The sequence below is a fragment of the Cavia porcellus genome, unplaced genomic scaffold, assembly GCF_034190915.1.
Source record: "Cavia porcellus strain 051 isolate PalLab524CR breed Dunkin Hartley unplaced genomic scaffold, mCavPor4.1 scaffold_31, whole genome shotgun sequence".
Classification (NCBI taxonomy): Eukaryota; Metazoa; Chordata; class Mammalia; order Rodentia; family Caviidae; genus Cavia; species Cavia porcellus.
This window is the reverse complement of record NW_026947514.1, coordinates 38,222,545-38,799,260: the sequence shown is the minus strand read 5'-3', so window position 1 is coordinate 38,799,260 and position 576,716 is coordinate 38,222,545. Positions and strand designations below refer to the sequence as shown.

The window sequence follows — 576,716 nt, the reverse complement described above, 5'->3', positions numbered from 1 at the left end:
CAAGGCAAACAATTAAAGAAATGGAAATATAAAGATGCAACAGTAGCAAGATAATTTGTCCACAATAAACCAAAATATAACAGTTATAACCATTAATGTAAATGGTCTCAATACACCAATTAGAAGAAATAAATGGGCAGAATGGATCAAGAAACAACATCCAACCATATCAGGAAAACAGAATACAAATAAACAACATGATGCTACACCTCAAATATCAAGAAAACGAAGAGCAACTCAAGCCCAAAGCCAAAAGACAAGAGGAAATTATAAAAATCAGAGCAGAAATTAATGCAATAGAGACTAAGAAAACAATACAAAGAATCAATGAATCCAAGAGTTGGTTCTTTGAAAGAATAAATAAAATTGATAAACCCCTAGCTAACCTTATTTAAAAAGGAAGGAAAAAGCTCAAATTCATGCAATAAGGAATGAAAAAGACAAAATCACTACAGACTCTGTGGAAATACAGAAGATAATCGACACCTATTTCAAAAATCTCTACTCTCATAGGTTCGATAACACAGAAGAAATGGACAAATTCCTAAAAACATATGAAGTACCTAAGCTAGGTCAAGAAGATGTAAAACTGCTGAATAACCCAATTTCTATTAATGAAATTGAAAATGTAATTAAGTCCTTACCTACAAAGAAGAGCTTAGGCCCAGACGGATTCACTGCAGAATTCTATAAGAAGTACAAAGAAGACTTAATGCTGACACTCCTCAAACTCTTCAATGAAATTGAAAGGGAAGCAATCCTTCCCAAGTCATTCCTGGAAGCAAATATTACTCTACTATCAAAACCTGAGAAAGACCCAACTAAAAAAGAGAACTACAGGCCAAACACCCTAATGAACACAGATGCAAAAATCCTCAATAAAATATTGGCAAATAGGATGAAGCAAATAATCAAGAAAATTATACACCATGACCAAGTGGGATTCATCCCAGGCATGCAGGGGTGCTTCAATATACGTAAATCAATAAATGTAATCCACTGTATCAATAAAGCCAAAAGTAACAATTACATGATCATTTCTATAGATGCAGAAAAAGCTTTTGATAAGGTCCAGCACTCATTCATAATAAGAACCTTACAGAAAATTGGAATAGATGGTCTTTACCTCAATATAATAAAGGCCATTAATGACACACCAACACCCAGCATTGTATTAAATGGCCAAAAACTGAAGGCCTTTACCTTAAAATCAGGCAAAAGACAAGGATATCCCTTATCACTGCTCCTATTCAACATAGTACAGGAAATACTAGCCAGAACAATTACACAAGAGAGAGAGAAAAAAGGGGTGAAGATGGAAAAGAGGAAATTAAATTATCATTATTTGCAGATAACATGATGCTCTACATAGAAGACCTGCAAACCTCCATAGAAAGACTCCTAGATACAATAAATAAATTCAGCAATGTACTGGATACAAAATAAATACTCAAAAATTAATAGTATTTTTATACACTAACAACAAAATCACAGAAGAGAAATAAGAGAAGCCACATCCTTCAGACTAGCATCCAAAAAACTGAAATATTTATTAATTAATCTCACTAAAGAAGTGAAAGATCTATACAGGGAAAATTACACTCTGAAAAAAGAAATTGAAGAAGACCTCAGAAAATGGAAAAACATCCCTTGTTCATGGATAGAAAGAATAAATATTGTGAAAATGGCCACTCTCCCAAAACTGTTATACAGATTCAATGCAATCCCAATGAAAATACCATCAACTTACCTCATAGATCTAGGGAAATCACTCCTAAAATTCATCTGGAACCAGAAGAGACCCAGAACAGCAAAAGCAATTCTAAGCAGCAAAGGCAAGGCAGGAGGCATCACAGTTCCTGACTTGAAATTATACTACAAAGCTAATAAAATCAACATGGTACTGGAATAAAAATAGATCTGAAGATCAATGGAATAGATTAGAAGATATAACCACAACTACAAACACACTCAACCACCGTATCTTTGATATAGGGGCCAAACATGCTCACTGGAAGATTAACAGTTTTTTTAATAAATAGTGCAGAAATAACTGGCTCTCCGTACACCGAAAACTGAAACTAGACCCATGCCTATCACCATGTACTAAACTAAATCTAAATGGATCAAACATATGAATATTAAAACAGAATCACTAAGTCTGTAGCAAAACAAATTAGGTAAAAATCTTGAAGCCATAGGGGTAGGTAGAGAATTCATGAACAGGAATCAAACCACACGGGAAATACTTCCCAGAATCAATAACTGGGATCACGTCTTTTGAAATCTCCAGCATAGTGAAAAGAAAACCCACAAACTGGAAAAAAATCTTAGTGAACTGTTCCTCAAAGGACTTCTGTGTAAAACATATAAAGAATTAAAGAAAATCAGACCCCCGAAATTCAAAACCCAATCCAAAAAGGGGCATCTGAGATGAATACACAGTTCTCAGATGAAGAAATACAAATGGCAAATAAATACATGAAAAAATGTTCAGCATCATTGGTCACTAGAGAAATGTAAATTAAAACTACACTGAGATTCCTTCTCACTCCTGAAAGAGTGGCCACAATCAAGAAAATCACCAATAAGAAATGCTGGAGAGGCTGTGGGGAAAAGGAGCTCTGCTGCACTGTTGGTGGGAGTGTAGACTGGTACAACCTTTGTGGAGGTCAGTCTGGAAATATCTTAAAAAGATGGGATTGGAAATCTCATTTGATCCAGCTATTTCACTTCTAGGCATATTCCCAGAAGAACTGAAAGCATCATACCACAGTGATATATGTGAACCCATGTTTATAGCAGCACAATTTGTAATAGCCAGATCTTGGAAACAACCTAAGTGTCCATCAACCAAGGAATGGGTAAAAAAAGTTGTGATATTTTATACCATAGAGTATTACTCACTTATTAAGAATAATCACATTGAAATATTTATAAATAAATGGACCCAACTTGAGACCATACTTATAAATGAAATGAATCAAACTCACATGTATAAATTCCTTATATATAGTCTCCCTAGTGAAAGAAATGGTAAGAGTACATAAGAGTTTATGACAATCATGATGCCCCATGACATTGCTTTGAAGCCTTATAATGTTTGAATTCATTAGTTGGAATAGTTTTATCCTAGTTTGTTTGATTTTATTATCTGTGATGGTATAAACAGCTACTTTGAAAAAAACAAGACATTATAATATCCAGGGCTGATTTAATATCATCTTACTTTGAAGTCCTACCTTGCTTTTGTTCTTCTGCTTCCATTGGTTCTATCAAATTGTATATTATTGGATTTTATTATGTGTGATAATATAACAAGTTTTCTATGAAAAATGAGATAATATAGAAGCCATTGTTCATTCTCTGTTATTTGGTTCTGAATGCCTGTAATTCTTTCATTCTTTTGAATGGTTTCATACTGTTTTGTTATGCTTGATACTACTGTATGTGAAGTTACGCTCAACTATTTCAAAGAAAGAGACATTATGGTAGTTACTGTTAATTACAGGTTGTCTTATGGTGAAATACTGTGTTTCTTACATTGTTCTGTTCTGATCTGTTTTGTTATGTCATATTTTGTCTTAATCTGTTTAAAATAAAAATAAAAAATAATTTTAAAAAAAGAAGTGTGAGAGGTGGACATATGGTGGACAGCCTGGTGACAAGTCCAGTGCTCACAGCTAGTTACATTATATATCTTATGCATTGCTCACAATACTAAAATAAAAAAGGGGTGCAAAAATCTTTCTGACATACTGTTAATTTCTTTTGCATATACATGCACAGTAATTCATAGAGCAGCTTGTTGTTGTTGTCATGGTTGTTGTTGTTGTTTTGTCATTGAGGAACCTTTTAACAATCTTCTAGAATGGATTGACTGAGTTATACTGCCCCCAGCAGTATGGCAAGGGCCTTTTTCTCCATATCCTCACCAGCATTTACTGTTTTCTTTCTGAGTTCAGCAACTGTGACAGGTAAGAAGAAACAGCCCATAGGGTTTTAATTTGAAGTTCGCTGATTATTGGTGAAATGGAGAAGTTTTTCTCATATACCTGTTAGCCATTTGTATGTTTTCTTTCAATATATTTCTATTCAGGACCTTTGCCCATATTTTTAATGCAATAATATGTCTTTCTTGAAATTAAATTGATGGAATTCCTTTAATATATCAAATATTAATACTGATCAAATGTATTGCTTGCATATATTTTCTACTATTTATAGGCTACCTATTCTCTGTTATATTTCTTTCCTTTTGTATGCATAAAATTTTAACTTGATGCAGTCTCATTTGTTTTTCATTTTGTTGACTTTGCCATGGTTTTGAAGATTTTCACCTGTGTTGCCTTTTACTTCTTCTAGTAGTCTCATAATTTTTTGTCTTAAATTTAAATCTTTAAACCATTAAAAGTTGATAACGGCATAATGTCATTCTTTTTTGCATGTGAGTATACAGTTTTCCCCGCATCAGTTTTTTTGGGAGACAGTACTCTAATTACTGCATGTTCTTGACAAATTAGTTGAAAATTACTTTATTGTAATATTCATGTATATTTATATTTTTATATTTTTTCTGAGTGCTCTATGCGGCTTCACTAGTTTATGTGTCTAATTTTAAGTCAATAGCATACTACTTTGGACACTATAGTTTTAGTGTATTTCAAAGTCAGCTGATGTGATGTTTCCAGTTTTGTCTTTTTTGCTCAAGTTACTTTGGTTTGGGCAGTTTTTGTGGTTCGATATAAATTTTTGTGATTTTTCTCTGGGAAGAATACTATTACTATTTTGATAGGGAAAACATTGAATCTAAGATCATTTTGCATAGTAAGGGTGTTTTATCAATATTAATTTGCCAAATTCATGAATAGTCATTTGCATATTAAATTTCTTTCATCAATATAGGTTACATTTTATATATAAATCTTTCAGCACCTTGGTTAAATTTATTCCTAAATTTTATACTTTATAATTACTATAAATGGGATTGTTTCATCAAATTCTTTTATGTGTAATTTCCTGTAAGTGTGTAGAAACACTACTGATTTTATATGTTGATTCTATATTCTGAAACTTTATTGAATTTATTTATTAGTTCTAACAGTTTTGGAGCATAATGTTTAGGACTTTCTACATATAAAATCATGTTTTCTGCAAACAGAGACAATTTCATAAACTTAGAGTCTTTATTTCTTGCTCTGACTCAAATCTCCAGTATTACACTGAATCTAATTGGTGAAAATAAGTATCTTTTTCTATTCTAGATCTTGTAGGAGCAACTCAAATTTATCTCTTGTGTAGGATATTAATTATTTATTGATTATCCATATAGCCTTCGTTGTGGGGAGGTATGATTCTTGAGGTTTTTTTTAATTTTATTTAAAGAGAAAAAAAAACAGAAAAAGGATACAAGTAACACATAATTTCAAAAAAATAAACAGTAAGAAATCACTAGTTAATCACTTACATTTTGTCATTTTAGAAATAATTGTTCTAGTTACAAAATTAAAGCATACAAAGTGGACATTCAAATAGTGAGACTGCAAACAGTTCTGTTCAATGATCCAACAAAAACTTAGTAATATGGTTTTCTATCTTACACATTTAAATAAACATGCAGTTGTATCCTTTACAGCACTTTCTTTTCCTCTCTTTTTTACAATAACAATTACACATTTTGGGTTTTATTACTCCCACAGTTCTTATTACTGTTTTTTGAAGAGAATAAAACCAAATATGACAAAACAAAACAGAGTCAGTCAAATCAAAGGATGGACATAGTACTTGATGTAAAAGCAGAATACAAGGTGATCAACAATGGTCACCATAATGCCTCTTGCTAAAAATAATTGCCCATATTATTAGTTATAATAAAATTGAACAAAACAGTACGGAATAAAACCAATAAAACTGAAACATTGGAGACATTACAGGACTTCAAACGAAGATAATAGTCAAACCAGAATGAGCATCATAGTGAATCTGATTGTCTTCAAAGTAGTTGCCTATACCCTCAAACTTGATACTGTCAATCAAGAATAGAAGTAAAATCAGGCAAAACAAGAAGGTGAGAAATAGTTACTATAATATATCCTGTTTTATTTATTTATTCCCTTAATTAAAAATAAATAAATAAAGGAGACTGAGATAAAAGAGAACATAACAACACAAAAGCACAGGTCAGAACAGAACAATTTAAGCAAAATACTGTTTCACCACAAGGAAACCTGTTGTAACAGTAGTTACCCTAGTGTCTCTTTCCTTGAAACATTTGAGTATAATTTTGTACACTATAGCGTCAAAGGTATCAAGACAGTGTAAAACCATTCAAGAGAATGAAAGTATTACAGGGTATTTAGAAACAACTAACAGAAAATAAACAATGGTTTCTATGTTAACTCCTTGTGTATAAAATTTTTGTTTTTACTATCATATATAATAAAATCCAGTAAGACACAACACGATAAGAACCATGGACACAGAAGAACAAAAGCTGGATGGAACTTCAAAAAAAATGACATTAAAACAGTACTAGCTATTATGATGTCTTGCTTTCTTCAAAATAGCTGTTCATACCATCACATACAATAAAATCTAACAACCCAAAATAAAACCCTTCCAACCAATGAGTCAAAACATTATAAGGCTTCAAAGCAGTATAATGGAGAATCGTGATTACCACATACTTTTATGTATTCTTACCATTTCTTACACTAGGAAAACTATTCTGTATTTATACATGTGAGTTTGATTCATTTCCCTTATGAGTGTGATCTCAAGATGCACCCATTTATTTATAAATATTTCAATGGGATCCTTATTTATACCTGAGTAGGACTCCATTGTATAAAAATACCACAGCTTTTTTACCCATTCCTCAGTTGATGGACACTTAGGTTGTTTCCAAGACCAGGCTATTTGTGCTGTTATAAACATGGGTACACATATATCACTCTGGTATGATGCTTTCAGTCTTCTGGGAATATGCCTAGGAGTGGCATAGCTGGGTCAAATGGGACTTCCAATCCCAGCTTTTTGAGAAATCTCCAGACTGACCTCCACAAAGGTTGCACCAGTCTACATTCCCACCAACAGTGCAGGAGAGGGGTCTTCTATGCAGAGTATCATTTCATCTGCAACTAATGATAATTTAACTTTTTCTTTTCCTGTCTTTAACCCTTTTATTTTTCTCTCTTCTCTAGTTGCTCTGGCTAGTATTTCCAGTATTTTATTAAATAAAAATGGTGATAAGGGATATCCTGGTCTTGTGCCTGATTTTAAAGTAAAGGTCTTCAATTATTGGCCATTTAGTATGATACTGGCTGTTGGTTTGTCATTAGATGCCTTTTATTATATTGAGGTAAAGACCATCTATTCCAATATTCTGGAAGCTTTTTATGATAAATGAATGTTGGACCTTATCAAAAGCTTTTTCTGCATCTATAGAAATGATCATGTGATTCTCACATTTGGCTTTATTGATACAGTGAATTACATTTATTGATTTACGTATATTGAACCATCCCTGCATTCCTGGGATGAATTCCACTTGGTCATGGTGTATCATTTTCTTGATTATTTGCTTCATCCTATTTGCCAATATTTTATTGAGAAATTTTGCATCTGTGTTCATTAGGATGTTTGGCCTGTAGTTCTCTTTTTTAGTTGGGTCTTTCTCAGGTTTTGATAGTAGAGTAATATTTGCTTCCAGGAATGACTTGGGAAGGATTGCTTCCCTTTCAATTTCATTGAAGAGTTTGAGGAGTGTCGGCATTAAGTCTTCTTTGTACTTGTAGAGTTCTGCAGTGAATCCGTTTGGGCCTAGGCTCTTCTTTGTAGATGAAGAGTTAATTACATTTTCAATTTCATTAATAAAAATTGGGTTATTCAGCAGTTTTACATCTTCTTGACCTAGCTTAGGTACTTCATATGTTTTTAGGAATCTGTCCATTTCTTCTGTGTTATCGAACCTATGAGAGTAGAGATTTTTGAAATAGGTGTTTATTATCTTCTGTATTTCCACAGAGTCTGTAGTGACTTTGCCTTTTTCATTCCTTATTGCATGAATTTGAGCTTTTCCTTTTCTTTTTTTAATAAGATAACCTAGGGGCTTATCAATTTTATTTATTCTTTCAAAGAACCAACTCTTTAATTCATTGGTTCTTTGTATTGTTTTCTTAGTCTCTATTGCATTAATTTCTGCTCTGATTTTTATAATTTCCTCTTGTCTTTTGGCTTTGGGCTTGACTTGCTCTTCTTTTTCTAGATGTTTGATGAGTAGCATCAGATTATTTATTTGTATTCATTCTGCTTTCGTGTTGTGGTAACTCAATGCAATATATTTTCCTCCGAGGACTGCTTTCACTGCATCTGATAGATTCTGGTAAGTTGTATCTGTATTTTCATTTGCTTGTAGGTACTGTTTAATTTCTTCTTTAATTTCCCCTGTGAACACTAATTGCTCAAGAGTGTATTATTCAATTTCTCTGTGTTTATGGGGTTTGTGAAGTTTCTTTTATCACTAGTTTCTAATTTCATGGTGCTGCGATCTGATAACCTACAAGGGATAATATCAACTATTTTGCATTTATTTAAATAAATTCTGTGAGTAATATATAGTCGGTTTTAGAGAATGACCCATGTACTGATGAGAAGAATATGTATTCTGATATTGTTGGATGGAACACTCTGTATATGTCTATCAAGTTCATTGGTTCACAGGTGTGATTCAGTTTGGTTATTTCTTTGCTGACTTTCTTTCTAGTTGATCTGTCCCTTGGTGTCAATGGCATGTTAAGGTCTACTGTAATAATTGTGTTATTGCTAATTTGGTTTTTCATTTCTGTTAATACTTGTTTTATATAACTGGGTGCTCTGGGATTTGGTGCATATAGATTTAAGATTGTTATCTCTTCCTCTTGAAGTTTTCCCCTAAGCAGTATATAATGACCTGCTTTATCTCTTCTGATTGGTTTGAGGTTCACATTGTCTGCAAACAGAATAGGTATTCCTGCTTTTGGGGGGGTTCCTGTTGCATGAAATATTGTTTTTTATCCTTTGACTTTCAGTCTGTGAGTATCCTTTTGGGTTAGATGGGTTTCTGGTGGACAGCATATGGTTGGATTTTGTTTCTTGATCCATTCTGCCAGTCTGTTTCTTTTAATTGGTGCATTGAGAACATTTACATTAATGGTTATAACTGTTAAATGTTGATTTATTGTTGACATGTTATCTTTCTGCTGTTGCATCTGTATCTTTCTGTTCTGCTTAATTGTCTGCTTTGCTTAGTGGTTTTTTCCTAAGTGTATCTAAACTGTCTTTCTTTTTTATTATTATTTTTTTTTTTTTATTTTATTTAAGGAGAAAAGAAAAGAAAGAAAAAAAAACAGTGAAGGGGTACAAGTTATACAGATTTACAGGAGAAAAAAATGCGCAGTAGGCAATCACTAGTTAATGGATTACATATTGCCATCTTAGAAATAATTGTTCAAGTCACAAAATTAAAGCTTGTAGAGTGGACATTCCAACGATGATACTGCAAACAGTTCTGTTCAATGATCCAATAAAACTCTGTGATATCATTTTCTATCTTATACATTTAAATATACATGCAGTTATATAGTTTAGAGCACTTTCTTTTCTTCTCTTTTGTACAATGACTATTACACATTTTGGGTTTCATTGCTCCCACAGTTCTTATTGCTTTTTTGGAAGAGAGTAAAACCAAATGTGACATAACAGAACAGAATCGGTCAAGTCAAAAGGGTGGACATAATAGATAATATAAAAACATAATACAAGGTGATCAACAATGGTTACCATAATGCCTCCCGCTATTTCTAATAGAATTGCCTATATCATTAGTTGTTATACAATTGAACAAAACCGTAAAGAATAAAACCGACAAAACCAAAACATTGGAGATATTGTAGGTCTTCAAAAGTAGATAAAAGTCAACGAGAATGGGCGTTATAATGAATCTCATTATCTTCTCAGCTGATGCCTAAACTGTCGAACCTGATACTATCCAGCAAAACAGAATAGAGGAACCTCAGTCAAAAACAAGATGGTGAGAGTAATACAGGGCTTCAAATCGAGATAATAGAAAGTCAAAGTGGGTTACTATATTATATCCTGCTATATTTTTCCCTTTAATTAAATGGATAAAAATAAAAAAGTAAATAATGGAGTGGAGATTGAGAAAAAAGAGGGCATAACAGCGAAACAGGGCAGATCAAAACATAACCATTTAAGCAGAATAGTGTTTCACCACCAGATAATCCTGACCCAAAAATAGTTACCATATTGACTCCCTCCCTGAAGTCCTTGAGTACAACTTCATATACTGTAGCATTAAGTATATCAAAACAATGTAAAACCATTTAAGAGAATGACAGCATTATAGAGTATTTAGAATCGACTAACAGAAAATGAACAATGGTCTCTGTATAATCTCCTTGTCCTTAAAAGGTTTTTGCTTATACTATCGTACATAACAAAATCCAATAAGATACAACCTGTTTAGACCATTGGAGACAGAAGAACAAAAGCTAGATGAGACTTCAAAACAAGATGGTACTAAATCAGCATTACCTATTAAGATGTCATTTTCTCCAAAAAAAGCTGTTCCTATCATCCAGTCTTCTCTGTCTCATTTCTGTTGAGCTCTTTTTCTGTCAGTAGCTGTCAGTTTGTCTTCTTCATTTTGTTCTCTGCTCCATTCGTTGTGGCCTCCCCGCCACTATTTCTGGGTTCTTTGTATTTTTCTTTTTTTAGAATATCCTGCAATACTTTCTGTAGGGTTGAATTGGTGGTTGCAAATTCCCCCAGTTCCTCTTTATCCTGGAAGCACCTCATTTTTCCATCAATTTCCAGGGACAGTTGTGCAGGATATCTCAATCTTGGCTGGAGATTATTATCTTTCAAAGCTTGAATTATTTCTCCCCATGCTCTTCGTGATTTGATGGTTTGTGAAGAGAAATCTGCTGTAATTCTGATGGGTATTCCCTTGTAAGTGATCTGTTTCTTGTCTCTTACAGCTTTTAATATTCTGTTCTTGTATTGAATTTCTGGAATTTTTATTATTATATGCCTGGGTGTTTCTCTGTTAGGGTTGTAGGTAGCTGGGGTCCTGTATGCCTCATACATCTGAGTATCTTTACCTTTTGCTAAATTAGGAAAATTCTCCTGGATTATTTCTGTGAGTAGCTTTTGTAGTTCACTTGTTTGTGTCCCTACTTCTTCTTTTATGTTCTTAATCCTTAAGTTATGGCTCCTCTTATCATCTTCTTGTCTTTGTATTATTGCTGTGTGTTTCTTTGTTATTTTTAAGAAGTTTTTCATTTCATTCTCCCATGTTTCAAGTCTGCCCTCCAATTCAGATAGTCTGTCCTTAGTTTCTTTCAAGCTGTTATGCTGGCATAAACTGTCTTTCAATATTCTTTGCAGGTTTGGCTTCCTGATCATGAAGTTCTTCAGCTGTTCTTTGTCATGGATGTATCATATTTCTCTAACCTTTTGAAGGACAGTTTTGCAGCACACATCAGTCTAGGTTGGAAATCATTTACCTTTAGGATCTGAAGTACTTCACTCTGTGCTCTTCTTGACTTTATTTTGTTTGTGCTGAGAAGTCTCCTGTGATTCTGGTAGGTTTTCCTTTGTAGGTGATCTGTCTTTTCTCTCTGACAGCTTTTAATATTCTATTCTTTTGTTGGATTTCTGGGATAGTGATTATTGTGTCTGGGTGTAGTTTTATTTTGGTTATGGCTATTTGGAGTTCTATATGCTTCGCTGATCCTCATATCAGTTTCCAATCTCATGTTTGGGAAATTTTCAGCTATTACTTCTCTAAATATCCTCTTGACATCCTTTATGTTGACCCCTTCTTTTTCTTTTATCCGTATCAATCATATGTTGTTTTTCTTTGCATCATCCTGCAACTGTGGAATTGTTAATTCCTGATTTCTTGTTATTTTTAAAATATCTTTCTTTTCCTGTTTTCTAGCTGCAATCTTGTCTTTGAGGTCTGAAATTCTATCTTCACTTTCATTGAGGCAGTTTTTACAACTTTCCATGAAATTTTTGATTTCCTGTATGTCTCTTTGCATATGCTTTATGTATTCTGTTTGTTTCTTATATTGTTCATCCAGGGATTCTGCCTTTTTGTTTAGTTCCTCCAGTTTTTAACTGTGTCTTCTTTAGATATGTTCAGCATCTCTTTTACTTCTTTTATCATTTCTTCTTTTACCTGGGAGATTATTTCTAGTTTGAATTCCTTTAACTCTTCCCAAAGTTGCTTCTTTATTTTAGTTGCTATTATGTCTGATATTTCAGGTGTATGACATATATTTTCCTGTATGTACATAGATCCTAAGTTTTCATGGGATGGGCTGGAGGTTTGAGATTGTAATTTCGTCTTTCATTTCATCATTTTCTTATATTTCTGAGTTTCAAGTGTTATATCAAGGCTTCCCCAGGGCCTGTTGGAAATCCTCTTCTATGCCCTCAGCTCCTGGGTCTCTCGCTGCCCAGTTTCCCAGATTGAGCGAGGGTCAGTGGGGGTGGGGCAGGCCAGTTCAAGACCCTCCAAAGTGATCTAATGTAACAGGAAGCCACCAAATTCTCTTTCTGGACTGAGCATGAGGATCCCAGACTACCTAGGCTTGGGGGGATAGTGCAGGAACACTCACCCCAGGCTGCCCAGTCTCTGGAACTGATGGAGCTGGCAGGCGCAGAACTCCAGAGTCTGCCAAGCCCAGCAAGGAGTAGCAAGACCTGTGCAGGCCGATTTAAGACCTGCCAAGCTGGTCCAGTGCAACAGGGAACTGCAAAGCTCCCTGTCCCACTCTGGAGGTTTTTTAATTGTGAAAGGATGTTAAGTTTTGTCACCTATTGTTTTTTAAGGCTATGGACTTCTTTGATGAGATGAGTTTCCTGAATTCAGCAGGTTGTACATTGGATTCAGTTATTACTGAAAATTATTGATTTTTTCTCATCATTGTGGAGGGTTTCTTTCTTGTTGTTCACTTTAAATTTTTTTGCCCTTTTTATTTGACCACGCACCTTGCTTATTGATTCTATGTGATTTTGGTTTTTTGGGGTTTTGTTTTTTTGGGTTTTTGTTTGTTTGCTTGTTTGTTTGTTTTGGCTTCGCTCTCTTCATTATTTCTGGATAGGACATTCCTGCATATTTTATGGAGTGTTGGTTTGGTATTCATGACTCTATTCAGTGGTCTTTGCCACCTTAAGGCCTATTTCTCCATCTGTTTAAAAGGATGATTTTGTAGAATATATTGGCCTGGGTCAAAATTTGTTTTCTTTTAGGATATGAAATGCTTCAATTTCTCCTGGCCTCTAATATTTGTGTTAAGATGTCAGCTCTAATCCTAATGGGTTTATACTTTTAAAACTGATTTTTTTTCTGACAGATTTTAATAATACTTCTGTAATACCATTTCCTTATGCTTAGAGCATTTTCTGTTATGATTTCTGTAAACAGAAGTTTTTTATCATGTGTGCTGTTTTCTAATTTCTCTGTAACTCTAATTAGCCTTAAGTTGGCTTTCTTAGCTTCATCTAAGATGCCTTTTTCGTGCTCTCTTATTGTTCTTAAGGTTTCTCTGTATATACTGCCATGTATTTCTATTTTGTCCTCCATTTCCAAAATCATATTCAGGTTCTGAAGCTGCATTGGTCATTTCTGTTGTGTATGAATTCCATACAATTCTCTCTCTGAAATTTTTGTGGAGTGTGTTTTGGTTAATTTTTCATTCATGTTCTAAATTGTTTTGATCAACTTTTTCAAATTTTTGTTACTTCTATAACCACATTGGTCATCTTTATTGCTAGTTCACTGTATTTTGGGTTATATTACCTTTGAACTCGCTGAGATTTTAGTCTCTCTTTAATCATTCCATACATCTTAGCTATCTAATATTTGCTTTCCTTGCCACTGGTCTCTAGGCCTGCTTTTGGGAAAGTAGGTAGTCTTGGAGGAATTCTATTGTCTTGATTTTTTACATCTTTCTTTCTTTCTTTTTCATCTTTCTTTCTCTCTGCTCTTTATATCTCTCTGCCTCTTTATCTCTTTGTCTCTCTTTCCATTTTGAGGGTCTTTTTATCTCTCTCTGTCTCTTTATCTTTTTGGGGCTTGAGGCCACATAGAATGAAGACAGTTCATCGCTGATATGAACATCTCTTTAGTTAGTATCTAATGGTATGTTCTTGGTTTTATTTGTCAAGAGATATTGTTTACTATGACAATCTTTTTCAATATAATGAGGTTGGACTCTGTCACTTAGCGATAAAGAGAGTATTTCTATTGGTGTTAACAGAATCAGTAGTGCTGACCTTATATTATCCACACACATTATAACTTGCCTTTGCAATTTCACCCTCTGTCAGTGCAAATCATGGTGCATACTATACTGTTACTGGCCATTAGCTGTGATGTGGCAGAAAAAGGGACTGGAAGATGAAGAGGAAGGGAAAGGCAACAACCCAGTCAGACAGGAGGAATATAGGAAGAATATTAATAGGTAAAAAATACAGACGTGGTTAGACTGTTGAAGGTATTTTATAGCTAAAGTGTAAATGTTAAAGTGTTTGAAGAAAGTATTTCTGGGTGCAGAGAAAGGGTAGTATAACTAAGCTAAGAAGCTGTCAAAGCCTGTTGATTTTTTTTGTTTGTTTGTTTAATGTTGCTTGAATCCTTTAAGCAAAATCCTGCTAAGACTTACCCTAACGCAAGCCTACACAGTGTCATTCCAAATGGAAATATGTGTCTGCTTTTATTCTCATTTTGACACATACTGGCACTTGCTCTATACATATACATCTCATGAAAAGTAGAAAAAAGGCAAGAGGTACAATAAGGAAGGGCTAAGGGAGTAGAAAAGAGAGAAAATATGGTTTGAAAGAGAAAAGAACAGAAAAGAAAAACCAAGAGAGAAGAATAAAGGCAAAAAAAAATTGAAGAAAAAATATTTTAAGTAAAAAAATGATACAGAAGCAACAACTGAAGAAAAGATAAAAACAAAACAAAACAATGTAAAGAAAGACCCTGAACAAACCTAACAAAACAACATAAACAATCGCCCTGTGGCTGCTGCGTCACACAGCAAATGCCCTCCCTGTTTAGTCGGAGTCCACTTGCAAGTAGAGTTTCCCCCACACTCACCGGACCTCACTGCCCCAAGGCTGCTTCAATGCTGCCCACAAGTGATGAGGCCTGGCCAGCTTTGTGTTGCAAGCTATGTTTTGGAAGTGTGTAAGTTTAGTCTTTTGACTCCCTCCCCAGATCCAACCACCTCAATTAATTTGGGAAGAGGAGGATGTGAACTAATTTGCCTGAAACCAATCTCTACATCTCTTGCTGCCGGTGTCCTCTCACTTCTGTCTCACGTTTGTCTCTGTGTTCTCCTTCCAGAGGAGCTCTACAGGAGCTTTGCTCCTTTTACTTCCCAGCTCTCTGCCCCAGGCAGCCACCTCTGTTTCTTCAAATTAAGGTGGTAAATCATCCTTGACTCAAGATTTTTCTCTTTTTAGCCTGGGAAACCTTGGGCAAGCCCTAAGCTTAGTTTAGAGTTGCTGTCCCATGTGGAACCGTGGACAGCGATTAAGATTTCCCTCTCATTCATATCCTTTTGGTCCTTGACAGAAGCAGTAGTGTCTTATTTCCTTCTGGTTTCTGGGACAAAATGCCTAATATCCACAGTTTAAAGAAGGAAGGGTTTATTTTAGCTTATAGCTTATAGAAGTTTCGGTTCATAGTTAACTGGCTCCAAGGAAGAGCAACACAGAAGAGCATTGTAGAGGAGAAACAGTCCATGGCAGGGTGGGTAGGAGGCAAGAAGGCTGCCTTCTTTTTCTCTCTTTATTCTATCCAGGCTGTAAGTCTACTGTGTGTTGCCACCCACACCCAGAGTGAGGCTTCCCTCTTCAGTAAGTCCATCACCCATATTGAGAACTACACTAAACCAATCAGTGGACTAATCTAGTATCATACACCCATAATCTGACATCACATATCCATGATTGGGTCACTCCCTAAAACCCCACCTGTACATGAGGCTTTGAGGGGACATCTGGACACCAACCATAACAAAAAGAGAAGTACCCACTCTGGACCAACCATTTATTTTCTCTTCCTCCCCTGTGTCTCCAGGGATGTGATCCATAGGTGTCTGCCTGTAAGTTAGGCACCATCCCAATTTATGCTACTGATCCTCTCTACTTAGAACAGGGACTTCCCTTGCTGGAGGTGGTAGTGGGTAAGATGCCACAAGGATGCAGTGTTCCTTAGTGTTTAGGATGATGATGGGCAGGGAGGAAGAGCCCATTTCCCTTTTCTCATGACTGCTTCTGGTTTCTCTGAAGCTCCAGCCATGTTTTTTCCCCACACTCAGATTCCACTCCCAGATGGAAGGAGGGTATTGTCTTGGTTACTTTTCTCTCTTGTTGGGTCAAAACATCCAACACCCAAAATGAAGGGAGGAAAAGTTTATTTAGCACACAGTGTCTGGAGGTCTCAGTCCATAATCCAGTTGGCTCCACGGTAGGCTGGCATGGCACTGGGGCAACACTTCACGGCAGCAGCTAATAAAAGCAGCCAGAACAAAATGGAGGATACGAGTCTCTTCTCCTTTACATAGTACACCAGTCACCACCTCCCTCTGTACCCTTCTCTTTTATAGCATGAGGATATTTACAAAGTAGGAATCCTAGTTCCTGCTGAGTCTCTTTAGTTAAACTTCTGAACTTCTCAAGTTAGCATAATGTATCAACCATAAAAGATATTCAGGGAGGCTGCCCCAGGATTCTGGCTTCTCTGAAGGCTTTTAGGGCTGCTCCCAAAATGGTGAGCTCCTCAGTGAGGGGTACAGGGGGAGGCGTGGCCCAGCAGTGACTCTGCCTCCCTTTTTCAATGTCCCAAGTATTTTGTTTCATCTAGATGGATCGTCTTTCAGGTTGATTTTCCATTTATGGATGTCATTGCCTTCTACATTTTAGAACACACATATCTTTGATAACTTCTCTGAGTATCTCTAATGTACCTCTTTCTTTAATCAGCTGTGTTGGAATTCCTCTGTGGCCTCTTGTTACTAGATAGATTTCACTTAAATTTTATTTTATCTGAATAAATCTATCTACTCATGCTCTCCTTTTGTTTCCATTTGCATGAACTATATTTTTCATCTCTTCACTTTCATTGTATGTGTGGCTATACAGGTGAAGTGATTCTCCTATAACTCCCTTATAATTGAGTTATATTTGAACTAGTTTGATCTATTTTCTAATTTTTCAAAACATTCAATCACTCAATATTCTTTGACAGGAGATACATACTCTTACATTGCATGTCTTTTAACAAGTTATTATAGTTACACTATTATGTTTACAATTTTTTAATCTACATAATAAAGACATACATACAGGATTTACATACTACCTTCACAGTATTAGAATACCAAATTTGATTGTGTACTTTTACCAGTGAAGGGTTTGCTTTCAGATTTTTTTGTATTACAAATAAATGTCTTTTCCATTTAGCTTGAAGAACTCCTTTTTTTTTTTATGAGCCACATGGGTGATGATGAGCTTCTTTAGCTCTTTTCTCTTAACAATAACTGCATTTCTCTCTCCTTGGTCTGAGAAAGACTATGTCTCTTTGGTATCTGAAGGACAGCTTTCTGGAAACAACATTCTTTCTTGCCAGATTTTCCACTCGGTAGTTTGATTACATTATGCTTGCTTCCAGGAATGACTGTGGGAGTACTGCTTCCTTTTCAATTTCATTAAATAATTTGATGAGTATTGGCACTGGATTGTCTCTAAAGTTTTGTGGGATTCATCAGTATCCATCAGATCCAGAAATTTTCTTATCTGGTAGTTTTATTATTATTATTATTATTATTTTCATTTGTTCAGTTTCATTCACTGTCATTGGATTATTCAAAATCTTTATATCTTCTTGATTCACCTTTGCTAATTCATATGTATCTTCTTTAATTTCATCTATGATACACTTGATTATTCAAGACAGTATTATTTAATTTTCTATCTGTGCAGTGTCTGTACTGTCTTTGCTACTTATTTCTAGTTTCATTGCACTATGATCTGACAGTATATATGATATAATTTTGATTTTTTGCATTTTCTTAAACATGATGTATAGGCTATATGTAATCTATTTTGAAGAAGCTTTCATGTGCTACTAAGAAAAATGTGTATTCTGTTGTTGGTTGGAACACTGTAATATCGATTAAATTCCATTTCTTTAAGATCTGGGTTTTTTTTGTTGATTTTTTTTGTCTCGTTGATCTACTTGTGACTATTGTGTACTGAGGTCCCCATTATGATTTTACTGGGGCTTGTCTGATTTTTTTTTTTTTAAATCCATTAGTTTGTTTCATAAAATTGAGTACACTGTTGTTTGGGGCATATGTGTTTATGGTTGTTATCTCTTCCTGTTGAATTGTTCTCTTAACCAATCTGTAATGATTTTCTTTGTCTTTTCTGATCGATAATTCTTGGCTTGAAATTCACTTCCTCTGCAATTAGGATAGCTATTTTTGCTTTTTTCCAAGTTCCGGATGCATGGAATATTGTTTCCTATTCTTTCAAGTTTAGTCTAAATGAATCGCATGGAATTGTGATTCTCTAGGAAATGGAAGGCCTGGAATTTATATCAAGTGACAGTGACTTCAGAAACTATGTATTGACTTACACAGTTTTATCACACCAATAATATTTTGGTGCTATTTCTTATTTTACATATTTATCCTTCACTGTACAATAACTCATTTGAATATCTTATTTATTCACTGATTTCTTTCAAAAGAAAAAAGACCCAACTAGACAAAATTCGCATTCTGTGGCTTTTTGTAATTTTAAGTACATTCCAAGAGGAGATAGCCCAAGTGTAAAATCTTTAATTACAACAGATGCGTGCCATATTCTTCCAAAACTGTCTGATAACTAATAAAGCACATGATATAATCTATGAGAAGAAACCACAAATAATTTTTGGAGTCTACATCATAAATGGCAAATCAGTAACATAGAAAATCCATCATACTTTAGGATCAGTTTGTAACCTATATAAATTACTAATTAAAATCAGTCATGGTGTTCGTTTTGTGTGATGATCATGAAAATGAAGACAAGTAATTTTGCATTTGTCTTTTCAGAGCAAATGCATCATTATAGAAAAAGAGTATAGATAAACCAGGAACCAGGAAACTCAGCTGGTGGCTGGGGTGAGTCTGCTCTCCATCCAGAGTCTGGGAGACTGTGTTAAGATCACAGCTCCCAGAGCTCAAGAGCCCACCAGAGCCCAGCCACACTAAGCTGCGCTTGCCTGGCAGGTTTCAGGCCTGCCCAGGACACACCCAGAGACCTTCTCTGGAACCAGGAACTGGGAAACTCAGTTGGAGGCTGGGAAATAAAACTTCAATTGAAGATTTCATTTTTGACACCTTAGAAGCTAGAAGCTCACTGTGTTAGCCCACAAGGATTTTTTGAGGCTGCTGTGGAGAGAAGCTCTTTCTTTCAAAAGCGCGTGTGGTGGCTGGCAGTGGAGAGACAGATGGGAGACTCTGCAATGGTGAATCAGGGGTCCAGAAGTGCTCAAGAAGCTGCTTGCAGTTAGTCTGGAAGTGGGGAGGCTTCAGGCTACAGATGGAGACGGTTCTTGCAGCCTGTGCCACCCTGGGCACAAGCAGGAGATGCTGTCTCTGCCATCAAGAAGCAAGATACTCTTATGAGCTATGAGCAGCTGCTAGCTAAAATGCGTGCGGTGGGTCTCCCTTGATTCCATTTGGTGTTTTCAGAGAGGGGACATGGCCCCGTGTTGAGAGGCATCCCTGGGGTCGTCTTTCACTGACCCATTAACCCATCGCCTTTGATTTCCATGTATTACCTCAACACCACAAATCTGCAGCTCTTTATTGGTTCTAGACCATTCTCAGTGAATTCCAGAGACAAAACTCAGCTGGGTGAGAGAGGGAGAGAGAGAGAGAGAGAGAGAGAGAGAGAGAGAGAGAGAGACACAGAGAGACAGAGAGAGACAGAGAGAGACAGAGAGAGAGAATGTGAGTTCCAGGGGAACAGGCAGCCCCCTTATAGATTCGAGCACCCTTCCATTCTCGGCGTCAGTTTGCAGAACATCATCTTGGATCATTCCATTTGTCCTCCATTCAAATTGTAAGGATCCCCTTGACCCTATAGAGGCCAGTCATGAAAGAATGCTTCCAGAAAAAGCTCTCTGAAGAACAATGCTATTTGCAGAAATGCAATTTGAACAGTCTCCATCTACACAGCCAGTGAGGCAAGTGGTACCCTTGGGGTCATGCTTACATTTCAGAAGCAGCAGCTTCCCCCCACCCCCCAAAACCCCAGACAAGAAGTAAATATTAGCCCTATCTTGCTGTTGGAAGATGGAGGAACAGAGACTAGGAGCTGTGCGCTCCCCTTTCCCTCCTCCTGTCTGGACGCAACAGACCACTTGATGTGAAAAGGTTGTTGGGCAAGGAAAGGGATCCTGTGATTGTTGTGAGGAAGAAAGTGGAGGTTGATGGAATGTTCATGAATATTCATGGCACCGACTTGATGGGCTGCCCACACCGGAAATGCTCCCTGGAGCACTTTAGCCAGAACCTAGGCATCTCCCTAAGCTGGGTGGGCTCTGCCAAGCCTGGGCTTCCGCAGGTGGTATCTGCCTCTAGGGTCCCTGGAGTACTTGTCTGATCCATGCACAGTGGGTGGCTCCACCTAGGTTGCTTCTAGGTCTGCTTTGGGAAGCAAATGTTTTCCTGTTTCCACTCTCTGGTCCTGGGGCAGCATCGTTCTTGGTGTTACCACCCAGCAGTGCCCAAGGGCTCCTTAGGATAAGGGACACTTCCTGTCCTCCTGGCCTCAGTCGTAGGCCAAGGCCCCTGCGTGTGGAGCTCAGGAACGGTGTTCCGTGGCTGCTCATCTGTGACACTGTCTGGCTGCATTAATAAGACACATGTCGAGGTGGGGGGCCGCCCACCTGTGAATGAGTGGCAGTGCTCTGTGGAAAGCTTTCTGGAAGAACTAATAATCAAGACATAATTTCCTGGATAAGGAAGCCTGCCCTTTTGTTTATGGACACATATTTCTGCTTCACGCTATTTAAAAATGACTATTTCATATGCACGGTGATAAAAGAACAAATGGAAGTTTACCTGTGTAATTAAGTGCCTATCTGCCAGATGAATAATGGAAACAAATTATCCATAATGGGCCAACTCTCTGCTTTTCCTTGGACTCTGCCTTCTGTTCTTCCCATTTAATAGGACGAATGTCTTCCCTACCAAATGAGCCAAACACAGATAACATTGTCAAAGAACAGATCCATTAGATCTCACAAGACTCCTGACAGCAATACGAAAGCCCTGCTCTCACAGCATTTCAACTTCAATTTCTTTCCTACATGACTCAAAAAAATTTAAAAAAAGAAAAAGACTATAGATTATCATCCTTCTAGGAATATTCCAAAATGATCCTATTTATATGAAAGAATTGCAAATGCACAAGATGTACAGAGAATTAGTTTGGCAAGGAGACCAATCCTTCAGGCTGTAATTCAAACTTTCTTATTGTTTCCGCAATTTTAGAATCACTCTTTCACTTAACAGTCTTTTCTGAAATACTTGCCTTTTTTGTTCAGAAGTTTTTCTCCAAGAAATTTACATCCTTGTGAAATTATCAGTAGGAGGAAAAAGCCCAGTTTTACAAAAGAATTAACTAGTTCACGAGTTACTTGATGAAAGATACAATATAATGTTTGTACAATTATCAAATAAATGTATGTGTACATATGTAAATATGCATTAATGGCTCCTTGTATGCACTTACATAGAAAACAAATCTTACAAGAAGTCTGTTAAGTACTGTGAGGTGATGCACATTTATAGAAGACACGGGGCTATCTATCTAAATTTTTAAAGTAAGTAAAAGACAACAGAACTAATTCTATAACATAAAAGTTACCTATTAAAGAAATGTTATAAAATGTTATGGTAAGAATATTTTCATTTCTTTGTCATGTAACATGGCTTCACCATAATATCTATACAGTAAATAATAGAATAAAGATATTAGGCATGAAGTAAACAAGAAGAGTAAACAATAGCACAAAGGCAAATAATTAAGTCAGAGAAATAGAAAAAAACAATGTCAAAAGACAAGACAGAACTGCAAGACATGTAAGGAAAAAAAATACAGAAAATTATTCAGTAAAGAATCAGTAAGAAAAATTATACTTAACACTAAAACTACGTGAGTTTAAATACTGTCTTAGGTACAGAGAGAGGGACTGTTTTTGCCTTTTTAGCCAAAATACATAATGTAAAACTTTTAGAAAGAATATGATACCTGTGCATGTGTTTCATCAAGCACAGGTTGGGAAGGGATTTGCAGGTTGAGGAAAAAAGAAAGCTTTTAGAACAAGAGGTTTGGACGGGCCAAGAACTGAGTAAGTGATGGTAATTTAAGTGATATTAATAGGAATAATAGCGAATATCACACTCACTCTAAGCATTTATGCAGAACTTAAATGACTATGTTAGTGGTGTCACAAAGGTGATTCTTTTGTAAAAGTTAAAAAATGGAAAAGGTAGTTTATGAGTAAACTTTTCAGATCCCATATTATTTTGCTCCTTGTTTATATCAATGTTCCTGATTCTATTCCTTTATTATAATTTTATTTATTTTCTTGAGTATGTCACATGTAAAATCTATCACAATGTCTGTATCTATCACTGCATATTATTTATTATGGGAAAAACTGCTATCAAGGAAACACAAAGTGAGAAAAATCCTTCAGAAGATAATGTCTCATTAAACATGCAAATTACACCAACAGTTTGATGCCAATATAACATGTTTAATAAAAATACAGAATGCAAGTGTGTTCATAGTAAATGTAAATCATCAGCAGGAAACAGAAGTAGTTTTTTCTTTCTTTCCTTCTTTCTCTTTCATTTTCTGAAACTTAGGATCAATATTGTAGACTATTTTCTAAAATGAATGTACAACATGTTTTGTGAAGAATGGAATCACTGCAATTTGAAAGGCTACAAATGGGATGTTGCATTTTTGCTTGTTTCTCCTCACACCCTCCAATAGGATGCAGGAGGTATACTGAATCTAGGGCTTCTCTGAGACCTAGCCGTCTCTCTTCTTTTTTCTGCATCGTCATTAGGATACGGAAGGTTCTAAGACATAGATTGAATTTAAGGACAGTGAACAGGGAATCTTCGGTGGGCATTAAGGTTAGGAGCTATCCATTAGCTCTCTGTCCTAGGGCACCAAGCCTACTAGGATTTCAGACATACAGTGAAATATCCAATTTGTCATTCCTTAGAGCACTCATTTAGAAGAATGGCCAAAATCAAATAAAAGTTGATTAAGTAATCAAATAGGGTATTATGCCCAATGCTATAATCTCACCTAATTTCTAATAGTTGCCTTTGCCCAGAGAAAATTCCTAGAATACCTTCAAACAAAGGCTTTACTCTTTCATTCTATGATAAGTCCAGAAAGCTTTTTGTTTGTTTATTTGTCTTTGGTTGTTGCTGTGAATCTTTTAAAGTGCACAGTTTTATAATAATTATTTATAATTGAACAATCACTTTCCACATGATAAGTATATTTCATAAAGTGACTTTTAAAATGTCTTTGTAAATCTTTATTTTGGACATATTTTGGCAGACATTCTTTTTGCCCACTCAACCATTATTCTTCTCTTTTTCCTGATAACTTCATATTTATTTAAAGGGGAGGGTTGGTTTAATGTCCCCAAGGAAACAATTCAAAAGTGTTACAGTTTAATCATAAAACTTTTGAATAGACCTTCCATGTATTTCCAGGTATATAGAATTTACCTCCTTGCAGATGGCACTTGGCTGGAATAGGGAGATTTCTAAGCAATACCACTTCTTATAATGAATGAAAACCACCATTCACCATCTACGTTACCCTTCCAGCAATGTTGCTTGGCTATAACTCTATGGCCACAGCAATGTTCAAGATGATGTCACCAAACAACAAGGGAGGAGGACAGAAAGCAGCTGGCTCCTCTTTAAAATTACAGAGCCACACTGAGGATTAGACTACTTTAAGGCTCTTAATAGAAAACTATGTCTGGCAGCTAAATATAATTTCCCTCTTATAAGTAGAATGCAGACTCACACTTACGTAGCTAAGTCTTTATGATAAGTCCTAGGGATGGATTTATGGTTAATACAAAGCCCATCATGAGCAAAACAAAACACTAAGACTCAGGCACATTGCCCAATTTCTTTCAAGAAACATAATACTAATTTAGAATTCGGTAAATAATACAGAAATTCTTTTCAGAATGAAATTTTACCAAAAATATTAATTTCCCTTAAAAAATAACCCATTCCTCTGGAACTTCCTGGAAAATCAAGCAAAATCCCAAGAAAAGGGAGAGGGTCCGTAAACAGAACAAAAATATAAAAAAGGCATTAAGATACCTCTTCAGTTTTTAAGTGCATAACTACATAAAGAAATCTTCTACATTTTCAGTGTTATGAACACCTGGTAAAACTAACGATTGATAAGGCTGTTTGAGTTTCAGTTTCAGTGACGTGGGGACAGTCACTCCACAGCACAGCATAGCTCTGTGGTTAAGGAACTGGTCCCCTGAAGCCTGTCACGGGATATCCTGAATAAATAAAAATGTCTTTTCCCTGTCTTCCTTGATAAAAGTCTTTCTCAGGGTAGCAAGTGCAGCAGGATGGTAGGGCAACACACCCAGCAGGCTGAATGCTGCAATAAACTCAGTTAATGATGGCATAGGACCTGATTTATCACATTAGTTAACTCACAGGAGAGAGAGAGACATGAAAAGTATGAAGCATTCCTTCAAAACATTTTATTTGTTGATCTCTATAATCCTATTTGACATTTCTATTCTTCCCTGCAACTATTTCCACTGTAATAGTTAATTGTGTTGTTGACTTGAACAAGACAAACATAGTGGGTTGGTTTAGCACAGTTCTGTGTGTGTCTGGATGACGGACTTACTGAAGAGGGAACCCACCTTGGGCATGACTGGCATCAACCAATGGATTTGTAGTGTGGGTGGAATAAAGAGGGAAAGAAGGAAGTCTTACTTCTGCTTCTCCAAAGGAGCTCCACTCTTCACCAAGGACTTTGAATTTCTGTCTCTTGGCTTACAGCACAGACCCATCGGCTTCCTGAGAAAGACTCACATGGCACACTATGATAAAGGCCATTTTTTTTTACCAAATCCTTGGCTCTTCAGTGCAGACTTGGTTCTTTTGCACCCTTCCACCCCTGACTCTGCAGGAGGCCACTGTAAGCTACCTTGTAAATGTGGCAAGTCCTCCACTTAGGAACATTCAAATTGCAAACTTGCAGATACAAAAGAACCTCACGGTACAAATATTCATAGATATGCACAAATCGCTGAAGTAACTCAGTTGGGTGGGAGACCTTGTCACAGTTGTGCAGCTGTGTGCTTACTGTACACTGTGATAGTGTAGAGTAGTACAGTGCTCAGAGCCCAGGATGTCTAGAAGCAAGAGAAAAAGCAGTGGTGATGTGGAAGGGATTGCTAGGAAGCACAAAGCAATAACCACAGGATAAAAATGAAAATAATTGAGAAATTGGACTGAGATGAAAGATTGAGAGATGCTATCCCTACCCTTCCTCCTCCAATTCCTAATTCTGGTCTTCTCAGTTCATTCTATGCGTGCTCCTAAATGCCAGTGCTACTTCCCTGTAGCACCATTTTAAGGTTACTATAAAAGTAAAAATGGTTTATTAACAGTATTCTCATCTGTGTATTTTGGATTTTTTCTGCTTTACATTGTATATTTGAGTTGACAATGTGCAAGACTTTGTTGGACCTATGAACAAATCTGAGTTATAAGGGCTCTCCCAGAAAGGAACTGGTTCCTAAATAGAGGATTTACTGTTTATATTTTAAATTGGCTCCTCTAATTAAATCTAATTGATCCATTCACCTTTAAGGTTATATGCTATCATATGTCTATATTTAATTTTCACAACATAAAATGCCATAAAATATCAATAATTTGTTTTCATTTTCCTTTGGAGTCAGGTAACAGCAGGACTCCCTAGAATTTCCAACTACCTATCCATTCTAATAAGAATAACAAGTTCAATCCTGCAGTTCCTGATTTCTCTCCTTAATAAAATGATCCTATTTACTCTCAGCTAAATATTCACTGTGTATGTTTTATACTGAACTCTGCCGTTAATGAAAGAAGAAAGAGGAGACCTAGGATCTAGGGCAAAGTATGAATAACAGAATTTACTTTTAGTCTTTTAGCTTATTGACATAGTTGTAGGAAACAAATGACATCTAATGTTATGCTCTAGAAAAGCCAAGAGACACAGCAAGGTAAAGAAAAAAGTACATTCTTCTAAAACACCTAAACTCAACTATTTTACAGTATTATTTTTGTTAACAGAAATACTTTAAGGTCTCATTACATCCACTGAGAGGTGTCAATATAATATTTAACTTTGAGATGATGAAAAAATTATCTGGGAGGAGACTGCAAGCACTCACCGAAAGCTAACTATCAGGTCCAGGGGAAATGTCAAGATTGAAATTATGGCGCCACAATCAGGATACTTCTGTAAGGAGGCAAGACCAGAACACATTCTTCAGAGACCACAGCCCTGTTCCTATCTGAACTTCAGTCTTCAGAGCTTGGAACCGAGACAATGATTTGTGGTTGCCTGCAATCACCTAGTGTGTGATCCTCCGCTGTAGCAGCCCTAGATGCAGCCGTGTCCTCCACTATGCTCCTCACCATCTGAAAGCCACCATCTCAGAGCCACCTAAGTCATCTATTCCTTTGCATTCTATCTTTCCTACTCATTATGCTACATAACAGCAGGGACTTCAGCACTGCTCTGGGGCTGTGATTTCATAACTATATTTTATTTGGTGAAATATAATACTTGTTCTTCAGAGTTTTAAGGAAATGTTTGCAATTAAAATGTAAAACATTTATATATTGCCTAATGAAACACATTTTAAAATATTGCTATGTTCCAGGAACTATTGTAAATTCTGGAAACTCTGTGGGCAACAAGATAACATGGTCCTTCCTCATGAGGTGTGTATTCTGAAAAAGAAATGTAAATACAAAGGTACAAACACGACAAAGAGTATGAAACGGTGATGTGATGAGAACTAGAATTGTGGAGTCAATTTAAATGGCTTGTTTAAGAAAGATCAATGGGGGTAAGTCAGGTGTGTTTCAGCAGCAGAGAGGAAACAGCAGATCAGGTAAATGAGGCAGCAGATGGCCAAACAAAACATGCTTCCCCTGCAGCCTAGCAACTTGCAGTTAGCATTTGATGTTTAAGTGTAATGGAAAACTATTAGCAGGTTCTAAATTATTTTATGCAAATATCACTTCAGCTGCTCTTTAGCAAATGGGCTTTCACAAGCAAGGAGCAAAACAGGTGTTTTTTTTTGTTTGTTTGTTTTGTTTGTTTTTTTGAGGGGGCGTTTGTGGAAGCCCATGAGTTGCGTAGGCAGTAACAGAACTGGTGAAACCGGCACATGCTATCAATACATCATGGAAGAGCTGGGGATTTAGCTCAGTGGCATAAGCGCCTGTCTTGCAAGTACGAGGTCGTGAATTTGATCCCCAGTACCAAAAAAAAAAAAAAAAAGCCATCATGGAAGTATAGTTAACAACACTGTTTGTCCAGTGGAATACACAATACACAGGTATTGGAAAATAAGGCATTAATAGAGGTTCCCCATGGCTTAAGACCATTTATAAAACAAAACTGTGTTTTTTGATGACAGTTATTCAACTGAAACATTTATTTGATGCTTACAAAGAACAGAGGAGGTAGGAGCTTGGGCTACATGATCTTTTGTTTCTTTTACAGCTTTGATCCCCGTGATCCTAAGGTTTAGAGCATTGCTTCCATTCTGCTGTGGTTCAGTCAGTTTCAAGAACTGAACTCACAACAGTAAAAGGGTAATTGGGGATAAAGATGGGGAACTCCTACATAAAAGATCCATGTTGCCTGTGAATATTCCAACATCACTAACAGCATTTGAATTATCACTATTATTTTCTAAGTATGCAATAAGAGAAACTATTTCCAGAATTAATGTTACAAACTTTACATATGAACTATGTAAATCTTTACAAAACAAACTGTGTCAGTAATTTAGAAATTAAGCCACTGAATCAGAAAGGCACATATCATAGTCAGAAATTTGGAGTTAGGAGGTAACAGAATCAGAGTTACAACTCAGATATCATTTATAAGTTGTTCTACCTTTTACTTATTTTGTTTTATTTTATTAAAACACATTTACAGTGCGTGCTATTTACATTCATCTTGGGGAGCAGATCACATGAATCTATCTTTTGTTGACCTGCTTCTTCTCTGAATTGTGAAGACTTTCCTTAAATAGTAAATAAGAACTGTAAAAACTAAAAATAAAGTGGAAAGTTAACACTTTTTACTTAATTTAGTTGAAAGTTGTTTCAGTATAAAATAATATACATGTCTTAGCATGTGAATAAATATTATATATGAATATCCATACACATATAAAACATAAATGTAAGTCTGTATAGCAAAACACGCATATGTGCACATTAACACATTTTGTTTTGTTTGGGTAGGAACAAAACAGAATTTTCTTCCAGGAGTGACTTGGGTGATTCCAGATATAATTATGCTTTGTTCATCATCCACCAACCCTTTTGGCTTATCAGGGAGAAGCTTCCTGAAAGCGAAAGAGAAAGAATACTTTAAAGAAAAAGAAAAAAGAAAGAAAAAAAGCAAAAGAAAAGAAAAAGAAAGTGGGATGCCATTTTCATTGCTTGCTCTACGTTCCCATTTGCTGGGTGCTTAGAGAAATAAATCAAAGTAACAATGAGTTGAAATGAAAATCAGGTTTTGCTAGCATTTTTATTCAAAGAAGGATTTTTCAAAAAGCTGAAAGTGGAAAAAAAAAGTCATTCTTATTGCTAATGAAATGTTTCCCTGCTGTCAAGCTTATGTGGGTGGAAGAAAAACGATTTGGACTTAACCAGAAACTTAAGCTATGGAGCACTTCCTACCAGGTGATTAGACTGATAGCAGATGTCACAACACTGATTGTGAGGGTAGACGGGCTCTGAAGTGCGTGCTCCAGGTTGAATGGTAGCTGAGGGGTGAGGGCTCCCCTCTGCAGTCCGGGCTGCCCCATGGGGAGCGGTAGCACTGGGAGGACCAGCCCACTGGCTCTGACTAAAGCCTGTCCCCAGGTGCCTGGTAGAAATGCAGGTGTTTTTTCACTGATCTGATTTTTAGAATAAGGTTAAAAGATGACAGCTGTGAGAAAATGAAGCTGTTCTCTGGAGAGTAGCTGCCGTGGGGGGTAAGGAAAGCTGTTCATGGAAGCCAGCCCTGCTGCATTTTGTCAGTCAGGTGTGAAAGGAGAGCTTCCTCCTCTGGAATGTGGGCCAAGAAACTTTCCTTTTCCTGCATTTGGTAAGAGCATTTTCATGTTTTAGAAAGTAAAATGAACCTCTGTGTTCATATATACATTTGACTTCTTCAGCAAATATTTATTGAGAGACTACTAAAATATTAGTAATGATAATACTAAAATGCACCTGAAAAACAACAACAAAAACTTTTGTGCATAGGGAAATTTTCATGTTTCTTAACCGAAAAGAGTTCTAATTAAGGACTTAGCATTTCAACAGACATGTGAACGCATTGCTGTTACTCTCTGCTAAGGTCATTGATAGTATTTGTTAGTAAAATTCTTCCATGAATAACACCTGAAATCTAAGCATGTTTATCGAATTTCTATTTGTATAAGACATGAACCAGGGAGAAACCTAATGATAAACAAGATAGGCTTTCTTCTTTAAAGGACAGGCATAAACACAATAAAATTCAAATCTTTATTTTGCAGGACTGCTGGAAGGATAAAACAGAAATGAAATCTAATTTCAGCAATGAAGGAACCATTTACAGAGATAGTTAAAACTGGGTCTGGACCCAGATATGGAGAAGGAATTAGAGAAATAAGATGAACAGTTCTGTGCGTTATCAGTAGAAATAGTGAAAGGCCCAATAGACCAGAAATTTTGAGAAATGAAACACTATGATTTGAGGATTGGATAGGGGAGATGCTTAGCAAGAAAGGAAAAGAAAGTGAGTACTCTTAAATATCAAGTTAAAATGGACTAGACTTTTGTAAAAAGTCTGCAAATGTTAGCAATATTTGAGTAAGAAAGGGTCACGATCACAATACAACTCTGGGAAGATAATGATATGGCTGTGTTGAGGTCAGAGATATACAGCAATTTGAAGGCTACTGCTGTAATTGCAAAAAATATTAGCACAACAGGCAAGAAATTAATGCAGTGGCTGTACGGATGAGGATGCATTTCAGTAACACAGAAGGAATAGAATCAGCATTGGGTTGTTAGTAGTATTGGAAAAGGTCTTAGTAATTATCATAAATTCTGATCTAAAGAGAAGTGAGGCTTAAAGATGTGAATCTGAATGTCCTCTGCACTGAATTTATGAGTTTTATTTGTGAGTATAGATGAAGGAAAGCCAGGAAAAGAGAACACAGCCATCCCAAGGGAAAACACAGTCTTGATATAACTGTGAAGGCAATAGTTTTCAATAGCTGGTTTTAGAGGTGGAGCCATCCAGGAAGCCTACCCAGAGACCCAGGAGGCAGGGCAGTGGCCAAAGTGGTAAACAATGGTCCAAACTGAGGGGAGGCCAAGTCAGATGCTTGCAAAAGTCAGAAGTTGGTCCTGGTGGTACACAGGGCTTGGTGACCATCAATAAAATAGGTTCAGAGACCATAGAAGCTGTGATCTGTGGAATAAAGATCTGAAGAAGGATAGTTAGTGAATAAAGATGGCTTTTTATAGCACCGGGTATTTACAGATGAAAGGATACATTTGAATGGGAAGCAGGATCAAAGGGGTGATTTTCAGGATTAAGGATGCAGAAGAATGTCCTTGAAAGGCAAGGAAACCCAGTGAAGCAGAGGATGAAGAAGATGTGACAGAGTATAAACTGAGCATATAGGTAGACTGTGAAGTTTGTCTTGGCACTGGCTGAGACTGTTTAAAATTCATATTTTAAATTGAGTGAGAGAAAAATGTACTCACTTTGAGGTGATGGTCAGACCCAAGTCTAACTCAGTTGAAAGCAGGATAAAGGGACAGGAAATGAAGTAGATGGTGGTTTAGTAAAAAAACGTGGTTGTTGAAGTTGTTCAACTTGATCCGGCCTGCGGACCAATCTATGGGTCTCAACCTGGAGAGGGGATCGGGGATGGGGGCAGGACAAGAGAAAAGAGAGATGGAGACAGGATGAGATTCCAATCGAGTCTCCTTTATTTTCAAAATGGCTACAACTTACATAGGGTGGGGGCGGGCCATAGGCAGGAAGAGGGCACAGAGTGTTATCTGATAGGTCACCATCACATCCGGATATATGATGTAAGCAGGAGAGGATTATGGGTAATGTAGGTGGACATGAGGATCATGGGAAATGTAGGCTGACACACAAAATGCCCTCAGGCAGGAGGGGCGGGGCAGCAGCAGCTATTCAAAGCCGCTCCCTACATCTCCTCCCTTATTATTATATATATTTTTTGGAACATGGCAGGCCCTGGGAGGACAGCGCCTGTCTTGGGTCAAGGACTCCTCATATGAACCCAATCGAGCCTTACCCGTCATGGGCCTGCAGGACAGCTGTTGGTCCTGGACCTGTCTTAGGTGGCCAATTGGCATTACATATGTGTCCTAGTTGCCCGTCTCTGACTGCCTGTCCAGTGCCTCAGGGCGTCTGGGCCACAGCATCATGTGGGCCGTCAGTGGGTGAATTTTCCCGATAAGTTTGCTGTTCTGCCATTTCCAACCGATGGTAATATACCTGAATGGGCTTTGCCATAAATGTGTCAACCTTGTTATTAACATTATTAATGAGTGTCACGATCCTCTGAAAAATACAAGGTCCTACAGTAAGCAGCAACAGCAAGGCAGCTAGGGGTCCCAAGAGGGGGGCAATGTAAGGGAAGAGACCCCCCCACATGGAGAAGGTGGTTGCTCCGATGCGCTCCTTTTCTCTCTCTTTGAGGCGCTCTCTCAGTAAACTCATGCACTCTTTGACTACTCCTGAGTGGTCAGCATAAAAACAACACTCTTCCTTGAGGGCTGCACATAAGCCACCCTCCTTCATAAATAGGAGGTCTAGTCCTCTTCTATTTTGCAGGACTACCTCAGATAGAGACGTCAGGGACGCCTGTAGAGCTGTCACAGATGCTTCTATTTCTTTTAAATCTTGATCTACTGCTGCCTGTAATTGAGCTAGATGCTTATTTCCCAACACTAGAGCTGTGGTCCCTGTCCCTATTCCCGTTGCTACTCCTAATCCTAGTAACACAGCTAAGGTGAGCGTCGCAGGTTCTCTCTTAGATATATAGCTGATCTGCGATGCCTGGAGGTAGTAGTCTCCTGGGTGGAAGGTTATGCGAGGAAGAACCTGTACAAGAACACAAAAATCTGCAGACTTGTTAAAAACAGCAGTTGCTATACAGGGTGATAGGCCAAAATTGCAGGCCCAAGACGTTCCTGGGGGTGGAATGAGGTAATTATTTGGCTTGAATTTGGAATGAAGCTGGGCACAGAGTTGTGCTGCCAGTGCTGGTGGATGGCTGGAATCCCCAAGACAAGTTCCTCTACCTGAGACATCAGGGAGAGTCAGCTTGTGGTGATTGTCCCAGTCACAGGCAGATGAGCTAGAAGAACTGACAAAGGTTAAATTGAGGGCCTTTCCTTCATAATATGGGGGAGGAGCAGCCAAGCATAACCAACATGATTGGGTGAGATCAGGTTGGGTATGATTTAAAGCCATGTATGCTCCTTTAATCAAACTGAATAGGTTAGAATGTGAATATTGAGGGGCAGGTACATGATCTGTCTGGTGTAGCGGAGCTTGAGAAACCGTTATGGCTGAGGGACTTACTGTGGTTATTGGAACAGTAGTAACAGGATCTGTAGTGGGCTGATTGTATTTTGGATTTGGATATTATTTTGGCTTTAGAGCAAAGTTTGGGCCTATGGGCACAAATGAAGTCTGTAGGGGAACCTTTTTTATGAGAATAAGACTTCCCCTGTCTTTACCTGACTCATAAACTCGCAGTCTGCAGGTGTGTCCTGTCAGCCAACCTGGGTCCTCAGGAGTGGTGACAGTGACATTTAGAACCTGACAGGATCTTTGATTGGCCGATGGGTAGTCACCTAGGCTGCACCCCGGCGGCCCCCATGTCAGTTTAAGGTGTTTATTGGGGAAGGCAGGTTGCCACCCTGTTGCAGCTGTTTCACAGCCCCAATAAGCACAAAAATATTCTCCTGGGGAATTACAATATGATCTGCCCCCGGTTGCTGCGGGACAAAGGTAAAAATGACTTTGTTTGGGACACTGGAGCCCTGGAAAGAACCAACAGGGTGTGGGCGCAAACCATGGACTTCCTGATCCTATCCAAGTCCAAACCACCTCTTGGTCTTTCCAGTGACTAAGCTCCCATTTCTTTTTTTTTTTTTTCTTTTTCTTTTCTTTTCCTTTTTTTTTTTTTTTTTTTTTTTAACCTCGACTTGTAAGAATGGATAAGTTCCCATTTCCAGGGTAGATAGGGCTGTACGGAGAAGGGAGCATGGCAACGCCTTTTTGTTTTTTTTGTCTTTTTAAATAAAAACAACCCTACGTTTATTGCTCCCAGTAAAAACATAAGGGTAGACAAAACAATATGAACAAACATTTTACAAATACTCCCAAGGCAAACCGCTTAATCAGCTGCCTTTTTTATATGGGTACAAACTATAATTGACATTTATCTTAATTGTCTGCCATTGCTTCTCACTGCTGTCTTAATTCATTGATCATTTTTAGTTGGAGACACTTTGCAGCAGAGTAATATTATCTCCTTTCAGCATGATCTGACCCAGTTGTTTTCTTGACTTGGTTTTAGAATGAATTTCTTCTGCATCATCTAATCACCTTTTTTTTTTTTTTTTTTTTTTATCAGTACCAGGGATCGAACTCACGACTGCCTGCTTGCAAGGCAGGCGCTTATGCCGCTGAGCTAAATCCCCAGCCCCCTTTTTTTTTTTTTTTAACAGTACCAGGGATTGAACTCATGACCTTCTGCTTACCAGGCAGGCACTTATGCCAGTGAGCTAAATCCCCGGCCCCTATTTTTTTTTTTTTTCCACCAGAGTCAGTATGGAGGTGGCGCCATTTTGAGTACCCTCGTGGTCTCCAGACAAAGGGAGTGGTGGCATGTCGCCATCTTGAAAAGGCTCCGGGATCTCAAGGACAACAGAGCCGGGAGGGCTGGGCGCCTTAGATAAGCTGGGTGGAGTACAATTGCAGAAGGCAGATAATGTAGCCTCACTCTGGGCGAGCATCTCTGTGACCTGGGATCTGCTTGAGGTTGTATCAGCAGCTCAGAGATTAAAATACAATATGAAAAAGCAGTTACAAGAACCTTTTTTGGACCAAAAACTTCATAATAGTCCTTAAGAGCATCTCCTACTCTATTTCACCTGTTTAAATTAATGTTACCCTCTAGGAGGAACCATGGACACACTGAATGCATAAACTGAAACTACTTTATTAGTTCCTTCGTCTTAACCTTAATCCCTCTAATCTTGAGAGCCTCCCTGAGGCCAGTCACGAACAATTCGTGCTCACTGAGTGCTTGTCCCATGTTGATGCCGTTCACCTACCGTGATTCAGGCGAGACGTAAGGTGGCCGTCTGCACAGATCACAGGAACAATGTCCTTGAATCAGTCACGCTGGCCAGCGCTTTACTCCTGTGAACGGTCCCGCGTCGTTATCCCTCGTGCCAGGTGAGGTCCCTTCGTGGTCGCCACTTGATCCGGCCTGCGGACCAATCTATGGGTCTCAACCTGGAGAGGGGATCGGGGATGGGGGCAGGACAAGAGAAAAGAGAGATGGAGACAGGATGAGATTCCAATCGAGTCTCCTTTATTTTCAAAATGGCTACAACTTACATAGGGTGGGGGCGGGCCATAGGCAGGAAGAGGGCACAGAGTGTTATCTGATAGGTCACCATCACATCCGGATATATGATGTAAGCAGGAGAGGATTATGGGTAATGTAGGTGGACATGAGGATCATGGGAAATGTAGGCTGACACACAAAATGCCCTCAGGCAGGAGGGGCGGGGCAGCAGCAGCTATTCAAAGCCGCTCCCTACACAACTTGATGATATGAGCTGATAGGAAGAAGAAAAAACCCTCGATAAATAATACCCAATCGGATGCAGTACATACACACACATAGTTAAGCATACACACATATACATACACATATACATTATAAGATTATAATACTAATTTCTGTTCCTAATTCTAGTTTTGCAGAATTGAGTTTATAATTTGGAAAATATCTCCTGGGAATTAAAATCAAGTTACTATAATGATAATTACTTGAACTGAAAAGTTTGAAAGTTAGCACATAAAATAAGGGAAATCTAATAGTTCTGTGCATGTGGTGCTTTGTAATTCTCAAGACACTTTCACGTACCACATAGCCCCCTTTTTTTTTGGACTTCAAGATATTACTGTGGAATTATTTTATTGTCATTGCTTTGATCATAGAACTCATCTATCTGTTAATGTTAGATTCAGAAAACTTTCTTTTGCCATTCACACATTCTGTTATCTTTGTGAGATAAAAATATTCAATTAATTAATCCTGCCGAATAATAACATGGAAGAAATATATTTGCAATAAGAAAGTTTTTATTATTTACAAGGACTTTTATGTGAAGCCTCTACATCTATTATGTGTTCTTGTGAATTTCAGATCAATCTTTCATCACAGAAACACTATATTATCTCACTTTCCAACTCCCTTAGTGCCAGGCACTTCAGACTGCCAAAAAATAAAAATAAAAATAAAAATAAAAATAAAAATAAAGCGGACGTAACTAGAGAGAAAGGAAACTGCACTTTGATACTATTAATGATTTAATTTAAACTTGGAGTCTGGATAACTAAGAAACTTTTGATACATCTTACGTTAGTCAGGCACTCAAGAGAAAGCAACACAGAAATTTACTTGTTGCCTGAGGCGTGTTATAATTTAGGGCTCAATAACTGAGTTCTATATGAATAACAAATGTAAAATATTTCATTTTGGAATTGGTTTGTGAAGAGTTTTGTTAGCATTTAGAATAACTTAAAGTATTACCTGTCAGAGTACGTATGTTGTTTTATTTGGTTTGGAGTTGTGTATGGGTAGAAAAGATAAATTGTTACTAAATTGTGCTATGTTTCCCTATCATATTGTAGAAAAGGTGATATTCCATCCGTTAAGGCAGCAATAAAAAGCAGCACTGTTCTAACAAGAGTGTGAACGTGATTAACCCGGGGTCCTAGCATGGCTTCTTTCAGCAGGACTAATATCAAGGCACAGATTCTGCTATATCTTCCCTAAAATTTATTTTCAGCAGGTTATTTAGGATCTGGGAAATAGTGGGACGAAGTGCATTGGTGCTCTCTGTAGTCGCAAGGGGCCCACTTTCTAAGGCTTGTTATTTCTCATGCTTCTATCTCAGGTATGTAATTTAAGAATCTTGCCATATTATTTTGGAAGTTAAACTAGGAGCTGCCTTGGGTAATTGGGGTCAGGTTTATGTGGGCAGTAGCTGAACTGAGGCAAATTCATTTTTCAAAAAAAATCTCTCCTTTTTTCCCAAGATATATTCAGACATGACAGTGAAATCAGAACAGAATGCTCTGTTTTTTATCTGGTGGTAGGAGCTTGAAAATTTGTTTTTTTAAACTGTTTGTATTGTATATGCATATACAATAACTTACATGGAATATGTCACTCCAAAGTCTTTCTATGAAATATTTTTAAAATGTCTTTAGAAGAGAAATAGCTCTTAAAAGCAAGACTCTTCCTTAACTCCCTTTTCTTTTTCCTGGTTCTGATATTTGCAAGAAGAGCTGTGAACTAAACACTGTTTCCTAAAATTGTTATCGAAAGCTAAGGATTATAGATCAAAGAACTTGGTTATAGCAAATTATCATTTACAACCTAAACTAAAAGGGCATTTTGCATGAATACATTTGTTAATTTTCCCTGGTTTTGTCAGATTTTTAAGAGCTGTGATGTTGCAGAAACTTAGGCAGACCTAACATTCACAATGCAAATGATAATCTCAGATGGAGCATCATCTTTTTTGGGTTTTTCTCCCTGCTCCATGTGTTGACTAAGACATTATTTCCTTAATTTACAATCACCTTTAAAAATAAAAATTGTACAGTAGCTTTTCAATTGTTTCTTTTAGGAGCAGGTAGATAAGAGATTGACCACGATGGCAATAAATACTGAATAAAGAAGGAATGAAGGTTTGAGAGAGAGAACAAAAGGGGGAAGGCTCGAAGTGAAGGAGTGTGTAAGCAGCAGCTACGCCAGAATGTCTTTGCTAATGTCTGAAGGCTTCCAAACTATCAAAGAGAATGATCCAACTGAGGAATAAAAGTAAGAAAGGAGGACCACAAGACATCGTCTCTCATTCACAGAATGTATGAAGTTGAGATGTGGCATAGGAAAGGGGTGCTGGCAGAATAGTTTTTCCCTAATTTGAGGCAAAAAGTTACATGGTCTGTTGAAGAAGGAGACTATTTCCCTGCTCAGAAAATCTCAAAACAGGGCCACCAGCTCAGTTTTTAAAGTCAGGAAGACCCATCTCAAAGAAATGCTTGCAAATGCCATATATTTCTAAGCATCTTGACCCAGGTAACTCACTGTCAGACTCTAAAATGTCATCTTTCTTTGTACTCAGAGTTATGTGGCACCTTCCAAACTCTGTCTTCCTTCTCAGCAGTCTAGTCATAGATCATATGGAAAACTGGGACCATCAAATGGAAACATCATCAGCTAACTGTCCCCAGACAAATCTACCCACATTTTTATTAATCGTCTTTTCTGTATGTTATTTCATTAACTGAATTCTTACAACTAAATCTGATTCCTCCACTGATGCCTTGATTCCAAGTCGTTCTTGCTCCCTACAGAACTCCATTCTATTGTCTCTCATCTCTCGCGGTAAAGCCTTCTGAATCATTCCTAAAACATATTCGAGTTTGCCAGATAATACTTTTTCAAGTCACTCTTCTATTGCCACAATTATCTTCTGTCTTTCGTTGACTCTTTTAAAAACTAGACATGTGAGGTTTTTTTTTTTTTCTGTGCTAAGTTTCTAAAAATTTTTCTATTCCTTTTTCAATCTATCTGCCTATTGACCCACCAAAGCAATTATTTTAAAGGTTGCGGGTGATCAGCAGAATCCTTAAAAGGCCAATGTAAAGAGTTCCATGCAGTTTGTTCCATTGGGCTTTCCCCACTGCCTGGCTATCATCAGCTCTCACTGGGACTATTACAAAGTCTACTGCTGTTTTGTTTTTCCTCATGTTGGCAAAATCCGTACTATAATTCTTTTCCTAAATAACAGCAGATGGTTCCAAATCATGCCACACCTCTTACCAATTTAATGCATCTCTCTGGCTCTCTATTGATCTTAGACCAGGGCCCCAGTTATTTAGCAAGTTCCAAATGGTTTGTTGGTGTGATCATGACCACCTTTCTAGATCTGTGTTGCTTTGTTGTTTTAAATTTTTCCTCTGTTTGCTCTACTCTTTTCTGTTACTTAGTAAACCATGTTCTCTCCTGCTGAAGGTCATTAACAAGTCTACTTCACACCACCCACTCACCAGTTCTTATTCATTAATTCCATTCCTCAGTTCTTACCCTAGTCTCTCACCCACTAAGCACTGGAGTCTAGAGTAGGTCCCATGCAATACACTCTCCTTTATTAGGAAAATGACAAAATGAAAGACCAAAATGCAATCTCAAATTTCCATCCCATCCCAGGAAAGCCTAGGAGCCATTTCATAGAAGAAAATTTATGCTATATGCTTGAAATACCTAAAATAATAGCAACTGAAATAAAGAAGCAACTCCAGGAAGCACTAAAGGAATTCAAACTAGAAATAATCTCTCAGATAAAACAAGAAATGATAAAAGTAATTGAAGAGATTCTGACATTTAAAGAAGACACAATTAAAAAATTAGAGGAAAAAAAGGATAGAATCCCTGGATAAACAATATAAAAAACAAACAGAACACATGAAGCAGATTCAAAGAGATGGACAGGAAGTCAAAAATTCCATTGAAAGTTGTCAAAAATGCCTCAACCAAAGTGATGATAGAATTTTAGACATCAAAGACAAGATTGCAATAAGTGAACAGGAAAGGAAAAATCTTTTAAAAATAACAAGGAATCAGGAAATAACAATTCAACAGCTGCAAGATGATGCAAAGAAAACAACATAACATTAAAAGGGATAAATGAAAAATAAGGGGACAACATAAAGGCTGTCAAGAAGATATTTACAGAAGTAATAGCTGAAAATTTCCCAAACATGAGAATGAAACTGACATTAGGATTAGTGAAGCATATAGAACTCCAAATAGCCATAACCAAAATAAAACCACACCCAGACATATAATAACCACCATCCCAGAAATCCAACATAAGAATAGAATATTAAAAGCTGTTAGAGAGAAGAGACAGACCACTTATAAAGGAAAACCTATCAGAGTCACAGCAGACTTCTCAGTACAAACAATGAAGTTAAGAAAAACATGGAGTGAAGTATTTCAGGTCCTAAAGGAAAATGGTTTCCAACCTAGACTGATGTACCCTGAAAAACTGTCCTTCAAAATGGATAGAGAATAAGATACTTCCATGAAAAAGAACAGCTGAAGAACTTCATGATCACCAAGCCAACCCTGCAAAGAATACTGAAAGACAGTTTAGGTGCACATAGGAAAAAAACACTAAGCAAGGCAAATAAACAGAATGGAAAGATAAAGATGCAAAAGTAGAATGATAACATGTCAACAATAAACCAATATGTAACACTTATAACCATTAATGTTAATGGTCTCAAAACACCAATTAAAAGAAACAAACAGGCAGAATGGGTCAAGAAACAACATCCAACCATAGTCTGTCTACAAGAAACCCATCTAACCTCAAAAGGAAACTCACAGACTGAAAGTCAAAGGACGGAAAACGATACTTCAAGCAACAGGAACTGAAAAAAAAAGCAGGGGTAGCTAGCTATTCTGTTTGCAGACAATATGAACTTCAAACCAAGAATGATCCTAAAAGATAAAGAACGTCACTACATACTGGTTAGGGGAAAACTTTAAGAGGAAGAGATAACAATTTAAATATATATGCATCAAATTCCAGAGCACACAATTATACAAAGAAAGTATTAATAGAAATGAAAAACCAAAAAAGCAAGCACACAATTTTAACAGAAGACATTAACACACCATTGGGGCATTGACACCAAGGGACAGATCAACCAGACAGAAATCAGCAAGGAAATAACAGAACTGAATCACACCTGTGAACAAATGGACTTGATAGATATATACAGAGTGTTCCATCCAACAACATCTGAATACACATTCTTCTCAGCAGTACATGGGACATTCTCTAAAATAGACCATATACTAGCCCACAGAACGTATTTAAATAAATGCAAAAGAGTTGAAATTATTCCATGCATGGTATCAGATCATAGCACCATAAAATTAGAAATTAATGATAAAAGAAACTGCAAAAGCACCACAAACACATAGAAATTGAATAATACACTATTGAGCAATCAGTGGGTTACAGGGGAAATTAAAGAAGAAATGAAACAATATCTACAAGCAAACAGAAATACAGATACAATTTAACAGAATCTGTGGGATGCAAAGAAAGCAGTCCTCAGAGAAAATATATTGCATTAAGTTCCCACATCAAGAAAACAGAATGAATACAAATAAACAACCTGATGCTATACCTCAAACATCTAGAAAAAGAAGAGCAAGTCATGCCCAAAGCCAAAAGAAGGGAGGAAATTATAATGATCAAAGCAGAAATTAATGCTCTAGAGCCTAAGAAAACAATCCAAAGAATCAACAAATAAAAGAATTGGTTCTTTGAAAGAATGAATAAAATTGATAAGCCCCTGCCAACCTTATTTTAAAAAGAAAGAAAAAGCTCAAATTCATTCAATAAGGAATGAAAAAGGCAAAATCACTACAGACTGTGGAAATACAGAAGATCATCAACACCTATTTCATAAACCTCTACTCTCTTAGCCTCAGTAACACAGAAGAAACAGACAGATTCCTAGAAACATATGAACTACCAAAGCTAGGTCAAGAAGATGTAAAACTGCTGAATAACCCAATTTCTATTAATGAAATTGAAAATATAATTAAGTACTTACCTACAAAGAAGAGCCCACGCTCAGAAGGATTCACTGTGGAATTCTACAAGAAATACAAAAAAGACTTAATCCTGACACTCCTCAAACTCATCGATGCAATTGAAAGGGAAGCAATTCTTCCTAAGTCATTCCTGGAAGCAAATATTACCCTAGTACCAAAACCTGAGAAAGACCCAACTAAAAAATAGAACTACAGTCCAATCTCCCTAATGAACTCAGACGTAAAATTCCTCAACAAAATATTGGCAAACAGGATGCAGCATATCATCAAGAAGATTATACACCACGACCAGGTAGGCTGTATCCCAGGTATGCAGGGATGGTTCAACATACATAAATCAATAAATGTAATCCACCATATCAATAAAGCCAAAAGTAAGAATCACATGATCATGTCGATAGATGCAGAAAAAGCTTCTGATAAGGCCCAGTGTTCATTCATAATAAAAACCTTACAGAAAATTGGAATAGGTGTTCTTTACCTCAATATGAAAAGGCCATCTATGACACATCAGCATCAAGCATCATATTAAATGACCAAAAACTGAAGGCCTTTACCTTAAAATCAGGCACAAGACAAGGATGCCCCTTATCACTACTTCTATTCAACATAGCACTGGAAATACTAGCCAAAGCAATTAGAAAACAGAGAGACATAAAATGGGTAAATATAGGAAAAGGGGAAGTTAAATTATCATTATTGACAGGTAACATGATACTCTATGTGGAAGACCCCCAAAAATTCCAGTGAAAGTCTCCTAGATGTAATGAATAAATTCAGCAATGTAGCTAGATACAAAGTCAATACTCAAAAATCAATAGCATTCCTATACACTAATAACAAAATCACAGAGAGAGAAATAAGAGAAGTTACACCCTTCATGCTAGCATCCAAAAAAATGAAATACTTATGAATTAATCTCATGAAAGAAGTAAAAGATCTATGTAGGGAAAATTATAATACCTTGAAAAAAGAAATTGAAGAGGATCTCAGAAAATGGAAAGACATCCCTTGCTCATGGATAGGAAGAATAAATATTGTGAAAAATGGCCATTCTCCCAAAACTTTTATACAGATTCAATGCAATCCTGATAAAAATACCATCAACATACCACATAGAACTCAAGAAATCGCTCCTAAAATTCATCTGGAGCGAGAAGACACCTAGAATAGCAAAGACCATTCTAAGCAGCAAAGGCAAGGCAGGAAGGTATCACAATCCCTAACTTGAAGTTATACTACAAAGAAAGTGTAATAAAATCAACATGGTATTGGAATAAAAACAGATCTGAAGATCAATGGAACAATTTAAAAGATACAACCATAGCTACAAACACACTCAACCACCTTATCTTTGATAAAGAGGCCAAACATGCTCACTGGAATAAGGACAATCACTTTAATAAGATACTTTAATAATGTTGGAAAAACTGGCTCTCCAGATGCTGAAAACTAAAACTAGACCCATGCCTATCACCATGTACTAAGCTAAAATCCAAATGGATCAAAGATATGAATATTAAAACAGAAACACTAAATCTATTGGAAGACAAATTGGGTGAAAATCTTGAAGACATAGGGGTAGGTAGAGAATTCATGAACAGAAATCAAACTGCATGGAAAATTCTTCCCAGAATCAATAACTGGGATCACATGTTATTAAAAAGTTTCTGCATGTCCAAAGAAATCTCTAGCATAGTGAAAAGAAGACCTACAAACTAGGAAAAAATCTTAGTGAACTGTCCCTCAGACAAAGGACTTCTGTCTAAAATCTATAAAGAATGAACTAAAATCCAATCCAAAAATGAGCATCTGAGATGAATACACAGTTCTCAAATATAGAAATACAAATGGCAAATAAATGCATGAAAAAATGTTCATCATCACTAGTCATTAGGGAAATGCAAATTAAAACCACACTGAGATTCCATCTCATTCCAGAAAGAATAGCAGGATCAAGAAAACCAACAACAACAAATGCTGGAGAGGCTGTGGGGAAAAGGAGCTCTCCTGCACTTTGGTGGGAGTGCAGACTGGCACAACCTTTGTTGAGTTCAGTCTGGAAACATCTTAAAAAGCTGGGTTTGGAAATCTCATTTGATCCAGCTATTTCACTTTTAGGCATATTCCCAGAACTGAAAGCATCATACCACAGTGATATATGTGCACCCATGTTTATAGCAGCATAATTTGTAATAGACAGATCTTGGAAAAAACATAAGTGTCCATCAACTGAGGAATGGATAAAAAAGTTGTGGTATTTTTATACAATGTAGTACTACTCAGCTATAAAGAATGGTCACATTGAGATATTTATAAATAAATGGATGCAACTTGATACCATACTCATAAGCGAAATAAATCAAACTCACATGAATAATTACCATTTAATCTCCCTAGTATAAGACATGGTAAGAGTACACAAGAGTTTATGAAAATCATGATTCCCCATGACATTGCTTTGGGGCCTTATAATGTTCCCATTCATTAGTTGGAATGGTTTTATCCTGGGTTGTTTGATTTTATTATCTGTGATGGTATGAATAGCTATTTTAAAGAAAACAAGACGTTTTAAGGGCCAGTGCTGATTTAATATCATCTTGTTTTACAAGTCCACCATGCTTTTGTTCTTCCATTTCCATTGGTTCTATCATGTTGTATCTTAGTGGATTTTATTATGTGTGATAGTATAAACAAATCTTTTATGGACAATGAGATAATATAGTAACCATTTTGTTTTCTGTTATTTTGTTGAATGCCCTGTAATATTTTCATTCTCTTTAACAGTTTTATACTATTTTGTTATGCTTGATACTATTGTTTATGAAGTTATACTCACCTACTTCAAGGAAAGAGACATTACGGTAGCTACTGATATATCGGGTTGTCTTGGTGAAATACTGTGTTGCTTAAATTGTTCTGTTCAGACCTGCTTTGTTATGTCCTCTTTTATCTTAATCTCTTTAAAATAAAAAAAAATTAAAAAGAGTGAGTAGAGAACCCAGAAATTCTGACTCCTGCGTATTAGTTACTCCCTCCCCCTGTTTCACTTTTAAGTCTAAGGGATGACTTTGAACTTCTGAAAGCATGCTAATGTATTATTCATGAAAGGAGCATGTTTGGTGAACCTCATGGAGTCTAAAGTCTTACGTTCTTACCTACAAAAAATGAAGCAGGGAATAAGCATAAGGGAAGATAAGTCATTATGTGTTTGTAGATTCAGCTCCTGGACTGTTCCCAACATATCTCCAAATAAGGCATTGGGTCTGCACTACTTGCATTTGATCATTAACTCGGGTTTTCTGTGTTTTTTTTTTAACCACATCATGTATGTTTCATAATATTCTTTTCCAGTGGTATCTTGCCTATGAATTTTGTTAATGATATTTTTGTGATTCAAAGTTTTTAATTATGCCTAACCCCAATTTAGCATTTTTTTATTGCTCTTTGCATGTCATGTCTAAAACTTTGATAAAGAGAAATTCTCTTAACCATAACCCTAACCCTAAACCCTAACCCTAACCATAACCAACCCTAAAAACATGTATACAATCTCATGCTTATTTTGTAGTCTGCGGTTGTACACAGAGAACAATTAGGTTCAGGACATGGAGTTTATAATATTTTTATAATGGTCACCAGGAGTTAACACAGGAAAATGCAGGAAATTTATCCACAACACCAAAGACATAGATTATTTAGTCAAGAGCCTAAACCCCACAGCACATGTCTCACATGAGTCCAGATAAAAACCCAGAGCTCAGGACAATGCCTCCCATGAGTCCAACTGGAGGCCCAGAGAAGGACACACACCAGTCTCTTTTATGGATCCGTGCCAGGAAGGCCCAAGGGTCAGCGGTGGAAGCCAGAAAGTCTATGCCAGCAGGATGAAGGAGCTGTGCTAGTAGGATGAGGGTTCTATGCTGGAGCTGAGAAGTCACACTCACAACAAAGACCAGGGCTGTCCTGAAAGGCACCACAGCTGTTCTCAGCGACACGGAGGCCCCGAGCTCCTCCAACGACAAGCACAGTAGGGTATATGCCAGGAAGCAGCAAGAGGAGTTTATCCTGGAGACCAAGCGGCATACGAATTCCCCTCCGGAGCCAGGAAGCAATGTTCAGTGTGAGGACCAAAGCTTCTCCAGGAGAACCAACAGCTCAGACAGCAACTCGTAGAAGAACCCACAATGCTTCTTTAATGCCTAAACCCTCTCAACACTTCCCTTCTTCTCCACCTATTTATCCTGGCAACTTTCCTCAGGTGGAGCATCTTCGCTCAATGCCATGCTGATGTAATCCAGCTGGCATTAAGTTGATCACCAGTTCTTAATCCATAACAACTTAGATCTAGGAGTCCATTGCCCAATAATTTTTAGAAAATATGTATGAATAGTTTGGAATTTGTCACACTCACTGTTGAAAGATCACTATCTCTATTGACTTTCTAATTTTGTTAAAGGTTAATTGATCAGATTTGTAAGGGTCTATTTCTGGACTGTTTAGTTCCATGAATTAGGTGTCCATCCCTTCATCAGTATTCCTATATCCTGAAGATTATATTCTTATAGTTAAGTCATAAAAATAAAACCACATGATTCTTCCAATTTTTTTCTTTTTCTTTCTTTTTCAATATTGGTTCAGTAATTGTCATTTTTTCTTCATTCAAGTATTACAATCAGCTTATTTATAGCTACAATAAATACAACTAGGGTTTTGGTTGAGTAATATTAAATATTTAATTGATTTGGGGAAATTAACATTTAAATACTGAGTTTTCAAGCTAAAGCTTTCATTGTAGCCTGCTGGTTTGTTTTTGGAGTAATTTTAACTGTTAACTACAGAGTTATATTACTATAAAGAGTATCTACTTCAACTAGAGTTAGTTTTAGACATTTCTAATTTTGTGGCATTGATTTAATCATTTGTGTCAAATTGATGGGTGCAGAATATTTCTTAGTGTTCCCTTATTCATTTGGTGCCTACTGGAAGGTTAGTGAGATCTACAACAGGGAAAATTTGCATCTGCTCTCCCTCCTTCTTTCTTGCCCTTGTTAGTTTTATTAAAAGTTTGTTAATTTTACTCACCTTTTAGAAGAATTAGTTTTGGAGCTCACTGCTTCTATACTTCATCTATTTTCCATTTCATGATGTCTGCTATTTCATGACTCTTCTTGCTTCAAATTTATTTATTTATTTAGGAGCCATCTTAGATATTTTTATATGTTTTGTAGACGAATTTCTTCTTTGCTTTGTAAAGAATTGTTAATATAAAGAACATGGACTAAGACATTAAGAGAATGAAAAAGCAAAGAACAATTGATACATGCCCTTTTATAGAAAAAGTTTAGCATATTTGACTTAGATTAGTGATTTGAAACAGAACTTCTGTTTTAATATAGCCCATAAATTTCCTTCCCAGCAACTTATTTAGCAATACTTTCTTGTATAAATTGCATTTTCATTTCTTTGCATTCAAAATAGATAATAATTTTCCTTGAGATACAGCCTTTTACCCATGGATTATTTAAATTACAAATAGTAGAGTCTCCTGTTATCTTTGTATTAATAATTTCCTCTCAGTTCTATTAAGATCACAGCATGTCTTGTGTGATTTCTATGCTTTAAACATCTTTAATTGTGTGACTCGAAGTCCACTTTGGTGGATGCGCCAGAGGCACTTTTAAAGAACATGTATTGTGTTGCTGCTGCACAGAGTTCTCTATTTGATTCAGTTGGCCAATGATGTTTAGTTTTTTATATCTTACTAGTTTTCTATGTATTACTGAGAAAGGAAATTCAAGTACTCAATTATAATCATGGATTTTTGGTTTCTAGTGTGTTGTGTTCATTTTTAAGTACATGCCTGTGTCTTATGATTTTTAAATCTTTGGTGTGTTTTCATTTATTGTTGTTTCGTATTCTTAGTGGATCAACATATTTTCCCTAATGATTATTTCTGATCAGATGCCCACTACCTTAATAATAATAAAGCCACTGAAGGTTTCTTTGTATTAGTATTTACAGTTTATTTTTCAATGCTTCTGATGCTATCTGTAATACCATATTCAAAGTAACTTTTATAATTGGTTGATTACAAGGTGACTGGGAAACAAAGGTTTTAAAAGAGAGAAAGTGTAGGAAGAAGGATAAACATATTTCTTAGTAAATGAAACTTAAAGTGCCAGTGGTATCCAAGTGGCAGCTATAAATTTAGAGATGTATATAATAAAAATCTCCACAAAGATATGAAACAATAGCAACCATGAGCATTCGAATAAAATTATGGGTAAACTGTTATAAAAACAGCAATTGCAAGTAATGACTAGATGATGAATGAAGGCATAATGAATGCTTATTTTCATGTCCAAAGGGCATTGAATTACAAAAGCTGTAGTTTTAAAATGTCCTACAATGCAAAATATGAAACATTGCAAAATAGTATATAAACATTCATAAAATTATTTAGAAAAACATTAAGAATGTATGAGCTCAAGAGAGCAATACAGTCTAATACACAAAAATATTAAATCAAATAATTCATATAAAAAGAATGAAAGCTAATGAATGTTAGAAACAAGTTGTTTTATTGCAAATTAAATTTAAACTAATAAATTCTCATGTTTAAAATTCAATCTTATATTAGCAAATATTTCTAAGATATTGTGATTTTTCTACTTTGAGAAATATATTACAATGCAGATTCAACTATTCTGGTATTATGTATACACATATGCACCATTATATCCCATTATATTTATATATGTATATTTTCATAAGTTTGTCCCAAATGTAAGCATAGATTTAACAAACTTTTAGTTAAAAAATGCAGTAAGACCATATTACATATTGTGGAAAGTGACAACTGGATTTGAAATGTATATATATATATATACATTTATACATATACATATATATATATAAATATATACGTATACGTATACATATACATATATACATTTGAAGGATTTGGGGAATATATATATATATATATATATTCATGTATATATACATATATATATATGTATTCCCCATGTACATATGTATATATATATATATATATATATATATGCATTCTCCAAATCCTTCAAATGTCTGTAATTATACTTGTAAACTACTCTGACAATACTCTGACAATAATCAGAAATACAAAGACAGTCCTAATTCACTGTTACTTGACCCATAATATCAAAAAATGGAGGAGAAATGTAAATGCCCAGAATAGGAAATATGTGACATGCCCAAACTCTACACCATTTATAGTAAAGTACATATCATTTTGAATTTCAAAACATACTGGGCATATGTCATTGCATAAATAAATTATGTAAACATTACAATTATTATTAATTTGTGAGGAAATTATTGTAATGTAAAGTTCAAATGGATAAAATAATATATACGGAATAATTATATAAAACATATATAAATGAGAGAAATCTGGTAACATTTTATGAAGCTATTTGTTCTTTATCTGATCAGCCACAATGTCACACATTTAAGTGCATCTGTATTTTCTAGATTAGCTCTATGCTTTGTATATACAAGTGAGTTTTCATTGCTGAGTGATCTCTAGTATGACTGGTCGTAAGTGAGGAGTGATATAACAAGTGGCCTCCATCTGCAAGGCCTTTGCAGTCTCTCAGAATTTAAAACCAATCATGGTTTCCCTGGATTATCTGCTCTTCCAGACAATGACCGGGAAATTTAGTCTAGTGCCCAACTTGGCACACACGTGAAGCCCCTGTCATGCTCCTAAGCTGTTCTAGTCCAGCTGCCTTCCTCTCCTCCCCACAACAGGTTTTTCCCTACTACATTCTTGCAACATTCACTTTCCTTTGGCACCTGTTTCCCAGAGAACACACACACACAAACTTGATCACTTTTTGATGGGCATTTCAGTTCATTTTGCTTTTTGACTGTTAGAAAAAAATTACTTTAAATACTTTTGTACAAATTTGGAAGGAGGTGTATTTTTATTTCATTTTCACTTGGATAGCTGATTAAAATTGTGTTTGTAGGTCTTAGCTATATATGTGCTTAACGTTCTTAGGATATTCCAACTGCTTTCCAATGTACTATATCATTTCAAACTCTATTATCTGTATGTGAGTTTTGTCATTGTTGCATATACCCAAAGGCATTACATATTGTCATTTTTTTTTAAAAAAGTAACTATTTTAGTAGTTTTGTATAGATCTCTCACTGTTGTCATAAACTGCATTTCCCTGATGACTAAAGATACTAAGCATCTTTTCTTGTGCTTTACAACTCTGCATCCATCTTCTTTCACAAACTTAAAATTTCAGGCACGTTTTTTAATTTGGACTCTCCTTTTACTTGTTACCTTATAGGAGTTTTTAATGTATTCCAGAAAGGACTTGGTATTAAAACAAGAGCTTTTACATGCACAGTCATTTTTAAGTTTTTTTAAATGAGGTTCTATTAAATCGTTTAGGCTGGCCTCAAATTTGTGGTCCTCCTGACTTGATCTGCCAAGCCTCTAGGATTACAGGTGTGTGCCACTGTGCCCAATTAAAAAGCCTGTCCATGAAGATAAGAATATCATGAATATTTTCCTCATATTATGTAACATATTGTTTTCTTTTTTAAAAAAAAAAGTTGAATTAGACAAAGTGCAATTTATAGGAATTTTTTTCCTTTGGTTGTTATTTTTGTGACATAACAATTTTCTTATATTTTATCACAAATTCTTAGTTGCATGCTTTAAATTTAAGTCTAGGAGCTACTTAGATTAATCTCTATGTTATTTGAAGAACTGTTGAGGTTTTTACATTTTTTAACATAAATAACTCACTTATTAAATAACTCACTTATATTTGTGAAAAAAATATTTTCTATTAATTCATCAGTTATACTATGTTTTTTGAACCTATTTAATTTGCGTGTGTGGCTGTATTTCTTCATAAATTGTTCTTCCTTATTTCTTCAGACCTCTACATTTATCCCACTTGCACAGTATAATCACTGTCATAGTTGAAATCAGCTGTGTTTTCTCTTTGAAAAATTTGGGATATTTTAATTGCCGAATCCAATTTTCACTTTCCACAATATAGTCTTACTGCATTTTACACTACAATTTTGTTAAAACTATGCCTAAGTTTGGGGAAAATTTATGATAAAACATCAACTTTTCTGAGCTGTAATTGTATGTGTCTTTCATACATATTCCATTTATATCATTGCCTTTTAGATGTAAGACAATAAACTGGTATTCTTGGAACTGACATGTTTTTATCAAATCTAAGAAATTCTTGAAAAATTTTGTTTTCTCTCTGTACTTTTTTATGGCTTCTATAAACTATATTAGAGACATGTTTTATTTTTTGACATGTGCTTTTCTATTTTTTCTTTTTCTTTCCCAGCCTTCAGATTTGATATATTCATTGTCTCTTTCTTCCAGAATCTCCAGTCTACTCATCTCATCCACTGTAATTTTTCACTGTAATTATACTTTCAGTTTTATACTTTGTATTTGATCCTTTTTATTCTTTTTTATAATACTCTCCCTCTCTGTTATTCATGAACACTATAAATCCCCCACTTCTTTGAACATATTTATAATAGTTTCTTTAAAATGTTTGATTAATCCAATGTTGATCTAATTGGTTATTCTAATAAAAAGACAGGCGATTTTCCGTAATATTTTTTATCTATGTGCTGGAAAGCAACAAAAAATATAAAACTTAAATAAGAGGTAGCAGTGTAAACTGGCAAAATTGGATTTTGGATTATTTATCCACCCTCCTTTTATAGAATATCGACTCGACAGCGATCCAAGCATGAACATATATGCAAAAGCCAAAGAAAGCAGATGAGAGATCACAATGCCTCATTGCAACATAATAAGAAAAGATGCATTAAAAAGGTTAGAAAAAACTGTTTTCTGTGACCCAGTGCCACCTCTCTCTTAACCCTAGGCAGCTAAACAGGAAGAACGATGTCACATACTTAAAGAAAATAAGGGGAAATGAGCATATGGCTTTGTCTTTGACTTTATCTTGAGCCACAATACAGACATGCTAGTATAAAACCCAAGCCCTCATTTCTGAATTAAAGTATGAGCCACAAAATTAGTATCTGTAACCACCCAGGACACTTCAGGCATGCTGGGTGGATTCACTGTCCTGTCTATCCCAACATTAGCATGGTGGTCAATATAGTCCAAGATTTGGGCCCATACCAGCACTCCATAGGCTCCAGAAGCCCAAGGCTCCAGAACTATGTTAGAAAGCCTGGCAATAAATTTTGGAGAGGTTGGAGATTGAACTTTCCCAGATAAACCAGTCTATGAAGACTAGAACAATTACTTTTTCAAATGCACAGACAGTGACATATAATCGCTAGAATCAAAAACAATCAGAAAATCAAGACTTTATAAAGGACAGAAATCAAATGACAATACCAACTCCAAAGAAGCAAATATGAATTAATTGCTTTGATATCCCCATGAGTGGCATTATTTAAATCAAAGTAATGGGCCATTTGCAGACTTCAGGGAAAGAAAACAAAAAGTCTACAAGAAGCAAGCCCTCCTTGCAAATTGGTGCCATGCACGGGCTAATGAGGGAGAGCAAGATGCTAGCCCCTTTCAGCAAATGGACTGGGAAATAAGAAGAGGCAACTCACCCTCTACTAACCTGCTTATCTGGAAAACCACAGTCTATAGCTGCTGAGGTAAAATACAGCTTAATGTTTGTAGTGTTTAGTGTTCCACTGACTTTGCAGGTCTAAAGCTGGTAGTCTAATCATCTGTACAGAGGATAATACACAATGTAGCATCTATGGAGGAATCTTCTTTGGAAGGTGATAGCCTTTGCTAATTTCCTATTATCTTGTTTTGAAATCCTGTATCAGAGCTGTCACATGAACCCGAGACCTGGCAGAGAGCCGCTTGCCAACATGGGGCAGCGGGCAGCAGGCAGGAGTCAGTTTTATGCTGTCTCAAATCTCCCGCTGTCTGGAAAAGCCTAGATAACAGAATATACAATAGGAAAAGGACAGCCTTTCAATGATTTGTTTCGGCAAAGCAGGATATCTACTTCAAAAAAAAAAAAAATGAAAGTAGGACACGATTGTATGATATATAAAATCATTCCAAAATGAATTAAAGATTTAAATGTCAGACTCAAAACTATGAAAATATTGAAAGAAAACATAAGGAAATACTCCATATCAGTAATCTAGTAAACGAATATTTGGATAGAAATCCAAACCACACAGAAGAAAGGAAAAATAAAACACTGGTGTTATATCAAACCAAAATCTACTGCACAGCAAAGGAAACAATCACCAGAGTAAAAAGACAACTTACAAAATAGCTAAAGTTATTTGAAAACTATTTGTTTGCTAAGAGGTTAATATTCAAAATATACAAAGAGCTTAATTCAATAGTAAGAAAATTAATCATCTGATTAAGGAATAGACATGGAAAGGAATATAAATTGGTACAGCAACTATGGGAAACAGCAGTTTCCTTAAAATATGAAAGCTAGAGCCAGATGTTGCCCAGCTTTGTGTCTAGAGCCAAAGGAACTGAAATCAAGGTGCTGAAGAAATATCTGCACTTCCATGTAATCACCGTTAACAGTACTGAGATGTGAAAGCAGCCTAAGGGCTCATGAACAAATGAAAGGGTAATAAACTGTAATATATGTGTGCAAATGTACATATATGTGCATGTTGTATACATATATGTAATGGAATAATATTCAACCTTGGGAAAGAAAACAATACTGTCATCTTATATTTACTTGGAAAATAATATGTTAGGCAAAATAAACCAAGCACAGAATGATGTATTGTACACTTCCATTCATAGTGCAATCTAAAAAGTTTTATAGAAGTAGACACTAGAATGGTGATTATTAGAGGCTAGGATGGTTAAGGAGTGTAGTTGGAGAGATGTTGGTCACAAAATACAGAATTTCATGGTGATAAGATAAATAAATTTAAAGGAACAGTAGTTACCCTATTCTTAAAACAGAAATTATAATACATTCTTGAAAAATATTGAGTCCATATTGAATTGTCATCACAAAAAATATAACTATGGAAAGTAATACATATGCTACTTAAAATTAGTCATTTCACAATGTGTATGTACTATGGAACATAATCTTGTTAACAGTTTCTGGATATGAAATGCACAGATGAAGGCAGTATTAGATATGTCCACTTAAATGACAATTGCTTATTAGTATTAGTTCATTATGTCTCTGCTTACAGATGTGTGTGCATGTATGTGTTTATGGAGAGATTGTGATTATTAATATAATGATATAAAAGAATATAAATCTGACATTTACATGAAATGTGGAGTAACTGCTGGGTTCACTTGTATGATAATGATATATTTTTAAGTGTGTACCATATTATCATTTTCACAATGTTAAATTATGATTTATGTACTTGATATGAATGTTTATTTGCATATAATTTTTAGCTTTTCTATTTTTATTGCCTTATAACACAGTAATCTTTCCAATGTAAGTAAAAATAAACACATAACCTAATTCATTTTTATGTTCTAGTATATTGGCAAACACTGATATAAATTGATAAGAGCTTTAGATAGCAATAATAACAAAATTAATAGTAATTAGCTAAAATTTAATGCTGAAAAGTCTATGAAATAGTGTTTTCTAATTCTCCTAATGGAAGCAGAATCAGGGTCATTTTATTTAATACAAGCAAAAACTTGCTATCTTTTTTCATGAGATGTGCAGTATAATCAAATTCATTGACTTAAAATTTTTTCCATTTTCTTTCATTGCATAGCCAGTGAAGATTTGTATTAAGAAACCATTACCACCACAAAAAATCTATTCTTCAACCACAGGAAATTAGATACATTTGGCTTCTTCTTTCTTTTCTTATCAACAAGCATTATAGAACCTTTATTTTAACATAATTTCTTCACTACAAATAATTCTTTAAGAAATGAAACTGGTTAGTACACGAAATAATATAATGTCAAAGCAGTATTTGATGTGAATCTACAGAAGTTTAAGGTTCACTGCAGTGCAAGAAGTGTGTTTCAGTCTTATCTTGGCTACTTTTCTCATCACTGAGACAAAACACCTGCCACTCACAGGTTAAAGGAGGACAGGTAGCAGAGGTTTCAGTCCACAGTCGGTTGGCTCCAAGGCAGGGTGACACAGTAGAGGACACTGCAGAGGGGAAACAGTCCAAAGCAGCAGAGTCAGGAGGCGTCGAGCCTCCCTTTCCCTTTTATCCCATTCAGGCCACAGGCCTTTATGGTGCTGCTGCCCACACCGAGGGTGGGCTTTCCCATTATCCAAACCCAAAACTGTTATAAACTGACTAGTGGACCTAATCCAGTACCAAACACCTTTAGTCTCCCTATCATATACGCTAGATCCAGCCATCTCTGAGAAGCCACACCTATGAATGTCTGAGGCTTTGAGGAAACATCTAGATACAAGCTGTAATAAGTCTCCATCAGCTTTTAATATGATTCTTTAAGGCCTCTCCATCATCCTTAACACTGCCTAATGAAGCTGCATATTGGCTGATGACATTTGCCAAGAATGCATTTATAAACTTTGTGATTTTATTATACTTCAGTATATCAAATACCCTTACATGAGTACAGATACCAGCCATTTATTTGATTTCATTGGTCTTTGCCCCAGCAGACACACAAAGGTGACTTAAGATTGTTGACTGGCAACATTAAAGGTAGAATCAATCTGAGCAAAAGTAGCAACTTCATGATCTAAGGATCCAAGGTACCTGCCTCCAACTTCATGGTTATGGTTTGGGCAACAGATAAAATGCAGGACACAGACAAGCAAGTGTTAATGGTGGGGTACAAACATTTGTAGAACTATTCTGTTTCTAGGAAGATGTAGCCATTTTAAAGTGCTAGAAATGACATTCCTTGGAATGTGAGCAAACAAATTGTCAAGTCATTTTCTGACTGAAAATTTGCCTAGAAGGAAACACCCAAAGCATCATTTATTTTGTTTATGCTCTCCAGCAGGTAAGAACACAAATAGTCTCTTCAAGGTCAGCAGAGATATCAGTTTTAAGGGTTTCCTCTTCAAGAGTAAATGACACCTCTGAAGTGCCAGCTGGAAAGAAGAGTATTAGAAGATGGAGATTCGTTACAACACGAAAGGTGATTCTGAGAAATTGTAGAGATCAACCCAGCCCACTGTGAAATAGATGGCATGTTCTTCATAATTAAAGCTTCCATATATTGTTTATCTTCTTAGCTTCTATGGCACTTAGTTTGATATTTTGTGTAAAGGTGTACAAGGTTACTTGAAGTGATCCAGTGCCACCTCACATATTGAGAAGATGGAAATATATCCTCCCAAATCTTTCAGAACTAATAAATGAATTCAACAGAGTGCAGGATATAAAAATCAACATAAGAAATTAATAGTTTTACTATTCACCAATAGCCAATTATGTGAAATGGAAATCAAGAAAACAATCTCATTTATAAATAGCTATGAAAATAAAATGCCTTGGCATAAATTTAACCTTAGTGATGGAAGAGCTCTACACTAAAGACATTGGTGAAAGCAATTGCTCTGGGCTAAGTGGTACACACCTAATTGGTGTGTCAGGAGGCTGAGGTAAGAGAACCATCATGAATTTGAGACCAGCCTGTGTTACGTAGTGAGTTCAATGCCAGTCTGAACTGCATAATGAGAACTTGTCTACAAAACAGAAAAAAATGAAACACACACATGGTGGAACAATATCCAGTGTTCATGGATTGGAAGAATCAATATTGTTAAAATGTCTGCACTCCCCAAAGGGATCCACATATTGAATGCAATCTCCATCGAAATACCAATGAGATTCCTCACAGAATTAGAAAACTCAATCTTAAAATTTATATTGGGCTATAAAAATACTCTTAAATAATTAAAGTGATATTGAGAAAATAAAAACTGCAGCGCTCCTAAGAGGCATTGTACTGACTCCAACATATATGATAAAGCTGTAGTAATCAAAACAGTGTGACATTTTCATAAAATGGACTCATAGAACAATGGAATGGAAAGCCTAGAAGTAAAGCCAAACATCTATAACCAACCGATTTTAACAGCAGTGCTATTACATGATGAGCATACAAAGGGAAAGGACAATCTTTTCAATAAATGCTGCTATGAAAATTGGATAGTCACATGCAGAAGGACGAAACCAGAACCCTTTCTCCCATCAGTTACAATAAGTCACCTCAGATGAATGAAAGACTTAAATGTAAGATTCAAAACTATGAAACACCTAGAAGGTGCTTCAAACCAAAATGGGTATCCTATTGCATCTTGTCATCTTCAGAGTAGTTGCCTCTAATCTTAGACTTGATACTAGCAAGCATACCAAATTTGAATAAAATCAGTCAAGACAAAACAGGGATTCTAACAAAGAAAACATGGAGGAAATATGACATTGAAATACTTTTTTCTTTATTTTTTTATTTTAGAGAGGGCAAAACTAAACATTACAAAAACAGAACAAAACAGCCCATAAGAAAACAATTTAAGAAACACAAATTTCAAAGCAAGACCACTGGAGATCTTTTTTTTTTTTTTTTTTTTTTTTTTTTTTTTGTCTTTTTCATTTTTATCGGTACCAGGGATCGAACTCACGACCGCCTGTTTGCAAGGCAGGTGCTTATGCCGCTGAGCTAAATCCCCAGCCCCTAGAGATCTTCACTGTCTATCATACTGTCTCTTATTTTCTTCCAAACAGCAGTCCATATCTTCACACACAGTGCATATATACTGAACAATATAGTACTAAAGTGATCAGAACAGGATGAGGAAGGCACTTTAGGTCTTCAAGACCACACAATAGGGAAGTCATCAATGGCTACCATAGTGTCTTTTGTTCTCTTCAAAATAGCTGTCCATATCTTTACATGTGTTGAAATTAAACAAAAGAAAATAGATTAATATCACTCTGAACAGAGAATAATAGTATTGCTAGATTTTATATCATAACACTACAGAATTAGCACTGGGTATCTTAGTGTCTCTTCTTCTTCAAAGGATCTGTTCATTACATCATGCATTATATAATCTATTCTTGTAAACTGTTTAGAAGTTCTCTACATGTATGCCTATCTTTTCTGTATTGTAGGGGAAAAAAGATCAAAGGAAGACAACAAAACCAATTATTAGAAAAACATGAAAAAGACATATAAAAACCACAATACTAGGTGATCTACAGTAGTTACTATGATGTCTCTTGTTATTTTCAATAGAATTGTCTATATCATCAGGTATAATATAATTGAACATAGCACTACATAGCAATATGAATAAAAACACAACATTGGAGACATTGTAGGACTTCAAAAGCAGTAAGTAAATCAAACCAAAATGGATATCCTATTGCATCTTGTCATCTTCAGAGTAGTTGCCTCTACTCTTAGACTTGATACTAGCAAGCACATCAAATTCGAATAAAATCAGTCAAGACAAAACAGGGATTCTAATAAACCAGATTCATATAAGATCAGTCATAGTAAGACAGTGTAAGTAATACAGGGCTTCAGTTTAAAAGGAAATTAAGGATTGTTATCATAGTATATCCTGCTATTTTGGGGATAGCTGTCTGTGCCCTCAAATCTAGTAGACAAACTGGAACAGAATAAAATCAAAATAAACAGAGTGATAAGACTAATGTGGTTTTTGAATCCTGATACACTATTAACAATGTCCTCTGCCTTCTTTCTTAGACATTTCCTCCCCTTTCCTTTTCTCAGGGTGCTTCGCATATTTTGGGTCCCACTAACTCCTTTAGTTTTTAGATTAGGGGTGCAACCCATTATCTACCTAAGTGGTGCTGAACCTATTTACTCCTGAGCTTGATCTTGAGCTGTATTCCTTTACCTACTAAAGCCTCAAGGTTTTCCTTATTTATAGTTGAATAGTTCTCCGTTGCACAAAAGTGTCATGACTTTCCAACCTATCTGTAGCTGCTGGACAATCTGTCCCTATTTATCTCTGGTTCCCTGTCACGTAGAGCATCATTTTCTCATCTTTGACTTTTGGTTCATTAACCCCTTTCAGGTTGATTATATTTCCTAGTCAAAGCTTCTCGATGGACCCTATCTCCTGATCTACTCTGCCTGTGTTTCTTTTTGTTAGTGCATCAAGGCCATCTCTGTTAGGACTATAGCCAACCTTCTCTGCCTCATCTCTACCAAGCTATTTTTCTGCTGTTGATTGTCTACTTTTCTCCTTCATTCCACTGTCTGCCCCATTCATTGAGGCCTCTCTGCCACTATTGCTGGAATCCTGGTACATTTTTTCTCTCTCTCTCTAGAATGTCCTTCAGTATTTTTTGTAGGGTTGGATTGGTGGTCAAGAACTCCCACAGTTCCTTTTGTCATGGAAATATCTTGTTTCTCCATTAATTTTGAGAGACAGTTTTGCAGGGTACATCAATCTGGATTGGAGATTATTTTCTTTCAGGGCTTTGAATACTTCACTCCAAGCTCTTCTCTATTTCATAGTTTGTGTCAAGAAATCTGTCATGATTTTGATGGGTTTTCCTTAGTGATCTGTTTCCTTTCTCTGACTGCTTTAAATATTCTGTTCTTGTGATGAATTTCTGTAGATCTGTTTTGGTTGTAGCTGGCTGGAGTTCTGTATGCCTCATTTATCTGGATATCATTCCCTTTTCCTATGCTAGGGAAGTTTTCCTTAATTATTGCTGTGAATAGCTTTTGTAATTGATTTGTGTTTATTCCTGCTTTTTCACTCATGTTTTTTATTCTTAAGTTATAGATCCTCTTGTTGTCTTCTAACCTTTGTATTATTACTTCCTGGTTCCTTGTTATTTTTAAGAGATCTTTTCTTTCATGATCACATATTACAAATCTATCTTCAAGTTTTGAAAGTCTAACTTAAGTTTCTGTCAAGGAATTTTGCCAGTATTCAATGGAGTTTCCAATTTCCTAGCAATCTCTTTGGATCTGTTTTATGTATTCTAGATTTTGTTTATATTCTTCATCAAAGATTTTCTCCCTTTTCTGGGTTCCTTATTCTTCCATCTTTGTCTTCTTGAAAGGTGTTTAGCATTTCTTTTATTAGCCTTTTTATGTCTTGCCTCACTTGAATTAGAATTTCAGTTTTAAGTTTGTCTATGAGGTCATGAAAGTATTTCTTGATTTTCGCTGATGCCATGTCCAATATTGCAATTGCTTCCCTCAATCTCTTCTGTATTTATCTCTCCTGGACTTATTTTCCCTGTGTCAGCAGCTGGAGGCTTTTTCTTGTTTCTTTCTCTCGTAATGTTTCTGGTTTCTTTCAGACAGGTATATAGTGGAGGTCTCAGGCCCTTTCTGTATTGCCTACAGTTTTTCTGAAGCATGCTGGCTAGGGGATTGCTGCCTTCTCCAGTTTACTGTTATCTGAGGTGCATGCAGGGACGATGTGGGCTAGTCCCTCTCCTCTGAGCCAGTGAACCAGTGAGTGTCTTCAGCACCTTAGTCTGTGCCATGCAGATGTCACAGGTTTGGGACAGTTTCATCCCTGGCTATTGGGTCCCCACCAAGGATGTGACACAGCCCAAGCAGGTCCCACCAGTCCTCTGGGTCAGAGGTAGCTGACTGATGCCACTGCAGTTCGAGGTTCAGGCCCACTCCCTCTGTGGGACCCAATTCCTAGCACTCACTATGGGTTAATGCATCTCTCTATGTTGGTTCCACTCTCTGTTGTGCTGCATCCTCCCACCAAGGTTCCTGGGCTCACCAATTCCTGATTTCAGGGCTACTAGGACTTCAGCATGACCATGAATTGTCGGACTCCAAAGCACGCCCAGCACAGCATGGAACCGACCCCAGTGAGAGCGTCTGGTTCCAGCCTTTTGTTCATGTCTTTCCATCCTTTCTTTCTTTTTTTTTCCTTTCTTTTTCCTCAGTTTCTTCCTGGGTCATGAGAAACCCTCTCTTTTCATCTGGCCTTCTCCATGGTGTTAAATTCTAGCATCTGAGTTGCTTTTCTCAGAGAGGTTCTCTGTGCTGCTACCTATCAAGCTGCCATCTTCCTGTTATCTCCCCGACATTAAAATTCTAACAAACTTTTTTTGGGGACAGATTTCCCAAAAGCTTACGAAACAAAAGCAAAAATGAATAGCATTATATCAAACTAAAAACCTTCTAAGCAGCAAAGGAAATGGGATAGATAACTTACAAAGCAGGAAAAATATTTTCAAACTGCATCTGACAAACAAGTTGCTGTCCAGAATATATAGCAAATCTCAAAATTTCAGTTCCAGAAAAATAATTCAAGTAAAAAATGAGCAATAGACCTAAATAGATATTTCCCAAAAGAAAATATACAAATGGCCAAACAGTATAGGAAAACATGCTGAACATCATTGCATGTAAAACCAGTGACCTAACTCCTCACTCAGTTCAGAATGACTATTTTCAAAAAGACAAAGGACAACTAATGGATATGGATAAAACAGAAGATTGGCATACTGTTTGGACAATTTAAGCTAGTATAACCATTATGAGAACCAATACAAGGCTTCTTCTAAATTTTAAAAATAGAACTAACAGAGTATCCAACACTGCCACTCTGAGAATGCATCCAAAGGTAATGAAATTACTGGGCACAAGAGACGTCACGTCCCTGTGTACACTACAGCACTATTCACACACCACAGAATGGAAGCAACTACAGGCCTATTGCCCAAGGAGCGCATAAAGAATATGCGGTTCAAAGATAGCATAAAATCCTTTCAGCCTTGAAAAATAATGAAATTATGGCATTTTCAACAACAGGAAGGGATGCAGAGATCTTTGTGTAAAGTGAAATAAGCCAAACACAGAAAGGCAATTATTGCATGGTCTCATTCAAAAGGTGATTCTTGTAGAAACTGAGAATAGAATGGTGGTTATCAGAGTCTTAAAGGTGAGAAGGAGAGAGAGAAGTTAACCAATGGGTACTAGGTCAGAGTCGGGAGTAGAAAGTTCCCATATGCTATTGCCCAGTACCGTGACTATATAGTGACAAGGTACTATATCTTCAGAAAACTTGTAAGAAATTGAATATTTCCACCATAAAGAAATGATAAATGTTTGAGATGGGAAATGCTTACCTGATTTAAACATGAAGCAATGGATACATGTTATCAGAAGATATCATGATACCTTGAAAATAGTGAAGTTTTAGATTTCATATATCTGTTACAATAAACTGAAGTTTTAAAACCAAAAAGGTAGAAAATTTGAACCCATTTCCCTCATTACCTGAAAGCACATAGGCTCTCCCTTCCTATGACCTATGACTCTACGGATTTGGTGTAAGCTTATTATATTTTTTACCTTGGCTTCTTGCTGATGGTTTCTAAAAGGACATTCGTAGCTGCTCTCAGTTTAAGAGTTGGAATTAATACAGTCTAACATGTGACACAAAACACAGAAGATAGTGTAAGAATTTTGCTTATGCAGTTGGGAGTGAATAGTATTTGTGTTGATGGTCCCACTTCCACACTCTCCAGTGTGGCCTAGAATTCTGTGTGGCCAGAGAGAGATTTGACAGGTGAATATACTGAAAGGTAGTAGGAGAGAATAGGAAGAAGGGAAGACTCCGTGAGGATTAACCACAGTGTGTCTGTGGCATTTGTAAGACCTGGACAGAGCAGCAAGTGAGGCAGGTGATGGAGACACTAGAAGAAGGGCTGTATGCTCTCACATTTTTTTCTTCAGAACAAAATAAATTAATGCTAAAACTGTGAGATTTTTACTGATTCTAGTTCATATACCATAACCTGGCATGGAAAATAGATGAGAAAAAATGAATAACAAAGAAATTATAAGAAAATTATATTTGAAATTAGGAGAACCTTTGCAAGTAGCCAAGTCTCTTGTAGAGCAAATTAGAACCTCCCACTGTTCGTGATGAGACCACACCCACCAGCTACCTGATTTTAAATTTCTACTTTACAAACTTGGAAATTGAATCCCTGTTCTCCCTAAAACAAAGTTTAAAAAAAGTTTCTTTTAACCAGCAGCATTCCCAACACACGTGTACGTGTTTCTATGATAATTGTTAAGAACGGTGCCTTCCCAAACATATATTAGACCTTGTCAGTTACTCCATTGCTGGAATATAAAACCAAATTAGAAACCCTATTTAAAATAACAATGAAGCAGGAGAATTGTTCCACGTCCAAACCAACCTTGACTACAAAGCGAGGTCAAGGCCAGTCTGAACTACACTGAGACACCCTATCTCTAAAAGACAAAAAACAAATTAATAAAACAATGATAACAATAACTCTGCAAATAGAGCAGTAGAAACACATGAGTAAATGAATGCCATCAGATTTTTAAAGAATCATTGTGCTAGGTAAGATGTAGGTCAAAGAATGTAAAAATCCTGAATATCCTAAAGGCACAAACAATAATAGTTTCAGTACATATCAATATTCTTTTCATGAGGATGATAAAACTCTCAAATGAAGCAACCATTTTAACCATTGTTTTGATTTTCAAATCTTTGGCTCCTATACAAACCTGTGAAAAATAACATCTTTGTGTTTTAAAACCATCAAAAACTAAAATTAGACTAAGACACAAGAATGCCTTGGGCAGTGATTTGAAGGAAAAACATGTTGACTGTGAAGTATCTTAAGTATAGCAAATCCGAGATGCTAATGATAATTATCTGAGACAGTTTGATGCCCTAAACTCATTACTTTGATTCATGGAAAGTAACTCTCAGACAGATTTAACATGATCGACATTCCTATACTAATGACCCTAAAGAAACAAAGTTCAGTCTATGTAATATTAACTTGTATTTATAGCAGCACAACTGATTTGATTCTGCGTAAGCCTTGGTCTAGTACTATTTGTCAGTATTTTGTTTACATAATTTAATTTTATGCAAAACAAACTTTCTTTAGTCAGTAAGCTGGTCCAGGAAATCAAATTTGTCTGTTGCTTCTATTGTCAGCCCTTTAAAAAGTGATTGGTTAATGAACTGACTATAATTTTTATCATTATGTCATGCATAGGCAGAAGTTCCAGTGCTGATATTGTGTCATTTCTAAAAATGGACCTCACAAAGCACAATTAAATAAAAAGTTTTGGCTGCTAATTTATGATGTAGCAAGGCTTATCAAGATAAAGTGAAATTCTAGATCCTTAATCTCTGCCTTTCATGGTTGGATTCTACAGCTTCCATGGTTTAAATGAAATCTAGAAAGATAATTCCTTCCTGATCAGAACAACTAGAAGTAGCTCAAAGAACACACCAATTAAAAAGAAACAAAAAAAAATGCCTGTATTTATGGAGAAAAAAAAATCTGGTTATTTATAACACAGGGTAGGCAATGAGTTGTCCTTTCTTTACTTAAGTGAACTTTTTGAGACATTCTAGAGAGTTTTGTGTTTATCTTTAGAGCACTAAAGATGATCATAATTTTATTGAGTTGACTATTTAATTTCTATCCCATTTTAAACACTGCCATATTTGCAAGGCAGCTGACATTTACTGGCACATTAAGGTAAATCCTTAGATTTGAGCATAGAAGCTGTGGTTTTTAACCACATTTGGTGTTTCGTTTTGTTTTATTTTACTAATTTTTTTTTAGACAGATTGTGGTGAATTGTCAACTGGTGATAACTTGTAACACCCAGCTGAATTGAATCAGCATGCTTCTGCATTGTGGAAGGCCACCTGAGGATTGTTGCCAACAGCGTAAAAAGGAGACCTGGAGAAAAAGAGATAGCGCCATTGATTCTCCTTAGAAGCTTGTCACGCTGGCTTTCTGATATGAATGCTACTGTTCTCATCATCAGAGGAGTGTAGTACCTCAGTGTCACTGAGAAAGGCTGTAGAACTTTTCTGGGGAGCTCTGGTCCTTCTTTGAGTGTTGCTTCCTGGTTCCAGTGCAGATCCTTCAGTCTGATGGTACTGATACTTCATCCTGCTGGCACAGACTTTCTGGCTTCCACTGCTGACATTTGGGCCTTTCCAGCACAAATTTGGGGATCAGACTTACATGAGACACTGTCATGGGCTCTAGGCCTCCAGCTGGACTAGTGAGGGGTCATTGTCACAGGCTCTAGATCTTCAGCTGGACACATGCAGGACATTACCATGAGATGCAGGCCCTCCACAGGATTCCTTGGGTCTCTAGTACATGGATTGATTTCCTTCACTTTTTTGTATTTGACTCTTTGAATGACTACTATAAAATTATCCTATATATTATGTGTCCTATATTAAATTGCTTCTCTTGTAAACCCTTACTACAACACAGGGTCTTGCTATGTAATCCAGGCTAACCTTGAACTCACTACATAGACCAGGCTGGCCTCAAATTCATGGCAATCCTCCTACCTCAGCATCTTGAGTCCTGGGATTATAGGCATGTGACACCACACACAGATACCTATTAAATTTTTTTAAATGTCTTTTCTTAACTTAAAATACAATATCAAACATTTCTGAGCTTTCCATTATTTCTCATAGTTATCTTTATTTTAGAGGCATTTATTCTATTACTTCATTGTGGACTTCTTTTATTCTTTTGGCTTTCCTCAACATTTGATCATCTTTGGTTTTTCCTTTGAAATTATTAATGTAAGATAATTGCCACGCACACATAATATGAAAGTATTTTTGAACACATTTATTTATTAATAATAAATAAATAGTAATGTAACATAGTAATGTTGTTTACAATGGAGGGTTACTATTTATTGTTTTATATTTTCATGTCCTAATATGAATCGAAAACTAAGCACTGATATTTTTGCAAACAATAATTTGAAAGTTAAATCTATAGAGGTAAACTAGTAATGAGGGGACTTACATTTCTAGACATTTTGAAATAACTGGTACAGAACTTGAGAGTGAATAATAAAATAGAAAAAACTCAATGCTGCTTCAGTAGCTTTTCCAGCTATGTAAACTGATTTAATGTTAGGTTCCTTGGAGTCCCCAAAGAGAGGGAGCTTCAAGCCAAAAATATTTGAAAAAAAGACTGAAACTTTTCATACTTGATAAATCTTAACTATCTCAAAAATAAGTTAACTCAAAGTAAAATAAACATTTTTAAAGGCATATCAAGGGTATCATTTGCAAAATACTGGACTAGTAATAGTAATAAATATAAAAAGTTATAAAACAAGCAGCAAAGAAAAACTATTTCAAGTGATAATGATTCCATATGAAGTAATACTGTATATTGGAAACGGCTAATGTTTCCAGAACATAAAAAGTATTATTTTTCTTTCTAAATTTCTTTAAATGATCATTAACTGAAGGAAAATTAACTACATTGGAAATAAAAGGCATGAGAACAATATCATGAAACATAAGAAAAGAAAAGGAAGTATATTTCTAAATTTCCTGTAATGTTTGAGAAATAGTATGTTATTGAAGATTCATATTGTAACCTTTGAGCACCCATTAAAATTAATGCAAAGGGGAAACATGATTTTAAAAATGGAAAGATTAACTGGAACATAACTAGGGATACTAATTTAATCCAAAAGAAGACAAATATCAAAATAAGAGACAAACACAGTGTCAAAAGTAATGGTGTTCAATATAAAGATCCAAAACGCAGCAGTTGCCATACAGGATCTAAACAAGATATAAATATAGTGGCTATAAGAAATGTATTTTAAATATAAATAAATATATAATTTAAAGGTAAAGATTAGAAAAAAGATATGTCAAGCAAACACATAAGAAAATTAGAATTACCATACTAATATTAAGGAAGACTATAAAATATAGAATATTACAAGAAAATTTGATGATATTTAATGTTGCTAAAAAGAAAATTAACTAGACAAATTTCCTAAACTTATACGTAAAAACATAAAAGTATTTAATGCTTCAAACAGATAAAGTCAAAACAGAAATAAATGAAGGGGAAAAATAATTCCACAATTACAGCTGGAAATTTCAATAGTCTTCACTCAATAACAAAAGTAGGCAGAAAGATAAACAGGTTTATTGTAGACAATCACCATGCTAACAAAAACTAATTGGCATTTATTAGTTACTCTACCTAGTAATTACAGAATACACAATATTTTCCAGTGAAAATGAAAAATACAGTTATCAATATAAAGTATTTGCTGGCTTATGAAACAAAAATTAATTTGGAAGAACTGAAATGATATAAGCATACATCATCTGATCACAAGATTTAAGCTGGAAATAGACGGCAAATATTTCTCTTAAAATATTCTTATATCTTCAAAGTAAACAACAAATGCCTAAATCAATAATTTAGTAGAAAATTTTGACAATTTAAAAGTATTTTTGAAAGAATGATGATGAAATATATCATCTTATAGAAAGTTTATATAAGAAATGCTTATATTCAGAAATAGGAAGGGTTAAATCAATAATCTAAAATTTTACCTTAAATGTCTTGAAAAGGAAGAGAAATATCAAAATCAAAGTAAGGAAAATAGAATTCTATTAAATAGCTTTTCCATCACTGGGACATCATAAATACTCAACACCTCCAGCATGGGAGAGGTGAGGTTTATTTTGGTTCACATTTTGCAGAGGATTAAGTCCATGGTTTGTTGGTGCCAGAGGCAAAAATGGCAAGACAGAAAGGCATGCTGGAGGGAAACTGCACAGTCCAAGGCAGTCAGAAACAGCGGGGAGGGAAAGAGAGAGTGAGAGTTTGAGAGAGAGAGGGCAAGAATCACCCCTTCTAGGTCACATCTCCAGTGACATGCCAAGATTCTGGGGACACATTTTAGTTCTAAACTGTAGCACAAATTAGTAGATTAAAAAGAAATTTTTAAAAAGTCAAAGAAAATAAAACATCATTGAAATGATGAATAAAACAGTAGACCTCTAGCTGAACAGAAAAAGCGGGTGGGTAGAGAGGAGAGAAAGGACATACATAAAAACATGACTGATCTAGCAATAACAGGAATGGGAAAATGAATCACTGTAAATGCTACAGACATTCAAAGGATAAGAGCTGGGAATGTAGCTGGCACAGGGCTTGCCTGGTATGTGTGAGGTACTGAGTTTAATTCCTTGTACCAAAAAAAAAGGACAATAAGAGGCATTTTGTCTAATCAATTATTAATGTAGATAAAATCTTTAAAATCATCAGCTGATACCATGTATTAAAACTGGCATCATAATACAAAATATTAATAGCTTCAGAGCTATTTTGAAAATTGAATTTATAACTTTAGAAATCAAACAAAATTTTAAGCTTTTGTAATTTATCTAGTAAATTTTATTTAGTATGTAAAAATAATGTCAATCTCAGCCATGCCCAGCGACCTACAAGTGTTTAGAAGTTGCCTGCTTTCCATCCAGGGAGCCAAAAGTGTTCAGGTGATTCCCAACACACTGGGGAAGCTTTGGAACATTGCTCCCAGCTGAAAGACCACACCCAGTGTCTCAAATCACCAGAGAATGCATGGGAGGCCCCTACAGGCTTAACTTGGCCATGCCCAGTGACCTCCAAGTGGCTACCAGTTGCCTGCATTCTGCCGTGGGAGCCAAAAATGTGCGAAGTGATGCCCAGCACATGGGGAAGCTTTGAATCACTGCTGAAAACCCAGAAATACGGGAAAATGACAAAATGAAAGAGAAAAATACAATCTCAAACACCCAGCCTATCCCAAACAAGCTGAGGAGATACGGACAAAGAAGCAAATGTAATCTATGCACCTGAAATTCCTGAAATGATAGCAATGGAAGTAAAGAAACAACTCTGAGAAGCTATAAAAGAACTCAGATCAGAAATAATCTCACAGGTAAAAAAAGAAATGATAAATGTAATAAAAGAAGAGCTGAACATTGTAAAGAAGACATAGTTAAAAAATTAGAGGAACAATGCAAAAAGATGGAAACCCTGAATGAACAATATAAGAAACAAACAGAACACATGAAGCAGATTCAAAGGGATACACAGGAAATAAAAATTCCATCAAAAGTTGTCAAAACTGCCTCAATGAAAGTGAAGAAAGAATTTTAGACCTTGAAAACAAGATTGCAGCTAGTGAACAGGGAAGGAAAGATCTTTTAAAAATAACAAAGAATCAGGAAATAATTCAACACCTGCAAGATACGCAAAGAAAAACAACATAAGATTAAGAGGAATAAGCGAAAAGAAGGGGACAATACAAATAATATCAAGAGGCCATTTACAGAAGTAATAGCTGAAAATTTCCCAAACATGAGAATGGAAACTGGCATACAGATCGGTGAAGCATATAGTACTCCAAATAGCCATAACCAAAATAAATCTACACTCAGAAATATAATAATCAACATCCCAGAAATCCAACATAAAAACACAGTATTAAAGCTACTAGAGAGAAGAGTAAGATCACCTATAAAGAGGAAAGCCTATCAGAATCACAGCAGACTTCTCAACCCAAACAATAAAGTCAACAACAGCATGGAGTGAAGTATTTCAGATCCTAAAGGAAAATGACTTCCAACCCAGACTGATGTACCCTGTAAAACTATCCTTCATAATGGATGGAAAAATAAGATACTTCCATAACAAAGAACAGCTGAAGAACTTCATAACCACCAAACCAACCTTGCAAAGAATACTGAAAGACATTCTAGACAGACATAGGAAAGCACCATTCAGCAAGGCAGACAAACAGAGTGGAAAGGTAAAGAAGCAATGGCAGAAAGATAACATATCAAAAATAAACCAGTATATTTCAATTATAACCATTAATGTAAATGGCCTCAATTCACTAATTAAAAAAAAAAAAAAAGACTGGCAGAATCGATCAAGAAACATCATCCAACCATATGCTGTCTACAAGAAACCTACCTAACCCAAAAGGAAACTCACAAAGTCAAAGAATGGAAAATAATACTTCATGCAACAGGACCCCCCCCCAAAAAAAAGAGCAGGAGTAGTTATTCTGTTTGCAGACAATGTGAACTTGAAAGAAGAATGATCCAAAGAGATAAAGAAAGTCACTATATACTAGTTAGGGGAAAACTTCAAGAGAAAGACATAACCATCTTAAGTATATAAGCACCAAATATGGAGCACTCAGCTATACAAAACAAATATTAACAGAAGATAAAAAATCAAATAAACAATAACGCTATTATAATGGAGACCTTAACATGTCATTGGCACAAAGGGACAGATCAACCAGACAGAAAATCAGCAAAGAAATAACAGAACTGAATCGTACATGTGAACAAATGGACTTGGTGAACGTATACAGTGTTCCACCCAACAACATCAGCAGCACATGGAATATTCTCTAAAGTTTACCATATGCTAGCCCACAGAACATGCTTAAGTAAATGTAAAAGAATTGAAATTATCCCAATCATGTTATTAGATGATAGTGCCATGAAACTAGAAATGAATGACAAAAGAAACTGCAAAAACCTCACAAACACATGGAAATTGAATAATACACTACTGAACAATCAGTGGGTTAACAGAGGAAATTAAAGAAGACATTAGATAATATCTACAAGCAAACAAAAATATAAGTACAACTTACAGAATCTGTGGGAAACAATGAAAGCAGTCCTCAGAAGAAAATTTACTGTGGTGAATTCCCACATCAGGAAAACAGAACCAACACAAATAAACAACTTGATATTACACCTCAAACATCTAGAAAAAGAAGAACAAATCAAGCCCACAGCCAAAAGAAGGGAGATTATAAAGGTTAGAGCAGATATCAATGCAATAGAAACTAAGAAAAAAATACAAAGAATCAATGAATCAAAGAGTTGACTCTTTGAAAGAATAACTAAAATTGATAAGCCCCTAGCCACCCTTATTTTTAAAAAGGAATGAAAAAACTCAGATTCATGCAATAAGAAATGAAAATATGAAATCACTACAGACTCTGTGGAAATACAGAAGATCATCAATATCTATTTTTGAAAACCTCTACTCTCATAGGCTTGATAACACAGAAGAAATGGACAGATTCCTAGAAACATATGAATTACCAAAGCTGGGTCAAGAAGATGTAAAACTGCTGAATAACCCAATTTCTATTAATGAAATTGAAAATGTAATTAAATCCTTACCAATGAAGAAAAGCCCAGGTCCAAATGGATTCACTGCAGAATTCTACAAGAAATTCAAGGAAGACTTAATGCCGACACTCCTCAAACTCTTCAGTGAAATTGAAAGGGAAGCAATTCTCCTTAACTCGTTCCTGGAAACAAATACTACTCTAGTACCAAAACCTGAGAAAGACCCAAGCAAAAAGAGAACCACAGGCCAGTTTCACTAATGAACATAGATGCAAAAATTCTCAATAAAATATTGGCAAACAGAATGCAGCAAATCATTAAGAAGATTATAAACCACAAGCAAGTCAGATTCAGTCCAGAATGCAGGGATGTTTCAACATACACAAATCAACAAATGTAATCCCTCGTATCAAATGAGCCAGAAATAAGAATCACATGATCATTTCTATAAACTCCGAAAAAGCTTTTGATAAGGTCCAACACTTATTCATGATAAGAAACTTACAGAAAATTGAAGTAGATTGTCTTTACCTCAATATGATAAAAGCCATCTATGACAAACCAACAGCCAGCATCATATTAATTGGCCAAAAACTGAAAGTCTTTATTCTAAAATCAGGAACATCAGGAACAAGACAAGGCTATCCATTATCACCACTCTTATTCAATATATTGCTGGAAATACTAAGAGCAATTAGACAAGAGAGAGATAAATAAAAGAAGTAAGCATGGGAAAAGAAGAAGTTAAATTATCATTATTTGCAGATAACATGATATTCTACAGAGAACATCCCCAATAACTCCATCGAAAGACTCCTAGGTAAATAAATAAATTCAGTAATGTTGTTGGATAAAAGGTCAATACTCAAAAGTCAATAGTGTTCCTATACACTAAAACAAAATCACTGAGAGAGAAATAGGCAAAGCAGTAAAATCAGCATGGTAGTGGAATAAAAACAGACCTGAAGATTAATGAAATAGATTAGAAGGTACAAGTACAGCTACAAATACATTCAGTCACCTTATCTTTGAAAAGGCGCCAAATGCAAATGTATTCACTGAAAGAATGATAGTCTCTTTAGTAAATAGTGTTAGAAAAGTTGGCTCTCCATATGCCAAAAACTAAAACTAGACCCATGCCTATCACTATGTACTAAAATAAAGTCTAATTGGATGAAAGATCTAAATACTAAAACAGAAACACTAAATCTGTTGGAATACAAAGTAGGTAGAAATTTTAGACATAGGAGTAGGTAGAGAATTCGTGAACAAGAATCAAACCACGTGGAAATAACTTCACAGGGTCAATAACTGGGATCACATCTTATTATTAAAGAGTTTTTGCATGTCAAAAGAAATCTTCAGCATAGTGAAAAGAAAACCCACCAATTGGGAAAAAAATCTTAGTAAACTGTTCCTCAGACAAAAGACTTCTGTCTAGAACTTAGAAAAAAAATTTTAAAAATCAGACCCCAGAAATTCAAAAATCCAATCCAAAAATGGGCATCTGAGATGAATACGCAATTCTCAGATGAAGAAATGCAAATGGCAAATAAATACATGAAAAAATGTTCATCATCATTGGTCATTGGAGAAATGCAAATTAAAACCACACTGAGATACCATCTCACTCCTGAAAGAATGGCCAGGATCAAGAAAACCAACAACAACAAATGCTGGAGAGGCTGTGGGGAAAAAGAAACTCTCCTGCACTGTTGGTGGGAGTGTAGACTGGTACAGCCTTTGTGGAGGTCTGTCTGGAGATTTTTCAAAAATCTGGGATTGGAAGCATCACTTGACCCAGCTATTTCACTTGTTGGCATATTCCCAGAAGAACTGAAAGCATGGTATACAGTGATACATGTGTATCCATGTTTATAGCAGCGCATTTTGTAATAGCCAGATCTTGGAAACAACCTAAACGCCCATCAACTGAGGAATGGATAAAAAAGATGTGGTGATTTATACAAAGGAGTACTACTCAGCTATAAAAAAATGATCACTTTGAGATATTTATAAATAAATGGATATATTTTGAGACCATACTCATATGTGAAATAAATCAAACTCACATGTGTAAATACCATATAGTCTCCTTAGTGTAAGAAATGGCAAGAGTACATAAGATACAAAATCTTTATTAAATACAGTGAAAGGATAAGAATCTGCTCGAAGCAGAAAAAATATCTTAGAGAAAAGAAGGAAAAGGAAAAGGAAAGGAAAAGAAAAATATCTAAAATTATAGAAACACACAGGAAAGCTAAGATGATTATGCTACAAATTGTATCAGTTCTTGGAACAAAACAGTTAACATTCATAGGATTGGAACAATTGTGCATGTTAGTGCCTGGTGATCTCAGGAACTCTTGAAGATCATTATGCAAAATAACAAACCTAGTTATGCTCCTACCATGTTGTTTTGAAGGCCTATATTGTCAGTGTTTTGGGCTCTTTGCTAATGTTATATACTTGTCTTTTTTGTTTTGTGTTTTTCTAGTAATCTGTTTTATTTTGCTTTGTTTAATTTTTTTCCTCTAATACACAAAGGATAGATATACATGTAGAGACTTATACATGCATAGAACTTCTAAACAGTTTATGAGAATCAGTTATATAATGCATTATGAAAAGCTACTTTGAAGAAAAAGAGACATTATGGTATCCATTGTTGATTATTATTCTTTGTTCAGAGTGGTTTTAGTCTGTTTTGTGTTGTTTAATTTCAACATACGTGAAGGTATGGGCAACTATTTTAAAGACAATGAGAGACATTATGGCAGCCATTGTTGATTTTCCAATTGTCTGGTTTTGAAGGCCTGCAATGCCTTCATCATCCTGTTCTGATCAATTTTATGCTATTTTGTTTTGTATGAATTCCCTGTGTGTGAAGATATGGACAGCTATTTAGAAGAAAACAAGAGACATTATGGTAGCCAGTGATGATATCCTGTTGTCTTGCTTCGAAACCTGTGTCATTTACATTGCTTTCTTCTGATGTGCTTTGTTCTGTTCTATGTTTAGTTTTACCCTCTTTAAAATAAAATTTTTAAAAATGTCAGTCTCATATAAACTCAACATTTGGAGGCATAAAACACTTATAAATGTGCAATTAGTGACATCTTTGCTTTTGATAGGTTCATCAGGGTGTAATCCAATTTTAAGGCAAGGAGCACCTGTATATTAAAATTAAAAAGCTGTGCATAAATACTGCTCATAAATATACTGCAAAAATCCTTAATGAAATATAATTTGTTATCTGTATGTGAATGTCAAGATGCATGGGTTAGGTTAATATTTAAGAAATGAGTGCAATTTACCATATTAAGAGTAAAAGTAAAAATGTTCAGTGGATGCAGAAATACTATTTGTCAAAATTAAAATTCTCATGTCCACAACTAGGCACAGAAAATATTCTATCAGTCTGATAAGGGACATATGTGGAAAGCCTACAATCTCTTTATTGTAAAAGAATAAACACTCTTTTTTAAGGGTAGGAATGGGATAGCACATTTGCTCTTGTTATTTCTGTTCAATAATATACATGAGGATCGAGGTAACATGCTAAGCCAAGAAAAAGACATAAAAGACCCACAAGCAGCAAAACAGAAGACAATCTTTATTCCTAGACAAGATCACATAGAGAGAAATTTCTAAAAGATCTATAAAAAATGATACTAGATTTGCTTATTTAATTTAGAAAAACTTGGGGACAGAAAGTCAACACAGAGAAGTTAACATTTTCTGTATTTTCACCAGAGGTCAATTGAAAAGAAAAACTAATTGAAATTCCTATCTGTTATAAGATTTTCATCCAAAATCTACAGAGACCTTTTATAATTCAATGAGGGAGCAAATTAATTTAAAAATGGCTAACCAGAAAATGACCGTTCCCAAGAAGGGAAGCAAGGATATTAGAAACTATCAGTTACCATTAGAAATCACTGAACAAGTTGAAGACTAGCAAATTTTCTTGGATCTATTAGGCAATTGAGGTCACAGGGAAAAGTGCAGACCTAAAAACTGGAGAGAGAAAGGCAGGTCCCCAAAATTGCCGCACGCAGAGAACAGAAGCCCTCAGCAGGAGCCAGCGATAACAGTGTCACTCTGCCCTTGACGATTTGCTGATGGCTCGGAGTAGTCTAGCATGAAAATTAAAAACTGCATGGGGACCTAGTCTTAGAGAGGTCCCCGCACTTGTGAGTTTTATGTTCAAGAACTTTTGTGAGGAAAACACAACCAGTTTAAAATATGCTCCAAACTGTCTGTCTCTTTACCAAGGACTGTGTGAAGCAGAAACTATTTTAACTATTTTAGCCTGACTGATATTTTACCCACGCCTAACCAACCTGGGGAAATTAGTGGCAAAAAATGGACACATAAGTGGTGACTGCATGAGAGATAGCCATTCAGAAATAGAAGAGACTTTATCCACAATTTATGTTTCACTATAATAAATTTATGTTTTATTAAGGTAATGCGCCAGTAAGAATTTACATACATACATACATATTAAAAACTAGAACAAAAAGACACAAAACCATGGAAAATTGCAACTGTCAACTTCATTTATAACATCAGTCATGACAATTGAAACTACACCAAAATGACATTTTACTTTATTTAACTGAATAAGATCCGAAGTTTGAGAATGACTATGTTCCAGAGGATGGGGGCAAGCGAGCATTGTATTTTTTGACAACATAAAAAGGATGTCAATCACAGCAAAAATTTTAAGAGTATTCTTAGATAAAAATTCTAGATAAAAGTTTTAACAGTATTCTTAGCTTGTCTTTTTGTCCAAACACATATCTGAATGACACATGTTTCCCCAGGATCATTTTTTCTCAAGTCATGTGTTTTAAGCTAAATCAGAGAAAATAATGCATTTTGAGCTTCTATGTTTATAAGTATATATAAAGCTACAACCTGGCAAAGCTAGTGTCTTCAAAACTTCTAGGAGTTTGAAAACATGAAGTCCATCTCTCATAATAATGCTTATGACCTCAGTGTCCATCAACTTAAGAATGGATAAAAAAGTTGATATTTTTATACAATGGAGTACTACTCAGCTATAAAGAATAATCACATTTAGATATTTATAAATGGATGCAGCTTGAGACCATATTCATAAGTGAAATAAATCAAACTCACATGTATAAATATAGAATGGTTTCCCTAGTATAAGAAATGGTAAGAATACATAAAAGTATATGGTAATCATGATTCCCCATTATATTGCTTTGAAGCCTTATAATGTTTGCATTCATTAATTGGAATAGTTTTATTCTAGGTTGTTTGATTTTATTGTCTGTGATGGTATGAACAGCTATTTTGAAGAAAACAAGACATTGTAATAATTAGGGATGATTTAATATCATCTGGTTTTGAAGTCCCACCAAGCTTTTGTTCTTCTGTCACCGTCAGTTTTATCATGTTGTATCGTATTGAATTTTATTATATGTGACAGTATAAACAAAATATTTTATAGACAAGGAGATAATATAGTAACCTTTGTTTGTTTTCTATTAGTTGGTTCTGAATACCCTGCAATACTTTCATTCTCTTGAATGGTTTTACACTGTCTTTTTGTGTTTGATAGTATAGTATATGAAGGTATACTCAAATATTTCAAGGAAAGAGACACTATGGTAACTACTGTTGTGTCGGATTGTCTTGTGGTGAAACACTATGTTGCTTAAATTGTTCTGTTCTGACCTGTTTTGTTATGTCCTCTTTTATCTTAATTTTTTTAAATAAAAAAATAATGCTTATGACTTCATCCTGAACCAAAGTTAAACTGCATTTCTGAGAAACTGACATTGATAAAGCATCATTCTAAAATATGGAGACATCAATACAAAATGTTAAAAGATGCATGATATATGGATATTTCTGCCATTAAACTATAAGTAATATATTTTATGCTTAACTTGATAATTTAGCTGAGATATTGCAACCCTATAATCACATTATATGTTTAAATTGAGTTAAATTTGAAATATTTTCCTGAATTATAGAATAGTATGGAATGGCATGGGTAAAATGGCTGGTCAGACAAGAAACAAATGAACAAGAATTTAGGTTGAATTTTATAGAAATAGTACAATTCAAAGTTACTAAATTAGCAATACTAAATACTAATCTCCTACAAAGGCTTTTTGCAAAATGTGTTCTAAAATATATCATTAATCCCATTTTACATAAAAATAAATAAATATCTCAATCTTTGTCACAATAAAATCTATTTAGACTTTGTTCCTTTCAATATTAAGTATTGGTCCAAATTAGATCCAGCTAACTTGTTAGAAAAATAAGGGACTGATCAAAAGAAAGATGTTTCAAAGGATACACACACGCTTATGTCTACACCAAAGCATATAAATAACACATATATTACATAGGTAAGACAAGCTTCACATCTAACTACACAGACACATGTCAAAAATTTTCATTAAAACATGTACCAGTCAGAATTAGACCTTTGTAAACTTACAGAACTTCCTTTCCTAGAATATTCATAGTAGGTAAATTCATAAAAACAAAAGAACAAGAAAAGATACTGTAAGCTTGGCTTACTGCATGTTTGCAAGGGGAAAAAAAGAATCAGGATTCTTATTATCCTCCTCATTAAATACTCTTTTTGGTAAAATAGTTTAATTTCTCTTGTGAAATTTTTAAATATACTTGAGAAGCTTTCAAGTAATGGACACCAAATACAAATACATATGTGTGCCCCTGTGTCAAGATTTGTTAAGTATGGTAACTCACAGGCTCCCAGTGTGTTTTGTAAGGGCAGATTTATAACCAGATTTATATCCAGAAACAAACTTAAGTTAGTATTTCATTTATTAATAGAGTTAGAAAGGAATCATGGTTGCTTTTTACCAACATCAGACCTGCCTTCGGTTAGGATAGTTTTAGTTTCTCACTTCTATATAACAGGCAGATATTCTAGATTTCATTTTGGTGACTCCCAGTTTGAAAATGATTGCCAAGGCTGCTTAGTTTAGAAAGAAAGATACTGAATTAAGTGCCAAAACTGATAGACAAAGCAAGCTTTATTTTGTCAAAATACTCAAGTTAATCACAGAAAGAGCATTATAGAAACACAATCACATAAAATACACTTAAGAATTGCAGTAAAATCTATATTCTTCATGGTGACAAAATCTTTATTGAATATGTGGTGATCAACACCACAGGACATAGTTGAGATATATCTCAATATATCCTTTTTCAAGGAATACAGTTTGCAATTTTCTATAAAGACTAAGCTCCTCTGTGCACTTAAGCATTCCTATAATTTCCTCCTGAAAATCACCCATTCATTAGACCCCTAACACCTTAAAAAAAACCCAAAAGAAGCAGCAGGAGCATTATTAGGAAAGATGAAAGTGAATTACCACTTGCTGGATTTCCAAATAGGAGATACTTCTCTGGGGGGACTTCCTGTTGGTGCCGTTATCATCTAAAAGCTACATTCAGTGCCACTGACACCAGGATTTGAAAAAGCACACCATTCTGGTGTGTTTAATCTATCAGCTGGAAATGATGTATGTTACAGAAGAATAAATGTAAAATTAATCCACATCTGTTGTGTGAAGTTTTTCCTTTCCTTTCTGGTGACCATTCAAGGTTCTGTCTCAGGCATTCTCATTGTATGTAATCTTCTGCATGATTTCATCTATTCACTGTACTATAATTTTCAAGTCCAATACAGTGATTTTCAAAATGACATCTTTAGTGCAAAGGGAGGTCTCTGATAAATTAAAACCTACAGACCTAAATATTTACCACCCTACAGGTAACTTAGTAGGACTTTTCCATGCCCTCAGTTCATCGCATAGATTAGGGAACCCATTTATACCTACACCAGCCCCTCTCTCCCCCTGGTCTCCACTTCAGTAAATAACACAATCTTTTCCCAGTAGTTCAAGCCAGAGCCCTGAACATTTTCTTCTGCCCCTTTTGTTTCTCTCTCCCCGTTTATCTCCAGGCTCTCCCTGTTCTAACTGCTAACCTTTCCTGCTAGTCCCCAGCTTTCTGTCTTCACTGCACCACCAATTTTGGTTGAGATCATTTCAAAGCCTCTCATTAGATGCTGCCTACAATTTCATTGCCCCTCTAATTATCCTCCACAAAACCATAATTAGTGGTCTTTTAGCACTCTGAATCCAGTCATGTCAGATTCTTGTTTAAAAGGCTTCAGTGGCTTTTCAGTTGACTGAAATATTAAAATTCAAACTCATTAGCATGACATTGTAAAAGATCTAGTCCCTGTCCACTTGCCCATTCCATGTCTGACCATTCCCTTCTACCATCTCATGGTACACACATATAACTGCATTTGCAATTCTAGGAAATTCTTCTAATCAGTCACTCCTCTCTATTGAACAAACTTTTCTCACTGCATAGAATGCACTTGACCTCTTGGTCTCTCAGCTGTCATTAATATTTCTGTTCAAAAGTCATTTCCTTGTAAAGTTGTCTCTGACCTATTTATGCCCACCACTTAGCCTTGAGCTTCTATATCATAAAGCTCTGTAGGAGCATTTCACTTCTTGCCCATTATGGTATTTATTAAGAAGTGAATTCATGTGCTAGGCATTGGCAAGGTCCTCGAAAAATATAAAAATGATTCCTGCTATGAAGCACTTGATCTAACACAATTCCCTCTGCATACTGTGTAATATTTACTTACATGCCTAATTCATGATACCGTGAACTTCTTGAAGTCAGGTTATTTTGGACTCTGAATAGTTTCAGCAATCAGCCATATATGGCAAACAATTTTAGGTCCCTTGAAAATCCTGGTAGCATTTTAAAAACAGGCAGGCCTACCTGAAAGTGGGCAATGGAGAAAGGCCAGCTTGATACTCCACTTCTATCTCCCTTCTCTTCATGCCCACTAGCATTTTGGCAGAAGCCCACAGTGTAGTGAGGAATCACTTACGTAACATCTTCTCTCCATACATGCCTGAGCTGAGTGGCATGAAAGTGCCAGCTTTTTCTATTAAATCTATTAACTCTCTGACAAAATATGCAACTTGGATTTCTTATTTTGCATTCCAGTTGCTTTAATAGACATTTTAGTGCTTTCCTTACTACCTGCTGGCTTGTCCACGACAGCTGTAAGCCATGAGTTGTTGGGTTTGCCAAAGGCCTGCACAGCACCATGCCATGATGGTGTGATTAATCAAATTCCTAAAACAGTCATAATTCTGATGATGAGTTTTTTAATAGGGATGTTCAGGGTGAGAGTATTTCCAACCCAAATCATTTTTCCCTCCCTGTCAATGCCAGAGTAAATTAGAGAAACTATTATTTTGTTCTCAAAAACTGTATAGAAAAAAAATCCCATATTTGGCCTTATTAGTTAGTTATATTGTAGATATTCTTTAGAAATTTTTTTGATAAAACAGCTCTCCAAAATTCAGACCTGTCTTTAAGTACAGAAATTTTCTGTGCATGGAAAAGAGGAAGTTGGGAAAGCTTATAATCATCCCATAAATGGTTCCCAGCTGTTTTTTCCTCCGAGGACTGAGGTTTAGCACAAGGCCTTTTCACTAAACTACATCCTGTCCTTTTTCATTTAGAGACAAGGTCTTACAAATTGACCGAGCTAGGATTAAACGTGTGATCCTCTTGATTTGGTCTCCCAGAGTTCTGTAATTATAGGCTTCTGCCACTATACCTGGCTAAGCTATTTTACAATGGTCTTTTTCCTCAATAAAGAGGTATCGGTCACATATCAGTCTACGAAGACAGCCGTGAGATTCTAGGATCGTTCTAAATGTGCAATACTCCCAAAGGGTCCATGAAGAGCTAATACAAACTAAAACACTGTACTACTGTTATGCCTTAGAAATTAAACACAAGACAGGCAATAGATGAAGCGCAATATGTTTTCATACACTAATCATGATTAGCTACTCAAATAATTAACACATGCAATAAATAACGAGGGTGCCACTATACGCTGCGTCCATACCAACTTAACTCCTCCTATGAGTTTCATTTCACATAGAATGCTGAAAGTCAAAAATTCCAAATATCATAGTATAGTACTATATTTCATTGCCAAATTCATTTTACTATTTGTAAATGTGTTGGAAAATTCTTAAGCGAGTATTCTGCAACAATATCTTGTGGAGGATTGAGATCCAAAAAAAACATTAAGAATAGAAATCATCTCAAGCCTTCAAAGAACTTTCAGTGTAGAAAAGAACTATGAAAAGCATTTATGCACGTGTGTAGGATTATGATAAGCAATAAAGGGTAAAAGTAAAAGAGGAAAGAGCAGGGCAGAGCAGGAGAACATTCATATGCGAACAGCCCTGTTTCTGGCCTCCCAGCTCAGTGCAGACCTGCCCAGCAGTGGCCCAGCCTTGCTGTGCAGCCCCACAGGGCCAGCAGGCAGCTTTGTTGAGTTAAGGTCATTAGTGTGGTGGCTGGAAACCAGCTGGGGAATACCAGTGCCCCCGCCTCACCCCAGAGGACTGGACGCTACTGGGAAGTTTTGTTGCAGCTCGATGGAAGAAAATTTGATGTTTGTTACAAACTAGGAAGGCTTTAAATATATTTTCCTGCTTCCCGAGATTGCTTCCAGGTTGTCCACAAGAAGAATAAAACCACTTATCCTGCATTCTCCAGTCCCAAATTCATCCACACATTACCTGGACAGCCTCACAACCAGCCAGGATGAAGAGTTCATATTGTCATTTGCAGGATGAGGGAAGCAAGACTCAGAAAGGTTAAATGCCTTGCCCAAGGAGCAGTTAATACATCGCAGTGCAGGGTTCAAATATGACTCTTCTGTATTGAAAATAGGAGCTCTTTCTATCATGGCACAGTGCTATCCCCTAGGATGCTTGGCACCCTAGTTCCTGGGAAAAATGTTTGCATCCTGACTTTAGTGGCCATCTGGTTTTTGAGCAAATTAGGAACAATTCCCTCCTCTCTGAGTCTTCATTATTTTAAGCAGAATGTGGGCCATAAGGAACAGATATGCTAAAAGTATCTCTTAGAAAAAATAAATTCAAATGGTCCTTTTATCTTTTAGAGATAAAGGTTTAGAAAAGTGAGAAATAGAGAGTAGCAATCAGAATCTTGATTGAAAAATCAGTGGACATCATTACACTGAATTAGAGAAAGTGATGAGGGGCATTTTTGATTGAGGGTGTCACTGTCTAATGACAAATCTCATTTAAAAACTGAATGTCTAAACCTAAAATATAGTTAAAGAACAAAATGAAAGCTAGACAATAGGAAATACAGAGGTAGATCTTTTGCAAAAGAGAAAGGGATTGAGAAATGGAGGTAGGAGGTGGGAGAGGAGAAGACAGGGATGAAAAAAGAGCTGAAATATATGCTGTCCAGGTACCAACTCCCCATGAGGAATGCAATCATTATGTACCACTCACATCTACCAAGAAGAATTAAAATTTAATTTTAAAAGCTTAGATAAAAGCAATCCATAATCCACACAAGGAATTATGTGTTATGGAAAATACAATAGTTAAGTTACATGAAAACAACTTGGATTTGGTGCTATGTACATAGCCCATCTCTGTTCCATTCCCATCCCTATGCCTTCCTCCCCTCCATCCTCCCTCCATCTCTTGATCCCCTTCCCCTTTGAGAAAGGCCTACCTCCCTACTCCCTATTTGCTAACTTTTTTAAAATATATTTTTTTAAAAAGTCATTGACCAAATGAAGAAATTAGTTACAGTGTTTAAAAAAATGCTCAAGAGAATAAACTACTGTGTCAATGAGAAACAAATCCCAGGGAAAGGTATATCTTCTTGAGGGAACATAGACCCTCTCACATGCACCTTTTTTGATTTTTGGTAACTCATCAAGGACCTGAATTAAGTATAAAAAGCAACATTTAAAGCTAGTTTTGCTCTTGGCTGGAGGGGTAGGAAGAAGGGCAGTGAACTTGAATTGGGAGAAACCACTCAGAGGGGATTGTGATTTACCTAAAATATTCCAGTCTGCAATTGGAATCAGCTTCTTTTCCTTCTGGACGCATCATTCATTGGAAATGCTGCATTGCCTCAATTAGTATTTCCTTTTTGGAAGGAGCGGAGCTGGTACTCAAATCTAACCAGTGAGTGCTTGCACACCCAGCGTAGAATGCTACAGCATCCCAGGAGATCAGTGACTTTGGACAGCAGGCATCCTATTTAGTCCTTTCCTCTATACTCGGTCTCGATAGAGCCTGTGGTGCAATACAAACTCTGAACTCAGGCTGCCGAGTGGTGAATCTCCACTTCACTGTTTATCGCCCTTATATTTGAGAGGAAGTTACTTGTTACCTCATCTATAAAATGAGAATGCAAGCTTTCCTCCAATTCATCTTTCTTCCCTTTTCTTTTCCCTTTCCTTCCCTTTCTCCTGCTTATCTTTGTTTTCCTCTTTCTTTTTAGTCTCCCCTGTTATCACACAGTCTTCTTTCTTGAAGGAACCCCCAGTGTGTGACTTTCCACTGTGGAAGAAGAAAAAGAGGCCGGACACCCTCACCCCTCACATTGTGGTTGAGACTTGACCTCTGCCTGCTAGGACCCGGCCTCTGCGGGCCATCTGAGCGCCTGTGGGAGAGAGGAGAATGGCAGGTAGGGACAGAGAGCACAGGGGCCCAATGGCGCATCCAGAGTCCTGGAGCCACCTACTCTGTGGTCCTAGTTCTTATCCCTTACTTCAGGCCCCCTGGAGTTTTGTTCACTTGTTCACGTTTGTCTAACAAACTCCGCTTCCTAGGTAGCCAAAGGCAGGTTCTACTGCTTTCCTGGAGGATGAATGGGAAAAGACTATAGTTTCAAATACTAAGAAAGAAAGTACATGGTAAGCACTGAATATACAGTCTGGCATGACATAAGCATGAAATATATATTAACTTTGGCAATAGTTAAAAACTAGAAGTATTCTAGCATTGCAGGCAACTTATTGTATAGAAACGAAATGGGAATATTTAAAATATGATGCTAAAATGGGAATGGGTAGACACCTATAATCTCGGCACTTTGGGAGGCTGAGGCAGGAGGACTGCCAGTTCACGCCCAGCCTGGGCAACTTAGTGACTTAGGGAGACCTTGTGTTGTGTCTCATAATAAAATAATAATAATAATAAAAATACCCAGGGATCTACTTCAATATGAAAGCTCTTGGATACAATCCACAGTACCATAAAAACAACAAAAACCTTTTCTGAGTAGTATTCTGAAAATAGAAAAAAATTGAGAAAAGAGAAGGGCATAGTTTTTAAATTCTTACTTTTCTTAACGGAAGAATAACAAATGTGGTCACTGCAGAAATAAGTGACTTTGGTCTCCCTCACAAAGAACTCTTGCAGGGAAGCAGCAGGAGTTCAGGCAGCTGGCTGCTTCCAGATAGGAACAGCTTTGGAGCCTTGTAAGTGTCTGAACCGAGGCCATGCTTTTTCCAGACAATACCAGCCCCTAACTGAGCATAAGCGTTGATCCGGCCAAGAATGCCTAGTGTGGGATTTCTGCAAAGGTCAGTGTGCTCCCTACAGTTCAGCTACAGAACACCTATCTAGTGAATCCTTCCTGTCCAATCCTGTTCTCTCCTCTTTTCTTTTGCATAGCTTTGTGAAGACTATTTCTGCTTCCTTCCTGCTTCCTTCTCTGCTCTTGTTTAGATGACTATTATCCCAACAAAGAATCTAAACTCTTGAGTCCATCGTGATGTCTGTTCCCAGAGAATCCAATAGCATACAGGTATATTTCTATTGTCTTGTATTTTTTTTTTTACTAAATGCCTATATTTATGTGTGTATGCATGTGTGTGATTTTTGTTATATAATTGGACTCCTCATATAGATTTAATACCAAACTTTTTTATTCTCATTGTTGTCACATTAAATATTACAATGTTGCCATTGCATCAATGTTTTTCTGAAGACTAATGATCATTTGCTCATGTAAATTATCTTACTTGTCTTCACAATATAAGTAAAATACAGCATTATTAATCTGATCTTTATAGTGAAGAAAAAGTTCAGAAAAGCTAATCGACTTACATGCAGGCACAAAATACCTGCAGGTCCACAGAAAGCAGACACAGACAGCCACCAGCCTGTGGCACTTTGTCATGTCAGCCCTTGTAAAGTGTGAGACCAGGCTATAAAGGCAGACAAAGACCAGCCACAGATGCCACTGCACATGTCCAGGCATATGGCTTAATTTTGAAGGCAATGAAAAATTACCAGAAGATTTAATTCAAGAAGAGATACAAAATACATGCTCTAGAAATATTTAACCTCTGTACACAGTCATTCCATGTCTGCCCCTACCTAGCTTTCCCATGCTGAAAGGAAGTACGGTATAGAAGACAATGGAAACTATTATTAGGCTGATATTTAGGTACCCAACCTTGTTTTAAGCTACATTTTCTGACAACCACATCTCCAGCTTGACTCTTTCCAACTGTTTTTGTTTTCTACTAAAGTAGTTCCCAAGTCCACGACCCAGACTTTCTTCTGGACCGTGAGCCCTGCCTGTGTCACCACATCTCACCACTGCCCATGACCCAGTGTGACATGTAGGAAGCACCAGAAAGACCAAAAGAAGTTGTGGTATAGGGGTGTGTGCAATAGAGGCCCCATGGGAGCCTAGACTTGGCTAAAAGCATGGGTAGCACCCCCTCTGAGTCTGTGGGAGTAACTAGGCTGAAGACACTGGTCTCTGCCTCCATTTCTGTCCCCTAGCGGCTGCGAGGCTAATGGAGAAGTTGAAGAAACTATTTGGAATGACAATCTGAGGAGAGGTCCAGAGAGACTGCATACAGCCGAGTGGCTAGAAGACAGCCCCACTGCCTTTGCATCTCACAGGCCCCATGTTGTAGTCTGGGGTTGTACACAGAGAACAATTCAGATCAGGACATGGAGTTTATAATATTTTTATAATGGTCACCGGAAGTTAACACAGGAGAATGCAGGAAATCTATCTGCAACACCAACGACATAGATTATTTAGTCAAGAGTCTAAACCCCACGGCAATGTCACACATGAGTCCAGATAAAAACCCAGAGCTCAGGACAACGCCTCCACCTGTCCAACTGGAAGTCCAGAGCCCACAAGAAGGACCCACGCCAGTCTCTTTTACAGATTCGTGCCGGGAAGACCCAAGGGTCAGCGGTGGAAGCCAGAAAGTCTATGCCAGCAGGATGAAGGAGCTGTGCTGGTGGGATGAGGGTTCTACACTGGAGCTGAGAAGTCACACTCACAACAAAGAGTGGGGCTGTCCTGAGAGGAACCACAGCTGTCCTCGGCGACACGAAGGCCCCGAGCTCCTCCGACGACAAGCACAGTCGGGTACGTGCCAGGAAGCAGCGTGAGGAGTTCATCCTGGAGACCAGGCAGCACATGTCTTCCCCTGTGGAGCCAGGAAGCAATGCTCGATGTGAAGACCAAAGCTTCTCCAGGAGAACCAACAGCTCAGACAGTAACTCGTAGGAGAACCAACAATGCCTCCATGACGCCTCCACCCCTTTCCACACCTCTCTTCTTCTCCACCTATTTATCCTGGCAACCCTTCTCAGGTGGAGCATCTTCTCTCAATGCATGCTGATGTAATCCAGCTGGCGTTAAGTTGACCACTAGTTATCAAACCATAACACCCCATGACAGACATCTTCCTGTTCAAGGATCAGCAAGAGGTAAAAATGCTAGAAGTTAGATATTTTTCACAGAAGCAGATGATAAGGGAACCGTCTATAAACACAGGAGGCACTGTCCCCTCTACCCCAACTCCTGGGGATCACGTATGACACCTCAGACAGTGATAGAGTCAGCATGAAGAAGCTGCCTGGGGCCGGTTGTCACGAAGTGAGCGAGGGAAGCCTGCAGGAGTGTGGCTTTACAAGGTCAAGGAATTACTCAGGTACTCATTTATTAAAATGTCATTTGCCAATTTTTTATTGCCATTCTATCTCTGTTTCCTTGTTTAGCGTGTCAGTGCTCATGCAGGATATCATATATCAAACTATTACATTCCTCCTCTAACTTCTGTTAGGAAATCAGGATAGATGGCCAGACCAGCTTTTACTCTGTGTGTATAATGTGATTTACACATATATCTTTGCCTTTGCTTTTCTGCCTTTACAGAAATGACTTGGTAATTAATAATGCTTTTTTAAAGAATTATGACAGAGCAGGAACAACATGCTGCATCATCCTCATAAAAATCACCCCCAGGGTATTTGATATTATCCCACTCAAAGTAGGTAGGAAAGAGTCATTGCTGCACTGAAAGATGCTTGGGCACAATACTCAACAGACTTGATAAACTAAGTAGAATGATTTCTTCTATGGGAATAGGGAGAATAAGAAAGGCAGGCAAAACTATTTTAGAACTAAAAAAAAAAGAAAGGAAAAGAAAAAAAAAAAAAGAAAAGAAGTTTACCTTTCCCAGCAAACCTTTCACTATCTTCTCAGTTTCATTGAATCTACCATGAATTCCATCCACAGATTAAAGACAGTTCATCCCATCTGAATACAGTTTCTGGCTTAGCCACATCTAAAAATAGGCCTATAAGCTTAATTCTCCTGCTCACTTAGCTTTTTAATGATGGGGCAGATTGTGTTTTTCAAAAATGGACATGCCACTATTTTTAGTCTCACATCCTTCTTGTCACAGATTTTAGCACCATGTCAAGAGCTGGGTCAAAATGCCTAAAGGGTAAATGAGTTGGCCCTGACACCTGGACTGAGTATAAGCTTTGTTTTGCTTCAGGCCATAAAAACAATACTGGTGGTTGCTTCAGCTGCTTAGCAAATGAGTGAAAGCAACACATTCAGATCATTATGCACCATTTCCAAAGTTCAAAGCCAACATCTGCCTTGTTTCAATAATAGACAACTGGTTTTTCACTTGGGAAAGGGCAGCCCAACAAATCACACAGGTTTGAGAGAGGAGTGTTGCTGTGATCCTCGCCCAGTCAGCAGAAACAAACTGCTTCTGATGGTTCTTGATGTTAATATAGAGGAGGAAAATGCTCTTCACCAATTGAAATGCACATCAAACATCAAGGGCTGTGTTTATCTACTTTAAAAAGTATACCACATCTGGAACAGCAGCTGCAAACCAGAATTCCCACCTAATTGATTGATGAGGCTCCATCATCATTCCCTATAATCAATTTGCCAAACAGCTGCTAAATGAGGATGTGATGAGAATCATCACCTCTTCAACTGTCATTGTCTGTGAAAATGCTAGTCTGTACTATTTTCACAGACAGAGCCGTGATCTGGTCTCCACAGTCATAAGAAAAAGACATTCCTGGGGATTCTAGTGAATAAATAAATAAAACTCCTTTTTCTACAGATCAAGGAACCAATGTGATGGCTTTCCTATTTGTTGAGATGTCTATACCAATTCTGCATTTAACAGCAAATTAAGTAACCTGGTATATTTATGCAGAATCCCTGGGTCCACTGTGATATACACTACTCTGGTGGAACTCCACATATCCAATGATCTCCATTATCTCCCACTATGACTCCTTGAATCTATTCCAACACGTTTTCTAAATATCTGCTGTTACAAATTAGCTTTCTTTGGTTGAGACTTAGCTTGCGCCCTTGGTTAGAATTTTTACATTGTCATCCAGCACTTTCTTCCATGACTCCAGTTATAGGTCTAGATGTAATTAGCATAATGGGTATATCTAGAGAAGAAAATGTATCATCTTTAAAAACACCTTCCTCAAGCATATTCATCTCCTTATTAAAGAAGAGGCAAGATTAAACTTAGAGACTTTTAAAAGTTTTGTTTAGAATGTTTTCAATAATATGAATGATTATGTAGGTCATATTCCATGAAGCTTTCAAAAAGTGTTTGTACATTCCCAAATATTTGCTTTCAAAATGCTCTTCCTGCAATTGCAGCACTGAAAACTGACGGTATATATATACTGAGTTTGAATGCCCAAAGTGCCTTATCCCCAAAAAAGTGAGTCAATACACAACTAACAGATATTTGTCCTTACAAAAACTATCAACAAACTTGGGATACTTCCCTTTTATTTAAAAAATATTTATTTCATCATTAAATTCTATTTTGTGCATCATCTTGAAATTGCCAAGAACTTCTATCAAATGGACAAGATTTCCCTGATTATTTTCCAATTATTAAGTTTCAAATGTTCTAAAAGTATAGATTTTTAGTTAGTCTCATCAATGATAACTATGGAACCTCATTACTAAAATATATTGTCCTTGAAAATTTAGTAAATGAATTTCATATGTGGTTCTGTCTCAGTAATATTGCCTTGGAATTATTTATTGTTGTCCTGATGAAACTACTCCACAATGTTTATTTACTCTTAACACAGTCCTTTGAAAATTTTGCTTATTAAAGTGGAAAATATTTCTTGGCCCCTTCTTTTTTGCAAAAGTTTTACTTTACTTTTCCTATTATCTAGTTTTCGCTTTGCTCTTTAATTTATATGTATTTTGGATTTCTAATAAAAGAGAAATCATGTGATATGTAATCCTATGTATCTGATTTATCCCCATTTAATAATACAATCTGGAGGAAGGAGGGAGAGGGGAAGGAAAGAAAAAGAATAAAGATGTGTCCTGTACATGTACCAACTCCCCACAAGGAATATAATCACTGTGTAATACAGCCAGGTACTAATAAGGTATTTTTAATTAAAATTAAGAAGTTGAAAACATTATTAATAATTCATAGCATTTGACTCTTTCCTATTTCCTGACCACTAAAAAATAGTGTTTCCCGCCATATTGTCACTAAAAGAGCTGTAAATCAGTTCTTCCCAATGGAATGCAAGTGAAGTGACCAGAATCACTTCCTGCCAAGGTGGTATAAAGTCCCTGGCAGAAGCTCCAGTCCTTCCTTTCCTGCTGCTTGGTGTGACAGCCTGCTCTGTGATGATGAACACAGAAGTCCAGCACGCTGAAGTGCTGGATCATCACACTTCCCTTGAAGGTCTGGAGATACAGCTGAATGGTAGCCACTTAACTAGCAATTGTGAAGCCCGGGAAATGGAGGAAAGAGGGCCGGCAAAGATAGAGCTTCAATTAATACTGAGTTAATAAGTTGCCAAATTATGGCACAGCTTCTCCTGAGGAACACATTAAATAATCCATTTTATGGTGAGACTGTATAATCTCTGTATGTTTTTCCTGCAGAGATTCACAACGATGCAGTTCTATGTACAGTAATTATTTGGAAATAATCTTTTAAAATACCTTGAGCTGACAAACTTTAAAACACTTTTATTCAACTCAATAACTGTACTTCCATACTGGATAATTTATTCCAATGATGCCTTCTCTAAATTGGTAGCAGCGATGTTTTCCCCAGGAGTCTCCAACAGCATTTGCTGACAGAGAAATTAATTTTAGTTTATACCATATTATTTCTTCCATATGTCATTTCAACCAGCCATGCTGTCGCAGAGGAAGAGGTGCTTTCCCCAATGACATATTTTCATCTTTTCCTATTAGGTTAGAAAACTTCCAAAGAAAGCTCTAAAGTATATTATTGACAAATTCACTGAAATTTTGAAGTAATGGACTAAGAATTCCATGAATTTAAATGAACTAAAATAATGACAGAAGTTGATTATTGTGTTTTGAACGCTTGATGCTCATATGTTTTCAATTCTTTGTATTTTTCATACTATTCACAATGGCTTCCTACTGGGATTCCAAGAGTCTATCTATCTGGAGATAAGAATTAGCCTTTGGGTGTTTTGGTTTTGATAATTTCATGCTGGTTTTGTCTGAATTCTACTCTGGTCTGTTTAGATTATGATTACCTTAAACTCAGAATATGTGTGAAAATGCTGTTATCTTGTAGCTTGTCTTTCTTTTACTGAGTATTAATGTCTTCAAAGCTTGAGGTTTTGTTAAAATAATTTTGCATGAATCATTTCAAGACATTTGTTCTTTATGTAAGTTTTCAATCAATTACATTTAGCTAATACGAACAACGAATCCACCAGACATAGCACATGTGATTTTAAATATGTGACAATATAGTAAAGTTAAATAAAAGTGCTGCATCAAACCTTCCACAGTGGTAGAACTCCCATGAGAGCCACAACTCTCACGAGAAGAAGTAAGGGATAACTTGGTATGCACTGTGAGAATTAATCTATCAGTTTTTTTTAATATTGTGGGTAGGAAACAAAACTTTTTCTAAACCCTTCCTTAATCTAGGGCTCTCATCAAACATGATTCTACCCAGTAGAAATAACCAAAAGACCTTGGGGAAAATATCCTTCCTAAATAAAACCTTGCTAGCAGAGTGGCTTTCGAAAACGTTAGTCCTTCCTTTTCTGTCATCTTGGAACATAGACCTCAAAGAAGTAGCAACTGTCTAGCTTAACAATGAGTGACCTCAAGTATCAAATCACAGAAGTAGGAGGGTCAGAGTATGGATTAATGGCACTGCAATGTTCAAAGTCACAATCTTGGTATTTTCTGTGGTATACCACCCTCCACAGCTGAGATAAAATGAGCTTCATGGAAGAAAGAAGACTTCAAATCAAAGAAGAAACAATAGCAATGAGGAATTAAGAAAATGGGAATTAAGAATGGGCCAGGACAAGATTTTAAGAGAGTAAAGAGTTTCAAAAACATCAAACCAGAAGGAATGTATGCTCTTTGGGCATTTGTATAAGAAGGATATTTTAAGAAGACATCTTTAGTATTAATATAACCATGCCCAAATCAACTTTGTTGAGTTGATTTAATTGTTGGTGAAGTTGTAATTAAAAATAGAGATTGTTACATGCTCTATGTACTGCAGGCTTTATTAGGTCATGGAATAGGTAGAGAGAGAATGGGTAACATTTTGCCAAGTTTTCTCTATGTATATAAAAGTAAAATTTCAAGTATTCTAGCACCAGATACCTGGTCAGGAATCTGTATGTGTGAATACATGCATGTGTGAATGTACGTATATATGTATGTAGAGTGTTTTTCTTCAATAAACTCAATGTTGTTTCATTTTGTGTAACAGATGTTTTTGTTGCAAATGTGTTAGTAAAAGTTTAACTGTAGAATAGATAAGTAAAATGATTTAGCTCATTGTTTAGAGTTTACATTGTCAGAAGAAATTTTATATTGTACAACTTGTAGACTTCAAGAAGAGTTGTGGTAATAGATTATTTTTTAACTTCATGTTGATTTAAACAGAGCAGAAATTCATGTAGACTTGGTGGGAAATAAAAATGAAGTTTACTTTGGGCCTTGGCTGTCGTCTACCTGGAGAAACCTTGAATTTTCAGAGGCTTATGGAGTACAGGGTCAGGATTCGATGGTGTCATTTCCTGGAATCCAAATGGGAAGAATGCAGCTTACTCAACAATTATTTGTAGAAGACCTCTGATTGATTAGGACATTTTCAATTATTGTATCAGTGAATAAGCCAAAGTTTCTTCATTATTTTGTATAATTTCAAGCTCTTCTACAATGTAACAAAATTCTGTTTTTAATGTCTATATCTAATTTCATCTGAACACTCCCTGTGTCTTAGGAGGGAGGATCAGAAAACAAGCTCTGTCTTGTAAACCAAGTCAGAAATGAGCAGAAAAAGGGAGAATAGACTCTTAGAAAATGCCCTGGCATTAGTTTCATGAATTTTCATTTTGAGCAGCACTAGCAGGAACACTGCTGCTGACCTAGAAAAAGTAAACAAACTCTCAAAGACTTCCAGACTTAAAACCTCTTCAAAATCTGTAGCTGGCAGTTAGCATGTGGTGTTGTTATATATACTCTCATGTGCATGTGGAGCCTGGTCACAAAGCACTGTCTACAGCCATTACCATTTTTCCAAACTCCTGGGTCCTCTGCCAGGTGCCAAAGTAGGAAGGAATTTGAAACAAATATTTCTATAATCCAACTGCAGCAGTTTAAATCAGGTGGATCTAAAGAGTTTGGGTCACAGTTTCGAGAACTTTCTTTCACTTTTTCCATACACAAAGATTGTTCAACCTGTCACTTTTGGATGGACTTACTCTTCCTTGCAGAAGGCTTTCTGTGCATTCCAGGCTCGGTAGCAGCAGCCCTGACTGCTGCCCACTTGAACCTATTATAAAACTCCCACCCTCCCCACCCCTCTTACCCTAACAGAAACTGACAAAGTGCCCAAGTCCCACTCAGTGAGGAATCACTTTGCCATTCAAAGATTAGATCAATGATGAAGTGTTCCAAAGGTCACATTGAACAAGGCTCAAATTGTACTAATCTATTTGACTATGTGGTCAGCATGCGGGATGCAAGGCAAAATTTTAGTGAAATGAGAGAAATACGGGTTACAATCAAGGTTTGGAAGAAAGAGAAAGATGTGATGGAAGAAACTGAAATTGGCTGCTTTTCTGCAAATTGGCATGAAGGGAGAGAAGTGGGCTGATATGGGAAGTTGTGATGCCTTCATGAATGGAGTCCTAAACAAAGAGCTGTTTACCTCAATGTTTCATTTAAGGCTTTTTGTACCATTAAGATGGTGATAGCTGAGCAACTTTGAAGTTAGAAAAGAGTTAATATAAAAGAAAATGGAGACAGATAACAAAGGGTGGGGTAGAGAAGGGGAGGGGACAAGAAGGAAGGGAGGGAAAGAAGGAGGAAGGAGACAAGACAGGAAGGAAGGAAGGGCCCATGAGGAAAAATGGTAGCTACTGGATGTCTAGAGAAAAAGGCTCATAACATGGGGAAAAGAAGAACATAGCAGGGACAATTTGGAATCTAAACTAAGCTATGTGATTTTACATTCTAGGTCCATCATTTATCAGATATGTGACCTTGGGACTTTTTTAATCTTTTATTTCCCCATTTGTAAAGCAAGAGCTATAATATCCCCATCCTCTATGGTTGCTAAAATGTTATAGTCTGCAAGGCACAGAATATTAGGGCAATATTAGGCCAATATTTTTAAACTTTTAAAATTTAAATAATGTCATTGATAGGTACCCACAATTCTTTTCTTATGATCTAAAGCTTTGGTTGTTGGTTATAAATATAATCTATTTCATTTTCCTTTCTTAGCTAAACTAGTATTCCATGGACCAAACTTAGATGGTTTCCTATCTTAACAATCACACTATTTTTGAATGTTGACAAGCAAAACAATAACAATTTGGACACATTCCGCAGTGAACCACCAGTGGTTTCCCAGAAGAATAATGACTTTGCTGTATGAAAAATATCTCTCCCTGAGTCCCCTAAATCATGAAATTTGGCCACATGCCAACTTTTCCTTTAACCAAAAAAAAAAAAAAAAGAAAGAAAGAAAAAAGGGGTGGAGGGAGGAAAGAAAGGAACTGGGATGACTCTCTAAGCAAAACACAAGCTGCTTAAAGATTAAGGACACACAAAAATGTATCAGGAAAAGCAGTCAGTTGGAAGCCTAGAGTCACAAAAGCAATCAATTTTTTTGAAAGATTCAAGTATTTAAATCTTAAAAGAAAATAAAATTACACTAGTCTTCCTGAGTGGCTGTGTTCATGTGTGTGTGTTTACATTGGTAGCTATATTTTCACTGTACATTTTACCTCTATTTTATTTAAATTTTACAAATAGATGATAAAGTTTAAGCAGATACCTTTGATGCCCACAGAGACACTGTGGGTAACAGAGATAAAACACTAAACAAATTAAAATTTGTAAATGTTTTATACTACTGATTTTATTAGCTGAAAATTTTATGTGTATGTTACCTCTAATTCATCCCAGTAGGTTTGTTTTCACAGGGTTTTCACTTGCCTTCAAGTTGGCAACACATCTGAGGTAAAGAAGCATAATCTTTTCAGATTTCTGGGTCACCCAGTGCACAAGTGCTTTTATTGCTTGCTCAAGCTTAAAATAATAATAGTAAAAAACTACCCATTAAACCTGAGCAATCTAAAAACTATACTTAAAAAACCAACAGATAGATCAGCCTCTGCCTGCCGGGCACCACCACCAGAAGGCCTTTTCCTCTGTGTGCTCAGCGTGGGCCAAGAAAACCAGGAGATTGGCCTCTGCCTGGCAGATGCAACCACATTCCTCTGCGTGTCCACTGCAGGCAGAAAGAACATCTGCCTCTGTCTGCTAAGCACTGCCACCAGAAGGCCTTTTCTTCCATGCACCCAGTGCGGGTCAAGAAAGACAGACAGATCCACCTCTGCCTGCTGTGCACTGCTACCAAAAGGCCTACGGGTGGCCAGCATGGGCAGAGAGAACCAGCAGATCCTCCTTCAGCCTCAGGGAACTGCCACCAGAAGGCTCCTTCCTGCAGGCAGCCAACAGGAGCAGGGACACACAGCCAGCTAAGCTCTGTGCATCATATGCCACCACTGGAGTCCCTAGGCAGCCATCACCCACTAGCAGAATAAGACAAACACACTCTTATGTGTCTGCCACTATCGTGGGAGCCCCAGTGTAGGCACACAGACTGAGAGAAGCAGCCTCACCTCCATGCACACCTGATTATCAGCAAAGCTACAGTTTAGCTGCATAGATCTATAGAAGCCTGTTCCATGCCCTCCCTGTAAATCTGGAATTAGAGGAACCCAGGTGTGTGTCTCATCCCCCTACACTGCCTACGGGCAGCCAACATAGGAAGTGCCTGGGGCCCACAACCAACTTTTTGGGAGGACCCCAGGAGAATGTCAAGATGAAGGAGCAAAAGACAAACTGAGATCTCTAGCCCACACAGAATAAGACTGGGAGATACAGTGATGGAAGAAAATGGAAGTCCACAACTGAAATCTCTGAGAGCATAGCAACTGAGGTAAGGAAACAGCTTCATGAGATTGTAAAAGCAGTCAAATCATAAATAAAGTTTCAGGTAAAAGAAGAAATCACAAATATACTGAAAGAACTGTTCAGCAGATCTAAAGAATACAGAGACCATAAAGAGAAGCATAGGAAAATGATGGAAACCTTGAATGAATATAGAAAAGAATTACAATGCATGAAACAGATTCAGAGAGAGATGCAGGAAATTAAAAATTCAATTGAAAGCTGGCAAAACCACTTGAAAGAGACTGAAGATAGACTTTCAAACCTTGAAGACAGGATTGCAGCTAGTGACCATAAAAGGAAAGATCTCTTATAAATACCATGGAATCAGGAAATAACAACCCAATGGCTGCAAGACGATGCAAAAAAGTGTAACTTAAGAGTGATAGGTGTAGGTGAAGAAGCAGGGGTCAACACAAATGAAATTAAAAGGATTTTCACATAAATAATAGAAAAGAACTCCCCAAACATAGGAAATGGATCTGGCATGCAGGTAAGTGAGGCATACAGGATTCCAACTAGCCATAACTAAAGTAAATCTATACCCAGGCGTATAATAATCAAGATCCCAGAAATTCAACACAAGAATAGAATATTAAAAGCTGTTAGAGAAAAGAGGCAGATCATTTATAAAGGAAAACCAATCAGAATCATGGCAGACTGATCAACATAAACCATCAAGTCAAGAAGAGTTTGGAATGAAGTGTTTCAAACACTGAAAGAAAACAACTTCCAACTCAGATTGATCTACCCTGCAAACCTATCTTTCAAAATTGATGGAAAAATCAGATACTTCCATGATAAGGAACAACTGAAAGAATTCATGACTATCAAACCAACCCTATAGAGAGTGCTAAAGGATATTCTAGAGAGAGATAAAGCTGACCATGGTTCCAGGAGCAGCAGCAGAGGAGGATCACCAAACAAGACAGGCAATTGAATGAAGGGGAAAGTAGAGGGCCAACAACAGGAGGATAGCAGGGCAGAGGAAAACTAGTGTATGCCAGTTGTAACCATTAATGTAGATGGTCTCAGGTCAGAAATAAAAAGAAACACAGGGAGAGTGGATCAAGAAACAAGATCCATCAATACACTGTACACCAGAAACATTTAACTGGAAAGGCTGAAATCAAAGGAGAGAAAACAATTATTTCATGTGACAGGAGATCAAAAAAAAAAAAAAAAAGCAAGAGTAACTTGCCATCAACCACAGAATATGGTATTTTATGCAGAGGAAAGCTACCCAGCTATTAGAATAATCTCAAGGCTCCTGTAGGTAAAATGGATGCAACTGGAGATCATGTTCATGGCCGAAACAGTTCAAACTCATACATGTGAACCCCAGCATAAGAAACAGGAGTTAATGGGATCCAAAAGCAAAATAGTTAATATAAGAGCAAAGGGGAGGGAATGCCTGGGAGGGAAAAGTAGAAACTACTGTCAATTTCTTATTGTCTTATCTTGAACTCTTGCATTGTTTACACAATTTTGTTAGGCTTGCCTTTGTTCTATCTTGTTTTGTTAGATTCTATGCTGTCAGATGGTAGGGGCAGCTATTTTGAATATAATGAGATATATTGTGGTAATCATGGTTTCCTATTATATTGCTTTGAAGTCTTATAATGCTTTCATTCCCTGGTTTGATTGGTTTTATTCTGTTTTGTTTGATTTTATTATGTGTGATGGTATGAGCAGCTATTTTGAAGAAAGCAAGAAATTATGGTACCCATTGCTGACATACTATCATATTGCTTTGCAGTCCTACCATGGTTTTGTTCTTCTGTTTTGAGTGGTTCTCTCCTGTTGTATTTTATTTGATTTTGTTATGTGTGATGGTATAGACAATTTTTTTGAGTAAAATGAGATACTACAGTAGCCATTATTCATTTTCTGTTATTTGGTTTTGGAGTGCTGTAATGCTTTCATTCTCTTGAATGGTTTTATACTATATTATGTTTGATATTACTGTGTGTGAAGGTATGCTCAACTACTTCAAAGAAAAGAGACATTTTGGTAGCTACTATTGTCTGGTTGTGAAGTGCTGTGTTGCTTGCATTGTTCTGTACTGATTTGCTTTGTTCTGTTCTCTTTTGTTTTATTCTCTTTAAAATAATTTAAAAAAAAAGATAGAGCATCTTATATCACATGTACACTGACAACCTGTATGGAGAAAAAGTCAAACTAACTGCTTATTTTGCAAGTAAAGTGGAATATTAGGTTTTTTAGAAAAGAAAGAAAAGTAGCAACTGCTCTTCCAAACAGAACTTAAAGAAAATGATTGTCATCTTACCCACGTGAGCTATTAAAACATGAAAATGGTAGCAGATTATTCTCAACAATTGTTTTTAATAGTCTTCTTTTACCTTAGGTACCACCTTACTTAAGATTAAAATATTCCCATATCTTAAAGTGTCAAAAATGGCAGGGAAACAGATTGAGTCAAAACAATTCCTCTCGACAGATTAGAAGCTTGTTTTCTAGGGTCAGCTCACTAAACAGATTGACAATTTCAAAGCACAAGAGTTACAACCAGAAGTCCTTACAGAATGTTTAATACACTTATAAATTAACATGTATTGTGTGTTTCTTAATTACTTAAATAACCTTTGGAGGGCCATACCTTTACCTGAGTTGAATATCTTTTACAGTCTGTCTCTGAAAATTAAGGGAGTAGAAAGATGAAATTCAATTACATGGAGAGAAATCTGATGAAGGGAGAGAAAATACGAGTCTTTCAGAAGCACATTTTAGAGAAACGTCATCTTTTAATATTTTGTTAAGTATTACTCTGAGAAAATACTAATAAATCATTAATTAGTGTAATTTTTTCTCACTTGTACTTTTAAATATAACAAAATTATAGTCCTAGAATTCCCTGAAGATGCTTTTAACTGCACTCCATTCAAACCCAGCTGGGACCTCATTTTCTCATCCAGTAATCAAGCAGGAACAGGAAGGTGGGTTACCAAAGGTGATGCAAAGACTCAGAAGGGCCAGATTACCTGCAAAGCTGATGGTGTTGGCACCCTCTTACTTAATCTCTGGTAAGAAAAACCAGGCATATTTTAGAAACTTACCCCAGAACCACCTTTTACTGATGGTTTGTTCTGCTTGTGATGAGATATTACTATTTTGAAAGGAGGCTACTTAAGCCCCTAACAAATGCCCTATTCAATAAATTACCTGCAAAATGCATATTGATGGATAAAGTACCAATATCAATAGTCGACTTACAATTCAAATTGCTTTCAGTAAGCCAAATACATTTAGAGCCTAGCTTATGAATTACCAAAGAAATCTCACCAAATCAAGAGCTGGTATTTGTATAGGATTTGAACTTTTTAAAGCATTTTTCAATCTTTTTCTATTTGATTCTCATATCAATCAGGACAGGATAACTTTTGTTCTAATGACAAACTATATAGAATATGTTGGTTTAAAGAAACAAAAGTATTTCTTGCTCATATTACTTAGTTCTTATGGGCTATTTCCATGTTTGCCCATATAATTTTCAGCTGGGGACTTACGATAAGGGAAACTCTATTTCTATGATTCTGTGATTGCAAAGGTAAGGGTAATAGAGCATGCTTCATGATGCACCAACAGCTAAAGTATTTTTAAAATGATCTGTGTCACTTTTGCTTGTCAATCAAATCATGTATGATCCCTCTCAAATGCAAGGGAAATAAGAAAGCTTAATATCAGTACCACTGTTTGCCCATAAAAAAAAAAAAAAAAAAGACCGTTGATGTGTGGTAGAGACCAACGACTTCCATAATCCTCCTTAGAGTCCATAAGAAAAATACAGGCATCAAGGTAAATCCTGGAAGCCAGGAAGTTTTTCTAAAGATGAAATTGAGAGAAATAATAGATAGGCACCTAAACTGGGCAAGGCAAGGATTTCCCCTCTTGTTCATAAATGTTCCCTTAACAAGCTACAATGGCTATTTTTTAGTTTATTCTTCTTTTTTTTTTACATTGAACGACTTGCTGAAAAGGACGCCTTTCTTAACATCTTAAGTGTGTGATCATAGTTAAGTGATAATCTGTGTTTTGAAGATGAATATGACATCAAATAAACAAATAATTAAGTGACCACCCCCAGGATAAAGCTTCCAAAAGTTTTGGGTCTGTGCCATGGAGGAAATGAGAGCTCCAAGACTCTTACAGTAGGAGAGGATGGGGAAATGGAGGCTGAGAGGCCCTTTTTTTTTTTTATCAAAAGGTACCACAGTAATATGTATCTCCTGGAGAAAAACCTCTGTAGATGTTTCCTCACTTAAATTAATTATTATGAAAGATCATAGAACAAGTTAAAAACAAAGAACTTAGCAGGATGCATTTCACCTAGGCTTTCAATGTTTGCTTTTAATTTCTTTCTGGTACTGGTGATTGAATACAAGATCTCACACATACTAGACAAATGCTCTACTAGTGAGTTACAACCACGCCCACAGAGAATTTTGTGAAAATGTGAAGACAGGCTGATGATTTCTTGGAAACTGCTATAGTAGTCCTTGTGAAACAATTGAACATTTCAGCAAAGGTCTATTTGGGATACTACAATTCAGGATTAAGGCTATGGAGAAGAGATAGATGTCTACTAAAATATACAGAAGTGTCACACTCAGAAAGAACTGGGAGATGAAAACAAAATTATGCTGTATGTTGTTTATATGATATATATGTATTCTCTTACATTAATAAGGTTCTGTGCTGTTTTCGACTATGAAATTTTAGTAGAATCTATAAAATCTTATTCTAGGGTCTGATCTACCACACTTAAATTACTACTTAAAAATTATATTATGATTTTAAAACCTTCAGAATTTTGCTCAATCTTTATTAATTGCTGACTTTATATTGTCTTTAAATATAGGATATTTAAAATTACTGTTACTTTAAATTGCAGGGAACAAGGAATAGACAAAGTTATTTCTAGACTAATTGCATAATTTGTTACTAAAAAATATAAAAATAAGATACTTTCTTCCTTTCTTATCTTGCTTTTCCTACTTAAGAATCAATATTTAAATCTATTACAATGTATGATTCAACCCTTACTTATATATCTCTTAGTAATGAAGATTTTATCTTTAGTTTCAATTTCTAATTTGCAAAGCATTTTGTGATGGTTTGGGAAAAAACACCTAACATTATTATTTTATTATTTAAGGTTAATTTTTCCTAACAAAAACCGACTGTCCCTGCAGACCCAATAAACAGGTGCATGTCAGTGAATGTGTGCTTTAGCTCAGTCCTAAGGACTCAGCTGCCACAGGCACATCCTGGCCCCCAGGCACCAGGCTGGGAACTACCTAGGAACTTCAGCAAGTATACAGCCCACCCAACATCATCACCTGACTGCTGAAAGATGCTCAAATAAAGCCAGTCTGCAAAAACTGGGAAAAGTCCTTAAGTTTTCAAATATGCAGACATCACTGTAAAACCAAATAAAATGAGAAAAAATCAAAAACCATCACTAAAAGAATCTAATAATCTCCCCAAAGCTGACCCCACTGAAATTGAGTTATCCAAACAGATTCACCAATCGAGAAGCTGAGAAAACTTTAAGAAACACAAAGAAAGTCAATGAAATCAGGAAAAAAAATAATCAAAATAAAATAGTTAATAGAAATTGATATTATTTTGAAAAATAAATTCTGAGTCTGAATAATCCATAAAGAAGGAAATGAAAAATACATTATAAAGCATCAATAGTAGAACTAACCAAGAAGAAGAGGCTATGAATTGAAAAACAGGTTGTTGAAAAATACATAGTATCATCCAATCCTTTTCAAGTTCTTGCAAAAAAAAAAAGTGAAGAGGGAATACTTTCTAACACAGATTATGTGCCTGCTAATACCTAAAATCAAAGCCAAACAAAGACCTTGCAAAAAAGAATGTTAAAAGTCAATATCACTGATGAACATGATTATGAAATTATGCAACAAAATATCAAATTGCTATGATCATCTCAGATTTATCCCAGGGATGCACAGATGGTTTAATGCATGGAAATCTATTAAAGTGATATATCACATTAACAGAATGAAGGACAACACCACATGATCATCTCAATAGATATAGAGTGTTTGACAAAATGCAACATCATTTCATAGTAAGAATCATCAGGAAAATTGCCATGGTAGTATACTTCAAAACAATAACGGCTACATATGGCAGACACACATCTCACATAATAATCAGAAGACATGAGAAGATATAAGGATGTCCTCTAGAACCACTTCTATTCAGTATGGTGTTGGAAGTCCTAACCAGAACATATCACACACATTAAGGAAACAAAAGGCACTCATTTTGCAAATGAAGGCATTGACTTGTCTCTGTTCATTATATATACAAGAAACTCTAAAGTCTCCACCAATACACTAATAAATGAACTTATTAAAGTGATTGTATGAAAAACCCAACATACAATACTATATGCATTTGCATACAGTAATGACTATAATTCAAAAAATAAATCAAGGAACTAAAATAAATTATAATAATTACAAAAAATAAAACACTCAAGAAGAGAATGAGAGATGCGATGGTAGTTACTATTGTCTTCCCTAATGTTGGATCTTGAAGACCTAAAAAGCCTTCATCATCCTGTAATGATTTGATTAGTTCTATAATATGCAATAAGTATATAAAGTGGGTGAAGATGGGGACAACTATTTGTAAGAAACTAGAAACAGTTAGATAGACAGTGAAGATCTCCAGTGGACTTGCTTTGAAATCTATATTTCTTTAAATTGTTTTTTTAAATTGTTTTGTTCTGTTTTGATATATTTAATCTTACCCTCTTTGAGATGTAAAACAAATGTGTAGGACTGATAACCATATTACTGAGTTTTTGTTCGATCCTTGAGCAGAACTGTTTGCAGTGTCACTTTTTGAATGTCATTTTAAATACTTCAATTTTGTAACCTGAACAGCTATTTCTAAGATGACAATATGTAACTTATCAACCAGCGATTTCTTACCATTTGTTTTTCTGTAATTTTGTATTATTTCTACCCTTTTTTATCTCCATGTATTTTTTTGTTTCCTTTTCTTTAAATAAAAAAAATAATTTGAATCAAGGAGATGAAAGACCTACATAATGAAGATTATATTACACTAATGAAAAAAATTGAAAATACAAATGAGAAAACAGCTAATGTTCATGAATTAGCAGTTACTACCGTTCATCCTACCTAAAGCTGTAAACAGACATGTTGTCACCTGGGACACCATTTTAATGACAGTTTCCTCAAAATAAAAAAAGAAATCTTAAAATTTTTAAAGAAACCCAAAGGACCAGGAATATCCCCAAAAATCGTAATGTCCTTATTTTGTCCTGCCAACTCTCCAAAACTGCAATCTAAATAAACTTCTATGCTTTATAATTGTTTAATCTGTCATATTTAGTTATAACAACACAAAATAGACTAAGACAACATTGATCTAGGTAATGATTATTTTGGTATAACCCCAAAGGCATGGGAAACAAAATAAAAATAAACAAATGGATGGGATGACCTAAAATTAAAAGGCTGCTACTCAGCCACATGAGCAGTCAACACTATGGAGAGACAACCTGCAAAGTAGGAGAAAATATTTGCAAACTGTGCACTTGGTAAGAAGCTAATATCCTAAATATATAAATTCAGTTTAATAAAATGACCCAGTTAAAAAGTGAGCATAGGATCTGAAGAGACACTTCATAAATAAGACTTACAAATGACCAACAAATGCACAAAAAAGTGCTCACTGTAACTATAATCATTAAAGAAGTAGAAACTAAACTAAAATGAGATATCACCTCATATATGTTAGAATGGCAGTTGTCAAGAAGATGAAAAATAGGTGTTGATAATGATGCACAAGGAAAGGAGTATTGTACTCTTTTGGTGAAAATGCAAATTAATATAGCCACTGTAGAAAACAGTGTGGAGGCTCCTCAATAAAATTAAAAATATAATTGTCATTTGATCAATCTCACTTCTCAATATATAACTTCTAGTATTGAAACTAGTATGTCCAATAGACTATCTGCACTTTCATGTTTGTTTTCAAAATGTAAGATATTGAAGCCATCTATGTAACCATCAGTGGATGAACGGATACAGAAAATGTGTTAAAATATACATAAAGAAATCTTCAAAATGTTATTCAACCTTCAAATGAAGAAAATTCTCTTATTTACAACTATCAGCAAACTTGGCAGACAATAGGCTCTGTGGAAAGAAAGCAGTTACTGCATGATTTCACTTACCTTGTGGAGTCTAAGACTTAAACTTCTAATAAGAGAGAAAATCATGGCTGTTATCAGAAGCTACAGGTGGGGTGCTAGGGAAAGGTGCAAATGACACACGAGTATCAGGAAGAGTAAGAGAAATCTATCATGTCTAATATTAACATTGTTAACAACATATCACATCTAACATATACACTGTTAACAACAAAGTATAATTTTTTAATTGCTAGATTATAAGCATTCTCACCAGAAGACAATGGTAATTATGTTAAGTAATTCACATTGCTCAGGTTTGGATCTAAATGTCCCCCAAAATGCTGATGTGTTCAGAGCTTTTTGAAGATGACTGAATTCTGAGGGCTCTAACTTCATAAGTGGGTGAATCCATTGATGCCATACCTTGATGATATTATAAAGAGGTGTTGTAAACTTAGGAGGCAGAGACTAAACAAAAAGAGTGGGTCCTAAAGGTGAACCCTGTGGATTTTATCTTTTTCCTCACTCCTCTCTTGTGCAGTGTCTCATCACTCTCTGCTTCTGGCTGCCATGATGTGAGCAGGTTCCTCCAGCCACACCCTTCTACCATGAGAACCGTGGACTACAACCTCTGACATCAGGAACTCAGAGCCTTTCTTCCTTTAAATTTATTTATGTCAGGTATTTTATCACTGCAACAAAAGCTAGCATCCTACACACATATACTAGCTCAACTTACACCTTCTATATAGTGTATATAAATTTCAAAAAAACATGCTGTACATAGGTATGTATAATTTTGGTCCTTTAAAAACAATTTAAAATCATCCTCATAAAATATGCACTTTATAAAGGTGAAAAATATATTAAAAAGATATATTTCAAAACTATACTTGTACTTTTTGATATTAGTGGTACCATCTTATTTTGAAATCCTATAAAAAATCAAAAGATAATTTATATCTTTTAATCCATGAAAAATAAGACCATCAAACTTTGTGTTGTGGTTTTAGCAGCAGTCAGATATAATCCCAGCTCAGTTTTAATGAACTTCACTGAAGCTAAACAATCATATTGCTACTTATTTTGGGTGGAAATAATCAAATCAAAGGACTTTGGCTTTTAGTCTTACCAAAAAGTCATGTTTCTTATTTCAAAAGAAATGGGAGACTGAATTTTTCAAATCTTCTTTTGAAAATCTTACTTGGTCAATTTCAGTAATAAAGTAATCACATGGCACTTTCAGCAAATAAATGGTAGATGAATATAGGAGCTGTATTCTCACTAATGTGCAGAAGCCCAAGTCTACAGCGCATGTTGTTTTGAGAAGACAGTTTCAATACCTACAGAAAACTGAGGCTTATGGTCACATTCAAACTATGACTACATGTAGGATAGGCAGAGCTTGATAGTAATGGCAGCCTCTCCTCTCCCTCACATCCACGCACAGCTGGAGGGAATCCCTTTTGATTCTTCTTCCTTGATGCTTCCAACCTCGGTTCCTTCCTCTTCCCATCTTCACTGTAGACTGCTAGATGTTCAGGCTAAGACCTCCCCATTTCTGCTTTTGCTCATAATATTTCCTTCATGTAGTAACCCTGTGGATGATCTATAGAGACCTATACTAAGTTCGTTTAAAATGTCTTTAAAGTTTATCCTGCCCTGCTGCAGCACACACCTTGACCATCCAGCCACCCACCCTCCGTTCCTCGGATAGAGACGTGATAGCAGCAACAAGTTTTATTTGACTGATGACTGGTTTTTGTTGAAGCATTCATCATATTCTGCTTTCACTTTTATTAAACCATTTACCTGCCACTGAAAATCTTTCCTCACTTTCCTTTCTAATTTAGAAGCTTATTTTCTCTTACAGACTACTATGAGATCATTACGTTACCATTTCGTACAACTTTGCTTTAAATTCTCTCATTCTTTTGTCCAATGTTTCTTGAAAGTGTGCTAGCTGCAATAATGTTTAACCAATTTCCTGGGAAGAGACAGTCAACCGGGGACTTTGCACAGGGGCAATCCTCTTAAATGCATGGATGTCATTCAAAAAGGAGGAATTACCTGGGATTTTCCTTTAGCTCTCTCATGTTAGCTACAGAGTGGTTTAACTGGGTATTTTTCCTGTAGATGACTCGGCTATAAGATGGTTGTTTAGTGGAAGGAAGATGTTTGAAGAATGTGATGGCCAATATCTGGAGAAGGCATCAGGACTGCACGGTGATAGAGCAAGATTACAGATCATAGACTGTGCAGAAAAGTAAACAGAAGCAGTGAGAAGATGTGTATCAACTCATAGGGGAGGATGGAGGTGACACTGAGGGAGAAAGTATCCTCTGTTTATAAACACATATTTCAAATTTTGACTAGAATTAACTTTGGTCTTAAAAGAATGATTGAGATATGAAAGACATCACCAACTATTAATATGCAGCAAGTGCATCAAGCATTCAGGAAGTATCCTAGACAGATGCCCAGGCTGTACCTACAGAGGCTCTAATTCAAGTGTGCAAGGAAGGAATCTGCTTTACTAACAATCTGAGGGACTGATAATGCTGCCCAAGGACACTTGTTGGAAATACTGGTAGAAACTAGGAGATTTTGCTTTAAAATATGTCTCAGGTCCCATCATCTCCTAGTTAAATTATGACCGTACCTGTTCATGAATCTGGTATTTCAGTAGGAGGAAAATAGCTGGATGGCTTCATGCTCACATCACCCCCTATACTTACAGCCACCAGAGGTCCAATATAAGAGAGAAGAAAGAATCTGTAGCTTTGATAGCGTCCAAATCCTGAGACCTCACATCTGTTCCATTTAATGCTTCATGTTTCCAGCTAAATAGGATGTGTTTTTTAAAGCCTGTGGATGTTGCACTGAGAATTCATAAAAATAATTTAAAAGCCAAACATGGAAGCACAAATAAAATTCATTAGCTTTTCAAGTTTTCAAACTATATCCAAAGAATACAATTAAGTCTCTGTACAGTAATTTCTTCATGAAAAATGGCCAGTAAATGCTTAATATAGATAATTTGTTTTAATAGTATTGATTTTCCCTCTTTAAAAAACTGTATTAAAACAACAGCTATTAAGGCTTAGAGAACTTTGCAAAATCTAGTCATAGTTCAGACAGCTGCTCCATTCCTTTTCTCAGGGCTGCATGCATATAAAGGGATAAATATCTAATGGCAAAGCAATAGTTATTGCCCATGAATTAGGTGTGTCATCACCCCCAGAGTCTATTCCCAGTGTTGTATTAGAACACTTCCTTCTTTGTCCATTCCTTAGCATAGCTGCACTCCATGCATTCAGAGAACTTAATGCATTCATTTTTAATATAATCTGATGTATTAGCATATAATCTTCCACATAAATAACTTTTGAAGAGTAAATGTTATCAATATTATTATTCCATTTTGTTAGCTGAAAGAAAAGTAGAAACTGACTCTGGCCAATTGAAGCAGTGAGATGATTTTACCAGTGAGACTGGCGTAAGTAAGGAAACTGTATTATAAAGCAGGATTTGAAGTGAACAGGAACAATGAAATATTAGGAAAGTGCCAGGACCACAGGAACTCTTATGTGTGGATAGTGTTGTTTCTGCCACTCATATTGTCCTATCTATACCTTGGGAAACGGTTGTTGCTGCTCTACAGATAAGTGCATCCCATACCTGATTTTTGATAATTCTTTTAAATTTAAGAAGCCAAGAGAATTTTGGTCTGGTTGCCTAAGCCTAGCCTTCTGGCCTATCATCTGCCTTGGATGGCTTTTTTCTGAATCTTAGTAGGATGCAGACTATGCCTCCCATTCAGACCCATAATGGAAACATAGGAAAGAAATTCAGATGTCAGGAAGTAAAAATATTTCTCTACTATTCATTCTACTCACTAGCAAGACCCCATCTGAAATTTGAATTATGGCTCCTTCAGTTTAAGGAATATAAACTGGTAGTATTTAAGAGAGCCAAATAGTTATAGCCACAAACATAAAGTTTATGAATACATGAGTATGTAGCTGAGTAATATTGAATAAACAAAGTTTTGTTATTCCTTTTCCTTCTGCCAATAAATATTTACTTAGTGCTGCATGTAGAGCAGGTCCTCTGTTAGGTCCTGGGAACTCAAGGTGAGTTTAGCTCTGTTCTACTTATAATAGATAATGACTAGTGTGCGAATAGACAACAATAGAATCGCTTGGTGCTTTATGTGATGCTACTTTAGACTCATGTACAAAGAGCAGCAGAAGAACAGGTCAAATCTACACAAGCAGGAAGGAAGAAATAAAGGACCTTAGAAAATGAAGTTTTTATCTGGGAAACTAGTATGATGTATTCCCAACTGAATATGATTTAGAAAAGAGAGACTGTGTGAATGCTGCAGGGCGTCAGGAAAGATGAGAGCCTGGAGAGACAGAATCATGAAAGGAGACTGGAAAGCTAGAGTGGAAATCTGGAGATCCAGTCCCTGAAAGGAAATTTCATAATTTTGTGTTTCACTTTTCTGCTTTATGCTTCATGTAGCATTTGATGATTGCTGCTGGCGTGAAGAACAGATCAGGGAAGGAAAACTAATCCAGGGAGATCTGATAGATTTGGGGTGGTGTGCCAAGGAAAAAAAGAGAACTAAAGATGGAAGAAAATTGAAGTATTAATTCATGAAAAATGGGAGAAAAATTTGAAAAGCTAAAAAAACTGGCAAGATTTTTCCACTAGCAGCACATGGGGAATAAGGGAAGGTTTGGTGGAGGGTGCCAGAGTAAACACCAAACTTTAGAAGTAGAAGACATCAACAAAGAGAGATGAAAGATTTACTATAGAAGGAATAATGTGTGGTCAGTCCATTAGACACGCAGCAGTGTGTGGCTTCACAGTAATAGATGAATATTACCAACACTGTATTATAAAGAAAACCATTGATGGGAAACCCCTTGAATGATAAAGCATTCAGTTTCTTTTGGAATAGTAAAACAGAGGCACATATTGATGGTTTCCAAAAAAGAAATAATGTGAAGAAATCCTGATTAAAGAAGATTAAGTTGAAGAAGAATGGATTGACTAAAAGGCAGAGTATCCTATTAAAAATCCTTTTCAGATAAGGGAAAGGACTATATACATATGACTATATACAAATGCAAGATAGAGAACTATACTACTAAACTCTGTTAGTTCATGTGCTTTCATTGTTGATTGATCATTTTTTCATGCCTACATCTTGTAATCCTTTTCAGTAATCCCAAGTGATTAAGTCCTAACTAACTGGGAAAGGAATGAGTGTATAAAATAAAACACTCAAAGTAAGAACTTTTTTGTGACTCTCCAGAGGTAAAGAAAAAAACCAAATATGATTATTTCATCTTCATAAAAAGACCATTAAAAGTAAATAAATCCAGTTTAAAATTTATAATGAAATAATTAGCCAAGAACCAGGACATTGATTTAAGGTTTCAAAAGATGACATAGTCAGATATTTTTAAATGTAACTTTTATTTATTTTTACAAATTGATGTTTTAGAGAGCTTTATTTTTTTTCTTGCTCCATTTTTATTTAAATAGATTACCCTGAATAACACGGAAGTAAGTTTTGAGAATAGAAGTGCTCTGTTAAAAGTTATACTGTATACACAAGAAAAAAATGAAACGTCCCTTATAGCACACCCACCCAGTCAGTCCACAGTCATGCAACTCTACTTTCTGCTCATGGCACAAGGAGCAGAGAACATCTCAACTACCACTTAGTGCATGTGGGTTTATTAAGGCAGATCCCAACAAGCTAGAAGCTGGATTAAAAAACAGCATTAAAATGCCCAAGTGAATTGAGTTCAGTATTTATGCAACTAGGTATATTTTATTCTCATAAGGAATAGCTTAATGCGACTCAGAGGCTGAACAAACACAATCCTACACTGAGGATAAAGCATAAGAGTGACAAGATGTCAACACATTATGACAGCTACTGTGCTGCCTGACCTGGAACACTTATGCATTTTCTAAAGTGCATGAAAAGCAAATTTTATCATTGCTTCCAGCACATCAACCTCACACTTGCAGATTTTTATTACCCATAATCCCATGGGCTCTGATAAAACAGCAAAATAGAGTTCATTACTTAACATTTTAAAAGGATATGTTTTTAAGACGCTCCCCCAGGTGCCCTGATTTCAGCAGTTTTGCGTCATATGCCAAGCAGCGAACAAACCACCAGGGCTGAAAACAGCCAACACCACTATTATTACCACCAAGGAAATCCACCCACAATAGGAGCTGGTGCCAGCCAAGTTCTCTGAAGTGCTGACAGCAACACAGGGCTCTCCAACTGCAGGCCCTGGGAGGCAGCTGTGATTCTCCTCACTGAATACAGATGGTGAGGAGCAAGATGCTTCTACTGGTGCTCAAAGGATGGATATTAATGGGGGAAAGTCAGTAAGAACTTCCCAATGCACCCAGGAATGAGGCCATTCGTTCCGTACATTACTTTCAAACTGATCTCATCTCCCAGCTGCTCCTCTTCCTGGTTTTTCTTTCTAAGATCCTTGCATTGCCATCTACCCAAAGGTCCAAGCCAAAAACTTTCAAATTGCATTTTTCAATATATCTCCCCACCACTGCATCCTAACAAAGTAAAGAAATCCCAACTCCATCCTCACCTCTCTGGCCCCACAACTGTACTCCCTGTCCTCACGTTCTCTCTGATCTATTACTGCACATACAAATTAAAGGGTTTATTTTGACCATAATTAATTGCTAATATAGTATCATATCTTTAATAAATTATTTGATGACTCATTATAGACTTCCTACTAGAAAATTAAAACCTTCATTTAGAAAATAGAAATAAATTTAACAATTGGAGCAATTTCTATCTTTTTGGTACTTACATTCAGATTCAATATTCTGAGTTTTTCATAATATTGGCTGAAATACCCTTTAATTAGACATTTCAAACATTCAGAAATACTAATTATTTTTCAGAGGGATGAACAGCAAGACACTTAAGTGACTAAAGCATTATTTAAGGATTCTTTCCTCCTGCTGCTTACACATTGGTCAAGAATGTGTTTACCAGATTCTTCTGCCTTTATGCACTTCTAAATGTAGTAAATATATGTTCTTCAGGGAATCATCTTCAGAAAATTAAAAAATCATCTTTGGTTTTTCTCACCAAATTGTGCCTTTATTTCTCTATAGAGACAATCAGATTTTCTTTATTTTTTAAACAAAAAGAATAAAAATGATGATACAGAATTTCAAAAGAAAATAATAGGAGATTAACATTGGTTAATATATTGCATGTTGTCATCTTCTACATCATTTTTTATTTTAAATGTGGAGGTTGACAGTGGTCTGTTTACTTGAATGCACAAAAAGCAATTGTTTCTTCTGAAACATGCAAGTCAGTTTTCCAAAGAATGTAGGGAGCTCCCATCAATGGATGGCAGCTTGGAAGGGGGCTGTATTGATTGTGTAGCTCAAGAGCCCCTTGTCTTGCTATTTGACAGTCACCTTGGAGACACACTGAAAGTAACTTCTGCAGTTGGCCTTTTCTTTAGTTCCTTATTCTGAAAGACACTTACACTTGAATGTATTATTTAATGTGCTGAAAAATGCATCACTCTCCAAGACCTTCAGAGCTCAAACAGGTTTTAAAAGGTCTGAAAACCTTTCTAAAATTAAAATAACCTTACCCTTGAAAGAGCAATGTGTGATGTTCTTACCAAGATTATCAGCAGGAAGCCTAGATGAGTAAAACGATTAAACGAACCATTTCATGAGTTTCAGTGGAATGATGCCCCTTGCCCGCAACCAAGAAGCTTAAAAGAGTCTCAAATGGCATAAACCAATTATCCTCACATCGTGCTTGAAAGAAGTACAAAATTACTGTAGCCACATCCTCAAAGATGGTGTTAAAGCCTAGTCACAAAATAACTATGGCAAAGAAAATTAAAATAACTTAATCCAGTTTAAAGATTTAAAAGATTTTCCCCAATGTCCAATTTCCCAGCAAATGGGATAAACTGACCATGTTGTTAGAATCAGAGATTGCCAATTCAAACAGTTCATTTAAATGAGATCTAAAGAATCTATATATGATTTTTCAACACTTCTTTTTAACTATAGACTTGAGCCACACATCGGAGAAACAGACATAGGTAAGCTTTAACACACTGCCCTTAAGCCTCGTCTCTGTGCAGTTCCTCGCTAGGCCTGGCCACTGTAAAATCTGTAAGATGATGAATGGACTCCAGGAGATTAGAAGGCATCATGCTTGGCTTGACAGGGCAATCCAGTGCCAAATGGTAGCAAAGTTCAGGTATGTAACTGGATTTGCTAGCTCACCTTTTTGGCTCCTGTCTTGTCACTTCCTTGGGTTTTACCCTACTCCTACATTTTTAGGATTCTAAAAGACAGTGCCAATTTCTCTTGCACCTCACCTGGTCATCAAAATTAAAGGCTGTCTTCATCATTTTCTCTCCAGTGAAACAAAATAGCTGGCACCCATAAAATAAAGGAGAAGAGGTTTATTTGGGCTCATATTTTTCAGCCCATCGTTAACTAGCTCCAACAGAAACAGAATGGGAAAATAAAAAAACAAGGTGGACAGAGGACAGCTGCTCACCCCAGGCAGCCAGGAAGACGGGAGTGAAGGAAGGAACCCAGGGAGGGAGACACACTTTCCAGGTCAAGCCCTTAAGGATCTGCCTCTTCCACCCTTCTAACAGCACCCTCAGCTATGAATTCATCGATAGATTACTCCAGCGATGAACAGAGCACCTAGGTGATTCAAACACCTTCCAAAGGCACCATTTGTAAACACATGAGCCTTTTAAGGGATGTTCTAAATCTAAACCACAACAAACACTGTGACAGATCACCACAGTTTCCATTTCATCATCATGGGCTCCAGATCCTCCTCATGGATTCCAGATTGCCCTTATTCTGCCTCATTTCCCTTCCCTCTGTCCCTCCTAACTCCCTGCCCACTTCAGGTGTTACACCAAACACAAATGCAAAAGCCATAGAGAAACTGGTTAAAAATCCCCACAATCAAAGGAAAATACAAAAGTGTTGTATCTGTAGCTTCAAAGCTAGCAATGAGGCAGTTAGTTCCGGAGGTTGCTTACAGATTCATCGCATCTCCCACATTCTCAGTTGTACAATATCCAGTCTTTCTCCCAAACCCTTATTCTAGTTCATTCCTGATGATTTTCTTCATGGACCAAATGATTTCTGACACGAATAGTATGCCTGATCCTGGGATAGGTGCATTTTTAGGTATTTCCTACTCAAAACTTTATTTTTAAGTAAATTGAAAGGAAAATAGGTCAAGTGCCTATGTCACTCAAAGTTATCTGGCACCAAATTCAAGCTCTATGTTATCACCTTTGTATCACATAGTGTGATGAAGACTTTCTGGCTCCAAGGCACATTAAAAATTGTTTCTATAGAAGTAGGTGAAAGAGTAAAGAATTCAGAGCTAAGATTCAGGTTATTCTGATATGACTAGCAGGGTATAATTGATTAAACCAGGGACAGAGCTGAGAAGCACAGGATAACCATAAAAGTAAAGGACTACATGTAAGTTTTTAACCCTTAGCTATCACAGATTTTCAGTATGATTTTCCAGGCGGACAAACTCTCACAACACAGAGGAGTTAGAACTGGAAAGAAAGGCAATGATTTACAAAAAAATCAGAGGACACCGAATCCAGACGGCCACCAAGACAGAATGTCCAAAACCTTGGAAACCATCACATTACATATTTTACAAGCAACTACTTTGTTGTCTAATTCAAAGAACTAACCAAAGTTTACAAAAAAGCAAATTCATGGCTAAGAACCAGATTACGGGGTCAGGAAGTTGAAGGAGAAGTGCCCAGGAGGATGAATTCCAGAATGACCTGGTCTACCTGAAACTCAGGTTCTTTGCGGGAGGCAGGAAGCATTCTCAGTGGAGCTTTGTCTGAGCACATGTCTGATTTTGAGATTTAGAGAAAGAAGCCAGGCATCAGGAATCAGGCTCTCAGAGCCAGGTGACTGCCAAGTCATGGTGACTTGCCGGACCACAGAGTTTCTGTCTTGATATTCTTTCCCTCTTGATCAAGGTTCAACCCATCTGCATTTCACACTGGTGTCCGTCATGTGATTGCTATGGCTGACAAGAGCCAGGAAATGAGAAGTGATAAGTTGAAGACTATGAATAGATGTATGAATTATGAATACGTACAAATTATTTGTACATATATCTGGCATAATAGCATATATATAATCTAGTATGCATTATTGAAAAATACAATGAATGTTTACCTTTTTATTACGAGAAAGACCCATAGCCATCTATCTCTTCCAAAATACCCCCCCCCTTTGGTTCTAACACACTTAGTCCATCGTTCTTGGAACTTTCTGAAGCAATTCTGAAAGTCTTCCCTTATGAGAGTCTTTAGTTGCACTGTTTTTGGTAGCTTCAATGTCCCAACTCCATTCAAATATTCACCTTTCATGGTCGTTTTTAAGGGCAGCCAGGTCGTTTGGAGGACAGCCAGAAGTCACATGGTGCTAGATTTAGTGAATAAGAAGGATGAGGACACACTGTAATGTCTTACAGGACTGCCTTTCTACTGCATGGGGTTCAGCAACAGCAGCATTCACTGTATCTGTTAGTCACACATCATAAACATACTTGTGCATATGCAAAGAAATAATGTTGACCTCATTTTCACAATCATTGTATTTAGTGGAACTGGGTATAATCTAAACCTTAAGGTAGAGTGATTAGTGAAGTTTTTTAATTCATTTATTCCTAAACTAATTACACAAGGGCAGAATAATTTTATGGACATTATGTAAGTACCACAAGCATTATTTTTCTCCTCTCTTATTATTGAGATTCATTATCTCACAGAAGGATGTACTTTATTCGTGTATGAACAATCCTATCACCTAAACTTGACTTTAGGGATTTAATACGTCTCAAATCAAATTTACACAATTGAGATTTTAAAACTGTGTGTCCATGGATGTGCATCCAACCACCACTCCCTTATCAAGCACACACTTTGAGACATGTATCATTTGGAAAAAGAAATAAAAAGAACTTTCAAAAACTTGCCTGTTCCAGTAAGATTCACTAAGATGCCCATTCTGGTTTGACTATTATCTCCTTTGGAAGTCCTGTAATGTTTACAATATTTAAGGTTTTTTTGGTCTTGTTCTCTACTGTTTTGTTCAACTTTATAATACCTAATGAGATAGACAATTCTTTTTAAGGAAACAAGAGGCATTAGGGTAACCATTGTTGATAACCTTGTACTCTGTTTTAACACCATGTACTATGTCTATCCTTGGTTTTGACTAACAGCTTTGTTTTGCCATATTTGACTTTATTCTCTTCCAAAAAAGTATTAAGAATTAAGGCGTAATAAAACCCAAAATGTGTAAATTTTGTTGTAAAAAAGAGAGGGAAAAAGGTGCTCTAAAGGATACAACCGCAAGTATGTTTAGGGGTGTTAAATAGCTGACCATATTAATGTTTTTGATTAGATCATTGAACACAACTGTTTGCAGTCTCTCTGTTTGAATGTTCACTTTGTATGCTTTGATACTGTGACTTGAGCAACTATCTCTAAGATGATAATATGTAATCTATTAACTGGTGATTTCTTACAGGTTTTTTTTTTTTTTGTAGTTCTGTATTACTTGTACCCTTATACCACTTTGTTTTGTTTTTGTTTTTTCTCTTTTTCCTTTTAAATAAAATTAAAAAAAAAAACTCGCCTGTTCTTTATAGCTGGTAAATAAATGGTTGAAAAGCATGTGAAAATGGCAGGTTTCTAGCTTTGAAGATTATTACCTCCTGCTTAACAATAAATAATGACTTATTAATACAGCACTTCTGAACTCAGCAAGCCAAACTTTCCACTGATGTGAAATAATAGCCGTCACATAAGGAAGCTATCAATATTGCCTTAGTTCCCTTTTTGGTAATGATTCATTTTAGTATCCTTAGTGTTGTTAGATTGTCACACTTACTTTTGTTTAAAGGTAACTCTGTTCTAACCAGCAAGAAAGCTATTAATATTGATATTCATGCTTGTTTATTCATTATGTATTCTTTTTACTGTTCTCCTGCATTGGTGGTAACAGTTTTAAAATAAATATTAGATCATTAGACTTGCATCTATGCATAATTTTAATGCAATTAATCTGAGCCAATTGCTCTTATATTTGCAGTGTAGGGGGAGAGAAATATTCAGGTCTCTCTATTCTGAAGCAGCCTTAATAGAGAAATGGGCTAAGCCAATTTCCAGAGAAAACATAAGGATAAATTATTTCATGACCAAGATGATGCACAGGATGGTTGTTAGCGCAGGCAGAACACTGCTTTTTACAGAAAGTTTCAGAAAGCAACATTCAGAAAAATTTTGGTCTCAGGATCACTGATACCACCATGCAAAAGAAGTATATGTAGGAAGAGAGAAAGAATAACCACTATGCACAGGAGAAAAAGAAAAAAACAAACAAACAAACTACCAACTCATGTGACCGCATTTGCAGCTATTTGAAAGAGTATAAAAGATGCTAATTCACACTAGTAAGAATCCACACAGTGGTACCCAGGTCTGTGGTAGAAGTCCAGTTTGCTACACCACAAGAAAAAAGCAAAATTTTACCCTTATTAATTCTTAGTACCAGTGGATGAATATTCTCAAAAGAAATTCTCTAGACCTAAATTCTAAACAAACCTTGCAACTACGTTTAATTCTTAATTATATAAGCATATATGAAAATTATACACTTGTGATTTACTATATACAATTTTCAGTTCCATTTACAGTGAAACAATGTATAACTGCCAAGTATAGTATTTTTCTGTAAATGTAGTTCTAGTTCAAAGGTAAAATATTTTACTGAATTTGAAAAATTCCTTTACATTGAATTTTTACTTACAATTCTTAACTGCCATAAAATGAAAGATAAAAATAATATTTTTACTATTATGTTATTACAGTAAACATTTTTCATGTAGAGGGAGAGGTGTCAGAAAAATAAGCTCTTCCATGTGTCGAATACACTATACATATCACTGATCCTGACAAACATAAGCCAGGTCCCCCAGCTACGATTTGCAACCAGTGTCAGGGCCCTCACTCCAGAAAAATAACATTGAACCATCTTAGAAAGGATCTACAAATGTGTATATATGATCAGTGCAGGACATGTTGTAAGTTAACTATGACTTTCAATAGTTGAACGGTCTCAAATTCTCAAGAATGTGATTTTTACATAGAGAAGATCCACATCAGGTCACTCATTGCATTGCAGCATAAAGATGCCAAAAGTTTTCTACCTCTAGAAAGCCCACCTAGCATTCTAACTGACGTCAATTTTCATGGGTGCTTGATGAATGCCATCCTGTAAGACTCAAAGAGGCACTGCACCCAGGGGAAAGAGGTGGAGACCTGCTTGCCGGCCAAACCCTTGTCTGGCATCTGATAAAGAATCAAAGAATCCAAATTGTTTGGGCCACCTGGAATGTGCATTTCCTTTTCTTTTCTTTAATTTCCATCAGCTTGATCTCTTTCTTCTTACAGATAAATATGTACTTAACAACTAATAACAGCTAAATTTATCACTACAGTTACTTTAAACTGTGATATAAAATTACCAAACACACCCACACAAAAAGGAAAAGAATATATCAGTAAAGCAAATACAGAAATCAGGAATTTTTTTTTATTTATTTAATAATAAAGAAGTTACAAACAAAGCGATCATTGGTAGCCTCATAGATACTCATGGTTACTAAAATAATACAAAACATTTAATTTAATTTAATTTTTATGTACATTGTTGTACAGAAATGCATGACTCCTTTGGCGATTTGAAGTTCAAATACAACTCATAGCCATAGTTGAGTTAGAATAAAACTTTGTTTTGACCCTTCCTTCATTTATTCCAGGATGATAGAGTTATTTCCAAAAGCTGAAAAATATTAACAAAAGATGAGAAATATAAAATAAAAAGCGGCCTTTATTCTGAGAACACGGAGAGAGATGACCGGCAACCCCCACCGCTGGCGTCCGGCGATCTCTCCGGCGGACATGCGGCGTGGGGGCCTGTAAATAGCCTCGGTTTGGGGTGGAACCTAAGGCGGGCATTAGGGATACACAGGTAGCCCATTGGTCCTAGGTTTGGCGCCATATGTAAATTCCCAGGGGCGGGAAGATGGCGTCACAGGTAACTTCCTAGGGGCAGGGCAAGATGGGGCTTCCTGCTTCCGGCTGTGGCTTTCCTGGCTACAGTGTCCTGTCTGGGCCAAACCTTTCATATCCCGTCTTATGGTTATTATTATGAAAAGGGGCGAAGATTTCTCTCTTTAACTACTTCCTGCTGGCAAAGGGCGCTGTACTGGAGCCTAGGGGAGTCAACGGGATGAAGGTTGATGCCCAGGTAGACGCTGCTGCCAGGTGTTTTAGCCAGGACAACTTCACTGGTGAATGCACGTATGTCAGACTGGAAAAACAAAGAGACAAAATGTTATGAGGAGACATGGCACTGTCATATTTAAGGACCCAGGTGAGGTAAAGGGAAAGGTGCCTTTGATTTAGACATATCATTCTATCAGGACCATGTTGAGGTAGAAACATTTCCACGGTGAGGAAGAATTCTGAAAATTAAACATGGGGTTAGGAGGAGTGGAGTTATGAGAGGTGATTACTCCCCCATCTGAAAGCATAAAAGTTAAGACAGTAGGTTGGTGAGGCTTGTCTCTGGTATGCATGATGTTGGAGTCTGTAGGCAATACTGTTAAAGAGTCCTGCTGTAAAAATGATCATTAATAGAATGTAAGAAATTAGGAACCAAAGTGGATAACAAAACATGACTTAGCCTGTTAACTGTGGCTGCGAGGCCTTTGTGAGACGGAGACAGGTAGGAGACAGAAGATGAGATGACCACTCAGAATGATCAGATTTAGGGCTGGGAGGGCACCTCTTAGCCTGAGTGATGTGAAACCAGGATGGCAGTCTAGCAACTTTGATTTAGGCATGGGTCGCTGTAACCTGGTTGTAGTCCTTAGAATGATTTGCTGTAACAGAACTTTAGCAAGTATGAGAAAGGCTTTTATGTATCCTGAAAAAGTATAAACCAAGTGAGAAGACTGGGACCTGCACAAAATAGGCCCTGTTTGTAAATGGCATAGGTTGACCATCAATACCCCCAGAGATTGAGGACTTAATATAGCAGCCTGAATACTCAGGAAGAACTCTGTATATATGGCCTCTATGTCCACAAATATAGAGAATGTCTTACCTGAGACTTTAGTGCAACTTGGAATCTGAGACGGACACCTTAAAGGGGGCTGTTGTTGCCCTGAACCCCCTCAGCCTCCAGCAGCGATTTTCTGTCGGTGACGAATCTGGCAGTGTCGACATTTCCTATGAGGGCTAGAACTTAGGATGGCTTACCCACTCTCTGGTGGCTAGGACAGTCCAGTAGCCCTGGAGTAATGTCTCAAAGAATGCCAGGATGGGGCATTTTCTTGTCCAGTATCTTCTGCTGCATTTGAGCATGGTCCATGGAGGGGGCAGGCAGCTCCACCTTGTGTAGGTTTACCTGTCTCAGAACTCCAAGTGTCACAAGTATTAAAAATATGAAAAACCATATTAAGATCTCTCTAAGGTTTGAAGGTCAAGTTTTGCCTTTTTGTTTGGGATTTGGACTATAGTAGAATTAAGTAAGTATGCAGGAATTTAGTATTGGCATTTTGGATTAGAGAGCAGGCTGGATGGCATACCGCTTTTGTTATAGGGTGACACGTAGAATTAACAAAAAAGCTTTAGTCTGCCAAACAAGGCTTTAATGGAAACATTTTGCAGTAAAGGTTTAGCAATCTTATGAATAAATCAATCAAAACTGATCTAATACTGTCAAATTCTGAACACATTTACTTTTAAAGTTGTTATTTGCAGTGGTATGGACCAAGACAAATAAAATAAAACTTTGAAGAAAACCCTTGTCTTGAAATAGAGCTAGTGGTTTCCAGCAAAAAGGAATTTATAACCTTAGTTGTTAAACAGGAGATTGGTGAAGGCTTTGATTGATAAACAAGGCTGGTAAAATTATCAGGTGGCCAATAACCTTGATTAAATGGTTTGAGAATTGTAATAAAAAAGCATCTTTTTAGCGGAGCCAAATTGTAAAAAAAAGCATGGCTGAGCAGAGCCGCTGAGCTGCTGTTTCGCGGCGCTCCGGCAGAGCACGCCCAGTGGGTGGGGCAAGCGCTGGGATATAGCGCGCAGGGGCGGGCTCGGACTGCTCCCGGAAACGTGTAAGGTGGCAGTGGCGGCGACGATGGCGCATGGGGGAGGGAGGGGCTGGGACGGCGCATGGGGGAGGGGCTGGGAGGCGGCCTGACACAGCGTGCAAAGCTGGAACTGCTTGCAAGGCGCGAGGATTAGAAAGCCAATTTAGGAACACAGCTGGGTTTTGATTAGCTTTCTGGACCTGTTTTAAAAGTTTGTTATAGTTAGTATGCTTGTCCTGTTCTGGCACAGCTATAGGCCCAGAGTCATTATAAACGTCCTTAAAATGTAAATCATAACAATTAGTAATAAATTTAAATTGCCTGATATAATTCTGTGGGTCAACAGAGAGGCTACCTAATTTAAGGGTAATCTGAGATAGATCAGAAAGGGAAAAAGGCACATGGATGTTAACAAGTCCCTCAGGGCCAGCTTGCTTCCGAAGCGGTAGCAGAGCCTGAGGAGATTCCGGAGCAGAGGGCCACTGAGCAGCCATCCTTCCGGTAGGCGCGTGTGAGCAATCATCTGTAGAGCGGCTACAGAGCTGCTGCCGGTCACCCTGGGAAACACGAGCAGATGGCGTCTCACTGTGCGCCTTGCAGTGAGAGGACTGCTGTCGGCAGCACAATGAAGTGTCATGTGCACTGCAACAGGGCGGCTGTTGTAGTTCACAAGAGGAGCCACAAGGAGATGCCTGTTGACAGTGAAGGCCCTGTAAACATGGCGGCGCCCTGTCACATGACCCAAAACATGGCGGCGCCCTGTCACGTGGCCCGAAACATGGCGGCGCCCTGTCGCCATGTGGCCCTCCAGAACATGGCGGCGCCATGCCATGTGGCAGAGGGTTGCAACGTGGCGACTGTTCCCCGCACAAGCTGGAACAATCACGCGACCTGCTGGAAGGACATAGCAACCAAGACCTAGTATGGTGGGCGGGCGGTGAGAATGCTGTAGGGGATACAGAATTCTCAGGAGAAGTCAGAGACTGAGAGGAAGCACTAACAGAGGGTTCAGAGCCGCTGGGAGAGTTATGGGTCCCAGGAGAAGGCGGGGGAGAGGATGGAACATCGGGAGGTAACTGCGACACAGAGGGATTAGAGCTGCTGGGAGAGTTATGGGTCCTGGAAGGCGGAGAGGGAGACGATCGTACAGTGGGAGGTATCTGCAATGGAGAGGGATTAGAGCTGCTGAGAGAATCAGGCATAGGGGGAGGAGAGAGCAGTCCGGCGGGAGACAACGGCAGGGAACGAGTTTGGTGGTAGGCAGGCGGTGGCTGGGAAAACAACGGAGAGCAGGACGGAAAAGTTTGCGGCGCAGTAGACTTAGCTAAAAGTATCTCAGCTGGAGCACAAGACTTAATGAGAGATGGGCGTGTTCTCAGAATAAGAAAGGCTTGGACATAAGGGAGTTCTAATAACTTGTTGCCAGCTTGACAAAAATCATACAAGTTCCTGAGAATGCAGGGGTCAAATGTTCCTTGCTGAGGCCAAGGCTTGCCGATAAGCGGGTAGGTTGGCCAGACCTCCTGGCAGTAAAAAGTTAGTTGTTTAGTTTTTATGGTACCTTTAATTTTTAGAGTACGTAAATTAGAAATTAGGCATCGTAAAGGCGTCTTTTGGGAGTTAGAAAATACGTTCCCCATGACTGATTCAGGCAAGAAAAAAAACCGGAGGTCCAGAAAAAAGTCGTCACTTATTTGTGGTACCACGCGGCAGCTACGGTTCCAAACCGTAAACTCCAGTCGTCACTGAGAGATTTACGAATGGAGTCTACGTGGGGTCAGTAACAGTTTTGCCCGTGAAAGCGCAAGGCTTTAAGGGAAGTGAGGCATTCTTTCAGTGTGGGCGGTCCCAAAAATCTCTGCTTTGGGCTATCCGAACCCAAAGAACGTGATTTTGTGGGCGCAGGTTTGCCCAGAAAGAACCCTGCCCTGGGCGGTCCTAAGGACGTGAAAATGCACAGACCCACGCAGACGGGGAGAACATTCCACTGGGGCTGCCCAGTGCGAAAAGTTCCCCGGGGAGTGCTCACCTGAAATCAGTCTGGCCGATGCGGAGCGCAGGCGGCTGGCGACAGGAACGTCTCGGGAGAGGAAAAAGCTCGGGATTAATCAAGGATGTTATCTGGTTATTGGCTAGAAGACTCTGGGTATGTGGCCCAAGAGTCAGTTGCCTGCCAATCCGAGTCACGGCAACAAATGATAGAGTTATTTCCAAAAGATGAAAAATATTAACAAAAGATGAGAAATGTAAAATAAAAAGCGGCCTTTATTCTGAGAACACGGAGAGAGATGACCGGCAACCCCCACCGCTGGCGTCCGGCGATCTCTCCGGCGGACACGCGGCGTGGGGGCCTGTAAATAACCTCGGTTTGGGGTGGAACCTAAGGCGGGCATTAGGGATACACAGGTAGCCCATTGGTCCTAGGTTTGGCGCCATATGTAAATTCCCAGGGACGGGAAGATGGCGTCACAGGTAACTTCCTAGGGGCAGGGCAAGATGGGGCTTCCTGCTTCCGGCTGTGGCTTTCCTGGCTACAGTGTCCTGTCTGGGCCAAACCTTTCACAGGATTCGGGAGCAAACACATGAGAGAGGGTTTCTTAAAATTTATTTTCCTCATGTCTCAGCTGAAGTTAAGGAAATATCTCATGTCTTAATTATTGACCAAATGTTTTAGTAAATCCTCTCCTTAGGTCTAATTTTTAACTAAGCAAATAAATCAGTAGGAGGCTAAAACAAAACCGAAGGTGAAACAGTAGCCTTGGTGGTTTGTATTCCATGGGGATTGTGATAGTTACACTTAATTTCCCACTTGACTGGTTTAGAAGCTGCCTGGGGGATTCATAAGGGTGCTCCGGGTTGTGTCTGGAATGTGTCAAGATCAGAGGTGGGACCCTGCTACTATATCTGGCCCCGGGGCCGTTCCCTGCCTGGTACTGTCATTCTGCTCTGCTTTATGGCTGAAGTGAGCTAACGAGCTTTTCCCTGCAACCCACTTCCACCATGATGTTCCTGGCTGGAGCCAGCTAGCCATGGATTCAGTCCTCAAAACTCCAAGCCAAATTAAACTGCTCTTCAATAAATTATGGATGTATTGTATACCACTGACAAAAAGCTGACTAGCGGAGATTTAAAAAAACACACACACACACACACAATAAGAAGGTGCATTCTCCACGCAGCATAGCAATACAGCATAGTTGCTATTTTAAGATAATGCTTCTTTCTTAGTGACAATGAAAAAGAGTTTTATATATTAATCTGTCTTTAGGCCAAATTTGCACCAATAACTTGACTAAAGCCACTTAGATTTCAACCTCATCACACATAATCATCAGAAGAGTAAATACTATGAAAGACAAATTGTACTTACTTAAAAAATTTTTCCTTAGAAATCCTTCCCCTTGGTATTTCTCTCACTTGCTCCCATCTCTTGAAATTAAGCCAACTCCATAGTACATTTGTCCTGCTACTAAATTATATATGATCCTTATGCAAGAGTGGGATCTAACTAATAATAGCAGAATCCACGTACCAGAAGGACACATGTGGCGTTCATAGTTTACTATCCACGGCTTTCTTTTGAGAACCCTAAAATAACTCCTCATTTTCTTCCTCCTCTTCTCTTTTCTTGTCAGATCTGAGATTCCATCTACCTGTTTTCCTATTTTACATACAAAAAGCAGTGCTTACTTTCAAGACCCTCTGATATTTCATACATGCTTTCTTAAGACTCAATATTTCAAGAAATCACATCCAGAAGTAACTACATTTTAATCATTTGCATAGACCAGATGAAAAACCTGTTAATATTTAAAGATATTTCATGTCTAGTAAACCCAATAAAACCGTTTAAACAACACTTAGTAGTCAATAAGGAAAACAGAAAATTTACTTAAAGAAGTAAACCCAGATTATTCTAACTCGCTATTTATAAACTATCCTTGAAGAGAACAAAATAATTCATCTTAGTCTCACAAAGCGAGGAAAGATTGATCACCTGGTCAAGTTATGGCTTTGTTCTTGTGACATCTAGGTGAACTTGAACAAGTTTTTAAACATGTCTATGCTTCAACTTACTCACCTATGAAAAACTAATTCATAACTAGAGAAATAAAGTTGTTACCTGAGTTAAATGAACTAATATTTGTAAGGCACTTATAAAAGCACTGGGGCTGAATACGAGTATTTCTTGGGTACAGTTTGTCTTATTCTCTTAGAGGCACTAAGAAGATGGATAACACAGGAGAAATAATGCACACTATACTTCTTTCAATGAAGATTATTTAAGTTTTCAAAGAGAAATGAGTTCAGACCAATGGAAGAGATAGAATATCAGCACTAATTAGACCACTTGTGTAGGATACTATATAGAAGATGAGAGCTTCCACAGAATAATTATCATGGAATCAAGTTAGAGACAGCTTTGAGACATAGCTTTGAGATACAGCCTTGAGATATGTTTTCTACAAAAGGAAGCAACTGACTAAACAAATGAGGGGAAAGATCAAAAACACAAAAAGTGAAAAGACATCAACTTAACCTTTTTCAGGCACAAATCACAAAGCAGCTTCAGGGAGTGAGCAGTGAGGAGTGACATTCAGCAAAAGGCAGTCTCAGGTATGTGCCTGGGAAGAGAACACCATGATAAAAGGAGGAATCCAGGCAGGAGAGCAAGTATCTAACTCAGATTCAAGCAATGAAGAAGCTGAAGTAAAGTGTGTCCAGGTCTGGGCGTAGAGAGTAGGACCTGAAATTAAGGAGAAATTATAGCCGGCTGAATCTATCTCCCAAGACATTGGATTAGTGTTTCTTGTATCCTACTTGAAAGAATCAAAGTGTGACCTAGACACCAGGAAGTTCTCATAATACTTTATGAGTTCAATAGGGGAGGAAAGGAGAATGAGGAGCCTGTAAGAAGAGTACAAAGACGCGTGCCTTTGGCGGGTGGACCAGCTGGAAACCCAAGACGGTGGACAAGAGCCTGGCTGGGTGCACAGGTGCACGCACGCCTTTGGAGGGTGGAGGAATCAGTGAGACCAGCAGCATCAAAGTGTCTGAAGCGGCAGCGAGGAACCAGCAGTCAGAGTCTGGAAATCTCCATCAACGGAAGACCAGTCCCAGCCCTCACAGCCAGAGAACTATCACAAGATCAGTGCTATACCCAGCACATGCTTGGGATCGAACATGGAAACTATCAGAGAAATGGAAACACTAGAGATCTATTACTACTTTTATTCTTCCTTATTTGTCTGATTGGTTGTTTCCCGTCTGATTGAATGTCGTCTTGTTTTGTTTTGTATGGTTATTTTTTTATTTGGGTTTCTCTCTTCTCTCTCTCTCTCTCTCTCTCTCTCTCTCTCTCTCTCTCTCTCTCTTTCTTCCTTTCTCTCTCTTTCTCTCTCTCTCTCCCTCCATCTCTTCTTCACTCCTTTCTTTTTCTGATGTCCTTTTTCTTTTTTCTCTTCCTTTTTGTCTCTTTCTCTTACTTCTTTCTTTTTTCACTGTGTAGATTTTTATATTTGTTTTCCATTTTCTTCTATTGATTCTCTTTCTCTTTTTCCTTCACTACTTCTTAAATTTAAACTTTCAAGTATTAATCACTGTCTCTGCTCTTTATGATTACTCCTTCACTTTCTATTTCATTCTTTCCCTCCTGTGTCCTCTAGTTTCCAAAATCTCGGGCAACCATCCTCTGAAGTTCAGCTTTGACTGCACTATATCTGACCTCATTCATCACTTAGCCTGTCCACCACCCATCTTAATCCTCCTACAGAAGGGTAAAATCACTAAATTAAGGAGAAAGTCACTGCATACAACTGCATGGTGTGTGTTTGATTTTGCTATGTAACTTTATAGTTTGCTCCTATAGATAGAGGTTACTACCTAGTAGATTAATGATTACCATAGTTTGTCAATAGTTAAGCTGTACCTGAAACTATTGTTATTTTTAAACTGTACTGATTTAGTCAGGATTTTATACAGGTTACAAACAGATTTTTCTCCCCTGTTTGATAATACTATGATTGTTTGGGTTCAATAGCCCAGTACCAGAGGATTGAGAGCTAAACCAAATGGTGATTTTGCATCCCTTACAAAATGGGAAGGTAGATTCTTAGAATAGTTGTAAAGAACCACCTACACCTAGAAGATATCCCTGAAGAATACATATCACCTAGGGAAGCCCCAACACTACTGATAAAGCTAACTATCATAAGAAATCAGTACACATCAACATAGAAAACAAAATAATATAAAAAAGAGAAAGTCAAAAACAACAAGACAGAAATGAATACAACCCAAGACCTCTGGCCTACCCAGAAAAAGCCTGGAACTCAATGAGATAAGTGAAACTGGAGATCAAATACTGGAACTTTCTGAAATGTTAACAGCAGAAGTTAAAAGCAAATGGAAAAGGTGGCAGAGCAAATAATCTTTCAGGTAGAAAAAGAAATGATGCTTACATTCAAAGACATTACAGAAGACACATAAAAAACAATAGATGAGCTTAGAAAAATGATGGAAACAAAAAATACTCAACATAGGAAAGAAATGGAATCCCGGAAATACTCCAAGGAGAAATCGGAGGATTAAAACCTCCATTGAAAGTATATGCAACAGATTGAAATAAGGAGAGAACAGAATTTCACATCTTGAAGGCAGAATTGCAGCTAGTGATCATGAAAAGAAAAATATCTTAAAAATAACGAAAGACCATGAAAAATCAATCCAACAGCTACAGGGTGGAGCAAAGAACAATAATGTAAGTTTGACTGGGGTCAATGAGAAACCTGGAGGTATTACAAATGCCATAAAAAAAACTTCACAGAAATAATGACAGAAAATATCCCAAGCATGGATAAAAATTTGACATACAAATAAATAAAATATTTAAAATTGCAAAGAGCCATGACCAACATAAAACTACAATGGGACATATAATAATCAGAATTCTAGAAATTCAGAACAAGAACAGAATATTAAAAGGTGTTAGAGAAAGCAAGCAGATCACCTATAAAGGAAAACCAGTCAGAATCACTGCAGACTTGGCAACACAAATCTTCAAGTTAAGAAAGTCTTGCAGTAAAGTATTTCAAGTCCTGAAAGAAAATAACGTCCAGTCCATATTGATGTACCCTACAAAACTATAGAATTAATGGAGATATGAAATACTTTCATAACAAAGAATAACTGAAGAAACTCATGGCTACTGAACCAATCCTACAGAGTACCAAAGGACATTATAGAGAGAGATAAAAATGACATAATTCCAAGAACAAAAAGAAAGAAACCATCTGATAGGAAGGCAATTAAACAGAGAGGTACAACAGAGAGTGAACATCAGAAAAATACCATGACTACTATAAACCAGTACATATCAGTTATAACCACCAATGTTAATGGCTTTAATTCACCAGTCAAAAGAAAGAGATTTGCAGAATGGACCACAAAACAAGATCCAACAATGTAATGTATATAGGAAACACAAGAAAAATAGGATGGAAAATAATCTTCCATACAAAAGGAATCCAGAAAAAAGCAGGGATAGCTATTTTATTTGAAGACAATGTGAACCAAGAATAATCAAATGAGATGAAAAAAGTTAGTACATACTTAATAGGGGGAAACTTTAAAATAACAACCATAAAAATGTACACACTAAATATGGGAGCACCTAAATATATGGCAAGTATTAATAGCCATGAAAAATTAAGCATGCATAACACAACTGTAAGAGGAGTTCTTAATACCCCATTGTCACAAAAAGACAGATTAGCTAGACCAAAAATCAGCAAAAAAAATACCAGAACTGAACCAAGTCTTGTGAACAAATGGACTTAGTAGATGTTTCCAGAGTGTACCACATATCACCAGAGAACACATTCTTCTCAGGTGCATGTGAGATGTTCTCTAAAATAAATCATATACTAGCCCACAGAACATGCATAAGTAAATGCAAGGAACTGAAATTATCCCATGCATATTATCTGACCATAGTGGAAATTAATGGCAAAAGAAACTGCAAGAACTCTATAAACACATGGAAATTAAATAACAGCTTCCTAATCAATCAATGGTGCAGAGATGAAATAAAGGAAGAAATAAAATGATATCTACAACTAAATGAGAATTCAGATACAAAATACAGGAACTTATGGGACACAATGAGAGCAGTCCTAAGAGTAAAATTTATAGTGGTGAGTTCTCATGTCAGGAAGACAGAACAAGCACAAAAAACAATCTCTTCTTACACCTCACACATGTAGAAAAAGAAGAGCAAGACAAACTCAAAACCTATACAAGAGAGGAAATTATAAGATCAGAGCAGAAATAAACATAATGGAGATCAAGAAAATAATACGAAGAATTCATGAAGCTAAGAGTTGTTTCTTTGAAAGAATAAAATTGATAAACCATCAGCCAACCTTATCAAAAAAAGAAAAGACTCAAATTTATGCACTGTGAAATGAACAGGGTAAAATCACTACTGATCCTGTGAAAATTGAGATCATTAATAACTACTTTGAAAATCTTTAATTCATAAGATATAAAACACAGAGAAAATGCACAGATTTCTAGGTATATATGAATTGCCAAAGCTCAATCAAGAAGATATAAAAATTCTGAATAATTCAACATCAGTTAATGAAATTGAAATTGTAATTAAAAACTTACCAACAAAGAAAAGCCCAGGTCCTGATGGATTCATGGCCTAATTCTACAAGAAATTTAGAGAAAATTTAATATTAATACTTCTGAAACTCTTTAATGAAATTGAAAAAGAAGTAATACTCCAGAACTCATTCCCAGAGATGCAAAAAAGCAGACAAAGGGGGCTGGAGATTTAGCTCAGCGGCATAAGCACCTGCCTTGCAAGTGTGCAGTCATGAGTTCGATCCCTGGTACCGATAAAAACGAAAAAAGACAAAAAACAAAGCATAACAAGAAAGCAGACGAGACCCAACCAGAAAGAGAACTATAGGCCAATCTTCCCAATAAACATAAATGCAAAAATCCTCAATAAGATACTAACAAACACAATGCAGCACATCATCAAGAAGATTATACACCTTGACCAAGAGGAACTCATTCCAGGAATGTAAGTATGGTTTAACATATGCAAATCAAAACATAATGTACTATATCAACAGAGACAAAGACAAAAATCACATGATCATCTCAGTATATGCAGAAAAATATTTGATAAAGCCCAGCACTCTGTTATGATAAAAACCCTACAGAAAATCAAAATAGATGGTCTCTCCCTCAATTTGACAAAAGCCACCTATGACAAACCAAAAGTTAACATCATGCTAAATGAACAAAAAGTGAAATTGTTTAATCTAAAATCAAGTACAAAGAAGCATGCCATTATCATCACTCCTATCCACTTCTGGAAACATTGCCAGAGCAATTACAAGAGAGAGAAATAAAAGGAATAAGAATAGGAAAGAAAGAAGTTAAATTATTATTATTCACAGATGACATGATACTCTACATAGAAGATCTCAAAGATTCCACCAAAAGACTTCTAGATTTAATAAGCGAATTCAGTAGCATAGCTGGATACAATGTCAACACTCAAAAATCAATAGCATTCCTATACACAATCAACAAACTAACCAAGAGAGAAATTAGGAAAACCATACCTTTCACAATAGCATCCAAAAAAAAAAAGAAAGAAAGAAATACTTAGGAATCAATCTAACCAAGGGAGTAAAGGATCTATACATTGAAAATTACAGCACTCTGAAAAAGGAGATTAAAGAAGTTATTTGAAAATGGAAAGACATATAAGAGGTTATCAGAAAATGGAAAGAAACCTATTGTGATACAATCAGCATGGTACTGGCCAAACAAAAACCAGAACTGAGAATCAGTGGCACAGATTAGAACATAGCAACAAACTACAAACACACACACTCAACCACTTTTTCTTTGACAAAGTGAGCAAGTTCACTGGAGGAAAGATAACCTCTTTAATAAATAATACTCAAAAAACTGGGTCTTTATATACTGAAGACTAAAACTAGACCCATGCCTATCACCACACACAAAAGTCAAAATGGATCAAAGATCTAAATATTAAAATAGAAACACTAAGTCTACTGTAAAAGAAAGTAAGTAAAAATCTGGAAGTCATAAAGATAGGCAGAGACTTCATGAGCGAAACCCAAGCAGCATGGGAAACACTTCTACAAATCCACAACTGGGATCTCATCTTATTAAAAAAACTTTCACACATCAAAAGAAGTCACCAACAGAATGAAAAGGTCACCCACAGAATAGGAAAAAAAATTTAACCAACTCTTCCTCAGAAAAAAATACTTACATCTAGAACATGTAAAGAGTTGAGAAAATCAGATCCCCCAATTTAAAGGCCTGCTCCAAAAGTGGGCCACTGAGATGAACACACATCTCAGATGAAATAAGTATATGAAAAATGTTTAACATAATTTGCCATTTGAGAGTTTCAAGTTAAAACAACACTGAGATTCTGTCTCATCCGGTAAGAATAGTTATCATTAAGAAATCAACCAATAACAGGGCTGTGGGGAAAAAGGAACCCTTTTCCACTGTTGGTGGGAATATAGACTAGCGCAGCTAGTATGGAATTCAGTTTGGATATTCCTCAAAAACCTAGGAATAGAGGTCCCATTTGACCTAGCTATTCCCCCTCTGGGATTTTCCCAGAAGAATTAAAAACATCATACCACAGCAATATATGTGCACCCATATATATAGCAACACAATTTTTAATAGCTAAATCTTGGAAATAACCCAAATGCCCATCAACCCAGGAATATATATTTTTTAAAGGTGTTATTTTTATACAATAGAGTACTATTCAGCAATAAGGAAGGATAAACTTGAGACATTTATAGGGAAATGGATGCAACTTGAGACCATATTCACTAGTGAAATAAATTTTGCATGTATAAACATCATATTGTCTCCTTAGTGCAAGAAATTGAAAAAGTAAATAAGGTCCAAAATGTACAATAGATATTGTGAAATGGAAAGAAACTGTTTAAAAGTAAAGAGAAACTAGGATAGAGAAAGGAGAAAATAAGGAAGGGAAAGAAAAAAAAATATATATATAGTATATTTAAGATAGTTATACTACTAATTGCTATTAGTTCATTGAAAAGAAAGATCTGTGTCTATATTGTTTGATCATTTTCATGCCTGTATCTTGTAATATGAGCAACTACTTTGAAGTTTACTATATGCAATGCACTGACCATTGTTACTCTCCTATAATCTTGTTCTGAAATTTTGTACCATTATTTTCATTGTTTTTTTTTTCTTTAAAATAAAAAAAAAGTCTTAAAGGCCTACAGGAATTAAATCCTAGAAGAGAAGGAAGATATTAGTGCATACTTCGGTGATGCAATTAAGATAAAGTGTTTCTGTTGAAAGCAGATACATAGAAACAGAAATACCCACTGTATGTTTTAAAATGACTACAGTGGTCCTTTGGTTCACAAACTCAATTCTTTCCATGATTCTGGTAGCAAATTAAAATGGATGAAAACCAAATCACATTTTCCCCTAAGGTCAACACTGAACCTAGTCACAGAATTTGACTCAGTTCTCATCCAACTTAGTTTGAGACCAGAATCATGGGAAGAGTCAAGTAGATGAGCTGAGGTACCAGCATACTTTGAAGCACATTAGCTACAACATGAGAAGGTCAGCAATGAAGAAAGTGGCTAGAAATTCTCAGAGCAACGTAGGTGTGACAGGGTGGGAAGCTACTGAGATGTCTATATGTGGACAGGCACATACAGACAATTGGGTAAATTGGATTTTTATCTTTCACACTGAGAAAAAAAATTAGCAATTCGTACATGTTTCCAGGCAAACAACAAATATATGGCAATATAAAACCATAACCTATTCTGAATAATAAAATTGTTTTCTTTGTTTAGTTTCGATTTTAGAAGGGATATGATATAGTCCCTAGAGTAGGTATATTGATAAGATATATGATATATGATACGATGTGATATGATTGTATATTGATCTGAATTTATACATAGGAACTAAGTATTGTGATTTTCTTTGCTATGGCTTCTTCCGAACATGTATCTAGGACAGCCACTCTCTTGGGTTAGGTCAATGGAGAAAATTAGGCTCATGTGTTAGGTAATAGTCAATTGGAAAAAAATATACAAAACAGAAGTAATGTATAGAAATGTATGACAGATTCATGAGAGATTGGGGAACCACAGGCAAGTAATTGGAGAATGGAGGTGACAGGGAACTCAACAAGCAGATAAAAAGCAAAAGAGAAAGAGAGAGAAAAAAAGAAAGAAGATATACTAGGAGGTTGATCCAATATTAGGCAGCATGGATATGTCCCCTTAGGCTTTCCCACGGGGACCAACCGGCTGGCCTGAAGAAAACACATGAGAGGTGAGATGTTACTTCCTTAACTCAGGTGTTAACCATTAAGTTCTATCACAGCGAGGTTTGGAGCCTGAGGGATAAAATCAAGCAGACTGTCTTGCAAATCTCCATACACAGAGGACTGTTCTCACAAGGCCAAAAGTGACCAGGCGAGACTGGGTTTCAAATAGCTTATGTCAGCCTAAATTGAATGCGGAGGTAGCAATTTAATACTAAAAAATTAATGACACTAAGCCTTTGGCTAAAGATAGAAGAAAGGTTAGAAGGAGGAGAATCAAAGACATACTGACCTATGTAAGTGTTGTTTCTGGGCTCAGATCTGGTCATGAGGCTGAGCAGGTAGGCACCTGAGCAGACAGAAAGTTGGGAAACAGCTTGATTTCTGGCAATGAGTAAACCTGTGGAAATTATCATGGAAAGCAATTGTGTTATCAGAGATATCTCATGTGTCTGGGCTCCCTAAGGCCTGGCTGCCTATAACAGACTGCTGCAGCTACACCTGCCTTCTTCAGCAGAAGTGTGGTGAATACAGAATCTGAATGAGAAGCATCAGTCTCAGTAACCACAAAAGTATACATTCAATTTATCAAGTGCAAAATTATACTGGACATATGGTTTTAGCCACAAATCAAAGATCAATGCTATATGAGTGTAGTTTAAAAGCTTGCCAGTTGATATTGATCTCCTGAGCCACAATCCCACACACAAATGATAACTGCCACAAGTTCTACCTCCAAAGAAAGACTGCAGTGATTCTCCTTTGCCATTACTGAGGATCACTGAGGATCACTGTAGCTCTGTAAGTCAACCTGCCACTACTTGTGGTTAAATAATGATAAAGTAACATGCTTAAAATAGTCTGGTGGGTTATCTACTTAGCAATGTTTTCTAGAGCACCTTGGTCATGATCCTTATTGAAAATACAAAAAATATATACTTTTCTAAAAAGCTATAGTTGTGATAATACATCTCCCAAATGGATCAGATTACTGAAGTATATGCGTATCTATGTGTAGCAGTTTTAAAACTTCAAAGGTAAGATAATCAGATGAAACTTACAAAGGATAACTGAAATGATTTGAAGTTTTTAGGCCAAAATCAATGAGCTTCCTACTAAAATAAGTAAATAAACTAAGTTATACTAAAATAAATTATGCTTTAAATAAAGTATAAAATAATTTGTATTTTAATGATACATAGATATATCTCCCTGTGTCATAGAGAGTACATTAAAATGTCCAGGATCCAACCATCTCATGCACACTATTAAAGGAAAAATATTTATTTCTGTCACAGAATTGCTCACAGTAAGACCAATAAAAATGTACTAGTTGATTAATGAGACATAACTGTGGAAACAGAACACAGCTAGATTATCTACTTTTTATTGAAAAGGAAGATTTAACAGCTGTCATCTACACAAAAACATCAAAAGGTTATGTAAGCCACTATTCGTAAATCATCCTGGTGCTTTTCATTCAAATGGTGAATAAAACAATAAAACTGAAAATAAACAAGATCTCTCTGTGTGTGCCCATGTTCTCTTGTGAAATACTTTCGTGGAAAGTCTTTGGGAAGACTCGCAGTACCAAACAACCTCAACGAATTCCGCAGATCTCTCCATCTCCAATAGATGCCTCATGCTCTACAAATCATCTGGCTTTTCAATCTTGCTTCATGCATAGTGTGATCTACCTAATTCTCTTCATTCCTGACTTACCATCCTGCAGCAAATGAGGGTCTATGGAAATTTTATCATCCTCTGAAAAGAAATTTGATAGATGGAGTAAGACTAACTAGTTTGTATTCTTTGAAACACTGTTTGTTTTTAAAATCTCATTTCTTTCCTTGTCACTATGAATTTTTAATTTTTCTTAAACATGTAATATATCCCTCCTGACCCGTATTTCTTCCTTCTCTTCCTTTTTCTTTCCTTCCTTCTCTTTACTTGGTAAATCCTCTGCAGTCTCTGTTCTGGCACTTTTTCTTTTTCTCGATTTTTATTTTTTAATAGTACATGTTTGCCATATATAATTATTGCATTTCACATGGGAAACTGGAATATACCTGTCTATACCCATCTCAATTACTTTTCATCCTATTCCTCTCTCCTCCTTCCCTTTTTCTCCTTTACTTGACTACCTTCCCATTTGCATAAACCTCTGTATTTCCCTGTTTTCCATTATCCATCTTTTATTTTGCCCCTTTTTATATTTTGGATTTCTTTTGTAAGGGAAATCATTCAATATTTAAGTTTGCCTGTCTGATTTATTTTGCTTAACATTATGGTCTCCAGGTGCACCCATTTCCTACAGATGGCTCGAGCTCATCCTTCTTTACTGAGGAATAGTTCTCAGTTGTGTACAAATATCATATTTTGTTTACCCACTCACCTGTTGGTGGAAACATAGGCTGTTTCCAAGGTTTAACCATTATGAATACTGCTTCTATAAAATAGATATGCATTATTGTAAAATGACAACTTTAACTTCTTTGGGAAGATACTTAGATAGAGAATACCTTGCTCAAATGGAGTTTCTAGTTTTGATTTTTTGAGAAATTCTGAATTTACTGCTTAAAAGTTCTTCTTCCCAATCCATTGGTATATTTTATTTTCCTTTTCCTTGTCTAGGAGACCAATTTTTCTGAAAATTAACCATCATCTTGCAACGGCTATTGAGATTGGAAATTGGATGACCTTGCTTGTCCCTCTGCTGGCCCTTTTGCCAACCCCTCATTTTGCTCATGGTCACTATAATCATTAAAACAATGACAAACACAAATTACTTGCTATAAACGAGGGATAACAATCCAATCATTTTATCTTCACAGCATCCCAATGAGTTGCTTCTGTCATGCCCGTAATGAAACTGAGACACTATAAAATTAAGGGACTGCCTACACCAACACTTTTAGTAAGTGGCCAATGATGATTTAAACCAAAAGAGTTGACTCTATAGAGATCTGTAACTTAGTCAGGATTGCCATTCCCAACATCTTTCATATTGTCTCACTTGTTTTAGCTTTAGTTTTTGTTTGTGTTTTATTTTGATTATCAAAAAGTGTCCATCGTGTTTCTCCTCTTGACTTTAGTTGTAATACAGTTTTAGTTGCCAAGTCCAAAACATTTAACTCCACAAACTCTCTGATTTCAAATCCTTTTCCCACCTCGTCTGTACGTTCATATCAGGGAAACAGTACACTCCTTGATTCCATTTCTTATTGTTTCTAACTCACTTTATACACTACAGAAAGTCATTCCATTATAACTTTATTCGTGTCACTGTCTTGCTCCCTCTTTGATGACCCACCATGTTCTTAATGAGTTGAGAGTACATGGGTCGTTCAGCACGGCATCTAAGCTCGTCTTTATTTCAGCCTCCCTAAGTTTCATGCTCTCCTCTCTAATATATGCAATGTGTGATCAAATCATTCTATCAAATTCATCTATCACTTCTCAAACCATAACTTTTTTTATGCTACATCTTCTACCTGAACCCTCCTCCGAGGCTACTTTTCTACTCCAAATTACTTAAAATTCTACCCACCCATCACCAGGGACATCTGTCTTTCTTTTGAACACCAAATGCACTTTAGGGTTCCCTTTAGCACTTACTGACCATGCCTTAAGAATGTCTAATTCTACTAAGACTCCTCCAACAAAGGTGATGAGAGTATCCTACGTATTATTTAGCACACACAGAATTGAGCTTAGTCTTTCACCAATGATAGATTTTTTAAAATACTTTTATTAACACATATTTTCAGTACATGAATTTTACAGTCACCTTCAGGAGTTGGTACATCGACTTAATTCAGCTTGCTTCATTTTTTAAACCCCTTCCTTACTCTTCCCTCACTCTCCCTCTAGTTTTCCTAAACTCTTTTGCATTCTTGGAGATATTATTAATTCTAGTTCATATTTATGCCAAATAATGCCACATTCATTGAGGTTACTAGGACCCTGTATATGGCATATTTTCACTTTTCCCAACCTCTCCCCCTTGCCCTTCACCCTTAGACTGCTTGAGACCTTCCCATCTGCAAAAGATCCATTCCCGTGTCTCTTTCTATATTTCTTTTATTTTCCTCTTTGTTTGTACTTTGTCTTACTCAAATGAGAGATACCATATGGTATTTAAGTGTACGTGTCTGATTTATTTCATTCAACATTTTTCCAAGTGCACCATTTTCCTACAAATGTCTCCAATGTGTGCTTCTCTATAGCAGAGTAGTATTGCATTCTATATAGATAGCACAATTTGTGTATCCAATTGTCTATTGATGGATATATAGGCTACTTTCAGGACTTAGCTGTTATTAATTATGCTTCTATAAACATTGGTGTACAAATATCACTGTTGCATGATATCTTAAGCTCTTTGGGGAAGATTTCTAGAAAGGGGATGACTGGGTCATATGGAATTTCTAAGTTTAGTTCTCTGAGAAATCACCATACTGATTTCTGTAATGGTTATACTAGCTGACATTCCCACCGACAATGTAGGAGAATTCCTTTTCAACACAGCCATGGAACCATTTGTTATTTTTTGATTTCTTAATTACTGCCATTCAGAGATAGAGTGGTTGGTAAAAATTTTATAATTTATTGACGAGCTTAGCATAGCTCTGTAATCTATTAAGTGAATTATCTATGGTTTTATACACTAACAAAAAAGACGGTTCTCATCAAGTCATTTCCAATTAATACATTCAGCTCTTTTATGCACTACTTTGAAATATTAATTGTAAAGCAGCAGCATCACTACTTTCTAAGGATCTGTGTTGGGAACTATGAATCATTTTCCAAAACCTATTTTTGTTCCTGCTTAACAAAAGTAGTATAATATATTTGACCAGCCACATACTTACTTTACTAAAGCTGAACATGCCCTCTGCCAACCTTTCAGCTAAGCAGTGCCATATAACTAAGTGTTGGTCAATATAGCTCAGTACTCTCACAAAGTACCCTTAAAATATTAAGAATAACCTTTTTCTTCTCCTTTGTTTCACCTAGAACTGCCGCTTGTAATGCAATGTTTTGGACAGAGCTTTAGTAGCCATCTTTGTCATGAGAATTAAAGTTTTGTTTTAGAACAGTAATTCAGGAAACTGAAAGGTACAGGAGTTCTTGAAAGCTCTACAATAACCATATTAGGCCCAATTTGAATAAGAGAAAATAAATTGCAGAGAGATGAAAAAAGAAACTTGCCTAGGATCCAAGGTGCTAAGTGGTAGAGGTAGGCTAGCATCCAAGGCATCCAAGCCAAGCAAGCTGTCTTAGCCATTATGCTATGCAGCTTTCTCAAATTCTAGATGCAACTTATTGCATAAGATACTCTAATTTCTAAGCTAGATAATCGTCTCAAAAAATGAATCCTTTTCGGATATTAGTATTTCTCATCAAATAGAATGGTGTCTTACATCTAAGTTTTTAAAAAGCATTCTCAACATGACAAAAGGAAGAGGAAAAAAGCAGTAAAATATGGGCCCAGTTTAGATACTATGATAAACTTTTAGTTTAAATAATGAATTTTTAAATCTTTAAAAAGTTTGTATATTGAGGCATCAAGTATTGATTTACTGCCTAGTCTCTATCTAGAAGTAAAATAATAAACATTTCAAAAATAACTTTTATTTTGAAGATTATTATCTATAAAGACATAATTACAAAGGAGTAATATAGGGGTAGATACAACCTGAAATTAACACACAAAAGAATTCTCATTTATTTTGAAGCTATTTGAAAGGAGAAATAGAGAAGCCAAAGGGTTTCTTTTTTTTTAACACTAATGAGATTTTCAAGTAAGAGTTTTAAAAAGTTCAATGCAGATCATCATCACATTCATAACAGTATTTTCATCTTTAGCCTATGCTTCCAGCTATATTTGGTTTTCTAGTTCTCATCAAAATTCACCTCTACACAAAATAATATAATTTGAAAGTTCATTCATGATTAGATGTTATCATGGCTTATTCTTTACAAATTACTTTTCAAACTAATAGCATTTAAACTGAGAAAAATTTGAGGCTTTTAAATTCATTTTCTGATGGGAAAATCTTTATTGAAAAAAGACCTTATTTTCAAAAGGAAAGAAGTACCATATTTTTAAAAATTATTTCAAGGATGTGACTGTGATAAAGCAGGGGGACCTTATCCAAATATAACTAAAGCTCACCTGTTCATTGTCTGAGACTCTTTTTGTATAATTCTATCTATGGAAATTGAAAATGCTCTTGTAAAACATGTTGTCATGACAACAGAATCCCCTAAGCAATGATGCAAGTCTCCATCTGAAATTATTTATCATATGATTTCAGAGAAAGATGCTCCAGCAATCCATTACAATCCCATTTCTCATTTTTGCTTTTCTTGTCTCCTTATATTTTTAAATGCCTAAAGAAACGCCACCCTACATTGTTCTTTAATAAATATTCTAAGACTAGGAGTTATTTGTGGCTTTTCTATGTGAACTCTTAATGAGAATAAGGATGAAAAGCTATTACTAAAATTTGTTAATCATTACAAGATATTTAGAAATATTTTCCTTATCTTTGATTTCATCTGAAGAATCTTTGCCAAAATTCTTCTAACAGATTTCTCTATAAAGGAAAGATTTGATCATACTGGGCCAGGAGAATTTGCAATGAAGTATGAATTTGTTGCCTAACAGAGATAAAAAGTGAAACCGTAAAAATAATTTAAAATCATAAATCATATTTGGTTTACACACACACACACATACCCCAAATTTCAAAACCAATGGCCTAACAAAATGTTTCTTTGCTATCTTCTTTTTTCAGGATCTTAGACTCCAGAATCTAGAATTAGAATAAAATTCTAATGCATTTTAAAATATAAAATATGAGTGGTACCTTTCAATCTAGGGGAAAAGAAATAAAAAGTTTAGTTTGCAGTTTTGCTATCTAATATATATTGTTTTCTTAATTTCTTCTGTCTTTTCACTTACTCTGACATTCTCATTGTAATTGTAAACCGTCTCACCAACCCCTTCCTCACTTGTACCATGAGAAGAATGCACAGCATGTGTATGCCAGACAGTGGGATGATTCACTCCCCACGTGGGTCAGATCAGGACAGCAGAAGGTTTCATCATGCTACTCAGAACAGCACACAATATAATATGTATGCTTGTTTATTTTGGGAATTGTTCCTTAAATATTTTGAGACAGCAGTAACTGAAACTTCAGAAAGTGAAACCACAGCCAAGAGAAGACTATTGTGTGTCACCTTAACATCCTTCGCCCTTGAACTGGGGCAGGACACACTACGACCACTGGTCAGATGACTGAGGTGCAGGAGATGCCTTATGTCCACCTGCTTCCTGCTCCCAGCTCAGTATCCTTGGAAACACAAGGTGAGGATTAGTGGATCCCTGATTTCACATGTGGAAGTTCAAGGATGGTTATTTCCCACATTGATATATTCTCTACATACCCACATTGTTTCTTTTACCATGCTTGACCCTTTGTGAAATTTATATGCTTCTTAGCTTTATACCCTGAATTTTAAGCCTTCCTGAAGGTAATGTCTCTTATTAGCCCTGTAACTCTCCCTTTATAGCAAAGTGGTTTTATATAATAATAATTTAATGGATGTTTGTTAAATAAAGCACATTTGATTAACTTCAGTAGAATTAAGGTGTTACAGTCATGTGATGGCAATTCCACACATTTTATGTCATTAGCATTATACCAGAATATGCAAAATTGAAATAATTTTAACCATATTGATCCAATAGGAACAAATTTGAAGAAACCTTAAAATGGTGAGTAGAAAACAGCCTGTCTAGGAGTAAACCAGCGAGGCAGTAAGATATTAATTTAATATTTTACAATGTTGACATTTAACAATGTTAAGATGACATTCAACATTTGTTTTGTCAACAAACAATTACTGAATATATTCCCCATCATGGTTCTCTGCCAGATGTTGGAATAAAATGGATATCTAGGAAATAAGGCTTCGACTTTCACAGAACTGGGTTACAGAACCATTATTTTAGGGATTTATTTCTTTGGATTAGTGAAAAATTTACCTTCCCTTTAAAAGAACAGTACAAATATATTTATAAATATAGCCTGAGATCTCAAGATTGTGAAGTACTTTTCAATAGGCATCTCTTTTCAAATTTTTACTGAGACATGATTAGATGGTACAGCAAAAAGTAAACTAAAAGATTTGGTTTGGAGCAATACCCATCCTTCTATGTGTGAACAAGTCAGCTCTGCTCAAAATAGTTCAAATTCACAGCAAGTTATTGTGTAAAATGACCCATAGTAAAAAGTTAAAAGAAAAATACCTCACAACTGCCTAGGAATCAATTTGTTATACAAACCAACCCACCTACATTTTTGAGTAGCACATTATTATGTATCTTAAGCTTGTAGACCAATCTATAATTTTTCTAAATACAGGATTTCTATCTAGCCATATTTTTTGTTTTATAGGGCCAGAATGTTTTTTGTTTAATTTTAAAAAGAATCCACTACCAAAAAGTATAGCATTGTGAAAAGGCTAGTGATTAGAACCAAACAAGTGACATTTATTTCCAAAAAATAAAGGATCTGACAGAGAAAGTTTTATTTAATTTTCATTAAATTTATTAGTACAATTTAGATAGACCTAATGATCATATTCATCATAGGGAATTGGTGGCTGTATATGATATATCTTGATTCTTTTTTTTTAGTAAAAAAGACCTAGACACTGATGTGGTTGGATTGCAAAAATAGATCTTGCTTTGGTGTGCATCTTGAATTTTTAAGATGCTTATTTTGAAGTTTCTGATAGCTTAATTTAGATAAATTCATGCTAAATTCATTTTCAAAATTAGTTTTTGAAATTTTAATAAAGTCTTTTGAGATTAAAATCTGTAGCACAAGAATTGTTTATTTAGTGATTATTAGCTATAATTAGAAATAGTCTGTGTTTCTAAAAGTATTCACACATGTAAAGCACTAAACTAGTGTTATAACATCAAGAGCATACTTCCCTAAAGTACTAGTGTGTATGAACTATTTCTCCACTGATTTACCGAAGTGTTTTAAAAAGAGAACAGTCTAATAGCTCAGAAATAATTGTCGGCCCATGGGCTAAAAACTAGTCACAATAAAGGGCAGAAGAAAGAAAAATTAAAACATCATCCTAACAGAATATATTCAAATAGACTTTTCACCAGGGAAGATAAAGAAAGATTCTTATTTTATTAGTTGCTAGAGAAGTATATATTTAAATCACAGTAAGATACAATTATAGATCCATTAGAATGTATATGATCAAAGGCAGAAAATATTAGGCATTGGCAAGGATGTGGGGAAACTGGAATCATCATATGTGTTACCAGGGAAAATGGTACAGTAACTTTGGAATATAGTTTAGTATTTTCTTGAAAAATTAAATATGTGCCTATAGTAGGATCCAGTAACTCTACACCTATGTACCTACTCAGGCAAATGAAAACATATAAAGATCTGTATCTAAATATGCAGAATGCCATTATTCATAATACCTAAAAAGTAGGAAAAATCCAAATGTCTATCACCTAATGGATGGATAAGTAGAATATAGCTCTGAATTATAGTATTACTTAGTATTAAAAATAAACTACTGACCCATGCAACAACATGGATTAATCTTTCAGATGGTTTTTAGTGAAAGAACTCAAACACAAATGCCTATATATAATACAATTATACTTAAATAAAAGTTACATAAAGTCTATAGAATCAGACATCACAACAGTGATTGCCTAGCGATGGTGACAGAAGTAAGGATTAAATATAACAAGTGGGAAGAGACTGTTTTGAAGTAATGGTAGGATGGTAACAGGGATAGCTGTGGTCCTTGTTGTGCAAGCAATGTTTACTACATATCATAGAATTCTATATTTGCAATGAGTGAACTATGCTATTTAAGTTGTACCTTAAATAAATTTTATGGCAACAAATCTTTTCTAATAGATTTGGCACCTGGCATCAGTGTTCTGATAACAGACAAAAGTCATTTCTAAACAGTGAATTATCAACAGGTCTCATAGGGATGTATTCTGGAGTCAAGAAATATCTCTAGTAATAGCCTCATCACGAAGGAACTAGAATAGTAGCTGAGTAGTTAGGATTAATAATTTTGTCAAAGCTTTCTTTACTTATGTGAGTCGTGTGTGTGTGTGTGTGTGTGTGTGTGTGTGTGTGTGTGTGTGACATTAGGTAGGAACCATCACATTCAGGCATATTCACAAGGACAGTAGCAATGGAAGCATGAACATAAATAGATTTCTCAATGAAGTTTTGCACTGGTAATATTATTCCTTCTAAAGACTACATAATGAATCAGAGCTGTGTACCATTGAAAAGAGAAAGAGGACAAGGTAAGGAAAGAATTTGGTCACAAGCCTTTTGAAATGATTATAATAAGCTCAGAGAAGACATTTTTACCTACACTTATTAGATCCTACAATTTAAACTGTGACTGAATTCTGTCATAAAAGGTTAATTTGTAACTTAAGGTAAACTTACGAGTCAGATGACTATTGAGCAAATTATTACAAAATAAAATTTAAGAACATATTCATGTTTTCAAATAACAAACTTCACATGAAAGAAGCCAGTATGAAATACAAGAATGCTTAACTATGAAATGAAAAAAATAACATTCTGGAAAAGTTATACTGAAACGGAAATTAGAGCATTGGATTGTGAACTTTTGTTCCATTGTGAAGAACCATCGTTCTTTTCTGTCTGGACAGAACAGAAAGGATATGGGATGCTAGAGTCAGCATGAACCTATTTCTAGGTCGTGCTTGAAATTATTTCTAGGAATGTGTTCAAGAGACACATTCCGATAAGCCAACTTCTGGCTTCGTTGTTGTTCAAACCATTCACACTTTGGTTTTCATAGCTTGCAGTGACAAACACTGTGCTGCATGAGTGACAGAAACTCAGCGCTTCAGACACTGAGGACTAGATCACTTCTTGCTGTGAGGACACCCTAACCCTGGTCCCTATGCACTCTAACGTCAGTGGCACTCTTACCCTGGTGCGATAACTAGAAATACTCCTAGAAATTGCCAAATCTCTCCTTGAGCAAAATTCTTCCTCACTAGGCACTAGACATCTACATGATCATTTCAGACTCTGAATTGTCAAAAGAGTGTATAGAAACTGAAAAAGTATAACATTTTCATGGAGGAATCACCCAAATAACTATAAATCCGTTAACACAGAGAAAATCTGAATGTCATGAAAATTGAAGATGTTTGCAAAAACGAAAATGCCATTACTTCCATTTTAACGCATCAACAAACTAGTGTCAAGTTCAGTCAGTGAAGGAACTGTGTTTGTTCCAAGCATTCAAACTGGATGAAAAGAAACTTTCTGCCACACAGCTGATGCTTATCTAAGCTAAACAAATCATCTCACAGCAACATGTGACAAGACAAAAATCTAAATCACACACAGAGTTTATTACTATGTTTGAAGAGAGCCTCCTTTATACAGAGACCAACAATTAATCAAACCATCGAAGAGAGAAGGGGCAGAATGAGCTAACTTTTTATGACTATTGTTGTTTGATGAACATTAAAATCCCCTTCGAGAAATGAACATTCTGTTCTAGTTGTTGTGTATTCATGTCAATGTGGGGGAGAGATCCCTCACCTTAAATAGTACTGGATGGTTGAGCACAACAGATAATGGTGGACAGGTGAGACAGCACGTGTTTGTTACACTGAGCTTTGTACTGACTCTGGAACCCACAGTGGATGTGATCAGCTTCAGGGAGTAAACTTGAGGGCTAGCAAAGAAAAGGATCCTGGTTAGACTGAGGACTGATGGAGTTCGGCTGGTCCAGCTGATAGACGAACTAGTCAAGCAGGGAGCCTCTTCCTAGTCTATTTGTGGAAAGAGTCACATCTGGCAAAACCAGGGGAATGTATAGTTAAGTCTTTGGGGTCCAGTAAGGCACCAATACTAAGCCAGCACATAAAACTTGAGGCCATGTAGTACACATTCTCAGGGAGCCTGAAGTGTTTTTGATGTCTCATTTATCTTGAATGCAAAGAGAAAACTGAGGAATAGATATACCTTTCCTGCTTGCGTTTGCTGTGTTCATGCTTTTCAAAACAGAAGTGCATTTTAATTATCTCTTTAAAAACTTGTATTTGTGATAACCGTGCTGGCTATAGTGCATGTTTCTGAACACAATAAGGAAACTTGAAAGAAGAAGAAAACAGAATAATTTCCTTTCAGACTCTTGTGTTCACACTACCAGAGTGACACAACTAATCTCAGTGCTTTTGTGGGGTTTTCTGCATAGATCATTGAGCAATAATAAAATCAAGGTGATTCTGTGGATTGAAATCTTCTATCTGTGATCATACACTGAGGTCTGCTTTGCATCTCTCCACCATGGGAACCTCAGCACAAGGCCAAATCCTGAAATTCATATTCAGATAATTTTCTGGGCACCACTAAATAGCACACCCAAAAATAATTTTAACATTTAATTTATTCCTATGAGTCCTGACATTAAATACTAGGTATCTAGTAAAGGTTTGAGAATCACACCACAGTGGGAATCAGAAATCTGAAATGGAAAACTTTTTCTGACACTTTCTAGTTGTGGGAGGTTATAAAAGACTATACATCAACCAGAACATTATATGGGAGCACACATGGCACTTGATGGAGTGCTAAAAGTATCCAGGACTCACCTATTTACCTATCCATCCATCTAACCAACCATCCATAAATACACAAAACAGAATCTTGTTTCTACATCAAAGTCAATTCAATAAAATAACAACAACAACAACAAAAACCATGACAGACACAGTTCTGGGAAAGTTACAGATACCTGATCAGGGTATCAAAGGGAAGCATTTCTCAGGAAGTTGTAGGTATTAAAGTATAATCTTTGCTTTCTACTAGGGACAAGTACTTCAAATTGCCAACTCTGAGATTATGTTATTACTTGTACCTAAATAGTTCAGGTGAGTGTCCTAAGTAAGCATCTAGTGATCTAGTTAAAGCTGTAGGATGAACTTTCAGAAATTATTGGATTTGTTTGTATTTTAACCAGGGCAAATTCAGACAATATCCAAATTCAAGTCTGTGTACCAGATTGATACAGGTACCTCTTAAAGTGAAAAAGTCAAATGGACTGCTTTCTGGAGGATTTTCATTTCACTTGGAGATTAGTGAAATTAGAGCTACGTTTTTTTATAACTCATATATTAAGAGGATTTTTTTAAAAAAATATTTCCTGGGGTGCGGTTGAGAAGGAGAGGGTGTGTGGTGTTTGTGTTTGCCCTTTTTGTTGACAGAAAAGGAAAAGTACTCAGGTTTTTATGCCTGAACAATTTTTGAACTTGTCCAATTTTCTCTGCATATTTAGGTAAGAAAATTTGTAACTTTACTAGGAGCTGGGTGTCAGTGAATGTTATTAATATTTATGGCCCCTTCTCAATAAGTTTCATAATCAACTCTTGACTACTGTGCAAATCAATGACAAACAGAATATCAAGCTTTGTATATAAACCATCATATTTTTCAAAGCACTCTCACTGCTGTTACCTCACTTGATCTGTCCCTAACCTATTTCACGTTACACAATAAAATGGCCACTTGCAGAGAAAAGGCAAGGAGAAAGGCTCCTGGCAGGAGCACAAGCATAGAAATGTTTTATTTGCTGCTGATGTCCTGAAAGGCAAAACTGTTCCCCTCCACTCCTGTCAGAAGGTTATGTTGATTGTTGGATAACTTACGTTAGTCTTCCTTTGTCTCCTCTGTCAGGCAGGGAGCCACAAAGCTAGCAGCCCCGCAGTACCTGCTGAGTATTTCTTCTGCTGCTCCTGCTGACAGCATAGTGGAAAAGTACAGAGAGGAGGAAAGAGAATAAGCTTGCAGCAGTGAGACGCCCGGGATTCGGAAAATCTGTCTTTCCTTCATTCTCTAGTGCCTGAGATTTGGGGCAGGGTATTATATCAGCTACTTTCCAATCACTGGGACAAAATATCCAACACCTTCAATTTAGAGAGGCGTATGTTGGGTCACAATTTTAGTGGATTCAGTGCTTGCTTGGCTGGGTCCAAAACGGAAACAATATGGCAGAGGGAAGCTACTAAAGCCCTGACAGCTAGGAAGCAAAGAGACAGGGAGAAGGAAGGAGCTGGAGTCAGGAGCATACCCTTTGAGGTCACAGCTCCAGTGAACCACATCCTACCAGGACCTGCCAGGACCAGAACCACATCCCGCCAGGTCCAGAACCTTAGGGCCTACCTCCTGACAGCACACTGTGGATCTAACCCATATCAGGTGTTAAAAATAGAGAACATGGAATTTTAAAGCAGGCAGAAGAAAGCTAACATTGTCCCTAAATCTCAGTTATTGTTGCCAGCATGCCTCTCCATCAATGAATAGCTCAAAAAGCACTAGGGGTGAGCAATTTCAAAAGAATCATGCTGTTGGTGGCCTAGAATGTCCATATTTTCTAAGGTCTGCTCTTTGCACACAGCTGAATTTGATCAGTGTGGCATTCCTAAAATACTAGCATATGAGAGAGTAAATGATTCAAATGACCAGATACTAGCACTTCCCCACCAGCCACTGACCATACTAAACACTTATTTCTAAACTGTAAACACAAATACCCATTTCTTCTTCATGAAAAGTCTTAGGAGATTTTAAGAATCAAGGAGAATGCCATCTCTCAATACTCACTCACACACAGAAAGAATTAAATGTGGGCTCTAGAGGACAGCAGAATTAAGCAAAACAGACAGCTATGTTTGTTGCACTCACATGACAAGAAACCCAGACATTCCAACTTTTGCTCAATAGGGATCAGGGCAGCCAGAACCCAATCTTTTCTCCGTGACTTGAACACAGCCCATTATTCAGTGTTTCCAAATAGAACAACTTGATGGGTATTGGATGTCAAATAGCAATCTTGATATCAAAGAGAGCACAGCTTTCGTGAGATAAGAATATTAATTTAGAACTATCCTTTCAGCAAATCATAAGACTAGCAGCAACATTTAAGTAGCATTAGCTGAAGTGTATGCATGTGTGTGTGTGCACGAATGCATGCATGTGTATTTTACACTGTGGAAAACCTGATGGCATTCTTTTAGTGTTCAAAAGCATTGGACAGTGTCAACATAAACTGAATTTGAATATCTGTTCCTCTGCTAATTATGCCTATAACTGGATTGTCATTTACTCTCTCCACTTCTTGCTTTTCTTTTATTTCTCCAAGTAGATGTGGTGCTGACTCTTTTTTTCAATGTCCGTTTAGCTGTAAAAGCTGATTCTGGGTTGCTCAAGTAAAGAATATTCTTATTTAATCAAATTAAAGCATACTGTATTTGTATGCCTAAATTAAACAAAATGTATATGACAGTACAAAAAAACTGGTGTTTATATTACAAAGCAAAGACTTTCTTACTTGTTGGGAACAGAAGCATACTGTCTACAATGTGGAGGGTGAGAAGATCAAAATGTGTTTTCTTCATCTGCACTCCCAGGAGTAAACTAACTCTCTCTCTCTCTCTCTCTCTCTCTCTCTCTCTCTCTCTCTCTCTCTCTCTCTCTGTGTGTGTGTGTGTGTGTGTTTGTATAAAGAGAAAAAGTTACAGTATTTAGTCACTCTCACTTTGTAGAGAAAGTAGCCCTGAATTGTGATGATCTATTTAGTTATGAGTAATTATCATATTACTGATCCATGTATATTGACAGCTGCATCTAGAATCCTTTACTAATGCTTCCATAGCAAGGACAAACGTTTATTTTCCTGTCACATAACCAAAATATAATTTTGGAGGAAAAACTAAAGAAATATGATTAATTGCAGAGATATCCATTTAAATTCATGCTTCCTGAATTAGGAAAAATAAGATATTTTTTATGTTATAATCTTTCTAAATTATTCAGCATTTGCTTTTTAGAAAAAAGACTTATTGAGAAAATCAGCTACTTTTTAGATGAGAAGTATTATTTCATTTCTTGTATACTTTGAAATAACCTCATAATGACAGTACTTCAAGAATGTTTTATAAGTTGATAAGATTGAGAAACATTGTAAGAAATTCCCCTTTAAAATAAAAATTTCTCCAAAATTTAATTTAGATCTAATCACCATCTCTATGGTAGAGAAACCTTCTAAATTAAGTAAGTTTATTTCTGGTGCTTAAAATTTTAACTTCAGAAATGACACTATTTTTTTTTCTTATTCCATATCCATACAATTAATCAGAGGAAAAATGTGAACGTTTAAAAATAACATTAACAAAGCTACTAATTTAAAGACTTTTCCCTAAACCCATTTCTTTGTATTGTTGTGTTGGGAAGTTTTTCATTTACTTACTCAAATTAAAAGTGGCGATTTCCAACAAAGACCCAATTCAAGCAAGTTCCATAAAATGCACATTTTATTCAGAATTATGAAAAAATATCCACATTTAAATAAAGTGTGAAAAAAAAGCAAAGTTAATCCTCCCTGATGAAATACAGTTTATTGTGCTGAAACCCAGAATTCCTTTGGGTTAAAAACTTCACCTGTCAATTCACATTTCAAAATCACTATTACTTCAGAAAAAACTTTAAGTGACAATCACCATAAGCTTCCCAGCTGCAACTGAATGTTGATCACAAGTATTCCAGAATTAACCCTAAAATCACAAATTTAAAATATCTCCACACAGCCTCTTGGCAATCAAGTGATAATTCAACAATACACACAAACTTTCTATATTACGTGTTGCAATATCTTGGTGTAAATACAAAAAAATGCACTGCTTAGCGTGAATCAGGATTTCAAATATTACAGACAACTACTTAGCTCAAGAGTATTAAAAATACTTCACGTGAAATTTTAGCACTATTTCCTTGGTCAATACATGAATCAAATATTTCTATTTCTAAATTAACTCATAAAGGTCTGGCATTTGTATTACCTTCAAATTCTCACAAACAGAGTTGCAGTGGCAAAAACATTTAAGAATTTGCAAAAAAATAAATTACCATAGTAACATCAGCATTATAGACAGGAATTTACATTTTAGTATACAAAATGATGCAAGTAGTGTAAACAAAGTCACTAGAACATAGGATAAAAAATAAGTCTACAGCTTTTAATATATCACAAATATGCACATTTTAGCTTGTGTTGTCTGAGGACTAAGCACTTCTAGAAATTACTGTTCTTTCAATAAACCCCAATGGATGTTTCAGAGTAGAAATGATTCTAATTGTTTTCCAATTTCAATGTTATGTCATTTGAGAAATCTGTTCATGTTACTGTGTGTTCCCAGCTCCCTCTGCTGTGAGTAGGTTCTCAGGTAGGAAGTAACTGCTTAGTGGTGGTGTTTGGGAACCCAATCACAGGGAAATGTAAGCAGATATCATCCCTAAAATCTGATAGACGATTGTGAGAATCACAACATGAAAACATACCTACAGGGGTAAAAAAGCAGCTTGTCACTAATTCTTCTAACGATGAAAAATGTTAATCTTAATTTTAAAATGAAAATACATTTGGATTTGGTGTATGTTAACAATTCACAACTGTGACCTAAAATGCCCACATTAAAGTTGCACATCTACCAAAGTTTTCCTGACATGGAATTCAAAATGAATGTGATTTTGCATAGTTTTCCAGGGAGGTACTTTTCCTGTTTGTTCCGTCTTGGCCTCAGCAGTAATCTCTTCCACACATTTCGGTTAGAAATGTTAAGGAGCAGATGAGGAATCCATGACAACATCAGTTATGTCATCAAAAATAATGTTTATGTTTCTTTTATCACAAAATTTAAATTCCTAACATAACAGAAAGTCTGACCACAGAAAGAAGTGGTTAAATTTTATAGTATCAGAGATTTAGTTGAGAATTAGTATAAAAACATTTGACAAGGAATTGCTGAAATCAGTTGTCATGAATATCCAATCTGGTTTATTCAGGCATCAAGGTGGATACTTTGGTCTTGACTGTTCAGTCAACAGTCAGTAATTAATAAATGAGAAAGTGCTCAGATCCTCTTGACTTCACTCACTCAAGGTACAGCTCCACCCACTGCGTGCTTAGGGACCTGGGATTCTGGGTCAGAGCTAGATAGAAGTCCTCACTTTTGTTGGCAGGGCAACACTCACTTATTTCAAGACAAGATTTCAAACTGCTTCTTTATACTTCATTAAAATTTTAGCCATGGTGAGCACAATATATTATCATAGAGGAGCAAGCAAAAACTATGCAAAGGAAAGCGCACACAGAAAACCCGGTAAGTACTATAGCTTCCCTTTTCTGCCTGTCCCTCCGTTATAACTCTGGCCATAGGCTACAATCTTAGTCAATTGTTCTTTGGCCAAATGCTTTAGTAATTAGCCCAAGTCATGACCTCATTTAAGTAAGAATGCAGTGATAATGTGGAATCACAGAATGGAACAGAAAGTACCCATTAAAAGCTTTAGATAGTGTCACCCAAGATCGCTCACAGTTATTTCTAAGAAAGTAGGTCGCTCCTTTTCATGGTTACCTGTGACTCTGCTATCAATAAAGTAAAAACAAGATAGTTCCAAATGAAAAGCCCAGAGTGTAATGTGGTAATGTGTTGTTTCTAGCCTTTATTTTTTTTTTCTTTCTTGCTTTTTCTTCCTTCTTTACTTCTTTTTCATTCATTATCTCAAGACATTTGCTTTATACAGCTCAAAGGTAAACCAAGTAAATCACATCTTAAGAATTAATATTTTTCCCATTAGAAAGAATTAATCTCTCTAAAGCAAATATATATATAAAGCAAATTCATTAAATTTGGAAATAAGAACCAAATCATCATTCTAAACAGAAAAAGTTCATTTGGATAATGCATTTAATAGTACTTTGGCCAAGATGTCAACATCTGTATAATCAATAAAAAGACCTGAATAATTTACTTAAAACTCAGTGAGTCAAAAACAAAATGAAATATAAAGGCTTTCTGGAGTCTCATCCAAATTTTAATATTAAAATAAAATAAACTACAGAAAAAATTCTAAACATCTTTTTGCTTTCCATAATGATGATGCACTACCTCTTTACATTAAAATTTAACTGGAAGGAAAACCAGTGATTGTCAAATTGGCTTCTTATAATTGCATTTGGTAATTTACCTCCAATTCTACCTTTTAACTATTACATGTAAAGGAAAATACCATTGTTGAACTGAGCTCCTTTTACTTATAACTGTTACTATTTCTACCATTAAAAAATGAACATTTAAGTTAGTGAGTATGAGTGTTTTAAACTTTATTTTGACTTAACGAGGCTTTAAAGGTGCATTGTCTTAAGAGATGTAAAATTCATGTTTGAGTGAGATTTTCTTTACAATAGCAGTATTCTATGAATAAATGCTTTCTTTGTAAAGTCTGACTGCCTCAGTTGGACTCTCAGCTTTACCACTTAGTAGTTATCAGTTAGTATTGTTATGCTGGACAAGTTCCTTAACTATTTCTTCATAGGTCTGTTATGAAAATCAAATTTGATAATATACATAAAGTGCTTAATATACTAACCACTGAGTAAATATGGGCTTAAGTAACCTTAATTTTAATTCTAAGCCTAGGAGTAAAGAAGCATATGGTCTTCTCAGTCTTCTCTCAGCCCTTGTCCACAGCAATGTTCCTGGCTCCCAGTTCAAACACGCTGTGTGCTTCAACCTCACAAAGCATGCAGAGATGTAGGTCTGATTTTAAAAATCAAGAGAAAACCTTGATATGGGACATGTAGTGGGCATTAAGACATTTTAGTTCATGTTCCTCTTCCCTACATAACACTACTCAGAATTTTAATCAGACAGTGTTATGGTTTGTGCCTAGATGTCCCCCAAAGCCTCATCCAGTCATAGGTAAAACTTTTTCAGACGTGGCCGGATCTAGAGTGATGGTAGGATTGATTTTTGGTGCAATGCTAGAACAAGGGCAATAGAACTAAGGCTTCAGTGCTACCTGCCCTATGTAGCCTGGATAAGATATAGGGATAGAAAGAGCTGTGGTGGCCCTCTGGTTACTTTGCTAACTTCTGCCAGCCATAAACTGTTTCTCCTCTGCAATGCTTGTCTGCATGCCATTCTGTCTTGCCAGTCGACTATGGACTGAAAACTCTACAAACTATGAGCCAAATAAACGTTTCTTCCCTTAACTTTTGGCATCAAGTTTTTGTCTAAGCAACAAGAAAATAACTATGACAGACTGTATGATCAATTAAAATTCTAGCAGCACGTAAACAAGTATGACAACACATATATTCATCTGTTTTCTCTTTACTTAATTTTTCAAAATCCACCATGCAACTTAATCAATACCAATAAATAATGAAAAAATTAGCTGTTGCACAGTATATAGAAAAAGATGCCTTGTGTTGTGTGTCTTTCCAAGTGTTTTGAGAGCTGGAGAAAGTCAATGTGGATACAGGGGGAGAGCACCACAGAGTCTCAACAGCCTTTGGACTTGAGTGAAAAGCATTCTCTGCCCTCACCAGATGGCTGAGAATCAATTATTTTGCATAAAATGATTTGAAGATTAAAGTTATTAATAATAATTAACATGGGCACTATTTCACAAATTGATTCATTGGATATAATTAGGTCTCATCATTCAATAAATTACATTGCTAATAAAGGATGTTGAGGTTTTTTTAGCACTTCTCATCCTCAAAGACTTTATGGCTCCAAATTGATTTTCACTGTAATCTTTGAAATATCATATATTTTCAAAATTATAGAAGCTATAATTTAAACTTATATATAAATACAATGGAAAAATGAAGATCACAATTGAGAATTTCATAAATATTAATTGTCATTATTTCTAAGGTAGAAATGAATCTAGAAGCATGGAAAAACCATTTTGAGTCTCTTTGTTTCAGTAATTTAAGGAAAAATGTTAAAACAACTGAAATTTAAAGAAAATCTGTTTTAATATTAAGAAAAGTACATTTACTTTTTAAATGTTAAACAAACTCATACTTTCAGAAAATAATTAAAACAAATTCATTGCTTTTAGCTTCCAGTAATTCTGGAAATATTTTAAATGAGAAATATTGGCAACATCTGTGAGATAAGAGAAGCTGTAAATTTGAGGAAAATCAATGTATTATTTAAATAGAACAAAAGGTGGATGGCAAATACTAGAAAAAATACAAATACCAATTAATATTAAACTTATTGGTCATTAATCCTTGAAAGTAAATAAAGGTGGAGAAAACACTGAAGATCTAAATTTCAAAGAAGAGGTATGGAAAGCCCGACTGTGCACCTCTTTTAATAAGGGTGGTTATGTAAATTCACTGATAAAACTGTCTTTTTCACAATATAGGGACTAAAAGCCTCTCACATAAGAACTCTTTTACTTAAATGTAATACAAATTGATACTAAACAATTATGCAACATATATACATTGAATTTCCTTTTCAAGTCCTAAGGTTACATTTTTAGTAATTCATACTTATTCAATTATTTAAAGATTCTAACACTTGTAAAATACATATGAATTTGTCCTTTCCTTTTGCACAAAACTGTGCCAGTGAGGAAAATATGCTGCATCTAAAGAAATGGGGATGTCAGGATCTTATTTTGATATTCAAATGTTCGAATGCCCCATTATTATTATGCATTCACAAATTTTTTACAGCTAACAGCAAATTCAAACTTAACTAACTCTTCTCACAGAGCATGGTGTGCACACTTAAACAGAACAGTCTATAGAAGTAACATAAAGCACTGTGCAACATTAAAGCCAGTGTAAAACAACTTTTAAAAATCTCTCTGAATGCACCAGAACAGACTTGGTTGCATACATAAACACTGTCAAAGGCCAGGCATAAAACCACAAATATCAAATTTTAACCTCCACTAGGCTTTGCAGACTTGTCTCAAACAAGGAATTATAATTTGGAAACCCATGAGTCCATATAGCCTGGCATTGGTAATCTATTTAAAACCCGAATATTGATTTACATCCCGAGTGTGCAGCTCCGTAGATTTTGTCTGTCAGATCATTTTCCCAGAACAAGATAAGACATATTTTCTATACTGTCAAATTAATCTTTCTCAGTTCTCTAAAAAAATAAATGTCCCATCATGGTCATAAGTTTTTCCTGTACAAGCTGCTAAAAACATTTAGGCTATAAGCACAAAGTTTACACGGAGAGAAAGTTGATTTCTATTATTTATTTACATATGTGTAGAATACATATGTAGAGCAACTGTGAGTTGTAATGCCAGCAGCCTTCCAGGGTGGATAACAATATAAATGTTACAGGTCATTTAGCAAATAAATAGAAAGGATTACAGTGTATAGTAAAAAGTCGCAGTCAGTGAGGAGCAGTCCTCTAAGCCCCCTTACTCTATTTCACAAAAATATAAGGCATTTAAAACTAATTCTTTTTCAACTTGGGCAATTATTTGCACTTTCAAAACATATTTAATTCTTAATTAGTAGTAAACATTTTTCAACTATAGTTTGATAAAAAGATTAGCAAAACTCAATGTGATTTCTAAATGTAAATATCCTATTATGCAAATTTTTCGCTTTTGTTTCTGTGTGCTCTTGCTCTCTTCCCAAAGGGTCATAAACAAATGTAGTGATAATAGTTTGAGTGTATCTCTTAGGATGAAAAAACTAACATGAATGAACAAACAGAATACATCTTGTTTTCGAAATGGAAAACATGTTATAGGTGCTCATTTAAACAACCAAAGTCAATAATTATATAATTTTCTAAAACAGTCACTTAGAACAAAATCGTGAGTGATTTTCAATGCCCTTCAAATGGTTTTCCTTCATGCACCCAATTTTATTATTGTTTTAGTTTGAAATACACATTGAAAATTTATCGGGCATCAAAAAGGATTCTTCCATAGTTAACGATTCTAAGAACATTGATCCATATGGATCATGTATCATAATTATATTTATATAAGAAGTTAAAAGATACATCATACCTCAAATTTATAATTTGCACACTTTTACTCACAAAGTCAAAAATAACTACTTAATAGTGTGTGTAAGTGGACTACAAAAGCTATAAGGTTTAGCTTTGTCTGTTATTCTTCCTGCTCTCAAAAGCTCTTAATTTCCCATTTATTTGGTTAGTATTTCTGAATTTCCAGGTAATTGATGAGTCTTATACTCACATACAACTGACTAATAATTACAGAGCCTATGCTTTTTGTCAACAATCTCTGGCCAGAAGCTTTTCTATAAAACCTAGACTACTTAGATAGAGTGCACATCGAAGCTGATATACTAGGAAACAGAAAGAAAGAAAGAAAGAAAGAAAGAAAGAAAGAAAGAAAGAAAGAAAGAAAGAAAGAAGGGAAGGAGGGCCAAGGGACAGGAAGAGAGAGACAGAGAGAAAAAAGCTAATTTGTCTTACTGCGTTTTTCATCTGAAAGAAAAATGACTTTCCATTGACCTAATAATGTCTTGATTATAAGAAGGGTCAGTTCTGATCTTTATTTCAATATTTATTGGTGAGTATACTGAAACATTGACAAGTTAATCTGTCCTAAATTACTCTGCTAGATTGTGAGAAAAGTATATTCAAGATTTGAGACGGAACTTAAATACATTTAAAAAATAAAACAAAATTTCTTCACCTGCTTTCCGTAAAAAACCACAATAAAAATACTCACATCTAATAAACAAATATTAAAGTACAACATTCACATAATTACAAAGTACTAATAATTTCAAATTATCCAGGTATGACACATATATTTTAGGCAAATTTACCTACATGAAATTTTGGAAAACAAATTCAGAGAAAACAGAGTAGAAGATAAAAATGATGTAAGATAGAAGAATTCACTAGAATTAGGACAAATAATTTCACAAATATCAGCCACTGCACACTTCAAAACAATCACTTCTCTGTAGATTAATTTACAAAAACATTTTCTAAAACAATGTGGTTATTCAAAATAGAACATCAAACAGATCAGACCTCATGTGTGAACAAATCTTAAATTTAAGAGAACATGTGGTTTGCATCCAGGCTCCAATCGCATTGATTTTTGAAATGTCATTTTAGTTAGTTATCATAATTAATATTCCCATTAAAGTGCTGAATACTACAGGATCAAGTAGTTGTCCTAGCAGCAACTTAAAACTCCAAATTGTCAAATTATCTGTCTTCTGATCTTCATAAAGCTGTGGGGTTTTTCTTCTTCTAATGCTTAAGACAATGTGAGATAGTGTCAGTGTCGCAATAGAAATTTTCAGTTTAATTGTGAAGTGTGAGTCTGCATTCAACCACTGTGACTGAACCATTTTAAGTATCATCTATGCTAATGTGGGCCACCAGGAACTCTGGCATTGTCGTCTACTTTTTGTATTTCTATTTGCCATTAATCACAAGCTTTTCCATCTACTAGATTATGTTTAGTGTCCTGATATAGACTGATAGAACTCACTATTGTGACACACAGCTCACATTTCTATTTGGCTTTTGCTCTTATGTTACAATCGCCTGTCTAGGATATAGCATCTGATCTTGTATTCTAACAGTAGCATAGAAACATACTGACCATGTGCATGTTGCTTTGGAAAATGTTTGGATTTTAAATACATATATCCATTTATTCCTATTAGTACACAATTCAGCAGTATAATAGTAAAAATTGTGCTCCGGATTAACCCAGAGCAACTGTATAGTGTATGAATAAAACATGCAGTCATCTGGTCCCCCAAAGAGCCTCCACAATGCACACGTTGAAACACAGAACACCACGGGGTCATGATTGCATGTATTAAAACAAGTGTTTACCCTTCATCCAAATCTGAGTAAGAATTCTACTGAGAAGAACTGTAAAATCTGGGAACCTAAAAGCCGATTGTATGTACAGTGTTTGCTGAATGTGTGTATCTCTGCTGAGAAGAGCAGCCTGCATTCAGGACTACATCCTGTCATGCATACAGACAGCAGAGGTGTCTGCAAAAGAATAGTGTGGTAACTATGTGATAAATAAACAATGAGCCTCCCTCCCCCTGCTTATTGACAGCCCAGCACAGTTCAAAACCATCAAGTTCCTTAACACATACAGCAAATTTTTGCCTTCCTATGCAGAGGTATAAACTGTACCCTCAAACCAGCCCACTACTTCACAGTCATTCTCAATATAGCTTTACACAATTACCTTTGACGTACATGATTAAAGTTAACCTAACAATTTCTATACTCACATTATGTTTTACCATTTATTCCCCTTTAAAAGCCTTAGCCAAACTCAATTTATACAAATAGCAATATGCTCTGAAATGCAACAAAGAAAAAGCTCCCATCCTCACTATGAAAAAGGTCCTCCAATTTTAAGACTGACTTCCATAATTACTTTAGAGACCACAGTTATTTCATTTTCTTATATCTATAATAGGTAGATATTATAGCATAGCATGAAGACATGGTCATCTGCAAAGTTCCATTATGGATAAGGAAAGATATGTGTACAAGAAAAGGAAAAATGAAATCTATAGTACACACTACATTCCTAGATTCCTAGAGAGGCACATTTTCGAGGCATGTGAAGAAATTTTAAAATACAATAAAGTACCGTTTTGTACTTCTCCAGTCTGATTATGACAACCCATCTTTCAATTCTGATGAGTTTGGTTGGATATACTGCAAGACAGAAAAGCTCATAAAAATGAGTATAATAGACCATTTGATTTTGCCACGTTCTTTTGTATGTTAATGTATATGTACAGATGGTCCAATAAATACAAAGTATTGGTACATGCTTTAAACTTAATACAAACACTGACTCCTCCTCTTCTAATATTCAATGTCATTGATGCACCATTTGAAAGTATGCCTTTCTGAAAAACTTCACAAAATATACTTTAGTCAAGTCTCCTGTTTTTAGAAATGAATGTATGTTTTATTCATTCTCATACACATGATTGAAGGGACTAGTAACAGACAACACAATTCTTTGTGACTTCTCTTCATTGATAATAGGCACTTTCTAAGAAGAAGATTTGTAACCCAAAAGATTCTGAAACTCACTCTTGACTTACCCTTTCATAAGTGGATCTGCCTGAGCCACAGTGGTCTATTGAACCAACTCAGCAGAAGTTCGGCAGTACAGCTCTGTGCAAAATAAGCTTTAGAAAATGGTAACCAGAATGAAATCATGGAAAGATAAGTATCCGAGTCAAGCAACTTAACCTCTACTTCTTGGTTGGCTGGTTTGTTACGATTCACGTGTCATCTCTACAGACAATGTGAATCACGCGCCAACAATTCTGTGCCTCCCTTTTCACTCTTTTTAAATTGCAGATATGCTACAAAACATGCCTGTTTACATTCTTGTTAAAAAATTCTGTATTATAACAGTAAAAATTTTGATATGATAATTTAAAATTTTTGTATGTGTTTCTTTGTTAAGAGCCTTTAATTCACTCTTGAACAAGTTTTGGAAATACACGTGTAGAAGAACACTGTTCACCTTTGGATAATTGGCATCTCAAACACGAATTGGTAAAAGGCCCTTGTACCCTGTGGTGCAGTATTTCTATAATATTATACACTATATCAAGAGTTGAATATTTATGGTATTGATAATGACAGCTGACAAGATGGCAGCTATTCTCCAAGACAGGGAAAGTTGGTATTTCCTTACCTCAGAACTAATGATTACTATCTAGGTATAATGTCAAGAAAGGAGAGGTATAGTTGAGTGAAAATGCAAGTCATGCACAAACCCCATAGCAATAAGTTCTCAATATCCCACACTGCTATCTGATGTAGGCAACAAAAGTCATTTAAATGGAGCAAACATTGCCTGCAGGGGAAAATAACCTAACCTTAAGTTACAGAAAAATATCCTATGGAAAGAGATCAGAAAATGGTAGTAAGAGCTTAAAAAGTTGAACTCTTCCTTGGCATTAATCTATAATTTTAACTTAACAGACGAGTGAAGAAATGACAGCTTGATATACTGAGCCTGAGATCAAATTTGTCATGGCAACATTGGCAGGTTGGACCCTGATTCTTCAAATATTACATTGCCTCAGTTAATAAAAATTGTACTTTCTTATTATACAAGAGAGTTTATAAATAAATGTAAAGTGTGTGCATGCAGTCAACTGCATAATATACAAGCAATATCTATGTTTTCAATAATCATCTTCTTTGGCAGGCCAGAATCCAGCTGGACATGCAATATGTACATATCAAAACCCATAGTGTGTTCATCATATTGAAAGCAAGTGAAAATATATATGTATATACTATATATACACACGTATGTATATAGATGTATATACTGCTGTAAATATATTAACAAATATATATGTATACATATTAAAAGTGGATTTCATCTTTATCAGATTCAGGAGACTCAGGCCTTGAGACACTAAAAATATCTTGACATGGTATTTGGGGAGGTACTTGGAGTGGCATTTGGGATTTGGGAGGTGAGGCCTGGGGGGAGCTTTTTTCTGACAGTATTTTTAAAATTTCTGCCACCTGCTTTTCAAGGGCAGTCATTCTGCAGCTGAGCAGCTGAATGTCCTCCTTGAGTTCGTGTTTGACTTCCTGCAGTGTGGTCTGTAAGGCCTGCTCGGGGATGGGATAAAAGGGGTGCTTGGCATCAGCTTGAACGGGACTGTGCTCTAGTGGACTCCGGGTCTCCCCAGCCTTATCCAAACGAAGGTCACTTTTTGTAATTCCACTGTCACAAGAATCCGTTTTCCTTAGCGGGTTTTTGGTCACACTGTTCTCTGAGTCACTGCCCTTGGGGTCTTCTGACAAGAGCCCCATGGACTCAGCTTTGGTGACATTATTCCAGTCTTCTTTTTTCTCCTCATGGGCTCCCATGTTGTTCTTGAGCCGCAGCCAACCTTTCCCATTTCCATTTTTCATTCTTATGGGGCTGTTGACTTTGAGACATTTCTGGTCAGCACCGCCATTGGGCTTGAGTTCCATGGCATTGCGGTTGTTTTGCTTGAGGGATTCACTGGTTTTCACATAGGCCAGAGACGTCTGAATAGGAGTAATCTGGGACACGGTCACCACACTGGTGCCAGTGATGGACGCTCCATTCTGTAAGGAGCGACTTTCTACCTGGAGCTGGTTCCTGTCGGGGTCACTTTGCATTGAGCCCTGATTTCGAAGCTCCTTCTGCTGCTTAAACTTCTGGAAGAGTTTTCGGACTGGGTGGTCCACGGGGATGCTGAGAGTCACCTCGTTCTTTTGCCTAAGGCGCTCCTCCTCCTCCTTTTTCACATCACTGATTTTTCTGAAGATAATCTGTGGAATGGGAGAGTCAGACCGTGATTACAAAATCAGGTGAATTTATAACATATTAGACATGCTTTGTCTTACAAAGGAAACCCTTGGATATAAAATAGAATCTTTATGAAGGGAAAAAATATCCAAATGCCAGATCCAGCATACTTAAAACCCAACATAATATAGAATAATTATTTAGTCTATTTCCTTACATGTCACCAGGACAATGTGGATGAGAAAAGTGAATAGAGGTACTTGGTTTCTTACATAAATATAAATATAAATATAAAATTTCTTAAATTTTTATAAATTCCTTACTACAAATATAAATTCCTTAAATATATACATATATATGTAAATATTTAGAGAGAAAGAGAGAGAGGTGAATAATATATATATATATTTAATATATATAAATATACATATACATAATACATTCCTGCAATGCATTTCTGTTTTACTATCCTTCTTATATTTTCCTATGTAAATATGATTCAAAACACTTCAGTATCATTTTCCATTCTTAAAAGTTTCACAATACAAAATTACTAAAAATTCAGACATTTTACCAGCATGACATATGGGTCCACATGGATATTAAGTTATTTATATTTCCACAGAGGCAGAATTAGGATTTGTTACTGGAAGGCAAATGACAGCTCAATACATAGATTTCATTGCAAACTTTTATCTATTAATTAAACAAATTGCTTCAAAAGCACATAAAGTTTCACATCTAAAAATATTTACATAAAAGCAAAAATGTTGTCCTCATGACATTTTCACTTAAGTTGGAGGTTGGTTTCTTCAAATTCTATTAAATATGAGTTAACTGTGTAAAACATGAGAGGTTGGATGAATGTCCCAAAGTAAATAAACTTGACTTTGTTGAGCAGATATTATTTTTTAAATATATCAAGAAAGTTAAAAGTATTGGTTATAGAAGAAATTACCAGCTCTGTTTTCAGTTAGAAATAAATTTAGGAAGTGAAGGTTTGCTGATTCCTGAAAGACACAGCAACCATAGGTGAAAGCTGAGTGGAAACTTTTAAATGGAGTTCAACTAGACAAAGCACTTTCGGAATCAAGCTCAAGCAAAACGACTTACTTCTATCACCCTCTCCCAGATGGTGTTTAGAGTAAAATATATGTGAATCACAGAACCCTTATCCATCAAAGATACTCAAAATATATTAACTCTCTTTTCTCTAACTCTCATAACCTAATATCTAATGAAAACAACCTTTATCACCTTTCAAGGTTCCACAGCTTTCAGGAGTAATAGATAGCCACTGATTTTATAGCATACACTAATATTAATGATGGTCACTGTTAACAGAAAAGCCAAGAGTAGTAATCCTCCTTCTAGGTCAGACCACATTTTCTAAATTGAGGCTGATAAACTAAATTCAGCTTATCAAGTGATAATAAATAACTATGTTTTCAAATAAATATTCTGTACACTCAATAGTTGCATGTAAAGGCAAACATATGTTTCCCTCTCTGACTGGGTCTCTTTAAAAGATGGAATATTAATCTGAACTCTGGCATCAAAGCTCCAGTAGTATATTAGAAATCTCTCAAAGGACAACATATTTATCCTTCATAAGTAAACAGAGTATGGACTAAGCCTTCAAGACATGAACATTCTTTGGGATCACGTAGATTAAAACATGGAAACACAGACATTATTTCCCTATGTTATCTCCCTTCGCTGTAAAGACAAAAGGCACTCACTTTTAGTTCTTTGAAGAGACAGGAGAGTCCTAATGTAAATGACTCATCATCTCCCTTATCCAACTCACCGCTGAGCATTTTTTAAAAATAGACACATGCTTAACCGAGGACAGATAGATCACTGGTATGAAGTGGTAACTGAGAGTAGCCTTCACAGTGGGAAAAAAAGCATTCATTTCATTCTGTCAATGGAGAAGAGCAGATCCTTGACATTTAGGAAAGTCAGATTAGATGCAGACTGTACACCTAATATTTGAAACACACTAAAAATACATTACATCTCTGAATTGAACATATTTATACTTTAAAAAGTATTTGTTTATCTGAGATTTAATTTTAACTTTAACTTTTTATCCATACCAGGGATCAAACTCACAACCACCTGCTTGCAGGGCAGGTGCTTATGCCGCTGAGCTAAATCCCCAGCTCCCAATGAGATTTAATTTTAACTGGGAGTCTTGTTAGCTAAATTTGACCATCTTGATAGTAGTTCACAGACAACAATATTACTGTTTTTGTAATGTCGACATGCACTGCTGTGTGTAGTTCACAGCTTATGGAAAGTAAGGAAAGACGTGGTATCCCTAATGACTGAGAATTATGGGCACCAGAGGTCAGAGACTTGTTTTCTAGATTGTTCAGTATAACTGATAACTGTTTACAATTGCATTCAGGGTGTTTAGTGATTAAGATTGCAATATGCCCATGAAAGATATCAAGAAAAAAATCTGTTCCACCTTCCATGATCCACTTCTACCCACCCCTGCCTTCCAACCAAAAACAAAGGTGTTGTAATGCTAATACGAAGCTGAAAACATATACTCTAAATACAAAAATTCCTAGTACAAAGGAGGTCTTGGCAAATGGCAAAAATTCTATTTTGCATCAAGGGAAAAAGCAGAATTGAGGTTTGGGACATTAGAGGAGAGAATCCTAAAGGTTGCACATGGTTCCTTGCTCTCCACCTCCCCACCACAGGGGATAGAAAATGGGATGACAGCATTCATTGCTACCTTGATATTTTGGGGAACTTAAGAATATCACGACTGGCCACTTTTCATCGGGAGTGTGCTGCGTAGCGGGACTTACACATTCACTCTCTGGACCCAGGATTGAATGTTGGGGATGGGGGAGAATGCCCTTTACAGAGTGTGAAGGTCCCCTTGTTGGCCCTTATTTTCACTTCCTGTACCTATATGGGCTTTGGCTAAGATCTTCATGGGCTCAGAAATCCATAGTATGTGCCATTTGTGACTTCAGCTCCATAGCAGCCAGATAAGGCAAGCATGCTCCACGAGGAGGGAATAATTATTGCATGCTGTAGGACACCTGCAGCCTGGGCTCCTCAAACATGAAATATGACACACATAGAGAACTAGCAATGGGGCAAAGCCAATACCCTGAGAACAACCACGAGCCTTCCAGACTTCAGTCACAAGCTCTGGTACTGACGTAGACCACCCCTCTCCTTCCTTCAGCAGCAGACCCACAGACAGCCCTGAATCCAGGACAAGCAGACGCTACTCTGAAGAGGTTAGTGCGATGAGGAAATGTCCTATACAATGCATACAATTTGAACTACAGCCAGTTGAAAACACTTGTCCTCAGAGCTGATCAACTACTTATGGCACCACAACCAAGTTTTCAAGGCAGAAACAAAATTCATCTTTATTCTTTTTGACTATTAATGGAAATAACTGGTTGAGAAATAGTTATAAAAAGTTGCATGTAATAAAATGGCCACTCTCACATATGTGTTTTCTCTATTATTCTCACATTATCAAGGAGCAGATGGTGCCATAAAGAATTTAAATGGTTTGTGTCATGCCACCCAACCAGTAAGTACCCAGAATATAAGCCCGAGGAATTGCATTCTAAACAGTCTTAACCATCACGTTCTATTCGTCCTCAAGGTAGCTTTAATAGTTTCTCTGGGCTCTGAGTAGCTGGGTAGTAAAGCAAGTAGATGGGAAGCGACATGACATAGCACACAGCCCTTCACAAGCACTGGCCATGCAAAGCCTACCCTGAAACAAGTGAGACGAACCAGACTGCAGCTCTGTGCTTGCTGGGTAAATGGGAACCTTGATCACCACCTGGAGACCGCACTGTCCAGACTCTCTTCACTCTAGAAGCAAAGCCAGTTGCTTCCGTTTTTATCTCCCAGCAAAGCTCATGTCACCATTTTGGTTCTTTGTTTGTTTGTGTCTTTTGTTTTCTGGCTCTCTTCAAGGCTGCCTTTTGTTTCACTTTACTTCTTTCTACACATGTTTAATGTCTTACCTTTACGGAATAAAGGGGCTGGAGGATCAAAGAATGTGATTTTCCTATTCTCATTCCTCCTGGTACCTGCATTCATTTGTTCATGAAAACAGGAATTCTTGTCTTTTTTAACATTAGTGCTCCAGTCTGAACAGTGCCTGCCACAGTCAAAGTCTTCAATAACTAAATGTCATTCATTAATTCACTAACTCAGCAAATGTATCCTTCAATGGAAAGGACATGAACCCTGTGAATGGGAAGTATTATACATAATAAGTGCTTTCTTGTTCCTTTACTATTTTCTACCCTCTAAACAATGCACCAGTGACATCTGTATTATTATTATTATATTATTATTATTATTATTATTATTACTGATAGCTGTGTCCACTACTGTTTTCTCATTGGAAATATGTACTACATTGTATACCTTCTAGAATTCCCAGAACAAGGCAAATTGGCATGTACAAAAAAGTGCAGGCTAACAAATGAATGTTGAGTAAAGTTTGGCTCAAAATTGGAGTCACAAACCAGCTTTCACTTTATTGCTGTTCTTGTTGTTGTTGTTGTTCTGGGGATTGAAGCCCCAGGGCTTTCACATACTGAACAACAAAGTCAGACCCTTTTCTACTTCTAATTTTTGAGAAAGCATCTTCCTGAATCACTAAGTTACCCAAGCTGGGCTTGAACTTGTGATGCTCCTGCCCTGAGCTCCAGAGAGTTGGCATTACAGGCATGTCCTACCACATCCGGCTCTCACAAATCAAAGTTTTTGAAAAACCTTTAATCAGATTCTTTTTCAGTTTTATTTTAAGGATACAGTGACATACATGATGAGGTACTTACTTATAGCTTATGACAATACAAAATTCTCTAATGTAAAGTAAAAGAATAAAAATGACTCAAAAATGAAGAGGTGATTTTTATTATATTCATGAGATTGAAAAACAAGTCTATAGAGGCACCACCAATAGCTGATCCACGTGGTATATGCAAAATATGGCAGCTTTTTGTTTTAAATTGAAACAACACACTAACAAATAAGAAAATAAAACCTCAGGGATGCCCAATTTAAGCTGTATTTCAAAAATACTATATGCAATAGATCCTCCCTATGAAATCTCTTTTTAATTTTTAATTTTGAAGATATTTTTATGAGTCTAGATTCCCATTTTGAATAAAGCTGAATCTTTATTACAAAGGAAACTACATTTCTATGGTAATTATGCAACATTACTTTCCCAGAATTCTCAGATTAATTCTACTGAATGCTTCCTTGAAGTACTTTCTACTTTTAACTTTATCATGACAACAACAAAATCCGTCTACTTAATGACATAATGGAAAGATTGATAGAGTTGATTCACAAAAACTCTGAAATAGTGTATCTTTATTCATACAAAAAATTCTGCACTCTACTCTTTGGCCACTGACAGAACTCAACATAGTAAGATTTTTTCATAATCCATTTCAATGTTTTATGGGCAATGTGTTACACAGAAAGTAAATACTATCCCGCTAACTTTAGGACACAACCATATAGATTAGTTTTACACAATTATCACATGGAAATGGTGATTTTTCTTAGAAAACAAATTTTTAAAAAAACCTACAAAAATGTGAGTTAGCAAAAAATTAAAGGATCTGAAATCAAGTTCAGCCTGTATGAATTAAACTGTGTAAAAACAAAAGAAAAATATAAATCTAATATTTGGGTTTTTTTGCACAGTATTAATCACTTAGATTCCTTGTACGCTGTATCTCCCTTCTGTCCAATGGCAAATCAAATTACTGTCAAACAGCAGGAATTTTTTTTAAAAAATATCAAGAATTAGGTTATGGTTCCAGCTACACAATTATTGGTAGCATGCATAATAGCCTGTACTCTTTCTATCAGCAAAGAGGTTTATTTCATTTAAGCCTTTCTTCTCTGTGCTTCATTATATTCTGCAGAACCCATGCTGGAAGGTTTAATTTATTTAAATGATAAAAGCTTCTTAAACTTAACAGGGAATGTGGCCAACTGAGATTTCCATTTCAAAAGTAGGACATTCGATCATAAAAAATGATATCAAAATTGAATAATTTGAATGTGTACTGAACTTTGAAATCCAATAAAGACAATGGGAAAAAAGAAACATTTGCTTAATGACATGGATTTAATATTATATAATTTACAGAAAGGCAGAGGTGTTTTCTCTCAAATGTCCCACACTTTCTCAATCTGTGAATCCAGGGAATTGACTAGGAATTTACAGCCATGTGTGGCCAAGCAGTAAAAGACTTTGGTTCACTTGATTCCTGGGATTTAACAGTTTGATTCTTTGGTTCATTTTACTGTTTCTATAAACTTAACTAGTAGTTCTAACTCCAGTATTCCCAACCCGTTCCAACCTGAACCAGTACACCACAGTACTGTTTATTAGACATTACTGTGGACACGATAGGGGCTGTTGGTCTCTTAATAAAGGCCTCAGAGATTGCCTATTTCTAAATAGCCATTCTACAAATACAGTTATGTGGGCTACTAATGGTAAGCCGTTGTTCAGAGACTTGGTCGCCTCGGCTTCACTTTGGTCACTCAAGGACCTATAAGCTTTATTCCAGGGTATCCATTATACACTAGTTCATCTACTTAGGCCCAAAACTAACATGGAGGAATTTATAAATTAATTTTTTAATTGACATGCACAGATAAAGGAAAGAGGGAAGGTAAGTGGAGAAGACAAAAAGAGAAAAAAGAAAGAAAGAAAAGAGGAAGGGAAAATTGTCTTTAGCAGACATGGATGGGTTTCTTAGTAAGACACAAATGCAAAATATTCCAGGACTACTGATACTAATTATTGAATTAACAATGAGAGGTTCTGGGACTCATTTTGCATTACCATTAAAAGACCATTTATCTCAATTCTCCAGATTATCATAAAATTAAAAATATGTTTTCCACACACTATAGTTGTAAACTTGGCTAGCATAGCTTTGAAATCTATATATTCAACCAACATTTTTATTGCTAAAAGTTTTCCATTAAAAAAATAACAAAATAAGGAAAATATTTTCAACTGCAGAGATACTTTGGTTATTGGACAATAAAGTAGGTGAGGTTTAGATTCACTGTCTCAAATATTGTAGAAATCCATGAATTCTTCACCAGGCTTCAATTTTTAGTCCATTTCACTTCATCCCGCCCTTGGCCACTGCACATCAAATATAATTGTGGTCTAATTACAGAGTACAGAATACAATCAAAACTCCTTAACGGGAAGCCTGCAGCCTGCCACGGGAAGCCTTCCTGCCCCTCCAACACACTTCCTTCACATCTCACTTGGCTCTACAAGCCAGCTGCAGAAGGACTTCAAGGTTCAGAATACATTAGTGATATTGTGCCTACTGTTCTTGCTCTTGCCCCTCACCTGCTGGAGAATTCCTGCTTATCCTTTGGTACTCACCTCATCTGTGTGTTTCTTTATGAGGGATGACCAGCTAGATATTTTTTAGAGCCCAACCCAATATAAAAATTCAGAGTTTCTATGATAAAGAAATGACAGCTTTTTTCTTACATCAGATGAGAGATAAGCATGCCAGTCTTATTCAACAGTCTGCTGGACGTTCTAACCAAGGAAACTGTCAAGAAAATGAAATAAAAGATATCCAAGAGAAAGAAACAACTGACATTATTTATACTTGAAGAGGACAAGATTCTCCAAAATAATGTTCTAAAAAGTTTATTAGCACTAATAAATGGGTTCAGCAAGGATACAGAATACAGTTGAATACAAGAGTCACTTGTACCTGTATACATCACAATGGACTATTAATACAAATAATTTCTTTGAAAATAGCATCAAAGAGAACAATACCTGGGAATAATTTCCGTAAGACTTTTAGGACTTATAACAGAAAACTATAAGACATTTGCTAAAATAAACTAAGGAAAACCTAAAGAAGTGGAACCATACCTTAGGTTCACAGACTGAAAGACAGGATTATGAGTACGGCAGTTCTCTTTAAATTAATCTGTAAATCTAATATAGTTCCTATTAAAATCCAAATGCCAATTTTTCAGATATTGACAAAGTGACCTCAAAACTTACATGGAAATGCAATGGATTCAACCAAAAGAATTGTGACAAAACATCAGATGATCCACATTTTGCAGTTTTGCCTCTTGCTACAAGCATCCTGTTACAAAGCTACACTAATCAAGGGATCTGGTATTAGGATAAGAATAGATGTACATACAAATGGAATAGAATTGACAGCCCTAAAATACATTCAGGTTTCTGTAGTTAATTGGTTTTATTTGTTTGATTTGACTAATTTTTAATTGACACATAAAAAGTACACACTGGGTGGGAACCATGTGACATCTTAATGTACATATATATTGTGTAATGTTCAAATCAGGATAAACATATTGAAACAGGTCTCAAACCATTCTAATGAGGATATGGTGCTTGAAAAACTGCATATCCAGCAAGCAAAAGTGAACATGGATGCAGTTGTGGTTTAGATCAGGAAGGTCCCCTAAAAGTTCATGTGTTGAAGAACTGGTTCTTAGCTAGGGAGGCTTTGGGACTTGGTGGAAGACTTAGGAGGTGAGACTTAGTTATGTAAATCCTCAGGTCATTAGAAGTGTACTCTTGAGAGGAGGTGTATTGAGACCCTGGTCGTGAAGTCTTCACTACCCTCCTCTTCCCCAGGGGCAGGTGGGACGATGCTCTTCTACACTGCAACACACTTAATAAGTGATGGGATGCAACAGCAAAGGAGGTTTTCAATCTAATAAGAATACTGTTAAATACCTCTGATGTTCCAAGTTTGACTTTGGATTTACAAATATACCAATAAGCAAAACAAATAAAGCAAAACCCCTTAAATTATCCGTGTAATGTTTAGTGATGCTGTCAGCCATTACATAAATAAATAAAATGATGGAATGCTTGTATCTCTCGGAAGAAGGGATCTCTGATGGGTGATATAGGTGGACTGAAAAAAGCCATAGTAGGTTGAAACCCTAAAAAAGGGTCTTTGCTGAGATAAAATGCTTTGCATGTTAGTAGCACACGAAGGACACAGAGGACGGCACTTGGTAAATGAGAGAAAATGACTACAGAAGAGGGGCAGAAGTGGCCAAGGAATTGGATCTGAAATGTGAAGGGGGATCATGTGAGAGAGAATTTGAAGGTTCACATAATCTCACTTTTACTCTCAAATATTTGTGCAGGCTTCTGTGAGAAAAATATCCTGCACAGTGGAAAACTACCAATGAGAGAGCTTCAAAGTAGTATAGGTGAGACACCATGGAAAATTAACCCAGAGAAATGGAAATGGAAGTGGTGAGAAAGGATCAGATTTTGGATTTATTTTTCCAGCAAAACTTACAGGTCTGTCAATGGATTGAATGAGCAATCTAAGAAAGGCTGAGTTGCTTTCCTTATCAGTAGGACAAAATATCCGACACCTTAAAGGAGGACAGGTTTATTTTGACCCAGTTCCAAGCTCCTAACAGAGTGAATGCAAGATAGAAAAGGTATGGTGTAAGGATCTAGAGGAAAAAAGTGCCCACATCATAGTGGTGAGGAAGTCAGAGTGAGGCAAGGAGTTAAACAGAGAACTATGACCTTCCTGGTCACATCCTGGAAACCCGCCTTCTCTGACTAGCCCCCTGCCCTCCTCCTAATGGCAGGTCAGCTGTGAGCTCATCTGTGAACCAATTCACCAGTGAACACAGTGGCTCCATGACTCAGTCACCTTCCAGACATGGAAAACTGGGAAAACCCTAGACCTAAATCATAGCAGAGAGAAAAAGAGAATTTTAAACAAGACCTTTTCAGTCTAAACAAAAGGATAAAGCATAGTGCTACTTGGTAAGTTGAAAAAGTCTGGAATGTTGGAGTATAAACCAGAAAGATAAATTGTTCACTCACTTTCCACACGCCCATATATACAGGGTCACACAATAAGAGACTAAATCTCCAGAACAGAGAGGGAAATAATGGCTGAGAGATTCAGTAATCATTAATTCAGAGCAACACAGGAATCCATTTAAGGGCCCTGTTCTAGCAATGGGGAAAATTCCTTAATTTTTATTATTCCAGTATGTTATTTTGTTATCTGCAATAGCACATTCAGCAATAAACAGCAATAACAGCATTCAGTAAAAGTCATGAGTCTAAGCTAGAATTTTAGCATACAGAAGGATATATAGGGTGTGTGTATGAATATGTGATGGGACACTTCAGGATCTTCTTGGAGAATAGTATTTGACATTTAGCACACATGACAAACTTTATAAAACACATCAGCCTCTGTTATCTCATTTTCTCCTTGCGACTCTGGCTATCGTGGGGTGATTATTATTATCTCCCAGAAGATCAGGCACAGATAAGTCATGGGCCTCTAATAAGCTCACTTTGCTTGTTGCTATTCTTGTCTATGCTAATACTCCTAATGTGGATAATTCTGTTTTGCAACCTATAGTGCACTTCCAAACCTATTACCCTGCAAGATCTCATCTGATACTTCTGTCCCAAGCCACATACCTAGCTCTTGCCTTGGAAGATAATGGATAACTCTCCAAGTGCATAATTACTGAAGTGGGGTGGTTACAATATTTTTAAGATGTTGTTTGTGGTAAAACAAATTTTCTGTAGCTATCATTTATATAATAATTCAGTTACATATATTGTTAGGTTTGTTGAGATTTACATTTGATTTTGAAAAAGAAAATACAATTTTTATGTAAAGTCCCCCACACAAATTCTTTTGTTAGGATATTCGAATGGATTGGGTGAATAGATTTTCTCTTTTGAAGTATTAGGTCTTTCATAAACACAGAAATGCATATTTATCCTAGGTGGCATGCTTTTGTTTCAATGTTTTAAAAGTAGCTCCAAATTCATATACAATGGAATGTCTTGGGAGTATGATGTTTCTTAACTTTGTGGAATTTGATATCTAAAACTTAAAGGAGTCATAGTAACTAGCCACTTAGATGTATACTCAGTTTGCTCTACAGCTCACTTTTCTTGTTCTAAGTTCTCTCTCCATTTTCCCTCAGTGGGCATTTGTCATATATTTATTAGAATTGTGGTGTATTAGTTTTAAAAAATAAAGTTCTCTGAGAATCTGGAGGCAAGTGTTTGGTATGGTCCATTTTCTGTTACTATAACAGAATATTTAGGCTGGGTAAATTATAAGAAAAGAGGATTATTTAGATCATAGTCGAGGGATTTAAAAGCATGGTCCTGGCATCATACAGCTCTGGTGAGACCCCTATGGTAACTGACTTCATGCTGGTAGAGGTCTCTATACAAGAGTGGTAAGCTGAATACACAAGACTCAGGAGCGTCAGGCTCCCTCATAAAGACCCATTCTAAGGAGCTAATCCAGGCAATCAAACCTACATTAATCTCTTCTGAGGGGATAGTTTCTACAAAGTAATTACCTCTTTGTTATGGTTTAGATGTATAATCTCCTCCCAAAGCCTGTGTTTTCAAAGGTTGGGCTTCTGATGGGTGACTGAATCAGAGAAACGCTATACTCACAGTGAATTAATCCAATGAGGAGATCATGGCTGACTGTGTGGTTAGGAGGTGGGCACTCCTTGAAAGGGCCTCTGGATTCTTCTTTATCTCATTGTTTCCTAGCTACAATGAATTCAGCAGCTTTTCTTCATGTTATCCTTCAACCATGCTATTTCTGCTCTGGTTTCAGCCAGCCATTTTATGAGCCATGAACTCATAAAAAGTATGAGCTAAAATGAACTTACCTTTAAATTGGGGTATTGGGTATTTTGTCTTAGAAATGGGAAAATGACTAATATACCCTTAAAATTTCCACTGTCTAACCACAAGCATCTTGGAGATCAAGCATGCAGCCATGATCCTCTACAGGACAAACCATATCTTGTCTTAGCAGGTACTACCTACCACCTCTGACACTGTCTACTATACAGAGCTCACCACCCCTCCTTGACTTTCTAAAAATCAGGTGTAAAGATCTCGTTGGAAGGAGGAGGTTGGGAGGGAAAAGGAAGAGGATGCAAAAAAGGATTACGTATTACACACATGTCCAACTCCCCACAAGGAATGTAATCATTGTGTACTGCAAACATGTACTAAAAAGGGATAAAAAAAATTGTTAAAAAATAAAGATTTAACTAAATCACACAATGCTTTATTTGATCAGAATGGTGTAGCTGCTTCATATAAAATAGGTATCAACTACTTTTGTTGAACCTAATGATTAGCATAAAAATACCATGTGCTCACCCAGTTACAAAATTGAGAACGAGGTCTCTAAGTATTTTTGTTTTTGTGTTTGTTGCACAATAATCAAATGCTAATCTAATAGCCTCTTATTTGTCACCTAAATTTTCCAAGTTTTTTTTAATAAAAGCAAAACCAAACATGCAAGTGACATGGCCCTATTGAACTGGACCATTTTCACCATTCCAATGGAAGAATTCGATTATGTTTAATTTAGTAAATTGGTAATTAGTGCCACTTTCAATTTGAATACTCACTTTGCAGAAGACTTGATGCTTAGAGCAGCTAATGGAAGGAACACTGATGAGTCACTTCAATGTTGACATTATAGTTCTAGCTAGGGCTTTAATTCGCTATGTGACCTATGTACACACTCCATCATCTTTCTGGACTTTATTTAAATTTTGATACAATAATAGCTTTGGCTTAGTATTTTTTAGTTCTGGCTTATTATGTAACACAAGAAGTCATTACCTGATGCTAAAAAAGACACAATCTACTTTACCCTCTTGAACTTATTATGAACATAATTTCTTGCCAGAAGACAACACACTTGCCCTATTTTCTAGACGTCAAAAATTCATGCACCAACTGCTGAGATTTCTATGGACCTCACTAACAATTACACACGTAGGCTACAATTGCTACTTTTATTTGTGTTTTGATTTTGTTTCTCCTAGAGGCAACTGCTCACATGCTGTGCCAAGAGAAGATAAAAATTTGCTGCTAATTACCAAGCTTTGTGCTGCTAAATATTGCTGGCCAGTAATTGAATTGCAATGTCTAGAGTCAAGTACTAACTAATAACTTTGCCCCAATAGAGTTGAACTGTAATTAGTTATTCCAGTCAAAGAAGAACAGGAAAAGTTGTGCTGGCCATTTGTTTAATGTTGCAATTGCCAGGAGGTGGAATTATAGCCTGAAAAGCAACACAGCCTTTTTAGGTGACCAAGATATGCCACACATATCCACAAGGCAATGCTAGCTGGTGCCTAGGAAGTGAGGCTGAGACTACTATTATCAGAAAGTCTGAAGAGTTTAAGGAGGTGAAAGTCTGGTTAAGGAGATACTGATTCTGTACGTTCTAAGGCATGAATTGTGAAAATTTTAAAATGAGCATTAGTATTAAAATATATGACAATTCCACTGACAACTTCCAACTTATCAATGTAATTAGTATAAAATACATTTCTTAGATAAAAACATGAGCATCTGTGATTTATTCTAAAAGAAAGTATGTTTACATGATCAAAATAGATTCCCTACCGTCATATTTTATTTATCTTCTGTGAATTATATTAACCTTAGGTGGAAGAATCTCAAATTCCATATCACATACTAATAAGAAAAGCGGTCTCCTATTAATATAATCTATAGGTGACATAAGAAAGTCTTTGCCTTTTTTTATAGAAAGAACATATAATTACACCTGGACTTGACGGTGCATGCCAATAATCCCAGCTTTTCAGGAAGCTGAGGTAGGAGAGTCATATGTGTGACCCCAGCCTGGGAAACACAGAAAGACCTTGTCTCAAAATAAAATGAATTTGGGCTGAGGATGTAGATCAGTGGTTGAGTGAGCTCCCATCCCAAGAAAGAAAAAAAAGGGAAGAAAAGGAGGGAAGGAAGGAGGGAGGGACAGAGGAAGGAAAGAGAGGAAAAGAAGAAAAGAAGGAAAGAAGGGAGGCAGGGAAGGAGGAGGGAGGGGAGGGCAGGGCAGGGGAGGGAAGGAAGCAGGACGATCTCAGCCTTGATGACACTTCAGATATTTTGGCTCTGAGTGAAACATAAACTTTGAAAAAGGTAACGAACGTTTTAGTGACGATCACATGATATAAGAGGGCTCATGGTTTTGAGTCAGCAGTCTCTAGGTGCATTCTATGAATAAAATGAACAAAAATAAAAGATTTAAATACTTACAATTTAGAAGACTATTGTTAAAGTAAAGGTTCCTCCTTAATTGATTGTTATATATGATAAAATCTAAATCAAAAGCCTACTAAGCCCTTCTGTGGAAATTTACAAGATAATTCTGGATCTTACATGGAAATGCAAAAGGCTCATATTAGCCAAAGTAATATATATTAAGAAGAAAGAAACAGTAAGATTTATATTTCCCTGTGTTTTACTACTAAACAACAGTAGCTGAGATTGTGTGGTATTGGCCAAACAGACACATTATTGAATAGATCAGAGTGTTCAGAAATAGACTCATACATGTTTGGACACTGAATTTTAATAAAAGTAGTATTTCAGTATACCTGGGAAACAATGGTCTTTTGAAAATAGGTATAAAATAAATTTAATATGTATCTCAAAATATATATATATATATATATATATATATATATTTCTTAGACTTCACATTGCACACAAAAATTATCTCAATAGATTATTGATTGGACTATGTTTAGTAAAAACCATAAAAATTTTAAAAGAAAATATAGGAGAAAATTTCATGACTATACAATAAAAAGGTTTTGTAAACATTGCATAAAAGTAATAAATATATGGGAATAAAGAACAAATTAGACTACATTAAGACTTTTGTTACTTGTGAGACATCATGAAAACTATCAAAAGGCAAGACAGAATGAGAAGATGAAGGGCAACAGATGTATTCTACAATGGACTCATCAAGAATCTGTAAACTACTGCTACAAATCATTAAGGACAGAACAGAATTCCAACAGAAAAATAAATATTTTACTAAAGATATTCATATAAATAACCATTAAATAAATGGACTAGTGCTCACCTTAACTATACCTCAAGGGAGAACAATTTGAAATCACTGTGTATTACTCAGTGATTTATAGTATCATTTGTAAAATCGATGAACAGAATACATTTAAGTATTCTGCTCACCAGAATACTTAAAATGAAAAAGAAAATAAGTGATTTAGAAAACTTCAATTTTCATAATCTGCTGACATATGCAACTTCATAAACTCCTTAGAAAGCTGTGTGATATGTCTTCTAAAGCTAAAAATACTCTGCATTTTAAAATTTTACCCTAGTTATACATCTCTAAAAAAATATACTTATGTAAGTACAAAGCCTGGATAAGGGTATGTGTGGAGTACCCCTGAATTGCCAAGCCAGACATGCATCAAGACTAGAATGGATAAGACTACAGTTAAAATTATTGTATTGATTATTTCAAAATAGCTAAAGATTTTTAAATGTTCTCATTATAGAGAAATATATGAGGAAATAAACGATAAATATCATGATTTATGACAGTGTACATACATTTTGCAACATCACATTACAAACTATAAATGTGTACAATTATTATATGTTGATTAAAACTAAAAACTTGCAGAAAGGGTGCAATGGATAATAAATTGAAGTATATACATTCTGGTAAAATCTCTACAACGAAAATTGATGAATGATTACAGGCAAAGTGAATAATGTCTACAAAATAGTTTTGCGTAGAAAAATCTGGGTGTCAATGAGTATGATTCCACTTAAACATTTCTAAAATTTGAAAAAAGAGAAAACAAAAATAAACCATATTGTTAAGAGCTAGACTAAATGTTAGGTGGAGGTGTGCGTTGGATGCAATGAAACAGAAAATGGGGTTTTAACTTGTTTATTCTGTTTCCAGAGTCAGATGCTAGCTACATGTATGTGCTCAGTTTGTAAAAATGCAACAAGCAGAACACTTACACTTTGTACAATTTTAATATATCAGTAATATAAAAAGTTGACTTAAATAAATAGCACTTGCCCCTATCCCCAGTGATTTTCACATTAGTGGGAACAGACCCTCTCTGAAGCACATTCCTGTGATGGAATAGAGTGATTCAGTATTTTTTAATTCATTGAAGGTATACAAGAGTCCTTATCCCATGCAGGGAGGCTTATGAATGTTGAAGACACCAACATGAAGGAAGTAAGATTGCTGTTTATGGTCCAGTCCAGTAAACAAGGTCGTGTAAACTCAAAATTTCAGCACAATACATAAATGTGAATAGAGAAATGCATAACAAACTAAACAGACTAGAGGCTTTGAATCACTCTCTGTTTTCTGTAGAACACACTGACTGATCCCCATAGTACACTAGACACTCCAGACTGGTCAACCACTGAACCTGCCTCTACAGCCACCAGGTTGCCCTGCACTTACCAACAGTCACAGGCACAGATGTTTAAAGAAAGCAAAATTGCTCCACTTTAAAGAAAGCAAAATTGGAAATCCAGAAGCTGTATGAGGGTACTTTTTTATGAGAAAGATACCCTGAAATAGGCATAACTGAATACATACTCTTTGGAACATGTTAAGGTTAAGATGCCTATTGGCTACGATGGTGGAGATGTGGAATAAGAAACTAGATGTAGGTGGCATCTCTCTTTGCCAGAGCAGTCCCAATTTATGTCTGTAGAATTATATCTAACAAAAGTGTCCTATCCACCTATCATTATTAAGCTACACACTGCTTTAGTAAAGGTACAAGCTGTGGTGCTATGCTAGCCAAGTTCGAAACGTCACATTCATTAGCTCTATGATTCTAGGCAAGTGATTTAATCCTTTTGTGCCTCATTTTCTTCCTTTGTAAATAGGAATAGGAAGAGTATCTCTCTTAGTTTTTGCGGAAAATAAATACATTGCAGTATCTAAAGATCTTTCAAGAGTGATTGGCACATCTTATACATTCTTTCATTCAAAGCTAGTTATTAATATTTCAGATCCCTCTCACATCAAATATGAGAGGCTGTCATTTCTAGAGATGCAGAACAAACAAAGTGGATTCAGGGAGCAAGGACAGACTAATGACAGTCAACTGTGTCTGAACCCACTAATTTACCTGGTATGGAGGCCTAGGGAAAGTGTCACAAAGCTTTGAGCAGGATCCTTGCAATGTGGGTACAAAGTTGTTAAAAGGATAAATCCCAGAAAGAATTGTGAGCAGAGACACAGGTACCAAAAAGTGCAGAAAACTAAGAGAATGTTGCATTTAAAAGCCCACTATTTTTTTGTATTCTTGGTGGCACGTCTCTGAGACTAAGCAAAAAAGGGTTAATCGGTGAAGTGGAGTTTAATTTACTTTTAAGTTTTATTCCTGCTAAACAGATTTAAAGTCCCACAAGAGCAGTCACCAGCCCTGCCCTCCTCTGCTTCACTTCCCAGCCACTAGGCAGTGGCCAGCCTCAGTCCTTCACCTCGACCTTCCTCTGCGTCCTGATTTCTAAATGCCAGAATATCAGAGGTTCCAACTCTAAATAACAGCCATACCGTGAAGAATGAAATGTTGTTTATATGAGCATAGTGTGTTCCCTAAAACCCTAGACTCATTCCCATAAAACAATCATGTAAACTGAATCTGTTCTAGAGAAAATAGTGCTATCAAGAATTATTCTATGGACATAAGTCAGGACTCCTCTGGGCAAAGAGAGATGCCACCTACATCCAGCTTCTTACTCCACATCTCCACTATAGCCAGCAGGCATCTTAACCTTGATATGTCCCAAAACAAACTCAACTTTCTAGCCCTACAAAACTGGCTTGCACATTACCTGGATCTTGAATAGAATAGATGAGACTCATCATTGTCTACTCTGGGTTCTACTGGTCTAAGAACAAGAGTAAGCCATTCAGTCCATCTCTATAACAGAGATTAGTAACTGATTTAAAAAACTGATTCCTCTTCTCTCTTGCACAAGGTTATTTCCTGCCCTCTCCCAATGGTAGAAGTCGCAACATAATGAGCTCTAATTGAAGAAGCATGAGCAGCAATGATGTACACCAAGCAAGGTCTAGCCTACCCCAGTTTCCCAGTTGGACCCCCTTCTTGTTGTTGTCAGCCTTCTCAGGTGGTCCTCATAGTGGCTGTGTGCACACTACTGAATGAGACAATTTCTCTGTCATATCTACTGGATTTGGGACCAGTGCAGAGAAGAGAGGAGTAGCCAAGAGAATAAAGTTATCTGGGTTCCTGAAGCATTAAATATGAAAGATGCCCACTAAAGACTTGTTTTACATTGCTCCATAAGTAAGAGTTAAATATTTATTTTGTCACTATTCTTAAATATGGTGGTTGAGTGGCTTTGGTAGCTGTCAGTTTTTTCACAAAGAAACTGATGGATTTTTTGTGAAGTTTTAGTTCCTTGTGTCTTATTGTCATATTAGTTTTTATAACACTAATGTCAAAGAGACTGTTATATACTTCTTTTTATGCAATACAACACTGTGTTGTTTCTTTTCAGACTGTACATAACACAGTTACTCTGGGAATTAAATTTTACATTTTGAAATGGAAAATAGTTTAAGGATTTAATGGACTGCATGCAGAGACAAGAAATACAGGGAAGAGTGTTGTCTTCTGATCTCTATTTTATTTAAGATAAAATAAAGTAACTGCTAGAGTATAGTTATTTAATTTCCAGTGTTTCCTTTGAAGCTGTGACTCCTGAAGATCTGATTATCCTGCCCCCTTTGATGACAATGGGGGAAATGGTTGTGAGAGAGAAAAATCAATAACTTCACAAGAAGTCATGCCCACCATGGATCAATTACTACGATCAGTAACATCCTAATCAATTTACATGACTCACACTCCTCCTTTATTTCCCTTCTGTTATTCTTCACTGTGTGGAAAGAGAAATCTCTCCAAATTGTTTTATCTTGTCTAATATCCTCTGAACAAGAAAGCTTTTTCCACATCTAATCAGGAACAACATGGAAGTGTTTATTTCTTAAGTGAATTTGAGAACATAATGGACTCCAGAAATCTTTATTTCTGCTGAGATGACATTAGGGTACAATTAAAATCTACCTTTACTGGCAGGAAGACTATCAAACATGTGTGGACATACATCTCAAAAGCTAGTGGACAAAAACTACAAAGAGACTGTTATCAATTGAGTTATATCTAAGTATATTCCAATCAATGAGTTTAGACTGGTCGGTGTGGTGGATTAACTAATGGCCAATAATAAAATTGGGAGTGCCCAGCTTAACTGAGTCAGGTGGTTCTGGGTGTGGAAGAGGAAGACCCACTTGAGGATTGTTGTCAGAACAGGTATAAAAGGAGATCAGCAGGGGAGAATATTCTGCTAATACTCCTTAGAAGGGTCTCACTATAGAATCCTGGGGTCTCTGTTGTGCTTCCTATATGGGGGAGCCAGACACTCCAAACAGCATCACACTTCCCACCCTAGAAGACCACAGGCTGCTGAGCTCCAGCTGCTGCTCTTTCCGTCTGGTCTTCGTCTTTACCTGGACATCATCTCCTGGTTCTCTGTGAAACTGTAGCCTTCAGCACCAGCCCCCGGGCTCTCTGGAGCAGACCTTCTACCGCAGACTCCTCAGCCTTCTGATGCAACATCATGGGGACATTGCTATTGGATCCAAACCCTTGGCTGGATGCTTCTGACTTCCAGCACATGGTTAGATGTCTGTACTTTTCTGCATTTGATTTTGGTTGTCTATTATAAAATAAGCCTATAAATTATTTGTCCTATAGTAAATCTATCCCCCTGTACACCCTGATTACAACTGTGGGTGAAGTGGCTACACTACATGGTACTCTTTCATTGAATTTATTTGCAAAAAGCCAAAATTTATAGAATTTTGAAAAAGTAACCACCTATATTAAACACTGATTATACAGACTAAAAATACAAGGAAACACAGAGAGGGCATCACTTAAATTCAATGGAACTCTCCTCCTTTTGAAATACAGTAGTGATGTGGTAGGTGTAAGCTGCGTGAATTTAGCAGCGCTGATGGTTTTCACATGGATTATGGGTGTATAAATGTACTATAGTTCTGTACTAAAATTAGAATCACAATTGTAATCATGTCTTTTAACTTATTTTAACCTCCCAAAGAAATCTGTATTACTAAGCACACAAATTCTAATTAAAATATCTGTAGGAATTTTGTTATCTAAAGGTTATGAAAGAATGTCACTATTGCTCCAGGTTTAAGAATTTTTCAGGTATACTTTTAAAAACATACCACCCAAAAGGAAAGAAGACAATTATCTCAGTTGTTGAAGACAGATGGGAGGGATGATCACTATTTCTTTGGTTTTCCCCTTTTTATGAACTAATTTGCTAAAACTCTGATTCCTTCAAATGGTTTTAAGTTACACTATGCTGTTCACACACAAATAAGTGAGGAAAAAAATCCTTATCCAAATATAACGCCAGAAGTCTGTGTACTAGTGCAGGATCTCTGAACTCATCAGGGCTTTGGGTCAGCTCCTCCAAACATCCTCAGTGACGGCTTAGAGTAATCATAACTCTTCAAAATCCACCCTTCCCTTACCTGTTGGTATAAAGAAATGGTCACAGTTTCTTTGTTGGGAAAATTGGGACAACAAAGGTGAGCTCTTAAACTTCCTGCTTCATTCTCTAATTTCTCTCACCACCTCCTCGACATGGCTCCTGGAATGGGTTGTCCCTTCACTAAAGTTCATAGGTTCTGTCAGGCAACCTTCTTGACAGACTTCATCTCTCTGTCTTCCTCGCCCTCTTTATTATCCTGTCTCTTCTTTTACTTTTAGGGCAATAAATGGTAATGGTGTGCTGTAAATTACCTGCAGGTAATTTGTTATTTCTCCTAGAGAAAACTCCTATAAAGAATGTTATTTCTATTTGTTATTTATCGGTATACAGAATGATTATTTTTGTCTTCCTTAAATTATTCAGAAAGAATCTTCCATTTGTTCCCTGCTGAGTTCAGTTCTACATAACTTTCTTGAAAGAATATTCATACAGGACCATATGTGTCTGCCACATCTGAAAACTCATATGTTGAAACTCAAACCCCCAAACTGATGATTCTGAAGATGGGCCTTCAGGAAATAATTGAGTCACGAGGGTGGGGCTCCCATGAATAGGATAAGTGCCTTATATGAAAAGTCACGAAAGAGCTTGCTTCTTCTCTGCTTTCTGCTTTCTGAGGAAACAATAAGCAGATGTTAAGTGCTCACTAGAAACTTGATCTCTTAGTATACTGGTCTTAGACTCCTTATTCTTTAAAACTGTGAAAAATGTAGATTTTCTGATTAAGATACTCAGTTTATGGTAATTTATACAGCAAAGCAAACTAACACACATAGTTGGTGCTTACATACTTCCTTATTCAGTCACCATCCACCCACAAAACCCAGCTTTTGTCCCATTGATCCTACACTAAAACTATTTTTTATCTCTCACCACTGTTATTCATCCTCATATAGACAAATCCCGTGGTCACACTTCAACCCACAGTTCACACCTCAATTAAGGTTGCTGGCTGCATTTGACACTGTTCTATTCTTCCAATAAATTTCTTTCCAAGGTATACATGACCCTTACTTGTTCTTCCTTTATAGCCCATTCAGTGATGCTCCCTACTATTGTCCCTTCCACATGGGTTCTCCCCTAGGTCAATTTCTTTGATGATTATCGGCCACTTTCCTAAACGAGGTCTTACACTCTCAAGACATTTATTATGCTAAATGTTCCAGATGTCAGTATCCAGATTTCTTACATATAACCATGTGTAACTTCCAATGACACTTTAAGCTCAGCATGTCCAAAATAACTGTGTACTCATGTACTGTCCTTATAAATCACTATTCTTACATTGCATGTCTCAGAATTGCTCCTCCTTCTATTTTATTCTGGGCTTATGGTTCAATCTATCTAACTAGAAGTGTAAAACACCCTGTCCTCCTATCTCTTCCCCACTCCCCACTATACCAACTTCCAATCATAACTCACTGAAAATTTCTAGAGAAAAAATCTGGCTATGACACTATCCTGCATGAGAACCTTAACAGCTCTGGTTTGAACTCTTGCAATGCACACAGGTTCTTTCTTCCTGCTCTGATCCTTACCTATATATCTTCAGTTCCAGTGGCTAAAACTCATATTGTGTGCTTTATGAGCTATTAATACTGAACTGTTTATTTTTCTAGTTCAAATCACAATTTTTTTTGCTTTCATGCCTTTTGAAGTCTCTCAATTTCCAAAATCTCTTTGCATCTGTTGTTTAATTTCTGTCTTTAGCATACACACTATTCCTTCCCAGGAAGCCCTCCTCTTGCCTCTGTTTACCCCATCCCATTTCTACTGTTTCATGCCCTCTCTACTCTTCTCCTGTTTCCACGTCTGCACTAGCACTCCTAGAATACCACAAAATCTTTCTGTGAATGTTTATGTTATATTTAAATTATCCTTAAGCATCTCTACACCAAATTTTAAATGCTCTTAGGTAGGAAACAACTGCATGATTTCATAACTCAAATTGAAGAAAACACTCAATATTTTATAATAAAAAGTAACTATTGCTAATTACAATCCTCTTGTGACTCACTAGGCTCCCTTAGATCATTTAGAAAATATCCATTAGAGATGGAATTATACCTGAGATCCCTCAATTTCACTGGTAGTTTCCTTCAAACTTTACCTAAGGACCATAAACTTGTTCGTCAGAGAAGTATTGTTGCTATCGTGATCACAACAATTTTAATAAGAAAAATAATATCTACTTCTTATCACTTGAAATAGACACTGTAGTAGGTAACAAGTATGCAGGTAATACAATTAATCAGTAACTATTGCTGACTCTGCCTTCAAAACACGTTTAGAACTCAACTATTTCTATTTCCATTGATACGAATCTGTTCTAAGGCACTAAACATAGGTTGAACTGTGTACTCCATACAAGATATATTAGTGGTCCCTAGTGTTTTAAATATGACTTCACTTGAAGACAGCGTTTTTTGCAGAGGAAATTAAGTTAAAAGAAGGTCATTAGGATGGGCTGTTCTCCAATAGTACTGGCTCTTCTCATCAAAAGGGAAACAGACACAGAGAGGTATCATGGGAAGACGACATGAAGACACAACCATAGAGTTGAGTGATGCATCTATACAGGTCAAGGAGCTCCAGAGACTCCTGGAAAACATCAGAAGCTAGAAGAGGCAAGGAAGATTCTTTCTCTAGAGGAATCAGAGATCCTATGGCCTTACTGGATTGATTTCAGGGTTTGACCCCCCAGAACTGTGACAGTTCTAAGTTTCAGTTTTAAGCTACACACTTTGGGATGCTTTGTTATGGCAGCTCTAAGAAATCAGTGCAGCTACAAGTGAATTTTAGCAACACCCTCTTTAGAGTGTCTTATTCTCTTATTCTGCACTTCTGCACTTGCCCCTCTCCTACCTCTGTCATCTGTTCCCATCACATAATATAGAATCAAGAATGAACATTTTGAAATGTAGATCAGATCATATTATTCTTTTCCTCAAATTCCTCCAACGGTTCCCCTTTTAACTTCGGTTAGAAACCAGTCTTGACAGTGAGTTCTACAAGTTTTGTAGTTTTGGACTTTGTCTCTCACCATAGGAGAGACATGTTTACCTCAGTAGAACAAATGACCTCCTTTCTGCCCTGAGACATATAAAAGTCATCTCCGTGCCTGGGCATTTGCTGAATCCTCTGTTCATATCCCCAGGATATGTACAAGTTCTGTTCTTTTATCTTCCTTAGGCTTTTGTTGAGCACCATATTCCTCCTTGCAACTGCAGCCCGGCACAAATGTTCCAGCCACATCTCCTGCTTCATTTTCCTCCATAAAACACCAAACATAAGAGTTTACATATTTTATCTGTTTACCCCAAACTAATTTAATCTAGGCAAGGCCTTGATTTTATTTGTGTTATTAACTGATATACAATGAGTGCCTAGAAAATACAGAATTTGCCACATATGAATGTATCAGGCATATCCACCTCTGTCCACATGAGTAGGCTATCTCTTTCACCTTCGTGGGAGAACAAAGTAATAGAACGAATACTGACTTCCATCAAAACAAGAATTTATGGGTTTTATACCCTACTAAATCAACCGCTCGTTTGGGGTAAGTGGCCTTGCTTAAGTAGCTTCTCAGTTCAAGTATTCACCTGCTAAAATGCAGAAAGTAAACTGCTTATCTACCTCACTATGTTGTTTTGAGATACTACTTAGAAGGCATATTGAAAGTACACTTGAGTCTGTACAGTGCTGCATTGTAGGTGCTATTATTACATTTATTTATAGTTTTACAGAGTAAAATTGTTTCTGTTAAGAGTTTAGTACTAAAAGATGGTATTTTTAATTGTTCAAAATTCAGGCTTCTGAAAAATAGATTCTAAGAAAAACAAAAGGAATTCTAGTCACGTGCAATTTTAAAATTTCTTAAAAACTGGAGCTATGAAATGCAGCATTCATTACTAAAAATTAATGAAGATAACTCTCCATCTATAGAAAAATACTTCAAAGAACTCCAGATCATTTACACTTTCTTGGTGCTACACAGAGCTCCTTAAAAATTAAGCTCAACATATTGCCTTAAAGTATATCTCTTTATAAAAATAAGAAAGCATTTTCAAAATCATAACAGTTGCCTTTATCTCCCTTGCCAACTAAAGTTTACATATGCTTATATAATCCTGCCAAATAATATTCTGTAGATGACACATAATCTGTGTTTACTTGTCTACCAGATCCAATGTCTGGTATCAAATTATCATTCATCAGACAGTGCACAGGAACCTCCTAAATTTCTATCAAGCCTCTGCCTGATGAGGGTGAACTGGGGAATAAAACACTGTCATCTCTCTTACAGTAGTTGGAATTGAGAAAAGAATATATAGTCATATAAAACTTCACTCTAAATTAGACTATGAGGTTTTGTTCATAAAACACAATGGAAAAACTGAAGTTTGAAGGAAAGAAAGAGGATTTCAAAATGAGATCTGGAAAAGTTTTTAGAAATGCTATTTTAGCTGGGTCTTGACATATGCAGAGCTATACACGGAGAGGGCACGGGGCACGTGAGGCAGAAAGGGCACTTGAGCAAAAACAGTGGAAGGGGTTAAGAAAAACCTGGAGGACTTGGTGCCATGGGGATATTTAGAGATCATTCCTAATCTGTAAAAATTAACAACGTCAATGGCAAACATCCCTTCCAATACAAATTATTTTATGGTGCCCACTCGAAGACAGTGATACCCAATATTTTCTAATAACTGAATCAGAAAAAGTGTTCGATATCTTCAAGGGTTTTGAAGTGAATACAATAAAACTTATAACACCTCTCTTAAAAATATGTATTGTCAAGACAAGAATAATTTTATATCTTAATTCACAAGTTTATTAGATTTCTTTGAATCCTGCATTTGGATTTTAGACTAAGAACTACTCAATATAACAACACTGTGTAGGGGGTTTTTATTTCTTTTCTTTTAACACATTTAGGCTTTCTTAGAAGAGAAATTTTAGAGAAGGGCTACAATAACATCTAAATCATCTGAAAAGCAAGAAATTATTGGTCAGTATACTGGAGAATATCTAAGCTGTTGTCTACAGAACATCAATGTTTGTCATTTTAACAAAGAATGTGTTGGATGTGGAATTCAGTGACCCATAGCACTATAAATCCACAGGGCCTGCCAGCTTTAGTCGGGTACAGCTGTGCAGACTAAAGCACTTATAGGAGAAAGTTCTGTACAAACATGATGAGGGCAGAGATTTATGCTTTGAGAAGTTCAGGTTATAAGGTATGCAGCTTTACTCTTTGGCATATGAACCCGTGGGGAGCTTTAAGAATTTAAGGGAAAGTTTGTTGCATATCAGAAGGACTGCCAATAGAGCATTACCTTTGATTTACACAGCAGCTTAATGGCATTTTGTGTATAGGCCACCAGCATAAAACATAATCAAATGTAAACTCTTTAATAAACTAAGACAGTGATATTTAAGGGCTGGAGTATGAATGTTTTAACATCTGGATCAGCACTATTAAGAATCTTTTTTTTTTTTTTTAGACATGTAGACTATATCCAGTCCCAGAGACCACACATTTAAACAAGTCAGTTCTGATTAAATCCAGAAAATAAGACAGAAGATCAAGGAGGAGTTGGTCTATGATAGACTCACTGTGTGGACTGAGAGAGATGTCAGTATAGATAATACGGCCCAAACACACAGCTGTGAATTAGGGCATTCACAAGGATATATTCGACTATAGAAAAAGAAAGCTGTCTTACCAATATAGCACCTAAGTTTTTCACTTGGTTTCCTAAGCTTTCTTAGGCTGTGAAGCCAATTCAGTGAAAAATGTCACATTAAAGTGATGTAACCCTCAAAAGATAGCATCTTTTAATTTTTATCCTTTGTTCATTTTATTAAGCTTATACTTCCATTCATATATTTTGATCATCTACATATCAAATGTATGTAATATGGAGGTATAAATGAATCTGCCAACTCAAAATTCCCTGGCTAATTGTTAAGTGTCAAGGAATCACTTCAGCATAAAGCTTAGTAAGAACAGAACTGATATTCACTAACACACAATGTTTTCCCCTGTCTCTTTAGAGTAATACAAACTGATTAGTTCTGTGCTACAATTTAAAACAAATAACTCATGGGAAGCTTTTAATGGTCTCATTTCTGGTTTCCATTACTTAGTTAACTAAACTTAATCTGCTAATTTCCAGACATCTTATTTTTAAGTAGAAGTCACTTAAACATATGCCTTGATTTCTCCTGAGAATGAGGTGGAAAAGGGAAAATGCTTATATATGAATAAGATATCCCTCTCACATTTTGATAGCAAGCATTACAACCTCAAACTATATTGACTGTTCTGTAAAGATGGCTTCTAATGGAATTTTCCAGCAAAACAAGTCTAGTGATAGGTTAAATGGCTTATATCTACCCATTAAAAAGTCTGAAAGGTGCTTGAATCTTCTGATGTAGGATACAAAATGTGTGCTATGTTTTCAGCAGAGAGGTTGATTGACAGTCCAGAGCCTGCCTTACTGAGAGGGTACATTGGGACAGAAGAACTGATATTCAAAGAAAGCACATGATAATGCAGACAGGATAATTTTTAACTCTGTAGGATAGGCAGGTTATAGACAGCAACCTACTGGGACACGTTAGTAGCAATACTTTTAATGAACTGAACATAACAAGACAATTGTCTATTAAATTCACATTGAGTTGTACACTTTTTAAACTTCAAACTTTTGTGTTTTTACTGCATTAACTGGTGTTTGGTCATCTCCCCCACATGGAAGTAAAGTAAAACATGGAAAAAAGAATGAATTCACACAAATGATATTTACAGTTAACTTGGGATGACTTTTAAAATTATATTGAAAAATGAGGGGAGGGAGGGACAGAAGAGAAATGTACGGCTAGGAGAAGTTGATATTATTTTCCACAACATTATTCATTTATTTAATTCTTCTCTGGCAATACACAAGAACATGGTTTTGTTTCATGTGTTTATTTTAACATAGCCTCTAAATTTGTGTCACTGGATGACTGATTGGTTGATAGATAGATACATAGATATACAAACAAAAAGAATTTGTATTTTAAATGAAAGGGTTTGAAAACTGTTAGTTCTGCAAAAATTATCTGTGAGTTTTCCATTTTTCATGACAACATGGTATAAAGACCTCTGACCTCAATGAAAGTCTAAGATTTATATTCCATCTCTACTTCTTATAGGGGCTACAATCTCAGGAATCTATTGAGCCTCTATGAATCTGTTTTCTGAATTTATAAATAAAAGTTCAGTATTATCTTCCTCAAAGTCTCAGAAAAGTCAAGTGAAATAACACTTAAAAAACTGGTGGCATAAAAAGAATCCAAGATAATTTAGAAATTTTGGTGCACATAAGGTCCAAAGAAACAAAAGAGTGCAAGTTATCCCTGCAGCATGTGATTCCGCTGATTATAGATTCTTAAAAGATCTTAATTTCTTTTAGGTTTTATCATTAAACATTAATAAAAATATGCTAATATAATTAATTTTAACAAGTAAAACTCTTTTTTAAAAAAAGGAAAATATAAAAATAATGCAGTTAAATTTTCATAAAAGTCCAAAATGGAACTCTTAAAGAATTTATAAATTGACTACTCCATACCCCTTAGCTGATTTTTACATAGTTTTGTAACCACTGACCTAAAATGGTGGCTTTCAACTCTGGCTTCATATAATAATCACCCAGGGAACTTACAAAAAACTCCATGCCCTCCCCTAAAGTAATTTAAATCAGTATTTGTAATAAAGAGGGCCACGGTACTTTTTCCAAAGTTCGCAGGTGATGCTAAGGTGTATTCTGGAATGAAAGGGAACACTTCCTTCAATAACTTCAGGATTTCCTCCTTCCTCTATCCAGATGAAGGTTAACAATCTGTGTCTCCCATCTGTGAACCTCTGGCTGGGCTCCCTGCTGAGGCTCGGATACTCCTTGCCACCCACATTCACGATGCTGCCTTTGTCCACAGAGCATGAGCTCTCCAGATTTATTCCACCAGCTCTGCCTGACCCTGGGCAGCCTCACCATCCTGTGACTTTGGTATTGACTACAAGAAAGAAAGAAAGAGAGAGAGAGTGAGAGAGAGAGAGAGAGAGAGAGAGAGAGAGAGAGAGAGAGAGAGAAAGAAAGAAAAAGAAGAAAGAAAGAAAGAAAGAAAGAAAGAAAGAAAGAAAGAAAGAAAGAGAAAGAAAGACAGAAAGAAAGGAGGGAGGGAGGGAAGGAGGAAAGAAGGAAGGAAGGAAGGAAGGAAGGAAGGAAGGAAGGAAGGAAAGAAAGAAAGAAAGAAAGAAAGAAAGAGAGAGAGAGAGAAAGAACCAAACTAGATTTTAGCTGTCATCCAAAAGCTAATCTGTATTTTAATTTTTTTGCCTTCCATTTCCTTTGAAATCTTATAACTTCAGCAACAAAAGAGAAACAGAAGATTAATGAAGAGATCATTGAGAAAATACAGCCCTGCTTCATTAATATTAACATTTGCCTAATATTGGTGTATGTAAAATCTTTTTGCTTGTACCTTACTTACTGATATCAGTCAATAAGCGAGCTCTACAGGATATATTTATATGGCCAATAATTAGTCAACTTTCTGAAATGTTGTTTTGATCTGATGGCTGTAATTTTATTGCTTAATACCGAAGGATCTTAGCAAGTCACTACCACCTTTCTGTGCCTTGATATGGATACTTATAGAATGAAGAAAATGATACATTTTTAGTGTTTCTCAAGTGACAAACACTGCATTTTAAATAGATTTTTAAACTGTATCAGTTTGCAAGAATCAGACTCTACAATTATTCCCATTTTAAAGATGATCACTTTGATGTACAAGAAGAGAAACTGCCCATTCAAAAGATTTTAAAAAGTATACAACAAATGCTATTACAGTTAAAATATAGTTTTTCTAGTTCTTAGTCTATCAGTTATTTTCATGATATTTCTGGAAGTTATAGGATACTATCTAATTGGCTTCCTGACAGCAAATTGGGTTAAAAAAGAATACTGGGCACCTAATATAATTTTGGATATTGAAAAATGACAAAAAGAACTAGTTATATCTGTATCTTGACTTTGAGAAAGGAAGGACAATCATACTGTTGTTTGGAGGAGCATAACCCGCCGACTAATGTGCTAGAGTTCATTTCCACACTGACTTTAAGAGGTAGTGCTCATGGGGAGATCTTTAAGTCCCTGGGGACAAGCAGGGTTCATGGGGCCAGGGCCTATCTGTCTCTCTTCTATCTCTGGCTCATGAGGGGATTGTCTGTCTGCACCACCTGCTGCTCAGCACTGAGATTCAGCACACCTACCTCAAGCCCAAAACTATATGTCTACTTCATTCTGGGCTGGCAATTCTGGAATCAAGAGCCAAAACAAACATTTTATCTTTATAAGCTAATTACTTAGGATATTTTCATACACTAATGGGAATTTTATATAACACAAACCACTAGCGTTTTTATTTTTTTGAAATAAGTAGAAATGCTCAATTAAAACTGAGAGTCCCACACCTGGCACTAACTTCACACTCTAATGAGAAACCATGATCAGTCATTCATGAAACCAATCATTCAAAGGGCTCTGGGAAAACCCCCTTTGATTCGTAATGGTTAAACTAGCTGGAACATGCTGTATATTTCCAAACTGATGAATCAGAATTCCGGAAAAACATCAAGTGAAATATTCTTGTTTCTGTACACTTTATAATGTTAAAAGCTACTTGGGCAGGAGGAGAAATGGCAGGGGGAAGAAAGTGGTTGAGAAGTCACCAGCAAGAATGGAAAGAGAACATTCAGACTTCTTCAATTTAAATGTTGCCCTCTACATCTTTGTTTTGAGCTGGAGTCCTGCAGAGAAATTATTTGCTACCTCCCTCCCTGTAGCACACTGGCATTGCATGAACTGCCACCCAGAGTTAAGGTCAAATATCTGGCTTTTAATGCACAAAAGTTATAAGTCAATCAGCACCATTCGCGGACTGTGGGGGGAAAGAACAAGGATTCACCAGGAAGCAAGCCCTCCCTGCAAACTAGTACCATGCATGGCTGTCACTATGCAGGGACAGCCAGACCCCCTACCACTGTGCAGGCTGGCAAACAAGAGAGCCAATCCCCCTCCCCTGTCCCCAAAGCAACCAGCTGATCTAGAGAAACACAGGACACCATGTTAGCCATTGAGGTGAAATGCAATTTGATGCTTGTGGTGTTTTGTTGTTTCACTGACCTTGCAGGTCTAGGGCCAGTGGTCTGAACATCTGTTCAGAGGACAGTGGTACACACTGTGGCATCTAGGGGGAATCTCCTTCTGAGGGTGGTAGCCATTGTTGATTCCCTATTGTTTTCTTTTCTTTCTTTCTTTCTTTTTTTTTTTTTTTTTTTTTTTTTTTTTTTTGAAGCCATGAATCATTTTCATTGTTTTTTGGGATTGGGTTTTGTTCTTTTTTGTTTGATTTTGTTCATGGGCAGCTATTTCAAAGATAGCAAGTTACATTATGGTAGCCATTTTGGATTTACTGTTATCTTGTTTTGAAGTTCTTTATTGCATTCATTGGTTTGTTTTTATTGGTTCTACTCTGTCTGTTTTGCTTTTATTGGTTCTACTCTGTTTTGTTTGTTTTTATTGGTTGTACTCTGTCACTATGTCTCAAGTTATGGGCAGCTATTTGAAGACAGCAAGAGCCACTGTGGTAATTATTGTTGATTTTGTATTGTTTTGAAGTCCTGTGTCACTTGGTTTGTTTTGGTTGTGTATTATTCTGTTTTATTTTCCTTGGTTTTATCCTCTTTAAAATAAAATTTTAAAAATAAAAAACAAAAAATTTATCTCACATAGCAAGTGAATACTGGTTACTTAATTTGTCTGTGTAGTTGGTAAGTTCAGGAGGCTGAAAGTCTCAGGAAGTCGTCACATCCCATGGTCAGGCCTGTGTTATCCTAAACAGGGCAGCAGCTACCCTACTTCTTTAGTAGAACACACTCTCCTCTTATAACAAGTGGTCATCATTCTAGAAAAAGCAACTTGAAACTAAATCCACAGTAAGTGGAATCTGATTTTCTAACACAAGTATTTCCTCAGAATACTTAATGTCATGGTTTATGTCAGTAGCCCCCAAGCCTCATGAATTATGGACTTGGCCAAATCTAGCATTTGTGATTGGTTCATTGTCTAGCACTCAGATTGGTGATATGAGTGCTATATCCACCTAGGGGTGGAGCCAGGATATAATATAATGGCGGAAAGAAGGTTTATCTCTCTCTCTCTCTCTCTCTCTCTCTCTCTCTCTCTCTCTCTCTCTCTCTGGCTTGCACTTGCTGTTTGCAGCCAGCCAGAAATGGAGGCCCACCATGCCACCCTGCCACTTGGAGTCAACTGAGTGTGGACTGAAACATCCAAGAACTGTAAGAAATAAACTTTTACTTCCCTAACTTTGGATGTCAGATATTTTGTCTAAGCAATGAGTAAAAAGTACTAAGATACTTAACAAGATATGGAATATTCAGGAGTACTAATTCCATCAACTCAGTAAATATAATACCTATATGGTACACACTGCATATTTGTCTATTTCCTGTTGTTATAAAGAAATGACTAAAGCAGGCTAACTTTATAAAAACAGAGAAATAGAGAAAAGAAGTTTAAGTAGCTCACAGTTTTGGCAATCAAGAGTATGGCACAAGCACTGGCTCAGTGCTAGTAAGACCCATGGCAGATGGCATCATGATTGTAGAATGTTGTATAAAAAGTAGAGAAATGGCAAGCCAGCCAGCCAGAGAATGACTGGCATCCTGCTAGAACGACGTCCATTAGTTCCTTTCAAGGGCACTTTTCCAAAGACCTAAGAGCCTCCTACTAGGCACCACTGCTTACAAGTCCCACTATGTCTTAACATTGGCATACTGAGGACCAAACTCACACAGCATATCCAAGCCACAACAGATCACATGTCCGAGCATGTGAGGTAAGTGCTGGGAACCTCTGGGTGAGGTGATCTGCATACATGGAACTTCATACAGTTCCCACATGGAACAGCCACATTTTGCCTCTCTGTCTTATTCTTAGGAGAGTGTTCATTCATCATCTAAATTCCTCACCCTGTAATGGAACCATTTTTTTCTATCTGCTCTTTGTGGAGGAAAGGAGATGAGAAGCTAGTCACAGTCCTCTGTGCTATCTTAAGGGAGCACTTATCTTTTGGACAGTAGTTTTTCAATTATGCTCTGCACATAAATTACTTGGAATGAATACTTACGTCCTAATCCATGGTAGCTATAGTGCTGCAACTTTGCGGAGAGGCAAACTGTACAAGAGCCCAAAGTAATTCTGATGTAGGAAATTCATAATGCTTATTTTTCTCCATGGTTTTATCTAAGCCCCTTCCTAAAATATTCCTGGCTCTATGGCTTATCCTCCAGATTGCCTATGATCTTGTGGGTCATAATCACTTTGCCTGGATTTCTACTATTAGAAATTAAATAATCTTTTACAGTATAAGTAAATGTACATATTTATCATATGTGTATAAATATACTGTATACATTTGTACTTTTAAATCTAGGTTAGTCATATACATATATGTACTATAGTCAAGTGTTTATTACAAATAGACATATAACTATTAGTCATATTGTGTGGAAAGTTATGTATTTTATGTATAAGCATAAGATTGGAGCAACACTCTCAACTAACTACTTTTGTAAGTTGATCAAGACTGGGCCAAAAGCAAAAAGCATCAGAAGACACAGGTGCCAGCAGTTTTAGATTCTGTCCAAGATAACCCTACTTGAGGCCTAGAGAACTCCACCAAGCTTCAATTTTGGCTGCAGACATCATCTAATTCATGAGGTGTTCTTTTAAACTGACAGTTCTCTCTTGTACTTCTTTTAATTAATAAGCCTGTGGAATATTTTTCATTAAAAATGAATTTTACCTTTACTATGAAATGTCAAACATGAGTATAAGGAGCAACTTTTTCTTGTAGGGAATATTACTTTTCAAAAAAGTTATTAGTTCACCTTTCCTTTGACAAATTTCACTAGTGAAATGAGCGTGTCAAAGCAATATATCTCTTTCTTCTCATATCAGTGGCCTCTTTGCTATGTTATTTTACAAGTGAAAGAATGGAAGCAAATAAAACAATTTTTTTATACTGGAGATTGAATGCAAGGCCTTCACACTGAGCTACATCCCCAGCCCATTTTTATTTTTTGAGTTAAGATTTCACTTAGTTGCCCAGGCTTAGCTCAAACTTGCAACCATCCTGTCCCAGCCGCTCAGCAGATTACAGGTTTGTGCCACCATACTTGGCTTGGAAGCAAATGTTTTCAAAATTAAGCCCTTTAAACATACTATAACAACTGCTAAGATATGGTGAAATTTAAAAATTTAGGGAAGCAAAACGTGATTGTCTTTTATTTTAAAAGTGAAGTCAAGGGCTGTGGTATAGCTCATGCCTAGCACACGAGGCCTTGGGTTGGATCTCCAGCAATGCAAAAGAAGTGAAAACTAAAAATAAGATAACAGTGTAATCCAAATCCAGTTTAAGATTATAAATTAAAAAATGAACTTATTTCTTCATTTACAAAGCTACTGGATTAATACCAAGCATACATTAGCAAAGTCTTTTCCATTTCTTTCAGTGTTTTCCCTACGTGTCTTTGTTTGGAAGGATACTTTTATCTGACAGTTCTGTTACTATGGTCACAGGGGCATGGTTATAAGGCTAATATTTCAGGAAGTAGCAGTGTGCTCAGATAATCTAACTTGATAGATTATTCCAGACGAATTTAGCACCTACAGATAAAGTATAAGCTTTTAGGTCAAATTAAATTGGCCAATGTCAATGTCAATACAGGTACCAAAACACAGTATGGAAACTTGTTCGTTAACCTGGATGTGAAAACAACTAATAGTGCCAAGACCCGGAACTTACATTTGAATGCCCATCTATTCTCTTACGATGAACAAGTACTTTGAAGATGACAATACGCAATATATTGACCAGTGTTAATGTATTATTTTGTTTTGAAATTCTGTTTCATCGTTTTTGTTCTTTGTTTTTAAAACAAAAAAGACACTTTCATTAGCCAACTTATTTCGTCAAATAAAAGGCACCACAGTTGAGATTTTACTCCAAACAGAGGTTATACTGAAAGTGTGAATATGTGAAATCAATAGAGGTAGATAGTGCTTTGTGTTTGGAAAAGAAGATGGGTATTTCCTTTGGGAAAGCTTGGAATATTTTGAGCATATATGGAAGTAGTTATTTATGTGAATGTCAGCAAGTTCCATTACTGCTTATAGAATTCTTTGCCACCAAATACCACATTTAGTTTATAAGAGGGGATTCTATCTTTTAAAGATATCAGACCTGAATATCTTTTCAACACTTCTCTCATTCACCAGCAACAGACTACAGTAAAATTGAAAGTTCATCTTGATCTTTCCTTACAGTAGAATTGTGGGAGAATATCTTGAGCACCAGAGAGGCACTTAGGACACCTGGTCATCACATTTAGCATCCATGTTACTGCCTTTGTGAGAACCTTCACAAATACCTCACATGCAATGACCTCATTACACATAATATTCATACCAACTCTTAGGATGTAGACATTAGACCCTATGCCCACTGAGGGCTACAAACAAATCTATTTTATTTACATATAAGTACTTTTTAATTAGAAAATACCCCAAATTTAAGGAATAGCCCATGCATATTTATTGAACATTCTTAATCTCATTTTACAGATAATGAACTGAAGCACAGTAAGTAAATTCAAGTACCAATATCAAATACTCTGGTCATAACAAAAGGAGAACTTAGTACATTTTTTGAGAAAGAACATAGACGCTCTTTGATGGTAAGTAAATCACGATTGTTTTTATTTCTGAGCTGAATGTAAGTCACAGTCTGCTTCTCCTGCCTACATACAATTAAAAGAGAAGAAGCCAGGCTTTGAGAGTCTCAAACATCACCATGCCCCCTTATTCTTTTGGACTAGTTTTAACTAATTGAAATATACTTGCTTATAGTAACCCCCTGGCAAGGATAATATTTTTATTGTTAATTCTTTAAATAATTTTATAATATCTCAAAAACATATCTCTGAAAGTTCTTATTAAAATACTTTCAAAAGGCTCACTATAATTTTCAGAGTTACAAAACATAAGAGATTTTTCTTTTGTTTCCTTTCAGCCTACTCTCCTGGGTACTTACTCTTCCTTAGGTTTCAGGTAATACCATCAGGTAGGAAAGCAGCCCAAAGTGTTAACCTAATGAATTAACCTAGTGAACTCTGCAATATGATTACTCATTCATTCAACAAATGTCACTGGAGACATGGCATGCAAAGATGAGACAGGTGTGTGAATCAAAGACACACCCCTTCAAGAGAACAATAGGCAAGGTGTGCGATGCAGTATTTGTTCAGCATGTTCTTTGATTTGCAAAGCAACATACAGCCAGTGTTAATCATGTTCTTTGATCTTGCAAAGCAACATACAGCCAGTGTTAATCACGTGATTAACACTGATAGATTATTCCAGACGAATTTAGCACCTACAGATAAAGTACAAGCTTTTAGGTCAAATTAAATTGGCCAATGTCAATGTCAATACAGGTACCAAAACACAGTACCTGTGGGCTGCCTGGGAGTATGGGAATGGGAGAGGCCACAGAACGGGAAAGTGGAGGAAGTAAGACCAACACTGACCCTTGAGGAGGGAGGCGGAGTCGTGGGTTTCTTCAGAAAGTGATGGGTTTCTTTCAAATAAGGATGATTTAAAGGACACATACTTTTTCCTTGTAATATATTCTCTTTCCAAGTTCTCCTCTGTTTATCTAAATGTGGAGGAATTTATTTTCCTACATTTTAAAGATAGTATCTCAACATTTTAGTTTTGAGAACAACAGTCACTTTTAACTTAATAACAGAATATTTTCCCTCTAGTGTTTCGTTTAAAATAACCATTTTATTGTCATATGAATGGGTGTATTTTGTCTTTAAAATAGACCTGGTTATTTACACTAGTTTGACTTTATTTTGGTTAGATATTTAATATATCTCTGATATTCTTGAACCCAAATTGATCAGTGATTACTTTAGCAATCTGAAACCACCTGAGAATCAAATAGTCCTACTCTCTGAAATTCAGACTAGAATAGAAGTTTTCAATTTGGGTGCATTTTCCTGAGGAGGATTAGGACAAGATGAAAAAAAAAAAAATGCTTCGGTAATCTGAAATCCAGCAACAGCCTATAGAACTTTATTTCTGGGGCACAGACACATGACTATGGAAAACAAAGGTTCCTGTGCTTCCAGAAAGACATTGATAAATCTGTCTAACAAAGTGTGCTCCAGAGTTAGAAGTTCAAATCTCATATTCTATTTGGTATAGCAAAAGTGGCTAACCTTCTAAATATAGGTTATATTTTCATGTAACTGTATTTTTGCCAGTGTTTTCTTCTGGTGATCTAATTTAATTCTCACAGTTTCCCAACACCTCTTACATTATTTGAGTTTCATTAATGTTAATGACCCCCATTGAACTAATGGTTCAAAATTAAAAACACTCCCTAGAGAAATATATCAAGTGGAATGGATTGGCAAAGCAAAACGACAAGTGTTCTTTAAACTTTGCCTTCCAAATATGCCTTTATAGTTTCTTCACTGCAGCAAATGTCCAGGTTAAGTCCTTCTGTACAAACATGGAGAAGCCAGCTACATTAGGATAGAGGGGATGAGCCCTTGTCAGACACTTTTCGTGCTTGTTCTTCAGCCCCATATCCACAGAGATTCCAGTAACAAGCCACTTGGTGACTCTCAAGAGTGGAAATGTTGCTGTAAACCAGCTGGCAATCAACCTTATTTTATGTAGCTGTAAATCTAGCAGGCTGGATGCAATTTCTCCCACTCATTTTTTTCTGGCACAACAGCACTTTTATGGTGTAAAAGCACACTCTACAATGACTAAGTAGGTCATTCAACATTCTGAATTCTGAATTCTGTGCATTAAGGAAACTATTTTCTTGTTCAAGAAGAGATCTGTAACTTCCTGTCATGGAAAACTAAGTTTTCAGGTATCTGTAATATGTCTGAATTATGAGGAAGTATACAATCACAGTTAAGCTAATTGCTAAGATACTGGTTAAAAGAAGGAAGCACCTTGCGTTCCCCTTGTGCTACTGTTAGGGGAGAAGGGCTATGGGCAGAATTAGACGTTAACACGTTTATTCTGAAGTTTCATTTCCAAATTGTGTTTCCTAGGGGGTTGTGCCTGTGCTGAACTTCCACTGATAATATCCATCTCTAGAGGATATAGCTGGAAGCATATAGGAAACTCTGGTGAAATCAAATGTCAGCTTCTAAAAGTGTTGGGTGAATCAAGTATAACTGGATTCACAAAGAAGAGGCAGAAAATGAATGACTTTCTCCAAAAGAAATTACCATAGCCTCCTTGGGTCATCCGGGTGTCTCAGTCTATTGAGTAGAATTGCTTGATTTGCTTCTTCTGGGAAAAGATCTCTTACCTGGAATGCTAAGAGCTACGAAATGTACCTCCCAGCTGGGGAAAAAGGATATTTAAGGAAGTCAGATGTTATTTTGGGACTACCAAACTATCTGCAACTATCTGCAATTCAGTGTGATCACAGAGAGCTCTGTTTTCTCATCCGCAAAATATATGAAAGGTTTTAAAGTTCTTGATCTTTGATGAGCAATCGTATGCATTATTATAATATTTATTTTTCTTTGTTTGGACACAGTTTGATGGAATTCACTGTAAAGATCTTGAAATTCCTCCTTGGAATAATCAAATGCTTCTCAAAAAGTGTTCCCTTATAAATCTTTAAAAGGTACTGCTCAGAGTCAGCTTATGGAAGCGTTTTAAATATATGTCTGGTGAGCTCTCTATTTTCTCAGATTCCTCACAAAAAAGTAAAGGCTGAATTGATGAACTGAGTTTAAAAAAGGGAAAAATTACTACAATAATAAACATATCATCAAATTCAGACATTGCTATAGAATAGAGTAGAATTCATGAAACTTTGCCTAAAATGTACATTAAAATATGTGATTTTAAAATATGTACATTATAATATGGGAATGGTGATACAGCTCTGCAGCACAGCACTTGCCTGTGAAGTGCAAGGTCATAAGTTTTATTCCTGGTACCAAAAAAAATAAATAAATAAAATATAGGTCCTTAAAAGACTTAAACAAATTGTATACTTATTTCTTATTATATATTTTGGTATGTTCAACCATAGAAAACAGTCACTATTTCCCAGAAGACAAAAGGAACAAGAGCTCTACCATGATATGAAAAATTGCATGTATTCCAAATTTAATTTAACAATGACATTAAGGAAGAAAATATTATGTGCATCTCAGTTTTAAAATTCATAAAAATTCTTTTCAATTCAAATGGTACCCTCCTTTAAGTCACAATGGTAAGACAAGTCGCATGCTTCTGATAGTCCTTAATCAATATTAACTATAGGAAATAGGAAGTGGTAGCTTCAAAAAGAGCAATTTGTTATCTAACTATGATGTCTCAAGCAAAACATTATAATAAGGCAGGATTTAGCCTGCTTCCAGTGAATTGTTGGATGCATCAAGAATTCCCATAAGAATACCTGATAAAATGTCTACCTTTTAATATTTTATTTTTGTCATTAAAGCCTTATTAACTTCCTTTTACCACTAAAATACATTTTTTACAATAAAAATAAACTAGTTTTGAAAAGAAGCATTAGTAAACAGCAAACAGTATAATCTACCATCAAATACGTTAGTAAGTCTCTGAAACCAGTCTTCACTCTGAACCCTGGGACATGCAGTTCTTAAATCACTACTTTGGATGCACACTGAAGAGTAAAGGATCTGTGAACCTCTGCCTTGGCAAATAAACATGGAAAAATTTTTATTCCATTTGGAAGCTGACCAACAGAAAGCCCTAAATAGAAGCAGCTTAGGGCTCAAAGGACTTCATAGTGAGGTCTCTGCTTCCCCTAAAATGCACATGATAAGCTTCTAGAATTGCTGAAGCTCTGCCTTTTTCAACCCTGATTGGTGGAATAAGAGCCAGCCTGAATGTAAAAAAGCTGAAGTTAGAGCTTTGCAACACACAGTGTCTGTCAGCGGTCACCTCACCTCTCACAGCACACTTCTCTTAGAGTTTTGATTGCAGGCTCAAAAGAGATCAATCAGGTCTGCAGTATGTAAACTGCAAAGCAGCAAGCTAATCACTTTGGAGGTCAAAGTTCTACAAACCTTAATATGAAAGCAGAGCTACTGCCACCAGGGCCAGTACTTTACGATGAATACGCAATCCTGATGATCAGTGTAAGTAATAAGAGCTGTAGCTACACTGCTCAGATTCAAGTGTGGCGTGTAGAATCTTCAGACAAACCTGCAACGAAACACCCTCTGCTTATGATCCTTTAATGCAGATAGGAAGAAGGCCCTGGTGAGCCTAACAGCGACAGAAAAATTGCTATACTATTCTTACAAGCTGCTGCAAGACTGCAGAATCCTCAGGCATAAATGATGAGAAACAGCAGGTGGCAGTTAACTCTAATTGTGATTTAACAGCAATTAGCAATGGTCATTTTCATAATCCTATTTCATAAGGCTGTTTGCCAGAGTTTTCAAGGGTATCATGTGTTTTTCAACTTGGATGACAGTGATTATTCTAATCAGTGATGAGAGAAATATACTGAGCAGAATGACAGATTTATTTCACTGATTTATTTGTTCATTCACTGATTTATTCACTCAATTGTATGCCAGGTGCCATCCTGGTCATTAGCAAAAAAGCACTGACAAAAAAGCACTACTTCAAGGAGCTGATGGTTTACTTGGAAAAAACACAGTCAAACAGGAAATCAAAGAACCACAATCAGTGACAAAAAAAAAAAAAAAAAAAAAAAAAAAAAAAAAAAAAAAAACTATGAGAAAAGTTAACCTGATGGAAGCCATGGTACCTTTCATTTCAGGTACACACAATGTTTTAGTAATATCTTTTCCATTGGTACAAAAATGATAGATTCATGGAATAAAGGAGTTCTCCCGTTTTGTTCATCTGATATATCATGGGAAAGAAAGGAAAAAAAGAAAATGGTGATGAAAGTGGTCACATTACTGGACCGTTTATCCAAAGCTCCTTGTATTTACTAGAGAAATTAATAAATCTGCAATCTATGTACACCATGCAAGTAATTTATGCAAGCTTTATATCTAATTGTAGTATGTTTTTCACCCACAAAAGGTAATCATTGCTAAAAATGCTTCATTTCACAGAAGGAAAAAAGATACTCTTGAGTTGCTGGATTTGCCAAGATAAAGGATGCTCTCTGGAAGAAAAATAGTTACTGAATTTTAAGGCTTAGCTACTAGAATGCTACAAAAGCAGTAACTCTTACTAATGGAAAAACAAAATGCAAAATTGGTGCTATAATTCTCCATAAAAATGCCAGTTGATTTCCGCTGAAGTAGACTCAAGAACAGAGCCCTCTGTGACACAGAACCCTGGCTTTATGGGATGAAAGGATTCCTGCATGTACCCCTATATCCTGCTCTCTCATTTTACAATTTGTATTGAATCATTCTTGAGGAACATCTCTCTATATTTTAATGGGAATCCTTAAATCACTGCAAGCATCTAAAGAATTTTTGATAGTACTGACAATCATGCACTTCCCAGAAGTTACAAAAATCAACACAGAAAGCCGTTGCTGCACATACACAAGTAATGCAGACCCACCTCAACTCTAAGTTTTGATTCTAGAAAAAATGTTAGTAATTCCTTCATATAAGAAAGTATGACTATCATGGACTGAATACTGGTGTCTCCTAAAGTTCATATTTACTCAAATCCTAACTACTAGTATGGAAGCTCCGTGATCTTCCATGGTAGTAATTCAGGTTATCTGGGTGGTAATGATAGAGTTGTGGTCCACTAGGGTTAGTATCTTTGTAGGAGGAGACACCAGAAGTTTGTCTTGCATGTTTTCTCTGCTCAAGGCAGAAAGGCCACATGTTTTACTCACTTTGCCATACTGTCACAAAATACCCGATACCAGCAACTTAAAAGACAAAAGGTTAACTCGGCTCGCAGTTTTCAGTGGGTTCAGTCCATGGGCAGCTGGCTCCAAGGTAAAAGCAACTTGGTGAAAGGGGATGCAGAGAAAAGATGCTCCCCTCACGACAGCTAGGAAACACAGTGTGAGAAGGGAGGAGCCAAGGGCCCTCTCAGGTTTTCCCCTGGTGATTGGCCACTCTGACCAGGCCCTATTTCTGTACACATGAGATACTGGGGGAACATTTTAGACCTAAATTGTAACTTCATTTTACCACAGTGTATGGAGATGCCTATGTGCAACCCAGCGGGACAGTTCTCGCCAGCCAGAAGTATTTTTAATTTCAGAGCTCTGCCCTCCACAAACTATGAGAAAATAAATTTCTGTAGTTTAAGTCACTAATCTGTTGTGTGTTGTGACAGCCATCCAAATAAACCATGCAAGATTTAAATGAATATTAAGGACCCAGCTTAGCCTGTTTTGAACTATGTGGTATAGGGACACTCTGTACAAAAGACAATGAACAGAGAACTGTAAGGTAGAGTGAGATGGGTCTCTGAGCCATTGTATTGGTTGAAACCATAACCAAAGGGACCATTTGACATCACTTTTGATTGATAGTCATTGAGCTCCACTTAATGACAACTGTAACAGTCTTTCACATATTTTCCTAGAGCCGCTTGGCTTACACATTACAATTATACTTGCAACAAATTCAGTAGAACCATGAACTGAACAAGCATGATAATTCTCTGGGCATGAATTCTCTGAATCTGGAACCAGGGAGAGGTGTTTCTAAATGCTAATGTAACACATACATGGGAGTGAGATGAGCTGAGGAGGGAAAGCCCACTTTAGCAAACAGTGTTAGCCTGCATTAATATTATTTGATCTCAATAAATTCTTTCCTCTGAACGTTTTTATTGACACCTTTTTTCCTTGAGATTTTGTAATGTTAGTCCTCATCCCTAACAAAAACCATTCTCAAGCTGGTATGGTGTTGCATGTCTGTAATCTCAGGAAGCCAACGCACAAGATCATCAAGGCTAGCCTGGACTACATAGTGAGTTCAACACAGCCTGAACTAAATTGTGAAACCTTGTTTCAGAACACTAAAAAAGTTCTGTATAAAACATTTTATATCTGTTTACCACTTCAACTAAATCTCAGATTTGCCTAAATCTATGTAGAAATACTTCTGGGTTTTTTTCCCTCTTTTTCTTTTCTATTTTTGTATCAAGTAATAATTTTGTACTCATATCCATCACATTTGTCAATACTTTCCATAATTTCTGAATCAGAAGTGCTGGGTTTTGTTTCTGTTTTTGTTTTCGTACCAAGGATGGAATTCATGACCTTGCACTTGCCAGGCAGGCACTGTGCCACTCAGCTATATCCCTGGCATAAAAGTGCTAATTTTTTAAAAAATAAAATAGAAAAGTGAAAACAGTGTTTTTTGTTTAATATGAGAGTTTCTCTCCATATATCCTTACATAAAGTGATGTGGCAGCCAGCACAGTTCCTAAAACTACTGACTTCATAGCAAAGCGAACAGCAGAATGTAGTATCATCAGCAAGGTGGTACTTCTGTCATACACAGCAGCACTTCTTGAACGATACTGACATGAAAGGCACCCGCTTTCTCTAACGTCAGATCCTTTAGGATGTAAGTGACAGACCCACCAAGGCCACATCATATACATTAGCTCACGGTTGAACTGAAAGCCTAAATCTGAACATGACTTGCACATTGTTAGTTGATGTATGTGTTTGCTTGTTTGTTCTGGCCTCTCTGGTAGTTTAATTCTAAACCACGGTGTGGAAAGCAATATAACAAACAACTCACATGAAAACTAAGGCCATATATTGTTCTTCTTCCCTATTAAAAGGGCACAATTGAATATTTCCCTCACAATACTCTGCAAACGGCTGCAGGTCTAGTTTAAACAGTAGAAATACTGTCAGCAAGGGAGTCAGGAGGCTTGGACTCCAATCCCTGCTTTGCAACTTACGAGCTAATGGAACTTGAGCAAAATCATTTAAAAGTCTAGGTTTGAGTATCTTTCATCTTTAAGAAAATAAATTAAAACAGCTGATCTACAATACCAGTGCTTGTTCTAGAATATTCCTCCCTTTAAAATCCTAGTTCCGGAGTTGTCATCACCTTCTGGATTCCTTCCCTGCTCCTCCCCTGACATGAGCTGGGTTCACCTTCTTTATGCTCCCTTTGTACCTGTACAGAACCCTCTGCTAGCACTTGTCTGATTCTGCTGCGCTCTCTTAATATCTGTAGGATCCTGGAGAGCAAGGGCTGGGACTTTCCCCCTGATGATCCCATAGTTACAGTTACGTTAACAGGAACCTGACACACAGGTAGGGAATAAATGGAGCTGGCCACACTTGCTGTGACACACTTTAATAATGTGACTCTTCTGAAGATGTGCAGAAAACAGCAAGTAAAATCCCTCCCTTGTCCTATTTAAATAGTCAATCTGGAGAAAAAATATGTTCATGCTATCTTGAAAGTGAGGAAAACATTCAGAAATAATTCAAAACTTAATGCAGCCATAAGTGCTAACGTAACATTTATTTTAAGATTCAAGGAAATGAGTTTCTCGACAGCCTCCTGGACAGATATAACCACCAATTTTTAAATGGTTTATTTTCTATAATTATAAAACAAATACCTGAAAATTTAAGCACGTTTTATGGAAAAAAAGTATCCAATGAAATTACCAGTATAGGCACAGATTTAGGGACCTCTGAGAATCTACCTTTCTTATTAACCTTTATGAATGGTGAATCCAGATTTTTCCCAGTCTGATGATTCTCAGGGAGAACTCACAGGATTCAGCTGGTGTACACTCATGGCCAGGACCAAATACCACATCAGAATCCAAAGCGAGCTTGGCAGAAGCAAAGGAACAGGACAGTGCAGCCAGGAGGAAGCCAGCACAGGCCTCCAGGAGTGGCCACCCCAGCTTCCCCAACGGGGCAGTGACAGAGCACAGGAAATGCTGCCTACCATGGAAACTCATCGGGAACTCAGGCCCCAGTGTATGTTCATGGCCACATAGAAACCCTGGGACATAAAATTTTCTACTTTTGGAGGCAAAATAAAAGCTCCATAAAAATCACATTGCTATAATAAATAGTTCAGGCCCAGCAAACTACTCTTTTCATTTAGAGTGGCAGGAAATGTCTTGAGAACCAAGTTCCCAAAGAAAAGCTTTATAAATCTTTCAAGGAACAACTCAGGTCTCTTAGGCTCATTCTTTCTACACAAATTGTACATGTCATTGTGTAATAATCAGGCAGAAGGAGCAGAAGTACAACTATTACTCCCAAGAGCATAAGGAGAGTCTTTGATTTTTGCTGTCACCTGCTTGCCTTCTTTGCCCTGTACTCAAGGACGTGCCCTCCATGCCATCAGCACCGTCCTGCCAGTCCAGGGAATGGCATCTTGAATTGGTTAAGTAAATAAATATATGAAAAGTCAGTGAAGTTGCCAAGTTTGCTTCACTCTCTTGTCTTTCCTGAATAAATTTACTGGAAACTATGGAATTGTGTTCTCATTATTAAAAGAAAAATACCAACCAGTCTTTCTGTTTAACTTGGTATTTTCTGGCTCTCGCACACGCAGTCTCCTCCACCTGGCAAAGCCTGTGGGTCTCTTTTAAATGCACAAAATAAAATACAGGACTGTAAAGAAAACACTTAATATCTAAATCAGATTATCAAAGGATCTTAAATCAATTTATAATATAGTAATCTATGGGCTTCTTTATTAACACAGCAATATAGCAGTAGGTCTAACAACTACAATAATTTTAAAGTGATGACATGTTAAATCATTTTAGGATATCTTTAACAAATATAAAATGATCTAAACACATTTATGATTATTTTGGCACTTCTCATAACACTGTAGTTACCAGCATTCATTACTGAAGAAAAGCTAACCTTCAGCAATAACACAGGTAAAATAACCATGTAATAATTTTTCTCATCAACATTTACAGGGCCCAGGTAAAAACATTAAGTTTCTGGTACCATGAGATCATGAGTTTATTAAGTTATGCCATTTATGCAACATCAAGGGACCAATAACAAACAGTCCTGGTTTTGCTTCTGAATTTTTAGCACAAAATTTTTTTGACAAGTCAAAATAAATTAGCAAGCTAATACGATTTCACATATAATTCATACTTCTGGCTTCTCTGAGGGAAAAAACAAAATCAAACAAGCAAAAAAAAAAAAAAAACCCATTAAGACCACACAACATTAACCTGGCTTTTCAGCAAGGAAATTTATAGCCAGGCTAAGCAGCAGCTGCTCCTTCTACCTACAGTAGGAACCTAGCAGTCTCCAAAGTAACTGCGAGCCTTCCTTCCCTCCGTGTGCTGGCTGCCCGGCTCCCGCAGTTCTCCCTTATTTATGTAATTTTCTGCTCATGATAGCTCTTTGCCTGGGTAGCAACTAACAGAGATTTGTTTTCTAATGCAGAAGGACAGAATTCTCTCTGTATAACTGCTGCTGTCCCATGTCTACTCTCAGTCCTTGGTTTTCAGCAGGTAACATGTTGGAGGCCCACAGACAGTCACTAGTTTTGTACAAGATGTTTTATTGGAACACAATCATATTCATTTATTAACATATTACTTATGACTGCTCTTGTGGGTTGAATTTTGTTCCCCTTCCCAATGTCATGAAGTTTAGAAGATAATTAGATTTAGGTGAGTACATAAGGGTGAGGCTCTCCTGATGGGATTAGTGTCCCTGTAAGAAGAGACATCAGAAAGCTTGCTTGCTCCTGTCTCTATCACGTGAAAACACACAGAGAAGTTTGTGATCTGTAAACAAGAGAGCCCACACCAGGAAGCCAAGTTGTGCAGAAACTTGATGTTGTACTTTACAGCCTCCAGAACTGAGAGAAATAAACTCCTGTTACTGTCCCTATAAGGCAGCTGCTTTCACAGTGTACTACAATGTTGAGTAGTTGAGACTGACCCACAAAATCCAAAATACTCTCTGATCCTTGAGGAAAAGAAAAATTTGCCAACCCCTGCACTAGTTTTTAGATGAAACTGGTAGCTACTACTCCAGAATTGTTACACAGAACAGTTTAAAGATGGTTCAAAGGATCCATGTTTTCATACTGGGCATTGTGATTTCCCTAATGGATGCTGGTAGCTAAAGAACTATCCTATTTCTAACTACGAGTGCACTAAAAGTTGAACACTACACAACTTTTCCCTGAACCACTGTATAAACTTAGTAGAGTTGGAAAGTTAAGGTCAAAATCTACTTCCCTTATCTACCAGGAGTGTATCCTTAACCAGTGTCTAGAAGGGTGATGTGATTCGTAGCATGCTAAGAATATAATTATGCCTATACAATTGACAAAAATGCTCAGTATAATAATGTTTACAACAACAGCCACAAGAACAAAATATTTTCTATTAATAAATAAATATGGAATAAAGTGAATGAGTGACTGAGACTCTCAATATATGAATTTATCCATATATGAAATATGGTTGTAGAAACCAGTGGTTACATTGACAAGCTAAAGCAGTATGGTAGAGTTCATGAAAGTTCAGGAATTAGAATCACCAGACAGGAAGTCAAATCCAGGAGGATCTATATCTTACCTATAAAGTCTCAGTACCAGTCTTAGAATCTCAACCTCCTGATATACTGCATTATGTGTGGGCTGTGAACATTTAATATCACTATTGTATGTAAACTAGCACTCAAGTTCCTGGCTATTTAAAATAGGCTCTCAAAAGGGTAGTTTGCATTACTAGTCACTGGAAGACATTTTAGCATAGTTTCACTTTTCCTGTTTTTCTGAGAATATAGTGACACTAACAGTATACCCTGTTCCCACAATTTGCCAAGTTATTGAAACAATCCATCAAAAGCGACAGAACTGAGATTATTTTTTTTAAAAAGTGACACTCGCTGTAAAAGGGAATAGGTTATAAAGTGAAGAAGCCATTTGATGGAAGTCAGCACACTGGTGCCTATGGAGATAGACATGCATTCCTAGGTCCTATTAAAACAAGATAAAATGAAACAAACACACAAATAGTCGGCCTTGAGCTTGTCTTCCTAGGAGAGGCAGCCGCACTGGTATGTGCACCAGGTTCTCTTCACTAATGAGTGTGAGTCTATTTGTCTATGCAAGACGAAAACAGGCAATAGAGCTTTGTGATGAACTCATTATAGAGAATCAAAATTTACTTCCTACTGGTGGTTTGTTTTAATTATCTTTCTTTGAGACCCTGCAATGCAAAAGTGTCAACTGGCTACCTAATATTAACCTCTCTAGCCCTGAGGAATAACTGCCTGTTTTTTTTTTCACAGGATTACTATAAATATCAAATGAGATATAGTGTTAACAATGGGTTTCATTTATACAAACAAATAAGATATGTCCCAAAGACTTCAATGGCAATAGATAGGGGCTTTGATAATCTTGCAGACTGGGGAGAACATTTCAAATCTGACAAATGTTATTACCTAACAGGCTGCTTGAAAATAAGCAACTTGAAACTTCAAAAAGTAGAGCAGAGGCCAAACAGACTCTGAACTCCCTAATGAACAAGTAAGAAAATTTATATGTGGCAGCTTCTGCTGTGCCCATCCCTGTCTTGATATATTATTTGTGTTTCACACAATATTCACATTTAAAGGATCTCAGCAAAAGAATTCTGTGTTCAGTCTGATGTTAATGATTATTTTTTGACAAAAAGTATAAGCTGGAAATGTTGTTCAAATATAGATGAAATGTTTTTCAAATATAGATGAAATGTTGTAATACAGCCAACATGAATACCATTCCTGCTTCTCTTGTCTTCTCTTAGAACCCTGAGTAGTAATCACACTGACTTAATTATTTCAATTCTATATTGCTACAGTACAGACATTATTTTGGCTCTTGGTTTGATGGTTTTCAACCATATTAACAGCAACAATTGTTTTTTGAAGGGGTCGCAGAAAGAAAAGACAGTTATTTAAAAATACTTCTGGATAGTCAGGCAATCATCTTAAATTCCTTAAGTGCAGTTATTCAAACATATATTTCATTTCTGGCAATAAAAGAACCCTAGCCAATGCCCAATGACCTATAAAAATTAGAGCTACGAGATTTCTTTATGCAAATTAAATTTGTGTCACACTCATCAAAAAAAAAAAAAAAAAGAAAAGAAAATGGTAATGAAGATTAAATTTGCAGCAACACCGTAAAGTATTCCTATACCTATTTGTAGGAAATGTCAGTGTGGCTAATTAATTTTTGAGATAGTGTTCTGTGAAAGAATTAATGGAGAGTAAGATTTGTGAATTGATTATTAAATGAGATGAAGGGTTTAAAGAGAGCTGAGAATGCAGTCAACTGGATTAACCTTAACAGGTTTAAACAAATATATACATATTAAAGTAAAATACATAGGTATTCATTTTATGACAGTATTATAATTAACTATGGCATTAGATAGTTTAAAGTTCATGTGTTCTTTTCAAGTTTGTTTTTCAATTTGCATCTCAAAGGATAAAGGTCAAATATTAACTTATATAATTAGGGTGCCATTTTCTCTTAACAACCAAAATATATATGCCGGCAAAGAATACTGTATAACTTTATATTGATGAGTGTACAGTGGTTTAAAACAAGATAACTTTCTCATTCCTCAGCTAATACAGCATACATAAGACACTAACCCTATAGATATGAATAAGGGAAGGTAAATTTGGACAGCATACCCGTTTCCTTAGATTGCAGGTCAGAGTGAGGTTCCTTGAGAATGAGTTTGCAAAAGCTGTATAAAAGTCCAGAACTTTGAGCAAGGCTTCTCGCTTGATGATGTGCAGGTCACAGTACGTCAGAGCCCGCACGTTTGCGCAGGCATGAGCAAGGGTGGTTTCCTTCCAGAAGATGTCTCCAAATACGTCGCCTTTTCCTAGAAAACAGTTTAAGACACACCCTCAGTACCTACAACACTTTTCATCACAATTTCTGTTCAATTTCAAAGCGGCATTGATCCTAGCCTAATCTCAACCTGAGAACACAACCTCATTTATATACACAACACGGTGCCCCATTTCACATAGTAAGTAAACTAGCGTTCCCCTGAATTTAGTACATGATGGAACTCTGGTATGGCATGAAGAAAGATAAATCAAGAGAAAGACCAAAAAATCTCATTTTAACAAATAACTGCATTATCTTCTATCATTTTAACTTTTTCTATTCTGACCAAAAGGAGCAAAAATAACTTTTACTCTTATCCTTTGTGCTCCCTCTGTAATAGATAACAATAAAATGAAACGTACACAGATATGCAGTCACAGTCTTTATATATCAAGACCTGAGGCAACATATATTAAGCTACATTGTTTGGTACCCAAGTATTGTGCTCAAAGCAGAGTAAAACTGGCCTGCCTCAGTCTCCAAAAGATGCCCTTCCTTCTGCACCTGTCCAACCTTACATAGGTTGCAGGGAACATGCCAAGAGCTTCTCATCTCTAAGTCTAACCCTAAGGACTTGAGCTGTGTAGAACATGGAGGCACAGATATGTGATAAACTGTCCCATAAAGAAAGCTGCACTATATTCAAATGTAGATGGCTTTTTTGAAAACTAATGCAAATTCTATATTCTTTCCAGAACATCATCCTCTGGTGGCCTAGACTCAATCATTTTCCATCCCAAATCAAGAGTACTTAGTTACTCAAATAAAAGGAATGACGTAAAGTCCAATGTCGGAGGTCCCCAAAGGCTCTTCTGAGTTGCCCAGAAGTGTAGGCAACTTCTTTCTTTGATTTCTGTGGGAAAATTTTAAAGTGAAAAGGGAGGAGGAATATATCCATGGGGGAAAAGCCTGCCTTGAGACACTCTGGATGATTTGTTCTTTCCGTGCTGTAACTAAGGAGATGCACAGGTATCTGTGCACATTATGTAAATTAAAATCAGAATTAAAGAAAGAAAGAAGATATAATCCTTCAAGATAATCATACCATCAAAGAAAAAGATAGTATAATCAGAGAAATAAGAGAGGAAACCAAAGAGAGAGGTTGCATACGCTACATTATTGTTCCCTTGCTCAAAAGAGCAGCGGGGAAGCTCTTGAGAACAGGAACCAGGTTCTGTAAGAAGCCCTGGAGAGTGGGAGACAGTGAGTGTCTTGCACAGGAAGTGGTCAGGACCACCATGTGATCACCGTACAATAGCCACAATAGAGGTTTAATTAATTTTAAGTAATTCATTTCTCTCTGGACTCTCAAAACAATTTCTTTTGGCTACTAGCTTTGATGAAAGGCTCAAGGAAAGATCTAACAGCCACACCTTTGTCCAAGAAAGGAGTAATTACAGACTCAAGGACTCCACAGTGTCATGAAAACCTAAGGAAGACCTCAGCTACAAAACCTTAAGACAGCACCAACAACTTTTTACCCAAATGCGTTTCACAGACCTTCACATGGCATTTTCTTTGAACTAGTAATTCCAATTGTAAGTTAATTTTGCATTATGAAACTGCCAAGTTTAATTACAAAAATGCTCACTGAAGTGATATTGGTAATTGTCCAGTAAAGTACAATAAGAGAAGGGTCAGTGACTAGATACATTATAAAGTATTAGGCAGCCAGTAGATAGCATAGATTTTTAAAATGACATGGGAAAATACTCATCTAAAATAAAAAAAGCAGAATATTAAACCACACATACAGTTTAATACTATTTTAGATTCCTCACACTCACACAATCTACATAAATACACACACACACACACACACACACACACACACACACACACATAGAAAGAGAGAGCATGGATGCAAAGGTATGAAAGTGGTAAGTTCTCTTTGCCTATGGGACAGTGGGTGGGTTTTGTCTAATATTGCATGTATATTATTTTATAAACAGAAATTATTAATAGTTTTTCATTGTTTCCAATGCTACAAAAATTACAAGCTTTTAACAGGCTGTTTTTATTTATGTCATGTTTCTTTCTCTTTAACACTAATATTACTCTTTCTATCTTTTGTTTTTACGTTTTTCTTTTTCCTTAAATGAGTCTTTCAGACTCATTTCTACGACACTTTTTCAAATTGCCAAGTATAATGAACTCTCTGATCCATTTATAAACACTCACTACTTTTCAACCATTTGATTTTCATGTATGGTACACTTTAATAATTTCTTTCACTCAGACAAAAAAAAAAAAAGCAAAAAAAAAATTAAAAAGGGGCCTGGGGATTTAGCTCAGCGGCATAAGCACCTGCCTTGCAAGCAGGCAGTCCTGAGTTCGATCCCCGGTACCGATAAAAAGGAAAAAGACCAAAAAAAAAAAAAAAAAAAAAAAAAAAAATTTCGTTACTCAATAAGTTCACTTCTGGAAGTTAATCCAAAGATTAAAACAAACATACATAAAATTCACAGCAATGTTATTGAGCACACCCTAGATGTTAAAAAAACTAGACATCCAAAAATAATGGAAATTACCAAAAAAAGTATCAATACAGAATGAAAACAAAGTTTGAAATAACATGTAAAAAATAATTACCTTACATTGGTAAATCAAAACATAATACAAAGAATGGTACTATTATAGTAACGACTATAAAATGAAAGTAAAGTACCAAAAGGTTAACAGAATATGAAAAAACATACACTTTATCTTTTTTCTTTATTTTTTTTTTCTTTTTTGGTACCGGGGGTTGAACTCACAACGTCGCGCTTGCCAGGCAGGCACTTATGCCGCTGAGCTAAATCCCCAGCCCTACTTTATCTTTTCTTTAGAAATTTTTTCTTGATAAAACCAAACTATGTGTTATAATTATATTCTCATATAAAGTATTTTACCATGTTAATTTGCCAACTGATAATACATTGAGATAAAGGACAAAGTGATACAAAGATAGAAATAATTACATTTAAAAAACAGCAAAATTAGCTGGGGGTTTAGCTCAGCGGCACAGGCACCTGCTTGGCAAGCGCAATGTCATGAGTTCGATCCCCAGTACCAAAACAAACAAACAAATAAACAACAAGAATAGTAAAACTGGCTTCAAGTGGTATGTTAACTAATTTCTGAGTACTGTTTTCTGAATTTTCCTATGATAAATCTGCATAAACCTCATTTAAAAATAGCAAACTGTTTTAAAAGATGTTTCCTTATATTTTAATAACATGAAATCCTAAAATATACATATAGTTATGTAGAATGCTGCATTAATATTCATTGATGGCTAAATAAGTAGTCTGAAGATAGTTTATACATAAATGTAGTTTGCCCTATCAATATAGATCAGAGTTAGCTATAGCATGTGTCCAATAGCATGCTCTTTGCTTTTTGGTTTTTTTTTGTTTGTTTGTTTGTTTGTTTGTTCGTTTGTTTTCGGTACCAGGGATCGAACTCATGACCACCTGCTTGCAAGGCAGGTGCTTACGCCACTGAGCTAAATCCCCAGCCCCCAGGCTCTTTTTGTTAAAAGCTCTTAAAGGTTTTTATTGAAAGCTCTGAAAGGTGTGCCACTATAGACCATTTTTAATTGTGGAGGCATTCAAATACACATTACACTTTTATTTTATCTAATGGATGAAATTAAAATTCTGATCCTATTTCTACCCAAAAGTTTAAGATATTAATCTATCTTCTCGGTATTATGGGGAAATAAATCTCTGATGAGGAACGAGTAATAAAAAACTCATAATAAACTTCATACCCTGCTTCTCTCCCCCCAAATTTAGCAAAGCACTGCAAAATCAACAAATGTGGCTAATTTTACTCAAAACATCATAATTTACTTTAATAATGAGCAATAATAACTACTTCATGACCCAAATTTCCATTAAGATATGAAACACATAAAATGGATATGAGTCTATTCAGTCATTTCAAAATATGTTCATATTTTTCAGCTTTCTATATCACCTAATGAGTACTCAGTTCACAACAAACTTCATGGCACTGCTGTGCAGACAGGTATAAATCCATGAATGACTTTACCAAATGTGGCAAGGCTGGCTAATGTCCTCCTTCAGGAAATACCAAGGATGTTTATGTTCATCTGCAGAAATCGCAGGTTGTGGAGACATGGGATTACATATGAACACCCAATAAAGAAGTGCCCTTTCCTTTGCTGCAAAAACTTTGCATATTTTGAGGACTTGGAACTTTATTTATTTTCGTGACTATAGAGTATCTGATGTTTGTTTTTAGGTCAGCTCCTGTCAGGTGCAAGTAATCTCAGCTATAAACATTTTAGAGCTTGAGTAAACTAACCTCACTCAAACCCCTAAAATAGGAGACAAACTCGCACCAAACATGAAAGTTGTTGTTTGGCCTATTTATATTTTCTCAGTTCTTTCCATCAAGTCTTATGAAGTATTTCACTGCTAAGCCACAGGAAACTGGACTGTAAAATAGAAGTTAATGTTAAAGGATCATATAGTAGGAAACTGGAAAATTTAAAGACTAAATATAGATAGCTACAACATAATTAAAAGAGTCGTGCAAACAATGGTAAGTGTGTTGATTAAGGTTCCCTACAATGCTGATTTCACAGTCAGATTTATCATTGTGAGATACATTATTTGGTAAGTTAATGACTTGAATATGATTAATGTATAAAATTATTAGCATTTATTCATCAGTCAGTGTAACTAATTAATATATCCCACAGGTCCCTAATAAAGTATAACTAAAACTTTACTTTAGTGGTTTTCTGTGTTTTGGGGTTGTATAATGACTATATTTGATGATTCTTCTGCACAATGTATTTAATTCATGTGCAGTGTTCTCTCTTTTTAAAAAAATTTTATTGTACATATCTGAATTTTATGTGTGATGTTGTATGGTACATATAAATAGTAAAATGGTTTCTAAAGTGAAGCAAAGCGACACGGCTATCACCTCACTTCTTTTGTGTTTATATGTGAAACAAGAGCAATTAATATCAATTTAACAAAAAGCCCTAATGTAATTTAATTTTATTAGGGTCCTTGTGTTGCATACCAGATCTCTTATGTTTTTTATTCCACATGTCTGCTACTTTCTACCCACTCAACTGCATCTCCTCATTTCTATCTACCCAATCCTGTCTATATGGTAAGCATCATTTTATTTTCTACCTCTATACAGTTGACCCTTTTATTTCTAGATTCCACATAAAGTGAGTTCATGCACTATTTTCATTTATGGGTCTGGTTTATTTTCAATAGTATGATATCTTACAGGTTCATCCATGTTGTGAAAAATGCCAGAATCTCTTTGTACAGAGGTTAATAATAATTCATCAAGCACACACATACGAAGCCCATATTTTTCATTCTTTCATCCATTATAGACTTTTTGTTTTCTTATACTGGGTGCTGGGAATAATGCTGCAACAGACATGAAGGTGTAGGTATCTACAAGATGATACCTTCATCTCCTTTGAGCCTATACCCCCAAAATGATTGCTGGGTCATACACTACTTCTATTTGTAATTTCACTGGGAAAATTCATGCTGTTTTCCATAACAGCTGAACCAACCTAGCTGCCCATCAACAATGTAATATGGCTCCCTGTCATTCACATCCTTGCTAACATTTGTTATCTCTCAGCTATCTCTTGAACCTTTTGCCGTAGCTGTCTACACAGGTCTAAAGTAATATTTTGTATTGTTTTTGTTGCCCATTTCCCTGACAGTGATGTTGAGAGTCTTTCCCTATGAATACTGGCCATGTTGTAAGTTTTTTCTGCCACTCCGCTTATTTTTAGTAGGCTATTTGGGTATTAGTTATTATATTGAGTTGTATGAGTTTTTATTTAGCTATGAACCTCTTATGAGATAGGTAGTTTACAAACACTTTTTACAAACACAGTTCTTAGGCTTCCTTTTCATTTTTTGGATTTTTTTTTCTTTGACATACAAAATGTTTCACAATGATGGAGTTCTATTTATTTAGTTTTTGCTATTGCAGTTTAAGTTTTCAGTATGGTATGAACAAAATTCTGCCAAGACAAATGTTAAACTTTTCCTCTGTTCTTTTCTAGGAGTTTAATGGACTCAGATCTTACATTTATGTACTTCTATGCATTTTTAGTTGGTTTTTGTGTATAATGTAGATAAGGGTCTAATCCCATTCTTTTTTCCACCATCATTTTGAAGAAACTATTCTTACACCTATTGTATCTGCTAGGTGTCAGTATCAAAACTCAGTTACATGTACATATCTATTTCTATGCTTAATCTGTTCCATTCTTCTGTTTCTGTCTTTAATGTGAGGACTATGCTATTCTGATTACCATAGTTTTAGAGTGTAATTTTAAAATAATTTAATTGTGTCTTCTTCAGTCTCTTTAATCAATGTTTTCAGAGTATAAATCTGTTATCTTTTTGGTTAAAATTATTCTTTGGAATTTCATTTTTTGATGATAGCTTATGTGATTATTTTCATTTCTTCTTCAAGTAGATTATTATTCATGTATTGAAAGCCTACTGATGTTTGTATGCTGATTTTTATTACAATTCATTTATTATTATACAACTTTGTTATGGGATATTTGAGGTTTCCCACATATAGGATCACATCATCTGCCAAGAGGAATACCCTCACTGCTTCCTTTTGACTTAGATGCCTGCTTTTGTTTTTCTGGGTATTTTTTTTGGGGGGGTGTCTAATTTGTTACACTTCCAGTACAATTCTGAACAGGAGTGATGAGAGTGTGCATCCCTGCCTTGTATCATATGTTAGTGGGAAGAACTTCAGTTGATGCCTGTTTATGATGTCCTCATACCAGACCTGCCCTATAGGAAATATTTAAGTGAGTTCCTCAGTCGGAAAGGAAAGGATGATAACTAGTATCATGAAAATATATAAAAGTATAAACTCTGTAGCAGACATAAATACACAGTCAAGTTACAGAATCCCATTACACTAATGGTATGTAATCTTTCTACTCTGTAGTATAAATGTTAAATAATAAAATGATCTAAAAATAGCTATAGCTATGAGTTAAGGTGTACTCAATATAAAAAGTGAATATTTTGATTTGTAAGGTGATACAACTCTAAAATATTTGTATGCAACCAAAGTTATCAATTTACAATGAACTATTATAATTATAAAATGTTTTATATACGCCCAACAATAACCACAAAGTAACAAAAAGTATCTATAACAAATCACTTATGAGAAAGGAATCAAAATAGCACTACAGAAAACCACTCAATCACAATGGAAGAGAACAAGAGGAACAAGGAACAGGAGAACTACGAAGCAACCAGAAAACAAACAACAAAATAGCAGTAATTATTTTTTATTTTCAATAACCCTGAATGTAAATGCTTGAAACAATCCAATTGAAGGGCATAAAGTGGATGAAAGGGTTTTTTAAAAAATAAGGTCTAACTCTGTGTCACCTACAATCAATCTATTTCAGTTTTGAGGATGTGCACAGGCATAAAATTAAGGTAAGAAAGATGTCTTGTAAAACAGTGTCCAAAAGAGAACTCAGATAGTTACACTTATCTCAGACAAAACAGATTTCAAGTTAAAAAAAAAAACTGTAATAAGAGACAAAGAAAGTCACTATTTTGTGATAAAAGGGGTCAATTCATCAAGAGTAAATAACAATGCAAATATGCATGCACCCAAGAGTAGAAACTGTAAGTATTGAAAGAAGATATTTGTGGACACAAAGGACAATGTGAATAGTAGTACAACATTAGGGGCTCCACTGGCCCACACTAAGGAGAGATCAACTACACAAAAAATAAGTAAGGAAATGCTGAGCATTTCCTTCACTCCAAGGGGTCATTACAGTTGGCAACTAAACTTTATTATGAGTGCATATTTAGTAAAATACTCATAATATATTCAAATATTCAAAATATTATAGTCTGACAGGCTATGTTATTAAGTTATATGATTTTAAATGAACTTTGACTATTTGCAAAACACAAATGTTAATTTGAAAGAGAAGTATCGAAATTAAAAATTTTAATTAGAATAGAATCTTTTAAAACATTTAGAAATGATGTCTATTCATCCTTAATGATCAAAGACCCAATCATTCTGTTAAAATATAGTAGATAGACTTGAAGATATTTTTGAGAAAAAGAAATAATATCTCCACCAAAAAGTAAATAATCAATTTAGTTTGTAGATGTTTATCTACACACACAAAGATTAAGTCAAATAGCTTTTAATAAGTAGAGTTAAAAATAATCATGTTAGACATTAGTAATAGCCCTTACAAAGGTGGAAAAAATGGCAATAAACTGGTTGAGAATATCAATTTTGGCACTATATATGTTACACACAGATTATCTTGAAACTCTTCTGTTTTGTGTTTCAACAAAGAATTTAGAATTGAAGTCAATGGTAAAGGTTGTATTATAACTAAGTCACCATTTTTATATCTGTCAAGAAGAAACAATGACCATGCAATCTGTTCAGTCAGTGCATTGGACACCTTAACCCTAACCCTAACTCTGACACATTGAGTCAGCAACCTCACTACTGACGATTTATCCAAAAGAATTGAAAGTAGAATCTCAGAGATATCCTACTACCAAGTTCATTAGTATTATTCACAATAGGAAGATAGAGGTACCATCCAGATGGCCCTTATTAGACCAATGGATAAAAAATGCTATAATGCTAAACATGAATATTATTTAGTCTTAAAAAGAAAGAAATTCTGCCACTCATTATGAAATTACACAAATGAGCCTAAAGGGATTATACTAAGTGACATAATCCAGTCACACCACATGATTTTATTTATATGAAGTATCTATAATACTCAAATTCACAGAAGCAGAGAATATGATATTGCTTACTAAAAATTTAAGGGAGAGGAGAAATGGGGAGTTGTTACACATTGGCACAAAGCTTCAGTTATGCTAAATAAGTAAGTTCTAGACATCTGATGTGCAATGTAGAGCCTATAGTTAACAATATGGTATTGTGAACTTCAAAATTTGTTAAGGGAGTAGGGTCATGTGTGGTCCCTGACCAAAAAAAAAAAATAATAATCATGCAAGGAAACTTTGGAAGTGTTGGATATGTCTCTCTACTACCATGACTGTGATGGTGGTACCCTAGGTGTTTGCTATGTCAAAATTCATCACACACACAAGTCCCACCCTGTTCAGAGAATGTCAACACTTAAGGGAAAGACAAACTGATAAGGTGTAACCCAAGTCCCAAGGCAGCATGGGTATAAGAAACAGAGTTACAGATTCTACCTCCTCTGGAAAAAACTGCAAAGATTTGTGGCTATCCTGCACCTTTGCAAGATGCATTTCCACTTTAATACCCAGCAACTCAGTGGACTGTGAACCCTTATAAGGCCCAGTTCACCTCACTCCTAAACAACTCTAGTGGAGTTTTAATGTATACAAAGCTGCTTTAACCAGCTCTGACTGTTCACATTTCATACTAGTTCACATTTCTTTATCTGGAAGATAATAACAATACTTCCTTCACATGGTCAATTAAAATTTTGATGTAAAAATGAATACAAAATAATGAATACTCAAAAAATAACTACAGATATTTTAAATCAGGCTTTCAAAAGAAGCTGAGTATATTCTTTGAAAATATACTTTAAAATATAAATATCAAGATCAAAATGTATGAATGTACTTTATATTTTATGTAAATAGAAAGGAGACTCCCTTATTAATCACAAATTGATTTTTCTTTGACATCCTCTTAATTCTCATCCTCTTAATAAATGCTTATTTTCTAACAATGTTAATAATATTAATTTTATTATTAACATGATCATTAATATATTATTAATATATTTTGTTATATAATATTAATATATTAATATTATTATTAATTATATAATTATATTATCAATTATTGTTAATATTAATATTACTAATATTAATAAATGTTTATTTTCTAATAATATTAACATTCTTTTAATAAATGTTTGTTTTCTAATAATATTAATTCTGATTTACAGAATCATTTGTTCTAATTGCTGTCAAAGCAAATGTCATTTTTAGGAATTAAAACTAAATCCTGTTTAGTGAACTTAATTTAGTTTTTCTACCATAGTCAGTTACAAGAGGATAGGTTAGGTTCTTTTTCAATAGTAGGTATCTCTGATAGAGAAGAAAAAATGACTTATTGTAGTGGTGTCAGTGACCTGAGATATTTGCATACTTTGGCCTTCCTTGTTTTTATTCACATTGCCAATTAACAGTAGCAAAATACATCCTCAATCCATAATAAATACAAATTAAAGCTAGACCTAAGATTTTAATAAATGCATTTTACTATAAGCCTATATTCAAAGAGAAACAGATGGAGTCCATATCTCCAGGTAGAAGATGCAACACAGTACACTTTAGAAACTATCACAACTGAAACGCTTATGAGAAAAGCTCTACAGTGAAGTAAGGTACTAGTTAATTTGATTCACTGAACAAATTTTTATTGAGAACCTATAAAAGGGGTCCTATCACAGATAAGAGATACAACAATGAGCAAGAACACTCAAGTGCTCACAGGAGAACAGAAGATGAAAACCAGAGAGTTTCTGGTGCTTAGGGTACGGTGCTAACCCTAACAGCTCTGGGATCTCCCTGGAGGACTGGCAGAGCACACTCCTGAGTGTGCCTGGGGGTCTTGGAGGCTGGTCTTAAAGTCTGTACTTGGTCCCTTCACCTTCTTCTCTGGTACTTTCCCCCACTCAGCTTCCCAGCAGCCATGAACTGAGTACACTGCTCCATCTCCCCTCATGATATTTTGGCCTTGGAACCAGTCAGCAATGAGTTAAATCCCTTAAAATGTGAGGAAATTAAACCTACAGTTTTCCAGTTGCTAGTGTTGGGTGTTCAGCAAACAAGAAATCGGATGAACAGCAAATGGGTACCAGAGAAGTGGAGTAATTGCTGAATATGTACCTGACCATGTAGTTCAGAAGCCTTCAGAACTAGTTTGTGGAAGGAAAGGTTTAGAGATCCAGGTTATGGAAGACTTAGAATGCAGTAAGCAGTGCCTGATGAATGATTCTGGTCAGACATCGGAAGACCAGAAAGTGGATATGAATGTGGAAGGAAAAGACCAGGCTCAGAGGTTTCATTTACAAACAAGGGCTTCCCTGGCAGTTGGAAGACAGACTGACCATTTGCGTTGCACTCTGGTAGAAAACTTGTATATGTTTTCTCCATGCTCTGAGAGCTTTCAGGAAACAGACTAAAAACAATGGACTAATTAATTTGACATTTCCAGTTGTATGAAATATAGTTGTGAGACAGAATTACAAACTTGTTGATGTCTTCATTTGAAGGGTAAGTAGGTTTAAGGAGATGTGTTTGAGTACGAAGTTGACAAGCCCTGGGATGTGGCCAGTGAGAGTGTCAAGCTGATTATCTGCATCTACCACAAGGATAGTTAGAGCATACTGCTAGGTGCATTTGGGTGGTCCATGCCAGCACGTCCTTGGGATCTGTCTGGTCCCTTGTCTTTCCTTCTCTTGCACTGTCCCTCTGCTCTACTTCCTGGACACTACGAACTAAGCAGCACTGAACCACCTTCCACTATGAGTTTTCTGCCTTGGAGTCTGATGACCATACATTGAACCCTCTGAAACTCTGAGCCAAGTTAAACCTTTCTTACTTTAAAGATGTTGGTGTTATGTCCAACAATGAGAAAGATGGCTAATCCAGCACTAAAATCCTGTATCATCATGTATATTGGAAGCACAGAATGAAGGCAGCTAAGCCAATCAGAACAAGGAAAGAAAGACTAAAAGAACGAGATGAAGCAAGAGAAACACAACTAAAATGAAGATTAAAGTAACCAGGGAGCAGTACATTCAAAAACAGTAAAGAAAGAACTGAATAGAACTGATGGAGTTTCTTGAAATTCATTATGGCTGGTACAGGGTAAGGAGAGAATAGCACACATTAAGCTGGTCCGGAAGGCAAAGATTAGGGCCAAAATGGCATCCTTAGGTTCTAGACATGGTAGGAAACCATGAGGAAATTGACATATTTAACATAATTGTTTTGTGGCAGTATTATATAGAATTGGAAGTCAAAGCCAAGGATGGATTGTGGACACGTAGGTCATTTGGAGTGGAGAAAGGACAGGATCAAAATTTGAAGAGACTTGTTATGGTAAGTAATATTAAATATATGAGAAAGAGACACCAAGGAAATATAATAACCAAGACTTAGTTTCAAAGGTTTATAGGGAGATAGAAGTTAACTACCCAGCATTCTAGACTTGTGTATTATCAAATATACCTTAAGGCTGAGAAACCTTTAAAGTATGTATTTTGAAGCCGCACTAAATTATTTATAAACACTGGGTAGGTGGTTAAAAGAACATTTAAAATAAGACAAGTATACATTCATGAATAAAAGCAAGCTGGTTTGCCCTTTATTTTAAAAAAATCCCAATTAACTAACCTTACCTCTATAATATATGGGGCAAATTCACAATTTTCACAGCACAGCATCCAAAACATAGAAATGTGAACATGGAAGGAAACGATTTTCTGAAACTTTGGAAAAGCCCTTTAAATCATTTGAAGCATGAAGCACTTGACTCCTAATAGCAAATTTATACAAGAAAAAATTGAACCACTCCATAAAAGTCACATTTTCACAGATTCTTCAAATAGCAAAATATTATTCATTGGCATCTCAACTTTTTTTCTTTTTGGAATAAATATAAGAAGCAGATTTTTAATTCTGAGAGCCATCATTTATAATTTTCCTCTGATAATACACAAATGTTATGGGTTTTAAATAGCTAGTTCTAATTAAAATAGGATTTGCGGTAAGTGCTAAAAACTTTCTTATTATGTCCATTTAATTTCTGTCTTTTTTTTACTGTGTTACACGTCCTTCAACCAAGCCTATAACAGTATTTACCATCTATTCAGATACTACACAAACACTTTCTAAACTGAACCACTCTCTTAGAAATTATAAGTTATAACTAAAAGGCTTAAAATAGAGATTGTCAGTGTACGAGCGCTAACTTTATGGTTCTACTAATCAATAAAGACAGAAAAGACAAAATGTGAATGCGTACCAAAACAGTGCTAGGAGTATGGCATATTGTTAGTGGGAAAATGCTATTTTTACATCTCTGAAAGGTACAATACACTTGTCAAGGCATTCAGAAGTAACCTGGCTATTTCAACCATACCAATAAGTCTGTTCACATTAAGTAATTATATAGTAGAAACTAAAAAGAAGATATTAAAAATATAAAATATTATGTATGCATCATGAACTTAATTTGGAATTCTTTGTTTCATAAAAAGTAGGACAGGCAAAAGAAGGTGGGAGGTGTAAGAACCGAAAGCACTTCAATGGATAAAAGACACGAGCTACAATTATATTCATATGCCCTATTTAGAAAAGCATCTTGAAGTCATCCTCCAGTGTTAAAAAAGGAAGTATTTGTTGACTATGCTTTTTATCTTTCTATTAATTAGTTATACTTCAGAATTTATTCATTAAACTCCTGAGCACTTTTGACACACCAAAGCATTATGTACCTTCCAAGCTCTTGGATGGAGGCAAGGATCCAAAAGAGTAAAACTGCACTTGCTTTTGGATTCAGAGAATGCAATTAATTTGGAAATTATCTCCCTTCTTTATTTTCAACTGGCAAATGAATAACTGTGAGATAGCAAGGCCTGGTAAGTAAAGGTAAGAAAACCTTAACAGCTTATCATAAAGGTAGAACCTGAAGAGAGACAGATCACAGTGTACCCCTGGTATTTTTGCAAAGTTTCCTTAAACTTGCAACTGTTTCGAAATTAAACTACCCAAAATAAGAAGAGGAAGAAAAAGAGAACCCAGAAACAAAAAGACAGTCCTTAAAATGTCAAATTTAAAACTGCAAATTAGTATTTTTCCCTCCTTTCTTAGCCCATTGTTAAGAAACCCACTCTTAACCCAATCTGAATGTTAAAAAAAAAAAAAATCCTAATTTAACTGTCTCCTGGCTGAATCAGGTTTTCTTAGAGCTCTATTTGAAGAAAATAAAAGAGAGATGATTGTCAGGAAGGTACCTATATAATTTAACTTGTAAAGTCAAGATATGAAAAGTCTCAGAATCCTGAAAATTTTTGAGGAAAGAAAACAAAAAGCACACACTCAAAGAAATAAAATGTGATAGATATATGATGAGACTGGCCTAATACCCAGGGCCTCTGTGTTCATTTTTACTGTCACTGGGGAAAGCCAGGGCACATTTTATTTTAAAATGAAAGGAAAATGCATTTATTTTGTCTCACTGACCAAATGATTCCATTTTAGCAGACTGAGCTCAGAAGCACTCTACTCAGGGCTTTCCTCAACCCTCTTCTAGAAAAAGAAGTTATCAAGGTACAGCTGTAATAAGAAAACAGGGTAAACCCAATGCAACGAGTCTACAGCTGTGGCGGTGCACAGTGACAGCACCGGCTTCCATGTAATGCAGTGATGTCAGCTTCCCTACTGCTCCTCAATGACAGGGATATTTAGGACAACAAAATATTTCTTGAGGCTGTGCCTTCACCGCCTCGTTAAGCAAACAAGAATAGTTGTAGTGTGGGCATGCTTCATTTTACCACATAGGATCCTTCTGGTGACATATACTCCTTTATGAGGAATCACATACACTTCACCATACTCCAGCAAATTGAGCAGAACAAGTTCTAACTAGTGCTAATCATACCCACGGTCCTGATTCTAATACTTTCTTTTCTTTTTCCTTTGGTTTGCTTTTATTTTTCAGTGGCAGGTATAGAACCCAGGGCTTCATGTTGGTCAGGCAGGTGTTCCAACACAAAGCTATTGCTCTATCCCTGTCAACATATTTACAAGAAAAACAGATTCTAGAAGAATTTAAAAGCAAATGTAATATTATCTATAACAAGTAAGAAAAGGTTTACAAACAATGGTGTCCATCCATCTGCAACCCATTTTCTATCTCTCACGATTTTTACAGAAACAATTTTCCTATGAAAGGTCATTTCTTCTCAATTCTGAACTGTCTTTTGCAAGTAATCGTGCTTTTTGAAATCAGTTTCTCATTTTTGTGTTGGATTTGAGACCAGTTTTGCTTTTGCAGTTTTCTAAAATCCATCAGTCACTCTTTATCAGAATAAGTGGCATTCAAGCTATGGTACGCTGACCTTGGTAGCTAAAAATTCAATAGTTTAAAGATGGAGCTCATTTTTCATGAAACATAAGCTATGAAAAATGTGATCAAAATGGAGCTGACATCTTGCAATCCTAACTTATTTTATGTGAGAAAAACAAGGAATGAGTCTCCTCTGACCTCATTATTGCTTCTTTTTATATCTATATGAATTTCTGGAGCCTGCTGCAGATATTTGAGCAGAAAATGATCTAGAAGTTCATTTAGCAACTTTTTTTTAACCAAGACATAAATCTTACAGTATCCCCAAATACATAAAATTTTAAAATTTTGTCACGTGTATGCACTGTTATTACCTTCGTGCTGCTGTTCTTAATACAACTGACTACTGGGTCTCTGAGTTTTAAGACAAATTCATTATAGGTCAGATCATTTTCCTCACTTGTGGAGATGGATGGAGAGAACCAACTTTATGAACTAATTTACTTACATTGTACTTACTCAAATATAATGGGTCGGACCCACTAACCTCTTTAGCACTTTCCTGTCATTACTTAGGTCCAGTGTAATATGGCAGAACAATAATAAGATGATCTGCACTCAAGCCATAACTTACTAGTTTGGCAGGTCTCACAACATTTCTGGGCTCTTCTCTAAAGGAATTGGATGGTTGAACTAGATGGTTGTATGTGTCCTCTGAGACTAACTACCTGGTTTTCTAACCCAGCTCACTCCAAAACCAACTTACACTTACCAACATGGGAATGTAAAGCACCTTCAAGATTTAGTTTCAAAGTACTTTCTTGCTATTGCCTGAATTTAATCAAACTTCCACGCAGCCCATTAAAGCTATGACCAGTACTAATGTCCCTTGCTGAGACAGCACTACTAGTTTCTATTAAGATTCATCATCTCATTAGTGGTCTAATTTACAAAGTCACCAAACAAAGGAAATTTATGTTTAGAAATCTGAGAAGCAAAATCTCTAAAATTGTTACGTGTTTGTTACTACATTAGGAAAGTTCACAGTACCTAAAATAGCCACCACCTCATCATCTTGGATGACTTCCAAGGATCCCGACACCACAAAGCACAGCGCATCCACACTTTCTCCAGCATGGTAAATGAGGTCCCCAGGCGCACAGTGAATGGTCTGGAACTCTACCGCCAAGGCTCGCAGACACCCGTCACTGGCCAGTCGAAAAGCAGGATGTTCATTAAACACCTTCCTGTTTAGATGAACACAGATATCCGCTCTCATATCCTTGGGACAGATGGAGAGGACCTAAAGAAAGTGAGAGATAGATACATGAGAGGAGAAAAGAATGGGACCATTTTAGAAATGAGTAAATAAATAAATCTGGATTTATCGTTTATGATTATACTGGCTTTCTACTACACTGGTACAAGGTACAAGCTGCTCTCAGGCAGCTAACAATCTAGTGAGATAGGAGGATGGGAGTAGGAACCATTATGATATACACCAGGTGGTAAATGCCTGAGTGGAAACTAAGTCTTTCCAGGGAAGCACACAGTCTTCAGGTAGTCACGAAGAGTCTCAGAAAGTTAATATTTTTCCTGGGGTCAACTAAGTTAGGGCATTAGCATTCATTTTTTGTTTAAGTGGTATTTTAGCATTGTTTCATAACTAAATCAAAATTTAGGCTTATGGACTTCTGTCCACACTGAAGGTACAGTCTCATTAACCAGCTTCAGGAGAATAAAATCAACAACTCACACCACGGATACTGGCAACTCCATATCATGGATAAAAACAGCACTGTGGGTGCATTTTCTTCTGTCTGTAATATTTTCCCATTCCAAACAAGTTTATGTTTGGCAAAGGGAAAAAGTTTTCATGAGTCCTCTGTAAGGCTTAGGTAATAGGTAACTGGAAATGTTAGTGCCAGCAGGGTGGACATATCACTTAGCGCTGAAGTCCTTGTTCCTTTTTGTCTTTGACACCTCAAGAGTGATGAAAGACACTCTCGTTGCTCATGAGGAGATGATCAAATCATAGAGCCAAGCTATAAGGCAAGGTATAGAGAGCTGTTGTTGGCTGTAGCTTTCTGACAAGGCATTTCAATACCTATACTAAAATGGACATTATCATCACTGTACCAGAACACCTTTGAAATAATATTATTACAGAACTCAGCACCTGCTTCAGAGATACACGTGCAAGCTCGTTTAGAATATTTCCATGACCCTCTCAATGAACTGCTCTTTATGTTTGGCTTTGATAGGATTTCAACCTTTCAAAGTTGAAGATAAACTGACTTCTCTCACTATATTATATGCAAAATACTTTAATATTAAAAAGTCCTTTTCCTGTACTAATTTTCTTTGATCTTTAAAAAAAATACCTACAGCTTGAACTATCTCTTGACTTTGTTTTTGAAGGCCATCAATGAAACACGGATCATTTCATTACAAGATGATCCCACCATAAAGCACAACTGCATTCTGCTTTCAGAGTCACTTAACTTTTCTTAATAGTGTACATATTAGTTATTACAATGATCCTTGATTTTTCTCATAAACTCTCAAATGCCTACAAGCAGCAGAAATCAGCTTACCTAACTTTCTGCAATATTTCGTTTATTAGGAAAGGAATACCTTACTAGTTTCAAAAGTAATTGGAGCCTTTTTTCCCCATGTCATTTAGTTTTCATAATAATGTAATGTTTCCTTTAATATATTAACTTTTAGTGAATTTAGACAATATTATTCATTCAACAGGAACTTACAGAGCTTCTACTATGGGTCTGACTGTTGCATTAACTCTGAAAGCAGAAGGACAAATAAGGCCTAAAGGAGCAACCATGAGTACAAGAATTAGATAAATACTGAGACAGTTACTGTAAAGTGGAAAACGTGCTGTTAGATGAGTGGTCAGGTGACACGGAAGCACGTGCTGCCTGTGACTGTTTACTGATGACGAGAACATAAGATCAGCCTTAAAAGGAATAAATCTGTGCCCATATCTATCACTTCCTACCTCGATAGCCTAAGACAGGTTACCTAACCTCTCATTTGTGAGTGAGGATAATGAAGTCCTGCTATTAGAAGCTCACTAATAAAATTAAGGAACAGAGCATGAGGTTAGCCCAGGTTAGCTGCACACAGCAAAAGCTGAGGAAATGTTATTTTCTAAACGTGTGTATTCCTACACTTTACGGTTCCTTTAGTTTGTTACAAAAAGCATTTTTTCACTTTTCTTTCCACCTAAAGTCTGCATTTGAACTGTAAGATAGGTTTCTAGATAGAATTTTTAAATGTCTTCACATGAATCTGATGATATTCCAGCCACTGGTTAATATTAATATGTTTCATAAGCTTAAATTAGAGCTAGGGAAGAAAAAATTTATAAATACATGGATATATAAACATTACACTAAATGACTTAGTGAGAAAATAAACTGCACTGATTCTATCTATTTACCATAAAGGACTCCATCACTGTATATTCATTTCAGCAATAGTCAGATTCTGTTCTTTTATTTCTTTCACAATCTGGATTGCACACAAGCTGTTTCAATGTTTACAATACATCTTTTAGAGCCACATCGTAAGATTTCTATTATATTGCAATGCATCTTCTCATTTTTGTTTCATTCCACTGTGACACTGGCTCATTTTTTATTTTGATTGAAGGCACAGATGTATGTCCAAGTTCCACAAAGTAAAAAATCAAAACTAAGTTAAAGTAAACTCACCAGAATTACATAAACTGGCAAGCTCCTTCCATCTCTAGACAAAGCATAGGCAAGGCAAAATCTAGATTTCAGTGACAGAGTAAAATTATTATGTAATGATACATCTCACACTTAGCTCACTGGTCCCAATTTCAGTGTTCTCTGCCTTGAGTGTTATATGCAATTTCTTGTATCTAGGTTATCTCTCTAATGGGTCTCTTGAAATTACCAACAAATAAAATTACATGATTGCAGAGGAAAATATGAAGGTTAAAGATGACTTCTGTTTGTCTCTAGAGTTGATTATTTCTCCCTTTTTTTACATGAAGATATTAACAAAGTAGATTATTCATTAAAACAAGCAATAAATTTTCCCTTTGAAAGAGTTATGGAACTATATGAAGGACCCATTTTGCAGAACTCTGCAAACCAGTTCTTAAATGAAAATAAAAACTTTTTATGTGATGTTCATTAGAACCAAGATCCAGGGGTACCCTCACAGATATCTCTCAGTCTCTGAAAGTCTAATCTCAACAGAATGACTACAGAACTCTTAGTAACAATAAATACAATCGTGTTACCTCTATTTTTTTTAAACATCTGAGGATTTGCTTTCCTACCCATTAAGCCAAAATTCTCACCAAACACATGCAGACCTTTTTGGTAGAGTCGTTGCTTCCTTCCCACAACACCACTTTCCAGCCACACATGTCCCTCCTCTCTGAATCTGCCATGTCCTCCCACATGCCACCCTCCTGACTCTCACGCCCTATCATTCTTTTCTCTCCTAGTCCTCTCTCATTCACCTGCCAAAGCACAGACTACCCCTGCTGCTGCAATGCAGAATTTCAACACAGCTCTATCAAGACCTTAGAAATACATAGAAGTCAAATAACAGTAGGAAGTATTGTGATTCATTATTCTATGGCTTTAAAATAGACAAAGATAGTAAGATAAATGGTTACCAGGGATTCCGAATTTTACTTTCATTGGTAAAATAATTCTTTAGTGTGTCAGTGACAACTTACCTTATGCCTGATACATAAAACAGACACAAGCTGAATCATGCCACAAGAAACTCTACTAGGCAGTCTGAGCTCCAGACCAAGATCCACAGGATCCCCAGACATAAATCCAAACAGTCACTAACCACAGTTATCTGACCAGTACTAGGCAAGTTCACCAGGTCTTTCCACCAAAACTCTACAGTGCCTGCTTCTCCAGAGCCACCAGTTAATCACAGATCAAAAACTCATTACTCTGAGTCCAATATTCACTTTACAGATAAGGCAAAAGTAGCTCATAAAGGCCTGTGATTTGCTGACATCTTCTGAACAAATAAGTAGCAAAAACTTTTGAGGTCTAGCTATTAAGCCACACTCCTGAATGAGCATCAACCAGGAATAAAATATAACATCTGGCCCCATTTGATGTGTTCTTATTCTCTGTATTTTAAGAATATAAATACTACTGCTGAAAATTATTTAAATTCCAATTTATCAATTTCCTCTATCATTGAAGAGTCAAAATTTTGTTGGAAGTTTGTTGTTGAAATTTTAGTTCCAATGAATGTATTCCCTCTTGTTGATAAAGACAAAAGGATTCACTGATAAGTATATATATATATATATATATATATATATATATATATATATCATTACTGTTTGCTAATGGGAAGTCATCTTACTTGAAATGCTAGTTCTGCTATCTCTACTGATATACCTGTCAGTCTGTCTGCCTGCTTATCTAAATGTCTGTCTGTCTGTCTGCCTATCAACCTATCTGCCTACCTACCTGTCTGAAGAGGGCCTGAGCTAGATATATAGAGTCAGCATTTGGTCTTTCTCTCATTGGATTTATTTTTCTAACATTTTCAGCTATTATGATATTCATAATGCTACAAAACCTTAGAGAAAAGAGACATTTAAACATAACTAACTGAGAAGCCAAAGAGTTAAATTAACATTCTCCAAGGAAATAATTCACTACAAGAAGAAGAAATTATCCTCTGTTTTCTTTTCTTTAAATATATTTTAATATAAAATAATGTTATATTCATATTACAAAAAAATTCATTATACAAAAAATGAAAAAGCAAAAATCATAAAAGAAAATAAAACTTGTCCATTGTTCATACTTACTTATCTATATATACTATTTTCATTTAACTGAAATTCTAAAGTTTTATTTCATGCTAGTATCACTCAAAACCATATTATGATCAATTTTTATGACATGAAATACTTATTTAAAAACACAATTTTGATGACTATACACTCTTCCATCCTGTGGCTATAAACTAATTTGTTCATTACATTATAATTATATGTCAAGATTTCCAGGTATCCTTTTCATAAATCAAGTTATAAGAAATATCCTACCCATATCAGCTTGTCAAAGCATGGATTTTCAGAAGTAAAATTAGTGGATAAAATGTAAAAATATTTCTAAGGCCTCTCCCAAATTGTCTGCCATAAAAGCTGTACCAAATTACCGCAACCAGCTGTGTACGAGTGTATTTTACATGTCCTTAGTAACTTCACTCTTAACTCTCCTGTACGCATTTGAAAGAACAAAGGTATTTTTCAACTGAAAGAAAAACTGAGTTTCACCGAATAACAAGACAGAAGCACTTCAGCCTTACTGGGTTACTCGTTAGGCCAGCAGTCACAGAGTGCCCACTATTAATCTACCCAGAGTAACAAACCTCTAACGTGCAAGCACAGGCTACACAGTGACACAATGAATTAAATAACTCTTCCTGAGCTTTCTCGCTCTACTAAAATAAATTATTTTACTGACTATAAAATCCTCTAACAGGACTAATGCAGTGTCGTCCTTTTTAATTTTAAATATTAATAAGTAAAATGATGATACTCTTTTTGTTTCTTAGAACAAAAGCTAAAATGTACTAGTGACATTTTGACGGGCAGTGAAGCAACCACTGGCATTCCTGAAATCTCTCCTTTCGCACAGTTCAGTTATGCACCACTAACTAAGTCTCCTCAGGAATCCAGCTGCATTAGTGAAAATCAGTCAGAAGTGTGACAAGTCAGACATCTGCACATAAGACACTCTAAAAATCTCTCCTAAAATAAGGGACTCTAAGACCATAAAATGAGGAAATACATTTTCTCACAGGGATTTCATTCTAATTCATCTTATAAGAAAAAAGCCCACTTTTACTTACAGAAAGAAGAAGAAAACCCCAGGATAACCAGGTCATGCAGAACAAAGAGGAGTTTCTGCATGGATGTTTGTCTGTCAATCTCTGCGTATCAAACATCAAGGGATTCACCCAGGAGTGATGTAATGTGATGAAATCAAACCAAAGCAAATTAACTTCCATTATTTAAAAGTACAAAGTCATATTTAGCAACCGAAAACTGCTATAACCCGTGAAAAATTATAGGCTGTAATTCACTGGTTTCACTTTAGACATTAATGCAAGGGAACCAGATCTGTATAACAAAGTAAGAACTGAAATTTTGTTTTAAAAGTGTAGAAAACCTAATTGCCCTGGTTTGGGTAGATCTGGCTTTTGCAGTGCGTAAGCAGTAAAAAGAAGCGCAATTTTTATCGTCATTCTTTAACTTGTTCAAGCTGCAAATGTGACCATCACCTCTCCCAAATTAGGCTTCTGATGAAACTTAAAATCTCAGTTGTTCTCTGTTTTTAATGTCATGTCAGTAATTTTTTTTACATATGGCTAAGAGTACGTCTCCACATTTTGAAAATATTTTCTAAAATTAGACAGATCTCTAAGACCAAACAATTTCACTTCTAAGGAGACATGCAACAGATGCATCTGGATATGCATGTGCAGCCACAGAGTACAGTGTAGCAGCACAGCTCCCAGTAGCCCCAAACTAAACCTACAGGAACACCCATAAACATTTAAATAGCTAAATAAAGTGTGGTATGTCCATACTCAGCCGCTCCACAGGCAATGAAAGAAGCTCCGGCTAACGTTATGCTTTAGATCTAACATGTCACGCAAAATTCTCACATGTGCAGAAGGTGATTACAGCATGACAGTGCCACACTCCTCAGCAGAGTGGTGAGTTCACGGCTGAATGTGCTGTTAGGAGGGAGAGCCTGGTTGGAGGTGGGTCTGCGGGGTGTGATCCGCAAGACTGTCCTCCTGGCCCTAGTCCACTCTTCTTTCCCTGCTCGGGATGCCAGGCCCCTTTGCCATCCTGTTTCTGACCACAGACTGAAATTGAGCCAAAATAAGCTTCCCCTCCTTTACACTGTGAGTGTTGGGTAGTTTGGGGTTTTCATTTAATTAAATTTAATTAAATCTGTACACTTTAGGTGCATACACTGATCACATTCATCATAGGGAATTTGCACCTGTACACAATACACCTTCATTTGTCTTTCTTTTTCCTGTCATTCCCTTCCCCTCCCTTCAATACCTCTTTCCCTCCTTATTTACAAAGCTTTGTTTCCATTTTTTCTTCTTTTATCATTTTTTCCTTTCCTTTCCTTCTCATTCTCCTCCCTAGTTTCCTTTTCCTTTTGAACAATTTATTCTTATTGCACAATCTCTCTTGTACAGTTTTGTTCTTATTTACACTTTCAGCTTCTCACACCAGAGATGTGTGATATTTGCACATGTGTGTCTGATTTATTTCACTTAAGAGCATGATCTCAAGTTCCACCAATGTAGCAATAAATGTCTTAAGTTTATCCTTTATTACTGAATAATATTCCATTATACATAAAAAACCTCTGTCTTTTTTATCCATTCATTGATTGATGGATATTTGGGTTGTTATTTATTTATCTCTTAAACAGACATTGTGTAAACAAAAAACAAGTGTGTAAACAGAAATTACAATGGTCAAATCAACGACAATTATTTCTAGAATGACTGTAGCTTGAAAGTTTATGAAAATTTATGCATAAATTCTTCCAAAGAATGCAGATTTCTGAAGATGTGCTGGCTATCTTTTTCAATTATTTCTGTAATTCAGTGCACACACACACACACACACACACACACACACACACACATATATATATATACAAGCCAAATGTAAAGATAGTCAGAAAAGGTCACAGAATACTAAGTGGAGCAAAGGACATGTGGATGAAACATACTTTTTATTACACTTGATTTATCCCCTAAAATTTGAAGTCACATATATATAAAAATATAAATACATTCTTAATGTGTATTTGCATAGACAAACTTGAAATCATACATATATATATGATAAAACCTACAAAGCTGTTTTTAAAAGAATAGGAAATCATTAAGTGAGAAAAAAGCTCAATGAGATAAAATACTAACATTTGGGCAGGCAAATCACACTGAAACCATTTTTCACAACACTTTACACTCACATAGACCACAGAAGTGGCATAGTATGTGTGTATACAGGTCTATATAAAATCAATGTGTACAGAAAAAAATTTCAAAATGCATGAGTTATTCTCCTCTCCCTGCAAACATGCTGACATTTGCCAACAAAGACCTTGATCAATATATTTGTATTGAGTAAAGCCTGCCATGCTATTACTTATATCTGAAATATGATAGAAGCTGAGCTTTCTTAAACTCTTCTCAGTTAGTAGTTTGTCTCAAGAATTTAGCTCTCTGGGAATAGTGGAATAGACACAACAGCATAGTTGAGTATCTATAGGTACATAAATGCTTCCCAGAATTTTTCATGACAGTATCTCAAGCATAAGTAAAATAGAACATATAGACTATAATAACTCTAATAAAATAATATGACAAATATTTGAAAAATTAATAAAATGAAAATGTTGACCTCAGACTTTAAAAAGATACTTGCAATACTTACATCAAAGGAGTCATAACAAAATATACATAAAATTCTTAAAATTCTAAAACAAAAAGGTAAACACCATATTTTTTTCTAAAGGCATGCAACTTGAATAGTTCATAGAAGAGATAACTTGAATGATTAGTGATATTTGAAAAGATGTAGGGAAGCATTTTCTTCACTTCTGAAGAGCAGTTTTTCAGGGGTAATTATGCTTGGTCAATGTTTTCTGTTGGCACTTTGAGAAGATCATTCCAGTGTATCTTAAACTGCAAAATTTCTGCCAAGAGTCTCCTGATAGTTTCCTGAGGGTTCCCCTTCACATCAGGAATCACATTTTTCCTTGTTTCTTCCCACGTTCTTGTCTGTTGTTATTGTGTATACTGAAGGTATAAACATGATTTTTACATTCACACACCTACTGAAATGGCTACTATAATCAGGAAATCAATATACTCATCATCTCACATGGTTACCCTTTTGTATGCATGCATACGTATATAGGTGTCTAGGGATTTAAAATCAAATTACCCTGTTCTCATAAATCCTAAATATGATATGAATTATAGTATATAAGTCATCCATGCATATAAGTCTCCAGTCTTGTCCAGCCTCCATGTCTGCTGCCTGGCATTCTCTGATTTTCATCTTCCTATTTCCTCCCCTACCAATTTACCTTTTATCTCTGCAGAGCAATATATTTTTTAGATTTCACATATAAGCGAGGTCAGGGAGTACTTTTCTTTATGTGTCCAGCTTGTTTAACTTAGCATAACATCATTTTTCATTTTTCAGTTTGATGTCCATGTGTCTTGATGAGGTCTTCTTTGGGTTGAAACTGACTGGAAATCTTTGCACTAAATGTACATTCATGTCAATCTCTCTCTCTCTCTCTCTCTCAAGATTTGGGGAGTTTTTAGATATTTCTTCTTTACAAAAGCTTTCTTTCTCCTTTTCTCTTCCTGAAACTCTCATAAGGTATGTGATGGTTTATTTGATGCTGTTCCATAAATTTGATAACTGGGGTTTTCTTTCCTCTCATGCATTCTTTCTTTTTTTTCCAACTATACATTTTCAAATAATCTGACCTTGAATTCACATCTTTCTTCTTCTTTATCAAGTAGGCTACAAATATTCCTTTGTGTTTTTCACTTCATTCCTTGCAGTCTCCTAATCCAGAATTTGGTTGTATAAAAAAAAAGATACATCTCTTTACTATATCACTTTTCTGACTTCACTGAGACATGTGACACACAGGTTGTGCAATATCATTCAGCCTTTTTAAAAGGCACAGCAGGGTTGGGGATTTAGCTCTGTGGCAAAGTGCCTTCCTGGTAAGCACAAGATCGTGAGTCCAATTCTTGGTACCAATAGATCAATCAATCAATTAATCAATAAATGGCATGACATTCTGCCATTTTGACAATTTGGGAACTTGAGGACACCATATCAAGTGAAATAAAGTAGATACAGAAAGACAAATGCTTCATGATCTTATTTATATATAAAACGTTAAGAAACTCAGACTCATATAAACAGAGTAGAATAGTGGAAAGATACAAAAGGAATAAGCTTGCAGTTGTAACATGAATAGTTTCTGCAAACAGTGTACAACTTGTTGGATATAGGTAATACTATAAAATATACTTAAAAGTTGTTAAGAAATAATCTTTTTTCTTGATATAATAGAATTTTTTGCTAACTTGTACTAAGAAAATATGTTTATGTCATTTTGGGGGCGAGGCCTCTCATAATGCTACTGTACATGATGGACTTCACACTGATGTCTTTATGTACCATGAAGGTCTGGCAAAAAATTGTACACTACACTGGTAGAATGGATGTTCAAAATGTGATTGTGTTGTCATTGAAACTTCGGCTTTAATAAAATTGTATCTTACATAACACTGCATGTGTAGATTGGCTTCTTATTTTGTGCATATTTGTAATACAGGACAGTGATGCTCACTTTGATGAATTGGTACATGTGTGTAACATATCTCGATTATTTTCAATCCTTTCTCATCCCCTTCTCCATCTCCAAGAGTCTGCTTTCTCAATTTCTATCATTTCTCATCTATTTATTTACTTACCTACCTATATTTTAGATTTCTAATATAAAATATAATACTTGATATGTAACTTTTTTATTCTAGATTATTTTGCTTAGCATGATGATTATGAGTCCATTCCATTTTCCTGCAAATTACACAACTGCAATTCTTTTTTAAGAATCAGTACTATTTCATTGTGTACATTATATTTTATTTATCCATTCATTTGGTGGTGGGCATCTAAGCTGTTTCCGGAATATTGCTCTTGTTTATTGTGATACTATAAACATGGGTAGGTAAGCCATCACTGTGTCTGTAATTCTGTGAGAAATATACTCAGGCAAGGCATAACTAAGTCAAATGGAATTTCTATTTCTAATTTTTTGAGGAATTTCCATACTAATTTTCAAAATAATAGTGTTAGTTTACTTTTCCATGGAAACTATCCAAGGGTTACTTTTCCCCACGGATTACCAATATTCACTAATTTTTGTGTTCTTAATGATAGTCATTTGGATTGAGATAACACAAAATCTCAAAGTTGTTCTATCTGCAGTTCTCTTATATTTCAAGATGTTGAATTTTTTCATATACTTATCGGTCATTTGCACTTCTTTTTCGAGATATCTCTATTCAGTGCATTTGCCCATTTTTTTATTCAGCCATTTGTTCAGGGAAATTAATTTGTGAGCCCTTTTTAATATTCTAGATATTGGACCTCTATCATAGTATCTATCAAAAATTTTCTCCCATTCTGTAGATTGCTTCTTTATTCTCTCCTTTTCTTTGCTATAGAGAAAATTTCTCTTAATTTGACACAATCCCATTTATTGATTATTGATAATATTTTCTGTGCTATTGAATTTCTATTTAGAAGTCTTTGCCATGCCCATGCTTCAGTTGTTTCCTCTACGTCATCTTCCAGAATTTTAAAGTTTTGTTCTTATATCTAAGACTTTGATCAATTTTTATTTGACTTCAATACTGAGTGAGAGGTACGGATCTAGCGTCAATCTTTGCCAGGCAGGTACACAGCATCATTTGTTAAAGAGGTGATATTTTCTCCATTGAATGACTTTTGCCCCCTTTTCAAAAATCAGGTGGTTACAGGACAGAGGATTGTTTCCACGTCTTTTGTTCTGTTCTGTTGGCCTACATTCTGTTTTGATGCCAGTATCACATTGTTTTATTCCTATAGGTTCTTAGTATTAACCAAGATTATGTGTTGTTATGTATCGCCCCTCGTCCTTTTGGCGCAAGACGTCATTTTCTAGTCTGGCCTTTATGATTCTATATGAATTTTAGGATTGTTTTTTCAAGTGCTGTGAGGAATGTTATTGATATTTCAATAATGATTACATTACATCCATAGGTTGCTTTTGGTAATATTGCTATTTTCACAATATTAGTTCTCTCCTAATCAAGAGCAAGGGATGTTTCCATTTTCTGGTGCTCTTAAATTTCTTTTTTCAGAGTTTCATAATTTTCTTTACAGAAGAAGTCTTTAGCTTCTTTTGTTAGGTTAATTCATAAGTATTTGATTCCTTTAAGCTACTGTGTAAGTATTTTCCATTACTTTCCTGATTTGTCTTAGTTGATTAATTACTAGTGTTTAAGAATGCTAATGATTTTTGTGTGTTGATTTTATATCTTGCAAAAGAGTAGTCCTAAGGGAAAATGTAGTTTTTCAAGTTTAATAAATACCTTTAAAACTTATTAATACTCTACACCATCCTAGATGCCAAATTATCATCTTTTTGATATATCCTATTACATTATTATTATCATTAACTGAGATTTTGGAGAAAAATGTCTCCCAACTTGAATTATAGCTTCTGTGTTATTTATTTTGATATCTATCTTTAATGTCTTCAAAAACTGAGAAACTAGACATATCAGTAACACTATTTACTCAGAAATCAAATGCATGACAATTTTCATCATTCAGAAAATAGACAGTAATACCAAAGGAAGTAAAAATATCCATGAGTAGGCGAAAAGACTGTCACTAAGGATACATGACATAAATGTACCAGAGGCCTTCAGACATCACCTGAAACTCCAAGGAATCCCACTGGAGTCCCAACTCCTTTTTTTTTTTTTTTTATTTAAGAGGAAAAAGAGAAAAACACAAAACAAACCAAAGCGGCGTAAGGGTACACGCAATACAGAACTACAAAACAAAACAAAAAACCATAACAGTAAGAAATTACCTGCTAGTAGATTACACACTATTTTCTTGAAAATAGTTCCTCAAATCACAGTATCAAAGAACACAAGGTGGACATTCAAACAGGGAGACTGCAAACAGCTGTGTTCAATGTTCCAAAAACATTGATAAAGTCAGCTATTTAACACCCCCAAACACACTTGCTGTTATATCCGTTAGAGCTCTTTTTCTTTTTGTTTTTCCCTCTCTTTTTTACAACAAAATTTACACATCTTGGATTTTATTACTCCTTAGTGCTTATTACTTTCTTTGGGGGGGGGGAAGAATACAGTCAAATATGGCAAAACAAAGCTGTCAGTCAATACCAAGGATAGACATAGCACATGGTGTAGAACAGAGTACAAGGTTATCAACAATGGTTATCAATGTTGTCCCTTGTTTCCTTAAAAAGAATTGTCTATCTTATTAGATATTATAAAGTTGGACAAAACAGTAGAGAACAAGACCAATAAAACTTAGGCATTGTAAACATTACAGGACTTCCAAAGAAGACAATAGTCAAACCAGAATGGGTATCTTAGTGAATCTTATTGTCTTCAAAGTAGTTGCCTATGTCTTCAAACTTGCTACTATCATATAGAATGGAACAGAGTCTAATCAGTCAAAACAAGATTGTGGGAGTACTACAGGACTTCAAAACAAGTTAATAGGAAATCGAAAAGAGTTACTATTTATATATCCTAATTTTTTTGAATTTTTTCTTTAATTAAGACAAACATAAGAAATGACTAAATAATTTTTTTTGAAACAATAAGGGGGAGATTGAGATAAAACAGGACATAACAATATAACAATAGAGGTCACAGCATGACTGTTTCAATAACCTAGTACTTCACCACCTTATAACCTGACTTAATAGTAGTTACCATAGTGTCTTTTTCCTTGAAATATTTGGGTAAAACTTCATATACTCTAGCTTCAAATATTTTCATATCAAGAAGCCCAGAATAAAGCCTTTCTAATTAATGAGTGAAAACTTTATAAGGCTTCAAGGCCACCTAATGGGGAATCATGATTACCACATATTTTTATATATTTGAATCATTACTTACATTAGGGAAACTATTCGGTATTCACACATGCGAGATTGATTTATTTCACTTATGAGTATGGTCTCAAGCTGCGCCCATTTATTGATAAATATCTCAATGTGATCCTTCTTTATAGCTGACTAATACTCCATTGTATAGAAATACCACAACTTTTTTATCCATTCCTCAGTTGATGGGCACTTGGGTTGTTTCCAAGATCTGGTGATTACAAATTGTGCTGCTATAAACATAGGTGCACATAAATCACTGTGGTATGATGCTTTCAGTTCTTCTGGGAATATGCCTAGAAGTGGAATAGCTGGAATAAATGGGATTTCCAGTCCCAACTTTTTGAGAAATCTCCAGACAGATCTCCACAAAGGCTGTACCAGTCTACACTCCCACCAGCAGTGCAGGAGAGTTCCTTTTTCCCCACAGCCTCTCCAGCATTTGTCGGTTTTCTTGATCCTGGCCATTCTTTCAGGAGTGAGATGGTATCTCAGTGTGGTTTTAATTTGCATTTCTCTAATGACCAATGATGATGAGCATTTTTTCATGTATTTATTTGCCATTTGCATTTCTTCATCTGAGAATTGCATATTCATCTCAGATGCCCATTTTTGGATTGGATCTTTGAATTTCGGAGGTCTGAGTTTCTTTAATTCTTTGTATGTTTTAGACAAGAGGCCCTTGTCTGAGAGAGAGTTCACTAAAATCTTTTCCCAGTTTGTGGGTTTTCTTTTCACTATGCTGGAGATTTCTTTTGACATGCAGAATTTTTAATAAGAAGTGGTCCCAGTTACTGATTCTGGGAAGTATTTCCCGTGCGGTTTGAGTCCTGTTCATGAATTCTTTACCTACTCCTATGTCTCCAAGGTTTCTACCTATTTTGTCTTCCAATAGATTTAGTGTTTCTGTTTTAATATTCAGATCTTTGACCCATTTAGATTTTAATTTAGTACATGGTGATAGACATGGGTCTAGCTTTAGTTTTCGGCAAATGGAGAGCCAGTTTTTCCAGCACCATTTATTAAAGAGACTGTCATTCTTCCAGTGAACCTGCTTGGCTCCTTTATCAAAAATAAGGTGGTTGAGTGTGTTCGTAGTTGTGGTTGTATCTTTTAATCTATTCCACTGATCTTCAGCTCTGTTTTGATTCCAATACCATGTTGATTTTACTACTGTTGCTTTGTAGTATAACTTCAAGTCAGGGATTGTGATGCCTCCTACTTTGTCTTTGCTGCTTAGAATTGCCTTTGCGATTCTAGGTCTCTTCTGGTTCCAGATGAAATTTAGGAGTGATTTCTCTAGATCTATAAGGTATGTTGATGGTATTTCTATTGGGATTGCATTGAATCTGTATAACAGTTTTGGGAGAATGGCCATTTTCACAATGTTTGTTCTTCCTATCCATGAGCAAGGGATGTCTTTCCATTTTCTGAGATCATCTTCAATTTCCTTTTTCAGTGTATTATAATTTTCACTGTATAAGTCTTTCACTTCTTTCGTAAGAGTAATTCCTAAATATTTCATTTTTTTGCTTGCTAATGTGAATAGTCCAGTTTCTCTTATTTCCCTCTCTGTAATTTTGTTGTTCGTGTATAGGAATGCTATTGATTTCTGAGTATTGATTTTGTGTCCAGCCACATTACTGAATTTATTTATTGTATCTAAGAGTATTTCAATGGAGTTTAGGGGGTCTTCTATGTAGAGTATCATGTCATCTGCAAACAATGATAATTTAACTTCTTCTTTTCCTATCTTTACCCCTTTTATTTCTCTTTCTTGCCTAATTGCTCTGGCTAGTACTTCCAGTACTATATTAAATAGGAGGGGTGATAAAGGACATCCTTGTCTTGTACCCGACTTTAAAGTAAAGGCTTTCAATTTTTGGCCATTTAGTATGATGCTGGCTGTTGGTTTGTCATAAATGGCCTTTATTATATTGAGGTAAAGACCATTTATTCCAATTTTCTGTAAAGTTCTTATCATGAATAAGTGTTGGACCTTATCGAAGGCTTTTTTTGCATCTATAGAGATGATCATGTGATTCTTACTTTTGGCTTTATTGATATGGTGGATTACATTTATTGATTTGCGTATGTTGAACCATCCTTGCATTCCTGGGATGAATCCCACCTGGTCATGGTGTATAATCTTCTTGATGATTTGCTGGATCCTATTTGCCAATATTTTATTGAGGATTTTTGCATCTGTGTTCATTAGGGAGATCGGTCTATAGTTCTCTTTTATAGTTGGGTCTTTCTCAGGTTTTGGTACTAGAGTAATATTTGCTTCCAGGAATGACTTAGGAAGGATTGCTTCCCTTTCAATTTCATTGAATAGTTTGAGGAGTGTCGGCATTAGGTCTTCTTTATATTTCTTGTAGAATTCTGCAGTGAATCCATCTGGGCCTGGGCTCTTCTTGGTGGGCAAGGACCCAATTACATTCTCAATTTCATTAGCAGAGATTGGGTTATTCAACAGTTTTATATCCTCTTGCTCTAGCTTTGGTACTTCATATGCTTCTAAGAATCTGTCTATTTCTTCTGTGTTATCAAACTTTTGAGAGTAGAGGTTTTCGAAATAGGTGTTGATGATCCTCTGTATTTCTATTGGGTCTGTAGTGATTTCTCCTTTTTCATTTCTTATTGCATGAATTTGAGCTTTTTCTTTCCTTTTTTAAATAAGGTTGGCTAGGGGCTTATCGATTTTATTTATTCTTTCAAAGAACCAACTCTTTGATTCGTTGATTCTTTGGATTGTTTTCTTAGTCTCTATTGCATTGATTTCTGCTCTGATTTTTATAATTTCCTCTCTTCTTTTGGCTTTGGGCTTGACTTGCTCTTCTTTTTCTAGCTGTTTGAGGTGTAGCATCAAGTTATTTATTTGTATTCGTTCTGTTTTCCTGATGTGGGAACTCAGTGCAATAAATTTTCCTCTCAGAACGGCTTTCATTGCATCCCACAAATTCTGGTAAGTTGTATCTGCATTTTCATTTTCTTTTAGGTATTGTTTAATTTCTTCTTTAATTTCTTCTGGGACCCACTGATTATTCAAGAGTGTGTTATTTAGTTTCCATGTGTTTGCGGAATTTTTGCAGTATCCTTTGTCATTAATTTCTAATTTCAGAGCGCTATGATCCAATAATATGCAAGGGATGATTTCAACTCTTTTGAATTTGCTTAAATATGTTCTGTGGGCTAATATATGGTCTATTTTAGAAAATGATCCATGTACTGCTGAGAAGAATGTGTATTCTGATGTTGTTGGGTGGAACATTCTGTATATGTCTATCAAACCCATTTGTTCACAGGTGTGATTCAGTTCTGTTATTTCTTTGCTCATTTTCTGTCTGGTTGACCTGTCCCTTGGTGTCAGTGGTGTATTAAGGTCTCCTGTTACAATTGTGTTACTGATAATTTGAGTTTTCATTTCTGTTAATAATTGTTTTATATAACTGGGTGCTCTGGAGTTTGGTGCGTATATATTTAAGATAGTTATCTCTTCCTCTTGGAGTTTTCCCCTTACGAGTATGTAGTGACCTTCTTTGTCCTTTATGGTCATTGTTGGTTTAAAGTTCACGTTGTCTGCAAACAGAATGGCTACTCCTGCCTTTTTTTGGATTCCTGCTGCATGAAGAATTGTTTTCCATCCTTTGACTTTCAGTCTGTGAGTATCTTTCTGGGTTAGATGGGTTTCCTGTAAACAGCATATGGTTGGATTTTGTTTCTTGATCCATTCTGCTAGTCTGTTTCTTTTGATTGGTGCATTGAGACCATTTACATTAATGGTTATTACTGTTAAATGCTGGTTAATTGTAGGAATGTTATCTCTCTGCTGTTGCATCTTTATTTTTCGGTTCTGTTTAATTATTTGCTTTGCTTAGTGGTTTTTTCCTTTGTGTATCTAAACTGTCTTTCAATATTTTTTGCAGGGTTGGTTTGGTGTTCATGAAGTTCTTCAGCTGTTCTTTGTCATGGAAGTATCGTATTGCACCATCTATTTTGAATGATAGTTTTGCAGGATATATCAGTCTTGGTTGGAAATCATTTTGCTTTAGGATCTGGAATACTTCACTCCATGCTCTTCTTGACTTTATCGTTTGTGCTGAGAAGTCTGCTGTGATTCTGATAGGTTTTCCTTTATAAGTGATTTGTCTTTTCTCTCTGACAGCTTTTAATAATCTATTCTTGTGTTGGATTTCTGGGATGGTGACTATTATATGTCTGGGTGTAGTTTTATTTTGGTTATGACTGTTTGGAGTTCTATATGCTTCACTGATCCTGATGTCAGTTTCTGATCTCATGCTTGGGAAATTTTCAGCTATTACTTCTCTAAATATCCTCCTGACATCCTTCATGTTGTCTCCCTCTCTTTCATTAATCCCTATCATTCTTATGTTATTCTTCTTTGCATCGTCTTGCAGTTGTTGAATTGTTGTTTTCTGGTTCCTTGTTATTTTCAAAAGATCTTTCCTTTCCTGTTCACTAGCTGCAATCCTGTCTTCAAGGTCTGAAATTCTATCTTCACTTTCATTAAGGCGGTTTTTACAACTTTCAGTGGAGTTTTTTATTTCCTGTATATCTCTGTGCATCTGCATTATGTATTCTGTTTGTTTCTTATATTGCTCGTCTAGAGATTCTATCTTTTTGTTTAGTTCCTCCAATTTTTTATCTGTGTTTTCTTTAGATATATTTAGAATCTCTTTCATTTCTTTTATCATTTCTTCTTTTATCTGGGAGATTATTTCGAGTTTGAATTTCTTTAAAGCTTCCTGGAGTTGCTTGTCAATTTCAGTGGCTATTGTGTCCGATATATGAGGTGAATGGGATATATTTTCTTCTATATACATCGCTCCTAGGGTTTCTTGAGATGGGCTGGAGGTTTGAGGTTGTAATTTGGTCTTTCGTTTTGTCATTTTCCTATATTTCTGTGTTTCAAGTGTTATTTGAAAGCTTCCTCAGGATCTGTTGAAAATCCCCTTCTATGTTTGGAGCTACTGGGACTCTGGCGCCGCGCTACTCCAAGCCATTAGGCCTACAGAACCAGTGGCCCTCCTCTGCCTGCTCAGAACTCCGCAGTTCCAGACAAGCTGGGCCTCAGGGACACTGTGCGCCCACCTGCCCCTTGGAAGCTCCACAGTTCTTCAATCGCAGCCGGGTTAGAGTACTCACCACAGGCCGCAGTGCTTCAGGAACCTGTGGACCCTCCCTGGTTGCAGAGATATCCACAGTCCTCCAGACACGCAGAGAGGCCAGTGAGGGCACCCCAGATCTGCCCAGCTCCTCCTCTGCAGACCTATGGCCAGGCGCGGCAGCTAAACAGGCTGGGCTAGGCTGGTAGTGTGGGCCAGCCCACCTATCGGGAGCTCAGCAGGTCTCCAAATGAAGCCGGGAATGGGGAGGCTGATGTGGAAGCCTCAAACCCACCTCTCTCCTTCACTGCACCTGGAAGCCTGAGGGAACTCCAGCAGTCTGGGCGCAGAAATCCAGAGTCCTCCAGACACGCAGAGAGGCCAGTGAGGGCACCCCAGATCTGCCCAGCTCCTCCTCTGCAGACCTATATCTGGAGTCCCAACTTCTGCAAACACGATCTGGCCGCTGCTCACGGCAGGTAACAGAAAGCAAACAGAAAGAAATGCTGCTGGAAATGACAATGTGCTGACTTCATGGAAAAATTACAGAACATAGCCTACTGACAAAGAAATAAGAAAAAAAGCCAAACCCTCATAATGAAGATACAGGAACAAAAACTACATTGCAATAGCATTTACACTGAATCCAGAGAAATTAAATACTTACAGATAAGTATTTAATGAAATATGACCAGAATCTGCATCTTGAACAACAAATTGCTAATGAAAAAGAAGAACATTTAAATTAATAAAGATATATTATTAGTGAATTGGAACACCCAACATAATACATATCTGAATTCTCCTTAAATCAATGTATAAAATTGATCAATTAATCTGTAATTCTCATCAAAATCTCAAAAAGGTTTTCTTAGAAATGACAATGTTATTCTAAAACCCATATGTTAAGTAACAAGACCTAGAATAGCTAAAAACTTTGAGGAGGACCCAGATAAGACAATTCCCTCTCTTCAGTGTTATGGGATAGCATACAGCCACAGTAATTCAGATGGTGCTGTGGTGACAGAGAGACAGACAGACATATTGATGGAAAAGAACTGAAAATGCAGAAACAGACCAACATAAATATTCCCAATCCATTTTTTACAAAGGTGGAAAAACGCAAATCTAATTAAAGGATACCTAATCCTTCAACAAACACTAAATGAGACACTAGATTGTACTGATTAAAGAAGAGAGATGAATCTCAACTTAAATGTCACATCTTATAAAAGTTAGTTAAAAATCTATCATTAAATAAAGTATGTGTGTAAAACTAAAACCTTTTGGAGAATGACACAGGAGAAAATACTCAGAACGTAACCTCTACCAGAGTCCAGAGTTATTAAGTTTGAGAACAGAAGTACAATTCATAAAAAGAAAACTTGAAAAACTATACTCTTCAAAATGAAAAGCTGTGGCTTTGGAAAGCCTTGGTAAATAGTTTGAAAGGACAAGCTAGAGACTGAGAAAAAAATTCTCGCAAACCATACATCCAACAAGGGACTATTATAGGAACTACAAAAGAGCTTTCAAACTATTTCTTAAGACATAAACCAGTTTCATTAAAAACAAACAAAAAATTAGGGGTAGGAACACATGACAATCTATTCAATATAATTAGCTATTAGGGAAATACATATTAAACACAAAATATGATGCCACTGTTCACCTTAAATAAAAATAGAAATAACACCAAATCAAGTAACTGTCAGAATGTAAACTGAGTCTCTCATATCTTGCCAGGGTGCACACAAAATGTATTCTAGAGAAGAATACAGCAGCTTATTAAACAAACAAACAAATGTGTGCTTATCATATGACTCAGCAACTGAACTTGGGCATTTATCCCAGAAAAGTAAAAGTTTAAGTTAAAAAAAAAGAATGCTGTAGATAGAGGTTTATAGCAACTCCATTTATTATAGCCCCAAACTGGAAACAAACACAAATTTTTTTCAGTGAGTGAATGCTTGAACAAACTATGGTACCTCTAGACCATGGACGAGCACTTGGGAACAAGAACGAGCAGACTCTTGACACAGGCAGCAATTTGGATGAAGCTAAAGGGACCAGAGTTCAGTGAAAACATCCAGTCTCAAAAGCTTAAGTGATTCCATTTACACAGGATTCTTTAAATCAGGAAATTAAAGAGAGAACAGGAGAGAGAGAAGTGTGTAAAACAGATGAATCTAAATAAAGGTAATAATTTGTATCATTTCAATTTCCTAATGTCTAATTATATAAAACGCATCACTGTAGGAAACGGCACTAGAATCTTATATATACACTATTATATCTCCAACTCCATGTGAATCTACTATTGTCTCCAAATTGAAACAAAAGAATAAAACTGAGAAGACTTTCATTTAGGATCCTTTGAGAGAGCAGTCAGTAGGTCTCTAAGCAGCCAGAGTCTCTGGAACATTAACAAATAGCAGGACATTCCACACGAGGCTATCAGCACATTTTATGAGTTCTTACTCAGCATAATGTCATAAATCTTGGAAAAGACTCCCGATGAGGAGAATGATCAATGTGGCCTGGGTTTACATGTGCCAGGATGGCAGAATGATTCATTGTATCTGAAAAGGACAGCTACATTTTGTCCCTGTGTTATAGGGCACACGAAATGCCAAACCTCTCACCTGAGATACTCACATGTTATACATCACCAAAAAAACACCCCCCAGAATCCTCTCCAAGAAACCAACTTACAACTCTATAATTTGTAATAGAGGTCCCCCCAAAATATTCCAGGTTGATCTTTTGAATTGTCGAGTACTCTGAAATTATATGGAAACTTTTATTCAGACAGACATTGTGTATCCACTGGTAAATTTTTATGCTTGAACAAAATCTTCATAAAATTTTTATTTTACATTAATACTTTATAGGAGGTATGCAAATTTCATGCTCTCTAATAAACTGAGTGTTGTGGTTTGGGTGTTAAATCTTACCCAGAGGTCGTGAATTGAAGTCTTGGTTGCCAGTCTGTGATGCTCTGGGAGCTGGTGGGATCTTTAGAAAGCAGTATGTAGTAAAAAGTTAGATTTTGGGGGGTTTATTCTTTAAGGGGAAACCGGGACCACAGACCCTCCCTCTCCTTTCTTTTGTCCTTCGTGTGTTTCTGCCAAGATGTTCTCCCTGATCACGGGCACACAGCAACAGGGCCAAGCAGCAATGGGCCAAAACCTGCAAAAGCAGGAGCCCAAATAAATCTTTTCTCCTTAAAAACTGTCAATCTCAGGTAATTTGTCACACATGACACATGAAGAAAGGGGTAATAACTGTTTCCTAAATAAGTTCACAGAGGTTGTTTCAATGCACTCTAAAACAATTCCATTATTACTTTCATTTCATTTGCTCATGGGTTCACTTACTCATTTACTCACTGATTATTCACTCAGCCATTGGTGGCCTGTGAATGCCTATTTATAACACAGCCACTGCCTTCAAAAGCTACTAGTTTTTTGACTGAGCCAAATATTTGAATAACTATGCTATGTATCACTAAGAAATGAGCAACTTTTGAGAAAACCCACAAATGTCAGTGATTTCAAGGATACCTTCCCTAGCATGATCAGTAGTCTTGTATCTATTGCTAAAATAACAACATCTAATGCTTCAATGAATAAGCAAGCCAAATTTCCATTTCCAAGGTTCAAAACTGTTCAATGTGAATTTTAATGTTGTTTTCTTAGATAAATTTAACCCAGACATTGAAAGAAATAGAAAGTAAGATCAATAATTTAATCATAAAAACTGAACAGTGTAGGTACTGGTATCTACTTTACAAAGGTAGGTAATAAATTCATGGTCTAGGTAATTTTAAAATTCTCTTTCTCTTTCTATAATATAACATTGCTTCTGGACCCAACAGAAATCAACAGAAATGCAACCCAGGTTAACTCGGAGCAGGCAGAAGCACATGTGACTACAGAACATGGATCTAAATCAGAGCACTATTCAGTGTAGCTCTCCTAATTCCAGCTGACCCTCTGGAAACCTTTCTTGGGGGCTCCAGAGGTTGAGATCCTGGCTCCCTGAGTGAGCCTACTCGACTCTTATCAATTCTGTAACCAACCACGGCAGCATGACCACATGTCCCACACCGTGACTTTCCTAATCTTTTGATGTCCCTTCTTCTCCTTAGGTTGACCTTGGATCTTATCTCACTATCAAAATAAATGCAACCACTTCTGCACTTAGCTTAGCCTTCTCACAAGTTTTTTTCTGTTTCTAATGGACTGAATCAGAAAGGCATATGTTGTCTTGATACAAGATAGAGACTTTCATATGGCAGAACTCTAGATGTGAATACCACAGCCACTGTAGAATTAAGCACTTCTAACACCCAACTATCAAACCCAGGTACAATTTCATTAGCAGGAATTCATCAGCTTTATTGAGATTTCCAAGCCATTGACCATCCCTATGCTTTCTCATTATTTATCCCTCTCTTTCTTCACTTTTTGAAGAAAAATGATAGATTTTTATTGTTCATCATTGTAAACACTCTGGATGATGCTTCCTCCATCATGTTATCTACAAAAATTCCAGTTCTGATTTTTTCCTCTTTGGCTAGACAGTAGCAAACACTTGCTGAGTAGTTTCACTTTAAGATGATGAATATAATTCATCAAACACTAATGAAAGCCTATGAATTACACTATATTTCCTTGACGTGTACACATGCATTACTAGTCAATATGACTGCTTCATACATGTCCCCTTTTTTCAACCTTTCCACTCTGATTCTAACCCCAACATCTCAGCTGACTACTTTCTCCAATATTTTATCTTTAAAAAAAGGAAGTTGGAAGAAATCCAGCTTGAGAAGCTACCTTGCAGTGGACTAATCTTTCCACTGAGAACAAGTATAAAGCTTACCAGAATGCAAAACCAAACAATAACCAAAAACGCATCTTAAACATCTCAGAGATAGGAAGACATCCAGGATTTCTTCAGTCCCAAAGGGAAGACAAATTCTTGAGGCAGGCCCTGAATTCTGCTTCATTTTCCCCTGCAGAATAGATTTACTAATTCGTAAGTGACACGGGAAGAAAGTTGGATTCACTGAGTAGAAATCTCAGCAGTTTAGTGCTACTAAGATCCTAAGATCTTCACAAGGAGAAAAGCAAAAAGAGGTGGGCAAAAGGGTCAGAGCTGCCTTCTCCTAAAGCCAACTCATTCATTTTTAAGCATCACAGAGCAAAGGGTGTGAAACCTAATCGGAGCTTGTGGAAATCTTTCTGTGGGAGAAAATAACACACAGAGTTCAGGACCTACAGAGGTAGAGGACTGAGACTCCTACAACACGATGAGTGAACTGGAATATTTCAGCACTTCAAAAGCACTCTAAACTCTTCTAATCATCTCAATTCTGATTACACAGGACTGACATACTCTTACTATTTTCCAAAAGGAAAAGAAAATTATATCTAAAGAAAGTTGACACCATTCAGAAACAATGCAATTGTTTGTGCTCAACATTTAATTAATAAAAAGCAATCAAATTAAAAATCAAGAGAAAAATAGGTAACACAAGCATGATCCACAGGCGATTCATATTATGGAGATGTCAGATATAGCTTTTTGATAGGGGGACTGTATATTTCCAGATGGAGCTAGAAAATGTTGCTCTACCATTCAGCTTTATATATTTATATCACAAAAATTGAAATCAACTTGAGTGTCTTTAATTTGTTAGTGGTCAGGTCTTTGTGGTTAGTTATTATGACACTTTAAAATCAAATAGTCCTTATAGGACATACCTTGAAATTGATAAGAACAGGCCCATTTTTCCAAGCATACAAAGGAGCAGATAAACATTCTGAATTTTTGTTTTGTACGTTTTATTTCAAGAATTATTTTCTCAAATATAGTTTAAAAGTTAGTTTCATTTTATTTTATATTTTTATGACCATCAATTACACATATGATATCTGTACATTTCTCCTCTGCATTGCACACTTGCATATTTTATCTCTTTTTATATGTTTCATTATATTTTTGGATCATTTAATATAATCCTTTATATTAATTTTTGTGACCTTTATATCATAGTAGGCACAATGTGGTCACCTTATAATATTGTCTATATTAATAAGATTATTTTTGCTTCTTTCTTTCATTTTCTTTCTGATTTTAATACTCCCCATAAATATTTTCTAGACTGATTTTTTTTACATTTCTTATTTCTTGAGGGCTTTCATATCTTAAATTGTTTGTTTCATTATAATTAATTTTAAGTTGGGTGTTCTATTCATATTCCAGATCAAAGCTTTCTGAGAATGTATGTTTTAAGATTAAAAATTCTGCAGTTTTTTTTTTCTGATTTCTTTCCAGTATTTTACATTAATTCTCTTTTTTGTTTGTGATTGCTTGTGCTATATTTTTTATAATCAGCAATAGCAGGTGATTTCTGGGTGGAGATAAGGAAGGGAAGGCACTTGTGGAGAGAGATTGTCTGCATATATATTGGATTTCTTTCCAGGGCACCCTCTTCTGTCAATATAGTTGAGTGCACTGTTTAATAAGCAATACCAGTTAGACTGACTTCTGCTAGGTTATTTGTTGTGCTCTTTATCTTCATACACTTCCTTCTTCCCCTTCATCACTAGGCTTCCAACAAAAGCATTGCTCTTCCAGAGTCTTTCTTTGCCCTAGAAACATGGTCTTTCCAAAACCATTCCTTCTCATCCTGTGCACTCCCCAAGCCCCTGCCAGCACAGAAGCATGGGTTCCTCCACATCTCAGGGCTGCTGAAAGCAGTTTTCAGATATGATTCCTCCTTCTGCCAATGAATGACTCATATGACATCCCTCCTCCTTGCTTTGCTGAACTCCCTTGTGACTTTTAGCTCTAGAATGAGGCTGAGATTACAGTGTAGGTTTGGACACATATATTCCCCAGGTCAGTTTTATCTTTTATGTAAGCCATAGTTGTAATTTTGAGGGTGGCTTTACTGATTATCCTTGTTAATCTGTAGATTTGTGGGAAACATTTTTGAGCAAGATTAGACCACTGTGATTATTCTATGAAAATCTAGAGATCAGCAATTGTTTCTAATTTTTATTCCTGTTTTTACTAATACTTTTAAGCATACTCAAATGTTCATTGTCCATTTACCTGTTCCCTGTTAATAAATGCCTATTTGTATCTGTAGTCTATTTTCCTATTATTTATCGATATTTTTCTCACTGATGCTGGGGAATTTTCAATATATTTCATTTGTTAGCATTTAACCAACTATATATTTTTCAATATCTTCTCTAAGATTACAGATTACTTTTGCAAAGTTTTGCCAAGTATATTGATGTATATAAATTTTTAACAGTTAAATTTAATATTTTATTGTTTAGTCAAATAATGACATGTTTAATAAAGCATTTTCTAGACATTCTTATTTTTAAATTATGGTAAAAACATTTAATTTTTTATTTTATCTTATGAAAATAAAAAGAATAAAACCAATCAAAACAAACCACTGAAAAAGATACAGGATTTCAAAACATTACAAAATCAATAATAGTCAAAATGCCTTTTGGTATCTTCAAAATAGCTGCAGATAACTTTGGACATAGTAAAAATCAAACCGAACAGAATAGAATACAAATCCTATGAACAAAACAATGAATGCAACAAAAGATTTCAAACAAGCCAGTAGTAAATCCAAAATTGCTACCATAATATATCTTGCCATCCTTGAAATAGCTTCTCCTACCACCAGATTTGAAAGAATCATACAAAACAAAAGAGAATAAAACCCAACCCAACAAAACAATGAAAATGATGTGGGACTTCAAAACAAGACCATAGGGAATCAATAATGGCTATAACCCTCAGAAGGAGATATCCTTTAGATGCCACACTGCATGTCACTATCCTCCTAACCTATGATCAGACCACTGGCCCTATATCTGCAATGTTAGTGAAACACTCAAGCACCACAGGCATCCAATCGCATTTCACCTTGATAGCTATCATCACAGCCTGTCTCTGGATAAGTGGGTCACTTATGACAAGTAGGGGTGATGGTGGAGGGGATGGGTACTTCTTGTTTGCCACGCACCAGAAGGGTTTGGGTCCATCTGTTCCCAGTCCACCAGCAGCCCACACATGGCGCTGATCCCAGACTGGCTTGTTTGCTAGTGTGACATTGTTCTCTCTCCTTCTATCCACAAATGGCACTGACTCACAGGGAGATGCTTTCAATTAGCTGTTTCCAGTGCGGCAGTGGCCTGCACATGACACTGTTCCCAGGCTGGGCTTGTTTGTTGGTGCAGCATTGTTCTCTCTCCTCCCCATCCAGTCTGTAAATAGTGCTCACTCACAGGAAGAGGCTTTGGCCTAGCTGTTTCCAGTCTGGTGGCCAGTAAAAATGTTTAAAGTGAGGCCTACCCTCTTAAAAAAGTATTAGATATAAAATATAGTATTAATATTTATAGGTGCAACATTGTATATCAGCTCTCACTCTTCTTTTTGAATATCAGAAAATACAAAAAATCAAGTGGAATTTCATCTTATTAAAAAGCTTTTAAACATCAAAAGAAATCATCAACAGAGTGAACAGACAACTCATGAATTGGAAAAAAATTTTAGCAGCTCTCCCTTAGACAATGGACTTCCATCTAGAATACATAAAGAACAGAAACATATCATACCCCCCAAATTCAAAGACCCAATCAAAAAACGGGCATCTTGAATGAATACACACTTCTCCAATGAAGAAACACAAATGGCAAATAAATACATGAAACAATGTTCAATATCATTGGTCACTTGAAAAATGAAAATTAAAATAATACTGAGATTCCATCTTACTGCAGAAAAAGTGGCTATCATCAAGAAATCAATCAATACCTACTGCTGGAGTGGCTGTGAGCAACAAGGAACTCTTCTCCACTGTTGGTGGGAGTGTAGATTGGTACAACCACTGTGGAAATTGGTGTGGCAATTCCTCTAAAAACTAGGATTAGAGGTCCATTTCAACCTAGCTATTTCCCTTCTGGGTATATTCCCAGAAGAATTATAAACACCATGCTATAGGGATCTATGTTTACAGCAGCACAATTTGTAATAGCTAAATCTTGGAAACAACTCAAATGCACATCAACCCAGGAATGGATGAAAAAGTTTTTTTTTTATATATATAAGAGAGTAATACTCAGCCATAATGAAGGATAAATTTGAGACTTTTATAAGTAAATGGATGCAACACAAGACCATATTCATAAGTGAAATTAATCAGACCCACATCTGTGTCTGATAATGATTTTGTCTCACTAGTGTGAGATGCTGAGTGAGTCAATAATATACAAAATGTACAACAGATATTGTGAATGGGGAAGAAACTGTTCAAAGAAAAAAAATTGTAATGTGTGATGTGGGAAGGGGAATGGAAAGAAGGGAAGAAAGGGAAAAGGAAATATATGTGTGTGTGTGTGTATATATATATATATATATATATATATATATCTTTATATATGATTAGATATACAGCTAGTTTCTCTTAGTTCATTGATAAAGGTTTGTGCTAATGTGGTTTGGACAATATTTCATGCCTATATCTTCTACTCTGAGTAGCTACTATGGTGAGAACAATACACAATATATTAATTACTGTTAATTTCCTGTTAGCCTGTTCTAAACTCTGTTTTTATTTTTATTTCCTTTTTTCTCTTTAAAATACAAACGATTTTTTAAACATTTTAGTTTTATGGTGCCTTGGCACTTTTGAATATTTTTGCTTGTGCTTGAAGTGTCACATCCAGGAAATCATTGTCACCATCAGTGCTAAGAAGATTGCTCTTTGTTTCCTTCTAGCAATTTTATAGTTTCAGATATTACATATAAATATTTAATCCATTTTGAATTGATTTTTCTGTGTAGTATAGAACAAGAGTCCAGTTTCATTTGTCTGAATGTGGATATCCCGTTATCCAAACACCATAATGCAGAGACTTATCTTTCCCTGTGTGCAGTCTTGAGGCTTGTATTTCTGTTAAGAAAGTCATTGTTTTCAATAGTTAAGTCTTGCTAGAATGTTGATACGCTCTGAAAGAGATGTCAATCCAACATTTTTTCCCCATATGGGTAATCACAAATCCCAATCATATTTAGTAAATGATATTTCCTTTCTGAAGATCCATATTAAACTATCTCCATCATAAAATTTTCATGCTTAGGATTTTTTCAGACTGAGTCACCTTGTGTCACTATGGTTTGTGAATTTGATCATCTCTACTGATGACAAAATCATCCTGCCTTAATTATTCCTTACTTCAGTCCAGTGTGGATCTGTCTCCAGCACCCTAATAAATCTACTTCTCCCAAGGACACTAGGAACTTCATGTAGCAATGTCCAAATGTAGTTTTAATGTTATATTTTAGTTACACTTTCAAATATGTCAAGATAGTTTTCATTTTCTGTCTTTGTCTTCAGAAAGTCAGTGTGTTTTACCTAATATCACTAGTGTTCTCTGAGTGTTTTTTGTAGCCCTTTCCTATTAACCTGTCATCCAGATGGAGAAGTGGATTTTTCCTCTTTTCTAGATATAATGTTACTTCTGATTATCACAATGAGGCATTCCGAGCCTTCTATTTGTTAAGTGCTTTTAAATGTACATGTCCTTCTGAACTCCAGAATTATAGCCATAGACATAGTAAATAAATTTTTTGAGCACTTAGTATTCACCAAGCACTATTCCAAGTGTTAACTATTCAGCAGTGAACATAAGAGGTAAAATTACCTACTCACATGGAACATTTATTCTAAAGAATGCAGTATGTGAACTTTATAACTAAAATGTAAAATTCTTTTAAGAAATCTAAAGCAGAGAAAGTAAATAGTCTTTTAAAACAGTGGAAGCTGAAATCTTACATACATTAGAAATCTGATAATCTTACTAGAGATCCAAAATTCTTGAACAGGGCTGGGGATTTAGCTCAGCAGCATAAGCGCCTGCCTTGCAAGCAGGCAGTCATGAGTTTGATCCCCGGTGCCGATAAAAAGGAAAAAGACAAAAAAAAAAAAAAAAATCTTTAACAGATGTAGGCAAACTGTGGCTTCATGAACAAAGCTCACAGGCCACTTTCATACATATGGGCAGCGAAGTAAAAGTGGTTTTTACATTTAAGCTGGCTGAACAAGTCAAAAGAAAAATAGTATTTTATGGCACATGAAAATATATGGAACTCAAATTGTGTCCATAAATAAGACTTTATTGTCACACAGCCATGCTCATTTACTTACATATCGTCCAGGGCTCTTTTCACGCTGTTTTGGCAAAGTTGAGTAACATGCATCTGTCCACGATGTCTGAAATATTTACTCTCTGGCTCTTTCTATAAACAGTTTACTGAACCCTGATCTTAAAAAATATGCTCTACCACTTGCACAAAAAAAGTTCCACATGACAAAGTTCATTTTAGAATTAATGGAATAAAAATCATATAAATCTCTTTAGACAAATGTTTGCTCCTTTTAATAGACAAAGCATATCTCTTTTTAATTCAGCTATCAAGAGAATCAAGGCTCAATATGACTAAATTTAGTAACAATGACACTCCAGAAACTTGACACTTCTCTGTGTTACATCTTTTATCTATATATATTTACGTATGCATGCTTCATTGTCTCATTGTGTATTGATTTTAGTTTTATGTGGATCTTATAATTTATATATAAAATTAAACATATTTGAATAAGGATACGAGAATGTTACATTTGGTGTATTATTTTAAGAGGTTATCTCTTTTTTTCCACTTTTTTTTTTTTTTTTTTTTTTTGGTTCTGGGGATAGAAAGCTTGCCACGCAGGTGCTTATACCGCTGAGCTGAATCCTCAGTGTCTTAACAGGTTATCCTTAAATTACAATGTCGAAACTGACTTTGTCATAGGATTAAATATATACTAACTCAGCCAGTGAATCTCACTGTAATGAAAATATTGTTTTAAATATTATATATGATATTTTTACATAGGCTTTAAGGTTGATTTTTCTTAAGATTCTTATAAAAATTTGTAAATAGAAGGATAAACCTTAAATGGTTGTAAAATTTATTTATGTTCTTTTTTGCACAACTGCCAATAAAGTTGGCTCATTAGGTGGTAATCTCATGTCACATGTTTTATCAGTTACACAATGAAGTTTTAAAAATGAAAATTTTTTTTCTATTTTTATTTTTATCTCCTACAATGTACTTTGAAAATAAAGTGTCGAGAAAGAAAAATTAGGCTACTACAGTTGCTTGTTCGTTTTATTTTTGCTGCATCTGAATCACTTACGATAGCTCTCAAAAGGCCAAGTAAAGAAAATGCTTCCTTTACAGATTTGTAAGAAGATTTCATTATAAGGGCTTCCTTAAAACAAATTAAAGATAAATTTTAAACAAGAATATCAGCTCTAGCAATTTACCAAGTGTGGATTATAGTTTTAGACTGTTTCACTGTTAATATGTATTTTATATAAGTAGCCTTAATAGCAGGAAAATCATTAATATGTTTATCTTCTGTTTCCTTATAGGGATACAGATTGTTGGCTTGACTAAGATCACAAAACTCCCTGAAATCTGTTAATGAAAATAGGTTTTTAAGAGCATTTAAATTCCCAGAGGAATTTAAGAAAATGTAATTTGTATATTTTTAAACTGTAACATACTAATTATACAAATGAAACAACTTTTCCTAAGCACAGTACCAATAAAAGTACAGAACATTTTTCAGTATTTGAAAACCCTCACGTTAATCAAATATCCATTCTAAATTAGGCAGCATAAGCTTTCTAAAATCCCAAGCTTCATTGCTCCTCGTTATAATAATACAAACTCGGTTCACTAAAATTGCATACCTTTTATGAATGCATAAAAACAGAAATATGAATAATCACAATTATAACAATTACTTGGCTTCTGATTATTTGCAAAATGTAATCATAGATCATACAGTTGTAACAAGGTCATAAGGATTCAGCTATTTCAATGCATTGCAAAGCCCCAGTATACATAGGAACAGTACACACACTCGGCCATTCTCAATGTGAGTCCATTCTCTATGTCTAGGGTAGAAAATGAAGTTTAAAAAGGAAAGAATCTCTCTTTCACCTCAACTGCTAACACTGCATAATTACTGAACATTTTCTTCAGGAATTAGAAAACACCAGTTATTTGTCCAATTATTTTTCTCTCTCCCCTCTTCTGGATTACAATTATTTTTCTCTCTCTCCTTTCACAAAGGGAAGGACTGGACTTCCTCTCTCTCCTCCAGGGCCTGGCAGTGTCTGGAACACAGTAGGTGTGGAATAGTGATGTAGGATCCGAAGCATGAACTGCAGAGTCAGAACTCTAGCAATCAAAATCAAACTTTGACTCAGTCATTGATTATCTACGTTATCTTGAGTAATTGATATTGCAATTTCCCTCCTTATAAAACCATACAGGTAGAGTGTCTGTGAATGTGATAATGGCCAATGAGTACAGGACACTAAGATGAGCACTCTAAGTGTGTGTCCCTTCATTTCCCCGCTAACCCTTGGCCTGTGTTCCTCCAGCTGCTGCAGGCTGGGAGGCAAAGGCATCTGGGTGCAATCATGGAAACAGTAGGTGCACCTCATTGGCTCAGCCCTCTGTGGTAGGGGCGGTATCACCCTTATAATTCCTTATAATTATAATCCTCATCACTCTTATAATTCCAGACACTGAGTGTAAGCAAGAGCTTAGAGGATATTAGCCATCAAATACCAGACCAGGCCAGTGGATCTTCAAAGTAAATATAAACCTGTGCATCAATATCTACCTACATATTTGTGAATTACTGTCTCAACTTCCTGTCAGGCCTTAGCTTGTAACATAAGAGAATTTTACCTGCTTCCTGGTCATATAGAAAGATGACACTCACCTGTGCTGAGAATAGTTGAACCAATGAACTGGCTCCAATTTCACTGTACCCTGTGATTTATTGAATTACACATTACTAAAATACATTAAAAATTATGTGACCATTGATTTACTACTTTAAAAGGCACTGTGAAGCAATATACTAACTACCAGATTCCACAGGCAAACTCTTCGGAAGCATTGAAATTTTAAATTGCCATTAGACAGGGAGGATCTTAACTGAAACATCTGGGTGTAAATTGGTGGCTGGGGTAGGCTGTTTCTCTCCCAAAAGTGGCCGGCTTCCCCTAGAAGGGCTGCTTCTCAATGATTTCTCACCTACTATACAGATGAAGTTTGATATGAGGGCTATATTACTAAACTACTAATTTAAACTCTGTCTTCTGACTTTGTTTGGGTGCTATATGAAAGCTACTATTATTTGTGATTAACTCTTCTTCCCATATATTTAAATTTTAACAGAAGAAATCTGAAAAGATCACAGGGAAAAAATACATATTCAAAGGTTAAGTTTGACCAATTATCTAGCTTTAAAATGGCAACCAGACAGAGAAAAAAGTTGACTAGGTTCTGAAACTCCTTTCTGTTGACATCATTAATATCTTATCCATCATACCCTATCTGCACTCTGGTTTGTTCCCAAAGTGGGGACTCTCTGGGTCTTTATATTGGTTTCTGAGTGGAACCGTAACACTACTTAAGCAGAACTATGCTCATGATCTCTGACTGCATCTTTTCAGCACACCATACTTCACCTAAGCACCGAAATACATTTCAGATGGCCTCAGCTGTTTGGTTCTGAGATCATAACCAGCCAAACACTAATGGAGTTTATTCAGGAAGGACAGAATGATGACAGCTGGGCTAGGCAGGAGAAGTTTGTTTAGAAGAATAAAAAAGTGACAGATAGGAACAATTTAGGCAGGCTAAGGAATTCTTGTTTATAAGATACTGATATTCAGTAAGGAAAAGAATGGCTACAAATATTTGTCCTGCAAAACAGACATGGTTCAAATGTTAATTCCATTATTTGTCATCCAAAGTAAGTTAATTAACCTCTTACAGCCTATTTCCCATGTCAGTAAATAGGAACAATCAAAGTACTGATGTACATGTTGGAAAGAGTAAAAATCAAATGTGCTAAGGTTACTGGCCTATTAAATTCATGAAGATTAACAATATGATTATGAAAAAGGACAATGCAGATTTACATTGATTGTAGAATATTTGATCTTTTAGAAAAAATATAAACTATAAAATGTGTATACCCTTTGACTTGGAAAACCACATTCTCAATATTTCTCAAGGTAATTATCAGACATCTTAATTATATAATAATAGGAAAATGATTTAATGTACTAAGATATATATTTAAAATAGAACATTAACATTTATATAATACAGATTGAGCATCTCTAATCCAAAAACCCAAAATAAAAGGGCTCCAAAATCCAAAAATTTGGATCATCAACATGGGTATGCAGCTACAAAATTTTACACTTGGCCTCACGGGTAAGCTACAATGAAAATACAGAAGCATTAAAAATACTGTATAAAAGTAGCTTTAGGCTATGTATAAGGTGCATATAAATATTAATGAGCTTCATGTTTGGACTTGTGTCTCACCTCCAATTATCTCATTATATGTGTATGAATATTCAAAATCTAAAAAACAAAAATGTAAAATACTTCTGCTCCTAAGCATTTCAAATAAGGAATATTCAACAAATATATTCATATTTGTAATATAGATGTCATAATAATCAAACAGAATAAATGTGACATGGTACAGCTCTGTAAGGGGTGGGGCTGTGAATGATTTAGCATATTTCCTTCTCTCTCTTTCTCTTATTTCTACTTTTACATCATAGTCATGCATTGCTATTAAATAAGCACTTTTAGAACAAAATGGTTATATAATCACAGAACATTGCCTGAAAAAGTACATTTAAGATCATCATACATCAATTTTTCAAAAATGATTTTAGTGCTCTTCTCTAATATTTATTCATCCTTAAGATAAGTGGTAAATGAATGTACAAAGCTGTCCTCTGGCCATGAGTGCATTCCTGACACTCCCACAGCGGACCCTGGGCCATCTATCCTGTCACAGTATATCTGAATTAAGTCCATGGAATATGCCCTCATAGGCAGCAAATCTGCATGGTTTTTAGCATGTTCTGGAAACAGATATGTGCTAACTCTTTTAATCAGATTTGGGTGCCAGTATGTCCCTGTACCAATTTATTTGTTGTCTTCAGTGTTAGAGTAAAATTTTTAACCAGCATTTTAATACAGATGGTGCCTCAGTTCACAAACTTAATTCTTTCCACAATTCTGGTTGTAAAGCTAATTGGACAAAAATCAAATCAGGTTCAATGTTGACTTTATGAGGAAATTTGACTTGGTTCTTACCTAATCTGGTTTGCAACTTAACCACTTTTGCCTCTTCCCACCTTTCTAGGTCTCTGGGTAGGCTTTCTGAATGGCTCCACTTCTAAAACCAGCTATGGAATACTGTTGCCTTCACAGGTAGGGGAACCAAGGTACCACTGTATTCACTTGAAATTATTCTTTGGCACTTGAAAAACACAGTTCACCCATAGTTAATTAATGATTTATTAGTAGTTAACAGATTCACGAGATCTTACCTCTTTTTTCCTTTTCTCTTGTTTTCCTTCTTCCCTTTCATATGGGTGCAAATACTAGATGCGGGTTCTTTGGCCATTTACAGACCATACCATAACACAGATCCTTCTATAATTTATGCCTTCTCTCTCAGAGATGCCCCCACAGAAACTGGGAAGAGAAGACTTCTTCCAGGAAGATTAAGATACAAAGAATGCTACTATGGATGCTACTATGAGAAAGTAACAGGATATTTAAAGGTCTCAAGAAAGGTCAAGATTCATAAAAAGCAAGGTAGACAGGAAGGTGTGAAGCTGCACTCCCATGTGGCCAAAACTGCACTCGTGGAGTCACTGTCACACACAGTCTTTTTCTCTTTTCTTTTAATCTACTCACTACATTTTTCTCCACCTTCTCCCTGCATTCTGCTGTGCCAGAGAGAGATGCCCATGGTTATTTGGCAAAAAAAAGTTGATTTTTCAGTGCTTCACGGAGCATAAACGAATTTAAAAACAAAAGCATCAGTCTAGGCCAAAAAACAAGTATGTTTTATTCATTAATATAAAAACCGAGGAAGAGATGAGAGAGTCAGTAACAAGACAGTCACAAAGCCTTGGAAGGAAAATTTTAAAAATTGACAAAATAGTCAAATAAACACAATAGTAGAAATCCCAGAAATGAAAGCATTTTAAAAAAATTTCAGCTCAGACAAGTGCAACCATCTAAATAATGCTACTTTAAGAAACTACAAAAGCTGTAAGAAGAACTATGATCTCACACAAAAATAGTGTTTCAATAGCTATTACTGTAGATTTACTCTAGTGGGTATTTAAAATGTCAGGACAGCTCAAAACAAAATAACAGGTTAAATACAAAGGCTTACTCTCAGCATGACACCATTGGCATGTAGATTTTAACCAAGGTTTAATTCTTCCCCAAAGTCTAAAATATATTTATGTATTTGTGTTCAATGAAGATAGAAATATTTTGTTTATTAAACTTATAGTCGAATTTATGTTCTAGTCCTGTCCATGTTTAAAGGCAACAAGACTCACTGAATACCAATTAAAGACTAAGAAAGAGGTGCCAGGCATGTGAGAAAGGAAGAAACATGTTATAACCACATGGACTACACGACTTGCTGTGCCTCACTGCTACCTCCTACGTCTACAATCACTATGCACCCACTTTTCATCCTTCATTCCCCCATGTGAGGTACATGGTGTTGTCTGCATTGTACCTGTGAACACACAAGAATGGAACTCAATCTTCATGGTGTAGATTAAGCCAAGTTACTAGTTAAGTCTTCAGAGGACTATATGTACAACTCCATCTTCTCATTTCTGTACCACAGCTATTAAATGATTCATCCTTTGACTTTTCACTGAGGCTAATGACAAAGTGGTCAAAAAATTAAATACAAACTAGGCCGTATCACTATACTAATTTCAACATGATATTAACAAAACACACTTGAAATTATTTCTTGTGAGAGGTTATAGTATTTAAGATGTAACTTAGTTATGCAGTGCCTACAAATCGAGACTACAGAAAAATACTATATAATAAACATGACATGCAAAAAGCTCAGACAATTATATAACAATAGTACAAAACTCAGGATGGAGAATTCTTAAACTGTGCCAAAAGTCATAACAAATTATATATGTGAGTGTTTCAATTTACCATTACAAAAAAATATTAAAGTTCTCCACTGTTTACAGTATTCCCAACAAACCATCAAATGTTTTTTTTTTTAACTTCTAATACACAGAAGGAAAAATAAATTGCAGGTTCAGATAACTTCTACCTTCTCACATAAGGAATGTAGGCCAGCTAATAAAGAGAAATTTCAGTATTTCTGAGTGTTTACCTTATTTTATTTCAATAGTTAACAGCTAAGAAACACACGTCACAATAGTTAGTTTCTCTTACCTAGTTTTAGGTGTAGATGAAAAAGTATAGTTTTCAGATATTCAGGCATGATACTTTCAGCTAGTAAACTGGAGAAGAATTTGTATGGCATATCTAGCACACTGGCTCTTGCTCAATCAGCAGGTAATTTCAAGGTCCCAAGAAAAACTATAAATGTCCAACACTGGCCTGGGTCAGCCCTGTCAGAAACTGTGGTACATCATATGTTTTTCCTTTAAAATTAGTTATTTGTTTTCTCACCTTGGAAAGATCAGTTAGTTTTATTTATGAAACTATAGTACTTAATCATACTAATAAAAAGTTGCTGCAAAATAATTATTGAATTATCATGAATCTTATTCTATAATTGTTGTTATATAATCCTTTAATTGTATCATGAGATTCCATACAATAGTACTTCAAATCATCCAGGTGCAATCGTAAAATTTTAGTGTCAGGAACTATAAGGTCACTTCACACCTGTTCTACCCAGTTGCCTAAATCCTTACTGGTGTAGGTGAGTTTGCTGCTGAAAAGGATGAATTATTCCATTCTTGAAACAGATCAAGTATTTCAAATGACCTATAACACCTATCCCCAGTTCTTCTTCTCCTTCTCCTTCTCCTTCTTCTTCTTCTTCTTCTGCTTCTTTTGAGATGCTGGGGATCAAACTCATGACCTCACACTTGCCAGGCAGGTGCATATGCCGCTGAGCTAAATCCCTGGCCCACCCAGTTCTTCTTTTAGCCAAACTACATTTTCCAATTTCCTTTAGCTATGTATCATTTGACAAAATTCCAGAACTTCCAACCATTATGATTATATTCTAGTAAATATATTACTTCTGTATTATATTTCTTTAAAATATAATACATCCCAAAGCAGAACACAATATTTCATCTATAATCTGATTAACATATGTTGCATTAGGATTATTCTCATCTTTTTTGATCTCAAAGCAAATACACATTCTTTTATGTATTTTTCAGATTGTTTTCTGTCAGTACACGTTTATGAGACATAATGTTTACATGCCCTGTGTGGCATTGGTGCACATACGTAACACATATTAATTCCTTCTTTATCCCCTTCCCCTTCCCTCCTTTTCCTCCCTCCTTAACCTCTCCATTCATCTCTTGATCCCCTTCCTACATTTAATGCATCTTTAGAGCAATGCAATTTTGTTTTATTATATTCATATGAGTATACTGACAAGACAAATTTAACACAGAGGATTTGTCAACAGAACTATACTTAGAAGACTAATGCCTTTGCTCTTGGGTTCAATCCTACATCACCCTAGGGACCTTCTGAAAAAATCTGAACTAAGTAAATGATGCCTTGTATGAAAATATCATCTCTGTTTTATACATTTAGGAATACAAATAAATATGTTACAAGATTTTCCAGAATAAAAAATATATATGAAAGTTATTTTAGCTTGTGTATTAGATATAGATACAAATATAGACATAGACATAGATACAGATACAGCTATAAATATAGATAGATATGCACATGTATCTTGAAGTTATATTTATATATTATCTTACTTTCCTTAGAAGTTGAATGCATTTATGATAGATTTGATTAAAAAATAATTCAAGTTTCAAACAGTCATAGTATCAATTAGCTTAAATTCTAAATGTATAATTCCCCCTGAATGTTTTAATTCTCCTAGAACATTTCACTTACTGTCATCTTCCTACTGACACTTAATATTTATACAAAACAGATAAAATAAAAAATGATCAAAGAGCTTTTTGCACTAAATGTTTTTTTTTTAAACTACTTGTTGGAGGAAAGGTTAAAAAGAGCAATAAAAATACTAAACTTTAGGCTTCATTCTATGAGACAAGCTCAGAAAAAAAGAACCCTATATGATGGGGGAAATGTGGCCTACATAGATAGCGTTATATAGGTTTTTATGTGGTCACAAAATCTGAAGATAGATTTGCTAGCTACTTATTTCACTTTAATTATTTCCCATCAAAGTTATTTCAAACTGCAAAACAGCTTTTCTGAGGTTTAACTATCATTCTTTCTAATTTTTCCCCAAATATCTTCTTCCTCTTTTAACTTTTCACTTACCTCGCTCATTTCTGTCTTTTAAGCGCACAAAATATTAGCAAGAGGCAAAGCCCAGGGGATGGATTTGCTTATTAAATTCAGAAAGAATCTGAAGCAAACTGTAGTAATTCATAATCAATAAAATGCTGTCAACTAAGTAGAGCTAATCTAGGGTCTGTTCGATTAAAAAAATTGCCTAAAACAAATTTTCACTATAGAAATGATACAATCTCCAGAGGAGTACAGACTTTAATGCCACAATTGTTTTATACAGCATTATTCACACAAGGCAATTAGAATGAATTAAATCAAAGTGATTAATTTGCTTGTGGGTTAAGGTGAAATTCAAAAATCTATAAAACTAAATATGTGGAAAAATAGGAAATCTCAGTAATTTGGGCAAAGGTTTTCTCTAATTAGCTGCACTGCAGCATTAAATGTTATTATACATGGAAAGGAAAAACTATATAACTGTTTTAGACCTAATACACAAGAGAAGCATTAAAACAGACACTAAATTTCAAATATTTCTCATATTTAAATTTGGGAATAAATTCTATGAATGAAACATTTGAAAAAACCCATGAACTAAACTCAATAGGAAACATACATTGAAGTATTTGGCATTCTGATGAACAGAAGAACTTAACACTGAATACTGAACAGTTAAAATTCATTATTGTTTACTAAAGTCATATCCTAAGTACAGCACATTCATAATTCTAAGACTGTGACTATGATTACTGTCAGCAATGTTTCATTTTATCACACCCACACTTATATTTAACAGTCTGAGTGAATTTGACTCTTGTCAAATGCCTAAACCAAGATGAATGGGTGAATGATTAGACACACCAACAGATAGACAAAAGGATGTAATAGTTTGGATTCCAGATGTCTCCCAAGGGCATTATACTTGGTTCCCAGATGATGGTGCTGGCCTAGCTGGGGGAAGGCGGTCACTGGTTGCATAACTAAGAAGGTTACATCGTGTGCCCAGTGTCTTCTTTTTCTTCTGTTTCTTGGCCATAAAAAGAGCAACTTTCCTGTAGTCCACTCTTCCTACATGCAGTTTCTGCCTTGCCATGGCCCCAGACAACGGAGCTGGTCAACCATGGACTAAACCTCAGTTATCCCGAGACAAAATAAACTTTCTCTCTTTAAGTATTTTTTCCTCCAACATTTTGTCACAGTGACAGAAAGCTGACCCATGTAAAGCTTTATTTCAAAAGCTGCATGTGTTCTCTGGTCCTTGACAATAGATTAAAACGAAACAAACGTAGAAGAAAAGATCAACCAGCCATCAATTCCATAACTCATATAAGAAATGATGGTGACACAGGCCAGGGGACAGCGATGGAGGAGCTAAGAACTAGAGGTGAAAACAGAAATATGATGAAGATTAAATGTAGGGCACTTTGTCCTAAGCAACTGAAGGGTGAAGTTTCCATCAATTGTTCTGGGGAATGATGTCTATAGAAATAGAGTTTATGAGATGGTTAGGGCTTAATTTTGGATAATTTCATTATACAAAATGAGGCAGATGGATAGAAGAGTTTATATTTCAAAGAAAAGTTCCAAGATGAATATTTATATGGGTGTTGTTACTATATATTCTCAAAGTTATAAAATTAAATGATACCAATGAAGGAACAAAGAGAGAAAAGGGGAGAGACACAGGACTGAGCTATGCTAATAAAATCCATACTATGTCCTAGTCAAGCTGTTTTCAGGAAACATTCCTATATCCACGTATACAGCTTCCCAAATCAGAATTATACCACAGAGCAGTGATGGCAAACCTTTTAGAGCTTTCCATGATACAAACAGCTCGCTGAGGAACGTGTGCCCTGAGTTCACCACTACTGCCGCGGCGCCAGTCACCAGCACCTTCACTAATCCTCAGTGTGAATAAAAGGATTTTCAGTGACCCAAAAACAAAACTCAGAATTTCTCACTGAAGACACATTCCTGATTTTTTTCTTTTTAAAACTTATCCCATTTAATATTTTAAACAGCTCTGGACTTGATTAAATCTGACTAGATTGCACAGAAATCAGTCAACTACATTCTGAACTGATGTAGCACCAGGTAACACAGAGACATGTGGCATAGCCCATGGCCAAACTCTTTTCTAGTATACCAAAGGCCATTATTACATCATTTTGCTGAGGCTCTCAGTTAGCTGCCCTAAGACCCCATTTCATTTCCTGCAAAGCAAAGCATCTTACTGACAGAGATCAACAAGGCAGGTAGCTGCTTCCTGGTCTCAGTTTAACGTGGACTTCAAAGGACATCCTGCATTTAAGGACTTAAACTCCCACCCTCACCTGCACCCTAGGAAGGTTCTACTTCTTCTTTCAATCTTGCTCATATCATATATTGGCTCAGATATGTATTGATCAAATTTCACGGAAACATAGTTTGCGAGGGTTTTTTTTTTTTTTTTTAAATTCCTGGCCATCAGTACAACTTAAGAAGCCATTTAGCTAGAAAATTCATACTGCATCTGGTAATGCACAGAAAAGGAGTCGATATAATCCTCTTTTACAATTTCCCCACAGAAGTACACTTGAAAATCTAATATCCACTTCTCTGAAGGCTTTTCTTCCTCGCGTCCTGTGTTCTATGCCCATTCCCTTCACCTTCTCTCAGCCATCTGAGCCTAACAGTACCTGCTCTGATGTAAAACTACTTTTTGTTTTATCAAACTTCTCTAGCTAAACCTCTGCTTTGGTCATTCGCTGTTTTTCTTGAGATTAAAACACACTTGGCAGGTCTAAGAAACAAAAAGAAAAGTCAACTCTATAAGTATAAACAAAATAAATTTATAGGAGATATAAAGGAAGGTATTGTTCTACTTGATTGAATATCATGCTTTTAAAAAATCACTATCTAAAAAGAATAGATTCCACTCACATTTATAAAGTAAAATGCTGAAGACAGGCTTTCTTTCAAACATTGCATACAAGCAGTCCTACTTTTTGTTTGATATGGACCAAACTAGATACAGGAAGTGAGACTTTTTCATTTGTCTTTCTTTATTATTAGAGATGTTGTGTCTGTCTTTTGCCCAAATAAGAGATAAGTAGAAAAACTGAAGAGCAGTTTCATGAAATAATCAAGGAAAAATTATGGATGCTGCATACTTGGAGAGGGAAGTTTTATTTTCATAGAAATACATAAGGAAAATAATTAAAAGTTAATTATTAAACGTAAGACAAAGAGGAGAAATTTAAGTGGAGGATAGGACAGAAGGTACATACATATTTCTTTTATACCAGGGACATTTCTAATTTTCAATCTTTAACAAGTTGAAGGAAAAATCAAGAATAAAATCATCAGGAGAAATGACAACACTCTGAGAGTTTAAGTAAAATGCAAGAAATTACAGTGAGTGGTAATGTGAATGCTTTGGGAAATTAGTTTTTTGCAGGAACTGGATTTTCTAAATTGAGTATTATGACCAGTACTAACTGATGATTAATGGTTGAATGCTTTACACCTTCCAAGCACTCAATAAGTATGATTGATTGAAATGTCACTTATAGAGTAACATTTAGAAAGCAATTGTACAAGCGACATGTTTGTAGGAGACCTACACATATCCAAAGATCCAATTTAAGCAGAAAATTTTAAATAATAAAAATAGCATTTCCTACCTTTTCCGTGTCAATGCCTTTTGACATGGACCAAGTTGAGACGATATAATCCATGACTCGCTCACTAAGGCCTTTGGGGACCTGATAGAGTTTCAGAAAGTCCCGAACGTTATTCAGCATCTCGTGGTATCGGTTGGTGTTGGCATACATTTGCTGGAAAATTGTGGTAACATTTCCAAAAATAGTTGCATAAAGAAGAGCTGAAAGAGAATAAATGATGAAAATAAAACAAGCGTCCCTAGGGAAAAAATAGTATACCATTTATTAAATCACTGGCAGAGAGGTCTTGGTCAACTTACACATTGCATGTTAAATCCTAAGCAGAGTGCCCAGAACCTGGTATTCACACAAGAACTTCTCTCTTCAGTGTGATAAACATGACTACTCACATGTGTCAACCACACAAACCGTAACAGGGGTTCATAAAAAGTCAGATGATCCAAGGTTATAATTTGCCTAAGAAATTCCACCCTTATAATTGTAGTCCTGTAACCTTACTGTCCCAAGTAAGGCTTTATTTCAAATTTTCTAGGGATTGATGATCTTGGCTTGGAAATGAATCCTCCTTCTGACTGCTTGCCGCCCAGCTTTGGAATACTCCTTTTGTTATAAATACTTTTGACAGGAAGTTAGAGGGAGTAGAAACAAATTAAAGTACTCCTTTTATAAAAGTTTCTGAACAAAAGCACAGATGGAATGAAAAACTGAGATAAAACTGTGGGAGTGTCTGGAGTTGTCAGATTATAAGGTTTTTAATCCCATCATTCATAAAGACAGCTTGATGACCACTGCTATGTATCTACAAGGCCCTGTGAGCAGGAATGAGGAGCGCACCCTGCTGAGCCATAATTTACCAGGTCTTTCTTCTCTGGACCTGTTTAGGTTACTAGTACTGACCTGGTGCAGCAAAATTAAAAAAAAAAAAAAAAAACACACACACACAAGTTCAGTCCAAATTGGAGATGTCTCCAAATTCCTGTCACACCCCACCTCCAGCCAAGCCTGTTTTCCTAATTTAACTTCTTTATTTTGGGGGAGCTCTTTTAAAAATGGATCAGTAGTGTGTCTACCTTGATCTTTAATAAACATAGTTTTTAGTCACCATGGACATTCTGTAAGTATTTTACAAATACGTAGACTATAAGGCAGTGATCATTTTCATCCTGCATCCTCCAAGCATTTGACAAATCATTCTATGAAACAGAGCACAAGTTGTTTGGTTTTGCAGTTTCACCAACATTTCATACAAGTCACATAAAATCATACTTGTGGAGCAATTTAAGAACCTTAATACAGCATTTTTGGGAAAGCTTTTGTATTTCAAGAGCAATTATTCTTCTCTGAGTATAATAAACTTCAATTCCACACAGAAATTTTTATGAAAATTTAGCCAGATTTTCTGCTATTCTTTATGGATTTTCATGACAGTGTATACAGAGCCCTTGTTAAGTTAGATAATACTTTGCCAAACCTGGGTAGAAATATAGTATTGATAGTTTTCAAATAAGTCTTTAGATGTTTACATATTCATATTAAACAAAAAGTGGGAGTCATCACAGATTTTACATGCTTATTCCATTATGGTTAGTATTAAGAAAGAACAACATAAAATAATGTGAACAAAATAAGAAGAAATATCTAGCAAATATAGAATTTCATGATTTCAGGAAAGAGAAATGAACAGAATTTATATTTTGAAAATAATGAACTTTTTAAAACTGAACTTTGAGCCAGGGGCTCAGCTCAGTGGTATAAGTCCCTACCTGGAAAGCCAAAAAAAAAAAAAAAAAAAAAAAAAAAAAAAAAAAAAAAAAAACCTTGTAAGAGTCACGGAAATAGTGCTTTAATTGTGTTTTAGCATAGAACCTAGCTTCTAGGTATTAAGAGTTGCTAACTAATACCTTAGAATTACCTAATTTTTAAAAAGAATGTTTAACCTATTCAGCTCCCTTAGATCCTTGAAATCATACTAAATTTGCTAAATGTCTTACTAACTACCTTTCAATTTAACACATTTGCACATTGAAATGGAGCACATGGAGGTAGTATAATGTCTCTAACAAAAAGATAAATTTGAACAGTTATTCTGGCATAATACTACCTTCCTAAGAGCCAAGGAAATCAGGTCAAGATCACAGTATCTGGATTTAGTATACTAATAAAAAAATACTGAAGAAAGAAAAAGAAAGAGCTTCCTAAACTTCAAGCACTGCAGTGTGCAGAAAGACTCCCCCCCCCCCCAACTGACAGAAGAAAAGGGAATTAAGTCCAGATCTCATAGTTGGAACTCTGTACAAGGCCTTGCATGAAATATAGGATCCAAGTCCTGCAGAATCCCAGGAAGCTCCTACATAAAGAACCTTGGCCCCCACTAGCCTGGCACTTAAAAGACTGCCTCCAACAGTCCTCTATATTCTCAGAAAGAACAGTGTGCAGAGATGTTCCACCTATTAAAGAATAAGAGAGGAAAGAAAGCACCAGACTTTCCCTTAAACTCAGTACTCAGGGAAACCAAACACTGGGAAGGTCCAACAGTTCCTGAATCCAAGTCAATGCCCACAGACAGAGCTTCTAGGCCTATCCAGGTACTGGGCAAATACCTGAGGCCTCAGTGAGACACACATGCATTGTGGTCAAAATTGCCCCTGCCTCTGTGCAGTGGTCTCAAGCTTCAGGTACCCCATAGCAGCAGTGGCCTTGGCCCTGCTCTGTGCTGCACAGTTCTTAGCAGGCTCTGGGGCAAACCAGAGTGGTGGCACTGATAGCTATGAGACCCTAGTCCTATCACTCACCCAACCATAGACAGCACTATATTGAGGGAGTTATTGTAAGTTTGAGGGGAAAAGAGGTAAGCAATTGTTCAGTTGCCCAAGAGTCTAGTCCAGTCTCTCTATTGTGAGGCCCATTATCAGGCAGAATCATGTGAGTTTAGACTGTAGCCTAGTATGTAGTCCAGACTATGTATGGACTCACCCTGTTTCTAGACAAAAATGTGAAGAATCAGCTACTGTCTTTTGGGCACCCTACCATTCCATCCTGAAAAACACATCAACTGTGGATATATGACCACCTTCAGCTGGAGTATCCTCTAGAACTAAAACAGTGACAATGAGCCCACTGTAAACTTGTAGCAAACTTAAACTCTGGGTAACATTTAATGCACTTATCAAAGACTCAGAGAAACTAAGCAGCCTGCTTAGAACTTTTAGGAGGAGAATAAATAAAATCAGGTTTGTACAGACATTGTTGATGACAACATGCATTAATAACTTATAGGGAAAATGAGCACACGTAAGAGACAAAATAAGGAGTCAATAACTGATCATTAAGCAAACTGTACATAGATTCTCAGAGAATTTAAAATAGGCATTTTAAGGAAACTCAATGACTGTCAAGAAAACACAGAGAAACAATTCAGTATTTTATCAGAGAAAAAAACAAAGATTGAACTAAAAATAGAATAAAAACCCTTGAGCTAAAAGCTACATCAACTGAAATAAAAACCATAGTAACAAGCACCAATAAGACCAAACAGAAGAATCAGTAAGCACCCAACAAGTCTAACCAAAAACACATAGTTGGAAGAAGAAAAAAGGGGAAAAAATGAAGAAAGCTTACAGAAACAATGGGGACGACCATTTCTAAAAAGCAAATATTGGTGTTATCTGGACTGAAGAGGATATTAAGAATGCCAAAGGTGTAGAAAGCATATACATAAATAGTAACAGAAATATTCCCAACCCCTAAATAATAATGCTGTACAAGTACATAAAGGTCAAAGGGATCCGATCAGAGTCAAATAAATCAAGGTTATTCCAAGATATATTATAATCAACTCTCAAAGGTTAAATACAAAGAGATGATCCTCAAAGGAGCAAGAAAAAGGAGTAAAAAAACCACTTAATGCTGTTCTAGTAAACTGATAACAGACTGCTGAGCAGAATCTTACACGCCGTAAGAGAGATGTGGTTTTCACAGGCTAAAAGAGCAAAATGTTCAAGAAAGAACACAGCAAAGTTAACCCTCAGAAATAAAGGAGAAATATAGAGTGGATATCAGGACGGTTTTTGGTGGCTCATAAAATCTTGCTTAGCCACCTGCCCATGGAAAACAGCAGTGACAAAAATTAAGCAATAAACAAAAGTTTGAATAAGTCATGCAACAAAATTTAGGGTTAGTAAATTTCAAGACAACCACCACAGTCATATGATTCATCCAAATCAATCAACACTGGTGTAAAAATTGTTTTTGAAAATATGTAAGATGAATTTAAATTTTATCTAAATGAAAAACCTATTGAAAAAAATAAAAATCATGTATGCAAATAACTTTAACAAATCTGAAGGCATGACCGCTGAGACTCAAACTGGGATTAGATAGCCCACCATGCTTAACCATAAAATTTAGTAACAGAATTCTTCACTATAGTACTACTAGTAGCAGCCTAAAACTCCAAGGACTTGATGTTGCTTTCTAACCACCTAGAAAAACTATTCTATAATCAATAAACCTTAATAAACTTTGCCACTCTTTGTTAATTCAGCCTACATACCACCACCTTCAGCAAATCCTAATAAGGCACAAAAGTAAACACAAGTAAAAACATTAGGTCAAGGTATAACCACAGAATGAAAAGAAATGGGCTATATTTTCTTATGAAGAATATTCTCTTCACAATAATCTTTATGAAATCTAAAGACCCAAGGAGGATTTATAAGCAAATAAACAATGGAGAACTTAATTTAACAAAGCCATGAACTATACACACTGCACATCACTCTCTTCAAATATTAAATAATGATTAATTTATTTAAACATAACATGAGGAGACATTTCATAACAAGGTAAGTAAACTGAAGAGTGTGCTTGGATAAACCAAGAGTATCTTAACTACAGCATCTGGTTTACAATCAGATTTTAATTATAATTGATAACTTTGAATTAATACCAGTCCCAAAAGACAAAACTCTTAAGTAGAGAGAAAACTAAATTAAAACAATTACTAACACTAGGAAAAATATAGGTGACAGCAATTTCTTTAGGAGGAAATATTGTAAGGAAAAGATGGAAAATAAAATTTGTGGTATAAAATAGCACAGACAGAAAGGATTCCTTTAAACATAAGGAGACATTAGTGAGTAAGATGAAAATATTAAAAGGTAACCATACACACAAATTTAGAATGCTCAATATTTTAAACACAACACATAAACCATGTACACCATTGTTATAAAGACTGAAAAACAAAGCAATTATAAATAATTACATTATTAATATGTTAAGAACTAGCTCAGAAAAATACAAAGCAGGAAATCAAAAACTCAAAATGTGTGGAGAAATGAGTGTGAGTGGAAAGGTTTTCTTAGTATTTTTATTTTATTATTGTCTCTTTATGATCAATGCTTAAATTGATATAATTTTAAATTGGTTTGCTATAATCAAACAAATTTTATAAGCCCTGTTAACCATAAAACAAAAAGATGTGACAAAAATAAGGACTTCACTAAAACACAGTACTATGCAAAGTCACTGAACCATGAAAGAAAACTGTAAAGAAAAGAGAAATAAACTAGAAAAACTAGAAAACAATTTACAAAATCACAGTAGTATTACCCAACACAACAACTACCTTAAATATAAATGAATTAAATTCTTCAAGTAAAGACACAGCAAGACTGAGTGGCTAAAACAAATCCTTTACTATATGCTTCTTACAACAAATTACAATACAGTTTACCTGTTTAAGTACATTAAATCTGTATACCAAATACATTCTGTTTACATGGTCATTTTTCTTCCTCATTCATGTCTCTGCTCAAAACCAAAATCTTCACAGCAGACTTCCCTGATTATACCTTCTTCTTCCAGTATCCTACTCCACTCCCTTACTAAGATCGGTCTTCTTTATCACTAATTTACACTGCATATTTATTTGCTTATTAACCATATTCCCTACTAAAAATACAAATTCCACAGGGGTACTGGTGAACCTAACCCTTTTTTTCTCAGTGTTACACATTTCTCTAAAACATGCCAGTTCTTGGAACACAGGAGACATTCAAATATTGTTCTAATGAATTCATACCCTAAAAACTAAGCTTTCAGAAAAAAATTTTTATATAAAAATGTCATTACTGGTGACACATAAATAGAAGGAACATATGTTAAGGTAGGTAGAATGAAATATTTATAAACAAAAGTAATCTATATCTTAACCTTGCTAATACAATAAATAAATAGGAAAGGTCTATTGTGATTTATCAAACATAAATGCTCAAGGCTGATCTGCCTATTTTTATATAGACCAATTATATTATTTTTCCTTTTAGGTAGAGATACCATATAGTCAATTTACATATTTTACCAATAGAAATTAGGACAACTGTTTGTCAATTTCATGAGCATCTTTCTGTTTTTAATGAAGCCTTTTAAATTTAACTTTTAATTTTGCAAACTTTTCTCATTGAGAATATGAAATCCTAGCACACATACAAGGAATGTTTACTAAAAACAAGATATATTTTTCTTATTCACCAAAAATGAATTATATTGAAAATAATTATAGTAGATTACAGGTGGTTACAAAGTCTGATACCATTTCTATTGAGAGTCAGGATCTCCATCCTTCCCATTGAGTCTAAAAGTATCCCATGACTGTTCAACCAATGTGATATGGTAAACCAGACAATGGAACATGGTAACCAAGAAATGGATATGATTGTGTACAAGTTACTAGGCTCAATCCTTAAGAAACTAGAAACCTTGAAATTCTAACTATTTAAAACTCGCTCTTTTGGATTCTGGTTTCCAAGTTGCAAGGAAGCCCAAGTATTCTTTTGGGTATTCTCATGGAGAGGAATAAAGGCCACTTACCAATAGTTTAGGCTGAGCTCCCAGCAAAACCCAAGCCTGGGACTGAGCAATTTAAAATCTCAACATGAATATACACTTCTGAAAACACTGAAGACAATGTAGGTGGTTCAGCCATCACTTTCATTTCTGTTTATGCTAATGCTATTTAATAAGGATATTGAAATGAAAAAGAAAAGATGCCAGCAATCTGTGATTGTAGTGTACGACAGTTTTCCAGGATCAGCCTACCAGCTCTTTGGCTGAGTCAATGAAGCACATTTTGAGGTCCTCTCGAGTCATCTCAACTGATATCACATAAACTACAAATAATTCATGCTCTCTAAGCCCTGCATAAGTTACAGACTCACTAATATAATAAATGGTTAGTCCTTTTAGAGCCATTAAGCTTGATTAGTTATGTAAATATAATAAACTAAACCACAATAAAAGAGAGTGAGTCTCAACCAGTTAGAGGAGCTAGAGTCCCTTAGGACATACATCACAGCCTGAAGGTACATTTTGGAAAAGAACTATTTAAATATTTAATATGGTTTTATGCTTTAACTGAAAAATATCTATTTTCACAATATAAAAATTAAGATCATGAACAAATATTGTTTTCAAAAACAAAACAGGTTAAAAGATTGCACAATGTTATTTTAACTAATCACATACATTAAAGAGCTATTAAATTTAGCAAATATTCATTAAATTTGTTATGTGCCACTCATTATATAATTTTTTAAGTAGACAGTGCTTTAAAAGAGCAGACTCCTCATGCTTAACTTGTATCCACTATTTCCTATAAGCAAGTTTAAGTTTTAACTACTCTAAATTAGCCTTCAAAAAAAGGCTAATATTTCCTATGGTTTATGAAAATCTATAATAGATTCATACTTATATATAGATAGATATAAATAAACCTGTTTATATAGAATTAAACAATTAATAAAAACCTATAGTCATATAATTATTTGTAATGGTTTGAACTCACATGAGCTGCTCATTACAGCAGATAACATAAAGACATTGAGTCTTTAAAGAAGCTATGTTCTCTGGTCATATCATTTTGTTTACTCATTAAATCCAGCTGAATCTATTTGTCTCCCTATTAACAATATTTATTTTTTAGACTTTTAAAGCCCACTAATAATGAGATCCAGCATTAATTTTTCCTAATACCTTCCTAAGTATGCAAATTAAATTGAGGTTTTCATTTATGAGGCAGGAACTTTCTTTTACTAGTCCACTTAAGCTTTGCATTATGCCAATTATTTTAGTAGAAATAAATCTCATTCATTGCTTTCTGTGTGCGAAGTATGTAAAACACTATCCTTCGAAAGGATGCTGGAATTTTGAAATAGGAGTTCCACGTAAAATAATGACTTGACTGAGTAACTCACTATTTGACTTAACTGTCAACTACTGAGACAAGTTGGGACACAGAAAGGATCAATTTTAGAATTTATCAAATTTTAGCATAATTTTTGCACAGATTTCACTCAACTTAGACCTAATTTTGGGTTTACTGTAACAACCAGAATAATCTCAACAATTAATGGCAATAATTATTGATATTACTTCCTATATACCCTAAAGATATATTTAATTTCAGGAAGATACTTTTGAGAATATACTAATGAATTACTGAAAGGGCAAGAAAAGGATGAATTAAAATACATGAGAAGATTGTTTATTGAATAAAACTCAGAGAAATTAAGAGTAAAAAGAATGACTGTCAAGAAAATTTGACTTCTATGCTTCTGACAGTTATTTATTTTATTCTTAATAAATCCAAAATTGTTATTTGCTCTATTCTATCACAATTCATTTAGATTTCAATAACATTAATATGCTCACCTTGCTTATATAGCTATAATTTTTTGTAATTTTGATTAAAAATTTGGACAAATAAGTACAATGTCTCTGAAATAACAATAATAAAAGACATTTACTGAATATTGATCTCATCATTTTGATTCATTTTTAATGAGTTACACAATAGTTCTCAATTTTATCAACTGTCAGGTAACCAGAGACATCCAGAAATTAGTTTTTTTGCAGGGGAGGGGACTGAACTCACAACCTTATACTTGCCAGGCAGGTGCTTAAGCTGCTGAGCTAAATCCTCGGTCTAACAGCCAAGGATTAAAACTGTGTGCTACCTTTAGAAGCCTCCGGCTCCTTCTGAGTGTCTGCCTCTTCCCATCCTCACATACACCTCTCACCTCGCTCAGCTCCCTTATTCCCGGACCTGCCCCACTGTTCATGAGAGCACACTCTGCTTTGTATTAGTAGGCCCAAAGCTGGACTGGACACCCACAGAAATACTCTACAGCTGTTTTAGATGCTAAACTACAACATCAAGCAGTGCACTGCTGTCTACGCCAGCACTGACCGTCCTCTATATATTTGTTAGGAACCCTAAATCTACTTTGAAAAGAAGGAGAGAAAAGGAATTTTGAAAAGCAAAACTCAAGAAACTGCTGTCAATGCGCAGTCACTCAGACATTGCCAAAGAGAAAAAAATTTACAGTTTGATGCTACGGTTTCAAAAACCCTGGTTGCAAAGAAATTCTAAACTGTCATCTGACTAGACTAAAGGAATAAAGTAGGTTTCTGCCAAGTGATGCAGAATTGGGCAAAAGGCAACACAACACATAACTCTATATTCCCAAGAATAGAATGCCAACTCCGAAAAGACAACATGTTTGACTTCCTTTTTTTATAACTGAGGGGACTTTTATTTTGAGTTTCTAACTCTAAAAGTTGCTATTTTTATATATTCCAGAAATAACTGAAAGTGTAACATATTTCAAAAGCTATGTAGCTGATGTCACATATTTTAGTTCTATACTTCTATTTTATTTCTAATAATTTTCTTCAAGTTAGAAGGTGGCACATTTCCTCCTCTACCACATACCCCATGCACACATGGATGGTGCAATAGTGTATTTTTGGTCTGAGATGATTAATATGGTGATATGAGTTGGATCTTTCAGAATACTTAAAAATTTTATATAAAAATCTTTGAAGTCCACAATAAGGAAATGACTATGATGAAATTTCAGACATGATAACATGCCAGTATTTTGAAAAAGAGATATTTCTGTGACTATCAAGTTATAAATGCAAAGATTAACTGCTTTTTGTAATGTCAAATCTAGCTTTGTCAACTACAGCAGATAAAACAGAATGAAATACAGTGAGTTTATAATAGATTCATTATAATTTCTTTTATTATAATTAATGTCATTTTGTACTAGTATACATTTGAAGAACCTAGAAATCTTTCCTTTGCAATAAAGATATCTCCAACCATTTTGGTAAATTTAGCACCAAACTATGAAAAGTAGCAATAAGTAAAGAATGTAGTAGTCACTTTTTATTTATCTATAAAATTAGTGTTAAAAATAAATCTGCCTTACGTTTTAAAATCCTGAATATGTGTTGACTTGCTCACCATACACAAAATGAAGTTCTTAAAGTGCATACCTTTTAAATTTTCTCTTCAATAGCTCTGCATGAATAACTTCTGGGCACATAAAAAATAGAAATTGAAATAAGATGAAAATATTCTCCTTCCATAGCAAAGTAAACAGCAAGTACACAAGAACCATCCCAGTTCAAAATGAGAATATACAAAAATGTACTGTCGAAAGTTGGTAGGAGGCACACAACCAAGAAAACCATCACTAACAGGGCTGCAAATTATGAATGATCTGGTCAGATAACCTGTCCCGGGAGTATCAGAAGCTAGGGACATCAAATTTTGAACCTTGATAGTTAATTAGAATCATTTGTAATTTACATTGAAAATTCATAGGTAAATTTTTCATCATAAGTTAACCAAGAACAGATGCCTATACTAAGTACACATTAAAAGTTTAAATAGACATAGTGCTTGACCAAATGATTCCATTTCCTGGAAATTATACTACAGAATTATAAAAGTAGTGGACAAAAGTCCTCACTGGCATGTTTTTCATTAAGGAAAAAGGTAAAATGTCCCCAAATAAAGATTCCACAATATAAATGAGAGTATAAACACAATGGAAAATTATCCATTAAGATGATGATAGGATACCTTGATTTGAAGTCCTATAATACTTTTATTCTTTTGTTTTGATTGGTTTTATTCTGTTGTATTTGATTTTATTATGTGTGATAATATGGAGAGCTGTTTTAAAGAAAACAAGACAGTAACCATTGTTCATTTCCTGTTATTTTGTTTTGAAGTTCTTTAATGCTTTCATTCTTTTGCTTTGATTGGTTTTAGTCTGTTTTATATTATTTGATTTCATTATGCATGAAAGTACGGACAGCTATGTGGAAGAAAACAAGAGACATTATTGTAGCCATTGTTGATTTCATATTATCTTGTTTTGAAGTCCTGTAATGCTTTCATTCTTTGTTTTGATTGGTTTTATACTATTATGTTTTGTTTGATTTTATGGTGTATGAAGATATGGACAATTATTTTGAAGAAAACAAGAGACATGGTAGCTACTGTTGATTTCTTGTTTTGAAGGCCTGGCTGCCTGCATTATTCTGTTCTAATTTGCTTTGTTCTATTTTGTTTTGTTTTGTTTTATTCTCTTTAAAATAAAAAAGGATGATGATAGGAATCTCTGGGCATAGATACAAAAAGAATGATAATACATTTTTGTTTGAAAAAGATTAATCTTTACATGTATTTTTCACATGTATCTTTATAAAAATGATTTATGCATATGCAGAGAATTATGTCTATTAAAGACATTTATAATATGTACACAACTGTTATTTTGGGGGAACAGGATTTGTGATGATTTTTTAATTTCTTTTTCTGCTTGTTTTAAAGATGTTAAAGTTTTAAAAATTTAAGAGAATTTCCTGTTACAGTGATGCCTTGGCTTAAGAGCTTAATTTGTTTTGTAATTTTGGAGACAATGACTGCATCTGTGTTTGTGTAGGGAAGATCGCTGTGGCTGTGTCACCCAATGTCGGTTTTGAAAACAGAAGCAGTATTTTGCCAAATGCTTTTGTTTGCAAACCATGCACAAACCAAGGTATTACTGCATGCATATAATTTTTTTCAATAAAGCATACACCATGTCTATTTAAAAAGAGTAAACTATGGTCTTTGAAAGCTAAAATTATAAATATCTATAAAGAGCAATTAGATAACATATTTGAGGTAACACTCTAGGAAAGCCATTAGTAAGCCTGATAGTAGTAATAGCATTAACAAGTAAGTGTTCATGTTGATTGTGAATCTGACAAACATTATCTAGTCAAATCCACAAAAAATACCCTAAATTACTATTTTATTCTCACTGTAAGTATAGGGGCAGAAAGTTCAGAAATTGATCTCACCCAAGTCAGACCAAACTTTATTCTCAACAACCACACTACCAAACTGAACCGTATCAACCTTAAAATGGATACTGCAAATAATAATCTTTCTGTTTCACAGCAGATACCATGTAGCCAACACAGGTTGCTTACTAATTATAGCAGGCAAACTTGCTCATGCATGAATAGCAAATCTCAAAGAACTAAATACTTCCAGGGCTAGAATGTAAACCAAGAGAAAACAATGTGTATCCCTTAAGTGAACAAAAGATATTCTGGGTCCATATTAAGCTAGAATGTGATACAAGCAAGGGGACTTTAAATCTATTATGATCACCACATTACCAAAAGCAGCTATTTAATCCAAAAGAAAATTTACTAACATCTCTGAAACTGAAAAAGAAAGTTTTAGTTTACTCTGCTAATGCTGAGAAATACAGCTTACTCATTATAAGACACATCAATCCTAATCAAGCATTCATTTTTACAGTGTAAAAGTTCCAAATTCAAGAAAACTGGATGCATAGTTAGCAGTGGGATGGAACTTTTTCTTTTATTTAAGGAGAAAAAGAAAAAAAACAGAAAAAGGGTATAAGTAATACAAAATTTAAAAAATAAACAGTAAGAAATCACTGGTTTCTAGATTACATATTCTCATCTTAGAAATAGTTGTTAAAGTTACAAAATTGAAGCACATAAAGTAGACTTTCAAACAGTGAGAGTGCAAACAGTTTTGTTCAATGATCCAAAAAAAAAAACTCAGTAATATGGTTATCTATCTTATACACTTAAACATATATGCAGTTATAACCTTTAGAGCACTTTTCTTTTCTTTTGTACAAAGACTATTACACATTTTGGGTTTTATTACTCCCACAGTTCTTACTACTTTTTTTTGAAGAGAGTAAAACCAAATGCAATGTATCAGAACAGAGTCAGTCAAATCAAAAGGATGGACATAATAGATAATGTAAAAACAAAATACAAGGTGATCAACAATGGTTATCATACTGCCTCTTGCTATTTTAAGAAGAATTGCCAGTTATAATAAAATTGAACAAAACAATAAAGAATAAAACCAAAGTATTGGAGACATTACAGGACTTTAAAAGAAGATAAGAGTCAACTGGAATGGGCATCATAATGAATCTTATTGTTTTCACAGTTTTGCCTGTACTTTCGAACTTGGTACTATCAAGCAAAGCAGAAGAGGGGAAAATCAGTCAAAACAAGATGGTGAGGGCAATACAGGATTTCAAATCAAGTTAATAGGAAATCAAAGTAGGTTACTATAATGTATCTTGCTATTTTTTATTTTCCCTTAGTTAAAAATATAAAAAGAAAAAAGTAATTTTAAAAAAAGGGATTGAGATAAAAGAGGGCATAACAACAGAACAGCGCAGGTCAAAACATAACCATTTAAGCAAAACAGTGTTTCACCACAAGATATCCTGACATAAAAATAGTTACCATAGGGTCTCTTTCCTTGAAATCTTTGAGTATAACTTCGTATACTGTAGCACCAAACATACCAAGACACTATAAAAGAGAATGACATTATTACAGGGTATTTAGAACCAATTAACAGAAAATGAACAATGGTTTCTGTATAATCTCCTCTTCTATAAAAGATTTTCCTTATATTATCATATATAATAAAATCCAATAAGATACAACCTTTTAAGACTGATGGAGACAGAAGAATACATGTTTGATGGGACTTCAAAACAAGATGATACTAAATCAGCACTAGCTATTATGATGTCTTGTTTTCTCCAAAATAGCTGTTCCTACCATCCGATCTTCACTGCCTCATTTCTGTTGAGCTCTTTTTCTGTCGTTTGTTGTCAGTTTGTCTTCTTCATTTCACTTTCTGCTCCATTTATTGTGGCCTCTCTGCCACCATTTCTGGAATCTTGTTATTTTCCTTTTTTAGAATATCCTGCAGTATTCTCTGTAGAGTTGAACTGATGTTTGCAAATTCCCCTAGTTCCTCTTTATCCTGGAAGCACCTTGTTTTTCCATCAATTTCTAGGGACAGTTGTGCAGGATACATCATTCTTGGCTGGAGGTTATTATCTTTCAAAGCTTGAATTATTTCCCCCCACGCTCTTCGCGATTTCATGGTTTGTGCCAAGAAGTCTGCTGTAATTCTGATGGGTGTTCCCTTGTAAGTGATCTGTTTCTTGTCTCTGATGGCTTTTAATATTCTGTTCTTATACTGGATTTCTGGAGTTTTGATTACTATATGCCTAGGTGTAGCTCTGTTTGGGTTGTAGGTGGCTGGGGTCCTGTATGCCTCATACATCTGAGTATCTTTACCTTTTGCTAAATTAGGGAAATTCTCTTGGATTATTTCTGTGAATAGCTTTTGTAGTCCATTTGTTTGTGTCCCTACTTCTTCTTTTATGTTCTTAATTCTTAAGTTATAGATCCTCTTATCATCTTCTAGCCTTTGTATTGTTGCTGCTTGGGTTTTTTTTTTTGTTATTTTTAAGAAGTTTTTCATTTCATGCTCCCATATTACAAATCTGCCCTCCAGTTCAGATAATCTATCCTTAGTATCTTTCAAGCTATTATGCCAGTTTTCGATAGAGTTTTTAGTTTCCTGGTAATCTCTTTGAACCTGCTTCACATATTCTATGACATGGGATGGAACTTTTAATTAGTGAGTCTTGGATGATAAAGTACTGAAGGGACAGGAATGATACAAAGCTACCATTGTTAGTGTCCCCATCACCACCATTGGATATTGCATTGCTAAATCAGTTCTACACCCATTAACCTACCATTGCAATTTAATTGAGATGCCTGCCAGTACTTTTTTAGGAGGTTTCCAACTTTTGGTAGGCTCCCCCTGTGAAAAAGCCTCTTATTGAACTCAGGAATGTGTGAACATGTCTGTCACCAGCAACGCTCTTGTTTAAAGTACTTTTGAAAATAATAGTATGTCCAGGTCCAAAGATCCATCAGATGACCACCATTCTTGGGCTTCCTCTCTAATCTGGAAATGATTCTAAATATCAAGTTTTCAAATCAGATTATTGACATTTTGGGTAGATGGAGTGAAGGGCTTTATTTTGGAGCTACAAAGAGATAAATGAGTTATTGTAAATTCATTCTGTGAACATTTCCCCAGACTTTGTAATCTTTATAATTTCCATTGTAAGTGTGAAATCTTTCAGTTTGCCTGGCCTTCAATAGGAACTGTCTTGAATCGCACACAACATATAATATAGTTAATGTATATAAGTAATAAACTAACTTATTAAATTATTTAACCAATCACACAAGCCCAAGCATAATAATTATAAGAAATCTTATTTGTCTACTTAATCATAATGACTCTTCACAGTGCAGGTAGGATAAAGCTATTATAAACAATCATCAGTGTTTTACTTACCAACCTGCACAAGTGCATGTGATGTTTGATTCTCACAGGTTTGGATCCCACCAAGTATGTGTGGTGGGCACAGGAGAGGAAGTGAGCACTACACTGTGTCTTCCCCAACCCAGTATTTCCTTGTCCCCTCCACAGTCTGCATTTGAGCACAGTCCAATCAAGTCATGAAAATTATCATTAAAAATTCCATAATAATGATAAAGTTTACATTCTTTTAGGACTACATCACTGGCTGTCCAGGGCCACATGTAGCCTTGGGTCACATGATGAATTCTACTGCTTATATGGTAGAATGTGGACCAAGTTACATCTTTCAGAGGTGAAAGTATCTTGATGAAGCCGACCTTTTGATGAAGCACACCACAGCCCTCAGCAGGTGCATTTTTTTGTACCAAGAATTAAACTCAGGACCTTGTGCTTGACAGGCAGGCACTTATGCCACTGAGCTATATCCCAAGCTCCACTCATCATTTTGACTCCTCTTGCTGGGGTCTGTATAATCCTCTTTATGAAACCAAACACTAAGAGTTTTCCATTTTTCTGCCACAATATCTCTTATACTCATGATCCCCTTTCTCTTTTCTATGAACGTGGCAGAATCCAGTTTTGTTATTCCAGGGCTATGCTATCATTATAGCTAACAGCTGCTCAGTCCCAGGCTGTTACAGTACAGTCTGCACATGGCCAGCAGGCAAAACATCCTAAACGATCATTTATGTGATTTTATGTTTCTCTTTAAATAATAATTACTATGCCTTCGTATCTTTAAGGCACTCTAAGAGAGCCTACACAATAAGATCTACATAATGAGAAAAAGAAGTTTATCAGTATTTTTGCCAAAAATTAATTTGGCACTTTTCTACCTAGACGCTGAACTCCTGCAAAAAAGAAACTATATCCTTAAATTATTTTCCAATGAAGTCAGAGTTTTGTCCAGTGAAAACATGAATAAAAGTTAATTTAGTCTGGTAATCTAAAAAGAGGTGTAAGGTTTCCTCTGATCCTCTAAGTATGATAGAACATTTACACAACTACTTGTCTCCTGCTGCCTGACACAGTGCAGGAATTATTTTACTGCCTATTAAAATTTCATGTACTACATAGCAAACAATTCATCAAAACAAGGCAAAATAATTCTTGAGTAAATTTGTCCTCTAAATTCTTCAAGGCAAGGTCGGTATCATCTATCTCCTTCATGATCTCTAAGAAAAACTTCTTGATCTGCAATAAAATGAGTTATCAAAAAATTTGCCAACTAACAAAAAATAGTAGTAACAAACAACATAGTTTGAGGGAAACATAGAACTAGTCTGTGAGTAGAGATTTGTTAAACTATATATGCACAGACAAAAATTTTACAAATGGTACTTTATACATTTATAAATACAAGATGTCTCTTTTTTTTTGCAATAACCAGGAGACAGGAAATTCATTAATGTAATGAGTACACCTTTATTAAGGGCTTGATGTGTGTGAACAGAATGCTAAGCATTGTGGGAAACCAGATTACACGTTTATTTTTATTTGTTAAACTAACAGATGAACAACTTTATGTTTGTATAATTATATGATTATGAATTTCCTCATCTTGTTTAAAAACATAAACAATATATCAGCAATATGAAAAATATCAAACAATAAGAAGGCCGATATTAAATAACCACACAGCTGACAAAATGGTCGATAAAGTAAAAACTAAATAAATTGACTTTATTTTCCAGCTGAAATTATTCCATGTTCTTCTCACCATTGCTAACTTCACATGCCCTTCACAACTTTCATAGCTTCTCTTTTGTAAAACACGGCCACCTCCTTCATCTGTGGGACATGCTACATCTCTACTGGGTCTCATCTCCTCCTGTACCTATGGTGCTCTTATCTAATCATCCAATCTGGCACATTTAGTAAAGCCAAACAAGGTACTGCTAATAGTCATGCTAGGACAACAGGAGTAAGGAAGGAGGGCTAGAGTATGTTAGAGAAGCTGTGTGTCACTACCCTTTTATTATTTCTTCTCATCATAAGAGATAAATTACAGCTTTGGGTAATTGATTGTATCAGCGACCACTCTCTGAGGAAGTTCATCCATCGCAGGAAACCACGTAACATCTGAACTCAGAAGGCTTCCCTGTTTAGATGCACTGTCATCTCACATCACAAGTGCCTACCCAATCACTTTACTTGGATGAATGCATTTCTCAGATTGCCTGATGAGATGCCTAAACACAACTATCATTTCCTTACAACTAGAATATTACTTTTCCTCCAAACTGCTTTTTACATTTTCTGAATCAGCATAAAGAATAAAAACAAGGCTCTAGAATATGAAGCTATCTATTTCCTTGGTTGTTGGGACTATATTCAAATTAGGCAGATTCCAAGGGTTTAAAGCAGACAATAGATTTTGAAAACGTATAGAAGATGAGAAAAGTATGCTTTTAGAAGGCAAATGAGTTGGTCAGACTATAAAGAATTTGAATTAGAGCAGCCAAAACCTGCAGACTGTACTTTATGTAGACTGTTGGAACACTGTAATTCTCAATGATGGTAACAGATGTTTCTCCAAAAAGAAATTGTTTCTGGATCAAATAAGTTTCGTTAATGTTGCATATTAATTCTTTCTGTTAAAGAGTCCCACTTCACATTAGCATATCACAATGCATATTAGCATATCACAATGCATATTAGCATATCAAAAGCTCGAAGAAGCCCATCAGTAAAGAACACATTTTTCATACTTGTTTTTTCTTGGAATCCTTTTTGATCATTGAGAACCTACAAACATTTTGCAGATCTCCGTAGAAAACTAATTTAGAATCACTGCAGTAACCAGGAAAGAGCAGGTGCTGGCATTAGAGCATATGAGAGACTGCTGCCATAATCCCAGAGCGCTAATTCAGGCCAGTGATTGAAGAGACCATTTTATCAGGTCTAAGAACAGGTGGTTGTTACATGAATCACTGTCACAGATTGGTGTAAGAAGAAAAGTCAAGAAAGGTAGTAGCTACTAATAAAAAAAGCCAACTTCAAGTTCTAGGTATTATAACCTAACCTGAATTGACCAAAAAATAACGTGAATTTTCAGGGCTTTCTCAGTTCTGAAACAGACTCTGTATTCCTTTGCTACTGAGCTTTATAGGTCTTAAACAATTGAACCTTAAGTCAGTATTTAAGGAATAGGAATAAAATGCTACTTAGAAAAACAGCACTTATTTTGCCATCAGACAGGTTGGATGGGTGGGAAAGAAACTAAAGACAGATAAGCAAGCTAGCAGATAAGAGAGAAATAAACTGAAAGGTATTGGGAAGAATCTTTCAGAATAAAATGGCTGAGTTCCAGTCAGGAGACTCTTAATACCATTACTGACTTGCAGATTTGAAAGCCCCAGAAACTATCCACAGTATCTTGGCTTTCTACACATTCAGTCTCTGTCATCTTCTTTAGTTTGACCTTTACTGGTCCAATTCTTTTGAAAATCCTTCATTATATACTTTTAAGTTCTCTACATGAAGTACAAATTTATTAAAGGTAAGAAAATATTGTCTACGAATTGTACATTTCCTAAAGTAATCATGTGCACTGCTTGGAACAGTATTATTTGCTGTTCGTACTTCTTCATCTGAGAAGTGTTCATTCATTTCAGATTACCATTTTTAGGTTGGGTCTTTAAATTTGAGGGGTCTGATGTTTTTGAGTTCCTTCTATATTCCACGTATTTGTCCTTTGTCTGAGAAACTGCTGGTAAATATTTTCCCATTCTGTGGGTCATCTCATCATTCTGTTGGTGGCTTCTTTTGCTTGGCAAAATCAATGATAATATTCCAGTTGTTGATTCTTTGTAATATTTCCTGTACAACTGGAGTTTTCTTCATAAAGTTTTTGCCTATACCTATGTCTTCAAGAGTTCTTCCTGTTGTATCTTCTAGAATATTAGTGCTTCTGTTTTAATATTTAGATATTTGAGTCATTTTGGTTTTAGTTTAGTGCATGGTGAAAGATGCAAGTGATTCTAGGTTTAATCTCCAGCATGGGGAAAGCCAGTTTTCCTGGCATCATTTACTAAAGAAACTATTTTTCTTCACATGAATGTTTTGGCCTCTTTATCAAAGATAAAATAGCTGAATACATTTGGAATTATTTCTGCATCTTCACTTCTGTTCATTTGATCCTTGTTTGTTTTGTTTTTTGTTTCTTTCTTTGCCAGTGCCATGCCGGATTTTTTTTCAAGTAGTAAAATACAACAGAACAAGACAGAACAATGCCAATCGAGACAATGCACTGAAACTGGTAAGAACTTCAGAGCAAGATACTGGCATAACAGTAAGAGGTACCATAGTATCATGTTATCTTCAACAATAATTTTCCATTCAGGTATAACAAAATCATACAAAAACAGAACATTTTAAAACCTATCAAACCAGAATATTTAGTAGTGCAAAACAATTAATCAGAAAAAAGCAAAACAATGAAAACAATGTTGGCCTTCAAAGAAAAGACAGAAGGAAATCCTCTATATTTGCTATACGATCATCTTTCTAAGAGATGCTCAGATGTCTGGCCCTCGGTTGCTAGCGGCAGGGCAGAGGAAAAGGTTGATTCTCAACCTGCACCCCAGTGGGCTCACAGGAGATGCTGATTGGTTCACCCTGCCACTGGTTCACCTTCCCGGTTCACCTGCCATAGCCGCTTACCAGGAAGTGGGGCATGTTGCTTTCTTGCTCAGTGCCCTAAATTCCAACACGCCATGCCATTTTTTATCACTGTAGCCTTGTATAATTTCAACTTAGGGATTGTAATGCACCCTGCTTTACCTTTGTTACCCAGAGTTGCTTTTGCTACTCTAGATTTCCTCTGGTTCCAAATGAGTTTTAGGGTTGCTTTCTCTAATTCTGTGAAATATGCTATTGATATTTTATTGGCACTGCATTAAATCTGTATAACACTTTTTAAAATATGGCCATTTTCACTATGTTAGTTTTATTATCCTCAAGAACAAGGATATCTTTTCATATTCTAATATTCTATTAGAATATTGGAATATTAGAATATTTCATATTCTAATATTCCAATATTCTAATATCTTCAGTTTCCTTTTTCAGGGGGCATTAGTTTTCACTGTAAAGATCTTTTACTTCCTTCAATATATTGATTCCTAAGGACTTCATTTTTCTTGATGCTACTGTGAAAGTTGTTGCTTCCCTAATCTCTCTCAGAGAATTTGTTATTTGTGCACAAGAATACAAGAATAATTGATTCTTGCATGTTAACTTTATATACAGCTAACCTACTGAATTTGATTATCTACAAGTCTTCTGGTGGAATTTTTGATGTCTTCTAAAGAGTGTGTCATATCATCTGTAAATAATGATAATTTAGTTTCCCTTTATTATTTTTGTTACTTTCTATTATTTTTGTTACTTCTTTTGTAATTTGTCAGACTAAGGTTTCCAGAACTATATCGAATATAAGTCATAATAGTGGGCATCCTTCTCTTATTTCTCATTTTATAGTGAAAGCATTTAGTAGGATCTTGGCTCTTAGTTTGTCACAGATGGCTTTTATCACACTGAGAATCAGATCTTCTATTCCAAATTTCTGTAATGGTTTTATTATGAATGAGTATTGGTCTTCCAGTGGCTTTTTCTGCATCTATTGAGATAATCATGGTGGCTTTTATCCTTGGTTCTGTTATTGTAGTGTATTACATGTATCGATTTGTGTGTTAAACCACCTGCATCCCTGGGATGAATCCAAGTTGGTTGTGGTGAATAATCTTCTAGATGATTTGCTGCATTCTGTTTGCTAGTATTTTGTTTAAAGATTTTTACATCTATGCTCATTATAGTTCTCTTTTTTGGTTGGATCCTTCTCTAGTATTAGTATCATGGTAATGCTTGCTTCCAAGAATGAATTTGGGAGTACTTCGTTCTTCTCAATTTCATTGAAGAATTTGAGAAGTGTGGCATTAAGGCTTCTCTAAATTTTTTGCAAAATTCAGCAGTGAATCTCTCAGGACCTAGGCTTTCTCTGTTTAATTATATCTTCAATTTCATTGACTAATTTAGGGTTATTTAGAATATATCTTCTTGATTCAGGTTTGGTAATACCTACATAGCTAGGAATCTGTCTATTTCTCTGAGTTTTTTTTATTTTACTAGAGTACACGTTCTCAAAGTAGGTACTGATGATTTTCTGGATTTCTGCAGGGTCTATTGTGATCACCCTTTTCATTCCTAATTGCATAAATTTGAATCTTTTTTTCTTTCCTTTTTTGATAAGATTGGCTAAGAGTTTGTATCTTTTATTTAATCATTCAAAGAACCAACTCTTTGAATTGTTTTCTTAGTTTAAATTGTATAATTTCTGCTCTGATCTTTATAATTTCCTCTTTCATACATGCTTTGAGTTTAACTCGCTTTTGTCTTTCTAAATGACAAGAACCCAAAATTAAGCATGGGTAGTTATTCTTTTTGCAGACATTGTGGATTTCAAACCAAGACTGATCAAGATAGACAAAGAAGGTTACTACATATTTGTTAAATGAACAATCCAAGTTGAAATGAACAAAGTAGAAAATATAACAATCAAAAATACATTTGCACCAATAACTAGAGCACCCAACTATTAATAGACATGAAGACTCAAAGAAGCACTCATACAATTTTACTGGGAAATATAAATAGACTATGAATACAAATAGATCAACTACACAAAAACTCAACAAAGAAATAGCAGAAATGAGCCAACCTTTGAACAAATGGATTTAGAAGATAGCCACAGAGTGCCCAGCCCACAACAACAAAATGCACATTCTTCTATGCTGTGCATGCAACTTTCTCCAAAATATATCAAAAATATATCACACACCAGCTCTCAAAACATGCAAAATAATTGAAATAATCCCACTCATATTATCAAATCATAGTGCAAGGAAACTGGAAATCAAAGGCAAAAGAAACCACAAGAACTGCATAAACACACAGAAATTAAGTAATGTCTTCCTGAAAAACCAATGGGTCACTGATGAAATTAAAGAAGTCAGACAGTTTTTATAATTAAACAATAGTGCCAATACAACATACCACAAGTTACAGGATACAATTAAAGCAGTTTTACAAGGGATATGTATAGTGGTGAATTCCCACATTAACAAAAGACTTAAAAAAATAACCTAATGTTGAACTTTAGAAAAAGAAGAGCAAGTTAAACCCAAAGCACTTTGCTAATTTTCAAGACTGTATATACCCATGAAACACTGCGTATCAAATAAAATACCACATGATATTTTTGAATCATTTATTTTATAATCTACATTACTAAGTTTTATTATTTTCTAGTAACACAGTATCAAATGTTCATGTTTTCAATAAATTATTACTGCTAAAGCTTGACATGTATGGAATAAAGCCATATGAAGTTCATTCTACTGGGCACATCATTGTGGCAGAAATGTCAACTATAATAAGCATGTGATGAAAAAGATCTTCAGGGTTCTGTCAGGTAGTGCATAACTTAACAATAGGTTAAAACTGAACACTTACATGAAGAGGTTGGGTGACTGAGGCTGACAGCTGTCACTAACACTGGAAGAAGAAATATGCCACCTAAGTTTCCCAGCTTGCAGAGTTTACAGGTGCTTTCACATTCCAATTTAATGCTTCTGAAAATGTGCCATTAGGAATTATTTGCTCCTTACAACTTTGAAATCTGTCCCTGCTGTCTATCTCTACTGTCACTGCCCTAATTTAGGAATCCATCATCTCTCAGCTGAATTACTATCACCCACTCCTATTGAATATCCTTGCCAATGATCATATCCCAAATCAAAGAACTGTGTGATGGTAAGCTTTCCTAGGGGAATAAATATCCTCAAAATGCAGTTATTTAATAATAAGTTCACATGTACAGAGAAGATGTGGACTCAATAGCCCTCCAAAACAATGGCTTCCCAAATATGAATTTGAGGATCCAGCTTGTGTCCACCTGTGACATTATTACCTCATCATGTGTTCCTCATGATCATCAACAAAGAATAGAGGATTGGGGGTATGCAGATCACTTCTTCCCAGATCTCAATGGCAGATCCCAATTCACATACCCCAACTCAATGAGGGAAGCTGGGAAAATGCAAAACCTCACAGGATATTTGATGAATGAAAACAGCCTCTGCAATACCAGCTTTCAGTGCAGCAAAACCAACTGGATAAAATGCAAATCTACGTACATAATTGCCCTACTTAGTTGCACGAATAAGATGTTACTAATAAGCACAACCCTAATCATCTTCATCTTGTGACACCCAAATTCAGGCTCCAGAAAACTTGAGCTGTTGATCTCCTACACACTATATTATTTTTTATGTTTCCCATTTCTGGGGGGAAAATCACAATAATATTCACTGTTACCACCTTTGCCCAGCCTATCTTTTCCCTCTACTTCTGTGCCAGCTTCCTTACCACCAAGAGTATCTTCTCAATGTAGCAGCGAGGACACTACTTTAAAATAAAATCAGATTATGTCCCTGATCTCCTTAAAGTTTTCCAGAGGCTCCTAAAATAAACAGAATAAAATCAAAACCTGCACATCCAGGTCATACCTTCATCTTCTGCTCTTCTCTTCTATCTTTCCATGAACTGGACACTCAGATGCTTGTGTCCACTCAGCACACTCCTGCCTCAGAAGCTACTATATTTTCTGTAAAAGATAACCTAAAGCATGCTTACAGAGCTCTCTCCCTAACTTCATTCAGACCTTTTAAATGACACCACCGAGAACAGGATTTCCATCATGCTGTATTAACCTGCTTTATTTTTCTTCAAACACTCAAAGCACTTATTGGACCTTGTGAATCTGTGGACACCCTACCTAGTATAAAAGCTTCATGTCTGGCTGCTACCTATCAGATTCAATGTAATATTTCCAGAGCTTCCCACAATCAACACTGAATAAACAATCCCTTGAGTGAATCCTGACCTGTATGTTCACAATGTTCCTGTCCTAATGTTACTTGGTATGTATGCCATCGTCAAGTTTCTCCTAAGAACTTACTCAAGTCTTCCAGATTCCCTCCACTGAGACATTCCACATACTTGGTATGATTCTTCCCTTGATCTCTTAGTGTCTAGCAGTGTCTGATGTGGTGGGAACACTGAATAATGTCTTATCTGTGCATACCTGCCCAGCACAAGGAAGTGTAACAGCACTTATGGGTTTTTAAGTACATAACTATTTCTACTTTATGTTATAGCTGCTGCAAAATAAATACTTTGGACCCAGAATTCAAGACTTAAAAGTACATTTCTTCTGTGTATAGTAATTTCAAAAAGCTTAATATTTTGATTTTTTAAAAAAAAACTAATATGTTTGCTTAGAGCAAGTTACCTAAAATTAGCCTTCATAGATTTCTTTGACCCATTCACATGAAAAACACCAGGAAAGATTGCTCATGCATTTCACAGAGCTATTAATTGAGCCCTTAAAACAAAAGCATGCAAAGGCCTTTTTTTCAAAAACTGGTATTTTAACTGAAATATAATTAACTGTCACTTCATTCAAAGATCAAAATTTTCCCATGTAAGGATACAGTAACGAGTCATTTAATTGGACATTCATAAGTCCAAAGTAGTGATCAGCTAATGGCACGTGACAGGTAAAAACAGGAGAATCAGTGGTAGCTTCCACATCTAAAATGAAACACAAGTATAATATCCCTTATCTGAAATACTTGGAGCTTGAAGTGTTTCTGATTTTAGATTTTTCCATATTTTTAAACATTTGCATATAAATGGATATTTGTAAATATATAAATGCATATATGAGTATCTGGAGAGAGAGATATTTTGGGTTCGGATTGGGAACACAAGTTTAAAGATAAAATTTATTTATTTTTCACATCCATCTTATATATATTAAGTGCAATTTTATACAGCAGTCTTAGTGTGCCTGTGTCTTGATTGCGATCTGTCACATAAGATCAGATTTATAATTTTCCCCTGCTATAATTATTTAAAAGCCTCAGATTTTGAAGCAATTTAGATTTTGGATTTTGGGCTGAAATAATCAATATTGATTTAAGAACTATTTGATTTCACACTTTATAAATCTATTTTTTTTTAGCCCTCAGATTTAAAATAAAAGCAGAAGAATGAAGACCTTTCTGCAAGACAATGTATGGAAACAATTAATTACCCAGCAAATACAATTTTAATACAAAGTACGTTGTATTAAATTTGTATTAATATTTGTTAGCATTTTGCATTATACTAACAAATAATAATAGACATACAATTACTATCCTATACCATATATATCAATAAATCTGCTTAACTTTACAATAACTCTTTGAGATAGAGCTATTATCGTCTTCCTTTTAAGAATGATAACACTAAGGGAAGACAGGCAGTAAGTGGTGGACTCAAGATTCAGTTCCAGACAGTCTTATCCCAGAGTATTCTCAACAAACACTTCACATTTTTAACATTAGTCATTAATCTCTACACTCGGGTTCTTTGTGTTTATGCAACACACCAGCAAAAACTTTTCACCGAAACTGAAACTGATTTGTAAAGGAAATGAACAGTTAAACTGTCATATACTTGTCTAGATTTTTATATAGCTTATTAGACATTATTCAATATTGGTCATTTTCTCTGTACCTGAATCTTTACTAAATGCTGAAATTCCACGGTAATGACATTGCATCTATCTCCAGGAAAACTACACTTAACCACAGCCATGTAAAAAAACATTTCTGTTCAGTGTTACAAATCTTACACAGGGTGCCCTAAAAAGAATTCCCAAAATGTGAAAACTCAAGACAACCTTCTCAGAGGTGCAATTCTTCAGTATTTTCTAAAGTTCTTTGGTGTGGCTCTAACACAATGATAGATAAAACTTCTATCAAGCTATGTCAGTTAAATGACAGCTCAACGGCTTCTGCAAGATGTGAGACAAATCTGTCTCTGAACGGGAAAATTTCTCATTTAACATTTCATTTAGTTTTGTCTGAACAATAGACAAATAGGGTTGAAATTTTATGTTTTAGTTCTGACTCCACTCTAAACTAGCTGTGTAAAGGATTCTGAGATATAAGGAATTGAAATGAAGAAAATGTGTTAAACATTAGGTAATAAAAATTTGCATAACAATTGCATGATATATGAGAAAGATGGGCAAGGACAGTGGTGGTGAACCTCTGGCATGTGTGCTGCAGCAGGCTGTGTTTCCCTGAAAGCTCTAAGAGGTTCACCAACACGGGACTAGGAAAGAAAGGATGAAATATGATATTCATGCTTCCTTGGTCATGGGTGCTCAGGGATTGGCTGTGCAATCAGTGTGGTGGGGAAGGCTCACATAGGGCACTCCTGCACCTGTAGGAGGAGACTAATCACAGTCAGATATGCAACTTGCATGGCAACTCTCCAGTCTGACACTGAGTCATTGTTTCTGATCAGTGGCAGCTTGCAAGTCATAGCTTTAATGCTTTGATCTCATTAGATTCTCAACTCTAAAAAAATCATACCATATCATCCTCATTCTCCTTCTTGAAAAGTGAATTTCCCTACCTTAATGGGAATCTTTTCATCTGCCTGTAAGTATAGTCAAATCTCACACAGTTTATGGGAATCTTCTTGATTTTTTAAAAATCATTTCCTATTCATTTATTTACTATACTGGTCATAGCCAATTGAGAGTCAAACAAATGGTCTCAGCCCATACCTGATAGTACTGGTTTTAATTACCTGAGTGTAATTTTAAAAAGAGAAAGTTCTCTTATATGCAATTCAATTCTTCTTCAAAGACAGCTGTGGCAAATGTAAGAAGCAAGAATTAAAGTGTTATGTTTATAAATTCCCATGCCAAGTAAAAGAAAAAAGAGAAATTAAATTTTCTTTAAATTTTAATTACCTCACCTCATAAAATCAGGACATTGAATAAACAGAAATCTATGTTAATCTATATTCCAGTCCCTATATTCAAGACTTGTATTTTACTCACTGGTAGACAAAGAGATGAAACATTAGGACCAGAACATGGTGTAGTGGCAGTTAAAATGATAGGGAGAAAAAAAAAAGGAACAGAATGAAGAAATAAAAATGATTTGTTATGTCACTTTCCCACTAATGTAAAGATATACTTTCATGATTTAAAGAATCATAACAATAACTGGATATCTCAAAATAATAACTTAAAGGTATACAGTACATATGAAGGACAGTTTTTTATACTGCTACTAATTTATAGTCCTATAAAGTACTCTTTGATGAATGAAACAAATGTATTTTATAATTTCTACAGACACAGTTTCACTTATTAGGCAGAAAGGCTCATGTACTGTCACTGAAAATAAAAACAATCCACAAGTCAGGATCTCAAGCACATATCAATATGTCACACATTCACAGGCATTCAGTAAAAAATTAATTCCTAGTTGGTTAGATTCTAGACATTACATTTGGGAAGGATGATTACTTAATGATCCAGTGCTTTGAACTTCATTAACTAGCATTTGAAAGAACATGAAAAATCATGTATTTTTGCATTTCTGAGCATATTTGGGGTAGAATATAATAAAATTCCTTATCCAATTTTCATAAATGCCTCAAAATCCTTCCCTAATATTTTTCTCTATATGAAAGGATCAAGTAGCAGTACAGGAACAACAAGAAGTGATGGCATCCTACAGAATCTGGAAGCCACACAAGATGACTGTCACCAGTCTGCTGTAGACAGTGACTCCCGAGTAGCCTAACTGATGGTCCATGTTTCAAAGGTTACTGGGTGTCTCACTTTTTAAATTTTTAATTGTGATGTTTGGCTTTCAACATGATTGTGAGTTTAGGGGAGAGGATCTCAATATCTACTAATCCTAAAGCATTCCAGAAATCTAAAACTGTCACGTTAAACAAAAAAAAAAAATGTTTTACTTAAAACAAACTAATCATCTCATATAAGAAAGAACAGAGCACAGGAGGCCACTACTACTTGGGGGACAGCCAGACCCTAGCTTTTTCCCAAGAGTCAGCACCATTCACTGTCTACGGGGGAAGAGAACAAGGAATCATCAAGAAGCAAGCCTTCCCTGTGAACCAGCACCATGCAAGGGCTACTGGGGAGACAGCCAGACTCCAGCCCCTTCCAGTGCATGGGCTGGGAAGCAAGAAGGACCCCACCCCCATAAGCAACCAGCTGATCTGGAGAAACACAGGCTGTGATGATAACTATTGAAGCGAAATGCAATTTGATGCTCGTGGTGTGGGTAGGGTGTTTCACTGACTTTGCAGGTGTAAGGCCAGCAGTCTGATCATCTTTTCAGAGGATCACAGTACACAGTATGGCATCTGTGGGAGATCTACTTCTGAAGGTGGTGGCTAATACTGATTTCCTATTATCTTGTTTTGAAGTCCTGTATCATTTTCACTGTTTTGTTGGGTTGGCTTTTATTCTGCTTTGTTTTGTTTGATTTTGTTATAACTGATGGCATGGGCAGATATTTCAAAGATAGCAAGATATATTATAGTAGCCATTTTGGATTGTTGTCTTGTTTTGAAGTCCTTTATTTCATTCACTGTTTTGTTTTTATTGGGTCTATTATGTTCTGTTTTGTTTGATTTTTACTATGTCTGAAGGTATCTGCAGCTGTTTTGAGGACAACAAAGGGCTTTATGGTAACCAATGGTGATTTCATATTGTTTTGAAGTCCTGTGCCACTTACACTAGTTTATTTTGGTTGGCTTTGTACTGTTTTATTTTTCTTGGCGTTATTCTCTTTAAAAGAAAAAAAGGACAAAAAAGGGGAAAGAACAGAGCACAGAGTAAACTGAGCCTCCTGGACTTTCATTTTCAAAGAAATGAGATTTTCCTAGAAGGTTTAGAGTGTGTGTGTGTGTGTGTGTGTGTGTGTGTGTGTGTGTGTGTGCTACCAGAGAAGACTTGCCCTTCACTGGAACACTCATAATAAAAGTAACTGAGAACTTTGTGAATGAAATTGTATTTCTTACTTTTAAATGGCTGGTAAGATTAAGAGTACAGGATTAATAGAAAATGTTGTAGTCAGGAGTTACAAGGAGAGCAATTATATACAGGATACAGAATTTATAGTATTATTTTATGAAGGTAACCTAGAATTATATACAAGAATATGCGAGCAATCTATACACAACACTAAAGACCTAGAGAAGTAATCTGAGGGCCTGGATCCCAAGGTAATGTACTGCATAAATCCAGCTGAAGACCTACAGACTATGACAGTGCCTCTCATGAGTCCAACCGGAGGTCTAGAGCCCATGACAATGACTCATGCAAGTCTGTTTTACATATCTGCACTAGAAAGGTTCAAAGGTCAACAATGCAAGCTAGAAAGTCTATGCCAGCAGGATGAAGGATCTGTGCTAGTAGGTTGAGATTCTGCATTCAAACCAAGAAGTGATGCTCAAAATAAGAATCAAGACTCTGTCAGAAAGTACCACAACCATTCTCAGTGACAATGAGGTCTTGAGCTTCTTTGACAATGAGAACAGTCTAATATATGTCAGAAAGCAAGCATGACAAGCTTCTCTTGGAGATCAAACAGTAAATATCTTCCACTCTAGAGCTAGAAAGGGATACTCAATGTAAGGATCAGAGCTCCTCCAAAGTGAACCATAGCAATTCTCAGCAACAAGGTCCCAAACTCCTCCAATGTTGATGGCTGAATTCACATCAGGGAAGCTAGCCATGACAAGCTCCTCCAGAAGAACCAATGACTCCGAATAACATCACTTAGGAGAACTCATAATGCCACACTGTTCTCTCTGTCTCCTTTTATGCTGGCAACTTTCCTCAGGGGGTCCATCTATACTCAGCACCAGGCTGGTTTAATTCAGCCGGAGGTTAAGGTGACTGTCAGTTTTTAATGCATAACAGATAACCACATACTAGTTTGATGCATTGGAAAAATCATTTAAATTGATTATCCCTCATTCTGTAAATATAGAGGTATGGATACATAGATATCAGAAATAATAATACTTACCCCATAAAGTTTTGGGGAGAATTGAATAACACGATATCTATAAAATGTTTGGCTCAGAGAATGACATATACAAATTATTTAAGAAAAAAATGTAATCTACAGTCCTGTAATACAAAAATTAGTGAAGTTTTATTTACATTCTTATATGGGAAAACCAAACTTGATTTCAGTATCAGATTGCTTTTATGTAAAGAGTTTGGAAATCATAAAAATATTCCTAAGCATTTTTTCATAAAAATAACATGATTTCAGGTAATCAAATAAACCTCATGTTCCAAAAGTTTAGCTAATTTTGCATGTTATCTTGAATTCATTTTGGATTTTCTCTGCATTATTCTTAAAATAGAAGACTATTTTTAGAAAAAACATTTACAAATCCAATAACCAAAACATGAAAAACATCAAATCTACTTCCAAATTATTGCATGATAAAAAGCTAAAATGAATAATGTATTACAAAGATTATTTTTATGATTATTACTTCCCATTAATCACTGTATAACCAAGTTTTAGAGAACATTAGTGACTTCCTAAATTTTAAATCCACACAACTACTTCCAGCTATGATAGAGTAACATAGCAGGCAAACCTTCTATCATATACAATGTGATAACTAAACAAAGTTTGCCAAACAAGGGTTGTCAGAAAGTGGGTGACATGAGAAATTAGGGAAACCACACTCTTCATAGCAGTATCCAAATAAAGAAATACTCAAGAATCAACCTAACAAAGGAAGTAAAAATTCTGTACATTGAAAATTACATTATTCTGAAAAAGGAGATCAAAGAGCGTACCATAAATTGTGAAAATAACCTTTGCTCAGTGATAGATCAAAGTTTTTATAAGTTGAAAGTTTATAATTTTAAATTTCTACATTGAAAAAATAAAAATACTCTTAATAGTGCTTATTGAATTCACCTTATAAATCTAGAAAGACTAAATTATTTACCAAGTAAATAGAGGGAAGAAAATAATGTGGTAAAAGCAAAAAGTCAATGACTTTTTTAACAAAGAAATGAAACAGAAAAAACAAGGACACTCAAATACAGTTATCTGAATAAAGACAATAAAACTGACAAATCTTTAGATAGGGTGATTAAGAACAAAAGTTAAAAGAAAAACTCAGTATCAGGAATGCAAGTGGGAACTTCCATTAATAATAAATATTGTAAACATCTCTATGCCAATAAACCTGCCAAGGGGCAGGCCCAGCAGTGGCAGTTTGAGATGACCAATGCCTGCCGGGGTGGCCCATGTGTTGCCGCAGATGGGCGGACAGGTGGTGGGAGTCCCAGGAGGCTAGGTCTTGCTGGGGCATCTCAGGTGTTCCAGGGAGGGGCCAGCTGAGGGGTGGACCAGAGGCTGCAGTCCCAGAGGACCCAGGCCTGCCTGGGCGGGCCAGGTGCTCCAGGGAGGGGCGGGTGGCAGCAGTCCCAGGAGGCTAGGTCTTGCTGGAGTGTCTCAGGTGTTCACGCCACCACTCTTTTCTTTGCTCATCTATATATTACTTTCTTATTTCTTTTGCCCACGAATGACTCTATGTCATTATTTTAGTATCATGTGCATGGTTTCTGGAACATTGTTGATTATCAACAACATTTTGTGAGTTAGCCTTTTGACTGCCTCATGCTACGAAGTCCTTGTGCTCAATGAGATCTTATTTTACCACTTGTTGGAAATCAAATTACTCTTTTTCCATTGACAAATGAGTTTTGGAAATTGGTGTGGGGTTGTCTTTGAAAAATTCTCTTATGCTTTCTTCTGGGACTTTCTCCCTTTATTACTTTGAAACTTTAGAGTGAGATACATGAAGTGTATGAGTGTGCATTTTGAAATAGGATGAGATTTACAGCTCTAATATCTAACTGTTTCACTAATGAACTATTTTTCCAATGCTGCAGTCTGTTCCATAGAAAATATAATTATGCATATAATCATTTGCTACTAAGAAAACTGTTGTATTGTACATAAAAACATGAATAGAAATTGGGATAAAATATTTAGTTCAATATCTCTCATACAGAGTCCTCCAAAAAATGTGTACATTTGGAAAAGAAAAACTTGTATAAATATTTTAAAACTTAATTTACTGAGATATTATGAGATTAATACAAGTTACCTTTGACCTGTACAACAAGAAGTATTCAGGGCAGTGGCTATGAGCTTTCAGACATTTATTAGTATGGCAGACTGCTAAAGTATGTATACATTTTTTTGTCAGAATCTATGTAGTGATCATCAAGACTTTATCATATCTAATATAAATCAACAAATTTCTAAGACAAAAATTAAAATGCATCTATGAAATGAACACACTGTTTGTATACTTAAGGAAACATTTTCAATGCAAATTTTATTCATTTGAAAATTATCTTGTGGGCTCTTTTATGACTAAAAGACATTTGCTTTTGTGTTGCACCAAAGTGTGAACTATAAGCATTGTTTTAAGTTTCAGCCTATACTCTATTTTGAATAACTTATACATAATGAGAGAATGATGACTTGTTTTGTTTCTCATGGGGACCCTATTGTTCCCTCTCTTTTATTATTATTATCTGTGTTCATTTAACTAACAGCAAAAATCAGTTGGCCAAGTATGTGATTCTATTCTTGGACATTTTATTTTGCTTCATTGGTTTACATTTTTATCATACTGTGTTTATAAATATCATCATGGGGGCTGGGGATTTAGCTCAGCGGCATAAGCACCTGCCTTGCAAGCAGGCGGTTGTGAGTTCGATCCCTGGTACCGATAAAAATGAAAAAGACAAAATAAATAAATAAATAAATAAATATCATCATGTAGTATATGATATTTTATAGATTTTATTGCCTATAGTTCATACACATTTAGTCAAAATTATCTTTATGTGTCCCATTCTAATTGATTTTTAAAAATATTTTCTCATTTATTATTTGCTGGTAATATAGAAATAAACTTAGATTTCTGTTTGTTCTCTTTATGTCTTGCAATATGACTAAATTCACTTACTTTTACTTAACTGATTTTGGTAGATTTCTTATGATGTTCTGTATATACAATGATGTCACTTACCAATCAATTGTACTTCTCTTCCCCAATAAGTATGTCTTATTTCATTTTCCTGCCTATTGACTACTTAAAATCTCAACACAAGTATTATAGAAATCATGAGAGAGTTTAGTTTATTTTCACTCTTTGGGAAAAGTCTTAAGTCTTTCATGATTAAATATGTTACCATCTACAGGTTTTTATATAGATTTCTTTTATTGTTCTGAAGATTTTTTAAACCCACTTCTAGTTTTCTGAAAAATGTGTATCATTAATGAGTATTGAATTTCGTAAAGTACTTTCTCATAATCTATTGAGACAATTATATTTTTTTCTGTTTTAGTCACTGACGTGAATGACATTGATTTTTCAGGTGTTAAACCAATTTTATATTCAGAAGTGAATTGCACTTGATCATGGCACTTATTCTTTTTTAATATTATTTGACTTTATTGTTAATATTTTCTCAAGTATTTTTGCATTGTCCAGGATTTACTTATATATAGTATTCCATGAGTTATTAGTTTATAGTATTATTGTAATAGGTTTGAGTAAATGGAGTATCAGGATTATGCTAGCTTCATTAAATGAGCTGGAAAGTGTTTATTTCTCATTTGCTTTGCTGAATATTTGCTTATTTTTTCCTTAAATGTTTGAGATTGTTTAGTAACTCCAAATGGAAGTTGAATTTTATTTGCACAGTATTTAAAATATTTTTTGTTTAGTATCTTTAATAGATTTTTAATTTTTTGTTTATTTACTCTTCTGGTAGTTTGATAAACTGTGTAATTGAGAAATTTGTCTATGTTACCAAAGTTATTAAAGTATGGTGGTAAATGGGTTCATGCATTTAATTTGTCCCACAGTTTTAGTAAAGATGGCCATGTTTGTGTTTTTGTGGGAAAGATGATTGTGGTCATGTTTCTCACCTGATACGGAGTTTGCGTACCAAAATAAAATTTTACCAAACACTTTTGATGGTGAACCTAATTGTATGCAAACACAAGCATTCATTAGACTGGTACAATTACTCTGAAAATCAGTATGGAGAATTCTCAGAAGACTAGGATTGGAAGTTCCACTCAAGCCAGCTGTGCCCCTCCTGGGTATTTTCCCAGAAAAACTGAAAAGGTCGTATCACAGTGATATATGTGCACCCATGTTCATAGAAGCATAATTTGTAATAGCTAAATCTTGGAAACAACCAAGATACCTATCAACCACAGAGTGGATGAAAAAAATGTAATATTTTTATACAATGGAATATTATTCAGCCTGTAAAAAGGATGATCTTGATGCCTTCATAGGCAAATGGAGACAAGTTGAGACGATCCTCATTAGTGAAATAAATAAGAAATATATTTATAAATACCACATTGTATCTCTAGTGTAAAAAGTAATAAGAAATGTAGGAGTAATAAAACCCAAAATGTGTAACTGCTATTGTAAAAAAGAGAGGAAAAGAAACTGCTCTAAAGGATATAACTGCATGAATGTTTAAGTGTGTAGGATTGATAACCATATTACTAAGTTTTTGCTGGATAGTTGAACAGAACTGTTTGCAGTCTCACTGTTTGAATGTCCACTTTGTATGCTTCACTTTTGTAACCTGAACAACTATTTCAAAGAGGACAATATGTAATTATCAACTAGTGATTTCTTACAGTTTATTTTTTGAAATTATCTATTATTTCTACCCTTTTTGTGTTTTTTTTCTTTAAATAAAAAAGTGGTGAAGAAAATCAGAATCAGTAACAATTTTATCACTAATGTCAATTAACATATTTTCAACCTTGCTGAATAATGAACAGAAACTGTGAATAGGGTATAGTATTTGTTGATTTGAAAACATCTCAGAGCCATGGACTATCCTAAGAAGAAAATGAAGCATCCTGGATGTTTGTTGCTATGCTGAACTTGGACCTACCAAAGGTGACACCTACATCACCTTTAACTACTGATACCTGTTTAATTAGTCTCTTCTTTTGTTGACTCTGAGAGTGCAATACTGGTACAGAACTTGAGCCATTTTGTAGGAGTTGAATTTCTCTGTTTGTCATCTTTCCATGTGTAGTACTGACATTGTATGGAAGGTTCTTTAAGTCTTCAATAAAATTCATATGTAATTGAGGTCATTTAAGTCATAAATAGATCACATTTTTCTACCTATATTTAGCATCACTTCAAATACTAAAAGGAAGGTTTAACATGATAATCAGCCTCCAATTAGATTCTAAAACAAGAAATATTGAAGTACTTAAGATTTTTTTTTTTTTTTGTACCAGGGATTGAACTTAGGACTACATGCTTGCAAGGCAGGTGATTATGCCAGTGAGCTAAATCCCTAGCCTAAGAATTTAAAAAAAAAATACATGCATATTACTTAGAGATTACATTACATTTACATTAGAGATGTTCATGGAAGATTCTGCCATTTATAAATAATTTCATGCCATCTACTTCCAAAGCCCAAGCTCCTGATCATATTTGTATACTGTTTCCTAAAATAACTTTGCCAGCCCACTATATTTCTAGCACTCAGAAAAATTTACTTTAAACATGTTGGAGGCCTTTCAGGAATCCATTGAAAACTTTTTAATGTCATTTCTTCCTGGTCCTCTGGGAAGACCAGCAGTCTCCTTGAGAAAAACAGTAATTCTCACTGAGGAGAGAGAACAGAAATCATACTCTTGGTACTGAGTTACATATTCTAACGTCTATGCTCCAAGGCGTGAGACCTTAGCCAAGTGTCGGATAGTGTGTCCCCTATTCAGGACCAGCCTTGGAGTACCAAGTGCCGCTCTTGACTAGACAATGTCCACAGTGCTGAGGCTTACATGTGAGACTGTTAGTCACCACCTTGTGCCTTCATAATTCTCTTCTACAATGTAATATATACTGTGCCATAGGAGGGGTGCCATTCTGATGTACATGATAATCACTTCGTAAAAGAGTTTGAAACTTTTTCTGATTTAATGCAGTTGACTTTGTCTCTCCATTAGAACATATGCGGAATGCGCTCCCCAGGTAGATTTTAATTGAGAAGCATAACTTTAGAATTGGACACAGATGTAAACTTATAATCAATCAAGGCTCTTACTAACAGAACATGGAATTTTGCTCATATTGGTCAAATAGCATTCAGGCAACTAAGAAAAGAATGTTTTAGGTACCTTCTGCACAATAGGAATCTGAGCTTGAAAATAACTCCTTGCCATTTTATAACTCAAGAAAATTTTCTGGTGTCTCTGGATTCAGGCAAATTGAGAATAAATATTAAATTAGGAACAAAATATATAAACTGGGAGAAAAGGATATTTGCCTGCATGTCTTCAAAAAGATCTCCACTGATGTAACTTTGCTCTTTGCAAATATTATAAGTCATTTGCAATTATTATTATTATTATTATTATTGTTATTACTAGCATTATCTGTAGCCGTGATGGGAAAAAAGACAGCAGAATGTAGCTCCTATAGTGAGATTTTCAGTCTCTAAGCATCAGTTTAGCCCAAAATTACATTGAGGAATCGCAGTGGGAACTGCTTAATGAGTTAATTAGCACTCACTCTTCCAATAGAGCTGCAGTCATCAATCTGGGGGATAAACAGCAGATGTGCGATTTCCGTTTTCAAAGTATGGCTCTTTCCCTGCATCCTTATCATCCATTTAACTATTTAACTGAATCAGGACAAGTTTTTAAAAAAGAAGTTAATACATTTCCAAGTTCTAGGGAATCAATTATTTAGGATATACCTTATAAAGGTTAGCTCCCCAGTAAAGAGTTACTAGAAATAGCACTAAAAAAGAGTCACCTGAAAAAATAATAATTCTTTTCTCTATGTGGAGTGACATGACAAACTAGGAACTGCTTCCAGATGCAAGACAGTGCTAAGTCTGCCGTTGCTGCTACCACTGCTGAAACATAAAAGAGTATCTGCATTCCAGAGCTCATTAAAATAGAGGTGCGGCAATCTAATATCCTTGAAATTAGCCTTGTAAATGGTAAGCACAGGGAGAAAAGCTGAAATGGATATCACCTAAATAAATACATATTTGGAGATATATGAAATTTCTGTTAAAATATACAAAAATTTATCAATAATATTAATTACCTATGTGTAATGGAATGATGGGGTAGTCAGAGTGGAAGGAGAATTTAACTTATCATTGTACATCCTGCTATTCCTTTTTTCACATAATAATGAGGATGACTGATGCTAATACATGGCTTGTCATAGCTGCAAAGAGTAAAGTTGAAGCAATGCAAGTTAAGAAACTTAAAGTAATCCCACCAAGTATTCTTTGCACTCAATTAATATATATTGCTCCTAACTTAATAATTGCTCCCGAATTTGCTCCAGCCTACAACCTGCTATATACATAGAATCACAGTCACTTGTCTAGCCTTATTCAGACATACAAATACAAGTTTTTAGTTTCCAAAGTATCTGAGCTGATTCCCGTCCACAGCCCTCTTTGCTATTCAGAATACTTCTAGGATAAACTTTAAAATATTTTCCTCCTGAAAATACTGAATTTATACTAAACTTGAAAGTAATGCACAAAGTCCTATTTAACCTACAACATGCCTCTAATATGACAGTAGTGGCACTATGGTAAGTGTGTCTGTACCTCACACTTACGGTCTGATTTCTTATTGCATGCCAAACGCATTCAGAAATAAAAAATACCAAAACTCCACAAAAACTAAAGAAATGAAAATTCCTACTCCAGGCTAGCCATTCACATAGCTTTTAGACACACATATGAAGGGGATATTTATAAATATTTGTGCTGTTAAAAAAAAAAAGCAACTGACAAACACAAAAGAACAAAAGGCTACTGGGTGGCAAAATGGAAATACTGGTGCTGAAAACATTGAAAATCTACAGCTGAGTTAGTGCCAACTCAAAGTCCAAAAGTTGTTTAAATTCTATAACACAGCCCTCTGGCACGGAATAACTGAATTCAGATACAAAGTAAATGCTTTAAATAAAGCACTCAAATTTTCCTAATCAATTTATGAATTAGTTTTGCAGCTTTCCTAAACGCCAGTATAAAAAAATAATAATAATTTCAATTCCAGGGAATTTTAAAAGGACGTTTTCCTCTTTAATAAAAGTAAAGACAATTCTTACAAAATAAATTGAAACAAGATAGTGATTATGGTATTTTCATGCCTGATCTCAATGATTAGGAAAATATTCTTGAAACACTTTAAAAATGTAAACGAGCTGGAAACGAAAACCTGTAAGTATGGTACCAAGACGAGAGCTGTCACCTCTCTGGACCTGAATTTAAGAATTTGTTTCTTTGGACTTCATGACATGTAAATTCTGTGTACTTTAAACCAATTATATTAATTTAAATTATTTTATATGTTGATTTTTTAAAATATTGTAAGTATATAATAACTGATGATGATTTTTCACTAATGACCAGTCATATAAATAATCCTTGAAGAATTATAGTTGAAAACTTTCATAAGTTTTCATAAGAAAACTTATTTTTATATGATTACACAAGACAAGGATATCATGCTACAACACACATGAAAACAAAACCTTGAAATAATTCAAGTACTGAAACATATTGAACAGATCATTAAAATATAAATCTGCTTATTATATACTTTTAAAACACCCCTATCGATCACTGAAGAAGAAGAAATAAAAACACATGTCCTGAGTCTTCAGGAAATCAGATCAAAGCAGAGGAAGAACAGGCAAATACATAAGTATTTAAAACTCTTAAGAGTGGAAGAAAATTTAAATTTATCATTACCTAAACATTCTTTTATGTTTTAGTTATTATTATCATGAGTAAATAGAAAAAGCACAATTAAAATACAAAGCCAACTGAGATAGTTTATCATACAGTATTGTTTACCCAAAAAAAGTTGAAGTTTTAAAGAAAATAATTTTAGAAAAAAAATGTTCATCTCTAAGGAAAACCTTCACAGCCTAAACCCCATAGCACTTTTCTAAGGCAATAATTTCCGCTTCAGATTCTGTGCTGCCAACACTTGTCTGTTTGCAAACAAACATCTCACAATTATTAGTCATGTTTGCTCACGCTAAACGTTTTCTCCTTGAAAATCTAACACCTGCAGAGAGAGAGCTCCTGCACGAACACACTCCACTCTCTAGGCATCTTCAGACTGCAACTTTGGTACAGATGTGCAAAACATCTACCATTACACAACCGACTTCCTCTGCAACCTATCAACCCAAAAGATGAGAGCCAAGCATGAAGCACTTTGGCTATCACTGGCGATATCCTGTAACACATAAAAATCTGTGTCTTGCTTTTTATACTGCACCATGTGTTCTGCACTTAAAAACTAACAGAAAACAGAATCCAGTAAGGTGCATGTTTGAATACAAACAGCCGCATTTAAAGACCGCGCCACATAGCCAGGCTTTCTGCAACTTTAACCAGGGTAGGGTGTTTGGAAGCCAACAATGTTTGTGATGTTTGTTGAAATTTCAAAGTGAGTATTTCCCATTTGCTATATGAAATGCTTCATCCTGTCAGACATGATATGAAGCTTAGAAAAAAAAATCAGTCATGAACTTTTTGTCTGCAAAATGACTTCATCAATCATCCTTTTAAGGAAAAATATGAGTTCTGTCAACCTGAGCATTATAACAACATCAACGCATAGCTGGATACACATTTCCTTCCAGAAATCTGCTATGGTTCAGAATAATTGCGATTTTATGAAGCACTGTGAAAATGTGTAAATTACTGAATATCTATATACAAACAAAACAATAAAACTAAGGGGGTCTAATACTATAACAGTTAAGGTTCTGATAGATGATAGAGGTGAATAATAAAAAATTTAAATATCAATAGAGTCGGCAATTAGCATGAAGATAAGGAAGATGGTACTTTTCAGGAGTGTTACAGTAATGCTTCTATACATAAGAAATATCAAACAAAATACAGGTACCACATTTTGGTTTACCTCATCCTCTATTTTGACAAAGACAGAAAAGGCATTTTAAGGGAGAAATTACAATTAGCCTCCTTGTTCCTAATTTCCCTTAAACAGATTATTGTTATGTAATTTTATTTAAGTGAGATGTTTATTTTACTACTATCAATGCAGAAATTCAACAAAATACAGACCTAATCAATTCCATGTCCTACTCTAGCTTTTAGGAAAATCTCCGAAATGTATCAGTTTGTGCGGTCTTTCCAGCAACAGCCAATCAGAAAAAGAGCAGTACTCAATTAGTCAGATATTCTAGTGGTGCTAAGGAGTAATGACAAACAAGGATTGCCCAAGACATAAGATCTGAAGTAGTATGGTTCTTGCAATTCATTGTCAGTATGTCAGTACTTGGAGACTGTATGATAAAATCTCCAGAAGCCTATGAAAAGAGTTAGACAAAAATCTGCTTTATATCAATGCTCCAAAAATCATTTGGGTATAATCAACAAAAAAGGGTCAGACTGCAGTCCCACCTGGAACACAGTGCAACACAGCAGATAAAACAGTACTGAGCACGACGCTGGGTTTAAAAGGGGGAACTTTTCACTCAAACGGAAAAGACCTTGACGTTAGGCTTAAAAGAGTCTTCTAGTATTGGCTTTGCTAAGGAGCAGTACAGGAATGAAAGTTTTGCATACTAATCTTTTCATTTCTTTTCTTTTCCTTTGTGGCAAAATGAATAACTTCATCACTTATAAGGGCCCAATTCTTCCTCCTTAAAACAAGACCATAAATGAGTCACATCTATCTCTGAAATTTCATGAGTCTTTCCACTAACCGCAACATATGTGTTTCTAACAGCATTTTAAATGTCCTTTATCTAAGAATAGGGGTTGGGGGAGGGAGAGAGGGAGGACAAGTTAATTGTCAGTCATCAATCTGAGAGTCAAGAGGTAATTTTTTTGAATCCAGAGTACATTATTGGATTTCTTGTGCTTTGTAAGAGCAAGAACATAAACCTTTTGCCTTAAAGAAAGAGAAGAAACTTTAATTCCCTCTAATTCCACCAGCTAAAACTACATAGATCCGAAGTCTACAAGAAGATGAGCTTCTGATGTGGACTGCTATAGAAGCTTTGGAGGAAAGGAAAGTTTAAATAAAAAATATGAGAACATATAGTTTCTTACAGACAATAACTGCACTGACAAAATGTAACCTTCCCATCACTGGTGGCAGGAAAGTCACTCAGCCTCTTTGACTCTCAAATAGATGTTTTGTGGGAAATTCTAACTCCCTAAACTTCCTCTGGGTAAGCATCTGAAATAGCTGTTCTCTTCTGGCTCCTTTTTAGCTCTAAGAATCATATTTCTATTTTTATGTGACTTTAATTTAGCAAATACTGTAATTAATATTCCTTTAAGATTCAACCTTTAAGAATTTTAAAGTCCTGTTCAGATGACCATATTAGATTAATTTTTGGGAGCAGACAGTGCCACAATGCATTAATTAAGAGTCTATGTATATCTTAACCCCACAAAAATATGAGTGTAGACTCTTGAGATTGTGAAATGTCTATTACCCATCTGATTAATCTATCTGAATCTGTGACCCTCTTCCCAAAGATAATTTTTAATGCCAGAGAAAATGCTAATGGCCTAGACCTATGTAGAGTATATACAGAGATCCATCCACTTGCTTAAGCATTTCCTGAAATTACTCTTAGAAATAACCTAAAAACTTCTTAGTTATGATAATATCTAATTTGGGAGAGCCAAAATCACTTGGAAACAAATTTATCCTAAAGCACCAACTACAACATACTCTAATGGGTAATATTACCTAATAACATTAGCATCCTGGGTCATATCACGCGGTAGACGATCATGGGCTAGAAGTCGCTAGAGGTTCATGAACTCTGAGAAAGAGCACATTTTGTCTGGAGTTCTGGTACTTCTTGAGGTAACTAAGTTAGAAGATGAGAGTTAGAGGAAAACAGAAATACTGGAAACACAGCCATAGAACCTCAATTACCAAATAGTTATTACCTGAGAGCCTGCTGCCTCCCAGGCACTGCTTCAGATAGTAAGAGAACAGCATTGAACAGAACAAATTCACTACAACAGAGTATCCCAAACAGGCCAACGAGGAAAGGTAGACTGCCAAAAAAATCTCTACTGCAGGGGATCAGAATATCAGGAATGCAAAGCCAGGTGATGGAAGCAGGGAGAAGCAAAATACCCAGAATCAGGGGGAAACCGATGGCAAGGTCTGGAGGGCAGCCAGCAAGTAGATGCCCAGAGGCTGGGCTGCAGCTTCAGAAGCTGCCCCAGTGTCTTGGCTCTACCTCTCTGATTCACAAGAGGATCAAATCACGAGGCACTGGGCCAGGGCAGAGTTGGACAGCAGACTACTTTAGCACCTATGACATTGTGGATGTGAAACAAAATCGGTTCATTAAATGCCATATTCTGCATAATAGCAATTATGTACAGTAATAAATTACCCCAAGTAGTGACAGTGTATTTTGGCTGAATATATAACTATGTCAGAAAGCAGTTATCTACAGGTATTGAAGATGGCTGCTCCAAAAGTCATTAAAAGGTTACTTAGAAAAATTAGAAGCTGAAGACTGTAAAAATACGATGGATCAATCAATCATGAATCAAATCAATATAAGCCATCAAGATTTTATTTGCAGACAATTAATCATGTCCCTAATCCTAGAATCCTACACTGTAAACACACAAACATGCATGTATACCACAAAACATACACACATGCACATGGAATTTAAATATGCAGAAAATTATTCTGTTTTGTCAGCAGCACATTTAAAATGAATATTCAAACTATATCCACCAGAGTACTTGGAAGCTGAAGTGCACTGTCAATGATTTCTACTGTATTAACACCAAACCAGTGCCAGTTACCTTTTGTCTGACCATTTGATACATTAGAAGCAAAAGGTTAATTGTAAGTCATACTCTTTTCTTACTTTATCTCTGCACAGAAGAGTTGGCTCTGATAGCCTTAACTAAATGGATGCACCTTTGACTTTCATTAAATGCACTGAAATTAAACTCACCAAGCTCAATAAACTTTTCAGATATTTTGAAAGATAACTTCTCTTAATTTAATTTCTAAAACTCTGAATGGATACATTTCTTTCTCTTCTACCTACAGATAACCAAATCTATAATATACTATAATGATAACTCAGAAACCAAGCAAAAGACCTTGAATTCATAACACTGAACTTAATAATGGAAAGGAACTTGACATTCAGCCTTTCTTTGGTTTTAGATATTGTTAATACTATTAACACTAATACATAATTCTCATGTGTCAAATAAATTTTATACAACTTAGATATAGGTGGGGTGGTCATTCTTCATTTTTGAGCTGAGATTTTGTATTATACTAAAACATCCTTTTGGTTTTTTTTTCTTCAGTTTTCTGTGAAATTATAGAAAGATACCCATAACCTATTTCCTCACAAATTTAATCCTTCTTCTATCAGTACCAACTAGAAAACCTATTATTCAACCATAACTCAACCCACATAATGACTTTAATATTATTTCTGGATAAGGACTAAAACAAAGAACAAACTGAAATATATAGTATATAGTATCTACAGTCATAGTCTTCTTAATTTAGATTATGACAAAATGATATTAAAAGTCAAGACAACCAAAAGACATGCTTTTTCTCATAAAAATCTAGTGACAGAATTTAAGACTCCAAAGAGCTTTATTGTAAAGGTGCATCAGAATTACCAAGAAACATCTCTTTTACCATGTACAGATAATCTACTTAAACTTTCCCTCTGATGACTTCCTGTAAGTGATATAAACCTAACTTTATGGGACAAATTTTTTATTTAATTTGTTGTAGTAAAAACAGTAAAACATGGTGGAGCCATAGAAGAAAGAAATTGCTTTCATGTCATAATTTTTTTTTTTTGGTACCAGAAATTAAACTGGTGACCTCGTGCTTGCCAGGCAACGTTTATGCTGCCAAGCTAAGCCTGTTATAAATTTTTCTAGTAGGCAAAAAATGATAGAAGTCTCCACTTTTTCTGCAATCTAATAATCAATAGATATGTCCAGAAACAGGATTCATGCCAGCAGGCCCAGGAATATGTTTACCCTGATCGTGATAACAAAATAGTCATCAGTCGCCCCAGGCAAATACTATTTCCACCTGAAACATCAATAGGCCACCTACAGTTATGCTATGAATGCTATGAATCGACTGGATGTACATACCATTTCCTAAGACTTCAGTATTAGCACAGTGGAAGAGTTTGCCTTATTTTGTTAGCAAATCACTAAGCTAAAAATGTTTTGGGGGTACAGAAGTAGTATAAGACAGAGGCCTGCTGTTAGATGGAAGCTGCTTAAATTCTTCACATTGCTGATGAATATTTGAAACATCTGTTCTCTTCTTATGGTGGGAAGTAATCTAAAGAAAAAGTACATTGATCCACAGGTTTTCAAAATTCATCTTTTTATTTATTTTTTTCCCAGTACTGGGAATTATATGCAGGGCCTCGGGCATGCTAGGCAAGTGGATCATACTCACAGCTTGCAAAATACTTTTTGAGATAGGTTCAGAGTTAAATTTTATGACTGACAGAGGGTGTATGTCCATCCACTAACAGAACATGCATGATAAACTATTCTTTAACACACAGCCTCTGCAGTCAGTTCTTGCTTTTAAAACACTCTGGTAAGAATTACAAGATTTTTAGAAATAAAGATCTTCATATGATTATTAAGTTATTTTTAACTTATACTCTGCTGAGCCTTTTGGATTCTAGCTACTACATGTAACTTAATAAAATAAATAATTTTAGTAGAAGATTCAAAAATTATTAAAAGTTGGGTCTGTGTAAATAATATCACACGGCCATACATGAGAATATACTTCTCCATACTGCCTCACCAAAAAACAGTTAATGAAAGCTGAGAATTCTAAATACTCAGCAATTCAGTAAAATGACAAATGATTACTGTGAGGCCATGGTTAGAAGTGACAAAATTTAATCCCCAAGTTGCTTTATAAAAGTGGCCATTTCTGCTCCAGCACTTTGAATTTTATTTATACTTTACTAACACACAAAGTGAAAATGACTAAAGAGAACACATCAGTCTTTTGAACAAGAAGTCTGAAAAATAAATACTGATAACTCTTCTGTAGCCATAGATTTTAAATAACGAGTACCAGATGGCTGATCTATAGTCCTTTTATTAATTATCTTAAGTGAATTCAGGATTATTTTTAAACTATTGTTGAATCAGATACTGTAAAACAAAAAAAGTGTTTTTATTTGTAGGAAAGAAATGCTTTTCTAGATGAACTAATTTTAAAAGATAAGACTGAAAAGCTAACAAGGATGTTCAACGTAAACCAAAGAAAAATGCAGGAATCCTAGAAAAAACAGCCTGGCTAAAAATGCAAAGAGACATGAATTTTGCCCCAGAACTACTATGGCCTTGCTTGATTCCAAACAAGGCAGAAGAAATGACTTGTCTATAGCAAGTAAATATTAATGACTTGTCTATAGCAAGTAAATATTAATGAACAAATGGACGCCCATAAGTTAAAGAGAAATACTAATTAGATGAAGAAATAACAAATGAAAAATGGAAACATTACATTACAATGTTTTCCATATAGTCACAAAAATACAGTAATGTAACAGAAGATGCCCTCTCCCAGCCAGCATACTTCAGTTTCTTAGTTGCCATGGTAATAGTTCCTATTGCATTTCAGGTTGCTTCTGTCTCCTAGAAAGGGCTGGGCACCGTGATGCACAGCTGTTCACTACGATGCGTAGTCAGAATGAATTCCCAATTCACAAGCCATGCTGCCTCTTTCCTTCCTGCTGGCTTACCCCATCGAAGCCCTAAACCACTAGAGATCAGGGTCTCATATTTTGGGGATGATCCCAATCAGTACCTATCGATGTAAATAAATCTGCCTCCAAATCTTGAGTGTCATTTTGGTGAATCTGCCAGGTGTTGCAGTAGTATTTTTTGTGTTTTCCATTGTCTATCTCATTTCCTACTCACCAGTTCCCCTGACAACCTGGCCAGGTAATTTCTAATTGAATCAGTTTTATGGAAATGGAGCATGGCAAAACCAATACTAACCACAGCAAAGAGAAAACCCGAAATGTTTTAATTTGGATGGTAAAATTTCTCATTTAATGAAAACTCGTGATAATTGGATGTGGAGTCTATGACCCAGCAAGTATTTATTAAGCACCTGCTAAGTACACAGCATTGTCCTGGGCACTGCAGATTGGTGAAAATGAAGTAATGTATGATGTTTGCTCTTAGAATATGATAGGGACACAGATACATAACATTAAAAGATTGTACTTTTAGAAAGTAGGAGAAAAAATAGTTACTGTGATGTATACTTAAATACCCTTGAAGTCTAATTTCCAAGGTTAAAAACTCCATAGGATTAAAAGGACAAAAGAAAACAATGACATAACAGTTCACACAGGAATGCATAGATTTTTTTTAAAGCTTTTACATTGCTTGGCACAGTTGTTATGATCTCAGCTACTCAAGTACACTGTGCTGAGAGAGGAGGATTGCATGTTCAAGACCAGAGCCTAGGCAATTTAGAATATAAGAAAGTAATGTAAATGTAGCTTGGAGATTTGAAGATAAGATTAAAAGGGACATTGTGAATAGTTTAATGCTCAGTCAGAAGTGTCAACCCTTGTATTGTCCTGGGAAAAGATTGAGATAGTCTTAACAGTAGATTTCTTAAGTATATGTGTTATCTACAGAAATCATGAAAAGAATACACAGGTAGATTATAACTTCCAAAACAATAAAGAGAAAAAATATCTATGAGCAAACAGAAAAGATTTTATAAACCTAAAAAATAGAAAGCACAAAGATTACAGACATGAATTTAAATGTATTAGTAGTTGAAACTATTATAAATGGACTAGAACTTTGTTGAAAGACAAAAATTTGCCAAGTGAGGGCTTTAAAAGACACGTACTATTATATGAGATATTTAAAAGAATATTAAAAGGGAAAAAGTTAACCAAAATGATAGGCAGACAAATATTAAGCAAAATAAAACTAGCAATAATAACAGACAAAACAGACCTTCATCTGTAAATCATACTTTCATCTGAAAACCATTGTTATATATGTGTAAATACGGTACTGCAAGAGACACAACAGAAAAATTAACAACCACCATCATATGTATTCATGTATTCACACATCACACATTTACCCACTACTAAATCTCAGTCAAATCCTGGTTTCCTGTGTTAACATTCTTCTTAGGATAAAAACGTGTCATCTTTATGAGAATTACATTCCTCCAGGGAAGAGAAAGAATGGGACCCAAAATGCATTCTGTTCATTTAGAAACAGAGAGACCAGCCATTCTTCTCATATTGGAGGGAAAGAGGAGGGCTGGAAAGGCACACTATTCAGGTGACAGAGGAAGGAGCTGACAGAGTTATATTACTTTCTATCTTTGTGCTTCAGTTTCAAGAAAAAATTTAGCTAAACAACAATGAAGTCTTCTCAGTTCTTGCTTTCGTTTGTCATGCAGGACTCTCACAATCACTGAGAACTCAGAAAAAAAAATAATCTAGTACATAGCAGAGGATGTGTCAGGATTTCAGTGACAAGAAGACTGTTCTAACCAGAAAAAGATGAAACTGGACTGCATCATTCATATGGCCTGGTAGGAAACTAGAGAAGAAAATAATGAATGATAGAGATGGATAAACGGCTGGTTCTATTCTTGGAGTTATCAAAATTATACAGTGCCACAGACAGCACAGCTCTTGAAACCTGGAGGGAGGACAGTGGAGGATGAAGAAATGCAGACGACAGTCAAGACGCAGAAAGCTGAGGTCAGTTGCATCCCTCTCCTGCTGGGAGAAGGGACTGCCCAACACTTGCAGTGCGTTTACTTATACAATCAGCATAAGAGACTGTTTACAGAGAATTTTAAGGGGAAGGTAAGATCTAGAACAGGAAAAACCTAATCTTCAACAAAACACCAGGCTTTGGTGGTTACATGGGGAACAGGAGAGGAGCTGTCTGTATTATCTCAGGGGAGGCCAAGTCACTTTGTGTATCACCTCCCTTAGCTGCATACACTTCTCACGGGGCCCTGCCCAAATCATGAGAAGTGGTGACCTTGCCCTGGATACCCAGGCAACAGACAGCTTCACCCACAGCAATATAGAATATATGATTGCTGATGCTATGATAGCTTTAATACTAACAAGTTGATCTGATGTCATGTGTAAATGATTTCATTAGATAGCAAACCATATAGTTTTATTTTTCAGAAGAAATGTATTGTGGAGAGATTATGAGCTATTTCCTCACACTTTAATTTGTTAAGAAATTAAAACATTTATGGAGCAACTAAGAGAATACAATTTTCTAGTATGTTAGGTATTATGGTATTCAATAAAAAAAACACTCTAAAGCTACTCCTAATGAATTTTTCACAATGTAACCCACCCAAAAACTCACAACTTCTTCATTAAAAAGGAAAGTATATAAAACACTAATTGTTTCCACATTGGCATATAAATAACTTTAGCCTAAGTAAATTTCTTATGCACAGAAAATGAAATTACCAGTCCATTTCTCATTCGTTATACATCTTTGCCTTCACTGGCATAAATCTATTATGCTCCCCAGAGGAAGGTTTCCACAGTAAATTTAACTGTCATGAAAGGTGTGTATGATATAATAAGACAAGCAGAAGAGGATAACACCAAGTTAAGGTTAGCCTAGTTAATCAGGCATTTAGTTTTCTTCACTCAATCACAAAGAGCCTCTCCTCTTCAGCAAAAACACAAACACACACCCCAACTAGATCACATGCAGTAGTCCCCAGTTTCCTCATAAACCTCCCCTTTTCCTTTGTGGGCCGTATCTGGGGTGATCTCCACAGACATGCATGCACACACATTTCCCAGAGGGTGGCTCCCCATCGAAGTTAGAAAAATGTTCTTTCCTTTTAGACATATCTGCTGCTTTTCAATGACGATATATATAATTATAGGGCTGAATGGTGGAACTGAGGTGCTGAACCAGAAAGCAGCATGCCCCCCTCCCTGGTAAGCGGAAGTGGCGCGAGCCAGCCAAGAAGGGCACCAGCCAGCATCTCCTATGAGCCTACCAGTGCGCAGGCTGAGAATCAAACATCCCATCCCCCATCCCCTCCATCAGCAACTGAGGGCCACAGGTCTGAGCATCTCTTGGGAGGATGACTATGCAATATAGCAAATATGGGGGGTTTCCTTCTATCTTCTCTTTGACAGCAAATAATTGTTTTCATTCTTTTTTCTGATTATTTTTCTCTATTCAATATTCTGTTTTATAGGTTTTATACTGTTCTGTTTTTGGTTTGATTTTATTATTCCTGATTGAATGGACAACTATTGTGAAGATAACAAGATACACTAATGGTACCTATTACTCTTATCCTGGGAACTTGCTGTGAAGTTCTGTACCAATTTCACTGGATTGTCTCAACTGGCTTTGTTATGTTGTATTTTACTACCTTTAAAACAAAAGTCAAAAAAATTATAAGGCTGAACTTTGATAAAAACGCTGAATTCCCACTTACAATACACTTCTGTATTCATTTTCCCTCCACCGCAATCCACATGGAGGTCACACACCTGAAATTTTTTATCACACCTCACTTCTCCACAGTCTACCACCACTTCTAACAACTGACATGTTTAAGGTTGGCTTCTAGATACCAAAAGGAAGTTTAGAAGCACAAGGGATTAACTTCACAGATTACGAAGTAAAGGCCCTCCATTTCAAAATTCAAAATTCAACCCAACATTGATCTAGATATAGTTTATTTCTCTTGAAAATGTCACAGAATTAAATGGTTGAGAGAGTCACTAAAAGGTCATGAAGCCAATCAATCTGTGTTCAAGTTGAATGGTACTCATACTAAGCCAAGAAAAGAAAACCTATTTCCTCTGTAATGCAGTCCAAACAAGTAGCCACAATGTCCTTTTTTATCCTATCTTTAAGTCTCCAAGCTTCATCAGTGCATCAGACCCTCTCACATGCAATCAAGCCTGCTTTGTTGTGTTTTAGTGTAAAATGAAAGAGAAAACACTTAACATTTTTATAAGGAACCTACTATTAAAAGTTATTAAAGGGTATGAAAAATAATGGTGCACAAAGAAAAGAAAATAGAAGCTTATCGTTACCTATGACTGTCTTCAAAGGCAGCATCTTCCTGGAATTAACTCCATAGTGACTAATAGATCAGAGTTTCAGATTCTTTCCATCTTATTTTCTCTACCTTTCTAGGATTTCCTGTCTTCCCTTTTCCTTCACGATGAGGAGGAAAAAATGATGGCACCTAAGGTAAGAGACTCTTGAACATTCCTAATAAAGAGGACATCGTGAAAATCTGTCAAGGTTAGAAAACTACTCTGACAAATGTATTCATTTGCAGTGGAAATTCTTGTCTCATCCTGTTCCTTGGTAAATGATCCTTAACTTCCCACTCCATGAACCAGCATGGGAGAGGAAAGAGTGCTACTGAAGCATGTGGTCAGGTGAAGCAGCAATGTCTAGCTCTAAGGGATTGGTAGCCTTCACTTGCTATATGAAAGGGACCCTCACAATTCTTTCCAATGGCAAAGTGAAAGAGAAACACTACCAGCAACAGATCGAAACCAATACCAAACCAAATGGAAGACACTTTGCACCAAAGAGCTAGAAGGCAACATTTATTACATTGGTGGACTGGTGGGAATCAGTTCCAAATCACCAGCCACAAGGTGGATAGAGTTTTGTTTAAATACTGTTTGCAAGCAAGAAGTACAAGGCTGATGGCAGGTTATTACATGATTGGTTACATGAATTAAGTCATGGGTTGTCAGGCAAGCTAGTTCTATGTAGATTCCTGGGAGGGAGAAATGGATCTGAGCAGAGCAAGTAGAGTTAAATGTGTCCTTGACTGAGCCAGTCTGTCCCAAACGTGAAGTCCTTGAAGCAAGCTGGAGACAATTTATATTTTTCTAAATAAGGAAAAGCACAGCTTTTGCAACTGGACACAGTCAGAGGGAAGGGACTGGATGCAAAGAGTCAAGGTTCATTGAATTTAGCAGATGATCTATGTGACAAGCAGCAGGAGCACAGTCACAGACCACTAATTGATTTTTTGCTGTGCTATAAAATGACTATAAGTTTGCTGTTCTATACCTGTACCCTTATAGGATGAGGATGGGCCAGAACCAGCCCACTTCACACCTATCTACTGCTCGATTTGTGGCAGCTCCCTCTCTCCTGTATTGGGAGAATTCCCCTCTTGGTCAAACAGGGAACACCTCAACATTGAACTTTGGAGTAAGAACTTTCATGGCCATGACACCGGTTTTATTCAACCTTATATAGGTTTTTACTGTTTTTCCAGTATTTTAATATCTGAACTACATTAATTTATTCATTCAGTGGCTCATTATTCAATGCAAAGCATTATTTACTGTTGAGCACCACACCAGACTTCAGAAAATAGTGAGCCAAGCTGCCTGTGTTTAGTGGAGATTAAGGTCTGTCTGCTGGAGAGGATTTTCTGAAAGATTTGCAACATCACACATGCATGTCAGAGTGTGTCACTGTGTACATACACTACAGACTTAGTTTTGTGGAATTTTATAAAAGACTGAACTGACCAAGTCTGCAAGGTCAGAGAGAATTCTCTAATGACAGCAAGCTTAAGCCAAGAGGGAAAGGAAACAAGGTACTTCATCCTGTAACCAAAGCTTTCTCTTCACTTTTACACCAAACTATATTTCATTTTGATCAACACTGTTCAAAATTTCCTTTGAGAATGAGAATAATCCATCTTCTCTTTAAAAAAAGAAAGCTGGATACTGAGAGCTTAAAAACCATTCATCTCTTTGTTAAACAACAAACAGAACCTAAATGGACTTTCTGCTTTTGTTTTCTAGTTGAAACTGTTAAAATCATGAAGATTAAATGAGCAGACCCCCCTCACATATAAAAGTCATGCAAAAGCACTACCAAATAGTTACCAATCAGGAGATTTTTGTTTCGATAAGGTTTCTTGTCTTCTTGTCTCATTTAATGACGGTTATATTTTTCATTCCATCTTTCCCATAAACAAGGCAAAGGCAAATTTGAACAGTAATATTCGAACAGGCATGTTTGAAAAGTTCATATTTGAACAGTAATATTCTTTCTTAGCATTACAATCCCCAATCTTCCCTATATTCAGAATATAACTGTCCACACATACAGAGACTGGTGGTCTTTCTAAATGCACTATCTTTTTTCTTTCTTTATTTAACTCTGCTGCCCTGGTTTTTGTTAGAACAACTTATCCAGCACGTTGGCTTGGATGTGGAGTCTCAAGGGAAACAAGACAGATTCATCAGAGCCTGCCACAGCTATCCTGCTTCACATCTATGTGAAAACATAAAGTATGGCCAGTCATACCTTGAGTGTTTCGAGAGTGATTACAGGGAAGCAAGACAGATGTTGACTATTCCTCTCCCTGGTTTATGAGGCCTGTCACACTATCAGAGAAGAAAATGAAATAAGTCTGCCATGATTTGTCTTCTCGTTTTTTCCTAGCATATTTTGCATTTTTATTCTGTCCCTTATGATGGTCTCATTGACAACTTCAAGCAAATATTGAAGGAAAGGGCAACTATCAAGGTGAGAATATACCAAAAATAGAAAGAGATCAGTATCCGAGACAGGAAGTCAATTAGCAGAATCCAGGAACACCTGCAGGATCTGGAAATTGAGGTTCAATTACCAAAGCTCCAAGTCTGAGTACAACAAGTAAAAGGCAAGTCGGGCTTCAGTATTAAACCACAGTTTTTGCCAGTCCTTGCTTATTCCTGAACTCCCTGTTAGGCCAGAAGCAGGCCCCAAGCATGGGCTGAATGGCTAGCGCGCAAAGCTGTAGGCACAAGCATGTGTGTGGTGCCCTGTCCTACAGATCAAAAAAGAACTTAATGGACCGATTTAATGCTCTCCTGCCACTAGAATCCCATGAGGACATAATGCAAGATGAAATTTAATTCTACCACAATACCATCTTCAACAGATTAGGAATATGTTCCCAAACCTCTCCGAAGTCTTCTGGGTGCTCCATCATGAATTCACCACAAAACACCTCATTTAAACTACTTTCAAACAGAGTTAAGTAAACCAACTAAACAAACTCTAACGGTTACAGATTCCATATGTTCACAACTCTGTGCATAAGTATTATACGTCATCCTATTAGACCTAAAAATAGAAAAAAGCCATTGTTACATGTCACACATGTAGTAAAGCTGCTATTCTTTCAAATGTTTCATCATGATAAGACTACTGTCATCTTCATCTTACAGATTAGGAAACTAAATCCCAAAGGAATGGGCAATTCCTTAATTCATAATCAGCGTAGTCAAGAGAAGCCTAGATATGACAGTTTGACTTGCAAACTTCAGGCTGTCCCTTGTTCACACATCTACTTGAAAACACACAAAATCCCTCCTAATATTTAGTCAAAATGTCTATGCTGGCCCATGCTATGGTCTTTCCTTCCCAAACAAAATTCTTAGAAATTACTAAATATCTTGTTGAACCTCTAAGAGAAAAAAGTCTTAATTTCTGTATCTCTATGTGAACCCCCATCCGGTTAGTTCTACTTTAAAGTAATAAGGTGATGATTTTCCTTCATCCCACCAGCATTCAGACAAATCTTTCATCAACTCCCCTCATCATCATAATAAGCTCTTTACACATCTCCCCAGTTTCACATTACTATAAACAAATGCCTAAGATAATTAACTGATAAAAAATGTTCCCAGTCTAAGGCTGAGTAGAACAATTGCTCTGGGATTCTGATGACGATACAGATGACAGTGGCAGAGAATGCGTGGCTCACCTTATAGTTAAGAAACAAAGAGGAAGATGTAAAAACTGGAGCCCTTGCCCTTAGAGGGACCCAATGACCTAAAAACCCTTACCTACCCCGTCTCCTAATAGTGTTATCACCAAGTACCAAGCCATTAACTCAAAGGGCTTTTCTCTCCTATTCACCATCTCCCAGACAAGCTGTTAGTTCAAAACGAGCTGCAGAAGTCAGGCTGTGTCTGCTCAGTACCACGCAATGTCAGTGCACTTGACAGGTTGCAACCCTCTCTAGCAACCCAATACTCCTAGTTTGTTCTGCTCTGTTTTCAATGTACTTTTCTACCCAAATATCCAATTTTCTTGTTTACTACTTCATTATTTTTCCTCCCATAACTATATCAGTTCCATGAAACCCAGGAAGTTGAAGGTATTTGATTCATGATGTAACTCAAGTTCTTAGAATAGTTTCTGTGCTTAACAGACACAATGGTTTTGAAGCAATGTATGACCGAGAATGAAAAAATAGTTATGCATAAGGAAAATATCAATGTAATGCACCAACATAAATGTTACATATACAAGTTTCTTAATATACACTAAAATGTAAGAAAATCTCTTACAAAATTATACATAGAAGAAAAATTACCTATTTCACTAAAGAAACATCATTCATCATTCTTTTTTATGAAATTAGAAATTTTACATTTAGAGAAAAGAAAAAAGATACTCTTTATAAGTACTACTACAACTTTTATTGAGTACCCTAGAAATGAATAAGATAATAGAAAAATAAAACAGGCATTCTAGAGCTTGGGAGACAAATAGTCCTTTGGGAAGACTGTCATGGAATGGGAAACCAAATGGAATCAACTGTTAAAATACTACTAATAAATTCAGAATAGAAAATTAACATATATCAATAATAACAGATTAGAAAAATAATTTTACAAGAACCTGCGAAAGATACCCAGAGCAATGAGTGTAAACTGTGTAGAATAAATCTAACAAGAAAGAGTCAAGATCTTCAAGGAGACAACTCCAAAACGCCTCCCTCGCTCTCTCACGACTCAAACCATGTGGGCTCTGTACCGTGTCCCGCACACTCCATGCTGTGATTTAAACTCACTGCACAGTTTTGTTCCTGGTTTTCCCTCTGGAAGCAGCTCTTTCTCAAATTAGTCACATGGTTCACATCCTACCCAGATCAAGTCTGCTCAAAGGTGACTTCATCAGAAATGACTCAGCTAACCAACTAGGGTGTTGTGTATGTCAGCACACACACATATTCATACACTAACACTCACACACATCTGTTGTTCGCTTAGACTTGCAGTATGATAAAAAAAGTGAACTTGTAAATTTTTTAAAATTTATTATAGTAAAAGATGTTGCCATTAATCCCCTTGAAAAGGCTTCCCCTGTTTCAAATGCATGTACCCCATTTTTCTTGCCACTTTTTGAAGCAGTTCTGCAAGTCTGCATTATAAATATCTTTAGCTGCACTTCACTGCTGCCTCCTGAATCAATTCAAAACATTTATCTTTCATGGTCATGTTGACTTTCGGAAGGGTCAGCAGTCACACAATGCCAGACCTGGGGAATAAGGTGGATGAGGACAGTATAATGTTTTGATGAGCCTGCCGTCTCTTTGGATGGCATTTGGCGGCAGCATTTGCCACATTTTTTTAATCATACCTCATAAAGACACTCACAAAAGAGGACTTCCAGAGCTGCTTCAGAAAGGGGCAAGAATGATGGGATGAGCGGGTTGGAAGCAAAGGGGGTTATTATGAGGGAATTGATGGCAGCGTGTTTTTCATTGTCAATGTTTTTTAACTTGAACATTCACCATTTATTTTGATCATACCTTGTAGACCTTTTTTTATCCTATTGTGACAATATTATATATTGTTATCTTGCCTGCTTCCTTCCTTTACTGAAATACAAATATAGTTAGGAATAAAGGCATTTTGTTTTTCACCAGTGTAGGTTTACAATACAAAGTGACTGCATTCATCGTGGGGAATCGATACGTTTGCACATTGCATCTTAATCCTTTCTCTTCCCTCTCCTCTTTCTCATCCCCAGAATCCTTCCCATTCCACAAAGTCTCCTTCACTGTTTCCTATGATTTTTTTATTTTGCTCTTTATTAATATTTTGGGTTTTTTCATATAAAAGAAACCATATGATTTTTAACCTTCTGTGTCTGATTTATTTCACTTAGCACATAGGTATCGGGGTGCATTCCTTTGTCTAAAAATTACTCAAATTTATTCTTCTTTATGGCTCAGTAGTAAAATACAGGCATTTTAATCACTATTGTATCATCTAAAACTAATATTGCATAAAAATATTTGTTGAGTGAAGGACATACAAAACTACATGAATAAATGGGGTATACCATGTATATGGACGGGAAATACAGAGAGCATAAGCATGCCAATAATCTCAGCTTAATTCATAAATTTAATAGATTCCTAGGAGCCGAATACAACATTCTCATGGAATTTGGCAACATAATTCTGAAATTCATACAGAGGAATGAATACTCAGGAATAGCCTACGTCTGGAATTACATTCTATCAATGTCACAATATACTCTAAAGTTACAGAAATTAATCACATGAAATTGATTATGAAATAGACAACTTGATCAATTAGATAGAAGACAGAAAAGTGGGTTCATTGTATATGAATATTTTGTGAAAAAAATTCACATTTCATATTAGCTAAGGAAAGCTTTCATTTGTTAAATTTTTGAAATTCAAAATGTTGGCCAGGGATATAGCTCAGTGGCACAACTCTTGCCTGGTAAGTATGAGGTCCTGAGTTCAATTCTTGGTACAAAAAAAAAAAAAAGCAAAAATTCAAAATGCAAAGTACTTTACACATGCATTTGTTAAAGTATTTATAAAATATGGGTCAAGATTATTTTAACCTAAGTTTATTAAGGCTGTTGTGAGACTTAAATGAGATGTTATGAGTAAAAGAACAAAAAGTATTAAAACACTCTTTACACAATAAGCATACAATTCTGTATTAACAATTATTTCACAGCTTTAGAACAATAAATGAAAATTAGTTGATAGCAACTGTCAGACTTTATTCTCATTTGTGTTTTAATCTTTATAATGTTAGCAGAATTAAATTAGAATCCAATCTTCAATGTTCTGTTATCTTTTACTTCATGTTCTAACTTGGTTTCTTTTAATAACTGACTCTGCAATCTTGCAGACACAAATATGACAACACATTTAAATATAAGATTAGTAGTTTTTATGAGCTATTATAAGGGTGGGAAACAAAGCTTGATATTTCTTTTAAAATTGAAATAATTTATGGATGGTGAGGTACATGTTCCTTCAAGTTTCACACATTGGAATGTCTGTCTACTGAAGAACAAACCCCTGCTGAAAACAGAAATTGCTACTGAGAGAAAAATACGGTTTTTCTTCCCTTCAATTCAGTAGAAATACCTAGAAAATGTATCTATCTTTTCTAATAATATCTATTTGAAAATTACTTTTAAGTTGGTACTTGGTTAAAATTTTCCTCCTAAGAAGAAAAAATGTTTAAAAAGGTGGAGAAGCAGATTTTTGAAGATAAATGAAGGCCAAGAGTAAGTCTAATGCATCTTCTTGGCCTTAGACAAAAAATGGACCATGAATAAAACAGTCATATAAATCAAAATTAAATCATATGTTAAATATGAAACTCAGTATTAGGAGAGTAACAGTGAGTAACTGATTCTGAATTGTAGGTAACACAGCAATGGTTTGTCTAATTAACAGAAATTCTTTCTAAATTCAATTTATATAACCACTTAGAAGCTTTATAATACTCATGGGAAGCTAAAGCAATGTGAAAACACTATAAAATCCAGAGTAAAATGTTTTTGCCTATGCTGGTGTTATGGATACTGTCTCCACATCCTTCCGAAGCCTCATAGGGTCACAGGGGCTTTGGCAGAGGGGCTGGATCTGTGTGACGCTGGGGTCAAGGGTGTGTGATTACTAAATCAGTCCACTGAATAGTGTGGCCCAGTTCTACATGTGAGTGCTGCCCACCCAAAGGGAAGAAAGCACGGCAGGTAGCCCAGATAGAATATAAAAAGAGGAGGAAGCTGCCAGAGTCACCTCACTGTCTTCTGCTTGCAGGAACAGTCTCTCCCCTGCGATGCCCTCCACAGTGCCACCCTGCCTTGGAGCCAGCCAACTGTGAACTGAGACCTCTACAAACTGTGAGCCAAAATAAACCCTCTCTCCTTTAACTTTGGGTGCCAGTTATTCTGTCTGAGCCACAAGGAAAGTGACCAAGGCAACAGGAAAGTGTTGTGGTTTCTTCATGTAGCTGTTATCTAAAAAAGAAGTTTATCAAAGAATTTCATTCACTTTTCAAGCAACTACAGGCAGTAATATACTCCTGAGGTTAAAAAAAGAATTGTCTTTGGCTTTGTTCCCATAACACAGTCTTGAACGGAGGAGTAACAATGTTAGCCTGAAAACTTCCCTGGCTAAAATCATTCACCAGTTGCATAAAAATCAAGAATTGCCACGTTATCCTCAAGACTGGGGGAGCACCAGCAAAGAAAAGACAATCACAGGCATTCCAGCAATGCATGTAATAAAGAGGCTAAATTTTCAGGAACAGGTGCACACTGTTCTGTGTGTCCCTAAGATTGAGGAATATATCAAAAGTGGTTATAAAAATTAAATTTGCTAATGACACATAAGTTTTCAGATGTTAGCCATATTTTTTAACAAAAATAGATATCATTAGTAACCATCTCAACTGAATTACCTGCAGTGAGTCATCATTATTTATGTTGACCTAGTGCACTATGAAATATATTGGAGATCCCCAAGCCACACTGTTAAACTGAAAAAGGTACAGTAAACGAATACAGACAGTAAAGGCATACAGACAGAAGGCCCCTCAAAGACTCAATATCACTAAACAATCTAGTTGCTGAATAAAATAAACTGGATTCCTAGCACAGAAAGAGATATTTAAAATTGTGATCACATAAAACTTCACTGCAAAGGTGGTGACGGTATGTTGTGGCCTTACTGTATGTGACCACAACTGTTATTTTTAAATTCCTTGCAATTTTCACTGGAATAAAATGAAATCCCTCTCTCTTCTCTTTCTCTCACTCCCCTCCCCTTCTCTCCCTTCCCTCTTCTCTCTTCTTTCTCCCTCTCTCGCCTTACCTCTCTGTCACTTTTTCCCCTGCCCGTCTCTGAACTCCGACATTTACATATGTATAAAACATACTACATGCATGACTCTCTTTGAAAATACATAAACAACATTTGTAGTATCAGCAGGAAAGGATCATATCATGCCCAACCTTCGGCAAAGAAAGTTAGAAATTTAGATCACATTGCTATGTTGAAAAACTGTTCGGCACAAAGTCCTACTCGCCTTGCAAGGACTAAAGAGCTACACTGATCTCCTCATTATTCCTCAGATATTAACATGGTAGACACAAAGTCTCACCAAAAGACTATGCCCTTGTTCTTTACTCTATCTAGAAAGTACTTCCACCAAGGTGGCCACAGAACAACTTCCTGGCTGCCTTTGAGTCTTTCCTCAAACATTGCCTTTCCATCCAACACATCTGAATCCAACTCTTCCCCACCAATGCCAGCCTAGAAAGTGACTTAAAATTAGGAACAATTTTCAATAATGCAAGTCTGTAAATTAGTATCATACTTCATACAACCTGTCTTCATTTGTACCACTTTTCAGTTTAAGCACGAAGATATTATCACACTAAATGTTTAATAGAAATTATCATGAAGCTGCTTTCTTGATATTTTCTTTGTGTTATCTTACTTTTTTAAAACATTAGAAACATTTCTAAGTTACAGTCAGGTATCTATTTATTTACACTGAATGCATTAGTTTTAAATATTAATAGTGTTGATCCTTAGAAACATGTATATGTCCCCCACAATCTGGTAATTAGCTCTGTACAGGCTGCCATTTGAGATCTTACTGAGTACACATGTCTGATAAAAACACTTGTTATAATCTGAATCTTTATGCTCACTTGAAATTATACCTCCAAATCCCAACTCCACCATGATACCATCAGGGACTTGGGAAGGAGAGTTCTCTTGGGAAGAGTCCTCACGAACTTTGTATTCTTATAAAGGACACAAGGGAGGTTGTTTGTCTCTTTTGCCATGTAAGGAGGTCACTAAAGAACTATCAGGAAGAGCCAAGTCCTTAGCAAACACCACAAGTGCCTTGATCTTGGGTTTGGTAGAGCTATGAGTAATAAATATCTATCTGTAAGCCACCTAGTCTATGGTAGTTTGTAGTATCAGCTTGAAAAGACTACCAGTCAGAGTATTTGTATTTCACATGTAAACATTTTACTATTTGAACAGTGAAAACAGGCTGGAAGTGAATCCTCCAATGTGAATTACCAAGTAAACTCCTACTGGATTTTAGATTCTACATTCCCTGCAAACACGGTCTTTGTCTTATCGCCTCATATTTTCAGAGCTAAAGCAATGCCTCCCAGAGAACCAACATACAACAAATAGTGATGGAATCAGATCAATGGGCTGCTGTTCTTACTCCAATAAACAATACATTACAAGTAATAACTCTTATACCTAATTGGCTTTGTAACTTCATACTTGACCAAAACTCACATGAAGTTCTTACCAACTATTTGTGTAAAATAAACTGTGTATTTTTCTCCTGTTTCCTGAAATTAATGTCATCAAATAACTATATAATTCACATGTTCTTCTAAGACTGGTGCTATTTCTTGAAAGCAGTGTTAGGATTCAGATCTCGACTATCCTGCAAAGGTCCAAGTATTGACCCTTAGAAGAAGAGATAATAGGACCATTTGTTAAAGAGGCTATCCTTTTCTTCTGTCTGTTTTGGGTCCTTTGTCAAAGATCAGAAGGCTAAATGTGCCTGGGGTTGCTTCTGCATCCTCTATTCCATTCTACTGATCTGCATGCTGTTTTTGTGATAGTACCATGCAGTTTTCATTATGTAGATTTGTAATATAAGTTGAAATCCAGGACTGTGATGCCTTTTGTTTTGCTCTTGTTGCCTGCAGGATTGCTTTAGCTATTCTAGGTCTCTTCTGGTTCCACTTGAGTTTTAGGATTATCTTCTAGTTCAGTGAGGAATGCTGTTTTATAGTTTTCATTATAGAAAACATTCACTTTCTTTTCTTAGGTTAATTCTTAAATATTTACTTTTTTCTTGAAACCACTGTGAATGGTATTGTTTCCCTAATGTCTTTCTTGACAGATTCATTATTTCCATATAGGGATGCTATTGATTTTTGTGCTGTTTTATTTTTCTACACTATTGAATTTGGTCATTAGTTTCAGGAATCTTTTGGTGGAATTTTTGAGACTTTTATGCAAAGGATCATATCTTCTGTAAATAAGGACAATTTGATTTTTTTTCTTTTCTATACACATCCCTTTTACTTTTTTCTCTTGCCTGATTGTTTTGGCTAATATACTTAGTAATATATTGAATAGTAGTAGTAATAGTGGACATTTTTGCTTTGTTCTTGATTTTAGAGGAAAATCTTTCAGCTTTTCTTTATTTAATATGATGATGGCAGGTTTTTCATTAAGTGGCTTTTATCAGATTGAGATAAGGTTCTTCTATACCTATCTTCTTTGGGGTATTTTATCATGAATGGATGTTGAATTTTGTCAAGGGCTCTTTCTGCATCTATTGTGATGATCATATGTTTTTGTCCTTGCGTCTGTTTATGTAATGTGTTATATTTATTGATTTTTGTATATTGAACCATCCATGCATCTCTGGGATGAAGCATACCTGGTCATGACGTTTTTAAAGATTTATTGCATCTGTTCACCATTGTCTTCTGAAGGACTTCTGCATCTGTATTCATTAGAAAGATCAGCCAGTATTTTTTTTTAAATTGAGTTCTTGTCTGATTTTTGAACCAAGATAATGCTAGCTTCTAGGAATGAGTTTGGCAGTATCCCTTCCTTTTCAATTTCTTTAGAGTTTGAGGAATATTGGTTTTGTGTCTTCCCTGAAGTTCTTGCACAAGATTGAATCTCATTTCATATATCTCATCATGTATTAAAGTAAAATAAAAATGGATCAAAGACCTACATATTAAAGTAGAAATGGTTAATCTCCTGGAAGGTAAAATAGATAAAAGTCCTTAAGAAATAGACATAAGCAAAGAATTTCTGAACAGAACTCTAATTTCATAAGAAATAACATCAAAAACAATCGAAAGAATAAAGACACAGCCTACAAAAGGGGAAAAAGTTTTGTCAACTACTCTTCAGACAGAAGACTAATATGGACAATATATACAGAACTTAAACAATTAGGCTCCCCCGAAAATAAAAATGTAACAAAAAATCACCAACAAAAATAAATTAACACTCTTAAAAACTACTAACAGCCAATAAATACATGAAACAGTATTCAACATCACTGGTCATTAGAGAAATGCAAACTAAAACAACACTAAGATTCCATTTTAGAACAGAAAGAATGCCAATCATCAAGAAATCAAACAATAACAAAGGTTAACAACACTTCAGAGAAAATGGAACACTTTTCCTTTGTTAGTAGGAATGTGAATTAGTTCAACCACTTTGGAAATAAGAGTGGAAGTTCTTCAAAAAAATTAAATATAGAATCTCCATTCTATTCCACTGTTCCCGTTCTAGGCATCTTCCAAAAGTTAAAGACATCATGTTACAGTTATACTTGCCTATTCATGGTTACAGCAGCACAACTCATAAGAGATAGATCTTGGAAACAGTCTAAATGGTCCATCAACAGACAAATGGATAAAGAAAATTTTGATATTTATGCATAAGAGTACTATGCTGCAATAAACAGGCATAAACTCACAGCATTTTAGGAAAACGGACGCATCATGAGACCATAATGTTAAATGAAAAAAATCAGACACATGAGCTTAAATATTGCCTAGTTTCTCTTTTAAGAGAAACCCCAGTTATAAATAAGTAAAACAGAAAAACGACAGACAAGATAATAGGAAACAGGGAAATAGTTCTTTCAAAATGGGCAGTGAACTAAGAGAACGGACAGAGTGGGGTGACAGGAGGGTAAGAGTAAATAAAAAGAATTAAGATGTATAATGTACATGAACCCACTCACTCCTTGTGATGAATGCAATCACTAAATCCTGAAAATACGCACTACTAATAAAAATCTTAAAAATTAAAAGAGATATTAGGGCTGAGCCCTCCTCCCATACCTCTCCCATCCCTCCATCCTCCACATGGTGAGCAGCTCCTCTGCTACCCACTCCCTAAAAATGTACCCCGTCACCACAGCCCCAGAGCAACAGCGTCAAGCAAGCATTGACTGAAATCTCTGAACTGTAAGCCAAAACAAACTTTTCTTTTGTCAGTGTACCTTAGATACTTGTAAAGAAAACCCAGGGCTTAGTGGACACCACCCTGGATAGTATATTTAAGGCTTGAAAACTTTCAAACTTATAAACTGCTATTCGTAGAAGAAATCTGATGAATAAATAGCATAACAATAAATGTGCTCAGGGACAACACACACTTAGATTAATTCCTAGCAGAGTTTTAAGGGTGATAAATGCCATGAAGATGTATACATGGTATTTAAACAAATGAAGGCAATAAAAGTCAAAAATTTTGGTAGAAGACCTTTGTTGTAGTTACTTTTCTCTCATTGCTTAGACAAAAATACTCAACACCTGTAAGTTAAAGGAGGGAAGGTTTATTTAGCTCATAGTTGGTAGAGGTTAAAGTCTATATCAACTGGCTCCAAAGGTGGCAAAGGCAGAGGGGCAACCGTGCATGTCAGTGGAAGATAGCAAAAGCAAAAAGCAAGGAGCAAGCCTCTTTTCTGCCCTTATACTCTATGCAGTCTATGTGCCTTATCTGCCCAAAATGAGTGTAGCACTCACACGCCAGTCTTAGCACTAGACAATAAACTCAAACAGCCTCAGAAAGACCACATTCCATGAACCAATAAGACTTTGGGGGAACATCCAGACACAAACTATAATAGGGTTTTATAACTATTCTTTCTATCCTAACATTGAACACACAGCAAGCCCCCAAATTATATTGATGAGAAATGTAGGAAAGAAAGGGAAATTGTCATTTTGAGAAACATTTATAAAGATTCGATGTTTACCAAAGTACCAACATGCTGGTAACAATAAAATATTTAAAATAACATGAATTATTTTTACTGAACATATTTTTATGAAGCCGTTTATGTACTTTATCTCATTTCATCTTAACTGCAACTTTAATGAGAGTTAGATAGCATAAGACTTACATTATAAACAAGGAACCTATGTTTTAGAGATGAGTACCTTGCCCAAAATCACCCTGACAATAAATGTCTTAGGCAGAATTTGAATGCAAGTGTGGCTAATGTTCATGTTCTAAACCACAACCAGACCTATGATACTGCTTGATTGGGAGAAAGGACACAGATAACGAGAAGGACAACAAATTTCTTGGGCACTCAAATTTGCATAATGTGTTCTTTATAACACTGTCAAACAATCAGCATCTTGTTAGGGTCACATATCATTTTATTAGAAAAAGCCCAGTGTGAGAAGTAATTAACTTCAAGGGAAAACCCCTGATCCTGTGAAGTCTTTTTATTAGAACACTAAAGCAATTAAGTTTATTGCAGCACTGAGCATCTTTTTTGCTTTTCTGATGGGAAAAAGAAAAAAAATCTTTATCCACTGCCACATGAACCTTTGAAACTGCCAACCCAGAGAACACAACTGATGAGATCTGAGGTGACAGTATGAATTGGGAGGAGCAACCCATGAATCAAGCGTGGGTCACACCAGCATGCCGTCAGTGACTTCAGCACAGCATGGGTGCAAAAAAACACAGCATCACAGAAAATAGCCTTCTCACCTCTGAGACCCCCAATCCCCAAAAAGCATGATTTAATTCAAAAAATGTATTCAGATGAAGGAAAAAAAAACCTTCAGAACTCAGATTGGATCAACAGGCAATTTCCTATTCATTTGATCTCCACCAGCAGTCCCAAAAGATCTAATAGCAATTCATGTGGGTGGGGCAAAAGGTCATTTTCTAGAAATTGGAGTTTGAAGATTCGTATCAATGAACTAGGAAACATACTAATCTACAATCTTAGCTTACACTACTGTTTAAAATACTTCAATGCCAGGAGAGAGGATTCCTTGAACGTTAATGAGAGGGTTTTTTGTCATAGTCTGTGTAAGATCTGTTTTGCCCCTGTTACTTATCTTTGCATTGCTATGTAGCTTTTCTTGTTCTACATGGAATTATTTTTAATGAGAATGAGCTCTCATTATAAGAACAGAAATCATGTGCTTACTGCTCTTTACTCAAATCCTTCCACAGAAGGGGACAGAGAAACCATATACTATACAGCCTTGTCAAACATGTCAGCATATTGACAAAAGTCCTGATAGTTAATTATCAGTGATGTCATATGTGATCACATACAAATGTGATGTCATATGAAGCCCATACATCTCTTTATGCCAGCATTAAAATCTCACTTGAAGACTAACAATGTTCTGTAAATGAGAAATTTATCTGCACTCAAATCCAGTATAATACCAAACATAAAATCCTTTCTAATTGTACACATAAAATCCTGCTTAATACTTGCTCTGACTACTGGAGATGAGATGAGAAAAGAATTCGCTCAATATGCCTGGTTGAAAATGGACCAAACATTCTGACGTGGTACTCTCTCATTGACCTATTTTCACAAATTCATTTAACTACTTGGATATCATCCTCTTAATTCTTAAAATCCAAAGCATACCCCCACATTCATAATACAGGAACATTCCCCAGTGGCTCTTTTCTTTTAACATATAATTGCTTTCCCACTGAAATTCCTTCAAAAGACTGCACTAGAATCCGATTACCACAAGAAGGATCACATTAACAGGCAAAGATTTGAAACCTAATCTATCCAAAGGGAACATGCGTCAGTTATGAGGCAGGCCATTCAGCCTTTCTCTTTCTCTGCTTTTCCACTGATACAAGGATCAAAGTATAAAAGCTCAGCTAAAGTATGGCTTTAGTCTCAAACTCACCTACATTGTAACTTCTACTACATGGGTGACTTGAGGTAAGTTATTTATTCTCTTCCTTTCTGTCCCTCATCTGAAAATTTTAAAAATAATGTTAAAACTATTCAATAAATTAAATAAGAAAATGTTTGTGAAAGTTCTTAGTAAATTTTAAAGAGCTAAACATACAAGCAATGATTACATGACCTGGCTCTGTGTCCTACTAAAATGAAGCTATTTTTACAGTGCTAGGGTAAAGAAGACAGAATAAGATGGTATCAAAGCCAGAACCCATAAAAAAGAGATTTATTTGATTGTATAAAAATTTGAGGTAGCTCTGGGGAAAATAATAAACACACAAACAAACTGTTAAAACAAAGCTGAAGAACAACTTTCTGGAAAAACTACTTATAAAATTTAGTTATCCAATAAAATGACTAAAAGCTTATGTCCCTAATGTGGGAAAAATCACATAAAATAAACAAAAAAAGAAACAACATTCTAATAAAAATAACAGAGGACCTCAATAATCTGCAAAACAAACACAGTCAGACAATAAATATAATAAACACATTCAACTTTACTGATCACTGAAGAACTAGAAATAAAATCAGAACATTTTCAACTACATGGATAAGCAATGATATTTTAAAATTCAAATCAGCATTTTCAAGTTATAAGGAAATGGGCACACTCAAAATATGCAGGTAAAAGTGTTACGTCATAACAATCTTCAAGGTTTGGTACTATACAACCAATAAAAAAAATTCTAACACTTTTACTAATGATTCAACCTCTGGAATTTGCTCCCAAATAGGTAATGAGTCATTTTTTAAAAGCTGTGTGGAAATTACATATCATAGTACTGTTCATAGTGTCAATACTAGAAGCAACTTTTTAAGTTTTTCATTTAAAGAGAATAAAACCAAACAAAACACAATAAAGCAAGTCAGAACAGAACAATGCAAGTGATACAAGACTTCAAAACAAGAGAAAAGAAAATCAACAATAGCACCATAATGTCTCTTGTTTTGTTCAAAATAACTGTCCATATCTTTAGGCATAATAAAATAAAAAAAAAACAAAATAAAACCAATCAAAATAAAAGAATGAAAGCATTATAGGACTTCAAAACAAGATAATAGGAAATCAACAATCCAATAAAAATCACACAATACAAAACAGACTAAACCAATCAAAACAAAAGAATGAAAACATTATTGGATTTTAAAACAAGATAATAAGCAATGGTTACTATCAGGCTCTGACCTACATCCCCAATCTCTCAAACGAGTGTACAGCAGAGGTTTAAATAAATTGAGACAAGTTATGTGATTTTAGGGCTCCAGGAAGGTCAAAACCCTTTAGCTGAGCTTGAGACTCTGAGGACCAAGACCAAGACTTCTCTGGATCAGCCCACTTTTATTAGGACCAAGGACAAAAGGCGGGGAAACTGAGCAAAGCACGAGAAATGAGCAGGACCTTGGGAGTCATTTTAAAGACTTTTCCAAGTAGTAAATTATGTCAATTTAGGAGAAGTGTCTTATCTCCAGGATGACATTTATGGTAGGAGTGTGACTGCAGGAGTGAAATTCTTTCAGCTGCAGTCTCTATTTACTCAATTAGTGTTGGAGCCAAGGTATCTTCAGCTGTGGCCTTATCTTGCCCTTTGAGGTATCTTTGGCTTCACAGACCACTACAGGCCTCAGCTAGGACTAGTGATTCATAAAAGTTCAACTACAATGAATCAGCTCCCATCGCCAAGCAAGGGCCTAAGACAGACTCACAGATAAACATAGAAAGCCAATTAGTAAAATGTAAATCCTGCTCAGAGCTTCTTTGTAGTGGTCTCCAACAGGCTACCATAATGTCTCTTGTTTTCTTCAAAATAGCTGTCCATACCTTCTTCACACATAATAAAATCAAACAAAAGAAAACAGACTAAAACCAATTAAAACAAAAGAATGAAAGCGTTACAGGGCTTCAAAAAAAGACAATAGGAAATCACTAGGTGGTTACCATAAGATATTATCCTCATTATCTTCAAAATAGCTGCCCACACCATCAGGCACAAAAAAAATCTAACAAAACAAGACAGAATGAAACCAAAACTAACAAAATTATAAAAATGATAGAAGAATTCAAAACAAGATAATAGGAAATTAGGTGTTTACCACTTTCCCTTTTTAAGCATTTCCTCCTCTGTCACTTTCATAGTACTACGTGCTTTCATAGCTCTTCTCCAATTTCAATTCAAATGGAAAGTTCTTGTTTTCAGGATCTACATCTGCATAATGGCTTTTCACAGCAGCTTGTTTGGTGAGGTAAGAGTAGTTGAAGTCACTGCTTGAATTGTGGATTCCACTAACTACTTAGTTTTTATGCTGGCAAGATAACTTGGTGTTCACCTGTACAAGTGCAAATCATTTCACCCATGAAAAGGTCATCATTTCATGACCTCTAGTATCATCCATTTACCTACAAGAGCCTCGAAATTATCCTACTTTATAGCTCAGTAGCTTCCCATTGTATGAAAATATCATATCATTCTTATCTATTCTGAAGATTATATGCAAGTTACCCTTGCTTTTTCCTGGTCTCCTGTAGCATGGAACAATGGTTTTCTCTCCTTTGATTTTCAATCTATAAATTTCTTTCAACTCAAATGTGTTTCTTATATACACCAAATTGATGGATCTTATTTCTTGATCCACTCTCCCTGTGTTTCTTTGTACTGGTGAATTGAGGCTATCTACATTACTGGTTACAACCAGCATGCATTGGTTCATCTCTGCCATACTATGCTCCACACTATGCTGTTGGCCCTCCACTTTTCCCCTTCATTCAGTTGCCTGTTCTGTTTGGTGATCCCCCTCTGCTGCTGTTCTTTATCTCTTTCTAGAATATGTTCCAGCACTGTCTGTAGGATTGGTTTGGTAGTCATGAAAGTATCTTGTTCTTTACCATGAAAGTATCTTGCTTTCCCATCAGTTTTGAAAGATAGTTCTGCAGGGTACATCAATCTGAGTTGGAAGTTGTTTTCTTTCAGGATTTGAAATACTTCACTACAAGCTCTTCTTGACTGGATGGTTTAGGTTGAGAAGTCTGCCGTGATTCTGATAGGTTTTCCTTTATAGATGGTCTGCTTCTCTTCTCTGACAGCTTTCAATGTTCTCTTCTTGCACTGAATTTCTGGGATCTTGATTACGATATGTCAAGGTGTAGATTTATTTTGGCTATGGCTAGTTTGATTTCTACATGCCTTGCTTATCTGTAATGCCAGATACTTTTCTCATGTTTAGGAAGTTTTCTGCTATTTCTGCTTTTTTTATTTCAATTGTGTTGACCCTTGCTTTTTCAATGTCACTCAAATTATTTTTCTTTTATTTTTTTTTATCTTTTTCCTTTTTATCGGTACCAGGGATCGAACTCACGACTGCCTGCTTGCAAGGCAGGCACTTATGCCGCTGAGCTAAATCCCCAGCCCCTCAAATTATTTTTCTTTGTGTTGTATTGCAACTGTTGAATTATTATTTCCTAGTTCCTTATTATTTTTAAGAGCTCTTTCCTTTCATGATCACTAGCTGCAATCCTGTCTTCAAGGTCTGAAAGTTCGTATTCAGTCTCTTTCAAGTGGTTTTGCCAGCTTTCAATGAAGTTTTTAATTTCCTAGATATCTCTTTGAATCTATTTCATACATTGTAATTCCTTCCTATATTGTTCAATGAAGGTTTCCATCATTTTCCTATGCTCCACTTTTTTTATCTATGTCTTCTTTAGATATGCTCAGCAATTCTTTCCTTATGTTTGGGATTTCTTCTTTTACTTTAGATATTATTTCTGATTTGATTAGTTTTACTGTGTCATGAAGTTGTTTATTTATATCAGTTGCTAAACTCACAGAGATTTCAGGTGTGTGACTTCCATTTTCTTCCATGACTGTATCTCCAGACTTGTTCTATGTGGGCTGGAGGTCTGAGATTGTCTTTTGCTCCTTCAACTTGACATTTTCCTGGGTTCCTCCTAAAAAGCCAGTGGTGAGATCCCAGGCATTTCCTATGTTTGCTTCCCTTCCATGATGTAGGGAAATGGGCCAGGAACCTTTGTTTCTCTGAACCCAAGTTCCACAGAAGGTGGTAAGGCATGGGGCAGGCTACTCAAGATTCATGCAGCTACACTGAGGCTTTCCCAATGGCCAGGAATATGTGGTGGCAAGGATTTTGTTTCTCTCAGCTTACATGTCTACATTGGGACTTTCCCAATAGTGGCAGGCACATAGTGATATATTTGTCTGATTCTCCCAGTGGGCACTGGCTGCCCAAAGGAAGCAAGAGTCTCGAATAGCATCCTGCAGGCACAAAGGATGTAGCTGGCTGTTTTTCCTTGCCCACACTGGTTACCTAAGAGACATAAATATTCCAGTGGCATTGGCAGGTGCATAGGGTTGGGTCTGGCTGTGTCTTCCTGTCCACCCTGGCTGCCCTCAGGAAGCAAGCCTTTTAATGTTCTTCAACTTGGGATTATGTACAACTGTGTAGCCATTTTAAAATATGGTATATACTTATATTTATTGCTACAAAAAGATAACTCCAACACATTGTAGGTTTAGGAATAGATTTGAAAATATATATATAGTCTCTTGTACTATGCTGTATGTATACATGTATATGTTTATAGAGAAATATCAGAAGGATATTCACCAAAATATCTCTGGGCAATGCAATTACTTTTGATTATTTCTCATTTTCTGTATTGTTTCATTTTTCTTCGCAAGTATGTTTTATTTTTATAACCAGAAAAAAGGAAATGACTTTCATTTTATTAGACAAAGTATTATAGCTACTTTCCCAGATATATTATTTTAATAATGACTGTTCTAGGTCATTTTGTATATGTCTTACAAAGTTAGAAATATGTTCTGGAACCTATAATGATAAAAGGAGATCATAGCATTCACTGAGATGATAAAATGGAATACACTGACATTCCTTCCCAGAGCAAGACTGGCCCACCAACTTCCATGATTTAGTAGCTAAGCAGCTTTTTCATCAAGTTACTGCATCTCTTTATAATCACCTTCTACTCGTCTGTGAAATATAGGTAATATTATTTTTAATCACCTAAATTTATTATGAGGATGATATGAGTCAATGTATGTAAAGTACTTAGATTCACAGCTGACATCTTCCATAAAGAGTTGGCTGTTTATTGTGTAATGAGGTAATGAATAGAATCTACCTGGCCCATCATAAAAGTATAATAAATGGTGACTGTTGCTATCATCTACCTATTTATTATGCGTCACTTAAGGACACTGTACGAGGATAAGCCATTTTTTCTGTTTCTGAGTCAAATAATCTATTGAATACAATTCAATTTAAATATAGCATCCCCAAACTTAATGTAGAAGAAGAGGTCAGTGAAGGCTTGGGAGGGGGTAGTGGACAGCCAAAGCCCTGGGTCATTTGAGGTTGTCCAATTCTGGCAATTACTCTGACAAATCAATACATTCTTGTATCAAATTATTACTAATACTTTGCATTTATAAACTGCCTGACAGCTTTCAGGGAACTGCCCATTCACTTGACCAACTGAATAGGGGAATGAAAACTGCTCAACCGGTACCTTAGGACATCATCTCCTGTAGGAGAAAATGGTACAGGACCTGGAGGCCAAAGAAGAGAAGAGATGAGGAAGGACAGAAAGCAAATGACAGAAGGAATCAGAATACTGATGCATGTTCATAGCAGTTCCCAGAGAAGACCCTACATTAACATTGGAATTCCTCTGAAGAACCCTGAAAAACTTATTCTGTATGCAATCAACAAAACAGGAAAAACAATCTCTGTGGGACTGAGAGGTGGGGACAAATATGTTCATTCATTCATTTCAGCATACTGAGCTAAGTGATAGATTATCCTGAGTTACAAACCTTCCAAGTAGCTTACAGTGTAATTTTTGTTAATTCACCTCTCTGCACCCTCCCCATGCCAAGGTGAGACATCTGAAATCTTCAACCTTCAGGACAACTTAAAAACCATTCAATGCAGTGATACTCTTCATTTTAACAATCATGAAATAAACTGATTTAGCTGATGTTAACATTAATAAATAAGAATTGCAACACTGAAAACAGTATTCATAAATCAAGAAATTCTGACATAACAGTAATCTGGGAGGCTGAGACTGGAGAATCACAAATTCAAGCCCAACATGGACAACTTAACAACATGGGAGACCCTATCAAAGATGCTTAAAAATCAGGAAAAAGGCTAGAGACATAGCTCAGTGTAAAGACCTTTGATTCAATTCCCAGCATGTGCATGTGCACATACACAAACACATACGCACACACACACACACACACATACACGCACGCACTAAATGCCAATAAATTATTTAAATGTTAAGACTTTAAAAAAAAAAAGAATTTCACTTCTCTGCCTTCCCCTAACTACTTATAAAAAATTATACAATTAGGAAGCCAGATCTGGATTTACACCACTGAAAAGTAAAATACTATCTTAAAATAAAAGTAAAATTCAAAATATAAGGATATAAACTACCAAAACTCCCTGTCAGAGATTGAGCATGCCTTCATTTATAAATTTTTGAAGCATTATCATTACACAAAGAAATTATGCAAGTTGCAAAAGAGCTTTTGGTTTCAATAAAGCAACTAAATTCATTAATTGTTCTGTTATCACTTAAAGGCAGTAGAATTAATTTGTCATTCCTACCCATGCCGTGTGCTTTTGTGGGGCTCTATCTTTAGCTATCTAAAGTGCTTTCCAAACATTTATGTTATTTTTATCCTGTGTTGTATAGTTGCAAAACACACTGTATGGCAGACTGATGAAGTTGACATTAGTTCAGAAACAAAAAAATGGTCAAATGTGGTTCAGCATGTTCCATAATTAAACAAAGCTGTCAGAACACAAGGACTCCTTTTTCACACTCTTGTTACCAAAAACCTATTTATTAATCAAAGCAAAAGTATGAGCAAAAAAACTATCACTTCTCTAAATGCAAGAGAGATAAATTAAGCTTAAAGTTTAAAATATAGAAAGGTATTATGTATCTCATGAGTTCGTATGGACACTCTCAAACCCATTAGGGAATGTACAGTATGTGACAGATCATTGAGTTCAAAGAAGAAAATGTGTTGGCTCTCACCTAGACCAATTTTAAAATGGGCAAAGAACCTAAATAGACATTTCTTAAAAGATATACAAATAGCCAACAGGTACATGAAAAGGTGCTCGATATCACTTATTATAAGTGAAATGCAAATCAAAACCAGAATAACATATTACCCCACATTTGGTAAAATGGCTAATAAAAAAACTAAAAGATAATTGTTGGTGAGTACATGAAAAAGTGAACTTCCAGTACACTGTTGGTAGTAATGTGAATCAATATATGCACTGTGGAGAATTACTGAGAAACGATGTACAGCATGTCGGTCATATCTAACAATAATGCATTTATACCAGAAATAAGAGAGTAGATCTTCAGTATTCTTACCAAACCCACATGAATACATAAAAAAGTTTACATGAGGTGATGTATTTGTTGATTAGCCATATCTAATATCATTTTACAACATATACATACATTAAAATATCAGCTGTATACCTTAAGTATATACAATTTCATCTGTAAGTTTATACCTCATTAAAGCATGAAAATAATAAAAAAAAATTGAAAAGGACTGGTTGCCCTGGCCTCTATGGATTGGATTATTCTGGTTAACTAGAATTTAGAACTATCAATATAAAAAAGGAGCGACTACTACACAAATGACTGTTTAACTAACAGACATATGTCTTCCCAGCTCATTTCAAAGCTAATTAAAGCAACATTCATTTCAAATTGAAAATAAACCACAAAGGGGTTTAAACAAACTAATGTATGGCATTAAACCATATGGCTTTTCTTTTGTGCAACCACAGCTTACACATTTAACTTTCCATCTAAACGTTTCCTCCTCCTCTTTGAAAATTCTCCAAAAGTACAATTTTATTTTTCTTCTTGAATATCATAATGAATATTCTCCAACATCGGATTTGTGTTAGCCTCAACTGTATATTTATATACAGTGTATAAAGTACATAGAGATATAAACACATATTCATTCTAAATTTTGCAGTATAAAGCAGCAAAAAAAAATAAAAATAAAAAATAAACACCCATCCCTACTGCCCCTAGCACATATATCTGCTTCCTTGTAACCTTAAATCCCCAGAAAAAAGCTGGGCTTTGCACGTGTGTGACAGGTATAATCCACTGTCTGGATCATGTGGTTACAATGCCCTTGTGGACATCATTCTCTGTGATCTGCAGCTGTTTTTTCAATTATGGATTAATACAGACTATAAATAAAAATATTTGAGTGCTCCCTGATATGAGTGAAAAAGCAATCCTCAATTAGGAAAAGTAATCTTTTCTCTGAACCCAGGAAGAGTCCTTGCAGGTCCTGACATTTTGTGGGAATGCATGAACAAGGGGCGTTGGTAAGGTTTTCCTTTATTACAGACATTCTCAAGCTTTAAAAATGATAGAAGCTAAATACTGATCAATACTGGACAGCCGCCAGAGAGTAAACATTTCAAAAGGTTTCACACAATGGATATTCAAGTGGATGGTGCAGAAGGATAATAAAGGGGAGAGTGAACAGAAAGGGGTTCAAAGAAGGCAAGAATTATAGGTTTGACTCTACTACAAAGAATTAAAAGAATCAAAGCTATAGCATCTGATAAACTAAGAATGAATCCTCATAGTTGCTCCAACAAATTCAACACAATCTAAAAATTTGTCTATGGCACGAAGCAGTAGGTTGGATTCAATTAAAGAAGTAGCAGATATATCAAAACCTAAATGAGCATTTTTCTATGTAGATGGTAGTCCACATTATTAAGAAATGTAAAGTCTCCCCCCACAAAACTAATTCTTCCAATAAAAAAGTGTTGTATTAATCTTTATGAGTCGCCATAACAAAATTTCTGAGCAACTTAACAGAAATGTATTTTTCACAATTTTGGAGGCCTGAAGTGCAAGACACCAGCATACCCATGTTCTAATGAGGGCCCTACTCCCGGCGGGCAGGTTGCTTTGTAACTCAGTGTGTCTGCACTCAGTAGAGAGAAAGCCCTGCTCTTCTATGGAGACAATTTACAACTTATTCAAGCTTGAACCCTATGGCCATATTTAACCTTAATTACTTCCTGAAAGGTCCTATCTCTAAGACAGCTAAAGTTTCAGTTTATGAGCCAGGGTGGAGGCACAATTCAGCCCCTGGCATCTTCTGCCTTGTCTATGAGTCAGTGTTACTGGTTGACAGGACACACAAGTTCTCAACTCCTACTCTTCCCATCCTACATTTCACACAGCATGATATTCACACTAGAATGCAAATTATAAGGACCACTGCACAGAAACATGAAAAGAAACAAATACACTTAAAAGAAACAAAAACTCAACAACAAAAAAGACCATTGAAAAACAGTCAAAGGACTTGAATAGCCTTTTCTCTGAAAAAGTCATATATGCAAACAAGCAATAATCACAAAAATAAAATAAAGAAGATCACTCATCACTAGGGAAACTCAAAACAAAGCCGCATTGAGACACAAGTGCACACCTGTTGTTTTTTATAGTAGCCATACCAATAACAGATGTTGGCAAAGATGTGAACTGGAACACTTGTTCATTATTGGTAGGAATGTGGAATGGTACAGTCACTGTGGATAACAGCACAACAGTTCCTCAAATAATGAAAATTAGATATAGCTATTCTACCTCTGAGATTATACCTAAAAGAATTGAAATTTTCAAAGATATATTTATATACTTTTTCCACAGTGCCATTATTTACAAAAGCTAAAAGTGGAAGCAACTAAATGTCCACAAATAGACTGGTAGATAAACAAAATATGGTATATACTTACAGTGGAATATTATTCATCCTGAAAAAGGGAAGAAGTCCTGACCAAAACAACAACAACATGGGTAAGCTATTATGCTAAGTAGAATAAGCCAGTTGCAAAAGACAACCATACAATTCCATTTCTAATAAAGTAGCTACAATAGTCAAATTCATAAAGACAGGCAATAGAGTGATGGTGGCCAAAGTTGGGGAGAGCAAGGCTATTATAGCTGCCATCTAATGGGTACAAGGATTCAGTTTTGCAAGATGGAGATGAATAGTTAGACAATTATACATCATAAATAAATTTAATACCACTTAAAATACACTTAAAAAGTATCACAATAGTACATTTTACACTAAAGGTTATTTTAACACACACCCAAAAATGAGGGTAGAAAGCAAAACATTAATAACCCTAAGTGAGTTCATATATTCTGGGTCCACCAGCTCTTATAAAATCTGCAGAGAATTTGTCAATGACATAATTGCCACTTCCAGTGACATCTGAAGAAAACAGAATTGGCAAACTAATAATAAAGCAAGCCATTAAAGTTTTTAAAAAAGAATAGGAAAATGTAACGAATTCCAATGGGAAATTGTGAGCTGGACATCACTGGACAATATTTAGAATGGTTAAATACCCAGAAATAAAGAGTGACCTCTAAGACACAACACATGATCTCCGAGAAGAAATCACATGACACAATATCATTCTTGCTTAGCCGAGACAATACACTGTTCCCAATTCCCTATAATGTACTTTGGTGTGATACCGGGCAAGACCTTTGATGATACCCTGGAGAGGAAGTACATGGACAGATGTTCATGCAGGTAGATGGATTCTTGGTTGCAGAATCTCATCAAAAGATCATGACCGACAAGGAGAACCTGCACAGAAATTTCTAGAAACACCAACAACTATTTGTTTAGCATTTATAATGTGTCTGGCACTGTTTTGCACATTTTAGATGTATGATTTGTTCTAAGTTTTCATAACAATCCTATGAGATAGGTAACAGCATTATCCATATTTTACAGATGAAGAAACTAAAGCTGATAAAGGTTAGTAAGTGCTTTGACCCCTAGGATTATAGAAAGTCTGCAAAAAGTCACCAGTGAGTGGCCAACTACAAAATCTAACTATCTATTACTGGATCTTGCCCTGTTTAACCCACACGCTGAACTCCTCGTCACTGCTCATTCACGCCTCCTTCAAATAGTCTCTTCAATTGGCTTATAGAACACCTTACTCCTAGATTTCTGCTTGACTAATGGAGTACCACTTCTGAGTCTATTTTCTGGCTTCTTCTCATGTTGCTGAACACTAAATATTGGCTTTCCAAGTTCTATGATCCATCACCAAATTCTGTTGGCTCTATCTTCAAAACATAACCAGAATCTAACCACTTCACACCATCTCTGTTGCTGGGTCCAAGATGCCAACATCTCTCACTGGAATTAGTACAATACGCCTTTGAATTATCCCTCTTCTAACCCTACCTTGTTGCCCTAAAATTTACTTTCAGTATAACAGTGTGAATGATTCTGTTAAAATAGGTCAGCTAATGTTTTTACTAGGATCTTCCATGATCTGGTTCCATGAGCTTTATGACCTCATTCCATGCCAATTTTTCCCTTCCTAACTCAAGTTCAGACGCTCTGGCTACTGAAATTATAATGGAGACACAGGCTTTCATCATTATGCTCTTAAAGATTTTTTACTACTAATTATGATGATTATTAGTCTTTTTTACTTTAAATTTCAATAAGACAGTTTCTGACAATAGAAAAAATTCAAGGGCCCAAACAAGGAGACACTTCATCTTCATTCTGCCTTAGTCTATGGATTCATACCTTATAAGCCCACTTTACTGATGGCTCAAGTTAGACTTTAAAGGTAATGCTTAAGCAACAGTGTTCACAGGATACAGCTTCCCAGGAATCTCAGTGAATTGGACTGAAAGCAGCTTTCAACAGAGGCACATATGTTCTCATCCTACGCTAGCAGCCTCAGCAAAGTACTCCAATATGGTAATATTTCATCCCAAACACAAACTGAAAAATCCAAACAGTACTGTGGTGAAAGCTTTGAGGACTATAAAATGCTATTTATTAAAGGCTGATAGATGAGGAATTTTAGTCCCAATTTCTTTAACTTTAGCCAATATTACTGAGAGTGGTTTTTCCTCTCAATCCCTTATTGCTGATCACTTTTAGCTCAAAGGCTATACTGGAATACCAATCTTAAGAAATAACAGATATTTAGGTCTAGCTTCATCCATGATGCTAGTAAATGCTGTAACTTTCTTTATCTCTCAATTATAGCCCCCCAATGAAAAAGACCACTAGCTTAACCTAGCAAATCAAACAGTATGTGATCATTTTTTCAGTTCTCATCTACATAAGCATTGTGGACAGATTCTCTGCTGGAGATGGGCTCAAGGAACGATGCAGTGACACAAAAAGCCTTGATGTAATATATTAGATCTGGAATGTCCCCCGAAAGTGTCATGTGCTCAGATGTGGGAATCTGAGTTAATGATTGGATTATATTGTGTGATCATCATTAGCAAGTTAATTCATCAATGAAATCATAGCTGATTGTGCTACCAGGAAGCAGGGCCTGGGCTGAAGAGGCAGGTCATGGGAGGCATCACCTGGCTGGGTATCTCTCCCTCTCTGGCTCCTCCCTTCACTTTGCTGTCTTGCTGCCACAGGTTGGGCAGGTTTTTGTCCGCCATACCCCTCTGCCATGCCATTTCTGTTTTATCATCAGTTAACTATGAACTGAACTTTAAAAAGTCAAAATAAATTTCTCACCATTTAAGTAGTGTGTATCAAGCATGTTCCAGTTACAGGAAAGTGACTAAAGCATTAGAGAGAGGAAACAGGCAGAGTGTACACAGATTCACAGAACGGTCTAAGAGCAAAGACCACAAACAACAGCCTAGAAGCCAACCACAGATCAAGTAGACATACAGGTTAGACGGACATGACAGCAATGGACCTCTCATACCAACATCAGACTCTTTTCTACAGGCAAGTAGCCTGAGGCAAATGGTAAATAATAGTGGGAAGTTTTTGACCAAGACCTACATAACTTTGGGAAAAACAGTAAGTGATAAAGAAGCAAGAGCCAGGACACTAAGATGAGCATGCAGACATAGAAAAAGTCAGCCAAAAATAGGGCCTCTCACACCTCAGAGGCCCCCCATGCTTCCACAAAACCAGTCAATCTCCCTCTTCGCATCTCAGCAGAAAACTGGACAGAGTCTCGGAACTGAAAAGACAGCAGAGAGTGAGGCTTCTTTTCTGAAGCTGAAGGGGAGGTGATATGGGAAGTCACATACTGAATATTAAACCCTCTGCCTTGTTCTCCAGCCAATTTCCAGAAAGCCGGATGCATGTGTTGTATTCCTCAAGATTGGAATTGAAGAATTCCCCTCTGAGTCAGTTGTTACACCAAAAGAAATGACTTAAAAAATGCTGATGTTAAGGATTTCTTACAAAATAAGTCAACACATCTCCCCAAACTAAGGACAGTCACAAGTCCAGTTGTAAGTAGACAGCCTGGAGTCTCAGGAATCTTCAAAAAGACTTCAACATAAAGAATAGAAAGCAAGGGGCTGGGGATTTAGCTCAGCGGCATAAGCGCCTGCCTTGCAAGCAGGCAGTCGTGAGTTCGATCCCCGGTACCGATAAAAAGGAAAAAGACAAAAAAAAAAAAGAATAGAAAGCAAACACCACAAAAAAGTCATCTTGAAGGAAGCAGAGATGACATGGGGTTATGAAACTCGAAACTGATCTCGGTCCTCAGTGAGAGGAGATTGTCCACCCCTGAAGCAAAAACACAATGCTACAAAAAGGAACACACAAAACACAAGTGTTCTTGGAAATTAATATGGGCCAACAGAAATAAACACAATAAAAGGATTAGAAAATAGACCACCAGAAAATTCTAGATCACAGAGAGAGAGAAAAAAAAATGAAATCACAGAATAAAGAAGGGTGACAGGAAAACTAGAAAACCAATCTAGGGAATCCAATAATCAAATGATAAATTTCAAGAAAGAAAAAAGAAAACCAGGGGAAATCATCCATAGAACAACACAAGAAAATATTTCAAGAGTGAAAAATCAGTATTTCCAAAGGATAAAAAATACTCCTCAGAGCCTCATATAGTAGATGAAAATGGCCTCATATAGAGACAGTGTCATAGAATGTCATAATGCATGATGTCAAAAGAAGATCATAAAACAGATGCGGGAAACCATGGATCCACAAAAAAGGGAGGCCAAAGGACCCATGGATGAAGGGAGATGATAAGCTGAGAGCTGTGTTGGCCCTTCAGAAACTAATCCAGACTGATCAAATTTGAAAGCTCCCAAAGTGACTCATCCTAAGAGAAAAATTGTCATTATTTCATAAGAGCAGAACAAGATTAGAGTTACATCATGGAGGAGAGTTCAATTAATAAGTTAAAGACAGCACATGGGAAACGAAGAAAAAAACTTAATGATCACCCCACCAAAAATATTAGAAAATAATCACAGTATGCCACAGGACCCAGCCATAAAAATGTGTTTGTATAATCTTGCTAATGAAAAGACACTGTGCTTCAATCAACACTATGAATCTAAATACACTTAAAAAGACAAGTATTAAAAAAATTTATGTATGTAGTGATAATTAAGGGACAGGAAAATACAGAATTACATTTTCATCTTCCAAAGATGAAAGTCAGTAAACAATGACTGAAATTAAAAATTCTTTCCAATAATCACATCAGAGGTAAAGAAAATGATAATGGTTTGAAAGTAATCACTAAGAAATTGGAAAAAGCATGGAGAAGAAGAAATTTCTATCTTTCAAAATAAATCATACATCATGACTAGGCTCCATAAACTATGTTACTTTGGTCTACAATTTAATTTTTTTAAAAAGGCAACTTTTCTGAATCATAATGCAGATTAAATAAAAGAGAAGCTGGGAGAATGGGAAATATTTAGGATTTTCTTCTCTTCCTCCTTGGGCCCTGGGTTCTGTCCTACATATCCTAGCTATGTCTTCTTTGCTTTGTCATATTAACCAAATCCCACTGTAATCATATTTTTCTCCCCTCTCTGGAAACAACTGTCTAATAATTAACTTAGCAACTTGTCACAGGTCCCCAGCAACACTGAACTCCAACATCAGAAGCCACTGAAATCTCTCCTTCAAAAAATACACAGAAATTTGGGTAAGTTTCTCTAAAACATACTTAAATGATTTGGGTTCTTTGGCAGACTACAACAATAAAACGGGTACTTGTGTTGCTGAGCTAAATTAAAACAGTCCTGACCTTATGTTGTCTTCTATAGAAGAGAACATCCAAACCTCATCATTAAATTCTACCTGTGGTCCAAATCATTTAAATTCCCACGTGCTTTTCTTCTGTTGCCAATAACCAAAAAAACAAAACAAAAAAATTGGACGTAGGACAAATTCATTAATGCGAGGACTTAGCATGACCGAGGAGATTGAGGATAAGGAAAACACAAACACACACGTACAAACTGAGGTATTTTCAGTCTCTCAAATACCTACTTCTTCCTAATGGCCTTTCTGTTCTCCCCCTGAAACTAAGTCATTTCTCAAGAGCAATGTGCATACATCTGAGAATAAACAAAGTAGTTTATCTCTGAGTTTCAAAGTAGACATTTTTAAAGCCCATCCTGAAGACAATAATCTTGAAACACAGATTTCCTTTGAATGTACCAGATCTTTGAGACAGCAGTTTTGCGTGTGTGTGTGTGTGTGTGTGTGTGTGTGTGTCTATGTGTTTGTGTTTCACTATTACTATTAAAATCTTAGTTCTTCTCTCAAAAAACATGAGACATGAGGAATGGAGGAAGGGAATAGGTACCCACAAAAAAAAGAGAACAGCACCAGATAGCAAAATACATACAGGGGAACCCAAAAGCCGCAGAGCGTATCGTGGATTTGGACAGGACAGACATAGTGCAGCCACAGGACAGACAGAACAGTCAAAGGCACTTAGAAAGGTGGAAAAAGGAAGAGGGGTTGCAATCTGAAAATCAGCCTTATCTTTATATCTTTACATTTACTGTTAAAAAATTTAAATTCACCACTGAAATATGAGACATGACCCCCCAAAAATACAGTGCATACTTAAATTTTTAAAAATTATTACAGTAAAAGATATGTTACTATTCATCCCCTCAAAACACTCCCATTTTGCTTCAAAAACACTTATTCCATCATTCTGCTTCTTCCTGAAATAGTTCTGGAATTTCTCTCCCATGGGTGTCTTTCACTGCACTGCATGGCTGCCTTGATGTTTTGAATCAATTGAAAATACTTAGGTTTCAGGGTCATTTTTACATTAGGGAAGAGCCAGAAGTCATATATTCCCAGATCCCACGCAAAGAACAGGGTGGCTGAGGACACAGCAAATTTTATTTTACAAGCCTTTCCTTATACAAAACCAGGCAGCAGCATTGACTGTATTTTTAATTGCATCTCAAAAAGACACTCACAAAAGAGAACCTCCAGAACTGCTTCAGAAAGTGGTAAAAACCATGAGGTAAGTACTCAAAGCAAGGGTGGGCACTGTGAGAGGGATCATGGCAGTATGCCTCTTACTTTAATATTCTTTAATTTAACATCCACCATAGTTTTCAATCACTCCTTGAACTTACAACTATGTGGTTTTGTTTTGTCCTGAACTTACAATTCGCCAAACATCGCGGATTGAGATCCATTCACTTCCCTAAAAATAACCTTCAGGGCATCTACTGTGGTCCTGTTACAATAGGAACACAGGCTTGAGCCAGACAAGCTTCAGGCCTTTGTGGGCCCACTCTAGTTGAAGAGATAAGCAGTAAGTATATAAAGGATGAAGTAAAGAATGTATTTTACAGACCGTAATAACAGGATATGAGATGCAGTCACACAGACACTTCAGATGCACTCAGGAAAAGGGCCTGACAGCAGTGAGCCAGAAAAAAGGTACTGTGAATCATCAATTCCTAATTATTTTTCCCAACATAGAGCTAAAGGAGAATGGGGTCTTCGAAGGGTCTCTTCCTGTCATCAGCACCTGAGTCCTTCCTTAACCCTGTGCTCCAAATGCCTTCTCCACCCTCCTGTGAAAGCTCATCACTTGTTTCTGCTTCATAGAAACCAGGATGCCATATGACACTCAGCCCATGCAATGGAGGAGCTGGGGATTGACATTGGTTACAGAGCACAGTGCAAGTGTCAGAGGGGTCTACCTACTGGGGCCAAGGACTTAAGGAGCAGTTTATGGCGTGACCACCACAGTGATTAGGGAAATATCTGAGAGTTGGCTGGATTCCATCACACCACTCCTGTGAAATTGCTCAGTCTTACAGGAGAGCTCCTGAGATCTTTTTGTTTCCAAAATCACAGTTTTCAATAATTAAGAGGGAAAGAATGGCATGATCAGAAGAGGAAACTGAAAATAACTAGCAAGAGAGGTGAGAGGGGAACCAGGGAGAGAAGCATCAAAGAAAATGAAGGCAGTGTTTGCATATGGATGAAACACGTCAGGGGAACCTAGTACACGTACTTTGAGTATTAGTTCAGGGGGAGGCATCCATCCTCAAAGGAAATAAAGAGAATGCAAATTCAAGTGTTTTATTCATATATATTCTTTTAGGATTGAAGAGAAATGTGAGCATGTTTGTAGGCTGATGAGAAAAAGCCATGATAGAGGTAGAAGTGTAAATAACACAGAGAAAAGAATGCTAAACAACCAGAAAATAAAAAACATTAAGCTGCAAAGCACATCTTTACAAGCAAATCTTTGCTTGCATGTTGGACCACTTCACTGGATTTTAACTGTTCACCCAGCATGAAAATTGGCCAGCTCAGCTTGCATCAAAAACCTTAAAATTAATCTCTGTCTCTGTCTCTCTGTCTCTGTCTCTGTCTCTGTCTCTCTGTCTCTGCCTCTGTCTCTGTCTCTCTCTCTCTTTCTCTCTCTCTCCTTCCCTCTCTATTTCTCTTTTCCCTCTCTTGATGTTTTCTGGACTGTCCCTCTCCCTCCCTAATACTTTGTGAGTCCTAATCCAGATTCTAACCAAATCTAACTCCCATCATTACCTCTCACCTTTACTCTGAACATGCCTGCTCCCTTCCATCCATGCCTATCAAAGTCTATTTTTTACAGATGTTATGGATTAAGAACTGTTGGCCAACTTAATGCCAGATGGCACTGAGCGAAGATGCTCCACCTGAGGAAAACTGCCAACGTAAATAGGCGGAGAAGGAGAAGGAGGTTGTTGAGGTGTTGATGCATTGTCGCGTTGAGGCATTGTGGGTTCTCCTACGAGTTGCTGTTTGAGCCCTCACATTGAGCATTGCTTCCTCACTCTGGAGAGGAAGATTTGTGCGACTTGGTTTCCAGGATGAACTCATCACGCTGGCTTCCTGGCATGCACCCAACTGTGCTTGTCATCGGCGGAGCTCAGGGCCTCCGTGTCGCTGAGGTGATACCTTTCAGGACAGCCCTGGTCTTTGTTGTGTGACTTCTTGGCTCCAGCATAGAACCCTCACCCCACCAGCACAGCTGCTTCACTCCACTGGCATGGACTTTCTGGCTTCCACTGCTGATCTCTGGGCCTTTGCGGCAAGGATCCGTAAAAGAGACTGGCATGAGTCCTTCCTGTGGGCTCTAGACCTCCAGTTGGACTCGTGGTGGGCACTATTATGAGCTCTGGGTTTTCATCTGGACTCATGTGGGACATTGCTGTAGGATTTAGGCCCTTGACTAAATAATCTAAGTTTTTGGTATTGCAGATAGATTTCCTGCATTTTCTTGTGTTAACTCCCAGTGACCATTATAAAAATAACATTACAAAACTCCATGTCCTGATTCTAATTGTTCTCCACACAACCCCTGACTACAACAACAAAGTAGTCACGCTGATCTTTATTTTAAAAAATTAGCACAAACCATGCCACCCTTTGATCCTCAATCTTCACATCCTCCCACCTGACTCAAAATAAAAACTACCACTCTGAGCCACAAGACCGCAGGTAATTTGCACCCTACGCACATGCTTCCCTGGACTGATTTTGTGAGATTAGATTCCAGAGTGAGGGAATAAAGCACATCTAAGACAGCTACCCTCTTTTTTTTTTTCTCAGAAGAGTCAAAGAAATAGTGTCAACTTAGAGGAAGAAGGATAGGTAAGGGTTCCAGGGAAGAGGAGGAGGAAATGTGAGAGCTGCACAAAGAAAACTCCTCAACAAAACATGAGGTTGGAGGGCAGCAAGTGGTAAAGAGGCCCAAGATAGTGAACCGCAAATTTTAGCAGGACGTGTGCTCATGGCTGTATACTCTGCTCCCACTGCTACTCAGCCATCCTGCAGCACAAACAGGGTAGGTCGATCTATAGGGCGTTTTAGGGCCCGGTGGAGCAAGAGGTAAAAGGATGAAGGAATTCAGAGCGTCGGAACATGGATGGGGAAGTTGCTGCTATTCTTTGGTTAGACGTCTTAAGACAAACCAACAGCCAAAGTCACCGACAAACCAACAGGCAGGCTACCGTAAGAAAAATCCCAAGGTCTGTGACACTCACACCTTGAAAGAGTCAATACTGGACCTGCTCCTATACAAATGCCCTAACTAGACTGATGCATTTAAGCATCCTTGCCTTATGCTTATCCTAAATGGGTGAGGTTCCTAAATTAGACTTCCACAGATGAAGACTTTTGAGGACTGTTAAAAATAAATTTAACTTAAAGAAATGAGTATCTAAAGGGGAGCTATAGAACTTGCTTCTAAATGAATAGCTATAGCTTCAAAGTGAAGATTTGAAGCCTTCAGAGTTTCCCGAAAGTCAACCTGGATATAGTTCTTGTTTCATAATGATCATCTTATGTACTCAAAAGCAGCACCATGTAACTGGTACCTGACCACATACAAAGGCCTAACACTGTCTTCTCAACTCATGTAACTATTAAATAAGTAGGAAAGAAACAGTCAAAACTGTGAAACCAGCTCTTAAAAACTTGCTTACAAAGAGCTCTGAAGAAAAGCCTCTCTCTGATAATATGAATGCAATTCCTAAATCCATGCAGAAAGCCTTTGGTTGTGACACTGACAAGTCCTAAATACATTCATATATAGCTTTATGAGTTTTTCAGCATGTGACAAAAATCCAAATATTTCATTTCAAGCCAAATTAAAATCCTATGTCAATTGATCCTTGACACTCCATGTTTAAGGACCACTTAAGTGTCCACAGCTTTTCTCTGGCACAGCAACACTTCACCTGCCACATGAGTCTGTTCTGGTTAGAATATAATTTCCTAGGAATCAAAGCAAAACTTGTGAATATCACCAAATCATCTTATTATCACCAGAAAATACAGGTTTCCTTTGATTAAAATACTTGTTCATAGAAAGTAATATTTTACAAGAATTCCTCTCCAGGTCAATTTTACTTTCTATTTTATAAAATAGTTTGATGTTTGTGTAATACACTCAAAAACTCTAATTTAAACATACTTCATTGGACGTTTTTTCAGATAAAAAAATATTTCAATGAAAATTAGCTTAACCCAACCTCCATTAGGTTAATGACTAATAATAAAGTTATTTTTCATCAAAAATGGTCTGGATTGCACATATTCCCCACGTGCCTCTTGCTTCTCAACTGTACAAGGAAACCACTTATGGAAAGCTCCCAGTGACCTCCTGGGCCAGCCAAACCTCCAGTGACTCACTATCCCAGTCGTCTCATTGTTCCTCCTTCCATCTTGCAGCTTTTTCATCCACTGTTGGTGACAAACTCTCCTTCTGGGACCAAACATTGTTTCAACCCTTCCAGATCCTCTCCTTAGCCCCTCTGCAGTGCTCCTTGCTCAAGTTTCCAGCCTGGGCCATCTTCCCTTTGTCTCTCACATTCCTTTGACAATAGTTACTTTTTATACACTGACTCCCAATAACAACTCTCCATGCCTCACATTTCTGAAACACAGAACCACATTTCTGACTGCCTAGTAGCTATCTCCAGCTAAATGACCTACAGGGAAAAGTAGGATGCTCTTCATCAGTATTGCCTTTTCCTTCTTTCCCTCTCAGAAAAGTGCTATGTCATCCACTCAGTTTAATTTGCCAAAGTCTATAAATACTTTTGAACTTTCATAGTATCTTGCACATCCATTTATTTACCAATTACAACTTTAAGAAATGCTTCAGGAACTTTACATACAACTTCTTTTTGGATACCACAAATAACTCTGCCCTGTAGATTTTTTTTAAAATCACTAGTTTGTATTTACATATTCTCCGCTTACAAATAATTGCTCAAGATACAAAAGTGGAACATATAAAAGGGAATTCAAAAAGGGAGACTGCAAATAGTTCTGTTCAAGTACCTAATAAAAACTAAGTAATATGGCTATCGATCCTATACACTTACACTTGTACGCATTTATCCATATCTTCACTTATGTTGAGTTTAAACAAACCAAAGCAGATTAAAATCACTGTGATCAAAGATTAATAGTATTGCTGGATTTCACATCATGACACTATGGAATCAGCCCTGAGTACTGTAGTGCCTTTTTTTTCCCTTCAAAGTATTTATTTCATCATGTGTCGTAAGACCAGTTCTTGTAAACTGTTGATAGGTTTTATGGAAGCATGCATCTTTTTTTAATTAAATAATTTTTTAATGAATAAGGGAGAGGATGAGATAAAAGGGGGTATAACAACATAACAATACAGGTTAAAGCATGACACTTTCAGCAACCTAGTGCTTCACCACCAAATAACCTGACTTAATAGTAGTTACCATAGTGTCTTTTTCTTTGAAATATTTGAATATAACTTCATATGCTATAGCATCAAACATACCAAGACTGTGTAACACCATTCAAGTGGATGAAAGCATTGTAGAGTATTTAGAACTAGCTAACAGAAAAAATGATCAATGGTTTCTATATTATCTCTTTGCCTATAACAATTTTTGTTTATACTACCACATACGATAAAATCCATGTAGATTATTCTCTCCACTTCACAGATCATGTTTTAAGATAACTGATGTAAACTCTCAAAAGGTGATGATGAAAAAAAAATGAAGTTATGTTTGTCTAGTTCCAAAACCTACATTCATTTCACAAACCACGAAATGACACTACACGTGCCAAGTCTGGTCTGCTGCTACTTAAAGTTGTACCAGCACATTGCCGCTCGCATTTGCCTTAGCAACTGACTTAACAGAGATGTGCAGCTGTAACAGAGACCTGATGGGCCACAAAAGCTAAGATAGCTACTATCTAGCCCTTTAAAAGAAAATTGGTTCACCAACTCTAAACTTATACCATTCTCCATATACCTCCCACCTCAGTTCATGTCTTCCTGGATTACACCAACAGCTTCCTAAGTGGTTTCTCTTGTCCAGTCTCTCTCCCACACTAATTGTGGGGTAATCAATAATCTTATGAAACTAGGAAGGCCTTTTGACATCTAGTTCCATGCTTCTTCCACAACTGTACAGTATCTACTCCCCACTGAAGCCAAAGTGAAATTCACAAACTTCTCCCAGAAAAGTCAAGCTGTCTTGTTCCAATATTTTAATATATGTTTTCAGCACATGGAAACTATCTACATCCTGCTTCATTTTCTTTTTTGTTTTTGAATTTTGAGATCAAGATTCACATCCTCCTAAAAGCTTCCTGAACTCCCTGCAGTGAAGCAGGGTGAACTTTATTTTTCATTCACTCAGCACATGTTCAGTAACCATAACTACCAACTGGGTAATCCACAATGACAAACAGGAAAAACAGAGAGCTGGAGCATAGGAACCTAACTTCCAACTTCATTCCTCTCTTCAAAGTCACAGATCTAAACTCGCAGTATACAAATGAAAGTACGATTGGGACCCTGATGGAGTGGGTGTGAGACAGAGATAGAGAAGGAGAGGCAGAGACACACAAAGAGAAGGAGAAATGGTTCAGTGACTCTCTTGTCTGACACTGGCACCATTCCACAAACTTACTGAAGGCTAAGAAGGGTCAAGTGTCTCTCAAAATGCTAATGCTAGCCAGAACAGCCAGTATGTTGTGAGTGAATTAAATAATTCTGAATGACAAAAGGACACAATTCCAGAGACCAAGATCACTGCAAAGAGTCCAGGCTAATTAATAGGTCACTGAGAAAGTTATTGGTCATTTTTTATAGCAACTCGACGTGTACCGAATATGGAGCTTAGAAAAAATGTTAAAGCATAAAACAAGCATGAATACAAAAGAAAACTCCTGTCAAAGACGAGTTTTATTTTGAATAAGAAACAAGGACTAAAGTGCACATCACACAGTCTTTTTTTAAACTACCGGACTGTGCATCTGAAATACTAAACCATAAAAAAGGTACCTATCACCCTGAACTTTGGGTTCTACAAAATGCTTTTTCCTCATGGGACACTCAGCTCATTAAAGATAAAAGAAAAAGTCTTTCTTGCAAGCTCAGTAAAGCAAGCAGAAAGAACTGACCCAGTTTCCAAAATAAACATTAGGCTTAAAGCTCCCCCCATCTGGCTAAAACTAAAACCAGAAATGAAAAATCAGCACGCTCACACTTCGTTCTCTACCTAAACCATGATAGGAAGGCCAAGAAAAACTTAACATATAACTTAATACTACCTCTGTATTAACTTGTGTCATATTAAGGTTTGTAGGTGCTTGTAATAATAGAAAGGGTAACAATTCACTGATAAACCTACCTGGACATCCATTTAAATCAAGCAACCCCCAAGGTCTCCCCAGTACATATACACATCCTCCTGACCCCTTCTATGCCCAGAGACCAAAGTCTTGCAAGCTAACTTCTACATAGAAAAACACTTCCTTTTTCAAAAGCATAATTTCTTGAGGCAGAGGATTTAGCTCAGCAGCACAAGTGTTTACCTAGCAAGCACAAGGTCATGACAAAGAAAAAAGCATGATTTCTTATCTCTATAATTTTCCCTGACAAACTTACCTCTCAACTAATTCACGAACATTTTTTCCAGAAAGCACTTGTTATTCTCTATAAAAAGTGTGCCCTGTATGGTTAAAAAAAAAAAAGACTCTAAAATCTTTGCTACACTATCTCCACTCCAAGTAAACTTCATCTCCAATAACTAACCCTATTCCACAGAAAGCAACATAATTCCACTAACAAAGTTTTAGATTTCTAGAGCATTAACACTGGGCAAGATGGCTTAAAAGCCATTGATTTCAACTCCCAAAATTTTCAATTCTTAAAACTAAAACCCAAAAATCTTTAAAGACTCTCAAAGGTGCTGCTACGATTTGGATTAAAAAAAAATAGATTTCAAAGGAGTCTTACTGTTGCCCTTGTAGTTGCTGACATATTTCAGGACGTGACTGGATCATGAGAGCTCTAACTTCATCCATGATTTAATCCACCCATGAAATTATAATTTGGTAACATTATCAAGAGATAATGAAACCAGGAGATGTATCATGGTTTAAGAGAGTGGATCATGGGAGCATCAGTTTGAGGACTAGATTTGTTTCTAGTCTCTCCCTCTCTGGCTGTCTCACTCTCTATGTTTCCTGGATCCTCCGAAGTAAACAGCTTTGTTTCATCACAAGCTTCCTGCCATGATGTTTTGCTCCATCTTCAGGCCCACAACCATGGAGCCAGCTGTCAGTGGACTGAGACTTCTGAAATCATGAGCCAAAATCAACCTTCCTTCTCTCACACTGATAGGTTCAGGTAATTTAGTCACACCAGTGAAAAGCTGAGTAACAGAGAAAAATTGGTAGCAGGACTAGAATTGTTGCTATGACTCTCTAATCATGAAGTTCAGAAGCACTTAGAAAAGGCTTGAATGAAAAGAATGGGAAGATTTGGAAACATGGCTACAAAAGCCCTAGAATATTGTAAGAGGAGATTAATGGGCAATTTTGGTGTGAGTTAAGGAGACCAGAATGCTGATAGGAATGCAGACACAAAAGACTGTGTCATGAGGTTTTATATGGGAAATATGTTTCAGTCCTTTGGACTAGGACAAAGAATATCTCAGAAATCAGTCAGACCCCACCATCACAGGCTCAAGGACATAAAACTATAAAATCTTTGAAAGTCTTTGCTTTAAAAAGAGAGCTTTCATGGTATCCTATTCACTCACGGTCATCTAGGAAAGTATTTCCTTGCTTTCTGCCATCCAGACATTCAGAGGCTGCTACAGCCATGGTCCAAGGGGGCCTGGTTTGTCTACTGCTCGTGTAGACAGCAGACCTTGGCAGCATGATAGCTGTACAGGTTTGGAGACTGCAAGAGTTACAGGAAGATGGAGGCTTCCAGCAAAGTTTCAAAGGAAGACCTGTGAGGACAGGCAATGTGAGACATGGTCAGTCCCTGGAGGCTACCCCTGGGCGGGGGGTGAGGGAGGCAGGTGTTGCATGAAGCTGTGGGAGTAAAGCTAAAGTTACAGTAAAGTCTGAGGGAATTAGAGATGCCAGGAACATGGAATGGCCGCTGAGGAAAGCTGTAGGCAGTGAGTAGTCCCAGCCCGAAAGAGAGGTCATGTGGGCTGCAACCACCAAAGACACTGGGGATGGGGTACCTAAGCCCTTTATTTCCCTCCCACATAACTGGGTGTCCCATATGGAACCATAGGATTTAATTTTTGCTCTGTTGGGATTTCAGTTTTACCTTCTTCCCACCCCATTTTTTTTTTTTTTTTTTTTTTTTTTTGGCCACCATACCTCCCTTCTGGAATGGGAAAATCTATCCTGTGACATTCTATGTTGGAAGTATGTGACTTGATTTTGAATTTTAAGGTGCTGACAGCTATGAATTTACCTTGTGTCTCACAAGAAATTTTGGAATTGTACTTTGGAAAGTGCTGAAGCTCTTAGGACTTTGGAGATGGATAGAATGCGTTTTGCATTATGAGATGGACATGAGCCTTTGGAAGCCAGGAGTAAAATGTTATGATTTAGATCAAGAAATGTCCTCCAAAAGACTCCTTTTAGTAGGGACTTGGTTCCCTGTGGGCTTTGGAGAAGTACCTGGATCACTGGGCTCTCATTTCATCAGTGGGTTAACACACTCATGAGATTATAAACTGATGGCATCATTGGGAGGTGATGAAAACAGGAAGTGGGACCTAGTTGAAGGGAATAGATTACAAGCTGTGACCTTGGAGACTGTATCTGGCCCTGGCTCCTCTTCTGTGAATTTTTCCCTTTCCCTGTGCCTCCTGGATACCAGGAAGTGGGCAAGTTTCCTCTACGATCCCTTCTGCCATATTATTTCTGCCTCACCACAGGCCTAAAAGCAATGGAATCTAATGACCATTGTCAGAAACTTCGGAAACCATGGGCAAAAATAAACCTTTCCTCCCTTAAGTTATTTATCCGAAGTATTTTGTCACAGTGACTAAAAGATGACTAAGAGTGATCCTTCATGCATTTCCTCCCAAACTATTCTTTCTATAGGATGTTGGTCTGAGTCTTTTTTGTTTGTTTATTTTCTTTTCCAATGGGTAAAGATCATGGAAATGGCCACATCAACAGATTGGGTTTATAACAAATTCTACAGAGGATAGTGAATAAGTTCTTAGCCTGAAAATGTGATATGTGGCACTGAGCTCCTCTGCACAAGGAGTGTTGAGTGACAGGTGTGTAACTAAACTCTTTTAACAACATACACAGTGACAGTTTGCCCTTGATACACATCATACTGGTATCAAGTCCAGCTAACTTGACAATCAGCAAGTTCTGCTGGGTTTTTCAATGTACTAAACCATTTGTATGCTAAATCAAACTAATGCTTAAAAGAAAGTTTTTAGACTGTTTAAGTTACCATCATTTACATTGTTTTGGAAAACTGAAGATAAGCACTAATAAGACTTGGTTCCTTGTCTGAACTCAATAGTCTGGGTAGCCTGTAGTTTTGTTTTCCAATTCTCAGTTTACACAGCATCACAGAGCACCACAGGATTCTGACTGTCACACACCATGTGAGTTTGACTGCCTCAATTCAGCAACTAAGAAGATGATCAGAGAAAGAGTAAACAAGGCCTTTAAATAAAATAAATACTCAAAGTTCAACTCTGCAGCCTTTTGACAGATGCTTTTGACATGCTTATTGATGATTGAATAATTTATTAAAATATATATATATAAATATATGCATATATATATATAAGTGTAGAAGTTTTATGTTTGACCATAAATTATTTACAGAAAGGAACTATTTATTGTATTTTCATGTTATATCTTTTTCTTCTATAAAGTTGTTTGAAAGATGCAAATAGAGAGTTCTTTATAATGTCTAAATTCAACCAAAATACAGGTTATGTGATAACTTAGCACTACAAAGGGAATTAACTGACTACTTTTTGGATGAATCTTTAGAAAAGGATTTACTAAAATGTATTAAAGGGATAATCATATAAGAAAAAATTCATACTTGTATTCCTTTGTTTTATAACCATCAAAACAAATGATTAGTATACTGATCAGAGGTGTTTTCCGAGTAGCGTAAAATTAGTCAGTCTGCTATCTTCGGAAAATGGAAAATTATTAATGGTTCAGTAATAAGATTATGTAAATGAAATGGATTAGAAAACATTTCGGGAAGGCATCATTAAGTATTTATTGAGCAAATTAGCAGAGAGATTACCCATATCCTTGATGTTAAAAAAATGGCTATTTTCCACAACTGCTACAGAACTAAACTGCAAAAACATTCTTTCATAACACCCCACCATACTAAACTCCATGAACATCAACAGAGCAGTCTCGTTTATTCATGAAGGGACAGATGAAGAGGAATGGACGGAAGCCGATTGTGTGGTGGTACTGGCAGGCACCACATCACACACTCCAGACCCAGGAAGGTAAAGAATGTGCAAATGCAGGCGTATGCTGCGAACAGAGCAATGGGTTCAGCAATCTGAGCAAAAGGATTTCACATGTAGGGTAAACATAAGAATGTAAGATAAATGTAAGAAACTCCTAGATAAGTGGTAAGAGAATGTGCAATGGTCAGAAATTTCTTTTGAAGTTTTTTCAGGTATGAACAAGAGGAACCTTGAGACTAAATTCTTGAACGGAGTTCACATGCAATTTAGCATTATTGGCAAGAACCTGGAAGTCCATAAGAGAAGTCTGTAAGAGAAAGAAGAGTAATTCTAAAGGACCAAGAGCCGGATTTGCTGCCATTGAAATTTCTGTTTTTCTGGAAGCAAAAGACAGCTTTCTCTAGCAAAAGATGTCATCATTTACAAGTAGAGCCTATTTGCCTTGGAATTTAAGAAGCTGATGTCTTCATCAACTTTTGACAAAAGGTTTTCCATAGTTACTCAGTTAAAAGTCATAAGTGCTGCTCCAAGCAAACCAGATCACTGGCACAGATGAAAGCACTGACTTTCATGCACAAAATTCCTGAGAGCACTCAAGCTAAAACACTAGTGATTCACTTTGTCTGTCTTTCATGGTATTAGTATATGAAAAATAATATTAAGATAATGAACAGCTACAATATTCATATTTGGTGTTATTTTTATGCATCCTTGTCAAAAATTTGAAATTGTGCAAACTCATTATAACACTTCATGAGTCCAGACAGATTTCCAAAGGAAAATATGTCATGAAATTATCAAAGATCCAAAAAGAAATTAAAAGATAACTCTCTTGAAAACCCTGTCTATAGAAACTGGATTTATCAGGGCAAAGTGGCACACACCTGTAATCCTGGCACTCCAGGAGACCGAGGCAGGAGAATCACACAATCAAGCCCAACTTGGGAATCTTAGTGAGATCCTGTCTCAAACTTAAAAATAAGAGTGATTTAAATGGCTGGGAATGAAGCTCAGGGCAAAGGCTCCATGTTCAATTCCTAGTACAAAAGGAAGGAGACAAGGAAAGGAAGGAAGGAAGGAAGGAAGGAAGGAAGGAAGGAAGGAAGGAAGGAAGGAAGGAGAGAGAGAGGTGGGAGAGGAGCAGAGGGGAACAGAGGGGCAGAGAGGAGGGGAGGGGAAGGTAGAGCAGAGCAGAAAATTACTAATCGGGCATTAAAAAGACATAGCAGAAACTCAGGGAAGAAAATAACCAGGTTTAAAACTAGGTATTCATCTTGAAATAAAGATGGGAACTTCAGAAAAGATGTGAGAAAGAAATGTAGATTTAGAAATATAATTGTCCACACATGAAGTAAAGAAGAAACAGAATGAATTCTGAACAGTCTCCAAACCCCAACAGAATCTATATGAGACTCAGAAGGGAGATGATACAAAATGATGTGCGAGTGGGCTGTTGGGACTTCTTGAAACTTCTATCATTAGCCCAGTAGGAGACGTGGGGCTGGATAACCCAGCTAAAGGAACTGCTACATAAAAAGATGATACAGGTGAGCGCACTGCATCTTTCACAAAAGACTCAGGGTCATGAAGACGTCCTGGCAGGCATGTCATCAGAGATCTATCTGGGGAGGGGGTAAGGGTAGGAAATCCTCATCATGTCTATCAGGGACATCCCCAACTCCCTCTCTCATCTAACAAATTAAAATTGAGCGTGGAGCTGTTAGTAATTACTTAAATGTAAAGGACACATCAGCAGAAAAAGGCAATCAAAGACCCTGTTCCTGTGGTGCTTACATTCTGAAAGAAAGAGTAAATATGGTTTTAGTTCTTGGTAGGTAGAGTGAAGAAAAGGATGATGGGTAGAAGGTTGCTTGTCTGCGCTGGGATGGATTTTATGAGGGTGATTTTGAGAGACATTTCTGAAACAGTGATTCACTGGAGCGCTGTATGAATCCAGGAAGGAGCCAGGAGAAGAGCATTAGAAGCAGGAGGAAAACAACTCTAATGACCATCACACAGTACCGAGCTTGATGTGTGGAGACAAAATAGCTAGCAAAGGTTCAGAGAAACAGAAAAGCAGGAACTGTGGAAAGCGAAGTGAGTGAGATAGACAAGGGCTGCATTTGTAAGTCTGGAAAGATGGGAATGGGGGATCTGGAATTTATTTTATATGCAAAGGACGGACTTAATCAGAGAATAGTATGATTTTATTTATTTTAAGAGGGACACTGGCTTTTAGGAAGAGGTTGTGAAGGAAGAATAGCCACAGAAAGAACATACAAGAAGTTCCTTCAAAGTTCAGATCAGTGATGCTGGAGAGTTGGTCTTGGGTGGTCAGCTATGGAAGTAAAGAGAAGCATGCAAATGAATTTTTGAGGCCAAGACAAGAGAGCTTGTTTGTACGGATGTAACACAAGAGAAAATAAAGATATCTAGCAGGGTTCTTAGATTTAAAACTTGAGAAACAAAGCAAGTAAAAGTGTCCTTCAACTTTACATAGATTCTATTTTCCTGTGATTCTCTTATCAAAAGTTATGCTACAATATACATCGTGCAAAAACAGTTGGGAATATATAGATATATATGTATATATTTCCTGAGCGCTTATTTCAGAGAATTAACACCTTACACCCATACCAAAAAAAAAAAAATACAAACAGATGTTAATATCAGCTTGAACTGTAATAGCCCAAAAATAGAAACAACAAAATGCCTTTCAATAGATGAATGGTTAAACAATGTTATATATAAACCAGGAAATACCGCTCAGAAATTAGAAAAAAGAAACAAACTTAGTTGATTCATTCTATTTAGATGGCTGATAAGGGCAGCATGCTAAGTGGAAGAAGTCAATTTCAAAAAGTCACATTTTTTACATTATTCAATTTACATAACATCTCAAAATCACAATCTCACGGAGATGGAGAACAGATTATTAGTTTAAAAGGCCTAGAGATAGCTGGAAATAGGAAAAGACTACGTGAGGGAGAGATTTGTGGTAACAGTTTAATATCTCAACTGCACTAGAAATTACAGGACTCTACATATGTAATAGAATGATCACACATATTCTTGTACCAAACTCAGTTTTGATACTGTGCTATACTTATAGAAGATGGAGGAAACAAGGAAATATAAGCTCTCCCTGCTCCAGGAATCAACAATTACTTCAAAATAAAAAATGATTTTACAAAATCTATACATAAGCAAATATGTTAAAAGCAGTACAATACTAAATACATAGCTGACAAAATGTTGCTCCAGAATTTATAAAGCACATTTTTGCAAATACATCTTACTATTTTTGATATGTTAAGTATCAGTTCAATTGACCATCACAATTTCTCTGTAGATTAGAAAATGTCCTAATACATACAGAAAGCCTTATTTGCTATACTGTGCAAATATGGCTTGGAATTTAATGCTTTAAGGCTTGGAATTTAATGCTCCCTGTAACTGTAAGCTCTAACCTACAAACAGAATCTGCAAGTTTTTTTTTTTTTCTGTATCTGTACACAGAAAGATCAGTGTGAGAGAAGCTAATATCTGCTAACATTGGTGCTCTGATAGCTTTTGGATATTCTGAACCATGAGACTTATTTGCTTAGATCCACGCTATTTACCTTTCATGGGCCAGTCTGGGGCTCTAACACCAGTCCTCCATCAGTGTCAAAATCTCAACCTCTGAAATGTGCACTCTTAAAAAATTATATGGCCCAGACCAAACACCAGTGACCACAATCTCAAGGATACTAATTACAGTTCAGTACAACAATCTTAAGGAACAAGACTCCGACAAGTCACACTCAACCTGAAGGTACAAGTGACACTGACATCTCCTTCAAGGTGTCTTAGAACTGATTGGGACTGTATTTCCTTAATGTTCTGGTCTTTTTTTTTTTTTTTTTTTTTTTTTTTTTGTCTTTTTCCTTTTTATTGGTACCGGGGATCGAACTCATGACTGCCTGCTTGCAAGGCAGGTGCTTATGCCGCTGAGCTAAATCTCCAGCCCCAGTGTTCTGGTCTTCTGATGTCATCCAATTTCAATCTGAGCACAGAACATATGGTGTTTGATCGAATGCAAGGCCCTTCTCCTTCCAGGAATACCATGAAAACACTTGACTTAGAGACGCTGTAAACACCAGACTCTTCTCATTCCTTCCTCACCCTTTCATTCCCTCAGTCATAGAGTAACCTAGAGTGTCAGTAGTAGAGACTCGATTCCTAAACCATTTTTGGTAGTCTTAGCTGTAAAAAATTGCAACTCCTAAGGTCAACTTTAATTCAGAAACTCAGTTGTTAACTAAGATACTGTCTAAACTACGTATCTCACATCAAATCCAGTCTGTTTTTGGAAGGTAAAGCATTGCCAACAAAACCTACAGAAAGTGCTATCCTGTCTAGATGCTGGTACTGGTTCCTTTGAGAGCACTTTACACTATAAATAGAACTAAATCACAGCGTTCCATTTCGGGTTTTGAGTTATTCTATCCCACAGGTGGTGAACCTCTGGCACACATGCTGTAGCACGCTGTTCATTATCATTAAAAACTCTAAAATGTTTGCCATCACTGCCCCCTCCATTCCATTTTTTATGTGTCAGTACATTCTAAAGGGTAAAATATAGTACTTGTATTTTTATTTTCTAAATTGGAATAAAAGTTAAACCAATTGTAAATGATATGGATGAAAACACCTTTCGGAGGACAAAATAGTTCATTTGACTTCTGTCTGTGATGGGCAGCAGGAAGATTGTGAACACCAATCATTTTTGAAAAAGGAAAGAAAAGATACTTACAGCCAACCATCATCATGGCCACAGAGAACATCTTCTCCACATCTGTGGTGGGAGCAATGTTACCAAACCCTATGGTTGTAAGGCTTGTCATGGTAAAGTAGAGAGAGGACACATACAGAGAATCCTTGCTAGGTCCTCCTTCCCATATCCCAGCGCTGGAATTGTACCGATATGGAGTCCCAATGCTCAAGGCCAGCTGGTACAGCCAACTGTCTATTTGGATGGTGTTGGTGACTTCATCGATGACCTCGTAGTCTCCAATGCTGTACCATATGCAGGCCAGCCAGTGGGCGACAAGTCCAAACACACACACCAGGAGTACGAGGACTGCAGCTCCATATTCTAGGTAGTGGTCCAGTTTCCTAGCAACACGGCCCAGTCGTAAGAGACGCACCACTTTTAAAGAACTGAAGAGACTGCTGATTCCCTGAAAAAAAGAAAGAAAGAAAGAAATGAAATCTCACCTTCATCCGAAAGAAAAAGCTGAGACTGATACATTAGGGCACTTCTGTGGACCTTATCACCCATTTATATACTAAGAGCATACACAGAAGAGGTCTGACTGCAAGAAAACAAAACAAGTCAAAATAATAAATTTTTTTAAATGCCATTTCCACCAAACTCAAAAGAAACGTTTTTTAAAATTTTACTGTATAAAACAATTTTCCATTAGAAAATGATTAAAAGTTTATCTTTGTATGTGGAATACGAAATAACCAAGGAATGAGAAACCCAAGTATCAGCAAATTAAAGAGCAAAATAAAACACAGATAATAGGAAACAGAAAGGTAGATCTTTTGCAAAAGGGAAGGGGACCAAGAAATGGAAGGAGCGCAGGGAGGGGAAGGGGATGGAAAAAGAATTAAAATGTGTTACACTAACCTCTCATAATGAATGTTATCAATATTGCTACACCCATGTACCCACTCAAAATTATTTTCAATAATAATCAAAGAAGAAAACTCAAGCACAATGCATACAGAGTGCAGAAACTGGGGTGATAAATTCAACTTTTAATTTTTCTTCCTATAAAATCTTTCTTCTACTCTTCTTTTTATTTTTACTTTACAACAGCTATGAACATCAAAACTTCAGGAGAAAGAAACCTCATCTTCTAGCAAACAAACAAGAAATCCTTCTGTGCATATGAGGGGAATAAGCAAATATCACTGTTGGTCCCACTGCCTCCCGCCACAGCCAGGCTGAACATTAAATTTACAGAGCTCTGAAAGGTAGAGCTGAGCAATGCTAATGTGAGTAACCTGGTCTGCAGCTGGAGACACGGGGATAGACATGCACCGCACACTTCCACGCAGTTACCCAGCCAAAATCTAGATCATTCATTGCTACTTAGAAAACACAGACAAAAAAGGTAATAACGTTACTTACTACATCCCAGATACTAAGTGTTTTCTATGCATTAACTAATTTATTCTTCAAAACAATTCTATGTGATAAGTATCAAAACATAGTAAAGTTAAGAAATCTCACTAAATTCATACGGCAAGTAAGACAAAGATCAGAGATTCAAATATAGCCTATATGATTGCAGAATCTTTGCTCACTCCAAAACTTACTATACTATACCTACATTATGCATGTAATCTACCTAATCACATTAATGCCAGCAATCCTGGCTGAAATGTGAGCCGTTCTTTGCATGACCGAAAGGACATTGAATTCCTAAGTCCCCCTTCTCACCACCTGCCACAGCTCGAGCCTACAGCAGGAGTCCGTGGAAGCCACCAGACTCGCTGTATCTGTAGTTCTTTAATACAGACCAACTCATTTCATTCTCACAATGTATAGCTTCATAGCGCATAGGGAATGACTGAAGTTCAAACTGGAAAGTGAGCCATCCAGAGTTACAGTGAGCAAGGAACAGAAACATCACTCAAGGCCAGTCCTCCAGATTCATAATTGCATTTTCTACAAACCACTGTACAGTCTTTCTGTCATTACCCTACTCCATCTACACAATCACTGCAACACTAATCTTCCTAGAAGTCAGCACTGAGCACATCCTCCAAGGCTCATCATGAATATAAAATTAAGCATCATCTCTTCCACAGCCCTTCCGTGCCCACAGGCTCACTCCATGTGCACGGCCAGGGCACTTCACACTACACCTCTGCAAAGCAACAGTGTTCCCAGAAACCAAACTCTTTTGGGCTCTCAAACATCACCCCAAATTTGAGCTTTGAATTTGTCCATGTGTTCCCTTTTTCTTTTTATCAAGCCAGAAACTATTATTCAAAATTAATAACATGCAGAACAACTCATTTTGTTTTATATGGAAAGTTTTTTGTTTTGTATAAAAAGAATTTAAGGTAATCATTATAAATCGAAACTCAGAAAGAGATTTGCATATGTGATAGAATACTTCAAACTTGAAACAATATAAGCATCCACCTCTAGTATAATAAATGCATATGGTAGTGGAGTTACTCAATGAAATACTACCTAAAATAAATGTACAAAGTCTAGAATCATCTCCAACAACAAAAATAAATCTAAACACACCAAGTTGAGCAAAAGTGATGACACACATAATAGTATGTGTTATATAATTCCATTTATGAAAAATTCAAAAATAAATAGGATTATTCTATTAAGCTAAAATGAGAATATGGTCCCCTGAACAGTGACCAGGAAAGAAATGTGGAAATTTTGTGGGTCCTGGTAATAGTCTGCTTCCTAAAATGGCTACTAATTACCAGGTATATTCAAACTGTGAAGGTTCTTTGAGCTATATACTTAAGTATACTTTTCTTTAAGCATTTTAATATAACTTTTGTTTCATTAACAGACCCCCATAACACATAATTCATATTAATATCTTACTCATCATATTATGGAGTCATATCAAATACTGCAGCTAAAATGAGATTTTTCTCATTTTATGCATCATTCACACAACCTTTAGATTGGCCCACAACTTATATCTAATTCATTGTTTGCGACTTTTAATTGAACTCATCTGGTAATATTGAATACTTTCATAAGCTGATCCTCAAAAAATGTATCCTCACCTTGTCTACTCTTGTCTACTCTCACACTTTTTATAACAATTTCTTGATTTTTTATAATAATTTCTGTGTACTTCCCACTGATCTTATCTGTTCATTCATTCTCTGCTTCATTTAACTCCAGACTTTGCAATCCTTCCGTGTGTGCCCTCTGCACTTGAGTGGCTTTTTGCTCCCTTCTGACCTCTGAGCTCTTAGTACACAAATCCCTGGGGCTCCTCTGGTGGAAGAGGATATCAAAGGCATCGAGTGCATAATGCAACACAGCAGGCTTAATGCAGGACTCTCACTCATCAGCCTTCCACACTCCCTGCCAATTTCCTTCCTTGACAAGCCCCTCAGAATGCAGTAGCACAAGGAACAACACCCAGGAGACAACACTGCTATTTATTCTTTCCATTATTTTTGTGGATTCCCATGTGTAAAAAAATGTGAGATGTGAACACAAAAACAGTGTTTTGCAATGATAAAGCCATCTAAAATGCAAATCAGTTCTCTCAACTGATCACCACTAATAACAGGAGGCAGACCATTCAGCCAGGACAGTATTCCTCCCAGCCTTCTCTGTTACATGAATAGAAAAGAGAGAATCAGAGAATTTTCTTGCCCAAGGACCCAGGGCAAGAAAGTGGTGGAAATACAACAGGAATAGAGACTTGTCATATATAGATACACGGCTTTTTACTTATATCTTACAACACAAAATGTTATAACATTTATATTTTTAAAAATAACTGTAGATGCAATTGGATGCCTAAGATGCTTTTGTGTTTCACTGACACTGCAGGCCGAGGCCCTGCGGTCTGATCACAGGTTCGGAGGATAGCGGTATGCAGTATGGCATCCAGGGGGGGATCTCCTTCTGAAGGTGGTGGCCATTGTTGATTCCCTATGGTCTTGTTTTGAAGTCCTATATCGTTTTCATTGTTTTGTTGGGCTTCATTCTCTTTTGTTTTATTTGATTAGGTTAAATCCAATGGTAGGAGCAGTTTTTTCAAAAATAGCAAGATATATTATGTAGCAATTTTGGACTTACTATTGGCTTATTTTGAAGCCCTTTATTATACTCATTGTCTTATTTTATTGTTTCTATTCTATTCTGTTCTGTTTGATTTTTTATTAAGTCCGAAGTTATCTGCAGCTACTATGAAGACATCAAAAGGCATTATGGTAATTTTTGTTGAATTCGTAATGTTTTGAAGCTCTATATCACTTACACTGGTTTGTTTTGATTGGTCTTATTCTGTTCTTTCCTCTTTAAAATAAAATAAAAATAAATAACTGTACTTATTTCCATCCTGCATTTATATCCATTTATAAAGTGACTAGCAACTTTTCTCATCATGAAATATGTTCTATTTCCCATCTCTGTTTCAGGTGCAGTTCCAAGACTAGTATATAAGTAGCCAAGCACACCTCCACTTGTGATTGAGGAACTCAAACCTGCTGTTGTGTGAACAAGAGCATCTGGTCTTTTGCAGGATGACAGACTCCAGAAGCAGCTCTTCCAGCCATTTATCCCAGCCCTCCTAGACTAGTCAGGCTCCAGGTAACTCAGCAGCTGACCATAGATGCGTGAGTGAACTTAACTAAGGTAAGTTAAACTAACTTAAATCAGCAAGAACACTCAACTGATCCACAGATTTATCAGTTAACCAAATGATACTTGTCATTACTCACATAATTTTGGAATCATTTGTTAAATAAGCAAAAAGAGATAATTGATATAATTTTGGAAATAGTGCATATGTGTTTATGACTTAAGGCAGAAGAAAATAGAGATGTCTCAAAGGCCTCATTTTAACTGAAATGTTAACAAATAGGTAAGATACAAGTATGTAAAATAAAATTTAATACAAAATTCTCAGATCATATTACCTGTTACAGTGGAAAATACACTATTATTATAGCTTTGAAGGGAATGGTGACAACTAATACTCTATAAAAATAGAGAACTCAAGGTTATTACCTTCTATATCCTGTAAATATTTCTCAAATTCAAATTCACCTAATATCTTATCCTAGACAACACCCATGTGAGTAACTCTTCCAAATAAGCTGGCCCCAGTGTTTCTTCATCAATTCACCTCTAGTGCCCTTTCCAGTTCTAAGATACCTACTACCATGGTCAGAATGTGAAATTTGTCATATACTAAAAATTGTTCTAGCTCCCATATATTGACTTGAATTATCCTACTATCTAACTATATCTTCTCTGTCAAGTTCAATGACTTGATTACATGAAATACAATAGTAGTTCAACATTCCTGAACCTTTAGTCCACTGATAGATACAGTTTTCCAAGTCCTATTAACTGGCTTAATTCTCTATTTCATTAGTTATAAAGCTCCTTAATTTTAATAACTCCATACTCTGAATTCCTTAGCGTCCCCAAATCTTCATTAAAACCTCTATCAAAATCTGAATCTTGGCTCAGTTGCCAATTTCTTTTACGTGTATGTTAACTTCTCAAGAAAGTCACATAATCATACAATAAACATTATTTCCATTATAAATTCACTGTAATCAACCTCAAAGCATTTCTCCATTTTTTATCATTTTTCACTATCTTCCATATGAATTTATCTAATCATTGTATTTCAAACTTTCTCTATTCCAAATTCCAACCATTTCCTGATCATATCCTTCTAATGGACATTTAAATGTTTTATCTCTTTCTTATTAAAAAAAATAGTGCTAATACACCACTTTCACCCTCCCAACATCAGTAATCTGATTTAAGAAATCAGAAGCCGGGCTGGGGATTTAGCTCAGCGGCGTAAGTGTCTGCCTTGTAAGCGCGTGGTCATGAGTTAAATCCCTGGTAACAACCAAAAAAAAAAAAAAAAAGACAAGAAATCAGAAGCCAAGAAGTATTCTTGTTATATTCACCAAACTCCTACTCCTAATCTACCATTAAACATTATGAATTTTAACTCAACTGTCTCTCAAATTCATCAACTTCTTTGGTCTCTTCTGTTATTACCTTAGATCATGTTATTAACAACTTCCTCCTACACTTCCAGGAGTTTCCTAAATTTAAAAGCATTCATTTGAACACAATGAATCTGTTCCGAACACTAAAAAAGTTATTTTTTCAAAAGCACTGCTAGATTAAAATGACATGACAGCTTTTCATTGCGCTAAGATTCCTTTCAGTTCCACAAACTTGCATGGTCTGGTCAGTGCTTACCCTCTAGCTCAGTCCTCACTACACTCTGCTTGCTCTACTTCCAAATTTCAGCTCTTTGACTATGTGAGGTTCTCGTAAACAAAGTACTAAGTACTTGCTCCTTGTTCTAAGTGAAATGTTCCCTATTTATTCATTTTATTTTTGTCATTTTGAGACAGAGTCTCACTATGTAGTTCAGGCTGGCCTTGAGCTCAGTTTTTTTTTTTTTTTTTGGTTTTATTTAAAGAGAAATAAAACATAACAGAAAAAAAGGTAAGCAATAATACAAAATTCCAAAATAAAATAAACACTAATAAATCACTAGTTAACAAATTACATATTGTCATCTTAGAAATAGTTGTTCAAGTTACAAAATTAAAACACACCAAGTGGACATTCAAACACTGAGACTGAAAACAGTTTTGCTCAGTGATCCAACAAAAACTGGTTATCAATCCTACACACTTAAACACACATGCAGTTATATTCTTTAGAGCACTTTCTTTTCTTCTCCTTTTGACAATAGCAATTACACATTTTGGGTTTTATTACCCCTACAGTTCTTATTACTTTTTACACTAGAGACACAATGTGATATTTATAAATATGATTCTTATTTATTTCACTTAAGAGAATAGTCTCAAGTTGCCTCCATTTCAATATGAAGGCCTCAAGATCACCCTTTTCGTAGTTGAGTAATATTCCATTGTATAAAAATACATCTTTTCATCCACTCTGCAGTTGTTGGCATTTTGGTTGTTTCCAAGATTTAGCTATTACAAATTGTGCTGCTATGAACATGGATGCACATATATCACTGTGACATGACCTTTTCAGGTTTTCTGGGAAAATACCCAAGAGGGCAATAGCTGGGTTGAATGAAATTCCCATCCTAGTCTTCTGAGAAATCTCCATACTGATTTCTATAGTGGTTGCATCAGTCTACACTCTCACAAAAGTGGAGCAGCATTCCTTTTTCCCCCCGCAGCTTGAGCTTAGTTTTGTAGCATAGGATGGTCTTGAACTCATAACGATCTTCCTGCCTCAGCCTCGAAAGTGCTGGGATTACAGCTGTGAGCCATCGTGTCTGGTTTATATCTCTTTTATGTCCTTGTCCTTAGCCTGCTTGGCTCTATTAACACTTTGTATTTTAGCATAGATGTTATCTTCTAGGGGAATCTTTCTTTCCAACCTATATTAGGTCATTTCATCATGTAATCTTAAAGAGCCATGTACAGTCTCTTCATGATGTTTGTATCTTTGTGATTGTGTGTATTCACCTTCTTTGTTCATTCTTTCATCCCTAACACACTCTCTAGAATTATCTGACACACAGTAAACACTCAAGTATTTATTAAAAGAATGGATACACTAATTAAAGAATAAGCTAGCACATAAATCTCTCAAAATAATTACTTGCTTTTCCAGCAGTGATATAATAAATAATTAATAGTTGTCTGATCATTATGAGTAGACCACATCAGCAACTGGACAAAAACCACAAAACAGTAATAAGCCGTTACATAAGCATTGGTTTCTTTCTCTAAATAGATTTTATACATGAATGACTGCATTCCCATCCATTTCCATTTCACTTTGTAGAGTGCAATTTAACACTAAAAGAAAATTGCAAACTACATTTGTTATCTGAACCTCTAACCCTGGTAACAAATTCTATTGCCTCTTTCCTATTCAGAACTGACTTCTCCAGCTCATGCTACCAAGAGCTCCACAGGGAAGTAATCCTAATTACTCCAAACATTAGCTAGTTTCCTTCAGTACAGGAACTGAATTTTAATAAGTTGTACATAATACCTATTTTAGCCTAATTACATTCCTACTGAGTTGCACCTGTATGCAGACAGAGAGATAGAGTAGGACAGATAGATATCCAGATTAAAAATGCATTTATTTTTTAGTAACAATCGTAATGTTCTTTTCAATGCTTTTTGTTATAGAACAGGCTTTTTCTTTAACATCCTTTGGGTCTATGGTAAATATAAAACCTGGTCAAACTATGCAACTGACAGAGTTATATTTCCTAAAACCTTGACTTCTTATAAACATGGTACACATACAAAAAAACCAAGTTAGGGATGCTTTAACTCCTTTTTTTGTATTTTGAATAGCTTTTAGAATAAAAGCCAAATGCTTAATAAAATCTTGGCTAACTCTTCAGTCTCACTATGCAACTATCTTTGGCTCACTGTAGTTTGTACATAAGAGAACTTCTATCCTTCCTTCAAAAAAAGCCACATTCTCTTTCATCTGAGGGACGTCCCAACATACTGATTAAACAACTGCCTAACATAGCAACCTCTCCTTTTACATGGTAAAATCCTACTCATCTTTAAAGTCTGTTATGATTTGTGTCTAGCTGTCTCCCCAAAGCTTCGTGTGGTCATAGGCACTCTTTTCGGAAGTGGCTACATCTAGGGTGTGTGATGCTGGAGTCAAGGATACAATGCTAGAATTGATTCATAGTGCTATGCTATGATAATGCATGCCCCATGCTAGGTATGAGTGATGTCCACCCTAAGGATGGGTACACAGGATAAAATATAAAGGTTTGGGGGATAAGATATAAGGGTTGAATAATTTATAAGAGCTAGAAAGAGGGCTTCTTCACTGCTTTATTTTTTCCCCATCATGAACTGTTTCTCCTCTGTGATGCCACTCTGCCATGCCATTCTGCCTCAGAGACAGCTATGAACTGAAATCTCTACGAGTAATGAGCTAAATAAACCTTTCTTTCTGTAATATCAGGTATATTGTCTCAGCAATGAGAAAAGTAACAAAGACAGTATTTGTTACCATACCAATGTCTTCAAGAGTTCTACCTATTCTATCTTCCAGATTTAATGTTTTAATATTTAGATCTGTGATTCATTTCAACTTTAGTTCATAGTGAAAGATATGTCCAATTTTAATGTTCAGCATGTGTAAAGCCAGTTTTTCCAACATCATTTATGAAAGAGGCTATCACTATGTATATCTGAAATGTACCAATAAAACTCAACTGAAGAAAAAAAATTGGTATCAGAGAAGTGGGGTCATCGTTATGATGGTACCTGACCATGTGATTCAGGAGCCTTTCAAACTGACTTGAGGGAAGAGCTTGGCAAGGTTAGGAAATGCCAGCTGAAGAAGTGTCCCTGGAATGACTTAGTCTGTACTTGATGGTAGATTCTTGTCAGAAATCAGGAGACCAGAAGGCTGATAGAAATCCTGCTGGTAAAGACCAGGCTCAGGAAGTTTCTGCTGGGAAGAAGGACTGCATTGGCTATGTGGCTACAGATCTCGTGAGTTATTCCTTGGCAGAAAGTTTGTGTTCATTTTGCTCATGTCTAGACACTTTGTATGAGACTGAGATTAAGGATTGTACCCTAATCTTGCAGAAAAAAATTCAAAAGAGTCAAATGTTGAAGTGGTGGCATGGCTACCAGTGGGGTGTTTCAGCCAGATCTATGTTGAGATTCAAGAACCAAGAGCTCAGAAGAATGATCTAAAATGTTATAATGTGGCCAGAAAAGAAGTACCAGTAAAGCTATGAACTACACAGACAGAGCAGAAAAGAACCTGGTTCCTGAGAAGGGACAGGACAATGGAAAAGAGGGCCTGAGAACATCACAAGAAACAGTAGGACTCTAGTTTTTGCATTCTCTAATTGCAAATTCAAAAGACTTTGCTTTGGGAAGAGAGCCCCAGAGCACCATGTTCCAGAATGGCAGAGGCTAGAGATTCTGTTCTTGGGATTCAGTTCAGAGTATGCAGCAATCAAGCCACTTACCTCCTACAACCAAGAGAGAAGGAAGCCTAGCTACTGCTCCAGCTGGGGGCAGACCTTGGCATCATCCATGTGGTGCTGATTTTAGGCATATGCAGAATGAAGTAGTTGTAGGGGCAGAAAGGCTTCCACCTAAATTTCAAAAGAAGGCCTGAGAGGCCAGGCAGTGTACTCCTGAGAGATCAATGTGGGAAGCTGCAATGTGAAGCCTAAAGAGCAGTACAGAACCCAGAAGGTGAAGAAACAAGGAACATACACCATCCAAGAAAATCTGTAAGGCCTGAGCAAAGCTAGTCCAAGAGAGAAACCATGAGAGCTGCAACCACATGGAGTACAATAGGAGTAGAGCCACTCAAGACCTTTGGAATTCACATTTTGCAACACACTGACTTGCATGCTGGACATGGAACTACAAGACTTACTGTTCGCTCTAATGGCTTTTAGACTTGCTTTGGTCCCATTCATTTGTATATTCCTATTTGTACCTTTTGGAATGGTAACATTCATCTTGTGCCTATATATGTTGGAAATGTTTAATTCTCTTGTAATTTATACAGGGGTTTGTAGCTAAGAATTTGCCTTAAAACTCAGAGGAGACTTTGGACTTGAACTTAACAGCAATGCTGACACTGTTGGAACTTCGACAACTCTTAGAGATGGACTAAATTTCTTTTGCATAAGGTAATGTACATGAGTCTTTGGGAGGCTAGGGATAGAATGTTATGGCCTTTATCTAGATATCCTCCCAAAACCCCATGTGGTAATAGATGGGGTTTTTTAAAAGTAGCAGAATCTAGAGTGTATGATTTTGGGATTAAGGATTGACACTAGGACTCTTTCATAGTTCAATGCTAGTATTAATACTGCCCAACTGTGAGTGTGAGTACTACCTGCCCTAAGGATGGGCAGCCTGGAATAGGACATAAGGGACAGGAAGAGGGTCAGCACTGGCTGCATGCTGCTGCTCCTTGTCTTCTGCTGCTGCCTGCTTGCCCTGCAGTGTTCTTCTGCCGTGCTATGCTACCTTGGAGCCAGCCAACCATCGACTAAAATCTCTAAAAATTGTGAGCTACAATAAAATTGTCCTCCTTCAACTTTGGGTGTCAGGTATTTTGTCTTAGCAATAAGAAAAGTAACTAAGATAAGCTGTGAACTGAAATATAATCTCTCCAGAGAAACTTCTACCAAGTGTTTTGTTTTATAGTATGAATGACCGGTTAAAAAATGTTTAGAAAATGGGGTAACAATAGAGAAATGCTAAAATAATTATGATGGATCAAGTAAACAAAGAGACAGAAAAAGAAAAGTTAAGTGTATTAGTCAAGAGATCTTCAGAAAAAGAGCCAATAGGAGCCAATAGGAAAGCTAGGGACATGAAAGTTAGAAACAGAGTTATTCATTTTAGGGAATTAACTACATAATTCAGTGTCTGAGAAGTCCCGCAAACTACCATCCATAGGCTGGAGAGCTGGAAAAGCCAGTGGTATAATCCAGCCCAAGGGCAAGCAAAGACGAAATGAAACATCCCAATCAACTAGTGAAACAGAAAAAAGAAAGAATTCATTCTTTCTCTGTCCTGGTCTTTGATAGATGGAGAACACTCAGCCACATCAGACAGAGTAATCTACTTTACCAAATACACAGATTCAAATGCTAATCTCATCCATAAATACCTCACAGACACACCAGACATAATGTTTAATCTGGGTGCCCAGTGTTTCAATCAGGGTGAGACATGAAATTAACCATCATGATAAGCAAACCTATTAGGGCAAACAAAGAAAAGCATCCAAGCAGCACTAGTTGAGTCACAGTAATGATGGAACATCCAAGTAGAAATCTATAGTCCTTGTGCAAATAGCTAGACTAGCAAGATGAAGAGCTATGTTCTGTTCCGCACTTTGTGGTTTTGCTCTATCAAAGTCCCCAGAAAAAGACAGAGTCTTTGGCAACCCACTCAGGACCCCTTCTGTGTCTCTCTCTCAGACAGAAGCTTTCTTTCTCTCAATAAATATATTCTTCTCTTTAAAAAAAAGAGTTATATTCTCATAAATGGCCCTCTACCAACAATTTTAATGATATACGATAATGTGTTACTGTTGCTATAATAAATATTGGAAGAAAGACTATCAAAGCAAGATTGTGAAATATCTGAAGACAGTGATCAAAATGTAGCTCCAGGTTTATGTGCTTTTTCTAAACACTGGCTCAGACCCAGGCTCATACTCATTCCTCTAATATTAGACTTTAGCTGTGCCTTAGTAACGGGCCTCTGTGGTCTAGCATCATACATTTGATCCTGTTGGCTAGGCTCTGTATGAGGGAAGGAGACTAACTTTGATGAGTATGAGATAGCAAACATGGATGGCATAGTTACATTGATCAACCTCCCCACCATTTGTTTTAGCAACATTAATATCCCACTTGTAAGGTAAGTCTCTCTCCACTATCACAAATCAATATACTTGAATAAAGTTTTCCTTGCTGTTCTTAACAATGCCTGGCACAATTTCTCTTTTGCAGTTCCATGAAAATAGGGGAGAATTTGTGAGCATGTTCACTACTGGATTCTTATGACAGTATACAGTACAGGGAAATAGCTCAATGTATATTTTAGGAAAGAAACAAAATGTGAAATCAAGCAAGGCACATTTGTATCTAATGATGACTTTGAGAGAAAAATGCATTTTTCTAGGATCATATCTATATATTTTCTAATACATTATCATACCTTAGAAGTCAATTGGAGTAGTCATTAATTAAACAATAGAGACGAAATACAACTGTTAATCTAGTGGTCAATATTTGCTAAATAAATTTATCATACATGCTGACAGACTTCTATACATAGGAACTGTATATTTCCTTTAAAAAGTTATTTTCTTTACCAATATATGCAATATTATCAATGAATGTGCATGCTATTATCAAACGTGTAGCAGGACCATGTTGAGTATAAAATTCAACACGTCCGAAAATTGTAATTATGGTAAAATAATTGCTGCCCAAGATCTAGACTTCTTCATTAACACTGGCTGAGACAATTTGCAGACAAGATATCTGCAAAACCTCAAACAAACATTTCGAGGTAATCATTTGTAACCCAGCACAATTCCATGTACAAATATAAAAGTAAGATGGTTGATTCTTATTCACCATTGACCTAAACACAAACACCTACAGTGAAAAACAGCATCATCCAGAAATTTTATTGTAAAGTGTGTATCTTCAACTTCTGACTATTAATGAAATATTCCAATTCACAATGGACTGCCTCAGCCTGTGTTATAATTGGCAGACTCCGAAGTGCAGAGGAAAGGGATCACCTCTTGTCAGTGGAGCAGGCACCATGAGGGACTTTCTTCTGGGGGAGGCGACCTCACAGAAGTCTAGCTAGCAATTCATACAGTTAGCTTCTTGTGCCTATCTCCCTCCAGGATACAAGCCCAATCTCTGAAAAGTATTCAGTTGGCAGGTGATGAAGCCACCTTGAATCAAAAACCTTGAGAATCAAAATTATGTAACCCCCTCCCTACCTCCATACAGACTAAACACTGGATTTTAAACCTTATTTTATTATCTACATTAAAATGACTTTATGTTACTTTCCTACCTCTTAGAATAACTTTATTTTTCTAGGTCTTTCTTGCTCAGATAAATGGTTTGACTTTTCATTACCAAAATACCCCAAAGATCTATTAACTCTAGTGGAAAACATCAGTTGACAGCTTATGCTCTATTTATTTTTAATTCCTTGCTTCCAGTTTCTCACCTTAAGGCTAGAGGTGCTTAGCATGCATGAGGGCCTAAACATACTGCCGAGCAACAAAAATAAATAATCAAATAAATAAGTGCTCATCTTACTGTTTCTACCAACCCTGGATTATTTTATCAGGTTCTTGAATCCTACCCAGTTTTAATAAAGCCAACTCTCCAAACCCCTCCTTGTTTTTAAAGACCCACTTTACATCACACTTGAAATTCTTAAACAAACTCAGTTCTGTTTTTCCACTTGGAGAGACCGCCAAGCTTTAAAAGACAATGTTTTTCTTACTTTGGTAAGCAATTAATTCAGCTCAGCTTTATCTTATTAAAGGATTTAGGTATGCAGGGTTTTTTTTTACTTTATAGAAAAAAGGTAAAACAAAAATTTCATATCAAAATAGGCAAACAACAATAATAAATACATTACACGTTGTTATCTTTAAAGGAGTTGCTCAGGATACAAGATACAGGCATAAAAATTCCTCCAATCAAAATTAGTGTAAACATTCCTTTTTAATGAACTAAGAGACACTAACAGTATAACTGACTTGCATTTTGTCCTTTTCCCTTCTGTTCTTCCCCTTCCACCCATCCTAGTTTCTTTTTCCTTTAGAACAGTTTCTTCCCACTTCACAATATCTATTGTTCATTTTAGACCTCATTTTAAGGAAGATAATACAATGTTTACCCATGAGTATGATTTATTTCACTTCTGAGTATGGTCTCAAGTTGCATAAAAGTCTCAAATTTATCCTTCTTTATGGCTGAGTAATACTCCATTGTATTAAAAAAATTCCTTTTTATACATTCCTCAGTTGATAGGCATTTGGGCTGTTTCCAAGATTTAGATATAACAAACTGTGCTGCTATAAATATGGGTGCACATACATCCCTACTGTATGACGTTCTTCATTATTCTGAGAAGATATGCAGAAGGGAATACCTGGGTCAAATTCAACTTCCAACCCTAGTTTTATGAGGACTCTCCACACTGATTTCCACAGTGGCTGCACCAGTCTTCACCCCCACCCACAGTGGAGAAGGATTCCTTTTTCCCTACAGCCAATGCAGCATTTGTTATTTATTGATTTCTTGATAATAGCAATTCTTTCTGGGGTGAGATGGAATCTCAATGTTCTTTTAATTTGTATTTCTCAAATGACCAGTGATGTTGAAAATTTTTTCATATATTTATTTTCCATCTGTGTTTCTTCATCTAAGGAGTGTGTACTCATTTTCGATGCCCATTTTTGGATTGAGCATTTGAGTTTTGGGGGTCTGATTTTTCTCAGTTCTTTGTGTGTTCTTGGTATGTTCCAGTCCTTCTGGCTTCTATCCAGCTGAATAAGGTTTTTTGCCTACTCTGTGGGTTGTCTTTTCACTCTGAGTGATTTCTTTTGCTGTGAAAAAGCTTTTTAAAAGGATTAGGTCCCAGTTCTAGATTCCTTGAAGTACTTCCCATGCAGTCTGGGTTTTGTTTATGAACTCTCTGCCTACACCTATGTCTTCAAAGTTCCTACTACTTTCTCTTACCTCTTCTTTAGTGTGGGATGTAGTTTATGATAGCAGCCCTATACAAAAGATCCCACCTGACCCAATACCTTTAATAACTACAGCATAGGCATTACAGGGCCCCACAAAGGATAGGCAGAGTTGCATAATTCAGGGAAGTTTTGTTATCCTCATCAAGTTATTTATAGTCCATTAAAAATTTCTTAAAGTCCTCACAGTTTACTGATAAAGAGTCCTCTAATATAAGTCCAGAAGCACAAATGGCAAATTTCCTTCATCAGTTCCCAGGTAACAAAAGAAGACAACTAACCAAAGATCAAATTCTTGCGCACAGCAGAAATGGCTTACTAAACACTTACCAATGTCTAGTAAACATTTCTTTGTTAAAACAAAGAAATCCAGTATGAGGATAAGTACATTCCTATAGGTTGACACTTGTGTCAAAGAAGTAGCAACACAGAATAAAATGAAATAATAAAAAGGTCAAATGGAGTAGTCTATTAGAAGCTTTTCTACCAAACAGTGACAAAACTATACACTTTTAAAGAATGGAAATAACTACTGTACAAAAAGACAAAGAACTTCATGCTCGCATCCACAGCTAAGGTAATATTTCTAAATGGTTAAAACACATAGATTGTTATATTTTCAACCTTCTTTGCCTTTATGTTAGCACATTCCCTAACGTTTAACAATAAAAGGCATTCAGTATGCATGAGGATATGTACAGATGAAAGTTTCTTCTTACATAAACAACAAAATCAAATGAAGGCGATTCAGTGCTATTCTCATGGGTTTTTATATTCTAGTCTCTCAGAGCTAATTCCCTCAGTTAGGCAGACTTCTTTGTCTCAATGGAAAATTCACACAAAAAAATATGTTTCTGCAACATCACTGTATTTTTCAAATATAAGAATATCTATCATTAAATATGTGTATTATCCAACCTTGACAACATTCTGTACTATCAGTCCCCACCAGGAATAAATGTAAAGGCTCAGACCACAGCAATCATATTCCACTTTAGACCCTGAGGATGACTCTTACCCATTCTACACCCCTTCTCTTCATCACCACCTTCACCGTGACCCCTTTCGTATTAATGTCGCTTATAATTTGTGAGCATATTTTCCTTTCAAACTAGAAAGAAGGTAGGTTTCCATTCAAAGACTATGCACTGATTCTCTTATTTGCCCACAGTACTCTGCACTCCCAGTGCAAGTGGAAAGTCCCAGTCTAGGCACCTAAACTAAGGTCATCACTAACCATGCATAAAAAGATGAAAGATCAGACGATCAAAATATATTTTTGCATAAGAATACGTGTGGAAGGGTACTCAGAAGAGAAGATGTGACATAATAACCTCCAGGAACACTGAACGCCCTGCTATTAGTGAAGTAACAGCCAAGATTAAGCCACAAAGACTTTCTCCTGGTCCTATCTGTCTCACTATTAATGAGAAACTGAACTATTTAGAAAACATAATAAGGCTTAGTGCTTCATTCAAATCAGAATGAATATTTATAGGATGTCAATTATGTGCTAGACATCCTAATAGGTAACCAGATCCAAGAAAAGCAGAATATCTGCCGTAAGTGTAAGCTATGCCTTTAATTTCTCTAAGAACACAGTGTAATGCCCAACCTTTAGCTGTCTACAGATCTTTATTGTATTTAAATTCTTTATTACAATTAGAAGACGAAATAGGTATAGGTAAAACATTAATCCAATACTAAATAAAACAAATTATTTTTATTGTTATTAGATTCACTAAGGTTTGTGAGACTACAAATCATATAATATCTGCCTTCAAAACCACAGTAGAATCAAACTATAAATCAGCAACAGAATGACATCTGGAAAGATACGCAAACATCTGGAGATTAGAGGACAGACACACTTACTTAATCATCCACGTTAGCTATAAATGGAAAGCAAATTAAATCTAATGTAGAATGAAAGAAATAATAAAATTAGAACAGTACAATTGAAAACAAATAATCAATAAAGATGACAAAACTAAAAGCTAGGTCTTCAAAATCACCAATACAATTAATAAGCTTATAGCCACCTAAGAAATGGAGAAGATATAAATTAGTAACATTAGAAATGAAAGAGTAAAGATCCCTGAAGAACAGCAGATCCCATGGACGCCAAGAGATTAACTAAGAAATAATGTGAACAATTTCATACCAACAAATTTAATAATTTAGATAACATGACCTTAAAAAATCTCTACTAAAATTCACAAAAGACTATCTAAATAGGTCTACATTTATTATATAACTTGATCAGTAGTTAATAAACTTCTAAAACGTAAAGCTTAGATACATTCACAAGTGAATTCTCTCAGACATGTAAGAATTTTACATCAACTCTTTACAATATCAGCAGAAACAGAGAATAATTTCTAATTCATTTTATGAAATCAGCATTACACTAATACTAAAGGCAATACGAGAAAACTCTAGACTAATATCTCTCAACATAGATCTCTGAACATAGATGCAAAAAAATCTTCAACAATATATTAGCAAATTGAATCCATCAACATATAAAAAATTAAATACAACCAAGTGGAGACAGTCCAGTAATGGAAGCCTGGATCAATACATGAAAATCAACCCATGTAATCCTTCATATCAACAGACTAAAGAGGGAAAACTACATGTTCATTTCAACAGAAAAAGCATTAGACACAATTGAATGCTTACTCAAGGTTTAGAGAGAAAAATATCAAACTAGGAATAGAGAAACTTCTCTCACTTGATAAGGAATATTCACAAAAACTACAAAAAACATACTTAATAGTGAGACATTAGAAGCTTCTTCACTAAGAATATGAAGCAGGCAAGGATGTTCCAATACTTGCACCACCTCATTTTCTAAAATCATATTGGATACACTAGCTAATTCAATAAAACAAAAAAGGAAATAAAAGATACGCTATTTGGAAAGTAAGAAATAAAGCTGTCTGATCAACAATGACATAATTTTTTATGTAGAAAATGTGAATGGATTAACAAAAAGAAACCCTGGAACTAATAAGTGAACACAAACTCAACAAGGTTTCAGGATACAAGATTAATATTAAAAAGACAATTGCCTTCCTATATACCAGTAAAGTGCAAGAGGAATTTTAAATTTTAAAAAATGTCATTTATGCTAGCACTCCTAAAAATGAAATACTTAAGTAAAACAAAACGTGTATAAGACTTAGTAAGGGAATTTGGATGAAAGATATCCAAGGAAAAAACCCTATGAAGAGATGTTCATGGTAGGAAACCTCAGTATTGTTGAAATGACAGTCCTTCCAGACTTGAAGGATAGTACAACAAAATCTTCACCAAAATCCTACTGCATTATTTAGTGAGCATCAACAAATTGATTCTAAAAACCATATTTAGAGGCAAAAATGTCAGAATATCTAACACAGTGCTGAAGAAAAGCAACAGAGTTAGAGGACCGACTGATGCTACCTGGCTTCAAGACTTACCTTAAAGATATGGCAATCAGAAGGATGGGACACTGGTGAAAGAGTAGAGAAATGGATTACAACAACAGAAACAGGACTCAGGAAGAAACCCACTTAAGTGCAGTCAACTGATTTTTGACAAAGGAACAAAGTAATGCAGTAGAGCAAACACTGTCTTTTTAGTAAATGACAATAACGAAACTCGATATTCACATGCAAAGACAAACTAGGCACAGACTCTGCGCCCTTCAAAAATTAACTCAAAATGGATCAGGTAAGAGCTGGGGATTTAGCTCAGCAGCACAAGTGCCTGCCTGGAAAGTGTGAGGTCATGAGTTTGATACCCCCCAAAAAAGGATCATGTACTTAAGCTGGTGAGTGTGATTTACTTCACTTAAACTTAGGTCCTCAAACTGCATCCATTTTTCTACAAATGACAAGTTAATCTCTCTTTATGGCAGAGTATCACTCCATTATGAGTAAATACCACATTTTCTTTATCCATTCATGTACATAAAGAGCAAAATACATAATAGGAAGATACATAATAGGAAGTAGCAAGATTTTTCTCAGACAGAAAGAGGATCAAGAGGTGGAGGGAGGGGTGAAAGAGTGGAAGGGAAAAAAAAGGATGAATTAAAGGGTGTTATGTATGTGTACCAACTCTACACAAGGAATGTAAACATTATATAATGCAAACATGGACTAATAAAACATTTTTTAAAAGCCCATATATCTGAAAACCCAAAAGTACAAAAATTCTAGAAGATAACATATCTGTCCATTTTCTGTTGCTAACATAATACCACAGATTGAGTAATTTATAAAGAAATTTATTTTGGTTTGTGCTTGTTCAAGATCAAGGGGTCACATCTGATGGTGGAATTCCTCTCCATATACCTAAGGCAGCTCAGGACATCGCACACATAAGAGACCTGGAAAAAGTTGCTTTTATAGTGTACCAACTCTTGCGATAACTCAGTTATTTCATTCATCACAAAAATAGATTAATCCATTCATGGTGTGAGCCCTAAGTACCTGTAAGTTGTCCCACCTGGTCCCAACCCTCAGCATTTTATAAAAGAAGATTAAATTCCAACATGAATTTTTAAGAGAAACAAACTATATTCAAACCATAGCAAGAAAAGAAAATCCGAGTTACTTTGCTTAGGATAACTTTTAAGATACAACATCAATAGCACAGTCCATCAAGGAAATAACTGATAAGCTGGAATTCATTAAAATTGAAAACTCCAATTTGTGAAAAATATTATCAAGAGAATGAGAAGACAAACCACAAAAATATTTGCAAGAGACATATATGAACTGCTATACAAAATGCATAAAGAACTCTGGAAACGCACTTCATAAACAGACAAAAGAAAAGATACTTCATCGAGAAAAGATATTTCAATGAAAAATAAGCAGTTGAAAAGATGCTCAAAATCATCATGGAATTACAAATTAAATGATATACCATAACAGATCTATTAGAATGACTGACATTCAAAACTCTAACACCACCAACTGTTAGCCAGGATGGAGAAAAATAAAAATCCTTACACATTGCTGATGGCAATACACAATGGTACAGCCACTTTAAAAGACAGTTTGGAAGTTTCTACAAAGCTAAGCACATTCTTACCACAAGAGCAGGAATTATGCCCTTTGGTATCTACTCAAATGTATTGAAAATTTATATCCATATATCCACATATAAATCTACATATGAATGTTTACAGCAGCTTTATTCATAATTGACAATACCTGAAAGCAGCCAAGATGTCTTTCAATAGATGAATGAATAAAAACTGTGCTACACACAGTGATATATTATTATTTAGCCCTAAAAAGAATGAGCTATCTAGATTTGAAGACACATGGAAAAAACATAACTGCATATTGCTAAGTGAAAAATGACAATATGAAAATGCTATAGACTATTTAGTTTCAACTATATGACACCTGGAAAAGGCAAAACAACAGAGACCTTTAAAAGAATCAATGGTAGCCTGGGTTTGACGGGGAGAGATGGAGGAATAAATGAAGAAGATGATTTTTAGGCCAATGAAACAAACCTGCTTCATACTATAATAGTGAGCACCTGCCCTCACCCATGGTGAAACCCATAGCAGGTTCAAAATAGAATAGATTCTCAAGGAAATAATGGGTGATAATGATGCATCTTCTGTAGGTTTGTCAGCTGTAAGAAAAGCACTATTGTGATGTGGGGTTTTATCCCAGTAACAGGAGAGTCTGAGAATGTACGTGACAACAGAGTATTTGAGAAAAATCTCTGTACCTTCCCCTCGATATCGTTATAAGTCTAAAACTGCTCAAAACAACAAAGTCTATTTTGCTTTTTATAAAGTTAGAATTAAAAGAAGATTGCTTAGGACATGTCATAGTCAACTAGGAAACAAAGAATGAAAACAAACAGGTTCAAGGAGAACTGGACAGTATTGTGGTTTGAATGTTTTTAACCTCTCTTAAAATTCCTGTTGAAAGTTAACCGGGAGTTGGGGATTGAGATCTAAGGGGCCGGCGTGAGGGCTCTGCATTTACGATTTTGTACTTTCCAAACTGCAGTACTGCGTGAAATGAGTATCTGTTCATTTTACATCACATATAGTATTTTATTACAACAGTATAAAACAGACTAAGGCAGTATCTCTACTGATTTAATAAGTTTAAAATCAGGAAAGCTAAAACAGAAAAATTACATACTTCCTAGCTATACCATTTCAAAATATCTATAAATTTCAACTTAAAAGGTACTAACAACCCAACTGCATTAAGTCATGGTTCTACCATACTATCATTGGTGGAAGGTGGAAGGTGGCAAACGGCACAGAGAGAGATCCAGGTTGACGAAAGTCACTAGCCTGAGTTTCAATTCTCATTTTGATGACTAGAAATTTAGAAAATTAATGTATCAATATAAAGTGAAATATACATATGGCATCTTGACAAGCATTATTCATAAATACAAATAATGTAGAAATTGTTTTCCACAAACTTTTCTGAAAATTAAAAATATATTTATAAGCTTCCAAAACTAAGTAACGACTGGTACATTCATTTTTCCTGCTGACACAATGGATGGGTGATTTTTTTCTCACATTCATTTTGTTCTGACCTAGATTAACATGCGTAGCACACAGTAATGTCATCACCCTCTAAATCCCAGGGGTGTCCTGCTTCCTACATCTTGCTTTATCACTGTACAGTACGTTATTTGCATCACCCCTACCTTTCTCTGAAATTCTGTTGTTCAGTTTCCCCAACCTCCTCCCAAAAATTAAGGTCTCTAGATCTCCCAAAGCTAATTAAAATGTGCACCACAAAACAATACAATTCTATTACTTGGATTCAGAGGAAGAGCAACTTTCTGCCTCTGTTATAACCTACATTCCTTCTTTTCAGACCAAATGCTTCCCCTAATGGGCTCCATCTTTCCTGCCTCATGGCTTTCTTTTAGAAAGCACATATCTAATTCATGAATCCCTGGTAAATCAAATTACCTTCAAATAGCATCAATGATCTTGAAACTAAAGAAGTTTGAAGTTCTCTAGGTTATTCTGCACACACAGTATATTAAAGGGTTGAATTGTAATTTTCAGAATCATGTTCTCTTTTATTCCCAAATCACCACTAGTGTTTAAATTCCATTTTATTTTTAGGTCATTGTACAGTTTACTACAACTTTGCTAACACTTCACTGCTTCATGTCAGTGAGCCACTAACATGTGAAGGGCAACGAAGGAATCTCAACAAGATAGAAGACACGTTCTTCACAAGACTTACATGAAATTATTACAAATGAGATAATCATGTAGAATTACACAAACAAAATTTATTTATGTCTCTTTTCTCGTTTACACCTTACACCTTGTACTTATTTTGTTATATAAGTAAAGTAGTAATTTGTTCCTTTTCTTTTCACAGTATGGAAACTGCGAACAAGAGTAAGCATCCCAGATTCTCATGGAAAAATATGACCTGCACAAAGAACAAGCCTGAAGATCATCCAACAACTGCTAAGGTGCTCACACGCACAAGCAAAGCAACAAAAGGAAATTCAGTGCCACTATATGAGTATGTTTGCATGTCCATAAGTAAAGACAAGCCACAATGAAGGTATTGGTAAAGAGCCGCTTGAGAATGATGTGGGAAGGCTCCCTGAAGGAGAAAGCTGAATGCTTCCACTGCATAACAGAGTGCACGTCTGCAAGACCTGCGCCAGACAAGACAAGTGACAAAGAACTGACATGCGTGCATAAGTTTAGGTAACTACTGACAGGGTGATCAGTAAGATAATAATCAAAAGGCAGGGTTAAAAACAACGTGGAGCCAAAATCCAAAATGATGACAACCTGACAGACAGAAGGTGTAGAGGTTCTGAAATTATTTAGGAGAAAGGTAAAGCAACTCCCAAGCTTTCAGAATGTAAGTCAAATACTAATGTTAAAATATGAGAATAACTGAAAACTTCCTAACCAGTAGAAGAAACATAACTGGCTAAAGTAAAACTAAAACAATGCAAATGAGGGTAGAATTGAGGGGAAAAATAGAAAATAAAGATACATATTTTTTATCTCCCCTGATTAATACAGTTATTATGTATCACAAATATAAATCAATAAAAATGCATAAATAAAATACGCTACACCCAAGAAGTGAAAAATAAGATTTTCTAAATAAATCAAGATGTAAGTAATCACAATAAATATAGATAGATTAAACTAGCCAGATTAAAGATATTCTCAGAATCTACTGAGATAAAATATGCATCTAGAGTATAACTGAGAATTATATAATGTAAAATATTACAAATGTATATACCAAATACACTCTAACTATAACAAAAGCTAATTTAGCTATATTAGAATCAAACAAAACAGATTTTAGGCAAAAAAGCATTAATTAGGGACAGATGCTAAAGAACTATCCACAAAGGGCACAGAAAGAAAAACAGCTGAAAAGTAAATGCAATAAAGAGAGGAATTTACCTCATTAGTCTAGCAGATACAGTATCTAAAAGGAGTTCTAGAAGGACAGAGATAGAATATCCCTTGCATTTATGTAACGAGGGGATATTTAGACAATTAGCAGACAGTTTAGTGATTTAATAGCTGCACAGAAAACTAAGCAAATGATAAAGTTGACAGTTATCAGCTCCTAAGAAAACCAAAGTACAGAAAAGGAAAAGTAATCTAGTATGCCCCAAGACTCAACTATAAAGAGCATATATGTATTTATAGTATAAACAGTGCACACTAATTGAACCAAAAAATAATATACCTAGATTGTGAAAAGCACATGAACGAAATGGTGTGCATAAAATTGAACAGATAGAAAAGAAGTCTAAGATCTCATCAGCCAAAGGGAGAAGTCAAGGCCTAGAACTAAGATACCAGGAGGGAAGATATACAATGGGGTTATTTGGTACCACAGAAGCAAATGCTTTTTTAAAATCCCCTAAATGATATGATCTGGTTTTTTTTTTAAATAAGACACTGCCAATTATTCTTCACAGAGGTTTCATCCCTTTGTACTATCTTAAGCAAAGTGTGACAGTGGCTTGTCCTGGACGCCACTTTATCAGTTCAGGTTCTGGGATGATCCTATGCCAAGCCAGGATCATTTATGTAAGAATTTTACTGATTTAGATATCTAGGAATGGGGTTGGGAGAGAGGTAAGCTTTCAGAGCATAATGCACGTCTGTGAAGGAGGAAAAGAAGATTTGGTAGAATGAGAGATCACAGACCTCAGTATAGCAATAGAAAGGGTCTTAATTACTTTTCTCTAATTGTAGAGACAAAATACCCAACACCTAAAGTTAAAGAGGAAATGTTTATGTAACTTTCAGTTTGTAGAGGTTTTCAGTCCATAATCTGCTGGCTCTAAGGCAGAGTGGCATCACAGAGGAGCAATAGTTCATGTAGGCAGAACTTGGCAAAGCAACAAGGGATAAACACAGCTCTTTCTGTCCTTATACCTTATCCATCTACTTAGGGAGGGAGGGTGGGCAGGAGTCACATCCTTAATCCTAGTGTTTTGATCCTAGCAATACACTGTGAATCAATTCTAGCACCACACACTCTAGGCCCAGCCACTTCTGAAAAACCCCTACCTATGATCTAATGATGCTTTGGGGGGGGATATGTAAATACAAGACACAACAGCAAGTCCTAGAACAAAAGTAGCACACATATGCTAAAGTCTTCCTACCAAAACATTTGTGGGCTAGAAGCAGCATTAGGAAAGTGGTTCTGCACGTGCACTGCGGCAAATCTGAAATCACAGCATCCCTTAATCATCTAAGTTTAGTGGGGGTTTGCTTTAACAGAAAATTAAAGGCAGCTATGGGAGAGTGGAGCATTTGCTACTTTCTTCAGTGTAAATAACTTCCACTGTGGCCAGTTTAAAGGTAGCAAGGTGACATCATTGAATCCTGAGTTTGAGAAAGGTGCTAATAACTGGCTTTCTTTCCCAAGCGAAGAGTCTGACCCATGATACCACTAACTGCTTAGTACAACTCAGTACAACTTTCAAGAAGAGACATTTGAGCAACAAACTGCCTTAGTCAGCACACTCACTAGCCTAGTGTTTCAACCTAGTATTGATCTTTGCAGTGTGATAACTAAAAATAGTATTGCAAGGTAGCATTACTTTGAATATTCTTTCAAATGAAAAGTTGAGATCTTCTAATATATACTTAAATTAGTATATATAATATTATACACTGATACAGTACTATCTATAGTTATAAATATGTTTTATTATGTAATATATTTAATGAATGTTCTCTATGAATTAAGCCAGTCTTTGGATTTATTTTTAACTGGCTAATCAGATTGTATGTACTCTTATGTACATGCAGCTCTGAAGCATATAGACATATGGAATGACTAACTGGAGCTATTTAACATGAGCATTATCTCAGCATCTTAGGGATGAGAACACATATGTACTGACATGTTCTGGATGCTGAACATCCCCTGAGGTCCATATGCAAAGGCTTGTCCCCAGGCTGGCACTACTGGGAGATCCTATGGGCTTTTAAGAGGTAGGCTGAAGTGGAGCTGTTTAAGCCATAGAATTGTGCCCTCAAAAGGGACAGTGGAAGTCTTCCTGTCTGTGTGCTCCCTCTCAGTGTGTTCCTGGCTCTGTCACTGCTCCATCACATACTCCCACCACTGCCATCTGCCAGTCTCACCAGGGGCTCAAAATTAGGTCTGTCTAGTCTCGCAGACAGACCTCCAGAACTATGAGGAAAATAAGCCTCTGTTCACTTCCTAAGTAACCTGTATCAGGGATTTCATTACAGTAACACACAACTGACAAGCACATCCCCACTCTCTCCATCCCTTCATGCCGTCATCATTTTTAAATATGGTATTGTTAAATATAATCTCTACCCTGTAAAGTGGATACCCTAAGCTAATCTCCCCCATCTAACTGAAATTTTGTGTCTTTTATCCAAATCTCCCCAACTATCTTTCTACTCTCTATTCTATGAGATTAACTTTTTAAGAATCCACATGAAAATCTTTATGTCCATCTTCTAAATCAGAGATCCTCAGTCCCCAGGGTTAAGAATGAGTACTGGTTGTGGCCTGTTAGGAATCAGGCCACAGAACAGGAAGTGAGCACTCGGACAGCATGCAAAAGTTTATCTGTATTTCTAGCCACTCCCCATCAAATCAGTGGTAGCATTAGCTTTTCATAAGAACATAAATCTTCCTGTGAACTGTACATACATGTGATGGCTCTAGGCTTGGTGCTTCTTTAAATCATCCCAAACCCATCCACCTGCTGTACTTCCACAGAAAAACTGTTTTCCAAAAAACCCGTTCTTCGAACCAAAACCTAGAGAATTCATGTTCTAAATAACTATAGTCATAATATACTGAGGTAGTAAGTGAAAAACTATTTCTTGTCCCTTTATCATACAATTAGAACTTTCAAAATTAATTCCCTTTAACTATCTCCAGAGGATAAGTCAGAAAAAAAATAAACATACTTTTAAAAGTTACATATGAGATCTAAAATTAGAAGATGAATTACTATGGTTCTTCTTTTCCATAATTTTAAGGTAACAAATATGTTAACAGTATCAAAATACAAAACCTACACTTGACTTTCAAAGAAATAAATTTTAATATCATTATACTTGACTGAATGTAGAAACTTTATAAAAATCATTGAAAAGTTTTGATATAACTCTCAACACACATAGAATAACAAGAGCATTATCAATAACGTAATGAAATTTTCATCTGAACAGTTTAGAAAAATGGTAGAATCTTCAGGAAAATTAATTTAATAACATTATCATTATAAGAACATGTTTAATTATAGAGATATTCTGTATTAACTCTGCTCTATATTATTAACTGAGATTATTGGTTGAATCTTCTTATCTTGGTATATAACAACTTGTACAAATCCACTTCAAAGTAAGACATCAAAAAGTCATGAATGTAGTGATATTTTAAAATATCACACACTTTAAGTATTTCCAGTAGCACAGATAACACTGAAGGAGTAGAACCTCCCATTAAACTATACATATGAAGTCCTTCAAAACCATCTCAATCCGCAAATGTTTTCAGGCAAAATTTGAGTGAAAGTATAAACCAAAATGGCAAAAAGTCAAAAGCCATCACTCCTTGAGATTTCATCTTCTTTATGACTCTAGCACTGCTCTCATATGCGTGAGGAGGAAAGGAGCCCAAAGATCCAATGATGAACAATTTTAAATACATCTAGTTCCTCATCTATGAGCTCCAAATGCAGCTATTTTGCCTCTCCTCTACCTACTCCAATCACAACCTTTAATCACAGTCATTTTCCTAGTAATTAGCATGGTCATCCAGAAATCATGAAACTCAACTGAAGATAATCAAATATAACTTGTAGCAAGTGTTTAATAATGAAGTTTAAAAGTGTTGGCTAAAATGATGCTTGTATCATCTGCACAATCTTTTCATACCGACGTTGTCAGAAAATATGATCCACAGTATTATAAATACACAAAATCAGAATCACTTACCTCATCCACATTTTCAAAGGCATTGATGATGTCATAAGGTAAACAAGACAGCAGATCAATCACAAACCAGGTTTTCAGATAGTTCATCCTTATCAATTTAGGATCAGAAATGACCTCTCCACCAGGCCCCACAAAAGTTGTGTGAAAATTTAAAACAATATCAACCAGAAAAATAACATCCACCACACTGTCCAGCACCAACCAGGCAATATTGTTCTGCTTTGTTTTGAAAGAAACGTTGTAAGGAACCATAATGGCGGTGTAGAAGGTAAGAATTAAAATCACCCAGTCCCACGTAGTTTTAAAAGCACAATAGTGTAAAATAATGTGTGGTGGCGTCTTTGGCGCTTCTTGTTTATACTGAGGAAGGATATCTGATCCCAGCTGAAGAACCTGAAAGAGAGAAAGCATATACATAAACAACCGGCCCATTTCTGCACATCTGGTAATGAATTTAAACTTACTGTCAAACCACAACTCATTTGGCTTCAAGGCCAAGCATGGTCTACAGCTTTGTATCCATCTTGCAAATTGTCCTAAGTTGTCAAAGACCCACTGCTTTACAAAAGTTAGTCTGTTTACTTCTCCACCTGCCTTGTTCTCCGGTGGCCAAGACCACACAGCAGCACTTCAGGGAGGGCCTTGTGCACACCACTTTACAGGCCTCTCTAGAACCATGTGCCTTTCACAGTAAGGGCAATCAGACGCATCCATTTTTCCCGCACATTTAACATCTTGGAAAATACCTTGATTCTGGTACTCTGCTGAACCCCAGAGTCCCCCTGTGGGTGACCTTGCTGCTGAGAAAGTCAGCAAGCACCCTCATGAGTAGCATAGTAATCCATGGAACTAGACTATGTGACAGACTGCTTTTTCCTTTTTCTCCCTTAAGCCAGGATATAAAACCTCCCTGCCAGACATAAATTCCTTAGAGGAAAAACCACTAAATACTCAAGTTTACTTCTCCATACCTCTTTGATAAATGAACACATTTCAGTCCGAGGTTATACAAAACCTGATTTACTCTGTGTAAGTCTGTAATTAAAGTAAGAAACCAAGAAAAAGCAGATGTTAAAGCAAGAGGAGAGGTTGGGGCAGCCCTGGCTGAATGTGATAAACGCAGAACATAGCACTGCCTTCCGAAATTGATACCTGGAAAATGTGAACAGAACTGAGGAAGCAGATCAAAAATCTCTGCTTCTCGCCATCAATGAAACTAAGGATAATGCACGCATTGAAGAATTTCATAAGTGGGAATTTGTTGTTTTCCATTTTAGGGTTTTATTTTGTGGTGGTGGTGGGTTTGCATGTAAGTGGATATATTTCACTTTTAAATTTTTATTCATTTATAGTTTGGCTCCTAGAGGTTTTTGTTTTGTTTTGTTAAATAACATTTTCAATAGACTTTTCCCATCTTATGTAACTAATTATTCAGTGTCTCTAAAACTAATAGACCTCAGAAAGCAGGAGACAAAAAGTCCAAATCACAAATGCATTAAATATTTGAATATAAAAGCAGATACAAACAGAAGTACTCATTAGCATGTAACTCTGTAAGTTATACAGCAAAAAGCAAAACAAATACACCACCATCTTTTAAAATTTGGGAGAATGTCCTAAAATTTCTCCATAAACTGAAGTTATATAATTGAACACTAATTATACAACATCTATTCTTACTGTTTTCAATATGAAGAACATCATTAGTATTGTCTTTAACAGTATATTATAATTATTTTTAGTGGGAGAGTTATGAAAAGTACTTTAAGGATCGTTTATATATTTGCCTATATTGCCACACACATACTTTTACCAAATGTTTTTAAATTAGTTAGCATCAAATTATTCTACCAGGACTGTGAGCTTCATGTTGTGATGGGGTTTTATTTATAAATAATTGTACATAAGAAGATTTCTCTTTTACTTTTCAACCATTAGTCTATCGGTTCCAATTTGACTATGGAAACCATGAAAATTTCCTTCTTACTTAATGCTACTATTTTACCACTTAGATCTGCATGGATAAGTTTGAGCACAAAGAAATCCAAGTTGGAAAATGAGGGGTGAGGGGGCATTACTACCAATATGGTCCATAGGACTCCATTCTCCTACTAAAAAAATAAAAAGTTATATTTTACAACTACATTGGTACAAAGACAACTATATTAATATCATATATTTCTACCTAAAAGTTCTTTTTTCTTTTGCAGTTAATAGAAACTAAAACGTTTGGAGTGCCCCTTTAAGTGTGGAGTTTCAACATGGCACTATCTGAGTCAATGAATAAGCACGCCCTGCCCAGGAAAAATGTAAGACCTCTCCTCTCACTTCCAAGTTCTGTGTGTCTTAAATCTGGCAACATGTAGAATCGTTTGGAGAGATTTTTAAAAGTACAGTATATATATCCCACCCCAAAGAATAACAAAACTGGTCCTGCGTGGGTTCTCTGAGAACTCTGGACTTTTGAACCTTTTCAGTGCATGACAATGCATAGATCAAGATGAGATCTTTGTCTTATATTTATCCATTCCCAGTCCAATTCTTTAGACAGTGACTAACATACAAAAAAAAAAAAAAGTTCCCAAAGTGCTAGATGAGAAGGAAGAGCAAGAATAGAAGAAGGGGACAGAAAGCAGTTGTAGGAAAAAGAGACAGAGGGCAAAAAAGAAAGAGAAGAAAAGATAACAGTAACAAAGAAAGGAACACAAGAGTCTGGGCTTTGCTCTCTCTTCTGTGCACCCATCATCACTGGGCTCCACACCTGGCTCTTTTATAAAGCAATGAGTAGTAACTCTACCCTTTCATTGCTATTTCATTTGCACTTTCATAAGCCTTAGATAAAGCATGAAGTCACACTTTTTGATGTACTGTTGTACAATGTGTGTACGTTCTTCTTCTCTGAAGATCCGAGAGCAGTGACTGTTAAAGTCAGGCCCGCATCAAGGCGAGGGTGTGTATATTTATATCCATGCAGTATAAATGTGAACCAGCTGAAGGCCATCAGCACCATGTCAGTGCTTGTGGAAAATTAATTAGCTTCTTGCTTATAGACTAGAATCTTTGAAAATGGAGTTCAGATCCAAAGTTAGGAGATAGGTGAGACTAAGATCAAATTGACATCTTAGGGAAAGTGACACATCCTAAAATTCCACAGCAAACACAGACACTTTATATAAATCTTTGAGTATAATTGGAAAAACAACAATCTTAGGCTAAGTTAGTACTTCTTTAGGGTATGATTTTGAAAATCTAAATGCATCCTATCATCAAAAACCTTATATTTCTGTAAGTTTCCTTGACATTGATTAAGATTAACAAAAAAAATCCTAAGTTATTCAGGAAGCTAAGATAGAGAATTTTCTTACCTAGGTAACCCTTTCTTTCATTCTTATCCAGTACCATAACATGAAAAAGGAACAGTATGAATAAGAAATAATTCATCAAAATCCAAAAGAAATCATGGCTATAAAATTCAACAGCCATAGAAACTAGCTGTTACTCTTAAGCTGAATTTGGATTTAGACACGGACAACTTTAGGCAAACAAGGAGACAGAACCAAAACCGAGTAATACGTAATAACAGGTACTACTGAAAAACTAAGTTGTAGCTCATCACTTTAAATAATGTGCCAATTACATATCTTTTTCAGTTTTACATATAATATTACTTAACAGTTATGTTAATGTCTTACTTTATTTTTAAAAACCTGTCTAGATCTCAAAGTATTAATTTTTCCCCAAGCTAACTGTGTTAGAGCAAAAAAAAAAACTATAACAAATGTCTCTTAACTATGAGCTAAGAAAACCTCCATAGCTCTAAAATCTGGGGCCATATTTACATCCTAACCCTCTTAAAACCAGGATTCATATTTCCAACCCCTTGCAAGAGTTATTCTGGGGTCCATACACTCACTGTCCTCTGGCAGGGTAAACTGGTGAATACTTGCATTGAATTTTATCTTCTCCTCTTTGGTAAGTCACATTATAATATTTTCTGAGTACCCATTATAGCTCAGCACAGTTTTTGATAGCTTAATTTGATTGTTGGCATCTTTCATACCAGTTAAGACAAATAATAATTACAGAAAACATGCAAGTCATAAAGCTTGCAGCTGTCTTGGAATTCTATCCTAATTCCTTTTTTTTTTCATAAATCCCACTGCCATTTCCCCACAAGGACAGAGATTTTACACTTAAGACACCTGCACCTGAATTCCCTATCATTACTCCTTTTCTTTCTCCTTTTGTATGTGTCATTTTATTAAGCAACAGCAATAGCTACCCAGATGTCTAAAACAAACTCATCGACTTACCTTTACCTATCTTCTTGCTTCATATTCAGTTCTCATCTCTCAACAAATGGGTTGACTCCGCTCCTGGTGTGGCTGTAATCTGCCTTCTTCTGCTACCCTTTCCAATTTTAGCGTTACTCTAGCTAAATTACTACTAAGCCTTCCTAACCTGTTTCCTGCATACTCATTCTTCACAGAATCAAAGGTCAAGTGAGGCTTCTTAGTCATCTTTGTGCCTCAGACCCTTTTGCAACCTGGTGAAAGCTATGTAACCCCCTCCTTGAATATCTTCAAATTAATACGCTAAAAAAATAACATGCAAAAGAAACCAGCTGGGACCAATCTCTCTGAGAGATTGTCCTAGCACATGAGATACCAACCACAACTACTGTACTGTACACTACCCTAATCTTTCCTTCCTCACCTGAATTCCACCCCACTATAGGTTCACTCAAGACCCTCCTCCTCTATCATCTCAAAGCTTGGCCCATGCCACCCTTCCTTCTGCACCTGCCATCAAGATTCACTTAACCCAGGAATCGCCTCACTCAGTCATCTGCTCTTGTGGCCCAGATCTGGGCCAGTGTTACTGCGTGCATTCCCACTGCACTCTGCTGTAGTCTTTTTAAATTCTGTGATCACTTTCCTCTGCTGTACGTTGCACTCCTTGGTGGTGGGGACCATTGCTTATGCATCTCCATCCTTTAAGGAGAGCTAATCACAGAACAAACCCGTAGCAAATTCTTGCTGCATACAGAATCGTTCCAGTGAAATCTCACACTTTACAGGCATCAGCTGAGATGTCACAATCTACGTTCCATTTCAAAAGTTGGAGCAAATAAAAACAAATATTGGGGACTTCTCCAATTCTACAAGGGAAAATTAACTAACACCTATATATTTGCAATGTAATAGCCAGAAATTCTTATACTGAATCACTTGGGACAAAAATGTACCAACAGCACCATCTTGGGAAGTGAAAATAGCCTCACACTTACCTCAGCTAATCGCGAGTGCTTGTGTGCCACCTCTGTTTTATTCATTGGCGTAAGCTGCTGCAAAACACTCCGGCTATTTGTCAAAGCCCGTGTCAATCGGGCAAATTTTGTCCAACCTTAAAAATATAGAAAGAAAGTCTCAAGCTTTTCTGTAGAATGAATAAGGAATCCAAGATTCTTGCTAATGTAAAGAATCACACCAATCACAAAACATCAGGAACAAGTGAAAAGAATCAACTGAAGCAGTTTATGTCTACATAAAATTATACATTTAATGTGAAACTGTAATATAATAAGCGATTTTTATGTGCGATCTTTATGTTGTGCCCATATCTGTTATATAATCCCTATAGTCAAAGCAGATAACTATGCACAAAATCCAGTGCTCCCACCTGCATTGTGTAAGTCTCTTACTGGAAGCCAACTACCTGTTTCAAGTTCCCAGAATTTCCCAGCATGCCTTGCATCACTGTGTGGTCCAGGTTAATGGTTCTCACCAATGGAATGTAAGCAGATAATATCACATTCTCATTACAACTTAAAAAGCAAGTGAGGCTCCTGCATGCTTTCTCCTCCTTCTACCAGCTGGGTGCAAATGGCAAGGCCCTAGGGGTTGCACAGCTACTGAAGCACAGCATGGAAGAATGCCAATATGCCTGCCAGGATCACTCAGCTTAGACTGCTATGCAAACAAGAAATGTACTTCAATTGTGTCAAATGATTATTACATCTATTTTATCAGCAATAATGCATTAATAATGAAGCATTAGTATTTATTATAGCAGCTAATAGTACTCTAATAAAAACAGACCTACAGAGTATTTGAGTGAAGATATTCACAAATAAGAGAAAAAGCCCTGTTTTAACAAATCTCACATATTTTCATCTCCCAACATGGCAAAAATGTTTTTTCTCATTAAGAAATGCAGTAATATCTAAAAATTACAGTTAGGTTCTCTATAATCCTAATGTCTTCTGATAGAACAATAGCTCCTAGGGGAAAAGAATGTAAACTTAATGAGAAGGACATTTCTTCTGGGTCTTCAAATTATCAATATTAAAATCATTAATTTCAAAGAATTGTCAATGAAATGTGAAGAAATGAAACAAAACCAATCATATTCTAGTCCTGTCTCAACTATCGTTTCTCTGTGTATCTCAAAAAATCTGATATATTAAATATTTCATTAAACCATTTCATAATTTCTGTAGTATTATAGGATTTACCAAACAACTCCTTAAACACAAAAAATTTTTAAAACTGCTGATCTAAAGGAATGATTTTAATGGCATGATGAAATTTTAGACTATGATAAAAGATGGCGGAAGAAATTCAGGACATACATTATCTTAAAACCTGTCATATCACACTGACAGTGAGAGTGTGCTTTATTACTATTTTTTTATCAGGAACATCAAAGTCTTTATTTTAACAGGGCCTGAGCTGTAGCACAGGAATCCAGTACACAGAAGAGAGCCCTGATAGATTAAAACCCAAGAAGTACTTCTAAAGTGCCACCTACTTAGCAGCTAGCAGTGAGGGTGAGGCATAAAACACGCTGAAATCACGGAATCTTCCAGAAGGCTTGCTGTGAAGTTGGGTATGCAAATGAGGGCCCCAGTTCCCTCCCTTCCTGATCTTAGTCATTCCACAATATCCGCTCCATTCTTCAAAAAGACAACATCATTTGAAGTATCAGGGCAACCACAAAACCCCAAGATGGCTAGAGAGGCAATCAGTCTCTGGATAGAAAATTCCCCAGAATATCACCACAGAGACATTGCTGAACTCATGTCTGTGCTCTAAAAGAATATAGTTATGCATGGGGGTGGTGATAAAAGAGCTCAAGTATGGAAGTTATTGGGGATGTCTGGTCCTTATGAAGAAAGTCAGAAGCAGTCCTAGCAATAGTTTCTAGACCAGAAGTCCTGGAGGAGAGGGTGAAGTTGTGAAGGCACTGGTGGAAAGGAAGCTCCACTAGGACCCTTTAGGAGTAATTACGCAAATTATATCTTTAAACTTCTGGTAAACTTTGTATCTTCCAGACTAAGTAACTCCCATCTTAAGCTGATGATGATGCAAGCTTACTACCAGTGTCTCTAGAGAAGACAAGACCCCATGTAATCACTGTGTATCAAGAGATTTTTATTCTTCTTCTATGCAGGGACAACTGCCTTCAATCAGCTTTGAACCAGTTACAGAAGATGGACCTCTGCCCTTCAGCTCCCTTTGATTAAGGAGGATGAAATCTCTTAGCAGGGATGAGACAGATGAGAAGCCCCTGACTCTTCTATTTTCCCCCTGCAGCTATCTGCCTGCATCCTTTGTTCCTCTTTGGTCCCTAGTGCACTCCTATGGACTGGGAGAGTTTGCTTCATTATCTAGCTATGTCCTCCCTGGCTATCAAACTACCATTTTCTACTTCAACATGAGTGTACTACTAGCCTTTGGACTAATTCTGATTTTACTAAAACTTAGAATTTCTCCCACTATTCAGCTCCTTCTATGTATCCAATAACTAAGTTGGAAAATAAATAAATGGCATCAGTCGATGGAAAGTAGTTCTTCCTCATCGATGGACCTCATGCAAGAGACTAGAATTAAAAAATTAGGTTACAATAATCATAGATATCCCTAATGTTTACCAAATACAATGTCTTAGTTATTTTTTATTTATTGCTGAGACAAAATATCTGATGCACCAAGCTGGGAAAGGAAAGGTTTATTTTTTATAGTTTTTGGAGGTTTTAGTCTATATTTCGTTGGCTCTAAGGCAGGGTGGCATGGCAGGGCCGCAGTTTATGGCGCTGCAAACAGCAAGGCAGAAACAGACAAGAGAGAGAGACATGCCTTTTTTCTGTCATTGCATTGTATGCTGGCTCCACCCCAAATGGGTGTAGCACTGACACCATCAATCTAAGCTAGACAATGAACCAATCACAAATACACAATGCAAATGCATGAGGCCTGGGGGCCACAGACATAAACCATGACATTTCACCCCTGACCCCCAGGACTCATGTACATTTTTTATATAAAAGACATTAGTCTATCTCTAAGAGTTGTTAAAGTCTTAACAGTTTTAGCATTGCTGAAAAGTCTAAGTCCCAACTCTCCCCCAAGATCTGTGGCAAACTCTTAACTGTAACCTCCTGTACAAATGAAACAAGGTTAAACATTTTTGAAATGTAAAGGCACAAGATAAATATTACCATTCCAAAAGTTACAAACAGGGGAATATAAAGCACTGGAAGCAAAGCAAGTCTGCTGCTAGCTGGAGCAGTAGCCAGGCTTTTTTTTTTTTTTTTTTTTTTGCTGTAGAGATCCATTGCTTGGATTGCTGCGCTCTGTGAACCTGATTGTGAAGAAAAGTTTTTCTATGTTGCTGCCATTTTGGAACCTCATGCGGCCTCCGTCGCCATTTTGGAGCATGGTGCTCTGTAGCTTTTTTGTGTGTGTACAAACTCTTTTTACTTTTGCAGTTTTGAGGCTGCAAAGGGAGAAATGCTGCTTTCTGGGATGCCCTAGGACCAGCTTTTTTATCTCTCTGTTTCTCCTCAGCAATCAAAGTCTCAACTCTGTCTTTACAATCTACAGCTTTTCTGGAATTTTTCTTTTGGCCAAACTCACAGTATTGTAAATTATCCTGCTGGACTCTTTGCTCTTGATTTGCAACATAAAGGCTGTCTAAAAGCCCCCAACAATAGCCATGCCACAGACCCAACATTTGACTGCTTTGAAATTTTCTTTTTCAGATTAATCAGTCCATTGCTCTTTGTCTCAGTCTCAGGCAAAGTCTCCGGGCACAAGCAAAATGCAGACAAACTTTCTGCCAACACATAACACACATCATGGGGAGTCCAACAACCAATGTAGTCCTTTTTTTCAGCAGAAACCTCCCAAGCCTGGTCTTTACCATCAGGCTTTTTATCAGACTTTTGGTCTCCTGAGCTCTGACCAGAATCTCCTTTATACAACAGCGTAAGCTGCTCCAGCTCTATGCATCTAGGCAATAGTCTGCACCTTTCCAAACTCTGCCCACAAGCCATTTTTAAAGCCTCTCGAAAAACATGGTCAGGTATAGTCACAGCAAACGACTCCACTCTCAATACCAAATTTTGTCTTAGTTATTTTTTACTCATCGCTGAGAAAAAATATCTGATGCACCAAGTTGGGAAAGGAAAGGTTTATTTCTTACAGTTTTTGGAGGTTTTAGTCTATACTCAGTTGGCTCCAAGGCAGGGTGGCATGGCAGGACTGCAGTTCATGGCAGCTGCAAACAGCATTGCCGAAACCGAAGAGAAAGAGAAAATTCCTTTTTCTTACCATTACATTATGTGCTGGCTCCACCCCTAGATGGGTGTAGCACTGACACCATCAATCCAAAGTAGACAATGAACCAATCACAAATGCACAATGCAAATGCATGAGGCCTCGGGGCCACTGACATAAACCATAACATACAGTGTGCTAAAGATACCAAGAGACATCAAAAGTCACCAGATCTAAAAATTCAACATCAATATTTTTTTTAAAAGTACAGCCTCTATCACCAAAGCACACTCTTCTTCTGAGTGGCATACCTATGTGTCCAAGCCCCAGTGGCTACCTCCTACTAAGCTGTTCTATAGGCAAACATATCCAAAATTCTTACCATCATCACCTCCTCCCCTGTTCCCAACCCTGCATCATACCAGTATTCCTAACCTGGGTAAATTGCGTCAGGATAGTTTCAAATGCCCAAATGAGAAACTCAAAATTTATCATCTTCATTTAAGGATTACCTTAAATTACATAGAAAATTGCATAGAAAAACACTTCTTAGCCTTATAGATTAAAATTTATCAATGAATAGCTCTCAAATTGAATATTCTGCCATCACTTTGTGTCAGACAGTATATCATCTTTCACTGGAGTTAGGTAGCAGAATCTGAAGAAACACATTCACACTGCTCACATAGTTCTTTCTAAAGCACAAATCTGACCATCTCTTTCCCTTCTGTCAACTCTTTAACAACGGTAATACCATTGTTTGGAATGTAAGTAAGTCATTGAGTTTCTGATCCCCAAATATGCACTGTACCTATTGCCTGCCATTCTCCCATACACTTCCCAAAACCAATAGCAAATTAAGTGAAGAAGCAAGAGAAGAAAGGGTAAGGATGGAGACAGGGAGGAGGACATAGAGAGAAGTAAAAAGAACAAAGATGTGTGTTATGTACATGTATCAAGTCCACCATAATATATGCAATCATTATGTACTGCAAGCATGTACTAATATAAAAATTAAAAATTTAAGAAACAAGTTTTTAAAAATCTACTAGGAATTCTTTGTGCACCCCAGGATGTCTCATGTTTCCTTGTTTTTATGTGTTGTAATCATTCTGTCTGCCCGGAATGTCTTTTCCCTCACCAGTTTGTCTCACACTTACTGATACACTCAGTTACAGTAAAGCTTCTCTTTGGAAGCTTCTTTGAACTACCAATAAGAGAGGCATCTTCCTCTGTGCATGAGTACCACAGTATACACACTAATTGTGACAAAAACAACTCTGGCATCGCTGGTGATTAACAAGTCACTTTCACTAATGTATTGTACATCTCTCCACACTCAGCACTAGGTACAGAGTCTGGTGTAAGTTGTGATCAGCCCGCAGTGAATGCTGCTGCAGTGGGTGCTTTCCAGTGGGAAGGCAGGCTTGTGAAGACACCATGTGTGATCATCAGGTCCAGCACTGTGTGAGCTCTGGCCCTTCCCCAGAGTCAAAATGACCAGGCAAGGTAAATTTGAAATGATGCAGGACATCAAGGCAGCCATAACAGGACACATGGACATTTTGTAAATCATAACTTGTTTCATTACTCCAGGCTTTGGTTGAGTTTTCTATACTGGGTAAAAGTGGTGAAGGTGTCCTCAGTTGACAGTAACCATATTAGTCATAACTGTATTGAACACTTACCTGACCATTTCCATTTATTATACAGCTGAATATTAGAATTGTATTGAATATTTCTAATAACTTCCAAATCAGTATTTTATCTACTGAAGGCTCATATATCTAAGATAGGCAATACTGTATTCCCTTTTCACATGTGATCTGGATTAAAAGAGAAAACCATTTTAATTCCCTGTGTACAGTGAAGTTTATCTAAAAATTTTTTTCAAAGTATGAAAGGAGACATTGAAAGAATAAATTCAATGACACAAGGAAAAATACAAATCTTCTTGAATATAAACAGCAGTAAAATGGAATCTATCCTTTTATTTCATAGCATCATGCAGAGAAATAAGTGTGTAAGGAGAGAGACATGGCACAATGAAAACTTAATACCATCCTCTGGTTTTTCATTTGCAAAGTACATTTCACTGTGTGTCTATTAATAAGGAGTCAGTGGTTCCTAATTTAACTATCAAAAATGTTTGATTGAATATCTGTTTATGTGTGTGCATTACTGATCAAGATAATATGTAATATAAAATGTGTATAATACTATCAGTAATATGATCAAGGAATATCTCATCCCTTTACCTTATTTTTGTTTCTTAAAGAAAAATTTTTAGAATAGTGAATATGTAACACTTGTATTTTTTTCTCCAGAGATTAAAAATAAGACTTTCACTGAATAATAGCAGAAAGAAATTGAAAGATGTAACATTAATTCATCATTTCTAAAAGTGTTTTCTATCAGTATATTTTGAGTAAGAGTACACTTCAACATACAAAGTGGGAATTTATTGCATAATATGACTTTAGCTGTCATTTTTTCTATGTTTGGTTGACAATCACCAGTACTGGTACATAGTGGGCACAAAATAGGCCTTTCTTGAATGGATAAGTACATGGATGGATGGATGGATGGATGGATGGATGGATGAGGAAATGAGTTAAAGAGTTACATAGAAGAGCATCTGCATTATATGTTAAAATTAAAAATGCACAAAAGGAAATGTGCTCAGCTTTTGACAGTGTACACATAACTCATACATAAAGGAAGAGCTTTGGGCTGGAGATGGTGGGAAAGGTATTGTAGTGGAGGCTGGGTAAATGACAGGAAGCACTAACCCCCACTGTACAGTCAAACTTTGAAAATGTCAAGCAGCCACACTGTCTAGGTCAGAGGGAGAAAAAGACCCATCAGCAGTTCTAACTTTGCTCAGCGATACATTTACTGATCTCACCTTTACAGAAACCTAACTGGTGTGACTGATTATTCAGCACAGTTCGCTGATGCTACTTAGATGTGGTCGATATGAAGTAATATGAACAGACAGCTGAATATGAAGAGCCTAATACTTGCTCTGTAAGTTGTTCATGGTCTTATGAGAACATTTGCTCTTCTAAAAGCTCAGGATGCCAAGTGCTTCTTAATAAAACATTAGTTTAGCTCTACTGGGTTGCAATTAACCTCTTTGTCATGGACAGCCTACTCTTAAAAATGAAAGGAAGTCACAGAGGCAGTTAAATCAATCTATTTGACTGCAACACAAGATTCTAATCTATAAGAAAAAAAGCTTAGGTAAACAATTATGCTCTTGGGCAAAGCAACTACATGGGATAATTACTCATATTCCATCTGTTGTTTCCTCTCTAAAGAAACACATTTGCTTTCACAAGAAAGTTGCTATTTTTGCTATTATTTTATGTTATTATTTTATTTTATGGCAAGAAGGTGCCATAACTATTTGGCCCAGGATAGCTCAGACCTCAATTATCTTGGTAGTTTTGGAGTCTGTCTGAAAATACTGTACAGTATAAATGTGTAGAGATTTGGGCCATCTATTTTAGAACACATAAGGATAATCAACAGAATGGATTTCTTGGCTGTGATTTCTCCCCTTTGTATTATTATAAATAATGTACCAGATATCATGGTTGAGTTATTTGAACAAAAGTTCCAAGATCTAAATATAGGAACAAAAGATAACAAGCATATTCGGACCCCCTCAATTATTACCTGAAAGTCATCTGTTTGGTTCAAAACATTACAACTCTATCAGAATGACAGTATTCTCTGTGTCTACATAAACCTGGGCTTGGATATGTGCTTAGCTTTTGTAGGGAGTAAAAAGAGCAGGAGATTAAGGGTAATTCTCTTGATGAAAGAAAAAGGCAGCATGATATGAGAGAGACAGAGAAAGAAAGAGAGAGAGAGAAAGAGAGAACATGGATTTGAAGTCAGTCAGATGCTGAATGTCAGGCTCTTCAACAGTAAAATGTAGATAATAATGTTCATTTTCAAAATTATAGAATGAGCAGTAATGAATCTAATAATGAATCAAAGCTAATATCCTTTCCCATCAGTAGGTTTTGTTACTACCCACTACGGTGTAATTCATAGGTATTGTTGACATCACCCACTGCCACTCAGTTTAAGAGCAAAAATAATTAACACTGAATGAAATTTGGTGATCATAAGATTCATTTTCAGAAAACAATTGCATTCAAATTAGCTGGCTGCCATCATATTACGGTTGCTATCCCTGATATGATTCAGGAGTAAAATTAGGAATTAATCCATTTATTGAAGTCTTTCAACCAAATGCTTGAGTTCTCGGTAAAAGTAGCAGTACAAGAAGTAAATTGATGTCAATTCCAATCAATCAATTTTGGCAAATCTTCAAAAGACATAAGCCTTCGCTTCAATCACTAGACCATTTTCACATTAAGGAAACAAAAGCTCTGACTCTGGGATTATGCCCTGGTTTTGCACATGTGTAGATTAATTTATGTGCTATGAATCCCAAGGCACTATTTCCCATATGCCAGAAGAACTTTATCATCAAGTATCTCTTTTAAAAATTTGCAAACACCTTCACCTATTCTTTTACAAACATCCCCAACTCCCTGATCCTTGATTCTTCGCTCATCTTATCACTAAACCAAATCCCCACTTTGGATAAATCAGACTTTTCACCTACTTTTGCATGTGTTCCACTTTGGAACAAAACACAGGGCCATGCTCACAGATTGTGGTCAAGCTCATATCACAAGCTTCAAGAGGACCTTCAACTGGTCACAGCCATGTTGTATTTTGTATTTTCCTCCTCCACTCACTGTTCTATTTTTAGACCAACAGGGCATACCCACTTTTCTCCTTCACATCCTACACTATCCTTACTCCCAGTTGATAACTAAGAATGGAGGATTGATAACCAACAGAGGAAACTGAGGAACGTTTCCACTGTTTGTTGGCTTGTCTGTTTTGCCCACTGGAATATGGCAGAAGGGACTTTGTATCTCCAAGGATATGTTCTCAATCCACATCTTTGATTGGAAAAGATAAATAATTTATGGTAAAGAGAATAAAATATCCCTCAAAAGGTTACAAAGGTCTATGTTAAACATCGCTCAGAACCCAGACAAATAAAAAGTCTACTGTCTCCAAATTCAGGGCTCTGGAACCAAATCATTTTGACATTGTGATGTTATCATAGTACCTTATCTGCTCACTTCCCAAAAGTTTCCTGATCTCCTTTATTCCACTTAAAAAATTGAAAGCTATTATGTAGCAAGATTTCAAAATACACTTTTCTGTATGCCAGCTGCAAAGATATAGTAGAATGATGCCTTCACGGTATAAATATTTCATTTCCTTTTAATATTTCTTATTAAATATACATCTCATATGAATAACAGAAAGCAACTCATATGCAGCATTAAGTTACACTATACAGTACTTCTGCAGTATACTGTTATGTATCTGGAAGTTATGGAGGAGTCTCAAAATAAAAATCTTTTTAATATAAGCTCTTTTGCTAAAAAATTCCGGAATGGGAAGAAGACATTTAACACTGATATTTTTTCACAATGGAGGATGATTTTCTTTATAAATTTTAGTGTATATGTCTACTTACTCCAAAGAATAAAAATCAAGTCATTTGAGTTGTCTGAGACGCATTCAAACATTACATTTGTATAAAGGTGAATAATTCATTCAAAAGACATTGCATCTAACAAAGTACTCTGTGACTCTGATGTGGGCATGGAGAGAGGATAGATAAGTAGACAGGCACTGGGTTCAGCATCAGTGCATTCCCCCAAACTCACTGTAAAATACCGCCCACTTCCGTTTCCACAAATAGATGTGTAGCTACTGACTCTACCAAGTAGGCTTAGCAGGTCAAAACAGTAAGTAGTGAGGCCTATACTTTCCTTGGTCAGTTTCAACTGGTAATTCATGTCACAAAACGAATCACTTAACATAAATAAGACAGAATAATACCCATCCAATATAAATATAAAATTTTTTTAGCAGTGATGAGTGTGACAAAAAGCTTGCCATTTAGGTTACTGATGTTCATGTGTTAAAGCAACAGAAATTCATTTGAAGACAACCATGTATCAATCATTTTGTCTTTTTATTTAGAAATATATCACTTTAAGATATTGCCCACTGTTAGCTGTAGGTTTTTTCACAAATATTCCTTATCAAATTGAAAAAGTTCTACTCTACTAATTTTCTCAAGAGTTTTATCATGAATGGGTGCTGAGCTCTACCAAATGCTTTCACCATGCCAATTGATGATCATACAACTTGCCTCTGCTAGCCCGGTGATGTGGTGGGTTACAGAGCTTGGTTTTTCAATCTTCAAATAGTCATACACATGTAGGATAAATTGCACTTCACTGTCATCTGTAATTTTTGTACATTGTTGGATTCTATGTTTTAAAGAATTTTTATATCTATATTCATAAAAACACTTATCTCTAAATTATCTTTGATATAATGTCTTTGGTTTGAGTACAGGGCACTACTGACATCACAGAATGAATTAGGAAGTTCTTTCTACTTCTGTTTTCTGGAAGAGACATGGATAGTTGGTATTATTTCTTCTCTAAATGATTACTTGAATTTGTTGATGAAACCATTCATAGTTCATGTTTCCTTATATTTGAAAGATTATTCATTATTTATTAAATTTTAATAGATATGTGACAATTGAGATTATCTTTTTTTCCTTGAGTGCATTCTGATAATTTGTGTGTTTCAAGGAATTAGTCTCTTTCCTATAAATTGTCAACAGTGGTTCATGCTTTTCCTTTACTATTCTTTAATGTCTACAAAATGAATAGCATTGGATTTCCTTTAATTTCTAATACTGGTAGTTCATATCTTGTCTATTTTTTCTTAGCCTGCCTAGACATAATAACTTGAGCAATCTTTTCAATGAATTAGCCATAGGTTTTGGTAATTTTTCTCTAAAGTTATCCTTTCTCTTTATTTCATTAATTGTTGCACTCAGGTTGGTTATTTTGTTTGTTTGTTTTGTCTTCAGCCCATTTTGGCTTAAAATACTCTTCTTCGTATAATTCCAAGATGGAATCTTACAGGTCATTGCTTTATGGCTATCTTTTCTCATATATACAGTCCACAAATTTTGTGAGTTATATTTTCATCTTGTTCAAAATACTTTTGTAATTTAAGACTGCTTTTACCCATGGTTGATTTAGAAATGTGTTAATTTTCAAATAAGTGAGGATTTCCAGCTATCTTTCTGATACTGAATTGTAGTTTAACTCCATCACAATCTGAAAACATATATTTTTTTTCAATAGTGGATACTGAACCTAGTACCTTGACCGTGAGTTACAACCCTAGCCAACACACACACACACACACACACACACACACACACACACACACACACTTTTTTATATTAAGCTACTACCTTGCCTCATTAGAGCTTGAACTTGTGATCTTTCTGCCTTAGCCTCTCAGAATGCTCAGACTACAGATGTATATGATCATGGAGAATATACTTTTTAAGATTTCTATTCTTTTAACTTTGTCAAAATGAGCCAGATCCCTGAGTCAGTGCCTTTCATGGACTGTGGGGAAAGAAAACAAGAATTCACCACGAAGCAAACCTTCCCTGTGACCCAGCGCCATGCACTGGCTGTCACTACCTGGGGAACAGCCAGACCCTAACCTTTTCCCATGAGTCAGTGACATTCCTGTGAGTTGTCAACAAGAAGCAAGCCCACCCCATGAACCAGTGCCACGTGTGGGCAGCCGCGGCAGCAAGATAGCCAGACCCCAGCCTGTCCCCGTGAGTCAGTGCCATTCGCAGACTGAGGGGGTAGAGAACCAGAATCCACCAAGAAGCAAACCCTTCCTGTGAGCCAGCACCATGCATGGGCCACTGCCAGGGGGGCACAGCCAGAACCCAGTGACTTGCCCTGCGCCAGCCGGGTAACAAGAAGAGCCAATCCCCCTCCCACTCCCCATGTAAGTAACCTGCTGATCCAGAGAAACACAGACTGAGATGATAGCTATTCAGATGAAATGCAGTCTGATGCTTGTGGTGTCTGGTTGTTTCACTGCCTTTGCAGGTCTAGGGCTGGTGCTCTGATCATCTATTCAGAGGATCACTGTACACAGTGTGGCATCTATGGGGATCTCATTTGAAAGGTGTAGCCATTGTCAATTCCCTATTATCTTGTTTTGAAATCCTGTATCATTTTCATTGTTTTATTGGGTTGGGTTTTATTCTGTTTTGTTTTATTTGATTTTATTGTACTCGATGGAATGGGCAGCTATTTCAAAGACAGCATATATTATGCTAGCCCTTTTGGGCTAGCATAGATATGGTATTTACTTTTGTCTTGTTTGGAAGTCTTTTACTGTATTCATTGTTTTGTTTTTATTGGTTCTATTCTGTTCTGTTTTGTTTTATTTCTATCTCTGAAGGTATCTACAGCTGTTTCAAAGGTGACAAGGGGCACTATGGAAACACTGTTGATTTTATATTGTTTTGAAGTTGTGTGTCAATTACACTGGTTTTTTATGATTGACTTTGTTCCATTTTATTTTGCTTGTTTATATTCTCTTTAAAATAAAATAACATAAAATAAAATAAATTTGTCAAAGTGGGTTTTACAAACCTAGAAGTTGTCTATCTTGGTGAATGCTCCATGTGATGTGGAAAGCATACATTCTCTGGCTTTTGGATGAAGTACCATGACTTTCAACACAAACAAATAAACAGTTAAACCTAAAAACTATTATTCTATTTAAAAAGCCTATCCTGTAAAAAAAATTAAAAATAAAAACAGTATTTACATATATCCTGAATTTCCCAGGCACTGAGTCTATGAGTAAGGAAAGAGGCACCAGTGTTTAAAAACAGTATGAATCCTAAATTGAATACTTCATTTGGAGATAATTTAATAACCTCCATGTTTTCAGAAACATTTACTAGTTAACTATTCTATGTCACAATTAAATAGCTGGCACATTGTGAAATTTCTTCTACAGTTTGATACTAACCAAAAACTGAGCAGATACAATATTGTATACTTGAACTCAGGTGAAAAAATAAACTAATGAGCTTTTTTTCTATAATTATGATTACAGTTGGAAAGCTTAAGACTTCTGTGCCAGTTTTCCCCTTCCTTTTTTTCTTTCAAGAACAAAAGGCCAACATAAAGAGGCAAACACTTCATTTTTATCTCAACAATCTCAATCTTTAAACAAAAGATTTTTTAAAATAACATTTTATAAAAACCACTTTGCAGTCTTTAAAATGCTTGATTTATATGACACCAATTTCTAATTTAAACAAAAGAGAGAATAAATTACAAAGAAAAAGGTACAGGTGCACGTCATGTAGGTCTCTATAGCACTCTCTCTGGATATGATAGTCAACAAGATTCCATTCAGGGGTTTGTTATTTGCCAATCATTCACTTGATGACAAAATTATACTTCCATAATCTATCAATGCCTACTCAAGACAATACAATGTACAATTGAATAAATAAAAGCTGATATGTAACTGAACAACTGAACTAAGAAAAATCTAATCAATTCAACAAAGTTTCATCAACTCATCAAATAAGCTCTCGTAACATATTACTCAAACTATTCAAGAGGCTGTGTACAATTAATTAGTCCTAACGATTATCATGGTGCCATGTTAAAACTTCCTTTATACTGACTCTAAATTCACAGTACTCTATAATACTCCTTTCTTTTACATTACCTCCAATGCTACTATAATTTCAGTTAATCATGTGAACTATTTTGAATTTGCAAAAGCATACTATTTCCATTTAAGTAACACACAGAATGAAACTGATTCTGAGCAACTACTACTATGAAGATGAAGAGACAGAAGGGTCCCGTGGCAGAGTTTTGCTTCCCAGTTCAACCAATAGTTTGCCAAAGTAAGAGGAACATATGTAAGGGACAGGCCCCTTCCTGGCTACAGTGATTCTTGTGAAAATTACCTTTTGTTGAATCATCCTCTATGGGCTGTTTGAACAACGTAATATCCTTGAAAGTGCACAGGAACAAGACCACCTTCTCATGTTCATTTCTTATTGGTGCAATTTGCATGTAAAACCAAACAGGGGTTCCTGAAACAGAGTGAGAGAAAAGACAATACCTGTGACACAGTCACAGCAGTGGCTCGCTCTCCGCCTCCCCCTCCTTCTCCTTTAGCTGCCAGCTGCTATGCCCTGAATTAGCACCAAGACAACAGACCAGACTTCCACTGCTGCAAGGAATTCAAAGAAATCTTCAATTTTATATAAGCTACCAGCTTTTAAAACACATTTTTCAAGCCAAAAAATTGTAAAGTAAAGCACAGGGTGTCACTTCACAAGGCAGGCACGTGAAGACAGTCTTGCTACTTAAGGCCAGCAGTATTTGTAGGTCTGGGCCCCTAAACTGTCACTGCTCATACCACTTTCTGGTTGATATAGTCTTACTGAGCGTGATCAACCCGACCTGTTTCTCTCCTCCTGTCACTTTGACAAGTGTTTCCAATTAACTGCAACAGCAGTACCTGATGCTCTGATGAGTGCTACTCATGGAGGAACATCTGAAAGCTGCTTCTGTCCCAGGTCCTCTCATCAGTCAGGCTGACTTATGGGACCGCTAGGGCTTTGCCTGCCTCCCCTCCTCAGAGAGAAGTCAGCAACTACACTCGATACCTGATGCCACAATGCTCCACCTGGGGCCATGTAGTCAACTTTCAAGAAAAAAACTGTCATGTTCCTGGCCCTCCAGAATCATAGAAAAAACTTGCATGATGAAACTGCCCTTCATGAGCCCCTGCTTCCTGTACCCATTAATCAAAGCATAAGGCTGTAATCTGCCCCTACATCCTTCAAAGAACAGTTACAGTACACTCAGGAGGAGCAGGGCTGTGGAACACACACAGCTCAGGATTTGATAAACTAGGAACTGGCACGTACAAACCATGGCTAAGCAAAAGGATGAGAAATGTCTTCAAAAAATAACAATTCAGTGATAAATTACTGCAGGAAGAGTCTATCAAAATCAAAAGACACATTTTCCACCATATTTTCACCAAGCCATACTGCAATAAAGCCCCTCTACATATTCTGTCTTAAAAATATAAAGGCTTTTGTCAGGTTCAGGATTTGGAGAGTAAAATATGCAGCTATTAAACAATCTCTAATAAGAGGTTATAGTGTCTTCATGACTCCTAATAAAAACCAAATAAGAAGCATTTTTGTACCTGTATTTTAAAAAACAACTCACCTAATATCAGGACAATGAGGAACTTGCCACGGAAACAAGATGAGGTGACTCAACTACTAGACCAAAGAATTAGGAGAACTAAAAAGAGAAGATCCCCAGAAGATTACCATTAACTGAATGGTAATATTCAGTTCTGGTCACCAGGTCTTTTGTACCCCAAAAGGTGCAGGGAAAGACCTGGTTCTTTCCAAAACGATTGCAGAATGAGATAAGGACTCTGAAAAGAATCGTAGCATCTACCAAAGAGACTTATTCTTTGTTTTCTGCTTCACATTTTACACAGTGTATCCAGGAATTGTGGATGATGAGCACAGTCTCACAAATAACCAGCCCCGAATGTCATGTACACATGGCCTACAGCTGTTCCAACACAGGGAGCTTCAGGAAGAGCAGTCATAAACAAAGAAAAAAGGCCATTAAAAATAAGTCATTTCCCAAGGTCCTTTAAAAATCTGAACAGAAAGAGATGGTGTTACATTTCATGGCTTCCCATGAAAACAGCAACTTGTCAAATAAATGCTCAGAGACAGGACTGTCCTAAAAGCTGCTCTCAAATATCAAGGTAAATTTTTTTCAGTTTTTTAACCCATGATGTCAGGCTTCTCCAATCAGACTGAACATCTACCAAGTGGCTAATGAAATATCGTTTCTTCTCGAGATTTGTGGTCCAGGGTTTGGGGGTCTGGGCGATTAGACAGAGACATCTGCTACCACCAGATACTCAGAGTAGCTTTTGGGATTGGTTCCTGGGAGTAACCCCACTGTCCCAGGTTTGCCTGTGTACACAGAGCTATTTAAATCCTCACCCTAGAGATAAAGGCTTCTTTTGCCATTGGAGAAACAGCCCCCTACTAATCAGAACACTGGCTGCAAATGATGATGTCAGTCCTGATACATACTAACAGATAACTCAGTTCCCTCCCTTTGCAAAATGATGTTTAATCTAATTACTTCATGGAAATGTTGGGAGGACTTGTATTGAGACATTCTCAAAACAGTGTTTATGTAGATACACAAATTTTTCTAACATTTTAATGTCACAAGAATATATTTTTTCAATTGACATTTCAAAGCTTTCAGCTCTGTAAGATTTTTTAAAGCCACTTTTAAGTAGATCTCCACCATAATACATAGATAATATCGATCCTTCACATTTAAAAAAAAAAACAAAGTCCAACGCACATAGTATACAACAAAGTGACTAGAGTGTTAACCTATAGTTCCATGGGGTATTAGCAGACATCTACATACAGAAACAGATGTCTGAAAATAACAGAAAGGCCTAAACAAAGGTCAGTTAACAATTGCAATCAATTAACATAAAGCAAACTATCTGAATTACCCAAGAATAATTTTGGAAATATAAGTTTCAAGTTATTACAACATATTTTACAGTAAATAAAATTTCACTGAGGTATTTTTGAGACACTAAGAAACTAAGGACTTGGCTACAATGTTTGAAAAAAAGACAAAGATTTGTTTATTTTGTTTAACTAGTGAATGACCTTAGTAACAAAGAGTGTTCTGAATTTATCTGCTAAACTTGGGGTCCATATCTAAGTTGTTTGAGGGCTAACAAAACAACTGGAAAGTAAGGGGGTCCACGCAGATGGGTCTCCTGTGAATTACCAATATATACTGGATCCAGTGGAAAGAACTAGAAAGCATATACAGCCTGCCATTTCTCTTACAGAAGAAAGAACTAATCATCCAGAATAGACTGTGGTATTTGGCTGTGATTTCAAACAGAAATACCTCTTGCCTTGGTTCTAAAATGAAAGACCATAAAATACTCCCTAAGTGAAACCACTAAAGACAAATCTTCCCACAGTCAAATGTATCACTGTGAAGCACTATCTAGGTTGTTGTTATTCCTTTGATAGTCTATTAACAAATAAGAAAAATCCAATTTTAATTCCAAATATTGCATAGAGATCAGTGTTTTAAGGAATACAGAATAGATTATGCTCCACAAAATCCAACAGGCAGAGAACGAATGTTTCCTGATACAGCCAGAATGTTTCCCAAACTTAGGAACAATTTAGTAACCACCAGTTTCTACTGAAAATAATGGATTTTGCCATCATCTACCATTAACACAAAATAAACTGATCCATCTTAAGAAGTGACTATTGCTGGGGATTTAGCTCAGTGGCATAAGTGCCTGCCCTGCAAGCGCGAGGTCATGAGTTCGATCCCTGGTACTGATTAAAAAAAAAAAGAAGAAGAAGTGACTATTGATTTCAGGGAATAAAACACAATTTGAGAAAGGGCCAAGAAGAGACGTAAGTAGGTGGCCACCCTAAGGTAGAAAACTAGAAGGGGGACTTCATCACTGAGCTCACTCATGGGTTTTCTTTCCCTTCAAATTCTGGCAGAGTCTATCCATATCATAAAGTCTGACATGATTACATACTGGATAGCCAACAATCTCATCCTAGAGAATGGATCAGTACAAAGGTACCAGATGTGAGGGTCGTCTCCTGAAATAATGACTACTTCCTCCGGCCATCCACAAAACAAAGTCTAAGCCATGTTTTTAAAGACACATCTCAAGAAGCTACCAGGAATTCACATGCCACCTGTTTTTGTGTAGAAAAGCAATGGCCCATACCTAGTGTGCGCTATTAACTATAAAAAGAGATTAAATAATTTGTCATTTTTATTTATTGTCACAGCACCTTAAAAAGTTTCCTTGATGACACACAAAAAAGTGGAATTTAGAAACAATGTACAAATTGGGAGAAAATATTTAGAAATGTATTTTAAAAAGGGTTAATATCCAAATATAAAAGAAACTCAAACTATTCAATGGAAAGAAAACAAGTAACTCATTTAAAAGAACTGACATGAATCTGATAAGACATTTCTCAAAAGGTGATATAAAAATGATCCAGGGAACAGGAAAAAATGCTGAATGTTACTAATCACTAAAACTACAATAGGTCACCAATCACCATTATCAGGATGACTATTATCAAAATGAGGGAAGGTAAATTTTAGCAAGGATGTAAAGCAAGGATGGAGAGACACTGTTGGTGTAAATGGAAATTAGTACATCCCATATAGAAAACTACATGGAGACTCCTAAAAATATGAAAAACAAAGCTACCATATGATCTAGCAACTCCACTCCCGGTATTCAGTCAAAGGATCTGAAATCAGTGTATCAAAAAGATATTTAAATTCCAATGTTCACTGCAACACAATTCATAATAGCCAATTAAAGAATCAACTTAAACATCAATCAACAGGCACCTGAAATAAACTATATAGTCACAATGGAATACTACTCAGCCCTTATAAGAAACAAATCCTATTATTTACATCAGTAGGGATGGAAGCGGAGAACATGATGCTGAATGAATCATACAGACCCAGAGAGACAAATACCGTATGTTCTCAATTTAAGTAGAATTTAAAACAATGGAACTTGCAATTAATAAAAGTGCACTGTAAGGGGCTGGGAATTCAGCACAGTGGCATAAGTGCCTGCCTGGCAAATGCGAGGTTGTGAGTTCAATCCCCAGTACAAAAAAAGGTACACTGTATATTTCAAAAGTGCCAAGAGGGTAAATCTCAAATGCTCAAATGTTCTCCACAAAAAAATAAGTATTTTAGGCCATGAATATGTTAATTACTTTATTTAAATATTTTACACTGTATTCTAAAAAATATCACTTTGGACCCAATAAATATATACAACTATAATTTATCAAATTGTAATAAAATTTAAAAATAAAACAAAATACACATTTTGCTCCCATACTTTAAAAAAGTACTCATCATAAGTAATACCATTTATTAATTTAATTCAATCAGTACTCCCTCCCTCTGTTAAAAGAAAGACTAACAAAGGTTAGCTACAATGTAGATGAACTACCATTTACCAAAATACACCATTAAGAAAGAGCTGGTTCATCTTACAAAAGACAAATACCTACTATTTTTTTTGTACAGAAGAACTTCAAAGCAGTTTGACTCGTAGTTGTCAAAAGTCTGCCTGACTTTCTCAATGGTCTTCTTGTCAGTTAATTCCCCATACATAAAACTGTAAAAAAGAATGTTGTTAGTTTTGCTTTGCTTTTAAATTGTTATATAAAAACATACAATAGTCTTTTCTTAATTATATAAATTTGTCTACAAAAGACGGTTACTCCCACACAATAAAGTAAAATATTTAAACCATTTGTGTATATGTGAGGTTAGCAACATAAAGTTACTGAACACATACATAACAAAATGTTAAGCTATGTTTCAATTATGATTGATATCCAAAAATATATAAGAAACTCTTATATATAAGAATATATAAGAAACTTCTTGCTAACAGCTAGCTTTAAAGGGAGAGACAGAAAGATAGGAAAACAATATATAACACACTCTCTCTCTCTCTTTCTCTCTCTCTATATATATATATTCTCCACATATTTATATAGAGAGGGAAAAAGCGAGGGAGATACTCTGCTTTATGCATTCCTCATATGCACAGATTTCAATTATACAGGATTAAATAACAGCAATTCCACAAAAATACAGTTCAAATTTCATTTCTCACAGTAGGTTGACTATATTACAGTTATACAACCACAAACTTCTCTGCTAGGTCTTCAGTCTACAAATCACTAGGCATTCATTGACCATAACCCACTGATTTATTTTCTATGGTTTCAGTTATCCAATTTGACAGTTTTCTAAGAGACAGAAAGTGTTGTTCAAGTGAATTGCCCCCAAATTTTTTTTACAAAGAAATAAAACAATTTAACTCTTATTCTACTTTAAATTACTGTACATTGTGTAAATATTTTACTATTGATTCCATCTCCCTACATTTATTAGTTTTAATTAAGAGTTTTAATTAATATTAAGAGTTTTAATTTTGACAAATAATTAAGAAATCTGCTTAAGGTGACAAGACTCATCCATCAGTCTTTCCACTGAGTATTAAGCACATATTACACGATTTCACGTTTCTTGGTCTTTTTGATGTTTCCATATTACCATAAAAATACAGGATCACAAGTCATGCACCTAACACACTTGCATTCTCATCATTTCAGTTACGTACAAGTGGGCTTCAGGGAGAATAATGTTTTGAGCAGACATACACTATCACTATGGCTATAATACACAAAACAAAAGAGATTAAGGAGTAAGCATCTACATTTCCTAAAAAGTTTCCAATGTCAGCTACAGGGAGGTGCCTGGCAAGGTGGCTGCCTAGCAAAAACAGATATGCCCCACTTTCAAAGGAAGAAAAAAAGCACAACTACCATGAAGTTGGAATACACGGGAGATAGCCAAACACACCACAGATGAAACAGAGGAATTGTGGAATATGAAGACTCTGAATAATCTGGTAGAGAAAGGAATAAAACCTTGTATCCACTGCCCCATCGCCCAAGTTCAGACCAGTCCTATCCTGTGAAAGCCCTCTTTCACTGACAAAAAATAAACAGAAGCCCCAACATCCCACACTGGCACCATCGACACTTGAATTTTTTTGCTACTTGGACTCCTACAGCCCCTCATAAGTAAAAAGTCCAGCTGGGGAGTTGCTGGGGAGTATCCACTACTGCACTGTTTTAGAGGGGGAACCTCTAGGATGTTGCCGCACAGTGTTATTCTGAGAACACAGCTAACTTCACCCCACTTCCACTGGCTGTATGATTCACCTTCCCATACTATAAAAGTGGCTCCACTTCACACAGGTCCCAGAGATTAAGGGGTACATTCTGTATTACAGATGTGCTATAGCCATGGGAACTGTATCACAACTGTCCCGAATCCTGCTGGAGTAGCCCCAGCCCCTTGCAGCCCACAGAGACTGCCAAACACGTTCCTGCCACCACGTATGTGCTCTGTACCTGACCTGCTGAGACCCACTGACGCGGAAGAACATCATCACCCCATACAGCAGGCTAGAGGGGTGCTTTCTAACTACACTGCTACATGCACTACAATCACAGCCCTGCTTCCAGCTGAAGACACTGTGTATGGATTATACTGCAGTGCCCAACTGGAACCAGGTACAGCTTACCAAACCGACACTCTAGTCTAAAACATCTTTTATATGGAAGCCACCATACAAAATTTACAAAAACAACTAATCTACTAGATGTGCAAATATCAACATAGGGTCCCAGAAGTATTTTTTTAAAAAAGTAATATGACGCATACCAAGGAATACAATAACTCCCTAGCAACAAATTCCAAGGGAAAATTGGCAAAATTCCTAAATAAGAATTCAGAAGAATGATTCAAGGAAGTTCCACAAAATGCAAGAGAATACAGACACATGATTCAATAAAATTGGGAAAACAATTCACAAAATGAATATGAAAAAGAACCAAACAGAAACCTTGTAACTGGAGAGATCAGTAAATCACATAAAATATATATATACATACAGACCTAATTTTATAAATCACATGCCATAGGATCTAAAAGGAAAATTAGGATACAGTACAACAATAACTGAGAATTTCAACACCCCCCTTTCATAAAGGACATATCACACAGACAAAAAGTAAAAAAAAAAAAAAAAAAAAAAGAAACGAAATCAGGTATGAATTAGACTACAGATCACGTGGACCTACCAGACACTTATAGGACATGCCATCCAACAGTTAACAGCAAACAATTCAACATATGGACTATCTACAAGAGACTGTAATCCAGGGAACAAAAAAGTTTCAACAAATAGAAGTTCATATCATATTTATCTTCTCTGATATGATGGGAAAAACTTAAATCAACAGCATAAGGAAATTTATAAGTTGTAAAGATACATAGAAACTGGACAACATGCTGCCAAGCAGACAGTACATTGCTGGAAAAAATGGAAAAGAAGTTACAAAATTTGTGAAACAAAACTTAAGCAAATAATATACCAAAACTTATGGATACTGCAGCACTAAGAGGGAAGTTTATAGCAGCAGGTGCTTACATCAAAAAAGCAAAGTTCATGTAAATAAACTAATTAATAAGAACAAATCTAAATCAAAATTCATAGAAGGAAAGAAATAATGAAGGTTGGAATGGAATAAACAAAATGGAGACTAAAACAACAAAAGCTTAATGAAACAGAACTGAATTTTGGAAATACTAACAAAATCAATAAGCATTTAGCTACACTAACCAAGAAAATAATAGGAGACTCAAAATGAAGTCAGAGATTAAACAGAATTACAACTGATACCTCAGAAATAAAAAGGATCATCAGATGCTATTTTGAACAAGTATACACACTAGATTAGAAAATGCAGAAAAAATTGATAAACTTTTGGGAACATGTAAATAAAATTGAATGATGAAGACATAACATCTGAGCTGATCAACAGTATGTAGCAAAACTAATTCAGTAATAACAAAAATTTTCCCAACAAAGAAAAAGCCAAGATGTCTTACTTTTCTCATTGCTGAGACAAAATACCCGATGCCCAATATTAAGGAAGGAAAGGTTTATTTAGCTCACAGTTTGTGGAGGTTTCAGTCTGTATCAGCTGGCTCCAAGACAGGTGTCATGGCAGAGGGGCAACATGGTGGCCGCAGACAGCAAAAGCAGCAAGAGGAGCAAGAAAAATCTCTTTCTGTTCCTCACACTGAATCCAGTCTACCAGGATTAGAGAAGTGCCAATCTAATCAACGGACTGATTCAGCCATCACCCACCCTGATTCCCAGCACCCTTAATCCCAGCATTACACTTCAAATGAGTCACTACAGATTCAGCCACCTCCAAAAAACTCTACAACTGCATGAGGCTTTCAGGGGACATCTAGACACAAACCATAGCACATAACCTCACTACTGAGTACTACAAACCTGTTAAAAAGAATTAATATCATTTCTATTCAAAAACAAAACTGAAAAGTAGGGAACCAGCATTATCATGACACCAAAGGACAAAAAAAAAAAAAACCCTACAGATCAGTATCTGTGACATAGATACGACAGTTCTCAACAAAATACTACCAAATGGAATCTAAACCACACCAAAAATATCAGTCGCTACAAACAAGAGGGGGATTCAAAGTTGTTTTAATATATACAAATCAATAAATACAATGCATCGCATTGAGACAAAGGGAAAAAAACCATACGATCAACTCAAGAGACGCAGAAAATCCATTTAATAAAATTCAATATGCTTTCATGATTAAAAAAAGAATCTGGAAAGTTAGGTATAAAAGAAACATATATAAGTCTAACAAAGGCTACTGATGACAAATCCACAGTAATATACTAAACAGAAAAAATCTGTCTTTCCTGTAAAATCTGGAATAAGGCAAGGTTATCAACTTTACCACCCATATTCAACACAGGATGGAAGAATCACCCAGAGCAATTTGGCCAGAGAAAGAAAAACAGAAAGGAAGAAAATGTGATTATCCTCGTATGCAAATGATACAATTCTACATATACACAAAAAACTAAAGTCACCACCAAAGACTATGAAAACTGATAAATGAATTCAGAAGTTTCAGCATACAAAATCAACACTCAAAAATCAGTATAATTTTATACATGAATGACAAACTTGCTGAGAAAGAAACAATGAAAGCAATCCCATTTCTACAGCCAAAACTTTAAAAAATAACTTGAAATACTTGGAAACAAATTTAACCCAGGGATAAACAACTTCTATAATGAAAATAACAAAATACTGATGAAAGAAACTGAAGACACCAAAATATGAAAGACCTCACACGTTGGCAAAATGTCCACGTGGTTCAAAGTGATGTACAAATTTAATAAAAGCCTATAAAAATATTAATGGTGTTCCTCATAGAAATAGAAAAAAATTCTAAAATTTATGTGGAAGCACAAAAGAACCCAAAGACTCAAGGCATTTTTGAGCAGGAAAATAGACAGACAGACAGACACACACACACACACACACACACACACACACACACACACACTCATACAGCTGGAGCAATCTCAATATCTGACTTCAGGACATACTGAAGAATGGAAACAATCAATAAAGTGAAGGAACAAATATGAAATGGGTGAAATACTTGGCAAACTGACAAAGGGTTAATATCTAGAATACGTAAGGAACTCAAGCACAAAGGAGCAATTTAAAAATGGGCAAATGATCTATATAGTATTTCTCAAAAGAAGAAACAGATGACCACAGCTATTTTAAAAAAGTTCAACATCACTAGCCATCAGATAAATGCAAATCAAAACCACAATGAATATCATCTCACTCTAATCAGAATGGCTACTATTAAAAAAAGAAAAAATAACAAATGCTGATAAGGATGCAAAGAGAAGAAACCTTCTACACAGGTAGGGAGAATATAAATCAATACAGCCACTAAGGAAAGCAGTATATATATTATAAATACACATACCAAAATAAATAAAAGAAGACCTACCATGTGATCCAGCTATCCTGAGTCAATGCAATCAGCACACTAAAGAAATACCTGCATTTCCACATTTATTGCAGCACTGTTCACAAACACCAGTGGTATGGAATCAATTTAGGTGTCTATCAATGGATGACCAAATAAAGAAAATGTGATATTTGTAAATCGTGTAATGTTATTGTCACTTTTTAAAATCCTGTCCATTTTCAACAAAAGAATGGGACTCAACGACATTACGTAAGTAATAAAACTAGACACAGAAAAAAAAAACACCACATGTTCTCTCTCTTACAGGAAAGCTAGAACAGTTAATGTCAAGGTGGAAAAAAGCATTTTAGTAATTGCTAGAAGTTGGGAAGAGGAGAAGGAAAACAAAAGGGCAGTTGTGTAACAGGTACCACAACAATTCTGAGAAACGTGTTGAACTGTTATATAGCAGGTTAACTATAGTTCACAACAACTTTTTCTCTACTTTATGGAGAATCAGAAGAGGAGCCTGAAAGTTTCAAACATAAAGAAATAATGACATGGATAAGCTAATTGCTCCAATTTGATCAATAAACATTGTGTTTACATGGTATTGGAAGAACACACTATCTCCCAGAAATATGTGCACTTTATACGTTAATTTAAAAAAATTTTTCAGCCAGGCATGATGATATATTCCTGGAAACCCAGCACTCTGGAAAGCTGAAGCACAAGGACTGCGAGTCTATTCCTAGCTCGGTAATTTAAGTGATTTAGGGAGATGCCGTCTCAAAATAAAAAGGAATGGAGGATGGCACACTGTGTGAAGACACAAGGTCACTCCCTAGTAACAAAATAAAATAAAACCTAGAAAGGAAGAAGAGAAAATGTTAAGCTTTTTAATGGATGGAAGTCTGTTTTTGCAAGAGAGGCTCAAGAAACAACCATAAGCTACAGAGCATACTTAACTCAAGGGTTACACATCTCTAAAACACCATTTCTGAAGCTCTCAAACATCAGTTGGGAGTCAGTTTTAGAGACATCATCCTATCTATCCTATCATACTCACATAGTTTGATCACTTCTCTCACCAGAAAAAAATAGGTGGCCCTGCTAGATTCTTAATGCTTTTGAAGGGTTAAATGTACATCTTTGCTACATTTTTTTCTTCCAGTTTTCAAGGAGTTTGCTTACTGGCCTGTAGGGAGTGGCTGAAGCAGAAGATTGATACAATGCAGGACCTGTCAGAGAACAATGAATGCCCAGGGCAAACAAGCTTCTCCTCTAGCAAAGAGAATACAAGCCCAAGGCAATCCAAGAAATGGGTTGCTAGGCAAAGGGGAGGCATGTGACCTTATCTTGCTAATATAAATAAAAACTCCTACAGAGGTTGAGCAGTTCCTTTTATCCCATCAGAGGAGGGGGCCCCACCTGACCCAGCCTCTGTCTCTTTTCTGTATGTTCCCATCCTCTCATATCCTTCGCCCTGGGAAAATCTAGAGCTGCAGCCAGGTACTACATTGGCCAGAGACACATCCAAATGTAACGGCACCTAGACACTGCAGTATCTTTTGAGCCCTCTTTAAGAAAAAGAATAGCGGGGGCTGGGGATTTAGCTCAGCGGCATAAGTGCCTGCCTTGCAAGCAGGCAGTCGTGAGTTCGATCCCTGGTACCGATAAAAAGGAAAAAGACAAAAAAAAAAAAAAGAAAAAAAAAGAAAAAGAATAGCAAATCATTACATGAAGTTAGGCATCAAGCCTTGAAAGACATCCACTCAGAGCCCTTGAGGTTGAAGATAAGTTATCCTTATGGAAAATTTGTGCCTCGGTTTACCAATTTATAAAATATTCAGCATGACATTCATAGTTTGTCAGAAAGATCCCATAAAAATTAGTAGGATCCAATAACAATATCATATTATGACTGGACTTACAGGTGAAATCTTATCTTCTACAGTACCTAAGCAACTAAAATTCTAGACACTGACAAATAAAAGGAAGTAGATAAGCAGGCTAAAGGCTGCCTAACCACTGAGGAATCTTGGATCCTGCATTTTCTACTCCATATTAATGTAGTAAAAGAAAATTTTTATCTTTATAATACTAAAATAAGTAAAAGATCTCAGAACAGAATGGCAAACTCAGACCCCATAATCTTACCTCTAGATTAATACACGAAATTTAAGAATCTAGCTGTGAGCAAGCATTACAAAATGCAGTTCATATTGACACTTGAATTTCAAGTCATAAGACTTTTAAGAATATCTTAAAATTACTACAGGTAAACTACAACTCTTCAGAAAGCTACTTCCCACCAAATAATATTCTTCTACACAAGTGAATTTTAGTTAGACAGACTTTTACTTTTATTTTTATTCCAAATATTTTTTAGTAGGAACAAACATTTCAAAGTTTTAGACAAGAACACCTAAGTGATCTGCGGTCAAGAAAGAAGGAAATGAAAGGAGAGAGGGAAATAGACTTGTACCATTATTACTAAATGATAGGTTTCTGATTCAATAAATTAAAACACAATACTCACAATTAACCAAGAGGAAAACATACAAGGTATGATCAAAATATATGGCAAGTATTTAAATTTTTAAAAATGTATTAAAATATAGCTAAATCTTAGAAACAACCAAGATGCCCATCAACTGCAGAGAGGATGAAAAAGATGTGGTACTTTTATACAACAGAATATTACTCAGCTATAAAAAAAAAGATGATCTTGAGGCCTTCATAGGCAAATGGAGACAACTTGAGGCTATCCTCATTAATGAAATAAATAAGAATCATATTTATAAATATCACCTTGTGTCTCTAGTGTAAAAATTAATAAGAAATGCAGGAGTAATAAAACCCAAATTGCTTTTGTAAAAAAGAGAGGAAAAGAAAGTGCTCTAAAGGATATAACTGCATGTATGTTTAAGTGTGTACGATTGATAACCACATTACTAACTTTTTGTTGGATAGCTGAACAGAACTGTTCGCAGTCTCGCTGTTTGAATCCCCACTTGGTATGTTTCACTTTTGTATCTTGAACAACTATTTGTAAGAGGACAATATATAATCATCAACTAGTGATTTTTTACTGTTTCGGTTTTTGAAATTATGTATAATTTCTACCCTTTCTGTTTTGTTTTTTCTTTAGATAAAAAAAATGAAAAATTGTATTACAATAAAAGACTCCTCAAAATACTGCCCCTTGCTTTGAACACACTCATCCCATCAGTTTTGCCACTTGCTGAAGCAGTCTGGAATTCCCTTTTCACGGATTTCTTTACAAGGTGGATCCAAAATATAGAGAATGCTGCTGCTGAGTCCTTCCAATGGAAAGGCAGACTTGGAAAAGCATCACAGTGCGTCTTCACTAATTTTATTCACTGGATCCGACAAACTGTGAGACTTCTGACCCTTCCCCAAAGTCAGAATGACCATGAAAGGTCCACATTCTTAATCATTTCAGGACATCAAGGCAGCCACAAGAACACAAAGACACTCATGAAAAACAACTTGCAGAACGGCTTCAGAAACGTGTCTTTCACTGTAACAAAGATTTTCTAAAACTTTGAATATTCATCATACATTTTGATCATACCTCATATAAAAAGTAAACATAATAGTATATAAAAAGTATTTATAATATTATAAAAAATAAATCTAGTAGGAGAAAAAATAAGTTAAACTGAGCAACTGTCACAAGAGGAAACAAAACATAGATCTGATATTAAAATTTTGAACAGAAGACTAAAACAAGTAAGCAAGTTTTAAAGTAAACAATAAAACTCTATGGTATACATTCCTTTGCTAAGCTTTCCCAAGACTAAAACAGCTAGGAAAATGAGGATTCATTATTAAAATATGAACATGTTTTAAACTCTTTTTTCTTGTATTGTCCTATTCAGAATTTTCATTTTAAGTTTAATGTCACATATTTCCAGTGACAGAACATATCTGTGATGCAGTGAAATAAAATAGCTAAGTAACAAAAGATATTTCAAAAGAGACTAAGGAATTGTGAAACGTACTATCCATCCTCTGAAATGAGTGGTCTGGAGGTTAATTCAACTCCGAAAGTATTTTTACTCGATTGTTCACACAGTACTGACTAAATCAATGATCCCACATTCAGTGAATATAGCACTTTTTCATTTGCTTGGCTTTGTGACATATGAATGTTGAACGGTTCATCGCAATTTTTCAGAGCCTGACTCAGGATGTCTGCAGTTCAGTGTTTTTGAGTGGTTAATAGAATTTGAAGGGCTATGAATTTTAGAAATAGTTATCAGGATTTATACATGTAATAATTTTACAGTTTTCATGTCTTTTATTAAATGTGATCAAGGAATATATATTGGGCATAACTATATATATTTATTCAGACTTTTCTGAATAATATTATGTCATTATATAAATATATATTTCACTTTCTCCTACAAGCTCTGTGGTATTGTGGTAATCATACCAAGTCAATTATAAATGACTTTTACGACTGCACTGTTATTTTATCAGAGAGAAAATATAATTGGTTTCACAAAAATGATCTGTCTCTGCTATACTACTGAACAACCATAATATAACAGAGGACCTTACCATTGGAGGACTACTGGCAAAACTAGCATTCATAGAATAAGTAATGTAACCTGTCACCCTCAGTTTCCTCATCAGAAAAATGATGATAATATTAACATAACTCAAATGATGAGGATCAAAAGGATAATGTACATGAAGTACAAATCAAAATGTGTTACATATACAGAGGTTGAAGTTACTGGAATGCTTCATACCAGTAAGGTTAGAAGGACCTTCATTCTCAGCGCTACTCCCATGGTTTTTTGAAACCATGGTCTAGGAAACAGACTGGGCCATGTTTGCTAACAGGGCATGTGGCTGTGTCCTAAAGGGGTATCCACATGGCTCTGCAATCTTCTTCCTTTGGGAGCCCATACACTTGCTTCAATCTGCTCCTGTATTATCTGACCGCTTTCTTACCTTGAAAGTGGCTGGTGGTCTTGGGAGTGAGGATGAGTTTAGTTCAGGACTGGACTAGGTCTTGAATCACTGGCCTAAGCATATGATTATCCTTCCTGTGTATCTGTCCTAGAAAATGCTGGGGAATAAGTTGCTTTGGCTTACAACAGGATTTATTCTCCGATTTCTTATTTTGACATCAAAACCTCACCAATGTGCCTCATTGTTCCTAACAGCGAGGATGGCCAAAGGAAAAAAAGAACCTTATAACACTCCAAAATAAATAGCTTAACCATGAATTCCATCAACCTATCTTACTCTGCCTCCACTACTGAGCAACCAAGCTCGTAGGCTAAAACACCACAAGCAGCCAGCCACTGATGATAAAGGAGAACAGAAAATGCAGGCTGCATAGATCACAGAACAACAAAGGCTGTTCCTGAGGACCAGCACATAGTGACTTAGTAGTGCAAAGGTGGTCTCCAGCTCAGAACTGCTCCAACCATTTTAAAGGTTAAGGTGAGGCAGATGGAAATCTGCAGTCAAAAGAGCAAAAGGAAAAAAAAAAAAAAACCTGAGAGTTAAACAGGAAAAATTTAAAACAAGTAAGAACACAACCTTCAAAACCTTGAAAATCTAAAATTTTCAAAATAATTCTGAGATATTACTTTATACAAAGGGTCATAACCAAAGGTTTTCACAAACCATTAATTTGTATGGTTTTGAAAGGATTTAGATAGAATTCTAAGTGGTAGATCCATGACATGTAATTAAGGGAAATCAGGGATAGCACTGCACATCTCTAACCATAGGAGTCTAACAACACAGAGGTACCTCTGCCCTCTTTGGTGGCCATGAGAGGCAGAACTCAGCAAAATGGAACTGTACTGATTTACATCCACCATGGGGGCTATGTCCTTGTTGTCTGCTAAGATAATCCTGTATTAATAAAACTGCTTATGAAATCCACCCGATAACATGTCTCTTAATACCTCTGCTCTCACTCTAATCTGATGACTTCGGTTAGGGACTGTTAATAGCCTTCCAAAAACAATGTATTCAAAAGCCTCTATTTAGTCCTTGACACTCCCTTCCCTACCACCTGACTGCTCTTCTCACCTCTCTACCCAAAAGCACAAAAGCCAACTAGGTTTCTTAAAATGGCAGGTTAATAAAAGATAAAAGACTGGACTAATTCCTCCATAACCTATGCAAATGTGTCTCAAATGTCAGAGCTCCTTAAGAATCATGAAATAAGCTCAGATGCTTTTAAATGTCATTCCCTCAAAACTTATAATCTCCTCAAAACATGCACGTTTTTGGTGTCCTCTAATAAATAGAACAGGCCAAGGGTTGGAAATGCCATTATTAGACAACAAATGGAATATATCTGAAATGCCCAGGAATCCTAATGTGACATAGATTTTTTTTTTTAATTTTGGCTAAAACAAAGTGAGATGGCATAGCGAGGAAAAGCAGAACCATTACTGATGGCTGATAAAAGCAGAAATCAAAAGCCACTCTGGACAGCAGTTTGATAGTATTTAATTGAAGAAATCTGTACCTGTTCTATTGTCCAACAGCCCAATTCTGGGCACAGAGACAAAACTCACTCAAGGTCACAGAAGATGTGTTTGAGGTTGTTTATCCCCAAGTTTTTTGAGGTAGCAAAGCATCAGAAGCAGGATTCTATGACTAACAAAACGAATAGGCACAAGAATACTGCAAAGACACCAAAGCACTGGACAACACTCAGACCTAATGAAATCAGTTATGATGCAAAAGCATAAAGAAATCTCAAAAGCTTCCTGTTGAATGAGAAATTAAAAATATAAATATGACTTCATGCTGGCAATGGTGGCAACTGTATAGGAACACACAGAACGTAGCCTTACTTCAGGACTATACATATTAAATAAATAGCAATGGATTAAAGAGACATACAGTTAACACACTCAAATGAGTATGTAACGATGGAGGGATAAGATAAAGCAAAAAGACATTCTTAAAAAGAACTAAATATAGCACAATGATAATACTGTAACAGAGAAGCAAGCTTAATTTGATTTTGTCCAATGGGGCAGGAAGTAGAAGGAACAAAGTAGGAAAAAGTTTTTTTAAAAAAGAAATAAATTTTAGATTCCTGATATTGTAAAACTACAAATGTCTTTTTCATTCCATAAAATAATTCACATTTAAGTGTTTTTTAAAAAATATGATATGTAATTATAATTGTTTATCTGGAAAACAAAAGGCTGTGTGTTTTTTTAAAAAAAAGAAGCATGATGTAGATACTTCTGCTTTATAAACTGAGGGTGGTTTTTTGGGGATTTTTGTTTGGAGTATTTTTTAACTTGATAAATATGTCATTACTATTTTTCAATGTTATCTTTTTGACACATGATCTTGGCAGTTAGGGTTTTGCCATTATGTCTTTTAACAAATCTTATACAACTAGATGTTTTGATTATTTCTAAGTCTCCATACTTTCTAAATAATACTGCAATCGACATAAAATAAATACAGTTCAATTTTTAAAGGGAGATGGGAGGTTTAAATTGGGAACAAATGCAAATAAATCAAGCTTCCAAGGAAACCTGCCAGAGCTTATATATCATCTGCTCATTTATCAGACTCTACACTTCCTCACTCTGGGACTTAAACTGGCTGCAATTTTTAGATTAGCAAAACACACTTGGCATTTTGCGCAGGCAAGTAAAAACTGTTTATGTTCAGAATGTGATCATTTTGAAAATATTGCTTCTAATATGTGAAGAAGGCTCCAGCAAGATTTGCATACTTTTTGCACAGTGAAAATGCTCAAAATAATCCAAAACTCACCCTCAGCCACTTCAAATGTTGTAACACTGGGAATGAAATGCAAAAAACAGAAACACGCTTTGTAGAATTATGGGAGACCTGGGTTAGGACTTACTGTAAAACAAGCTAACTTAATATAAACCACGGCCCTGTGTGGTTCGCTTCATACAAAAGATAGAGTCCTTGATTTCCAAGTACATAATCAGATGCTGTTAGTGTGAAGGGAAATGTAACTCTTTTATCAGAGAAATGAATAATAATATAATATGTCAGTAATTCTTTCAGTATATCCTTTTGTAGGAAAACTGTGTTTCCCAAATAAAACAGGCTGAGATAGGGAAAATCCATGGCACACAAGAAAGAATGAAAGCAGGTTTTATAACACATCAAAGATGAAGAGCCACACGTCTCGGAAATGACAACAGAAGCAATAAGAATAAAAAAACCCAAGCATTGTGGCTTGTATTTAGATGTCCCCCCAAAACCCCATACAATGTAGGTAAGGCTTTTCAGAGGTGGCTGGACCTGGGTGTGATGATGGGATTGAGTGTGTGGTACTGGGTTAGTCCGCTAATTGGTTTATCGTATTTCTGGGTGTGGATAATGGGAAGACCCATGCTGGGTACGGGTGGTATCACCCAAACAGCTTGTACCTTGGATGGGATAAAAGGGAGAGTTGTTTGTTGCTTCTTGCCCACCAACCACTTCATGGACGTTTTCTCCTCTGCAATGCCCCTCTACCATGGTACCCCTGCCTTGGAGCCAGTAGATTATAGAGTAAAAGCTCTACAAACTGTGCACACACACACACACACAAAAAAAAAAAATTCCTGTTTTAACTTGTGGGTGTTGGGTATTTTGTCCCAGCAATGAAAAATCTCCAAGATACCAAAGAATACGGCAAGCTAATTTAAGGTTAAACATTGATGCCAACAGAAATACAAAGAACATGGAAAGCCACAGAAGAAAAAGACACATCTTCTTAAGGGTACTGCAAATACCCTCAAGTGGAAGATGACATCTGAGAAACACTCAGCATGAGAACAAGATGTGAGTGGTCCAGAAGAAAAATGGGTGTAGGAACGGTTACAGTCCCTAGAACCCTTTATCATGCCCATTCTAGAGGATAATGTGGGTCATAACACTTAACTGTTTCCTTACCCACACTCTGCTAGGGATACAGGGAAATAGGGATGCTTGACACAGAACAGAGAATACAGGCTTCACTGTCAGTGCTAACACAAAAGCAAATGATTACCCCCATGGTAAAAAGGCACAATGATATCAAAGCTCACAAAGGAGATTCTCCAACAAAGGTCACGATTTGCATCACTCGCATTTACCAACTTGGTAGCTGAGTGAAGAGTGACTGAGGAGTAACCAGCAGTGGAAAAATGAGGACAGCATGGGGAGATTACAAGGATGTTTGAACAGATTATTTCTCAAACCAGGATAAGTACCAGAATCATCAAAGCTCCTGGTTACAAAAACTAACTACCAGCCCAATCTATCTACTTTGAGTGACTCCCATTCAACAAAGTTAAGAGATTGAGGAATCTCTGTTATGCAAATGCTGTTTAAGTGTTTCCTATGTATAGACAGGTTTAGACACACTGGCTTCCATGAAAATGCAGGAGGAATGAATGACTTCTCAGCATAACTGGGGCTAAAGAAAAAAAGTTAATAAAATACTATGTTTCCCTGGGAAAATCTCTTAACAAAGCTCTATGAGAGTTTTCTAACCTGAAAAACAGAATTTGAATTAGAAAAAAGAATTCGGATCTTTTTCAATTCTAATATAACTTGGTTTCAGTGCTTAGTTAAGTGAGAACTTTAAAGAAAAAATTAGACCAAGAAAAAGCATCCCATATGGTCTTACTAGGTTTTAGATTCTAAATTGGAACCTTATATATAGTTTCCTATTCCTTTTTCTTTTTTCCAATTCCCTTACATCATAATTCTCTCTTTAAACTTGAAGAAATGACCTAATTTTTTTTAAAAAAAGTATTGTAAGTAAAGTAAATGTCAGATAACATCAGATTTTGTTTTGTATTTCTGTCTTTTTGTTTTGCTTTGTCAGTACTGAGGATTGAACCCAGAGTCTACACTGAGCTACATTTCCAATCCCTTTTTTCTTTTTTTATTTTGAGACAGGATCTCATTAAATTACTCAGGCTGAGCTGGAATTTGGAATCCTCTTGTCTCAGCCTCCTAGAATGCTGGGATTACAGGCATGTTCCATCACACTGGGCTTTAGGTTCTGCTTTATACAGGACAAACAAAAGAGCAATGGTACAGTGAGCCAACATTAAAAGAACATGTAACTGACTCAGGTTGTAAGAATTCATTTCCATGCCCTGCGAATGCTCATGAACCCTGTTCTGCTTTCCTAGGCAGGGTCACTCTGCTTCATGAAGGACACTTTGAGCTGCCCTCCAGCTCCTGGTGTCAGCAGTGTTTCCCTGGTACAGATGCTCATCTGGTCACTCAGCACCTGTGCTAGCTCCTGCCTCACAACAGCTGATCAAAAAGAATTTGCTGAAGGAATTGATTAATTTAGATATGTAAAAATCCCTTTCTTTAAAAAAGGAACAATGGCTCTTAAATTATGTTTCCATTAACAATGTAGCCCTCTTAATTTTCTGATATAATTCTCACCTGTTAGTTTCTGTATTGATCTAAGTAAACGAATTCATTTTGGCTGCTTTCAGAATATTTTATAATTTTAGAAAAGATTCCTAAATTGTTCTATTTACCTACCTGCAGGTGCTGCTTTTCTGCATGACATCAGCTCGATGATACCCAGAGAGTTTACAAAAACCATCATTACTATACACTACAGGCCAATCCACAATTTGGGCATTTCCCAGTAAGAAACTTGATTCTAAGGAAGAAAGAAGAAAAAGAAAGTTATTCAGTTTTATTTAACAATTCTTTCAAGTAATCAAAACTTTAAGCAATTTCAAAAAGATAAATGACATGATGGATTGCTCCAGAATAACTAATATAACCCATTCTTAAAACTGATATAATCAAGTCAGCATCATGATCAGTGAGATATGCAATAAATACAAGAAATCCATACAAACTAAAAACTCCATCTAGAAGAAACCAGTTAGAGCAGACCTGCACGAGAAGAGCAGAGCCTCCCCCTCAAAACATCACAGTGCCAGGCAGCAGAGGCAAACACTCACCAACCTGCTGGATCCTGAACAAAGACAAAACCCAGAGAAGGAAGAGAGAAAACACACCCCATAACTGTCAACACTAAACGCAACAGCTCTTGCTTTCCCTGCTTTAAACCCCTGCTTTCGTTGACCTACACCCTGTAGGGCTGATTGTGATCTCTATCTACCAACAGGAGCAAGGACACACTTCGCCTTGAGACAACCACAGTCTGGGATGAATGGATGGATAGCGGGGCGTCCAGTAAAAGGAGGGCACCTCAAAGACCCATGGAACCTAAAGCCAGGAGAGAAAATCGTGCCTGACTGAATCATAAGGCAGCAGACAGGAAACCATTCATTCAGTAACACAGCAATTCCTTCCTTGACTCAATTTTTTTTTAATTTTTCTATTTTGTATCTTTTTATCTTTTTATCAGGGTTTTTTCAGGGTAAGAGGCTTTTTTCTCACTTTTTCTTTTCTTTTACTTTCTTTCTTTTCCCTTCTTTTTTCTTTCTTTAATCTACTATTTTTAATATTTATCTTTTTTCATCTTTTTATGTTCATTCTTTCCAGTAACGGTTCTCTATTACTATTAATTTTCTTTGATTCCTTAATAGGATCCTCTCTCTTACTTTTCTCTCCTCCTCTTTAAATTCCATTGGTTCATTTTTATAATTTTGTTTTTATTCATTCCCTAGTTTTCCACACCATCTCAATTTTTACTAGTACAGATAAATTTTATGAGTCAATAGGTAAGTGGTTAACTTTATGCTATTAGTTTTAAATACTGTTCTATTTTTAGTAGAGCTAAAGTTGTTCCATTTAGTAGGTATTTACCAGAGGTCAATATTTGGTTTCTTGTTGTTCATACCATAACTAGTTGTAGGTATCTTTTCTATGGGCCAGTGATGCTTCATTGGTCCTTAGAGTTTGTCAATATTCTGTTTGTATTTAATGCTATAATTAATGCTGATTTTTTTTGTACCAAGAATTAAACTCATGACCTTGCACTTGCCAAGCAGGCACTTATGCCACTGAGCTAAATCCCTGGCCCTTGATTCTGATTTTACCACTGTAGCCAAGGTGTCATAGCTACTAATATTAACCAGTCTTCTTGAGGTGCCAATATCTAGATAGGTTAGGGGTCATTAAAAATACTGTAGTCAATTCTGGGAGAACTGGGTATCGGGCCAAACACATTGTAATTTCCCGTTTTAAGCAAACTGAGTTGGCTGGATCCTGTGACAGAGACAAAGGCCAGTAGCTAACCATGCCCAGAAAACATTACTGAAAAGGAGACATTAACTAAAGAGATCACCATACTAGGGAGAAAAAAACTTTCCATTACAATAAACCCACAAGCCTCAGAACAAAACAAACAAACAAACAAAAATAGAAATATGAGAAACCAAGCCAACAAAATGCCTCAGAAAACTCCCAACTCCCATAGCTGGTGCAGGGAGCATCAAAAGGAAGGTCAGAAGCTTCACATCCAAATTATCCAAAATAGTGGGCCGGGAATTTAGCTCAGTGGCATAAGCACCTGCCTAGCAAGCACAAAATTCTGAGTTTGATCCCCAGTTCCAAAAAACAAACAAAAACAAAACCACCCCAACATAGTTTGAGAGTAGAAAATAAAACCATTCAGAAGCAACCAGCTCACCTCCCAGGTAAGTAGAAAATAAAACCATTCAGAAGCAACCAGCTCACCTCCCTGGTAAGCAGCAGTAGTGTGGCTGGCTGCAGGGGAAAACGACCAGTCTCCTGAGATCCACGTCATGTTGGAACTCAGGGCACTGGGAAACCAAGCAACCAGCCTGCCTCCCAGCTAAGTGGTAGTGAGCCTACTGGTGCACAGGCTGAGAATCAAACATCTCACCTTTCCCCCCACCCCATTAGCAAATGGGTGCCAGAGATCTGAGCATCTCTTGCGAGACTGACCACAGGCAAAACAGCAAATAAGGAGAATTGCCTTCTACCATCTCTTTGAAGGCAAATATTTTTACTACCGTTTTGCTTTATTCTGATTGATGGTACTGCTTTATTCAATATTCTGCTTTAATAAGTTCCATGGTGTTCTGTATTTCCTTTTATTTTGCTATACTTGATTGAAAGAACAACTATTTTGAAGGTAACAAGATATACTGTGGTACCTATTACTATTATCCTGGTAACCTGCTGTTAAGTTCTATACCAGTTTCTCTACTCTGTTCAAATTGGCTTTGTTCCATCTTGTTCTGTTATATTTTACTACCTTCAAAATAATAAAAAACATTAAACAAAATAAATAAAATAAAACAGTTCAAAAAGACAATTGGTAAGATCACAGAAGTTATAAGTAAGAAAACATTGGATCAATAATACAAAATAATCTACTGGCCTAAAGAATACACTAATAAAAAAGATAGAAAAGCTAAACAAAATGATATAGAATATGCATGGTACACACAAAAAACGAGAGAGCACAAGAGGGCTCCAAATAGAAACTGAAATGATTAAAGCTTCTGTTGAAAGTATGGGCAGCAGAAGTGACTAATGTAAGGACAGAGTCTCAGATTTAGAGGAGAAAGAGGTTGTCAGTAATCAGCTATTGAGAGATAGTTTAAAAATAACAGAACATGAAAATGGATCCAATAGGTCCAAGATGTTACCAAAAAGACTTATTAAGATAAATTGGAGTTAGCAAAAAAATCAGAAGATAGTACAAATGACATGATCTATTTATTGAAATAACAGCTGAAAAGTTTCCCAATAAAATAAAACAATTTAACATACAGATAAATGAGGCATATAGAAATCCAAATAGTCGCAATCAAAAGGGAACCTTTCCACCATACATCAAAGTCAAAATTTCAAAAGTCCAGCATGGGAACGCAACCGTAAAAGCAACAAATCACTTACAAAGAAAAAACCAATGGAATTACAGCACACTTCTTACCACAAACCATAAAGGCCAAGAAAGCTTGGAGTGAAATATCTCAAGCCCTAAAAGAAAGCAATTTCCAACCCAGGCTGACATATTCTGCAAAAATATCTTCAAATAGGGGAGGAGAAAAAATGGCGGCTTGTTAGGAAGCTGGATAGAGAACCTCTGGGAAGAAATCGCTCAGATGCTAGAATTTGACAACATGGAGAGGGCCAAATGATTGGATAACGATTCTTATTAACCAAGGCAGTAACCAAAGGGAAAAATAAAACTAGGAAGAGGAAAAAAAAGCTCAGATGGAGGTCTGAAACCCGACACACTCACTGAGACCTATTCCGTGCTGTACCAGGCATGCCCAGAAGATCCAAAGTCACACTAAGACCACAGCTGCTGATAACAAGAGTCAGCAAATCCTGGGCCTTTACTAGGAGGATGCAGCAAAGTGAGCAGTGCATCCAAGGGGGAAAGCTTTATTGGCTCTTGGTGAGTGCTGGAAACTGGGTCCCGGGGCCCCGCAAAGCAGCCAGAGCCACCTGGCCACGCCACAGGAGACTGCAAGAGGACCATACACCTGGGCACCAAAGCCAGGCACCACGCAGTTTTCTGACTGATCTGCGCTGTGCTGGGAGCACAGTGAAGACATGTGGCCCCGTGTGGAGTGGACCCAAGAGGAAGAAATGCGTTGATTCACAGTGAGTGCTAGGGATTGGGTCCCGCGGCTTCTGTCACTGGCTGGAGGACATCTTGGAGTTGGGCAGAGCCTGTCGCCACAGCAGCACCAGTCAGCCATCTCTGACACAGAGAGACCTGATGGGATCTACTGAAACTGAGCTATTCCTCTGGTTGAGACCCAATAAGCAGGTACAAAATTATCACAACTCTGTGATGTCCACAAGGTACAGCGTAACTTGCGGACTGACTGGCTCAGAGGCTCAAGGCTAGCCTACATCATTCCTGCATCCCTACATGTACCTCAGATAACAGCAAATTGGGGAGGGCAGCAAAACCCCAGTCAGCATGCTTCAGAAAGACCCTAAGCAATATGGAGAGGGCTAGAGACCCCTAGCACAGACTAGTCTGAAAGAAACCAGAAAACATGACAAGAGATAGGAAAAAAAAAAAAACCTCCAGCTGCTGAACATGGGAAAATAAGCCCAGGAGAAGTAAATATAGAAGATAACCAGTGCAATAGCCATCCAATACTAGACACAGCATCAGTAGACATAAACAAATACCTTCATGACCTCACAAATTTAAAACTGTACTTCTGATCCAAGTGAGGCAAGATATAAAAAGATTAATTAAAGAAATGATAAGCCCCTCCCAAGAGAACACAGATGGAAGAATGGAGGAACTCAGAAAAGACAGAGAAACCTCTGGTGAAGAATTTAAACATAACTTAGAATACATAAAACAGATCCAAAGAGATTACCAGGAAACTAAAAACTCCATTGAAAACTGGCAAAATGCCTTGACAGAAACTAAAGTTAGCCTTTTGAAACTTGAAGAGAAATTTATGATGTATGATCGTGAAAGAAAAGATCTCTTAAGAATAACAAGGAACCAAGAAGAAACAATTCAAAGGCTAGAAGACGACAAAAGGATCTATAACTTAAGGATAAAAAAACGTAAGTGAAGAAGCAGGAGTAACCACAAACAAATTACAAAGGCTACTCACAGAAATAATTAAGGAAAACTTCCCAAGCATAAGAAAAGAAATGATATCCACATAAATGAGGCATACTGAAATCCAGCCACCGACAACCAAAACAGATCTACACTCAGACATATAATAATCCAGATTCCAGAAATCCACCGAAAGAACAGAATACTAAAAGCATCCAGGGAAAAGAAGCAGATTACCTACAACAGAAAAATTTTCAAAATAACAAGAGACTTATCAACACAAACTCTCAAACTGAGAAAAGCCTGGGGGGAAATAGTCCAAGCCCTCAAAGAAAATAATCTGCAACTAAGACTGATGTACCCAGAGAAACTCTCTCTCAAAATTAATGGAGAAATAAGATGTTTGCAAGATAAGGAGGAACTGTGGGAGTTCATGGCCACCAACTCAACCCTACAAAAAATACTGAAGGACATTCCAGAGAGAGATAGAGGAAAAAATACCAGGATTCCAGCAACAGTGGCAGAGAGGCCTCAATGAATGGGGCAGACAGTGAAATGAAAGAGTAAGGTGGACAAATTATAGCAGAAATATAGAACAGCAGACATGAAGCAGAGACAGTGAGTTATAATCTTTAATATAGATAGCCTTGATACACTAAAATTAAAAAAAAAAAAAGAAATACAGGCAGATTAGATTAGGAGGCAGGATCCATCGAGACACTCTGAATAGGAAATACACTGAACCCGAAAGAAGGTTGATAAACTGAAAGCCAAAGATGAGAAAATAATGCTATATGTGACAAGAAACCAGAAAGAAATAGGGACAACTCATCCAGCAGCTGCAGATAGTTTGGAAAGCCAAGACACTTTTGGGCAGTGTAGAACTGCACAGCTGGAAGGAAGGAAAACCCCATGACTTTATTAAGTAGAGGAATACAGTTCAAGATCAAGCTCAGGGGTAAAAAGATTCAGCAATACTCATACAGATAACAGGCTGGCCCCCTAATCTAAAAACTAAAGGAACACTATAGTGGGACCCAAAACATACAAAGCATCCTGAGAAGGGGAAAAGATGAAAAATAGCCTAAAAAAGGAAAGCTGAGGACATTGTTAATAGTATATCAGCATTTAAAAGTCACGATAGTCTTATCGCTCTGTTTAGTTTGATTTTATTTTGTTCCGGGCTGTCCACTCATGTCAGATTTGAGGGTACAGACATCTAACCCAAAAATAGCAGGTTATACCATGGTAACTATTCTTAATTTCCTATAAACTTAAACTGAAACCCTGTTTTACTTACATTGTGTTACTATGACTGATCTTATTTGAAGCTGGTTTGTTAGACCATGGTTTTGCCTTGGCTGATTTTATTTGAATTTGGTATGCTTGATAGTATCAAGTCTAAGAGTAGAGGCAACTCCCCTGAAGATGACAAAATATAAAAGATATCCATACTGGTTTTGATTATTAACCGTTTTCAAGTCCTACAATGTCTTCAAAGTTGTGTTTTTATAAAAATAGCTATGTAATACTATGCTTAACTATATTAACCCTGATGATGTGGACAAGTCTATTGAAAATAACAAGAGAAAGCATAGTAACTACTGTAGATCACCTAATATTGTGGTCTTATGTCTTTTTCATTGCATGTTTTTCTAGGAATTTGTTTTGTTGTCTTGCTATGATCTGTTTTTCCCTATAATACAGAGAGGATAGATACACATGTAGAAATTCACACATGGGAAGAATTTTTTAAACTATTTACAGGAACAGATTATATAATGCATGATGTAATGAACAGATACTCTGAAGAAGAAGAGACACTAAGAAAACCTATGCTAATTCTGTAGCATTATGATATAAAATCTACCAATACTAATATTCACTGTTTAGTGGGCTATTAGCCTAGTCTCTTATGTTCAACTTCAGCATATGTAAAGACAAGGACAGCTACCACGAAGAGAATGAGAGACATTATGGTAGTCATTATTGACTTCCCTAATGTCCGGTCTTGAAGACCTAAAAAGCCTTCATCAGCCTGTAATGACTTGATTAGTTCTATAATGTGCATATGTATTCAATGTGTGTAAAGATGGGGACAACTATTTGGAAGAAAACTAGAGACAGTAAGATAGACAGTGAAGATCTCCAGTGGACTTGCTTGGAAAGCCCTATTTCTTTAAATTTTTCTTTATGAACTGTTTTGTTATATTTAATCTTACCTTCTTTACGATAAAAAACAAGTGTGTAGGACTGATAACCATATTACTAAATTTTTGTTGGATCATTGAACAGAACTGTTGGCAGTGTCACTATTTGAGTGTCACTTTGTATGCTTTAATTTTGTAACCTGAACAACTGTTTCTAAGATGACAATATGTAACTTATCAATTAGTGATTTCTTTCTGTTTAGTTTTCCGTAATTCTGTATTATTTCTATCCTTTTTTTTGTTTGTTTTTTTCTCTTTAAACTAAAAAAAAAAATCTTCAAATTGACAGAAAATAAGATACTTTCATGATACAGATAACCTAAAGAAATTCATGACCACAAAAGCAAAACTTGAAAAACTTCTCCAGGAAAAAAGAAATGAGACAAACTAATAATTACAAAAGGTCTAACAGAATTCATATATCAGGTATGCTGAGCATAAGTAGAAGGGAAAAAAAGGGTATTATCAACAGTAATGTGAGGCAAGAACAGGAACAATTCAATTCCTTTCAGCAGTCATTTTCAATGTAAATGGTTTCAATTCCCCAACCAAAAGACAGAAGTAGGCAGAATGGACTGAGACACAAAATCCAATTTATCATAAAGAAGAAACTCATAGACTAAAAATTAAAGGATGGAAGACAATATTCTATGCAACAGGAACCCTCCAACAAAAAAAGAAAAAAAGCATATGTAGCTATCTTACATTCAAACAAACTGAACTTCAAGCAAAAACTGATCAAAAAAGGCAAAAGTTACTACATTTTGGTTAAGGGACCAATCCCAATAAAAGACATAATAATTCTTAATATATATTCACCAAACAGCAGTGCAACCAGCATCATAAAACAAGCACTACTAGACATAAAAGATCAAATAAATATAAACACAATTGCGGTGGAGGAATCAATAAAGTGGTACCTCAGTTCACAAACAGTTTTGTTTGTAAACAACTTGGTTCACAAACAGAAGCATTTGACAAAATTTTGTTTTGTTTGTGAAGTCTGCATCAGGTGATGAGCCCTCAAAACTCAGGTAACAAATTCCTCAAGTCCTAAAAGGGGTTGAGCATGGCCATATTTCCTGCATGAACATGAACAGGACCCTCTTTTATCAGAATCATGGAAAGAATTAAGTTCATCAACCAAAGTACCCCCAAACTGCAGATAGATCAAGTAGATGAAATATTAACAAAGAAATATCAGTTTGGGGGGGGGCTGTTTGTTTTTTGTTTGTTTGATTTAGTTTGGTTTTTTGTTTTTTGTACCCGAGATTGAACACATGACCTTGCACTTGTTAGGCAAGCCCTTTGGCCACTGAGCTAAATCCCTGGCCCTAAAAATGCCAGTTTTGAGCAAAATATTAACATAAATGAACTTCATAGATATCTACAGTTTCCCATCCAACCACAAAATATGTATTGTTTTCCAAAGCACATGCAGCTTTCTCTAAAATAAACCACATGCTATTCAATAAATCACCCATAAGTAAATATAAAGGAATTGAAATTATACCAAGCATATCATCAGACCATAGACCAATGAAATTAGAAATCAGCAAAAAGAAAACCACAGAAATTACACAAATGCATGGAAAACAAAGAGAACACTCTGAGCTGGGGATTTAGCTCAGTGGCATAAGCACCTGCCTGGCAAAATCCCCAGTACAAAAGAAAAAAAAAGAAAAAGAGTACACTGATCAGCCAGGGATTTAGCTCAGCAGCATAAGTACCTGCCTGCCAAGTGCAAGGTCATAAGTTCAATCCCTGGTACAAAAAAAAAGAAAAATTTAAAAAGAGTACACTCTAAAGTAAACAACAGGTTACAGAAGAAATCTAAGAAGAAATGAGACAGTTTCTAAAACTACTAATAAGGCCACTACAACATAACACAACTTATCAGACACAGTGAAAGCATTCCTAAAAAAAAGTTCATAGCAGTGAATTTCCACATCAGAAAAACAGAATGAGTTAAAATAAATAACATAATGATGCACATCAAGGTCCTAGAAAAACAAGAACAATCCAAATCCAAAGCTAGTACATTGAAGGAAATTATAAAGAACAGAAATCAATGAAATCAAGGCCAAAAAAATTACAAGAATTAATCTATGAGTTAATTCTTTGAAAGAATAAACAAAATAGACAAACCTTTAGGTAACATAACCAAAAAAAAGGTGAGAAAAGACCCAAATCAATGCACTTAGAAATGAAAATGATGAAATCACAAAGGACACTGACAAAAAAAAAAAATAACAACAACTAACTTGCAAACCGATATGCCAATAAGGTGGAGAATCAAGAAGGATAAATTGCTAGATACATATGAATCATCAAAACTGAATGAAGATTTAAATCCCTGAATAATGCAATAACAAGCAATAAAATCAAAAGAGTAACAACCTACCAGCTAAGAAAACTCAGGTCTGGATGCATTCATTTTTGAATTCTATGTAAACTTCAGGGAAGTACCAACACCAATACTCCTCAAACTTTTCAATGAATCTGAAGGAGAAGGAGTATTCCTAAAGTCATTCCTGGAAACTATCACTACCCTGATTCTAAAACCAGACAATGATCCAAACAAATAAGACAACTTGAGATCAATCTCTTCAATGAACATAGGTACAAAGACCCTCAACAAGATACTAGGAAACAGAAGGTGACAAATCATCAAAAAGATCACACATCATGACAAAGTAGGCTTTATTCCAGGAATGCATGGATGGTGCAACATACATGAATATATAAATGTAATGTGTCATAGAAATAGGAGCAAAGATAAAACTCACATGATCACCTCTATAGATGTAGCAAAAGCCCTTGACAAAATTCAACATCTCTTAATTACAAAAACACCACAGAAAATAGGTATAAGAGGACATTTTCAACCTGACAAAGTCATTTATGATAAACCTAATGCCAACCTGTTTGGGGAACAAAATAGGAATGTACTCTATCATCACTCCTTTCCATAAAGTATTTAAAACATTAGTATGAGCAATCAAGAAAAAGAAATAAGATAAGTAGGTATAGGAAAGGAATGAGTCAAATTATCATTATCAACAGATGTCAAGATCCAATTAGAATATCCTAAAAAGGCCACCAAAGACTTCTATAATTAATATCCAAATTCAGCAATGAGGCAGGATGCAAAACCAATATACAAAAATCAATAGCTTTCTTGTATACAACCATGAACCCATTGAGAAAGAAATTAGGGGAAAATACTATTTATGGCAATACAAACATAAATTAGATACTTAGCAATAAACCTAACGAAGGAAGTGAAAGCTATATACAACAAAACTATAATAGTCTGCAAAAAGAAATTCAAAATATAAAGATATCCTTGTTACTGGAGAAGCAGGAACAATAGTAACAAAATGGCCATACTTCCTAAATTAATATACAGATTAAATACAATCTCAATCAAAGGTCCAATAGGATTCTTCACAGAACTGGAGAAAACAATTCTAAAATTTATATAGAACTAGAAGAGAAACAAAGTAGCAAAAGCAATCCTGAGAAAAATGAGCAAAGCAAGAGGAATGGATAGTAGTGGACTTGAAGTTATATTGCAAAACTATTGTGGTTAAAAAAAAACAGCATGGCACTGGCAAAATAACAGACGTGAGAATCACTGAAGCAGAATAAAGTATGCAGAAACAACTCAAATTCATTCAACCATATGATCTATGACAAAAGAGCCAAAAAAAAAAAAACCACATACTGCAGGAAAGAAAGCCTCTTTTTGTTTCTTGTTTGTTTTTTTTGTTTTGTTTTGTTTTTGTTTGGGGGGATCAAATTCATGACTTTGCACCTGCCAAGCAGGAATTGTGCTACTGAGCTATATACCAGCAAGAAAGCCTCTTTAGTAAGTGGTGTTGAACAAACTGACATTCCACGTGCAGAAGATCAAATTTAGTTTGTACTAAGTTAAAATAAAGAACTAAATGTTAAATGAAAAACACTTAACCTCCTGGACAACAGTACAAGTATAACTCTTACAGTCATATGCATAGTTATATGCTCTCTTAATTTACATTTAGATAAAACAGGTATCTAAAAAACAAGTAAAATTTAGCAGCATAGATACTACATCAAAAAGTACCAAACAACATGTGACAAAAGTCTTTTGAATGCAGTAAGCAGAAACAGAAAGGATAAATGCTTTTTAAAAATAGAGATGAATCAGTTCAGACAGTCACTTAACCACCCATCCCCTCCAGGCATCCCAGCTTGGACAACTCATGGAGGATAGCAAGAAATCCTATCAATCTTGAGAAATGTAAAATATTGTATAATACGGTTCATACAGCAATCACCATAAAAGAACCTCCAATAGAGTAAATTACATGAAAATTAAAATGAACTACTCTTTTATGGACACTGTCAGGAAGTAAAATAGAAACCTAGAACCTGGAAGAAAATATTCGTAATCTGAGAAAGAATTCCAATCTAGAATAATAAAAAAGTTCCTACAAAAGATAAAACAACCCAATTAACAAAATGGGCAAATGATTTTGACATACATTTCATTTAAAAAGATACATGCTGGCATGGTGGCACACACCTGTAATACCAGCACTCTGGGAGGATGTGGCAGCCTGGGAAACTGTCACAAAAGAAAAAAGAAACTGGGGATGTATCTCAGTGCAAAGAACCCAAGTTCAATTCCCAGTACAACAAAAAAAAGTGACACCCAATAAATAACCAAAAACTAAAACGTTCACAGTCATCATGTGTCGGGGAAGTACATCAAGGATCTACCACTGCTGAACTCTCTGAGCAGTCACAATAGCCAACAGTACAAAACGGTGATAAGAATCTGTAACCACTTCACTTCTTTATAAAATGCTGAGAATACAAAATGATATGAGCACTTTGGAAAACAGATCCTAGTAAAGATAAATGTTCATCTATGACCCAGAAATTTCACTTTTAGATACTCATTCAAGTGAAATGAAAACGTAGGTTAACAAAAAAAGTCTAGAAAAAAATTTGCATCAGATTTATTCATGGTAGTCAAGCATCAAAAATAATGCAAATGTCCATCAACAAAAAAATGAAAAGTTTAACTCTATTGAAACAAAATATATTACTAGTTCTAAAATGGAACGAATTTCTGATACATGCAAAACCATGGAAGAATCTCTAAAACATCATGGCGATGAGAAGTCAAACACTAAAGTATATATCCTGTGTGATTGCATTCACATAAAATTTAAGTATAGGTAAAGCCAGTAGGGTGATATATGTCAGAACATTTCGTTTTTATGATTGTTACCTACAGTTGTGATACATGCTGACAGTGATTAATATTCCAGTTACCCTGAAAGGACCAGTAAGAGGTACTGGCAGAAAAGAGGAAAAAAGAAAATTCTAGAGTCAGCACCAGAAATACAGAGAACAAAACCAAGCCCATTCGGGGAAACAGTGCCATGCATGAGCTTCCAGTAGACTGGAACAGACAGACGCAAGCCCCTTCTGGCACACAGGCTAGTAAACAAGAAGTACCAACCCCATCCCTTAGCTGTAAGTGACAGGCCTATCTGGAGAAACACAGGCTATGATCATAGCTATGGAACTGAAGTGCAATTGGATGCCTGTGCTGCTTTGGTGTTTCACTAACATTGCAGGTCTAGATCATAGGTTCAGAGGATAGCGGTACACAGTGTGATATCTAGAGGGGATCTCTGAGGGTTTCAGTCATTGTTGACTCCCTATGGTCATGTTTTGGAAGTCTTATATTGTTTCCATTGTTTTGTTGGGTTGAGTTTTATTCTCTGTTTTTTTTTTATGTCAAATCCAATGACAGAAGCAGCTATTTCAAAGATAGCAAGATATATTATGGTAGCAATTTTGGATTTACTACTGGCTTGTTTTGAACTCCTTTACCGCATTCATTGTCTTGTTTTTATTGTTTCTGTTCTATTCTGTTCTGTTTGATTTATACTATGTCCAAAGTTATCTGCAGGTATTTTGAAGACATCAAAAGGCATTATGGTAACTATTGTTGATTTCATAAGGTTTTTAGGGCCTGTATCTCTTTTGATTCGTTTTATTCTGTTTTATCCTCTATAAAATAAAATTAAAGAAAATTCTAGATAATGTAATTGTTTTCTGTCATAACATAAAGTTGTGTACGGATATGTATTTTTTCAAAACTCAATGTCTATGCATTTTATTCCATGTAAATTAAAAAGGCGATAATGAATAATCAGAAGTTTTAAGGAAGCAATGACACTTGAGTGGACCATTAGTTAGCAGAATGTTAATACTATCTCAAAGATGGTAAGAATGAAAGTCAAAATAAGCTGATTTCTGCCAAAGCACTTAAGCAAGCAAAAACTATCCCACGAACATATTTTCATATTATAAACAGCATCAATTACAAATATTATGATCAAAAATTATCTTTCCTTTTTTAGCCCAGTCCAATTTACCCTCTGTAACTCATAAGCTCTTCATTTATGACTAGAGCATGAGGTAAAACATACAGCTACATGGTGTCCTTGTTTAATTCATGCTGATTTTCAGTCTTTTAGTCAAAAAATGAATGTTAAATTGTCCCACTGAAACCCTCCATCCATCCTGTCTCTCCTCATACAGATCAAGAATCCTAAGCGCTTCAGTCATCAAATCTCAAATCATTTCCCAGACTTCAAACCCTCTGAAACCCAACTTCACCTTTCCTACTAATAGAAATGTATGTCTCATCACTGTTAGGTCAGTTTCTGTGTCATAACCCCTGAATGTATTCACTCAGGGTGCTCTCTAGTCACTCAGACACCTTCCTTCCACCCCTTTGCCTAGCAAACTCTTAAGAACCATCCCATTTCTGTCTTCTCTGCCATATGCACACACCCTCTGTGGCTGCCAGCACACCCGTCTCCAACCCTGCATGCAGCCAGCTTTCCACAGAAGTTGTCTATTTACACTGGCTATGCCACAGGTCCTGCTCACCCAGCTGTCTCCTATCTGGCTTGGTCCACACTACTCCACCAAAACACCCACAGGGAAACATTCAGCTGTTTTTACTGGACATTCCTCTATCAGTATTGCCTTATGGCTCAATATTCTTTATCTAGTAAGTGCATACTGGAATTCCCTCATTAGCCTCCCTAAACCCTCTCCTTTCTTTACTGCTATATTCTCACCTACTTGTACATCTGTAGATTCAGTAATTCATGAGATTGGATATATCCAAAGCAAATCTCCTCTGTAAACTCTAGATGTTGATTTCCAACTTGACTTCTCTTCTTAGCCTCATGGTAACACATTCACGACCTTTTAGTCCTCCAAATCAGGTGTTTTACTAGTGTCTCCTGTCTTATGGGACTACCATCCAAACAATAATGTAAGCCAGAATCTGGAAGCCCTCATTCAACATCATCCCCATTACTCCCACATCTAATTCACTACCAAGTCATACGTATATCCTAAACTCTTTCAACTCCAATCTTCCACTGTCTTTATCTTAGACCAGTGGTCCCAAATTTTCTGCTACTGGGGATCAGTTTCTTGGAAGTAGTTTTGGGGAGATAGTTTGGGAATGATCCACATGCATTGTATCTATTGAGCACTGTATTTCTATCACATATCACATCAGAGTCTTCTAAGAGGTGAACAGGCTAACTCCCTCGCATGCACACTTCACAGCAGGATTTGTGTTTCTATAAGAATGCAATGTCACTGCTGACCTGACAGGTAGCAGAGCTCTGGCAGTAATGTCAGCTATGAGCAGACCCTGTAAATATAGATGGAACTTAGCTGACTCAGCACTGCTCACCTTCTGCTGTACAGGGTTTGGGAATCCCTGCTTTAGACTACTGGAATAACTAATTGGTTTACTCTGTGAGATTCTCTCAATGAATTTCCACACAGAAGCCAAATAGGTCTTTTTAAAGCTCAAGTTATATCATAACCTCTTCCTGTCTTAACACCCTTCAATGGCTGATCATGGCGCCAGGGATGCCCAAAGTCTTCCCGTGGCTTAAAATGACTTCAAAGTCCATCCAGCAGCAGCACTCACCACCCTGAACCTTCCCTGCAATACCCCAGCTATGCTAGCTTTTCATCTCCTAAGCTTCAGGTCTCTCTCACTACAAGGACTCTTCACGTGCTACCCCTCGCCCTAAACGCTATTCCTTCCCCTTCCCACTTGGTTGACATCTATATTTATATAAATCTTAATCCTCATGACTTCAGGAAATCCTTCCCTGAGGTCATGACTAGGTCACATTCCTGTTATGTAATTTTTGGACATAAGGTACATGTTCCTGATAGGCATTATCCCAACTGCAGCTGTATACCTATTTGTGCCTGGATTTAATCAGCACAAATATCTGCCTGGTAGACTGTAAGCTCTGTCAGGACAAAGCCTAGGCAGGTTTTTGCTCACATTTGACTCCTCATTGCCTACTACTGAGTATATATCCAAAGGAAGTAAAATCAGTACATTGAACAATATCTGTACTTTCATGTTCAATGCACTATTATTCATGATGGGAATTTACCCATCAACAGAAAAATTAATTTTTAAAAAGTGTTACCTAAACAAAATGGGACATTATGCATCCTTAAGAAAGAAGGAAATCCTATACTTTGAGAAAAAAAATAGATGAATCTGGAGGACATTATGTTAAGTAAAATAAGCCAGGCATGGAGATTCAAATACTGTGAGATATCACTTAAATACAAAATATAAAATTTGAACTCATAGAAACAGAAAAAGAATTTGTCACCAGAGACTGAAAAATGGGAGAACTGAAGAAATGTTGATGAAAAGACACAAAACTTCAGCTAGATAACAGGATAAGTTTAAGAGATCTACTGTACATCATGGTGACAACAGTTAATAGTAATATATTTTTGAATACCATTATGAGATTAGAAAATCATTAGATTTCAAGGATTCTCATCATAAAAATAGTAAGTATATCAAGTAATACATAGGTTAAATAGCTTTTTTAGACATTCTACAATGTATAATTATATTAAAATATATTATATATCATAAATATATATAATTTTTAATTGTTGATTAAAAATAAAAAAGTCACAATATAGTAAACTACTTACTGTTTGACCAAATACAGTGCCCTAGCAAAGTGAATCCTACGGACTTAAAAGAAATAGAGAGACTATATAATTTTGAAGCTATTACTAAGGTAAGGCCTTCTTTCCCCCAGAAACTATTTAGCAACCCAGTGTTTTTCAAACTTTTTAAAAAATCAGAGTTCAAATTTTAATTTTATGACTCAAAATATGTGTACAGGCATGAACACCCACAAGAACATAAAAAATTATTAAGCAACATTCTTATTGAATTAGATACATTTTGAAATTTGAAGTGTATTAGTCAAGATTCATTAAATCAATTTCACACCCCAATAAAGGGTTGCATCTCATGATTTTAAAAACATGCCTTAAGCAAGCCTCCCAAGGCTTGTGCGCGCTCTCTCTCTCTCTCTCTCTCTCTCTCTCTCTCTCTTTCCCTCCGTCCCTTCCTCCGTCCCTCCCTCTCAGTCCACCTGTCTCTCTAATAAACAGACTTCTCTTTGAGACATTTCTTAGGTGTGGCTCAAAAGCTCTCACTGTTCCTGTTAACTTGGCCATTAAAATTTTACCCGGCTCCACTACATCATTTTAATAGCTCTACAATGGGAAAAGTAAAATCCCCAGCTCAGCAGGAACCAGCTACTTCTACTCATTTTTTATTGATACATTATTTACTTATTTGTCAGTAATGGTATATAATAACGAAAGCAACCATGGAGGGAGCCCCTGCTCTGCTAGCTATTAAGCCTAATGTCACATCTGTTATCTCTAACCAAGAAAACAAGCCCATTCCCACTATCACATTATTTATCATGCAATAAATAAGTCAGAGACTCACAGAACCTATATTTCAAAGGTTAGAAGTAGCAACTAGAACATATATTTCCTAAATTCTTAGTTTTGGCTGGGATACTTATAAATTCACACTCTTCCTGGAGGAAATTGCATCCTTTGACTTCAGACAGAAAAGCATGAAGACGAGGAATAAGGGGAAAGATCTAAAGCATCTTCCTGTAGGGAGGACAAGTTCTTATTGACTCATTGTTACTTAGGGATAGAATAAAAATGTTACAATTAAAACTGGGTAATGGAGACTGCACTACTTCCCACTCTTTTTCCCAAATACTACTTGATTTTAACCAATAACATAGAGCACAGACAATTCAAATATTTGTCAGGTACACACTAGAGTATTTTCTTGACTATCTAATCAGACCTAGCAACTAATAGTTTTAAAGAAAAACTTAGAGGTTTTTGTTTGGTTTGGTTTGGTTTGGGGGGGTTGTTGGTTTTTTTTTAATTATTTTGCTTTTTGGTAGCAGGAATCAAACTCAGGGCCTTGTGCTTGCCAGGCAGGCACTGTGCCACTGAGCCATAACCCCACTATGAACTTATTTTAAAAACTGGTACAGTACTTGCCTAGCATGAGTAAGACCCTAGGTTTAATCCTCGGCACTGGAAGAAAAACCCTAACCTAGGAAATATGTTTTTCATTCATCAATATGCTTCAAGTTTGAGTCCAGTAATTTAGAACATAGAAGAATGAAGCACTGGGATGAAGATGGCAAAGTAAAGGCCAGCAATATACGGTAGTCTCTCCAGGAATCGAGAGAAATGGAAGAAGAGCTAACAACAGCAAAACCAGAAAACACAGAGAAATGGAAGACAGCACAGAAAAAAAAACGAAGCAGTCTAAAATTATCATATTAATTATTAATTATCATAGTTTGTGTCTAGATGTCCCCCCAAAGCCTCACGCAATCATGAAGTGGGCTTCTAGACTTTGTGATTAATTCATGGTCCAATGCTGGGATTATGGGTGTGAGTGCTACACCCACCCTAGGGTAGGTACGGCTAACATGCAACGTAAGGAAGAGAAAGTCTTCTCTCTGTGCTCCTCCCTTTGTTCTTGTTGTTTTTTCTGTCTCCCACTGCCGTGAATGTTGCCCTCTGTCACACCTCCCTGCCTTGGAGTCAACTGATTATGGAATGAAATCTCCACAAACTATGAGTTAAATATTCTTTAATTCCTTCCGTCCTCAATTTTGGCATCAGGTCTTAGCAATGAGAGAAAAGTAACCAAGACATTGATTTGGTGGCCAGGAAGAAAAACCCATCTCCATAAATACTAGGAAAGTCCACAAAGGGTCAGGAGCTCCAGGGGAAAACAGTGGACCAAACCAGGATCACTAGCCCTAAGAAAAGCCTACCACTATTGTAAACCATGAATGCAGTGTTGGATTTTATACCAAGTGCAACTCCTACATGGCAGGCTGGAGTTGGAGAAGAAATCTATTGCAGCATCTGCCACATTTGATACAAATCAGGAATCATTTCATGAGTTGTTTATCACTGAGCTATTCCAGATTACTATAGAATGATACATGTCAGAGTGTCTGAGGTAACCCTACCACAGTGACTAGGCGATCGACAGCCACAACAGTCAGCCAAGGAGAGGGGACAGGGTAGTCACAGACACCCTGAGAAGTTTAAGCAGTCATGAAGAACACGTTGGCCCTGCATTCTGTAGTAAGAAGTCAGGCTAATCACATGCGGTTTTCTGAGAGGTCTGGTTCTAAAAGTTCTGGCATTAAATTCCACAATTTCTTAGGACCTGCTTCCAACACAGGGCTCAGCGATCTGCTTGCTTTCCCCATCTGCAAGCGTGATCAGGGATACACTTCAGCTTGGACAGCTGCTACAGCAATGGGCATAGGGATGCTGGAGCAAGGGAAGCACCTACCAACACACTGGCTGTAAAACTAGGTGGAACTAGCAGTGACACTGAGCACACAGAGGGGCACAAACACCAGGAGTGACAGAGTGACACGTACTTAGGGAGACACCACACCACTGACTGGCCCCACCTGAAAGCAAAGGAGGGGCAGGATTCACAATACACATTTGACAAAGTGAGTGAGAAAAGGCAGGACTCGGTTTTGACTCTCTAACCCTCCCCCCGTATCTGGTGGATACCAAAAATGAGGACCTGTAAAAAAAACACTCAAACATACAGAGAAAAATTGGGGGGATCAGCTCTCTTTTTATTTTTTTTGGAGGACTGTGGTTTCTTTAACACTTTCTTGGCAGTTTTATTTTTTTATTTCTTGTTTCTTTTAGTTTTATTATTTTTATCTAATTCTCTTAACTTTCTTTTATTCTTTAATTCCTCCTCTTTCTCTTCTTCCTTTCCTTTTCAAATTCTACTTCTTTCATTTTTCCCTTTCCCTATCCCCTCCATTTTTATTATTACTAGCTTCATAAGTTTTTAGATATTTAGCTGGCTGTATGCTATTGTAAAACTCTTTTCTGTTAATGGTAGTATAGTTGTTGCATTTTGTAGATACTCTGTGTCAGTATTTGGTTTGTCTTTGGGCCTATATTTACTGCAGCTCTCTTTTCTATTATTAATGGTGGTACAGTTGTAGTTTTCTCATTCCTTTGATGTCAATATGCAATTTGTCATTAGTTCTCCCACTATTGCTGATTTCTTTGCTATTGCCAGTAGTTAATTGCTGCTGTTAATTGATTTATATTGTATACCAAATCTGGACTGTTTTTATATCATCAGCATTACCGTAGTTCCTTTTTTCTTTCATTGTGCTAGAGAAAAGCCCCAAATGAAAGCTGGTCACTGAGAAGACCCTAGGTTAGGTTCAACCTAGGTTAAATGGGAAGAGAAGGACAAACCCCTAAACAAAATCAAACATGGGGACATGTCACAGGGAGAGAAATCTAACTAAGAGATCTCCACAGTACTGGCAGAGTGATTCTGCCCTATCTGACTTCAAGATGCAAGAGAAAACAATAAAAATATGAGAAAAGAAGGCAGTAATATGCTTCCAAAAACACTTAACTCCCCAAAAGCTGATCTCATGGACACTAAAGTAAGTTAAATGCAAATGACTAAACAACAAAATGGTCAACATGTTTGAAGAGCTCAAAGAAGAAATATGAAAGCAATTTCACAAGATTTCATAAGCAATTTCATCAAGTGAGCTTAAAGACGATTTTATTAAACATATAAAGGATTTCGTTAAAAATATCTGATGAATTTAAAGAGGAAAATAATAAACTACTCAATTTGAACAAGACAATACAAGATATGAATGATCAGTGTGGTAAATAATTATAAATTATAAAAAGAAAGCAAGCAGAAATACAAAATATGAAGCTAGGCATGGTGCCACATGCCTGTAATCCCAGCACTCAGGAGGCTGAGGCAGGAGGATCAGTAGGAGTTCAAGGCCAGCCTGAGGTCCATAGTGATACCCTATCTCAAAAAGACGAAAAAAAAGACATCAAAAAATCAACAGAAACTATGTGTAGCATATCAGACCAACATGAAGACAGTATCAGAAACTAAAGATGAAGTAGACCTTAGTAGATCATAAACTCTATAACAACCTAAAAATGACAAGACACCATACAAGCTGGATCCAACGGCTATTAGATGATTAAAAAAAAACAAGAGCAACATCAGAATTATAAGAACAAAGTAAAATTTAAAAGGTGACTCAAAAGGCATGCGAAGTTTAATCACCAAAATCATGGCAGAAAACTTTCCAAAACTTGAGAGGGATTCAATATTTAAGTACAACAGGAAGATAAAACCCCACACAGCCATGATCAGAAAAGAACATTTCCACAACACAACATTCCAAACGTTCAACAAAAGCAAAGAACATTAAAAGCTACTAGAGAAAAACAGTAGATTACTTACAAAAGCAAGATCATCATAATTACAGCTGATTTCTTGGCACAAACCTTAAAGGCCAAGAAAGGCTGGAGGAAAGTGTTTCAAGTCCTGAAAGAAAACAATTGACAACCAAGATTTCCATATTCTGAAAAATTAGCCTTCAAAACTGATGAAGGCATAAAATCATTTTTAAAAACAGTGAGTGAATACTAAACCAGCAGAAGATACTCTAGGAAATTCTAGGCTGAGACAGGGAGGCCACCAGCACTAACAACCCCCCAAAAAAGTACAGCCGTTCTTCACTTAATGAACAAGATCCATTCCTGTGACTTGGTCATTAATTGAATTGCTTACTAAATGAGAAATTACAACACATGTAACGTGTTGTATAACACAGTATGTAGTATGTGCAACACAGTATTTAGAAAAAAAGGAATGGTTAAAGGAAACTCCAACTTGATGACTTTGCTTTTGTTTGCATAACTCTTACATGCAGTACTGCTCTGTATAATAGAACATATAACTACAGTGCTCCACTGTACAGTGCAATCAGCAAAAATTACAGTACTTCTCTGTAAAAGAAGCCACCATAAGGCCATATGGCTGCTCATTTCCCTGCATCATAAAACCTAATGTGGGTCATAAGTCCAAAAAGTGAGTTGTAAGTCTCAACAGTTGTTAAATAAATAGGTTAAACAAGGAATACCTGTATACATCCCGCTAGGCTTTCCTAGTGAAACAAAAGGGATAAAAGCAAAGAATTGGTACTAGGAAAACAGTGCAATGACAGGATTCAGTACATACTTTCCAATAACTCGATGTTGATAGACTTAACCCCCAATTCAAAGACATCCTGGCAGACAGGACCAAAAAACAAAACGCAACCATATATTGCCTGCACGTCCAAAAAGAAGTTCATATCCTAAAAGAGAAACGTGCAACCAGAATCTGCAAGCAAGTAGGAGTAGCTGTTGTATTTTCAGAAGCAACAGACTTCAAGCCAAAACTGATCAGAAGCTATCACAAAGGGGTAAAGGAAACAGTTCTCCAGGAAGAGTTAACAAGTATAAGCATCTATGCACTGAATGCTAGTGCACCTAAATTCATGAAACAAGAATTATCTGAAATAAAAGGACATACAGGCACCAACACAACCACTAAAGGGACTTCAACACTCTGTTCTCACAACTACACAAGTCACTCAGTCAAAAACTTAGCAAAAGAAATATTAGGCCACACAGCAGAACAAACCACCTTAACAAATATTTACCCAACAACATTTTTCACAGAAATACCCAATTTTTTTTCCAAACTATAACACCTCTTAGGTAAGACAGCATGCTTAAATAAATACAAAAAATAATCTCCTGCATAATATTGGATAATTGTGGAACAAAGCAAGAAATCAACAGCAAAGTAAACCACAGAACCTACATGCACACATGGAAATTAAGCAATACATTATTGAATAATCAGTGGATCCCAGAAGAAGTCAGGGAAGAAACAAAGAAACTCTTAGAATTAAATGATAATGGAAATATAATATGCCAAAATCTGTGGGACACAATGAAGCAGTTCTAAGAACTTTGTAGCATACACTGAAAAAACTGAGTGATCCCAAATAATGTGAGTAATCACAAGTAAGTAACTTGATGCATCTCAAGGCACTAGAAAAACAATACAGTCTTAACATGAAATTTAAAAAGTGGAAAAATATAAACAGCAGGACAGAAATTAATGAAATTGACACTGAAAAAAAAATTCAAAGTTTCAGTGAATCAAAACTTTGGTTCTTTGAAAGACTAAGCAAGCTGATAAACCTTTAACCGCAGCTACCAAAATAAAAATAAATAAATAAAAGCCATATCAATGAAATTAGAAATGAAAAAGGTAAAATCACAAACTACACCATCAGCATGCAGATGGTTATAACACTACAGTATTTCAAAAACTTATACTCCAAAAACTTTCAGAACCTAGAATAGAGAAATTCCTATACATATAAAAATTACCAAAATAGAATCAAGAAGATATAAAATCATGAATATACTGATATAACAAAAAATAAAAGTAGTAATAAGAATTTAACCAACATAGAAAAACCCAAAGTCCAGGACATTGATCACAGAATTTTTTAGAACTTGGGAACGAACTAATAAAAATCCTCCTCAAACTGTTCTATAAAACTGAAAGGGAAGGAGTACTCTTCTTCCTGGGAGTTAGCATTACACTGATACTAAAACCAGACAAAGCCTTAACAAAAACAGAAAAATACCCATTGATCTCCTTAGCAAACATAGATGCAAAACTTCCTCAGCAAGATACTGACAAACAGAATGCAGGAAATCATTAAAACGATCACACATCATGATCGAGGTGGCTTCATCCAAAAGACATAAGGATGATTCAACATACATAAATCAGTAAGTACAATCCATTACAAAAATAGAAGCAAGGACAAAAATCATATGCACAAAAGGCCTTTGATAACATGCATCATCCATTCATGATTTAAAAAAAAAAAGCCCTGACCTTTTCTCAAACTGATAAAAGCCACTTATGACAAACTTCTGGGAAAAAACTGAAAGCTTTTCCTCTAAAATCAGGATTCTCACCATTCCAGTTCAATATACCATTCCAAATCTATTATAGCCAAAGAAATGAGGCAAGAGAAAAAATAAAAAGAAGGAAAGAAGTCAAAATCCTTATCCACAGATGGCATGATCCTTTACATGTAAGACCAAAAATCAACCAAAAGACACCTAGAAATAATAAACAAATTCATCAAAGAAGCATGATACAGAATAAGTACACAAAAATCGTAGTATTCCTGTACACTGACAACAAACCCAATGAGAAACAAATTGGGAAAACAATTCCATTCACAATAGCTTCACAAACAATAAAAAACTTACCTAAAAGTCACCTAACCAAGGAAGTAAAAGATATTTGTAACAGAAACTGTATTACTCTGAAAGAAGATACTGAAGAGGACATCAGAAAATGGAAAGACATTCCCCAATCCTGGATAGGCAGAATCAATACTGTCAAAATGGTCATATTTCCAAAAATGATATATAAATTTAATGCAGCCCAAATCTGAATACAAGCGGCACTCATCACAGAACTAGAAAAAAGCCCTAAAATACATCTGGAACTGGAAAGGGCCCAACAGATCTGGGCAACAAGAGAAAGCGGGCGACAGCACAGTCTTGAACTGCAAGTGATACCACAAAGCTACAGAGATAAAGGCTACACAATACTGACAAATAAATAGACACATGGACCAATGAAAGAGAACTGAGATCCAGAAACAACCACATCACACTAGTATGTCTAACCATTAATAAAGAGGTCAAAATACTCTGGGAAAAAACTTCTCTTGGTGCTGGGAAAGCATGCAGAGCAATGAATCTAGACCTGCATCTCTCACTCTCTACTCAACTAAGGCCAAGACGGATCAAAGAACTAGGTATTAAAATGGAAACTATTTGCTAGAAGATAAAAACAGACAAAACCCTTGAAAACATAGGCAAACTGAAGAGTTTTTGAATAGATCCTTAATTATACAAGAAATAATACTAAAAAAACAAAGAAGATTTTATCAAATTAAAAATTTATGCAAGGAAACAGTGAAGAGTGAACAAACAACCTACAGAATGAGAAAAGTATTTTACCAGCTTAAAAAAAAACAATAACCCAAAAAAGAGACCCCAATAAAAGCAAATTTTCAAAATGGGTATTTAAAAATGAGTAGACATTTCTCAAAAGTTCAAATGGCCAATTAAGTACATGAAAAAATGTTTAGCATCTCTGCAAATCAAAACAACACTGGCATTCCACATTACTCCAATAAGAACGGCAGTCAGGAAGAACTCAAAAAATAACAAACACTGGTGATACTGTGGGAACAGGGGGGAAGAACCTTGTTGGTGGGAGCATAAACTGGTACAACCACTATAGAAATCAGTATGGAGATTTCTCAGGAAACTAAAACTAGAAATTTCATTTAACCCAGCTCTATTCCTATGGGGTATCTTCCCAAAAGAATTGAAGACATCACATTAACGTGATACATGCCCACCCATTACATACCAGCCACAATAGCTAAATGTTGTGAATTTCCTAAATGACCATAAGCCAATGCATGAACAAAGAAAATGTGGTATTTATACATAATAGTACCACTCAGCCATAAAAGGATAAATTTGAGTCATGAGTATGAAAATTGTACTTTGAGACCATAATGTTAAGTGAAACAAATCAGACACGTGAGCTTAACTATCACATGGTTTCTATATATAAAACCTAAAGTATAAATAATTTAAAGAGCAAACTAAAGGAGGTAGATATTTTGCAAACAGGAAGGGGACCTAAGGCTAGAAGAGAGGAAGGGAGAGAAAGGTGTACAAAAAAGACTAAGAAAGGTATGTGTACCGCCCCCCTGAGGAATGTATCTAATATGTACCAAAACCACATGCTAATAAAAAGAATGAAGCAGTGAGGCTCTGTGCTAGCCATTAGGCTTTAACAATTGCACTTCAGTAACACTGAACCCAGGCTTACAGGAAACTGCTTCTATCAATTCTGAATGTTTTCTAAAAATCTGGCTGTGTAAATTAACTATAATAATAATAATACAAGAAGTCATCAACAGGTGAATGTTCGTAACAGTCAAAATACTCAAATATTCTCTCACCACTTGCATTTCTTTTTAATAACGACAAGGGTGTAGCTGTAAACCATCCTGCAGAACTTTTAATTAAATCATCGCTTTCCTTGTAGAAAAAACTAGTGGTAGTGATTACCACACTCTGAGTAATTACAGATGTTAAATAATGAATAACATGAGCAAAGTCTTTATAAACAAACTGGTGGAACAAAAAGTCTTTATGAATACTGTATATTACAAAGGAGACCTTTTTACAACTATGACGCACATGCAAAAGGTCATGTGATTTGTGCAAAAGGTGCATGCAAGAACCCAGAAAAAATTTTTAATGTGACTACAAACCAAAACCTGTAAAATTATATTTATCAGTGGAAACTACAAATACAAAATAAAATATTTTAAAATAAGAAATAAAATAGATTTTTTAAATGACTGAATTATAAGATAAGAACTGCCAGTGAAATATCCATGATCTTCTTTTGTAAATGTCTATTATTAATTAGAAGATTCTATGTGTATATGAAATATTCATGTAACAGCTCCCTTTCCCTGCAGTCATAAAATTTCTTGTTCCAACAAATGAGAAAGCTGATATGAATAAATATTCAGAACAAGACAGCAAATTAATTAAAATTGCTTCCAGAAAATTTTAATTTCCTTTAGCTTTAAAACATGTTAGGGAAAAGAAACTTGGTTACAGAAGGATAACTTCTCTGCAAAGCAGATGAATCACAAATCTACAAACTATGACCATCTAGAAGTTTCAGAAACATGAAGCCATTAAGAAAACTACCCACTGAGTTCAATGATCATCAGCATCTGCATCAACCAGTCTTGACAGGGCAACTAGTCCTCCTCTCTTACCACATATACAGCCATGAATTCTGGAAATTGAGCCTTCCTTGACCTCCAGGCTCTTCCTGTCCTTGCAGAAACTTATAAACAATCTCTAAATGTTTCAAATATGCCATATGGCCTTGTATTAAGTCTAATATCAGAGTGCATGGTGGTTAATCTTGATCATTAACTTGATTGACTTGAGATATATCCTAGGAGAGCTGGGAAGTACACTTTGTGTGTCGTGTTGAGTCACTGGAGGCATGACCTTGAGGATCCTATCTGGTCCCTGGCCACTTCTCTCAGGCTTTTGCCCTTCTGTTTCCCAAATGCCATGAGTCCAGCAGCTTTTCCCTCCCACCTCTTTCTGCTGTGATGTTTCTGTCTTCGAACTAGCTGACCATACACTATCACCTCCAAAACCATAAGCCAAAATAAGTCTTTTCTTTTTTAAAGTGTTTGTATCAGGTATTTGTCTCAAAATTACTAACCTGGCTAATACAGAACATTCTACTAACCAGGAGATGGAGTTTCAGAAGTAATACTTCCACACATCAGCAAATTCAATTTTTGGATAGATTTTGGCAAGAGACTTAAGCTTGAAAACGATATATTCTTTTGAGATCATTTGGTATCCTCTAAGAAATAGACATGACATAAAATAAGTACTTTTTCCTCCAGTATTAGAAAGTTAAAAACCAAATCATTGGCCCTTAATTCAACATGGTCCTATAGGGCCATTTGAAAAACTTTAAAAACAAGTAGAGCATGGAATGGTGGTGATCAGAGGCTGGGGAAAGAGCTGGGTGAAGAAAGTGGCAGCTGATTAATGAGTACAGATTACAGTTAGAAGGAATGAGAGTTCTGGGTTGTACTGCGGAGCAAGGTGACTACGGTTAATAATAATGCATTGTGTGTTTCAAATTGCTGGAAAAGAAGATGCTAAATATTCTTACCACAGAAAAATGACAAATATTTGAGACAATGGATATGCTAATTAGCCCAAATTGATCACTGCATAATGTATACACACGTCAGAACATTACATTGGACCCCATAAGTATTTGTAATTATGATCCATCAATTCAGAATGAAGTTTTTTAATATGGCCCCTAGAGATAACTACTGATATCTCTAAATCTTGATTGCACATTTACTTGGGAAGGGGTTGAGGGAAATAGGAGTGCAGTGCAGTTACCCATCTGAATGCCCAGAGATTCTGTTTAAACTGCTCTGGATTGGGATCTGAGCATTAACATTTACACTTAAATCTCTAGTGGTTCTAAAATGAAGCCAGGATGAAGGAGCACTAATCTAGTGCAATAATTCCTAAATACTGGCAGCTGCAATCGAATTGTGTTACACGTGTCAAAAATAGACATTGCTACATTCTAATGAAGATGCACTGAATTGACTCTCTCAGGATAAAATATAAAGACACAACCATTGAGAAGTCTCGTGCTCAGCCAAGTTGGAACCCCTTGATTTGGTATCTTGCTCCTCTCAGAGTGCAGCAGCACTGTGGGGAGCTGATAAGCAACACAGAATCTGGGACACCCCCAAGATTTTCTGTATCAGAACCTCTATTTTAAGATGATCACTTGGGCGATTCCCATGTATATGAATTTATCCATCTTGGGCACCTTTTCCTTTCTACTGACAGAAAAGCAAACCAGCAAATTTAAAGGACTCAACTGCTAAACACAGGCAAAGAGCTTCTGATAAGGGAAACCACAGAACCAGGCCTTGCTGTGTAAGACTTTTACTCCATCACAGTTATTCTGCATTGTCTATGCTTTTGTTTTCTTTAGCTTTATTTAGTATAAGGAAGCATTTCCTCTTTACAGATAATTTTTTGAGATAAGACAAAAAGAATTCCATTTAGGTGAGTATTATTATGTATTAATCCTACTGCTAAAAGAGACCACGCATAAATCAGGAGATCAGTAACCCTGGCTGCCGAAACTTTCTCGGAGAAGAGAGATTATCGTCAGTTGATGAAAACACCATAAAATCATGTCAGTTTTTCCCATTCTACAACAGTTCCAGGGATACAAAAAAAAAAAAAAAAAAAAAAAGTTGTCCTTTGAGCTGTTCCAACACAATTACACTGGAATTTTTTTTTTATTGTTTTGAATCATGAAAACTATAGCTTTGTTGGATTTAGAAATTAGAGGACATTAACAATGGGGACAAGAAAGAGAAGTAAGTGGAGAGAAGTAGGCCAAACAGTGCAAATTTTCAGATTTTCAGGACAAATTAAGTATAAAGATCTAATGTATAAGCATGAGGACTATCTTAAATATTATCATATCATATACATATCATATATCATATATGATCATAATAATTTTATCATATACTGAAAATTGCTGAGAGATTTTAGCTCTTACCATAAAAAAAAAATAAGAAAACTATGGGAGGTGATGGTTAGGTTTTTTGTGACTATAGTAATAAATTCATTAAATATGTATTTCAAAAGATCATGTTATATATTTTACACACAATACAGTAAGTTATTTGTTAAAAAAAGATGCATGTAGGAAAACAACGGTGGAACACCTTTTTGCAAACTTAAATTTCTGCTCTTTTTCCCAACTTTGTTACTCTAGAAATTACCCTAGAGAGAGTACCTCAAAGTATTAACAAGAATTTTCGGGTATTTTAAGAAATGATAAGACACACAAAGGCATTTTAGAAGAGTGGGGATCATGGAGTGGAGGTGAGAAAGCAAAGGACATCACAAATGAAGGAATCACATCACTTTCACTGATCCATGATTTTGATTCTGGGAAGAGCCAACTGGATTTTCCCTCTAATTACATTCAACATTGAATACATACATTCCCAGAATGCATCGCTCTCATTCTCAAAGTTCTAGGACCCGGGCAAAGTCCTCCCGCGGTGACAAAGCGCAGGCAGAGGTCCAGGGGAAAGCCCCAGCACAGGGTTGTTCACAGATGCTCTTTTAGTCTCCCAGAAAGGACCAAGCACAGGCATTCAGTCACAAGATTTCACACTCTGCAACTCTCCAAATCCTCTAATTCGAAAGAACTCAACACATCTTTCAAAAATTTATAAACAGGAAAGTAAATATAAACCTTGAAATGAATGAAATAAAATCTATACAGCAATCTCTCACTTCTTCTAAAAGGCACTGGTTTATTGACTGACTCTGTTCTGTTATGTCACATTTGGTTCTGCTCTCTTCAAAAAAAGTAATAAGAACTGTGGGAGTAATAAAACCCAAAATGTGTAATTGTCATTGTACAAAAGAGAGGAAAAGAAAGTGCTCTAAAGTACATAACTGCATGTATATTTAAGTGTATAAGACAGATAGTCATATTGCTGAGTTTTGTTGGATCACTGAACAGAACTGTTTGCAGTCTCACTGTTTGAATGTCCACTTTATATGCTTTAATTTTGTAACTTGAACAACTATTTCTAAGATGACAATATGTAATCTGTTAACTAGTGATTTCCTGTTTATTTTTTCTGAAATTCTGTATAACTTGTACCCTTTTTCTGCTTCTTTTTCTTTTTCTCCTTAAATAAATTTTTTTAAAAAGCCTTTTCAGTGATACAGATTGTTGAATATTAATTACAGTCAGACATTGGTGTCCACTGCTTTGAAACTCGATGAATCTGGTATTCTATAAACTTTGACATGAACAATGTTTGGTACTCGAAATGTAAGCTAGAACATGTTCGTGTTGATTGCTTTATGACTCAGTATGCTTTCCAGTCAAAACAATTTGTATAGCACTCATCAGTTCTGGTATATGTCACATCTCCCAGAATCAATTAATGATGAGTACCAAGGTGCCACTGTATAAATTAGGCTTGGTTGGGGTTCTGATTTTATTCCAGAGTTTACTTTGTTTCTCATCTGAATCAGACTCTCATTAAAATCTGAAGTTGTATGTTTCTAATACGCAAGAAAAACCAGGCTAAACTCATCACCGACCTATGATAATTCGTTTCTAAATTCCATCAATGGAATGCAGAAATATGTTAAGCTAAGTTTCCTTGACTGAGCTCTTCTTTTCTTCAAAGAAATGAAAAGCAAACTAGGTGACAAAGTGACACAGCAGGTGATTTTTAGCATCGACTGTGAACATGGCCATCTTCCAGTTTTCCCCACCTCAAGGAAGCCCTCCCTCCTTCCATCTACACTCAGACAATGTAAGTCAAAAACCCTGGGAGTTATCCTCACGCGACCTTTCACACCAACCGACTCAGCACCAAATCCTGGTAACGCCACCAACACAACCGTGAGACGCAGCCAGTTCTCTCCATCTCTACCGTGACTAACCCCAGTCAATCATTTCTTGCCTGGATAATTTCAAGAGTCTTGTAGCTAAGCTCCCACTTCTACTCCTTTTTCGCGAAATCCTTAACCAAGAAACCACTGTGACCAGGATATTTGCCGAGTACACTTAGAAAATAATACAAAATCCTGCCCTTGAATAGGTAGGCCCCTAATGGTTATTTCCTCCTCTTTTTGTCCACTGTAACCCAAATACGTGTCTTTAAGGTTCAAAAACATAACTATTCATTTTGTTTTCTCTCTTTAGGGCTGTGCACATTATCTCTTTCCCTGAAACATTCTTCCCAGTTATCTCACTCCCCCAGCCTTTGAGTATCAAGTTAATACCATTTCCTCAGAAAGGCCTCCTTGACATTAATTTCTATCAAAATTAGTCCCTGCTACACATGATCACAGCACCCTGCCCTTTTAATTCATGATGCTTGCCATGACTTCTAATTATACATTTGATCTAGATCTGTTGAATACCTATTTGAACTCAAATATACTCAAATGTATTCATCACTACATACCTGCAAAGGTTTGTTGAGAGACTTTGGTCAAATAAAAAAATGCTGATACTATTTAGAATTATATGGTCAAAAAACAATTTCAAAGCAATGCTTACATATTGTCAAGAATATAGATACAGACTAAACTAAGCATATTTCAAGAACTGATAACACCACTTTTTTAAAAAAGTGTTCCTAAGCAGATTAGCTTGCACTTTAAATCAGCTTCTAAAAACTTGTAAATCAGTCTATATTATTATATTTTTAAATTTGTCTTCTCAGTGACAGACATCTATAGATATACTTATATTTCACGTAACAGTAATAGAACAAACCCTGAAGCATACACAGCACATTTTATTTGGGTTAAATAAAATCTTGGTACAGATGACTAAATGAAAGCATAAATAACATGTCATACTCACATGCACAACGTTAATTTCGGGTATGTGCATTGCCCACTTTTGTCTCAGTAACAGTACAAGGCTGGTTATTTCATGTTCTCATAAAGCATACCTTTTATCCTACACTTCTAGAGCAACAAACAGCTAAACAGGCATACGAACTTTGCACCTTCCACGATGAGACTAATTATTTTATAATAATATTGGCAACATTAAGCAGACCATCACTGTGGGAGTTAGAAATATGCAAAAAATATCTGTTAATTTATTCAAACTTGTTCAGCTGTCATCAAAGATAAAAATATGCCTCTACTTTTCATCTCCTTCAAGATCAAAGGTACATTTTTAAGTTTCCGTGTTTCTTTGAGGGCATTAACTTCGTTTCTCCATTTAGCCAAAGTGGTTCAGAATGCACGAGACACCTTAACATTTACTGCTGAGATTCTAATAGCAAAAACAACATAAACTTTGTTTCAGAAAAAATTTTCTCCACAAAATAAAAACTTCAATAATTCAGTTCCTACTTTTAATATCTGGCATTTTGTTCAAGAAAAGATGGATTTCTACAAAGTATATCGGTCAGAACCATTAGAGAAAAATATAATTGCAATAATGGCTTATGACTCACACACTCACAATACAACAAAAAACATTCACCTTGATGCAGATAATAGCAAATATTTATTGAATTTTATTACAATAAAATTTCTTAAAATACCTAAAGCCTCTAGGCATAAACTAGTTACATAATCTTGGGGAAGAAAACTTAATTAGTCAAGATGTTTTCATCTCCCCAGAAGTATTAAGTATTTACTCTTTAAGGATCATTTTAAATCCTGTAAAACCACAAATGTTTTTACAAACAAATCTCATCTTTTCTGAAAGAATTACACATTTTTTTAAGTTAACCTTAACGCAATCAAACATTAATGGCAAGTAAGTAATGAAGAACTTCAATTAAAAGACTGACAACCTGCATTCATGGCAAAAAATAAATGATAACAGAAGGGAGGCTTTTCTGAATGTATTACAATCCAATTAACTTTCTAAAGCTTTGTGCTTTTTAAAATTTCTATTTATAACAGAAGCAATAGGAGCTAACTGAGGAAATGATATAGATCTACGGGTTCAGTTCATTTTCCTCCTTGGGCCAATTTTCACTGGACCAGTTACAAAAAGACACTGACCTTTTTGCTTTTGGGGGGGACTTCTCAAAGAATGCCGGGTGCTGAGGTCAATTTTGCTCTAAGTGGGAGAGGAGGGTACACGGAGAAGGTAGGCAGGCATGAGCTGTTTATTTGGCTTTAGCTTGGGGATTTTATCCAAATTAGTAAACCTTAATAAAGTAAATCAAATGCTTTTAAGTTCAGTTTATGACTTAGAAAAGTCTCAATTCTTTCACTGTTTTGCTTTCTTTAAGTTACAAAGGAAAGGAAAAAAGAAAGTTACTCCTATCTTGCCTTGTGAAGAAGAAATAAGAAAAAGTAATTATTAAGTCCTTACTGTGAAGAGACACAACATAGATCTAAGAGATGTGTGGCTTTCCAGATCCTTCCAGAGACCCTAAAGGGAGGTGCTACAAATCTGGAGGCCCTGCGTCACCGCAAGTGAGGACAAGCCAGGCCACGCCAGGGTAATTCATGAAGATTACCAGCTGCCTTGACCATGTCTGCTTACAGGGAGCAAGGTTGCTCTTCCACAGTTATCCTCACCCTTGGAAATTCTTTATACCCGAGCTCAGCTAATGAGCTTGTAGTTCTTTCTTTGGTCCAATGTATTTCTCTAAACTGGATGCATATGAGATCAGTTATGGACATGTTTCATGCCCTGAAATGAGTCAGGACAGAAAATACACATGAATTCACCTACTCCATGCACAGCACTTTTAAGAAGATACAAAACAAATGGATGATAAATTTCTTGCCCCCAAAATTGATAATCTGGTTAGAAAGTAAGACTAATGTTGCACTAACTGGGAAATCAAAGATGACCTAAGAGTTCTACTGAAAGACAAAGACAAAAAGATTCCATGGATAAACATGAGAAAATCAATTTGTTTGAGACCAAAAGCAAATAAACAGTTCTGGCCGTACTCAGTTTTAGATAACTTGTGAGAAGAAGAAAAAGAGAATTTCTATTACTTCTACTACAAACACGGTACCATACAGAAGACAAAGTTTAAATTATGGCAGAAGACAAGCTTGCTTAGAAAAGCACAGTGAAGATGTAAGAAGAGATAAGCAAGGATCTGAGTGGCAAGTCGGTTTTTAGAAGAGTGAGAAGGGAAAGAAAAGGAAGGAGAAAGTAAAAACAAGAATCTGGGCGAAAAGAAAGGAGAACATGTAAAATCAGGAAAAGTAACAGATGAATCTGTGCATGGAGAGGGCAGTGAATAGTCTCAAACTCTGCAAAGCCATAAGAATCAAAAGAAAAGGCCTCTGGATTTGCAAGAAAAATGATCACTTGTAATTTTCTAGAAAGTTTCAACGTTCTGCATTACCCAAAACATAGTTGCAGAGGTACAAAAGGAGATGGTGCCCTGAAATAAAAGACATCAACCACAGAGGTGCATTCAAATATTTAAACAACTATGTAACTAAATACTAACAGCACTGATGTGGCATTTGTTACACGGCAGACACTACTTTCTGCACTTTGCACTGATTAACTTATTTAATCTCCACTGTGCCTACATAAGTCACTTACCATTATTATTTGTATCTTACAAATAAGGACATTAGGTACAGGTAAAGTTAGTAAGGATCAAATAAACTTCAGATTTAATTTACTACCAATAAAAAAAATGATGCATAGAGACTTTTTTAAAAAAGGCTTGCAGAAAAGGTCAAGACAGAGGTTAACTTTTCCCCACAACCCAAGAGGCAGAGCAATTTTTATTCCATTTGAGAATCACAGAGGCTGGCCTGCTGGGCTGTGAGTCGCTCTGACCCTCAGCAGAACTCTCAGAAGACACATAAACAAGCAAGTACTGATTCACAGGAATAAAATTCACCACCAATAACTTCTCACCACAAAGTTGTTAAAGAAGAATTTCATTGGAATCTAAAATTTGTAAATAGTTATCTCTTTTATAAAAGACTAACATTTAAATCCTTGGAGATTAAAAACCAAAAACTTGTAGAAAATGTTTCAGCTGCATGTCAAGCTGGAATAGGAGATAACAATGCCACTCCTATGCTCCCCCTCCGGCTCTTGTGAGCACCAACTGATTCACCCCATACGCGTGATTCCACCTCCAGGCACACACACTGATTAGCCACACATTTTAACTATGCAGCTACTTATACAAGCTTACTTAGTAGATACAATGAACATTATTTGGGGAAAAAGTCAATTATGAATTTGGTTACCTTAGAAGACAAAATCAAAAAGCCTTTATTCTATCAGCACTTACTACCTTATGCCCTGTACCATAGAGGATACAAAGTATTAATAAAGTATGGCTCACACTCTCAACAAACTTATTTCCTATACTGAAATTTTTATGACTTCCCAGTTACATGTCTAGATCTATCTAGAAATTGTCATGATTGTGTACCTAAACTTAGATCTCAAATTGCTGATCTCTCAAAGCCCATAAAACTTTGTACTTAATACTTAGATCTTTCTTTGTATTTAATAGTTACATATCCCAAAAAGAGCAAGAAATCCATCTGCAGTAATATTTCAATGGCAGTAATATTTCAATCTTCCTTTCTAAATTATTTTGTTCATTAATTTTCCTGTTTTTCGTTGTGAAAATAATATATCCTAAAACTACTATCTAGACTGTATACAGATATTTCAGTTTAGTAGGTAGTAGTATGCTCATGTAACCAGACACCAAAATAATATCTAAAATACATGCTGATTTACATGATGATAATTATCACTCCTTTCATGTGATCAGATATCTTTCAAGACTCAGCCTTCCCAATATTAACCTTCGTATTATATAAAATGAGAATATTTTAATGATTATTTTTAGTCATTCTTAAATAACAGAAAATCATGCCAAGTATTATTATGCCAAAATACCTAGGAACATGCTCAGGATTTTTGTAAGTTCTCTGCTGCTCTTGGGAAAGAAACGTGTTTTAAAATGTCCATTCTCGGAGTGCAATGACTCTAGTACATTCTTTGACATCAATTTCCACAACAATTGCTTCTGGCTTTGAACTTGTCATTCTTTTTGTATTTGATTTCATCACACATCTCTTTTGTTCATAAAAGTTCTCTGTGGCACACTTTAATTTTGTCATTAGAACTGATTTTATATAGGATACACCAAACCATCTATCTCTCCACATATGGTTTTGAATCCAACCAAAGAAATTCCTCAAATCCAAATTCATATTTGCTAACAGGAAACAAACTTTTTAAAGTGATATTGCTCAATTATACATGTTTTGAAGTTTAATAACTGGGAGAACTTAAAAGGTACTTCGTTTTAGCTGTGTGGGGCTTTTTAACATTTGGATAACATCAAAATACCAGCATCACATAACAGCCTATGAAAATAACTGTAAACCTGTGAACTACCTTTCAATAAAATTAAACTGATTTTACTTCACAAATGTGATACAAGCTATATACAGAGTTTAAACAGAGGAAAACCTTTGTTGAAGTAGGAAATATGTAGTCACCTTCCTATTATGAAGCATTATGCACATGACACTCTGCAGAACATTATGTTTTATGTTTCCGTCACACTGAAGTTGCATATTACAATAAAATCTATTAATATGCTAACGTATTGTCTAAAACATATTTTATTAATTGTTATCATATAATATTAACTATTTTTATTAACATCACATTCATTCAGCCAGAAAATGTTGGTCACCATCAATTAAATTTTAATAATTGAAACAAATGCCTTCCTTACTATTGAACTTCCCGTATGTCTTACATTTTAGATATTTTCTTCCAAGAGAAAGAAATAACCACACTGACTCCCACCAGGCTGATTTGGGGCTTGCGAAGGGGAGAGAAAAGGAAAAGATGTTATGGATTTGGTTCACCTGTGACAGAACCTATAGTGACCTCTTGTGGTAAACGGTAACTACAGAAGTTTGGTGAACAAAGCAATCCTTACCTAGGCTCACTGGAGAATGAGGAAGCATTATTCCCTCAAGCCAGGAAACAGCTATTGATCCCAATCAATGTAAAAAATAAGCAACAATTAACCTAAAAGATTTCTTCTTGGAAATCTCCTCTTAATCTATATATTAAAATTGTCATAATTATTCCCTTATGTTAAAAAAATAGTGGCTAATATGGTTGTTCTTTTGTTTTGTTTTGTTTTGTTTTTTTAAGTAGGTCAGTTAAAAGATGTCTAATAAAATGGATTTCTTACACATCCTACTTCTGGAATCAAACAAAAGACAAACGAAAAGCTGATTTCTAGTTGCGACAGCAGTGCCTTGAGTGAGAGAGGCAGCCCCAGGTCAGCAATATAATGCAGTTATATAATGCAGTGTAGGCTCCAAAGCAAAAGACAAATCCTCTGGTTTATTTATCAATATGATTTAGGAAGTGGTCAGCATCATTTCAACCTCTCTGATATTTTAAATATTCAAGTGGAACATTATACGACGTAGGTAAACCAATGTTTCACAAACATAATGTGCTTTTATCAGTGTTTCCTGAATAGTGTCTTGAATGTTACAGAAAATCTTTCCAGAGCAGGGGAAAAAATCAAGAACTTTGTAATGAAAAGAAATCCATTTACTTTCCACCATTTGTTTGAAACTGGATAAGACTTAAAAGTGGTTATTCCCTTTTTGGTTTTGTTTTTAAATCACTAGTTCTGTGCTGCTTCTCATCTGAGAATCTTTAAGACCTCAGTTCTTACAAATGCCAATTACAGCACAATGACAAGCTTGGACTTTGTGTAAGTAAGCAGTGCTTGAATGTCAGCTGTGCAGCCCAGGTACATTGGGGGACACTGAGCAGCTCCCTTGAACAACAAGTAACTCATAAAACACTGCCTTCTGTTTACTTCCTTGGGCCCTTTTCTCCTCCAAAGAGAAAAACACTTTCTTTTTCATAAAACTAGAAAAATGGGTCTAATTTTTCATAGTCTTAAAATATTAATAAATTTCTAATAAAAAGATGTTAATTTGTAATTATAACTTTTCCAACTAGTAACCTCGATTACTTTCAACCAAACCAATCACTTGTGTTTACCCATTACAGAATCAAAGACAATGTACGAATAAAATGTGCTGCCCAAAAACATGACCAAACTGAGGACTCAGAAACATTTTTTTCACCTTAGGATGCCTAGTTGGAGTCTAAAATTCCAACTAGGCATCCTAAGAAACTGAAAAGAAGTTGCTTTCTTTCAGGCATTTAACCTCTATACACAAGTTTACTGCTTCCTACATTTAATTTACCTTGATGAACACTCTGCATAAATAATTAAAATTCAAATAAGGGACAATGTCTCAATAATGTTCCAGACACAGATCCAGGGGATTTGTAGGTGATGTCACCCCACCCCTCTTCATAGCAAAGTATTTTGATACTCCTAGCCAAACCTTAACTACAGTTAACAACAATTCAATATTTCAAAATAGGGACAAGTCTGAAGGTATTCAAATCAAGGAAATGATAAGTATCTAAGTAATACATTAGCCTGATATAATCATTACATGTTGTATTCTGGTATTAAATGTAACACTGTAACCCATAAGTATGTACAATTAGTAGGTGTCAATCAAAAATAAAAATATTTTTAAATATGTCTGTAAATTCCTATTACTTTTAAGCTTTTGGCCTTTACAACTATTAATAATGTTCTCTTTAGTTAGAATTATTTTAATTGTTTATTTGCTTAAAAAATGATTTTAACTTGTCCTTAATCTTAAAACTAAAGAGAGGAATTTCCTTAATTCTCCTATTTTGAGATTTGAATGCAAAGTTTGTGTGTCTAACCATCTCTCTCAATGCCCTCACTGTTTTATTTTATAGACTTTGAATACTGGTAACAATTTGAAGTGAGTCAACTAAATAAGGAAAATAAAAATCCAATCTTGAGAGGTGTAAAATCGCAGCAAATGGGTGATAGTTGCTACTCCAGGACACGGAATTCAGCCCTGTAATTCTGCAACAGCAGCTGAGGACTTGGGAACTTTATTAAGAAATCTCTGGATTTAAAAGCTATAACCGAATTCTGCCACACTTGGCTCTCCTTTGTTCTGTATCATCAAAAAGTTCTCTGATGGGATTTATTGGCTGAGATTTCAGTTCATTAGCTTCCCAGTGGACAAAAATAAATGTCTGATGTTGTCTTTGTGACCCTTTTCCTTTTCTCCCATCTGTGTGTGTGTGTGCATGTGTGTGTGTGTGAGAGAGAGGCAGAGAGAGCGCACACACACTCACATTTCTGTTTTCTATGTCTCCCTTGTAGTCTTATGCATGTGACAGTGAAGGACAGTGACTTTGCCTCCCTTGTCTGGTCTGATGGCCATCTGGCATCTGTGTATCTTCATGCAATATACTTGCATCTCCATCTAGACTATGTTTGTCTGATAAGATCTGATCTTCTGATAAGTACCCAAATAATGGTGTATCAGAAAGAAAAGCTCTGCAGGTCAAAATACAGGTCAAAATACAATGCCATTCTGTTTCTCCAGTCTTAAAAGACTGGCTCTTTTACTTTCTTTTCTCACTAAAGCTCTATGCACATTTCCCTTCCAATGTTGTTAAGTTTGTGATTAATGGAATCTTCAGTGTGACAAACCTGATCTATCTACGAGAATCCTGAAGGGAATTTGCTCTATTACTCTCAATTAAACAATCTTGCAGGGTGAATTTTCCAATTTTCCTGCCAAATCATATAGAAATGAAATCATAGAGAAATGACAACTGAGGGATATTCCCTCATGAATGTGGAGATCAATTTCATACCATAATTCTCAATTCCTGAGGTACTTCCTGTGAAAGGAGACTATTCAGTACTTATCATATATAGAAGTATATGTATCTTCAAATATCTCGGGTCTTTCAAACAAACCTGGGGAGTTTTAAGTAATGCTATTCAAAGTTCACCAGAGACAATTACAGGTGCAATTTTCAAATGCCAAAACAGATCAATTATTCAGTCACACTTGGAGTTATCCATGGAAACAAAAGCTGAAACCGACGAACAATTATGAATGCAAAGTGTACACAAGATAAAATATTCACCAAGTTGGGGGTAGATGTACAACAGGAGAAACAGATGCAGGTATTTCCGGGCCACATGAGGAAAAGCTTAATTTCAAACTACATCTGAAATAAAACATATTCTAAAAGTGAGATCATCATTCCAGTCTGTGTAAGAAGTCTCCACCAAAGATGCTATATTATAAACTTCCATCGGGGGATTATTATCTTCCTCCTTACCAAACAGAGCAACAGACTGTGGGTTTTATTTTGAAGGCTTTTTGTGGAAAGTCCTCTCACAGGCCCAAATACTTGGTGCTGAAAACCCAAGAGGGTGAAAAATCTGAAGTAAGACTCATTTATCTCAAATAGCTGGTTCTGATAACCTTTAAATTTTCCCACGACTGACTGACAGAAATATTCCCTTGCATTCTAGATCTATGCATGGTATCAACACAAGAAGGTATGGAAATAGCTACCATTATGAATTTAGATCTAATATCAAAACTGAAAACCATAAAGTCATGCTACGATGACTAATATTACAGATATTAAAATAAATGACAGGCCAGACTCATTAGCTATTTTTTTCAATCTAAATATAACAATACTAACATCAGGCATTGACCAAAGAGAAAAAAATAATGTCACAAACCCCAAACTACAATCCTATTTCAAGTCAGAGTTTTAGGAAAAGCACTTCAGGACCCTCAAATACATGTAGTCCCAAACTAAGGGGAAATATTTGCAAACTTCGTTTAATCCAAGACTCAGTATAATCTAACCTAACAGCTCAGAGAAAGCATCGTTGTACAGCGTTCGGCTGTTCATTATCATGCGAGTGTGCTTCTGTCTTGCCTACCAGGCAGGAGTTTCTTGAAAACAGTGTAAGTGTCTTAATCACTTTCTTATTCAAAGGACCCACAGATTATGTGCTGTATAAGACACCCAAGTAAATGTTGTTTCAATGAATCAAAAAGAAATTATGGAACTGCATAGTTTCCATTTAGTTCCAGTGTTTGCTGTTATTCCCTCTGCAGAACTGTCTTTCATAGTTCTCCAAACTAAGAACTTCCCAATAAAATAACAGACCTCTAAAGAAAACACTTTAAAAGATACTCAACATATCTTGCTTATGAAGCTGAAATATGTACAAAAGAATTAAGTACAAATAGAAGATATTGATTCAACAAAATGCAAAATTTGCACAATTTCAAATGTGAAATACATGACCATTTCCATCCAGAATACATTGTTGGAAAACGCATGCATAAATGAACGGTATTTTAAAGACACTGTATTGCAAAACAACCTTAACACCAGTAGCAAAGTAAAATGCCATTTTCTGATTCTTTCTACAGTTATATTAAAAGTATAGTAGCTACCTGCCTCACATCTACGTTTCTCCTGTGTAAGCCAAATGAAATATCATACAACCAGCGTACAATGAGAAAAAGTAACCAAAAACTTTAAACACAATTTTGACCCCAAAAATTGCTTTCCCATTTCTCAAATACTGAGCCTCGTTTTTCAGGTTGGACTCCAAATACTCTCCTTTCAACTGCGCCCACATGGGGGGGGGGATAATTAAATAAATAAATACCCCTTCCAAAGATTTAAATTTGATTAAGTAACCACTTTCGCAGCCATCCTCAATCTGAACCCTTCCTGTGAGATTAATTTAAGAATCTGGTCAGTCCTCGCAGCCTACTTAAGGAAAAATGTGGACAAAGGATGAACAGGAAAGATACTCTTCATCAAAGTGAAATCCCAGTCTACTCCCTGGATACCCCTATCCTCTACCCAACCCCTCTCCCGGCAGCTGTGTGGGGCTCTGGACAGGTGGGAGGGAACGTGTCTCTTGGGATCAAGAGATGCACCCAACTTTCTTCCACCAGCTCCCTTCCATCCTCTCCCACTCAATCCCCCACCCCAATCAAGTCCAGCTTGGAGTTTAAGCCACCAGGTAAAAAGCCTTGCACCCCCTCCCCCTAGGGACAGGGACAGGATGGGGCGGGTGGGGGCGCGCGTGGGCGGGGTGCAGGTGGGGGGTGTACTGAACCGCAACTCTCCTTACCACTGGAGCGCCTGACGATGTTCTCCAAAAATGTGTTCTGCGGTGCCACCAGCCCTCTCTTGCCCCCCGGCATCCTGGGTCTGAAGAGCAGCGGCCAGGATCCGCGGCGGGGGAGGGGGGACGCAGGAAGAAAAGGTGCAGGAAGAGGAGGAAAAGGTGGAGAAGATCGAGTCCAAGGAAGAGGGGGCGCGGCGGCGGCGGCGGGGTCCCCTGACTGTGTCACCAGCCCGACCCGGATGAGCAGCTCTGGGGAGGAGCGCCAGGCAGTTCATGGTAGTAGCGCTCCCCCGGCCGCCGCTGCCCAGACTGTGGCAGTGCCGCACACGGGGCTCGGGAACTGCAGGCTCCGCCGGGCACAGTGCGCCTGCGCCGCCCCCGCTGTCGCTGTCCCGCCGGTGCTAAAGCCGGGGCTGCGGCCGCAGCGACGGTCGCCCGGGCGCGGGCTCAGCATCTCTGCCCCTGGCCCGCGCCCCGGGGTTCGGGGCGAGAAAGAACGACTTCAAGCCACTCGCGTCCAGGCCCCGTCAGCGCGCAGCTAGACCTCAGATGCGCCCTCCTCGGCGGGTCCCCAGCCCACCCGTGTCGCGCAGCTGGATCCCAGCTGCTCGGCGCAGCCAACTTCTGTGCAGCTGCGCGTCGGGTGGCGGCGGCCTCTCCCAGGTCCCCCGAGATAAGGGCGCGCGCTCTCAGTCCAAAGGAGGGCGAGGCGGGCACGGAGAGGAAAGGGCGACCGGAGGGGTCACCTCGCAGCCTCGCCCCCAGGATGCCCAGCTCCCGCAGATGCCACTCGCGCGGCCGCGCAGGCTGAGCACCGAGTCGGGACTGGCAAGGCGGCGCGCGGGGACGTAGCGCAGCCACCTGACGCTGCTACGCCCCCCTCCGGGCTCGGGCGCCCGAAGCCGGCGCGCGGGAGCTCGCGGCAGCGCCAGCCGCCCCGCACCCCGGAGCCCGAGCGCGCGGGGCCAGAGCGCAGAGCTGCGCACGCCTAGCCGCGAGCCGGGCTGGGGCGCGTGCGACCGCCCCAGAGCTCCCAGAGGGCCAGGCCTGGGATGCAAAGTTACTGCAAAGCTTCCGCTGGACCCCCCCCCCCGGGGGGGGGTGCTGTGCACGCTGGCGAGCGGGAGAGCGCGGCGGCGGGCGGAGCCGGCGTGGACAGCCGCGAAGGCGGCGAGGGCGAAGCCCTGCAGGGCTGGCACCGGGCGGAAGTGGCCTCGAAGCACCGTCGAGGCCTTCACAACCCGGGACACGAGTGGCACTGATCGAAGCAGTCAACAGTCCCTGGACTGCCACAGAGAGAGAAAAAGGCTTAAGTGCAAATGGATCAAGAAGTTTTACAATTGAATAAAGGAAGCCGAAACCGGATTCTCAAAGTGGACCCGAACTGAAGTGGTTGATCGGCACCACCGAAGAACTTGTTAAAATTGCAAATCGGGGGTCTCTCCCACCCCGGAACTAGAGAACCCAGAACTCTGGGACGCAGTCTAGACTCTGTTGTAGCAGTTCCGCTAAAGTTGGAGAAGCACTGAGGCGGTCCTCCAGTGGCTCCACCCAGGCCTGGTGGGGACCGCTGGTCTTAAGGAGCTGAGACCGAATGGAGATGAAAAGTGCACTGCGGCAGGGTCAGCGCTGGGTGGCGGGCGAAGTCTTGAGCGGCGGCGAGGAAAGTTCAGTTGTGTGGAACCAGCCTCTTGGCTGGGGTCAGAACAGGCCAGCGGTGAGACTAACTGCTTCTGAAATAACCAAGGCTTCCTAGAAGCAGAGAGACCTGCCCTACGGCAGAGTCTGATTTTGTAATGTGCACCCCTCCCCTCCCCCTCCTTTTTTCTCTCACAGCCCTTCATATAGGATCTTTCCCTCCCTCTTTTCCTCCCTATCTTCTCACTCTGCTCTCTCTTCTCTGGTCTCCCTGTGAGATCCCTAGTATCATAGGTAAGGGCCAGAGAATTAAATGTCCCAGGACCCAAGTTTAACCCAGGGTTATTTTTTTACCCTCTCTGAAATTTCCACCAGCCCACCCAGGACTTGGGCAGCCGAGCAACCCAATAGATTGACAGACAACAAGAAACAAAACAAAAAAGAGGCTTGATGTATTAACATGGTTTCTGGGAGAAAAAAATAAAAGAATCAAGAGACTGCTGTTAAAGTAAACTTGTCTCCCTGTAACTAGAATGTTCTGTAAATACTTTGGGGTGTCTTCAGTCAAACAAGGAGAGATTCTTGCACAATGAGGTGTGTGTGGTTACTTTGCCAAGGGCAGAAATAGGGATGCTCCTCAGAGGTTAGGGCTTCCTCCTGAAGCTAGGTAGGGTGTGTGTCCCTGGGAAGTGAACACAAAACCTACACCACAGTGCCAGCCTCAAACACACAATTGAATTTCTCCCCTCTGGTGAGTCTCAGTGACTTGTGTTCCAAAGATCGTAGACTAATCCTCCATTCATTGACTGGGACAGAGAACAAATAGGCAAGCTTATTATATATTTTTTCATAGACTACTATTTTAGACTTCTAGCATATATGGCAATTCTAACATCATCATTATCAGGGATTGTTTTAAATCCATATGTTCTTTTGCACATCATCAGCTGAACCACATCTCACCTCTGGGCATTGATTTAACATCTCAGCTTCCCTGCATTTCCCATCTAGTATAAATATCCTGTTCCTGATCATTCCTCTGTGGGTGTATTAGCTCACACTTCCCAAAGAGGAAACTCAGCATCCATTAAGACACAGTCACACAATTACTGGTAGAACGTCCCCATTTACTTCTGTCTTTAGACTTAATTAAAAGGACACTGTTTCCTCTTTGTTTTTAATAGCTGCACACTATTAGAACTTCTGGATTATTTCAATAATTATAAAAAATAATGTGTAGCTGTGCAGTGCTACATCACTTTTCTTAATCTTCTAGTTTAAATTTTCATTTTTATAAAGGAACAAACTGAGACCTAGAAACAGCAAGTGCCTTATCTAAGATGAGACACCGCTTTAGAGCGCTATGCATTGAGACCAGAATGGGGCTCCAGACCCTGTTGCCAGAGCTCCTGCTAAATAAGAGGAAATAGCCTGATCTTGGGTTAGTCTGACAGAAAGAGAAGAGGAACCCAGGGCAAAAACTCACAACAGCTCCCAATCAAAACAGTGTTAAGGAAAATAGAACACCAGCAGGACTATAGGACACCGGTCCTGGGGAGGAGTTGGCAGATCGCTGCGAAGTTGCCAATACAGCATTTCAGAGTGTTTTGTAGACACAGTCCATATGTTGTGAGCAAACCACAGGATTTAACAGGTGAGCAGGACAGCAATGGAAAAAGCTTCAATGTCACATGAAGGGCTTTGTTTTGTTGACTATTTTATTACAAAAACTCCATTTTCCGATAGAATCATTTGTCCTTCTCTTCCATGTTATGAGATACGGGAATTAGAGAGGCGCTGTCTGGGAAAACCAAGAGTTCCAATACCTAGAAGTGGTCAGTGACTCCAAACATGGGCAGAATAAAAGCAGGGGCCCAGAAAGTGTCTCCCAGCCTAACGGGAGCCTCAGGAAAAGGGGAGCCTCAGAAAAATGATTTATTCACGAGTGATTTGTAATTACTACTCATTCCCCAAAGGATTCTTTCATTAAATATTCTTCCTTTGAGAATTCAAAGTATAGCTTATTTAATAGTAGCTGTAATTCTGTATCAGTTTCCAGAAACGTACCTGGATAAATTGGTCCCTTAAGTATAAGTGACCCGACAATGACTCCCAATGGGATTGCTTTTTCTCCCCTCTCTGGCCTCAGTTTTTGTGCTAATCTAATACAGATCCAAGTTGCAATCAACAAATACTGAACAAGTGACTCTGACAGAGAATAGAGGAAAGGAAAAAGCTAGGGCCACAAGTCGGCCTCTCAGCTGGTCTCCAGCTCGGTTCACTCAGTAGCTGCATCCATCCATTCCATTTCCTCCTCCCCAAACCCACTCTGCCTCTCCCTAGAACACCAGCAGTAAAATATGCAAGCAGTACGTCACCCTTTGCATGCACAAGTCCCAGACTGGTGCTTTACCTCCCTCCTGCCCCAGTGCCTCCTGGGGGCTAAGTTGAGAGAAATCAAAACAGAGGCAGGACACTATGAGACTCCCTACTTGGACTGTGGACCCAGACCGCCTGGAATTCAGTCTCATGTCTGTTAGGGAAAGATATTTAACTTCAATGTCACCTTCCAAAAAAGAGGCATTAAAAAGTACCTATTTAACAAAGCTGTTGTGAATGAGTTTCTATTTGGGAATCATTAAAATAACATCTACTGTGTAATATATGCAATATAAAACAAAAATCACTTTCTAATTTTCAGTAGACTTTGATTTGGATGGTGGTCACTCTAATGTTCACCAATATCCAGTTGCCTTTTCCATCTCTTGAAATTAGAGGTGTCCCTGCTACTGGCACAGATCAATGATATAAAGGTGGAGGTGCTGGGGGTTATTTCTAGGTGAAAGCATGCAAAAGCCAGAACTCAATTTCCCATATGCCTCTTCCTCTGCCTCGGTGACTAAGAAATGCCAAGATATTCAAGGAGAAGAGCTGACAATTAAGAGTCCCCTAGATTTGCAGCAGACTTTATAGCAACAGAAAATAAGCTTTCCTTGCATTAGAACACTGATGTCTGCAGTTTGTTATTGTTCTATAAAATTGACTAGCCTGGCTGATACAGATTTCAAACTTGCTTTAGGCGTAGGAAATTAAGAGAATTAAAACTCTCATCCCTGACTGCGCTTAAGAATCACTCCGACAGTTTATAAAATTTCAAAGTCCAGGCCACAATCCAAATCAAGTAAGTCAGTCAGAATTCCTGAAGATGAGACACAGACATCAGTCACTTGTTAAATTTCTTGGATAATTTACAATCTCTGGGGTTCAAATTCCCAAGGACCACTCTCCAGTTGCACTTGCTTAGCAAGGCCTTAACCCAATGGATCCAACTATGTGTCTGTTCATGCATGCAGCTGCTGATTCTCAGGAGAAAATCACAAAAGCTCTGAGGCTGGTGCACTACAAATTCAAGACTTCAAGCCCAACCCGACCCTGCTGTGCATCCCTAGTCAGCAGTGTCTTCAATTCTGAGCCCTTCTGCTCTCTCCTCATTCTTCAGTCAGTCTCAAACCTCCCTGCCTCAAAAGGTGACTCAGAGAGAATGTGTCACTCTGTCAATCCTCAGGTTCCTGCCTTTGTTCTCTCTCCTTCTCCTCTGTCTTCTATATGAATAAGAAGCAACATCAATCCCCACCTCTCCTCCAGAGCCCTGGATCCTAATCACTTGTGTCGCTAATGAGATCTCAAGTCACTGACTGTCCCCTCATTCCTCTTACAAGCTGTGAAAATATCTGTCTCCACTTGCTGTTTCTCTCTAGCTTTCGCTCCATCTCTCCCTTTCTTTCATGGTCGGTCTCCTCGGAATCTCACTCCTAGTCACTCCAAAGCCACACGGACCGCCCTCCACTCCACACATCCCTGAAAGTGCCTCCCACACACAGCGATTCCATCCCATGCTTAATTTTACTTTACCTGCCTGTGACACTTGACACTGTTTTCACTCTTTTCCTCTGGAAAATTCTCCTGTCTTAGACTGACTGGTTTCCATACTCATTGTGTGAATTTAGCACTGTAATTCTGCTATGTATGCCTGAGTTTCTTTATTTGTAAAAAGGAAGTAGTAATAATGCCTCCCAAATAGAGCTGAAAGTAGAATCAAATCGGATAGTAAAGACTGACAATCTTGGAAACTGATTTCTGAAATAGAAAACTCTACTATCCTAAAGGGTATTTTTTCCCATAAATTTGTCACAAATTCATTTGTCAGAAAAACCTGGCCTGAATTGCCAGGTGGTCCTCTGTTCTCTTTCATGCTCTCTCTTGCTGTGAATATTGACCATTTATTCTACTTGCTGTGGACGTTGACATATTTTGCTGCACAGATATTAATGTGTTTGTTCACAGGGATTTCTGTCCTTAAATGGACAGGAGAAACAAATATAAGGAACTCCACAGATTTCTAAATTGTAAAGCACAGATCCCCTTTCTACAACTGCAACTCCCATACCTATGTGCTGATGGATTCTCTCCATGTGGCAATTCTACAGGGGTCCCTAACGCAACATGATCAAAGCAAATGCCTCATCTGCATCTGCTGGAGCCCCCTCTCTCAACATTTCTGATCTCAGGAGAGCCTTCTGTTCACCCAGCTATGCAAGGCAGGAACTTCAATGCTTCCGCAACTCACACATCTAATCCTTTATTCAGCTTCCGTGACTTCTCTGAGAAATGTCCATTTCGTCCTCTCTCCTTGGCACCGCGGCTCCCCCAGCAGCCTTCAGACATCCTCCTTCCTTTCTGCTACCTTCTGCCACCTCCACGTCAGATCTAAGGCAACCAATTCAGTCTTCACCCGAGACTATTGTTGAAGCAGTCCTCCCAAAGCACAAAGTTACTTATGTCACTCTCCTGCTTGAATACATATAAGATTCTCATTGCTCTTGGGAAAAGAGTCTAAAGTTCTTACATCCTTCCCTACCTGACTCAGGCTTCCTATCCTGTCTGCATCCCCATCATCCCACTCTCCAGTCCCACATCTTCATCCTTTCCTGCTGTCTCCACTCTTTTTATATCCTTGCTACTGCCTCCCTTCTTTCACCAATGTCCTGTATCACCAACCATATTCCTTCAGATAATGGACCAGATATCACTTCCTCAAAGGACCCTCCTGAGTGTTCCAAGATCTGGCAAAAAGCCCTTCCTGCCTCTTCAAGAGTCACCCTGCTATAGGGGAATGAAACTATATGTCCAGTACGAGTTCGTGTTGTCTAAAACCAAAGAATGAATTTTAGAAAAACAGAGGTGAAGAGCAAAATATGTTTATTGAAAGAAAGAAAGCTTCTGTCTGAGAAAGAGAGACAGAATGGGTCCCAAATGGGTTACCAAAGACACTGTCTTTTCTAAAGGACTTTTATAGAGTAAAACCACAAAGTGAGGCAGGTCTAAAGAGGGGGAAACATGGGAACCTGCAAGGCAAGCAGGCATAAGTTGGGATGGAAGTATGGTCAACCAGTAAGATTAATTGCTCAGGTAAAATTGATTAAATCAGGAACAAATGGGGAAGCCAGTAACATAGCAAGCAGCATGCATACAGAGCAGTGACTCTTCCCATAGAAGGTTGGCTTTCTCTGGGTAACAGACAACTATTTAGAATATCAATCCTTAGGATATGAGTTGATTTGCTTGATATCTTTTCTTGAGGCCCTGCCTACAGCAGGAGGTGTCTGTCTCCTCCAAGACTGCAAGGTATCTGGCCTTCTGCACTGGCTCCTTTGAAGACCCAGCCCTGTCTAATGCCTATAATATTTCTATCTAACTCAGTTGTCTGTAACAATCCTGTGCTTCTTGTACTGCTTACATTTGTCTCACCTCTTGTGAGAAAAGATGACAGGTACAGCTGAAACCTTATCTTCCTCCTCACCACAATTGCCAATGCCCTGCAGCATCTTTGTAAGAGTTAGGAAACAAAACCTCTGAGGATTGCTAATAGGACCAAGTCAGGTCATAGTAGCCAGAGTAAGATTGTGGCCTAGAACTCAGCCTCTATTGGCCCCTTTATGAGTGTCCTCAGAGGGAAAAGGAGGGAGGCTTTTTAGATGAAAGAATTATAAAACAGGAAAGTCATAATGACAGGAAAGTTAGTGATATGCAACAAAAAGGTAAGTAACTTACTCTGACTTAGCAAAAAGAAGTGGCAGACAGATTTGGAGACACTGGAGCTCATCAGGGCAGCTAGAGAATTGTTGGATGTATTTTGTAGTCAATTAAAGGCAAGCTTTGAATAGGAAGGATTATGGGATTCAAGAAAAAAAGATTTCTATGAAGCTGAAATACATAATACCTCTGGAGAAGAAAAGTCCAGGATTATAAAACTAGATCAGGGACCCTTGCATATGATAAGTTGGTATTTTTGAAAACACTGAATGCTTCCTTGACCTCACATTTCCTGTTACCCTCTTGCTATTATTATGTTCCCCACTCCTCACCACAGTTCACCCTGCCTAGCTTTATGTATTCTAGAAACCTACGCATTAGAACAGAGAACAACAAGAAAAGCTTTGTAACAAAGGTTATGTATGTTCTTACTAGATGTTAGCCCTTTTCTTGTTGAATCATAATATAGTAAAATTAAATTCTATTCTACTCAGGAAATATTTATTGTGTTCTGTCCACCACATACCATAGCAAGTGTTTTAATTATCCCTAGTGAGCCAAAAATAAAACTGAGGCATGAAAAAGCTAAGTACCTGACAGAGGGTCACAAAGCTGATATGTGATGTAACCAGAGCCATATAACCAAGAAGTCCATTTTCAAAGACCAAATTCTTTTGGTCTATTTAATCACTGCACTACACTGTCATAAGAGTTGGAAAATACCTAATAACCAACTGTCTCATTTGCTCCCACCTTCATCCTAAATGAGAAAAAAAAAATCATTAAAGGGGGAAAGACAAATTGGAAAGGAAATAAAGACTAAGAAATTCCTGCTCTTATCTTAACATGTGTCTCTAAGATCTGAGTCTCCAATGAAAATACCACAAAATAAAAATATGATTTTGGGGAAGGGGAAGGAGAAACACATTCAAACCAAAACAGTGCTGCAAATGAAAAAGCAGGGAAAGATTCTTTAAGTATTCAAACTCTATTATCCAATTCAACAAGAAGTTGCTCACACTTTTGAGGAATGTGTGAACTCCTAGCATGTGTCTTCATTGTTTCATTTTCATCATTAAAATAAATGAAAACATCAACCAGTGTTCATGTTGAAAATATATTACCATCAGTTGTAACCACAGGTTGGCTATAGACCCAAGAGTTAGGCAGAAATCAGTGAAAGTGGCCATATGCAGGCAGCTGCCTGTGGGGGGTACAGCCAGACCCCAGCCTTTCCCTGTGAGTCACAGCCATCTGCAGACTGCAGGGGAAGAGAACCAGAATTCACTAAGAAGCAAGTCCTTCCTGCAAGCCAGCACCATGCGTGGCTGCCACTGGTGGGGGGACATCCAGACCCCAACTCCTTCCAGCACACAGGCTGGGAAACAAGAAGGTCTAACACACACACACACACACACACACACACACACACACCCCATAAGTAACCAGCTGATCCTGAGAAACACAGGCTGTGGCAATAGCTATTCAGGTGAAATGCAATTTGATGCTGGTGGTGTTTGGTGCCTCACTTCCTTTGAGGTTAAGGGCCAGTATTCTGATCATCTGTTCAGAGGATCATGGTTCAGAGGATCTATAAGGGGATCTCATTCTAAAGGTGGTAGGCATTGTTAATTCCCAATTATCTTGTTTTGAAGTCTTGTATCATTTTCATTGTTTTGTTGGGTTGGGTTTTACTATTTTGTTTTGCTTTGCTTTGTTTTGTTTTGTTTGATGGGCAGCTATTTCAAAGATAGCAAGATATGGTAGTCATTTTGGATTTACCATTGTCTTGTATAGAAGTCTTTTACTGCATTCATTTTTTATTGGTTCTATCTTTTCTGTTTTGTTTTATTTCTACTATGTATGAAGGCATCTACAGCTGTTTTTGAAGATGACAAGAGTCACTTGACTTCGTATTGCTATGAAGTCCTGTGTCACACTGCTTATTGGCTTTGTTCCATTTTATTTTGCTTGTTTTTATTCTCTTTAAAATAAAATAAAATAAATTTGTCAAATGGGGCTTTACAACCTAGAAGTCACTTCCAAAAGTGAACAAATGGCTCTTAATGCAACAAAGAAATAGATCAAAGTGTCTCAGATGTGTAAACCAAGGTCAGCTTTAAAAAAAGCTTTTATCTAAAGGACACGTATGGATTAAAGAGAAAAATTAAAGAAATAAGCTCATGTCAGGAGAGAAAGAACAGCCTGAAACAGTGCCTATGACTCCTGGAACATAGACCCAAGCCTGAATTATAGGCTACTGAGATGGAGAAAACAAACTAGCTCTGTGCTAAACTCTGCCTCAGGTGCTTGTCGTGGTTCACCACTAATCCTTGTAACTTTCCAAGACAGATAGTATTCACCACCACATTCCAAATGCGACCAAGATTCAAAAAAGCTGAAAACATCCCTAAAGTCATTCAGCTAATGAGTGGTAGAACAGAATTCATATTTAAGCCTATTCGGCTCCAAAGCCCCCTCCCATTGGTTGGCTCTAATGGAATGGAGAGGAAGGAGTCCAAATCCCAGCATCCAAAACAGACACTGGAGGATTTGATTCCAGCACAGGCTGTCATCATACCTGGTGTGGAGCATGGCAAAAACTTGAGATAATGGCAGTATTTCAGTCGGGTGGGTTGAGCAAACAGAGGGTAGATGGGGAAGCAGAAGAGAACAGCCTGTCTGACTACAGGCACCGTCCCAGTGCTGAGGGGTGGGAAACTGTAAAAAAAATAAAAATAAAACAAAATCTCCGTTTTACTTAATGAGACCCTGCATCTACAGGTGACTCATTGAATAAGACATTCATGCCTCGTGGAGCTTCGTCCTTCCTGTTCTGGGACTTACTTTCTTCCAAAAGAGGAGACAGACAATAAAGAAGAAAAAAGATGTAAAACATTTGCAGGTTCAATAGTTTTAAGGTAAAAAAAAGGATGAAGGCAAACTTTGGATTACGTTCTCAATACCTCTATGTGGAGGGTTCATTTAAGTGGCAAACTTGGGAAGGAAAGAAGATAAACTCCAAAACAGGAGAGCAGACCAGGCAGGGAAGAGCACAAATGGGAAAAGCCTGAAGAGCTGCAAGAAATTGGAAGCTGGAGTAGAGTTCGTAAGAAAATAGGAAGTGATACTGAGACATTCTAGGGTTGTAAACCAAGCAAGGTGAAAACTTTTCCTTACAGTGTAAAGGAGAACCACTGAGGTGTGTTAGGTTGGACTGTGACATGAGCCTTTAGATAGAGGAGCCACTGCTCTTATTAATGTACAACCAATAAATCATGACTTCATTACCAGCAGGTATTATAAAAGGTAAAATTTTATCAGAATGCATTCATTTGCTTTTATTTTTGCATATAAATAAGTCAGTGGGAATGAGAGCACTTCTTTTTTTTGCATTTTTTTAAAATTTTATTTTCGAAGTATACAACAGAACAAGACATAATAAAGCCAACTAAGATTGTACAGTGAAATTGGTACAGGACTTCACAGCAGGTTACCGGGATAACAGAAATAGGTATCACAGTATATTTTGTTATCTTTATAATTGTTGTTCTTTCAACCATATATATCAAAATGAGATGAAATATAGAACACTATAGAACTTATTAAAACAGAATATTGAATAGAGCAGTACCATTAATCAGAAAAGAGAAAAACAGTAATAAAGATATTTGCCTTCAAAGAGACGGTAGAAGGAAGTCCCCCTTATTTGCTATGTCAATCTCCCAGGAGACACTCAGATTTCTGGTTCCCATTTTCTAATGGGCAGTGGGGAAGGAGAAGCGGGGTAGGGGAATGGGATATTTGGTTCTAGGCCAGGCATCAGCATCAGTAGGTTCACTATTGCTTAGCAAGGAGGCAGGCTGGTTGTTTGGTTTCACAGCGTCCTAAGTTCCAACATGGCGTGTATCTCAGGAGACACTGCTGGTTCTCCCCCTGGAAGAGCTGCAGTCTGCCACACTGCCCGAATGAGAGCACTTCTGCAATAGCAGTATCCATGCGTCTTTGTACCATCATCCCTGTGAGGCTGCATGGAAGGTGTACAGAGAGGAAAATGAGAGACCCAGAAGAAAGCAGTGAATATCACCTAGTGGAAAGACAAAGTGACAACGGAGATAGGAAAAAGAGGGCAGATTAGGGACACGTTTTGGAGATAAAGTCATCAGAGACTCTCTAGTCTGCATGACAATCTGCATGACCAGTGAAGACCAGGGAAGAAGTAGAATAACTTCTCCATTTCTGATTCCAGCCATGGAATGAACAATGATGCTGTTGACCCCATGAACAAAAGCAATAAGTGAAAGATATGGTTCAGGATAGTCATCAGGAGCTGAATTTGGGATATTTTGAATTTGATACACCCAAGTGGAAATATCAGAGGCAATTTGATGGTTAAGTCTAGAACTTATGACCAGGTTGGTTCCTGGTAGCAAATAAATATGTCCTGATCAAGAGACTTGTGCATACATTTCTCTGCAAGGCAACTGTATTGCTTCTGTATTTTATTACTAGTTCAACGCTAGCCTGCACATGTCACCCAGCGTACTGCTTAATGTCTGTCTGGTCTTTAGTAAGTAAAGAGATTTGAAGTTAAAAAAAAAAAGATGATGAGACAAGAACCACAACAAAGAGACTGAATCCTCACAGCACTGTTCATGTTAGAAAAACACAAGAAGCACACTCACCATCCATTAAGCTAAATAGGTCCATTAAATGAAATATAATTCAACCTTTTGACATTGCTGCTATAGGTCTACATTTATTTTATCTTCTATTATGAAAAGAGAGCTACATTATATCGTATGGGGGTAAGCAGAAGTTAAAGCACCATATGCTCCATAAATCATGATAATCATGAAATGAAACAAATTGATGACTATAATGATAGAAAACTCCTGGCAAAAATGTCAGTGCTGCTGACACTAAAAGGACAGTGGTTTGTGGATGGGACTTCTGAGTGAGTTCTGCTTTCTTTTTCATACTTGACTATTTACTAAATTATTTTTACATGTGTGTACTTTTGCTTTGGGTTTTATAACAAGAAAGAACAATACATTTTCATAGGAAGAAGCAGACAAGCAACAGCCTGGAAACTTCAGGCGGTAACTGCGAGTCACCTTGGCAGCCAGCCACTCTGCTATTACCGTGATCAAATGTAGTTTGGGTTTATTCAGTTCAGTGCAGCAAATATTTTCCATCTACCTTCTCTAGGACAGTCTCTCACAGATGTTGAGGAGGCACAGGTGAATCCATCTTAAAATCTGACTTCTTTATCTTCAGAAGGAAATAACCTGGCCTTAACAATGAATTTATATAGATTTATATAAAATTCCTACAACTGCTGTAAGAGGATGCCACAGGCAGTGTCAAACAATGAGAAATTATTTTCTCACAGCTGGAAGTCTAAGGTCGAGGTCTGCCCTGAGGCAGAAGACTGTCTCTTGTTGTGTTTTCATGGGTCTTCTGTTGCACATATCTCTGTCCTGACCTCTGTTTTTATGATGAGGATAGTGATCATAGTAGTGCTTCTGCTTAAGACTTCATTCTAAGTTTGTCGTCTCCTCAGAGACCAGTCTCCAAAATGGTCACATTCTGAGGTACTAGGATTTAAGACCTCAGCATGAGTTTTGGGCTGAAGAGAAGCAGCACAACTCAGCCCCTAACCAAAATGCACAAAATCTAACTTTCAGTGGTAAGATTTTAGTCTACTTAGTGAATGACTATGGATGTATCAGATTCTTTGTAAAATGTGAACCAGATATTTGGAAGTAACTTAAAGGTAATTAAGACTGATTATATAAATAAATTATTCATGTCTTCTTAGTGCGTACTGTACAACACATTCACTTTTATCACTTACATTCAAGATATGGAAAGAATAACCAGAATGCAGTAAAGAAATTTTTCCTTTACACACCTTTATGACTTAGACAGGAAGTACTTAGAATAACATTTTTAGGGAATGAGTTTATATTTATTACTATTATGGAGATTTAAAATCATTAACAATGCCTCAAATCACTTTGTTTTAGGTATAATAAGGTCATTCAAGCTTCAATAAAATCAGAGATTAAAATGCTGAAACCACTGATAAAATGTGAAAAATATTTTCCACATACCATGTCCATAAAATCTACCCACTGTATTCAGGAATGCTCAAAATTCACTTTGCTTGAACTTACCTTTCGCATGGAAGGAAACAGAAAGTACCTCTTAGCTGGAGAAAAGGGGGCTTCCCAAGGGAACAAACAGTGGGTGCATATACATAACACAATGTCGTCACCCATGGTGACATAATTTAATTTGACTCTTTGAAGTTACAAGCAGCACATACCTTCTCAGCAAATTCTAAATAACATTAGCAACGTATCCTCTTTAGTACACATGCTAAAGGAACATTCTCTCCCGCACCTTTGCATGTTTGTGTTGTGTTGTTTTGTTTTGTTTTGCTTTGTTCTTAGCCTAAGCATTAACCTGGAAACTGGAAGAGAGCCAGCAATGCTGGAAAAAGAGTAGCAGTGTTTGGCACCAGAGTGTCAATCCAGAGACATTCAGCAGATGTAGAGTGGATGTTTATTTTCTTTCTGAAAAGTATTCCTCTACTGCCTCCTGCTTTTTCTGAATTGTACCAAAGTCCCATTGGCAACATCCTCACCATATGTGTTAACTGCCTTGACCTCAGAGGACCAGTCAAGAGATCTGTTCAGGCTCAAGCCAGTCAGCATTCCCTACATACCTATTCACCATGATTGATTCAAAGATAAGCTCATAAATCAGTCAGAATCAAGGAGATATGGAAAGATTTTACTGAACATATTCAAAGAGAAGCTTCCCTTTGCTCCCTTAGCAAGTGCAGCCTAGAATTAATGCAATCATTTTGTTACATAAAAGGAAGAGCCTGGAGCTATAACAGATCAATAGATGGAGCTTCACACTGAAGCCCTCACGTGAAGCCCTAGCATCTAGATCTCATTACTCTGTTACTGTCCCCATGAAAGCTTGAGCTGGTTTGAACTATATTTAGTTACTTACAACCAAAAGATTTCTACCCAATTCATGTCAAAAAAAGAATGAAAACAATAATAAACCAGGCATCCTGCCCCAGCAAATGTACCAGGGAAAGACTTATAAATGCTGCTATATGTGGGCACTAGCAATGATAAAATCTACAAGATAAAAATCCAGAAAAAATCTACCTAAAATCCAAATTCACACCTCTTCTCTGGGGTGGTCAATTTTTAATCAAATAGATGATTCATTTTATTAGATTACTATTAGTAAGTATCTAATTTCAGAATAATTTCATTTTCTCCCATTCTGCCATCAATTACAATGCTTGATTATTAGGACAAAACTGAGTACATATTTTTGCAAAATTACAAATACAATTTCTTTATTAAAAGAAAAATAAGTTCTGCATTAGAAATTGAATATGTGGACCAGAGGCGGCCCCTGCGAGATGGAGAAAATGGCGGCTTGCTAGGGGATCGGGCGGAGAGTCTCTCCAGAGAAATCATATTAGAAGCTAGAATATGACAACATGGAGAGGGCCAGACAAATGGATAACAATTCTTATTAACCAAGACAATGCAGCTGGAGGATTTAAAGTCGTGCTGAGACTGTGAAGGCTGATAACGGGAGGCTGCAAATCCCGTGCCTTTAAATCAACAAACTGACCCATGGACCCAACAGGAAAAGCTGTGTTGGCTTTTGGTGACTGCTGAAAACTGAGACCTGGGACCCCAAGAAGCAGCCAGGACTGCCCCATTGCACCAGAGGAGATCGTGAAAGGCTCTGGAGCTCCAAAGCCGAACGCTGAGCAGATTTCTGACTGTTCTGCACGCTGTGCAGATTTCTTACTGTTCCACGCTGTGCCGGGAGTGCGGGAAAGGTGGGCGGCATGGTGTGTGGTGGACCCAGGAGGAGGACCTGCGCTGGACCCTGGTGAGTACTGGGGACCCCGCGGCTGCTGGGGTTGGCCAGAGAATATCTTGGAACTGGGCAGTGCCCGCCACCACAGGGACATCAATAACACAGAGTCTGGTGGCAGACATCTTAGAGTTGGGCAGAACCTATAGCTCGGTGGCATCACTGAGTCCCCCTGTAGGGAGGGCTGGTGGAAGACATCTTGAAATTGGGCAGAGCCTGAGTGCATGCTGGCTTCAGCGTCATACAGAGAACTAGTGGGAGACATCTTGGATTTGGGCAGATCTGCTGTTCTGGTGCTTCTGTCACAGAGAGGTCTGGAAGAGAACAGCTGGGATTTGGGCAGAACCCTGTGCCATAGTGACATTAGTCAGCTGCTTCTGGTACAAAGAGAACCAGCGGGAGCTACTGGGGCTAAACCAAGCCTCTGCTTGGGGCCCAATAAGCAGATACAAAATAGTCACAACTCAGTGACATCCAGAAAGTATAGCCTAATTTATGGATTGACTGGCGCAGAGGCTGGAGACTAGCCTGTACTGCCCCTGCATCCCAGCCTACCCCAGATAACAGCAAATTGGGGAGAACAGCAAAAACGCAAGTCAGCACGCTTCTGAAAGGCCCCAAGCAATTCAGAGAGGGCCAGAGAACCCCAGGACAGTCTGAAAGAAACCAGAAACATGACAAGAGATAAAAATAAAACAAAATCTCCAGCTGCCCAACATGAGAAAATAAGCCCAGAAGAAGTAAACACTGAAGAGAACAAGCATACTAACCATCCATTGCTCGACACAGCATCAGCCAAAATTAAAAAGTACTTTCATGATCTCATAGATAAATTTAAAGCTGTACTCCTGATCCAAGTGAGGCAAGATATAAAGAGATTAATTAAAGAAATGACAAGCCCCACCCAAGAGAACATAGATGGAAGAACTGAGGAAATCAGAAAAGAAAGAGAAACTTCTGAAGAAGAATTTAAACTTAGATTAGAAGATTAGAAGATTTAACTTAGATTACATGAAACAGATCCAAAGAGATTACCAGGAAACTAAAAACTCCATTGAACACTGGCAAAATGCCTTGACAGAAACTAAAGACAGCCTTCTGAAACTTGAAGAGAGATTTATGGCATATGATCATGAAAGAAAAAGCCTCTTAAAAATAACAAGGAACCAGAAAGAAGCAATTCAAAAACTAGAAGATGACAAAAAGATACATAACATAAGAATAAAGAATGTGAGTGAGGAAGCAGGAGCAACCAAAAATGAAATACAAAGAATATTTGCAGATATATTAAAGTAAAATCTCCCATGTATAGCAAAAAGAAATGATATACAGATAAGAGAGGCATACAGAACACCAGCTACCTACAACCAAAACAGATCTACGCCTAGACATATAATAATCAAGATTCCAGAAATCCACCAAAAGAACAGAATATTAAAAGAAGCCAGAGAAAAGATGCAGATTACCTACAATGGGAAAACTATCAAAATAACAGCAGACTTATCAACACAAACTCTTAAGTCAAGAAGGGAGTGGGGAGAAATATTCCAAGTCCTGAAAGAAAATAATATGCAACCGAAGCTCATATACTCGTCAAAACTCTCTCTCAAAATTAATGGAGAAATAAGATACTTCCAAGACAAGGAGGAACTGTGGGAGTTCGTGACCACCAATCCAACCCTACAGAGAATGCTGAAGGACATTACAGAGAAAGAGAGGAAGAGATACCAGGATTCCAGCAACAGTGGCAGAGAGGCCTTAGTGAACGGGGCAGACAGTGGAATGAGGGAATAAGGTGGACAAATTATAGCAGAAAAGTGGAGTAGCAGACATGAGGCAGAGACGGTAAGCTATAGTCTTTAGTATAGACAGCTCTGAAACTCTATAAAAAAAAGGCAGAGGTCATTGTTAATGGTGTATAAGGATTTAAAAGACACAGTAGTCTTATTGCCATATTTAGTTTGAATTTAATTTGTTCTGGTCTGTCCACTCATGTCAGATTTGAGGACACAGACATCCTGACCCAAAAATAGCAGGTTATACCATGGTAACTATCCTTACTTCCCTATTAACTTAAACTGAAATCCTGTATTACTTACATTGTCTTACTATGACTGATCTTAATTGAATCTGAATCATAAGACTATGGGTTGGCCTTGGCTGATTTTATTTGAAATTGGTATGCTTGTTAGTATCAACCTTAAAAGTAGAGGCAACTACTCTGAGGATGACAAGATGTAAAGGATATCCATACTGGTATTAATTAGTAACAGCTCTCAAATCCTACAATGCTGTCAAAGTTAAGTTTTTATAAAAATGGGTGATACTATGTTTAACTATAATAAGCCAGTGTTTTGGACAAATCTATTGAAAATAACAAGAGAAAACATAGTAACTACGGAAGATCATCTATATTGTGGTCTCATATGTCTTATCCATTGCATGTTTTTCTAGGAAATTGTTTTTCTGTCTTGCTATGACTTGGTTTTCCCTATAATACAGAAAGGATAGATATATATGTAGAAATTCACACATGGGTTTTTTTTAATTATTTACGGGAACAGATTATATAATGCAAGATGTAATGAACAGATACTCTGAGGAAGAGACGCTAAGAAACCCGAGGCTAATTTTGTAGCATTATGATATAAATTCTAGCAATACTATTGTTCGCTGATTAGAATGACATTGGACTGGTTTCTTGAGTTCAATTTCAGCATATGCAGAGATGGGGACAGCTATCACAAAGAGAATGAGAGATGCGATGGTAGTTACTATTGTCTTCCCTAATTTGGAACTTGAGGACCTAAAAAGCCTCCAACAATTTGATTAGTTCTATAATATGCAATAAGTATATAAAGTGGGTGAAGATGGGGACAACTATTTGTAAGAAACTAGAGACAGTTAGATAGACAATGAAGATCTCTAGTGGACTTGCTTTGAAATCTGTATTTCTTTAAATTGTTTTTTTTAATTTTTTGTTCTGTTTTGATATGTTTAACCTTACCCTCTTTGAGATGTAAAACAAATGTGTAGGACTGATAATCATATTACTGAGCTTTTGTTCGATCATAGAGCAGAACGGTTTATAGTGTCACTTTTTGAATGTCATTCTAAATACTTTAATTCTATAACATGAACTGCTATTTAATGTGTAACTTATCAACCAGCAATTTCTTACCATTTGTTTTTCTGTAAGTTTGTATTATTTCTACTCTTTTTTTTAATCTCCATGTATTTTTTGTTTCCTTTTGTTTAAATAAAAAAAAAAAAGAAATCGAATATGTGGAATTTCATTAACCTGCATGATATAAGAAAAAGAAACTCCCAGTCAATTAGATGTCCAGTACGAGTTTGTGTTCTCTAAAATCAAAGAATGAATTTTAGGAGCAATGGAAGTTAAGAGCAGAATACATTCATTGATAGAAAGAAAACTTCTGCCTGAGAGACAGAAAGAGTCCTGAGTAGATTACCAAGGATTCTGTCTTTTCTAAGAATTTTATAGAGCAAAACTCCAAGGTGAGGCAAGTCCAAGGGGGGGGGGGAATGGGAACTCATAAGCTAGGTATGAGGTGGGACAGAACAATGGTCAACAAACAAGATTACTTGTTCAGGTAAAATTGATTAAATTGGAGACAAATGGGGAATCAAGTAGCAAGTGGGCATGTCTAGAGAGCAACTTCCTGTAGGGAGTTGGGATGGTGACTTCTGGATTCCTCAAGGTGATACAGACCTATTTAGAATACCAGTCTTTGATGTTTATCCTTAGGAAGTATGTGGGTGCATTTGACTTATCTTTTGTCTTGAGATCTGGCCCACAGAGGAGGTGTGTGTCTCCCCCATAGTTGCAAGGTATCTCATCTTCTACACTGGCTCTTTGGAGGGGTAGCCCTCTCTGACAGCCTACAATATTTCTATCCAACTGAGCTGCCTGTAACATGCACAGTAACCCATGGGGAAGATTGTACTGTTCTCATTTTGTAAGTGATGAAAAGGAAGTTCAGAAGGGGTAGGTATCTTGCTTAAAACTACATAGCAAGTAATTTGCAGAATTGAGATACCTGACAAGGTCTAGTTATTAAACCTGTGCTTTCGAGTTGCTTGTTAATTCATTAAATTGCATATCAGTGTAATAAATAATCAGGATGCAAAAGAGAAATATTACGAGTCTGTCTGCCCAAAGAGTTTATAGCCTTGGGGAGGAGCACCACATGTATACAGTTAAATCATCTTAATACACAAACACTGCCTTACACAGCAATGCGCAAAGTTGAATGGGAATGCAGAAGAGTGAGTCCATGGGTGAAGGAAAGGCTTTATAGAGAAGGATGATTCTGGGATGAGTAAACAAAAAACAGGGAAATATCAAGGCAAACCCATAGCACCAGGAGGGAGGAAAGGAAGAAAAGAGTAGGAAGGAAAGAGAAACAGGCAGACAGCAAGAGAAGGAAGGAACCAAGGAAGAGAGAAAAGAGAAGATGAAGAGAAGCAAGCTCAGAGTGTCTGGCGTGTGGGCGAGAAGGAGAGAAACAAAATGAAAGTGGTCCACTACATGACACCACAGATGGGTTTTGCCTTTTGTTAGGTAGGTTTGGGGCCTGGCGTGGACTAAACTGGAGAAATTTTAAGTTGTGTCTTTCTTTTACTACTGTTATTTTTGTTCATTTTTACTTTTGGTGCTGGGAAGCAAATCCAGCATGCTAGGCAAGCACTCTACCACTGAGCCGCAGCCACTCTGCTACTGTACTGGAGGAACAGGGTAGCCAGCCAGGGGCAGGAAGCCAGCTTCTGAATAGAAACCATGGCACCAAGGGAAGCCAGGCTCTCTCTCTGCAACATATCTATGCTAGAGTAGCCTATGGTCAACAGGGAAAGAATGCACGTCTCTTCGAAAAGGAGAGAAAGGTGGAGGGCGGAGGCAGAGATGCAGAGACACAGACAGACACAGACAGAGCAAAATAGAGAGACACAGGGACCCAGGAAGTGACACGGGGAGAGTGACCAAAGGATCATCATGCTGTGTATGTTTACTTACTACTTGAACACTAAAAAAGCAAACTGCATGGTTATGGAAAATAGTGTTGAAATATTTTTAGGAACATGCAGCAATTACTGGAAATTTTCAAATGCAAGAGATTCTGCCAGTCATAAAAATGTCTAAGTCTGATGTATGAGGTGGCAAGATAGATTCATTTAATTTCTTTGCAGCAGAAAGAGTCAAGTATCAATCCACCCATGTAGGCAAAGCTTTAGGGGGAATAAAACAATTGCAGGGAAAAGATGGTAAACTACTTCCTGTGTTCTTCGATCCCTTATAAATTAGGACTCCTTCTCTGTTAGTAAGTGATGCCGTTTCCTGATTTAAAGGGTGACAATGGTGAATTTACAGAAAATAAAATTATTATTCTGCTTCGTTTACTGCCTTCACTATTGAGTGATAACACAGTAATCTCAGCCACCAACATTTAACAACAGTTACTTTGGAGGAATTATAAATTCTCGTAGATAGTGAATGTAAATTATATAACTAATAAATGCCACTGATGCATATTTTAAAATAAAGACAGTGTATTCCTGGAAATTAATTAGATTAAAAAATAGTTTAAGAAATAAGTTTTAAAAGTTTGATATTTTTGTCATATGAAGCAAGCTTTTAAAATCTCCCATAGTGCCACAGGGTGATTTTCATAATAGGAGAAGAACAAGCAGTTGAGAGTGTGGATTGTGGAGCCTGATTTTGTGGCACAATTCTAGTTTGATTGCTTGCTATCTAAGTGGCCATTAGTATTCTTACACTTAAAATTAAAAAATAGCAGTATAACATAGGGGTTTTTGAGAGTTAAAAGAGATTTCTTTACAACCAATGCTTCATGAATACATCATTCCATACAAATATATTGATTCCTCCTCCACAAAAGGATTTATACTCTGTAGGAGACAAATGAACAAAATACAATCTCTTGGTTATAAAGAGTTCACTTGATTAGGAATGTGAAAACATGAGCAGACAATAATTCATTTCGATCAACACCATTCACCTGTCTATTACATGCAAGCTGTCTCAGGCTCTGGAGGGAAGTAGTGTACACTAAATTTATAACTCCTTATCAGATTTTGTGTATATTATTATACAATCTCAATTAAAAGCACTTTGGAAGCAGCGTTCTGTGGTACTGGATTTTCCACCCCTGTGACAAAATGCTTAAGACAATCAGCTATAAGGAGGAATCTTTATTTTGGCTCATGGTTTCAGAGGCTTCAATCTATGGTTGTTTGGCTGTGTTGCTTTAGGCCTGTGTGTCCCTGTACGTCATGGGGTAAGGAAGATATGTGACACAGAAGACTTCTCACTTTATGGAAACCAGAAAACAAAAAGAAACACAAAAGGACCAGGTTTTCAGTATCCCCTCTTAAAGGGCACACTCCCAATAACCTAACCTCCTTCCACTAGGCTTTACCACCTGGAGGTTCAACCGTCTCCCAACAGAGCCACAAGCTGGGAGTTGAGCCTTCAACACATGGAGCTTTGGGGGGTTCCTTGAGACCTACTATAGCAAACTGGGAGATGTTTATGCCAGGTGGTGCAAGGGAGAAGTTCAGGACGAATCTAGCAGAAGGCACAAGATAATCTGTTTCTCGAAGGCTGGAGATTTTGGCATATCAAATGTGGGCCATGTTCCATGAATGGTTGGCTCAGTGGCCGGGCTTATTCACACCCTACACATTGCAAAGACAAGACTACCTCTGGGCCAATTTGTGGGAGGTAACCTCATGGTAAGCAGATGATTAATGGCAAAAGCCATGGGCTTCACAGAGTTGTCTCAGTGTGTCTCTGGGTAAGCCGAATTCTGAGTAACTAAGGTCAACAGATGGCTACTCCAAGCTCACAGTAAAAACTGCACATCGTGCTCAGGTGGGCTTTCCTGCTTGACAAATCAGTGATCACATATGTTGTCACTCAGCAACAGAGAAGGAAATAAGCACTGCCCACACAACTCCATTAAGGGAGACCAAATAAAAGCCTGTGCTGGCCTTTCCTGGACTTTGCTCTGTGCCCCCTTTAGTTCTTCTGATTCCAACATATGCCTTCTCATGGTAATAAACTAAAAATGAATGTAACAATTCTGCTGAGTTCTAGAGTCCTTCTAGGGCAGTGATGTCAAACCTACGGCACACACGTCCCCATGGACCCACAGAATTCTCTCTGTCAGCATGCAGGCCAGCTCTCCCTAAGATCCAAGCATTGGTTAACAGTTGTTTATCTAAACTAAAACCCCCTTATGCAGGTTTAACTGCAGTGTGGGCACATCGCAGTAAATAAGTGGGTTTCGGGTTAGAGTGTGGGCACTCATCTTTAAATGTTCACCATCACTGCCCTAGTGAATAACCAAGTCTGAGAGCAGTATTGAGGAGTTGAAATATAAACATGATTTCAACATCTCAGCTATATAGAGCACAAGGCAACTCAGGAGACATGAGATGCACCATTTCAAAAAATCTATGTATTTCTAAATGAACAGGTCTCAAAATTGGAAATGATTTTTAAGCACCTGAGACAGTTCATAGGCACTACTTCCAATCAATGAATCAGTTTCTAACAGGAACATATACAACATATATTGCCAAAATTTTAGTCACTAAAGAATCATCCTAGCACATTTTAGTCATAATATTTAGACCTCAGACATTAATTCCATTTTACTACTAAATCTAAAGTATAGAGCTGGGTGTGGTGGCATATGCTTGTGATTCCAGCAATCAGGAGGCTGAGACAGGAGGTTTGCCACAGGTTTAAGGCCAGTCTATGTTACATAGTGAATCAAAGCCAGCCTGAATTACAGAGCAAGATGCTGCCTTTCAAAAAATAAAAGTAAATTATAAAGCATTTTTCTATAGTTCTCATTTTAAAGCTTATGATTTTCTGTAGGAGGTATGGGGTTTCTGCAGTAGGTACAAGTTTTAAAAAAAAAAAGTCACCAGGATAATTATTTTTAAACATTAGTAGATTTACATTTAGCAGTTTCCAAGAAGATGATACACAACAAAGATTTGTGACCTTGTTACCAGTACCATGATCGTGCACAATATGACAATCTAGCTAAATATTCGTCTTTTAGTGGGTTTAACAAATGTTTAGTGACTTGAATATAAAATGAACAGGGAGAAGGGAAATTTTAGAGATATATTTTTGAAAGAAAAAATGAGAATTTATTGTGGGAAGTCCAAAACAGGATGATTGTCTATAAAAACGATAATTTACAGAATGAAAAAATGTATCTTGACAATTATTTTAAAGATTATATGACAACTGAATAAAGCAAATTATGGAGGTTAAATTGTGGTGATTTGTATTAATAAATAAATGATCTATTTAAATACTAATTATGCAAAAAATGGGTTCATTTAAATTTAAGTGGAATCTCAAGAAACCTCTTATAGATTCGTGGATCCTGATATCTTCAGTCATAAATACCAAGCAAAACTGAAATAATGAACACACAAGGAAGCACAGGTGATTACTTATAAACTCGGGTATGTGAAGACTTTCTGAATCTGACACCAAAATCAGATCACAAAGGAACAGGTTAGAATATCCAGGTACAAAAACATAACAAATTTCATATTTTGGGACACCATTTAAAATGTTTTTCCAGGGATATAGCTCAGTGGCACAAACACCTGCTTGGCAAGGTCCTGAGTTTGACTAAAAAAAAGTTTTAATTTACAAGTTTGAAATGCAAATGTATGATGGACACATGATTAAAAGTTCTTACAAATAAATATAAAAGTATAAACACTAGCTAATGAGGATACTCCACAAGATCAATTCCCAACAGCTTTTTTTAAATCTAATGAGCATGAAAATTTCAACTAAATTGAATTTAAGTCAACTAAATTCAAATTTCAAATATTTATGCCTGTTTTATTTATCATGTTGGTTAAAATGCTTCAGTTTATAAAAGCCCATTTTTATTTCAATATATAAAAATGGTGACTCACATATACTGGTAGTACTTATTCTGGGTAAAAGCATCCCAGTACACTCAAATCAACTTCTTTTGGTTTTTTATTAATACATGTTTGCAGGGCACAGTGATTACATTTCTTACGGGGATTTAGTGCATCTATATAACACATCTCAATTCTTTTTACACCCGCTCCCTCTCCTCCTTCCCAATCATTCAGCTTTGGTTCCCTTTCCTTTTGCAAAAGATTGTCTCCCTATTACCCTATCATATTTTATTTTGCTCTTTATTTATATTTGGGGTTCACCAAGTTTCCTATCACCCCTAATATTTGGCTTCATGAGACGTTCAACTTTATGGCATTTGAAGCAATAGCTATATAATTGGCACGATATGTGTTTGGAGAGTACTGTTACTGAAGAGCAGCCTTTCCTATTAATATGCTACTTTCATAAGTGGAAGACAACAACAGAATTTAAAAAAAACTAAAATATGCAAACAAGTGTATTGAAATCAATGGCTCTTCAAACATGAGATCTTATGCCAAAGACCTTGAATCTAACTTCACGATGTCTTCTGTTTCTGACCTCCAACAGCTCTAGAAAACCTGGCTCCGTCACCCAATAGGGGTGATGATGTCAGTGATAGCTCTAAGTGTATATCCTATATTATTTGTCACATCTACTGGGTTCTAGACCTGAAATAATTTCTAATTACTATGACTGGAAAACAAATTGTTTCAAAATTTGGGGTTTTTAAAACAACTTTTAATTTCGTTATAGATTGAACAGTGCTTGGTCAAGCCAGTTGAGCACCATTTTACTGGTCATCACTTGGGACAACATGACAGATGGAGGTGGGAGTCATGGACATGTGTGCTGACTCACTTTTCTGAGTGTAATACTGACATTGGCAGGTGAAAGGTATTGCCCGGGCAGCTTCACACATGACCTGGCTTTAGCTCAACACTACGAGAGAGAAGGAGTCTGTCATGGTCCTTTATTCTAGTCTTTGGTGTTCCATCTAGAACACACATGCTAGATCTTAAGATCTTATAGCAGAGACCTTTTGTAAGTGTAAAGTAGTGAAGGGCTGCACAGCAAGGTGATAATAACTAATAATGACGTACTATATATTCCAAAAAGAACTAAAAGAAATGATATTTGAGGTGATGTGTATCAAATCATACTGTACTCCATAAACACTGTATTTGCAATTATTTTTCATCAATTAAATGAAAAATATAACCAAAGGGAAAAAAATCAGAAATCACCTGCAGGTAATGTCTTAATGCCCTCATTAATTTACTAGAACAAATGGCAATATAAGTATTATGCTTGTGTCTAGAAGTGCCTCCAAAGCCTCATACAGTCATAGATGAGGCTTTTTCACAGGTAGCTGAAGTGTAGAACTGATCTATGGTACAATGCAAAAATTAAGGGTGCTAGGACAAAGAGTGGTTAGTTACTAAATCAGTCCACTGATTGGTTTGGCAATTACTACCCTAATCCCAGTAGCCTGGGTACAACGTAAGGGACAGAATGAGGTTTGTCTTATCCCTTGCTTGATTTGCTACCTTCTGATTGCCATGAACTGTCTGCCATCCCACTCTGCCTTGATGCCAGCTGATTACGGACTGAAACCTCTACAAACAATGACGCAAACGAACCTTTCCCCCTTTAATTTGGATGTCAGGTATTTTTGTCTCAGCAATAAAAGAAAAGTAACTAAGACAATCAGAATAAAGAAAAACAAACTCCTACTCTGAACAATAAGATATAATCAACTTTATGAAGACTTAGTCATTGACTCTGAAGGGGGCAGGGGCTGGGGATTTAGCTCAGCGATATAGCGCCTGCATTTCGTGAGTTCGATCCGCGGTATGAATAAAAAGGAAAAAGCAAAAAAAAAAAAAAAAAAAAAAAGAGAGACTCTGAAGGGGGAAAGATTGTATTAAAGAAATTGAGAAAACTGAAAAATTCCTAGGACTTTATTTTTCCCATAAACTTCATTATGATTTGCCTTGATTGCTAAGAATATTTAAACCTAAAAACAAAACCTTTCTAGAGATATTGTGTCAGCCTTATACATGAACATGATAATGTTTTATTTTTATTTTTATTTTAATATAAAAGATACACAATCATTTAAATCTATCATATTAACATTTCATTTATACATAAGTATTCTAGGAAGACTTAAATTCTCTTTTGACTTGCTGGTTTTATGTTTTACTCCTATACTCAAAGTTTGATAAACAAAACACATTCACAATGGTTTTTAATTAGAGTTTTGAGAGTGCAAAACAAGCATAATTATTTCTGTATCCTTTCTTTTATAAGAGTAAAGAAAATGGAAATCTATGCACTTTTTCAGTGGCCATTCCAGAAAGCTCAAATATTTTACATACAAAAGTCATCAAAACTATAAATTACAATTTTGGGACTGATTTTGAAAATGCAATAGTAAGAACAGTTTGCATAGAAGGTAAGAGCGTAAGTCTCAGTACTCAAAAATAACAATAGTAATATGCAGTTTTCAAAATAAACATGCCTATGAGCATTCTTAACATTGAAAAATAACCCCTTTTTAAGATAAATTGGGTATTCATAAAGCACAGTGTTAACAGGATAATTTACTAATAAATCTGTTATTTTGACACCATATAGCTTTGCTACATAAAAGAACAAATAAAACTTCAAATTCTAGTTTCCATCTTTGTGTATGTAGTCTGTATAACAATTTAGAAGAAAGGATTTGTAAACTTCTATTCCTTTATATGTAAATCCTCACAAATTCATCAAAATCTTTTACATGTCTCCTCACTGCAACAACGAATCCAACGAAAAAGAAATCAGGAGAAAAATTTCATTCACAGTAACTTCAAAAATTTTTAAATGCTTAGGAAATAATCCAGTCAAGGAAGTGAAAGATCTCTATATGGAAAACTGTTCTAGATTGCAGAGGAAATAGATGATGAAAAAAAAATTCCCTGTTCCTGGATAGCCAGAAGCATTATCATCAAAGTGGACATATGACTAAAAATTATATACAGAGAGGACAATGAAAATTATCAAATTTGGAGAATAAATGAAAAAAGATTGAATAAAAGTGAACATATCCAAAGCATCTGTAGTACACTATCAAAGGCCAACATAAACACTGTGGAAATTGCAGAAAAAATAAGAATCAGAAAAAATATTTAAGAAATGAGGACTTAAACTTTCCATTTTAATCAAAGGCATGAATATAAACATCCAGGATACTCGATTCACTCCAAATATGATGAACCCAGAGATATCAAAACATTGTAATCAGATTTTTAAAAGACTTTTGGAAGTAACTGACCACTAATAAGTTACCTGCAAGAAGATTATCAGAAAATGTTTTTCAGAAGCAATAGTTGCCTTACATATTCAAAGTGCTAAAAGGGATTTAAAAAAAAACCAGCCTGTCAATCAAGAATTTTACATCCAAAAAAATTTTTGCTTCAAAAAAGAGAAAAAATTTAAAACATTCCCAGATGAGCAAAAGTTGAGAGAATTTGTTATCAATAGATCTGCCCATCAAGATGTGTAAGTCAAAGCTATATGAAGATGATCAAGTTTAAGAGCACACTCTGAACAGTGGAGATTATGATGAGAGGACATGGAGAGACTGATCGATTCACTGGAGATACAAGCTAAACCATAAGATGGCTATTTTACCAGAGAGAAATAAGGAAAAAAGAGATCTAGGAGAAGTAATCCTGGGGTGAAAATGAATCCTGATGATCAATACAGGAAAAAATGTTCAAGCTAGATTTCATCGAAATTTTAAACGCTTGTACTTTGTCAAGAAAGTAGAAGAATATCCCCAGAATTGAAGAAAGCATTTTCAATTTGAATATCCACAATATGTACATATTCTAAAACTCAGTTACATAATACAACAATGATTTTAAAATGGACAAAGAATTTTAATAGATGTTTCTCCAAAGAAGATTTACAAGTGACTGATAAACACAAGAAAAGATGGCTAATATCATTAGTCATTAGATAAATGCAAATTAAAACTACAAGTCACTGCTTCATTCCCAGGGTGGTTATAATAAAAAAGTCAGACAAGTGTTGGTGAAAATGCGCGTAAGTCAGAACCCACATACACTGTTGATAGCAACACTAAATGAGGCAAACACTTTAGAAAACAATCTGGCCATTCTGGTCAACTCGCGACACCAGCTGAACTGAGTCAGCATGGTTCTGGATGTGGAAGGCCCACCTGAGGATTATTGTCAGCAGCATAAAAGGAGAAATGGAGAGAAGAGGGGATGTTGTTGATTTTCTTGGAGAAGGCTGTCATGCTGGTTTTCCTGATAAGCACTCAGCTATTCTCATTGTTGGAGGAACTTGGGTCCCCACTGTCACTGAGGATGACTGAGGTTCTCTTCTGAGTAACTCTAGTATTCACCTTGAGCATTGTTTCCTGGCTCCAGTGTGGATCCCTCAGCTTAGTGGCTTGCAGACTTTCTAGCATCCACCACTGACCTTTAGGTCTTCCCAGTTCAGACTTTTGATACAGACTTGCATGAGACATTGTTGTGGGCTCTAGGCCTCCAGCTGGACTTATACAGGACATTCCCATGGGCTCCAGGTCTTCAGTTGGACTTACAAGGACTTTGCTGGGGGATCCAGGCCCTCGACTGGATTCTTTGGGTCTCTAAGACATGGACTTGTACTTTCCGCATTAGACTTTTTAGATGACTATTATGAAATTATTCGATAAATATGTGTTCTATGTGAAATTTATTCCCTTGAAAACTCTGACTACCATACTTACTGTAATGTATCAGTTCCACTCCTTGGTGTATCCCCAAATGATATGAGACTGAGTCCACAAGATAATATATGGTTATAACAGTATATTATTCAGAAGAGCTTAAAACTAGATTAAACCAAATATATAGTGTATCAATTCCTGAGTGATGTTGAAAGATAAACTAGGAACATTCCATTTCTAAAAGAGTGATGTGAACAAATAGTGGTTCATCAATCAGACAGCAGAAAACTCAAAGCCCCACTAAAAACTATGAAGGGAGTATTGATAGAGTGAATGTAGAAACAGAGCAAATAAATTATTCAATTGGTTAATGTTCAAGTAGCTGTCTTACTTGGGTAAGTCTTGTGGAAAGTCCCTGACCGTGTAACTGATGCTCAGCTGATATTTATGGTTGGCTAAGTTTGAGTTTTATTTTGCTTGCATTGGAGCCATTGAAGGCTAAGTTATTTTGACAATGGATAAACAACATGCTGTCTACTCCTACAATGGACTACTTAACCACGAAAATGAGCAATATACCAATGCACTGTATAACAGCGGAGTAACTTGAAAACATGCTAAGTAAATGCCTGTTACCAAAGGCCATCTATTATATTATTCTATTTATGTGAACTGTTCAAAGTGGCTGTGGGGGGCCACTTGAACTGCTTCATGCTCAGGGATGTCTGAAGATCTCTTCCAGCACAGGTGCACAGTGGGATACAGTTGTGTAAACATGATTAAGCACAGATCAACAACCATAGTGCTGGTTACAGCACTATGTAAAAATGTAAACATGACATAACAACCTGTTTAAGAATTGTACAATAAAGATGCAGGTGGCTCTCTGCTCTGCCCCATGCTCCCTGCTGTTGTTATTAGTGTCTTGCACATGTGTGTTTTTTGACCTTGGAACCTCACCCATGAAACTCTCCACTGGGACCTCTGAGTGGGCCAACAACTGACATAGTCGATAGGACACTGAGGTGAGTGGTCCTGTGTGGACTGTGGAAACAGTCCCCTATGGTGAAGGAGAGCCCTGGGGAATGACTGATAAGCAACCCTGGCCTCACCATGGCTACCTGAACCCACCTTCCCGGCAGCTTGTAAGGCCCTGGAGGACCAGGAAGCAGTCTATTTGGAGCCTGAGCATTTCTTGCAAGCTTCAGAAGCAACAGACAGAAAAATTTCTTCCCCTCACCTTGAATGGTGGTGCAGGTAGCTTGGTTGTTCTTTGCTCTCTTCTGCCACACAAACAAAAAGTGCATGACTGTCCAGCAAACAGACTAGCTGCAGCAGATGGACAAGGGTCTTGAGCAACAGCCAGCTGTGCGCAGCTCATATTGCAAGGCATGGGGTGCACTGCCACCTCCAGAAATGTCTCTGGAAGCATAAGTCTGCATATCCAAGAAAACACCTGAGAAAATCTCCCTGATTTTGCATGCTAGGCTGGCTTTCATCAAAAAGTGGAGATAGGGTGACCCCTAGCCCAGGGAGGAGGACCAGAAGGGATATCTTCCTCTACCTGCCACCCAACAGGCATGACCTGTTCAACCATGGAGCTGAAGGAGCTGGCAAAACAAAGCAGAAAGCAGATGAAACAATGTCTGTGCCTGCTATGGTTGTTAACATGCATTTTAAACCAGAAGAGAAGTCTCAAATACCCAGCAGAGCCAGCACCCCCTCTATGAGACAGGCTCTGCAAGATGTGCAGAGGGCAGCCCCAGAAGCAGGTGATTAGACTGTGATAAATTGGTTGATGGCTGCAGCTTGTCTGATATGAGAGAGTCCAGGTGACCTTCCAGAGCAAGTCACATACAGACTTGATAATTCTGGCAGCATGCATGTAGGACACGACCCTGGTGCGTGGGCTGGCTGGCATGTTTAGATCAGTGGCAGCCCTTCTAGACCTCTTTCCACACTGCCTGATCCACAGTGCTGTGGATGCCTTGCCAGGCTGGGAAATTAAAATGCTAAAATAAGGTGAAATCTATAAAAACTGTACTAACAAAGGAGAAAAAGAAGGGATGACCCAGGCGAGTTAGGCCATCTCTCCAAGGACAGGCTGTGGGACCCCTGAAGGGTGGCTAGTGCCAGATCTGAATGCACCTGCTGGCTGCCAGCCTGGCCACAGGTGAATCAGATGGGCAGCCTTTGGATGTGTTGCTGACTCTGTGGAGGCAGTTATGTCATGAGCAGCAATGCTGGCCAGTGGGCAAGGGCCAGTAGGCCAAAGCAGACCCAGGAAAGCTGGAAGAAGTGACATTGGTCTCCTTTATCCTGATTAGGAGGCAAGGTACCCAGGTTTTGAGGGGTCCCTAGAGACAGAGGCCACATGTAGAAATGACTGTTTAAAGGTCCCCAAACATGTACAGCATGTATTTAGTGTTGGTAGATACTGGAGCACAGTCAATGCTAATATACAGCGACCCAGACCATTCTTATAGGACCTACTGCATGAATAAAGATTGAAGAGCTTTCTACATCATGGTCCCAAGGCCCAGGGAATATCATACACTCACCTCTATGCCTATATGACATTTACTTTTCCCTAGTTCTGAGTACATACTGGGGATGGACATACTGACTCCCAGTATGACTGGTGCTCAGCTCAGGATCACAGGAATAATTGTGGTTGAAAATTCACTTGGAAAAACAGCAGTCAGAGGCCATTCACACCATGCACTACTGACTCTTCCACAGGTCATATGGGAGGTGCGTGCAAAACAATACTGTTTGCCTGGAGGTCATGAAACTGGAAAAATAAGAGTGATACACCCTGCCAAGAACCCTTCAGTACGGCCTTTGCAGAAGCCAAATAGGCTGTGACAAACAACTAAAGTCTCACCCTGATGCTGACAGTCAGGACCAATTTGACTTCAACCATAAGGGCAGATAATGGACATTCCAGATGTTGTCACAAGGCTATTTGCATATCCCAACTTTGTGTCATGACCTGGTGGCCCAGGATCTGGCCATCTGGGCCAAGCCTCACTCTGTGTCCCTGTTTTGTGTTGATATTATGTTAAACTCTGGTTGTCTTGCAGATTTGAAAGCCACCATGCAGGGTTTGAAGGAAGTTTGCTAACATGGAAGTTGGCCATGGATGAAGACAAAGTCTAGGGAACTGGTTTGTTTGTCAAATTCTTGGTTATATAGTCAGATAAGATCAGATCCATGACATTATGCAATTATAGGCACATAAGGACTTGCTTGGTTTTTAGTGGATGTGCCACACTTATCTGCTGTGTCCTTTCTACCTGATGACCTAAAGGGTCACAACATGGGGATCCAGTGTGGATGATGATGGATTTGGCTGAGGCCTATAGCAAAAACAGAGGAAAGGGCAGCACCTTGTTGGGTTTTGGTCACAATTGTGGAAGGCAGCCAAAAGCCAGTATCCCCTGACTGAGGAACAGCAGTGTTTTGCACTGCTCTGTGTGCCTGTGAGAAATCATGGGACAGATAGAGGGCTGGGTACAAATATGAACAACCTGCCCTTAGAGTAGAGAGGCACAGGCCCCCACTTTCATGCCCTGGGACACGTATCTCCAGCAATGGGCCTCTTTTTCCATTAACCTGTTGGCAGCCAAACCAGCAAGGGTTTTGAGACCCGTATTGTACACAGCCCAGGAACCTGTCCAGGAAGATTGACGACAAGACTTAACCCCTAATCCCTATGCAGAAGGGAAAGAGGAATCTCTGGCTGATGCCAGATATACTGATGCATGTAGCCATGAACCAACCCTCAATGGACAGCAGTTGCTGTCCAGCCCAGTACAGAAGTATTCTGGCTTAAAAAAAGAACAGGCAGGTCAAGCTGATGGGCAGAGTTGCAGACAGCATGATTACTTGTGTTGCACAAACATTTGGGCCATCTTGAGAGGACTGATGCCCTGGTTGCCAGTTTGGGCAGCTTAGGACTGAGAGATAGGGCACCACCCCTTGTGGGGTGGCAACCTATGGTGAAATGTATGGAAGCGTGGCCACAAAGCTGACTGTAGGATATTATGGTTCAGGACATAAGCCCTTCCTCTCATCAAGAAATGATTTATCAGATGCCTTAACCAGGCAGTGCAATGGTTGACCACTAGGAATAGTGTCTGACTAGAAAACTGACTGCTGATGGTGATAGGAATAGCATCTGACTAGGAGAAAGGACCACAGACCTAGACCTCCAAATTGCTCAACATAAGCTCAACATCCAAGGCTTGGATGTTATGCACCAGGCTTCAATGTTGGCTATGGATAAAACTGTGCAAATGAAAAAAATGGTTTTATAAAACCACATGGTTCTTGATTTGTTAACTACAAATACTTATGCCGTGTTACACATAGAATGTTATATTTACATACCCTTGACCTTTGAAGAAGTGGGGAGCCACTCAGACTGCTTCAAAGCTCAGGGATGTCTAGGGAACCTGAGGATGTGACCCCACTTCTCTAGCACAGGTGCACAATGGGATAAGTTATGTAACCATGACTTGGCACAGATCAACACGCATGTGCTGGTTATAGCACTATGTGAGGGTGTAAATATGAGATAACAACCTGTATAAGAATTGTGCAATAAAGATGCAGGCGGCTCTCTGCTCTGCTCCATGCTGCCTGCTGCTGCTGTTGATAATCTTACACATGTGTGCTCTTTACCTTGGAATCTCACCCACAAAAATCTCCATTGGGCCCCCTCGAGTGGGCCAACAGTAGGTGAGTCTTTAGTGATCAAAAGTAGTGATCCTTATTTAGGGCCAGGACAGATGCTAGAGTGAGCTAGTGAAAACTAAATGGCAAAGGATCATTTATGAGATAACAATATTTTTAAAACTGACTATAGTGATGCTCACACATATCTGTGAAAATTCTAAAAATTGCATCCTTTAAAAGGATGAAGTGTATCATAAGGAGTTTTACCTAAGTAAACATCATAAAAAATCAGTGGCCCTTTAAGTACGCCTTCTGTCTTATTTACATCTTCCAGGTGTAATAAGGTCTTTAGATGAGGTTATGTTCCTGAGAAATAGGCTCCTGGGTTCCAGTGGGTTGTAATATTTTGAGTACTTTTCAGGAAAACTTTTAAGGGGATGAGTACTTCAAGTTGAGAAGGATGAAAGAGTCAAGCAAAGATGACTCCTAGCTTTGGCCTGTTCCCTCAAGGTTCTGGACCTAAATAATCCCCTGCACAGTCACCCCCATTTTGCACCAAGAGGGCTGGTCTTCTACACTCACGTTAGTCACTGTCTGGCTACAGCCACCCCAAGCAACTTGGTTGAGATTTATGACTAAGGAGGTTCCCCTTAGCTGAAGGTAGTCATGTAGCCAGTGGAAGAGGACACCAGTAAGTTCTAAGCAGCCCTAACACAACAGCTAGGGGATGAACACGCTAGTTAACCAGAGTTTGAGTGGGGAGATCCTCATGGATGCTGGCAAGCATTTGCTAAAATAATTCAATACAATACGATTTATAATAGCAATCACTACATTGAATTGCCCCAAAACCAGGGAAGTTTTTCATTCATATAGTAACATGCTATTAGTCATTAAAAGCATGACAGAAGGTCAATTAGAAAAACACGAATAATTTCCAAAAATATTGTGAGGCAAGCAGATTACAAAAGTATGAGTAATAGAATTCTATCTTTATAAACAAATGTAGCAGTATGTATGCTTTACATTCTCCCCCTTTTCTGAAAGATGTACCTTAAAAATTTAAATAGGAATTATGGTTCAGTAGCACATTACAATTATTCTATTTTCTGTATTTTATTTCTTGCTTTTGTATACAGAAAAAGTAATTTCAAATATGATACATCAACAACCTAATTCTCAAATTTGAACTTAAATATTCAGACCATTCTAGAATAATGTAAGACTGAAAAGTAAAATGCCAAGAATTTGTTTGTTTGTTTGTTTTTGTGCTGGGGATTGAACTCACAATCTCATATTTGCTGGCAGGCACTTTGCACCACGATTTATATCCCCAGCTAAAACTCCAAGAATTAAAGTGGCTCTTGAAGAGGTTACTGTCCCTGTGTATGGTCCTCCACTTGCACATTCAATTTTGTCTTTAGACCTAGAGAGCTAAACTATCCATCAAAGTCCTATGTCTCAGTTTTCAGCACAGCTGCCCATATATTCTAGTGACCACTGCATCCATAATTTATTCATAGCCCCGGTTCCCAAAGTCAGGTACCCAAGAAGCCTGACAAGGTGACAGAAGGTTGTCAGCTGCGTATGCAGAGTAGGTGGTCTGAGGAAACATTTCAGCCCTGCTTCACGCTGAGGCCTAAAGAATCACATCAGACACCCAGTGCCTCCCCACTCACCACGCCAGAGCAGAACTCCTGACCACAAGTGAGAGAATGAAGATGCCCACATATTGATCAGAGGCTTGAGTGCGACCTGAAGCAAGAAGATGACTTGGTCTAAATTGCCTCTCTTGGAAATTCAAGTCAAGCACTGTGAAGACAGTGAACCTCTAGTGCTGTGAACAGACGTCAGTACAAAGTGACAAAATCATGTGCAGGCCATATTAGCAAAGGAAAGCCAATGTGATTTTTAAAAACCCACAAGGAAAAGGTTATCATGAGCTGAGAGACTGTGGTAGTTTTGAAAGCAAGAAGTCTACCTCACATCTCTCAAGTGATCTTGTTTCCTGGCTGCTTTCCTTAATTAGCTCACAGATATCTTCACAGAAAACCCAAAGGAAGCAAGATCTTGAGTGAAACCATAACCAACAAGCAAAATGAACTTTAAAGGTTAGCACTTTTTCATCTAGACACAAGCCCCTTCTCACTCAAACATCCTCGGGGCAAGGATATAGCCACCATTCCCGCCTGTCTTCAGATGACAGCTCCAGCAGGATAGAGACCAATTTCCTTTCCACAGAAAAGGGAGGAGGCAAAAGCAACCTCTTGGAGGAATGACACAAGAATGGACTTGTCTGTTGTCTCACTCTATTCTGCCCCCTGTTCCTAACTATAAAAAGCTTCTTATACACTTGGGCATATTGAGATGGTGATTCCTGGCAACATGATGCCCTCCATCTCCTCAGAGCTAGCTGTAATTAAAGCCGGTTTACCCTTTCCACCTAAAATGACCTGTCATGGTTTGTTAGTATGTACAAGTAGTAGACAACTCAGAAACCGATAACAAAACTTGCTTCCTTATGCCAAAAGAAGACAGTCCACATCACTATCGCCAGCCTGTCACATTTAGTATCTCTTAAAGATCAGGTAGGTTGGGCTGGGATTTAGCTCAGCAGTATAAGTGCCTGCCTGGCAAGTGCGAGGTTGTGAGGTCAACCCCTGGTACCAAGAAAAAAAAATCAACTAGGTTTAGTCTCCCAAGAAAGGAGGCTAAAGATTGATTGATTGATCAGTGTACTTCTGTGAATAATGGTGGTCTCTCTGTCCTAGACTACTTTGAGGGCTAAAGCCTCCTTTAATCCTACACACCAGTGTTTACCCAGCATGGGCTCAGCTGGGACTGTAGCTCAGTGCAAGGGCCCTGGGCTCAATCTCCAGTACACCATCCCCCCAAAAAAGTAGGCAAATAGGTTTCCTCATCTAAGAAGAATAGAAGGCACAATTAAATTCACGAGAGTAGAACTTTGAAAAAATGAGTAGACAACCAACTCACACGTGGAAAGAGCCTGAAAATTGATGGAAAGCAAAACACAAAGCAAGCCCCTAGAGAAACATACAGAATATTTGGAAACCCAGAATGAAATGATTTAAAATCAAAATAACCCTTGGCTGTCTTCCTGTGAAAATGAGTTACATGTTTCAGTTAAAAAAAAAAAAAAAAAAAATATATATATATATATATATATATATATATACTGCTTTTAGGAATTTATCTCTAAGACATTTTGCTTTTAGGCATGGATTTAATGAGTTCATTTTTCATCAATTTAAGACTTGTAGCATAGGCACCTTTTAAATTCAAGCAGGGACACAAGGAATTTATCTACAAATGTCCTTCCAGCTAGATTAAAGAGAAAAGCTGCCCTGAAAAGTCACAATACTGATGATAAAAGAAAATGAAGAAAGAGGACAGTGGTGCCATGAAGTGTTTTATTTTCCAGTTAACTATGACATTCTCGGGGTACCATATAATTATTAAGCCAAGCCGTGTTTCCAGGCTACTATGAATTTTGTCTCAATCAGGCTTCATCCGACTTTAGCCGACCCAGACAAATGAGGCTACTATGATTTAAAAGAACACTGTTATGACTGTTAGAGGTACACAAACCTAACTCAGCAGCAAAAGTCTTAGAACAACAATCTGAAAATTGTCTGAAATTGGGTGAGGTTAATTGGAATAAAATAAAGTCAGCGGTATTGGTATGAACATATAGTCAGCTTTCCAAAGCCATTTGCCCTGCAAACAAATTCAAGGAGTGAGGCCAACTGAGCCTTGTAGGCAGATGATTGGCATCAGTTTTCAATTGCTCTCTTCATAGTGTGGTTGTAGATAATGGCAAATATACTGCACGGAGAACCAGTGGAGCCACCTGAACTGCACGTGGGCGACCCGAGGAGATGAAGTGAATTTGCAAAATGATCAGAGGATCTAGCGTCTGTAATCTTGATGACAGGACAGGTCAAATAAGTCATTTAAATTCCATAAAAACAAATCATTGGTGTGGTCATTTATTAAAGTTATTTCAAAGATCTACACGTGCTGCAGGATAACACACCATAGATTGGTCCTGATTTAGGGGCAGTACCGTTGTTTTTTTTTTCCTTCAGTCCCTTTCTTGGTGTATACAAAAGAGAAGCTGACTATGGAAGTTAAATGTACAAAGAAAGGGGCTTTTACCACAGGGAATTTTGATATAAAAATTCTCAGGTACGATAGAAAAAAATACACACAGGTAGAACAGAGACACAGAAGCTCATAATCTTCAAATTGTACTTTTAAGGAGAACTGCAGCCTCAGGATACAAAATTTACTTAAGGTTACAATGTCTTTTCCCTTCCAAGAAATCACTTCAAAAAATTCCTAAAGGTCTTATAGACCTCATCAGCCTCCGAATCGGGACCTGGACCCATGCTTTTCACCTGTGAGTCGCCCTTCCTCCCATGGCCTCCCTCTTAAGGTAGCAGCAATGCAGGCAGCAGATCTCTATGTTTGACACACACAGGGCAATGGGTTTGGATACTCATGCAGCCCTCAAAGGAAAACCTGACCCAGAGTGGGAATACACATCCCAGGTTACCATTGTGACCACACAACTATACCCAGCTGCAGACGTAATGCATTCCACCCAGTGAGGGCTCTACTCCCTTCTGTGTGCATATTTCTTTCTATCCAGACTTCACTATGTCTCTCACTGATGCATCCTGAAAATACTTTTCCTGTAATGGAATTCGGTGAACCTAATGGAATTCGGTGAACCTGTTACATAAGCGGCCTGAATGGAGGTCACTGTTTCCTTTCAGTACTATTTCACTGAGACAAGGCACAGCAAAGACCAGAATATTCCGTACATGATAAGATATATTTATGTTTTTCTGCTAACAGTAATTATTATTTCGCTATAGTTAATTCAAACAGCTTGAGTCCGCACCCTTTAAAACCTACTTTCACATTAACAACCTTTTTGATTTTTGGTATTGGCATTGATATTGGGAATTAAACCCAGGCCTTCATGCCTGTTAGGCAAGTACACTCCACTGAGCTACATCCCTGGCCCTTTTAATCTTTTCAAGTATTCTAAACACTCCCCGTATCATGATTCTCATTTGACAGATGAGAAAGTTGGAACACAAATTGTTAATTAGCTTACCTCAGACAACACAACTAACGCTTCATGTCTTGTCTAGTATCACAGGTACACTTGAATGGCATTGACAGGACATATATAGTGATTTCATTTAAAAATAACATAAAATAAAAAATAAAGTGGCAAATCATAAAAGTGTAATAGAAGTAGAGAGTCCTGAGTCCTTTGGAGAGAAGTGTTCACGTTTTTCCAGCACAGTACAATCACTGTTACTCATGAAATGGGAGAAACTATTCCCTGGGCATATTAAATTTACTGTAACATTAATAAAGCTTTAGAAACTCCAAAGGATTGTTTATTGTGCAGAAGCAGCATGGATTACACATAGCCAAGGCAACACTAGGAAGTGTGCTTGTCTTGGTTGTATGATTTTTCTTTTTAAAATCCATTGTCTTTTCTTGGCCCAGTAGTTACATTCTGAAGTTCCATAGCACTGACAAACTGATGTTACAACTAAGCAGCTTTGAATAGGTTTCTCACTGTTTCTCACAAAGACGTGATTTGTGGCTATAATGCTTTCCTTCACACAAGGCTTTCTGGTGCTCAAATCCTCCTCTCAAGAAAAGAAACAAAATCAGCCAAATTACCAGCATTCTTTGCCTTTGCCACCATCCCAGACAGCTTATTTGCCTGCTGCAGGAGAGGTTTTTATTAGTTCCTTTTCCCAGATTCTTATCTTAAATCTAGAAGATTTCTGTCAAGATTTAGATCTAAACTGTCACCCAGAAGCAAAGGTTCTGAGAGGTGTGTTCAGAGGCAGAGCTTTTGGGAGGTGACTGTATGATGGGGTCCTCTGCCCATCAATGTATTATCCGTTGATAAGTTGATGTGCTTTGAGGCAGGCCCTGGTTGGTGATGGTCACAGCGGTTGTAACCTGGAAGGGTGTACCCTTGCCCCTGGCTCCTCCTTTCTCTCTGATTCCTGGTTGCCATGGTCTGAGCACCTTCCCTCTGCCACCCAGGGTCTACCTTGGAACCAGGTGACCATGGACTGAAACTGTTAGTCAAAATAAATCTCACCTCCCTCAAGCAGCAGGTAAGGGAAGAAAAATGATCAATACAACATCATTTTTTTGGTTTTTTTCTTTTTTATCGGTACCGGGGATCGAACTCACAACCGCCTGCTTGCAAGGCAGGTGCTTATGCCGCTGAGCTAAATCCCCAGCCCCTACAACATCATTAAAAAGACATACAGCTTTTATGATTTTGGGTTTTTTTTTGTTTTTTTTTTTTGTTTTTTTTTTTTTTTTGTCTTTTTCCTTTTTATCGGTACCGGGGATCGAACTCACGACTGCCTGCTTGCAAGGCAGGCGCTTATGCCGCTGAGCTAAATCCCCAGCCCCGCTTTTATGATTTTGACAATGCACATTCTAAAGAGCTTAATATAAGCATGATAATTTGTTATTTTCTTGAATTACATTGGGAGACACTTTACAAAAAATTTTAATTATTGATTTAATGAGTTATGGAATGTCTCTCTGGTATACAAAGTGGGCAACTACTGGCATTTCTCCTTATCTGAAGTCAGTCATCCTACCTTATTGCCTAATCAGGGTAACCAAGGTTCCACAATGTTGAATACTCATTCGGATTCATAAGGTTCATCAGGAGACTGGATCCTCCAAATGCCCAAGTAACACCTGGACAGAAGCAAAGATGCAAAGAAAAGTGTTTTCAAAAGGAGATGGGGGAAGGACAACACGCAGCATTGGCTTTCTTATCCCCGGGTACTGAGCCTCGGAGCTGCCTAGCTACTAGAAAGGAGTTAATAAAACTCAGAAGATCAAAATCTGTGGGAAACCTCTACGTGGGCAGAACTTGGAATCAGGGGTGACAGGAAATGAGAGCAAAGAACCAAAAAGAGTCAAGCACCCTGGGCAGAAAAGATGGGCACCAGGGGCACCATAGGAACCACTGGAAGAAACTATTTTCCCTCCTGGGGAAACATGCTCTGGATGTTCATTAGGGCCAAGCTGGGAAGAGCCAGCTGCTGTAGGTATCCAGTAACTGCAGGATGAGCTGATTTCTCTGCCACCTCTAGCGAACCCTAAAGTCTGCTAATTACAACTGTGGAGTGCATCTGTCAGAACAGATCAGTGCTCCAGAGAGAAGGGTACAGAGAGGTTCCCTGAGGAGAAAGAATCATTGGGATGGATTCAAGGAGAAAGAAACAAGTTGGGAATTGGTAATATCAGGTTGTGCACAATGGTTTCTCTGCCTTGAGGTATGTTCAGTGTAAGCAAAGAAAAGGAAATAATAAAAAGCAGAAATTAACACACACACAAAAAAAAGTTCCTCAGTAAGCTAAGTTCTGGTAAAGCCCTTTTTTCCAGTTGCCAACAGGTACCATCTTGCTTCAAAACTCCCCTTGAAGAAAATTCCAGATACAGGGCACTTTATTGATGAACTCGATCAAATATTTAGAACAAATATTAAAATAAATAATCACAAGCTCTTCTAGAAGAGAGAAAGGGATACTTCACGACACAATCTGAGGCCAATATTATCCAAATGCCAAACTGAAGACATTGCTTAAAAGAAAACTACAGAAGTTCTCCCTCATTAGCATACATACAAAAGTTTATAATTCATCTTATCTAGTTGAATCCAATAATATTTAAAAATAAGTGACATCATGATTAAATACTTTATGCACAGAAATGCAAAGACGGTTTAATATTTTTTAAAAAAGTAAATTCAACATGCTGTATGGACAGAGTAAAAAGGAAAATCCAGATGCTGAAAAAATATTTGACAAAATTCAACATCAATATATGATTTAAAAAGTCTCTCAACATACTGGGAATAGAAGAGAATCTCAACCTTAAAAAAAATATGTGTAAAGCACACAGGTTAAAAAAAATTACTGGTGAAATTCTGAATGTTTGAAAGCTTTCATCAAAGATCTGAAATAAGAAAGGAATATCTGCTGTCATCACATGTACTCAACATGGCAGGAGAGGTCTCGCTGCAACTTTTAGAAGGCAGATTGATTGATTGATTGATTGATTGACTGGAGAACAGCTACCCCAAATGTCCTCAGGCCTAAAGCATAAACCACACCCTGCTCGCCTCATCCCAGAGGAAGGGACAGAAAATGCGAGCGGAGTCCAATTTCCTTTCCAAAGGAAAGGGGGAAAATGAACAATAAAGTAAGCCTGGAGATGTCTATGGTCTCACTTATTCCCTCCCTTTTCTTCCTACTATAAAAGGCCTTTGCATACCTGCGCACAGGGAAATGGTGATTTGCGGTGAATGAACCTCTGCATCTCCTCAGAGACTGCCTTGAATAAATCCTTTTCCTCTTTTGCCAAAATAAATGGCCTCCTTTGGTTTGGCCAACAGTGAGCAAACGGACCTGCATGTACGAGATGGAACAGCCAGTAACACAAATGAACTAAAAATTTTAAAGTATCAAAAGATGTACAGATTGGGAGGAGGAGCTGCGCGGATCCGGAGCGCCTGCAGAAGCCCCTTCCTTTGTCTGGAGGAGGAGGGATCCCAGGTTCCTGAGGCACCTCGGCCTGTGCCCAGCCGCACCTAGCCATCGGTGTGCAGAGGAGGAGCTGCGCGGATCCGGAGTGCCTGCAGAAGCCCTTTCCTTTGTCTGGAGGAGGAGGGATCCCAGGTTCCTGAGGCACCTCGGCCTGTGCCCAGCCGCGCATAGCCATCGGCGTGCAGAGGAGGAGTTGGGCGGATCCGGAGTGCCTGCAGAAGCCCCTTCCTTTGCCTGGAGGAGTGAATATTTCTGCAAGCAGGGAGGGATCCCAGGTTCCTGAGGCACCTCGGCCTGTGCCCAGCTGCGCCTAGCCATCTGCGTGCAGAGGAGGAGCAGGGTGGATCCGGAGTGCCCGCAGGAGGCCCTTCCTTTGTCTGGAGGACTGTGGATATCTCTGCAAGCAGGGAGGGATCACAGGCTCCTGAGGCACTGCGGCCTGTGGTGAGTACCCTAACCCAGCTGTGATCCAAGAGCTGTGGATCTACCAAGGGGCAGGTGGGCGCACAGTGTCCCTGAGGCCCAGCTTGTCTAGAACCGAGGAGTTCTGAACAAGCAGAGGAGGGCCATTGGTTTTTGCAGGCCCAATGGCCTGGGGTGGAGTGGTGCCAGAGTCTCAGTAGCTGCAAACATAGAAGGGGATTTTCAACAGATCCTGAGGAGGCTTTCAAATAACACTTGAAACACAGAAATATAGGAAAATGACAAAACAAAAGACCAAATTACAACCTCAAACCTCCAGCCCATCTCAGGAAACCCTAGGAGGAATGTATTTAGAAGAAAATATATCCCATCCTCCTCATATATCAGACACAATAGCTACTGAAGTTGACAAGCAAATCCAGGAAGCTTTAAAGAAATTCAAACTCGAAATAATATCCCAGATAAAAGAAGAAATGATAAAAGAAATGAAAGAGATTCTAAATAGGGGCTGGGGATTTAGCTCAGCGGCATAAGCGCCTGCCTTGCAAGCAGGCAGTCGTGAGTTCGATCCCTGGTACCGATAAAAAAAAAATGAAAAAGACAAAAAAAAAAAAAAAAAAAAAAAAAAAAAAAAAGAGATTCTAAATATATCTAAAGAAAACACAGATAAAAAATTGGAGGAACTAAACAAAAAGATAGAATCCCTAGATGAGCAATATAAGAAACAAACAAAATACATAATGCAGATGCACAGAGATATACAGGAAATAAAAAACTCCACTGAAAGTTGTAAAAACCGCCTTAATGAAAGTGAAGATAGAATTTCAGACCTTGAAGACAGGATTGCAGCTAGTGAACAGGAAAGGAAAGATCTTTTAAAAATAACAAGGAATCAGGAAACAACAATTCAACAACTGCAAGATGATGCAAAGAAGAATAACATAAGAATGATAGGGATTAATGAAAAACAAGGAGACAACATAAAGGATATCAAGAGGATATTTAGAGAAGCAATAGCTAAAAACTTCCAAAGCATGAGATCAGAAACTGACATCAGGATCAGTGAAGCATATAGAACTCCAAATAGCCATAACCAAAATAAAACTACACCCAGACATATAATAATCACCATCCCAGAAATCCAACACAAGAATAGATTATTAAAAGCTGTCAGAGAGAAAAGACAGATCACTTATAAAGGAAAACCTATCAGAATCACAGCAGACTTCTCATCACAAACAATAAAGTCAAGAAGAGCATGGAGTGAAGTATTCCAGATCCTAAAGCAAAATGATTTCCAACCTAGACTGATATATCCTGCAAAACTATCATTTAAAATAGATGGTGAAATACGAAACTTCCATGACAAAGAACAGCTGAAGAACTTCATGAACACCAAACCAACCCTGCAAAAAATATTGAAAGACAGTTTAGATACACAAAGGAAAAAAGCACTAAGCAAAGCAAATAATTAAACAGAACAGAAAGATAAAGATGCAACAGCAGAGAGATAACATTCCTACAATTAACCAACATTTAACAGTAATAACCATTAATGTAAATGGTCTCAATGCACCAATCAAAAGAAACAGACTAGCAGAATGGATCAAGAAACAAAATCCAACCATATGCTGTTTACAGGAAACCCATCTAACCCAGAAGGATACTCACAGACTGAAAGTCAAAGGATGGAAAACAATTCTTCATGCAGCAGGAATCCAAAAAAAGGCAGGAGTAGCCATTCTGTTTGCAGACAACGTGAACTTTAAACCAACAATGACCATAAAGGATAAAGAAGGTCACTACATACTCGTAAGGGGAAAACTCCAAGAGGAAGAGATAACTATCTTAAATATATATGCACCAAACTCCAGAGCGCACAGTTATATAAAACAATTATTAACAGAAATGAAAACTCAAATTATCAGTAACACAATTGTAACAGGAGACCTTAATACGCCATTGACACCAAGGGACAGATCGACCAGACAGAAAATGAGTAAAGAAATAACAGAACTGAATCATACCTGTGAACAAATGGGTTTGATAGACATATACAGAATGTTCCACCCAACAACATCAGAATACACATTCTTCTCACCAGTACATGGATCTTTTTCTAAAATAGACCATATATTAGCTCATAGAACATATTTAAACAAGTGCAAAAGAGCTGAAATCATCCCTTGCATGTTATCGGATCACAGCGCTCTGAAATTAGAAATTAACGATAAAAGATACTGCAAAAATCCCACAAACACATGGAAACTGAATAACACACTCTTGAGTAATCAGTGGGTCACAGAAGAAATTAAAGAAGAAATCAAACAATACCTAAAAGAAAATGAAAATGCAGATACAACTTACCGGAATCTGTGGGATGCAATGAAAGCCGTCCTGAGAGGAAAATTTATTGCACTGAGTTCCCACATCAGGAAAACAGAACGAATACAAATAAATAACTTGATGCTACACCTCAAATAGCTAGAAAAAGAAGAGCAAGTCAAGCCCAAAGCCAAAAGAAGACAGGAAATTATAAAAATCAGAGCAGAAATCAATGCAATAGAGACTAAGAAAACAATCCAAAGGATCAACAAATCAAAGAGTTGGTTCTTTGAAAGAATAAATAAAATCGATAAGCCCCTAGCCAACCTTATTAAAAAAAGGGAAGAAAAAGCTCAAATTCATGCAATAAGAAATGAAAAAGGAGAAGTCACTACAGACCCAATAGAAATACAGAAGATCATCAACACCTATTTTGAAAACCTCTACTCTCAAAAGTTTGATAACACAGAAGAAATAGACAGATTCTTAGAAGCATATGAAGTGCCAAAGCTAGATCAAGAGGATGTAAAATTGTTGAATAACTCAATCTCGGTTACTGAAATTGAAAATGTAATTAACTCCTTACCCACCAAGAAGAGCCCAGGCCCAGATGGATTCACTGCAGAATTCTACAAGAAATACAAAGAAGACCTAATGCCGACACTCCTCAAACTATTCAATGAAATTGAAAGGGAAGCAATCCTTCCTAAGTCATTCCTGGAAGCAAATATCACTCTAGTACCAAAACCTGAGAAAGACCCAACTAAAAAAGAGAACTATAGACCGATCTCCCTAATGAACACAGATGCAAAAATCCTCAATAAAATATTGGCAAATAGGATCCAGCAAATCATCAAGAAGATTATACACCATGATCAAGTGGGATTCATCCCAGGAATGCAAGGATGGTTCAACATACGCAAATCAATAAATGTAATCCACCATATCAATAAAGCCAAAAATAAGAATCACATGATCATTTCTATAGATGCAGAAAAAGCCTTCGATAAGGTCCAACATTTATTCATGATAAAAACTCTACAGAAAATTGGAATAGATGGTCTTTACCTCAATATAATAAAGGCCATCTATGACAAACCAACAGCCAGCATCATACTAAATGGCCAAAAATTGAAAGCCTTTACTTTAAAATCAGGCACAAGACAAGGATGTCCTTTATCACCACTCCTATTTAATATAGTACTGGAAGTACTAGCCAGAGCAATTAGGCAAGAAAGAGAAATAAAAGGGGTAAAGATAGGAAAAGAAGAAATTAAGTTGTCATTGTTTGCAGATGACATGATACTCTACATAGAAGACCCCCTAAGCTCCATTGAAAGACTCTTAGATACAATAAATAAATTCAGTAATGTGGCTGGATACAAAATCAATACTCAGAAATCAATAGCACTCCTATACACAAACAACAAAACCACAGAGAGGGAAATAAGGGAAACTGGACTATTCACATTAGCAAGCAAAAAAATGAAATATTTAGGAATTACTCTTACGAAAGAAGTGAAAGACATACAGTGAAAACTATAATACACTGAAAAAGGAAATTGAAGATGATCTCAGAAAATGGAAAGACATCCCTTGCTTATGGATAGGAAGAACAAACATTGTGAAGATGGCCATTCTCCCAAAACTGTTATACAGATTCAATGCAATCCCAATAGAAATACCATCAACATACCTTATAGATCTAGAGAAATCACTCCTAAATTTCATCCGGAACCAGAAGAGACCTAGAATCGCAAAAGCAATTCTAAGCAGCAAAGACAAAGCAGGAGGCATCACAATCCCTGACTTGAAATTATACTACAAAGCAACAGTAGTAAAATCAACATGGTATTGGAATCAAAACAGAGCCGAAGATCAATGGAATAGATTAGAAGATACAACCACAACTACAAACACACTCAACCACCTTATCTTTGATAAAGGAGCCAAGCAGGTTCACTGGAAGAACGACAGTCTCTTTAATAAATGGTGCTGGAAAAACTGGCTCTCCATTTGCCGAAAACTAAAGCTAGACCCATGTCTATCACCATGTACTAAATTAAAATCTAAATGGGTCAAAGATCTGAATATTAAAACAGAAACGCTAAATCTATTGGAAGACAAATTGGGTAGAAACCTTGGAGACATAGGAGTAGGTAGAGAATTCATGAATAGGACTCAAACTGCACAGGACATACTTCCCAGAATCAATAACTGGGACCACTTCTTATTAAAAAGTTTTTGCATGTCAAAAGAAATCTCCAGCATAGTGAAAAGAAAACCCACAAACTGGGAAAAGATTTTAGTGAACTCTCTCTCAGACAAGGGACTCTTGTCTAAAACATATAAAGAATTAAAAAAACTCAGACCTCCAAAATTCAAAGATCCAATCCAAAAATGGGCATCTGAGATGAATACGCAATTCTCAGATGAAGAAATGCAAATGGCAAATAAATACATGAAAAAATGCTCATCATCATTGGTCATTAGAGAAATGCAAATTAAAACCACACTGAGATACCATCTCACTCCTGAAAGAATGGCCAGGATCAAGAAAACCAACAACAACAAATGCTGGAGAGGCTGTGGGAAAAAAGGAACTCTCCTACACTGTTGGTGGGAGTGTAGACTGGTACAGCCTTTGTGGAGGTCTGTCTGGAGGTTTCTCAAAAAGTTGGGATTGGAAATCCCATTTATTCCAGCTATTCCACTTCTAGGCATATTCCCAGAAGAACTGAAAGCATCATACCACAGGGATATATGTGCACCTATGTTTATAGCAGCACAATTTGTAATCGCCAGATCTTGGAAACAACCCAAGTGTCCATCAACTGAGGAATGGTTAAAAAAGTTGTGGTATTTCTATACAATGGAGTAATTTTCAGCTATAAAGAAGGATCGCATTGAGATATTTATCAATAAATGGGCGCAGCTTGAGACCATACTCATAAGTGAAATAAATCAATCGCGCATGTATGAATACCGAATAGTTTCCCTAATGTAAGTAATGATTCAAATATATAAAAATATGTGATAATCATGATTCCGCATTATGTGGCCTTGAAGCCTTATAAAATTTTCACTTATTAATTAGAAAGGCTTTATTCTGGGCTTTTTGATATGGAAATATTTGAAGCTATAGTATATGAAGTTTTATCCAAATATTTTAAGGAAAAAGACAGACACTATGGTAACTACTATTCTTTAAAAAAATTATTTAGCTATTTCTTATGTTTATTTTAATTAAGGGAAAAATTTTAAAAATTAGGATATATAATAGTAACTCTTTTCGATCTCCTATTAACTTGTTTTGAAGTCCTGTAATACTCCCAAGATCTTGTTTTGACTGATTAGACTCTGTTCCATTCTGTGTGATAGTAGCAAGTCTGAGGGTATAGGCAACTAATTTGAAGGCAATAAGATTCACAAAGATGCCCATTCTGGTTTGACTATTGTCTCCTTTGGAATTCCTGTAATGTTCACAATGCCTAAGTTTTATTGGTCTTGTTCTCCACTGTTTTGTCCAACTTTATAATATCTAATGAGATAGACAATTCCTTTTAAGGAAACAAGAGACAATGTTGATAACCATTGTTAATAACCTTGTACTCTGTTCTACATCATGTGCTATGTCTATCCTTGGTTTTGACTTACAGCTTTGTTTTGCCATATTTGACTTTATTCTCTCCCCCCCCAAAAAAGTAATAAGAACTAAGGAGTAATAAAATCCAAAATGTGTAAATTTTGTTGTGAAAAAGAGAGGGAGGAAAAAAAAAAGAGCTCTAACGGATATAACAGCAAGTGGTTTAGGTGTGTTAAATAGCTGACTATATTAATGTTTTTGGATCATTGAACACAGCTGTTTGCAGTCTCTCTGTTTGAATGTCTACTTTGTATTCTTTGATACTGTGATTTGAGCAACTATTTCCAAGATGATAATATGTAATCTATTAACAGGTGATTTCTTACTGTTATGTTTTTTTTTTGTAGTTCTGTATTATGTGTAACCTTACACTGCTTTGTTTTGTTTTGTGTTTTTCTCTTTTTCCTCTTAAATTAAAAAAAAAAAGATGTACAGATTGGAAAGGAAGAAACTGTTTTTCAATCACGGAAAATGTGATAGCTTATCTAGAAATGCCTACGGAGTCTCAGAAGGGACTGGATTTGTGTGAATTTAGCAAGTGTCAGCTCAGGCTACCACAATAAAACACCACTGTCTGGGGGGTTTGGACAATAGGAATTGTGTCAAGTGGTAGGGCCTGGAATTCCAAGACCAAGGTGTTGCTGTGGTCAGGTTCTGGTAAAGGTCTTCTCCCTGGGCTGGCTATGGGCTCAGCTGGTCTGCCCTCCGTGTATACCATGAGTGCTTGCTGCCTGGTGTCTCTCTTTACAGGAGCTAATTCCACTGTAGAACCACACTCTGATGATCTCATCTAGGTGTGCTTACCTCCCAAATCCCATCTCCAAATATCATTACACTGGGGATTAAGGCTCCAATATATGAATTCAGGTGGTGGGAAGAATACAATTCTGTCAATAGCCAAAAGCTTTCAGGCAATTTATATAACAAATTGATTGTATTTCTCTAAAATAACAAAGAACAACTAGAATTTGAATGTTTTTAAATGCTGGTGACAAACAACAACAGAAAAATGCTTAAAGATAGATTTGATGAAATTTGTACCACACATGTATCTTACAAACTAAAAACTGATGCTGAATGAAATTAAAGAGATATCATAGCAGATACGGCATTTTATGGACCAATTTGATGTATGGATTCAACCAAACACCAATGTAAAAGCCCAGCGACGTTTTTACTTAAGTCTGTTTTTTTATTTAAAAGGAAAAGAGAAAAAAAGCAGAACAAAACAAAACAGTGTAAGGGTACAAGTAATACAGAACTACAAAAAAAAAAACAGTAAGCTATCACCAGCTAATAGATTACACGCTATCATCTTAAAAACAGTGTTTCAGGTCACAGGATCAAAGCATACAAAGTGAACATTCAAACAGTGAGACTGCAAATAGTTGTGTTCAGTAATCCAATCAAAAATATTAATATGTTCATCTATCTAACACACCTAAACACCCTTGCTGTTGTATCCTTTAGGGCACTTTTTTTTCCCTCTCTTTATTACAACAAAATTTACACATTTTGGGTTTTATTGCTCCCTTAGATCTTATTACTTTTTTTGTAAGAGAATAAAATCAAGCATGATAAAACAAAGCTGTCAGTCAAAACCAAGGATAGACATAGCACATGATATAAAAACAGAGTACAAGGTTATCAACAATGGTTACCATAATGCCTCTTGCTTCCTTAAGAAGAATTGTCTATCTCATTAGATATTATAAAGTTAAACAAAATGGTAGAGAACAAGACCATAAAACCTAAATATTGTAAATCTTACAGCACCTCAAAAGAGGATAATAGTCAAATCAGAATGGGCATCATGTTAATCTTATTGCCTTCAAAGTAGTTGCCTATACTCTGATACTTGATACTTTCATACAGAGCAGAGTCTAATTAGTCAAAACAAGATAACGGGAGTATTACAGGACTTCAAGTTAATAGGAAATCAAAAAAGGTACTATAATATATCCTGCTAGTTTTTTTTTTATTTTTTCCCCTTAGTTTAAAAAAGAAATTTAAAAGATTAAATAATTTTTTAATGAATAAGGGAGAGGTTGAGATAAAAGGGGGCATAACAACATAACAATACAGGTTAAAGCATGACACTTTCAGCAACCTAGTGCTTCACCACCAAATAACCCAATTAATAGTAGTTACCATAGTGTATTTTTCCTTGAAATAAATAACTTCATATGCTATAGCATCAAACATATCAATGGTGTTACAGTGTAACACCATTCAAGTGGATGAAAGCATTGTAGAGTATTTAGAACCAGCTAACAGAAAAACAAACAATGGTTTCTATATTGTCTCTTTGCCTATAACAATTTTTGTTTATACTACCACATATGATAAAATCCAGCAAGAAACAAGATGTAAAATCAATGGAGACAGAAGAGCCATAGTTTGGTGCGGCTTCAAAACAAGATGGTATTAAACTAGCACTAGCTATTATGATATCTTGTTTACTTCAAAATAGCTGTTCATTGCATCACAGGCCATAATATCAAATAGCCCAAAATAAAGCCATTCCAATTAATGAGTGAAAACTTTATAAGGCTTCAAGGCCACATAATGGGGAATCATGGTTACCACATACTTTTATATATTTGAATCATTTCCTACACTAGGGAAACTATTCGGTGTTCACAGATGCGAGTTTGATTTATTTCACTTATGAGTATGGTTTCAAGCTGTGCTCATTTATTGATAAATACCTCAATGTGATCCTTCTTTATAGCTGAGTAGTACTCCATTGTATAGAAATACCACAACTTTTTTATTCATTCCTCAGTTGATGGACACTTGGGTTGTTTCCAAGATCTGGCAATTACAAATTGTGCTGCTATAAACATAGGTGCACATATACCACTGTGGAATGATGCTTTCAGTTCTTCTGGGAATATGCCTAGAAGTCGAATAGCTAGAACAAATGGGACTTTCAATCCCAGCTTTTTGAGAAATCTCCAGACTGACCTCCACAAAGGTTGTACCAGTCCACACTCCCACCAACAGTGTAGGAGAGTTCCTTTTTCCCCACAGCCTCGCCAGCACTTGTTGTTGTTGGTTTTCTTGATCCTGGCCATTCTTTCAGGAGTGAGATGGAATCTCAGTGTGGTTTTAATTTGCATTTCCCTAATAACCAATGATGATGAAGATTTTTTCATGTATTTATTTGCCATTTGTATTTCTTCCTCTGAGAAGTGTGTATTCATCTCAGATGCCCATTTTTGGATTGGGTCTTTGAATTTGGGGGGTCTGAGTTTTTTTAATTCTTGATATGTTTTAGACAAAAGTCCCTTGTCTGAGGGGGAGTTCACTAAGATCTTTTCCCAGTTTGTGGGTTTTCTTTTCACTATGCTGGAGATTTTTTTTGACTTACAGAAACTTTTTAATAAGAGGTGGTCCCAGTTATTGATTCTGGGAAGTATGTCCTGTGCAGTTTGAGTCCTGTTCATGAATTATCTACCTACCCCTATGTCTTCAAGGTTTCTGTCTAATTTGTCTTCCAATAGATTTAGTGTTTCTGTTTTAATATTCAGATCTTTGATCCATTTAGATTTTAATTTAGTACATGGTGATAGGCTTGGGTCGAGTTTTAGTTTTTGACAAATGGAGAGCCAGTTTTTCCAACACCATTTATTAAAAAGACTGTCGTTTTTCCAGTGAACCTGCTTGGCTCCTTTATCAAAGATAAGGTGGTTGAGTGTGTTTGTAGTTGTGGTTGTATCTTCTAATCTATTCCATTGATCCTCTGCTCTGTTTTGATTCCAGTACCATGTTGATTTTACTACTGTTGCTTTGTAGTAGAACTTCAAGTCAGGGATTGTGATGCCTCCTGCCTTGCCTTTGCTGCTTAGAATTGCCTTTGGTATTCTCTGTCTCTTCTGGTTCCAGATGAAATTTAGGAGTGATTTCTCTAGATCTATAAGGTATGTTGATGGTATTTTTATTGGGATTGCATTGAATCTGTATAACAGTTTTGGGAGAATAGCCATTTTCACAATGTTTATTCTTCCTATCCATGAACATGGGATGTCTTTCCATTTTCTGAGATCATTTTCAGTTTCTTCCTTCAGCATATTATAGTTTTCCCTGTATAGGTCTTTCACTTCTTTCATAAGAGTAATTCCTAAATATTTCATTTTTTTGCTTGCTAGTGTGAAGAGTGTGGCTTCTCTTATTTCTCTCTCTGTGATTTTGTTGTTCGTGTATAGGAATGCTATTGATTTCTGAGTATTGATTTTGTATCCAGCTACATTACTGAATTTATGTATTATATCTAAGAGTCTTTCAATGGAGTTTAGGGGGTCTTCTACACAGAGTGTCATGTCATCTGCAAACAGTGACAATTTAACTTCTTCTTTTCCTATCTTTACCCCTTTTATTTTTCTCTCTTGTCTAATTGCTCTGGCTAGTACTTCCAGTACTATATTAAATAGGAGAGGTGATAAAGGACATCCTTGTCTTGTGCCTGATTTTAAAGTAAAGGCTTTCAATTCTTGGCCATTTAGTATGATACTGGCTGTTGGTTTGTCATAGATGGCCTTTATTATATTGAGGTAAAGATCATCTATTCCAATTTTCTGTAGAGTTCCTATCATGAATGAATGTTGGATCTTATCAAAGGCTTTTTCTGCATCTATGGAAATGATCATGTGATTCTTATTTTTGGCTTTATTGATATGGTGGATTACATTTATTGATTTGCGTATGTTGAACCATCCTTGCATTCCTGGGATGAATCCCACTTGATCATGGTGTATAATCTTTTTGATGATTTGCTGCAACCTATTTGCCAATATTTTATTGAGGATTTTTTGTATCTGTGTTCATTAGGGAGATTGGTCTGTAGTTCTCTTTTTCAGTTGAGTTTTTCTCAGGTTTTGGTAGTAGAGTAATATTTGCTTCCAGGAATGACTTGGGAAGGATTGCTTCCCTTTCAATTTCATTGAAGAGTTTGAGGAGTGTCGGTATTAGGTCTTCTTTTTTTTTACTTAAGTCTTGACAACAGGTTTTAAAATTTATATTGCGCCTAGCATGGTGGCACACAACTGTAACCCCACCACATGGGAGGCTGAGGTTGCAGAATCACCAGGAGTTTGAGGCTAGCCTGGGCTACATAATGAGTTAAAGACCAGCCTAAATTACACACTGAGATCTCATCTCAAAAAACAAAACAAAAATATTTATATAATAATGCAAAAGACTTAGAATCCTCAAAACAATCTTTAAAGGGAATAGTGTACCTGATTTCAAGATTACTGTAAAGCGTTAGTCAGGAAGACAGTATGATACAGGTAAAAGATACTCATAAACAGAACTGAATGCAGAGCCCAAATATAGACCCAAGCAGATAATATCATGTATTCTGGTAGAAGTGCCAAAGCAATTCAATGAAGGAAAGAGTATTTTCAACGAAGTATTTTTCAGTGATTGGATAGCTATATCCAGAAAAATGCACATATAAACATAGTTTCTTGTCTCAAAGTATTAAAAATGTTAATTTTAACAAAATTGTGGGCCTAAATACTACAATTATAGCTAAAAAATTCTACAAGAAAACTCAGGAGGGAATCTTTAGATTAGACAAAGTTTTTTAAAGAAGACAGGAGCAGCATAAGTACAAAAGAATAAGTCAATAAACAAGAATTCATCCAAATTGAAAATGCTATTTCAAAATGCAAATCCAAACCACAAAGAATAACCATCTAACACCCAATAAGATGCCTACTATCAAAATATACAGCCATGAAGAGAAGAAAACAAGTGTTGGTAAGGAAGTTAGTAATGAAAATGGTGTGGTTGCTATGGTAATTAGAATGGATGCTCCTCAAAAAATTAATTATAGAATACCTCATGACCAGAAGCCCTGCTTCCAGAGGTATAGATATCCAAGAGAATCAAGAACAAGAGCTAAAAGAAACATTCGCACATCCATGTCCATATCAGAGTTACTCACAGTAGCCAATAAATGGAGACAATGCAAATGTCCCTCAAAGGGTGAAGGAAGAAGCAAAATGTAATATAAGTGAAATTCGGTGGTGGAGAGCCTATGCCACACTTGCTGCACGCAGCAGGCTGTTTGTTAGCACTGAAAGTTCCAAGAGGTTTGCCATCACTGATATGGACTGTAGAATATAATGTCCATACAACAGATCGTTATCGGGCTTGATTAAGAAGGAAATTCTAATGTATGCTACCCCATGGATGAACCTTGAAGACACTATGCTAAGGAAAGTGAGTCAGTCACAAAATGGCAAATACTTTGTGATTGTACTTATATGAGGAACCTAAAATCATTGAATTAGCAGAGCAAAATAGTGGTTTTCCGGGATCAGGAAGAGGGAGTAATGTGGAATTACTGCGTGGTGGATACAGAATTTCAGTTCAGAGGAGGTTAGAGATGGACAATGATGGTGAACAATGATGGTGGACACATAATGGCATGAACATACTTAATACCACTATACTGTGTGCTTTAATGCTTAGTATGATACTGGCTGTTGGTTTGTCATAGATGGCCATTAATGTCATAGATGGTATGACATAGATGTCATAAATTTTATGTTAATTACCACAATTAAAAATCAATAAAAAAGAACAAATTGAAATGGCAAATCATGTACTTGAAAAAGTATTCACAAACCTGGGCCTGACAAACAACTTTTATCCAAAATACCTAAAGAATTCTTAAAATTCAGTTGTAACCAAATGACCCTCCAAAACTGAGCATATCCTTCTCCAGAGAAGTGTACACATAGCAAATAAGTGAATAAATAGTCTTGAGTCATTTGAAAAATGTGAACTATACTCTCAATGGGGTTCCACTACACACTGATTAAATTCAAATTTAAAAGGCTAATACTGGTTAAAATTTTTTAAATTTAAAAGAGTGATCATATTAGTTTTTAGTAAAGATATAGAACAAGCAGCATGTGCCGCCAGTAGGGATGTAAGACAGTACCATCTCTTTGAAAAGCAGTTCAGTGGTTTTATACAAAGTTAATTAGACTTACCAGATACTGAGCTGTTTCTTTGCTATAAATTTACCAAGAACTGAGAGCATATGTCTTACTTAAAGACTTGTACATATATATTGATAACTGTTACCAAATGAACTGTATGTCCTTCCAAAATACATAGGTTGAAATTCTAATGTTTTAAGGATTAGGTCAAGGGAGAGGAGCCCTTATGAATTAAAGGGATCAGCGCCCTTTTCAAAGAGAGCCCAGAAATCTCACACTAATTATTGCTTTCACTCACCCATTGCATTATGGGAAGATGCAATGAAAGTCAGCAGAGTGCAAACCAGGAGACCTTTCCTCTTCAGCACTGGAAGAATAAACATCTGTTTTCATAGGCCACTCAGGCTATGGTAATTTGTTATCACAGTCTGATTTAAAACAATAAAAATTTTATTTTAATAGCCAGAAATGGTCTAAATATCCATGAACATATGAACATTGTTGGGCGCAGGCGCTCAACATACCATACCCCACCCGGGACTAAGGACCATGCCAGCTTCCGCAATGCGCTACGTCCCTCTTTAAATTAGCCAACCCGTGTGCACTTCGTGCTCACTCCATACTCTGTTACAACTCCTGATTGGCCACAGCTGGATATAGTAGCTAGAGCCTACATCCCATTCCCGCCCTGCTTCCTTGTGGCAGCCTGTGATTGGTCACGGCCGAATATATAAACCAGAGCCCGCCTAAATAAACTAGCAGTTAACTGTCGTCCACAAAAGCGTCTCCTGTCTCCTGTTTCATTGGAGCTGCGCTGGTCAACTGGTGGCCCGTACGGGGAGCCCGGAGCGCTGAGACCCTCTCTCCGACAGTACGAGGAGCGCTGAGACCCTCTCTCCGATGGAACAGAGATGTTAACAGGTAAAACCGTCAAGCGCCAATAGCGGGGGCTACTTGGCGGGCGGGGGCTGACAGGTTAAACTGCTCAACGTTGGTAGTGGGGGCTACGCAACAGGCAGCGGGGGCTGCGGGCCGGATAGCGGGGGCTATCGGGCAACCTTGGGCGGACGCGTCGCAAGGGTCAGGAACTCGTAAAGAGAGTTCCGGGGGCCGTAAAGAGGCCGGTTTTGGGGGCGCCGTAAAGGGGCGCGGGGACTAAGCTGTCCCTGTATAAAAAAAAAAAAAATAAAAGGAAAAAATAAAATAAAATAAAATAAAAATAAAAAGAAACTCTTAAAATTCCAGTTAACATGGGTAACACCGCTACTCAGCCACTGTCAGTCGCCTTAAGCGACTTACTGAGAGAAAAGGAATTACAAATAAAACAAGAACAAATTCAAAACTTCCTCGATCAGGTCGATAAGATAGCACCTTGGTTTGGTCCCACGGGGTCCATTACCATCCCCAGCTGGGATAAATTAGGGAGAGATCTTGACTTTACAGCAGAAAATGGCCTCCTGGAGCCAGGAGTCAGACCCCTTTGGGCAATAGTGAGGAGCTGCCTTACAGACACCTCTTGTCGTGACCATATAAGGGCTGGCGCCATGGCGCTTGATTACCATCAGGCAGAATCCTCCCGCGAGCAATCTCGTGAGTCCAGTGCCATAGGCGAGGTGACCCCACCCAACTCAGAAACAAAGGACTCGTCAGATAATGAGGGGGAGGAAGAAGTATACAAAATGGTGGATGCAGACACCACCAAAAGAGGGGAAGTCACACACACGCAGTCAAGAGGGCCTTACTCTGAGGCCATAAATGAGCTGCAACGCAGGATTTCTCAGAGTAAATGGGTCAATGAAAGTGAGTACGGGATCCCAGGGCCACCCCGTATAAGACCTGCGGCTCTACCTCCCGACCCGCCAGATTATCATGCTCACCGGAGACCCTGCCATCAGCTATGTAGCTGTCCGCAACGGGTCCAGACGTCCCCTGGGACATTCCAGGAAGACCTTTGGCATCAAGTCAAAAGAGAGGACCCAGGAGGCCTGGGCCGTTTTCTCCAGGCTTTTCCGGTTGCTGTAGATGCTCAGGGAAACAGAGCACACCTGCCTATAGATATAAAGGCGATAAAGCATCTTAAGGAGGCCAGCACCATGTACGGTGTTAATGGGGCGTATACCCTGTCCCTAGTAGAAGCCATGGCAGGAAATGCCATGACACCTGCTGATTGGGCCAGTTTGTGCAAGGCAGTGCTCAGCCCAGGCCAATATCTTGATTAGAAAGCTTGGAATGTTAAACTTGCCACAAAACAGGCCCAAGCTAATGCCCAAAACAATCAGGCCGCCTAAAACGCGGATATGTTATTAGGACAAGGGCAGTATCTCAATAACCAGCTGATATTTCCACAAGAGGTGTATACACAGATAAATAAAATAGCCATACAAGCATGGAAACGGGTCTCAGCTAGGGGAGAAGTCTCAGGCCACTTGACAAAAATTTTGCAGGGCCCGAGCGAGCCTTTTTCAGATTTTGTGGCCCGCATGATGGAGGCAGCAGAGAAAATTTTTAGAGACGCAGAGACAGCCATGCTGCTCATTAAGCAGCTCACAGCTGCTCTGGGTCAACACCAGGTATAGTTTGTTAACTTGGCAGGAGTCGGGGCTTGCCATTGTTGACGGCCCTACCACGAGACAAAACAAAAGCCACATCCAAACTTATTCAAGAACAATTAAAGTTAGGCCATATCAAACCCTCAAGTCTATTCTATTTAAACAAAAGGAGGGTATTGCCCAGGGCATGACACCGAGGGCCAGACTAAATCTTGCCCTCTTCACTTACAATTTTTAAACATCAACCCACAAGGATCCACGCCAGCACAGCTACATGCCAACCCTGTCGCACCCAAACATGGAAAGACCTCCTGCATGGGGTGTGGAGAGGCCCCAGCCCAGTACTTAGTTGGGCGAGAGGGGCGGTCTGTGTCTTCCCGCAGGAAGAAGGCAGCGAACCTGTCTGGGTCCCGGAACGCCTGATACGTCCCTGAAAACCACCAGACCCCGACCCAGAGGAAACGTCAACCACAGAACAGGGGAACCAACAGGAGCCTCACAAGCCAGACCAAGCAAGTATACCCACAACTCCCATTAACCATGGCACCTTGGCCAACTCCCCTGGTTAGTAGCCTCCTTTTCCCTTCCTTCTTACATCTCGTATGGCCCTTGCAGCCAATGACTTTTCTAAATTGCTCCACCGCAACCTGTTATATGTTATAATGTTGGGATAACAGTACACTTTCAGCTGTTGTTATGCAGGTACTCCAGTTCGCACCGGTTCCAGTTATGGCAGACTCAGACGAGTTTCCTGTGATCCAGCTCGGGCCAACTCTCCAATTGGCTTTCATAAAGGAATGGGCAGGAACAGGGGCTCTGGCTACCATAACTACACTTGCCGCATTCGGCAGTCTACTTCTGCTCTGTCGGATTCGCAGACAAAGGAATAGGGACAAAGTATCAAACAAGCATTGCTGATCATGGAATCTGGTCAAAGCCCGGCAGCATGGCTCACCATGCTGTGACGCAGGTGTGGAGCAAAGCATCACAGGGGGTGTCGTCCTTGGCCAGGAGACACCCCGGTCCCCATGTCGGTGAGCATGCGGGTTGGGCTCATAAAACAGATTTCCCGCCCCCTCCAAAAGAGCACCAACGAGTAGTGAGGCACTGTCATGACTGCAGCGTGACACCTCACGAGGGGCACCGACCTCTGGAGACCCTGCGTCAGTTATAAAGAAAGGGGGAGATGTTGGGCGCAGGCACGCAACATACCATACCCCACCCGGGACTAAGGACCATGCCAGCTTCCGCAATGCGCTACGTCCCTCTTTAAATTAGCCAACCCGTGTGCACTTCGTGCTCACTCCATACTCTGTTACAACTCCTGATTGGCCACAGCTGGATATAGTAGCTAGAGCCTACATCCCATTCCCGCCCTGCTTCCTTGTGGCAGCCTGTGATTGGTCATGGCCGAATATATAAACCAGAGCCCGCCTAAATAAACTAGCAGTTAACTGTCGTCCACAAAAGCGTCTCCTGTCTCCTGTTTCATTGGAGCTGCGCCGGTCAGAACATATCTATGCAATGTAATAAATTTGGTAATTGAAAGAAATGAATTATTTATTCACAGACAATGCTCCAAATCATTTGACTGAGTCAGACAAAAATGGTTACATACTGTGTGATTTCACTTATGTTAAAAACTAATGTAAGAGGAAAAAAAAACAAATCTTACAGAAGAAAGTATAACAGATGGTCTCTCTCAATTTTGACACAGGCTCCCCAAAATGTTGCCCACCTCACAAAAGCACAAGTAAAAAATCAAAATAGTTAGAGGTGACTATACTAAAATTAAAAATGTATTAGAGAAAGGATATAGCAGGCAAATTAATATGTGCTACAGATTGGGAAAGGGAGGCCAGGGATTTAGCTTAGTGGCCTAAGTGCCTGCCTGGCAAGCACAAGGTTGTGAGTTCAATCCCTGGTACAAAAACAAAACAAAAAGAAAATCACAAACAGATTTGGAAATAATGATTTCAATGTCAATAGATAAAAAGGAGTTATGTGTAGATGACAAAGGAATTCCAGAAAATCAACCAGATTAAGGTAAACAAATGAATTATGGAAGAGAATATTCAAATGACCAACAAGTTTATAAAAAATGCTCAATATCATTGTAATCAGAGAAACACAATCATGACAAAAAAAATTTCAAAAACCATACAGTATTAATGTGGGCAAAAATGTGGGAGATGAGAGCCTTTCTACGTATCTAATAGGACTGTAAAGCAATACCATCATGCCAAAGAGAAATTTGACTGTAATCATTAGAATTCAATGTGTCTTCTCTCTAATTCTCAAACTCTTCTCTTCAGGAGTCTGGTAACTCTTGACAATGTCCATAAGGCATCTATTCAAAAATATTTATCACAGATACATCACAAGATTATATTTGGCAATGGAAATCAGAGGCCAGATAAGTGTAACTGAATATTGACTATCATATGTCTTGGTGCAGTTTTATTTATGGCATTTGCACTGTCTCCAGATTTTTCATTGACTTCAGTCAATCTTATATTATTCTTCCTTGCTTCACTTTGTAACTTAGATTGATTTTTCATGGTCTCTTGCTATTTTTAAGATACCTTTCTTTTCATGCTCACTAAATGCAATTTGTTCTTCAAGATCTGATATTCTACCCATGGTCAACCTCAGTGAGACCCACTGCCAGACAGGTTGCCAGTGCAGGAAGTAACTAGGATTTGACACCTGGCTGATTCAGAGCAACAGAAGAAAATGCTACAATGAAGATCAGATATTCTATTTTTTCCCTCATTCAATCTGTGGCATACCATTTCACTGGAGGTTTTAACCTCCTGGGTTACTTTTTGGAGCTGTTTAGTGGATTTCATTTCTATGTTCAGCATTTTTGCTTCCATCATTTTTCTAAGCTCATATATTCTTTTGTCTATGTCTTTTCTAATATTTTATTTTAAGCATAATTTCTTTTTTGATCTGAGACATTATTTTTTTCCTCTATTGCCTTTTCTACTTTTCTTCACTTTTATTCCTGTCATTTCAGAAAGTGCCAGTGTTTGTCTTTCAATCTTATCTATCTTATTCTGTTCCAGAATTCTCCTGAGTGGGCTGGTGGTCTGGGGCTGCATATTGTTTTTACATCTTGTCACTTTCTATTTTAGTTTTTAAATTTTATTTTGTTTTTACGCTGATGCTTTCCAATTTCTTATGGCATATAGCTTTATAGATAGTATTAAGGCTACCCTAGGAGATGTCTGTTCCTCAGGGATGTCCTCTAGATGTGTGTGGTTCTTTATAGTTATCCCAACAACCTACCTTGCCAATTTATAAAAGGTCAATCAATTTTTTTTCATTTCATTGTCACAGGAACTTCGGCTTACATGGCCAGTGTCAAAGTCAACATCATCATCTTCATCATTACCATCATCCACTCACACCACTGTTCTATTATGAAAATATGTATTTTACCATAAGGAATCATCCTCAACACCCATGCATGAGTAATATGATGATTCATTTTTTACTTCCTCCAAAACTTGCAAATCTGATTTCTCATATGCCATTGTAGTGAAATGAGCTATTTCCACAAGAAAAATATAAAGAAACTTCATATTATTTTTTAATTTTATTTTAAAGAGGGTAAAATTGAACATAACAAAACATATCAGAAGAAAACAATGTAAGAGACACAGATTTCAAAGCAAGACAACAGATCTTCACTATCATATTGTCTCTTGTTTTCTTCCAAATAGTTGTCCATATCTTTACATAGAATGAATTCATACAAAACAAAATAGTATTAAATTGATTAGAACAGGATGATGAAGGCATTTTAAGTCTTCAAAACCAGACAATAGACTTCCGGGAGAACATGGCGGACAGATAACAGCAGCTACGGAGGTTCTCTGAAAGACCGGCTCAGAAGTCAGGAATGGTGCGGAGTAAGGAGACATAAGCCAGTGGAGATATGCTCTGCTGACCCAGGAATGAACTGGGCTGAGAGAAACCAACTTGGAATGCAGTCCTGGTGCTAGAACAGGAACAGAAAAGCCTCAGTGTGGAGGCTGAAGCCCGCGCCATTGGAAGCCGTGATTTGGGTTTCCCGCCGCGCGGTGGCTGCCTCTACATCGGCTCGGCAAGGAGAGAGATGCGCGGAAGCTCTGAGAATGGGAATCTGCGAACAGAGTCGAAAACAGGATGGGCAGGGAGGCATGCACTGACTTGTGGTGAGGTGAGTGAGAGAAACTGACACTCTACCATAGTTTGACTCCAGCGGAGGACATTCTGGGACTGGACAGACTTGCGGGAGCAGGGTGCGGTGGCGACTTCAGCCACAAATGCCCCTCTCAGGTGGGATTGGTGAGAAGTGCCTAGCCTACATGACACTGCTGGCGGACCCAGTAGGCTGGCCCAACCCAGATCCCAGAGCCTGACAGTGGCCTTGAGGGGTGGCCCCGCGTAGGCTGCCTGGTCTGGAACTTCCTGGTGTGCTGCGGTGAGCGGGAACACCTAACCGGCGCAATTCAATCAGACTGAGGCTGACAGGGAAGGAAGGTGGGCTTCCTATATACGCTTGCATATATAAGGAACAAAGAATATGGGGAGAGGCAGCAACAAGAAAGGTTCCTCGGCCCCCAATCCTGAGAAACAGGTAATAGCGGACACCGCACCAATAGACATAAAGCGCCATCTAGAGAGCCTCATAGATCAGTTCAGGAATGAAGTTATTAATGACCTGAAGCTAGACATAAGCAGAATAGTTAGAGAAATGCTAAGCACCGCCCAAGAAAAAACAGATGGTGGAATGGAAGAACAGAAAAAGAGGGGAGAATTGTTTGATGGAGAAAATAGAGAAAGTATAGAATACATGAAACAGGTTCAAAGGGACTACCAGGAAACTAAAAAGTCTATCGAAAACTGGCATGACAGCTTAAAAGAAACTAAAGACAGACTATCTGAACTGGAGGGCAGATTTGTAAGATGGGAGAATGAAATGAAAAACTTCTTAAAAATAACAAAGAAACAAACAGCAATAGTACAAAGACAAGAAGATGATAAGAGGATCCATAACTTAAGAATTAAGAACATAAAAGAAGGAGTAGGGACACAATCAAATGAACTACAAAAGCTACTCACAGAAATAATCCAGGAGAATTTTCCTAATTTAGTGAAAGGTAAAGATACTCAGATGTACGAGGCATACAGGACCCCAGCCACCTACGACCCAAACAGAGCAACACCGAGGCATATAATAATAAAAATTCCAGAAATTCAATATAAGAACAGAATATTAAAAGCTGTCAGAGACAAGAAACAGACCACTTACAAGGGAACACCCATCAGAATTACAGCAGATTTCTCTGCACAAACCATCAAATCATGAAGAGCGTGGGAGGAAATAATTCAAGCTTTGAAAGATAATAATCTCCAGCCAAGATTGAGATATCCTGCACAACTGTCCCTGGAAATTGATGGAAAAACAAGGTGCTTCCAGGATAAAGAGGAACTGGGGGAATTTGCAACCACCAATTCAACTCTACAGAGAGTATTGCAGGATATTCTAAAAAAAGAAAAATACAAAGAATCCAGAAATAGTGGCGGGGAGGCCACAACAAATGGAGCAGAGAACAAAATGAAGAAGACAAACTGACAGCTAATGACAGAAAAAGAGCTCAACAGAAATGAGGCAGAGAAGATTGGATGATAGGAACAGCTATTTTGGAGAAAATGATGTCTTAATAGGTAATACTGATTTAGTATCATCTTGTTTTGAAGTCTCATCAAGCTTTTGTTCTTCTGTCTCCATTGGTCTAAACAGGTTGTATCTTATTGGATTTTATTATGTACGATAGTATAAGCAAAAACCTTTTAAAGACAAGGAGATTATACAGAAACCATTGTTCATTTTGTTAGTCGATTCTAAATACCCTGTAATGCTGTCATTCTCTTAAATGGTTTTACATTCTTTTGATATATTTAATGCTACAGTATACGAAGTTGTACTCAAGGATTTCAAGGAAAGAGACAATATGGTAACTACTTTTATGTCAGGATTATCTTGTGGTGAAACACTATTCTGCTTAACTGGTTATGTTTTGATCTGCGCTGTGTGGCTGTTATGTCCTCTTTTATCTCAATCTCCACTCCATTATTTACTTTTTTATTTTTATCCTTTTAATTAAGGGAAAAATAAATAAAATAGAATATATTATAGCAACCCACTTTGACTTTCCATTATCTTGATTTAAAGCCCTGTACTACTCTCACCATCTTGTTTTTGACTGATGTTCCTCTATTCTGTTTTGCTGGATAGTACCAGGTTTGAAAGTTTAGGCAACAGCTGTGAAGATAGTGAGATTCATTATGACACCCATTCTCACTGACTTTTATCTACTTTTAAAGACCTGCAATGTCTCCAATGTTTTGGTTTTGTCGGTTTTGTTCTTTACTGTTTTGTTCAATTTTATTATAACTGATGATATAGGCAATTCTATTAGAGATAACGGGAGGCATTATGGTAACCATTGTAGATCACCTTGTATTATGTTTCTACATTATCTATTATGTCCACCCTTTTGATTTGACCGACTCTGTTCTGTTATGTCACATTTGGTTTTACTCTCTTCCAAAAAAATAATAAGAATCGTGGGAGCAATAAAACCCAAAATGTGTAATAGTCATTGTAAAAAAGAGAGGAAAAGAAAGTGCTCTAAATGATATAACTGCATGTATATGTAAGTGTATAAGATAGAAAATGATATCACTGAGTTTTATTGTATCATTGAACAGAACTGTTTGCAGTATCATTGTTGGAATGTCCACTTTACAATCTTTAATTTTGTGACTTGAACAATTATTTCTAAGATGACAATATGTAATCCATTAACTAGTGATTTCCTACTGTTTATTTTTTTCTGTAAATCTGTATAACTTGTACCCTTTCTCTGTTTTTTTTTCTCCTTAAATAAAATTAAAAAAAAGAAAACCAGACAATAAGGAAGTCAACAATGGCTGCCATCATGTCTCACGTTCCCTACAAAATAGCTGTCTGTACTTTCATTTATGTTGAAATTAAATAATACAAAACAGACAAGAAAACGTTTTGAAAATGAACTCTAGATTTTTGTGGGTGTACTATACCCTTCTGTGATGCTCAGGTAAACATATGCATAAACTTGTGGGAGCATCATGTTAGTAAATCCTGGCTTGACACTTTTGCACACATGCATACACCTTACCTTTCATCATACCAACTGGGTAATCATAAAAATTGCTTCTTGTATCACTTGGAATAGAACTGAGATATACAGCTGGTTACTATTAAGGTAAAGTGAAAATTTATAGTAGAAAATTAAAGGATGTATTTGTGGGCCTCATTGTTACGCTTCATGTCAATTTAACTTTATATGCATTGCAATGTTCTTCGCTTAATGTTGTGTGTCCATTGTCAAATTCACTGTACAGAATTAAGTGTTGCTTTTTGAGTATTTTGCTAAGATGAGTTATGTGGCTAACATAATGTTATGTATCTGTGCATATTTTCCTTCCACATTGGCATAGTAATTCTGTTATATTTGGATTTAAGAACAAGTATTTGCTTAAGTCTTATTACTAAGTAATTACTTAAGTAATAATGTAGGAATGATTCAAGTACCAGTCCATAGTGATATAATCTCATTTCTAGAAAATTAACATTGTATATTTAAAAGTAGAAAGTGTGTGTGTTATATAGCACTGAGGCAACATACCTTTAGGTGGCAAGCTTTAAAATACTAACAAGAAATCTAATGCACTATCATTTTTTTCTTTGTAAATAACATTTTATAGCGAAGTTTGTCAGAATTTCTTTTTTCTCTTTTCTCTCAAGAATTTAGAAATTTTATTTTTTAAGATGACAGTATAAAAGGTCCCATTGTTTGTCGCCATACAGAACACCTATTTGATAGCCATTTATTGATACAAATAATTTTGTGATATCTCTGGAATGCAAGAAAGAGGTGGTAGTACCTGGGTAGAGCACATGAGTGAAGAATGACCTTAAAAGACAAAAAGAGTCTCAATTTATTCAAATCAGCCAGCCTCTGTGCAAGCACAGTAAAAATGCCAAGATAGAGTCCAACTGCCTCTGGCCACTCTCATGGAATAACGAAAGGGAAATCAGCTCAACTTCTTCAGCCTTTCAGAAGCCTCAGCCTGGACACTGAAGGAAGTGGTATGGCCAGACTGCCAGGGAGTACAAAGGCAGAGAGAAAGGAGTGGGACACTCTACAAGCATTGTGTGGACCTCAACAGCTACCTCTTGGCTCACATATGCAATACAGTGTCAGATTCAACCATGGAGACCCAGAAAGCAGACCTGGCCCTGCCACCTGACAGCCGGCCCACCTAGAGTCTCCAGTCAGATTCATAAAGAGCATTCTCTGCTGAAGTTTATTGTAAAGACTTGAGAAGTGATTGCTTCTTCAAATGCACAGGTACCCACACAATTGTGAAAGGACCATGAACAAAGAATAATAGTATTGCTGAATTTCACATCATGATGTTACGGAATCAGCACCGGGTATCATAGTGTCTATTTTTCTTCAAAGAAGCTATTCATTTCATCATGTATTATATAATCGATTCTCATAAACTATTTATGATAAGTTTTACAAATGCATGCGTCTCTACATGTACACCTATCCTTACTGTATTAGAGAGAAAAATAAAACAAATTCCTAGAAAAACATGAAACAAAAAAGACAAATAAACAACAATAGCAAAGAGCCCAGAACATTGGCAATATAGGCCTTCAAAACAAGGTGGTATAAACATAACTAGGATTGTTACTTTACACAACAATCTTCAAGAGTTCCTCAGATCACCATTCGATACTATGCACAATTATTCCAGTCCTGTGAACGTTAACTATTTTGTTCCAAGAACTTACAGAATTTGTAGCACAATCATCTTAGCTATCCTAAGTATGTTTATATAATTTTAGATATTCTTTCTTTTCCCTTTCTTTTTCTTTTCCTTCATTTTCCCTGAGATAGTATTTTTCCCCTTTAAATAGATTCTTATCCTTTCACTGTATTTATTGAGTTTTTGTATCTTATGCACTCTTACCATTTCTTACACTAGGGATACTATACAATATTTATGCATGAGTCTAATTTATTTCACTTATGAGTATGGTCTCAAGTTGCATCCATTTACTTATGAATATCTCAATGTGATAATTCCTTATAGCTGAGTAGTAAGTACTCCATTGTATAAAAATACCACAACTTTTTTTTAATCCATTCCTCAGTTGATGGGCATTTAGGTTGTTTCCAAGATCTGACTATTACAAAATGTGCTGCTATAAACATGAGTGCACATATATCATTGTGGTAGGATGTTTTCAGTTCTTCTCGGGTTATATGCCTAGAAGGGGAACAGTTGGATCAAATGGTACTTCCATTCCCAGCTTTTTGAAGAATCTCCAGACTGACCTCCACAGTGGTTGCACCAGTCTACACTCCCATCAACAGTGCAGGAGAGTTCCTTTTCCCCACAGCATCTCCAGCATTTGTTGTTGGTAGTTTTCTTGATCCTGGCCATTCTTTCTGGAGTAAAATGAAACCGCAATGTGGTTTTAATTTGCATTTCTCTAATGATAAATGATACTGAACATTTTTTCATGTATTTATTTGCCATTTGTATTTCTTCATCTGAAAATGAAGTGTTTTCATGTCAGGTACCATTTTTGGAATAGGTCTTTGAATTTTGGGGATCTGATTTTTTAAATTCTTTATGTGTTCTAGACAGAAGTCCTTTTTCTGAGGGACTGTTCCCTAAGATTCTTTCCCAATATGTGGGTTTTCTTTTCACTATGCTGGAGATTTCTTTTGACATACAAAAAGACCAAAAAAAACCTCTTTAATAGGACATGATCCCAGTTATTGATTCTGGGAAGTATTTCCTGTGTAGTTTGATTCTTGTTCATGAATTCTCTACCTACCTCTATGTCTTGAAGATTTCTACCTACTTTGTCTTTCAACAGATTTAGTGTTTCTGTTTTAATATTCAGATCTTTGATCCATTTAGACTTTAGTTTAGTACATGGTGATCGGAGTGGGTCTAGTTTTAGTCTTTGGCATGTGGAGAGCCAGTTTTTCCAGCACCATTTATTGAAAAGACTATCTTTCTTCCAGGGGACATGTTTGGCCCCTTTATCAAAGATAAGGTAGCTTGAATGTGTTTGTTGTTGTAGTTGAACCTTCTAATCTCTTCCATTCGTCTTCAGGTCTGTTTATATTCCAGTACCGTGCTGATTTTATTACAGTAGCTTTGTAGTAAAACTTCAACCCAGGGATTGTGATGCCTTCTGCCTTGCCTTTGCTGCTTAGAATTGCCTTTGCTATTCTAGGTCTCTTCTGGTTTCAGATGAATTTTAAGAGAGTTCTCTTTATCTGTGAGGTATGCTATTGGCATTTTGAGTAGGATTGCGTTAAATCTGTATAACAATTTTGGGAGAATAACCATTTTCACAATGGTTCCTTTCCATGAACAAAGGACATCTTTCCATTTTCTGAGATCCTCTTCGACTTCTTTTTCAGGGTATTACAATTTTCCCTGATTAGATCTTTTGCTTCTTTTGTAAGATTGACTCCTAAGTATTTCATTTTTTTGGATGCTATTGTGAAGGGTGTGGCTTCTCTTATTTCTCTCTCAGTGTTTTTGTTGTTAGTGTACAAGAATGCTATTGATTTTTGAGTGTTGACTTTGTATCCAGCAATATTACTGAATTTATTTATTATTCCTAGGAGTCTTTCAATGGAGTTTTGAGGCCTTCTGTGTAGAATATCATAGCATCTGCAAATAATGATAATTCAATTTCTTCTTTTCTTATCCTTACTCCTTTTATTTCTCTCTCTTATCTAATTGCTCTGCCTAGTATTTCCAGAACTATATTGACTAGGAGTGGTTATAACAGACATCTTTATCTTGGTCCTGATTTCAGAGTAAAGACTTTCAGTTTTTGGCCATTTAATATGGTGCTGGCTGTTGGTTTGTCATAGGTGGCTTTTATCATATTGAGGTAAAGACCATCTATTCCAATTTTCTGTACAGTTTTTCTCATGAAAAAGTGTTGGACTTTATCAAACGCTTTTTCTGCATCTGAGGAAATGATGACGTGGTTCTTATTTTTGGCTCTATTGATATGGTGGATTACATTTATTGATTTGTGTATGTTGAACCATCCCTACATTCTTGGAATGAATCTCACTTGGTCATGGTGTATAATCTTCTTGATGATTTGCTGCATTCTGCTGGCCAAAATTTTATTGAGAATTTTTGCATTTATGTTCATTAGGAAGACTGGTCTGTAGTTCTCTTTTATGGTTGGATCTTTCTAAGGTTTTGGTGTTGGAGTAATATTTGCTTCCAGGAATGAGTTAGGCATAATTGCTTCCCTTTCAATTTCATTGAATTGTTTGAGGAGTGTCTGCATTAAATCTTTGAACTTCTTGTAGAATTCTGCAGTGAATCCATCTAGACCTGGGCTTTTCTTTGTTGGTAAGGATTTAATTACATTTTCAATATCATTAGTTGAAATTGAGTTATTCGGCAGTTTTACATCTTCTTGACCCAACATTGGTAATTCATATGTTTCTAGGAATCTGTCCATTTTTTCTGTGTTATCAAGCCTATGGGAGTAGAGGTTTTTGAAATAGGCATTGATTGTCTTCTATATTTCCACAGGGTCTATAATGATTTCACCCTTTTCATTCTTTATTGCGTGAATTTGAGTTTTTTCTTTCCTTTTTTAAATAAGGTTGGCTAGGGGCTTATCAATTTATTTATTCTTTCAAAGAACCAACTCTTTGACTCATTGATTCTTTGCATTGTTTTCTTAGTCTCTATTGCATTCATTTATGCTATTATCTTTATAATTTCCTCCCTTCTTTGGGCTTTCCACTTGATGTGCTAGTGTCTCTTTCTTTGAAATGTTTGAGCATACCTTCATATACAATAGTATCAAAAATAACAAAATAGTACAAAAACCATTCAAGAGAATGAAAGAATTTCAGGGCATTTAGAACCAAATAACAGAAAATGAACAATGGCTGCTATATTATCTAATTGTCCATAACTGTCCATAAAAATTTGTTTATACTATCAATAAAATCCAGTACAATGCAACATGATAGAACCACTGGAAACAGAACAAAAGCATGTTAGAACTTGAAAGCAAAATGATATTAAATCAGCACTGGCTATTATAATGTCTTGTTTTCTTCAAAATAACTGTTCATACCATCACAGATAATAAAATCAAACAAACCAGGGTAAAACCATTCCAACTAATGAAAATAACATTATAAGGCTTCAAGGCAATGTAATGGGGAATGATGATTATCCTAAATTCTTAATAAATACTCTTAGTATTTAGTAAATACTCTTACTATTTCTTACACTAGGGAGATTATATGGTATTTCTACATGTGTGTTTGATTTCTTTCGCTTATGCATATGGTCTAAAGTGGAATCCATTTATTTATAAATAATCAATGTGATCATTATTTATACCTGAGTAGTACTCCATTGTATAAAAATACCACAACTTTTTATCCATTCCTCGGTTGATGGACAAGTACTTATGTTGTTTCCAAGATCTGGCTGTTACAAATTGTGCTGCTATAAACATGGGTGCACATATATCATTGTGGTAGGATGTTTTCAGTTCTTCTGGAAATATGCCTAGAAATGGAATAGCTGGGTCAAATAGGATTTCCAGTTCCAATTCTGAGGAATCTCCAGACTGATCCACAGTGGTTGTACCAGTCTACACTCCCACCAACAATTTAGGATAGTTCATTTTTCCTGCAGGATCTCCAGCATTTGTTGTTGGTAGTTTTCTTGATCCTGGCCATTCTTTCAGGAGTGAGATGGAATCTCAGTGTGGTTTTAATTTGCATTTCTCTAATGAGTAATGATGCTGAACATTTTTTCATGTATTTATTTGCCATTTGTATTTCTTCATCTGAGAACTGTGTTTCATCTCAGATGCCAATTTTTGGATTGAGTCTTTGAATTTCAGGGTTCTGGTTTTTTTTTAAATTTTTTATTTTTATTTTTATTTAATTTTATTTAAAAGGAAAAAGAGAAAAAACAAAACAAAACAGTGTATGGGTAAAAGTAATACAGAACTACAAAAAAAAACAGTAAGAAATCACCAGTTAATAGATTACACATTATCAACTTAGAGATAGTTGTTCAAGTCACAGGATCAAAGCATACAAAGTGGACATTCAGACAGTGAGACGGCAAATAGTTGTGTTCAACGATCCAACCAAAAACATTAATATGGTCAGCTATTTAGCACACCTAAACAAACATGCAGTTGTATCCTTTAGAGCACTTTTTTTTCCTCTGTTTTTTACAACAAAATTTACACATTTTGGATTTCATTACACCCATAGTTCTTATTACCTTTTTTTGGAAGAGAATAAAATCACAAAACAAAGCTGTCAGTCAAAACCAAGGATAGACATAGCACATGATGTAAAAACAGAATACAAGGTTATCAACAATGGTTACCATAATGGCTCTTGCTTCCTTAAAAAGAATTGTCTATCTCATTAGGTATTATAAAGTTAAACAAAACAGTAGAGAACAAGACCAATAAAACCTAAACATTGTAAACATTACAGGACTTCCAAATAAGATAATAGTCAAACCAGAATGGGCATCATAGTGAATCTTATTGCCTTCAAAGTAGTTGCCTATACCCTCAAACTTGATACTATCAAACAGAACATAACAGAGTCTAATCAGTCAAAACAAGATAGTGGGAGTATTACAGGACTTCAAATCAAGTTAATAGGAAATAAAAAAAGTTATTATAATATACCTGGATAATTTTTTTATTTTTCCCCTAATTAAAAAATAATAAAAAATAACTAAATAATTTTAATGAATAAGTGAGAGATTGAGATAAAAAGAGGACATAACAACATAACCATACAGGTCAAAGCATGACAATTTCAGCAACCTAGTGCTTCACCACCAAATAACCCGACTTAATAGTAGTTACCATAGTGTCTTTTTCATTGAAGTATTTGAATATGATTTTGTATACTATAACATCAAACATATCAAGACAGTATAAAACCATTCAAGTGGATGAAAGTATTGCAGGGTACTTAGAACCAGCTAACAGAAAATGAACAATGGTTTCTATATTATCTCTTTGCCTATGAAAATTTTTGTTTATACTATCACATATAATAAAATCCAACAAGATACAACATGATAAAACCAATGGAGACAGAAGAGCCATAGTTTGGTTAGGCTTCAAAACAAGATGATATTAAATCAGCACTAGATATTATGATGTCTTGTTTTCTTCAAAATAGCTGTTCATTTCATCACAGGCAATAATATCAAGCAGCCCAGAATAAAGCCATTCCAATTAATAAGTGAAAACTTTATAAGGCTTCAAGGGCACATAATGGGGAATCATGATTACCACACACTTTTATATATTTGAATCATTTCTTACACTAGGGAAACAATTCAGTATTCACATATGTAAGTTTGATTTATTTCACTTATGAGTGTGGTCTCAAGCTGTGCCCATTTACCGATAAATATCTCAATGTGATCCTTCTTTTTTTTTTTTTATTTAAGAGGAAAAAGAGAAAAACACAAAACAAACCTAAGCGGCGTAAGGGTACACGCAATACAGAACTACAAACAAAACAAAACAAAACAAAAAAACATAACAGTAAGAAATCACCTGCTAGTAGATTACACACTATCTTCTTGAAAATAGTTCCTCAAATCACAGTATCAAAGAACACAAGGTGGACATTCAAACAGGGAGACTGCAAACAGCTGTGTTCAATGTTCCAAAAACATTGATATAGTCAGCAATTTAACACCCCCAAACACACTTGCTGTTATATCCGTTAGAGCTCTTTTTCTTTTTTTTTCCCCTCTCTTTTTTACAACAAAATTTACACATCTTGGATTTTATTACTCCTTAGTACTTATTACTTTCTTTGTGTGTGGGGGGGAAGAATACAGTCAAATATGGCAAAACAAAGCTGTCAGTCAATACCAAGGATAGACGTAGCATATGGTGTAGAGCAGAGTACAAGTTTATCAACAATGGTTATCAACGTTGTCCCTTGTTTCCTTAAAAAGAATTGTCCATCTCGTTAGATATTATAAAGTTGGACAAAACAGTAGAGAACAAGACCAATAAAACTTAGGCATTGTAAACATTACAGGACTTCCAAAGAAGACAATAGTCAAACCAGAATGGGTATCTTAGTGAATCTTATTGTCTTCAAAGTAGTTGCCTATGTCTTCAAACTTGATACTATCATATAGAATGGAACAGAGTCTAATCAGTCAAAACAAGATCGTGGGAGTACTACAGGACTTCAAAACAAGTTAATAGGAAATCAAAAAGAGTTACTATTTATATATCCTAATTTTTTTGAATTTTTTCTTCAATTAAGACAAACATAAGAAATGACTAAATAATTTTTTTTGAAACAATAAGGGGGAGATTGAGATAAAACAGGACATAACAATATAACAATAGAGGTCACAGCATGACTGTTTCAACAACCTAGTACTTCACCACCTTATAACCTGACTTAATAGTAGTTACCATAGTGTCTTTTTCCTTGAAATATTTGGATAAAACTTCATATACTATAGCTTCAAATATTTTCATATCAAGAAGCCCAGAATAAAGCCTTTCTAATTAATGAGTGAAAACCTTATAAGGCTTCAAGGCCACCTAATGGGGAATCATGATTACCACATATTTTTATATATTTGAATCATTATTTACATTAGGGAAACTATTCGGTATTCACACATGCGAGATTGATTTATTTCACTTATGAGTATGGTCTCAAGCTGCGCCCATTTATTGATAAATATCTCAGTGTGATCCTTCTTTATAGCTGAATAATACTCCATTGTATAGAAATACCACAACTTTTTTATCCATTCCTCAGTTGATGGACACTTGGGTAGTTTCCAAGATCTGGCGATTACAAATTGTGCTGCTATAAACATAGGTGCACATATATCACTGTGGTATGATGCTTTCAGTTCTTCTGGGAATATGCCTAGAAGTGGAATAGCTGGAATAAATGGGATTTCCAATCCCAACTTTTTGAGAAATCTCCAGACAGATCTCCACAAAGGCTGTATCAGTCTACACTCCCACCAGCAGTGCAGGAGAGTTCCTTTTTCCCCACAGCCTCTCCAGCATTTGCTGTCGGTTTTCTTGATCCTGGCCATTCTTTCAGGAGTGAGATGGTATCTCAGTGTGGTTTTAATTTGCATTTCTCTAATGACCAATGATGATGAGCATTTTTTCATGTATTTATTTGCCATTTGCATTTCTTCATCTGAGAATTGTGTATTCATCTCAGATGCCCATTTTTGGATTGGATCTTTGAATTTTGGAGGTCTGAGTTTCTTTAATTCTTTATATGTTTTAGACAAGAGGCCCTTGTCTGAGAGAGAGTTCACTAAAATCTTTTCCCAGTTTGTGGGTTTTCTTTTCACTATGCTGGAGATTTCTTTTGACATGCAGAAACTTTTTAATAAGAAGTGGTCCCAGTTATTGATTCTGGGAAGTATTTCCCGTGCAGTTTGAGTCCTGTTCATGAATTCTTTACCTACTCCTATGTCTCCAAGGTTTCTACCTAATTTGTCTTCCAATAGATTTAGTGTTTCTGTTTTAATATTCAGATCTTTGACCCATTTAGATTTTAATTTAGTACATGGTGATAGACATGGGTCTAGCTTTAGTTTTCGGCAAATGGAGAGCCAGTTTTTCCAGCACCATTTATTAAAGAGACTGTCATTCTTCCAGTGAACCTGCTTGGCTCCTTTATCAAAAATAAGGTGGTTGAGTGTGTTCGTGGTTGTGGTTGTATCTTCTAATCTATTCCACTGATCTTCGGCTCTGTTTTGATTCCAATACCATGTTGATTTTACTACTGTTGCTTTGTAGTATAACTTCAAGTCAGGGATTGTGATGCCTCCTGCTTTGTCTTTGCTGCTTAGAATTGCCTTTGCGATTCTAGGTCTCTTCTGGTTCCAGATGAAATTTAGGAGTGATTTCTCTAGATCTATAAGGTATGTTGATGGTATTTCTATTGGGATTGCATTGAATCTGTATAACAGTTTTGGGAGAATGGCCATTTTCACAATGTTTGTTCTTCCTATCCATGAGCAAGGGATGTCTTTCCATTTTCTGAGATCATCTTCAATTTCCTTTTTCAGTGTATTATAATTTTCACTGTATAAGTCTTTCACTTCTTTCGTAAGAGTAATTCCTAAATATTTCATTTTTTTGCTTGCTAATGTGAATAGTCCAGTTTCTTTTATTTCCCTCTCTGTAATTTTGTTGTTCGTGTATAGGAATGCTATTGATTTCTGAGTATTGATTTTGTATCCAGCCACATTACTGAATTTATTTATTGTATCTAAGAGTATTTCAATGGAGTTTAGGGGGTCTTCTATGTAGAGTATCATGTCATCTGCAAACAATGATAATTTAACTTCTTCTTTTCCTATCTTTACCCCTTTTATTTCTCTTTCTTGCCTAATTGCTCTGGCTAGTACTTCCAGTACTATATTAAATAGGAGTGGTGATAAAGGACATCCTTGTCTTGTACCCGATTTTAAAGTAAAGGCTTTCAATTTTTGGCCATTTAGTATGATGCTGGCTGTTGGTTTGTCATAAATGGCCTTTATTATATTGAGGTAAAGACCATTTATTCCAATTTTCTGTAAAGTTCTTATCATGAATAAGTGTTGGACCTTATCGAAGGCTTTTTCTGCATATATAGAAAGGATCATGTGATTCTTATTTTTGGCTTTATTGATATGGTGGATTACATTTATTGATTTGCGTATGTTGAACCATCCTTGCATTCCTGGGATGAATCCCACTTGGTCATGGTGTATAATCTTCTTGATGATTTGCTGGATCCTATTTGCCAATATTTTATTGAGGATTTTTGCATCTGTGTTCATTAGGGAGATCGGTCTATAGTTCTCTTTTATAGTTGGGTCTTTCTCAGGTTTTGGTACTAGAGTAATATTTGCTTCCAAGAATGACTTAGGAAGGATTGCTTCCCTTTCAATTTCATTGAATAGTTTGAGGAGTGTTGGCATTAGGTCTTCTTTATATTTCTTGTAGAATTCTGCAGTGAATCCATCTGGGCCTGGGCTCTTCTTGGTGGGCAAGGACCCAATTACATTTTCAATTTCATTAGCAGAGATTGGGTTATTCAACAGTTTGATATCCTCTTGATCTAGCTTTGGTACTTCATATGCTTCTAAGAATCTGTCTATTTCTTCTGTGTTATCAAACTTTTGAGAGTAGAGGTTTTCGAAATAGGTGTTGATGATCCTCTGTATTTCTATTGGGTCTGTAGTGATTTCTCCTTTTTCATTTCTTATTGCATGAATTTGAGCTTTTTCTTTCCTTTTTTTTAATAAGGTTGGCTAGGGGCTTATCGATTTTATTTATTCTTTCAAAGAACCAACTCTTTGATTCGTTGATTCTTTGGATTGTTTTCTTCGTCTCTATTGCATTGATTTCTGCTCTGATTTTTATAATTTCCTCTCTTCTTTTGGCTTTGGGCTTGACTTGCTCTTCTTTTTCTAGCTGTTTGAGGTGTAGCATGAAGTTATTTATTTGTATTCGTTCTGTTTTCCTGATGTGGGAACTCAGTGCAATAAATTTTCCTCTCAGAACGGCTTTCATTGCATCCCACAGATTCTGGTAAGTTGTATCTGCATTTTCATTTTCTTTTAGGTATTGTTTAATTTCTTCTTTAATTTCTTCTGTGACCCACTGATTACTCAAGAGTGTGTTATTTAGTTTCCATATGTTTGCGGAATTTTTGCAGTATCCTTTGTCATTAATTTCTAATTTCAGAGCGCTATGATCCGATAATATGCAAGGGATGATTTCAACTCTTTTGCATTTGCTTAAATATGTTCTGTGAGCTAATATATGGTCTATTTTAGAAAATGATCCATGTACTGCTGAGAAGAATGTGTATTCTGATGTTGTTGGGTGGAACATTCTGTATATGTCTATCAAACCCATTTGTTCACAGGTGTGATTCAGTTCTGTTATTTCTTTGCTCATTTTCTGTCTGGTTGATCTGTCCCTTGGTGTCAGTGGTGTATTAAGGTCTCCTGTTACAATTGTGTTACTGATAATTTGAGTTTTCATTTCTGTTAATAATTGTTTTATATAACTGGGCGCTCTGGAGTTTGGTGCGTATATATTTAAGATAGTTATCTCTTCCTCTTGGAGTTTTCCCCTTACGAGTATGTAGTGACCTTCTTTATCCTTTATGGTCATTGTTGGTTTAAAGTTCACGTTGTCTGCAAATAGAATGGCTACTCCTGCCTTTTTTTGGATTCCTGCTGCATGAAGAATTGTTTTCCATCCTTTGACTTTCAGTCTGTGAGTATCTTTCTGGGTTAGATGGGTTTTGTGTAAACAGCATATGGTTGGATTTTGTTTCTTGATCCATTCTGCTAGTCTGTTTCTTTTGATTGGTGCATTGAGACCATTTACATTAATGGTTATTACTGTTAAATGCTGGTTAATTGTAGGAATGTTATCTCTCTGCTGTTGCATCTTTATCTTTCTGTTCTGTTTAATTATTTGCTTTGCTTAGTGCTTTTTTCCTTTGTGTATCTAAACTGTCTTTCAATATTTTTTGCAGGGCTGGTTTGGTGTTCATGAAGTTCTTCAGCTGTTCTTTGTCATGGAAGTATCGTATTGCACCATCTATTTTGAATGATAGTTTTGCAGGATATATCAGTCTTGGTTGGAAATCATTTTGCTTTAGGATCTGGAATACTTCACTCCATGCTCTTCTTGACTTTATCGTTTGTGCTGAGAAGTCTGCTGTGATTCTGATAGGTTTTCCTTTATAAGTGATCTGTCTTTTCTCTCTGACAGCTTTTAATAATCTATTCTTGTGTTGGATTTCTGGGATGGTGATTATTATATGTCTGGGTGTAGTTTTATTTTGGTTATGACTGTTTGGAGTTCTATATGCTTCACTGATCCTGATGTCAGCTTCTGATCTCATGCTTGGGAAATTTTCAGCTATTACTTCTCTAAATATCCTCCTGACATCCTTCATGTTGTCTCCCTCTCTTTCATTAATCCCTATCACTCTTATGTTATTCTTCTTTGCATCGTCTTGCAGTTGTTGAATTGTTGTTTCCTGATTCCTTGTTATTTTCAAAAGATCTTTCCTTTCCTGTTCACTAGCTACAATCCTGTCTTCAAGGTCTGAAATTCTATCTTCACTTTCATTAAGGCGGTTTTTACAACTTTCAGTGGAGTTTTTTATTTCCTGTATATCTCTGTGCATCTGCATTATGTATTCTGTTTGTTTCTTATATTGCTCATCTAGGGATTCTATCTTTTTGTTTAGTTCCTCCAATTTTTTATCTGTGTTTTCTTTAGATATATTTAGAATCTCTTTCATTTCTTTTATCATTTCTTCTTTTATCTGGGAGATTATTTCGAGTTTGAATTTCTTTAAAGCTTCCTGGAGTTGCTTGTCAATTTCAGTGGCTATTGTGTCCGATATATGAGGTGGATGGGATATATTTTCTTCTATATACATTGCTCCTAGGGTTTCTTGAGATGGGCTGGAGGTTTGAGGTTGTAATTTGGTCTTTCGTTTTGTCATTTTCCTATATTTCTGTGTTTCGAGTGTTATTTGAAAGCTTCCTCAGGATCTGTTGAAAATCCCCTTCTATGTTTGGAGCTACTGAGACTCTGGCGCCGCGCTACCCCAAGCCATTGGGCCTAGAGAACCAGTGGCCCTCCTCTGTCTGCTCAGAACTCCGCAGTTCCAGACAAGCGGGGCCTCAGGGACACTGTGCGCCCACCTGCCCCTTGGAAGCTCCACAGTTCTTCAATCGCTGCCGGGTTAGGGTACTCACCACAGGCCGCAGTGCTTCAGGAACCTGTGGACCCTCCCTGGTTGCAGAGATATCCAGAGTCCTCCAGACATGCAGAGAGGCCGGTGAGGGCACCCCAGATCTGCCCAGCTCCTCCTCTGCAGACCTATGGCCAGGTGCGGCAGCTAAACAGGCTGGGTTAGGCTGGTAGTGTGGGCCAGCCCACCTATCGGGAGCTCAGCAGGTCTCCAAGTGAAGCCGGAATGGGGAGGCTGATGTGGAAGCCTCAAACCCACCTCTCTCCTTCACTGCACCTGGAAGCCTGGGGGAACTCCAGGAGTCTGGGCGCAGATATCCAGAGTCCTCCAGACACGCAGAGAAGCCGGTGAGGGCACCCCAGATCTGCCCAGCTCCTCCTCTGCAGACCTATGGCCAGGCGCGGCAGCTAAACAGGCTGGGCTAGGCTGGTAGTGTGGGCCAGCCCACCTATCGGGAGCTCAGCAGGTCTCCAAGTGGAGCCGGAATGGGGAGGCTGATGTGGAAGCCTCAAACCCACCTCTCTCCTTCACTGCACCTGGAAGCCTGGGGGAACTCCAGCAGTCTGGGCGCAGATATCCAGAGTCCTCCAGACACGCAGAGAGGCCGGTGAGGGCACCCCAGATCTGCCCAGCTCCTCCTCTGCCAATGTGATCCTTCTTTATAGCCAAGTAGTACTCCATTGTATAAAAATACCACAACTTTGTTATCCATTCCTCAGTTGATGGACACTTGGGTTGTTTTCAAGATCTGGTGATTATAAACTGTGCTGCTATAAACATAGGTGCACATATGTCACTGTGGTATGATGCCTTCAGTTCTTCTGGGAATATGCCTAGAAGTAGAATAGCTGGAACAAATGGGACTTCCAATCCCAGCTTTTTGAGAAATCTGCAGACTGACCTCCACAAAGGTTGAACCAGTCTACACTCCCACCAAGAGTGCAGGAGAGTTCCTTTTTCCCCAAAGCCTCTCCAGCATTTGTTGTTGTTGGTTTTCTTGATCCTGGCCATTCTTTCAGGAGTGAGATGGAATCCCAGTGTGGGTTTTATTTGAATTTCTCTAATGACCAATGATGATGAACATTTTTTCATGTATTTATTTGCCATTTGTATTTCTTCACCTAAGAAGTGTGTATTCATCTCAGATGCCCATTTTTGGATTGGATCTTTGAATTTGGGGGGTCTGAGTTTTTTTAATTCTGTATATGTTTTAGACAAAAGTCCCTTGTCTGAGGAGGAGTTCCCTAAGAACTTTTCCCAGTTTGTGGGTTTTCTTATCACTATGCTGGTGATTTCTTTGGACATGCAGAAACTTTTTAATAAGAGGTGGTCCCAGTTATTGATTCTGGGAAGTAATTCCCGTGTGGTTTGAGTCCTGTTCATGAATTCTCTACCTACCCCTATGTCTTCAAGGTATCTACCCAATTTGTCTTCCAATAGATTTAGTGTTTCTGTTTTGAATATTCAGATCTTTTATCCATTTAGCTTTTAATGGTACATGGTGATAGGCATGGGTCGAGTTTTAGTTTTCGGCAAATGGGGAGCCAGTTTTTCCAACACCATTTATTAAAGAGACTGTCGTTCTTCCAGTGAATCTGCTTGGCTCCTTTGTCAAAGATAAGGTGGTTGAGTGTGTTTGTAGTTGTGGTTGTATCTTCTAATCTATTCTATTGATCTTCGACTCTGTTTTGATTCCAGTACCATGGTGATTTTACTACTGTTGCTTTGTATTATAACTTCAAGTCAGGAATTATGACGTCTCCTGCTTTATCTTTGCTGCTTAAAATTGCCTTTGCTATTCTAGGTCTCTTCTGGTTCCAAATGAATTTTAGGAGTGATTTCTCTAGATCTATATGGTATGTTGACAGTATTTTTATTGGGATTGCATTGAATCTGTATAACAGTTTTAGGAGAATGGCCATTTTCACAATGTTTATTCTTCCTATCCATGAGCAAGGGATGTCTTTCTATTTTCTGAGATCATCTTCAATTTCTTTTTTCGGTGTATTATAATTTTACCTGTATAGGTCTTTCACTTCTTTAGTAAGAGTAATTCCTCAATATTTCATTTTTTTGGTTTGCTAGTGTGAAGAGTGTGGCTTCACTTATTTCTCTCTCTCTGATGTTGTTAGTGTATAGGAACGCTATTGATTTCTGAGTATTGATTTTGTATCCGGCTACATTACTGAATTTATTTATTATATCTAGGAGTCTTTCAATGGAGTTTAGGGTGTCTTCTATGTAGAGTATCATGTCATCTGCAAACAGTTAATGATAATAGAACTTCTTCTTTTCCTATCTTTACCCCTCTTGTTTCTGTTTCTTGTCTAATTGCTCTGGCTAGTATTTCCAGTACTATATTAAATATGAGCAGTAATAAGAGACATCCTTGTCCTGTGCCTGATTTTAAAGTAAAGGCCTTCAATTTTTGGCCATTTAGTATGATACTGGCTGTTGGTTTGTCGTAGACGGCCTTTATTATATTGAGGTAAAGACCATCTATTCCAATTTTCTGTAAAGTTCTTTTGAAGGCTTTTTGAAGGCTTTTTCTGCATCTATGGAAATGATCATGTGATTCTTACTTTTGGCTTTATTGATATGGTGGATTACATTTATTGATTTATGTATGTTGAACCATCCCTGCATGCCTGGGATGAATCCCAATTGGTAGTGGTGTACAAACTTCTTGATGATTTGCTGCATCCTATTTGCCAATATTTTATTGAGGATTTTTGCATCTGTGTTCATTAGGGAGATTGGTCTGTAGTTCTCCTTTTTAGTTGGGTCTTTCTCACGTTTTGGTACAGGAGTAATATTTTCTTCCAGGAATGACTTAGGAAGGATTGCTTCCCTTTCAGTTTCATTGAATAGTTTGAGGAGTGTCAGCATTAGGTCTTCTTTGTATTTCTTGTAGAATTCTGCAGTGAATCCATCAGTGCCTTGGCTCTTCTTTGTAGGTAAGGACTTAATTACATTTTCATTTTATTAATAGAAATTGAGTTATTCATCAGTTTTATATCCTCTTGATCTAGCTTTGATACTTCATATGTTTCTAAGAATCTGTCTATTTCTTCTGTGTTATCAAACCTTTGAGAGTAGAGGTTTTCGAAATAGGTGTTGATGATCTTCTGTATTTCTATAGAGTCTGTAGTGATTTCACCTTTTTCATTTCTTATTGCATGAATTTGAGCTTTTTCTTCCCTTTTTTGATAAGGTTGGCTAGGGCTTATCGATTTTATTTATTCTTTCAAAGAACCAACCCTTTGATTCATTGATTCTTTGTATTGTTTTCTTAGTCTCTATTGCATTGATTTCTGCTCTGGTTTTTATAATTTCCTCTCTTCTTTTGGCTTTGGGTTTGATTTGCTCTTCTTTTTCTAGCTGTTTGAGGTGTAGCATCAGATTATTTATTTGTATTCATTCTGTTTTCCTGATGTGGGGAATCAGTGCAATGAATTTTCCTCTGAGGCCAGCTTTCATTGCATCCCACAGATTCCGATAAGTTATATCTGTATTTTCATTTTCTTGTAGGTGTTGTTTAATTTCTTCTTTAATTTCCTCTGTGACCCACTGATTACTCAAGAGTGTGTTTTCAGTTTCCAGGTGTTTGTGGGATTTTTGCAGTATCTTTTCTCATTAATTTCTAATTTCAAAGCGCAATGATCCAATAACATGAAGGGATGATTTCAACTCTTTTGCATTTGTTTAAATATGTTCTGTGAGCTAATATATGGTCTATTTTACAGAATGACCCATGTACTGATGAGAAGAATGTGTATTCTGATGTTGTTGGGTGGAACATTCTGTATATGTCTATCAAATCCATTTGTTTGCAGGTGTGATTCAGTTCTGTTATTTCTTTGCTCATTTTCTGTCTGGTTGATCTGTCCCTTGGTGTCAGTGGTGTGTTAAGGTCTCCTGTTACAATTGTGTTACTGATAATTTGATTTTTCATTTCTGTTAATAGCTGTTTTATATAACTGGGTGCTCTGGAATTTGGTGCATATATATTTAAGATAGTTACCTCTTCCTCGTGGAGTTTTCCCCTAATGAGTATGTAGTGTCCTTCTTTGTCCTTTCTGATCATTGTTGGTTTAAAGCTCATGTTGTCTGCAAACAGAATGGCTACTACTGCTTCTTTTTTGGATTCCTGTTGCATGAAGTATTGTTTTCCATCCTTTGACTTTCAGTCAGTGAGTATCCTTCTGGGTTAGATGGGTTTCCTGTAAACAGCATATGGTTGGATTTTGTTTCTTGATCCATTATGCCAGTGTTTCTTTTGATTGGGGCATTGAGACCATTTACATTATTGGTTATAAGTGTTATATGCTGGTTTATTGTTGACATGTTATCTTTCTGCTGTTGTTTCTTTATCTTTCTGTTCTGTTTAATTATCTGCTTTGCTTAGTGGTTTTTTCCTTTGTGTATCTAAATTGTCTCAATATTTTTTGCAAGGTTGGCTTGGTGTTCATGAAGTTCTTCAGCTGTTCTTTGTCATGGAAGTATCTTATTTCACCATCAATCTTGAATAATAGTTTTTCAGGGTATTTCAGTCTAGGTTGCAAATCATTTTGCTTTAAGATCTGGCATACTTCACTCCATGCTCTTCTTGACTTTATTGTTTGTGCTGAGAAGTCTGCTATGATTCTGATAGGTTTTCCTTTACTTCTGACAGCTTTTAATAATCTATTCTTGTGTTGGATTTCTGGGATGGTGATTAATATATGTTTGGGTGTAGTTTTATTTTGTTTATGACTATTTGTAGTTCTATAGGCTTCACTGAACCTGATGTCAGTTTCTGATCTCATGCTTGGGAAATTTCAACTATTACTTCTCTAAATATCCTCTTGCCGTCCTTTATGTTGTCCCCTTCTTTTTCATTAATCCCTATCAATCTTATGTTGTTTTTCTTTGTGTCATCTTGCAGTTGTTGAATTGTTATTTCCTGATTCCTTGTTATTTTTAAAAGATCTTTCTTTTCCTGTTCACTAGCTGTAATCTTGTCTTCAAGGTCTGAAATTCTATCTTCAGTTTCTTGAGGTGGTTTTTACAGCTTTCAGTGGATTTGATTTCCTGTATATCTCTGTGCATCTGCTTTATGTATTCTATTTGTTTCTTATATTGCTCATCTAGGGATTCTATCTTTTTGTTTAGTTCCTCCAATTTTTTAACTGTGTTTTCTTTAGATATATTCAGCATCTCTTTCATTTCTCTTATCATTTCTTCTTTTACTTGGGACATTGTTTTCAAGTTTGAATTATTTAAAGCTTGCCAGAGTTGCTTGTTTATTTCAGGAGCTATTATGTCTGATATTTGAGGTGTATGGCATATATTTTCTTCTATATACATCGCTCCTAGGGTTACTTGAGATGGGCTGGAGGTTTATGGTTGTAATTTGATCTTTCGTTTTGTCTTTTTCCTATGTTTTTGTTTCAATTGTTATTCGAAAGCTTCCTCAGGGTCTGTTGGAAATCCACTTCTATGTTCGCAGTTCCTGGGACTCTGGCACCCAGTTCCCCCGGCCTCTGGGCCTCTGGATCCTGTGACACTCGCCTGCCTGCTTAGAAGTCTGCAGTCCCAGATAGAATGGGTTCTGGGGCAGTGTGTGCCCACCTGCTTGCTTGGAACTCCACAGTTCTCCAAGTGCAGCCGAAATGGGGAGGTGGATGTAGGTGCCTGGAACTCACCTAGCCACTTCTCTGCTCCCAGAAGGCTCGAGGGTCTCGAACAGGCTACACTTGGGGAACGGTACATGGGGCACTTACCATAGGCCACAGGGCCTCTGGAACTGGTCTCTCTTTTTTTTTTTTTTTTAAATTTTTTATGTTTTAGAGAGAAGTCCTTTTTCTGAGGGGCAGTTCACTTAGATTTTTTCCCAGTTTGTGGGTTTACTTTTCACTATGCTGGAAATTTCTTTTGAGATGCAGAAACTTTTTAACAAGTGATCCCAGTTATTGACTCTGGTAAGTATTTCCCATGCGGGTTGATTCCTGTTCATGAATTCTCTACCTATCCCTATGTCTTCAAGATTCTTACCTAATTTGTCTTCCAATGGATTTAGTGTTTCTGTTTTAATATTCAAATCTTTGATCCATTTAGATTTTAGTTTAGTACATGGTGATAGGCATGGGTGTAGTTTTAGTTTTTGGCATATGGAGAGCCAGTTTTTCCAACACCATTTATTAAAGAGACTGTCGTTCTTCCAGTGAACATATTTGGCCCCTTTATCAAAGATAAGGTGGCTGAGTGTGTTGGTAGCTGTGGTTGTATCTTCTAAACTATTCCATTAATCTTCAGATGTTTTTATTCCAGTACCATGTTGCTTTTATTACAGTAGCTTTGTAGTATAACTTCAACTCAGAGATTGTAATGCCTCCTGCCTTGCCTTTGCTGCTTAGAATTGCCTTTGCTATTCTACGTCTCTTCTGGTTTTGGGATTGATTTCTCTAGATCTATGAGGTATGTTGATGTTATTTTCATTGAGATTGCATTGAATCTGTATAAGAGTTTTGGGAAAATGGCAATTTTCACAATATTTATTGTTCCTATCCATGAACAATTAAAGAGATACTAAGCACCCTTCAAACAGAAGGAAGAAGGGAGAAACTCAAACAAAGGAGGAACCACTTGATGGAGAATATAAAAAAATATAGAATACATGAAGCAGATTCAAAGAGATTATCAGGAAATTAAAAACTCTATGGAAAGATGGCAAATCAACTTGAAAGAAACTAAGGATAGATTATCCAAACTGGAGGACAATTTTGCATTGTGGGAATATGAAACAGAAAACTTTTTTAAAATAACAAGGAAATAAGCAGTAACAATACAAAGGCTAGAAGACAACAAAAAGATCTATAACTTGAGAATAAAGAATGTGAATGAAGAAGCTGGGGTACAAACAAAGGAACTACAAAGGTTATTCACAGAAATAATTAAGGAAAACTTCCCAAACATAGGAAAAGGAAGTGATATTCTGATATATGAGGCATACAGTACTCCAGTCACCTACAATCAAAACAGAACTACACCCAGGCATATAATAAGATCCCAGAAATTCAATATAAGAACAGAATATTAAAAGCTGTTAGAGACAAGAAATAGATAACCGATAGGGGAATGCCCATCAGAATAACGGCAGACTTATTGACACAAACCATCAAGTCAAGAAGAGCCTGGAGCAAAATATTCCAAGCCCTGAAAGAAAATAACCTCCATTCCAGATTGACATACCCTGCTAAACTGTCTTTAGAAATTAATGGAGAAACAAGATGCTTCCAAGACCAAGAGGAACTTGGGAAGTTCGCAACCACCAATCCAAATCTACAGAGAATACTGCAGGGCATCCTAGAAAGAGAGAAAAGTACTAGGATTCCAGGAACAGTAGCAGAGAGGCGTCAATGAATGGGGCAGAAAATAGAATGAAGAAGATAAACAGACAACTAATGGCAAACAAGAGCATAACAGAAACGAGGCAGAGAAGATTTATTCAAAACTGATATGATTGATAGTATGAAGTCTGAGAATATAGGCAACTACACTGAAGATGACAAGACTCTACAACACACATTCTGGTTTGATAACTGCCAGTTTTTGAAGTTCTATACAACATACAAAGTTGTGTTTTTCTTAATTTATTATGTACTGATATATTGAATTATACTATGTCTGATGATATAGCCAATTATATTGGAGATAACAAGAGACAACACAGGAACCATGGAAGAACTCTTTGTACAATGGTCTTATATGTTTATTTTGTTTCATGTGTTTATAGTAATATGTTTTGTTTTGCCTTGCTTTCTTTTGTTTCTCCCTCTAATATAGAAAGGATAGAGATATATGTTAAGACTCATGCATGTGTAGAATCTATAAACAGTTTATGAGAACTGATCTTATGACACATGATAAAATGAACAAATACTTTGAAGAAAAAGAGACACTACAGTACCCAGTGCTAATCCTGGAGTGTCATAATGTGACACCCAGAAATAGTATTATTCTTTGTTCAGAGTGATATTAGCCTGCTTGGGTCTGTTCAATCTCAACATAATTGAGGATATGAATAACTGCATGTATGTTTAAGTGTATAGGATTGATAACCATATTTCTAAGTTTTGTTGGATAGTTGAACAGAATTGATTGCAATCTCACTGTATGAATCCCCACTTTATATACTCCATTTTAATATGTTGAATAACTATTTGTAAGAAGACAATCTATAATCATCAATTAATGATTTCTTACTGTTTGTTTTTTCTTTGAAATTATGTATTATTTTGACCCATTTTCTGTTTTGTGTAGTCTTTCTTTAAATTAAATTTTTAAAAAAGGACTACAGTACCCAGTTCTGATCACAGAGTGTCATGATGTGAAATCCAGCAATACTATTATTCTTTGTTCAGAATGATTTTAACCTGCTTTAGTTTGTTTAATATAAACATAAATGAAGATATGGATAACTGCATGTATATTTAAGTGTATAGGATTGACAACCATGTTACTAAGTTCTTGTTGGACAGTTGAACAGAACTGTTTGCAGTCTCACTGTTTAAATTCTCACTTTACATATTCCACTCTTGTACCTTGAATAACTGTTTGTAAAACGACAATATGTAAACATCAACTAGTGATTTCTTACTCTTTATTTTTTTCTCTGAATGTATGCATTATTTCTACCTATTTTCCATTTTGCTTAGTCTTTCTTTAAATAAAATTTTTAAAAAACAATTTTGATAACCATATGTTTCTACAAATCTGTCCATTTCTTCGTTATTAAGCCTATGGGAGTAGAGGTTTTTGAAATAGCCATTGATGATCTCCTATTTCAACAGGGTCTGTAGTTATTTCACCTTTTCATTCTTTATTGCATGAAGTTGAGTTTTTTCTTTCCTTTTTAAAATAAGGTTGGATAGGAGCTTATCAATTTTATTTATTCTTTCAAAGAACCAAATTTTTGATTCATTCATTCTTTGGATTGTTTTCTCAGTCTCTATTGCATTAATTTCTGCTCTCATAAGTTTGATAACAGAAGAAATGGACAGATTCCTAGAAAGATATGAACTATCAAAGCTGGGTCGAGAAGACATAAAACTGCTGAATAACTCAATTTCTATTAATGAAATTGAAAATGTAATTAAATCCTTACCAACAAAGAAAAGCCTAGGTCCAGACAGATTCACTGCGGAATTCTACAAGAAATTCAAAGAACATTTAATGCCAACACTCCTCAAAATCTTCAATGAAATAGAAAGGGAAGCAATTATGCCTTTAGGATCTGAAATACTTCACTCCATGCTCTTCTTGACTTCATCATTTGTGTTGAGAAGTATTTTGTGATTCTGATAGGCTTTCCTTTATAAGTGATCTGTCTTTTCTCTCTAACAGCTTTTAATATTTTATTCTTATGTTGGATTTCTGGAATGGTGATTATTATATGTCTGGGTGTAGTTTTATTTTGGTTATGGCTATTTGGAGTTCTATATGCTTCACTAATCCTAATGTCAGTTTCCATTCCCATGTTTGGGAAAATTTCAGCTATTACTTCTGTAAATAGCCTCTTGATATCATTTATGTTGTCCCCTTCTTTTTCATTTATGCCTATCAATCTTATGTTGTTTTTCTTTGCATCATCTCGTAGCTGTTGAATTGTTCTTTCCTGATTCCTTATTATTTTAAAAAGATTTTTCCTTTCCTGTTCACTAGCTACAATCTTGTCTTCGAGGTCTGAAATTCTATCTTCACTTTCATGAGGCAGTTTTGACAACTTTCAATGGAATTTTTTATTTCCTGTATATCTCTTTGAATCTGCTTCATATATTCTGTTTGTTTCTTATATTTCTCATCCAGGGATTCTATCTTTTTGTTTTGTTCCTCTAATTTTTTAACTGTGTGTTCTTTAGATGTGTTTAGCATCTCTTTCATTACTTTTATTATTTATTCTTTTACCTGAGAGATTATTTCTAATTTGAATTCGTTTCATGCTTCCCAGTGTTGCTTCTTTATTTCAGTTGCTATTATTTCATGTATTTCAGGTGTATGGCATATATTTTCTTCTATGTACATGGCTCCTAGGCTTTCTTGGGATAGGCTGGAGGTGTGAAATTGCATTTTGGTCTTTCATTTTGTCATTTTCCTATATTTCCATGTTTCAAGTGATGTTCTAAAGCTTCCCCTGGGTGTGTTGGAATTCAACTCCTATGCCCTTGGCTCCTGGGACAGAATAGAGGTTGCTGAGTCATGGTCCAGTCAGGCCCACAGGACCTCCCATGCCACCTCCACTGTTCCAGGAAGCTGGCCAGCACCTAACCACTGTGAATGATGGTCCAAATCTCTCCCTGGGCAAGCACCAATGTGCTGGAACTCACTTCACATGTCCTCAACTCCTCTGATTGAAAAAGGTCACTCGGCATGGTCTAGTTGGGTAGAAAACCTCCCAAGTCTAGTCTAGTGTGATTGGAAGCTGGGCAGGTCCTTGACCATTGGAAAAGATGATCTTAAACTCTCCCAGGGCTTGAGCTTGTTTGCAGGAACTCACCTCCAGTAGACTAGCTCCCTAGAATGAAAGGTCACTGGATGTGGCCCAGGCAGGCCCGAAACCTGCAGAGCCCAGTCTAGTGTGGCTGGAAGTTGGGTGGGTCCTTAACCACTGGGACCAATGATCTTAAACTCTCCCTGGGCTGGCACTGGTTTTCTGGACTCACCTCCAGCAGCCTAGTTCCCCAGATTAAAAGAAGGTCACTGGGCACGGCCCAGCCAGGCCAAGAAACCTGCAGGGCTCAGTCTAGTGTGGATGGAAGTTGGGCTGGTCCTTGACCACTGGGAGCAATGATCTTAAACTCTCCCTGGGCCCCCACTGCCAGTGTGTGGGAACTCACCTCTGGCAGCCCAGTTTCCTGGATTGAAAGAGGGTCTTTGAAGGACAATTTTGCAGGATACATCAGTCTGGGTGGAAGTCATTTTCCTTTAGGATCAGAAATACTTCACTTCATGATCTTCTTGACTTCATTGTGTTGAGACGTCTGCTGTGATTCTGATAGGCTTTCCTTTATAGATGATCTTTCTCTTCTCTCTAGCATCTCTTAATATTCTGTTCTTATGTTGGATTTCTGAGATGTTGATTATTATATGTCTGGGTGTAGTTTTAGTTATGGTTATTTGGAATTCTATATGATTCACTGATGTGCATGTCAGTTTCCATTCTCATGTTTGGGAAATTCTCAGTTATTACTTCTGTAAATAGCCTCTTGATATCATTTGTGTTGTCACCTTCTTTTTCCTTTATACCTATCAATCTTATGTTGCTTTTCTTTACATCATCTTGCAGCTGTTTAATTGTTCTTTCCTGATTCCTTGTTATTTTTAAAAGATCTTTCTTTTCTTGTTCACTAGCTGCAATCTTGTCTTCAAGGTCTAAAATTCTATATTCACTTTCGTTGAGGTGGTTTTGCCAACTTTCAATGGAATTTTTGATTTCCTGTATATCTCTTTGAATCTGCTCCATGCATTCTGTTTGTTTGTTATATTGTTCATTCAGGGTTTCCATCCTTTTGCATTTTTCCTCCAGTTTTTTAACTATGTCTTCTTCAGATGTGTTCAGTATTTCTTTCATTACACTTAATCATTTCTTCTTTTACCTGGGAGATTATTTCTGATCTGAGTTCTTTTATAGCTTCCCAGAGTTGTTTCTTTACTTCAATTGTTATCATTTCAAGAATTTCAGGTGTATGACATATTTTCTTCTGTGTACAATTCTCCTAGGCTTGCTTGGGTTGGGCTGGAAATTTGAGATTGCATTTTGCTCTTTCATTTTGTCATTTTCCTATGGGGTTTCTGGGTTTTGAACAATGTTTCAAAGCTTCCTCTGTGGGCAGGGAATCACCTGGCCCACTTTTGGCTTCCAGGGCAGACAGCAGGAAACTGCTAGCTGCTTGGAGTTTTCTGGGCATGGGTCAGTTAGGCCCACAAAGGCTCCCATGTGTCCTCCTGTGATTTCAGATATGAGCATGGTCTTACCACCTGGAAGCAATGTTCCAAGGCTTCCCTGTGTGCTGGCTTTCAGCCCATGCACACTCAGGACCCAGGACTGAATTCAGGCCCTATTAGCTGCTTGGAGTTCACTGGGTATAGATAGCCCCATTAGGCTCACTTGGAACTCCAGTGCATTCTCTGGTGATTTTGGACACAGGACATAGTCTTACCACCTGGGAGCAACACTCCAAGGCTTCCTTGGGTGCTAGGTTTCAACCCCTGCACACTCAGGGTGCAGGACTGAATTCAGGCCCCTGCCAGCTGCTTGGAGTTCAGTGGACATGGCCCAGATAGGTGATTTTAGATGACGGGGTGAGGTCTTACTGCCTGGGAGTGACATTCCAAGGCGCTGGATTTCAACCCACACCTGCTCAGGGCCCAGGACTGAATTCAGGCCCCTGCCAGCTGCTTGGAGTTCACTAGGAATGGCTGCAGTGGTTTATTTAAAAAGACTCTAAAGATATACTATATTGGTTACATGTAGCACATAGGAACAGCTTTTGACAGAATTCATCAACCCACTAAAAAATTTTTTTAGTATAAAAACAGGTATCAGAACAATCTTAAATATTTTTATTAAAAAATACAAAATATAGAAATGATGCAGAATTTCAAAAGAACTAGTAGGAAAATTAATACTAGTTAATATATTGCATATTGTTATCTTAGAAATAAGATTTAGACATGAAAAAATGATCAAAGAATGAGAGCATAAACTGTTCTTTTTGATGAACTTACAGAGATTAGTAGTATAGTTATCTATCATATATATATAGATATATGCATACATACAAATATATGTGTACTTAAATACATATAATCTGTTCCCTTCTTCTTTTTCTCCTTCCCCTTATCCCATTTGTTTTTTCCTTTTGAGCACTTCCCCTATTGCTTTCACAATATCTATTGTACATTTGGATCATATTGCTCTTTCACTTTTTTTTACACTAGGGAGACAATATGATATTTACACATGTGAGTTTGATAAATGTAACTTATGAATATTGTCTCAAGTTGTATTCATTCACCTATAAAAGCCTCAAGTACATTCTTAATTATAGCTGAATAATACTCTGTTGGATGAAAACACCACATCTTTTTATGCATTTTATGGTTGATGGGCATTTGGATTGCTCCAAGATTTAGCTGTTGCATTTTGTGCTGCTATAAACATGGATATATCATGGTAGCACATATATCATGTAGCATGATGTTATCAATTGTCCTGTGAAAATGCCCAGAAGAGGAATAGTTGGATTGAATGAGACCTCCAATCCTAGTTTTCTAAGGAATCTTCACATTGATTCTACAGTGGTTGTACCAGACTACACTCCCACCAACAGTGTCGAAGGATTCCTTTGACTCACAGCAGGTTCTTATGCTGCTGAGCTAAATCCCCATGCCCTGCTCCAGTATTTTTTATTGGTTGATTTATTTAGGGCAGCCATTCTTTCTGGGAATAAGAATCTCAATCTTGTTTCAATTTGCATTTCGCAAAAGACCAGTGATGTTGAACATTTCTTCATGTATTTATTAGCCATTTGTATTTCTTTATTTGAGAAGTATGCATTCATCTCAGACACTCATTTCTGAATTTGGTTTTTGAGTTTTTTGGGGGGAGATGATGTTTTTCAATTCTTTATATGTTCTATATATAAGTCCTCTGTCTGACAGTTGGCTAAATTTTTCCCATTCTGTGGGTTTCATTTTCACTCTGTTGGTGATTTATCTTGAAGTACAAAACTTTTTAATAAGATGAGATCCCAATTGTTGATTCTTCAAAATAATTTCTGTGCTATTTTTGTTCATGAACACTTTGCCTACTCATATGTTTTCAAGATTTCTATCTAGCTTGTCTTCCAGTAGATTTAGTGTTTCTATTTTAATATTTAGATATTTGGATCTATTTTGACTTTAGTCCAGTGCATGGTGATAGACATGGGTCCAGTTTTAATCTTCAGCGTGTGGAAAGCCAGTTTTTCAACACCATTTATTAAATAGACTATCTTTCTTCCAGTGAATGTGTTTGGCCCTTTTGTCAAAGTTAGGGTAGCTGAGTGCATTTTCAGTTGTGTCCAGACCTTCTAATCTGTTCCACTGCCAGTAACACACTACCTTTATTACAGTAGCTTTGTAGTATATTTCAAGTCAGGGATTTTGATGCCTCCTGCCTTGCCTTTGTTGCCTAAGATTGCCATTGCAATTTTAGGTATTGTCTGTTTTCAAATGAGTTTTTGGAATATTTTCTCAAGATCTTTGAGGTACGTTAATGGTAATTTGATCAGAATTGCATTACATCTGTATAACAGTTTTCGGAGTATGGCCATTTTCACTCTTGGTTCTTGCTAGCCTTGAGCAAGGGATATCTTTCCATTTTTTGATATCCTCTTCAATTCCTTTTTTAGGATACTGCAGTTTTCAATTATAGATCTGTCTCATGCTTTGTTAGATTGATTCTTAAGTATTTCATTTTTTTGAATGCTATTGTGAAAGGTGTTATTCTCATAATTTCTCTCTTAGTGAGTTTGTTGTTTGTGTACAGGAATGCTACTGATGTTTGAGTACTGAGTTTATACCCAGCTATGCTGATGAATTTGCTAGTAGTCTCTTGATAGAGTTTTAGGGATCTTGTATGTAGCATATCATACAAATAATGATAGTTTAAATTCTTCCTCTCCTGTCCTTATTCTTTTTATTTCTATCTCTTGTCTTATTGCTCTGGATAATGTTTCTAGAACTATACTGGATAGGAGTGGTGATAGTGGACAACACTGTCTTTTTCCTGAATTTAGAGTGAATGCTTTTAGTTTTTGTTCATTTAATGTGATGTTGGCCATCAGTTTGTCATAGATGACATTTCTCAGATTGAGGTAAAGACCATCTACTCTGATTTTTTGTAGGGTTTTTCTCATGAATGAGTGTTGAAATTTTATCAAAAGCTTTTTCTATGTCTATTTAGATGATCATATGTTTATTATCTTTGACTCGGTTGATGTGGTGTATTACATTTATTGATTTGCATATGTTGAACCATCCCTGCACTCCTGGGATAAATCCCACTTGGTTATGGTGCATAACCTTTTGATGACTTGCTGAATTCTGTTTGCTTGTATTTTAGGGAATTTTTGCATCAGTGTTCATTAGGAATATGGGCCTATAGTTCTTCTTTTTGGTTGGGTTTTTCTCTGGTTTTGGTATCAGAGCAATACTTGCCTCCAGGGCTGAGTTAGGGACAACTGCTTCCTTTTCAAGTCCATTAAAGAATTTGAGAACTATTGGTATTAAATCTTCTCTAAATTTCTTGTAGAATTCAGTTGTGAACCCATGAGGACCTGGATTTTTGTTGGGAAATTTTTAATTACATTTTCAATTTCAGTAACTGATATTAGGTTATTCAAAAATTTTATGTCTTCTTGATTCAGCTTTGGTAATTAATACTTTTCTAGGAATCTATCCATTTCCTTATGTTTTCCAGGGTATGTGCATAAATGTTTTCAAAGTAGGTGTTGATGACATGCTGAATTTCCACAGAATCTGTAGTAATTTCACCCTTTTCATTTCTCATTGCATGAATTTGCATTTTTTCTTTCCTTTTCTTGATAAGATTGGCAAGTGGTTTATCAATTTTGTTTATTCTTTCAAAAAACCAACTCTTTGATTCATTAATTCATGTTGTTTTCTTAGTCTCAATTGTATCAATTTCTGCTCTTATCTTTATAATTTCCTCCCTTCTAAGAGCTTTCGTGCATACTTGCTCTTTTTGTCTAAACACTTGAGGTGCCACATTAGATTGTTTATTTGTGCTCATTCTGTTTCCTGATGTGAGAATTCATTGCTATGTATTTCCCTCTTAGCATTGCATCCTACAAGTTCTGTTATTTTTGTATCTGCATTTTCAATGAATTTTAGATGTTGTTTAAATTCTACATTAATTTCATCAGTGACCCATTGATTGTTCAAGAGGCTGTTAATTTCCACCTGTTTATAAAGATTTTGCAGTTTCTTCAGCCATTAATTTCCAATTTCAATGCACTATGGTCAGATAATATCCATGGGATAATTTTAATCCCTTTACATTTACTTAAGCATGTTCTATGGGCTAACACATGATCTATTTTGGAGAATGTCCCATGTGCAGTTGAGAAGAACATGTATTCTGATGTTGAATTTTGGAACCCTCTGTAAACATACAGTAAGTCCATTTGTTCACAGATTTGTCTTCTGTTATTTCTTTGATGACTTTTTGTCTAGTTGATCAATCTCTTGGTGAAAATAGGGTACTGAGGTCCACCATTACAATTGTGTTATTGCATATTTGATTTTTCATGTATATTAGTATTTGTCTTATATAGTTGGGCGTTTCTGTATTTGGTGCACATATATTTATGATTATTATCTCTTCTTCTTGAAATTTTCCCCTAACAAGTATATTGTGACCTTCTTTATCACCTTTGATCATTTTTGGTTTGAAGTTCACAATGCCTGAAAACAGAATAGCTACCCCTGCTTTTTTCTGGGTTCCTATTACATAGAATATTGTTTTCCATTCTTTGACTTTCAGTCTATGAGTTTCTTTTTGAGTTAAATGTGTTTCTGTTATACAGCATATTGTTGAATCCTGTATCTTGATCCATTCTGCCAATCTATTTCGTTTAATTGGTGAATTGAGGTCATTTACACTGATAGTTATAACTCACGTATATTGACTTAACTTTGTCATGTTATTTTCCTGCTGTTGATTCCCTGCATTCCCCTCTTGTTTAATTGCTTGCCCTGCCCAGTGGTTTCCTTCTGTTGTTGTTCTGGGAATTGAGATAAATTTTTGTCTTTATCTGGTATGCCTGTCATTACTCTTTCTAGGATTGATTTGGTGGATATTAATTTCTTTAGTTGTTCTTTGTCATGGAAGTATCTTATTTCTCCAATAATTTTCAAAGAAAGTTTTGGAGGATACATCAATCTGGGTTGAAAGTTGTTTTCTTTCAGGGCTTGAAATACTTCACGACCACTGAAGAGCTGCAGCCATGGCTCTGCGCTACCCCATGGCCATCGGCCTCAACAAGGGCCACAAGATGACGAAGAACGTGAGCAAACCGAGGCACAGTCCAAGCACACCAATTTCGTGTGGGACATGATCCGGGAGGTGTGCGGCTTCACGTCCTAGCAAGCGGCGCACCATGGAGCTGCTCAAGGTCTCCAAGGACAAGCTGGTGCTCAAGTTCATCAAGAAAAAGGGTGAGGACTGCACTAGGAGCTGAGCAACGTGCTGGCCGCCACGCAGAAGTGGCCACCAAGAAGGGCTGAGTGGGCCTGGCAGAGCAGGAATAAAGCTTTGCAGGAAAAAAAAAAATGAAATACTTGGGCTCATCTTGAGAGTTTGTGCTGAAAAGTCTGCCGTGATTCTAATGCGCTTTCCTTGATATGTGAGTTGTGTCTTTTCTCTAACAGATTTTATTTTTTTCCAGATTTTTTTTTATTTTTAATGTAGTAAAATACAATGCAATAAGACAGAACAAAGTCAGTTGAGACAATGCAGTGAAACGTACAGAACGTCACAAGCAGATATCTGGATAACAGTAATAGGTGCCATAGTGTATCTCATTATCTTCACAATAGTTGTCCTTTCAATCAGGTATAGCAAAATCAAACCAAAAACAGAAGATTACAGAGCTCATTTCTTTCTTATATTTTTAGTTCATGGTATCTGTCATTTTCCCATGCTCCGGTCCTTTTATGTCTTTTCTAGCAAGGCTGAGCACTCCTGTATTATGGTCACTTCTCTCTTTACCTGAGATATTATTTCTAATATGATTTTCTCTATAGCCTCATGGATTTGTTTCTTTATTTCGCTTACTATATTTGCAGAAATTTCAGCTGCATGACTCCAGCAACCTCTATCTTGATGTCTCCTGTACCTGTTCTGATGGGCTGAGTATTTCAGATGGAATCTTGCTTTTTCATTTTGTCATTTTCACCTCTTGGGTTAATATTTGCTCTTTTCCATATTACTAGTCATATCTGTCCATCATGTGTG

General features: G+C 36.5%; 1 protein-coding gene across 1 annotated transcript; it reads right to left on the bottom strand.

Moving 5' to 3' along the window:
• Positions 1-148,648: 148,648 nt before the first annotated feature.
• Kcnh5 (potassium voltage-gated channel subfamily H member 5) lies at positions 148,649-479,226 on the bottom strand. The gene is made up of 11 exons (XM_063241526.1): positions 479,064-479,226; positions 437,167-437,290; positions 421,206-421,312; positions 415,980-416,108; positions 401,746-401,861; positions 396,456-396,848; positions 368,654-369,080; positions 269,441-269,640; positions 226,349-226,601; positions 209,953-210,149; positions 148,649-160,522 (listed from the first exon to the last, which is right to left on the bottom strand). The coding sequence occupies exons 1-11, from the start codon at positions 479,134-479,136 to the stop codon at positions 159,575-159,577; spliced, it is 2,967 nt and encodes a 988-aa protein (XP_063097596.1). The 5' UTR covers positions 479,137-479,226; the 3' UTR covers positions 148,649-159,574.
• Between the last annotated feature and the right edge of the window lie 97,490 nt (positions 479,227-576,716).

Coding starts and splice junctions, on each gene's coding strand:
- Kcnh5 (XM_063241526.1), bottom strand. CDS start 479,136: ATGCCGGGGGGCAAGAGAGGGCTGGTGGCACCGCAGAACACATTTTTG. Junction 369,081..396,455: donor CCTTTGAAAATGTGGATGAG/GTAAGTGATTCT, acceptor TCTTTTTTTCAG/GGAATCAGCAGTCTCTTCAG. Junction 210,150..226,348: donor TGAGGTGGTGGCTATTTTAG/GTACTGTGAACT, acceptor ACTGTTTTCTAG/GAAAAGGCGACGTATTTGGA.